Genomic DNA, 576716 nt, shown 5'->3' on the forward strand with positions numbered 1-576716 from the left:
GAACAAGTTGAGGTTCTTGTGTTGGCGCATGAGAAAAAAGCAACACAGATGTACATATTTTACAAAATAATAAAATAAAGAGATCGCATTGGTTACACAGGACAAAGTGTGCACATGTTAACACACCTGAAAGCACCCAGCACACACACACACACACACACACACACACACACACACACACACACACACACACACACACACACACACACACACACACACACACACACACACACACACACACACACACACACACACACACACAAAATGCCGAGCAGTGAGCCATACGTTGGGCGAGTAACCGTCGGTCAATGTGCCAGCGCGCATGCAAATACTCTAAGCGAAATATAGAAATATAACACTGTAGAGGTGTACAAAAACGGAACGCTCTATGAGATTAAGACGGCTTGGTCATGAGAAAAGTAGCGCGAAAAGTGCACACGCAGGTGAGATGAAACAATGAAAAAAATCTTTTTTTCCGAGGAAAAATCGCGAGTGGAACAGTATGCGAGCAGATATTGTGGAATGTGCCTTCAATCTCTTCTATCAGCGTTAAAAAATAATTCTGGAATATAAAAGCCCATTGTTTGTACTTTTCCTGCACTTCCACGTGGTGCGCGCACGGCGTCGCTTCGCCCACTGCTCGCCCTAAGCCGGTTGGAAATTGCTGCTTCAAAAGCGATTAATGTGGTGAGTGTATTAGCTTGTCGTTGAAGTCGACGGAGCATTTATTTTCCTTGTCTCCTGCGTTGCGTAGTTCTGCTGTAGAATACCGCTCGTCGTCGGCTCGGTTTTTGTGCAAAGTGCGGTATGGTTCGCTATGATTTACATCCTCTGTGAGATGTCATTTGTATGTTGTACAGCTCACTCCTGCCGAAGACCTTGTTGCAAAGGTCGGCTGTATTAAAGAAATTAAATTGAAACATTAAACAAGAAATTAAAGTAAAAAATTAGCAGTGGCGTAGCTCAGCTGTGCCAGGACGTGCGTAGCGTCAGCTAAGGTTCAGCTGGTGAATTCCTAGCTTTCCTGGTTGTCTGGGATTAGCTGATTATCATGCTTACTGCTGCTAAAACGATTTCCAATCCAATCCAATTTAATCCAATTCAATCCAATCCAGTCGTGGCAGCGGCGGCTCCGGCGCGCCAGCTGTGCGCCGTGAGACGTCACTGCTCCTCGCGCATGCGCAGCACGGCTCTCCATGAGCCACGCGAAACTGCTCAACCTCGGTCAGTGTAGCTTTCGCTAGAATAAAAACATGAACAAGGAAATTAAGGAACGAAAGCATAGCTTTGAGCAGGTTTCGTGCTGATGTGACGGCATAAAAGGCAGTCAAAGATTATGAAGAGAAGTATTAAAAATCTGCGAAAATTCGGAGAATTGTCTGCTGTTGCGTAGCAATCTTACACTGCTTGTCTACATTGTGAGTTCTTTATAGCCAGGTTTGGCAATGAGTAAGCAAGTACGTTGAGTTATATTATTGCTTCTAAGTTTTCTTTTGTTTCTTTTCGCGAATGATGTCATTTCTACCTTCGCAAATGCAAAGAAAAGTGCAGGGCTACTTCGTTTTCTCGATTTTATTATTCAAGTTTGCGTCGTTATTATCCGGACCTTTTTGTTCAGTGGTCGTTTTTTTGGGAGGAGATGCTCAACATGCATATTTTTTTATTTCTTCAGTTCATTTTTAAAGTATTTTATTTTGCATATTTTTTTTTGTTTTATCAGAATTCTGTTCGACCAATTACCTCCATTTACGCTATTGTAACGAATAAATGTGTTACTATCGCCAATTATGCACTTTTTGTGGAAATGCAATGCGTTACACGGTTTGCTCATTTTGGTTGTTTTTTATCTGTGTTTCCAATGTTGTTTTCCGGGCTTTAGTTTAGTATTTATTTTTTCAAGGAGGTGTTTGATGCATATATTTGGTTTCTTCAGCTTATTCCTGCAAACTTCTTTTTATTTTTTGTTTTTTTTGTCATTTTTATTTTTTGAAATTTACGCGAATATAACTAATAAATGCGTTTCTTTCGCCAATTATGCATCTTTGTGCAAATGCAGGGTATTCCACAGTCCCGGATGTGGGGGTACTCGGAGAAGAATATTACGTAATAACATGCGTCCATCATCATCATAAACAACATAAGCAGCAGCAACAACAACAAAAACAACCCACTAGGCCCACTGCAGGCCGAATGCCTCTCCCAGGGACCTCCAACCGCTCCTGTACCGTTCCGCCCGAACATTCTTTGCCTTCGAAATTCCGTATTTCATCCCTCGATCGAGCATTTGGTCTTCCCCTTCTTCTAAACCTGTCTCTCAGTATCCACATTGTTACCATAGCGGTCAATGTAGTGTTAGAGGAGCGCGATAGACGTACAACCGACACGTTTGGCGTTCAGTCTGAGATTGCCTCTATTTTTCAGTTCCCTTCCCGGGTTTCGCCCTCATAATTCCTGCGTTGGGCGGGCCGAGCCGCCGGCTCCGGGCCGTCGGATTGGGTTTCCCTTGCGTCTCGGCATAAACACTCAGCACAGTCCACCGATTCCATTTTGCCTATAACTACGTGGTCAGCCCAAGTACACGTCTTTTTCTTTATTTGAACTACATGCGATATCTTCTGCTCTACTTAGTTCTCTGATCCAGGAAGCTCGTTCGCTGTCTCTAAGTGTTATTTCGATCATTATTTGTTCCATGGTCCTGTGGGCTGACCTACGTTTTCTCCCAGTTGTTTAATAAGGCGCTAAGTTTCCGCTCCATATGTCATCACATGCAAGGACGCATTAGTTGTATATTCTACTTCTCAGTGATAGAGGTAGCTTACTTGTTATTATTTGGGAGTGTTTCCGAGCGCACCGCAGCCCATACCTGTCCTGCCCAGGACATCTGTCTCGGGGTTGGGTACAGCACAGACGACCTTGAACGCGGTAGTTATGTTCTTGTACTTGTTCTAGCGTTTCGTTACATATGCTGAAGAGGGCGCTTGCTGTATGTTTGTTCATCATTTTAGCCGCATGGCCTTGCCTTCTGGATTTAGCTCGTAAAGCATTTTGCGTAGGTCTTCCGCACTCTCCCTTAGCAAGACAATGTCGTCTGCAAACACCAAATGGCCCAAGTATCCTCCGCTTATCGGTAATCCCGTGTTTTCGCAGTCGAGATTCCTGAATACCCCCTCCACAAAAGCTGTGAACCATTTCGGCGAGACGGTATCACCCTGTAGTATACGCCCTTTTGGATCGGGCATTTGTCGCTTTGCTTGTGAAGGATTCTCCTGCCCGTTCTTTAAATATGTCGTCTAGAATTTGTAGCTCTCTTCTATTCCCTGGTCTCTTAATGCTTCCAGCACTGCTGCGGTACTCACTGAATCGATAGTTTTTAGATGCGAAGCATCTCTTCCTCGGGGGGATGTCACGCGTCCGTTCCCCGTCCGTAGCGCCTCTGATGATGATTGCGGCAGGATGCCCCTAGGGATTGGCCAACCTAATAATCCATCACGAGATAGCTTCGCGTTCAACCACCGTCGTCATCTTCCCGTAGGGTATCCGCTGAAGAAGAAGAAGGAGAAGAAGACAAAGCTGCGAAGAGGAGGGCGTGTACGTTGCTCTCAGCCGGTGCACCAACGTCAACAACCTTTACCTCACCAACGCCGACGGAGACTACCGATTCTACCAAAGAGACGACAACATCGACAAGAACATGATGGACGAGTTTCGGCGCCTCGAGAACCACCGCCTACTCACCGTAACACAACAGTACTTGCGTGCCTTTGACACCGGTGTGGACCCGGACGCGGGATTCTCTCTGGCGCTACTAAACACCAGATCACTCAACATAACGGCAACACAATGGGACCACACGGAACCCCCATGATGCTTCGCATCCTCATCAGGGTTCCCCACGGGAACATGGTGTAATTTTTCGTAGTCTATAAATTCTATGTAGAGGGGTTTAGTGTACTCTGCGGATTTTTATCTATTGATTGACGACGTGGATGTGATCCATTGTTGAATATCCTTTCCTAAAACTATCCTGCTCTCTGGGTTGACGGAAATCCAGGTTGTTACTTATTCGGCTAGCTCTGGAAAACAGCTTATATACGAATGAGAGTATACGCTGATGTGTTTTAAGGTCTTCGGTGTCCCCCTTCATTCCCTCCGTAAGTGTGCTTCATACTTGTCACCATTGTCGAACAAGAACAAGACATTACGCGAATATAAGACATAAAATCAATACAAAAGGGATATTTGAAATGTTCCTTTATTAAAAAAATATGGATGCTTGGTTTTTGCAATATCAAATAAAATACTACATCAACTGCAGAAAATCGTCGCCTGCTGTTGCCCGCGCCACTATTGCTCCTGGCGGAATTTTAAAAAATCAAACGTCAACAGTAACAAAAGGTTCCACTAGACAGGCTCCACGTTCCGCTTGGAATGCACGTGGAGCAGGACAACGTGGTTCTATAAACATTGTAGTAGGATTCCTCGAATCATGCGCGTCTCCGCCGTACGGCAACGCTGGCATCGAGGCAGCCGGCCCGGAGCAGTGAAACGCGGTAAATTTAAATTGACTTGCGCAAACCTCTAGCGTTTTATTTTGGGAGGAACGAGACGAGAGAGGAACAGCATGAGAGGTGAGCGGGAAAGAGAATGGGAGCATTTACATGGCAGGGGCCCCAGTCGACTATCGTCTTTTGTCGACATTCGCAACGAAAGGATCAGATCCACGGCCATTTGTTTTGCCTTGCGCATTGCATTTTTGTCCGCACATTTTCCCCCATCTCATTCCCCAGCATAGATATCTCGTATTAGGTCCTTTTTTTTGGCGGAGCATGACTACGCAGTCCCATCTGCAGCCGCATTTGTTCATTCGACTTCAGATTCTTCGTCGCGTTTGCGGTCTGGGGCGAGTTCATCTCACCCGAAGAGCCCGTCAACTCCGAAGCATCTGTACAGGAAAAACTGCAGCGGCATTCTTCTTTGTTGCCACACTCAGCATACACTTTTGAACTGCTACATGAAGCTTCGAGAGGTGCACCCGCACGTTGGAGCGGCAGAAATTTGCACCCGACAAGTGAGTACACTGGCGCCAGCTTCCCGAACATTGAGGACGTCAAATCCAAAGCGAAGGCAACGCGCAGGAAGCTGGTAACACCTTCGCGGTAAAGGCCCGGAAGTGAGAACCGCAGACGCCACAGTGTGTAGTATGACGACTTCGCTTTGTGCGTGCTGCAAAGCATTGTGCACGATCTCTTCCGGCGCAACGAGCCTCCTACTGCACAAAGATTGCAGAAGAATTTCGGAGGAGTGCGAATCTCCGCAGCTTCGAACGTGGACCATCCGCAGTTTCATAAACGACATCGGCTTCATCTTCTAGAAACGCGTACAAAACTCGATGATGATCGAGCGTCAGGACGTGCTGATTTGGCGGCAGAAGTAGAAGAAGGTGTTCTACACAGACGAAACTTGGCTAAACGGTGGCCACACCATGGCGATGGCTTGGAGGGATGAGGAAATGAAGTCACCTCAGGATTCTTTCCAGCGTGGTTTGAGAACTGGGCTCAAACAGCCATCCGGTAAAGTAGCGCGGCTGATAGTCACCCGCATCGGCAACGAGGACGGCTTTGTTGACGGCTTTCTGTCCCTGTCCGTTTTGAACGGAACTAAGTCGGTAGAATATATCAGGAGGAAATGGACGGCGAGCATTTCAAGGTTTGGTTTGACTCTGTTCTCACTAAGCTGCCGCAGGGGAGTGTTGACGTCATTGACAACTCGTCGACCCCTCCAGGCGCCCGGAGGCTGACCCGACCATGTCCTCACGCAAGCCTGACATATCAGCCTGGCTGACATCAAAAGGTATTCCGTGTGATACAACAATGACAAAGAGGCAGCTTTTTGAACTGGTGGCACCAGTGAAAGACCAGTTTGTGAAGTTCAAAGTAGATGTCGCGGCAGAAAACGCTGGGTGCGCCGTTCGGAGTTTTCCACCGTACAACTGCGAGTTTAATCCCATCGAGCTTATCTGGGCGCAGATGAAAGGTGAAGTGGCTAGGCTGAACGCTGACTTCAAGTTTGACCGCGTGCGGGAGCTCTTCATCACAGCTCCTGATAATGTTTCTCCGGACAACTGGGCCAAGGCTGTCGAGCACGTCATCGGCATTGAGGACAGGTGCCGAGAGGTTCATGGCTTCAGCGACCATGTGGAGGCGATCATCATCAACCGCTGTGGGAGTGCAGATGACAACCTCTCCGACATCGAGTGAATGGAGTGAGGCTTACCATGCTACATTCTTCAGCTCAAAAGCTCCAAACTGCTCCTTTAAGAGCCCACCAAAATAATGAGTAGTGGTCTGTCCTACAACGACCTCACCACGTGTGTATCCTCCCGCTGTTTGCTTCACGCAGGCGAAATTCAACCTTTTTGTATAACAATATCCAGATTGTTTACATGGCTTGTCAACAATGTAGGACTGAGCAACATGAAACATAAAAGTAAGGGAGCTGATTACGCAATCTTGCGTCATTGAAAAGGCGATCCTGTACCGTTGAGGCGACGCTCTGTAACTCTGTGCTCCGCTGCCTGCCGCCTACCTATGTTTGTGTCCGCACGCTCAATTCTTGCCTTAAAATATTTGCATGTGGCCACGTCCGCAGTGTTGGTTTCGAGGTTCCCAATGATCTTGTTTACCTTTTCAACGAGTTGAAGTTTACGAACAGTGGTAGGAATCGCTTCCCGCTCATGTTTGCATCGACCAGGAAGGAACAAACATCTGCCCAAGCTTTGAGTTAACAATTTTAGGGAAGTCTCTTTTTCTAGTAAGAATGGCTGTTCTGCCCGCACGACTAAATTTAGCAGGCTAACTTACTGTTTGTTGGGAGAGTGTCATCGCTGGCTTGGTTCAGTGCTGTGGAGAAACATCTCGAGCCAACAGGCACACTTTAGACAGCTTACATGCAAATTAGATGGGCTTAAATGCCAATGGGCCAGACACCAATACAGTACAGGCAAGTGCAGCAGCGGATTAGTTTACACGTGCAACTTTTGTAATCAAATACACAGATGCTTATGGTGCTGTGGATATGACTGGCTTCTGAATCCCGTAAAGGTGCAACTAGAATACAGGGCTGTACTCCAAGCGAGTGACTGTATGCACTTACAGCAATGGGACGGAAACCTAAAACGGCTCAAGGGCCCTCTGCAGAACGAGCGAAGAGCCTATCCGCTGGATGGTGAAAAAAGAGGGTGACTAGGGCAAAAAATGGCGCCGGAGGTGGCAAATGAACATACAGATGAAACATGTGACCATGCAAATCGACATCAATCTGAACCGGTTCCCGTTTGGTGTTCCACATCTGCCCTCACACCAAAGTTGCTGGACATATCAAGAACCTGGAACTCAAAATGCAAGGAAAAGGTAAAAACCGACAACCCAACCACAGCAAGACAAGATGGGCTGCATTTGTCGTGTCCAAGTAACAAATTTTTCGACGTTGCTGCCATTTGTGCCCTGCCTGTTCACAATACCCTTCGAACGAATGCCAATTTGTGGCAACAATGCACAAGATACGCTGAATGCCACCAGGGCGAGGCTGTCTGATGATGTTATCGGACTTCCTGAAACTCCCAGCGACCAGCTTCGACGAGGGGACCGTACCTCGTGGCAGTACAGAAAAATAATCTCAATGGCTGCTTCCGTAACTAGCTGTTGTGCAAAATGTGCTCATGCCGTCTTGTTCGCTTTACAGACAATTTTTGACGTTGTGCCTGATGAGTAGGAACCATCTGCGCATAAGCTTGAAATTCCCTTGCAGCATTGCGTGACCTGCTACCATATTTCTCGTTGTTTGGTGATTTTATTTTATTTCAAACACTACCCTCGCCGTGGCGACACGCTGATAATATCTTACTGCCAAAACCAAACACGTTCTTGGGGTTCGACAACCTACTTGGTTGGTTAGTAAAAACTTTATTGACTGCCTGCAGAGCTTTCGCTGACCGGGCCTAAGTCACCCGCTTGGGGCCGTCGCCGCTGGACCTCTTCGCCCGTTTGGGGGCGTCGAAGTCCTGCCGCTTCACCGCCTCACAGGCCTGCTGGACGGCCCAGAGTTGATCGTCGAGGCTGGGGCTGCACAAGGCAGCGGTCAGCCGTGGCGGGAGGGTTCCGGAGTTAGCACCGTGCGGATCCTTGATACAATCCCAGAGCATGTGGGCTGAGGTGGCCACTTCTTTGCGGCAGGCTTTACATGTGTTCGTTGTGTAAATTTCCGGATACATTCTGTGATAGTGCGCCGGGCTAGGGTACGTGCGCGTCTGCAGTTGCCTGAGTGCGACCGCCTGTGATCTCTCCAACTTGTCGCTGTGCGGAGGAAAGGTCCGTCGGGCCAAGCGGAAGGCCTTGGTGATTTCATTGTAGCTCGACATTCGACCCATTTCCTTAAAAGCCAACGGCACTCAAATTTTCGACAACGTAAAAATAATGTCACCCAATAGTACGCATAAAAAGAGTGCGAAATGCAAAATACTACAGTTCAGACATGAACGCGAGCGACGCAAACGGCTCATGACTTCGGCGTTTTCGGAACCGAAACTGAATAGAGAAGGCGGCCATTACCGGCGACCGGACGTGATGTACGTGAAGGAACGGAAGCGGCCGCGCTAGAACCGGCGGCCGCTCAGAGCCGGAGCCGCTAGAAAGAGGAAAGAAATCCTTGGATCACGTGATGAAAACGTGACGTCACTGGACTTGTTTTTTAGCGCCTAGGGACAACGTCGAAGTAGGTGCAGCATTTCCCTGGGTCCCCCGTGCCCCCCCCCCCCCCCCCCCCGAGTGAACGATTTGCGCTGTCAGTACCCAGCGTGTCAGTTTGTGTTGATTGCTACCAAATGAAGCTGCAAATGCATGAATATACCCTGAATGCTAGTATTGGTGCGATCTCCCTATCCGATTAGGTGTCTTACATACCTACATACTACTGCGACATTTCAAGAGAGACTTGCAGCCTGAGCTCAGCGTAGATCAGCCATGCCGGTCTCCGGCGTTTGCTGTCACAGACACGGAAGAGCGGAAAAGAGGGCATCTGTGCGCTCATTTTCCTAGCAAGGTCAGTAACGTCGTTATTTTATGTTTGTTGTAGTTTTTGTGTTTATACCATTGTACTGTGTACCTAAAGCTGAGTGAATTCTTGTTTGCGTGGCCGCCTCGGCTTCCTAGCTGTCATTCTTGTTCCCGATAGTAAAGTGACGTTAACAACTTATGCATAATCTTGAATTGAAATGTAGCGTGCGCTGCATACTTGGATGAGGAACAGAGACAGTGGGCAAATACAAACCAGACGTTGGCGGGCAAACCAACACCTGCTTCGTGTAGCCAACGTGCCTGTGGTTTGTCTTTCAGAAGAACGGAAAGTTGGGCTAGTTGGTATGTGTTCATCGTGGTGGAATACAGAAGCGCTCAAAAAAACAAGGACGAAGGAAGAAGTAGACAACACGGCGCTTGTAGCGTTTGTCTTTCCCAGTCCCTGTTTCTCGTCCAAGTATGCAGCACACACTAAATTCAAATTACGATGCTATGTCCCCACACACTCCGGCCGCAATTTCGAGCGTTTCGTTGTTATTCATTTTGTGTAGGAGCCCATAACATTGCTCAAGTTTGATCGAACCGGTGGCGTGTACTCCCCGAAGCGCAGTCCTGGATGTGTGAGGTGCAGTGCCTCGATCGTAATTATGCGTTCTTTCTCTATGGTAGTGTGTTTGATAGCGTCAATCTCGCGAGTATGTCGTGTGCACGCATCAGAGTTCTAACTCTTCGGGCAGTTAAGTTGCGTTGCGGAAGATGAATGGGAAACGTCGCTTCTGTACAGAGGACGTAAAGACATCGCGGCCAAAGGAAAAAAATTACGCCCACCTCCCCTCGCGGGAACCCTGATGTGATGCGACGCTGAAGAGGGTTCCATTGGCGTCGCATCAAGCAATCGTCGGGTACGGCAAGAGAGCAAGCGCAAGCGCGAACGCGGACGACCGTCGACTGAGAGACCGGCCAGAGCGCGGCACTCCGCGTATATGCGCAGCGCACCCGAAGGAGAGGAGATCGCGGGAGAGAGAGTACTGCACATGCGCACAGCACGCAGCGCCGCCCACCGGCGGAGTGAGAGTGCGCTGCGCCACGCGCCCGCAGATGTTGAGAGAGAGAGTGTTCGCTATCGGAGAGAGCAGAGGGGGTGAGAGGGGGAGACACGCAGCTGTGCGGACGCGGACGCCGACGCACGCAGGACAGGGCCGCCGGCAAGAGATGCTCCTCTCAGCGTCGCATCTAAAAAAAGCGTGAAACCATGAGCCAAAAAAGACGGAAGAGGGAGATAGCAAGGATAGACCAAATGACGTCGGCAGAATCAGATCGTCCGGGGGGCTGTGAAGGTTACGTGGCATTTTGGGCCCTTTATGAGGAGGCACCAGGAGCAACTGTCAGTAAAGTGTACATTGACGGTGAATGGAAGAAGCTGCGTATGGGACAAATACTATGTGGCAAGGCATAAAGCCACTGAAAATTCGAAAGCGCGCAAATAACGCGTACACGCAACACGGAATGATGGCCGGGGGTCAGGCGTTACGATGACATACGGTTTGTAATGCACACATTCGGCATAGCTATCGCAAAAGAAATTGCAGTGGTCAGAGCAATAATGCAGTGACTGAGCGTTAACTAAAGCTTACTTTTAACAAAAGTGTGGCTAAGACATTCGATAAGGTGTGACCAAATAATCTAATTCATTGCTAGTATTTATGTGCTTGTTGTAGGATTTTTTCTGTTTTGTTACAAATATAAAAAAAATGTGCGCCATTGGTATTAAGCGCTGGTATTTGAACGCGCCAGTACGCAGGCCTAAATTTAAGGCTTCAAGGTTAGCGTGATGGGCGGTTCCATAGCGACGATTGCGATTTCAACAAAAAAGGAAAGGGCAGAAAATATATCCCACCGTCATATCTCTCGGCGGTGTCTTTATGAATGGTTGCTAGGACAACATAAAGTCTGTACGAGAAAGGAGGTGGTAAATCGTCGCCACTTTATCTGTTTTTCTAATATCTCGTAATTGTTTAGAGTTTGTTTGCAATTGCGTCACTGCCCTTGAGGAACAGCAGCATTTTGAATTTTTGTTTGTTTTTTTATTTGACTTGTTTTAAACTACTCAATATTTTTTTTTCTAATTTCAGTGATAATTCAACTCAACGGACCGGTTCGGTGCGTGATATTGTCGAACCGGAACTGAACCGGAACGAAATGATTTCGCCTGAACCAGAACACCGAACCGGTATTTTTTCGGTTCGACACACTGAATATCAGAAATGGGAAATGAGGGGCTCGGTGAAATATGACAGAAAGTAAGGGTTTGCAGTCAAGAAAACCTCAGAAAGCAAAGGGGAGGTTGTGGTGGGTCATAGAAACATATGAAGAATGTTTTGAGTCAGAAAGAAAGTGGTGAAAAAATTCCTACCGGGTGGGATCCGAACCCAGGACACACACACACACACACACACACACACACACACACATATATATATATATATATATATATATATATATATATATATACGATAGAGAAGTCAAACTGAAAAAACATAACATTTATTCTAACGTTTCGACCGGGAACCGGTCTTTGAAAAAGACCGGTCCCCGGTTTTTGGCCGAAACGTTAGAATAAATGTTATGTTTTTCAGTTTGGCTTCTCTATCGTACAATTATACAATTAACCTCATAGCCAGGAACCTTTTTATATATATATATATATATATATATATATATATATATATAGTGTTTGGAAATGAGGGGCTCGTTAGGAAATACAGAAAGAAATGCCGGCAGTCTACAACGCCAAAGAAGGCATAGGGGAGTGGTTAGACTATTTATTACCGTCAGCGACGTTACATTATTATTAATTTTTATTAATTACGTGAGAAAGAAAGAAAGAAAAACACGCGCCCAGAGTGGGGACCGAACCCACGCCTTTCGATTAGATCTCGAATGCCTTACCAATTCGGCTATCTGGGCGACTGTGTTCTGCTTCACTTTCTGGGGTATTTATATTTACTACAACTGTATCTGACGCTTGAGGGTGGTAGCCAGCGCCACTCAGACTACACGGGGAGAAGGGGACCTTCTTTTTCAACCCCCGGGGCGTGACGCGAACGTCTACAGCCTGTCATGAGCGGTCAACTGGCGGGAAACCCTCTTATGCTACCTTGGCATCAAGGCTGCCAGAACCGAGGCCCTCGCTAAGCTTTCGCACGGTAATAGTGTTTGGAAATGAGGGGCTCGTTAGGAAATACAGAAAGAAATGCCGGCAGTCTACAACGCCAAAGAAGGCATAGGGGAGTGGTTAGACTATTTATTACCGTTAGTGACGTTACATTATTATTAATTTTTATTAATTACGTGAGAAAGAAAGAAAGAAAAACACGCGCCCAGAGTGGGGACCGAACCCAAGCCTTTCGATTAGATCTCGAATGCCTTACCAATTCGGCTATCTGGGCGACTGTGTTCTGTAATGTCACTAACGGTAATAAATAGTCTAACCACTCCCCTATGCCTTCTTTGGCGTTGTAGACTGCCGGCATTTCTTTCTTCTTTCAAATAGCCACTTCTGGCCATTTTGAAAAATAATCAACTACTGAAATGGCAAATCGGTAGTCTCCAGGTGCACGCTGAAAAGGAGCAACAACGTCAATAGCTATCTTGTCCCAAGGTTTGTCAGGAAGAGGAATTGGCTGAAGTGGTGTGGGTGAGATCCTGGCACTTTTTTCCGCGTGCTGACAAATGGAACTGCAGATAGCTGTTTCATCATGTTTGTCTAACCCTGTCCATCATACTTTTCTCGTAGGCGTTTTTTGGTTTTCACGATACGAGGGTGGGATTTGTGAGCCAGCTGGACACAAGTCGCTGTGAGCTTGACAGGAACTACGATGCGCTTAGTACGGAAGAGCATTCCATCAACTGCTGTCAACTCCTTTCGGACTTCATAGTATGGAGTCAGCTTAGGTGCCCGATTCTTGCGGGACGGCCACGATGTCTGCACGTAACGGGAAACTTCTCGGAGACTGTTATCCTCCACTGTCGCTTGTCTCAGTTCATCTTGATGTACCGACGTCACCAGAGACACTATTTCTTCAGACTCGCGTGGTTTCGTGGTGGGCGGTGACAACTTGTTTGAGTGCTGTGGATGCATTTTGGGGCCTTGTGTCAACGTTTTACTTGGTTTGTGTCAATGTTTGGCCATAGTAAGGCAGCGTAATTCTGTGCCCACAATCTGGAGACCAAAAGCTTGTACGGCATCAATACTCAGAAGGGATGTTCCACCTTGGGTAATGTGGAAGGTCACTACAGCTGTTTCCGATTTGTGCACAGTGAGGGCAGGGAACTGTCCACGCACAGGAATTTTTCAACGTGAAAAATGCAGTAATGTTAGTTGCGATTTCTTCAGCTCAACTTGGTCTCTGAATAGGTTTTGAAAGCTTTGTTCTCCCATTATCGATGCAGCTGAGCCAGTATCCACTAAAAATTTTATGATGCGTCAGGGTGATGCCAGAGAAACAGGTTGAACCGCGACATCAAAGTAGACACCCGTACGCTTAATTATCAGTGTGAACAGTAAGAATGTTCATGACACTCTCAGCGTCTTCCTCTGGAACAATTCGGCGGCCGGCCTCTTTCACGCCCGCGACGCTAACTTCGACAAAGCTGTTGAAAGTGACCTCGAGGTGGCCACACGTGAAGCAGGTTCAACCGCGGGCTACGGAGGTAGACAGTTGTCAGTTTTGTGCGCCGCAATTTCCACACGCGACTGTGTTTCCGGAGTACGGGATGACAGCCACTACATAGGACACTACAGTAGTATTCTTTACAAGTTATGAAAAAGGAACCAAAGACATTGCTGGATTTGGACCCCGTTATTGCGGAAAGCTGAAAGTAAGTGGCCCTGCAGCATTACTTCACGCGTTTTTTTGATAAATTGATTTTAAAAATCCACATACACGCAATGTTTTATTATGCCTGCTACGCTGCTGGTTCGTTGTTCCCGTTGCTAATGAAGGTGGCATCAAAGGGGCCGACTAAGGGTGTACTGATCTCAAATTGCCGTTATTTTGTTGGCAGTGTTGGATTCTGTCTTAGGTGTCGTCAGCTATTACAGTTATTTTGGAATTGTGCAGTGCATTTACGAGGAATGAACCCAGCAATTTGTCTTTCCTTTATTTTTCTTCAGAGTTTGTAGAATGACCTTCGTGAGCAATAAAAATGTGCTTTTGAAATTGTGCTTCATAGTGATGTCTGGAGTTTCATGATTACATTTTGGTGCTTGTGCAGTTTAACACTAGAGTATAAATTTTTCCAAAGGAGTTTACAAAGTGTATTGGCAAACAGTCAGGTGTCCAGCGTCCCCTTACAACGATAGAGCCATTATTCTAGCAAGTGGGGCAATTTTTTCAGAGACTTCCCATAAATCTAAAGTTTGTTCAGATTCAACACCTCTTTCATACACTTGGAAGTTATTATTGTTCTAGCGACTATGACGAGTTGGAGGGGCTTCAGAGTGCTGCGTCAGTGATTTTCAAGCATGCACAGTTGCATCTGATTATGCAGGTGCGGTAAGAATATAAAATGAACCCGCCGCGGTGGCTCTGTGGCTAAGGCGTCGCGCTGCTGAGCACGAGGTCGCGGGTTCGATTCCCGGCCGCGGCGGCCGCTTTTCTGATGGAGGCGAAAAGCAAAAACGCCCGTGTGTACGAGATTTCGGCGCACGTTAAAAATCCCCAGGTGGTCAAAATCAATCTGGAGCCCTCCACTACGGCGCGCCTCATCGCCTGCGTTGCGTCGGCGCGTTAAACCCTACAACCAATCAAGAATAGAAAATGATGCGGCATATCAGAATAGTTCAGGACCTTAGCGCTTCATGTTGCTGCATTTCAAGAATATTCTGGCTGTACAGCTGCAGTAAGAATAGGAACCAGTTGCCCAGCAGGTTGCAATGGTTTGAGGTCAGTCCTTCGAGGTGCTAATGTTGCCCCTTTGAAGAGGTGGGCTGTTGCTTCTGACGAAGGCTACGGCAAGAATTCCAGACTTATGTAGTACGCTGGAATGGATTCATGTGAGGCCCTCGGGCTGTAAAGCCGCTGCTTCTCAAGCACACCTCTTGTTTACAGCCATGAAGCTGCGGTGAGAGAACATGCCAGGCCTTGAGACTGTGAAGTTGGTGCTTCTCATGAACACAACAGTGTAATTTTTGTATAGGACCCACACCTCCACCATGACCTTTGCCAGCTCTCCCAGTATTGGCGTTTTCAATGTGCGTGCACAGCCTGGACAGCTTTCATGGTGCGGAAAACACTACTCGAACACTGCACCATGAAATTATTTTCTTTGTTGTGCGACGGCTTATGAAGATACGGCATCACTCTCACCTTGTTTTCATCGGGCCTCTGCACTGTGGTTTTGCCTTTTAAACTTCATACGGACGCAGTCTGCAACCGCCTTAAGCACTGGTGTCAGAAAACCCTCTGCAGAAAAACCTGAGTCTGGCGGTCAATGTGTTCCTGGATTACGTGGACACAACTTTTCTGCAGCGCACTGCAGAAACGTAATGTGGCTATGCCTCATCAGCGACGGCTCAGAGTTACTGCACTCGCCTCATATGGGGGAAGTACTGGGTTCGAATCTGCGCCCCGCCGGGCACCCACTGGTTTCTTTAAGGGGTACAGGTGTCCCTGGTCGAGTGCGGACCTTTGAAAGGATAACTCACGCCTGGAAAGCTGCCTTTACCCTTGCGAGGGGCTTCCGACCTTTGTCAATCTGGTGGGGCCCCGTCCTTCTACAACACCGCATTGCCGAAGGGAGGAAGAGTCTGGCGGTATGTCCTACCACAGGCGGTTACTGAGTAGAGTGTGCAGCGTAGCTGTGGAAGTCACCATGTGCATTCGTGTGCCTTGGTGGTGCCGGGCACCTATTGAGAAAATAGGTACAAGCCTGGTGCTCGGCCCTTGTTACCACTAGAAGATGCTCCTGGCGTGTGACTACACTTGAAAAGTTGACCCAGCTTGTACAGGAAATCACCTTTATGCAATGAGGTGGCTGGAAAGTGCAATTTTTTTTGGTTTGTATCCCCACACGATTGATCAAATCAATATAAGAAAAAGGGACTGCTAGCACACATCTTCACCTCAAAAATTGCAATTAATGGGACAAAAAGTCTACGCAAATTGTAGCGAAAACTGGAAAGCGGCAATAAAGTACATAAGTAGTTTACTGAAACACTGGCACTGTCGCCAGTTACTGAAATTTTAGAAATTGGAGCTGAGCTGGTGGTAGATAGTGGCATTGGAGTTGTAGAGAATAAGTGAAAAAAGTTTTGTCAATGGCACTTGCATGATTTCGGTGACACAGGTTTTGGGAATTGCATTCTCAGATGTAGGCTATTATTTATATTTTAAGCACCTGCAATGCAGCCTACTAGGGAATGGTGCTATGAGATGCCCCATACCTTACACTGTACCAACAAAGTGACGTGACTCTGGTCTCTGAACCACTGTTAGATGGTACGGACAATAAACAAAACCGTTCGCAAATGACAGTCAACAGGTGCAGTTTAATTTTAACGCTCTCTTTATCTACTTTTGCTGCTAACCTTCCAATTCTGACACATACTGGGGAAATAGAAATTTCGAGAAATGTGAGCACGGCCCCTTCAAAAATGGTCCCAACTCAGATGCTGTATTATTCCAATATTATTCCTGCGATTATATCGTTTGTTAGCTGGCTGAGAAAGAAATCGTGCAATGTATTTTCCGCCCTTGCATTTCAGAAATACAATATCCAGAACTACAACTTTTTCGGAGGCTGTGTTTTTGTTCGTGATCTTGACTAAAAATAGTTACTACAGGTGCAGGATGCGCTCTTTATCAAGCGTAGATAAGGTGACGGGGATTTCGAGAAAGCCCTTGCTTATATCGTTCCGTCCAGGCGGAACGCCAAACAGCGTTCCCGGCTCACAACTCGCAGTGAAGGCAGTCTGTGTGCATTTTTACAATACCGCTATCGCTCACTGTTAATTAGTAAATACCCTTAATAATTACATCGATAATTACAGCTTCGGCGACGGGCCTCGGGGCAAGCAACCGCACTGAAATGGTCCATGTGAAAAGCTTGGCATACTGCTGAAAAACAATGCGATCAAAACCATCACAACCATTGTCACTCGAGAATGTAAACACAAGCAGCGCGCCATCGCCTCCTGTACGATGATCGCGCTCGCCCGCTGTTTATTATTATTATTTTTTTGATAACTGCTGCTACCACTAGTAGGCGCTCGTGGCGCATCCGCCCCACTTTCGTTATTGCGTGAAACGTTTCGATGCAAATGCTTACACGCGCAGCAATATTTTTATTTTTATGATTATCTTTATTACTACTTAATTCATAGACGGCTTCTGCGTATTTGTTTTTTGTTTTTTATTTTTGTGTGACGTCACCGGAAGTTTCTGCGGTACAGCGTTTTGGAGACGGAAACACGATACCGCAACGGCGCCGAACTGCATGGAGGAAGAAAAATTTTAGGAGGGAGCATGAAGTCAGGCGGCCCAGCTTTGGCAAGCCAACCTCCTTTGATGCCACATTCTCCTCTCGTCGGGCTCCTCCCTCGAAATGCATCATAGAAGATACACCTCTTTCAGGCCCGCGGTAGCATTTAGATGCTCCGGCTGGCTGCCGGTCTCAGCTACTCAGCCTGCGTAATCCCACCAGGAGCAGTTACAGCGCGTTTTTTTTCCTGTCTCGCTGCATTGTGGAATAAACGAGGTTTTCAGGAGAATTTTCTGCTGTTGTTACTCAACAGTACCAGCTTGTCAGAAATTAATGTAATCTCAACTACAAATGTCCACCGTTTTTACACTTTATGTGGGCGTTGTATGTTGTACTCATTCTTTGAAATGCAATAAGGACATTGCGTGGTTAACACTGTGTGCATGAGACACCCACCTATGCATCCGCTTATAATATTGCCCTGCAAGTATTTTGCAAAAGTGTTACAAGCGTAATTAACCGAAGGTATACACAGTACCACTGAAAATCTTGATGTTGTCTCAAGTTCTCACAGCACTCTCCAAAAAATATCTTGTGTGCTGATCGGGCAGTGCCTCGTTTATGCTCAAGACATAATTGGCTGAAACGGGCCGGGCCAGGCCGGCCCGGGCCGGGTACGGGCCGTATTTGAAAACACCGGGCCGGGCTCGGGCGGGCCAGAGCATGGCAATTTCGGGCCGGGCCGGGCCCAGGCCGGAAAAAATCGGCCCGTGCAGTGCTCTAGCACATGCCAAGACATCGCCGTATGGTTTAATATAAAAAAAATTGTTGTTGATTCCTCTGTCATAGCTAGGAATCGGTAAAACACGAAAGTGAAATGTGCAGTGAAATCTTCAGCTGAGCATGATTTACGGGTCGGCTGCTGTCTTGTGGGAGTGCTCGGCGAGCGACATCGTGCTGGCAGGTCGCTTCGGCGAAGGTGTACTGGCGTCATTGCCGTGACGGATATGACGTCAGTGAAATCTTGGGGTGTCCGGCATAAAACACTTCCATGTTAAAATATAAAACCCGAAAACGAACAACCCTAAGCATAATGTACTCTTTAGTACTAAAGTTTGCTTCCCCGCTCGAAGACCCTGTGTGCAGGGGTGCACCCTTTACAGGCCGCTTGCTTCGTTGTACTGACGTCACTGCCGTGACGGATATGACGTCACTCAAATGTTTGTGTATCCCGGAATAAAACACGGTCGCGTTAAAAAGGAAACCTTGCCCAGTCCTCACGGCTTTCCGAAAGAGACATCGCGGAAACCCCGCGAAGGCTTGCGATCTGTCCCTATCGAGGCCGCAACGCATAGGTCCCACATGGGCCATTATGTTGCCGTCCCGGAGACTAAACGGCCTAGGGGCAGCAGGGCAGAGTTCACGCGACCACTGCGCCGCTGCGTCGACAGCCGATGCAGCGGCCGAAGCCTAACCGCCCATCGCGAGGCTTTCACAAAGACCATGTCCCACCAGTGGCGGACTTAGAAGCGGTGGGCTCACGATAGAACTCCGCTCCGCTCGAGAGAGAACGATGTCAAAACAGACCAATATTGTACCTAAGCTTAGCTCCTTGGCCCGCACACACTCGCCCCGCGGCTTTGCCCCGGAACTCGTCATATTCACGAGTCGCCGAGGACGCCACGCCAGTGTTGCTCTCAATGGTCCCAAGCTCCCCGAGACGGCCGTCAGGTTTTCCAAACCACGGCCGGGACCACAGTCCGGTATTCCGAATTCACAGTCCGCTTTTCCCAAAGGCACTACACATGCACAGATACAGCGCTGCACTCTGTCGAGGAACGCACACCCTTTCCGGCAACCAACGCCTCCGCCCGTAGCATGAAAGCATTACAGCCGTCGCCACCCGGAGCGGATCCTGCAAGAAATGGCGCCGAGGGCGGTGATGTCGCGCATCTTACCGGCACACGTGCTACTCTGGCACCACCAAACTTACGCAACTGTACGCAACTACGGAATGACCATCACCCCCTCGTCATCCCTTTTCAGATGTTCGATGTAGAATTCTTGCAACAACAACAACAACAACAACAACAAAAAAAAACGATGTGCCACGCCCACCATCTAATTACATATCAGCAGGTAAAACAAGCGGCTTGTTGCTAGAGGATGACTGCGAGAATATACGCCTCGAGCGCGGTCTGTAGGGGCGCCACTGAAATCCCCCTAGCGGCCCGTTTCGAAAGCAGGCGCGGGAGTCCCCGGCCCGCTCCCCCCTGTCGCCGTTGCTTTTGGGGCTCGTTCAAGACATCGATTTACCGTTTGTCCGCGTTCGAAATACCGAATAACGTGGAGCAGGCACTCTGTTTGCAAGCCTGGTGTGTTCACGAGAGTATAAACGTTTATGACGCGATCTTAGAAAGATCTATATGAGCGCCGGGCGTGTGTCACAGGCCGGCGTCCCGAAGCCAGCATTTGCATGCAGCTGATTGCAATTCCGCTGCCCTGAAATTTAGTGGCAGTGTCTCCGTAAGCAGTGTTTCCTCCGATGGTCATGTTGCGGCCATACACACTATGATGTAAATCGACTTTGTGCACTACAAAATCCAGCGGAGCACTCGGGTATATACCTGACAGCACGCAAGTTACGCCTGCCAATATCACACATCAGATATTGGTCAGTACCCTGAACAAGCCAATGCGGCGTAAATTTCGCAAACATTGTACCAAAGAAGTACGATGGATAATGCAAAATTACACTCCGGGGTCAGCACACGACGGCAAATTTAACGCTGGGTCGTACGTAGGTGAGCGCTCGCTAAGAATTCATCTGTTACATTTATCCTCCACGAGAAGCGCGAAGATGGGCTTATAGAGTAATCCGCGTCCGCGACCAAACTCTTCTTCGAAACATCGTCGTATGACACTGGGAGACTGCAGAATCTAGCATAAACCGAAATCAGAGACCCTTATCAGATACGACACTCTTCCAACGAGCCCGTGTGTACGAGATTTCGGCGCACGTTAAGGATCTCCAGGTGGTCAAAATTAATCCGGAGCCGTCCACTACGGCGTGCCTCATCGTCTCCGTTGCGTCGGCGCGTTAAACCCTGCAATCAATCAACCAACTCTTTCAACGACACCTCGTATTTCTTTTGAACTGCTTACCCTATATTCTTCAAAAAATCCGTCCGCCGAATGATCAGCCGTTCGTTGAAGGCGAAAAACAAACGAAAAGTGAACACGCAGTTGTGTGTGTGATTAATAAAACGTTCATTTGTTGATTACGCTCCGCATTTGTAAACAACGACAGTTGAGTGTCCTCCTCCTCACCGCCCCCCCCCCCCCCCCCCCATGTCTAGCGAAATATCAGTGCATTTCGCATCTAGTTGGTCTGGTGAATACTACCTTGCTCAAACAAACGTCTTTAGCATTTCAGAAGCGTCACTCGGGGTTTTTTTTTTATTTCCGTACGACTATTCTATTTATTGCTCCTGACTTGCAAACCATTCATTTTCCCGTGGTCATTAACATAAACCTTGGTTCTTACCAAGGTATATGTTAAGGCATGCATAAGGCATAAAGCATGCATAAGGCATGCATGAGTGGGCACGTATCTGACAATGCACAGCCTTTGAGTGTACTTAACATTTTCGCGTGGTTTATATTCCCATAAAAGGTACAAGTTTTTGTACGCTGTTGGGTTATCACATCCCCGAAACATATTTTTCTACGACGTACATATTCGAAGCAAAGCCGCATTTGTTGTCTGCGCTGCAAAACAAACCAACCTCTTACGGTGCCAATATCAGGTCTAAACGAGGTGACAATAAATAGAATTCACTTGTGCTGACGTGTTCGAAGGTGACAGCGGTGATATGCCGCTGCCGTCGCCGACGCCCGCAAGAGCGGCCAAGAAGCGCGCAGAACCGCCTCCCCGGGTAGCTCTTGTTGGCGTTCGAGCGCTCTACCAAGACGCCGCTGTTTTTTTTTAAGCGCCCTAGACGTGCAGTTAGCTTACAGACGTCACCTTAACAAGTTGTTTAGTGCGCGGAAAGGCAAAGAGAAGCGAAAGAGAACCAAAACACTGCATGACCACCTATCAGCCACGCAGCGCTAATCCCGCAAACGCCGCGGAGAAGTGGCGGCAGGCGGCGCAGCGATCGTGAATCTCGAGGCGTATAATGACGCAGCAACCCGTATCGCTCGCTCGACTGCTGCGCATTTCGGCGCGCAATTCGCGTGGCCCATCTTTTCACTCTCCGACGGCGCTTGAATATTTTTGTACAACTGCTGCCTGCTGAAAAAAAGGACAAAAAATCCCGTAAAAACGAATTTCAAAGAATGAGCGCTTGGTGCACCTTACCACAGCGTGTCTGCTAATGTAATTATGGCAATAATTTATTTTTTCTTTGCTAGATGTTAAACGAAACACGTGCACCACCACACGATTGAAGAACTTGCCGCTACGGCTCCGGCGAACGCTTGAAGCGGAAAAACACGTGGTTTAGTTACGAACACGTCGCCGCACGGGAAAGAAGCCGCGTTTTGCTGTCATCACTGCTCAAAGGCTCTTCCAATGCTTTATGCAAGGCTTTATTTGCCCGCGTGGTCGACAAGTTGATCTTCGGCAGAACGCCACCCCTTTCAATCTGCACGACTGCTCGCGCGTGGCTTAACGCAGTGCTTAGATTTGACATCTGACTCCCCCCACTGTTTTTCTTGATAAGCAGGTTTACTTCTCTCTCTCTCTCTCTCTCTCTCTCACACACACACACACACACACACGCACGCACACGCACGCACGCACATACACACGCACACGCACGCTCTCTCTCTCTCTGACCTATACGCAGTCAAGCTCTTGCTTCGGTGAAGGGAACGCAAGAAAAATATTCGGCGTCCTTGCAATCTGTGAAGAAGGATGACCCACGAAGCAGGGCGCAGTCCAAGGAATGGACGAAACGGAGCACGTTTATAATTTGCGACTGAAAACACTTTCTAGTTAATTAGTTGAATGAAACTTGGAACGACTCCAGTTTTATTCTAGAGGGAAAACATGGCGCCGTCCGTTTTCCTCCCGTAGACGCCTTTATATTGACAGTAAACGGGAATTGCACAATATTTGCTACTTCACTGGTAACTCAGAATTAAAAAATGTAGATGAACCTTCGCGCAATGTTAGATTCGCCTCAGTGGCTAATTGTCATTAACTCGCCTCGGGACAGTTTCGATTGAACAAAAGTTACAGCTGTTTTCTATAACCATGCTCCCTCCGTAGGCACTTGTGTACTGACAGCAGACGGGAATTCTGTAACGTTTACAATAAATGTGGACTACCTAACTATAGAAGTACGTGGACTCAGCCTAACGGAAGAATCGTCTTAGCGGCCAATTTTGGTATGCATCCTGTTCCTTTTTTTCAGGTGCTGCTTTCGGAAGAGCACAGTGTGTGGGGACATTCTGGAGCAGTCAGGGGTTCCTTTTTCCGTACCCGAGTTCACCAGCGCCCCAGCCTGCAGCGTTCTCACGTACAAAACTCCAGCACTGCTCCCTCCCGCCACAGGGAGGCGTCCCATCAAAGCAGGCCTTACTCATATATTTGTCTCAGTTTCTGAAATTAAAAAGAATTTTCTGGACACCCTCTGCCTCTTCTGGGGCACATGAGCTCACTGACTACGCTGGTTTGAGCGCGGTGCACGCGCGTGTAGTGAAAGAACCTATCTTCCGCACTGTGGATTCGGGGTGTTAGGGATGGGATGGGATGATACGCAACGTTTGTTTTAGATGGAGAGCGAAACTTTTTTACTTAATGAAATTTTGCTCACCAGAGACAAATGTTGTCATCTGCATCATAAATATTTGTGGATGAGCACCCGTTAATCAATACTCACGCAGTGTAATGAATTGCTTCTCGGCTCTTCCGCGTTAGTTTTTGGCAAACGGACCCAGTGGCCTCGCACCGACTGCACCTTTACTGCACTCAGCTGGCTTCATCGTTGCTGATGTCGCCGGAAGTGACGCCATCACTTCTGGGTACGTCGCATGTAAGGTACTTCCGGTAGACGTGACCTTCCTTGCTTGGCAGCTCCCTGAAGTCACGTGCGGTGAAGGTGCACGACAATAACGGATGCTCGGACAGGGGTTGCGGATGCATGGACGTAGGTTCCACCAGAATTCGCAGGTCTATGGATATTTCTGCCTTTGGTTTATGTCTGTTACGTTACGTCTGTAAAGTTACATGTCTAACATTCCTGTGCGCACGTCTTTTGCGCAGTTTTAGTTGTCGGAAGGTACCAACTAGCCAAGTTTGTATTATGTTAAAAGTTCACTTTCGCTATGAAGTTGGTACATGCTTTGTTGGTACGGTATAGTATATAAATTTGCTTTGTTTCCAGGAATCTGCGTTCAAAGTTACGTGCGCCAACTCATATGTACGGGCGAGTAAAGTACGTGTTAAAGGGACCCTGAAAAGCTTTGTGAAGGTGGCAATGAAATGCATTCAGGTGGTAGAACACATAACGGGGGATTTTTGAGCCAAGTGTGAGCCCCATACGTTGTACAGATAATTTGTAAACAATTTTTGAAGATCGCCTTTCTCAGCCGATGAGCGCGACGCCGCAGCGAGACGACCGCGGCTGACGCAACGGCGGCCGCGGGTGACGCAACGGCGAAGGCGCCCCCTGATTCGCCCAATCGCCGGCAAGGTCGGCCGCCGCCGGCGTCACTGCCATTGGCTTCCGGCTGCTCTTCCTCCTTCCTGCGCGATCCCGAGGCAAAGGCGGGTCCGCAGTGATTGACGCGAGCCTAGGCGCAGGAATGTAGCTAGCTGCTTTGAAGGAGGCAGAGAGGGAGGAGGAGTCGATCGGCAAGTGGGGAGATGTGCATTTAATTGCTTCTGGCGCAGCTAATACTGAATGTAGATAAATAATTCCAACGGCATTAGATCGCTATATTGGTGCTACGTGACAATACAGGCCTTTTGTAACTTTTACAGAAGGCTTTTCTGGGTCCCTTTAAGCCCCAACCACATGGAGCGATTTTGCGAGCGACTTGGGGCGCGACGCGACTAGCGACGAACTACTTTTCGCCGCGGACCAAGTCGCTCATCGAATCGCTCGGTTCTGGGTCGCCAGAAACAGTCGCAACGTTTATAGATAATAAACGTTGAAACAGTCGCTCGCCTCCCGAAAGTGGCCTCAGCGACTAGCCAGTAGGAGAGCCCCTACGTAAGCACGCAACCTCCGGTTTCGGAAGAGAACGGGGGGAAGACTTTGCAAATCCACGCAGCGGATTTTCCGCAGCGGTGCAGCGGAAAAGAAAGCTTCGCGTGGCAAAGCTTGTGTACACGCTGAAGCAGGAGCAAGAAGGCTCCCGCACACACTGGGTGAGACCCGTGTGGGAAAAACGACGTCAAGAAAGCGAATTCTTCACGGCGTTCATGTTGGAGCCGAGAGACGAGGCGCAAAAGGAAAAGCGTGCGCTATCGCTAACCCAAACCAGTTTTAAAGATGCAATGAAGTGCAAAAAGCAAGGTAGAAAGGCGTAATACTTTTTAGTCATGCTTTTTATGACAAATGAACAAAAAAATGTTTGCAAACAACCAGCGTACCTAGCGCGTGTGTGCGGCAACATTGAAATCGCCATCCTCAGTCGCTCGAGCAGTCGCTGTCATGTGGTTGCCTCGGCGAGCGACTTCGGTTCGGCGACCGAGATACCCTGACTACATACTGGAGCAAACGGAATAAACATAAACTATTCGGTGTAAACTGGCAGGACAGAAAACCTCAGAGGGGCCTTCTCGAATCTGCTGCATGTTGAGCTGCTGCGTCCCCACCTGCCTTTCGAAGTTGCCGGGCTACGTCTGCGCCGTCTGGCACCGCTGTAGCAGTGCGTTAAATACAAGGGTCTCCCAATTCGCACGTCACGTGGGAACAGTTTTTATTTTTAGTTCGCACGCCACGTGGGAACAATTTGTATTTCTACTTCGCACGCCGCGTGGCGTGCCACCAAAAAATAAAAATAACATGGCGTGGCGGCACAGAAGAACGTTGGCACAGACGTGGTGGCAATTTTGAGGAGAAATTGGGGGGAAGGAGGATTGAATATTAGCTCCATTCGATTCAGACGCGATTCCCTGCAACGCCTGCACCGTTGCAAGGTGCGCTGCACCAAAGCGCTCGATTCGCCGCTGCAGGAATGGTGCCATGCACCGCGTCGCTCGATTGCTCATGGTGCAGCAGCGGTGCCGCCGCGGTGCAGAGAACCGCTGCACCTGCTACGGAGGAGGTGCAGCGATTCGGTGCCGTGAGCGTTGGGGCGTTGCGGGTTGGCAGGCGGCTACCGGCAGTTGCGGCGACCGCGTGAAAATGTCCGTCTAGCTCGAAGATACGCTGGACGAACTTAGCGTCGCCGCTGATGCGTACGACGCAACCCAGATGGCCGTAAACATCCAGTTGTAGAGGACGACATGCGAGGATGATTAGCAGACGACTATGCCTGCACCTCGCTCGATTGTAAACACGCAGGGGCGCTGCTGACGGTGCAGCCGTGATGCACGACACCGCGGAACCACGCTGCTGCACTGCACCGGCACCACAGAACTTTCTCTGCAACGTTGCCGTGCACCCCTTCTGAATCGAATGGAGCTATTGGGTCTATTCGATTCAGCCTGCACCTCTTGAACCAGTTCACAGCGGTGCAAAGCGGGTTCCGCCATCGGCGGAACCAGCCCTGCACTTTTGTCGTCTGCTTCTGCACCTCCTCGGCAGGGAGTGCAGGCAAAGCCATGAACCCGTCCTGCACCCGTCGGCACCACCGGTGAATCGAACGGCGCGGTTCAGGTGCCGCGAGCTGCACCGCTGAAACGAACGGCGAAGTGCGGCACCGCCTGAACTGGTTCACGCGGTGCAGGTGAAACGAATAGACCCATTGGTAGAGCAAGGCATGAGTGTTTGTCCTTCTCCTGCTGTGGAGAGGGTAGAGGACAGCATGGTCAATGTAGCCAGCAGATATGGAAATAAATGGAACTGAGGCATGATAACAATGCTTACTTACACAGGAATACTGCGAAATTCAGCCTGCGTTGAAGCTCGCAGCACTAGTGCGCGGTTGATTGAAACTCATTGATTGGTTTGTTGATTTTGTTAATCCAGCACTGTGGTCTACATAGCAGTGCGGTGCGAAATAAGTTATGCGCGCAGAATCGAGCGGTCATGCATCGTCCTGCTACCCTCGTGTCACCGGCGTTGCTGCCTCTCGCCACAGCGCGTAGTAGACGAAACGCACAGCGGCCTCATCACGCAGCGCAGAAGTTCGTCGGGAGCGCACTCATCACTTTCGCAAATCGAGGCGGCAGAACTGATGCAGAACGCCCATGGTCACCGTCGTAACGTAACGCGACGTTCCAATCACACGCTGCACACCACCGTAAGTCCTCTCCAGAAGTTCTTCGGGAGCGCCCTCATCACAATCGCCAGCCAAACCGCCAAACACCTATGCACCGAAGCAATGCCAGACAAAAATAACGACGAGAAGAGCCCAGCGAAATAACAGCTGCCATTTTAAAATAATGACGCCACAAGGTTGGCGCATGCGCCGTTCCTGAACGTCAGCTAAGGACTGATTTGTGTCGCCACCTGACGTTGTAGAGCGCAAGATTGGCCGGGAGGTGTAGTGTAAAGATGGCGGACGACGAAGAGGGGAAAGGCTACCGGTGGGAGACCGAATATGAAAGAACTTGGTGGGTGTTTTTGTTTTGTTCATGTTGATGCACATTCCTAGGTCTCTTTATTCTTGTGCAAATTAATTGTAAAAAATTGGCGCATGTTCCCTCGCTCCTGCTCCAAAAATGAAGTTGAAGCTGCCTACGCGCTGGAGCACATGCTTTTCCTGGAGGTTTCTCCTCTCTCTTCATCGCGCTGTCAAGGCGCAAATTTTGGTGGCAGTGACACCTGTGTGCAGTTTGACGATACCGACTAGCGTCTGTGCACTACGCCGGTTTTTCAATAGTTTCAATTTTCTTCTTACAAGTTTGGCGCGGAAACCATTGCGTTGCCGTTAAGCGAGTCCTCAACTTTCTTTTCTCTGCTTGCACGCCTTGCAGGTCGCGGTTCTCCGAGTGACTTTTCCGCTGACAAACCCGTCGCGTTGAGAGAACTGTGCAAGCGAGTGTGTCATGCAAACATTTCATATTTCGTTTAGTAAAAGTGGTGTCGCGTACTGAGAGTCTCGCTAGTTCTCTTCTAATCATTTTTGTTAGGGTTTTGTAGAGAATGCATGCGACGTAGTTGTAACACCAGGCTACATTTTCAACACAAGGAAGATCTCAAGAACTGGAATTCATATTTCCAGAAACAAGGCAACTGTCTAAAGTCAAGTGCACACATTTCCCATACGGGGAGTGAAATGAAGTTTTCAACTACCGTGGCAAAAAAAAGGAATAGTGATGACCGGTTAATGCGTTCTCCTGCATTCAGTCCTGATAGATGTGGCATAAACATTAAAGCTGCGGGGAACCATCGATTGAGTTTTTATTGTCTTCCCTACGAGCAGTGGCTGGCACGGCTGACTGGCCCCGACCGCTCCTTCCAGCGTAGCCTGGTGCAGAGAGTCCGGGCGGCCAGTGCCGGCCGAGGTACCCCGGACTAGAGGAGACATCAGCACCTAAGCCTCGCTTCCCTGCCTCATTGGGGCCTCGACCTGTGGCAAAGAGATCTGCTGTCGAAAGAACAGAGACCATTGCACTTTGCTCAATTTTCTGCCACCACTCCAATGTCGGTGTACAGAAAGAGCTCAGCCGAAAGAAATTGCCAAATACCTTGCGTGCTTTCAAAAGCGCAACTCACAAGCTACCAGTCTGGCTCATTTATTGGCAACATTTCATTAAAACAATACGTAAATTAGCGGAAAACCCGCCCGCGCGGTGCCTAGTAAGTGCAGTTGAGGCAAAGGAGCGGCCGCGCCAGGCACACCGTGTTCAGCACGCACACTCCAGAGAGGGGGAAGGGTGGCCCGCGTGCCGCGACCGCTGAGTACGAGGGTACGTTCCCCTGCGCCCGATGGAACGGTCTACAGGCAGTACCCTAAGCAATATAAATGTTCTACGTTAATAGCATTACTTGGACCTTTCACTAAGCCAGTCTGCCAACCCTACTGGTGCTCCTCCAAGTTGCAGCCACGTGCGGATGCTATGCAGGGTGCCAAAGTGGGGCAGAAGCCAGTCCGAACCCGCCTTCACAGTGCTTGTGATAGCGTGTCCTCGACTGACATCACAAAGGGCCGTCCGAGAGGAGGGCTGCTGCTTTGGTGGAGGCGAGCACGTGGGAGAGTGCCATTGGGCTTGGTTGTTCCAGCCTCCACACAGTGCTGCTCCACGGTGCCTCTCTGTGCAGGGAAGCCATCCAGGAGGATGAGTCGGGCCTCCTGCAGTCCAGCGTCCTGGACTTTGTCCACAGGGCCAAGCGCAAGCAGATGCTGGCCAAGAAGAACGTGCGACTCGGGATGGTGAGCACCCCCACTCGAGGGTTTGGGCCCCCGGCTGGAAGCCACGCACTGTATTTGCTTGCGTGCATGCCTCTGTGTCCCCCAAAACCAGTGCACACTTGGGCTGCGTTCGTGGTGCGAGGTACTTTTTTTTGCCACTGCAATTTCAGCTTTGCACTCCCTTGCTTGCACACGGAAGGAGCCAATGGTGCAACGGATTCTGCACATCTCGCAACACTGCAAAGGGAAGTCCACTGGCAGCATCCAGTCTGGGATTCACTTACAACGCAGTCTCAAGTGGAAATTTCACAGCATCGAGATGCGCGCACTCAGCCCTGCAGCGAAAGGAGACTGAACTGCAGTGTGCCGCTCTTTGTTGGGCGTTGGATTGCCTCGAGCTCAGAATGCAGTAGTGGCAGATGTGAGTTTGTGAACTCGCGTGCATTGCATTCTCGTAGGCAGAGTCTGCTGCACCATCTAGTGCATAGAGGATTAGAACAAGGCGTATGTGCTCCCATCTCGCAAGCAACGACCAGAGAGCGGACATCCTTCAGCAGGTGTCAAGCCGTTTCCAGGTTTGTGTCGGGCACCATGAACTGTCTGCCTGCAGCCACCTGGCGGCGTGAGGCGTCGTCCGGACCGAGCGTAGTGAGCCACGCCTGCAGTCGATGTACCGGACGCAGTAGGCATCAGGGTCTCCCGGTCCTGACCACGAATGTCCGGGAATGCCCTCAGACACCAAAAGCTTGGCAATGTCCTCCTCTGGGAGCGAGGAACCATGAATTCATCCGACAAGACCCCCATTTGGCTTCCCTGTGGGCTTTTGGGGCAACCTCTGGCTCTCCTGCATAGGTTGCTCCCAGCACCAGCTCCCAGCATGTTGAGCATGTGGGTTACCGTCCCTGTGCCGTGCCTATGGCAGCCCAGCCAGGTTCACCTGCACAAGAACGCAAGGAGCAGTCGTGCCAGAGTCAAAGCATGGGAGCACGACGCTCGATGGAGTTCACAATTTGGCCTATAGGTTGGGATATGAACAGGAGGCGCATGTGGCTCGTGACAAACACCTCCGTGCTTATTGCCGTCCTCAGCCGACCTTTTGCACGACTTGCCCTCACGCGCACATGGAGCGCCAGCTTTTGCAGCCAGCCCAGCAGAGCCAGTGGCAATGCATAGCCTGCTGGCCCTTCCCGATGGCGCGCATGGAATTGGGAAGGTGGACGTCCACGGTTCCCACAACTTGAAGTAGTACAACAGGGCAGTCTTGTCATTGGCAGCTTTGGAGGGAAAGTGCTATGGTGGAGGCAGTATTGTCCGAGTAATGCTAATGTAGTAAAACCTCGTTAATTCAGATCTTGAGGGAGTGAAAAAAATGTCCAGATTATCCGAACGTTGAATTATCGAATGAATAGCAAAAACACATTTTCTATTCTTTTATTCCATACCTTTACTTTGAGAAGAAGTCCGTGATGCTTCTTAATTTTGTGTGAACACCTGAGCGGGAAGGACTAGTTTGTGGGCATGTGACAATCTCTCTAGCGCAAGCGTATTGCCTGGAACATCATAGTAAAACTCCTCTAGAATGACGAGAGCGTCTGCGGCTTCTTTTGCGGTACGATGCACTGGGCATAGCACATCACGCAGCAGGTCTTCTTCATCGGACGCCTCATCCGCCACACCGAGGGCAGCTCCCAAGACTTGAAGCACAACGAGAATACACGGATGGGGCATACAGAGTAGACAGAGCAGGCGCTAACTTCCAACTACTTTATTGCACTACGCATGTCCTGTAGATAGAAATAGAGTGGATGAGGAAGAAGGGTAGTACGCATACATAGACGATAAAAGTAACACAGATGTTTGCAGCACATTTTCAAGAAAGTCCATTTCGCTACTGTGCAGTGCATTTGCGGTATCACCTGCACAATCACTCACGCTCTTCCTGATATAATGCGCTTCAGCTGACTCTCCCGCCTCCCTGTTTTTGCTTTTGTTTGGTATTTTTATCTCATTGAAGCGTGGCTCACAACCATAGGCATGACAGTCGGTAGGCAAATGAGCTCCCTTACCTTTTACAAGCGACAATTCATATTCCCTTGCTCTCTCGGTGACGCAATGGCCCGTTTGGCCTACACATTAAAGATGTTTCTCTCTCTCTCTCTCTCTCTCTAGAGCCTTCTGCAAGATAGCGGAATTTTGTACACAACACCGAGAGCACAATTGACCTAGTGATTTGAGTGCTTTTTCCCACATGCCATCTTCCTGCGTTCGCCTGGTATGCGCGAGCGCAGGCGTGCAAGTTTAGACAGGGCAGAGAACGCCAGGGTGATCCCGTATCTTTCGATGACCTTTTTCATATTGTGGGACTCTCTGTGCCGTCCGTTTTTTGTGGGCGGCAGACATTTTTGGCCTCCTCCTCTCCTTTCACTTTTTCGACCATCGTCTTTGCCACAGTGGCGCCGACAGTGCCAGGGAAACCAGCCGAGTGAAGCCTGCCAATGTGGCCAACAGAACTGTCCTGCATCTTTTGACCGCACCACTTCTGTACAGCAGATTCTGGAGGGGGTGAAACAATGGTCCTTTTCACTGTTTCTGAATGCATCGATCCATAGGGGAGCAGTTCTTTCTGAGCACATGCTCCAACAAACATGGTCTTCAGAAAACCTCATGGTATTGTCTAAAAACTAGTTCATTGTCAACATTGCCTTGTGTAAGAAAGGAGCCCGACAGCCGGTCGCCCTTTCGCTGCGCTGATCAGGATCGCACTGCCACAAGCACGAGGCGCGAGTGAGGCCCGTACCCTTGTGCCCGTGCAGCCTTGCCTCTTTTATTTATTATCATCGTCAACAGTGAATTTGTCAAGCTCCCGTGTTTGCTTGCACTGCGTAGACTGGCTCAAATAAATGCACTTGTCATAGTTCAGTCATAGTTTATCCGGTCGGTAAGGTAGTATTTATTTTATAAAGCCCAAAAGAAGCACGACCATCTGCGGTCTGCGGCGGCCACATCAACTAAAGCAGTGACGTCCATATGAGATTTACTGGGATTGGACGATGTCCAAGATTAGAATTCAAACCAGTTCTGGTTTCAGTTCTCTGAAACAACCTGCTTGGTATCCAACGTTACTGTTGGCCGGGCATTCTTGATATCTCAGTAATCAGCATAGCGCGCGTCTGCCAAGTTGTCCGTTGTAAAATGCGTCAGGTAAGCCTACCAGCACGGCTTGGAATCGTAATAATCACTAGCCGAGGCATACCACTCGGCCCTAAGCAAGCGCTGCGAGGCGCGGAAATATACGGCATAGAATGTATAGCCAGTTCTATTTTTATTCAGTTTTAGCATTCCAAGCAGCTTAGATGCCTATTTCTTGAATAGTGCTCGCGCAGTAAGCGTCCCCCAGATTTATACAAATATCTCGTGTCTAGCAACTGCATCGGAAGAATTTTTGTTCGGAAGAATTTTTGCTCCATGGCCTAGTGCCATCTTTGACAGAAATCACAAACGATTCTCGTGCGCGACGAGCCACAACCTTTTACATTGAGGTGAAATGAATGACGTTTTTTGTAAAAGCATTATACATCCGTACAAACAAAAGTTTCAATGCACTCGCGTGCTGTTCCATAAAAGCTGGAAGCGTAAAATCTTGAGTGTTTGTTTTGGCTTTAGCTTCGGTGTGAAAACACTAGATGGTGCTAGTTGTCCACTTAGAAGGCATGTGGTAATGCACATGTGAGGTGCCTTGAGCCATGAAGAGAAAACACAAGTTTGGTTCATTCGAAAGATTGCCTCGTTAGAACCATAACGACACCACTTATAACGCAAACTTCGCTCAAATAAGCTACATAATTAGGAAAAAAGGAAATGACCATGCGACCCACCAGCTCATTTTCCGCAACAGAACCTATGATGTCACTTGGGAATGCTCTGCGATTGGCGGAGGCCGGCAAAAGCAAACGCATGTTAGGCAGGGCTTACAGTTTGCATAGCGAGCTAAATGCCCGTGAAACATACTGCACATTCTTTTTATGACAAAGAACGGTGGAGTAAACGGTTGAAGTTCCGAACGAACACGCAAGCGTGTGCGCCAATGCGTACGAAACTACTGCCTGGCCGAGCTCGACATCTCGCCGTCGCGCAGACGAATTTTCGGGTTTGAGGCGCTCTGACCTTGGGGGAAAAAATGCCGTAAACACCGTGCATTGACGCTCGTATCTTTCTGGTCGAAGCAGAGAGCTCGCGCGAACGGCTTTCCATACACGACACCGGCCAACTGGCATAAGCGATACTGCTACTGAAGTTGAACTATTATTAACCGTAATAAAAATACGGCACATACGTACCAGTCTGTATTCGTCCATCGTGACGGGGCTGACGAGGCAGCGGTGCCGACGGCAGGGCGTTCGTCTGTTGTGGCTATCGCGGAATGGTCGCTTTCCCATCCACCGCGTATCCCACAACTCTTGCCGCTCGTGCACTTAGAAGCATTGAGCGTTCAAGTGGTGTGAGGTTGTTAAATGCAAGCCCTAGCTCCTCGGCGAGAGTTTTGTTCTCCGGATCAGGCGATTCCATGACTAGGGCTGCGGGTGCACTAGGTTTTACAAGTATTTTTAAAATGGCCGCCGTCTCGGTCAACTCCCGTGTGTGGGTGCTATACGGAGTCGACATACTAAGTATCTGTTTCATGGACCGGCCCGTGTGACGCCATTGCTCACGTCACCAAATGTGCGATTTTAGCGGGAGATTTAAAATTTTGGCTTAAATGGCCTTATTTCTCAGTGAATAAAGCATCATTTGCTTCCGGGAAAGCGCTTGGGGTACTATGAAACACCTAATCTTTCGAATAAAACAAACTTTTGTTTTCTCGTCATGGCTCCTTTAAAGCAAACGCGCTTGCGCATCGTGGTGCCAAATTCGATGTGTACAGTTCTACACACCGCTGCTGGAGGGAATATCCAATGCTGTAGCCGACCACCCAACTAGTTCTTTGTTCAAATCGTTTGGTTTAGTTGGCGTGAACGATTGCTATAATTACCGTTTATGCAAGGCGTGGGTTACTGAACGAATGAGGAAAGCATTTACTCTTTGTACTATGACCAACCTAACTGTTGAAGAACATTCTTACAGCATGAGATGACCTGAGTATTGGACTCTTCATCCCACCAGAACCAATTATTGATGCAAAACATTGTCCCGAAACTTTTGAAGACTTAATGAACAGTGGCACTTCAGTCCTGATCGACTTGCATTGAAAGATGTGCTTCGTTTTTATATGTTCAACATAGTGTTTGTGTGCCGTCGTCACTAATGATGTACTCGTTGTTTTTAGCTGTGCCAGCTTTCTTATTTTTTTTAATTTCCACCACTGTTTGCAATTTGAACATCCCCATGTAAGTGTTGTACACGTGTTAGTAACATGCAACTTTTTGTTTTTCTCTGATATGCATAGCTTTGCTTGAATTATGTATGATTTCACTTTTGTATGCCATTTTTTGTTTTCTTTTTCTCTGCGAGTGAGGAGAGTTTAGTTTGTCATGAAAACATCCCGTGACTTCTTTTTTTTTTTCTTCACACATGTCTCTGTATGTGTGTTTTCTGAATTTTAACAGCTCTGTAGCTGCTGACCTTGTAATTGTTGGGGTGGGACCATTGTCAAGCTGCACATGCAGCTTTTTCTCTGGCCTGCTCATGTTTCTTTTTGCAAACATGAAATAAACTGTCTATGTCTCAAAGTGCCCACTGGTTAGATTTCAAGTGCGTGTGGCCAACTTTGCGTTGCGACTGTTTTTGTTGCTCGCAGATGAGGCACTTGTACATAGTGGTGGATTTTTCGGAAGCCATGGCTGAGCCTGATCTGAAACCAACTCGTCTCATCTGCACGTTGAAGGTAAGAGCATGTCGCGTGTGTTGGGGACAATCTGTGCTTGTGGCTCAGCATGCCCACTCCGCAGTGGGCGATCAACTTGGGTGCGTCAGGTGGCCTGAGTCAGTTTCACTGCATTGTGGCTGGGAGCCAAGGCTGCACGTGGAGCCATCAGTAGAACTTGCAAGACTCTATCTGGCACATCCCTAGGTCCTCCTGCTTTCCTCTGCGTGACCACTTGAATCCCTGTGCAAACGGGATTGGGGCCTCAGTGCACCTCTGGCGTTTCTTGCAGATGCTGGAACTGTTCATTGCGGAGTTCTTTGACCAGAACCCCATCAGCAATGTTGGCATCATCTCCACGTGCAACAAGCGGGCACAGAAGCTCTGTGAACTGGCAGGTGGGTTCCCTGTTCAGTGATAGCACTCCCAACGCATGCACTTTTAGGGTGTGGGTTGTAGCTGCATTTGGCAGTTATTTTTTTCTTTACTGTACAGTCATAACCCACTACAATGAATTTCGCTTCAATGAAGGGTGGTGGATTCTTTGTCGTTCGGCCACAAGAAATGATGCACAAGGGTTGGTGAACATTTTCTGGGCCATTTCTGGATGAAATCTTCATGAAGAAACTTTGAGTTTCTGTTACGCGGTTTTGACTGCTTATAGCATATTTGAGGGATCATCCCTAAGGTATGGTGGAGGCTGAAAGGTGAAAGCTGGATCCTCTAGCCATGTTTGGCTGCAGCCAAAGCTGCCCTCCTGCCAAGCGGGTGCATTGCGAGAGAGCACACTGACGGCAGCAGGCATGCTTGACAGGGGGTCGTAAGCGCTCTCAGTGCAATGTAGCTCTGTCCATTGCAAAGCATACATTTTGCATCTGCTAACTTAGCCAAATTTCTTGCAGCTAATATCGGGGCAATTCACTGCATCTAAGTTGCTCAAAACAAGGATTAACTGAGTGTGCTTGAGTATGCTTTTTCATTTTTCATTTGGAAATACTTTCCAAGTTTCCACTATGGTATCCAGGTAGAGGTAGGTTTTGTTCAGAAAGCAACTCTGGAAGTGGGTTGCTGTGTTCGTGGAACAGTTGCAACACATCTCTTTGTAATGGCAGTGCAGTCCCCGTATCACTTGCTTGTTCTTCAAGCTGTAGAGTCTGTGTTGCCTGCTTTGTTTGTTTTGCGCTGCGCGAGCCCTTGAGCAGCGGGCTCGCACCCGCGGTGGCGAGCAGCAGCACGCACCGTGTGGCAGGAAGTGCCGCCACGCGCCCTTCCCCTCCTCCCCCGGCAGGCAATGCTGGCAAGCTGGTGGAGGCCCTGCAGTCGTGCAAGTCCCGGCTGCCCTCGGGGGAGCCCTCCCTTCAGAACGCCCTCGAACTGGCCGCCCAGGTTCTCAGGTGACCAAGGGCCTTGTGGCGGCAAACGGAAAGGGAAGCCGTCAGAGCAGCCTTTTTGGGTTGCTGCTGGTGCCAGCGTGGGGGCGGCAGTGCACGCTCCCAGGGCAGGAGGATCGGAATGCACTGGCAGCAACACGAGCAGTGGGGCACAAGTGTGGCATTGCCTTGGCCTGGTGCCGGTTTTTGTTTTCGTGCCTACTAGCAACATCGTTGGTTTGGCATACGTGCCAAACATGCAGCTTGTGTTGCAATTTGTTTGGCAGATATGTGCAGTGCAAGAAAACATCCCTGTCGGTACAGTAAAACCTCGTTACAAGAGGCACTCGAGGGAGCCAAACAGGTCTCTTGTAACCAAGGTCTCTTGTATGCAATGTTGCTAAGATGGCGAACATAGGAAAACCAGCCAAACTGCGTCCATTCAAATGTCTCTTGTGGCCAAGTGTCTCTTGTAACGGGGTTTTACTGTGAGCACCACCGCGGCTGGTGCCGTCAGGTCTTGAGCCAGAGGGAGTTGGTGTTCGTGTGACTGCTGGGTAGCGCGGGGCTAATGTGGCCTGTGATCGGCTGAGGGAAGTTCGTCCGGGCCTTGTGCCCACTTGTGGGGCTGTAATGCACGCTCTGCGCTGGTAGCAAGGTTCAGCCAAACACTGGGGCACCACACACTCTTCTCGGGCTCTTGCTCTGATTTTCTGCGCCACCGATGTTTTGCGCAGAATGCTGTACATCACAATATTACAACAAAAGCTTGACACTTGTGCTTGTGCACTGTCACCATCACTTGCATGTTCTTACTGGGACTGTAGATCACCTCATCATTGGAAATGTTGTGTGGAATGTTAGCAGCTGTGTTTACATTTGCACAAGTGTAGACGCCCGCAGCTCCAAGCGCAGAGCGCATGCCCTGTTCCTCTGGCCTCCTGGCTCCACAGGAGAGCAATACAGTGTTCACTGGTGTAACCTCCGCCATTTAGCCGCTCTTCCGGCCAGCTTCAAGTGTCATATGGTGCAAGTTAGAAGCTTGCAGTGTGCCCTGCCAGAAAGCAGCAGCAGCAGCAGCCCCCCGGAAGGCAGGGAGGAGAGCCGAATAAAGAAAGCGGGGCTTTAAGGGGGGGCCGCTGGCGTGACGTGGCCTCCTTGCATGCTGCAGGCACCTACCGGTACACACCAGTCGGGAGGTGCTGATCGTCCTGGGGAGCCTGACCACGTGCGATCCTGGCAACATCCACACAACCATCGAGGTACGTCTGCCCGCACGTATAACTGCTGTCGTGGTTCCCATAGCGCCTTGATCAGCCAAGTAGCACTGGCAGTGGTGTGGAGTTGACTTGAGTGACTAGGAGCACATCACCTGGAGCTCATGCTGTTGTAATCTTGGAAAATAGGCTAGCCTTCTTATTTGTGATCCCCATCTAACCTGTAGAAGTTTCCTAGTTGCGTGATTCTCAGGCCTCCTGTGTGGATAAACAGCTGAGCCTCTCTCCGCGACGCTGCCCATGGCCCCTAACGGGTGCACCACGGCAGCGTTCCCCAGTGGAATGGCCCTCGGGGGATGTGCTGCTCGCTCTACCCAGTGCCCTTCTGCCGCTGACGTTGTGATCCTCCTCCACTGCCCGGATGTGCTGCTGCCCATCGCGGCAGACAGGCGTGGCGGGCAGGGGCCTCTGGGGCTCTGCACTCGGAGGAATGCCTACTTCACAAAAAGGAGAAAAGTGCCGCACTGGCATCACCGGGTGTCAGCCGCCTGTTGGAGCACCCAGCTGAAGCGAAATCCAATACAGGGCATCGCGGACGGAGTTTTAGCAGACGCACCTACCAGCACGTTCTGTCATCCAGATTTCATGGCGACATGGTGCTCAGCGGATGCAGTGTGGTCGAGCAGCCCACAAGCACACAGTCCGTAAAAAGCGTGTCCCGGACAGATTCTTGGGCTGTGCAGTGGCTGTGAGGAGTCGGCCATAAGGGATCAGCCAGCCACACTGTCGGGGCACTCTTCCAAGATCTCCGGACATGGGGCCCTGCCGCGGAGAAGACGGGGCCAGAGCGGTGGGTGTGATCCGTGACACCAGCCATGTGGCTGGAACGGGCACAGTGTGGCTACAAGGTGGCCATCTCGGAGAAGGGTGTGCCCAATAAGGTGCCTCCTTCGGCTGGTCGTTCTGCGCGGCCAAGGACATGGAGGATGACGCGTGCGGGCAAAGGGAGTTGGTCCACTGTAGCTGGACACATTCCCAGTCTCCCTGCCAGTCTGTGTCAGCGTCAATTTTTCCCTTTTTACAGCAAAGCTGCAAATGGCTAGGATCCAGCAGATTGTCTCCCGTCCCAGAGTGATGTAGACAGGAATCGCTAGCGAGCGTAGCGCCACGTTGCGGAGCCCACTCAAATCCCCGGAACCGTAAAACTGCGCGCCACACCCCCGGGGCATGGAAAAAATCGTACACAATTAAAAAGGTCCCAGGGCCTTCATAGAGCATGCGCCGTGATTACCATACCTGCGCTGTAATAAATTTCTACCCACGATTCCTGTGTGTTTTGTAGCGTAAGTTACACTGGCCGAGCTTGAGCAGTTTCGTGTGTGCCGTGAAGGGCCGTTCTGCGCAAGCGCGAGGGGCATTGGATTGGATTCGATTGGATCGAATTAAAGTGGATTGTGTTGCGTCATGGCTGCGGCAGACGCACTGGCGCCGGTGCGTGCCTAGGTGTGCGCCTCAATTGCTCAGTAGCCAAGTCTGACGCTGCGTCGGAGCCGCTTGATAGCCGTTTCTTGTGGCTCGTGAAGAGCCGTGCTGAGCATGCGCGAGGAGCAGTGACTGGACAGGACTGGACTTTCAGTTAATAACCGGGAACAATGCTCAATCGCAAATTACAAACAAATGTGTGTTGCTTTGTGCACTACGACCCAGTCACACCTCGCGTTGAGGCTCGGCACCGCAGCTTTGCTGGCCATCCTTCTTCATGGGGCGTTCCCCAAACGTGTGTATGAAAACCAAATGCGAAAGACTGGGTGTCCTCGTGCAGCTTTCAGTGCTACTCAAAGGTGGCTGCAACCTTTGTGTTTGCGCACATTGAGGTTATACTTGTACCGAGTTCTCACTGTAGTTCCTTGAAGGAGCCATGAGGACAAAATACAAGTTTGTTTTATTCGAAAGATTTTGTGTTTTATAGTGCCCCCAGCACTTTTCCGGATAGAAACGATGCTTTATTCACTGAGAAATTAATCAATTTAAGTTAAAATTTTCCCGCTAAATCGTGTGTTTTCGTGGTCTGCAGTGACATCACAGAAACCGACCGCTCTGCAGCCTTGGGTACCTTGATTCACGTGTCCGCTGTACAGGGTAGAGACACATACGCTGACGCTGCCATTTTGGGCCACTCGCTCACCACTGAAGCAAGTCATTGTATCAAAACCGCGCTAAAATTATCGCTGCAATGCGGTTTACTGGCGAAGTTTGAATCATCTTATCTGATTTGCGTAGCTGGGTCTCGTGGGAAACGAAAAGAGCAACGCGTTGAGCACGTTGACCCAATTGCGGTGGCACTGGCATCGAGGAACCCTACGGCGGTGTGCGTTTGTTTACGTTACTGAACCTAGATGGCGCCACCATACCGTGGCAAGCTGTATTTAAACCTGGCTTGTTTTTGTTCGGGGAGAAAATAATCGTTTCGTGAAACGTAGTACTCGCCCGACAAATATGGTCACGTAAGACACCGTTGCTTGCGTCAGTCGGCCGGTGTCGTCTGAGACAACCCCAAAGCCCCGCAGGACTGTGCAGCTAAGCCAAGCATAGTGCGTGCAGTACCAACAGCAGTACGCATCAGTACTTCTATGTTTACATGTGCTTTCATAACTTCCACTGTTTGTCCCACCATTCCTATTGCTTTAAAAAGAATGTGCCCTAAATTTAAGCACAAATAGCTCATTCTGCAAGCTTATAGGCTCAGCCTAATTTGCGTTTGCTTTTGCCGGCCTGCGCCAACCGCAGAGAAGTCAAGTATGACATAGGTTCGCTTGCGGGAAATGAGCGAGTGGGTCGCATGGCCATTCCATTTTTTCCTAATTATATAGCTTATTTGAGCAAAGCTTACGTTAAAACTGGTGCCAGTATGATTCTAACGAGGCCGTCTTTTGAGTGAACCAAACTTGTGTTTTGTCTTCATGGCTCCTTTAAGGGACACTGCCAAACTTCTGTTTTTGTTTGCACTGCATAGACCGGCTCAAATTCATCGTTTATCCAATCGATAAAGCAGTATTTACTCTATAAATGCTGAAAAAAGAAAAAGTACCGTGCGACATTTGCGGCGGCTGCAACAACTAACCGCAGTGACGCGCATACGAGATGCAGTGTGATTGGATGATGTCCAAGATTAGAACTCAAACCAGTTTCGGTTTCAATTCTGGAAACAACATGTTTGGCATCCGACGTTATCGTTGGCTGGGCATTCTCGATATCTCCGTAATCGGCTTACCGCGCTTTTGCCACGCTGTTGGCAGCAAAATGTGTCAGATAACCCTACCGGTACAGCTTGGAATCGTAGCAATCACTAGCCAAGGCGTACGCAGTGGATGAATGCTGTTTTTTGAATCGCGGGAGACGCTCAGATGCGATGCGCTTTTCCCCCACCTTTGGAGCTTCCTGGCTTGTGCCTGCATAGCGACGGGTTCACCCTGGGCCAAGGGTCAGCGGATTCGGGACTTGCCCACAAGATGTCAGTGCTTATGGCAGCACCGTGCCAACGAGTGTCGGTCTGCACGTGCGCTGTGCACTTACTTCCTCGTGGAGAAGTGAACGGTAGAGCGCAAAAATGCTGAGTTCTGTATTGAAAGCATTGCCCCAAAACAAACAAAACAACTTCAAAAAAAAAAGAAGAAAACTAGCACCATTGGGAATTTGAACATGCGAAAACCTTTTTGATTTTTAAGTAAACTCTGTGAAACTTGTCAGTCTTGCTGTTTTTCCCCCACTGATTTCAAATATGGGATTATTTTTTAGTTGGTCAATTAGTTCCTGAGATAATTAGAAGTAATTAGCCATTTCTGGAGGAACATTAGACAAAACAGTGTGTGTTGGTCATAAAACTGTAATCTTTACATTTTCCAACGCTATGAACCCTGGTGAGTGAAATAAGAGAATCAGTTTTTTGATGCATCGCTTGGAACTAATTTTACAGCTCATTAAACCTTGGTGGCACCAGTGGCAAGGAACCATTTTGAGTGCCCATTTCAAACACTGAAGTTTTATGAGCTGTAAAATTTTACAAGCGATGCATCTAAAAACTGATTGTCTTATTGCACTCACCAGGGTTCATAGTGTTGGAAAATGCAAAGATTACAGTTTTATGACCAACACTGTTTTGTCTAATGTTCCTCCAAAAATGGCTAATTACTTCTAATTATCTCAGGAACTAATTGACCAACTAAAAAATAATCCCGTATTTGAAATCAGTGGGGAAAAAGCAGCAAGACTGACAAGTTTCACAGAGTTTACTTAAAAATTAAAAGAAATAGTTTTAAGAGCCATGTCCCCCCTAAGCCAATGCTGTCAGAGATTGGAAATAGAAGGTGTATATTGTATAGCGTATTTACATTTATAGAAGGTGTATATTGTATAGCGTATTTACATTTTTACTTAGTTATAGAATTCGAAACAGCTTAGATGTATTTTTCTTGAATAGCGCTCGTGCAGTAAACGTCCCTGGAATTCCCACAAATATCTTCATCTTTAGCGACTGCATTCTTCAGGCAGAAAAATGATCGCAAATGTGTGGTCATGCTGCTGGCCGCTGTTGTAGTTCACCCAGCGCAAAAATACTTCCCACACTGTAATTTTACACTGTACAATAAAAGTTTCAGTTGATTTTAGTTCCTTAGTACCTATATTAACTTCGCTGATTCTTCTTCAGTTGACCTTAGATTTTTCTACTAGCGTAGCATTCAGTGAAATTTTGCATGTGCGCCTGTGTGGAGTGACGTGGACTTAGAGCCTGATTCAGTCTACAAACTATGAAACTCAAGGCGCATTCTTCCAGGCACAAGTGTGTTGTGACTTAGTTTCAACTGAGTGAACAAATTGCGACAACCCTTTGACACCTGTGCAACTGATGCTGTCGGAGGGTCAGAGAGCCGTGCAGTAGCGCAGTGAAGCCCAGCCATCTCGTTTGAGCGTCATGTAAAATGTCATAGGAAATCGGCAAGGAGTTGCACAGAGAAGGACAGCACTTTCGGATTGATTTTTCCACCAAATAGAATCGCGTAGACGCAGCGAGAGTGGCCGAAACCTGGCCTATAGACTCCCGACTACAATTTACGAATCCCTTCAGTGTCCCCCTTAACTACAGAATTTCTCCTGCCTGGTGGGGAAAGTGACTTGTGGCTGCCATTCAAAACGGGGCTCACTGGTGCCATTTGCAGGCAGTCGAGGCTGCCTTCCTTCCCTGGCTGATGGCCCCTTGCGTGTGTGTGCCTTGTGCTGGTGCAGAGCATGTGCAAGGGCAACATCCGCTGCAGCGTGGTGGGACTGGCGGCCGAGGTGCACGTCTGCTGCAAGCTGACCAAGAGCACGGGCGGTGAGCACGAGTTGCTGCTGCTGGGCACTTTGGCTTGCCGTGGCCGGCAACATGCCTTCCTGTGGCTCCCAAGGACTTCTTTCTTCCCTTGTTTAAGCTGCATGGAGCTTCTAAGGACTCCTTTCTCATTAGCCGCGCTTTACTGTTGATGGGAGACACTTGTGTACCATTCTGTACCATTCCATCATAGAGTTTCATGCTAATTTATACTAGAGGGAAACCTGGCGCTGCCGTTGCAGCTAGCGACGTTCCTCGCCTACTTGGCGTGGCTAGCCACAAAGATTTTTTTTTTTGTCTCGAAGCCAAAATTAACAAAAAAAGGGTTTTTTTTTTGTTCATCTCACATGGAGCTTCTATAGAATCCTTGACAAATAAATCTTTTTGCAGCTTCAATTTTATAATAACAAAATAAATTTGAATAATCTTTTAGAGCAATATATATTGTTTGCTTTTTGCAGCCAGAGGCCACTTTTCCGCCTGTTCCTGAGCCATGCCAACGACAAGTGGAACTTGTCGGCCCGGTACTTGACAGCACACTCGCTGGAGCGCAGCTCCCCTGGACAGGGGCACCAGATTTCCCTCTGGTGCTTATTAGCATGAAACTCTATGCATTTCAGTGCGTGAAGGCAGATGACAAGCGAAACTGGCGTCCAGACCGTGCGCAGCGCCTTTATTGTGACAGCAGAAGAGAAGGGAAATAAAAAGGGGGACAGCAGCTGGCCTCGATGACAACACCGCTGCATCAAGAAGCCAGAGAAAACCAGGCATGCAATGCTTGGAGCGCTAACGAAGGGAGGGCAGTGCAACTGCAGGCATGGCTGACACAGGTCGGGGAGCAGCGAAGGTGAGATCTTGAAAAGGAATCTACTCGAAGTGCACATCCAAGTGATGGGGCAGAGAGAAAGCTCTGTATCAAAGAAGAAAGCCGAGAGGTTTGCCAGAATCTCTACACTGACACGCTACTCGGCAGGGGAACGGGTAGGGGAGGGTAGAAAAGGCCCCAGAGATAACACGGCGGAATAACGAGGAGAAAAGTAAGAAGAAAAAAAAGCACACATGGGGGAGTTTGCGGGAACAGTTCGATGAACATCACGATCTTCGTAGCATGTCAAATCAGTTCTGTGACTCCGATCTCATCCACGTATTCAAATAACGCCACTAGTGCTTTGCGTTGAGCGGAAGGGGAGGGCCATGGACCGAGGAGTGCCTTGAAGCTGATTGGCCCTGGGCATAGGTGCTCGATCTCCTGCTCCAAACAGCATCTTGCGACCATGTAAGTGGGGCACTCTAACAGTAGGTGTTCCACGGTTTCCGGCAGGGAGGTTTCAAGTCCTGATCGGTGCTCGGAACGTCTTGCATCTTTGGTGGCGACTGCGTGCTATTAGTGCGCAAATGGGGACGTTTGTTTTCCAACACCTCAAGCTAGCTTCGAAGAAACAAGTAAATGTTTGTTCACAGACATGAAAAATACGTGGAACCCTACTAGCCGTATATGCTTCACTTAATAACATTGGTCTTTTGGGAACAGTATCTCTGGTTTTTGCAGCCAGAGGCCACTTGTGAACTTGTTGGCGAGCCAGGCCAGGCAAGAATGGAGCGCAACTTTGTGTGGCACGCCTGCTGCAGTGCGCGTCTCGTCGGCCCTGCTGCCCGAGTCCTGCAGGGCCAGCGGGGGCTGGCGAGTCGTCTCGGGCGCCTGGGCGTAGCATCTGGTGCTGGCTGGGGGAGTGTGCACGCTGTCGGCACTGGTGATGCCGCGCGCTGCTGTCCAGACTCACCGCGGGGCAAATTGACCAGTTTGATATCTGGGTGGACTTGATCAAGAATTTCCCAGAGATACATCGGGGCCTTTTTCACTCCTTCAGGGGTGTAAAAAAATGGAGCTTTTATTGAGCTCCAATGCCGGGGACTGGGCATTGATATCACATCTTAGCAATTTCTATTGCATTGTGGGTAGGATTTTGAAAGCTTCTTGCGGCCACAAGTTTGCTCCAATTAATGCTCCTTCTACAAGAACCGTGATTTGTTGTACACTGCGTGACATTATATTATTTTGGTGGTGGGCTGGACTTTGGACTGGACTTTGATATCATGTCTTAGTGATTTTCGCTTCGTTATGGGTACAATATTGAGAATATTCTTTGCCCTTGTACATGTTTGGTGGGAGAAAATCCAAACATTGCTTTCTTGAGCATTCGTGTGAGAAATGTTTCTCAACGGAAACCAGGCGGACATATCAACAGGCTGAACACACATTGAGCGATCCGAAGAGACACTTAATTGTCAGGTGTGAAAGTGAGCAGCTGTGGCCCCGTCCACTTTGCCATGTGTTGCGTGACATGACTTGTTACAGTGCGGTGCTTCCCCGTGGTCAGTTATTTATGGCAGCCGAATCAGCCTGCAGTGTGCGCCCCACGTGAACAGCGCACATTTCGAGCCACACGCTGTGCTGCAGTGATGGTCTGCAGGGGCCGCTCCGGTGTGAAATCCTCTGCCCGTCGTCGTCGTGCCAGCTGAAAAGGGCGAGCCACTCCCGTCCATGTGGCCTCCGCCGAGCGTCCTGCATGGTCCATTGACTGAGGCAATGCTGCTCCACCGGTGCGGCTGTCTTAATTGCGGGTTGGAAACCCTTCAGGAATACTACTCGCTTTGTCGGAGGGGCTGTGACAGTGGCGATTTGTCGGCCTTTCAGTATCGTCGTGACAGGGTTGAGTGCACTTGTGTGGGGCAGAAATGTGGCGCTTGCCGTTGAAATCATCAGGGGCCTCGAGTCCCCTGCTCTTTGCACAGAGTTTGTGCTCTTCCTTCTCGCCAAGTAAGGCGATGCCTGGCTGCCCAGCCGTGTGGTGGTGTCTGTTTCCCAGAAGGGCCGCCCTGTTGCAGGCACCTACAGCGTCATCATGGACGAGAACCACTTCAGGGACGTCCTCTTCCAGCACGCCATTCCACCACCAGTGACGGTGAGGCGGTCTCCCCAGGCCCGTCGGGGCAGCACTTAGCCCCCCCTCTTCTTTTGCAGGGCAATGCCGAGTCGTCCCTGATCAGGATGGGTAAGCGCGTGGGTTTCTCTGTGCGGCCGCCGCATACATGCCCCTGCTGGCGCGCATGCAGGGTTCCCGTTCCACCGGACCGAGAGCGAGGGCAAGCCGTCGCTCTGCTTCTGGTGAGCCCCTCCTCCCCTCGGTCCCCTGGCGGCTGCGCTGACGGCCCTCCCCTTGCCCGCAGCCACCTGGACAGCCCGACTCCCTCGGACGGGCTCAGCCAGGGCGGCTACTTCTGCCCGCAGTGCAACGGCAAGTACTGCAACCTTCCCGTGGAGTGCAAGGGCTGCGGTGAGTTCACAGGGCCCCCCACTCGTGTTGGCCATTCCTGCGATCATGCAAGGCATGGTGGGCCTGCTCATTTGGCCTCCCTGGGTTGCGTTTGCTGGCGGTGGCTTCGGAGCTCTTCGAAGTAGGCAGTTGCGAAACTCCGCCTCGAAAAACGCCCGCACTTCGACCCCCCCTGCTTTGGATCGTACGTATGGTGGCGCCACCGCGGTTACCGCACGCACTATCCAAAAACACAGTAATTATTCAAACTGGCAATTTAACGTTAAACTTTATTTTAAAGGTGCACAATTTTTTTATTTTCGTATTTTACTAGTTACTCACTGTTTATTTGAGTGCGGTTTTCTGTTGCGGTAGTTTCTGGGTCTGCGCACCTGCTTCGGCCGACTGGCGCTTGCGCGGGCACTCCGGCACAACGTAGGTCGGACCTGAAGTACTAAATTTGCAGTTCTCGCTCGATCAACATCATACAGAATGCCAAAACTAATCCAGTAGCTGATCAAGTGGCTCTAAATAATCCTTTAAAGCTTGCGTAAAGCCGTTGCAGCTAATTTGTAACTTTTTTTGCCGCCAGAAGAACGCAGATGACGCTCAGCAGACAACAATGCGCAGGTGACATCACATCTTGTCGAACACACAGATGCAATATTTAATTCTCTTGGTTCAAATGCATTTAAAACACTTGCGTGGTTGAAGACTTTGGGCTTCTTCGGCACGAAAAAGTTACGTAAGCACCAAAATACCATTTTTCGCCCAGCTCATCGAGCGGCGTACCACGTTGTATAGTTTATTTTCTCACCAATAGATGGCGCCACTGTACAGGAAAATCCAAAATAGTGGATCAATCGTGGGGCCACATTTTGATGCATGGGGCCTATGGGGAGTTTTGCAACTCTTGCTTCAAGTAACTCTGGGTAGCTTGGCACTGCAGGAGGCCCCTGGTTGCAGAGATCTGTGGTTTGACAAAACTCCAGACGCTGGCAACTCCGCCGGGCATAATGTCTGCACTGCTGTCAGCCTGTGTTGCGAATGATGGAAACCAAACGTTGCCTTTAAACCCAAGGGCTACAGCTATGCAATGGCAGCCAGAGGCATGCATGGGGGGATAAGGTTCGGAAAAATAATTCTGCCCTGGATGGCAAGACGTGGCAGAATGTTTGTCCTTGTAAAAGGGGTGAAGTGTGTATGGGGTTTCTCATCACCTCTAATGCTTGCCGCAGTGTCTCTGGGGCTAAAGAATTACGCTGGTGAGCCGAAGGACGCAGCTCCAATGCCAGCCATGGTGGTCGTTGTTTTGATGAAGGCAAAAAACAAAAACGCTCATGTGTTGAGAAAGGTTCCCACGTGGTAAAAATCAACCCAGACCCAGCCGAAAAAACCATTGGCTTCTGGAATTTCCATTTGGTTGGCCAATTATGCATCAGGCACCCATTGGCATCCCCAATTGGATACTCCATTTGGGAACGCCAATAGGTGCCTGACACATAATTGGCCGACAAATTAGAAGTCCTAACTGGACCCTCCCACTGGGAAATCGCGATTGGACTTCCAATGGTACGCCAACCTATTGCACTTTCAGCTAATTCTATCCCATTGCCACAGCCACTCGATCTGATGGAGTTGCCACTGCATTGTGTTGATTACCTATGTCAGAAATTAAAGAACTCTTCGTGTGGATGGACAAGTTTATTGCTCTGTTTGTATACAGGGCAGACAGTTTTGTTGTTTAAGCAGTTTTTCACAGGACGTTGTCCATGCTGTGTTCTGCTCCCTACAGGCTAGACCTTTGCAAAGTGAGTGGCAAACAGAACAATATGCTAAGTTTATAATAGACCACAGTTTCACTCATCAAAACTGAAATGCTGAATGACAAAAGCCCACCTTTTTGACGACATTCAGTGCAGGGTGAACTACACTGTGCAGCGACGTATTGAACCCGCAGTCGTAACATGGACAGTCCTGATATACAGTGTAGACCGCTTATAACGTATGTCGTGGGAGCCGCAAAAATCCACACTATAAGCGGTACCGCACTATAACCAAAACATGCGCGAATCCAACTACCGTATTTATTCGAAAATAGGTCGAGCACGAATATAGGTCGACCCCCTAAAAATTGAAGTCGCCGAAAAAAAAAAAAATATATTCGATTATAGGTCGACCCATACTTTTAAGAAAAAACTTGAGGAAACTTTTTAAAACTCCCATTTATTTACAACGCGGTCACCTCACTGGTCGGAGCCACACACTGCGTCGTCGTCGGAACTTGCGCCGCATGCGCCGCAGTTCATTACCCACCCCTGCCCCCGACTGGCTTTGAAGGCTGAACAGCCAATACTGCCTCGCAGCGCTAACTATTGAGCTTTGGTCTGAATATCGCACGCTCCTCTTCCACGTGCAGCCGGAGTTTTTTCTCGAGAGCATCGTGCCTCCCAATTGTAGGGCCACGAAACGCACGACGCAGTCCCCTACAAGCAAAAAGTTCGTCCCGCTGTTTCCGCTGTTTCCGCCATCCCCTGATCAGCTTTTCATTAACGTAACTCTCGCTGAGCGGCGCAGTTGTTCAAGTTCTCAGCAAACAGGATCACCCGCCGCTTAAAGTCCGACGTGACATCGCGAAATGCGCACGAGAAAAACGTTATGTGCGGAAATCACAACGAAGCAAACACAAAGAAATCGCATGAAACGGAGAACGGGAGATAGTAGAGAGAGCGAGCGAAGCAGGCAACGCCGTTCCGTTCACGAGGTGGCTACGCTAGGTGGCGAAAGTCACCTTTACCCCCACTATGGTGGCTCTCTAGCCAGTACGTCAGCTCGCTCGTGTCCGGTAACCGGTTCGGCCTGGTTCGGCCGCAGCATGTTCTGTGGCCGCAGGTAATGCACGATAGCCGGCAGTGACTGTGGGTGCTTTTCTTACGCCGATTGTTTTGTTATTTTTTCCTTTATTTTCTTGCCTGTCTTTGTTCTAGATGCTCCGCGCTGCCGCCTCAAACTGAGGAGCGCCGGACGCGACGAAGAAACGGATCGCTCGGTGCGCTCGCCATTTTTGATCACGACGAGGTTCTTCGGTCACGATTATAGGTCGACCCTCAATTTTTAAGCACATTTTCGGAAAAAAAAGGTCGACCTATATTCGAATAAATACGGTATATCGCAACCTGTCTCTCAAGTCAGCCTTTAAAGCAAAAGACTGGTCTTTATATTGTGTTTTTTTTTTTTTTTTTTTTTTCCCCTCACATCAGCCATTGCTGCAGGCTCTTACAAACAGTGAGCGCGGCTTTAACTTCCGTTGTGTTTGTGTTTTGGAGGATCGTGGCTGCACTTTTGGCATCTATGAACAGATGTCGCGGAACATGATAAAAACGCCAGCAGGGTGGGTTTTTTTTTTTTTTTTTTTTTTTTTTTTTTTTTTTTTTTTTTTTTTTTGTTTAACCCACCTTGTGTTTTTGACGCCAAAGGCAGCTGCTTATCAGCGCAGCGTACTGGTGGTGGAAATCTTTGGCTTCACACAGCTCGCTTGTTCGGAAAGGGAAAGAGCGGTGGCTTATCTGCACAACGTTCTAAAGCGTGAACCGCATGGAGCGATTTCTTTTTGCAAAAACATGCAGTGCACGCCGCAGGCGCAGCAACGCCGGCCGGGTTACAACTGGCGTGGTGTCGGCATGGTAAGGGGCGGCAACATGGCGTCGGCCCTGGCCGCGAAGTGGTGCAGGCAGCTGCAGTGACCGCTTCTAACCACTCACTGAAATGCCGCACGAGACACAACCGAGGATGCTCATGCAAGAAAAGAGCTGGTAATATGGGCGAAAAGAGGAATGTAAACTGCCATCCACGTTGCTTGTGAAAGTGCCCATTAAAAAACACTGCGGTGGTAGGCCTAAACATCTCTGGCGCGGCCAGCCGGCTGGTCAGAGCGTTTCGGATCTCCCGCCATTAGGTGTGCGTCTCCCCATTGGTGCAAGTCGTCAGCCTCCTCCCACTGATGCAAAGAAGCCACCGCAAGCACAAAGTCGTCAACACCAGTGTGAAAAAAACGCATGCACAATGCCAACATGCACGAATCATGCGCGAAAACGGGCCATGCAGTTCACGCTTATAGAAACTTGCCGCGCGTGGATGGAGACGGGGGTCGCTAGCTTCCGAGGTGCGTCAAGCAAGGTCAGTTGTGGTTATCACGTACACGTGAAATAAAGGGTGTGTATTCTTTTCTTGCGTGTCAAAGTTAGAGGAGAGCAAGGGGTGCGCGCTGCGTCAGAATGGCCCATTTCATCCTTCCTTTCTTTTTTTGCTACCCTAAAACGATGCCCCGGCTGCGCTGGTCAATCAGCAGTACCGCCAGAAAACCGCACCATTTTATTTATTTATTTATTCATTTATTTTTATTTATTCACTACTGCAGGCTTGACAGCCCAAGCAGGAGTGGACAAGAAACGTACAAAATACAAGAATACGAGTCACAATTGTGTAAGGAATAATTAAAACCAAAACAAAACCAAAAAACAATGCATTTAACAAGGCAAGAATACATGAGTCACAATACTGTAAGGAATAACCAAAACCAAAACAAAACCAAAAAACAGTGCATTTAACAAGGCATCAGCGAGGCATCAGCGAGGCATCAGCGAGGCATAGTGGCATTTGGGCTAAAATATGCTTCGAGGGATTCAACAGAAGAAAGTGCAGAAGCGGATAACGAATTCCATTCTTCAATAGTTCGGGGAAAAAATGAAAACTTGAAAATGTTAGTCCTAGCAAGAAATGGGGTTAGAGATTTTTCAAGGGTGTGATGAGTTCTGGTTGAAAGTGGATTTACATACAAAGTACTATCTAATTTCAGCTTTTTATTGACAAATTGGTGCAGAAATTTCAAGCGAAAAAATCTGCACCTTAGTTCAAGAGTTTGGATGTTATTCGTGTTCCTTAGTTGAGATACGGAATCAAGGCGGTTATATTGTGAATAGATGAAATATACAGCTCTTCTTTGGATTTTCTCGAGATTGTTAATGTTATAACTTTGGTGTACGGATCCCAAACTGTGCAAGCGTATTCTGATTCAGGTCCTATGAGGGTTGTGTAGGCCAGGTATGAGGGGGAGCACCTTTAAGTTTATGCCTCAGTTGGCACAACTTACGCAACGCTGAAGCGCAAATGTTCCTGATACGAGTATTCCAGCTTAAGTTGTTGGTGATTGTAACACCGAGACACTTATATTCATTAACTTCAGCTAAGGGATGGTTGGAAATCATGTAGAAGAACTTGAGGGGACGAGTTTTAATGGTAATTCTAAGATAAACTGATTTCTCGTAATTAATTCTCATACCCCATTGCGTGCACCACGAAAGAATACTGTTAAGAGAAGAATTTAGGGCTGTCTGGTCAGACTAAAGAATGGATGTTATTAAACAGAACACAGTCGTCGGCAAACAGTGTACAGGTTCAGCAACAACATCAACCATATCATTACAATAGAAAAGAAAAAGTAGGGGCCCAGTAACGGTATTGTGCTTTGGCCAACTGCATTCTAAGTGGTATGCTTATCCATTGAGTTCCATGGGAGGTGAACTGGTGGTCAGAAAAACCCGCATTATATCGGGTCCCGCACTATAAGCGGTTGCGTTATAAATGGTCTACACTGTATGGGTATACAGTGAACTCCCTTAAGACGAACTCGTTTAAGACAAATTCTTGCTTATGCCGGACCACGTGGAAACCTTTGTTTTGCTTTCCATAGACCCAATGCAACAAAAGCATCCACGTGAGACAAACAGCCTTGCACGTTCTCTTTGGTTAAATCTTTCGAGGTGACCACCACTGCTGGTGATTCTGGGTGGCGAACATGGCGGGGTGCGGCGGGGCGTTCACGCGACCAGAGGGAAAGAAAATTAAAGGGAAGCCACGGCAGGAAGCGAATTCCCGCCACGCATGAAGCGAGGGAGCGAGAAGAAAGACACTCACGAAGCTACCACTTCTCCCCCTCTTCAACCCGTGGAGCCAGTGGCAAAACCAAGACGAAAAAACAGCGGGGCAATTTTTGGGGCCGCCCAGCTCTGGAGGAGGGAGGCGCAAAACTAGGAGGATAAACTGCTCTCCGGACCAATGCCGTTTCTTAGCGGGAGCCGCTGAGAAAGTGAACAGTTCCCCCTCTGTCTCTGCTGCGTTGACGCATGAGGTAGCGGGTGTACGCTCTCCGACGCCGCTTGGACTGGGTAAAACCAGGCAAGAGCACTTGATGACAGTCTTCTACCAAAATGCGCACTCAAATAAATTATTATTTTGTCTTTTTCCTCCGTTGTAAATCTACTTTATTGACTGTCGTGAAGCAAGATATGTGCGCGCACCGGGGCATGTTGCCGATTCTTTTTTTGGGAGGGGTTCTGATAAGGTGAACAAATTATCTTACTCCCTTCGAGTTTACTGTATAGACTGACAAATTCATTCTTAAGAGTACTGTTAATGCCACGAGAAGAGAAAATGGCAAGTGGCAATGCACTGGAATACTCACATAAACAAACGCTCTTTTCCAACAATGCGAGGCTTAGCTGCACTCAGTATATAGATGAGTCTCGAAACTCTTTATTGTTGCCACTTCGCTGTTGGAGACAACCTTATGTTTCAAATGCAACATATAGTCTGAGAAGACTCTGTGCAACTGACCAACACCACCAGCACCTTGTGGAATTCCACTGTACATCTGTGGATTGGATTGGGTCATGGTTGTATTCATGCCAGAAGGTTTTCTTTAGACTTTGCTTGTTAGCATGGATAACTTCCTACACTTTAAATTGCTAATTTAAATATTCAGCAACAATTCTTCTATAAATTCAAATATTTGAAGGTTGAAGTTTTGAACATTTTTTCTAAGTTGAAGGTTGAGGGAGGGAGGGAGAGGGATGTGGGGGGCGCAATCGGTGGTCGTTGAGCCGTACTCCAGAGCTGCTAGACAAGCTTTTAGTTTTGCCTGTTAGCATTACACAGGAAAAATACTGAGCAGGCACCTTGTGAGGAGCGCCCGGCATCAGCCAGCTCGACCTTCGAGGACACTCTGCCCAGCATTCGTGGTGCGGTCCCTCACGTGCTGTTCTCCTCGCCAGTTCATGTGCACTCGTGCCTGAATTTCAAAGAACCAGCGAAAAAAGTCTGCACGAAGATGCACGTCAAAGAAAGGACAGCACACTTGCTGGAGTCCTTCCTTTGACTTGTGTCTTCTTGCCAAAGAGGCAGAGTGCACCAGTTGGCCCAGCAAGCTAGTCGTGCCTGAAGGCGGGAGCGCAGGAGCCGAGTTTGCAAAGCCAGTTGCACGGGTTGTAGCGCGCGCTAACGCTTTGGGAGAGAGATGCCAGCCTGCAGACAGGATGATTCGGGCCTGCCAGTCGCAGGGCACCTTCAGCCGCAAGTTCAGAAGTCCATGCGAGGTGCACCAGCTGGGTCTCCAAAGCAAAGCCAGCTTTGCTATTTCTTTAGCCTTGCCCCACTAGTGCAAGCTGCGCCAATTTTTTTAAATTGATAAAGCCCATTGCAGCTTACTATTGCCCTTCTGCAAACTCACTGAGTGCGAGAAATCAGAGCTGATGTCATCGCAACTACATTAGATTCAGCGTATGGTTCTATTGCATCAGCACATTGTGCTTAATTAAAACCAGTTAGTTTCAATCAATAAGAGGCATATGCCTTCCATTGGATCACCACGTTGGAGCACACACTATGTGTTTCAACCCATTGGAAACAACTATCCATTTGGGCTCTCCAATTGTGGCATCAAATTGGAATGAATAGGTTCCGTTACTGGTACAAATGGGACTGCTCAATTCCAGTGGGGCCAGTAGGAAACAACCAACCAATTGGTCATTTCCTATTGGAAGCACGGTTGGTCAAATTGGGGCTGCTCATTTCCCGTTTAGCCCATTGTGCTTCCAATTAGTCTGATTGCAATTCCAGTGGGCACAGTTGGACTTGGTTTTTTTCCAGTTGGGGAGGCCCGTAATCTCGCTGAGGCACTGTGATGTGCTGCCGATCCGCTTGCACACAGCCGTGCTTGAGCAGCAGCAGTAGCGGGGATTCCAACCTAATGAGTCGTTCAAATGAACGGGGGATTTCATGTATTCCCCTGACAGGTGGCACAGTGTGCAGAGCAGCACTGAGCCATGGCCGGGCATGCCATGCAGTGCTTGTAGCAAGGGACGGCCAGGGAGGGAGCCGTTGGGATGATGGACCGAGCGAGGTCCGGTGAAAGGGAATGGGCGGCCTCGACCTGCACGAAATGCTCGGGCCCACAGTGTTGCTGCTACTCGCGCATGGTTTTCTTGCGCTGTGCTTTGGGCGTAACCCCAGCAGGCCTAAATCTGGCCTCTCCACACACTTCTCCTTGACCTTGCGACCTCATGCGAAAAATGCAGACAAATAGCAGACTCGTCTGGTAACTCGGCAGGCGCATTCAGCCCCAGTACTGGTAGGGACTTTTCCCTCGTGGTGAGGCATGTGTGGGCCATGGGGATGTGTGCAGGCTTGACGCTGGTTTCGGCGCCGCATCTCGCTCGCTCCTACCACCACCTGTTTGCACTGGAGGCCTTCCAAGAGGTGCCACAGGACGCCCTGCCTGCCGCTCGGGCACCCGTGTAAGTCTGCCACGGTGCCGCTGGGCTGTGAAAACACTCACAGGCCAACTGCACTCAAAGGTCCAATCTCTTGAAGACCTTATTTTCGCATGGTCTGTCTAAATAGACTGCTAGACGCAAAATATGAAAGCTGAAATACATGTAGTACCATCAAAAATGGGTGATTTTGAAACCAAAATTGAGAAGCGCACTCCCATTACGGCCAGGCTGAAGTGACGTTGCAGCCGGCCCAGCCAGCGACCAAGGGGGCCGGCCAGTTTGGAGTAGACCTGCGCAGAGTGTTTCACCCTTCCAGCAGCAGCCCAGGAGAAGCGTGCCCAGCTTGACCCAGCGGAACTCGACTGCTTTTCTGGCTGGCCGGAGGAAAAAGCACCCGGCGGGCCACAATGGCACTTCCACTTCATGGCTGTTGTCGCTATCCACTGGCAGGTGCAGTGTCAACTGCAATGGAGCTGTTTTGAACGTTTATAACTGATGAACGGCTCATTTCACGTGGCTACCAGTCGTGTCCCAGATGGTTTGGTGGCACGTACTGCTGTACGTCCAAAGTGAATTTGGCCAAGGTGAAATTTGAGTGCAGTTAGCCCTAAACCAAGCAACGCAATTTCCTAGTCTTGACTGAAAAGAAAAGAGCACCATGCAGTTGGTGTTTGCTCAGATAAGGAATGTGCAAGCGGCGACAGACCCCACAGGTGCTCTTTAAAACCCAGCTGGCTATGCTTGTTGCCAGCGGCTTGCCATACTGGGGGCCTAAGTGGTCACCGCCTATCACAAATGTGCGCATTGTTTTATATGTCAACCTGTTTAGTCCCTAAGTAACAAATTTTAAGGATTTAACATTGTTTGTGAAGTTGGTTTTAAATGTTTTAATGTTTTTTTCCATACTTGGACAGCTGGTGTGTGGATCAAAGGAATACTAGGCAGTCGTGTGGCTGTGTCATGTTTCCTGGTGCAACCAGGTGTCCTCTCTGTCTCTCTCTCTCTCCAGGCGTCACGAACATCGTCGCCTTATTTTTGCTCTTCTCAGTAAGCCAGCCAATGTAGAGGGGGCTAAGAATGCCGCAATGGCTGTTTGGAGGCAAAAAGTGAAAACACCCGTGAGCCAAGATTTCAGTGCACATTAAAGATCCCTGCAGGTAATCCGGAGCTCTCCATTACGGTGCACCTGATGGCCCAGGTGTGTCCTCAATCAATCAAGCAGCGATGGCTGTGGCAATGTCCGCAGTACAGCGCACATTGCAGCACTCAAAAGCGAAATTCGCATGTCTCCCCACCCTGCCCTACTGTTCAGTGGGGTGCTAAGCTTTAAACCGAGTCGGCCAATGTCTGTGGATTAGAGCACCGGGTATTCAGGTATACCACTCAAAGCAGCAGCAGCAGCAGCAGCAGCAATTGCTTATTAGCAAAGAAAAGGCTGTCGCGGTGAAAGCAAAAATCCCCCCTCCACTCACTTTCCTGCGCAACCATTTGGGACATTAATGTTGGTGTAATGTTGGTGAAACCATATTGCGTAAGGGCTTTTCTGAAATCTTGAGGCAGGGGCACGCAAACGTAATACAGTCTACGCTCGTTACAGAGGATCCAGCAACAACAGACTTTCGGTTACAACAGACCATTTCTGTTGGTTTGTCTGGTCCCCATGCATTTTAAATGGAGTCCACTCCGCTCACAACGGACCCGGCTAGAGCAGACTATCGGCTACAACAGACCAAATATTAGGCGAAAATTGTTTCGACTGAATGTTTATACCGGACTTCCGCGGGGCCGGCACCCGATGTGCTTTTTCTTTGTTTATTTTGGCAAAAAAACTGTTGTGTCTGGCAACATTGCTGGCAGCCGGGTCGTTGGCGCAGCCAAGCCAAGCCAGTGCCAGTGGCTTTTATTAGTGCGACCAGTGGCATGAGCGGCAGGGTAGCTGATTTCACTGTCGGATAAATTAAGCGTAATTAACGCTGTTGAACATGGGTGAAAAACTGCCGACATGGCCAGAAGTACAGGCCCGTCTAAGCAGACGGTCCGCTCTACCGTCAAGAACAAGGCCGCTGTCGATAAACGCGACTCCGGTGATATTGAAAACAGGGCTATCGAATACTCGGAAGTGGTGCACTCGGAGGCGAGTCTGTCCTCGTCAGTCTTTTTATGTAATAAAAAACTCGGGTTGAGTGAAGTTCGGGTTTTATTATGGACCTTTTTCCAGTAGCGATCTGCGCATGCGCGGGCTGCCGGTCCGCCATTCTTGGCAGGCGCCTCGGGCAAAATAAACAAAAGCGCGCCCCTCTGTTTTCTGCTTAGGGAGTGGCTATAATCTGCACGTTTTCTTTTTTTTCTCTTTGGACTCCTGATGGTGGGTTCGTACGTGCATACAATAATGGCTTTCTAAGAAAAGGGGCGAAGACGCTTGAGACTGTCCACGCTGCCAGCACATGGCTGCCAGTGAGGGGGTTAGGAAAATGAAAAAAAAAAAGGGGGGGGGGGGGGTGCTTCGAACATGGCAGATTAGTCACGAGAACGTTCCCCTGCTACCGTGACATTCATGTGAAAGGTGCGGGTGACGGGTCAGTGCGGGAGGGGCTGCAGGACCAAGATATTTTGTGCACAAGTTCTCCGAAAGCCAAACTTTCTTGGGGGTGTGCCTTACTGCCATTTTTAGTTCGCCGTGGCGGCCGCTAGAGGGACCGGTACTGGAAAAAGGTCCATTCCCACGCATGCATCGTTCCCGTTTATTATTCCCACGCATGCATCGTTCCCGTTCCGTTCGGCGAAAAAGGTAAGAAATGCCTCAAGTAGGGGGGTTGTTCCCCACCCGTTGTATGCAATCTGCCGGTAACCGTGCGCAGTCCAACTGGTCTGACTTTCGATTTCTGTCCGTCATCAGATTATTTCATTACAGCTGTTTCAATGACCAGACTAAAATCGCTAAAAATGTAAGCTGCCTTGAGGGAACGTCAGGCAGCGATCCGATTTATTGACAAACGGTTTCGGGAAAACCTGCCTCGTCGTGAGAGGATTAAAAAGAGCCTAGCTAATGCTGATGGCCACGCCTGATGTTTTATAGCTGCTTAATAATTGCGCCTAGTTATATTCTTGCTTTATTTGCTCAGCTCATCGTGCGCCTTTACACGCTTGACCGCATGCGCTAGGCCTTTTCCAAGTGCCGGTGCTGAGCTTTGGAAACGGTGTTTACGCGATTCTTCGCCCTCGCGGGAACACTGTGCAGAGGTGCTGCAGGCGTGTAGAAAGAACAAAGTGTATGTACTATGCATATGCAATATCGGTCAAAGTACCCACGTTAGGGCTCAAACTCCCCCCTCCGTGTCGGATACTGCATACTTCGGCTACAGCGGACGTTTTTTTATGGATTCAGAGGGTCCGTTGTAACGGGCGTAGACTGTACAAACGTATGCGGGAATTTGTGCTTAGCCCAGGCTTGTGGTAGACGCAAAGCTCTGCTCGCCTCGGGCCCATGCAGTTGCGGTTTGGATTCTCCTTGCAGCACAGGGACAACCTCAAGGTGCATGTGGGTGAAGAGCTCAGGAGGAGCCGGGGCCGAGTGGCCTGGCCAGGTTCAGTTGTTGGCCAGCCTTGTCAGAGCAAGCGTGCAGGAAGACAGCTTTGTGAAGTCCCGCTTGCCCCACCTTGTCACGTGGGGGTTAACGGGACAAGAAAAGTAGAGGAGAAATGCCAGCCGTGATTATGTATTTATCAGTGAACGAAGCATGGTTGGTTGTCGAGAAGGCTTGGCTATGGAACTGAGTGCATGAAGCCGCATGCGGGTGCAATTTGTCACCACTAGACGGCCCTGTGTTACTCTATGCTATCACCATCACTGCGCTTACAACGGAAGTTTTTGGTTTTACTTCGTAATGCCGGAAGCGTGTTTGCCATTAAGCACCACCGCAAGAATAGCATGCGCTCTTGTTGTCATTGTGCACTTCAAGCTTTAGAGAACACCGTTGAACTTTCAACCGCGAACTTTGTTGTGTCGTGATGGGGTCGCAAAAATGGGAGGCGCTTTCCCTTCAGGAAAAGCTTGACTTGCTAAATACAGCTAGCGGAAGAGATTCGACATAGCTAGGGACCTTGCTTTGCCACATGTGCTTTCCAGCGATTGCAAAAAGTGGCAATCCTACATTCTCGAGTGTTTTAAGGTTTAAAACCCAAAGTTGCAGAAATACATGGTTGCAGGTCAAAGTTACACTGTTTTCGTTTTCCTGGTTGTTAAGTTTTGTCTTCCCAATCCGGTGAAAAACATATGAACAGGGTGCTACTGTATGGTGTGTTGCTCCCCATGTTTTGAGTGTAACGGTCTAACCAAAAGCTAGCACCTCTGTCAAGCCAGGTGTGTTTGTAAAGAGAACCTTTTTCTTTCTTCCACAGCACCTGCTTTTCTTGCCAAGCTTCGATATGTGACAAGCATGTAAGTGGTCTGTGGGAGAACAACCGTTCTGGCGCTTCAAGGCAGCATGCAGCTCTGTTTCGCTGTTTGAACGGGTGGGGTTCCAGAGCGGTCACTTGCGCTTGCCAAGAACAGGCATGGGGGTGGGGCTTGTTGCCATTCCATTGAGACCCAGCCCTGGAACAGTAGAGGCCTTTTGCGGAGGCACGCTCAAACAGCGTGGGTGGTGGCAGGAGGGAGCCTGCACCAATCATCCCCTGTTCCATGGGCCCCTTCTTTCTTTGTGGGTTTCTGCAAACATCAACTGTAAGTGCCGTGGGCCAAAATAAAGCTACGCAGGTACATTTTTGAATACTGGTAGTTTCCAACGCAAAGTGACGGATTTAAATGCAAAGTTTTTATCAACTTGTGAGAAAAAGTAGCACAGATCTGAAATACAGTCGAACTTCGCAATGACGAAACTGCCGGGGAAAGCCAAGAAATTCACTTTTCCGAGAATTTCATTGCCGCAAGAATGAAACATATATGACAGGAAAATTGCCCACAGACAGAATACTTATTTCTGAAAGTCTGTTATAGTACAGTATAGCCCATTTATAGCAAACACGGTTTTCACGCAATCCCGGCTATAAAGAACAAACCTTTGTTTCCTGTTACCATTTGTATACATATTGTTGCAAAGCAGATAAGAACTATTTACAGTCTGTGTACATAAGTAGTCTGTTTACAAAAAACTACAGCTGAATGCAGACAGTGTGAAGCCTCTTCACTTTGGCTTGCCTTGCGCAACACACTGTTGAAGCGTGCCATGAGTTGACCACCTTGTGGTCCAGTGCTTTGCCACGCAAAGTGTTCCAAGAGTGCCGCGACTGTATTTTTAATGTCCAGATAGAGCGAAAAATGGACACAACGAACTGATTTCCGTTTACTATCAGGCTGGACCGTACCTTGCAGCAACTTCACAGCCCAGCTCTTCTCACGCAGCAAGCAGTGGCTCATTGCTAGTCGTCATGCACGCCTAAGAATGACGTTGGTTTGCCTCCTTTACACGTTTTTCCTTGGTCCTCGGCACTGATAATGCAAGCAGAGTCTAGCTTCTTTTGTTGACAAACTCTGCCAGACAGTGGCACCCCATTGTTCCAGTGCTGTTCACAAAACCAAGTGAACACTGCTTTGCTGGTGTCTGGAAAGGCCTTGCTTTTCAAAATTGTGGAGAGCAAGCTGCGTGTGGTTCCAAACTCACAGTCGGAACAGCAGCAGCAGCAGCATTATGGCTGCCTGTAGGACGCTTATGAAGACTGCAAAAAGCCACGTAGGAAATGTATTTGTGCCAATGCATACTTGCCAGGTTTTCCGAATTTTCCGGGAGACTCCCGAATTTTTATGGTTTTGTATGATTGTACGACCGAAACAAAAATCTCCCGAAAACGCACCCGCATTTGGCCAAATCTTTTTCCCCAGTCTGGCCAAAATGTGCGGGAGGTATACCTGACAATCCAACCCGACACCAATTGGCAACATTATCATTGAAGTGCTTAAAAAGCGTAGTTGGCCATGTGCAGACGGTGAACCTGTTCGTCCCATTGTTAGTTTACTGTTTATAGAAACGCAGCACCGCCGCCGCTTTCGTTTACGCACGAGCATGGCTGTTCTGGACGGCCGTTCTGAAGATTTAGCAAGTCTCCAGTGGTGTAGCTTGTTGTTAGTTTAGACGAAATAACAAACAGTTCAGTTCCTGCTGTTTTGTATTGCACTTGGCAGTACTACTTTCAGGACTTTCTGAAAAGGGTGGCGTCAGCCACGTCAAGCATTTGAGTGGTGTAGCTTGTTGGTAGTTTGGATGAAGAAACAGTTCATTTCCTGCTACGTTGTAAGTAAATAACAAAATCTGTTTAAAGTTACTAATTCTGTTGTTGCTACTACCCCCCCCCCCCCCCTTTCCCTTCTCGGTAAGATCTCCCTAATGCCATCCCGGCAAACCTGGCAGGTATGCTATTGCCGTGCTGGGTGGCAGTGTTATTCCGTGACAAGGGCATACATGGAGGCAGTTCATGAGACATTGCCACCAAGATAGGCCAGTAAAATTTAAAGATGCATCAGCTTCCCATTTCATCATACATAATACTTTCAGAGTAATTCAATTAGTAGTCGGTTTATGTGAATGAATTTCTTTCACTCTTTCCACCCACCTCAGGAAGATGACTCCTTGAACGGCATCTCCTCGGCATACTCCATTTATTCGACTGCAAGGCATTCATGATTTGGGGTGAGGGTGCAGTTTGGAGAGCCAAAAGAGGGAAAAAAAGTACATTCCTATCAGTACTGTAAGGCTTATAGGAAAGAAGGTAATTAAATTCCTTACCCTTCAGCAAAGCAGACACCAAATATTTTTGAACTATCTGTGCACAAAGATATTTATTTGGAGCGAGACGACAGACAAACATAGAAACTGTCACACAGAAAACGGGACAGGGCCTCGGACAGGACAAGCGCTAAACTATTGGCCCCAGAAACTGTGAGTGCATGCATTGAGCGAGTGCCCTGCGCATTGCCTGAAAGAATGCCTGCCCATGCCCCTGCAGGTTTATCGCTGCTCGAAGTGCCAGGAAGACTTTTGCCTGGAGTGTGACCTCTTCGTCCATGACACCCTGCACACTTGCCCCGGCTGTGCGAGCAAGCCTTCGGCCCCCGAGGTCGCCGTTTCCTGATATTAAACGACGTTGTGCGTTCAGAACATCCTCCATGTCGTCCTCCGACCGGGAAACACCTCTGCATGCTCTATGGCTACTACTGGTTGTGTTGATTAGAATCAAACTTCAGTAGACTCCGGTTAAGACATACTCTGTTTAGTTAAAACGGATGGTACTTTTGCTCTCTTGTAACATGCCCAATGCGAAAAACCTCTGCTCAAGACGAATTTCTGATAGTGCGAGCAAATTTTTACGGCCCCTTCGAGTTGGTCCTAGCGGGGGTCTCTGTGTGATGCTATTGTGGGTACTGTTGAGTCTGTTTACAAGCATGAGTGTCAAACTGTGCAGTACGGCACTGCTAGCGCTGTGTTTCAAAGCAACCGTGCGCGAGAGGGGTGCAGTGAATGTAGTGGTGGCAGCTGCCACTTGGTCTTGGGTGCATACGCAGTGTTGTGCGCACTGTGCGCCTTCTCTCCTCCCTGCCAGCTCCACTGATAGCGGCCAGCAAGAGGAAATGTGGCGACATCAGCCGAGCTTTCCAGACTGCGATTCCTGCGAGTTGTCACTTTCCCCGTGCTTCCTAAGTGGGACATCCCAGCTCTTGCTGGAGTGTGCTCTGACTGCGGCACTTGCGTTCCCGCCTGGCAGAGCAGCTGGCGCCCCAGTTGGTGCGCTGCTCGGGCAGGGCCAGGGGTGTCTGCTGCAGGTGCGTTGGTGTGCCTGTGCTTGGTGCACGAAGTGCTGATTGCTCCTGCAGCGGTGCTGCCAGGGCTGGACCGCCCGTTAGCCTGCCCTCCTTCCTCTTCTAGCACTGCCGGCCAAACAGCGACGTCAGTGAAACGGCTTCCACGCAGCACTGATGCCCGTGCATTGTTTGCTTCAGGCCGCAAGCAGTGCTTACCAGCTGGAGTTCGTGTCATTGCATGTGTCCACATACATTCCAGATACTCTGATTTCACATTGGCATGCCCTTGCAGCATAGCCTTTTTTTAAAACGAGCTTAACTAATTCTGTTTCATTTCCACAAAATTAGCCATTTGTGATGTCAAATCATGGTGGGGAGCAGTAATACTTGTCGCTGCGCTTGCGGAATGTGCGTGGCAAGCAGCTGGGCAGTCGGAGCTGCCTGTGTGACTTGTGGGCCAACCTTTGAGAGCGCACAGCTGCACCTCGGCCTTGGGGTGACCAAAGTCCTTTCCCTGTACGGGGAGTGTGCCACACCCTTGTGGTGACCAACCAATGTCTTACAAGGCAGTGCGACAGGTGATTTGTCTGGGCAGTGAGCATGAAGGATTGGACATGCGCACTTAGATTGTGCTCTCCTCCTAGTTTGAGGCTGGGCTGAGGGCATGCTTCTGCCATGAGTGATACTATTGCTCCACATCAGGTCACTGTAATGCTGTAGGACAACTATTTTTCACATTTGTAGTGACCTTCTAAACTAGCCAGTGTCTTGGATCCGAGTAGCTGCATGTTAAAGACCCGCATAGACAAAGTGGACCTTAATGTCGTGTTTTAAAACGCATTTATTTCACAATGTCCTGTAATGCTGTCTACGTACATTCTGTGTCCGTGCAAGAGAAATCACCGAGTGAGCACAGCTGCACTTAATGCATACAGTGGAGTTAAAAATACTTTGATCCATCATGGAATCGATGTAGTCGAAAAAACTTCACGGAAGAAAAAACAAACTCATGCGCTCTGTCCGAGCTCGCTGGTGGCAACCACGGCACAAGAGGAGCGGGCGTGCTCCTCCACAAATATCGTTGTCGTGACGCGGTCTTCTTTTGTACAAGAGTCAGCGTCTTTTGGCACTATCACAGATCAAAAAGACATCACAAACTGAATCTCGAGCAATTAGTGCAACAGGCTCGTGTAACAGGCAACATACCACGCATACTGCGTTCACAACAAGAACTCGTGGGCACTACGCTACGAAGTAACATCTTTATACATACTCTAGTGAAGCAGGGTGCATGCAAAAAGTGGTTGCACACGCAAATACAGTTAAGCAACGTCTTCAAAAGCCTCTTGTCCTTGCCGTATACGTCCATCGTGTCAAAGCCTCTGCTCAGCGTCTTCAAGCAAAGTCATCATGCTCACTCGCAGAGTAAGCGTTCATCATTCGTGCTCACGGCTATTTTGTAAAGCTATGTGGTGTTGATATGCTCAAAACAAGAAAGACTTATTGCGTATATAGTACTAGCCAGGTCGGCGTTGATTGTCCAAGAGAGAACAGTTTGCTAGTTGGCCACATGAATGCTCTCTGGCTGCTTGAAGAATGCGTGCCTGTGGAGCTTTCGTGTTCTACTGTTGGTTGATGTGCTCATGCATGGAGCTGCATTTTTACAAGAAGTGACTGAATTTACATCCATCCACAGGCTCTTCAACACAGCGTGTCAGTGGCAGGCGGCGTGCAAAAGGTGATGATGCTGCCGTATTAGTTAAGAGGAAGGTTATAAAGAGACAAAACACCCAAATAATCAGTGCCCTTCCACTCATTTCAAAACTAGCGGTGCATGTCATCTCGCATCTTGCCAAAACCCAGCCAGCCACGGCAAGGCTCAACAATCGACCGTCATTTAAAGAAAAAACAAATTGGGGGGTCTTGAGCACGCAAGCTGCACCTAGGCTTTGAGGCACCCTGTGTGGGAGGGCTACAGATGAATGCATCCCACACCCGGGAATCTGCAACATGTTCCGAAATTGCAGCACACAATCTGGGATCAAGCCCACAACCATTTTTGTGTGTGCTGGCTCGTAGTCTATTGCTCAATCTGGCTGGATTGTGTGGATTGGCAGACAATGTGGGATTTCTTCAGCTTGCGCCGAGAGTGAACAGCACTGAAGATTGTCAGTGCCGCATCTGTTCAAACGTGATTTCAATAAAATTAGCACTGTGCAACGTCCGTGCAACGTCCATGCACTTGCACCTGTGAAGTCGTTAAGGAATACGTTAATGTTAGAACAGAACTGTTTTTCCTTGCAGTTCATTTCGTGAATGCTTGCAACAGTTCAAATCTAGACATAAGGGACACCAGGACATGCATGACTTGTATGGCCCGATTTAAGTGAACCTGACTGCAGAAGTGTTGAATACTGAGGAGGCGTAATGGCACAGTTCTCTCTTCCCAGTGTTTCATTTCGCGATGAAAGCCTGGGCTCGTAGAATAGTGCACTGACATCTGAGTATCTGAGGCGCAACAACCTGCACTGTACAACTTGGAGATACATGCTAGAACACTTTTATGGAACATGGCATACACAGTTCATTGGCAGAGTGACCTATTAACTATTATTACAGAATGTGCTAGCAAGCGCGAGGCTGTTGAGTGCTGGATAATGGGGAAATCACAAAAAGTTATTAGGCACCACACTTTATGTGACATCACGCAACAAGTATAGCGGCAGGGTTGGCGTAGATATCTATAAATCTTTTCAGGGTTCGCACAGGTCCTTGAAAACCCTTGAATTTAGAAGTGTCAATTTCAAGGCCTGGAAAGTCCTGGAGTTTTAAATGGTCCTTGAAAACCCTTGATTTTTCTGTAGAGAACCAATGGCCCTGTCTTTTCACAAGAATTTGAAGCGTTTGTCGTGGATTTTAGGTGTTAAAAATGTACAGAAACATTGTAACAATCAAGTTTCAGTGCATTGCGTGAAATTACGAGTTTGGTGGATTGTCATTATTACGAGGCAACATTGAGAGCAGCACTCCTCAATAGAATCTATGTCACGATACAATCCAGTGAAAGCCGGCTTCTCTTCTTTATGTTGCATTGCCCATCTAGTCTGTCAACGGCCGCTCCTTGCATGTTTTCTGTGCTTCGTACGCTCCATCTGCATTTGCTTTTACGTGCAAATGGTGGACGTGTACATAGTTCACCCTGCCTTGCAGCAACACTTGCTGATTTAATTTCAGCTCATACTCTTGCTGACAAAGCAGAAGATGCAGGCAACATTAATGAAGTTTTGAAATCGAACAGCCTCAGCAAAACACTAAGAAAAAAGGAAGACCTCTAAATACCAACTGTGAAATAAAAAATAAAGCTGGGGGAGCATTCACGAACTTTTAGCGCCTATCTAAATGTGCACTAATGTGCTTAGGTATTGGGCAATGAGAAAATTTTGCATTGTGTTGAAAAAAGTTATAAATAATCCCAGATAAAACATTAGATGGGGGCCTTGAAAATGTGTTTTCTGATCCTTGAAAGTCCTTGAAAACCCTTGAATTTTTGCTTTTGAAGCCTGTACGAACCCTGTCTTTTGCACCACCCTTGAGTTGTTTATGCAAGAATGGTAGTGGGTCTAGAGCAGACAGACATATATACACGCCCACAGAAAGGAAAGCCAGCGGAGAAATGTGCCAGAAAAAGGAGCACAGTGCAGTTGCCCCCACGGGGTGCGCAGTGCGAAATGCGCGTGGGTTCAGCTCCCACCCGGGGCGCACCGCTTTCTCAGCTTTCCTTCAAACATTGAAACACTGTTCTCGCTTTTCGTGCACAGAAGTGGACTGCCACCCCTACGCCTGCCATGGCATTCTTGGTTGCTGGCTTTCCTTTGCCTGTTCCACCTATGACATCTTGTGTTGAGGAAAGCAGCCATCGAGAAATGTTCACTTCATAGTGTAAGCTAGTGGATTTCTATAACGTGCAAAATGTAAGGCCAGAACAAAGAGCACAACCTTGTGACGAGACACTGTTCCATAGGTGTGTGTGTACATGCCCGCGAAAACATCCACAGGCGCAGTGTAGATAGATATGTTCCATTTTGTGGCGAATGTGGACGTATTGTGTGCGCAGCACAGCAAGACTGGAAGACGAATAAAAAGGGAACTCACCGAGTTGAAAGGTTTTGTTTTGGGGGAGTTCAGTTACAGGTGTGAGGGCAGTGAGCGAGGGCGGCCACAAGGGATGGTGCAAGCAAAATAACCCGCAAATGCATGGCCCAACGAGGCCTGTGGAGGATGCCACATGAGCTTGCAGGTGCGGCAGAAAAGCGCAGTGCTCGGCCGCAGCTTCGTGCCGTGTCTGGCGGTTTGGCACATCCGTGTCATTTACTGAGCACACTTTACAGCTTTCCACAGTGGCTACCACATGTGTCTAAAGTCAAGTCAAATACTTGAAAAAATGCTGCATACTAGGCTTTTGTCATGCCTTGATAAGTAGAGCTTACCCCATGGCTTTCAACCTTGCTTAGGAAAGCATCAGTTGACAAAGAGATATTCATAATAGAATCCTTCAAAAAACAACTGTTGCCACAGAAACGTTAAATTCTTTTTAAAGCCTTTGATCATGTTGGGCTCTCTCTGAATCAAACTTAACATATAGAAATCAGTTTGGAGATACTGGTGATGCTGCATCGGCCGCTAAACCGACATGTGCAGGGGCCCCGCGAAGTAGCGTGTTGTAGCCACTTCTGTTCCGAGCGTAATGGTACTACTGGACGAGGCTGGTGTGTCTGAAAATTCAAGTAGTCGAATTAAAGGAGTGGGCCGGTGCGAACAATTAGAACGAATGGCAACAGAGCAAATGTGGTCCTTTACCTGTCAAGAAGGTAATCAATGTTCATTAGGCAATGATATAACAATGCAGAGACTGCATCACTTTTTCCATTTATCGAACTTGGCATTAGCATGTTTGTGCTCCACTTAAAACGTCTGTTGTCAACAGGATGTGGTATATTCTTCCGGTGAAGGTCTAAATACTGCTTTATAATGCATTGATGCTGCACTCGATCCTTCAATACTGCAGTTGTGTGTGTTGCAGAACAGCAAATGTTTGAATACTTCACTCTGCCTCATTCGTTTTTTGTGTGCATACGCAACACTTGGAATAGAGCAGCATCAGAATGACTGCCCAAAGGTTGGCAAGTTCCGGATTGATGCGATGACATCAATCTGGGCATTGAGCAGGATAGCAGAGTGTTAAACGAGGTTCTTAGAACAGCTGCGTGCTTCAAGCACTCGAATAATAGGAGCCATGTTCTGTGCTATCGAGGGCATTGAGAGCGGAGGAAGCGTGGGGTCGGATTCTTGACCCTCAAGGAAGCAACAGAGGAATTCTCCACCACCGGTGAAAGGGCCGAGCTGTTCTGGTCAAGCCCAACAGCAGGTGTGCAGGTTCAAAAAGGCTGCGCAGGCATATGCACCGACCTCTGTAGCTGTTGGCAGCTTCTACGAGGACGTCGAATCGACAATAAGGAATAATCAACCGGAGAGCTGGAAAACCGAAAGGGTAAAAACAAGCCAAGAAGAGAATGGACACGTGATGCGCGCCGTTCATGGTCAAAGACCATGTGAATATTTGAAACGTGAGAGCTTCAAGACCACACCCTGGACGCATGCAGAGCCAGCTATCGACCATGTGGACACTACCCATCTGCTTCGTGGTCCGCTCGTCCGAAAAATGGACGTCGGTGCCTGCTGCCTTCTAAGAAGCTCACCAAACGACTCAGCAAGAGGCACCTGCGACAGCTGACACCTCGGCCATGGAAGGCAAGCACTGCAACGAGTGTCGTCTTGCCAGCCCTAAAGGTTAGCTCTGAAGACGCGTGCATTTGCTTAGTGTTGTAAGATGTACACAGCATGCACCCATAGTCTGCTTGTTATTCTTTGCAGCATGCACATAAGAGACGCACTCTTCGCTGCTACCAACACCACCTCCCCCCCCCCCGTGTATGACACACACAGAGCTCACTCTTTGCCATAAGTGCCCTAGCGGTATGCAAATAGATGTTAGCCTTGTTAGCGAATGAGAAGAGACGTCAGCGAATGAACTTGTGCAGACGAGAGCAGGAGAAGAAACGAGAGGGGGGAAAAAGAAGCCAAATAAGCGAGCCTGGTTGATCGGAGCGGATGCTCCCACTACAGGCAGAAGGGGCGTGCCAGAAGCTCTAGATGTCCGAAAGGACTCTTCCTGTGTGACTGGCATCACACCACATCACTGCTGCACTTTTCCTGCTTTGTTCAAACGCATTTCTCCTCTTTGTCGTTGTCGGTGGGGCTATGTTGACAAGGTTGGATGGACGGATACCGCCACAGTATGCAGGTTGGTTGCCGTAATAGCACAGTCAGTCCTCATCACGGTATCAATCAGCACAGGCAGCAAGGAGTGACCATTGAGGCACACTGACGTGGCCCTGCTATGGTCCTCCTCCAAGAACACCTTCATCAATGCGTCCTGATGATGGGAAGGCCCAACGTTCTGTTCCAGTCCACTTGCTACTGGCTTGTCCAGTACTGTGCCAGTAAGCATGAAGCTCCCCATGCAACTGGTCGTTGTTACGGAGAAGAAAGGTTCAACAAATTTGCTTGCAAGGCGCAAGTGCATTGGCGAACCGAAGCTGTACAGCTCCCGCAAACACACACTACATCATGCGAGCATCAGAACAGTATTTAATTTGGGAAGCAAACGTGCTGCTGTAACATTTCTGGCACAAAAGCAGAAAAACAAACCGCTGTGGCAAAGCACTTTTATGCAGCGACCCAGCGGTAAACTGGCCGGCTAATGTGTTTGGAGACAATGGTTGCCACTTCGTGTAGGAATGTCTGTGAAATTGAAGCCGTGCATTATGTGCAAATGGCTGGGGCAAGCAAAGGCTGCAATGGTTTACTGCATCCTCAGCCATCGAGTTTCTAACTACATACACTAGAGAGGAATCTGGCGCTAGCATCTATGTGGCTCACATCAAGGCCGTCTGTGTCGTCATGGGCCGCCATTATACCATGCGCTCGCCTTAGTTTCATCATTGGCTTGGATTGAAACGTTTTAGTGGCCATATATTCGAACACAGTGCAACAAAACCGCAAGTAATGGTGTGTTATCGGCTGTTTTAAAGTGAATTTTTGCCGGAACGGTTAGGCCTACTATTTTGCAGGTCAAGCTGGTAGTTAACAACAATGTTAATATTTTTAGAGAATCTCACGAGACTCTCATTTTATTAATTTTACCATTAGTTCAAGTAATAAATTTTTTGAAAAGCGTGGAAATGTTTTTGAGCGTGCCTATGAAAACGTCGCCTTCGTGGTGAACCGGTGCATCTGGAGCCACTAAATAAGCTGCGCTCACCTAGCGGCTCTATAGGTGCACCGACCGTCAGCTGCAGTTCAACGAAACTTGTTCCTGAACGAGTTGGTTCACACTTGAAGGAAAAGGAAAACATGGCGTTAAACAGTTGTGAATATGGACGGCCACAGGCGCCCATATCTGTCGTATCTGGTCTTCGTCGAAGTACATTTGTGGTCTCCTCGATTTGGCTACACTTTCTGCACCAGTTCAGGCGGTGCAGCACTCGCGCACTCGATTTACCAGTGCAGCTTGCGCCACCTGCACTTCGGCTCTCGATTTGACGCCGTGCTGCACCAGTTCTTCTACACTTCTGCACTAGCCCCTGTGCAAGTTCTCGTCTCGTGCAAGGTGTAGCGTGCGAAAGAACTGGCGCTGCACTTGCACGGCACTTTTGTGAACTAGTGCAGAAAGTGTAGCCGAATCGAGGAGACCATTGGTTTCTTTTTTTTTCATCAGCTACAACTTTCACGGTGGCATATTACCCGCTCAGCCATACGTTCCTTTGATTTCGGCATGACCAACGTTAGGTACGATCACTCACCATGCACGCAATTGCTACAGCTCACGGCTACCACAGAACAGGGAGGATTTTGGCTACCTTGTAGCTTGTATATGTGTCAATGCATTGCAAAGAAAGCAAATCCAGTTGTCATGCCAAGCCCAAGCCAGAAGCGGGGGTCTTCCCATAACCCCCTACGACGACATGGATTCCCAGGAGCAGTTTCCTTTCTAGTATACTTGCTACGAAACTCGGTGTCCTCAGCTTAAAGCAATCATTAAAAAAGAGCCACCAAAACTTCCCTCTTCCAAAGTAATGTGGTGTGACTTTATTACTACTGGCACTTTTTCAGCAACAATTTATTCCACACATGCTGAATAAAAAATAAAAATAAATCATGCTGGGGCCTTGAAGTCTGCGTTTTAGGTGAGAGAAAACAGCTTGGTTTCGAACAGTGCTCTCATTTAGAGGGACACTGCCTGAACGATTTTTTTGCTTTACCCGAAAGATCACACCTCCCAAAGCATTTTGGGTTTTTGGCATTTGTTCAGCAGCAACTGATGCTTTGTTTATTTAGAAATATGGATACTTCATTATTTATCCCGCTTGCTTTCCTTGCATTTTTGCGTGATGCACAGAGCACGTCGCACACCATGAAGAGACACCACCTGCCGAGTCCTGCAAGCAAGGCAAGTGCTGCTGCTGCTGCTGCCGCCGAGTAGAAGCAGCAGAAGATACGACTGATTCCCCAGGATGACGGGTGGTGGCCAAACAGGTCGCGTAGCCGATTGGGCCAGTAACCTCAGACTTTTGCCACTGGTTGTCACATATAAACAAACGCCAACAGTAGCGAGGCGTTTACCTGCTTAAACTTTTTGAGTGTAGTACTTGCGAAACATTTCACTGAAATCAAAACTGGAACATCTTACCACCAGTTGTATTAATTAAAGGGGCCCTGAAAGAGGTTTTACCCATACATGGGTGTTCACATTTTCAGATAAATCAATGTCCTAGTAAGCACCTCCTTCAAGAATTTTGTTACAGAGGCAAGTATTAGTGGAAACCGAAACGGCACATTTTCACCTGGGCCGCCATTCTCCCTCGTTTTGTCCACCTCCTCGCACCACGCGAGCATGGCTGCCCATGATGCCTTGCTTCTCAGAGATGTCTACAAGGACATTCGGTGGCGCGTTGTCTGCTTCTGCGATATTCTCGCCTCAGCATCGCTTTTGGGACAGGGCCGTCGGGCTTTCTGCATTCTGTTTGGGCCGTTCTTATCATTTTGTTTATGAATCCTGCACTCCGCTCACACCTGGAAAAGCTGCTCGTACATGCGCTCCAAATCAACGTCGGTTTATATATTGCTTAAATTTTGAGCTTGGTCGTGTTGTGGTGACGCCATGCACGCGCGCACACAGGCAGTTGTATTCGGTTCCGTTATTCCGATTGGATCTACATGTTTCTCAAACGTTTCTCAGGCCATCGCCGTGCTCCGGTCGAAGAGGCTGGCTTGGACTTGGACCGACGGAACAAGAAACTCGTGCGAATGCCCGAGAGCTCAGTCTGCCCGCTTACACCGAGACCCCGTGAAACCGGCCGCCAGCAAAGCCTCCTTCAGAAGCAACAAGCGCCGTTTCAGATTTCGAGCGAAAGCGGCTGCCTGGCTATAGGCCGACGTATAAATGCTGGGCTAGGCGTCGCTCAGGCGGGTGCCTTCATCTCACGCCGTTGGCGATCACGTTGAGCTCATATTCTTTTCTCTCACCCCAATCTAGCATGAAATATACACTCGCTTTCTGGCACCCGTCTCGAACAGTCGTGGCCGAGGTCCGGAGCAGCCAACTTCGGAATTGGTCGTATAACCACCTGCAGCAAGTACTGCAGGTTTGAATGAGGTTCAAACCGAGTGGGGGCACGATTTAGCTATAGCAACGTACGCGCCCAAAGAACGGATTAGAAGCTCAGGCGGCTCGCTTAACCACCTGCAGTGCATCTTTTACCTTTTGCTGTTTCCTGTCGGGGCTAACTGTGCAACGTGCTATTCCAAAGCTAAACTGAAATCATGATGGCCCGACGACTGTTTGGCCGATCAGACTTTGGTCAGCGAGCCAGTCACACCACGCGGATTTTCGACTGGCCGACGTGTTCGTGTCGTCGGCGGCGGCGTGTGACACGGCACTCTGCCAACTCAGAAGTTGGCATCGGCGTCGTGTCGGCCTAGCCAATGCACCTTCATGAGAAGCGTGGTAATAGAGTGAAAAAGACAAATATGGACGAACACGATAGCGTTAAGCATGCTGCAGGAAGCGCTAGTTAAGCAAAGGAGACGACGCTTCTCTTTGCCGGAAGTGCGAGAAAAGGCCATACAATTGCAAGATTGCTGCTGCGTGACGCGCATGGGAGAATTGATGACGTGCACGCGGGAAGGTGGCGGAGCCCAAAAACGCACAGGAAAGGGTGGGAACGTGGCAACAAACTTTGGAACGAAATTGTGAGCTTTCCGCTGCACGTAAAGAAGTTATACTTGACACAGATCACGTTGACCACCCAATCTAGTGATTGCGCTAGTTCATTACGTGTGCTCAAAACACCTTTCAGGACCCCTTTGAGAGCACCTGCTGAATAATGTTTGAAGGTTGAACTTTGCCTTCTTAAACAACATGCAGCTCAAGCTCCAGCGTGCATTTGTTTTACGTTTATATGCACCTGCCTTACTGTTTTTCGCAAAAAAAGTGCTTAGACAAGCTTCACCTATCCCAATTGATGATTCATGACAAATGTGATGGGGGGAGGCATGTGAGGTGGCAGTATCTCCGTTGATAAGCCACTGCTGCTGGCGCGAATAATCTCTTCACATTCACAGCACTGAAAGCCAACTTATTTCTACACTTTAGGGTCCCTTGAAGCACTGCTTTAAAAAAGTCTGGCAGCACTTGTATACCTGGGTGTGTGATGCCAGGACATTTGCTTTGACGACAGCCACACTGTACTTGTTATGCGCTGCATCAACACTGTTTTAGAAAAACGCCACCCATTAAGTGATGCAATGAAGGGGCCTCCAGGGCGTGGGAAAGGTGCAGATGTGTTGAGCCCTTATTGTGGACCAATACTGGCAGCATTATTGGAGCACAATTTTCAGCAGCACCTTTGTGAAACTACCCCAGAGGCTGCTGCCTGCACAGGGATATGCGGCGAGTGTGTATCCATTTGAAAGGAAATTTAATTAAGATGCCTGGCAATGCATATAGCCTTGACAAATGTGCACGGATTAAAATACGAGAAAAAGACTTGAAAAGTAAATTGCGAAAATGGGGAATAACATTGTGCATTGAAAGATCATTTGCATGCTCAGCATCAGCGAGATCGAAAAAAAAACTGCCACAAGTTGAAAAACCAGAATTGCTTAGTGCGGAAGCGAGGAAAATATTTTTTTATGATAAAAATGCTGGTGTGCTTCCCCATGCAAAGACACAGTCCGTGCTTAAACAGCTGATTGGTTGATAGAATGAAAGTCAATGGAACGACAAGTGCTCTGACTGCAGCGAGCCACGTGGGCAGAGACTCCTGCTGTGGTCTTAATACTGAATTAAGGTGGAGTATTAAATAAGCACGGTAGAGCCCTGCATGGGAGCAAAGTTCTGGCTGTTTAAAAGCAATGCAGCAGTGAAAAGAAGTTTGCTGACCGTCCTGACAATATGCTGCACACAGTTATGACCTGAATCGCAGGAGCACTTTCTCTCGCTCTCTCTGCGTCTTTACGCTGCGCCTCATTCTGTTTCTTCCATGCAGTCATTGCCCCACAAAAAAGTGCCTTCATTTGTGCCACACTCCTGCCACTGTTGCGAGACACTTCGAAGAGTTGACGGCCCCTGCCATTATGTCGGGGACAGTGTCGTAACTCCCGCATGCCGTCAAAGAGGCAGCTGCAGTGCCCACAGGGGCACTGTTGTGGAAGGAGCGCAACGGAGCCATTCCCTGCAGCTTATTGCAAGTGGTGCATGGTCGACGCCACTGGGTTCAGCGAAAGGAGAGCCTGCACAGGACGGACGTTCTTCTCGGCCGACCAGTGGAAGGAGCTGGCTTTGCTTCCTGCTCTGCAAAGAGGATAGAGCACTTTCAGTTGTCACTGGCATGCATCGCCATTACCATGGCACCTTTGGGGGAGTGAAGGAGCAATTGCACTCGCACGCTGTCCTGTTCTTGCACTATGCCATCCAAGCTTTGTGGCCAGGAGTGCATTTTTTTTCCGTTATGAAAAATGCTATGCCGCAATGGATGCGGCTGCTTGGCCGTGCAGCGACACTGAACTCTACTTCCGGGTGGAGGAAATTGTTGAAAGGGCCAGCGGCAGTGGGTCTGAAATGGTTCCGCGTTCAACTGGAGCGGGGTGCTTGTCCAGCACTCACTGAGGGCAGGCCTTCCCGGCCAGCCGGCCTGGTAACAGGGGCCCGCCGACTGACCTCAGTGCTGGATGAAGACGGTGTCGAGCTCGGCCAGCCTGCGCTGGCTGCTCGGGTGGCTGCGGTGTGAGGGCACGATGTGCGAGACGATGCTGTGTGGCTGCAGCGCCAGCGGCTGCAGGGAGATCTTGGGCGACGGCTGCCGTGGGGAGCCACCCACCGGGGCCTGGGGCAGCGGGAACTCTGAGGCGGCCGTCGAGCTGTGGATGCCGTACAGCAGGTACAGCGCCGCACCTGCGCGGTAGTCGGGTAAGGTCACGGTGGTCAGATCGAGTGCGCATGTCACGCGGGGGCAGGGATTTACACACGCTGCCCAACGCCTCCCCGGAGGATTTCGACACCCCCCAAAAAATATTCCACAACCATAGCCCACCCCCTGCCCCTGTCCGTAAATGGAAGAGTGGGGGAGAGAGGTCACTTCTTTCAAAATGTGAAGGGGACTAATTATCAGTTTCACAATTTGTTGGCTCTCTGCGTTTTGTTTCAACACTACAGGTTTATCTAGTTTTTTACTGACCGTATGGTATCAACGGTGAAGGTGAAGTCACAACAAGGCATTTTGGTTCGCAGCAGTTTGGCGGGTGCTATTGTGGTTTGGCATCAGCATCGTAGCCGAGAGGACCGAAGACGGAGTGAGGAAGAGGGCAGTATGGTGAGCCCACACGAGGTGCTGTCGGTGGCGAAGCATGGCTAAAGTGTGAGGGGGAGGCAGTGAGACATGCTGGGCGGTGGCAATGCGCTGCGAGATGACGCCATAGCAGTACGTGCCGTCAAGCACTTGACGATGATGTGTGCTCGCTTCCTGAGATGCAGTTCGCGTCTCTTCTTAACACGCAGATTGCCAGAACCATGCGACATTAGCGTGGGAGGTTCAAACACAATTTATAACAACATGCTTGACGGCGGTGAGGCGCTGCAAGAAAACGGTGGAGTAAAGGCTCGGCCCTTCGAAGAGATTTTGTGGCCGCCAGGCAGTGCCAGAAAGCCGGACAGTCCATGAGGCCCTGGGTTCCTACCTGGATGCCAAGGGACTCCTCCGGCTCTCTGCTTCCTCCCCAGTTAAATAAACTGAACTGTGGCCGTGATTTTTTTTTCCTTTTTTTTTTAATTCTTAGTGTGGGAGTGTCCCGGTCTTGAGAGTATTCGCGCGCACCATCGGCTGAGTAGTCGAGTGGCACTGGCTACCACCCCTAAGTGCTGGAAACTATTTATTTAACATAAATATCCAGGAAAGTGGAGGGAAGCACAGCCCCGTCGGTAGCGCAGTGGTCATCGCACCAGACGCGTATCCTCGAGGACGTGGGTTGGATCCCACCCGGCGGGCATGTTTTTCTCCTCTTTATTTCTTGCTTTGAAAGAAATATGTCTATTTCAAGAAGAACATATGACCTACCACATTTTTCCCTTTGCTTTCCTTGGCTTACTTGAGACTGCCTACCCTTATTACTCTCTTCATTCAACGGGCCCCTCATTGCCCGTTCTGATTCGCTATATATATATATATATATATATCTATTGCCATGCTGTAAAGTTGATTCCGCTCTCAGCGGAATTAGGGATTTTGATAATGCACTCAAAAAAGAAGACGAAGGTTTCGGGCCGCCCGGGGGCCGAGGAAAGAGGATGAGGAAGAAGTCGAAGCTGACTTGGACTGGCTTGCTGTCGAACACAAGTTCGCCTTTTAGAATAAACGCACTCTTTTCACCTGGTACAACCCTCAATATATACATACACAAGACACCGACCATTTTTCCAGACTCCATGGGAATGGCCGATAAGTCCGAATAATCGGGAGTCCAAAAAAATGATTGATTGAAAAAACAAACCTTCAGTGGCCCAACGGCTAGAAAAACTTGCGCGTCTGTACACACGCACGCCTACGCGCGACTAAGTCCACCTGTATATCCGCCACCGTTTGTCTGTCACTGTAGGCAATCAATAGCACTGTAAGGGCTTGCGCTAGATCAGTATTTGATGCCTCTGGCATTGGTGGTATGTCATCATCGGAGTTGCTGCCAACCTGCGCCGGTTCGAGGACCTGGCGTACGATTTCGTCATGATCCAACTCGGCACACGCAGGACGGCACTATCAATGTTGGTGAAATCTTCAAACGTAGCTGCTCCAACATCGACACCGCTAGCACAGATGTCATCGAAAATGTCGGATGCTACGGCAGGCAGCATCTCAGCTGTGAGGTTCTGGACTGTGTCAATATCCTATAGTCCTCACTGCCAACCACAAATCCCGCATGCCAAAAGCAGTTGTGGATTGTGTCCTGTGTCATTGTCCTCTAAGCACCTAACAGGATTCTGATAGCCGAAAGCACATCCACAACATAGCTTTTGTCACTGTCCACACACATGAGCACACGATTCAGAAGGTGCGATCGGTAGTGCAGCTGCAAGTTCTTGATGGCACCTTGGTTTGCTGGTGGTTTTTGCCGCCAAATACCACCAGTGAACCTTTCTTTCTTTCCTTGTTACATAAATTTAAAAAATGTTAACCTCACTAACCGTAGTTAAAAAAAAGCCTAATCTTCCCCTATGCCTCCTTAGGCGTTAAAGACTGCCAAACTATCTTTCTGTATTTCCTCAACGAGCCCCTCATTTCCTAACCATAACGTTCTGCGAAAGCCTAGCGGGGGTCAGCTCTGGCAGCCTTGATGCCAAGGTAGCATGAGAGGGTTTCCCGCCAGTTGCCCGGTTGTGACGGGCTGTAGACGTTCGAGTCACGCCCCGGGGGCTGAAAAGAAGGTCCCCTTCTACCCGTGTAGTCAGACCCTGGCTACCACCCTCAAGCGTCAGATACAGTTGTAGTAAATATAAATACCCCAGAAAGTGAAGGATAACAGTCGCCCAGATAGCCGAATTGGCAAGGCATTCGAGAAGATCAAATCGATCATCGACAGCGACAATGGTGGACTACATAAGCCTGTCCTCGAAGCATCACCCTTTCAGTGGGCATGGGATGGCAGCAGCGACAGTGGTCGCTAGAAACCACTTCTGTCTTTTCACCCAGTTGGCCCTCGTCATCAGAACGTGCATCCCTGTCTGCGTGGATTCTGCGGCACACGTACCCAAGTCCGACACGTGCCCTCTTCCGGAGGCTTGCAGCGATATTGGCGCTGATTTCCTGGGACCCCCTCACCCACTGTGTGATGCGACATCGGAGCGTTTGAGGAAGGCCACAACGACATCAACAGTGACAACGGTGGACTACATAAGCTCGTCCTCTAAGCATCACCTTTTCAGTGAGCATGGGATGGCAGCAGCGACAATGGTCGCTAAAAACCACTTGTCTTTTCACCCAGGTTGGTGGTTATTCTATTTACTGTAGATGTAACAACGTATGTTTGCTGCTATTCCCATGCCCACACGTTTTGATGGTTACTGCTGGTGAATGTGTACATGTTGTGAAATTGCTTTTGTTAGGAGGTGACGTTGAACTTAATCTTGGCCCCCCAAAGCTAGACCCTAATGTGCAGGATAATGAAGTCCTTTCAGTTATAGGTCGCCTAACGGAGCACCTCGATGAGCAGCACAACAATCTTCTAGCATCCATTGAAGAAGTTAAAAATAATCAAAAAGTTCTTGATAACAAAGTGTCTAACTTAACAACACGTCTAGCAAACCTTGAAGAAAAGGTGAATGCTTTTGAAAATGTATCCGAGGAATCGCGTTTAGATTGTTTGGTTGCGTCAGCGGTTCGTAGTGAGAATGCTGCTCTGCGCGCACGACTCAACGACTACGAAGACCAATCGCGAAAAGACAACTTAATTTTCCACGGAATTACTGATACTGCAGCCAAAACATGGTCAGACACAGAGAAAAAGGTTAGGGCAATTCTTTCAAGTTCTATCAAGATGCAGCTGTCAGATGACGCGATATCTCGAGCCCACAGACTAGGATCATTTGTAACAGACAAGTGCCGCCCTGTTGTCGTACGGTTTGCATCATTCAAAGTTAAAGATACAATCTTTTCCCAAAAAGCAAAGTTGCGCGGTACAAACATTAACAGTGACGAAGTCTTCTGTAAAGCCACACGGACAGCCAGGAAAAAACTAACTGATTTCGGTAAAGCCAGCAGTCAAAAGTATTCAGTAAAATGCAACAAGGTTGTTATTAACAAGAAAAGCTATATGTGTACTGCCCAGTCACCGACTGTGTGTTGTCGGTTGATCCGGTTGACGATGACAACGAGAATGACCTCTGGCTCGGCCGCCCAAGCGTCTCTGTGGCAAAACACAAATCCACGACGTGGCAGCACTGTCAAGCACAGTTGTTCCTTTCTGCTTAGTGTAATGGGCAAGCAAGACGCTCTGTCATCTCTGATTGACACATGTCTTGCAGATGTCGTCGTATGGACAGAGACGTGGCTTTCCGCGAAAGTTGACAGCTCCGAAATTATAAATTGCGAAAAAAAAAATACAAGTTTTATCGATGCGACCGTGGGTCACGTTCCGGAGGTGGTGTCCTCATACTGTTGCAGCCGATCTGGTTTCATCGCACATGGCTCTCGCTTGCCCTCTACAATTAGTGTGTGTTAGTATTATTTACACAGTAAAAATGCCCTCATTTCTGCGTGCTATTCGCCGCAAGATCGACATGTAGGTGGCGGCAGCGTCGCGCTGCTAGTGTGGATGCTGCGCTGAGCGGCCCCGGAGAATGCACACTGTGGGCGCGCTTCGTGCCTTTCTCATGCCGTATGTGCGCACGAAAAGCGCAGACAAGAGTGGTATGTTGTAGTTCGGTTCCTCAAAGTTCAATGTATAGCATGGAAGCGGCAATAAGTTTTTATTACGACAGCAAAAAAGCGGCAACCCATTGGGGACCTCAGAACGGCCGCAATAATGGCAATGAACTTGTACGCCGTGGCTCGTAGCAAGCTCGATCTTTGCAGACTATGGCTTTGAGCCTTCAATAAAACCATAAATAGAAACAAATCAGGAAGCCTCGATCTCTGGAATTCAGTTTACAACACCAGTTTCAATCGCTTTCACTGGTAGCATGACAAACGCAAGAATGCATTTGTGGGATGCCCTGAAAGCGTAACACCACTTAACTGCCCCGACATCTTTTCTAAGAGCTTACAACATTTTTTGTGTGTTCGAAGGGCAACATAAAATTACTCAATTCCAACCAGCGCAGAGATATAAATGCAACCATTCTAACAGGTCTTTTCCATGCAACCCGCCGCGGTGGCTCAGTGGCTAAGGCGTTGCGCTGCTGAGCTTGAGTTCGCGGGTTCGATTCCCGGCCGCGGCGGCCGCTTTTCTGATGGAGACGAAAAGCAAAAACGCCCGTGTGTACGAGATTTCGGCGCACGTTAAAGATCCCCAGGTGGTCAAAATTAATCCGGAGCCCTCCACTACGGCGCGCCTCATCGCCTGCGTTGCGTCGGCGCGTTAAACCCCACAATCAATCAATCAATCAATCAATCAAAGTAATAGGCTCAGAGGGTATCCTTGGCGCGCGCAGTGCTGTACTTCTATGCTTTCTCCCACAGTCTTGTTCACTATTAGTTATGTCGTACAACACCTGTACTTCTGGTGCCACTGATGAACGGTGATTTGGAGCAATTTTTGTATCAGAAAATTATTAATTTTGGAGCAATTTGGAGCACCTAAAATGCCAGTTTTGGAGCACCTTGGAGCAACTAAACATCAACTGCTAGATGTGTCCAAAGCATCTCTCAACACTAAAAATTGACCAGTATCGTCCAGTAATTGATGTGGAGGTCGCCATGGAATGGGCTTCAATGTGCTTTTCACACATGCGATCACAAATGGACGGCACAGCTGAAGAATAATGGTCTTTTTGTCCCTACTTGGGGAAGACTTTCTCAAGGAGTCACTGAAAACGCTTCATAGTTGGCAGGCTCGAACATGCATTAAAAATAGCTTTCACAGTCAGCTCTCCCAATAGCCCAAGAATAGCCAAATAGCCAACAAAGAAAATTTCTACAACCACAAGAAAAAGTAGCCATATTGGCTCTTTATAGCCCAACCTGGCATTCCTGGGGCAATGGGATTTTTTTTCCCCACTTATTTCGAAACAGTCGCTAGAAGTCGCCAGACGTTTGATGCAATTAAATCCCCTCAGTATCCTCGCAATAGCGAAAATGCAACAAAACATAATTTGCAAGGTATTTAGTTCCTTTCTGGTGTGGATAAAAGACAACATGCAACACGATAATGAATATTGAAAGGCTTCGACAAACCTGCCTAGCAAAAAAACAACGCGCCTCTTTTCTAGTTTATTAATTGTTGAGGCAAGCCCTTGTGTTTTACTTTTTCATTTTATTAGATGCAGGCGCTTGCTATCAGTTCTCGTGCGCATTTCCACACTAGCTGAAAATGTGCACGAGAAATGCGCATATGGAGCACTTTTGCATGCGATTCGTGCGCGTCGGCGTTGCGCGTGCGATTTTTTTACACCCGCGTCGACGATTCCACGCACGCGGCAGTTTCTGCCACGCTCAGAAAATTACGCGCGTCGCGCGCGGCAGTGGGAGGAGCCTGGCGACTTGCGCCAATGGGGAGGCGCGTGCCTCATGGCGGCGGTTTTGAAGCGCTCGAGACAGCCCGGTTACAGTGAACTAGAATAGGGGTAGTGTGCTCACTGCGGAGCGCCCGAACGAGGCGGGCTGAGGCCGGCGGCGTCGACATTTGATAGTTTTCGCCCGCTCCGCTTGGTGTCGCTACGGTTCAAACCACGGTAGGGGAGCTGCGCGGGCGTTCCTCGATCTGCGTGCGTTCCGGCGTGGTGGTTTGATGGTTGTGGGTTGTGGCGAGTTCATTTTGCACCTGTGATTCCGTTCCTGGTGCGCGTTTGGTTATTTTGTTTTCATTGAACTGGGAAGTCATCAATGTAGCGTGCGGCGCGTATTAATTGGCCTGTAAGTCTCCTTCACGAAGGAAACAAATAAGCCCCGTAGTAGGCAGAACCATTGCTACGCGCCGGGCTGCAAGACCGGCTATGTTAACAAGAAAAGTGGCCCTAGGGTGGCCCTTTTTTGGGTACCAAGAGAGGCTTCTCGAAGAGAACAATGGGAGAGGAACTTCCGACGTGCAAATAAAGCGCTGAACGACAACTGCGCTGTGTACGAGCGGCTCTCCATCATCCGCGAGCTATCACGCTCATGTCGTGCAGGGACGAGGGGCCCGTAATTTTCGTGGAAAGCCACGCTTTGTTAGTTGTGTAATAAACGGCCACCGGATGGTGCCACGTGTACTGCAGCGCGCATGCCTGCTCAAGAGACCCCGTGACTCACCGCAGAGTGCGCGCACCGTCCTGCGCTTTTGTGGCTTTTGTTTTTCCGTTTGTACGGGCGTATTGTCTTACTCCCGCGCGCCGCGCGCTCGCGCGTATTACGTTTCAATAAAGAAGATGGCAGCTTGACGGCCGCTCGTCGTTTCTTTCGGCTCCTCGCGAAGCTGCCGCATTCTGTGCTCTTCGCATTGTGGTCATGCTGCACACACCACAAAACTAACAGGTTATGGGCCCAGGACGGTGCATCGACCATCTTTGGCGAAGAACTGCAACGGACTGCTTTGTGATGAGCTGCGAAAGTTTCGACCATGAAGAAGCGTGAACAGTCAAGCCACACCCATTTCTCTGCTTCACGTGCTACAGTCCAGGGAAGAAGTTCCAGCGACAAGCGTGTGGGGTGGTGAAAGTGTCGGGACGAAGGGACTGACGAACGGTGTGTGCCTAATCACGAAGAGTGTGAAACAGGGCGTGTGGTTTTCGTTAGAAGGACGAAACGTCATACGACACCTGCTTCACTGCTGACGCCACTCGAGCTGGTGCTTACACAAGGCGGCGGTCACAGTAAGTGGCGGAACGACGCGGCTGCGGAGAAACGAAACTGTCGGGAAGAAGGGACTGACATTGCGTTGTGCTCTGCGGTTGTGGCGTGAAAACGAAGAGTATTAGAAGTAAAGGTTGTGCGTTTGCCGAACTAGGGGAAGACCATTTCTGTTTGGCATTCAGTTCAACATCAAAATGGCAGCATCAGACGAGTTCAGGCTACGAAAGTTGGCGGCGGACAACTACCATACCTGGTTTATAAGGGCAAGAGCCGCTCTCGTGCAGAAGGGATGCTGGGACGCCATCGAACCCGGTTATTCTGAGGAAATGACGGATAAAGAGAAGAAGGTAGACAACAAAGCATTGACCTTTCTATTCCTCGTCGTTGAGGACAATTACCTGGATGACATCGGCGAAAGTAAAACTGCGAGAGAAGCGTGGACGACGCTTGAGGAGATGCACTCGAAGTTTGGACTTCTGCATATACTCCAGCTAATGCGTGATTTCTTCAACGTAAGGATGAGGAAAGAAGAATCAATGCAGAGCTACCTGGGAAGACTCATGGAGCTGCACAGAAAACTGTCAAGTGCAGGACATGCATTCACCGACAGAGAAGTCGCCTTGGTGATGCTTATGGGGCTTCCAGCGTCGTACGAACCGCTCATTCTCAATTTGGAGCAGGACGAAGAGCAACTGAGCACGAAGGTAGTGAAGACGAGGCTGCTCATTGAAGAAAAAAGAAAGCTGCGTCGCAATGAAGAGAGCGTCGACAACGACGACAGTCAGACTAGGGCGCTGGTCAGCAAAAATTGTTCCACGTCCGACAGCAAGCAGCAAAACGACAAGATGAGCTATCAGCCTGCTCATAAGAAAGACGACAAGATGCGCCAACGGACGTCAGGTGTCCAAAAGAAGAAGGTGCGATGCTTTGCTTGTGGCAAGATCGGTCATATAGCGAGGGACTGCGACCAGTTTCCGGATGAAGAGAAGGACCAGCAAAAGAAGAGAAGTCTTCCACACGCAAAAATAGCAACGCATATGGCCTTATGTGCGAAGGACGAGGCAGCGTTACACCCCGGTGTATGGCACCTTGACAGCGGTGCTACTGATCACATGACATCCCAAAGGTCAAAGGTCACTGACTTCATGCCATGCGAATCAGCAGTGGAGACCGCAAATAGAGAGTCCATCAAAGTCGAAGGGAAAGGAAGAGTCGAGATTCAGCTGTCTGAGCAGTGCGGTGGGACAAACATCACGCTCAATGATGTCCTGTATGTGCCTGCTTTGAACGGGAACCTCCTATCGGTTGGAAGGATTGAGGAGCGAGGGTTGCAAGTTACGTTCGCTGCCGGCAAAGCCTTCGTTTCCAAAGACAACGGAGAAGTAGTCCTTACTGCAACGAAGCAAGGGAGACTGTACACCGTGAAAGAAGCAGAGGTGTCGTCGAGGCTCGCCAAAGCAGGGGACACATCTCTTTGGCATCGGCGGCTGGGCCATTTGCATCAGGATGCTGTTCGTAACCTCTGCGGAACCGGCAAAGATCACATGGAGGATCATTGCGACGTTTGTCGCCTAGGAAAGCTGAGAAGAAGAAGCTTCCCGAAGGGAGAAGCAACTCGGGCCAAAGCGCCATTGGAGCTGATTCATTCAGATGTCGTCGGTAAAATCATGCCGACATCCAAGGGCGGTTCGAGTTATTTCGTAACCTTCACTGACGACTACTCACGGTACACCGTTGTGTATCCTATGAAGGCGAAAAGCGAAGTGCTTCGGAGGTTCGAAGAGTACAGATGCATGGCGGAAAACTTTCACGACAGAAAAGTGAAGGTTTTACGTAGTGACAACGGGGGAGAGTACATCAGCACTGACTTCAAGGAGTACTTGACTGAGCATGGTATCAAGCACCAACTAACCATCCCTGGCACACCTGAGCAGAATGGAGTTGCTGAAAGGATGAACCAGACACTGCTAGACATGACAAGGTGCCTCCTCATTGAGTCAGGTGTCCCCAAGGAGCTTTGGGCTGACGCCGTTGTCACTGCAAGCCGTATAAGAAACAAATGTCCATCCAAAGTGATTGAAGGAAAGTCGCCGGAAGCTTTGTGGACAGGGGGAGAAGTGAAGCTGGATGGCCTCAGGGTGTTTGGATGCAGAGCATGGAGCGTGTGAGGTAGGCTGCGGAAGAAGGGCAAATTGGATCCGAAAGCAGAGGAGTGCGTACTGGTCGGCTACCCAGAAGGGGTGAAAGGCTACAAACTGTGGAATTTCGAAGAAGACCACTTCTTCGTTAGCAGGGACGTCTCTTTTGACGAGGATTGCTTCCCATGCAAGCATGTACAAGCTGCGACCACCGGCCCTAAGGTTTGCGACAGCACTGATGTACCAGTAATGTTTCAAGTTGAAGCAAGCTCAGATGACCCACAGGACGCTGATAGTGCTGACCAAAGCGATAGCGATGACCGAAACGACCGTGCAGCCGTTTCATCAGACGAAAACGAGCAAGCTATGCAACAGCCGTCCAACGCCACAGATGACAGTACTCTGGCACCGAGACGCTCTGAGAGACTTGCAAACAAAGAAATACGTTCAAGAGAATGCCCCGGGTGCTGTGTAGCCAGGCACAGCTTGAAAGACCCAGAGACGCTTCAGGAAGCTTTGGCTGCTCCAGACAAGGATGAGTGGAAAGCAGCCATGAAGAGCGAACTGGACAGCCTGAAGGCATCAGAAACATGGGAGCTTGTGCCACGACCAAAGGGAAGACAAGTCGTGAAATGCAAGTGGGTATTCCGTAAGAAGTATGACGCCAATGGTGACTTGGAGCGGTACAAGGCACGCTTGGTAGCATGTGGATACTCGCAAGTGGAGGGAATTGATTTCAAAGAAACCTTCTCTCCTGTAGTGAAGCTCAAGTCCATCAGAACGCTGCTGGCGATAGCCGTCGAAAGGGAGTGGAAAATCCACCAGGTTGACATCACCGCAGCATATCTGAACGGAACATTGAAAGAGGCCGTCTACATGGAACAGCCCCAATCTTCAAGAGCCCGTGAAGATGGCAAGGTCTGCCTTTTGAAGAAGAGTTTATATGGGCTAAGACAGTCAGGGAGAGAGTGGAATCTCACTTTGGACAGTCTCCTGAAGTCGGAAGGGATGACAAGATCCAAAGCCGATCCCTGTGTTTATGTCAGCCAAGGAAAGGAGCTCATCGTGGGAGTCTACGTTGATGACCTCCTCATCATCGCAAAAGACGAGACAGAAATCGCTGATTTCAAAAGCCGGTTGGGTCGAGAATTTGACGCCAAGGATCTGGGAGAGGCTAGTCACATTCTTTCCATGCGACTGAAGAAAGAAGATGGGAAGTTGTCTCTTGATCAGGCGGCTTATGCAGAGGATATTTTGGAGACGTTTGGCATGACAGATGCAAGACCAGCGTCATCTCCATTAGATCCGGGGAGCAAATACGAAAAAGGAGACAGCAGGAACCCGCCGAGAGAAGACCTAAAGTTTAGGTATAGGCAAGCAGTCGGTGCACTGCTTTACCTTGCTGGAGGCACAAGGCCGGACATCGCTTATGCCACTGCATACATGAGCCAGTTCAGCGAGCACCCAACAGAAGAACACTGGAGTGGCATAAAGCACATTCTTCGCTACATAAAGGGGACGAAGAGTTATGCACTTGTTTTCAGGAAAGCTGGAAATTGCGTACAAGCCTTTTGTGACGCAGACTGGGCCAGCGACCGAACCGATCGGAAGTCGTTCAGCGGATACGTGTTTACGTTGGCTGGTGCTGCTATTTCCTGGAGCAGCAGAAAACAGCGATGCACTGCATTGTCAACTGTTGAAGCTGAATACGTGGCCATGTGCCAAGCCACAAAAGAAGCGCTCTGGCTTCAACAATTCTTGGGGGAACTTTCCGCAAGCGAATTCGCGCAAGAACCGCAAATTTTGAAGGTGGACAATCAGGGCGCTATTTCTCTCGCTAAAAACCAAGTGACTTCGGAGTTTGAAGCAAGCACATTGACCTCAAGTATTTCTTCCTGAGGGAAAAGATCGAAGAAGGAAGGCTGCAGCTACAATACGTTGAGTCGTCAACGAACAGCGCGGATCTTTTCACGAAGCCGTTAAATGGAAAGAAGACACATGCGTATTGTGAGTGCTTGGGAGTGAAAAGTGTGTGCTGTGCACTTCGTTCTCCGTAAATCGGTGGCAGTTCATTAAGGGGGAGTGTTAGTTGTGTAATAAACGGCCACCGGATGGTGCCACGTGTACTGCAGCGCGCATGCCTGCTCAAGAGACCCCGTGACTCACCGCAGAGTGCGCGCACCGTCCTGCGCTTTTGTGGCTTTTGTTTTTCCGTTTGTACGGGCGTATTGTCTTACTCCCGCGCGCCGCGCGCTCGCGCGTATTACGTTTCAATAAAGAAGATGGCAGCTTGACGGCCGCTCGTCGTTTCTTTCGGCTCCTCGCGAAGCTGCCGCATTCTGTGCTCTTCGCATTGTGGTCATGCTGCACACACCACAAAACTAACTCGCTTAGCACCAGATGCTGTGCCGACTATTCTACCTAACCTACCTGAGTACGCATGCATCGAAGAAAGTACGGCGGGGGAGGCTGCGTGAAAGTGGAAACGATCAGCTGGGGAAGAAGCAAAATCGTCACCCAAGGCGTAAAGGGCGTTTCGAAAGTACCGAATGTGGTAGCAGTGAAGACGAGGTTGCGCTGAATGAGCACTCACAAGAGCAGAAGACTTCCACAGTATGATCTCTACAGCCAAATGCTTTTTGGAAACGCCGAGCACACACCTTCAGTGTTCTGGACGAAGAATGCACTTCGTGGAGAAAACGACACAACGTTTTGCTGCACATCTGTGTTGAACTGTACGTACCATGGAACTAGTATCGGAGAAGGTGTGATGTTCATTCGCATCAGGCTGTCCAAGCTAGGAGGTTGCGATTGTGACTCTTATGCAAGGATATTGTGAAATTTATACTGTCGTATGGCTTCACTTCTTTGTTAGAGTAAACATGAACAAGTCTGGCCCGCGGGAATGATCCAAGCACCTTAAGATGAGACGTAACTGAGCAAATAAGGCCGTTACTTTGCCTTTATGCTCAGCCCGGCCTTAAAAAAATAAATGTTTGCCTCTGCCTGAGCAGAAATTAAGGGCTTGAGTATTTGAAATTTTCTTCGGTACGGGAGGAGAGTGCACGTATGTTTAACGGGTATTTGGTCTTATCAGTTATCCACTACACCTGTTCGCTCGCAAAAACAACAAGCGAAGGAAGAAAAAAAATTATCTAGAAGGAAAAAAAAACTTATTCTATTAGAATGGTTGATTGATATTGTGGGGTTTAACGCGCCGACGCAACGCAGGCGATGAGGCGCGCCGTAGTGGAGGGCTCCGGATTAATTTTGACCACCTGGGGATCTTTATCGTGCGCCGAAATCTCGTACACACGGGCGTTTTTGCTTTTCGCCTCCATCAGAAAAGCGGCCGCCGCGGCCGGGAATCGAACCCGCGACCTCGTGCTCAGCAGCGCAACGCCTTAGCCAATTCTATTAGAATGGACTCCGGCACTGCGGGCCGAGTAATTCTCCGTAGATTTTGCGTGCTGACTTAATGAGGTTAGTACAACATCAGCTAAACAAGAAATCAAATTTCGTAACGCTTTCTCATTAATTACAAAATTATTCTGCAGCACGCAACAGCCGGTATGCCTCTTCCCTTCACGCGGGTATGCATCTATAAAAAGCATTAAGCTATTGTTAAGAACCGAGAACACGGACTGCAATCAACGTTTTTGAACGGCAAGAATGCAGGTTGTGTTTGTAATTCTATTGGAATTCATCAAGAAACTCGCAAGAAAGCAGCCAGACTCGCGCCGCACTTGTACATCACGCACTGCACTCTTCACCTCGTATTCACTCGTGTGAGGCTTCTACCGAATGCACATCCACGCTTTTCATTACAAGCCGGCCCAGTCGTTTGCGGTAATACGTTCGGTGTTTCCCTGCGAGCCTACGCGACTACGTACGAGCAAGCTCGTTTGTGGCGTCCCTACCGTGGTTACGACAGCAGCGCCACCGCAAGCGGCCGCCGTTGTCGACAGCGGCGGCTTCACTCCGGCCGCGCCTCTGAGCACACTACCCCTATTCTAGACGGTCGGCTGGCTCCGTCGGCGGTTTTTAGGCTTACCACCCCGGCAGGTATTGCATGACGCTTTCACTAGCGACGCGGATGATGTTTTATAGTACTGATTTCGCCCACATTATAAGCTCCTTTATCACAAAAGCAACTTCGTGCGTGCCTTGAGCGGTGTTTTAGAGAGCGCTAAAAGTGGTCGCTCGAGCTCCCCACACCACTTCGCGGCCGAAGCCGCCGCCATGTTGCCGCGCCGCGCGCAGCGTGCGGGTGCTTACGCGGCGCGTTTTCGCGAGCAGAAAACGCTCCATGAGGTTCATGCTTTAGAGAGACTGGCCGTTTTTCACGGCCCGCTTCACTTGCGACGGTCCCCTCCGCGAGCCCAACAAGCGAAGCGAGAGCTTGCAGCCGAGCGCGTCAAGCATATCCATGCCGCGTAACGGCGCTCCCGCTGGCTCTCGGAGCGGAGAGGGCCGGCAATAAACGCCACCTAAAACTACCTATTGTTTATAGCAGAAATTATTGGAAACTACAGAAAGAAGGAAAGTTTTTCACCGCGGTACGCCAGCGCTGCAATGACTTGCTAGACGAAAACACTGTATCGGCGGTACAGTGACGGCGCCAACCAAATTAACTCACCGCGGCAAACACGATGACGGGTGCTAGGGAGTTCAAGTTATCAACCCGAATTAGTTATACATGTCTAGAGACCACTGTGAAGTAATGCTTGTAACAAGCTGCACGCGATTTGCGCGACACAAATTTTGGCGCACTTGCATGCAAAATCGTGGTTTTTTTATCAGGATGGCGCAGGATACCTCATTTGGCGCAAATTGGCGCATTTGGCGCAGGAGTGGGAGCACCGAAAGCAACAACGCTCGTGTGTAGGCGATTTCAGCGCACATTAAATATCCCCAGGTGGCCACTACGGCGCGCCTCATCGCCTGCGTTGCGTCGGCACGTTAAACCCCGCCAATCAATCAATCAATCAATCAATCAATCAATCAATCAATCAATCATTCAATCAATCAATCCATCAATCAATATTTTGCATGCAGCTTCAGTTAAATGAAATTTAGCGGCTCTGAAGGCAGGTTTGATGACTAACGGTGTCGGATCGCTTATTTAATTCTTTCGTCACAAGTGAACTTGCGAATTAAATTGCTAAAGCGGGCAGTACAGTCAACATCTCGTGTTTAGCTAGACTTGCAAAGTGACAAGCAGGTTTACAGTGTGTAAACCAAGCTTCTGGGACCTCACAGTGAGCACAGATTTCCTGTTACGGGTGCACTGTTGACCATTTGCGTTCCTTTTAAAATCCAGCAGGTGCCTAGAACAGCGAGATGTGTTTGTATTCTGGCGTAATGTCGCTTACGAACCATAAATATGGCAAATGAAGTTGCCCTGTTGCGGATGCAGTAAAGCGTTCTCTTTTTATTTCTCGTTACGAAACAGCGCAATGGGTTCCCGGTAACTAGTTTGTGCTGTAAACTGAACCTCGCTTTTGTCTTGGCATTTAATTCTTGAGGATTGGCTAAAAAAGGCACAGATAAAAGTTTCCTGTGCATTTTTTTTTTTTTTGGGGGGGGGGGGGAGGGAGGGTTCTGCCAACGTCCCAAGAGCAGCGAGAAGAGAACGGGTGTAATGCGAAAAGCGAAACGTTGGTTATCAGTATTACTTGCAACTGAAAGTACGCTAGGCGTCGTGTTGCGCTAGGCGTCGTGTTCCGTAGTGGTGAAAAAGCAGTACTGCAACAAGCAGACGCCAGTATTTTCAAAACTGAGTAGCCTCCCTTTTGGTCTGAGATTGTCCAGGAATTGTGTCTCGCCTTTTTCAAAATTGTATTGAAAGCTAGCATTGTGGGAAAAAAAATCCAGCGGGTCATGGCACACACCCTCCACACATGTGGGCAACAGCGTGCATTATATTACGCTATTCTTTCTCTTTCTTTAAACTTTGCTCCACCTTAAGAAATTAAGACGTGACCACATAAGGCATTTGGTTATGCTAAGTGAAACACACTTCTGGACAAGGTGATTCATGTTGAGATCTAAAAATGGGATACATAAAAATGCCACGCGAAATGCCACTGACAGAAGCAAACTCACAACTGCTAAATTTTAGCGAGAAATCCCCCCCGGAATACTCTTGCGCGTGCATAGAAATGTATTTTAAATAATAAATAAAATTAACAACACAGTATAAGCAACGACTGTCCAAAAATGGTATTTATTTTCGGAAAGGTACGAGAAGAACACGATCACACAGGCGCTTGCGGGTGTAAAATACGTCCCCGGTAATGTATGGGCGATAGTGCGCGGCTTGTATGCAGTGTAGTTTTTGTTTGTTTTTTCTTTCTATAAGGACACAGCGCTATTTTACAAGGGTGTGGCAAATGCACGGGTGTGCAGAGGTCGCTTCTCATCCGTTTCGTGTATTAAACTTTTATCCTATAAATGGCCACCTTCAAAAAGCACCCTTTGCCGTTTCCGAAACGGCAGACAATTGCACTTATCAATAAGAAAAGTGAAATATGTCGAAGAAATGTTTATAACATGTTTCACACTCAAGCGGTGACCACGGCGAAGATATTTTGTGGAATGAAACTAGCGCACTAATACGTAACGGTCGCTGATTATTACGTCTCTAGAGGCAATCTGCAAGGAGAGGTAACTATGTCATTGCTTACTGCCAAACAAGTGCACATATTGGTTGTTTTATCGCGTGCAGTACGAGTCTTGCGCCGCGTGCAACGTGAACGAGCAGACGACGCGAGAGCGCCATCCACACTAGGAGCGGTTCGTCCCGCCGCCGCCAGGGGCCGACTGTGTTCGATCTCGGGGCGAATAGGCCTCCTAATGTTCCTGCTGGTTTTTCTTCAGATTTATACTATGCCCTTAAGATGCTTCATGTTAGGTTTCCTGCCTCGCATATTATTCTTTTAGGCCGATTTTAATTTCCCTGACATCCACATGCATTGGAACTTGCTTTGTACCTTACCTGGCTCCAGTAATTCCGAATCCACCTCTTTTATTAATACATGCTTAGAGTTTAACCTTAGCCAGTTGGTTAACACCCCAACCCATATCACTTCTACTAGTTCTACCATATTAGACTTGGTGTTCACAAATAACGCTGATCTCATCCAGTCTCTGTCAGTCGTGCCAGGTCTCAGCAATCACTCTGCCATTCACTTTCTTGTACCGAACACGCCATCCAAAATCAGTAAAACTACAAAAGTAATCAGAGACTACGGAAGAGCTGACTATACGTTAAATAATGCTTAATTGCAGACATTTTCACACGACTTTTTTTCTAGCTTTTCTGAACACTCGGTAAACAAAAACTGGCTACGTTTTAGAGCTAAAATTGCAGAACTTACCGACCGTTTCATACCGCTCCGTAAAATAACCGATAACAATCGGTCTGCTTGGTTCACGCCAAATTTAAGGCGGCTAGTTAATAAAAAGAAGCGCATCTTTCGAAGTGCAAAGCTGTCAGCCAACATCGAAAGATGGGACGATTATCGCCGTGTAGCCGACGAGTACGCACGTGCACTCTCACTTGCCAAGCACTCATATTTTGAACAAACATTGCCTTCTTTGTTAGTAACTAATCCTCGTAGATTCTGGCAGGTAATCGGTGGAAATAACAAGAAACAAATTGACCTAGTTTCTGGGAGCGAATCATTCATTTGCCTAGCTCTTAACAGTGTATTCGCATTATCATTTGTAAACGTGGCGCCTACCTCTGTTCCTAACTTGTCTACTCACAACTACGATCCAATGGAGCCAGTACACATTGATTGGGAGGGCATAAGGAAATTAATTCAAAATCTCAAGCCTACTTCTTCCCCCGGAGAAGATGGAATTAACCCCAAATTTCTAAAAAACACCGAATCGTTTTCGTCCTTAATACTGTCCAGAATTTTTTCATAGTCTTAGGAATCAAGTACCCTGCCAAACGACTGGAAAGTGGGGAAGGTGGTTCTGCTTCACAAGTCAGGTAACACCAACGATCCCCACTATTATAGACCCATCTCACTAACTAGTGTGCCATGTAAGCTATTAGAACACGTCATTTACTGCAACTTAGTCACCTTTCTTGAGAATAATTCTTTTTTACCAACTTTCAACAGTTTTAGAAAAAGCTACTTATGTGAAACACAGCTGGTACGGTTTACTAATGATTTGTTCTCTGCTATTGATCGTGGTGCTTTTATTGATTGTGTATTTATCGACTTTTCCTAAAGCATTTGACACAGTTTGTCACAAATTACTACTTTTAAAGTTGAGTACACTAAGTCTTGACCCACACATCTTAAAATGGACCGAGTGCTTTTTACATAACCGCGAGCAATTTGTGACTGCTAATGAATGTAACTCTCCTCCTACTGCCGTAACTTCAGGTGTGCCCCAAGGCTCCGTATTGGGTCCCTTACTTTTTTTAATATATATTAATGACTTGCCTCATAACATTTCCTCTTCCATTAGGTTATTTGCCGACGATTGTGTTATTTACAGTAAAATTTTGCGCTCTAACGACACTGACACCCTGCAATCTGACCTGGATAATATTTCTTCGTAGTGCAATACTTGGCTAATGAAACTTAACACAAATAACTGCAAATCAATGAAAATAACCTGGATAATATTTCTTCGTAGTGCAATACTTGGCTAATGAAACTTAACACAAATAACTGCAAATCAATGAGGATAACTTGTAATCCGTCAAAAGTTGCGTTCCCCTCGTACCTCCTTAAAAACACCCCCCTAAGCAACGTTTCTTCTTACAAGTACCTCGGTGTTAACATCTCTAACAACCTGTCATGGCAGGCTCACGTTGATTACATAACATGCAACGCTAACCGCACTTTTGGCTATTTACGTTGAAATTTTTCTCTCGCTCCAATTAACCTAAAGCTTCTCTTGTATAAAACATTAGTGGGGCCAAAACTCGAATATGCATAGTCTATCTGGGATCTTCATATTCACATGCTCATAGACAACATTGAACCCATTCAGAATCGCTCAGCACGTTTCATATTGTCCAATTACTCTCGAACCGCAAGTGTCACATTAATGAAGGCTCATCTCAATTTGTGTAACCTCTCAATACGGCGCGACAATTCACGTCTCTGTCTCTTTCATAAGATCTATCACACTAACAGAACCCTCTCTGATTCACTGTTTTTTTCCACCGGCCTACATATCAGCACGCAATGAACACCAATACAAGGTTGGCGTTCCCTTCTGCCATACGAACCAGCACTTCAACTATTTCATCCCCAAAACATGTACTGACTGGAACCACCTTCCCGCATCGATCACTTCAATCACAGAAGCCAATGCATTCAAATCAATCATTTCTGAGAGTGCATTGTAATTTATTGTAATCCTGCTGTTTTGTTGTACTTTATGTTTGATGTTTGTTGTCCCTCTCCTCTCTGTAATGCCCAGTGCCTTGAGAGTAAATAAATGAAATGAAATGAAAGGCGTGGGTTCGGTCCCCACTCGGGGCGCGTTTTAAGTGCAGAGCACTTTAGGCGCTCGCCTTGTCGTTCTAGCTCGCTGGAGCCACGGCGTTACGGTGTAGCCTGTCACGGTCCCTTCGCCGCGGCGTAACCCAAAGGCTTCGAAAGCCAAGCGGTTTATATAGTTATAAGCGCTCCAAACTCGTGAGCCGCTGGCGCTTAGCAGTGGCTTAGCTCGGCTATGCCAGGATATACGTAGCGTGAGCTAGGCTGGTTATTCTTAGCTCTCCTGGTTGTCTAGGATTAGCTGATTATCATGCTTACTGCTGCTTATCATCCAATCCAATGCAATCAAATCCAATCCTCGTGTTTGCGCAAAATGTGGCAGTGCAACGTCGGCACGTGCGGGGAGAAAAGCACAAAGAGAACAGAACTCCCGCCGGTGTAGTTTCAGGCCGGGGGTGCGCGAGCAATGCAAAGGCGGGAAATCTGATTTGCATGGGGTGGTAGCAGTAAGCGGATTACGGCGGTACAGCCCATTATGGTGCATCACTGCTCTGCACTTCCGACAGCTTTCACATTGAGTGGAACGGCTTTAATTTTTTTTTATTTCCTTATTACGTAAATTTAAAAAATGCTAACTTCACTAACCGCAGTAAAAAAAAAAGCCTAATCATTTCCCTGTGCCTCCTTAGGTGTTGAAGACTGCCGACCTATCTTTCTGCACATACAGTTGAACCTCGTTATAAGAGACATGGATGTAAGACAAATGGGTATAAGAGACACTATTCACCCACATGGTTGGCTGCCCTATCTTTCCCATTAAAGTGACCTCTTTTATAACAGACATCGGATGTAGAAGACAGTTGGTTATAAGGGACAAGTCATCCTTGAACTTTAATCAATAATCTCACTTGTAACAGACATTTTAACTTCAGATGCAGTGCCACCAGTCACTAATTGCAGTTGCTTTCATTGTGGAAACACAGGTGGACGACAGACGCCTGCAGTCGCTATTTATTAGAACTTCAGCAAACACACAGTGGTGGTTCAGTCAGCTATGAAATGACGATGAGAAGCCCTGCCAATAGAAACGCAACTTACAGAAGTGGTTGAAGCTTCCTGCCAACCATTGGATGGAGCGCGACCGCGCATGCAGGCTCTCCCACTCGCGTAGCTCCCAATCAAGAAGCATCGCAGATGTTGAACCCTGCAAGCGCAATGAATAGCCTGAGCACACAGCGGAAGAAGCTGTGCGCTCTGGCTATTCATCAGGCTTGTGAACTCAACATCTACGATTCATCTTCCACAAACAAGGAAAGGAAAAAAAGCTTGTAGAATCGGTTGTAAAAAAACAGTTTAAATACAGTCATGAAGCAAACAAAGATTCAGAACTGTTTCATAAATTCTGGGGGCCAAACATAAATTAGAATGAATCTTTTGAAACATGCTGTAGCATTCTTTTGAGCTTATTTTAGTCATACGATGCCCACATTGAACTAGGGTCTGATTAGTAAGTGAAAACATGGTTCCCTGCTTATAAGAGACATATCATATAAGAGACAGAAACTGCTCCCCGGTACGTGTCTCTTATAAAGGGGTTCAACTGTATTTATATATATATATATATATATATAGCACCGGACAAAAAATTTAATACTACATAAGTAGTCTTGTCCTGAAGTGAGCACTCGCAAACATTCATCTGCTAAATATATCATCCGCGAGCAGCTCGGCGACGGGCTTATAGAGCAAGCTGCGTCTGCGACTAAACGCTTCTTTGAAACATCACCATATGACACAGGCAGCCTGCAGAAATTTGCACGAACTAAAATCAGATGGCCTTATCAGATAAAACACTCTTCCAACGACACCTTTTATCATTTGTGAACTGCAGCCTGCCTTGTACTTCAAAAAATGCGTCCGCCGAGTGATCAGCTGTTCATGGAAGTAGAAAAACAAAATGAAATTGAATGCGCAACTTGTGTGTGTGATTACTAAAAGATTCATTCCTTGATCTTGTTTCGCATTCGGACACAACGATAGTTAAGTGTCCCCCTCCCCCCTCCCCACACCCTGCGGAAAAGCAGAGCATTTTGCATCTATAGTTGGGTATGGTGAGTCCTACCCGGCTTAAGTTCAGACAAACGTCTTTAGCATTTCCTAAGCTGCACTGGTGTTTTTTGTTTGTTTTTTTCATTCCTGCACGAGCTACTCTGTTTCTTCCTGACTTGTAGACCGTTTATGATTCTGTGGTTTTTGTTAACTTTCCTCGCTTCTTTCTAGAAGGTGTGAGTGGGCACACATTTAACGATGCAGAGCCTTGCAATATGGTTGGCATTTTCGCGTGATACTCCCTTATATTGAAGCGCCCTGAATGTACTATTTGCTCACAGAGGCCACCATAACAAGTTACTGAGGGCGCGGAAAAGCAAGAACGTGCGAAAGAGAAGAAAAACTTAGCGTGAGCCAGCGTGCACCCAGCGCTCATCCCGCAGACGCCGCAGTCAACGCGAAGCTCGAGGCGCATACTCTCACGAGAGCCACATCCACGGCGTTGGGAAGAAGCGGGCGCCACAGACCTAGCACGAGCCAGCAGAGGAAGACGAGCCAGGCGGAGACGAGCAGGTCGACCAGGAGGCAGACGTTGAGGAAGGCCCCGATGCAGGGCAGCCAGGGGACCATGGGCACGCGGAAGGGCCCCGCGTGCAGCAGGCTGCTGCAGGGCCCCCCGCAGGGCGCCTGCGGCTGTCGGGAGAGCAGCACCAGCAGGCCGGCCACCGCCACGGCGCTCAGTGTCGACACCACGGCGCACGCCGAGGCCGCGCGCCCCTCGAGCCGGGAGCCCAGCTCCATGGCCGCCGACAGCACCGTCAGTGCCACCACCACGCCCGAGACGGCCAGGTCCGAGCAGCGCGCGGTCGCCGACGTCGGCTCGCGAAGGGACGTGCCGGCCAGCAGCCCGTCCGTGAGGGCGGCCACGCGCAGCCGCTCGCGGTACTCGCGCACCACGGCGTCCACGTCTTCCTCGTCCTCGGAGGTGGGCGACGACGCGGTGCCGGACGAGCCGTCCTCCTCCTCCTCCTCCCTGCCGCCCTCGTCGCTGATCGGCAGGTAAGCGCTGCGGCCCGCCGGGTGGTAGCGGGCGAGGAGTAGGGCCACGCAGGAGGCCGCGTTCAGGGCTAGCGGCCCGACGGCCATGAGCCCCAGCAGCTTGGGCAGGGGTGCCACGAGCGCTGCCAGCGAGGCCAGCGCCCCGGCGGCCAGGATGGAGCCCACGGGCCGGCCCGCGGCCGACGTCTTGGCGAGGCCCCGGAAGAGGAGCCCGTCGGCGGCCAGCGAGCGCACGGCGCCGGCCAGCGGGAGCAGCGCGTACAGCGCCAGGCCCGCGAGCGCCAGCAGCGTGGCGGCACTCATGGCCGTGCCGGCCCACTCGGCCGAGCACGAGGCTAGCATGGCCGCCAGCGGACGCGCCGTGTCGTGGCGCGCCTGCAGCGTCGCCACCACGGCCATGGAGAAGGTGAGCAGGAAGGTGAGCGCCGTGCTCAGGCCCAGCGCCAGCGGCAGGTCGCGCCACGGCTGCGCGCTCTCGGGCGCCCGCCCGAGCGCCGCGTGCGGCCCCACGAAGGCGTACGTGCACAGCGCGGCGCCGGACAGCAGCTGCGGGGGCGGTCCGGGAGGGTCGAGGCACGGATATCAACAAATGAAAACGGTCGTCGTGATCGGAGAAAGGTATTCGCGTGCACTCTCTCGCACCAGAATGCCCATGCCCCGCGGCTACAGAAACAGTCCCAGTTAGGGCAGCTTGTGGGACTCGCGTGATCAAACGCCGACTCCACGCGCTCTTGCCGAGGGCGAGGAGAGCACCCGGAGGACGCTCGTGCCTCTCTCTTCCTATCCTGAAACCCCCCTTCCCTTCCCTGGACTGGCTTGTATGAGGGTGAACTCCCCGTTGAGTTCAACAATATCCCCAGTTCTTTGAAATGCAGAGCATTTCAGTAACTCACGATGTCACCCGCGTTGACGTCCGTAGTCCGCATCTTTGAAATGCAGAGCATTTCAGTAACTCACGATGTCACCTGCGTTGACGTCCGTAGTCCGCATCGCTCCCCCTACACTATATAAAAAAATAATACTTACCGGCGCCAGGTTTCGAACCCACGACTCTGCGGGCGGAACGCAAGGTACATGGTATTCTACCCACTGCGCCACAAAGCCGACACAGAATGGAAGGTTACGAGCACGCCTTATATCCTTGACTCATTCAACCGTCGGCCACAGGTGCGCCCACTCCCCCGCGTCCTCCTCGCCTTCTCTCCGCTCGCAACGCCCTCTCTCTCCGCTTTCGGTTCGGGCGCACAACAGGCGGGGACGTGCGCAACACCCTCTCTCGCCGCGTTGGGTTCGCGCTGAGCAACAGTCGGTTCGCGCGCAAGAACAGGTGGGGGCGCTCGCATCGCGCTCTCTCGCCGCGGTCGGTTCGCGCTTAAACCACATATGTCGTTCGCGCGCGCTCCGGTCGCTAACATCTGTGGCGTGATCGTGACGTCAACATCACGCGTTCGTGTCGTGGCGCGATTTCGGCGCTATAACACTCTCGCGAGGGGCATTGGATTGGATTCGATTGGATTGGATTAAAGTGGATTGTGTTGCGTCATAGCAGCGCCACGTTGCGTCATAGCCGCTCCACGTTGCGTCATAGCCACGGCAGGGGGTTCACGGCACGTTTCACCATCGACTTCATCGACAATGTCTACGCTGGAAGACAACAATTACAACAACAACCAATACGTAATCCATACGACTTGCAGGCGCGCCCCCCGCGGAAATGCTCTGCATTTGATCATGCCCCTCGCGAGGGGGATGTTTTTTTTTAGATGCGACGCTGAGAGCATCTCTTGTCGGCGGCCCTGTCTTTCCTGCGTGCGTCCGTTGTTTTCTTCCGCAATAGGCAGGGTAAACATGCTGGTGCCGTTTATTGGCATGCATGCTTGCATATACAAACGTACAGAGAGTCTTGCAGTCTACCATAAATGAACGTGGTCTAAGTAATGTAATAAAAATCTTTACCCGAGTTACGATCGGTATAGTTCTCCACTTGATGTGTTTTTCTCTTCCCTGCTTTCTTAATAAATCACCACCACCCCCACCGCCTAACCTGTGCACATCTGCAGCTGCCTGCAGCAGCCAACGTGAGAGACGCGTGAAGCGATAAGCGCGAGCGCCTCCGATTTCTTCGGGGCTCTCAGTCGCCTGAGCAACAAGAACATCCCTTTGGCCATCCGCATCATTTAACGCAAGTTTTGTAAAGACGCCGATTTTGGCCCGCACAAACTGTGAAAAAAAAAAGTTCCGACAAATGTGCTATTATGTGTTCATGCGGTTTTCTCCTGGAGCCCATACATCTGCGTTCGACCTGCTGCTGCAACACCACCCGTCATGTTGGCTGAATGCCTGCAGTATCCTGCTTGAGCACGCCACCGTACTTACGGGGGCCGCATGTATCGCTGGACGTTGAGAAGCGAAACCGCGCTTGGGGTTTTGCTTTTTCCATTGACAATGCTTGGAGTAGAGTAACGGGCTGTGGTGAATGCTGGGAAGCGAATGGAAGCGTAAGTGGTGGAGCAAGCACAACTGAATAATAAAAACAACACGATCGCAGGGCTGAGCATAACAACTGCTCTAAAGCTCAGAAGCATCATTTTTTTAAAAACTGATTGCTTGTTCATGGGCATACAAATACGCTCGCGTGGAATGTAAAGCATTGCTCTTTTTTATCTTCTTGAAATCCATTAGTGATCTGCCCACCGAGTGCGCGTCATTTATGTCATTATGCATTATGCGCGTCATAATGCTTTATTTAGTGAAAAATTGAACAATTCAAGCCATAACTTCGATTATCCCAGTAAATGGTGAGTTTCGTGGCGCCTGCGATGACGTATCCAGTTACTTAAGCGAAAACCTTCAAAGCGCACAAAAAGACGGGGACAAACAGGAGGGACACACACACGCGCTTGTCCCCCCTTTTTTTTTTCGGTCCCGTTTTTTTTGTGCGCTTTGAAGTTTTTCGATAGTATCATGCACCAACTAGCCCAACCAGCGAACATTAGTACCTTGGCTAAGGCTGCAGCGAACAGTGGAATGTAATACAATAGAGTTTGTTGCTGGGCTAGTTGGTGCATATCAAGTTTAGGGGAAAGCAGCTGAACCTTGAAACAAGTGTCCCTGTCGCTTCTGTGTTAACACTTGGTCCTTTGTTTCAATGTTCAGCTGGTTTGCCTTGTTTGCCACCAGTTCTCCTACATGGCGCTACGACACTTCTCAGGATTGCTGTTTGCACTCCCTTTGTTTTGACCGGATTTTTACCTAATTTTTTGCTACGGTTGATAGTAATCATTTTGTGAAACATTGGGTATGCTCGACAAACAGAGTCACAGAAGACAACAGTGCTTGTGCCAATTGGCCAGTATAAGCTCAACACACCGGACGGCTGTGCAACCATAATCGGCATAATGCGCGCAGCACGCACTTGTCCTTCCATGTTTACGCGTGCGTTTGTAACTTCCATTGTTTATTCCACCATTCTTACTCCTTTAAAAAGAATATGCATTACATTTAAGTGCAAATAACTCGTTCTGTAAGCTGATACCTGCGTTTATTTTGCGTTGTATTTTGCCGGCCACAGCCAATCGCACAGCTGCCTGTAATACGTCATAGGTCCTAGTGCGGGAAACAGTGAGTCGCACAGCCATTCTCTTATTTCGAAATTGTATAGCTTATTTGAGTGAAGTTTGTATTAAAAGTGGTGTCAGTGCTGTTCTAATGAGGCAATCTTTTGAACGAACCAAACTTGCATTTTGTCTGCATGGCCCCCTTAAAGGGAAGACAACTGATTTCACTGGGGTATATATGCTCTCTATCCCAAATGAAAGGGCATAACTGAATACACCTTGAACCGAGATGGTTTTCCTGATAGGGTCCTAGAACGTATGAAAGCGGAATATGCTGCCAAGACAAATGCCGCCAACCATGACGGGGAGCCGCGCTCCAACATACTTTTAACTGAACGTGAGGTGAAAAGATGTGTTGAAAAAAATTGGCTCCAATCAACGCTCCGAAGGGGATTGGAAAGCAAAGCTTGAAACGACACCCACAACAATTGCCCACGTGATGTCACTTGAATTCACACACATTGCTCTACAAAGAGTGAAACAAGAGATTCTGCCAGCCGTTACCTCGAATTCGCGGGGGCGGCGTCCCGAGCGCAGCAGCGTCAGCCACGGCCGGGCTAGAGCGGCGGACATGGCCGGGCGTCGGCAGAAAGAAAACGGAGAGGAGCGTCTTTCGAAGGGTGAGGCAGCGGAACCTGGCCATCCTGATGTGCTAGCTCGGGGCTACACCACCGCGCAACACAAGTGCAGACATCGAAACAATTCGGCATGTGAGCTTAGTGATTCCCATTTATGCCGATTAAAACTAGTTAGTTTAGTAAGTTTGACAACGTCGAGAAAGCTGAGGTAACATTTATAATTGTTATTTATCAGAACCAGTTGTTACCTTCGTCTTTTGTAACACTTCTTAAAACGCAACCGAATTGATATTCACAAATTTAGAAAACGGAGTCCGATTCGTGCCAAGCAGTGTGCAAAAGGTAGCGTTTCTTTAGCCGCCGGATGTCTGTATGTGGTCTCTACATTTTGTTTGCCTGCCCTGCAAACCAATCCTTAACGTATCTTTGCCATACGACCACTTGATTAGGTCTGGTCCGGGTTACCCAAGAGCTGCTGTCGAACAAGTTAATCAAACCGTGCGGAAGAAGCGCGCAATTGACGCGAAGCTGCGCCAAAACAGGCCCAAAACAATCATCGCTAAAGCAGACGACAAAGCCGTACCGCCGACGCGCCCGCCGGCGAGCAGGCACCTCCGCGCGGAGAACGCTGGGTAAATTCGCCGCGCCATCTACAGTGTGCTCCGCGAGTGAAACCCTCCCTCCCCCACCCACCCCCCGCCGCCTCCGCCGCGTTGGGAGTTTATTGTCCCGCACGCGGCGAAAGAACCGTTAGCTGGTAGAGGTAGAAAGCTCTGCTTTAAAACTTGACCCCAGATAAAACAATAATGAAATGTAGCTTTTCCCGTTCCTTTCTGGCGTCCCGCATTGAAACGGACGGAGCTGTTGGTATGTAGCGTCACGTTTAGTCACTGCATGGCGCCACTTTTCAGATTTGAGAAAGTTTATCATCAGGTTAAAACTGATTCCGTCAAAATTTATTTGGAAGTTCCTTGCGGTTGCCCCACGGTATGAAAGGCTGGCTTTCATGTGAGCTGGAGGAGGACGTTACCCCTGTGGGCGCGCTGTCGCTGAGCACGAGCATAGCCAGGCTCCACGAGTTTCCGGGAGCGGCGGCCGTGGCGCCCATGGCGACGAAGAAGAGCGCCGCCACCAGGGACAGGCCGATGAGCGCCAAGCCCAGCCACGTGGGCGAGGAGGACGAGCCGAGCAGGATCCGGGGCGCGGCCGCCACCGACGAAGCCGCCACGAGGCCCAGCGCCAGGGCCGCCGGGTCGTACGAACCGAGCGCCTGCAGGGCGTGCACGGTCAGACTTCACTGAGAGTGCCAACACTATCCGACTGCAGGTCGCCTCCTCTGGACGCTCTATCCAGTGCATCTGCGATGCACCGCACAAGAGATATGTCGGCCAGGTAGGGTTATTGTGATCATATATGACGGCTGCGAGAACCTTCCATTCATGGAACTTGGAGAACCATTCATGGAGGACGTGTTTGGACAGAGCCTCGCCAATTTTCACATTTCGTCAGGAAATCTGCCATGTAAGTTCTAATCTTTTCGCACATCTCTTTCACAAGGTTTTAGAGCACCTTTGTACCGAATTTGAACCGAATAGTTTTACAGTTATAACGTTTTCTTTTTCTTCGGCGCCGGGGCGGCAGCGCGCGCTGAGTCACCTGCAAGCAAAACAAACCCAGCTGACTTCCGCGACGAGGTGAGCATTTGAAGGCCATAGTCGCGTTATCGCGTTGCTGTTCCGATAGTTGGCTAAGTCAGCTCGATAGGCGCATGTTTGGTAAAGCTACAGCCAAAAGCCGAAATGCAAACACAGTCACCGTACGCTCGAAAAGCTTCCGTTCATGGCGGACACGTTTAGACGGAGCTGCGCGAGCTCACCTCCTCATGACCAGCTTCTCTTTCGCCGGCTGAGCTTCCAACTAGCGATTTTTTTCGTAGCTATACACTTGAGCACGGCAGTGCTTACCTTTCCAACGGCCAGACGTCAGTGAATTTCACCAGTAAGCCAGCGTGCCAGCTTACTCCTTCACAACCGCGCATGTAAAAAGCAAAACTGACAAACGCTGGCTCAGTATCACTACAGGCGTGCTGACAACGTCGGCGGCGGGGAACTTGCTGCACCGTGAATGCAGACGATAACTATGTAAGCACGGCATCTATGAGTTTGTCAAAAAAAGAAATCTAGTATCTGAATGCGCACTTGCCACGTGCGTAACAAAGTAAACCACTTGACTTTGTCGCGATTTTTTTCTTGTTGCTTTAGATGCATGTTCACGCATGCGCCGTTCCTGTATATTATGTGTGTGGTAAAAAATTCAGTTGATGTCCAGTGCTAGTCCCGTCTTCTATATTGCCCCGTCTATACCGCGCTACTTAACCATGTTTCAAAGTTCGAACTAGCGCACATTTATGCGCTGACAGGTAGGGATGGCATGCGTCGTCGAGCGGTGCTATATTTAATGCCCAAAATCAGACGCGCTATCACATGTCCAGTGAGAGCGGCTCACGAGTTCTTCGTTCCGGCTCCAGGCGAACACTACCAACGGAACAACTACCGTAGGATATTTTGTCCTTCTCGCGAAACCAAAGCGTATCTGTCCCAAAGGATCAACTGAATCTTCCTCCTCTCACTCTGCGCAAGGAATTTTTAAGGTTCTTTTTACCATGCGCTTTGCCACAATCCATCAGCCTTTGCTCGCAAATTTATCTTTCCGGCACGATATACGTCTGCACGTGTCGACCATGCTTACAAAGTTACAACAAAAAATCACGGGCCATCTCCACTAACGTGAAGCCTGGGGAGGGGCGAAGCATGCAGTGTATCAGTATATTCAAAGATTGTAAGTCTCTCTCTTGCCGCGCAGCGAGCGCTAATTGGGCGCCGGAGAAGCGCCGTTCAGAGGTGGAATCGCGCGCTTGCCGAGGCGGTGGTGCCCTCTCTTGAGCCGAATGTGGAAGAGGTCGACGCGAGCGCAGTGCCCTCCCTGGAGGCTCGTTCTCGGTGAAAAACGAGGCCCGGCACCAGGTAATCGTGCCTTTTCTGGCTTCGACCGCCCACCCCCGATCAGGCCTTGCGTCAAGAGCCGGTGGGTACTTGAGTGTGACATAAATTGTAGCCCGTATAGGTACCGGGCGGCCGTTGTATGGCATCACCGTCGTTTCAGCGAACAGCGCCGCCCGTGGCGAACCGCTCGTCAGTGGAAAGCCGGTGGCGGTCAGCGCAGCGTAGTTGTGCATGGCTTTCTCTCATTTTTCTGCGGTGCGGCTTGCAAAGCGTACGTAACCCCACGTGCATTTTTCAGATCGGTAAATCTTGAGCGTGGATGTGACGTTTACGAGGCATGCCATGTGTGTTATTTACGCCCATACTCAGTATTTACAAATAGCAGGCGACGCCCAATGCGCCAAGCTGGAAGTGAAAGTTCGTTGCTTCATGCAATTTTTTCATGCCTGCATGCAGTTTCGCGAATCGAGGAGTATATTGCCGCTAATTGCTCCCACAAAGCCGGTGACCGATCTAGGAATGCTGCGGCGCTGGCCTTTGGCAGTTGATGACGAAACGGCGTCGACGTCGTACACAAGCGAAAGACAAAGTTGGGGGGTGTCTTCGAAGATTTACCTCAAAACAGAAATTGTGACGGACGACGCTTCCGTAACTTCATTACCTACGGCTGAAACGTGTTTAATTTCACAGAAATGCTCTTACTACAGTAATCGGGAATCGTTGATAGAATAAATACCGCATGATAGTAGCATTTTTTACAAGAATTGCAATGGTTGCTAGCTAGTTGCTAAATGGTTTTTCAAAAACCAATTCCTGCGTGGCTGAAGGACGCAAGACAGGAGGGTGCCCGAAACCTGTACTCAGTTCACAACTGAATGCTGCGGTCGGATTACAAGCTGCCACCTACGCTTGAAAAATCATGCACATCTCCGTCTAACGACGATGATGGTTTATCGCAAAGCTCTATCGTATGGGTTTCCCTGGTTGCCTTCTGGATTTAAACTTTGACTAGTTAAGCGTCGAATTTGACCAGCACGCAGTTTGGTCCTTTGATCGCAGCGTCTTTGACTTTGACCATTTCCCATTCGATTTCGCACGAAGAAAGCTTTGTGTTCAACCATCATAACCATTAGACGGAGGGCTAGATGATTTTGCTGCTTAATTTTGAACTTCCATGCCCCCTCTCCAAATCTGAACTTTTTCCGGCGTGTGGGAAATGTGTCTGTGATGGAGGACTCGGGCTCATGCACCCATATTTGAGGCAACCAATCGCGCGTTTTTGGTGTCTTTACCAGGCATTACACGATTTTTTTACGTACTCTGTAGAGAATACTTAAGCATTAAAAAAACACCGGCTGACGTTAACACTGCCACATTTTTTAACTATCGGTGCCAGCCTTCATTCTACGCAGGTGGTAAATTGATTGATTGATTGTAGGGTTTAACGCGCCGACGCAACGCAGGCGATGAGGCGCGCCGTAGTGGAGGGCTCCGGATTAATTTTGACCACCTGGGGATCTTTAACGTGCGCCGAAATCTCGTACACACGGGCGTTTTTGCTTTTCGCCTCCATCAGAAAAGCGGCCGCCGCGGTACGCAGGTGGTAAAACGGGAAGGGGAAGATGGATGGTTTGTAGCTTGGGCTGTTGAGTTGGTGAATAACTTTGGCTCTTGATAAAATGACCACCACAAACGTGGGATTTCCACTTCGGCTTTCAGGCTCCCATGCTGTCACAGTGTCGCTCACCAAAACCGAAGATACAAAGCTCACGGTTACAGAAAGTGTAAACTACCGCAACATTTCTAGGGCTACACGGTAATCCATCTCGTATGCAGGTGCCTTTCTATTTAAACCACACGTATCTAGGTATCCCAGCGCTAAGGCTGGGGTGGAAACCGTAGTCATCACCCGCCGCGGTGGCTCAGTGGCTAAGGCGTTGCGCTGCTGAGCACGAGGTCGCGGGTTCGATTCCCGGCCGCGGCGGCCGCTTTTCTGATGGAGGCGAAAAGCAAAAATGCCCGTGTGTACGAGATTTCGGCGCACGTCAAAGATCCCCAGGTGGTCAAAATTAATCCGGAGCCCTCCACTACGGCGCGCCTCATCGCCTGCGTTGCGTCGGCGCGTTAAGCCCTACAATCAATCGAAACCGTAGTCATCGAAGCCAGTGAAGATAATTTAAAGTGGTAGAAATTAATTCTAATATTGCTAATAGTTTTATTCATACTCAGATCGCGTGGAGCCAGGCGCAGAGCGCTGGTCAATGTATCCCTTCCCCAACCTTACAAGCATCCAATAAGCTTGCGTAGGCGTTAGTGCATTTAAGAAGAAAATAATACTAAGAATAGTAGTTTTATTCGTACTCAGACCGGGTGGAGCCAAGCGCAGATTGCTGCAAAAAGCGATCATGCCATTGCAGCCGATACCCAACTTTAGACGCGTCCGACAAGTTTACGTAGTCATTACTGCATCTGAGAACTCAACACATCTGTCTAGACTTCGTTTCATCTCACATGTCTGCTCACAACGCGACCAAAACATACAAAGCACCGAAGCAAACACGACAAAAACAACTGGAGGCTGTGTAGTCCAATGCACCGGCTCATTCCACTGACAAGGGGAGCCCCGAGTGGTGGCGCCACCCGTCCAGCTGCCCGGTCCCTACACAAAGAGCTGAAGTGGACAGGGAGCGTTACACAAATCTTTAAATCATGTTAGTTCATTTTGAACCGGTTTCATCCATTATACACTTTTAGTACGCGTTACGTTGTAGCGCGAGGCGTTGCAAACGAGTGTCCCAGTGTCTTAGTACTGTGACCACACGAGAATACGACGACATGAGACGCTGACAACCCGAGCCCCCTAAAAGAAGTCAGTAATCTTCTCTTGTACTAGCAATAAACGAATTCAGTTCCTTGGCTTAGAGCATTGTGACGTTAGCAGATGTTTCGGCCTTTCAAACAATTGTCTTTGTAACGACTCTATTTGCTTTGCATCGTGTTTTGTTTTATTTTTTAGGCTGTAACAGTGATGGTTCCTGTCTGTGCTATATTATATCGCTTTTTATTCGTCCTTTTGTACAGTCTTATATTTCAGTGAGTGGTTATTGTTGTACTTTGCAACTGCCGGTGTAATTCCTGTGTAGTTACTGCATTTTCATTGTATTCTGTTATTTGGATGTGTGTGAAATTGTGTTATTGTTGTGTTGTAGCTACGTTAATGTGCGCTCGGGCCCTTAGGGTGCATAAAGAAGTGGGAATAGAAATGTCCGTGAAGCGCCGCTTCGCGACTGCGGATGATTTGCGGCCGCTTCAAGCTGAGAGCCCAGCAGCCGCTGCTCACCTGGTGCCAGGCCCTGGCCAGGGCGCCCCCGCTGAGCGCGTCAATGGCGCTGCTCTGCAGCCGGGCCACGCAGGCCACGGCCGCGCCCTGGTGCAGCAGCGACAGCCAGCCCGCCGCGAACGCCGCCGCCTCGCCCGCCCAGCGGTACAGGCACGCGTACAGGGAGTCCGGGCACGGCCGTTGACACGTCACCAGCTCCATCAGGCACAGACCTGCGCGCACGGCGGCCAGGAGGAGACCGTAAGCATCGGCCGGCCTCCCGGGGAGGAGTTCCGGCCCGTAACTTTGCAGAACAGACGCCCGAACGGTCAGTCTCGATCGCCCCACCTCCAGCACTGGAATGCCCCGCACGGTCCATGTCATGACGTCGAGTTCAGTTTGAAACTGCCAGCGTGGAGCGCCTGTTCCTGCAGTCGCGCCACCCACCTCGCTCGCGTGCCGAAGGTGCCTTCACTGCAGCAACGTGCGAAATGAGGGAAAGCCAACTTGCCAACTTCGTGGAGGCGGGCGGGATGGAGCTGAACTAAAATCACGCTGCGTCACTGCTTTGCCTCCCAGCTGTTTGAAAGACAAGGTGGACGAGAAGCGAAAGCTCATTCCATGAAAACGTGCAATGGTTGCGATGGGACGACGCGCGGTATGCAGCGACTGCTTCAATTTCGATTTCGATGTATTACTACGCTTCATACACGTGTATTCACAGCTGGGTGGAAATATAGGAGAAGGTTTATTAGTAATGCGAGATTGCCGCATCTACGGCCTCGCCGCTAACTTCGACCGGGTCGTTTATTCTAGCGTAAGCTACACTGGCCGAGGTTGAGCAGTTTCGCGCGGTCCGTGAAGGGCCGTACTGCGCAAGCGCGAAGAGCATGAGATTGGGTTGGATTGGCTTGGATTGGATTAAATTGGATTGTGTTGGAAATCCAATCCAATTGTAGTACGGGTGTGTAGAGAATTGGGTCTCGACATTCGCCAGTCTGCGCATTCCAGAAGAGTGACGTCATAGCCGCGGCAGACGCACTGGCGCCGGCGCGTGCCCAGCTGTCTGCTCCGTTGCGCAGTAGCCAAGTCTGTCCCTGCGCCGGAGCCGCTTGATAGCCGTTTTGCGTGGCTCCTGGGGCCCTATTCTCGACTGCACAAATTGCCGGCAATTCGCCCATGTTGTTTTGCGTAAGCACGACGTTAGCAATCAGTGACGTGCTGCACCGATAGTTATGACGACATGCAGTGTAATTTGACGTGTCACTCATAACGATCGCTACCAAGGTATCAAATACTGTGCAAGAAAGATATAAAAACATTTGGCATGTACTATAAAAATAAAGACGGTAGCTGAGGCTGACAAGAAAAACACATTTGTGGTGGTCAAATTTGGCGTCAACACCACAAGGCAATCGAGTAACGTTGATCCAAAAGCGAGTGAAAGGCGGATGTCGAGCTAAAAAAAACATCACACAATTTTTTTTACCGTATGTATTTATTTCTTTCAATCGCTTTTAGTGACATAGCTGGGCACTCTGCTTCAATGTAAGCTTTGTTGCGTTACCACCTTCCCTCCCGCCACCACCCCCACGCCATCGTCTGCTGCTATGTTACAAGTTTATGGCGTGATACCAGAAAAAGACGGCCGCGACCATCGCTTCTATCATACATAAGAGCAGCAAAGCGCTACGCCTGATAACCACGGAGCGCACCAATGTCGCCGATTCACTCATTCGTCAAGCTCGACTTCAATCAGCGCTGTAATGAACCAAATAGTCACTTTTCTTTGTTATTTTTCACTTGAGTTCGATCATGTGACCCAACAGCTTACTAGGACAAATATGGACAAATGCCATGCATTGGGTTCTCTTTGTCATGGAGAGGCTTGTACTGCCCTCTTATGTTGCGGTTACGCCAAACAAATAATTTTTATTTTATTGCCAAACATAAAAGCAAAATACTGCACGGTATTTGTATGCTCCATGATCGCTGACTTGGAAGCAGTTAAAACTATAATTTGTTTCGGTAGGAAACATGCTTTAAACAGCGCACATGCGAAACTGCGCCTGATGCAAATTGCCGCACATTTCGCGGCGCCGTAAGCCGGGGCAATTTTTTGCCCTATTTTGCTTGTATTTTGCGACAAAAACCGCCGCCATTTTCAAGCTGTTACGTAGCCTTACGTCACTTTTACGCAGGCTGAAGTTGCCAATGCATGACGTAATCGTTCCCGCCAACTGTTTAAAATACGTCATGCCTTCTCAGCCAATCACAGAGAGGGCGTGTATTACAGGCATTATTGTTGTTGCATAGCAAAGACAGGCCTACGTTGTCATGTCTAGCACTTTTAGTCTGGTTTTTCATTACCGGACAAGAATTATGTGCTTTCAGTAAGTAGAAATAAGGTAAACTTTAGAACTGGTGCCCGTTCACGTCATAAAACGTCAAAATGACGACAACACACACAACCGCTTTGTCAACCGGAAGCACGTGACCATAATTGAAAGCCAATCAGAAAAGACTTCCGGCAAATTGCCTGAATTGCCGGCAATTTGTGCAGTCGAGAATAGGGCCCCTGGAGAGCCGTGCTAGAGAGGCTAGAAGGCTTTATATAGCCTTTATAGCCGTGCTGCGCATGCGCGAGGAGCAGTGACTGGACTGGATTGGATTGGATTGGAAATCGTTTTAGCAGCAGTAAGCATGATAGTCAGCTAATCCTAGACAACCAGGAAACCTAAGCATAACCAGCTGAACCATAGCTCACGCTACGCTGGCATAGCCGAGCTAAGCCACTGCTAATTTTTTAGAACCCTGCCGAAGATGCAGCAATACCGTCTTCGGATACACTCCCGTTGCGGAAATGCTTCTACATGCATAATTTTTTATTCGCTTTCGGGACGACGTCAGTGGCGCGCAGCCGCAAAACAGGGAGGCCAAGCTATGTCTGCCAGAGTTGGCCGACTAAGATGCATTAAAAACAAAATGACGGTGCCCATGAACCGTCGTAGTGGAAACAACGGTCACGCGATGCGAACTGACTGGTGATCATGGCGGCGGCACGGAACAATAGGAGAAAACAGTGCGATACTCTGTAACCTTATCTAGTGATACTAGCCCACACCACCTAGGCTTTTGATTTATTTATTTATTGTGGTGTTTAACGCGCCGACGCAACGCAGGCGATGAGGCGCGCCGTAGTGGAGGGCTCCGGATTAATTTTGACCACCTGGGGATCTTTATCGTGCGCCGAAATCTCGAACACACGGGCGTTTTTGCTTTTCGCCTCCATCGAAAAGCGGCCGCCGCGGCCGGGAATCGAACCCGCGACCTCGTGCTCAGCAGCGCAGCGCCTTAGCCAGTGAGCCACCGCGGCGGGTCCACCTAGGCTTTTCCTACGCCGGCGGCTTTCACGCGGGTGTATGCGTGTTGTTTATTGGTTCTACCGAGAAAAATGCTCTTGCATTGCGCATTCAATGAATAACAACGATTGATCCAACCAGGGGCTTTTCTGAAAGGTATAAGCAGCACTCGAGCTCTAAGGCAAATAAACAGCACGCGCACACGGCCGTGAAAGCCGCCGGCGTGCGGGAGCCTCCCAGGAGAGACCTCGAACCGGAAGGAGGGGCGGAAGGAGACGAAGCACCCAAGAGCCTTGTGCGCTTTTTGCCCGTCACCTCTGTCCAGCACAACTGTGGCAAACCCCGCGGCGCGTTCATCCACACAAGTTTCTTTCTGACCCCTGAAATGACCCCGCAGCGCCTGCCGCTCTTCCACGGCCCTCACCAAACTATCGGCCCTTCTCCCCGCAAGACGGGAAAAAGTGCCGCTCAGGCTCGAAAAAGGAAAAACATTTCTCAAGGCGCGCATATATCTATCTCTGTCGGAGACAAGCTTAGTGTACGAACCTCCGTCCGTGTGTGACATCCCGGCCTTCCTAGCAAAACGGTGAAACGAGAAAAGCGCTCCACTCGTATACACTGTGACCGCCCGGAAGGAGTAAACACAGTACGAAACAACGATAGATGAGCTGCCAGCGGTCTTCACTGATTGAGTGAGGCACTCGAACTTACCAGACTTGGTACGGCGAAGTGCATTTGGTGTCCAGAATAAAAAAAATAGCAGTGGCTTAGCTCGGCTATGCCGCGATATATACGTAGCGTGAGCTGGTTCAGCTGGTTATTCTTAGCCTTTCTGGTTGTCTAGGATTAGCTTGATTATCACGCTTACTGCTGCTTCAATGACACACACACTGTATACGCATTATGAGACACATGTATATTTGTCAAGTGGCTCTGGCGCAGCGTCACCAATCGCCCCAGAGCTAAGCTGGATCCGCAGGCGCACGCCGGTGTTGCTGCGACGCACGAGCCATCGGTTCCCCACCCGGCCACCCCTCGCATGATCATCAAGTGGACCGGACCGCCACGTGCGGGACGGAGGTCGGCGAAGGCGCGTGGGGTGTGCGAGAGACGTTGGGCAGCGAGCAACGTTCTGTGCGTCGTGTGACGTCGCTGCTCCTCGCGCATGCGCAGCACGGCTGTCCAGGAGCCACGCGAAACTGCTCAACTTCGGCCGGTGTAGCTCACGCTACAATGACAAAAACCCGCTGCCGTGTTTATACTGGCCTTGAGACCTTGTGGTCCCCACCACGAGAGACACTGACAATGGACGCACAAATAGCGGGCTCATGATCGGCACTGTGCGCACATTTTTGACCTAGGCAGGTGAAAATGTCGAGGGGTTTGTAATTGTTCACGAAGCGATTCTGCTGACTCTGGATTTTCTTTTATTTTGCGAAAGAAAGAAAAGCCGGCGTTACCACTGCAGCGGTATACCTCGGCGCGTCGCCAGGAGAATTTGGCGGCACGTGAGTGAACAGGTGCTCGCCAGCCACAGAGACGTTTGATTCTGAAGAGTACCTAGCGTGCGGCACTGAGCTTGTACCGTGGCACAGGTGACGGCACGTGAGGAGCGCAGGAGGGGCCCCCCAGCCGGATGGGAAAGGATGTGCGGTGCATCCGAGGGAAGTCGTAATGCGTTCGGCTTCGAAGGAATTTCGCGCTTCTTACTCTTGCCATTTTCGTTCGCGTTTTTGCACGCTTCGTTTGTAATTACATTGAAGCCACCAGAACCGACAGCGCAATCGCCATTATCTATTTCATTTCGATTTGGTGTTTATCGGTGGACATCGAACTTTCCGCTGTCGTCGCCCCTAACGGGCACCGTTCTAAGACGAAATCCTAAAGTTCCCCCTTCTGCGAAAAAGCGTCGTCGTCGTTGTCCGGTGGACAAGATGGCCGCAGCCGTAAAGAGTAATTGAAAACACACGAGTTGTCCGATGGGATTTGTAGCCTGGTCTACAGCCCTGCGCTCTACCAGCCGTGCTATCTCCGCACGTTGCCAGCGTAGATCAAGAGTTGTCGTCGTCGTATTCGTTGTTCCTTCGGCGCACACACGCTTGCAGGATTGGCCGGGAAAACACCGTGGCCGGGAACCAGGAGCTTCGAGGTGCCCGCTCCGAGACATTGCGTTCCCGGACAAGCCCGGCGCTTCCCGCACGACGCAGAAGGTTAATTAAACGTGCCGCGCCCCATCTGTAAACCTAACTAATAAATACCACACCACTTTTGTTTGCGAAACGAATGCGCACAATTGAGATCACATAACATTTTTTTTAACTTCGCGAAAGGCAGGATCTCCACTGCAGCGGCCTCGCTGTTAGAGAAGACCACTAACCAAAGAAAAATTATTTTGATATGGACTCCGGCCCACTGCGGTCTACAGGGGAATGAACTGGCCCACGCAACCGCTCGAGCTGTGGTCAACCGAGCTGTGTTGCCTACGGCGCCACCACAACCACCATCATCCCCACACGAGACCTCGCAGGAAAGCCAAGAACAAGCACACGCTATTAGATCTCACAAAGACAGGTTAGTCACATACATACAGGGATATAATAAATCACTACGGGTTATCCAGATGCAAACATCCACCGGCCCACCACACTTTCCAGGAAAGAGGAAGTTATACCCTTCAGAACCCATCTCGGGCATCAAATAAAGTCGTCTCTCTCTCTTTCTCTGAAAAAAGCTGTGGTTGATTCCTCTTTCATAGGAATAAGTAACACACGAAAGTGAAATGTGCAGCGAAATCTGCAGCTGAGCATGATTTGCGGGTCGGCGTCTGTCTTGTGGGTGTGCTTGACGAGCAATGTCCTGCAGGCAGGTCGTTTCGGCAAAGGTGTGCTGGCGTCATTTCCGTGACGGATATGAAGTCAGTGAAATCTTGGGGTATTGCGGCATAAAACACCGTGTTAAAATATCAAACCCGAAAACGAACAACCCTAAGTATAACGTACTCTTTAGTACTAAAGGTTGCTTCCCCGCAAGAAGACCCTGTGTGCAGGGGTGCATCCTTTACAGGCCGCTTGCTTCGTTGGACTGGCGTCACTTCCGTGACGGATATGACGTCAGCGAAGTCTTCGCGTGTATCCGGGAATAAAACACTTTCGTGTTAACATACTGGCATTGTGGCAGCTGTAACGGGGGCGTTCGTTCCAAAGACCAGCTCTTCTACCCTGCTAGGCTGCTCAGGTGGAACGGCGGAACTCTTTCAGCGGTTACACAGAATAATATGCTCCAAGCGAAGCACTAGATGGCGCTGGCTGCGCACAGGAAATGCCGGGCTTATACTCACGAGCGAAGGGCATCTCGCGCCCGCTTCACAAAACCATGAATGGGAAACGTAAAAGTGGTAAAACATTGCATGCCGCGTGACACCTGAACACGATGGACCGATGGTACGCGAGCAGAACAGGTGCACCCCAGCCTGGCAGAACTCTGATTCTAGGGGAGCTGTGGCGTGTGTCTGCTGACGTAATTCGCGCCGTCAGACGAATAAACAAAGGCGGAGCAGAAAAGAAGCCGGTCGAATCAATTCGCGCCAAAAAACAAATAAGCGAAAGCAAAGAAAGGCGTGAAAATACGATGCAGCAGTAAACGGTCCTTTGATAAGTATCACCAGCTTTTCCCCTTCAAAACACGTTAAGAGAATTGTGGGCCCCGAGAATTTTTTTCACTGAGTAGCCCGATTCGGCGATTTCTACGTGACTCACGGCAGAAAGGCTACTAGAAGTGCGAGTCACGTCGTTTCCGGTTAATCTTATTGTTCACGAAGGTTGTACCATACCAGGGACGTAGCGAGAGGGGGAATTTGGGGGTTCGAACCCCTCCGAATTTTTTTCCAGACAACGCGCAAGCGAGGCTTAGTGTTCCTTTCTGCAGAACTCCTCCTTTATGAGAAGCCATAACCATCTCCGAAAGAAATTTCTAGCTACGGCCCTGTACCGTGCGTATACTTTAAAGTGTTTCGCTGTGGCTCAAGTCTCACTTTTCGGGTCTCCGCGTACCACTGTATATCGACGTCGTGACGGCAGTGGCGGCGATGATAAGAAAAAAAAAATTTCGCAGTACTCAGTAGGCACAGTTACAACGTAGTTAGAGCAAAGGGGGAAAAGGGCTGCCACCTGAGACCGAGCTGACATACTGTGGTGCCTGTGTAGGCATGTTCTGACGCACACCTTCATGACACGGAGAGAGAGACAATCACGCTGCATTCGAGTGCGGTCGGTCTTGTTTATCAGCGTTGTAGCAGTACGTGTGTCGTCTGCTAGTTCTGAAACCGCAGCATTCGTCTGCAGGAAGCTCAAGCGGCCAAAGTGCAGAGGCGAGCAGAGCCGTGGTTCAGAAGCACTGCCAGTCGTAGAGCTGGGTGGCCGAGCGCATCTGGTAGAGGAGCAGCTTGAGCTGCTCCATGGTGTCGTTGTAGAACTCGGAGAGGCTGGGCCGGCGCCGGATGAGCTCCATGATCCAGCTCATGTTCTCGTCCATGTTCTTGAGGATGTGGTTGGGCCAGTAGCGCAGGTCCTCCTTGGAGATGCGCTCCGCGCTGTAGTTCACCACCGTCGAGAAGTAGCAGTCCAGCTCGAGCTTCAGCATCACGTACCTGCGTTCGGCGGTCGCGTCCCTCGAATGAGCCGCGGGCTGCTGCAGTTCTATATGGATACGGAACCAAGGAGCTTCTCGAAAGGGCCGACGAGGACGAGAGAAAGAGGGCGGCGGCATCGAGCGCTTTCTTCTCTCCTCCGCGTTGGTGGCCGGCGATTTCGAGAAGCGAAATGAACGCACGCTTTCTTGCGCGACCCTGTCGTCAAACAGGCAACACATTTCGAGACAGGGTCGCGCGAGGAACGCGCCACGGACGCTCCGGCGGATTCTGAAAGGCCTGCATGCGCGCCGCCGGCTGTGTGCGACGACGGCGTCGCAAAGCGAAGCCGCTGCTCTCCGTGATGTGTCTGTCCTGCAGGGATGTAAGCCGCCTTCATGCGCATGCGCTCGTGCTGCAGTGCCGAGCTAAACGCTGCTGAGGTACGAGGGAAATGGGCCCGGAGCTGGTAGATTGCGATGCCGAGCAGTAGTACGTTCGATCTCCGACCCAGGCTGAGCCATGCGCCGTGCACTGATCTCACTGAGGAGGCGATATACTTGCGTTCCCTTTTGCCGAGAAACGGGCCGCATGCAAGCGTCGCCGGATGGTTGTTACGTGTGCGAACCTTTAAACGGATTTGTGTGTGTCGCTCTTTTCTGACGAAGCCGTGTCAACGGGGAACGAGCGAGTGCGGAGCATTTACAGGGGTGAGACAGCTGCGCATATTGCGCAGTTTTGACACGAATTTGTTTTCCTGCGCGAGGCTGCTCCAAAAGCTTGAAAATTGCAGAAATTGCGCCAAACTGCTCCGAAACAGTCTGAGAGCCAAGGATTTTAACGCTCCCGTCAGTTGCAGCGGGAAAAAATGCTTACTGACGGCACAATTTTCCGGCACCCCCAAGGTAATGCGGTTTGTAAAGGTTTGATTGATCATTGAATAAAAAACCCGCATAAAATTGTCCCCGAGATAGTTTTTTCGGAAGTCACAATGTCGGGTTGGACATGTTATATTCTGGGCGTTTTTAAAGTTTTCCTATCAAAAACCATTGCAAAGACCTGTAGAAACAATACTTATGTGTACTGAGGCGACAAACTACTTGTGCAAGTTGATGAAACAACGGCAATTTTCGGAGCGCCGTATCTCAGGAACGACATTACTGGGCGCCGCCATCTTGGTGTGGTGAAGATTAGAAAGCATGGCCGCCGGGCGAAGCAGTTGCTCGTGGTTCAGGCAGAGTGCTCTTCGCCGATTCCTACCGTGGTTTTGGTTATGGGGGTGGCTGGATTTACATTTAGTCGTTTGATCTGTTGCGGGAAGTTGCGCGACTCGAAACGACCTGGTGCCCGCGAATTCCCCTTGACTGTGAGGCGCGGTGTGGGCTTGAAGTGAAATTTCGGACCCATTGCGGTGTTATAAAACGCTGAGTTATTGCTGCCTTTGACAGCGAGCTTGCGAGCGGCGGGAATGGGACGATCGACACTGAAGAAGTGGCGGCGCAGGCTACATCGCCGCAAAATGTTCAAGCAGTGTCCTACAGCCAGACGGGCTAATATTGCACGCTAGTAGTAATGGTTCATCTACCTAAAGTGAAATTTAATGCCAAAAGGGAGGTGGCTAAACATAAATCAAATTATGATCACAGTGAACATGTACCTTGGGGATTGAAATAGGAGGGCTTGTAGGGTGCGACGACTGTCACCTTGTTTTTCGGAACTTTTGCCGTGGCTCTGCACTTGTGCGTAAAGTCGAGTCTGGGATTACAAAAATAATGATTTCGGCATTCACATGATACTAAAAATGTCTTATGATTGCTTAGTTTTTCAATTCGATATTTGCAACAGCACTCCACGCTATGTATGCATAATGACTAAAAATTTAAAAATGGTTTGTAAAATGCAGTTCGTACTTTGTGATACTCTGGTAGAAAAAAACTTTATTGAAAGGCTGTTTCAGTGTTATGTACGTTCAAAACCGATTAAAAATTAAGGGCACTACCCCGCCGAGTTGCCAAAAAATTTATTTTTTAGGCTGCTAAGGTGACATAATAAATGTAGCTAACTGCTCCAAATCAAAATTCTGCTGCTCCAAAATCGAGATTTGGGTGCTCCAAAAACTGCTCCCGAATCTGATTCAGCTGTCTCACCCCTGCATGATTTTCAGCAATTCGGCGCAGTTGGAAGGGCGAGCAGCGGGCCGCGCAAGTACCTCTTGAAGGAGGCCTCGAGAATCTGCGCCACCTCGGGCAGGTCCCTGGGCACGCGGTCGCGCATGTGGGCGATCATGGCCTGGCCCTCGGTGTAGTAGCCGTACATGAAGTCGCGGAACTCGTCGAGCGAGCCGAACGGCGAGTCCATGTTGTCGTGCGGCGCCGAGAACGCGATCGACGGCTTGCTCTTGGACGACTCGCGCTTGCTCACGTCGCTCAGCAGGCTGTCGTACATGTCCCGAGGGGTGCCCTGCATGCGGCCGGTCGCGCATCCAGCAGCGCTGAGCCTCCTTTCAGAATGCGCGCGCGCGTCGACGTCGCGAGGCGGCTGCTTCGGCGTAGTGGTACAGAACTTTTGCCCGGGTATAGTTTACTGCAGTATTTGCTCCCTACGGGGAAAGGAGGGAGGGCTGCGCGTCTCATTTCCAGGACCCGCCGCCCCGCCGGTTCCAATGTATGTGACAGGAAAGCCGGCTTTCAATGCTGCGCATTAACGTTTTTTCAAAGTGAAGTCCATGGCTAGTTACGGAAAATTTTTCGTCTGAGGACGAGGTACCGTCGACAAAAATTTCGAATTTTGCGCGCAAAGCTAAGTTTTTGGTGAATGCTTTGCAGTCGTTAGTCTAATGTAGGTATCTGAAAGAAAAAAAAAATCGTACGGAAATAGGCTGCTGGACGATTCGGGCATTACGCCGAGCTTAATTGAGCTGTCATAATTGCTCAGCAAAGTTGTAAACGTTCACAGTTACATTATGTCAATAGATTGCCACCTACGAAGGGAGTGCGGTTACAGAAAACGACTGCTGCAACTTTTGTCTATCGAAAGCTATCCCCAAACAAATTACACGAGAATTAGCCTCTGAAACGACTCTAACGTTACACTGAGTTTGATCTACTTTTCACAGAGAAGCTGTAAATACCGTGGAACTCCCGTCTGCTGTCAGCACATGGGCTTCTGCGGGAGGAAAACGGACAGTTCGTCTGCTAGTTCTACCAACTCATTCGCTAGGAGGTATGCTCAGTCTCAAATGAGAAACAAACGCATTTTGTTCGCTGCGCTCCTTGGAATGCATCCCTCTTCGCCGGTCATCCTTCTTCACGAAGTAGAAGGGAGTGTCCTTTATTTCTTTTATTTTTTTTTAATGCGCAATGTGAGCAGCTACGGCCGTCCAGCACCACGGCCACCGCAACGGCACGTGCCGGCGCCGCTTCGACGCTGCCACAGCCGCGGCGGGTGGCTTTCCTGCACGAACTTGGAACTCAAGATGGCGGGCGTACGCGCAACCCGGCTCCCCTTCCCCCAATACGCACATCTCAAACTTTTAGTGAGGCGGCAAACGGCGACGTGGCACCCTTTGCAAGTACTCGTGGGGGCGCTTTCGTCGTGTCCGCGACTTTCGGACCGTATGAGTTAAAGGTTCGTATTTAAAGCGCAGACAGACGGAACACCAGAAGAAATCTACTTGTATTGCATCCGCTCGCGCTTTAAATGTGACTCAGATCCAACTAGCTCAGTTGAAGTCGCCGCCCAAAGCCTTGTTCCGAGTACCGGTTTGACGACGGCGTTGGTTTGGGAAAGTAATCCTCGGGTGCTCAACCGGCATGGCCAAAAAGACAACTATTCTGGTGTGCAGCCGAGCGTTAGAAAACACAGCTGCCTGTTCGTTTGGTTTTCCCGCGTGGTTTCGGAACACGTCACTGGCCAAGGGGGTCGGGAGAGAGGTAGGAAGGACCCTGGCCTAGTGCAAGCCCTGGCGTGATGGACGACGGAGCGGTAAATATTTAGGGAAAATGTAAACGCGCAAAGCAAAGACAAATCAGCCTGTGCACAGACTCTTGTGCTTTCACTTGAGCAATGAGCTGGGATCCCGTCTTCTTCGCTCCTGCCCCACCACCCAAGAGTGTGCCTCGTGGAACTTCATGGCGCCCTCGTGGGAGGCTGGGTTTCGAACGCGTTCTCACAGGCAGCGGTGTTCAGCAGCAGCAGCCAGCTCATGGAGCGTGCACGGCAGCGGGGATACCTGGGGAGCTTGCGAGGCCTCTCGGAAGTGCGTTCGTCGGCTGCCGGGGCCCGAGCAGGCCACGGGCGCGGGTCCGGCGCTGCCGCCGCTGCCGCTCCGGCTGTTGCCGTGAGGGCTGGTCGCCATGCTTGTCTCTCTGTTGCCCCCGCCCCTCTTATGCCGCCGCCGCTGCCCAGTCCGCTGTCGCTGCCACTGCCGCTGCTGGCGGTGGCGCCGCGACGCGTGCTTCCCCAGGAGGGAGATTGGCCTATTGCCGAACAGAGGCAGGCCTCGAGGCCGGCAAGGAGCCGAGGCCAGAGGCCTGTTGCTATTCACTGGGGGCGGTCAAGACGAAGCGAGTGTCGTCGAGGGTCGCCGGGAGCAGTGCTGCGGGGGTCGCGTCACAAAGAAGAGAGCAGTCCCACCGTCCTGAACTTCTTGCGCTGGGAGAGTCCGAACACGCAACCAGTTCAAGCGCGGGAGTGCCCACGCCGCAATGGATTGCCGCATGGGCACTGCCCCTAAGGTGCCTCGGTGCGCGCGCCCTCGTTTAGGGTGGTTTAAAATGCAGAGCATTTCTTTAACTCACGATGTCACCCGTTCTAGTTGTCCGTAGTAGTCCACACCCCTCCCCCTACAGTATATAAAAAAATAATACTTACCGGCGCCTGGTTTCGATCCCACGACCCTGCGGGCGGAACGCAAGGTACATGGTGCTCTACCCACTGCGCCACAAAGCCGACACAGAATGGAGGGGGCTACGAACGCGCCTTATATCTTTGACTCATTCAAACTACGTCAAGAAGCTGCTGATACAACGCATTCACTACCTGTGGGCGGAACGCGAGGTACACGGTGCTCTTCCCACTGCGCCACAATAATCATACCCACCTGCTAATAAATGATGTCACGTGACCACGTAATTACGTCTCCTCTTTTAATTACAATACAACAACCAACCAACAGCAACAAGTGCAACAACATTAACGTAACGCAAACTACTTAACGTCGTGCGCCCCCGGAAATGCTCTGCATTTGATCGTTCCCCTCGCGAGGGGGATGTTTAGTTTCCTGCCGCAGCAAGAACCAGGCGGCCTCCTGCGCAGACATTTTTCAACGCCGATTCGGTGGCATGCGTGCCTTTTTTTTAAAGGGAAGGCCGCCATTTTGGCTCCAGGGACCGGTCACCTGTGCTTGGCGCGTGTGCAGATGTCAGCTCAGTGCTCGTTCCCACCAGTGTTATTCGATGCTGCTCGCCGCATCGCACAAATCATTCCAAGAATAGCTGCACACTGTACCACTTCCCAAGAGACGCGAAAACAGGGCTTCCTCGGACAGCGAAAAATCGAGCGTGGTAACTTGCTGCATGTGACCGACACGTCCCGCCTACTGAACGGCAAGCGGTCAGGTTCTCCCATCTTCTTTCTCGTTCGCATTGCTGGTGCAGCAGCAGTTGGATGCTGCTAACGTGGGGATCGAAGACGAACTCCTTGATCCGCTGGCACCTTGAGGATACGACTACTGCGACACCCAAGATTTCAGAACGTTTAATGCGTCTCCTGCTCTATTTACAACCTATGTATGCGGGGTTTGAAGGATTCTTTGCAGCCCAATCAGAGAACAGTTGCCAAATGCTGAAGGAGTGAAAACATTACCGACAACGGGTGTGGTCTTGTGTTAAAATAAGCCCACCTCGGAAGGCGTCTTGGTTCCTTCCGCCTCTTCCTCATCGTCGCCTTCATCTATGGCCACAGATCGGGGCTTGCTGGGCTGCGCTGAACTATTCAAAATTTGCGAACAGAGCTATAAAAGTTTGTTCTGCCGTACAACATGCAATCCTTCAAGCTTCACTGCAATGCACGCCTGTTTGGGTTGGCTTTTTTGCACAATGCCTAGGCGTTGCAAGAAAGCCTAATGCAGGAATACCTTGCGCAAAGCCAGTAATTTCCCTCGGTATACACCGTCCGATTGGGTGCAGCCAAAAACGTCCGCCCCGGGTTCCGTTTGCCCAATTATCCGGCGCGTTTGTACAATGGGATCCCACTGTACAAACTCTCCCTTCCCTTGCCCTGCCCTCGCCCTTGCTACATTCTCTATATCTAGAACCCTGAATCCAACTTATTCCGTACTCTGAAGAAAGGAAGTCCTCTTTCTGAAACGTCAGTAAGCTTTTTTTTAATGTTTTTCTCGTGTCTCTCTCTCTCTCTCTCTATAAATATATATATATATAGTGGGCATTGAGAGTGTACTGCTGTGATATTGATGCGTGGAAGCGACATGATCATTGTTACATGCAGTGTGGAGCACGGCGGATCAATCCCAATCCCTCCGTTCCTTCTACCCATCCAAACCCATCGAAACTGTCATCTGTGTATAACCATCATCATCCCCGGCCAGTTCAGCAAGTGGTGAAGGTCGGCGATCGTCGCTGCGGTGGCACACTGGGCAACCAGGGTTTGTAAAGGAACCTCGGTATTGAGGCCAGTCTTTCACTTTGTGGCGACTGTCGTTCACCCCATCGCCTGTGAACTGTGTGTGCCTTCTCAAGGTTTATGTTGCGGCCCTGCAGTGTTCACAAAAAACAAAAAAAAAAAACGTGACGCTTGCCGAGACGCAAGGAGAAGGTCTAACACGAAGGAGGAATTAAGGGCAAGGAATCGTTCGTGAGTTATTCAGCCGTATTTAAATGAAATTGAGTTCGTTTCCGCGACTCGCGAATTTTTCGGACTGCTCTTTTATTCGGACTATTTTTCGTTCTCCTACAGGTCCGAAAAATCGGTCGGCATACATGCACGTACGTACCTACATACATACATACATACATACATGCACACATACATACATACATACATACATACATACATACATACATACATACATACATACACACATACATACATGCACACACATACATACATACATACATACATACATACATACATACATACATACATACATACATACATACATACATACATACATACATACATACATACATACATACATACATACATACATACATACATACGTGTGTGCGTGCGCGCGCGCGCGCTTAACTTACAATTACAGCGCGCGCGCGCGCGCGGTGTTTCATTGCCTCACCCAAGGAGGTTGTAAGAACTTATACAACCTCCTTGGCCTCACCACGTGGAGTGAGCGGATAGACTGTGGACGGAGCTCAACGTAGCCTCAAGAAACGTGTTGACAGTGCGCGCCGTCATTCCAAGTGCGGGGCCGCGGGCGGTGACGTGGGAAAACGCGCAGCTGCATCTCTCCCGGGACAGCAGCAGCTGGGTCGGTGCCCACGCCCCGGTTTCTTTTGTCTCACCGGCCGTTTGTGGCTTTGCCAGCTCGCTCCTCACTCTGTCTGGCCTCAAAACAGTGCTGTGCTAAAGAGGCGTCCGGTAAGGCGGCGCTCCTTTCGCCCCAAAGGGCGGACACTATTCCCCTTCGAGATGAAGCCCAGCCTCCGCGTATACAGGGTGTCCCAACTATCATGCACAAAGGTTTGAAAAAAGAACAATGGCGTTACTCGAAATGCATAATGTTTCCCGTACAGTGGAGTAATTTTTCGGTAATAAGGTTTATTTAGGTACAAGAGGACTGTGATTTGGGCGAGTTGGTGAACGTTCATGATTGACAAGCCAGTGCGGAAAAAACACGGCACAAAAAAGGAACGAGAAGTAGACAGGACAGCGCTGTCCTGTCTACTTCTCGTTCCTTTTTTGTGCCGTGTTTTTTCCGCACTGGCTTGTCAATTATTTAGGTAATTGTAATTATTTATCCAACTCGAGAAGTACTGTTCGAATCATTAAAGTGTCAATGAGGCACTTGTAGGTACGCAGGGGGGGCGTCTAACTGCAGTATTTTCTGCGATGTACTAATTGCGTACTCATTTGTTCTGACTACCAAAGAAACCCCTTGAAATATGAAAAAGACCACGTGACGGTGCTGCCCCCCACTTGTTTCGAAAAGTTTTGCCTCTGTGAGCCTCTCGTTCAGGAATCTTGTCACCTTTTGGCCGGATGGCTGAATAGAGGGACAAACAGACAGACTAGAGTGAACTAGTTCACTCTAGACAGACCAAAACGGGTTTGGGCGGCCCAAGAAAGCCTGGCGGAGGAGCGGCGGATTGCACGGGCGTGCGAGTCACGCGGCGAGTGTCCTACGCTGCTCAGCACTACCGCCCGCCCTGTGATGCCATTCTGTTGTTCGAGCAGACGCGTGGAGGCGAAATCGCATTGTTCGCCGTAGCTGGCCGCAGCTGCCGAAATTATTTACTTTTTGCGGTCTTACGCGGCTCAAAAAAAAAAAAAAAATCGCACGCAGAGACGAGGCCAATGCGAAACAAAGATGAAACGTGCATCGTCATAGACGAGCGCCGCCTGAGTCATCCCCAGGCGCTCGAATAACCGTGAACATTCGTACGAAGTTACAACGCGCGTGTGGCGTACATCGGTTTTAACAGCCGATGTAAAAATAATTTCGCCATTGCCGGCCCTTTATCGGATGTTGCAACCAGCGGAACTGGCTGACAGTTGTCGTGGGAGCGGGCACCGAAGACTCCAATGTGCCGAGTGTTGTATTTCAGTGGCTCGAGAATTCGCAGAGTCAGTGAGTGGCTGCCGTCGGCTGCGAGCTCACGTGTTGTATAAGTTAGCTTCGATGCACTTCTTAAGCATCACTGGTGCAAGTAAATGAATATCTCAACTACGGTCCTTACCTTCCACGTCCTTCGTCATCTTTGCTGCGCTTAACGGTGTTCTAAATGGAGCACCAACCAGCTCGTACCCATACGTTGTTAAATCGTACAGTAAATCACCTCGAAGTGAAGTTTTTGTTCGGTGCATAAGCACTGCAAATGACTGCGCCGTCCCTTGTCGTACGCTTTCGCGTATTCGCACTTTCCAGCGACTATAGGTGGCGCGACGGGGTATCCAAAATGGAGGACGGGACGATGATCGGGACGTCGCGTAAGTGCACGCGTCTGGAGGAAAAAGCCGATCGGGGCCATTAGTGTCTCTTCAGACCATCTTCTCCCTTGCCGATTAGACACGAAGGTGCTTTGCCGAAGGCGAAGCAGTTTATAACGCCAGTCACACAGTGTTTTGCGGCATCAGGGAGGCCAACGATGACATGCTGAGCATCGATGGATTGTGCCTGCAACCGAATGGCGTCACCAGCCAACCGCACTGCGTGAAAATTTGTTGGCACTGCAGGTTCTATAAAGGATGCTACACTTCCATCCATGCTCATAAAATTGTTCAAGCACACTTTACGAATATTTAGTAGGCTCCAAGCAGAGCTCGGTAGACGCAACCGAGCACAGCGTTTCGTTACTGCCACCTGCGCAATTGTGTCGGGTTAAGTGCGAATAATGCGAGTAAATTATAATTTTGTGGGCTGTTTTTACAAGGAAAGAATCAACGGTGTTTATGGGTCGCGGGTTCGATTCCCGGCCGCGGCGGCCGCTTTTCTGATGGAGGCGAAAAGCAAAAACGCCCGTGTGTGCGAGATTTCGGCGCACGATAAAGATCCCCAGGTGGTCAAAATAAATCCGGAGCCCTCCACTACGGCGCGCCTCATCGCCTGCGTTGCGTCGGCGCGTTAAACCCCACAATCAATCAATCAAACGGTGTTTATGCAGGTTACCGGTAATAATAAAAATACCGAAACTAAATATCAAACGCTGACACATCTACGGCAGGGCCTGTTACATCAGCTGTGCTGTGCTTTCAGCGCGCTGTCGGAAACGACGATGCCGCAGTAGCAAGTTTGTTTGTTTATTACAGATACCTACATTGCCCATTCCTGGGGGGGGGGGGGGGGGGGTTGAGAAAGAAAAAAAAAGCACCAAGTTCAAAACAGTAATCACACATAATGCTAAAAAGAGAACGAAGCAAAAACAACCCAACAAAGCACAAAATGCAACTGGAATGCAACATTTATTAAAAGAAACCAGCACGTTAATAAAAGAACAATGACGTTCTCCTGTTGGTTCTTGGCTTCACTTTCTTCTCGTGCGCGCGCATAGGGATGTTATGTGGCGGCACGGCGCCTTTCTTACCCGCGGTTTCAGTGGCTGCAGACCATCTATTAATAAACGACACACTCAACTTGCACGAAAAACACACCATCAATAACGAGAGAGCGAACAAACTTACGGCTGCAGTAGTGACTTCACGAAAGCTGACCCCAGAAGAAGTCAGCGTTCGTGAAGTGACTACTGCAAACCCCATTGTGTTGCTGACACCTTTTCCAATGCGGAGCATAGTTATCCAAACTTTCCCGGCTTTTTCATCTCTAGGAAAGGTATGAACGCTGGCTTTTTTTGGCACTGCGTGATTTCTATACTGGGGTGCACTGTACACAGCACATTCGACTGCTTTTTGGTTTTGCGTTCTCAATCCCCACGTTTCCGAACGGTCCGGTTGCCTTCGCCCGTGACGCCGATCATCTACAAATAGCTTCGGAAAAAGGGCGCGCGGAGGCGCCACCGTTGCTGGAAAGTGCAAATACGGAGTCCGAGCACAGCACGGGTGCCTGCAGCGAAGTAAAGGGCCCAGCACATGTGCGTTTTTTCCCCCTCTCTAGAACCGGTCGTGGACATGCCTCCACGCGCGTTCCTGACCGCTGCCGACCGGTTTCCGCAGAAGCGACACGCGTGCGGAAACGCCCGATGCGGGCCCGTAATTTTGACACCTCAGCCACGCACAGAGAGTCACCTGCGCCCCTAGCAAATGCGCCAATCTCGTGCTGCGGGCTAGAAGACGCGGCCGACCCCCACAACCTGTGCTGGACCCATCCGCTCCCGCACCGCACTGATAGGTCGGGAGCGGCACCGCTGCCCCGTTGACACCAAACGACTTCGCAACCGGCACATCCGATTCGACGAATCTGCACCCCTGAGGGAACAAGACACACGCCGCATCGTTCAGGCACTTGTGGCCAGCCGCATAGCACACGGGACACCACACGTTCAGCTGAAACTTAGAGAACATTTCATTCAAACTGATCCGCAGGGCTTGCACATGCCCGGCTTTCTCGCTCAAAATTCCGAATTCTGGGGAACCTAGTGGAACCACTGCAGGAAAGTGATATTTCGCATGGAGCAGGGACTCGCATTGGACATGCACACTGTGAAAGAACTTTCCAGAACTACGAATAGTTTTTGCCTTACTCGCTGTCAAAAGTTGCCGCCCGTACATTTCAATGGGATAGTTTCCTTAGCTCTGGAACGCAGTAGAGTTAAGCGAAAAGCTTGAAACTCCCCACAATGCAAGCGGTCGCCCTCAGTATTAGCAGTGCCAAAATTCTTTAAGTTACGATCAATAACTGTAGAGTAATTACTTCTGAAAGAATTGCGATGCGCCGGAAAGCTGCACATGAAATAGCCCGCGGACTACCCGCCTTCTCGCCAACTGAGCACCTCCTCGCTCCCGGCCTTCACAATACACTGCCAGAAACTTCCCAAGCCCAACAAGCCCACACTTCACGCGATTGTCTCTAACACTTACAGGCCGCTCTGTTCTCGCGAGGCTCGGCCGCCTCGTCAAAGCCCACTCGTGCTCCGCCCAACATCCGCGCCATGCATATGCGCACCGTTCCAACGAAGGCCGACTAGCAGCGCGAATCGCCCATATCCAGAGACACTATTCGAGGAACGTCGACAGCAGATACACCGACGCAGCTACATGCCACCAACACCAAGGTCACGGCCTGGTAGCCCCAAGAAACCTTGCTCACGTCTGCCACACTACGGCACCTCGCGACTGCAGAAGAAACTGCCATTGCGCTAGCTGTAACGACAACAAATTAAATCATCATCATCGTGAACTCCCAGGAAGCATGTCGCCCCAATCAAAAAGTATTTATTTCACCTCAAACCCTCAACATCCTGCGACGCATAAGAAAGTTATCCACCGTCCACACCGTGGCCAACCTAAGAGGAGGGCCCCTACCCGGGCATTACCAGAAAACGGAGAGGGGAGCTCCTCAACCACCTCCCAGTCCCAAGTTGTTACACTGACATCCTTTCTCACTACCGACAAAATCGTCTCATGTACCCCTCCTCTCACCCATCTCTTGACACCAAGGAGACAGGCACGCTTTGGCGACGCCTGCAAGCCCGGACGTACTACAGCACAACAATTCCACACAACATATCGCCGAACATGTGCCCATGCTGGAGAGCCCCCAACGTCACCCAGGCCCCACCCTTTCCCTCTCCTTAGAGCAGAGATGTAGGGGAACCTCGTGTCTCGGGCGGCTGCCACGCCTCGCGGCCCTTCGGAAGGCAACACCATTTCCCGCTCCGATCCCCACGCGTACGAGTAAAGCACCGACGGAGGATGTGCACGCTCTGTCGCGATGTACACTGGAAGAAAAGCGCGGCTGCAGCTGCATCGAGCCCCACCGGGTTTCACCCGTGCTTTGCGAACAATCGCTCGCTCCGCGTTTGTCGTGTCGGTGGCAGCGGCGAACAGCTGCAGCGCCTAAACACCCACGCCAGCGAGAAGCAGGCAGCGATTGAAAATACCGCCTTTTCACTGGGTATTTTTACTGCGCAGCATTATATGTCTAACACCCCCCAGTTTTCATTCAGCTTCATCCCCAGCCTCAGCTCTCCTTCTTCGTTGCTGTATACATTTCTTAGGCCCAATCGCTTGATTGATTGAGTGGTTAATTGATTGATTGTGGGGTTTAACGCGCCGACGCAACGCTCGCGATGAGGCGCGCCGTAGTGGAAGGATCCGGATTAATTTTGGCCACCTGGGCATCTTAACGTGCGCCGAAATCTCGTACACACGGGAGTTTTTGCTTTTCGCCTACATCAGAAAAGCAGCCGCCGCGACCGGGAATCGAACCCACGACCTCGTGCTCAGCAGCGCAACGCCTTAGCCACTGAGCCACCGCGGCGGCTGCCCAATCGCCCTTGTCACGTACGCTATTAGCGCAAACGTGTATTGCTGCTTCTGCAATCTACATGCGCAACGTCATCCTTGCAGACGGCCTCAGCACACGCACGTTTCAAGGTTGAAGGCCACGGCAACGCATTCGTCAGGTGCACCGTAAGTTAGTTAGCTAGAGCCCGGGACGGGGCGTGTGCTGCTCGGGACTCGCATTCCCTATAGGGCCCCGGGTTTCTCTCACTCTCATTACGCCGTCGGCCAATTCGGACACCATCGCTCGGTCTCGAAGTAGGCGTGTAATGCTTTCCCGCGATATTTCGTGGTCCTACCACCCTTGAGTGGCACGTGGCGCCGGTGAACGCAGGGCCGGTGGTCCGCGGGACACTGCTCGGACGAGCTCTGGTTCTGCGGCCCGTGCCGAAGAGGCCCGCTACAGGGACGGCGGTTGTACCTGCGCCGCGCGGCAAAATATCTTTACTCGGATACAACTCAAGAAAAACGCGGTTTTTCCTCGTCAAAGGACCCCCTTCCAGCCCATGGTGTCGCCGTGTCAACGTGACGTCACGGCCGACCGCCTCCACGCCATTCCACGCCGCGCTCACGAAAGAAATCAGAGCGTGTTCTTCCTGGATATAGGACATGAACCAAAATGGCCGCCTCCGCTGTTCGCGTCTACCCACCGGCGTCGTCGTGCTCTCTGAGCTCACTTTAGTGCCGTTCAGTCGTATCCCAAAGTTTTCTTTGAAAAGGCTTGTTCGTGTGTTGTGTGCAGTGTTCTTAACAAACTCGGTAACGACGATTGCTGTGGTGTTTCGTCTGCTACGTGAGCGCTCGCCGTTGCCGGGAAAGAGCCGCCGCTGAAGGTACTGGAATCTGAAATATTTGCGCCGTCAATCGGCGCTTCAAATCGCTCTGTGACACAAAGCGGTCGTCATCATCGTGTGCGGGCGTTTGCTGCTCATCCTACTCTCTTGCGTCTGTGGCGCTCGTTGCTACCCACGTTATCACACCAGTAGACAGTAATTAGTTCCACGTGCGTACAGAGTTCACGTACGCGAACGTGAATAGTACACTCTAAGAAAAAAGGGTGTGGTATACTTTCTTCCTTAAGGGTGAAACAGGAATGTATCATATATTGCTCCCTAAGAGGTAGAAAGATTCTCCCTTTAAGAGGGAGGAGCGCGGTTCTCCCACTACGAATGGAGGAAGATTTCCCCCTTTCGTGAGCTAATGGAGGAGCGTTCCTCCCCAGGCAGCGTTACCCGAGCAAGGCAATTGTTATGCGAGAAAGGCCTAGCGAGCTGATCGGTTTGAGGATCGTGGAAGTACAAATAGGTAGGCTACTGTGCTTGTGTGCGCTTAAAATGCGCTAAAATAACCAGGAACTTACCTACCGGGCACAAGAACTGCGGATAGCAAGCCATATCGCCAATCGTATACGCGCGACTTCTTGCATTTGTCTCGCGCTGCGCGCTCCGCCTATCCATCGCATACGTCCGAGCGAGGAGATGACACTGCTCGCCCTCTAGCGTGCTCGAAGTAAAGCAATCGTAAATGTTTTAAAATGACCGATAGTTGACGCAAAAAAAAAAGTGGGGGCGAGGAGGGGCTACTAAGCATCACTATCAGTGGGCGCTTACATCAAGGTGTTTCCTTGGTTTCCTTTATGGCTAACGTATAATAAATATATAGCCAACACTACGGAGGCCGCACGTTGACGGGCACATGGAAGAAACATAGCAGAACACAGCGACGTACACTTCATTAAATGCATTGCCAACGCACAATACACGCAACACACAACATCGCAAGCATAATACACGTATACGTATACACCACAACATATAGAACATTTTTCACATGTCCGCATGATCACAAGCCACAACTAAACATTGAAATGGCGACAAAGTATTTATAACTCTGATCGCCGAGAATGCAAGTAGGAACAATGAGCCTTAGCTGGGTTTTGTTATTTCGTCAAATGTAGCCTGTGCAATTGTAACCTTTTATTAGTTTAAGGTTTTGTAAGAAGCAGTAAAATAGCTCAAAGAAGAAAAAACGTGTAACGAAACAGTACGGCAGGTATGTTTGGGTATTGGCGCTCATTGCCTCGCCTTCGCTCCTTTAACGAAGAGCGCACCGCTGGTCTGGCACTATTCAGCCAAGATGTTACCTAATAGGGCCTTTTGTTGTTGGTAACTGACGCGTCAGTATGCTGCGGTCCGTGCTCGTTGGCGAAGAAAGGGGCAGCTTACTATCATCGCTGACCTCTTTTGCCCTTGGGGGTCAGTAGAAAACGACCACAAATGCAGTGGTAACGTTGAACAGGGCGCAGGCGAGTCGCACACAGCAAGCGTGTAGCGGCGCCCACAGAATGTGCTTCAGACACACGGCTGGCGAGCCGTGCGTTAGCGTGGCGAGCACATGGTAATATTAATAAAAAAAAGAGAGTGAGAGAACAAGCAAGCAGCACACCGAAGAGGCGGTGCTGCACATAGTCGTCGTATACGCCCGATCGGCGAAAGCCACCGTGCAACGATGAATGGTTTCGTTTTCGGCGTCAGCGCCGACAGCAGATTGCAGACGACAGGGGAGAATATTTCCTCCCCCGTTTCGACGTTTCGTAGAGGCCGTACAGAGGGCGCTACGTGTAATGAGCTAAAGGGAGAAACCAACCTCCTTGGGAGAAACTCGCTAGCCTCGATTTCCTCCTTTTTTTTTTGCCCTTTTTTCTTAGAGCGTATACGTAGCCCACGCGCCTGTAGTTTGAAACCCTATTAGTTACACGTACGTGACGCACTCCGCGCGTAGGGCGTTTAGATGCACGCGCTTTCCACTCATAGCCACGCGTTATTACTAGCGCCATCTACTAACGGGCACGGCCACTCGGGATGTCGCGAGCTTGTTGCTATGACAACGGCAAACGTTACTTCATCAGGCTTAATTGCAGAAAAATCGCCCTTCTACCTGAAAAAAAAAAAAAAAAATGACGGAAGCTCACACAGACGAGTAAGACTTGAAGCTAGCGAAGGTGTACGCAACCTTCACGACCATCACGACAAGTCCACGATTGCAGCCAATTTTTCTTTTCTTCGCCGCTGCAACGTCCTTTACCCCATCATTGTTTCTATTGATAGGAGGTTCCTGCGTTTTTTCTTTTTATTGAAGTGATAATCATTGGACATCACCTTGGAGGCGATGACGTACGCTAGAACGTGCCTTTCTTGTTGCGAGCAAGTGTTGCCACGATTACAGAGAATGCCGGAGAGTTGTTTTTTTTTGGCAATCCTTGCCAATCTCCCTAGCGGGCATATGAGCGCATTGGCCAGTCTGGGCCAATCTCCCGAAGTGGGCGCGCTCGGCTTTTTCTTTGTTCTAAGTGCAGACACGAAAAATTACGGTTTGCTAAACAGCTTCGCTGTTAAAACAACATCCGTTTTTCGATTGAAACTTCGGGTGAAGGCAGGTGACACGTGGTGGCGCTTCTCTGTGCTTAAGGCCGGTTCACATCGCTCCTGCGAAAGATGCCTCTCTCGTCGGACGTGCGAAAGGAATCCCACGAGGGGATTTTTCGTCCCCGGAAACCCCTGGACCAGTGTTACGGCGCAGTGAGAACGTTTTCATACTTCACCGCCGGTGCGCTCAGCGCCCACCACGCTAGGCTGCGCGGCTAGCGACAGATAGCGACAGCAACTCCCCCATGGAAAGCGAAGTCGTCCTTGCATCACATTCCCTCCGCAGTCCCCCCAAAGAAGAATCGGACTGTAGCTCCATCTACGTCACAAAAGTGGAATTCATGGCAGGCATTGAGAAAATTTCTAAGGAGGTTAAGGAGGCCATGAGCCCTAGTTGCAAACCATTTCAAGCGCAGGCTAATCTTATCCTCTCTAAATTATCAGCCTTGGAAGCACGACTGGCAGAAATAGAATCTCGACCCTCTCTTAAGAAAGCATTCAAACCATACAATCGCCCTTCATTATTAGACGAAAAAAACCATGGCGTTGAATAACATCATCATATGGCAGTGGAACTGTATAGAGGATACCGCCGAAAGAGGGGCATTCTTCAGCAGGCCTTAGAAAACAATCTTGTGGGTTCCATTCCTGACGTAATTTGCCTACAAGAAGTTGGCGCAGTAGCCAAATTAGCCAGCTACAAAACTTTAATACATAAGTCCCGAAATCCACCTGCAACCTCCATTCTTACTCGCCGTAATGTGATAGCGCAAGAACACGAGATAGACAGCGAGATGGATCACACATTTATCGAAATTGTCACAAACGTAAATCGGCGAACCAGCCTATTTGTTCTAAATATATACAGTAGTCCGAGGGAAAAAGGACTCTGTCTCTCTTGTTTCCCTAATCCATGGAGCTCTGCGTACAGCGGGTAAGCAACCCATAGTCATCCTGGGGATTTTAACGCGCAGCATTCCGCTTGGGGTTACCCGAGGGCCACACCTAAAGGGCGCCGGCTGTGGGTAGCTGCGCAAAATGAACGCCTAACATTACATACCGACCCCCTGTTTCCCACACGTCAGGGAAACAGCGTCTGTGCAGATACGACACCTGACCTAATATTCACCAAAAACAACAGGAGAGGTGATCTTCGGCAGTGGTCATAGGCTCTTCCAATTCGAGGTACCCGCATACTTAAAATCTCCCCAAAAAAGAAACAACACGTTCATCGACTGGGACCTCTTTCGTAAAACAACACAAGACACTACACCTACACTTCGACACTCTTTCAGAATGGGAGGAAGAGTTACGTAGCAGGTTTGCAAAAGCCACCAAAATCATACAACCAGACCCCAGCCTACCGCCGCTAGACTCGCGTCTGTCCAACCTAATGCAGGCTAGAGACAGCCTCAAAAACAGGCTGATCCGCCACAAACACAGCCGTGGCCTATGCATAAAAATAGCTTACATTAATCGGGAGATTGAGAATCACGCATCCAGACTGGTATCTGAAAACTGGTATTCAGTATGGGATTCCCCAAATCACACTTTCAGTACCAAAAGGACTTGGAATATCTCACGCCACCTTCTTGATCTCACGTCGACCAAATCGTCCCACAACCAAACGGTGTCCCGTTTGATACACAACTACCCGGGGACGCGACATGCACTCATCACATATGTACACAACAAGTACATACCACAAGGCCCTCCAACGGAACACCCGCCATACACCGGAGAGGCCAACGCCGCCTTAGATGCACCCTTTGCAGAAGCCGAGGTCAAGGCTGCCATTTATAAGCTAAACATTAGGTCGGCCCCTGGCCCTGACCACATTACTAATAAGATTCTTTGGCAGATGGATGACTCATCCATCACTGGCATCACGGCACTTTTTAATGAATGTTGGACCCAGGGTAAAAGTCCGGAAAAATGGCGAACGACCAAGACCATACTCATTCCAAAGCCTGGGAAACAACCACACATTGATCATCTCAGACCCATATCCTTAACATCCTGCCTAGGAAAACTACCAGAGCATGTTGTTTTGACCCGACTCACGGAACACGCCGAAAGGATTCAGCTGTTCCCTCACACCATGCTATAATTTCGCCCTCGTTTATGCACTCAGGATTTTATGTTGCAACTGCAACATCACATCTTGGATTCGGCATACGCGCCAAAGCACGCAACTAAAGTTATCCTCGGTTTAGATATCTCCAAAGCCTTCGACACTGTGCGACACTCGGCCATACTACAGATGGTGAACAAGAGTGGCTTTGGAGAGCGCATGTACAACTACATTAAATCGTTCCTCTCATATCGTATACTCACCCTTCATTTCGCAAACATCCACTCGGACCCCAATAAGCTGGGTAGCCTAGGAACCCCCCAAGGATCGGTACTGTCACCTTTCTTGTTTATCCAAGCCATGAGGGACCTTCCGGCCCTTCTCTCGGACTTACCCTACCTACATCATTCCATCTATGCAGACGACATCACCCTGTGGATGGTTCAAGGCTCCGACGGCCAAATCCAGGAAGCCCTGCAACGGGCAGCCCAAACCGTTGAGGTGTACGCAGCCGTGCGCGGCTTATCGTGTTCCCCCCAAAAGTCGGAGCTTTTCATCTACAAACCCCATTATAAAAACCCACCGATATTGAACGTAACCACATCATCAGGGGGCAACATCCCCTAGTTCACTCCATAAAGGTTTTAGGACACCACCTAAATGCTAATGGCCGGCATACAGATGCACTCAGGGAGATCGAGAAGGGGGTATAGCAAACCACCAGACTCATCTCCAGGATTTCGACAAGGCGCAAGGGCATCAAGGAGTCCAACCTCATAAAGATGGTGCAGGCCTTCGTCATCTCGCGCGTTACATACGCATTGCCATTTCTCATCCTGCGGAAGACGGAGAAGGAGAAGGTTGATAGCCTCACCCGTACGGCACATAAGCGAGCGCTCGGCCTGCCCCAACACACATCAACTGCAAACCTACTGCACCTCGGGATACACAATACCCTCTCAGAACTTATAGAGGCACAGCGAACCGCACAGCTAGAGAGGCTCTCTCGCAGCTGTGCCGGTCGGTGCATCCTGAGGTCTTTGGGCCTGGTACCACAAACACCACACTACACGCGACTTGTTGCCATTCTGCCTCCTCTGAGGAATATCATAAGAATGTCGCCAACGCCTAGGCGAATGCACCTCATCCACAATAAGGAACGCCGTGAGGCAAGAGCGAAGGCCCTTGCCAAACAACATCCGCCGGGGTCTCCTGTGGTATACACCGATGCCGCCCCTTATCAAGACAGGAACGCATCGGTACTAGCGGTGGTCGACTCCAAGGAGAGCCCCATCGCTACAGCATCTGTAAGCTGCACTTCCTGCACAGAGGCAGAGGAAATGGCAATCGGTCTAGCCATAGCCCACAGCCAGTCTCCGCATGTGAACATCATAACCGATTCTAAATCGGCCGTACTAAATTTTTTAAACGGCAGGGTATCATCTAAACCTTGGCAACCCTGTCGCAAGGGCCCACACCTCATAGCCAGACCTTCCGCATCATCTGGTCACCGGCACATTGTGGCCTGATGGGAAATGAGAGAGCCAGTGAGACTGCTCGAGATATGGTTCGCCGAGAGCCCCACAGGACCCCTGAAGATAGCCCGCAACCTTTCGGTTATAAGGACCGCCTCCATACTTTCGGCGGCACCCTTGACCATTTCCGCCAGGATCGGGCAGTTTTTCCACCACCGCATCCATCGCTCAGTCGAAGGCATGCAGTCCTTCTCAGACAGCTTCAAACATTATCATTCCCCACTCCCCATCTCATGTCCATCATATATCCCGGGGAATATAAGGACGCTAGCCTCTTCTGTTCTGTGGAACGAGCATCACTTCACCACATCATTTGGTCATTTCCATTAATACGCGCATCACGTAGAAGAAATCATCCCATCCTTCATAACGTATCATCCTTAACAGAGTGGGAGGCTGCCATCTCTAGCCCAGCTTCCCACGTACAAGAAGCCGTCGCCCAGTTGAATTGAATTGAATTGAAAATAAGTTTTATTAATCCAACATGATATGGGTACACAGTATATACAGGAGGAGGTCCCATGGTTATGAAAACCGCAAGCGGGACCTCCTATACAGATTAGCAAAATGACTACAAAATTACAATGACAACACTGGTGAACATAACAGAAAACAGTACTGAACAAATATTCAAAAAATCAGCTGAGAGAATAGGAAGAAAACTGAGAAGAATAGGAAGAAAGGAAGACATGTCCGTTGTTTCTGGTGGGATATTTAAACGTGGAATTCTCATGGCTCAATGCGCCTTGTCAGCTGTCCTCCGAAATCAAGCGGTTACACAGACAGTAAGATGGCTACGACGGGGGAGGGAAGCGGACAGCCACATGTTTGTCCACTACAATAAGGCCTCCCAAACATTAACCCTCCATTAGAGGGAAGCACGTCGTTCGCTTGCGGGAAGAAGAGCCGGCCCGAACACAAGCGCGAGTGGGCGCGAAAACAACGGAAAGCCGCTGCCGCCTCAAGTTCCAGCTCGATTACTTCGCGGAAGAAGAGCCCCTTGCCCGTTTGGAAGGCCGACGCGAGCCAGTATTACTTGTTCAGCTTAAAGGGCTTTCAGAGCGACATTTTCGACGGTGTCTTTCACTTCTAAGCATGCACCCATAACCGGTTGCCGGTTCATGCGTGCCCGGGTTGGGAGCTAGGGGACTTGCACGCGCAGCTATTCGCATTTTCCAGCACCGGTGGCGCCGCCGCGCGCCTTTTTTCCGAAGCTGTTTGTAGATGATCGGCGTCCTGGGCGAAGGCAGCCGGAGCGTTCGTAAACGTGGGGATTGAGACCGCAAAACCAAAAAGCAATCGAATGTGCTGTGCACCGCAGTATAGAAATCGCTCAGTGCCGGGAAAAGCCAGCGTTCATACCTGTCCTAGAGATAAGAAAGCCCGAAAGGTTTGGATAACTATGTTCCGCATTGGGAAAGGTGTCAGCAACACAAAGACACAAAGGAGTTTGCAGCAGTCACTTCACGAAAGCTGACTTCTTCTGGAGAAATATTCGTAAGTTTAGTTCACTCTCTCGTTATTGATGGTGTCTTTTTCGTGCAAGTTGAGTGTGTCGTTTATTAATAGATGGTATGCAGCCATTGAAACCGCGGTTGAAGAAAGGCGCCGTGCCGCCGCATAACATTCCTATGCGCTCGCACGAGGAGAAAGTGAAGCCAAGAACCAACAGGAGAACGTCATTGTTCTTTCATTAACGTGCTGGTTTCTTTTAATAAATGCTGCATTCCAGTTGCATTTTGTGCTTTGTTGGGTTGTTTGCGCTTCGTTCTCTTTTTAGCATTATGTGTGATTACTGTTTTGAACTTGGTGCTTTTTTTTCTTTCTCAAACCCCCCACAGGAATGGACGATGTAGGTATTCGTAATAAATAAATGAACTTGTTACTGCGGCATCGCCTTTTCCGACAGCGCGATGAAAGCACAGCACAGCTGATGTAACAGGCCCTGCCGTAGAGCTAGGCGTCAGCGTTTGATATTTAGTTTCGGTATTTTTAATATTACCTGTAACCTGCATAAACGCCGTTGGATCTTTTCTTGTAAAAACAGCTAACAAAATTATAATTTACTCGCATTATTTGCACTTAACCCGACACAATTGCGCAAGTGGCAATAACAAACGCTGAATCCTATAGGTCGCGTCTACCAAGCTCTGCTTGGCGCCTAATAAATATTCGTAAAGTGTGCTCGAACAGTTTTACGAGCATGGATGGAAGTGCAGCATCCTTTATACGCCTCGAGCGTGGCCTGTAGGGGCGCCAGTGAAATCCCCCTAGCGGCCCGTTTCGAAAGCAGGCGCGGGAGTCTCCGTCCCGCTCCCCACTGCCACCGCTGCTTTTGCGGCATGTTCACGACTGAGATTTAGCGCTTGCGGGCGTTCGAAATCCATGGTTATTTGGAGCAGTCACTCTGTTTGCAAATGGGGTGTGTTTACGAGAGTGTATATGTTTGTGACGCGATCCTAGTGTGGTATATTCGGTCTGGTGTGTGTCACAGGCCAGCGTCGCGGAACCGGCGTATGCATGAACCTGATTGTAGTTACACTGCCCTGAATTTACTAGCAGGGTCTTCGTAACCACCGGTTCCTCAGATGTTCATGCTTCGGGTATACACTATGATGTAAATCAGTTTTGTGCGCTTACATATTCAGCGGAACAGTCATACCTGACAGCACGCCAGTTACTTTTGCCAATATTATACCTCAGATATTGATCACCACCATTTACAAGCCAGTGTGTGTTAATTTCGGGAATATTCAACGTAAGTTCCACGGATAATGCAGAATTATACTCGGGATCAGCACACGACAAAGAGTCGTCTTGTCGTGAGGTGAGCGCCGGCAAACATTCATCCGCTACATATATCCTCTGCAAGCAGCGCGCAGATGGGCTTAGAATATAATCGGCATCCGCGACTATACTCTTCTTCGAAATATCATCACATGGCACAGGGAGCCTGAAGAATAAAGCACAAACTGAAATCCTTATTTAATACCACACTCTTCTAACGGCACCTTTCATCGCTTGTGAACTGCCTACCCTATATACTTCCAAAAATGCGTCCGCCGAACGATCAGCTGTTCGTTGAAGTCGAAAAACAAAACGACAGTGAACGCGAGATTTGTGTGTGTGATTACTAAAACGTTCATTGCTTGATTCCGCTCTGCATTTGTACACAGCGTCCCCCTCCCCTACCCCCCACCTATTTCTCGCGAAATAGCAGTGCATTTCGCATATAGTACGTTGGTCTGGCGAACCCTACCTGGCTTAAGTTTCGACGAACGTCTTTAGCATGTCAGAAGCTGCACTGTATTTTTTTTTTCATTTCCGTCAGAGCTATTATGTTTCTTCCGCACTTACACAGCATGTATTTTTCAGTGGTTTCATATTAGATTGCCTTGGTTCTTGCTATAAGGCGTGTGTGGGCACATATTTAACGAATATACTTAACATTTTCGCATGGTTTATATTCTTATACAAGGCATAAGTTATTGTCCGGGATTGGCTAGTCACATCCCCGAAACACATTTTTCTGCGACGTATATATTCGAAACGAAGCCGCATTCGTTGTCCACGCTGCAAAATGAAGCCCTCTCATTGTGCCAGTATCAGGTCTAAACGAGGTTGCAGTAGAATTCATTTGTGCCTGACGTATTTGGAGGTGACAGGGGTGATATGCGGCTACCGTCGCCGACGCCCGGAAGAGCGATGACGATGCGCGCAGAACCGCGTCCCCGGGTAGCTCTTGCAGGCGATCGCGTGCTCTACGAAGACGCAGCTGCTTTTTCACTGACCTAAACGTACTCTTTGCTAACAGACGTCACCATAACAAGTTTTTTTTAGGGCGCGGAAAGGCGAAAAGAAGCGAAACAGAACCAAAACACTGCACGAGCCCCTTTTAGCCACGCAGCCCACATCCCGTCAACGCCGCGGAGAAGCGGCGGCAGGCGGCGCAGCGATCGCGAAGCTCGAGGCGTATAGAACCTGCAGTGTCAACAAACGTCCACGCAGTGCGGTTGGCTGGTCACGCCATTCGGCAGTGTTGCCAACTGTAGGGTTTTCGCCCTACATGTAGGGCGTTTTGGGAAATTTTTTCTTGTCGTAGGGCCGTAGGGCCGTTCTGCCATTTTCCCACCGAGCGTAGGGCGATTTTAAACTTTTCTGTTGAACTTTCCATTTTGCGCCACATGAAGCCGCGAAAATCTGAAATTATGTCCTCAACTAACTGGTTGTAATGCAAATTTTGACCGCTAGGTTACGCTTCCGCAACCCGATCTTTCGGTAGAGAGGGAGTGGAGGGAGCAAATGAAGAGCAACGGAGGAAAGAAAAGCTTGCGAAGAGCAGACGCAGCAGAAAGGCACAAAAGATCAAACTCTGGTGTTGCCCTGTGGATGCCCTGTGGCATGAACAGGCTGCTGCGTTGCAAAGTTGGTTTCCACCGCTGGTAGGGGGTGTAGCTATAATGAAGAGCGTGAGGGCATGGCCGGGCTGGCGCGGGAGGCGCGCGCGCGCGATTTGAATTGCTACCAGCGCAGCGGTACAACGGCTGCTATGGGGGCTAGCATGCAGGGTGCCTCCATAGTGCTACCCCCCCGGTGGAGCGCGTGTTTTCGAGCGAGCGCCGCGGCCAAACATGTCGAAACCATTTCGGAACTTGTGTTCCCGTGATAAGGCGCCGATTGGAGATCTCGCAGATCGCGGGGCGCCTGCTCCATAATTTTCGACTTTGGATGTTTACAGCAGCTGTTGAAAACTGCCTCTCAGAAAAAAGGGTACCTTTGAAAAACATCCTGGGCCTGGCATGTGACAACGCCAGCGCTATGGTTGGCGAGCATATTTCCCTGGCCCAAAAATTTCAGCACAAGGCAGACAGGAGTTTCGTGCTCATTCGCTGCATATGCCATTCCACCCACATTGTTGCCAGCAAAGCTGCAATGAAGCGTCCCAGATACCTGGAAGATCTGAGAAACATCAAAACAGCAAGAGACAAGCACAAGTATCTGTACAACAGGAGTTCCTCCAGACTGAAAAAAGGACGATCCTGCGGCCATGCGAGACCAGATGGCTCGTGCTTTATGCATGCGTTGAGCATGTACTAAAAGAATGGGAAACCCTGCGACTCCTTCTCTTGCAAGCCTCCGTGGAAGACCGAATAGTGGCCGCCGAATTCATTCTAAACCACATGAACTATATATAGGGACCGGTTCATTCTAAACCACATGAACTATATATAGGGACCGGGCAGCTGGACGGGTGCCGCCACCACTCGGCGCTCCCCTCGTCAGTGGAATGAGCCGGTGCATTGGACTACACAGCCTTCCGTTGTTTTTGTCGTGTTTGCTTCGGTGCTTTGAATGTTTTGGTGGTGTTGTGAACGTATATGGGCGGTGAAACAAAGTCTAGACAGATGTGTTGGGTTCTTGGATGCAGTAATGACTACGTAAACTTAAGCAAAATGGAGAGGCGAGCTAGTTGGTTCGCAAATTCCATGAGTGAAACTTAAGCGCAAAATTTTTCACAGGGACGAGAAAGGGAACGACACAGGCGCTTACTTGTGCGCTTACGTAAACTTGTCGGACGCTTCTAAAGTTGGGTATCGGCTGCAATGGCATGAGCGCTTTTTGCAGCGATCTGCGCTTTGCTGCACCCGTTCTGAGTACGAATAAAAGTACTATTAGTAGTAATATTTAAATGCACTAACGGCTACGCAAACTTATTGGATGCTTGTAAGGTTGGAAATGGGCTACATTGACACGAGCGCTTTTTGCAGCGCTCTGCGCCTGGCTCCGCGTGATCTAAGTAGAAATAAAACTATTAGCAATATTATTATTTATTTCTACCACTTTAAATTATCTTCACTGGTTTCAATGACTACGGTTTCCACGCCAGCCTTAGCGCTGGGATACCTCGATACGTGTGCTTTAAATAGAAAGGCACCTGCATACGAGATGGATTACCGTGTGGCCGTAGAAATGTTGCGGTAGTTTACACTTTCTGTAACCGTGAGCTTTGTGCCTTCGGTTTTGGTGGGCGACACTGTGACAGCATGGGAGCCTGAAAGCCGAAGTGGAAATCCCACATTTGTGGTGGTCATTTTATCAAGAGCCAAAGTTATTCACCAACTCAACAGCCCAAGCTACAAACCATCCACCATCCCTCCTCCTCTTCCTGTCTTACCACCTGCGTAGGGTAAAGGATGGCACCGATAGTTAAAAAAGGGGGCAGTGTTAACGTCAGCCGGTGTTTTTTAATGCTTATGTATTCTTTACAGAGTACCTAAAAAATCGTGTAATACCTGGTGAAGGCACCAAAAACGCGCGATTAGTTGCCTCAAATATGGGTGCATCAGCCCGAGTTTTCCAGCACAGACACATTTCCAACACGCTGGACAAAGTTTAGATTTGGAGAGGGGGCATGGAAGTTCAAAATTAAATAGCAAAACCATCTAGCCCTCCGTCTAATGATTATGATGGTTGAACGTAAAGCTTTCTTCCTGCGAAATCGAATGGAAAATGGTCAAAGTCAAAGACTCTGCGATCAAAAGACCAAACTGCGTGCTGGTCAAATTCGACGCTCAACTAGTCGAAGTTTAAATACACAAGGCAACCAAGGAAACCCATACGATAGAGCTTTGCGATAAACCATCATCGTCGTTAGACGAAGGTGTGCATGATTTTTCAAGCGTAGGTGGCAGCTTGTAAACCGACGCAGCATCCAGTTGTGAAGCTGAGTACAGGTTTCGGGCACCCTCCGGTCTTGCGTCCTTCAGCGACGCAGGAATTTGTTTTTGAAAAACAATTTACCAACTAGCCAGCAACCATTCCAATTCTTTTAAAGCAATGCTTCTCCACGACAAGCAATAAGGTTCTACTATCATGCGGTATTTATTCTATCAACGACTGCCGATGACTGTAGTAAGAGCATTTCTGTGAAATTAAGCACGTTTCAGCCGTCGGTAATGAAGTCACGGAAGCGTCGTCCATCACAATTTCTGTTTTGAGGTAAATCTTAGAAGACACTCCCCAACTTTGTCTTTCGCTTGTGCACGACGTCGACGCCGTCTCGTCATCTACTGCCCAAGGCCAGCGCCGCAGCATTCCTAGATTGGTTTGCACACCCCGGCTTTGTGGGAGCATTTAGCTGTAGTATACTTCTCGATACGCGAAACTGCATGCAGGCATCAAAAAATTGCATGAAGCAACGAACTTTCACTTCCAGCTTGACTTCCATCTTGTCGCATTGAGCGTCGTCTGCTATTTGTAAATACTGAGTATGGGCGTAAATCACACGCATGGCATACCTCGTAAACGTCACATCCACGCTCAAGAATTACCGATCTGAAAAATTCACGTGGGGTTACGTACGCTTTGCAAGCCGCACCGAAGAAAAACGACAAAGAGCCACGCACAGTTACGCTGCGCTGACCGCCACCGGCATTCCACTGACGAGCGGTTCGCCACGGGCGGTGCTGTTCGCTGAAGCGACGGTGGTGCCATACAACGGCCGCCCGGTCCCTATACGCGCGCGCTTACGCGACGTCCCGGTCATCGTCCCGTCCTCCATTTTGGATACCCCGTCGCGCCACCTATATTCGCTGGAAAGTGGAATAGGTGTTGTGCCCTCACTGATGGTTTAAACGTGGACGTCAAACGGCCAAATGCGACCTGTCCGGTGTCCTCGCAGTGGTCGAACGGATCGGGCTGGTGTGTCACACAGACACTAAGACGCGTACGACGCGAGAGCGAAACAGACAGCTCCATGTGTGCCCGATAGAACAAAGCTCGGGTCCTTCGAAGTACCATTGGCCGGGAGGTGTGCTCAATCGCAAGTTAGAGACAAAAGTGCTTTGCTTCGTGCTCTCCGTACCACGGCCGCCGGACTCGACTCTCCTCCTCCCGCGGTCCCCTTGCGGCCTTCGCAATACCGGCTCGGCGCACGGGATTTTTTCTGACGCTTAGTTGGAGGGGATGACCGCACGAGGGCAGCACCACCACTTTACCGCAAGCTCCGCGTCTCTGCGCAAGGGCAAGAGCAAGGCAGCTCGAGCGTTGACAACATAACCAGTGAGCATTTCCGCCTGAAACGGGGCAGTTGGTGTAACTGATAAGGCGAAGATTTTTTTTTGTTCTGGTATGTGTAAACGATATATACGCAATAATATCAGAGCAAAAGTTGTTCGCGCATGTACTATGTTTGCTTGCAACATTCCTGACTTGATCAAGGCGCACCGTGACAGAAAGTTTTATTTTATGCCCCGCTTTATACATTTTTGGGAAAGAATCATATCCCGTATAACTATACCTGAATAAAAAGCATCACACCCCACAAGAACTGCCTAATGTAGACGTGTAAAACGCAAAAAAATTGGGCCCATCTCCCCGCGAGGGGGACTCGAGTAAATGCGTCGCATAGGGGGTGGGTGTATTGCGTTAACGTTTAGTGTTTGGGGAGTTGGTGGTAGTGAATGCGTTGTATCAGCAGCTTCTTGACGTCGTTTGAATGAGTCAAGGATATAAGGCGCGTTCGTAGCCTCCAATTCTGTGTCGGTTTTGTGGCGCAGTGGGAAGAGCACCATGTACATTGCGTTCCGCCCGCGGGGTCGAGGGATCGAAACCAGGCGCAGGATAGTATTTTTTTTATATAGTGTAGGGGGAGGGGTGCGGACTACGACTACGGACGTCAACGCGGGTGACATCGTGAGTTACTGAAATGCTCTGCATTTAAAAATTGCTCCAAGGACGTAGGAGGACGACAGCGATAAGCGCTACGAATTCCAACTAGCATTTATTCGTAGCTCAGGGATGCGGGCTCGATTCCCGGCCAGCTTCTCTGATGGAGGCGAAAAGCGCAAACGCCCGTGTGTTTGAAATTTCGGCGGACGTTTAACATACCCAGGTAATCAAAATTAATCGGGAGCTTTCCACTACGGTGCGCCTAATCGCCTGTGTAGCGTCGGTGCATTAAACCCCATAATCAATCAATCAGCATTTATTCGTAAAAACGCTCATATATTACACAAAAAATGCGCACATAAGCGAAAAATTGGATTCCGCAGCCTATATAACCATCTGTCAGGCGACAAAATGGCCATATGTTTTGACACAGCTCGTGTTCTTAAGTACAGATAACATCTAGACAACAACCAACAACTGTGTGACACCCGCTATTACTCGCAAAAAAGAAAAGAAAAACAAGGCAGAGAAAGCAGGATGCGGCTGTTTGGAATTATTCAGGGGCAAGATACGCAATTTATTTGGCCGATAAACCCAGTCACGGCATACTTATGCGAGTGTGACGAAGGCGAGCCATCTAAAACGTCCAAACGGTTTCTCTTGCGAGCTGGTTTTTCTGTTTTCCTTCCCTACAGTCTCATTAAAGAGAAGCATGCATTCGCATTTCCGGCAATGTGAACTGAGTTGCAGTGTGCGCATTCTTCACGTCCCGCAGATGTTTGCGCAAGCGCACGTTCAAGCATCGCGATGTCTGTCCTACGTGTTTGTGACCGCATGGTAGGTCTGCGATGCAATACAAACTTTCCCAGAAGTCCGCCCTAATACAGTCCACCAGGCAACTGTTTTCTGGCGCAAGGGCAACAAAGGCCTACTGAGAGCGCCAACACAATAGTTGTGTCGTTTCTGGTACAAAATTTTAAGTAAAATAGAAATGTGATAGGTTACTGCGGAGTGTAAAAAGTCCCTTATTTAAAAACAAACTCTGGAGTGAGCCAGATGCTTATGACGTTAGAATAAAGAGAATGTTCAACCAAAGCTACCCCACTGAGGGGCTTTGTTATCATATGTTGTATGAGATGCCTTTTAAAAATCTAATGTCTCCAAGGTAAGTAAAGAGACGTTTACTAGGAATGACGGGTTTATCGCCTGAAAACAATGATGGATGAAGAGGAATCATCTGAGTGTTCAGCTCCCGGAAATGCTTCTTTCTCGCACTGTGAAAGTGCGGACATTCAACGAGAGCATGGATTACCGACAGACGATGTCCACAACTGTTGCATCGTGGCGGTGGGGCTCCATTTAAAAGATGGGAATGAGTCCATCAGGCAACTAGGTATGAAACACCAGTCCTTAAAAATTAAGCGTACAGGGTAGCAAAAATACGAAGGCAGACTAATTGTCCAGTATGCTGCAACTATAATTATCCCATCTGTCGTTTACAGATTCAAAAAATATATATATTCCTTGTGAGCTGTGTTCCTACCCCGCTGTGCGAGTTTTTCCGGTTGATTTCTCGGAAAAATTGACAAGGCCTGGATATTTATATACAGCTTGGCAATCCTCCTTGACAAATCGCAAATCTGATTGTTGAGTGGATAGCAGTTTAACGACGAGGCTTCTACTGACCAAAGAATGCTAGCTTGTTTTAATGCAACAGCACTAGGATAAGGCGCTCACTATGTGAATGTAGCGATTTTAGGTCCTTCAATGGAACCTGCAGAACACGAAGCCATGTTCGATCTTCAGGACATCTTTTCATGGAGCCACCATTAGTTTTCGCCGCTATGGGTGCTGGCCAGCGTTACTAGAGAGTTTAAGAGAATAGGAGAAGCCGGCGTTGGGGGCCCCCAAGAAGTTAGGGGAACCCAAACGCAAGGCACTCGCACACAGCAGACAGTTCTACGCGCGTGCGCGTACTCTCGCCTGTTTCGCCGGTGAACACCGTGATAAGGCGCTGACATGCCGTTCGGTCGTCGCTCCCGCTATATTATTAAAAATTTGGGAGGCTGTACAGCGGCTACAAAGACTGTCCTCCATCCTGTTCTGTTAGATAGCAAAGTAACCCGGATGTCGGAAGTCGCTCTCACGGGCTCGCTTGTCGGCTCGCACTCGTGTCGTAACGTCGACAGTGCGCCCTTCCTTCTTTCATTTCATCCGGCCCTTCGTGTTTCACCCTTTCACCACGCGAAGAGGTAAGACCGGGCACACATCAAGCGGCCGTGGACCGGGCCTGACGGCCGCGTCCGTAGAAGCAGACGGCGTGCGCGCGGACCAGGTGGGAAGACGGACTATTCGCGCCGCAGCTGTGTTGCACAGCCTCTCGGTAGCTTACAAGCCGTCCGCAGTTATCGTTTAGCGGCGGCAGGCGCGTTCGCAGCTGTCACCCGCTTCGCGTGCGTGTGTTTTGAATCGGCGATTGTCGCTTTGACAGCATCGAGGAGCTAGCTAGCGAGGGACAGTTCACCCTCGCTAATTACCGTCCACATTTATTCGCGCAAAAAAAAAAATTCTCTTTTGTTGATTAGTAACTTGCAAGTGCAAAGGCTCTTGGCTTTACCGCACTCCTTTGAAAGCAGACGACGTTCAGAGCTCAGGGCGTGCCACATGATGCGAATAAGCGTGAAAAGAAAGATTCCAAGACGTGACCCACCTGCCAGCAAGGACGCAACGGCGGCCACCAGTAGCGAGGGCACGACGGCGCCGGCGGACACCACTGCTGCCGCGTTGCCGACCACCACGAACACGCCGAACGTCAATCCGGGCGCGATAGCCGACACGATGAGGCACAGACGGGCCCGAGACGGCGACTTGGCCGCCTTTTCAGTCGCCTTCTTGGGCTTGGACTTGCCGTTTACTTCCCCGTTGCCTGCTCCCGAGGAATACCTGCGCACTTGGAAGCTGTGCGGGGATTTGATCCTGGTCATGAGCGACCACAGGACCTCGCTGTTGCGTCGACGTGCCATGGGGACGGACGGCGGTCGGTGGCGGGTCGCCACCGTTCTCTCTTCACGGGACAATGGGAGCGCGCCCCGGCGCAACGACGCGCACTCTCGCACTGTTCATTGAAGGGTGAAGATCGGGTGCATCGGTGCAGGCCGAAAGCGCGGTGGCAGCAGCTTCAAGCGGGGAGGGCCGAAGCGAGCTGGCGGAGCAGCTGCAGCCGCCGCCATCTTGATTCGCTGCGTCGTCTGCCAGTTGAGAGAGCTTTCGTCTGCTTCCGGAGCTATCCAATCGTGCTTCCGCACACGCTCACGTGACCACCATTTCCAGGAGTCGGGGGACGCGCGCGCACTGGCAAGTGGGGATCGATACGCACGGGCCGTTATATTGCGTCCGTAGGGTTCTCGCGCTGAATGCAATTCTTTTTGTATTTCTTTCGTCTCGCCTTCTCGTCTGCGCAGTGCTCCTCCCTTTTTTTTGTTAGTAGTATTGACCATCTGTAGAGAACTTTTGCAAAAGAGCATTACGCCGATATTTCTTCCTTTCTTTTTCTTTCCATTCGTTCTGGCCTAGATTTTCGCTCCCGCAGTCCAGTGTCGCCATCTGTTGGCGGAGATGAAAAGGCCTCAGCTGTGATAGGGGCCGCGTGAATGCCTCGGCTGTGCGGGCGGGCCCTTAGAAACGTTGTTGCCTTTCGACGTAGCGATTCGTGAAAAAGTAAGAAAAAAACGATCGATCGTTCAGGTGCGTTTTTTTCTTTGTAGTGCTGGTGGTCTTGAAAAGTAGTGGCCAATACACGATGAGCGGAATTTCAGGACCAAGAAAAACGTCTGTAGCCATTCCACTCTGTAAAGGTGAATGACCATCATAAACCATCTTTGGCATGACAGCGAACCCGCCTTCCTTGTCCGCCACTACGAGGGAAAGGTTATTGCTGCGCAGAAATTCAGTTGCCCTTTTTACACTCATTGGGATGCGTACACTTCCTTCTCTTGAACTAAGGCAATCAACGCCTTCTGTAATACAACTTTGTTTGGCGGACAAGGAAGGAGGGTTCGCTGTCATGCCAAAGATGGTTTATGAATCAAAAGCCACGGAAGCAGCCACTAAGAACTTTGTAAAATTCGATTCGGCAGCGTCAAAAGTGAAGAAGAATGTCTTAGTGTTGTGTGAGCGGCTTAATCTTGATGGCGTTCGAAAGAATGTTTCAGCTGCAAAAAAAGATAGCCTGTCTATCTTCTTTTCGGCTAAGACCCACAAGGAAGCCAATCCCTTTAAAGCGATTGTGACTAAAAAAGGGTCGTGGAAGGAGTCATTTCTAGGTTTTTGCAGAAACAACTCAGTAGTCTTAAAGTGAACGACCCGTATTTTGTCCGTAACTCGGACGATATTTTGACATTTTTTCAGGAGAGTGAAAGTGTGTTGAACCACTTGTCTGCTTTTTCTATCGATGTAGAGGACCTCTTTTATTCAATTCCCCAAGGGGAACTTCTGGTTGCGGTCAGAGATGCAATTGAAGAGTCTGGGCCAGTAGCCTTCCAGAACCAGGCGGGGATAACTGTAGGGAGCTTTTTAGAATTGCTGCCATTTTATCTTTCTGCCACATTTGTCACTTTTAACAATGAATCTTTTATCCAGAAACAAGGCTTCTGCATCGGATCGTGTATTTCACCGGTTTTCAGTAGTTTCTTTTTAGGAAAGTGTGACAGGAGCATTGAGACGCATATTGACACGGCTAAGATAGTCGATGCTTACATGGTTGTTACTAGGTCGGTGAAGCCAGAAGAAGTAAACTTTTTAGTCAAGGCGGTTAAGGAAACATTTCTGGAGTGTTCGGACGGCTTGAAATTCACTCATGAATTAAAAAATGATGCTTCCTTGCAGTTCCTCGATGTGTCTTTTAATTTCAGTGGAATTTCAGTGAAGTTGGCTTTGCGCAAGTCCTTTCTTGCTCGCAAGCAAGAAAAACGCCTTACGCAGCTTCGCTTTAAAAATAACGTCAGACAAGCATGCAGCGTAGCGCAAGTAGAACGTGGCGTTACCTTTTTTTTTTCTTTTAGGGCTATGTTAGTTCTTTGTTTCAAGTATTTAAACTCAACACCATTTAATGAATGAGATCAAGAGTACTCTATCGATTCATAAACACTTCACTACCTTTTCCAGGTGCATGAAATCGCAAACAATTTTCTTCGGGGCTCAGCAAGCAGTGGGTTCCCTCCGCTTCTAACGAGTAACCTCTTCATGGGCACATTTTCTGTGGTAGTGTTGTTACGTGATGAGCTTATTATTTAGGAGAGATTGACGAGGCGAATGGTCGACGGGGCCAGCATGGAATGGCTGATGGGCTGCAGCTTCGTCCTTCCCTGCGGCCTCACTGCAGGTGGGCTCACCGGCCAAGCGGCCGCAGTCGTACCGCCGGTGGGCTCGTTAGCAGTACCAAATGAAACATCACACCAACGGCGCATCCTTGAAAAGCGTACACACGCGTGTGTGTAAGGTTGTGCTGTCAGTTTTTGTGCCGGAGCTGTCTATCCATGGCTAGGTTTCCATGCGTATTTTCGTCCATTCAAAGCAAATTCACTAATAAAACTCCGGAGGCCCGTGCGCGTGTCGTTGAAGCACGAGGCGTTCTCGCGCCAACACGGCAGTCTGGCCGTGTGCACCATTGCGCCGCAGATGAAGAACGCGAGCGAACAGGACAGCAGCGAAATCGCGTTCAACAATGCCAATATACGGCGGCCGTAATGAGCGGTGGCGCAACGCGTAGGACGCAGACGGGCTCGCTGGCGTCCATCTACGAGGGTCGCATTGAGCTGCCGCAGCGTCCCCCGCTCGAGACTCCACCACCTGGCTCCGGGCGAGCTCTTCGCGTCAGCACCACGCTCCCGGGGATTCGCAGCAAGCGGTCAACACCAACCCTGGCTATCCACCAGGAGGTTGCTGCCCTGCTGCAGGACGAGACGGCCGGCCTCCTGCACAGGCGGCAGAGCTCGAGCCGCCTGCACGGCAATGGAGCTTGGCGCCGGTCGCGTGTACTGCCTGCCCTTCCGCGCCTCCTGCACCCGTGCAGAGCTGGCCGGGCTGCACCTTGCTGCATGCCCGCTTCTGGAGGAGGCCAGCCAGATTCAGGGGGACCGCTCTCTTGAGACTGCGAGCGGCGGACCAGCCATCGAGCTCCAGCGGCTACGTGGAGCGGGCGCTAGCGGCGAAGCTTCACCAGGTGCAGTCCCGCGGTTGTGACCTGCGGCTCTGATGGTTGCCATCTCATGTCGGAATCACCGGCAACGAGGTGGCTGACGCCCGGGCCAGAGATGCTGCTCGCCAGGATGGGGTGCCTGCCTCCAGCGACCTGAGGCCATTCGACGCCGCCCTGGCACGGGAGGTGGAGGCGATGCACCCAGACCCCAGAGTCGTCAGCGGCCAAGCTCCACAGGTCCTGCCTGGCCGCATCAGCAGGGAAAGCCGCTCCATACTCCTCCGCATGCGACTCGGCAGCCCGCTTGCACCGACAAGGCCGCCGGTCGTCGCCCACATGTGCTGACTGCCCAGAACCCGAGACCCTGGAGCCCCTGCTCTGCTTCTGCCGCCAGCACGATGCCCCGCGAGCAGAGCTTCGGGCCGCACCCCAGCGTCTCGGGCTGCCCAGCCACACCTTGGTGGACCTGCCTTTCCCGACGGGCCCCAACTCCATCCGGCGAGAAGCATTCCTCCTTGTGTTGGCCTTCCTAGAAGAGACCAACCTCATACAACGGCTGTAGCCAATGCCTGCTGGCCAGCCTTACCCGCCCCTTATCTCTTTCTTTCTCTCTCTCTCCCTCTTTCTCTGTCCCCACTTGTTCTCACCTATCCCCTTTCATTCCCCTTCTGCCCTGCCCACGGACTGGGTCGTATGCTGGTGAACTCCCAAATGAGTTCAAAACATCCCCAGTTTACTTCTTTTCCACTTTCTGTATCAATAAAGCACTCACTAACTCAGGCAGATCGAAGCCATTCTAAAGCGTCAGGTGGGAGCGAATCACAAAACAAGTTGTGTCAAGCGGCAAGAAGAGCCCTCCGAGAACACGAGGCCCAATCAAAGTGTCGAAGGCCTTCATTTCTATATTAATGTTTTCGCATTCAAAACTCTTAAAAAGTGCTTAGGTGCTCCCGAACTGCCCCCGGACTGTCGGATTCAGGTAAGGTGCGATGGCGTCACCACCGTGGTCGTAGTCGGCGATTTCAGTACGGATGTGTCGAGACCGACAGGGGAGGGGTTTACGCGTTTCGACATTTTAATGTTGAAAATAAAATTGATTTGATTTGATTTTGTCATTTGGCTTGCGCCGTCACACCGATCCGGCCCAACGGATGACTTGGTGGCATACGTGAATTGTCCAAGAGCGTCTCTGCGTGGTTGCGACCATGCCGTTCAGGGTGCGTCATAGTGACAGCAAAGCTATTAGCACCGTTGTTACAAAGTGATACTTGGTGATGCAATAAAGAAGGTCTGCCTGTCCCTCGATTCAGCCGCCCAGCCCGAAGTTGAAATGAACTCTCGAAGAATAGGCAAAACTTTTACAAAGCGCGAAATCTGGTACAATTCTTCATACTTGCCAGCATTGTTGAGCAAAAAATTACTCCCACCTCCCCTCGCGGGAACCCTGGTGTGATGCAACGCATCTAATGGGGGGTTCCATTGGCGTTTTCCATCGTATTGATTGCGCTTATAGCAGGGATTCTCACGCGAAGGGGAGGTGGGCGTAATTTTCACCATGCAATGCACATGCAGTACACGTATGCTCAGGTACGGTCTTTATTGCAGACGAGAATGAGTGCCTTGTGGTCCGTAAAGTGCACAGTTTGGGGCTCGACGATCGCATCAAGCAATCGTCGAGTACTGCGAGAGAGTGCAAGCGTAACGCGGACGACCGTCGACTGAGACCGTCGGAGCGCGGCATGTCGCTTTATATTCACAGCGCCCGAAGGAGAGGAGAGCGCGGAGAGAGAGAGGCGCAGCCTCCTCCTCTCGCGGACAACGCCTGACAGACGCAGGAAGGACAGAGGGGCGAGCATGAGATGCGTTGCATCTAAAAAGAACATTAGGCATATTATAGACTGAAAGAATCAATACATAACTGGCACTAGGCAGTGTTCTTTTAATTCAAAAATGCATGGATGCTTGGTTTTTTGGGATAGCAACTGAAAAATACGCGTTGGAAAGACTGGTTTGACCCAAAAATGCAAAAATGCTCGGGCCCGATCCTGTACGTCGTGGCTCCATTCAAAGAAGTGCAACAGTAACGAAAAGTTCAAGTGCAGTGTTGATCGTGGGCGGCTGAGCGAGACGGGACGGGAAGAGCGCAGGAGGGAGCAAAGAGGTGTCGGGGGCGGCAGAAGACGACCGTCTTTCGGCGACATTTGCAGCGGAGTGGGCAGATGCGCGGCCCAGTTTTCTTCTTTCCGCGGCGTTTCCTCCGGCGTTTCGGAAACTGGGCAAACACAGCAAGTGTACTCAGGATAGGATGGTCGCATTAGAGGCGACGAAGTTCACCTTGCAGGTGGTTGGGAATTATTTCCACCAATGCGACAATTGCGCCCTTTGGAACTGCGCGGGGGAGCGTTTGGTGGGTGCAGAAAGTGCTGCGGATTTCGAATTTACCCTGAATATGAACGCCATGGACTATGGAGACCGTGATGACGCAACATCATTCACGCAGAAGGCGATTTGTACTGGCACGCTCGCTCGAGCTGTGCAACCTTGGCGCACTTCCACTAGACTGTACTGCTTAGCGTGGCTCTTCGTGGGCGCAAATAAATGCAGAAGACAGGCTTTCCCACATCGTACCAAGGGGAGCTTTCTGAGAAGTCTCGACAACGACGACGACGACGCTGCAGGGGTACTAGCGCGCAGAATGGGCGAGGAGCCTGAGTGAGTGCACAGAAGGTCTGCACGATTGGATAGGAGAGCACGCGTGGGTTGGGCGAGGATCAAATTAAGCGCAGCCCGAGAAGGAAGCTCCGGAGGGATCGCTTGGTACCCTCGCAACTTTTCCCGTATGGAGCAGACGGTGGGAGGCTGCAAGCGCTGAGACTGAACCTACACACGTAGGCCTTGTGCAGCTGAGCGCCAGGACATTGCGGGTTCGTTTCCCTCTTCTGATGGAGGCGAAAAGCGGAAGCGCCCCTGTGTTCTGGATTTCGGCGCAAGGTAAAGATCCCTGCACGTGGTCAAAATTAATCCGGAGCCCTCCACCACGGCGCTCCTCGTCGCCTGTGTAGCGTCGGCGCGTCAAGCCCCGTAATCAAGCGATCGATGAACCTACGCACGTTGCTGTGCCGGCTCGCCATGAGCAGCATGGCACGAGCACGAAATGCCAGGTGCCCGTGGTCATGGGGCGGAGCACCCGCTCTTCTTCCGCATCAAAACGCCAGCACGTCTTAAATGTGTGACCTGTAGGTTTCGCTGCGGTGTTGAATCCTCACCTTGAACTTGCTTCCGACAACCCGAAAATCTGGCCCAGCCGAATAATGAAGAGGGACCAGTCGGTGCGACCCTGTTCGTGGTAATTTATGATCCACGCATTTGCAACATCGCTCAAAAGGCAACACTGACCCGCTTGAGAGAATCGTCCCACGCTGTTCTAATTGTCCAGCAAGTCCGACGCAAATCTGCTGAATTCCCTGCTGACCGTCCGCGCTGACGAACTGGTGGAGCCGGCGCAGTTCGTGGGCTTTATGTCTGCGTGCAGGAATGTCACCGACCAGGTCGCATCTGGACACGACGTCGCCAGGTGCAGGGGACCTACATATCTGGTGAGCCACAGCCGGAGCCAGTCAAAACTCTGATCGGTGGGATATTTCGCTCCGGTGGTGAAATCGCGTGGTGGTTTGTCGATGCACGACACCTTAACGTTCCGCTGAAATAAAGTGTCTTGATGGCGATATGGGCCACCGGGAATTTGCGGATCGTCCCAAGAGGCCACGGCGAAAGACGACGTTTGTAGGCCTGTAAGAACGAAGCGTGAAGGGGGAGGGAGAGCCGAGCACGTGCAGTCGGAAGTGTCCGTGTCGCGGTGGCGAAGCACTCTCTTTTCTCGCAGACTCCCAAGGATGAGGCCAGCAGCGCTGAGTTTCTCTCAGTGTCGTCCGGAGTGGCACGACGAGACTGAGCTCGCCGAAAGGAGCGAACGATGAAATGAAAAAAAAAAAAAAAATTAGCAGTGGCTTAGCTCGGCTATGACAGGATATACGTAGCGTGAGCTAAGGTTCAGCTGGTTATTTTAGGGGCGAAGCTCCTAAAGCCATGGGTCTGTTTATCCCTTGTGTCTCGTGGTACGTGACCGCCGCATGCTTTCGGAGATGTCGCAAAGTGGGCCGCGTTGCACGCGCAAGAACCGGCTGCAACCGGCAGCGCAAACTCGGCACCGGGAGCGCGAGCTTGTCTGTGTTCGCCAACGGAGGCGCGAGCGCACGTGCACTGCGAGGGGGAGATCACGCAAGAGATCACGCCACGAACGCAGGCAGTCGTTCTCGGAGATCGAACGGGACGCAAGGACCTTTGCTCGTTTCCTCTCGTCTTGTTCGGGCACAAGTTCGCCCTAAATAAAAGTTCTTTCTTTACCGTTGTGTCCCATCCTACGTGACAAATTGTGGTGGAGGTGCGGGGTAGTCCTCGAGGGCGCGGGGTCTTTCACCAGGTCTGGGCCTGGGAGCATTGACTCCGAAGCCCCGTAGCCCGAGTTCCCTGTAGGGACACCGACGGTACATGTGTCCTGCCTCTCCACAGTGGTAACAGAGGGGGAGTTGATCGGGCAACGAGTCACCGGATGGAGGAGGTGGTTGTTGACAAGGCTGCGGAGCGGAGGGCGCGCAGGGCGGCGGCAGCGCGCGCTCGCCGACAGGATCCCGCCTTGCCCGAAAGAGAGGCCGAAGCATCTCGTCAGGCTGCGCGTCGACGTCGCCAAGATCCTGCCGTACGAGCGGCAGAATCGCGCCGTGAAGCCGAGCGCCGCCAAGATCCTGCTGTACGAGAAAGCCAAGCCGAAGCTGCGCGTCAACGTATCCAAGATCCGGCCGTACGCGCAAGACGGGCCGAAGCTGCTCGTCGACGCCGCCAAGATCCCGCTGTACGCGAAAGAGAGGCCGCAGCGGCACAACAGCGGCGCGAAGCGGATCCGCAGAACGTGAGTTCGTGAGGCTGCAAGCAAGCGCTCGTATCGGCAGGCAAACCCCGATGCAGTGAGAGCTCGCGAGGCGGCTGCAAAACGCATCAAGCGAGCTCAGCCCGAAGCTGCCGACGCGCGGTTTAAGCGCGACTTTCTAGACGTTTCGTTCGGCCACAGTTGTGATGTGTGCGACAGATTGTGGTTTTCCAACAATTTAGTCACGATTTCTTCCATCAAGAACGACAACGCTCGAGCCACTGCCATCGCCATGCTGCAGTCCGCGTTCCCCACCGCCGCCGTAAAAGTTGATTTGTACAATGTACGCACACAGTCTTACGTCTTTCTTAATGATGTAATGGGCGAACTTTCACGGGAGAGTTACGGTTACCGATGATCTCCCCCTCTCGAGCTTCGCCCCACTTATCATCATTCATTCCGTGGATATGGCGTGATTTTTTTTAGGTTTCCTGGTTGTCTATTCGCCTCGAGCTTCGCGATCGCTGCGCCGCCTGCCGCCGCATCTCCGCGGCGCTGACGGGATTTGCGCTGCCTGGCTGATAGGGGCTCGTGCAGTGTTTTGGTTCTGTTTCGTTTCTTCTCGCCTTTCCACGCCCTAAAAAACTTGTTATGGTGGCGTCTATAGGCAAAGAGTACGTTTAGGTCACTTAAAAAGCAGCTGTGTCTCCGTATACAATACGCGATCGCCTGCAAGAGCTACCCGGGGACGCGGTGCTGCGCGCTTCTTCGCCGCTCTTCCGGGCGTCGGCGACGATAGCAACATATCACCCCTGTCACCTCCAAACATCAGGCACAAATGAATTCTTCTGTCGCCTCGTTTAGACGTGATACCAGCACAATGAGAGGTTGGCTTCATTTTGCAGCGTGGACAACGAATGCGGCTTCGTTTCGAATATATACGTCGCCGAAAAATATGTTTCGGGGATGTGATTACCCAATCCCGGACAATAGCTTATGTCTTTTATAAGAATATAAACTATGCGAAAATGTTAAGTATATTACAAGCCTGTGCGTCGTTAAATATGTGCCCACACACGCCATATAGCAAGAACCACGGCAAGTTAATGAAACCATGGAAAAATAAATGATGTGCAAGTGCAGAATTAAGGAACACAATAGCTCTAACGGAAATAAAAAAAACGAACAAACAGTGCAGCTTCTGACATGCTAAAGACGTTCGTCGAAACTTAAGCCAGGTATAGGGTTCACTACGCCAACTATACGCGAAATGCACTGTTATTTCGCGAGACATCGGGGGGGGGGGGGAGGTAGGGGGACGCTGTGCACAAATGCGGAGCGGAATCAAGCAATGAACGTTTTAGTAATCACACACACACAAATCTCGCGTTCACTTTCATTTGCTTTTCTACTGCAACGAACAGCTGATCGTACGGCCGACGCATTGTTGGTAGTATACAGGGTAGGCTGTTCAACAAGGCATGAAAGGTGTCGTTGGGAGAGTGTGGTTTGTGATAAGGCCCTCTGATTTCAGTTTCTGCTTTATTCTGCAGGCTCCCTCTGCCATATGACGATATTTCGAAGAAGCATTAGTCGCGGACGCGGATTATACTATAAGCCCGTTTCTGCGATGCTCGACGAGGATATATGTAGCAGATGAATGTTTGCGGGCGCTCACCTCACGACAAGACGACTCTGTCGTGTGCTGATCCTCGAGTATAATTATGCATTGTCCATCGTACGTTTGTTGAATATTCCCGAAATTAACACAGACTGGCTTGTAAATGGTGGTGATCAATATCTGAGGTATAATATTGGCATGAGTGCTCCGCTGATTGTGTAAGCGCACAAAACCGATTTAAATCGTAGTGTACAGCCGTAGCATGAACATCTGAGGAACCGGTGGTTACGGAGACCCTGCTAGTAAATTCAGGTCAGTGTAACTACAATCGACTCCATCATACGCTGGTTCCGCGACGCTGACCTGTGACACACAACTGGCGCTTATACAGAGCGAATATACCCCACTAAGATCGCATCAGAAATATTTACACTCTCGTAAACACACCCCATTTGTGAACAGAGTGACTGCTCAACATAAACATAGATTTCAAACGCCCGCAAACGGTAAATCTCAGTCGTGAACGTGCCGCAAAAGCAGCGGTGGCCCTGGGGAGCGGGACGCGGACTCCCGCTCCTGCTTTCGAAACGGGCCGCTAGGGGGATTTCAGTGGCGCCCCTACAGGCCGCGCTCGAGGCGTATAGGATTAGCTGATTATCATGCTTACTGCTGCTAAAACGATTTCCAATCTAGTCCAATCCAATCCAGTCCAGTCCAGTCCAGCCACTGCTCCTCGCGCATGCGCATCACGGCTCTCCAGGAGCCACGCGAAACGGCTATCAAGCGGCTCCGGCGCACCATCAGACTTGGCTACTGCGCAACGGAGGCCCACAGCTGTGTATGTTGCTGAAAAGACCACCTCGTTGCGGGTGCGCCGCCAGGAAACGAAGCCATGGGACCCCTGATCGAACGTCCCTTTTAATGGCGATGACTTATAGTTATGTACAATGATAATGATACTCGTGCCCTCGAGCCAGGAGACACATCTTCCTCTACGATTTCCAACATACTCCCGACCACAAAACAGATGTGGAAAAAACATTAAGCTCTGGCAAATGTCTCCTGGCGAAAACATAGCACCACAGTTCTAGGGCAAAAACACGACATACAGGACAGTTCAGACTGGATTGTCTTTTCGGCCCTTTTGCTGATTGCTTCCATTTCTGGGTCGTGGAACCTCGAGCTTCATCTTGCAATGAGTCGTTCAGCTTGACTGCTGGTTTCCTTGACCAGAACCGCCGACTTGTACGGTTGTCCCGCTCGAGCGATGCGCTGCCGTCTGACATCTGCCGAAGGCAACGAGAAGATATGACCTCACGGAGATGTTTATCTTCAAGGGTACTTTTTAAGTGCGAATGCACTTCTTAAGCGAGCCTGAAGCGTCCGCCGCCGTCCGCATAGCAACAGCTGCGGGTGCGCGCGCTCCTCGTCTTCCTTGGCAACGGGGGGAGATGGGCGCGCGCTGCCTGGCCGCTGACATGACACATACCCACGTGGGGGATTGGCCAAGAATCAGCCGTGAGAAGGGCTAATACACCCGCTTAAAGGAGTACTGACACGAAATTTCAAAGCTGAGATCCGCTCTAGCAATCAAGTACAACGACAACACAAATAGGTGTCTGTGAATAAATGCATCTTTCTTTCTTTGTAGTTGTGTGTGTGTGTGTGTGTGTGTGATCTCTCTTTCGCGAACATTACCGAACCGCGCAAATTCAACTCGTGCATTCGCACTTTCACATTCTTCCCCTCGGGGAAATGCGGGGAATTTTTTTCTTGATCATTGATAATCGTTCGCACTCCAAAATGCCCTTCAGTGTCTTTTCCGCGATCGTGCGCCGGACAATTCAGTTCCAGAAGTCCACCCGGTGTTTCGCTATGGGTCGTGTTCATGGTCTTCGTGATGCAGGCGTTGTGGATGTCCGCGTTAGTGTCCGCTTTTCGAAGCCCCTTCGTCTGAAGTATGGCAACCATTACTTGATGGCGGCTAGATATCGGCTTGGTGGCCTGCGTCTGCTCCGGGAAATTGAAGTTGGGGCCAGTGTCCTTCTGGTCTTTGTTCACTTTGCATGCATAGTGTGGGTCGCACATGGCAGTCGCATGTCTCCCCTTGCACATCCTGCACCATATTTTTCGCCGGCACTCCTTAGATCGATCCTAGCTACCATCGTGCGTCTATAGCATCGCATAGCTTTCGGTAGCCGCTTCTTCTTTTCAGGGATGCTCAGAGAAGCCTGGCATGCCTCCGTCACGTGCTTTGGCGATCTGCAAAAAAAGCACTCGTTCGTTTGAGCATCACAACTTGGTAGGCGTGTAGAACCGACGTTGATTGGCCGTTACTCTGTAGAGGGTCGCTTGAGTCTGACGAAGTTCCCACTGGAGCACTTCTCTCTCTCGCCTGGAGCTCAATTTGCAAGTACCACAAAAGTTGGTCCAGTTGGTGGCACGTCGTCACGTTTGCATCACGAGAAGACGATGCCGTAGCCGTTGATTTCGCTTGGAGGCGGATGTGTCGGTGAAACGCCACAACGATCTCTTCCGGCAAAACCTCGAGCAGGATGTCGTATAGCATCGCCGAGAAGCTGCTCGTTGGGACGTCCAACACGTTCAGGCAGCGGATGTTCGGCTGAACGGAGTCATATAGACTGCGCAGCTCTCTCGTATCAGATGCAGATGGCACGTGCTGAAGCCCGCGGAGCATTCTCAAATGCCGCTGTACGATCCGGCGCTTGTCCCCGAACCTGTCCTGGAGCTGCTGGATGGCACTCTCATAGCACGCCTCCGTTGTTGGCAGTCCGGAGATGGCAGCTGCTGCGTCACCTTCCAGGTAGTTTTGGAGGTAGTGAATCTTCTAGGTGGTGGTTAAAGCCTGGTTGGTGTGGACTGCGCCGTTGAATTGCTCCCAAAACGACGTCCACTGACACACGTACCCACAAAAAGGCTTGATGGTAAGCGTTGGGAGACGAGGTCCAGTGATCTGGGATGGAACCGTCGTTGGGGCATGGGGCGTGTTAATCGCAGCCGAGGGGGCAGGTTGCGCCGTGCTGCTGACGCTGAGTTCCTCGAGCCGGTACGTATAAGGCCAGTCAGAGCCTCGAGCGTCTCGTCGTTGTAATGCGCCGCCGACTCGTACTCCCTTTCCAGCTCCTCGACAGGAATGGCGTCTTCGACCTGGGCGTCGATCTTGCTAAGCTCCTCGCGGCTAGCCATGAGCTTGTCCAATACCTTTCGGAGCGCGAGCCGGTCAGAGCAGCCGCTCTCGATGAGCTCTGTCGCCTCGGTCGAAATTTTTGTGGCTTGGGCTCGCCTGGCAGCTCGTTTCGCCTTCAGCCGGTCCATCGTTTAGCGATAAAGTCCGGCTTACTCGCTTGGTAGGCAGCCCGGTCCGCGCGTTGTCCCCCTGGGTGCGGTTCCGAGAAGGACGAAGTTGCTTGGGCGACCGTTTCTGGAAGAAACTCGTCGTCGCAGTCGCTCGTTGCCCACGTCGGTGGGAGCCGCTCGTTTTCCCTTGGGATTCGGCACCAAATGTTGCGAAAAAGGCCACCTCATTGCGGGTGCGCCGCCAGGAAACGAAGCCGTGGGACCCTTGATCGAACGTCCCTTTTAATGGCGATGACTTAGTTATGTACAATGATAATGATACTCGTGCCCTCGAGCCAGGAGACACATCTTCTTCCTCTACGATTTCCAACAGGGTATGCGCAAGCGCCAGTGCGTCTTCCGCGGCTATGATGTCACTCCTCTGGAATGCGCAGACGGGCGAATGTGCAGACCCAATTCTCTGCACACCACTGGATTGGATTTCCAATTCAATCCAATACAATCTAATTTATTCCAATCCAATCCAAATCCAATTCAATCCAATCCAGTCGAATCCAATGCTCCTCGCGCTTGCGCAGACGGCCCTTCAAGGTCCACGCGAAACTGCTCAACCTGCGGCGCAGATTGCGATAACCGATGTTGTCCCCATACTGAGCGGAGAGAGAGAGAGAGAGAGAAAACGTTTATTTGAGCTTTCTAAAGTGGGAGTGGTTCCCTAGTCCGGAAATCCAAGTGAGCAGAGAGCCTTCGCTCTGGATGCCAGGAGCTGCTGGACGTCCAGACGGTCGCTGTGTGCAATCCCAAACTTCCACCTCTCCGATCCCCTCTTCCTACTGAGCGGAGAACTTGTTGGAGCTTCGCTCGCGCCGTCACGTGAGCCACTCGCCAGATGGGAGCAACACTGCCGAGACGTCGTACCCCGAACTTTCTTGACCAAGTCGATTGTTGCACTTTTGCCTTTTTCAACTCAGTCTGAAGCGCAGGTCTGTGGTGACCTGCAACTTGATGGCTTTATTTTTTCGAGGTGTCCCTATGGGGCCACCTTGAGAGTGATGCGCATCGATCTCCTCATGGCGCCTCGCCAGACTTACTGGCTACCCGATTCGGGCACACATCAATCCGGCTCGGCAGAATCGATACACGCACTTTGGCTGCCAGGAGAGGTCCTGCCTGTCGTTCTTGCAGCCGTCTCTCTTGATTGACACCTGCATAAAACACCGCCGGTTTCTGTCCCTCCGCCCTCCGTCTTCGTGTAGGGGACCGACCGCAAATTTCACCTCAAAGCCGAATACAGTTTGTAGGGCAATACTCTCAGTTGCTTTCGTGCAAAGAACGCGCGCGATTTCGCGAAATAAAGTGGGCGACACGCAGATAGAAAAAAGTGTTCTTATCCTACCTACGACACGCTGGGGCGCTTATAAAGGAGGGTTCGCTTGCTTCTCGAAGCGTTACCACAATCTGGTTTCATAAACAGCTACACGTATGTACCCATTCCTGCCTTCCCAGCAGGCGCGAATTTGCCTTCTCACGAAGCCGCACTGGGGGCTATGCAGGGGATGGGAAGGGAGAGGCAGTAGCCAGGTACTGACGATAGTAACCATCCACATCAGGACAATGCCACGTGTGTTCGGTAGGCGCCCAGCGCCTGCACCGGAGGAAGGGCTGTTATGTGCCGGGTGATGGTGCAAGAAGAGTGGGCGCGATCGGCGTCGCTTGGCCCGAGACGAGCCCTGAGAGCTCGCAGCGAGACGTCGGCTGCCGTTGCCTGCGGGTCTGTGGACTCGGCACTGTGCCTACGCCTTGAAGGCCTCCAGCTACAGGACCCCGTTCAGCGCAACCAATGTTCACAGCTGCCTACAAAGCAAAAACTTCCAGAACAGCTGAGCCCTCCTTGCGACGCAGGGAATGCGAAAGCGTCGAGCGTACACGCCGGCATCGCTTCGCAGCTGCTGTGGATGCAGTCGGCAAAGCCTTTCACCCATTCATTCGTTCCCCCTCCAAACGAAGTGTAACTGATGGCCCGAGCAGCACTCCCTCGCGGCGACCTCTCGGTTAATTCTTCCTCTCTCTCATTGCGGGCCTTGCTACTCGAATAATGGCCACTTGTGTGATCACAAAGATCAGATTTCTCCAGTGGTGTTGATTAAGTGCTTGCCTCTAACGCACGTTTCCAAGTCGAAGGCCGCAAGCCATTCATTAGATTCACCGTTGCACAGCCAAGAGCCTCGAGCTGTCGTTGCACGGGGGTCCCGTGCTTGCCTGGCATTCCGCACAGCCCGAATACCGCCTGCAGTGCAAGATTTACCCCATTTCATTTCGGGTGTTCCTTGAGCTGTTTTTAAGGCGAAAGCCCTAACTTCTGCGAACAGCCGTCCTCGTCGTCGTTGTAGTGGGTGTACGGTAAAAGAATGGCCGCCGTTGTAAGGCGTAAATCAACAAAATTCCTCCAGGTACTTAAGCATGCTTACGCGCTTGTAATATGAACATGGCAATGTTTGACACGGAAACTTCATCTATAGCGAGGCGAGATTGCAGGGCATTGAATGGGATGTAATAGGGCTTAGTGAGCTTAGCAGGACAGGTGAAGCCTTTACAGTGCTAAAAACTGGACACGTCCTATGTTACCGTGGCCTAACGGACAGAAGAGAACTGGGAGTGGAATTTCTAGTCAATAAAAGTATAGCTGTCAACATAGACGAATACTATAGCATTAATGAAAGGGTATCCGGTCTTGTAATTGAGCGTAACAAGAGGTACAAACTCAAGGTGGTACAGGGCTACGCGCCTACATCCACCCATGACGACCAGGCAGTGGAACGCTTCTATGAAGATGTGGAATCGGCGATGGCTAAATGGAAGACACGGTGTACCGTATATACTTATGGGAGACTTCAATGCCAAAGTAGGCAAGAAACAAGCTGGAGACAAGGCAGTTGGGAGCTATGGTCTGGGTTGTAGGAATAACACAGTGGACTTATTACTAGAGTTCGCAGAAGGGAAAAAGTCTGTGCATCATGAATACCTTCTTCCGCAAACGGGGGAACCGGAAGTGGGCGTTGAGGAGCCCGAATGAAGAGCACAAAAATGAAACAGACTTCATACTATACGATAACCCTGGCACCTTGCAGGATGTGGAAGTGCTCTGAAGGGTAAGGTTTAGTGACCACCGTATGGTAAGATATCGAATTAGGCTATATTTTAGGAGGGACCGTAACAAGCTAGTACAAAATAAGCCGATTAATGAGCTAACAGTGAGACGTAAAGTGGAAGAATTCAGGATCGCGCTGCAGAACCGATATTCAGCTCTTACCGCGGAAGCAGAGCTTACGACACAGGAAGCCCGCGACAACCTTACACGCATTATCACGGAGTGTGCAGCAGAAATCGGGGGCACGATGGGTAGGCAGGATACTGGTAAACTTTCCCAGGTGACGAAAGGTTTAATTAGTGAATGGAAAATCATGACAAACTTCACCCCAGCTGATAGAATAGAAGTAGTGGAGCTTTTGAAGTTAATCAATAAGCGAAATACCGCTGACATACGGAAGTATAATACGGAGAGGATAGAATATTCTGTAAAGAACGGATGCAGCCTGAAAGCAGTGAAGAGGCGTATAGGCGTGGGGAACAATCATATGCATGCACTTAACGACAAGAAAGGAAATGTCATCAAAAATAGGGATAAAATCGTTATAGTAACCGAAGGGTTCTATAGAGATCTGTATAGTAGCCGCAACATCCAGGATAATACCGAACGAAGTAGTTCAGGGGAGGCAGACATTCCTCTAGTAACTACAGAAGTAATGAAGGCTCTGTCGACTTGTTGCCCAAGGAGATAGCATTTCTACAATCTTAACTGTCTTGTTTTAGTGTTGTTTCTGGATTTTCTTATATTGCCTGCGTGCAATAAAATTTATTCAGTTTTTAGTCAGCGCCCGTGTTTGTCTCTCTCGTCTTTTGTGCCGTTTTTTTGCGCTGTTTTTTGCCTTCAGTATGAACCAACTATCCCGTCTTCACACTCTAGTACACTTTGAAAGAAATGCAAGTGGGCAAAGCACCTGGGGAGAATCAGATAATAGCAGACCTCTTGAAGGATGGCGGGCAAATTTTACTATAGAAAAATGGCAAACCTGTACACGCAATGCCTAAGGACCGGAAGTGTACCGGAATCTTGGAAGAACGCGAACATCATCCTAACCCATAAGAAGGGTGACATGAAGGACTTCAACTATTAGAGGCTGATCAGCTTACTGTCAGTCGTCTACAAGGTACTTACCAAGGTAATCGCTAACAGAATTTCTGCCACCTTAGATTTCAGTCAACCTAATAAACAAGCAGGGTTTCGTAAAGGCTATTCAACAATGGACCACATTCACACGATCAATCAGGAGATAGAGAAGTGCGCTGAGTATACTGAACCCCTATATATAGCCTTCATAGATTATGAGAAAGCATTTGATTCGGTCGAAACCTCAGCAGTCATTCAGGCATTGCGGGACCAGGGTGTAGACGAGCATTACGTAAGAATTAGGAGATATCTAAAATGAGTCCACAGATACCACAGTCCTCCATTAGGAGAGCAGCAAAATACCTATACGGAAGAGCGTCAGGCAATGAAACACATTCTTTCCAATGTTAAGAGGTATTCAGAACATTGGATTGGAAACAGGTGAGCGTAAGGTTTAATAGAGCATACCTCAGTAACCTCAGATTTGCTGATGACGTTGCCTTGCTAAGGAACTCGGGGGAGGAATTGCAAAGCATGATTACCGCACTGGACAAGCAGAGTAGAATCTTGGGCCTGAAAATTAATATGGAGAGAACTAAAGTAATGCTCAATATCTTCGGGAGAGCACAGCGGTATGAGATAGGTGGCGAGGCAGTGGAAGTGGTAAGCCAATACGTGTGTCTGCTTAGGGCAAGTTGTGACCGTGGAACCCAAACATGAGGCAGAGATAATTAGAAGGATAAGGGTGGAGTGCATTCGGTCGGCATTCTCTGATAATGAATGGCATCCTACCATTGTCCCTCTCAAGAGGAAAGTGTATAACAGCTGCGTCTTACCGTTACTTACCTACGGGGCAGAAACTTCGAGGCTCACTAAAAGGGTTCAACTTAAACTGAGGACGAGTCAGCGAGCAATGGAACGGAAGATGATAGGTGTAACAGTAAGGGATAAGAAGAGAGCGGAGTGGGTCAGGGAACAAACGCGTGTTAAGGACATATTAGTAGAAATTAGAAGAAATGGACGTGGGCGGGGCATGTAATGCGAAGGCAAGATAACCGTTGGTCATTAAGGGTAACAGAGTGGATCCCTAGAGAAGGCAAGCGTTGCAGGGGGCGGCAGAAAGTTAGACGGGCAGATGAGATCAAGAAGTTTGGGGGGATAAATTGGTCGAAGTTAGCACAGGACCGGAATAATTGAAGATCTATCGTAGATGCCCTTGCCCTGCAGTGGGCGTAGACAGGCTGATGATGATGATGACGCGCTTCGAAGACCAAAGCCTGGCGATGCTTTTCAACAACTTGCTTACCGCTAAATCGTATTTCCTTCCCTTTTTTCCCTTTCGGTTATTCTACACCTAGCGGGAATTACGTCACCGAGAAGACTGGCACACGCTACATCATCTTCCCCAGAATCAGGTTCTGCGCAGCTGGTGCGCACCTGTTCACGTGCCATCACATTCAGGTGTCACCCGGCACGCACTATACTGCAACTTTTACGCTTGCGATTCATAGTTCTGAGAATTTCGTCCCTCAACGCTTCCGATTCCTGGCAGACTCCCCAAGTTTGCATGCAAGTGCTCCGAAGAAATTAAGCGCCACAGCTCTGACAGCGTGTAGAGGCAGGCCAGCGCCAGCGCCTCGGGTCGCTGCTGTTGGTGATCCGGGTTGAAATCCCATCGGATGACACGTGTACAACGGCGGCCAGTTTCTTGCCCGGGCAACGATAACGAGGGCTTTCCGCAGGATGGGGCCCATCAGGCTGTCGCCTTAAAACGGAACCGCGTTGCGCAGCTTCGTGTTCTCGCGCATTGACTGAATGCAGAAACATGTGCCAAAGGCATTGCCAATCTTTTCACTGTTCCGTCAGAAAGAAGGAGCTCTAACCTCGAAAAGCGCTCTACCAACTCTTGTGGGGGGTATCAGTGGCGTTAACCAGAAATATTTTAGATGCGACTGCATCTCATTCACTCGCCTTGTCCCTCCATACGGCGTTGTTGTTGTCCGTCCACACCCCTCCCCCATTCTCCTCGCCGCGCGAGCTGCGCTCTCCGCCGCTCACCCCCTCTCCTCTCAGATAGCGAACACTCTCTCGCGAGGGGCATTGGATTGGATTGGATTGAATTGGCTTGGCTTGGTTTGGCTTGGATTGGATTGGATTTGGATTGGATTGGATTAAAGTGGATTGTGTTGCGTCATAGCCGCGCCACGTTGCGTCATAGCCGCGGCAGGGGGTTCACGGCACGTTTCACGCGATGGGAGAATCAACCTAACGGAAACAACAACGGAACCCCCTATGCGTCGCATCTACACAGGGGTTCCCGCGAGGGGAGGTGGGAGAAATTTTTCGGGGAGTGTTATTTTCCACCCGCAAAAAGAGCAACAGAAAGGTTACCCTGCTTCTAAAAATATAGTTATTTTTCTGCTTTAACCAAGCGTAATGGTTAGTTGTTCTGTTCCCAGATATGTTTGCGTAAAATAACGAATGCGCACCGGTCTCTTGGTGCTGGATTTGTAAAGAACATTTATCGTCCCACAGAATACGCTCGTAATAAAACAAAAAGCCTTCTGGTTTCCAGAACAGTATTCATTTTATCCACGAACAAGCGGTCTTACAATTTTTATTTTTACATTTAATACATCAATGCGGTGAGTAAATAGCATGGCGAGAAAGGAGTGAGGGGGGATATGCGGCGCTCAGAAAATTTTCGGGGGTGTTGTGCCACCGAATCAGACCCAGGGCATAGCCAACTTTGGTGGCAGTCGTCGGTGTCAGCTGTTTCTTCAGACGCATGGGCCATGGCTCAAGCGCGAACGGACAACGAGGCGTTACACATACGTCGATGTGTGTGCTCGAGGAACGCCAACGTGCTGTTCGCGGCGTCGGCGTGCCGCTTGACTCGTCGTCTGCCTCTAGGTCGCCGTTCAGGTGGGCTTCTGTTCAATTTTGGCTGTTCTCAGCTCGGAAAGTTCAAATCACCTCGCAGGGACTGTACCTGACCAAAAAGTTAAAAACAAGAAGTCTGGTAATAATGAAGCTAATTGGCGGGATAGTTGTGTTATTAATGCGTAGCATTCATTGTCTGCTGAGTACCCACATGCAAGACCGTGTAACGCCCTGCATTTCCACAATAATGCAGATTTCGCGAAAGTTCCACCTGCAATCTTTACATTAGCGTCATCATCATCACCAGCCTATCTACGCCCACTGCTGGGCAGAGGCATCTCCCATTAATCTCCAATTACCCCGGTCCTGTGCTAACTGCGACCAATTTATCCCCCCAAACTTCTTGATCTCATCTGCCCATCTAACTTTCTGCCGCCCCCTGCAACGCTTGCCTTCTCTAGGGATCCACTCTGTTACCCTTAATGACCAACGGTTATCTTGCCTTCGCATTACATGCCCCGCCCACGTCCATTTCTTCTAATTTCTACTAATATGTCCTTAACACGCGTTTGTTCCCTGACCCACTCCGCTCTCTTCTTATCCCTTAATGTTACACCTATCATGTTCCGTTCCATTGCTCGCTGACTCGTCCTCAGTTTAAGTTGAACCCTTTTAGTGAGCTTCGAAGTTTCTGCCCCGTAGGTGAGTAACGGTAAGACGCAGCTGTTATACACTTTCCTCTTGAGAGGGACAATGGTAGGATGCCATTCATTATCTGAGAATGCCGACCGAATGCACTCCACCCTTATCCTTCTAATTATCTCTGCCTCATGGTTGGGATCCGGGGTCACAACTTGCCCTACGTAGATATATTTGCTTACCACTTCCACTGCCTCGCCACGCATCTCAAATCGCTGTGCTGTCCTGAGGTTATTGATCACTACTTTGGTTTTCTGCATATTAATTTTCAGGCCCACGGTTCTACTTTGTTTGTCCAGTGCGGAAAGCATGCTTTGCAATTCGTCCCCCGAGTTATTTAGCAAGGCAATGTCATCAGCAAATCTGAGGTTACTAAGGTATTCTCCATTAACGCTTACTCCCACCTGTTCCCAATCCAACGTTCTAAAAACTTGTTGTAAACATGCTGTGAATAACATTGAGAGATTGTGTCTCCTTGTCTGACACCCTTGCTTATAGGTATTTTACTGCTCTCCTTATGGAGGATGATGGTAGCTGTGGACCCATTGTAGATATCCTCTAGTATTCTTATATAATGCTCATCTACACCCTGGTTCCGTAATGCCTGAATGACTGGTGAGGTTTCGACCGAGTCAAATGCTTTCTCATAATCTATGAAGGCTATATATAGGAGTTCAGTATACTCAGCGCACTTCTCTATCTCCTGATTGATCGTGTGAATGTGGTCCATTGTTGAATAGCCTTTACGGAACCCTGCTTGTTCTTTAGGTTGACTGAAATCTAAGGTTGTAGAAATTCTGTTAGCGATTACCTTGGTAAGTACCTTGTTAGCGACTGAGAGTAAGCTGATCGGCCTGTAATTTTTCGAGTCCTTCATGTCACCTTTCTTATGGATTGGGATGATGTTCGCGTTCTTCCAAGATACCGGTACACTTGCGATCATTAGGCATTACGTATACAGGTTTGCCAGTTTTCCAAGTACAGTTTCTCCGCCATCCTTCAAGAGGTCTCCTGTTATCTGGTCCTCACCAGGTGCTTTGCCCCCTTTCATTTCTTTCAAAGCCTTCCTTACTTCTTCTGTCGTTACTGGTGGGATGTCTATCTCCTCTGAACTACTTTCTCGTTCGGCATTATCCTGGATGTCCCGGCTACTGTACAGATCCCTATAGAACTCCTAGGCTACTGTGACTATTTTATCCCTCTTTGTGATGACATTGCCTTGCTTGTCTTTAAGTGCACACATCTGATTTTCCCCACGCCAAGACGCCTTTTCACTGCTTTCAGGCTACCTCCGCTCTTTACAACGTATTCTATCCTCTCCATGTTATACATCCGTATGTCAGCTGTCTTACGCTTATTGATTAACTTCGAAAGCTGCGCTTTATTCTATTCTGTCAGCTGGAGTGGAGATTGTCGTGGTTTGCCGTTTCCTAATTAAACCTTTCGTCACCTGGGAAAGTTTACCAGTATCCTGCCTACCCATCGTGCCCCCGATTTCTGCTGCACACTCCGTGATAATGCGTGTAAGGTTGTAGCGGGCTTCCTGTGTCGTAAGCTCTGCTTCCGCGGTAAGAGCTGAATATCGTTTCTGCAGCGCGATCCTGAATTCTTCCACTTTACGTCTCACTGTTAGCTCATTAATCGGCTTCTTTCGTACTAGCTTGTTACGGTCCCTCCTAAATTTTAGCCCAATTCGATGTCTTACCATACGGTGGTCACTAAACCTTACCCTTCAGAGCACTTCCACATCTTTCACAACGCCAGGGTTATCGCATACTATGAAGTCTATTTCATTTTTATGGTCCCCATTCGGGCTCCTCCACGTCCACTTCCGGCTCTCCCGTTTGCAGAAAAAGGTATTCATTATGCGTAGGTTATTCCGTTCTGCGAACTCGACTAGTAGGTCCCCCCTGCTATTTCTACAGCCCAGACCATAGTTCCCAACTGCCTTGTCTCCAGACTGATTCTTGCCTACTTTAGCATTGAAGTCCCCCATAACTACAGTATACTGTATTTTTACTTTAGCCATTGCGCATTCCACATCTTCATAGGAGCGTTACACTGCCTGGTCGTCGTGGCTGGATGTGGGCGCGTAGCCCTGTACCACCTTGAGTTTGTACCTCTTATTGAACCTAATTACAAGCCCTGCTGCCCTTTCGTTAATGCTATAGTATTCTTCTATGTTGCCAGCTATGCTTTTATGGACTAGAGATCCAACTCCCAGTTCTCTTCTGTCCACTAGACCATGGTAACATAGGACGTGTCCATTTTTCAGCACCGTAAAGGCTTCACCTGTTCTAGTAACCTCATTAAGCCCGATGACATCCCATTTGATGCCCTTTAATTCCTCGAACAACACCTCTAGACTCGCTTCACTAGATAAGGTTCTCGTGTTAAACGTTGTCAGGGTCAGATTCCAATGGCGGCCTGAACATTAGCGTATATGAATAGAATTAATCGAACGAAATTACACAGAAAATAAGTAACAAAATGATTTAAAAATACGAAAAATGGCAAACCGTATTACGCCCTGCATTTCCATAATAACGCAGATTTTGCGTAAATTCCACCTATAACCGTTATATTAGCGTAAATGCGGATAAATGGTGGAATGAAATTTCGAAACACTAAAAAATACGAAGTTATAAAAAAATAAGGAAGATGGCGAACCATGTAACACCTTGCATTTCCACAATAATGCAGATTTCGCGAAAGTCCCACTTGTAATCGTTATACTAGCGTAAATGGAGATAATTGGTCGGACAGGATTTAGAAAAACCAAAACATCTGGCTTTAAGAAACTCACACTCAAGACGAGTGGCATAAGAATGCCACGCATCAGCAGACAATTCTCTGAGTATCTGCAGAATTTTTTGGCCCACAGTCCGCCAGCGGAGAGGGGGCTGGTTGTGCCTCGTTAATAGCGCCGCTTCACTCCCGCATCAGAAAAACTCTCTGTGTCACGTCTTTCTAAAAACAAGGGCCATCGATGGCATGTGTCAACGCCCAAACAGCGGCGCGCTTTGTTACGTCTAAGAAACGTTACAACGGCAGGGCGCCTCCCGGAACGCGTTTGTTTCCCCCGCCGAAGCGTCCTCGGAGGTCGCCAACTAGCTGCCCCTTTCCCCGTTTCCCCATTTCTGTCCCCTAGATGGGGATAAAGCTTCCCCAGTCATGGCTCCCGCCGCCATGGTCGCTGGCGGCGTCAGACGCGGCCAGACGCAGCGCAGGCTGCAGCAATCTGGTGCCTTGCTCCGCCGGGATGCGACAGCGAGTGCGGCGTGGGCTAGCCTGTTCCAGCGCTGCGGTGCGTGCCTCTTCTGCACTTGCCAAGAGGAGATAGGGAGCCCCCGCAGCCCGGAACTGGCCTGATTCCCCCACCAAATTTGGCTCCCGTGGTGGGGGGGAATCCGCACGGAATAGGTGAAAAAAGGCGCCGCCGAGCCGTTTTGTCGTCTGCTGATACCTCTTGGCTGTTGGTCTGCTGCTGCGTCTGCTTCTGCAGCTGCTTTTGCTGTCGTCTGCAGGTGCTCGTTCCCTCGTAGGGGCACTACTGTTTGCTCAATCGGATAGCGTGCATTCAACTGATCCTCTTGGCCTGCACTTGACGGCCTCCTTGCCCCGCGCCCTGCAGCGTTTCGGCGCACGTGATAGAGTCAGAAACGGGAAGAGACCGCGGTGCTCGTTAGTGGTCCGCTCGGCATTTCTTCGACGCCTGCACTGTCTGCTGCTCGCTTTCAACGCGGAAAACGCCGCGACGCCTTGAAGGGACAAATAGAAGGAACCACTGCGGGAAGTGAGGAGCCTGCCGAGCAATCACACATCAATCAAGAAGATCGAGGTAAGCGATTCATTTCATCCCCTCCCTTTCGACGTCCTTTTCTTTCCCCTGGCTTACCGCGTGGTCCTGCTGCTCTCCAAATCGATCAGCCTATCGGCCGCAGGCCCTCTTGAAACCCGAGCGGTTCATCGCGCACTCCAAAACTGTTGCGTTCTTTTCGCGACTTGTGCTGGCCGCCGCCGGCGGAGGTTCCGCGCAGCCTTGCTGAGCCAGTAGCTGCAGTCACGGGGTCCCCCTGCTGCTGCGGGGGCGAGGAAAGCGCGGCTGGACCGCTTCACGGTGCGCTCGCTGAGATCGTCGCGGATCGTGTATGCCGCGTCTTTATCTCGCTTGCTGTGAGAAACGCATGCGGATACGCTTATTACGATCGAAAGGCAAGCAGCGCTTGTAGCGATCGAAACTGAGCTTAAGCTCGGTAGACTCGATTGAGTCCCGCATTTAGTTGCGTAACTATGGGCAGGACGGCGACGGAGACAAATGCACATTCACGATGATAGTGGTAGTGCGAATTATTATTATTATTATTATTATTACCTACGCACAACAATTGGTAATCTGGCCGTTTTCAGGAAGCGAATGAGCTATTTATTGATTGGTTGATTGTTCAGTACATTGTACAGTAGTAGTTTTAGCATATACATGCATCCCACAATACAGCAGAAGTTCTCAAGGTTAGAGTTGGCCGATGACCAGCGAAGCTCGAATACGGGCTTACGGGGCGTACCGTTATTATGACGGAGGAAGCGAAGTGAAATCCGTAATGGAAAGCGGCAACTTGTCACGACGACCGTAGCCGCAGAAAACAGGGCCTGGCTAGGAACGCCCACAAAGGCAGGCTGGTGCGAACGCACCTATACACGTGGCCGACGCAGGTCGCACCGCGTCAAATTATCGTTAAGAAAACTTTATTGTCTACTTGAGGCTCCACTTATATTGAGAATGGTGTCTGTTTATAACCAATCCACTCAAAGTGAATATCCAAGGGATGAGATCAATGTTTTGAACGACGCGCGACTTCAATGGTAACCGCAAGGAATGAGCACACACACGCACCGGGACGCTCGTTTTCCAGCGCCTCACCTTGCGCTTCGAAGGCAACTTCTTGCTGGCAAACCTGAAAAACACGTGCGGCCCTAGCCTTTTAGGCTTCGCTTACAAAGCGAAAGAAGAAACGGACCTTGCCGACCACCTATTGTGTTCTGGTTTGACACGAAATTGGGGAAGCTTACAAATCACGTACAACCACACAGAACAGAACGACAGAGGGGGCATGTAAACAGTCTCTGGAGTTTTTCATTGCGCTACCATGAAATGAATTTCACAAATTATTTATAGCATACCTCTACCCACAATTTTTATCGATGCTAATGACGCTGTCAAGAACTCGCTCCGGCAATATCTGTTGCCTTTCATCGCATGTCTTCGTGGCGCCAGCGCTGATGCTCACTGGGGATATTTGTCAATAAAAAAACTGGCGGCAATTGACAAAAGGTTCGGCGAAAACGTCGAAAGATATCGCTCTTCTGCCGCTTATACCACGTAAATGCCTCCTCCTCTCGCACTCTGCGCCTCCCGTCTCACTCCCACGATGAACACGGCGGCCCGAGGTTTGCTGAATTCAGTTCGATTTTCCGGCGTCCACTGCTTGCGCGCCCTCTATGGGAACCTTTCGTTCCTGGTGGAACTGAATGCCTCCACGAGGCCTAGGCTCGCTCGCAAGGTTTCTTCATATTTGTCGGTCAAAATTTTGTTTTCAACGTGTATTTTCTTCACTTGCGTTGGCAAATACCAAAACAACATCTACTTTCTATTAAACGAACACTGCCTAGTATCAGTGAAGTATTGGTGCTTTGCTTCAACTATGCCTTGTTCTTTTTTTTTTTTTTGCTCAACAAAGTTGACAAGTATAAACTATGGTTGCGGATTTGGGGGTCTGGAAAGGTTTTCCCTCTATAACCTTCTTGTTTCAGGATTCTTTTATTTTTAGACGAATGGCTAAATCGAGGGACAGGCAGACGGACAGACAGACCGTCTTTAAAAGGACAGACAGCCGATTTTTTTTCAGGTATATGTTCAATGACAGCGTTTTATATAGTGGGGTAACCACAAGCAATTTGTAAACGAATTGGCGGGAATAATTTTAATTTGGGACTAAACTTTCCGAAATTTGAGAGGTGGCGGTTCGTAGTGTGCAAAGATGACACTACATTAAGTGTCCTGGTCACGTGACCTGCAAACCTTGCAGCTACTGAAACTTCTGAAACGTTTATTCACTTATTGAAAACATTTCAACACAAGTATTTGTACAAATTTAAATTGTATGTGCATTTTTTAACATTCTTTTGAAAATTATAAACACACGCCGCCCGTCACCTCCAGATGGAAGCCGTCATCTCCATACTGAACGATAAATTTCAAGGGATTTCCAGGTAAGAAATTTTTTAGGTCAGGTTGAAACTGCCAGACGTTCTCCAGGTCTGGACATTGTGGGGTCAATCCACCGTGAAAGCAGCAGCCTTTCATCTAAAATCTTTCCACAGAGGTCATGTGCGTCGACGTCGGAACGGCAAATCTCGCCAAAAGTGCAGCAATTTGTTTCGTTTTTGTCATCGTCATAGCACAGCTTGTCGATATCCAGAAATAAGTCAGACTTGGCATCGGTGTCCTGCAGACAGGCAAGCCTCTCGTCAATTTCAGAATGGAGACGGTCAAGTGTGGACCCTTCCCTGCTCAGTCATTACCCCTTCTTCTTCAGGTTTTCCACCAGGCGTGGGTTTATCTCATCTATAGCGCCTTTCAAGACTGATATTTCACTCTTCACAAAGACCAAGCTCTTCATCGAGCGGGTCAAGCACCATTGTTTCCATTTCATCATAAAAGGGATCTCTGAGGGCTTTCATGGCTACGGTACCCGCCGCGGTGGCTCAGTGGCTAAGGCGTTGCGCTGCTGAGCACAAGGTCGTGGGTCCAGGCCGCGGCGGCCGCTTTTCCGTTGGAGGCGAAAAGCAAAAACGCCCGTGTGTATACGAGATTTCGGCGCTCGCTAAAGATCCCCAGGTGGTAAAAATTAATCCGGAGCCCTCCACTACGGCGTGCCTCATCGCCTGCGTTGCGTCGGCGCGTTAAACCCTACAATCAATCAATTTGCTGCAGTTTCTTGACCTTAGTTTGCATTGTAAAAGTAGTCACGTTTGCTTTTGTTATGAGCCACGTTCTGCAAAACCTGTCCTCAATTTCAGGTCAGCCCGCTCTAAAGTAGTTAAAAGGGGCTGCTTTTTCCTGTTTAAGATCTGCACTAGAAAAATCCTGCAAACATTTATTAGGTGCTAGCTTTGCGAAGCGAGTAGCCCGTCTACAATACGCGGGTTTTCCGTCTGTGTACTCGTGGCTGTCACCGATAAGTTAACAAAAGTTGCAAAAGGTCGCGCTAAACGTAACTCGAGTGGAGATCCTTCGCAGAAGAAAAAGAAATTTGCAGTAATTCCTTACGCCCACAGGTTTGCCCACGCGCTTAAAAATGTAGGTTCCCGCTATGGTGTCAACGTGCTGTTCAAAGCTCCAAATAAATTATCAAAAATTTGTCCCCTGGTTGCCAAAGAAACACATAGCAACATAAAGTCCGTTGTTAACAAGTGCACTGTCAACCACAAGTACAAGTATGTTGCGTGTGCTGTATGCGTTCTCTATCATACGTCGTTGTTTTGTGGTTTTTGCTACATAGATCAAACCGGTCGTTGCGACTGCGCGAGCATTATCTGTCCATCCAGAACTCTTCCCTTTCTAACTTGGCTTCTCATTGCCGCACGTGTACACGTGTACACAAGTGTACACCCGTTTTATCTGACACAACCGTGTTGTTAAAACACACTAATCAACATACAAGGGAAGTGTCTGAGGCTTTTTTCATATAAAAAACTCCCACCTCCCCTCGCGGGAACCCCTGTGTAGATGCGACGCATAGGCGGAGCGGCGAAGGGACCGCGTTTTATAGTGCGCATAACGTTAAAGGGAACTGCGTAAGCCGGTCCCAGTCGATGACGACGTTGGCGTACTTGTACAGCGGCGTGGACTCTAGGTGTTTGAGCCAAGCGTGGATGTTGCTTCGCCGGAGAACGGCACACCGGTTATATGCGCAGCGCGCCCGAAGGAGAGGAAACCGCGGAAGAGAGAGTACTGCACATGCGCCGGCCCCAGCGCGTCTGCCGCGGCTATGACGCAACACAATCCAACACAATCCACTTTAATCCAATCCAATCCAAGCCAAGCCAATCCAATCCAAGCCAATCCAATCCAATGCCCCTCGCGAGAGGGTGTTCGCTATCGGAGAGGAGAGGGGGTGAGCGGCGGAGAGCCAACACCCTGGAGCAACACCACCTAGACTTTCAAGGCCTGCGGAGTGCCGCCGTGACGTCACACGGCTGGGGCGGCCGCGCGCCGCCCGCAGAGCACGGAAGCGGAGGCACTGAACAGGTTTAGTGCCGTGTCACGGCGAAAATTGTGGGGTCGTAGCATTCTGTTTCTGTTCCCGTGCTTGGACATGATCCCATAGTCAGCCGACCATGTAACGCCAAGCTGTGTTGTTTGAGTAAACATATGGGTGGCCACAAAAATCGTTTGCGCTGTTGCTCGCGAAAACGTTCTTGTCTAACCATTAACCGCACTAACTATAAATCCATCAGACAATAGGAGACTGCTAATTGATTACATTGTAGTGTATACGTGGGATTTAAATGTGCTGCACTTGCAACTAACTCTAACGTTTTTAAGCTACAATCGCAAACGAGAAGTTAGATAGTTTTGAAGTGAAGTTATAAGCACACGAAGCACACGAGCTCGTTTTGGATTGTTTTTGGGCAGTACAATGCAATACATGCTAAAAGACTCAACGTAAAGCTCAATTTGAATTTTACCTGTTCTTATTTTAAATGTTTTTTTGTCACGTACGAACAGCATCATTACGAATATTTTGTTGTAACATGCACACCATATTCAAGGTCGCTGCCATGTGCCAAAAGCGCTCTGAGAGCGTAATGCAAAGCAAGACCGAAAAATAGCATTATTATATGACTAACTGGCTGATCATTCGTGGACGCCATTATAAGGATAATGAAAAATGTTCTATTGTGCACGGAGGTGTCTGCAGCCGATGCCTGTAAAAAGAGTGAGTTGATAAAAAGTTTTCACCTCAATAACGACTTTTAATTTTTTTTAATCCATTAGAATTAAGCAGTCCTTCACACACTACGCTGAAACTCGAAGGGGTCAGGACTATTTATCGTATTTCGCAGGAAACGATGCGACCATGTTGAACTATTACGCTTATCTTAAATTTGAAGGCATGTTGCTCCACATTCAGATAAAAGTATCACCACAAAATTACTCGAATTTTTTTTATGAACCAGTTCACGTCAATCCTGCGCCATTTACTTTTTGCTACCGTGCGTAAAGTATTTATAGGGGAATAATTACGTCTAGATTAGTGAAACATGTGTTATTAGGGCTGTCTTTGTGACTTCTCGGCAAGCAACCTTTTTTTGGCAGCGAAACATCCTAATGATGCCAGCTATCTTTTAAAAGCATGCAGATCGAACACTACGAATGCATTTATGATGACATTAAACGGATTTATTGCATTAAAAGAACACCAGTCCTGCTGTGAACACACTGACTCACTTGCTCAGCGTTTGAAGCTTTCTTTCTTTTGTTTTTGCGCTAGCGTCCGCGATCTTGTCATTCAGTCGGCAACAGAAGTTCTTAAGCAGAATGTTTGTACTGCACCACAGCACATGCTTCAGTAGGAGCTCACCCTGGAGTTCAGTGTAGGTTGAAAGTCTTCTCGGCGTATCGCACGTATCCATTTTCGTCGCAACTCGTCCTCTTGAGGAAACCGAAACACCGGCACTTTACACTCTGGTGTGTAATTTCCGCGACACCGCGGAACTGATCACTTGCTCGACATCACAATTTTAGGGCGCACCATCCCGGCAGAATTACAAATGACAGGCACGAAAAGAAGCGTGGTCAGGATCACTGCACGTGGGTCCAGTGAGAAAAAAAGCTGACTGAGAACACAGCAGTTTCTCTAGTTTCAGTTTACAGGCGCTGTCGAAAATAGTGCGGGGTAGGTATCATTCAACCTCCGTGGAACTTGCTTGCAAATAAAGGCTGTAACTTATAAACATAATTTTACGTTATTTTTGTCGACAATTTACAGAACAATCTGTCCTCATTCTACCGCAGAATATACATCGATATTTGTTGTCACTGCGCGAACTGACACAAACACGGGCATGATGTGTGGCACTACTTGTACCTCTTTACCCTGAAGGAAACTTGTTGTGAGGAGTGGCTATGAAAATTCTGGGAAGTTGTGGTTAGTGAACCCTGCCGCCCAGCCACTACAAAGGATAAGCCGGGAAGTTATGCTGAGTGGGCGCGCCTTTTCTTTTCGCCCCCTTCTCGTTGGGCTTTTGTGGGCCCCATCGGGGGGCAATTAGTATGTCTCGCGACAATGGCCGTCTTTCTGCTCCTGCACGTACCTACCTGTGCCGGGACGGGGGACAGTGGAAGGGGTGGCAGGGCCCCCGGAAAAGCTTGCAGGCGACGCCAGCGGAAAAGTATTTGGGCTTTGCAGGGAAGACGACCCTGTGCTTTGCAAAGAAGCCGACTTTTTCAATCAGCCCCCGCCCGCCCCAGCCCGATGACGTAGGCCGCGTCGCGCAAAAGAGAATTTCGGCTTTATAGTCTAGGTGGTGTTGCCTGGAGACCGCAGCTGGCGTGGCGAGGAGAATGGGGGAGGGGTGGACAACGCCGACGACGACGACGACGACGACGACGCCGGAGGGACAAGGCGAGTGAATCAGATGCTCTGAATTAAACCTCCCCTCGCGGGAACCCCTGTGTAGATGCGACGCATAGGGGGTTCACGTTGCAGCGTTGGACAGCGGAGGAACGGCGCTGGAAACATGGAGCGGAGCGGCGCAGGCACCGCGTTTTATAGCGCGCATAACGGTGTGGGGACGCGCCGGCGCCAGTGCGTCTGCCGCGGCTATGACGCAACACAATCCAACACAATCCACTTTAATCCAAGCCAAGCCAATCCAAGCCAATCCAATCGAATCCAATCCAATGGCCCTCGCGAGAGAGTGTTCGCTATCGGAGAGGAGAGGGGGTGAGCGGCGGAGAGCGGCGGAGAGCGCAGCTGGCGCGGCGAGGAGAATGGGGGAGGGGCGGACGCCGACGACGGCGGATGCAGGGACAAGGCGGGTGAATGAGATGCGGTCGCATCTAAAAAAATTGCGAAACTTGCGTTAGCCAAACTTGTGTGACCTTGCACAAAAGCGAAATCTGTTATCTTGCAGAACGTTTGACTTGACAAGTTGCATGCTTGCGCAGTGATTCATTCCTAAATTGAACTGTTTTGACATGCGCGGTGTTTTGTGTACGTTTTTTTTTTCAATAAAAAATTCAGTTGTGAGTGCCGCGCTGTGTCTGTTACCTTTCTCGACCTCGTCTGTCTTGCGCTGATTGTTTTCTATCACCATGGGGCCATTTTACCGGCCGGTTGCCGTGCAATCGGGAGGAAAACAGTTTGGCAAAACAAGATTACAGCCTTTACCCGCAGAGCATTCGCGACGAAGTTGGCTTTGCCGCAAGTGCTTTCTGCTCGCGCGGGACAAAAAGAAAAAAAAAAGAACTTGCCGCCGAAAGGTCTGCATGACTGGCAGGCCCCGACCGTTTTGTCCGCAGGCTTTCACGTCTCCGCCAAAGTTGAGCGCGTTAGCACGCGCTACAACCCGCGGCACTTCAGGGGCGAGCGCATGTTAACTGGCGAGGAGGACAGCACGCGGGAGACGCTGGGCGGCGCGTTCTCGGAGGCCGAGCTGGCCGACGCCGGGTGCTCCTCACGAGGCGCACGCTCACGTGCGCCCGGTATTTTTTTTCTGGTAACGCAGAACCAACAGCTCAAACGGCTTTGCTGTTAAATGCGCGGAACTACGGTCGTAAGCAGCTTCACTGTAAAATATGTCCTCCGGTAATGTCCCCGTGGACGTCGTGCCGAGAACTAGAGCAAAAACCTGCTTAAAGAGACGATGAAGACAAAATACAAGTCTGTTGTAACAGCGCAGCTTTTTTTACTGGCCGCAAGTTGGGAGTTGGTCCTCGCCGAAAACTCCCCGCGAGGAACATTATCGCGTATAGACGTCGCGCAGCTGTCGCAATACAACGGAAAGACGCGCGGCCGCCGTAACACTGGAGAGGGGCGTGCGTGTTTGCCCAGCCTCGTAGGAGAGCCCTTCGTGAGCAGCGTCGTCTTCGCACTTCTCGGCATGGCCCGGCCGCGGACAGTTCGCATGGCCGACGAAAAGGCCGCGATTCGAAAAGCAGGGCGTGCTACTGAAACTGTGTGTGTCCGTCACTGCTCACCTACGACACCTTGGCGGTTCAAACCTTGCGCATGACTGCAAGCTGCCGTAGATTTAATTTGAAAGATTTGGTGTTTTATGTTGCTACCAGTGCTTGTCCGGCAGTTTATGGTGTTTTATCCACTGAAAAGTTAAACAGTTTAAGCCACGATCTTGACTCTCCCGCTGAAAAAGAACATGCGTTAAATTGAAGCACAAATAGCTCGTTCTCAAGATTATAAGCCCCCGTCTAACTTGCGTTTGATTTTACCGGCCTCAGCCAATCACACAGCTGCCTGTAATACGTCATAAGTTCTAGGGCGGGAAATGAGCTAGTGGGTCGCATGGCCATTCTATTTTTTTCCCCTAATTATAGAACGTATTTGTAGTGAAGTTCGCATTAAAAGTGGTTTCAGTGTTATTCTAACGAGCCATTTTTCGAATGAACCAAATGCATTTTGTTTTTATGGCCCATGGGAAGGAATTTTTTATTTGTCCCACGTGAATCCCCTCACCGAGATCTTCAATTCGATACTCCACGCACGCTAGCGGCATCCCAATGAATTTTAAAACATTTTATGACTCACCGTAACTATGTCATGATTACGACCAGGATACATTTCTTATTTGTCCAACGTCATTTCCCTAATCGAAACCTTTAATTTGAGACCCCACACGCCTAAGGGTCACCATTATGAATTCCAACCCTTCTTATGACTCACCATAACTAAGTCATGATCATGACCACAAAGCATTTTTTGCTTGTCCCAGGTGTCCCATATCACTTTCAATTTTAACCCAACCTGTGGCTATCCATGACTCCCGCGTTACACGGTTTGCCATTCTTCGTAATTTTTTTCTATCTTTCTTATTTTTTAGCTTTTCAAAATTTCGTTGGATCAATTATCTCCATTTACGCAATTATAATGATTACAGGTTGAACTTCCGTGATATTTGCATTTTTGTGGAAATGCAGGATGTTAGGTCTAGGCTGGGGGGTGCACGGGGGGGGGGGGGGGGGGGGGCGTACTCGGCAAAGAATGCTACGCATTAAAAAAGCAAAGGCATATCCATGAACGCCTCGCGCTTCGGAGATTCGCGGGGACAGTTCGCTTTGACACAAGGCGTTTTTTCAGGATGCAGAGCAAGAATGCACGGGACGCGTAACCCTAAACAGCTTCGATGTAAGTGAACTGAGCAGTGAGCGCACGTCCCCTCGCCCAATGTTTTTTTGTTTCTCCCCGGGACCCCAGCACACCATTGAGTCTGGACCCCCTCTGTCATGAACACGAACACGGAGCCTATATCAAGAGTTTTGTATCCAATATATACGTACAATTGCTTGCTAACAGCGCTAATCATCATGACCAGCAGGATAGCTGCATTAAATCTGCAACGAGAATTGTTTCCGACCTCACAGGAGTATACGGTATCATGTCGTACTAAATTCAAGAGTTTAAGCTCACGAATTTGCTCCCGTATTATTTTTAACACGCGCAAAATTTAATATCCTGAATGCATATTAATTCTGAAACCATCTGAACCCGATTAAATTCTGAGCACGAGTGAGTTCTGAGTCCATTTGAGTTTTAATTCGCTTTTGAGTTTTCAGTCCATTTTAAGTTCTGAGGTCATTTTGAGCTTTGAGTCAACTTTGAGTTCTGAGTACATTTTTAGTTTTGAGAGCTTTGAGTCAACTTTGAGTTCTGAGCACATTTTTAGTTTTGAGTGCAAGGAGTCCATTTTGAGTTCGGAGTACATCTTGAGTTTTGAGTCCATTTTGCGTTCTGAGTACATTTTGAGTTCTGAGTACATTTTGAGTTTGAGTACGTTCTGAGTTCTGAGTACATTTCGAGTTAGTTAATTTTGAGTTTTGAGGCAGAGTGAGTTCTGAGTTTGAGTGAGTCTGAGTTTGAGTGAGTGATGAGTCCACATTTAATTTTAGGGGCGAAGCTCCTTAAGGCGTGGGTCTGTCCATCCTCGACGTATGTATGTAGCCACCTCTAGTTTAGTTCTTGGATTGTTTACTAGATGGCGTGGCCACCTCTAGTTTAGTTCTTGGATTGTTTACTAGATGGCGGTACTTGTATATGATGAAAAGATGCGCTTGGATTGTTTACTAGATGGCGTGGCTACCTCTAGTTTAGTTCTTGGATTGTTTACTAGATGGCGGGGAGCGTTGTAATAAAATCCGTTCGCTGTTGGCGCGCGCTCGGAGTCGCCCGATGGATAAGGCTGCAGATGTGCGAGCCCGCGAGGCAGAAGCGCTCCGTGAAGCTGTGCGACGCCGCCGCCAAGATCCTGCCGTACGAGAGCGGGAGGCCGAAGCGTGTCGTCTGGCTGCGCGACGACGCCGCCAAGATCCCAGCGTTCGAGAACGAGAGGCCCAAGCGTCACGGCAACGGCGCGAGGACCCTGCCGTACGCGAAGCGGCACGGCTGCGGCGCGAAGAGGATCTCCAAAACGTCAGAGAACGGGAAGCGGCGAGAAAGCGCGCGTATCGGCAGGCAGACCCCGATGCAGTGAGAGCTCGTGAGGCGTCTGCAAAACGCATCAGGCGAGCTCAGCCCCAAGGTGCCGACGCGCGGTTTAAGCGAGACTTTCTAGACGTTACGTTCGGACACAGATGTAGTGGGCGAACTTTCACTGAAGAGTCACGGTTTTACCGATGATTTCCCCTCAGGAGCTTCGCCCACTCATCATCATTCACCCCGTGGATATGCTGTGAATTTTTTTGAGTGAGTTTGAGTGAGCCGTGCCCACCTTGCCGAGGTATGCCGGTGCGCCGTCTCGTCCTCGCAGACGCTGTGGCACCTCCTGTCTGAGTGCTTTTCCTCAATATTTCTCTCGCACCTCTCGGGGCAAGACTCCGTTTCTGCACCTGCCGCCGAACGCTTCGTGGCACTTCGTTGTGGTTATGGCTTCCTTCGTGTAACAATGCATTCCGTCTAATTTACCTCTTTTCGTCTTCGCTAATACGGCGTATACAGTTTTTAAGAAATAAGGACGCCTTGCCGTATTTGCTACTCTGTTACTTTCTACCTTCCTTTATTCTTTATTTCTTGCTTGATTTCACTTTCCAGCTTTTGCTTTCTTTCTCGCTCAGTTTGTCCGTTCGTTTCTTTTTTCCGACAATGGGTATTTCTTGCTCGCTTACTTTCTTCCTTGGTTTGTACCTCAGTCCCTTCAGTATCGGACATGATATTTTCAGCACAGATTTCACTCAGGCCGCGCGGCCGTGGAGTTTGCTGTGCGTGCGCGATTGAGCGTGTGCGAAGTTACCGCGCGGGAGATTCCTCGACCTCTTCCGGTTGAATCCCCTACGAAAACAGGGCAACTGCTCGCCAAGGGTCTGTGGCTAATCGGATTGGGCTCGTTAACGAGCCAAATGAGTTGTTTCTTCCGAGGCCGAGCTAACGCGGCCGCTTTCTCTCACGTACACTTGCGTTGAGTACCCTACTAGCAATTACTGATTCTTTTGCTTCATTTGCTTCTGAGCGATATTTTACGATAGCACTGAGAAGAAAAAATGTTTCTTTTTTTTTATTTGGGGGGTTGCTCGTCGAAGCCAGCCTGCTTAAAGGAGCCATGAAGACAAAATACAATTTGGGTTTATTAGAAAGACTGCTTAGTCCCGATAACAATGATACGAATATCATCGCAATCTTCGAACAAATAACGGAGATATTAAAGAAAACGTGTGAAGCAGTCGCGACCCCCTAGCCAATTCCCCGCAACTTTTCTATGACGTCACGGAACCTTGTCTGTGCGATTGGCGGCCGCCTAACTGACCTGTTGCGATGACACATGACTGGACGTCTGTAATGGGACCTCTTGTTCCATTTGACCGCATCACTTGAATGCTAACGTGCAGTTAACGCACTTAAAATTATGCTTTATTGTTGGCCCGTATGACGTCATTCTTGCTCATAACACGTCACTGTGGCGCAAAATTTGAAGGTTTTTGAATGCTTCTGGCTTTTTTTCCCTTAAAAACATCTTTTGTGGCTATAATGGAGCTGAGTGAGATACTGAATCCTAGTTTTTTCAAATTAAGCGAAGTTGTATTTTCTCTTCATGGCTCCTTTAAGTGGTCCTCTTATTTCTGCCTGCAGTCGGAAGTAAGAGTTAGGCGTACACTTGATGATTACCATGCACTTAAAAAAAAGTACTACGGTCCTGCTGACAGTATAAGAGAGATAAAACGTTTCAGATGTATGAGTAAAAATACGAGGCGCCCACAAGCTGAACGAGCGTAGTCGTCAGGCGGGTTCAACCGAATGCGGGCCTTTACGTGCATGCGCAACATCCGGTCTACGAGGCGCCTCGTAGTAGGACCTTCGCGGATTCAATAAGGCCCCGGGGAGTCCTCTGTCATGAGGGGAAGTATTTATCGCTTTAAACCGTTATCTTTTTCCCCACGATAGCAAGAGCGGCCCGTGTGGCCCGGAAACCATCCGGCGACTGTATGCGGGATCTGTGCATCGTATAAGCACTGACACAGGCAGCAACAAGTGCAATTAACGGGCACAAAAGTACGCACCTGAGCACAGAAATTTCAGGATGTCGGGCGAACGCCAAACAGTACCCGGGGCCAATCCTTGCTTATAATTTGCCTCCCTCCCCCTGGGCTGTTATACCACGAAGGGGCCGACCCTCCCCGGCGTTCCCATTCACGCTTTGCTGCTGTGGGTGCGACGAGAGCATCCCCCATGGGCGTTGTGGCGTCCAGCGGGGATTTCCAAGGAGGCTGAGCGCATCACTCGTGGCCGTGTTCCGGGGTGTCGCGGTCGGAGGAGACGAGCGGGACTTCGCAGGCTCACCTAAGCAAACGTGCACGGTGCAGGACAGGGAACCCTTGGTACACGCCGTGCGGGGTTGGCTGGGAAATCGATCGAGCGGTAGCGTCAGCATCGCTTGATTTCGCAGCCAGCCCCGCGTGCGACATCCCGCAGCGAATCAGTCTGCAACCGTTGTTGCCACTCCGGAGCTGTACGAACGATCGCTCCCCGCCTGCAGCGGGTCCAGACCGTTTCGGGAAGAAGCGTGCGCCGAGGCTCGGGTGCCCACTTCTGATACACGGCAGTCTTTCTTGGGCTTCGCGAAGTCCGTCCGCCCCTCGACTCGGACGCCGGGCCGAAGGATAAAGTACAGGCAAAGCACTTTGCAGACTATTAGTAGAATACTTCATACCTCTGAACACTGTGGAGCGAAAAGAAAGCGTTAGGCATACTTGAAAGAAAGCATAAATACATAGCTGATGCTAAAACTGTTTAACTAAAAATAGGCGGGGCGTAATTTTCTCAATATCAAACGCAAGAAACGCGTTAAAAACAATATTTTAACCACAAATTTCAAGGAAGGCTCGCGCTCAAGCCTATAAAGCCGGTGACTCGAACGCCAAGCCAAACAGTAACAATAAATTCCAGCTGATGGCGCGCCAGGAGTGCGAACACGGGCAAATGGAATTGAATTCAGCGGACGGACCGAGACAGGAGAGAAACAGCGGGAAAGGTGGGCGGGGGAGGTAGGAGGGGTGGCGGCCGAACACTCGTTTTTCGACGACATTCGCAGTGACACCAGCAGATACCAGACAAATTTTTTAAAGGCGATAGTCTTTCTTGGCCTACTTAAACCCATAAATTTGCTCTGTCTATGTCGGTTTATTTTACTCACATTCAAATCTTAGCGTCTAAGTCCGGTTTATATGTACATACTTGTCAACATTGTTGAACAAGAACAAAACATTACGCAAATATAAGACGGCAAATTAATACAAGAGGGATATTTACGATGTTCCTTTGTAAAAAAAACATAGCTGCTTGTTTTTTGCGCAATGAAATACAACATCCACTGCAGACAAAAAAAAATCACGCCATATCCACGGAATGAATGATGATAAGTGGGGCGAAGCTCGAGAGGGGGTGATCATCGGTAACCGTAACTCTCCCGTGAAAGTTCGCCCATTACATCATTAAGAAAGACGTAAGACTGTGTGCGTACATTGTACAAATCAACTTTTATTTTGTTCTTTTATTTTGTTCTTGTTCGTTTGTTGTTTCGTTTCTTCGTTTGTTCTTTCCTTTCGTCGTTGTCATGACTGGATTGCGAGGTCCCTTCATTACGACGGCTTTATGATCTGTGAAATGAAGCGAGAGAGGTTCTTGTACTGGCTGCAATGGGAAGTTTGCAAACACTAAGTCTATACACGTTAATCGGATCGTGGTAGGGTTCATATGGATACATCTGAGTGCGTATTTGAAGAAAGAACTTTTATTTAGGACGAACTTGTGCCCGAACAAGACGAGAGGAAACGAGCAAAGGTCCTTGCGTCTCGTTCGATCCCCGAGAACGACTGCCTGCGTTCGTGCCGTGATCTCTTGCGTGATCTGCCCCTCGCAGTGCACGTGCGCTCGCGCCTCCGTTGGCGAACACAGAAAAGCTCGCGCTCCCGGTGCCGAGTTTGCGCTGCCGGTTGCAGCCGGTTCTTGCGCGTGCAACGCGGCCCACTTTGCGACATCTCCGAAAGGCGGTCACGTACCACGAGACACAAGGGATGGACAGACCCATGGCTTTAGGAGCTTCGCCCCTAAAAAACACACTGTCGCCTGCTGCATAGAGTTTCTTACAGTATACATACTCACTAAGAAACTCTATGGCCTGCTGTCGCCCGCGGCACTATGGCTTCTGGCGGCATTTTAAGAAATCAAGCGGCAACATCGGAAGGTTCCACTAGATAGGTTTCACGTTCCGCTTGGAACACACGTGGACTAGGGCGACGCGGTACTATAAACATTGAAGTAGGGCGCCTCGATTCACGCGCGTCTCCGCCGTACGGCAGCGCTTGCATCGACGCACCCTGCCTGTAGCAGTGGAACGCGGTAAATTTAAATTGACTTGAGCGATCCTCTAGCGTGTTTACCTTGGGAGGAGCACGACGCAAGAGGAACAACATGAGAGCTGAGCGGGATAGCGAAGGGAGGCATTTACTTGGCAAATGTCGACATTCCTATCGTCTTTTTCCTCGATATTCGATATTCGATACTCGATATTCGATTTCCTCGGTATCGATAGGAAAGTCGATATTCCTATCGTCTTTTGTCGACATTCGCAACGAAGGGAGCAGATACGCGGCCATTTTTTTTGCTTGGTTTCGCTTGCTAATTGTAGATGCACGTGCAAACAACCATTCGTTAGTCGAAACTCAACTCCGAGACTCATGCTCGTGCGGGCTTTCATCTTAGGGCACGGTTCTACCTCTTGGGCATCCGCTTCTACTTGTGGTTGCTACTTCGACCTCTTAAAGGTGCACACGGTGGAGGTGCGACGCCTCCGTCAGAGCAGCGCATAATGACGCCGCGAGAAACTTCGGCGCATGCCCAGTGCCGAAGTTTGCACCAGTTTTGCATTTCGCTTCACACGCACTGCGCATGCGCAGAGGTTCTATTCTCACTGTACCTGATTCAAGGGGCTCCCACGCTGAGGCTCTAAAAAGATGGCCGACGGGGGCGGGTTTAGGAGAACGTCCGTTTACCGTATACATTTTTGCGATGACACTGCACTCCAAAGGGGGTGAATAGCTTCTGCGCGAACTTCCGATAACCTTTGAACTTTTTCTCAATAATTAGGGTCAGAGTGTGGAAGTGACAAACCTTATAGTGTATGCAGCGCCCCTACTCGCAGAACTTTGTTTTGCCAACGTATCTGTCAAATATCACCGGAAGCCGCGCATATACGCCAAAAACCATCAAAGGGTTTTGAGTAGAACGAGGACAGGGCTGGTGGACCGTCGCGAAACCTTACTTACCGCAGCTTTGTCGCGGGCTTGGCCAAGGCCTCGGGATTCATTTTCTGGCAACCGGAATGCGCCCCCCTCGCTACGCGGCGTTTCCTTAAATCCCCAACCTCGCCGCGTGCGTCATTACAGCGCTACAACCCGGGTCTGCAGCACACACATTTCGAGCGCGCGCTTAAAGCCCCGCATCTGCGCCGCCCACGTACAATCAATGTCCTTCGCTGGGCGCGGCAGGGAAGGATTGTCATCTCGCGCTCAGCGAGCGAAGTCGGTAGACACTCACGCCTGTTTCACTTCCAAGCGAGTTCAGTGGTATTCTAAGAGCGAAGCTCTTTACCAACTCGTAATTTTTCGTGTCCGCAATATTAAGAAATTGCCAAGCACGCGCACGTGAGCGCGGGTCTCGCGGCGACCGCCCGGCATCTCCTGCGCACGTATGTCATCCCCGAGCATACCCACTTAGGGAGAATGGCCAAGACTGGCAAAAAAAAAAAAAAAGACTCCAGCGTTAGCCGTAATCGTGACAACCCTTGCTCGGATCCAGAAAGACACGTCATAGCGTACGGCCCTCCAAGGGGATGCTCACACTTATAGCAACAGGGACGGAGTAAAGGTCGTTGCGGCAGCGAAGAAGAAGCAAATCAGCTGCAATAGTGGACCGTCCGGATGGTGGAGAAAATTGCATACTGCTTCGCTATGTGTATACCTTCAAGTCTCATGAGCTTCCTTCGTTTTTTTAGAAGTGGTTCAGCTCTATGCGCGGCATGTTGACGTGGGCGTATTGCTGCCGTGTCTGTGACCCACAAGGCGAGAGTCTGCGCGCTTATCTGATGCCACTATCTTCGGGAGCGCTGAAAGAGCTGGAAGCAGGTCAGTGTTGTGATGATGCCGTGTGCGACAATCGTTCGTGCACATGACGCATCAGACACGTGAAGACATGTACTGCCTCGCAGTAAAGTGCCGCAGCTGCACTTACAAAACCACCGACATCGCAAGGCTCCGCCCCAACAGACGGCGTGCGAGCAGCAGCGGGAAGGTGAAACCGTTCGCGAGCGCCGCCAGGGGGCACGACGGTGTCAGCAGCCGTGCCGCGGCGCGCTGGCGTTGAATGCGTGCGCGATGGCGACGCCGCCGTATGTCTGTGCCTAGCGCACTTCAGGGCCTTCCTCACCGCCGAGTAATGGCGGAACATCTGCGTCAAGCGGTGCTCAAACCTCGGCCCCCGGGGGAGGCCACACGCTGCGAAAGCGCCGCTCCAACCCTCGGGGCTTTGGCCATGAGGACGGGGCCCAACAAAGTTCCCCGCTCAATCACAGGGGAAGCCTAGGCGCCCTCTAAATGTTCTTCTCACGAGACGAGCAGCTTTTTGATACACGGAAGCAGATCTAATGAAGCTTTTTTCCCCCTTGGAAAACGGCAAAGTGGACTTCTGCCGCATGCTGGCTCCGCATGCCAGCTCCACATTTGAAAGGCGGAGCTGGCATGCGCGTCTTCTCCAATCATTGCCTCCTTTTTTAACTTTTGTGTCTTCACTAATAGGTCGGAATTATGCTCTAATCTTCTTCCCTTTTTCAAAGCAGACTGCTTTACTAGTTCCTCTCAAAGTTCTAGCCACAGCCCCCGCAAATACGCATGATTAAAAGCCGCCAACTGACTTGCGCGCCGTTTTTTTTTTTCATACCAGAACAGGGAAACAGAACAACTACAGGATGATCTACCAGAAGCTTTAACAAAAGTACGTCCCCGGCGGATTTCTGGTCACAATGGAATCACAGGCAACGAGGTAGCGCATCGCCTGCCCCGCGAACTTGTGCACCGAGCGCATGGGAATCCCTGGACTTATCCCACCACGCGGAACACTACTCTTCACTACAAACAAGAACTCACGATGCGAACGTCAGGGGAGCGCACACTTGCTGTTCCAGACTGACTGACCGTTAGGGAAGTAGGCACCCTTCGACGCTCCCCTCACTCCGGCTGGTTCCTTTCTCTGCCGCGTCCCCAACATGCCCCAATTGCCTCGAGCCATGCGCTAATTTAGAACACTGTGTTTTCTCCGGCCCCGTAGGAATGCAGACCCCACATTTTCCACGCCCTCCGCTTCCTACACCCCGGGCTTGGCTCTACTCAGACCAGCTGGCTTTGGTAAACCAGGCCCGGGGCATTCTTGGCGCGCACACTATGACGGCTTAACCGCTCGTACACGTGCTCTCGAAGGATCGTGCAAGCTTTGAACGTTTCGCGTGGGGCGAAACTTGCTTCGGTTTTGTCCATTAGTGGTACATATTGGGTCTGGCTCATCAAAAAAGCATCGCGAGGCTTGTCCGGCGCCCGGCGCCCGTGCTCACGTCACAGCACCGTCTAAATCGAAACATCTGTGAACAAGAACAAAATAAAAGGTTCACAAAAGGTTAGACAGAGAGAGAGAGAGAGAGAGAGAGAGAGAGAGAGAGAGAGAGAGAGAGAGCTCTTTGAGAGCTGTGCTGCGCATGTGCGAGGAGCACTGGATTGGATTGGCAATCGTTTTAGCAGCAGTAAGCACTCTCACGGGTCACTTACGGTAAGAACGATCCCAAGTGCTTTGCCCAGTCGTCATGATTGACTTTGTGGAGATGCGTGAATTTTTTTCCTTCTCCCGTCAATTGCTTAGAGCACAAAATTTGGCGAAGCCTGCACTAAGTCGCGCAAGGCTTGAACCATAGCGGAGCTGGAGGAGTTCTTTCTATGTAAGCACTGAAGGACACACCACCACGCATTGCATGGTCTATATACAAGTTCCGTCGTCGCCTTTCACTGTGGTAGTGCAGTTGAAACTCGATTTTACGAAACCCGATTTTATAAATTTTCCGATTTAACGAACAAATTCGGATTACCCCCGCAGTTGCCCATATGCTTAATGCTTTTATGAACTCGAAATTAACGAAACGAACTGCGCCGCCAAACCCGATTTAACGAAGCATTCCGAAAAGAGAGGGCATAGAAAAAGGGGTTTTTCAAATTTCTGGCGTCTGGCAGTGTACTGCCAGAGTGGGAGCGGCAGCACACCGCCTCCGCACTGACAAAGCAACTCCCACATTTCTACTGCCGAGGCTGCGTCAGAGTTCACAAGCACGCAACACGAGCAGGAAGAGTTGTTTGGAAGAGCCTCGTCGGCGTGACGAGGTGGCCGCAGATTTGGGCTCGGACGACTTCGTGAACGTCGACGCAGACGTGCACAATGACACAACAAAAGTTCTCGACGACGATCCGGATCCGGAAAGTTCTCAACGATCTGGATACTGTTGAAGCTCCTGTGCTCACACCGAACCAGGTGATGGACGCCGTCGACCTTCTGAGGTGGTTTGCCGAGGCACGCGAGGGTGCCGAGGACGCTTTGGCTTCACTGGCCAGCTACCACAATTGTGTGCTGCGGCTGTTCACGAAGCGTGCGCAGACGAAAATCACAATCTTTTTCACTAGGCAATAAACTTGTCCTTCTCTCCAAAAAATTTGTCGTTCCCTCGATTTTACGAAGGTCCCGATATAACGAAATATTTCGCGGGTTCCAGTGACTTCGTTAAATCGACGTTCAACTGTAATAGTCATCGCCATATCCACCTATATCGTCGTCTTCCTCATGCATGACTGGCGGGCCTTTCACATTTCTCCCAAATGGAACGCGTCAGCACGCGCTAACCGGCGGCAACCGGCTTCGAAAACTGGGCGTCTGTAGCGCGAGCTGTCTTGTGCTCCCCCCTTGCGGCGCGGACGCACATGACTATTTTCTTGGTATGTTTTTGCGAGCGCCACGCGCAAGCCTGGACGACGCCGGGCGCTCCTCAAAACGCGCTCAAGCGTTTTACGAGGAGAAAGCGTTCGCTCAAGCGTTCGCTAAATGGCGGGAGTAACTATAACACATTTTTTTTACGCACACATTACGGCCACATTTTCCATACATTACAAATAAGTGGAAATGCTGTGTGATCAATTAGCCGCGTATCTGCTTGCTCCGCAGGGTGAAATGTCTTGAAAAGACCAATGTCGCCTTAAGCCGGCCCTTCTCTGCTCCCTCTCCCGGCCCACCCCTAGCGCTGTCCCCCCTCCCCTCATAATGGATGCAATTGAAGTTTGCTCAATTTGATTCATTTTTCCCTCGTTTCGCTGCTCGCGCCTTATCTGTTGGAACTTTTCTTTTTATTGTGTCTGGAACAGCTCGAGACAGACCGCCGAAGTGGTCGCGTTTAGGCAGCCCTGTCGCCTCTGAAAGCGCCGTACAGCTGCCTCTTTCCTTGGGGGCGAGTGCAGCATTACCCGCTCGACCGACCGCTTCCACCACTCCGTCCGCGTTGCGCAATAGCTGCGGTTGCGGAAAAATTGGCCTGGCTTAGTACGGCAGCAAGTCGACCCCCCCCCCCCCCCCCCTCCATTTTGGGCGGGAAACTGAAGCATGTGTGGTTCCATCCATCGCCTCCTGTTCCATCCAACTGGACGAGATAGCGGAGTTGCATTCGCGCGCTGCCAATCGATGGCACCCGAGAAGCCACTGGGATTGCGATGATCGTGCGGCGATAAGTGCGCGGTTAAAATCGGCAGCCGGCCTTCATCAGCCAGACAGATCCGCTCAGGCCCCGTTCCCAACTTCGAGGTTTCTTCCTGAATTCGCCGTGTCGACCGGAAGTTTCCCCTGACCTGCTTGCAGTTTTCCCTAGTCCTTCCGGCTGGCAAAGTTGCTGTGTGTGCGCCGTTTTGACTACGTTCCATGACGTTCAACCGCACCAGTTCTATAGGTTTACCTGTTTTCGCGCTACTGAAAGTCCAATATTCTTGACCTAGTTTTGCCTGTGACTGGGTAAGAAGACGTAGCGTATCGTGAACGGTTGGTGGGAACATAAACGCCACGCATAACATCAGCCTGAGTAAACGTCACGTGATTTTACGCAAGAGCTTGCAGGCGGCAACTTTCATGCACGCATCGTCGGCGAATTCACCGCGCCGACAATGTTTCGTAAGAGCGGCTGCTTTGAACTGCTAACCAGCGAAATAAATAGTAATTGTGAGTACTTTTGTGTCAAAGGAAAATAGTTATTTTGTTTCTAAGCGTAACAATCGTAGTTATTAGTCTGGTGTAAGAGCAAAACAAGGGCAAAGTTCATAACTCTCCTTTACGAAGGCCCGAACTCCCAGCGCGCTGCATTTGTCCGCACTTCTGGTAAGCTTGAGAATCTGTGCCTAGCGTATAGGTGGGTTGGGGGGTACGCATGAGTGCAGTGGTGGTTGAGCGAACTATCGCGAACTATCGTTCTTATTGCGTGCCAAGACTTTTATCTCCAAGATGCGGATAAGGCGTCTCCGGCTGAAGACGCACTGTCAGAAGCTCGTGCAGGCGTTGGCAATGGCCGTCACATCCGAAACGGTTTTCGGATTTTGGAGGGCGAGGGCGGTGAACGCGCACTGCCCGATCCCTTTCAGGTTGGGACGCACGCGATATATGCCTCCGACATGTCCTTGTTCACCCGCCGGCACCAAGCGAGGACGTTCTCAACGTATGAGGTACACGTCTCTTGCGGCTGTTGCATGCGCTGCTCAAGTTTCTTCTTCCCGTCGTTAGAACGAACTGCCGAAGACCCGGAAATCCGGCGCAGCTGAGTGGGGAAGTCGGCGCCCAGTCATTGATGGAATCTTCGTGGTTTAAAAACCATGTTTTTGCTACTTCCGAGATGCAAAAAGAGGCATTCTAGAGCTTTAGAGTGTCGTTCCAGTGGTTCAACGCACTCACTTGGCGTAGCTATCCAGCCAGTCCTCGACATCGTCTCCGCGATCGAAGGCCAGCGAAGATCGGGGATCGCGCTGGCGACGCTGGAGCCGACCACGTTGACCGGTTCTAGCGTCATAGGCATGGTGTGCAGCGCTAGGCGGCGACCCGAACGAAGCTCGAGGGGTTGGACCGGAGAGGTACACAGCGGGATCATGACGGACTCTCCACAACTTGAGGGACCAAGGTTCGGAGCGACGTTTATTGAAGAAATGCAGTTGCTGGAATGGCCAACACACCGTGATTATGAGTACGTACAGGAGTGACGATGATAAAGCACAGGCGTACGAGCTAGTTTATGTGCAGGTGAAGACGAAGGCGCTATTTCACTGGTTCCATTCACTGGTAACCACTCGTAGGATAGTGAACAATGCTCACAATATGTGTATAGGGGTTTCTAATGGTTCTGCTTATATAAACCTCTTGCTCTAATATCATCCTCTAAACTCGTGGCCGGAAGGCTGAATGGAGGGACAAGCTTTAAATTTCTTTAAAATTCGAAGCCTCCTTTTGGGTGCGGGACGCCGCCTGACTGCGGCGGCGGCCAGACGGCGGGACCGCAGACGAGGCACGACGACAAGCCGGGCCCCCGAAGTGCCGAAGGTCGCGCAGACCTCCGAAGGCCCCCGATAAAACGCCAAGCGTTCGAAATAAGATGAAAAGCAAGCACAAAAAACAGAACTCCCTCTCGTGCTGTTTCAGGTGGTGGTGGTGGAAAAACGTCTTTATTTGAGGGAAAAAAAATGTGGATGGCCTCTTCTCAGTTCAGCAAGCCTCGAGCGACTGCTGCTGCTCTAGCCAAACAAGAAACAAACGTGAATGATAAAGCATGCGAGCTGTCCCAGTAGAAGGCGCGTGAGTACTGCGAAGGCGGGAAAATTGAATTGCATCGAGCAAACCTCTGTTCAGTTCATCAAGACAAGAGTGACACAGAGAGTGGAAGAGCGCGCGGGGTGGTAGCAAAAAGCGAAGGACGGCGCCACAGCCCGTATGGCGAATCGCTTCTCTGCACTTCCTGCAGCTTTCACGTCAAGTGGAACTGCTTTAATTTTTTTCTTTGCGGTTTGAGTTTCATAAGCTGCTCTTTTTACCAGGGTACCTTGCTTTCTAATGTATAAGTGGCGTTCCACTCTAAGCTTAATAACAACGCAGCGATGAAATTTGTTTTTCTTCGTGGGTTGAATCATGAAGCAGTCCGTGCATATCATGAAGGTAGGGCATTAAGTAGCAAGGAAAGAAGTTGTTGGAAGTGCGATTTGTTCATCATTCCGTCTTACTTGGTCAGATTTGGCGGTGATGACTTGAAATACATTTTGCAGTATTTGAAAATTCGCCCGCAAACATTCTAGGCAAGGAATAAAGTAGGGCAAATGTATTTTTTTATGGCAAACCTAGGGTTATGGCTGATTACTGCAGTTACGCAATCGAAAATAACTTCTCATGAACTATCCGAAATAACTTGAATAGTATGACATCCTTCCCACCACCGCGTCCATAAACGCATGTCGACGCAGTGTATGCGGACGCGCGATTTCGCCCGGCTCATGCGTTTACTCGCCCTCTTCTGCGTTTCGGCACGGTGCCGTCGAACAACGCCGACGCTCGCGCGGCGCGTGATTTCACGTCCACGTGGTTGGGCCTTAAAGCGCGGCCTTTTTGATCCTTTCCATCCACGCTCGCTCGGGAGTAGCGTCATCCGATGCCCCGTCACAGGCATCCCCAGAGGCAACCGCGGCCGCGTGCCTGGGATTCGAGACGCGACGAAATGCGGGAACCCCAGCACGCCTTGCCGAAGGCGCGCGAGAATTAATGGCTTAGGGTCATCTGCCGTGCGCCAGCTTATAGCTTGTATTCACTGGCGAGGCACACATGCAGGCAACCATGTCAGTGCGCCGTTACTGGTTGCGTCGGGCTCTGCGGGATGGCGGTACTTGTCCGTTCTAAGCACGTGATTTGTGGTGGCCGTTCCCAACTATACCCCACCAAAAGCGAAGTAATGCCTCGAGTCCAATGGGAGTGCGAATAATAACATCTATGTTGACACCACCGTTGAGGATCGGGTTGAAACGTAGCAGACGACGCACGCCGGTGTCTTTTTCTTCGGCGTGCGGACGCGATGGCACAAGCCGCGCCGTGGCCGTGGCCGTTTCGAGCGTGTTGTGTGCTGCCAAGCGAAGAAATTGGCAGCGAAACTTTTCAATGAATACCAGCTATAGCCGTCGTGGCAAAGTAATCACGAGACACAGAAGCACGTTCTGGCGGATCCATTTCGGCTGATGGTGCCGTCGGTCATAGCAGCTGGGACGTGTTTGCGCTCGCTGCAGCGAGAACGGCGGACCCATCTCAGGCAGATTCCCACTTCCCCGCATAATCACTCGACGCGCTTTGAACCAGCGCTTACCCAGGCGGTTTTTTTTTTTTTGTGAACGAACAATGAGGCTACGAGGCAACATGGTCGACGCCCCGTCTGAGCTTCGTAAAAAAAAGTACTCAGAACGGAGCTGTCACATCGTTGGTTTACTCGTATTGCTGTGTTCGGCTCTATGGCCGGATCCAACTTTTGGCAGGGAGGCTCTACCAAATTTTAGACAGGTTGAATGCGAAATTCCGGGGTGTTTGAAAGCGATAGGCATAAGTTGGCGGATTGCCCTTTCTGCGTTTAATTTCCCAGCTGTTCACCGGAGGAGTGGCGTGCTTTTTGTTTCGTTTCGTCTCACGAAGTGGGCCTTCCCGTCTCACGGTCTGAATTCCCGGTACCCATTTCTTGAAAATAAGACAAACTTCCTAAATGATAACAAAAAAAAAACAAAAAGACACGCTAGTTAGTTAGCTTGTTTGTTTGGTGTTACTGCATTTATTTCCTCGTTCACTCAGCAACAATCTTTTTCTTTCAAAGCAGTACTGTTTGGAAAAAAAAAAGTTCAGAAATCGGCTTCGGGCAAATCGTGGAGACAGCTTCAAGCGCCAAGTCGGTGAAAAATTACCTACCTCAAATTTAACCGCTTCCGGGCAGAGCCCAGAGATTAAAACTACCAAACTGCGCAAACAGCCGTTACACAGCACATAATGTAGATGAAGATATGTACATCGAGTCACACGAAGTGAAAACACTCATTTTTTGAAGATTTCCGGTTGCTTGCCTCGCGTACTTATTACGCAACAAGTTACTGTTACGTAACAGACTATCACCCTAGGGCAAAACTGTGGACCGGATTCACCACAATGAACTCTAGGGAACAATTCGTGTCGCCAACAAAGTGAATTTGGGGAGGACCAGCAATGTGAGCACGAGAGGTATCTGAGGCCTATTCCATTCACAGGGAGGCAGATGATTGTACCTTCAATCGCTCGCACAGATGAAGAGATAAGCTTTCTGCAAGAGCGCATGCGCGAGACTTAGCTTGGCTGTGTGGGGCTGCACGCGATTATGACTGCACATTGTGTTTTTATATATATATATATATATATATATATATATATATATATATATATATATACAAGAGAAGAAAAACTTCGAACAAGGTAAAAGCACGATTGTGGCCGACGTTTCAGCAAAGCCTGATATATATATATATATATATATATATATATATATATATATATATATATATATATATACAAGAGAAGAAAAACTTCGAACAAGGTAAAAGCACGATTGTGGCCGACGTTTCAGCAAAGCCTCGCCTCGTTAGCTGATCATGCGTTAGGTGTCTCAAGTAAATTGCTTAGTGGAAGTCAAGCGATTGTCTTGTCTGAGTCTAGGTCCGTGTCTGTTTTTCTGGTTATATGTAATCACGTTCGAACCGGCTCTGAAATTTCACAGAGTATCAGCTTGGTGCTACCACTTGTCGGCATGCAGAACGTTTCGCGTGATTGGCTTCTCCTGCAAGCGAGTCACTATGCGGAAAAGCACGCTTTGCAGGTGGAATGAATGAATGAATGAATGAATGAATGAATGAATGACATCTTTATTGAGAACAGCGACTGCTGTTGTTAGTAAATATAAATAGCACAGAAAGTAAAGGAGAACACAGTCGCCCAGATAGCCGAATTGGTAAGGCATTCGAGATCTAATCGAAAGGTGGGTTTGGTCCCCACTCTGGGCGCGTGTTTTAAGTGCGATGCACTTTATAAGCGACCCCGAACCTTCCGCCGTCCGCATTGCTCCTCCTCCTCTCCCCTAGCAACGGCGCGAGGAGCGGAGAGGAGCGTCTGTAGCAACGCCGCAGCGACGTCACACCCCACGTGACCCGCGCGCGCTCCGCCTCCCGCGCCGTGGCTGCGCGCGCCCGCGCCGGCTCCCGCACCGCTCCTCGCGCCGTGACGTCACACTCCCACGTGACCGCGCGCTGGCGCCTTTGCGTCTGCTCCCCCTCTCCTCGCGCCGTGACGTCACATGCTCTGCAGCTGGCGCGCCTCTCCCCCCGTTAGGTTTGCACTCACCCTCGGCGCGCGCCTCTCCCCTCGCCTGACAGCTCCCCCTCGCCGGTACTGCGCCTCTCAAGGCGATGGCAGAATTACTACGCCGTGTACTCTCGGCGCAAGAAATGCATTCGCACTTCCTCACGATTCCCTTCGGGGAGGTGGGGGCAATTTTTTCTTTCTTTCTTTCTCACGTAATTAATAAAAAATAATGTAACGTCACTAACGGTAAAAAATAGTCTAACTATTCCCCTATGCCTTCTTTGGCGTTGTAGACTGCTGGCATTTTTTTCTTGTATGACAGGCTGTAGACGTTCGAGTCACGCCCCGGGGATTGAAAAGAAGGTCCCCTTCTCCCCGTGTAGTCTGAGTGGCGCTGGCTAACACCCTCAAGCGTCAGATACAGTTGTAGCAAATATAAATACCCCAGAAAGTGAAGGAGAACACAGTCGCCCAGATAGCCGAATTGGTAAGGCATTCGAGATCTAATCGAAAGGCGTGGGTTCGGTCCCCACTCTGGGCGCGTGTCTTTCTTTCTTTCTTTCTCACGTAATTAATAACAAAAAATATTGTAACATCACAGTTAAATTTCGCCTCTCCATCTTCTTGGCGAACTGATGGAGGCGAAATAGGGATGTTCTTTTGATGCGCGAGCCGAGAGGACGATCTCGACTGGCTCCGATGACCGACGACCGATGCTTGGAGCGGGTGAGGGATGAGGACTGCCTTCCTTGCTGGATATTATGTTTATTTACATTATTTACATGACTCCAAGTTTACATCACGTCAGAGTGACGGTTACATTGTCACTCTGACAGCAGCAGCCTGTTCGGCCGAGATCTATACTAAGCTAGATCCCCTCTCGACCGACCCTCGACAAAACCCAACACTCCGGTTTTGATACCAAAAGCCCCGCCTCCAAAAAGGGGGCGTTCAAGAAAGAGAGAAAAACCTTTCAAAACAATTAATACAAATCATTGATTGGCCAAAAGAACCAGCCAATCACACACATGTCCCCACCTGGGGACACGTGACCCAACGCTCTCTCTTATACACTCATAGTGCGTTTCCCACGCACGCTATTACACCCGGCCAGAAAATACAGGACATCTGCGGCCTAAAGTGAACCATCCATTACGTTCAGCGGGCGGCATCTGCACAAACAACAGCCAAGCCGAGGGCCCGGAGCGGTCCTCGCGCGGCTGACCTCCCTCCGCGCGGCGCCTCCCGCGACGCCCCCATTGTCCCGCGACGCGCAGGACAATGAGGGTCGCTAATTCCCTCCCAGACGAAGGGCGCCGCGGCCTGCCGCCAGTCGCACCGGAAGACGCTCTTCAGGCCCACTCGGTGGTCTCCGAGGCGATTGACCCGTCAACGACCCACGCCGCCGCCGGAGTCGAAGATTTCCAAACTTACACCGCGCGCGCTTTCAACACTAAGAGATACGATAACCTGGCTTCCCGTCAGCTTGTTATGCCGAATGATCCAGCCACCCGCGACGCAGGCTAATCGCCCCCGTCCTTTGACACACAAAAGGACCGGCACAACACACGCTCTCCGCGTCTCCGAACTTGGCGTCCGTGCGGCTACATGAAAGGGACACGGGAAAGCAGCCACCAGCGGAGGCGACGCGGATACCTGAGAACCCGGCGGGCTTAATTAATTACATGCGGAGCCCGAACTTAACAATCACTAACGGTAAAAAAGAGTCTAACCATTCCCCTATACCTTCTTTGGCGTTGTAGACTGCCGGCATTTCTTTTTGTATTTCCTAACGAGCCCCTCATTTCCAAACCCTATTATCGTGCGAAAGCCTAGCGAGGGCCTCGGTTCTGGCAGCCTTGATGCCGAGGTAGCATAAGAGGGTTTGCCTCCAGTTACCCGCTTATGACAGGCTGTAGACGTTCGAGTCACGCCCCGGGGGTTGAAAAGAAGGACCCCTTCTCCCCGTGTTGTCTGAGTGGCGCTGGCTACCACCCTCAAGCGTCAGATACAGTTGTAGTAAATATAAATACCCCAGAAAGTGAAGGAGGACACAGTCGCCCAGATAGCCGAATTGGTAAGGCATTCGAGATCTAATCGAAAGGCGTGGGGTCGGTCCCCACTCTGGGCGCGTGTTTTTCTTTCTTTCTTTCTCACGTAATTAATAACAAAAAATAATGTAACATCACTAACGGTAAAAAAGAGTCTAACCATTCCCCTATGCCTTCTTTGGCGTTGTAGACTGCCGGCATTTCTTTTTGTATTTCCTAACGAGCCCCTCATTTCCAAACCCTATTATCGTGCGAAAGCCTAGCGAGGGCCTCGGTTCTGGCAGCCTTGATGCCAAGGTAGCATAAGAGGGTTTCCCGCCAGTTACCCGCTTATGACAGGCTGTAGACGTTCGAGTCACGCCCCGGGGGTTGAAAAGAAGGACCCCTTCTCCCCGTGTTGTCTGAGTGGCGCTGGCTACCACCCTCAAGCGTCAGATACAGTTGTAGTAAATATAAATACCCCAGAAAGTGAAGGAGGACACAGTCGCCCAGATAGCCGAATTGGTAAGGCATTCGAGATCTAATCGAAAGGCGTGGGGTCGGTCCCCACTCTGGGCGCGTGTTTTTCTTTCTTTCTTTCTCACGTAATTAATAACAAAAAATAATGTAACATCACTAACGGTAAAAAAGAGTCTAACCATTCCCCTATGCCTTCTTTGGCGTTGTAGACTGCCGGCATTTCTTTTTGTATTTCCTAACGAGCCCCTCATTTCCAAACCCTATTATCGTGCGAAAGCCTAGCGAGGGCCTCGGTTCTGGCAGCCTTGATGCCGAGGTAGCATAAGAGGGTTTCCCGCCAGTTACCCGCTAATGACAGGCTGTAGACGTTCGAGTCACGCCCCGGGGGTTGAAAAGAAGGACCCCTTCTCCCCGTGTTGTCTGAGTGGCGCTGGCTACCACCCTCAAGCGTCAGATACAGTTGTAGTAAATATAAATACCCCAGAAAGTGAAGGAGGACACAGTCGCCCAGATAGCCGAATTGGAAAGGCATTCGAGATCTAATCAAAAGGCGTGGGTTCGGTCCCCACTCTGGGCGCGTGTTTTTCTTTCTTTCTTTCTCACGTAATTAATAACAAAAAATGTAACATCACTAACGGTAAAAAAGAGTCTAACCATTCCCCTATGCCTTCTTTGGCGTTGTAGACTGCCGGTATTTCTTTCTGTATTTCCTAACGAGCCCCTCATTTCCAAACCCATATATATATATATATATATATATATATATATTTGTGTGTGTGTGCGTGTCGTACAAAGACCACATTTCTTACATACGCTTTACACCTTCCTGAGTATACATCAACACCATCATCATCATCATCATCATCACCAGCCTCTCTACGCCCACTGCAGGGCAAAGGCCTGTCCCATTAGTCTCCAATTAACCCGGTTTTGTTCTAACTGTGACCAATTTATCCCCGCAAACTTCTTGATCTCATCTGCCCATCTAACTATCTGCCGGCCCCTGACCGCTTGCCTTCTCTAGGAATCCACTCTGTTACCTTTAATGACCAACGATTATCTTGCATTCGCATTACATGCCCTGTTAACATCCATTTCTTCTTCTCAATTTCTACTGATATGTCCTTAACACGCGTTTGTTCCCTGATCCACTCCGCTCTCTTCTTTCTCTTAATGTTACACCTATCATCTTCAGTTCTATTGCTCGCTGAGTCGTCCTCAATTTAAGTTGAACCCTCTTAGTGAGCCTCTAAGTTTTTGCCCCGTAGGTGAGTACCAATAAGATGCAGCTGTCATACACTTTCTTCTTCAGGGACAATGGTAGGCTGCCATTCATTATCTGAGAATGCCTGCCGAATCCAATCCACCCCATTCTTATCCTTCTAATTATCTCTGCCTCATGGTTGGGATCCGGGGTCATAACTTAGCCTAAGTAGATATATTCGCTTTTCATTTCTACTGCCTCGCCACCTATCTCAAGTCGCTGTGCTGTCCCGAGGTTATAGATCACTACTTTATTTTTCTGCATATTAATCTTCAGGCCCACGGTTCTACTCTGTTTTTTTTGTCCAGTGCTTGTATTTGTTCAGTGTTTGTCCAGTCCAATATATACAAACTTCCTTTGTTACCTCTACGTACCCACGGGCACCTGTCTCCCGTTCATTACCCTTCTGTGTAGATGGTTTTTTTCTTTTTTGTTCCGCATTGTTCAGAGCTGCAGGCGCGCTTCCGTTATGACCGGGCTTGGAGCTCATATGTATCGGTCGCCTACGGCGCATGTAGTTGCCGTCTTTTCGTCCAATCAGGAAGCATTTTTTTCAGCGTTTTCTGCCTTTTTTCTCCCTTCTCGCTCTCTTGTTGCCCCACGAGCACAGCCCGATTGTATCCCCCCCGTCTTTTCGAAGCATCCTTTTTTCCCAACGTCTGCTGTAAAGGTAGATAAGAAATGTGGCCTAAGCCTGCATGGTAGCAATGTGATGCAAACTTTTCTGTGATGAAGGCAAGTCCCCTGCCGATACGTGAGTAATACCCTATTTACTCACTAGTTGTACGCGCTCTTCGTGAGTTTTCTAGATATTTGATCGGAGAGGTGCATAATACTTGCAGAGAAAAATAAAGAGGGCGGGTTGGGCGCAAAAAGAAGGCCAACAAGAAAAATAAGGATAGTAGTTGGCGAAAAACAGAATTTAGTCCGAAATAGTCACAATATACAAGGAAATGCGAACTATATCGGGCACATATTCAAATCAACAGGTAGCCGTAAAAAAGAAAAAAAGATGAGGTGAGATCGTTTCCATCGTTATTGAAATAAGATGAAAAGTCTGACCTACCATAGCCACGTAAGACTTGAGTGGCATAGCCTATTAGTCATCACTCATCAGCAGTATTGTACGGAACGGCGTTCCAAGAAACGGCGTTCCTGGAACTAGTTCCTTTTTGGAGGAACGGAGGAACGCCACCGTTCCATTAAGGGTCAGTGGAACTCTAACGGTAACTCGTTAGAACTTAGGTTTTTGATGGAACGGCAGGAACGGCGTTCCTTCTGCAAACGTTACATTGCTAGGAATTGGCAGCTTTTGATGCCAAGGCTCGAGTAGAAAAATCCACAAGTCGCTCCTGTGTTTCTCTTTTCATAAGCTGGCCAATTTCGGAACATGCTTCCTCGAAGATGAAAGGCAGAAGAATAACCGCGGAGCGGGGCGGAGCTCATGCTTGCCTTCATGCCGGCTTAGCTTACGCGGCTTTCGGCGGGTGAATAGCGCAGCCGCGAGAATTCTTTTCACCTTTTATCGTTTGTCTGGGGAGGCCAGGATGCGCGTGTGGCCGATAGAATTGTTCCCTGCCGGGGAAAGGTTTCTAAGTCCGAGCGGCAGTGCAGGTACCAAGCGAAGTCACCGTATGTTGTCAGGGGTAATTACCGCATTAGTGCGCGCGAGACGCGGGTGCGTTGCGGTCGAGAGAGTTGCTTTCTCTGTGAGGTCATTCAGAGGGTCACCGGGAATTGTTTGGGACTGCAGGTTTGGACCCCTCAAAGAAAAGCGAGAGCTCGTTGTCGCCAGTTGCTTAATCCCAAGTTTTAAGCTATCATGGATTCCAGGCAGTTCTATGCGATACAAGGCGACCAACGACATAAAGGCAGAGCTGGCTGCGGTGACCGATCCATCCAGCGCAGATCTTGCCACCTCGTCCGCGCCTGAGGATTTATTCTCCTTTGGGCAGCAAACCTTTCCAGCCGATGCACAGGATGAGCTATAGCGGGACCTGCTGGTACCAGTTAACTACCCGCTGTCGCAGATAACGAACTTCGAGGGACTAAGCAACTTTTCTTCAAGTACAACACGTCAGTACCCTCAAGCGCTTCCGTGGAACGTCTCTTCAACACTGCCAACGAAATGTTGACGAAAAAACGGGTTCGTCTGTCTCACTCCAACATCGAGGTGCAACTCTTGTTGAGTTCAAAGAAGGGACTCTACGTAGGTAGTTGCGACAATGCATTCCGGAATTTTTTTCCGCTAATTGTTTTCACATTTTTTCATTCAATCAATATTTTTTCTCTTCTGCCATCATGTCCTGTAACTTTGTCATTTACTTAATTTTTTTCTGCTTGAGGAACCAAAGGATCTGTCCTTCCTGTGCCACGGCACATGTTTTCTTCTTTTCTCATTACTTTTTTTATTTATTTGTGTTTTCTTTTACTTTATGGTGTCGCACTTTGAGCCCGACTATATTTTTTATAGTGTAAATATTTTTTTTACTCACGTGATTAGGCTTCGTGTTATTTCCTGTGCTTTTCCCTTAACCTTATTTCAAACCACCGCAACTGATTCGTGCGCCGCGTCCAGATACTTCGCTTTTGTTTGTTGGTTCCTTTATCTACTGCCCTGATTGTGTTCGGCATACTTAGTAATTCTTGTGCGTAGATTTCGTGTGTGACCATGCTGTTGACTTTTATTTTCTATCTTGTCATCGTCTTTCGACCCAAACTTGGATTACGAATCGTAGTCATTACTTGTTCTGCTGTGTTTTGTTACTCGCAAAATTGTGCTGTAGGATCCGCAAAGCTTCACTTTTGTAACCCCCTTACTCAATTCCCTCCAAAGGGGCCTATAAAGTATTTTTAATAAACTGTAATCAGCATTCATTAAAGACCTATGTATTGTTCCTTTCGACGCGGTTTTTAATGCAAGACATTTAATAACGCTCTTGCATGTGAGCAACTTTCTATTCGCACATCTGAAGCGCAGTAACCTTACTCCGCATTTGTAAGACAAAAGTGGGAAGTGTCATATGTATTGCACCTATAATAGACGAGCACCAAAATCGCAGTTAGTCATGTCTGGAGTTTTTCCGGTGCTCCCTGAAAAAAAAAATCGCCTAGGAGTGTTTCTTTGGATTCTTTTTATCTCCAGATGAACTGCTGCCGGTGGTGTTCATATTCCCATAATATGCATAGTTCCATGTGAGTTTTAAGATTCCCGTTTCATTTCGCCTCAGGAATCCGACATCATATTCTAATTTAAAAAATGAAATGTAACGTTAATGTAACGACACGTTCCAATGTTGGAAGTGGAACTGGAACGCGTTCCTTTCGCAATAAAGGAACTTGTAACGGGAACTCTTTTCAAAATTGTGAAGGAACGAGGAACGAGCTTTCGTTCCTGTTTTAGAGGAACGTGTACAACACTGCTCATCAGCACCCAAAGGCAATAAGAAAATAGCTAGCAAAACAAATACAAATTAAGGAAACAAAAAAATTCGGGATAGCGAAGTTTACATAAAAAATGCGTGGCACACGCACAGGGAATCCGAAATGTCAGAAAAAGGAAAGGAAAAGGCCCACGCGAGGAAAAAAAAAATGAGGAAAAGGGTGCAGAAGAAAAGGTCGCAAAGCAGTGAGAAGGCGAAAGGAAGAGAACGAAGTTTCGGAAACGACAGATAGGGAAAGTGATCCAAGTGAACGAAGTAGACGGTAGCGGCGATAGGGGACAAGGCGAGAACGCGCGAGCGAGGCAATCGCGCACCGCAGAGACGAGAGCGATTGCGGAGATGAAGCGATAGCGGAAGCAGGGGAAATGAAGAGATAGGGGATGTCACTGGAAGCCGGCAGTGGTCGCGATGTGGTTCACTGTCGGCGGTGCGGCCGGCCAGTGACGGCCCTCAATTTCACATCGATTCACTGAGTTGGAGCGGTGCGTGCCGCCGAAAGCCCAGCAGGCGCGGCAATCACCGCTTTCCTGCCCTCTTTTAGCTCCCTCCCCCGTCTCGCTCCGCTGGTTGTCGCTCAAGGGTCGACCATTCTCCTCTGTTCCAGCCCATGTTCGTTCGGTCTCTTTGCAGCCCGCTTTCAACTGCCCTGCGCCTCCGTTTCACGCAATGGTTCGCCCTCCTCTGCTTCCTCCCTGCATTCGGCAGCACTACGTCTGCGCCCACTCGGCGCGAGTTCTTTTCGTAGCCCCTTCATTGGACGACGCCTGCCGCCGTCCCGGTGTCCGTTCATTACGAGTTCTGACATCGTTATCACCTGCAACAGAGATGTTCTCTTTGCCATTTACATTGCCCATTTCCAGATGAACTATTTTGCTCATCGAGGGTGCACTAGCTGGCCCAGAGAATGTCTAGCCAGTATGTGCGCAGCAGCAAGACACGTAATTTGTACGACCTGCTTGCGGGGCAGCGCAAACAAAAGAAAAAGGAGGGCCCGGGGTAAACGTTCGTTCGCAGTCCGCCAAAATAGCTGCCCTAGTGCAGCGTCAAAGCACCAGAAAGAACGGCGCCAAGAGCACCGAACATTCTTCCATTCCGTGCAGTAGCCGGAAACTGCGCATGTTTTGTTTCTGAGATAGAAGAGAGCGCGTTTCGGACGTGCTAAATTCCTAGGCACACTCCAAAACCTGACCAACCGGGCGTATTTGCGTCCTCGAACGCAACCGGGCACATGCTCGTCGCTTCCCTGTGACACGTTCGGGGCTCTTCGCAGGGTGTCCGCCTCTTCGGAGGTATACTGCACCGGGGTTTGGTGTGCTCGTTTCAGCGATATTCGTATGGAGGTGTGTAGCAAGAGGCCTTGGGTGTGCTGGGCGTTGTAGTTATCGAAAAAAGGGCTAATGCAAAGAGAGCCAATGGAAAGAAGTCAGTCTTCGCAAAAGATAACGGAAAAAATCCAGACATCCCATCTGTTGGCAGTGTTACAATGGACTCATTAATTATGTGGTCTCTCTACCTCACAATATATAACCCTAGCATTGCACAAGGTAGGCATTCATGCACACTGTGAGGAACCACCGTGGGTTCGAGCTAGTTGAGCACGCTCACGATACTGAAACGCCGTCGCGCCAACATAACACCGCCTCTGTTGGGCAGGTGGAGAAAGGGGCGACAAAGGAATATGCCCCGGGTACGGAGGGAAGACGTTTATTTTATACTAACATTCTAGTCACATATTTTACAGTCCCAATTACATAATTTACAGTACAGGTACGTACTTCCCGTTTGGTGAAAGGGGCGATGGGGCGCCACGCGCAAGTGCGCGCGTTTCGTCGGCGCAGAGCCAGTGGGCTCTTCTGTCAGGGCAAATTCCGGGGTGCGCGCACGTTGTGCGCGCGCGCATCGCCGTGCTGGCCAGATCGGCTCGCAGCAGCGAGGGAGACGGGGCCCATTCGCTCACAGGCGCGTACTGCACGGCGTGATCGTCGAGTGGTAGGTACGGCCTTACTATATGCAAGCGTAGGGGCGACAGGAGCAGCCTTAGGCACGGGCCGCAGCCGGAAGGGCTTGTGGGCTTTCGCCGGCGCAACAGAGTTGCAGCCGGCTGGTAAAGAAAGCGTCACATACCTTCGGCCAACGCCTTCGGCGTCCTGGAAGCGTCTCCCCCGAACGGACCCCCGCGCAGGGCGCGCGTTCGCGTCCCGGCGAGAGTCGGGTTCGGGCATCGTTCAAACGGACCAATGAGGTGAGGTTAGCTCCGCTACCAGGGCGGAGCGCCCGCTGCGTGACAGTGTTTTATAGCCGGAAATGCCGCTGCAGCCTTCACCACAGGCAGGAGTTTAAGACGGCTCGGCTGTGCACAGTGGCGCCGAGACGAGCCGGCATTTCGGGAAGAGAGGGGAAGAGCGCCGCGCAAGGCCACAAACCCAGTGATCGCGCAATGGCCTGGGCGTCAGGATCCCCACAATTATCACTAATGAAAGAATTCTGAACCTCTTGCTGAAGGTTGGCCCAAAAAAAGCTTGCGGGCCAGACGACATTACAAACGAATTTCTCAGTCGGTATGCAGAATGGTGTATGAAGTATTTAGGGCTAGTTTACCGCAAATCCATTTCATCATCAAAGCTTCCGGATGACTGGAAAAAGGCGAAGATAACACCGATACCTAAAGCAGGCCACAGCACAGACCCTTCTAACTCCAGGCCCATCTCCCTAACTAGTACATCATATAAACTACTCGAACACATCATCCTAAAGGATCTAACATTGTTCCTAGAAGCTAAAGGAACCTTATCACCTAGCCAACACGGCTTTAGAAGTGGAGTGTCTACAACAACGCAGCTCACAGAAGTTGTACACGACCTTGCTCTTTCTATCAACAATCGCACACAAACAGACCTCATGCTGCTCGACTTTTCTAAAGCGTTCGACTCGGTGTGCCACGGCAAACTAATCGCAAAAATAAAAAGTATAATTGGAACAGGAAATTTAACAAGTTGGATTGAAGATTTCCTACATGACCGTTCTCAATTTGTGATCTTTGAACACGTGCCATCAGAGGGCAAACGTCAGGGGTCTCCGAGGGCTCCCTGCCTGGTCTGCTTCTTTTTCTTATCTTTATTAATGACATCACGGCAAAAATTGCAAGTAACATCAAACTTTTCGCTGATGATTGTATTATCTACCAGGAAATCAATAGTCCTAGAGCCCATCTCGGGCTCACTCATTCTATAAATCAGCTTGCCAACTGGTGCAACAAATGGCAAATGAGTATTAACCTAAAAAACAGTGTGTATGACAATAACAAGGAAAAAAGAACCCATTGATTTCTCTTGCCACATCAATGGCACGCAACTGGTCAAAGTAAATGAACACAAATATTTAGGGGTTATTCTAACATCTGATCTTAAGTTGGACTCGAACATCGCAAACATTACATCCTCTGCCTTGCGCAAGCTGTTTTATATTCGAAGATGTTTGCGGCTTGCGCCAAAATCAACTAAACTCCTAGCTTACACCACATACACAAGGCCAGTACTAGAATACGCCAACACCGTATGGTTGCCGTATACTGCTACCAGCATTACAAAACTGGAAAGGGTTCAGAGGCAAGCCGTCAAACTTATATGCAATAAGTTTATGCGTACGGACTCACCAACTAATATGTTAATTGATTGTGGGCTTTCTGCACTTAAATTTGGAGCATAACAAGGGCGACTAAAGTACCTGTTCCAACTCTTGCACGATCATTATAAAATCGACGCATATAAGTACATCCGCCTTTTCGGAACCCGCCAAACAAGGCAAAAGCACCCGCGCACTTTAGTCGAATATTCCTGTCATAACGATGCCTTTAGTATTCATTTTTTCCACTCGCCATTAGAGAGTGGAACCGCTTAAGCCTGTCTACCATTAACACGGATTCATTATCTAAATTTTTATGAAGAATCGCGAATAGTAGCCCCTAATAGGAAAACATCAAATAGTTGGAAATCTTTCACCCAGCTCCCGTTCACGTTACGCTGCAGTACACTGCACAATGTACAGCACCTTACGCCTTTGTATGCCTGCATCGCGTGTTGCAAAGTATCCTTTTGCGGCTACTCTGGACTGTTTACTCCTCCTTTATGTTTGATTTCTGTAACATGTTCTTCCTGCTGTTTTTATGATTTTATATAACTTGTTCTACACGCATGCTCGATACTCGTTACTTGGATGTAAATAAAGTGCTACATTGAGACACGTACAGTTGTCAGATCTGTTCGACCAAATTTTTTTGAAATATGAGTCGCGCCCTTCCATTTTCTGGTCGACACCGAACACCTGGTTGTGTAAACAAAACCTGCATGTTTCCATTTTATCAGCTTAAAGAATGTTTATTCACCACTGCTATGTTATCTACCGAGTATCCTTACTGTTATTATCCGTGTTCATTCATGTATACCACCCGGTTCCACTGTTATTGTCTACGTCTGTTTATGTATGCCCACATGATCTGGTCTCAAAGGAGACTGGCAGTATTTCAAATAAATAAATAAATAAAAATTAAGCGCTGAATTCTCTTATGACAGACGTTCCCACAAGGTTACATGAATTGGAAAACCGCATTCTGTATGAATGAAAAAAAAAAGGCCCAGGTTTAACACTTGTAAACGTAGTTATCACGACCGAAAGCAGACACGATGCACGCATTCTTTGCTCGAGGTTTCGCAGCTCGCCGTCTAGCTATGTCTACTGGACGATTGGAACCATCTTTTACTTGCACTTAACAGACAGCCCAGCCTGCGAGCCATCGATTGCGATACTGAGGGACCAAGCGGCGGCCAAGCAGCCTTTGAACAGTCGCCTAGTCACGTGGTTCGTTTACGCTGAAGCTCGTGCACGGACGGCCCATCCGACGCTGAGCGATAAAGTGCAGGCGAAACAGCCGTTTCACTTTCGCCTAGTCACGTGGCACCGCAGTGGCCAGGCTCCGAGCGAGCGAAGCGATGAGAGAAAAAAAAAAGGCGCAGCCTGTGTGCCGGTGGCTGAAAGTCACTCGCAACGCAACGAATTAGTACTTTAAAATATGCCGCGTAGACAGTGCTTTCGCTGTAAAATCATCCAATTACTCTCGGCCCCACTTGGTGAGCTTGAAACTGCGGTAAAGCCGTGAGCAAATGAAGCTGCCGAAAAATTGGGTCAACTCGAGCAAAGCCGAGCGACTCTATAAACGCCCATGAAAGTTATCCGCGGAGTTTGCTTCGCGGAACCACAGCTAAGGCCAAAGCGGCTGCGAAAAATACTGTAAAGATATACGTGCATAAAGTGAACAGTTTGTACTGCGTACGGTCTCGACTATATCGCGGCAGTCGAAAAAAAAAAAAAACGCCTAGAAAGCAACGAGGCAAGGCAATTCGCCGTTTGAACATTGCGGCGAGCTGCGACGCACGCGCTTTCGTAGCTTCGTCGGTGCGGCATGCAGCAACGAAACGAGAGAGAGAACATTCCACATTTCGCCATCTCCCTTGACTGTTATGCGTTCAGTTTACAGCGGTAGCGGCGGTGCGACGGTTATATATGAGTTGTTTGCCCTGCACGATTTGAGAGTCGTTTTGTTCGGCCATCGATCGAGCCGCCGAGTGGAAGTTTTTTAGGGCGCTCTTTCTCCACACGATATATGTTCACCTTCCACAGTCTGCCGCAGTTGGTTCTAGTCCCGATCGTTTTCGCACCCCTGGTTCCCTTAGTCTCGCCATTGCGTTCCAGAGTGCACAAGCTTGCATTCTCTGTCGTGTAGTTTTTTTTAATTCCTGTTTGTAGCGGGTGTTTCGTTTGCCCACCATTACCATCAGGACTTCGGTTCTTCGGTTCTCCGCGAGCGACTTCCTTTCTCTCTCTCTCTCTCTCTCTCTCTCTCTCTCTCTCTGTCTCGTTGTACAGCCATTTTTCTTTAACGCAATGCTAAACGCCATCGTCGCTTGCTGGAACGTTTGGAATTTCAGAACCCGGGCAGGACTCCTTGCTTTGCCACTTTTGATCAATGCTCAGCCCGCGTCGTATTGACTGGCGCACAAAAAGTCAGCGCAGCTCGGTTTCGAAAAAAAAAAAAAAAAAGAAGAATGAATTGTGGCGAGCTTTAGCTGATCTTACCCTCAACAGAGAAAACATTTGAACATTGAGCTGACGGCTCCCGCGCTTTTAAAGGGGCACTAAAGCGTAAAAACAAGCTGGGCTACATGCATTATTTGTCACAGGGTCTTTTTAGTGACGCAGAAAATGTCAAATGCAATGAAAAGTGGTATTCCTACCGCATACTGTTTATCGCTGTATGCTTTGTGACACACGAAATTGTTTATGGCGAATCAGGATTGGTGGGGCTCGTTAAAGGGCTTTTCGGAGCATGATACCAAGATATGAAGACGTGTAGATGAATATTCAGTTCACCTGGGAACTTTTGTTGAGCGTAGGTTTTTGAAAGGTTTGCAAACATCAAGTTGTTTGTGTGAGTAGGACAGGCAGCGGTGTTTGTATCAATGGTGGTTTGGGTGAAATGTTTTTAGCAGGTGTGATGATTTGTCAGGACTTTTATGCGATTGAATGCGACGCATACTGCGGTCCCGTAGTACAGCGAGACGTAAAAAGTGGGATGTTGTGAAACGAGCTTAACAAACGTATATCCTGTCAGTCAGGTCTCTCTGTCCGCCTCTTGATGGAGATGAGTACACACGCACACTTAGTTTCCATATTTACTAAGGGCGCATTTCCCCTCGGAACCTGCACCTCGTTGTCCCTGCAGATGTCTTGAGCAACTTTGCATCCGTGGGCCTCCAGGACAGGCATCCCCGTTCGCTCTCATCAAAGACGAGTCCGTGCCGAAACGAAGCAAAATGGAGAGACGAGGTAGTTGGTGAACATCCGCGAGTGAAACTTGAGCGCAAACAGACACAGGGACGAGAAAGGCAAACGACACCACCGCTTAAACGACGACAAGCGCTGGTGTCGTTTTCCTTTCTCGTCCCTGTGTCTGTTTGCGCTCAAGTTTCACTCATCCGTGTCGAAATGAGCCGGCTCTACGCCGGATAGGGCCGTGGCCCCACCTCGCCCGATCCACGCACGCTGCCAAACCTTCCGCGGCCTGGACCTGCAGCAGTTCCGCGCCCCGCCTACGGTCTTCCCACAGCTGTAATCCCAGAGTGGCTGAAAACCGCGTTCTTGCCGCTGTGGACACCAGCTCCCCCGGGCAAGTGGCCCGACGAGCTGCCTGTCTGAACGAACCAGAACACGTTGGCAGCGGCTGGCAGTTAATAAGGGACAGGGTTGCCACTGAGTTTGGAGTCAATTTCGCCAGACGACGAGCAAGAAGTCGACAAACTTAGCCATTTTAGATGCGAAGCATCTTATGCTCGGGGTGTGTCCCTCCCTCCCTTGTTGTCGTTGTTGTCCGCCGTCCGCACTCTACTGCGCATGTGCATGCGGCCAAACGCTGACGTCAGCGCAGTCCACTATAAAAAGAAATAGTTAGGCGGCGCCCGGTTTCGATCCCATGACTTTCTTGCCGCAACGGGAGGTACGTGGCGCTCTTCCCACTGCGCTACAAACCTTGTGTGTGTGTGTGTGTGTGTGAAACAATAACTTTATTTACACATAAATATACATGTTATGCCGAGTGTTACACATGGTTCAGGAGCAGCTCTGGCAGCGGAGGTGTCGGTTACATGTTTTCAGTGGTAAGATGACAACAAAGGTAAATCCAGGAGAAGAAAAAAAAAGGCAAAGAGAAGCGAGACAAAAAAGAAGGACAATGAGAACAGCAACACAGGCTATACAAAAACGTTCCTTGCTTGATTCCGCTCGAGGGAGCCCGGCACGTGCGCTGGCGATCGGACGCACCTCACATCGGCTCCGCGAGGAATCAACATTTTTCTACAGAATCATCTGACCCTTCTTCTTTGATGTATACGCCCACATTTGCTCGCCAACCACAATCATTCTTTCTTACTCCTACCAACCCTGCGGAAATTGAAGCCGTCATTTCAGGGCTGAAAGCGACTGGTCCTGGCTTAGATAGAATTCAGGGGAAACACATCAAATTGATTTGTCCATTCATTCTTCCAATCTTAAGTTCTGTTTTCAATCTTGTCTTTAAAACCGGTGTGTTCCCAAGCATATTTAAATTGGCTAAAGTTGTTCCGGTCTTCAAAAAAGGCGATCCGAATCAAATAGAAAATTATCGACCGATTTCAGTCCTCCCATTTCTTGACAAAGTGCTTGAAAAGTTAATCGAAAAGAGACTGTCTAACTACTATAAAAAGTTTAATATACTAACTCCCAGTCAATTCGGCTTTCGACCTGGCCTTTCAACAGATAAAGCTTTGGCATGTTTCGTCGATAGTATTAAATTATTCATTGACAAAGGAAATTACGCTGGCTCGGTATTCGTCGACTTATCGAGGGCATTCGACAGTATTGATCACGACATCCTCTTCACTAAGCTTCAGTTATACGGAATAGCTGGACCGCCCCTTCAATTGTTCTAGAGCTTCTTATCAGATAGACAGCAAATTGTTTGCGTAAATGGCACTTTTTCGTCCTCTGCTTTTAACAGGAAAGGCGTCCCTCAAGGCTCTGTTTTAGGGCCGCTTTTATTCCTTACTTACGTAAATGATTTACCGCAGTGCCTCACGCGCTCGAAATGCATTCTATACGCCGACGATACCACCATCTTTTCAGACAATCCTGATGCAGAGATATTAATTTCTGACTTGCAACATGACTTATCTTCTCTTGAAAATTGGTGTGCTAATAACAAACTATCTATTAACTCGTCCAAATCGTCCCTAATGGTATTTCACTCCCCGAATAAAAAGTTGCAAATAAATCCTTGCCTCCATATAGACCTCAATCCCATTCTAGTGCGGAACCAAACACCCATTTTAGGTGTTATTGTTGACACTCACCTAAAGTTCCAATGCCATATCTCCTCCATTTGCAAAAAGATATCATTTGGCATTCGAGCACTTCTTAGAGCTAGACTGTACTTTAGCACGAAAACTCTGTTGGATTTATATTATGCATTTATCCATAGCCACTTGAACTACTGCATCACATCGTGGGGTCGATCGTATAAAAATCACCTTTCACCATTAGAAAAACTTCAAAAACAAGCAATGCGTATAATAACGTTTTCCCCAAAAACGTCACCATCTCTTCCTATCTTTACTCATCTTAATATATTACCTTTGCCAAAGATGTATTTGTATAGCGTTGGAGTTCTATTTTTTGAAGTACTGCATAGCCTCCTAGATCTTGACATCTTCCCCCGCCACATGTTAACCAACCCTAATTGCACTAGATTTTCCTCCCGTCAGAATTTGTTATTGCCCAAGGTAAGAACTAACTATGGCAAATTTAGTCTACTTTTTTCTGCTGTTTCTTTTTGGAATGATGTACCATTGGAAATAAAGACAGTTAGCTCGCTTCAACCATTTAAAAGAAAATTGAAGATGTTCTTAGCTACTCACCAGTAACTCCTAGAAATATTTTTTCTCGTGTGACATGAAAAAAGCCGCTAGGGGGCCACGGAGTGCAGGCGTGCTTCAGATGGGCTCTTTCTACTCAGTGCAGTTATCCCAGTTACCTACGACGCAACTCTGTCTGTGAGCAATCATCGAACTCGCCAAGTGACAAAGAACACGCGGACATCAAACACTGACTGGTACGTGGACTGTAACCACAATAACTGATCACCCGAGTGCGCGACGTGGCCTAAGCCCCAGATCGCCAGGCAGCAGCTCCACGGTGCACGTGGCGCTCGTGGCCGGGTGCGCCGCTCACCGGTGAGCTCGTGGCCGCCTGTTACTGATCCAGCATGCAATCACCGGAGGGAGGAATGACCCAAGAAGAAGAGGAGGAGATGCAAGACGAAACGCCAGAAACCGTAGACCAAGGCGAAAACAACGCCGTAAAAGTAAGTTTCGAAGCAGACAGCGGAAGAACAGTTTACCAAACGCTATGGATGAAAGAAGTCCACAGACGCAGCGCAGCCAAGAAGAAAAAAGAAGAGGAGGGAAAGTCCGAAACCGCTGCAGGGATCAACAGCCTATCGAAAGTTGCCAGCAACCACAGTACCAGTATCGGCAAACCACCCAGAAGAACGGGGAAATCCACGGGCAACAGGTCACCACCTTTGCCGGAGACCGACTACAAAATAGTCTTCAGACCAACTCCCGGGCTTCACCTCGCTAAATGGAAGGACTCCGACGCTGCCCTCGCAATGGCAAGAGCCGTAGACATGCCGCTTCGAGACTTTGTAAACAAAGTGACTACTCAAGTTCAGTGGGCCCAAAATCTACTCGTGGCAAGCACAGCGCACGAGGATATGATCGACCGCCTCACAGCCATCAGACAACTCCAGGTAGGCCCAAACCTGTGCACGTTTACTGCCTATCTCAAACCACTGCCCAACACGAGTGCGGGCGTAGTTGTAGGAATTACAGATTGGCTAACCAATGACAACATAATGGACTACATATCGGCAGAACGCCATGAAATTGTATCAGCCAGACGACTGGGAAACTCGTCAGCGGCCATAATACACTTCAAGGGACCACATGTGCCTTTTTACATAAAGGTACTAGGAGCAATAGCCAGATGCCGCCCCTACCGTAAATCTGTGCAATACTGCAAGGCATGCGGAGATATTGGACATAGGCAGGATGTTTGCTCTTCGCCAAAACCAGAAGTCTGCTCAAAGTGTGGAAAGAAACCAGAAAACGAGGAACACAACTGCAACCCGACGTGCAAGCTCTGCAACTTACCGCATGAGACCGCCGGTAAAGAGTGCAGGCGCCGGTTAAAACCACCCCCACCCCCGCTTCGCACCAGGCAGGCATGGGACCAAACAAGCGGAAAAGCAGCCTGGTCAACGGCTCCCTCAGAGACCAACTGCAACTCATTTGGCCTAAAAAATGCCATGGCCGCAACAGGGGTGCCCTCAGGCATTCTGAAAGAAAGCAGTAGTGAGTCGTCCCCTTCCACCAATTCGAGATCCAGATCACACTCTCGCTCAAGTCAAAGGATCCGTAAAGAGTCGCGATCGCCATCACGATCGCTTTCCAGGCGTGCACAAGGAGACGTGCACAAAGTAGTGTTCTCAGAAGAACACTTCCCTCCCCTTGCACAAGTCTCCTGTCCTTCTAGTACCTGCACTAGCAAAGAAGGACGAGATGCACCCGACTGGGCAGCTGCCTTCGAAGCACTCAGGCGTAACGCTGAAGAGAACACGCGAATTACCAAAGAATTGATGAAAGAACATGCGCTTACGAGATTGTACATGGAAGAAATGCTGAAAGAAATAAAGCAAATGAAATTGCACCAAGCTGGACAAGACAAAGAAGTCAACCAGATGAAGCAGGATCAGGGCACGTTCCAGCAGATGGCTATACAAACGTTCGAGCAAATCCAAGCACAAATTCAGAATATTAACACCACCCTCAAAGAAAACCTGGAAACCCAAAGAAAAATTCAGGGCACATTGGCCACTCTCATAAATGAAAAGACCGAACTAGATCGAAGAGTTACCACCATAGAAGAAAAGGACAGAGCTCGTAAAAAGCCCAAAAGCTACCCGGGAAGAGAAGCAAGAATGGAGGAGACGTTAGACGATGACGACGTATAGCCCCTCTCAACACTTCGACGACAAGAGCGCGGATCGACGACTCAAAATTTGGCAATGGAACTGCAGAACAATTAAGTTAAAGAGACATAATCTTTCACAACTAACTGAAAAGGAAAAACCGGACATCCTGGCCCTTCAAGAGACAGGGACAGATTCATTAACATTGCGGGGATACGAAACGCACATAGCAGATGGCAGGACCCGCACAGCCATCCTAACTTCGAAATATCTAACGACGCAGCAGCATTCAGTCCAACATAGGATTGAAAACACCGTTGTTGAAATTTTGCCTCCAAAGAAGAATCAGACGAGCCTGTTTATATTGAATATATACAGCCCGCCCTCGGACAAACTAGGGGACCTTGACAACCTAATTCGATCCGTCTTGAAAGTGACAAAATGCCATAAACTTATAATGGTTGGGGACTTCAATGCACCCCACGTAGCATGGGGATATACCCGAACTCTGAAGAAAGGGGCTGAAGTCCACAATGTGGCCCAACAATACCGCCTCACCCTGTGGAACGACACACAACACCCCACCAAGATCGGCAATAGCGTGTCGAAAGACACAAAAATCCATTATATACACAGACTCATTGAGTGTTGTGACAGCACTGCTGCATTATGGAAAACCAAGTAGGAACTTGGTTTTCCATATGAAAATTAACTTTCGCAAGACTGTTATACTCTCCTTCCATAAGAGCACTTTTCCTTCCCATTTCGATTACAGAATTGACCAGGAAACTTTACAGAGGGTCTCAAAATATAAGTATTTGGGTGTCATAATTACGCATAATTTATCTTGGTCGTCACACATTGACTACATCTGCAATAAATCATTAAAAAAGTTAGGTTACCTCCGCCGTACACTAAGGAACTCTCCTAAAGAAACTAAATTAATGTTCTACAAGTCTCTAATCCGGCCTGTTCTCGAATACGCCTCCCCAGTCTGGAGCCCTTACAAACATATGGAAATAAATCAAATTGAGGGCATTCAAAAGAAAGCGGTTCGATTTATTTGTCGCCGCTACGACCATTATTTTTCGCCGTCATCAACACTGTCTTCATTGAATTTGACACCACTCTCAGATCGCAGGCGCGTTGATGCGCTAAAATTTATGCATTGCATCATAAATGGCTCCTGTCGCCTTTCTCAAAATACCCTAATAAGTTACGCCGAACCACGTACGACTAGAAGCCAATCAAAATTAAACCTGGTCCCCTACTTCGCCCGCACCAACACTTTCAAATATAGTTTTTTTCCACTTGCCGTAGAACAATGGAACTTGATGCCCTATTCCACCCGCTGTCTTCCTTTGACTGAATTCCTGTCCGCGCTTTCCTCGTCCTAATACGTATTAAAGTGTTCATGCCAGTGCTCGTGTTCCATTACAATACATATATGGGGTATTTGTTTTTTTTTTCTGTGATTTCTGTGTACTTTTTCCTTTGGTCATCTCCCCTCCCTCTTCTTGTTGTCATGTGCCTCGGTCTGTTGGTAGTTAGCTCTGGATGTATGCTTTCTGTACCCCCCACTCCTGCTAAAGCCCCATGGGGCTGCAGTATGTACAAATAAATAAATAAATAAATAAATAAATAAATAAATAAATAAATAAATAAACATTGTGCTGAACAGGTTAGTTAAAGAGACAATGGCAGCCTACGCTTTAAAACAGGTCATAGTCGTGTGTTGGGTGCCTGGACACAGTGGCATTCCTGGTAATGAACTCGCAGACCAGAGCGCCGCTGCGGCAGCACTTCGCTGCAGCGTCGACGTTCAGCAGCTTCCCTATCTTGACTGGAAACCATTCATTCGAAAGGAAATCCGACAACGCTGGCAGCAACACTGGGACACTCAGACAGATAACAAAATCCACACTATAAAACCCCAATTAGGGAGCTACTACACAGAAAAACACAACAGAACAACGGAAGTATACATGTGCAGATTACGAATAGGCCATACATACGCTACTCACTCGCACCTTCTGCAGGGCAAACCACCGCCACAATGCGACAGGTGCGGACATCGCCTATCTGTCAGCCATGTCTTAGTTGAGTGTGGGTACTTCCACAAGGCAAGGAAAAAGCACTTCCGGGAACTCTACACTCACACGATTCCTCTTCATCCCTCGATGTTTTTAGCTGATCAACCCTCAATTCCAAGTAAACGCCTTTTTGCTTACCTGGGAGACATTGGCTTTTTAAACCGCATATCATACCACGTGTAACCTCGGGGCCCCTCAGAGTGGGAGGACGCTATGAGTGTCTATTTATTTTTTTTTTTTACATTCTTACCCTGCCATTCCCATTCCCCCAATTTTATTGTTGTTTTAAATGAGGGGCTGTATACACCCCCACACTAACCTCTTTTAAAATCGTCACATTTACAGCACCATTCTATTAAAACATCATTCAAAATGATCAACCATTGCGTTGGCGCTCTTTGGCCATCGTTGCCCTTGCGCCATAAAACAAACAGATACAGATACAGGGTTTGTTAGTTGTTTTTTTTTGCGCAAGAATAAATAAATTAAACATCGAAACTCAAAATGAGCCCATTAGCCTGCATTTGGACAAGGGGATGCGCGAACAAAAAGTGGTTCCTTGACCACCAGGGATTTTGACCACCTGGGGATCTTTATCGTGCGCCGAAATCACGTACACACGGGCGTTTTTGCTTTTCGCCTCCATCAGAAAAGCGGCCGCCGCGGCCGGGAATCGAACCCGCGACCTCGTGCTCAGCAGCGCAACGCCTTAGCCACTGAGCCACCGCGGCGGGTCACCCCCAAACAAGGCGACGCGCGCCAGGGGGCGCTTCACGGCACACTAAACTGTTTTACATCGTTTTTGTTCAAAAGGGTGTAGTATAAGTGGAAAGGGATGTTGGGAGGGGGGGGGGGGGGCATTACACCTTTTTTTTTAATTTCAACAGCCTTATTCGTAGATCTACACCCTTTTTGTGAGGACAAACGTGTGTTGACAAGCTTCAACGCCCTTGGTTTTAGGGGCGAAGCTCCTAATGCCATGGGTCTGTCCATCCCTTGTGTCTCGTGGTACGTGACCGCCGCATGCTTTCGGAGATGTCGCAAAGTGGGCCGCGTTGCACGCGCAAGAACCGGCTGCAACCGGCAGCGCAAACTCGGCACCGGGAGCGCGAGCTTGTCTGTGTTCGCCAACGGAGGCGCGAGTGCACGTGCACTGCGAGGGGGGGATCACGCAAGAGATCACGCCACGAACGCAGGCAGTCGTTCTCGGAGATCGAACGGGACGCAAGGACCTTTGCTCGTTTCCTCTCGTCTTGTTGGGGCACAAGTTCGCCCTAAATAAAAGTTATTTCTTTACCGTTGTGTTCCATCCTACGTGACAAATTGTGGTGGAGGTGCGGGGCAGTCCTCGATGGCGCGGGGTCTTTCACCAGGTCTGGGCCTGGGAGCATTGACTCCGAAAATAAAAGTTGATTTGTACAATGTACGCACACAGTCTTACGTCTTTCTTAATGATGTAATGGGCGAACTTTCACGGGAGAGTTACGGTTACCGATGATCTCCCCCTCTCGAGCTTCGCCCCACTTATCATCATTCATTCCGTGAATATGGCGTGATTTTTTTTGTTATGCTGTTGAAAGGGTGTGGAAAAGGTGTTCATCTGCTGATTGATTAAGGCCACGCATGCATGCACAATCGCACTGAAAAGTAGAAGGCATACTTTCACACCCTCCTACACACCTCCTAAAAAATCTTCAAAATAAAAAAAAATTGCTCGTCTCCAATGGTCGCTCGTTTCCATATACGGTGCGTTTCATGGCCAAAGTCCAGCTTTGGCACGTGAAACATCAATTTGAACTTTTAAAATGAAAACAAGACTATATATACACGCTAAACATTACAACCTTATTATCTAAAAAAGGCGTAGTATATATGTGGAATAAGTGAATTATGAAGTCATTGCGCCCTTTCGTTCAGTATCCAGGTACCTAATTTGCAGCTTGACACCCTTTTTGTGTGGCGAAAAGGGTGTTGACCGACTTGAACGCCCTTGGTTTTCTGTAGGGTGTTGGTAGTGTGGGAAAAGGGTGTACAGTTGCAAAAAAAAAAAAGAAACAAACCATAAAAAACCCAGTGAAGCTGAGGGTCGACCTAGCTTCTTGCGGTGCTTCTAAGTTTTGCTAAGCTTTGTTAGGTTTTGCAATGTTCTTGCTACGCTATGGTAACTGCTGAGGGGTGAGGACAAGTTAATTGGGATTTTTCAAGGCCGTTACAGTGTATCCCCCCCCCCAAGGGGGAAGAAGCAAGCGAGGTCGACCCTCGGCTCCGCCGTTTCTGCAGCCTTGCAGCTCGCTCTGGTGCACGCTGCGCCCATTTTTGTTTTACTGGTGCCTCTAAAATAGTACAGCGAGGGGTGCGCATGCGCATTCACGCCTTGCGCGCATACTCAAACAAGATCGAAAGTCGGCTTCACTGTTATACGACCTTATCTGCGGTAGTGCACCCTTTACAGGCGGTGCACTTCTTTTCCTTGGAATTTTTTGCTAGCTCCGCCGAACCTGGCAGCTCAAGCTTAAACAGCTCTGCGGGTAATAAATCGCGCCAATTCATATTGTGTCAAACATCGTAAGGTACAAAACATCCCCCACCGCCTGTGGAGTCCACCAGTGTAAACGGGGATAACATACCTCCGAATTAAGTTGGAGGTCTTTTACACCTGTTTTCTTAGTTGGCGGTCTTTCACACCCTTTTTTCTTAGTTACCGACGCCCTAATTTGTAGCTGTACACCCATGTGGGAAAAAGGGTGTTGACATAATGAGCACCCTTCTTGGTGGGTGTTGAAATGGTGTGGACTATCTGTTCGGCATTTAATTCTATGGCTTATTGATCATAATAACCCTTTCGTGATTAAAACGTTTTTGGGAATACGCATGCTGACTTGTATAGGCTCACACGAAAATGCATAATTCCAAAATCAGCGCTGATTTTTGTGACAAGCCCACCGAATGTATCAGAGGGCTGCATGCTGCACGCTCAGTCTAGCCACATTGTCACGCGTAGCTGCACTGACCACACCCTTTTTAGGGTGTTCACAACAACACCCTTTTTTTCATTCTTACCCCCTCTTTTAGCCAAAGTACCTTTTAAATGTGTACGCCATGGGACAAGATTTTAGTTTAATGTAGCACTTATTGGTGGTGGTGGTGGTGGCGGCGGGCTTCCCGTGTAGCTTCGCTTCCGTCGCCACTGCCACAACGCGATTAGGTCATCTGTGGTGGCGTAGCCAGACCGGGCTTTATTGACGGACACTCGGCCTCCCCGACGGGCAACGGGCCTGGGTTCTGTTGCAGGAGGCCCGCGGTTGAGCCCGCGGGTTGGGAGTGGTGCTTAGGTTGGGCCTCGCTCGCCAGATCGTGGGCCCGCCGGTCACCAGTGTTGCCTGCGTGACCTGGCACCCACTTGATGAGATGGATGACATGCCGGCCTCTCTGAGCGTTTGCGCGCGTACTATTTGGATTTTATGCTCCGCGGGTACAACAGTGGGTGTGAGGGCCATCCTCAACATATCACTCACCGAGTTTAAACAATAAATACGGCATAAAGCTGCATTATCGCAATTGACCATGCAACTGCCAAGTGCAATCAGCAGTGTTTGATTCACAAACCAAACCAGAGCTTTATATTCATGAGCGACGGTATAGCTATTGCTGTTACATCAGCATAGCTATTGCTGTTACATCTGTCAGAAGTGCATTGTGCCACCACCACTCACATCACACGGAAAGTTGACAACTCGAAATTCAAGTCTGCTTTTATCAGGTTGTCGGCACTGCTTACACACTTGTAACGCTCATTAATGTCCAGGTGGCAACTGAGGAGGAAACCACTTTTGCCGAAAAATGTTTCTCAATAGGAGTGTGTTAAGACATGACGGCCAGAAGGCAGCCAAGCAATCATGATCCTAGTTAAAGGAGTCATGAGGACAAAACACAAGTTCGATTCATTCGAAAGATTGCCTCGTTAGAATCATAATGCCACCACTGTTAACGCACACTTCGCTTAAATAAGCTACATAATTAGGAAAAAACGGAGTGGCCATGCGACTCACTAGCTCATTTCCCGCAACAGAACCTATGATATCATATCAGCCCAGCTGTGCGATTGGCCGAGGACGGAAAAAGCAAACGCAAATTAGGCACTGCTTATAGGCTTTCCGAACGAACTATTTGCGCTTAAGTGTAATGCATATTCATTTTACAGCAGTAAGAATGATGCAGAAAACAATGGAAGTTACGAAAACACACGTAAGCATAGAAGTACCGATGCGCACTGCTGTTGATACTGGGTGCACTATGCTTGTTTTAGGTGCACAGCAGTCCGCCGCTTTGAAGTAGTCTTACAGGACACTGGCCGATTGGCGTAAGCGGCGGCGTCTTACGTGACCCTGTTTGTCGAGGATACCCCAGGTTTCACGAGACGATCACTTTTTACAGTAACGAAAACAAGCCAGGTGCAAATACGCTCAAAAACAAAGCAACGGCGGACAACGGTTCGTGGATGACCTGGGAGGGCTGACGGACAGCAAGGCCGCAAACCCGAATGACGCAGTGGAATTTCATTTGAATACACGCGCTCATGACGTCATTGCTGAAATTACGAAAACCTACGATTTGGCGAGAGAATCAAAATTTTAACCTAAATTGATCAATTTTTCAGTGAATACGGCATCATTTGATGCCGGACAAGCGCTGGGGGCACTATAAAACGCGAAATCTTTCGAATAAAACAAGTATTCTGTCTTCATGGCTCCTTTGTGTATACAACGGCCGTTCCCTTAATTTGAAGTCACAGAAAGAAGCCAAAGTGCCCACTCCTTCAATTAAGCACAGCTACTCCAAGGCAGACACAAAGCTGGAACACTGAAGACTACACGAGGTTGCAGCTGTGCTATGACGATTCCTAAATGGCAACAAGCCAACTTTTCCATTTAATTAATGTCGGGAGCAAAAGTATGGAGTCCACACAAGTGGCGGCCAAAATGTATTGCAGGGCCATCATGCGAAAGAGCTTCTGCTGTCGATACACTGGTTGTGCGTCCCATTTTAACTGCATGCACCTTCGTTGATACGCTTTTAGTACGAAAAAGGACTGAGCTGTTTCGCTTCGGTTGCCCATGTGTCACACCTTCCCTAAGTGTTCTCGCTGAGCAATGATGAACGATGTAATTAGCGTAGAATGATAAGCTGAACCAGTGGGCCGCTCTTGTTACTCCTTATCACGAACTCAAGCATACGACATGCTTCATTCAAACAAGGCCAGAGTATGCAATTATTTTACTCTTGAGTCCCAGATTGTATAGGAAGTGCAACGATGATTGAAGAAGACGGAGTAACAATAAAGAACAAAAACACAGATGACAATAATGCGCACACATATAGCAACTGCAAATTCAGCCACTCACTGGGGCCACCTTTGAAAAGAGGCACAACATGTGCAGCTGAAGCAACACTGTTCAGTCACTCTGCTTACCAACACTGCATCAACGCATAGGTGCAAACTATGATGTGTGCAGTTAAAATAAGCGACACAGCCTTTATCTCGGCAGCAGTCGCCCTTCCCAAGGGTGGCACTGCAGTGTGTTTTGGTTGGTGCTTGCGTGGAATCCAGACTTTAGCTCCCGACAGTACACATTTGGCCATGTGGAATGGTTATCGATTGATTTCAAAGAATGAGTCAGTTTCACACAAACACCAGTATACTCAGCAGGTGACGAGCCTATTGTATACAGTGGGTGTACCCCAGAAGCAACACAGAACAGTATATCTGCTTTACCCCAACGAGCGTGCACTCTGACTGCTTGAACACTCCTGACACAAACAAGAGCACACTCAATCAGCCTAGCACACACCCAACCCAGACAAATGAGTAGACTGGGTCACTCACTAATGTTTCAATACACGGCTCTTGAAACTCCTATTGTCAGCTGTTAAGAGAGGTTTTGCGTGTACTTATACAACTGCATGGTGTTGCTACAAAGCATATCCCTGCCTATGAAAAGCACTGCCCGTAGGATTACACCACCAGCGCCCGCACGCAAAACAAACTTCGGTGCAAGCGTGCTGTTGAGCACTGTTGCGCAGTGTACATGACGCTGTCGGCGTAAATAAATGCTGCCGGCTGCTGTCTGCAACAATCTTCGTGGATGTCTAGCTTACTGCAAAAAAATTTAAAATCGTGCGCGCGCTTACACGAATTGTCGCGGTCAATGCGGTGAACAGCATCACGGCAGCACATCACATGCAACGTCCCACCGCAATGATTTCTTTGGCTCGCTTCACGGTGTATCACGGTCGGAACTTTTAGAAACCAGTGGCACACAACAGTCGCCCGTACACAGCGCATCGGCGCGAGACCCTGGCCGTAGTCGTTGCCGCACCGCGAACTCCCACGGGCCACGGTCGGAACTTTTAGAAACCAGTGGCACACAAAAGTCGCCCGTTCACAGAGCATCGGCGCGAAACCCTGGCCATAGTCGTTGCCGCACCGCGAATTCCCACGGACGCACACAGAACTGACCGCTTGCTGGTTTGTCACTCCTTGGGCCATTTTGGACGATGGCGAGCACAAATGACGCTGTCAATTTCTTCAAACACACTCCCGCTCACCCAAAAACAACGACAGACCAGCTGTCACCAACATAAACATCGGGGTATGCTTGCTTCCGTAATATCGCGGCACTGCGGATCTCAAACTAAGCGCCGTGCAGGTATGCTTCCGTCGGCACAAACAAATGCTTTGTGAATTTATACCTCGATTCAAGCAGTCACAAAATAGTCGCGACGTACTATAAGCCGGTGCGACTATTTTCCTCCGCATCGCTTCGCTTGAGCAACGCCGCCATGTTGTTTAGCCTGAAACCTTCTGATAGCCCTGATTGGCCAGTAGGAGGTCGGTAGGAACCAATCAGGGCGTCGGGTGATGGCTGGCGAAACGCGTCATCCTCGCGGACCGGCAAAAAGTTGAAGTTGGCCATCTCCTGGCGGAAAGCGATTTTCGGCCGGAATGCACCGCGTTCCGGCCGCCGGAATGATTTTGGACGGGACGGAACGACCTCGCCGGAGGTACCGTTTATAGGCCTTTAGCCTTATTCGTTAAGGGTCTTGCTTCCGTCACCAGTTCATCCGGCCAGGGAGCGATGCCCCGTAAGCTGGGCTGCTTCTCGGAGCCTCCTTCTTCTCGGAACCTCCTTCTCCTCGTTTTCGGTGATCGCATCGAGTGTTGGTAGGCCGGCTTTCTGGTACTGCAACTTTTCTCCTTTCGAGTGACGGGGGAGACCAGTGACTATGCGCAGCGCAGCCCTGTACACCACTTCAAGAATTCTTATGAGAAAAATTTCCCCGCATTTCCCCGAGGGGAAGAATGTGAAAGGGCGAATGCAGGAGTTGAATTTGCGCGGTTCGGTAATGTTCGCGAAAGAGAGATCACACACACACACACAACTACAAAGAAAGAAAGATGCATATATTCACAGGCACCTATTTGTGTTGTCGTTGTACTTGATTGCTAGAGCGGATCTCAGCTTTGAAATTTCGTGTCAGTACTCCTTTAAGCGGGTGCATTAGCCCTTCTCACGCCCGATTCCTGGCCAATCCCCCACGTGGGTATGTGCCATGTCAGCGGCCAGGCAGCGCGCGCCCATCTCCCCCCGTTGCCAAGGAAGACGAGGAGATTCCTGGCCAATCCCCCACGTGGATATGTGCCATGTCAGCGGCCAGGCAGCGCGCGCCCATCTCCCCCCGTTGCCAAGGAAGACGAGGAGCGCGCGCACCCGCAGCTGTTGCTATGTGTACGGACGGCGGTCACCGGAATTCAGGGTCGCTTATAAAGTGCATTCGCACTTAATAAATCACATTGCACTATACGCAGCCCGCGACACGAGGACGGCCTGTACTAGGGTGCGCGCCATCTGCATGGCGGCGCCTCCGAGTTTTTTTGATATTCAAATTTGCTGCCACTTTAGTTTTAGATGCCTATGCCATTGCTCCGCTCCTCGCTGCCTCCACATAATTGCCAGTGCTGGCCACTGCTCCTGTCGCGAGGGAAGCCGATCTTCTTTCTCTCTTGCCGTGCGGAATTCGCGATGCCCCTCTCTTCTCGCAGATCCTTGGCGGGCAAAGATGTTCACCTTCAGCAAACCCGGATTCCTTACTCTGGTGGCGAGGCTGGTTCGCACCAAGGACCCTGCCTCTGATGTCACAGAATCCAAGACACAGCTCAAGGTGAGCGCCTTCAGCGGGATAATTAGTGACGCCTTTAATTCTCACCAGCGGGTTTTCAATTACCCACGTAGAGTGGTTTCGCGAAATTCGGGAATTGGCGATGCTGTCTGTGTGGGTCATGGGGGAAAGAACAGAGTCCCCGACGTCCCCTCTACTGAAGCTGCTCCGCCTTTTTCGGAGGTCGCTCTTTATCGCTTGTACTCTGCGCGCACGCGCCACGTGCCCCCTCCTTCGCTCGCTCCCCTGTCGTCTGCTTCGTCTCTTCCTTCTGACCGTTGGCCACCGGCAGGGCCGCGCAGTGACGCGGGGCATCGCTGGGACGTCCTTCGGCGCCGCTGCTAGCACGCGGCTGCGGGTTGCTGCCGGTGGCCTCTGGTGGGCGTGAAGAGACCCCGTGGCCCCCTCCGTACTTCTCCCGATAGGTGAGCGGTGGAAGCGCAAGGTTCCACAGCTCTCCTGCTCTCCCCGGCAGTCCACCGGCGGCTTCCACGTGCGTGTGTGCGTGTTCATCGCGCTCGTTCATCGCGCCTTCAACGAATAACAACAATGAATGCTACCAGGGTGTTTTGTGAAAGGTAAGCACTCCGTGACGAATAAACAGCACGCACACATGCACGTGGAAGGCGCCGGCTTACAGGAGGCCAGGGGAGCTCTCGAACCGGAAGTGGCAGAAGCAGACGACGTACAGAAGCAGAAGGCAGAAGGAAGGAATGCTCAGTAGAGGCCTCGCTAGCCATGTTGCGCATTGCAAAAACTGGCCGAAGCCGTGCGGCTTTCTCGCGCTCTTGTGAGGTCACCTGCAACGGCGTCGTGGTGGCGGCGAAAGGCCTTACCACGGATGCTCTGGCTACTTTGTGACTCGGCAGAATCGACAGCTGGGCTAGTTGGTATCCGTCCATCCTGAGCAGCGCTTAACAAAACAACGACGAGGAAGAAGGGGCACAAGACGCGACCCGACAGGGATCCCATGCTTGACAGGCGCAGAAGGAGCAGGCGAAAGGGGGAGCGAGTGAAGACGGAAGAGTCGGCCAGTGGGCGCGAAATAGGAGAAAAAGCGGGACCTCCCAAATTGGCGTTTCTGGCTGAAGGAGACGTCTCTCCTGAGCTCTGCTTTACGCCATCCCGGACGGTGACGTCACCGAAAGTGAGGGAAAAATGACGGGTGACGTTATCACTTGGGACTTGAGAGCAGCAGTGGGTGCGGAACATGGAGGAAAGAGAGCTTAGGAGAGGCACGGTGGGAGAAGTGTGGAAGAAGGGACGTGCTTTTTGGCGCTTTCGGTCGCTGGGAGCCGCGTCCTAGCAACAGGCGGTCAAGGCCGGCCCAGCGAGGCCCTATGTCACTGCGTGGCCCAGCCGACATCCAGTTGTCGGCAGGCGCAGACGAAGCAGACGACAGTGCGGTGAGCAAAGCTGGAGGAGATCGCGCGTGGGCGCAAAATAAATGGCAGGCTGATTTCACGTAACTTGACGTCGGGGCCTATCCTAAGCTTTCCTTTCCTCCACGGTGCGGAACAAAGGCCTTAGCAAACAGATGGCATACAACTCCCGCTGACGTTACTTAACTTTATGCTACTCCCCTGTACGTAACTTCCGTTGACGTCCCTTCTTGTTGCGTTTTAACGTGTGTCCTTAAATTTTGCATCAGCTCCCTTGCTCATTACCCGTCACAAAATATTTTAAAGCCATTGACACTTCAGCGTCCTTGTCGTAAATTTGAGATGGTCTCTCGCGCAGTTCTGCGGGGTCGCTCAACGGAGATGGGCTTTTCGGACCCACAAAGACAGGAGAGTGTGTGTAACGTTACGATGGGCATTGGCACTCACTTCTGTCGACGAACAGAGTTCCGGAAGGCTCTTTTCCGAGAAAGATAGGCAGGATGCGCTATGAAATGCCAGCTCGTCGTCGTTAGCGGCACGTAACAGGGGTGTAAGGGTATGAGCACTTAGCACCGCGTGGAGAGAACGGGGTCGGTGGCATGGTCAGGCAAGCTTTACCAACCACGCAGGAAACCTCACCGATGGTCTTTTCCCGAAGCTTTGCAGGAGCACGAACGCTTGATGTCTATCTCGTGGTTTCCCGCAGAGCTGCCACGTTCCGATTTCCAAGTTCCATTTTATGTAATTCCTGCCCGTTTGATGAGGCGTTGTAAAACATCACGCATGTGAAAACAGATTCCTACGGAAGCCGTGAAGGCGAAGCGGCCTAAAAGGGAAGAAGAAGGCACGGGCGGCTATCGGTAAGGGGATATGGGACCGTCTTCGATTCCAAATGAATGAGTAGCTTGATTTTGCCCAAGCAGGGGTTAGGGACGGAGGTAGACGGGCGCCTTCCACTGTCATACGGCGGCTAGTAGTAATTGGGCTCTGGCGGCGCCGTCGGCCATCTGAAACGCCCGGAGATGAACCTCCGGGAAAGAACAGAGCAGACGGCCTCCACTGCTCTGGCATAGTGCTGTTCAGTGCTGGGGTTTAACTCCTATTTCTAACGCACCAAGTCCACAGATTGGACGTGAGGTCGGCCCTTTCTGAGCGTCGCTTGCAAGAGCCGTCATATAGCCCGGGGTAGCAATGGCAAGAAGGACCGAAGCAAGTTCCAAACGACTGACGGATGCTTTCTACGGGGAGCAGCCTCTGCCGCAGCAAGTGTGAGCGCGCGGCGCCTCGTGAGCGTTGTGTGCCCCAACCGCTTCGCAGCGCTGCCTGACGACGCTGGACCTGACCTCGCTGGGCGTGGGCAGCTGCGTGGGCACGGGCATGTACCTGGTGGCCGGCATGGTGGCGCGTAACTTCGCCGGCCCCGGAGTCATCTTCTCCTTCGTCATCGCCGCCGTCGCGTCGCTCTTCTCTGGTGAGCCTCTTTCCGTTCTCCGCCGCAGAGCAGGCTGCCAATCCCTCACTGCTGTCGCAACCTCGAAACGCACGCGAGAACGCTAAGCACCCACACAGACACGTTAGGGTTACAGAAGAACTTATTGCTGGCCTTGTTGGTCAAGATCTAAGAACATCATTAGTGTTCAAGATTTCGGCGCACGCTAAAGATCCTCAGATGGTCAAAATTGAACCGGAGCGGCGTGCCTAATCGCCTGTGTAGCGTGGGCGTGGCTCATAATCAACGAGAGCATGATTAGCAGAGCTAATAAAAGGACACGAGGGAGATGACACGGACAGGCGCTACTTGCAAGTGTTCATTGGGAAAGACTAGCATCGTGCATTTATACCAACATCCACACATGCGCAAAGAAAACAGTGGCATTGGCGTTCGTTCAAGCATATTCCAGACTGCCCAATTTATAAGACTTTCCATACGTGATAGGTTTCATGCACCAGCCCCACTGCGCAATCAGCGAAAGGCTTTTCGTGTCTTTTTTCACGGGCCTCTTTTTGCTACTAGCAGCAATACGAAGGCAGAGTTGGCTGAGCTTGCTCGGGGATGAAAAGACAACAGGGCCACCATAGCTTGTTGCAACCTGTTTTAGGTTATGCGAAATCTTGTGAGGCTACGTAACCATTTCAGGTCGCTTTTCATTTCTGCACTGCGCACTGATCCTAGGCCTAACACCCTGCACAGGCCTTGCACAGGCTCAACCCAAGAAGCCCGCCCAACCTGCAGGAGCCTAACCCAAGAACGAGACTCAGGCTGAATGGGCGCCTTGTCGCGAAGCTATCGGCCCCAAGAGTAAACTAAATTTAATGTAGGAAAAAAAGACGCACAAAATTGAATTGATGATTGTTGTGATGTAATAATACTGAACTGTTACACACATAGGTGCACAAACCGATACTGTCTTCTTCAAATTTTGTATAATGTTATACGTGTAAATGCTGTATGTTTGTATTATGTCAAATATTGTATTACTTTGCCCTTCCTGCAATAATCCCTCATGGGATTGGCAGTATGAATGAACAAATAAATATTTATTGTTTAGTAAAGAATGATTTTATTGCTAGTATTCTTACCGGCTGCATGGGCATGGACAAAATTTCGTACAAACGTCTGGCTACTCCGGAAAGAGAGGTTGCATTTCCTGGGTCTGGTGTTAGTTTAAAGTTCAGGTTGGTTTTATTTTTAGATGGAGAGAAAATTAACATTTATTTATCGAGCACAGGCTGGTGTCCTCGCTCCGCGGGAGGCATCCCTCCGGGATTCCGTGGCTTCGATTGAAATCCTCTCACTCCCGTGTTGCGAACAGACTGAAGAAACACTTTCTTATGGCAGTCCCTTGCTGCAGCTTCCTTCTCCTGCGCACATTTCTAAACAGGGCTATTTGTCAAAGAGAATACAGACAGAAATACTAAGATTTCTGGCGCGCGGTGAAAGTTTTCATAGAGAAACAGAAAATGCTGTATAACAACCTGTTCATTTCAGGAGAAAGCTTAATTTCCCTATTAGTCTTAATTAACCTGATCTATCCTGGCAAGCCTCGCATTGTCTACAACATTACTTGAGCAGTTTGAGCTCATTACCACAAAAATGATTTCCCCCTAAACTTTTGCCCATGTATACGAAGAAAGTTTTGCGCCAAACTTTCTTCACCTCAGACCGCAGCCGCGGTAGACTTATTTAGTCCCTTATCAATTCATGATCATAAATTTAATGTTTGTGACAAATTTTGTGCAGAAGCCAAAATATTCCTGAACTATATTGTGACCAAGTTTAACGCCGAAGCTTTGTCCTTCTGCCAATATGTTTTTGTGGATATCTAATGGAAACTAGCGTGCCCGCTGTTTTAGTCGCCCCACGTAATTCCGCATTTCGCGCATGTGTCCTTGTCTGTCGAGTCCTCTGTGCAGTACGCTTAATCAGTGAGCAGGTGCGCGTACGTGGCACTGCAAAAAAATCCGTAATTTTACGGGCGTATTCTTCGTCAAAACACGAACGCCGTTATCGTTTTTGAGAATTTGGACGGATCGTCCGTTTTTTTATTTTCTTTTTGATCGTGAGAACAGAAAAATTGACCAGCGTGGCGCGGTGCATAGATCTTTTTCCCACGTGGACAATCCACCGTGTTCTCGCAGTGCCCGTTTCAGTGGCGACAGCGGAAGGAAGTGTCTCCCAATTAAAACGCATAAGTACTTATTCAAGATCGACTGTGGCCGACGAAATACAGTCATTTTGGAAATTTTGCCAATGGAAAAGTAAGTTGCATCTACCATCAACATGTCCGAAGATCAATTGTTAAAGGCCCGCAGGGTTCTTTTATGATGCCTGAGTTGCCTTTTCCTTTCGCTTTCTTTTGTGCTTGCACACAGAATGGCGTAGAACACCCGTTCGGTTGTTTGAAAGACTTTAAGACCAGCAATACGTATGTGTTTCAAGCTCGTATATTGGTGTACTTTGTTACTCCTACTCTTGTGGCTTTGGTACGCTCGCGTCTTTCACTGGCTGTCATGCAGTTAAGCGTTTAATTGCAACCTCGCTATTCTTGTAAAAGATGACCCCCGGAATCATATGTTCGGAGAGCATCTTATATTTACTGTATTCGTTGTACCTCGTGCACTGTGAAACAAAGATGCACGGACTACCCGCTGCTGTGGCTCAAGCGGCCAAAAACTTAATTCGACTCAAGAGCTGGTAGGTCCTTAGTCCAGGACTCCGTTGGTTGCACCGGCCTTCTTCGCCCTTTCGGTCGTAGCTGGTAAGTTCACTCTCCCACTGCTCGTACGTAGGACTGGGATTTCGATTCAAGTCGGCGTTATTCTGGCGCTCTTAGACCATGCGATGGGGAGTGGCGCGTCGGTAGGCGCGTGCTGCTTAGCCCAATTGAGGACGCGAGTTCGATCCCGGCTGCGGTGGCTGCTTTTCTGATTGGTGAGAAAAGCGAAAACGTCGGCGTGTTGAGATTTTGGCCTACATTCAGATTCCCAGGTGGTCCGAATTATTCACTACGGCGCGCCTCATAGCCGAGGTGGAGCGTTGGCGCGTTAAAGCCCACAACCACGATGCACGGACTGCTATATCAGTTTCATCAAATCACTGAAGTCGATGCTTCTTTGCTCGCAATGTCGCGAGCGCTTGAAGAAGAATGCGCCGTAGTGCGGCAAAAATGCTCGGGCGCCAACCGCATTATGGTGCGTCATCCTTGCTTGTGCGTGTGTTCTCGTATGCTAGTCCTAGAGCCTTGGAAAAATGCGCTGGCAACAACCGACTTGGCTGGATAAGTAGACAGCTCGCTCTATGCGAGAGTTTGTTACTAAACAGATGCTTTATCAGTTCCTTCATTACAAATATGTTATTCCTGATATTGTAGAGTAGCTAGAGCACTGCATGTTTCGCTCTAACTCCTGTCCTATGCGTACCTCTAGCCATGATTGGTTGCTTATAAGGGTTTAACACCAGACAGTCAATAATGGCGCTTGGCTATGGGCCTCGTCAAGGAAGGCATAGTCTATACCTTTGATTTTTCAGAGGCCGGCGTTAATCCTTTACTCCCTGTCTTAGTTAGGTCACCCAATGTGGTTCCGACATAAGTCCCGGTGAAAAACACGCCGCGCCGGTAGTTCATTAAAAAGAAAAAGTTCCTGCATTTTTGCAGATTCCCCACTCCATAGGGGCGATTTCCCGTGCAAGCCGTGCAAGTCGAACCCGCCTATCAGGAGGTGTGTTCGATTCCCGGCCGCGATGGCCGTATTCCTGATAAAAGCAGAGCCTTATGAATTAGCGGGAACTTATATCTTTCGATCTTCGGGTGGAAACATGCTTTGGTGTGACGGCGTAAGTTGCGGGCACGGCTGGCGACGGTGTCTGCCGGGCACAATACCACCGACTGGACCGTGCAAGCGCTGCACCTGCTAAAAACGCGTGTCCCTTCTTTCGTATCCGACATCGTATCACGTCCTCCTTTTCAAAGTTCAGCGGCCGTTGCGCCACAATACAGATTTTTATCTGGTTTTACGGTGCACGCCTTCGTTTAGATATTCTTAAAGTGAACAAGTACTGTTTCTATTTGCCGTTTACCATGATGTCTTAGCTATCCCGCTTTTTTGCTCCCGTGTTACATGTTAGAGTAGGAAAGGAATTATTTAACAGTGTGTGTGTATGTCTTGAGTTTGCGCTTCCTTGCTGTTAGTCGACGGTGGCCAGAGCCCGGTCAAGCTGCTATATTGCAGTTTTTTTTCGGCCACCATTTTTTCACCATCTTTCACCTGGTGTATTGTTTTGGTGAAAAAAATAAACAATCTGAATTAAGCGGAGCCCTCGAATCTTGCTGCTTCAGTTCCGGGTGGCAGCGGCGGCGTATTTCCGTGGACGCCTGATGAGCACGGCTGATAGAGAGAGAGAGTAAACTTTATTAAAGAAAAAGAGCCAAGTGGTTGGTTTCCTCAGTCCAGGACCCCGTTGGAGCGTACAGCCGTCTCAGCCCGGTGAATCAGCCGAAGCTGTTCTTCGGCGCTCGAGCTGGCCAGTTCTCCTTCCCACTGCTCAACCGAGGGGTTAGAAATCGCGGAAACTGAGGGGTTGAGCTGGCACTCCCACACCATGTGGTATAGAGTGCAGGGTGCTTTGCAGAATTGACACTGCGGGTGGTATTGCGTAGGCCAGATAAAGTGCAGCTTGGTAGGATGGGGAAAGGTGTTTGTTTGCAGGAGACGCCAGTAGCGCTCCTCTTTCTTGCTGAGAGAGGGGTGTGCAGGGGGAAGCGTTAGCCGGGCTAGCCTGTAGTACTGCGTCACCTCCTGGAATGAAGTCAAGGGGATGGCCGTCTCTAGCCAACTCTCTCGCGGCGCTCGGCTGGTCAGACCTCGAGCAGTCTCGTGGGCAAATACATTGCCACGGAGAGAAGTGTGAGCGGGTGTCCAGACAACCAATACCCTTTTCTTTGGAGGGTTCTGGCTTAAGATCTTCATTGCGGTGTGTGAGATGCGGCCTTGAAGGTAGCTCCTACACGCTGACTGAGAGTCCGTGATGACTACTTCCGCAGGTGTTTGCGTTATCGCCAGTGCTATAGCTACCTCTTCGGCCTGTAGCGTCGTTACTTTCGTGAGAGTGAGGCTCGTGACGTGGCTGTCTATCTTCGTTACGGTCGCCACCATGACTCCGCGTCTTGCATAATCTGCGGCGTCCGTGTAAAAAACATTTTCGTTGGAGCCATATTTTTTCTCCAGGGCTCTAACTCGCGCCTCTCTCCGTCCCTCGTGGAACTGCGGGTGCATGTTTCTTGGCAAGGGGGCCACTGTGATGTTACGGCGTAGTTCACCGGGGATATTTTCCGTCGATTCTAGAGGGCGATCAGGGATGTTCATGCCCAGTCTCACTAGAATGGCCCTGCCCGCATCCGTCCTTGATAGCCGGTAGCGCTGACTGAGCAGGTGGCCCTCAATCAGCTCGTCCACAGTGTTGTGAAGCCCAAGCTTGAGGAGACACTCGTTGGAGGTGTAGGATGGCAAACCCAGCGCTTGTTTGTACACCTTTCGCAAGAGCGTATCCAACTTGTTCTTCTCAGTCTTCGTTAGTAGAGCATAGGGCGTAACATAGGTGAACCTTGAGACGACAAATGCCTGGACAAGTCGAAGTGTGTCAGCCTCCTTCATGCCTCTTCCTTTGACCGTGATCCGACGAAGCATGTGAGCAATCTCTCTACTCGTGCTTTCCAAATTCCTTATCATCGTTGTGTTTGCGCAATCTGCTTGGAAAATCATGCCTAGAATTTTGATTTGCGGAGACGGGGTGACGGTGGCACCGTCCAGCATGATGTGCATTGAAGGTGCATCAGCTCGCCTACCGCCTTTACGGCGCACTAGGAGCAGTTCCGATTTTTCTGGGGCGCACGAGAGTCCACAATTCTTGGCATACTTGTTCACCGTATCAGCCGCCATTTGGATGCGGTCCTGCATCTCCCCGACCGAGCCTACACCGGTCCACATCGTGATATCGTCGGCGTAAAGACCATGGTGTAAGTCGGGGATTGACGCCAGTTTTGCAGGCAGGCCGATGAGGGCAATATTGAAAAGGAGGGGCGACAAGACCGCTCCTTGGGGCGTGCCGCGTCCGCCGGTGCGAATGGGTTTTGTTTGAAAGTCTCCAATCTTGAGGGTGGCTTGGCGTCCAGAGAGAAAGTCCCTGACGTAAGTGTACGTGCGGGTTCCACATCCGAGTTCATTGAGATTAGTCAGTATGGCTTCGTGAGTGACGTTGTCAAAGGCCCCTTTTAAATCAAGCGCTAGGATGGCTTTAGGTGTGTGTCTGTTGGCGCGATCTATAATGTCCTCCTTCAGTTGAAGCAATACATCTTGCGTCGATAGATGCTGTCGGAACCCGTACATGGTTGGTGGCAACTGCTTCGTGTCTTCGAGGAAGTTTTGCAACCGGTTGTGCACGACGTGTTCGAGCAGCTTCCCGATACACGACGTGAGCGATATCGGCCGTAGGTTTTTGATGCCGGGGTCCTTGTTTGGTTTAGGTATTAAGCGGACCTCGGCGGATTTCCATTCGACTGGTATAGTTCCGCGCTCCCAGCAGCCATTGTAGTAGCGCGTAAGGGATGCGATAGAGGCTTCATCGAGGTTGGCCAAAGCTTTGTTTGTGATTTGGTCCTGACCTGGCGCGGTATTTCGGCGGATTTTATGAAGCGCTGCTTTCACTTCAGACGTGGTAATGGGCGCATCCAGTTGCGGGTTTGGATGTCCCGTGTAATCAGGGGCCGCGTAAGGGGGGTGCGTGGGCAGGTATTTCTGCTGCAGTTTACCGAGCAGATCCTCTTGCGATCCCTTGAACTTGTGTATAATGGTCTGAATTATCTTGGAAGTCACGCTTTTGCCTTTCGCAGGATCAATGAGGTATCTCAGCAGTTTCCAGGTTTTGGATGCGCTGAGGGTCCCCCGCAGCCCGTCGCAGAGCTGGAGCCAGTTTTGATTGCAGAGCTCCGCTGCGTATTTTGAGGCCTGCTCAGAGAGTGCGGCTATTCTCTTTTTAAGTTTCTTGTTGTGGCGTTGCCGCTTCCACCTCTTGATGAGGCTGCGGCGGGCCTCCCACATGTGTAACAACTTGGGGTCAACACATGGAGTCTGAACCGTAGTCTTGATTTCTTGCGTTACCGATTTAATATCTTTTCGAATTGATGAAACCCAATCATTAATGTTCTCGATTTCTGAGGTAGATTGGATCGCCCGATGCTCCCGGAACTTCGTCCAGTCTACGATTCGGGCTACACCAGTATGTACTCGGTATTCCTCCCCTTCGACAGCGGTAACTATAACTGCGTGGTCACTACCTAGGTATTCCCCGGTGTTTTCCCACGTGGCTTGAGAGACGTTTCGCCCAAACGTGAGATCCGGGCACGTGTCTCTGGATACACTATTGCCCAGTCTGGTAGGTGCAGTCCAGTCGGTGAGGAGCGTGAGCTCGTGCTCTTCAATTGAAGCCATGAGTTCGTTTCCTCGCCTATTTGAGTAGTGGTATCCCCATACCGGGTGAGCTGCATTGAAGTCGCCTAAAATTAGCAAGGGACATGCGTCAGCCATCTGTACTGCTTGCTGTATGAGACTGCGGAGATCTGACAGCTTCCTCTTTGGCCTGCAGTACAGGTTAAGAATAAAAATGCTGTTTCCTTTCCCAGGTTTACGAGGTATCAACTCTGTGAGAGTTCCCTCCGTTCCGGATTGCCGTAGCGTGCGTTGCACTGCAGTTACCCTCTTGCTGACAAGCGTGTTAGTGTCGCCCCGTTCCGCGTCACCGTATGTGACGTAGCCAGGGAGTCTGGCATACGAATTGAGTTCCTGCAATGCGATAACGTCCGGTTTGTCTGTGCACGACTCAATGTACTGTGAGAGTGTCCCAAGTTTTGCTTTGATGCTTCTCGCGTTCCATTGCCACACTATAAGTTTTTGCTCTTGCCTCCCCTTGCGGCTATCCATGAATAGGTCGAGTGAAGTCTGCCTGGTCATGGGTATCTTGCGAGGACGGACGAAGATATGGCTTCTCCCTACGTGAAGTTCGCACCGCCGATGCGCTTTGGCTTTCCAGTGCGTCTAGTCTGCTTAAAATAAGGCCGATGGACTGTTGGAGTTTAACTATGCCATCCGTCATTGTTTGCGCCACTTCATTTAGCTTGTCGGCCAGGTTCTCCTCTCCCCCTGTTGTCTGCATCTCTGGCGTCTCACTACGTCTTGGCGTGTCATTCTGCTTGTTATTGTCGTCTATCTTGCGCCGCTTCTCCGCTCCTCCGCTCGTTTGCGCGGAGGTTGGTTTAGCCTGTGAGGCAACCTGAGCGATTGTAGCTCTGAGGATTGCCATTTCTTTCTTAAGGGCTTCTATTTGCGACTGCAGTTTATTGCATTCCTCACATTGGGGTTTAGGGGGTTGAGCTGTGGGAAGGGCAACTTGAGACCAGCTCACCTGTGAAGTCCCGGAAGCTTGGGCCCTCATGCGTCCTCTGTAGCGCTCAGCATCCGCGGCTGGTCGGGACCTGGATCTGGAGTGGGATCTGGAACCGTCCCGGGTATCGTGCCTGGAGTCTTCAGGTCTGTGTTTTGAGCGGGACCTCGATCGCCTCTCAGCTGCCGTCGTGAACCTTTCCAGCGACGGCCACTGGCTGCGAGGACTGGAGCGAGATGATGATCTCAGTCTTGGCCCGTCGTCCCACGAGACCAAGTGTTCAGATCTGTCCTTGGATGCTCCTCTTCTGCCACTTGAGTGCTCTTTACTCTTCTCCCAGGCCTTGCGCCGGAGAATGTATGGTTCCCGAAAACGTTTTTGGCATTCTCTACATCCTGTGATGTGGTCGCCATTGCAGAGGTCGCATTTCGGATGGCATGGGTGGTTCAGCGCTGGGTCTCTCACGCCGCACCTCTCACAGGTGCGGATTCCGACGTTGACACATACGTCTGCTCTATGTCCTGTACCGTGACAGTTGGTGCAGTATGGAATGGTCTTCTTGTAGATGAAGCATTTCATCTCAACGCCCTTGTAATAAATGTAAAAGGGTACCTTATGACCTTGTATTGTACCCAGGTAGCACAGGACTGTTCGGACTAAAACAGGCCGGTTTACTTTGGCCGGTGATTTTCTGTCCGGCCGTTTTCCGGCAGCCATGTTCGGCCCATGTCCAAATGTGGGCCTTTTGGCCGTATACGGCCGTACTCCCATGGCTGTCCAACGGCCAGTGTCCGTCGGCCAGTCGACCGGCTTACGGTCATACGGCCAGATTCCAGCCGTAGGGCTCCGGCCATTCTAAAGCCACCCGTGTACGGCCGAAGTACGTCCGCCGGATGACATCCGAGATGCGGTTGTCGGACTCCAGCCGGACTAGAGCTACCGGAAATACGGCCGTGCTACGGGCATTGGAGTTCAGCCACAGTACGTTAGCTTTACTCAGGCCGGCCACTGCATGTCGCGCAAGCAGATGACTCATTCGCGCAGTGCAGAAGCAGCACAAACCCAGCATTTTGGGTCCAATGCAGCCACATCAAAGTGAGCTCGCGCGCAACCACCAGCAGTCAAGCTTTCATCGCAGCCTTGCTTAATTACCAGCCTCAATTGACAGCAAAATTCATTTATTAAACAGTGCTCACGAATTGTCGTTCCTTTAATTGCTGTGCCTCATTTACTGCCGAACACAGAAAATATTCAGTTCTTTGTAGAGCTTGAATAGATGTATTGTCCAGGTCCTGATATCCTCTGTGGGGCGGCTTACCTGTAATAAACGGGGAAAGAGAAGGGGGGGGGGGGGGGGGCGGCGGAGGGCGCATACTTTAGTGGGTTGAATTTCAGAGAGATAAATTGCGCCGCTTTTAGCCAATTTTTTTTAGGGCAATATTGCGGAACACTTTCATGCTATGACTACATAACCTATTTTTATAACAGTTGCTTGACCAATTTTGATGTATATAAAACCGGCGTGAATGCCTTTACGAAGCGTTTTGGTTCTCAACAAAACACTCAGGACCATTTAATATACCTCCTTCACAAAAAAGGTATGTCCAGTTTTTGCCCATTTTGCTTGCAAAGACATTTTCTACTCGATCAACTTTTGTGATGATCTTGCGCAGGGCTGATCCTAAGATGGAGCGAACAAGTACTTTCATTTTCAATCTATTTTAATGTTGTTTTCATGAGTATACGTCCACACCATTTAGTCCAAAAGAGCTTAATTTTCTTCTAATGTCATACTACGTTCAAAAAATTCTAAACGCGTCGAGAATGACTCCCTGCTTCAGGTGGCTGCAGTTGTATCCCTTTGTGTTCACGCAAGGAAAGGCGTAAAATTAGAGTTACATAATTTGTTTCAAACCAATAACATAGCAATGGTAGCATACATACAGGAAACCTTGCATACTGCAACGAATAGGGCAATAAATATTTTATTGGTCAAGGTTGAATGCGTAGGGTTCTCAACCCGTCGGAGGCAAACTTGCGCCTCTGGAAGTTTATTTATTTATTTATTTTATTTATTTATTTATTTATTTATTTATTTATTTATTTATTTATTTATTTATTTATTTATTTATTTATTTATTTATTTATTTATTTATTTATTTGTGTATTTATTTATTTATTTATTTATTTATTTATTTGGTGCCTGCTTGCCTTTGCATGCATTACAGAAGGGATATACATAACACTAAGCATTAAATTAGCATTAGAACTAGCAGAGCTCTCGAAGTTAATCAATAAGCGCAAGGCAGCTGACATACGGAAGTATAATATGGAGAGGATCGAATACGCTGTAAAGAACGGAGGTAGCCTGAAAGCAGTAAACAGACGTCTTGGCGTGGGGAAAAATCAGATGTATGCACTTAAGGATAAGCAAGGCAATGTCATCACAAATAGGGATAAAATAGTCACAGTGGCCGAGGAGTTCTATAGGGATCTGTACAGTAGCCGGGACATACAGGATAATGCCGAACGAGACAGTAGTTCAGAGGAGATAGACATCCCACCAGTAACGACCGAAGAAGTAAGGAAGGATTTGAAAGAAATGAAAGGGGGCAAAGCACCTGGTGAGGATCAGATAACAGCAGACCTCTTGAAGGATGGCGGAGAAATTGTACTTGAAAAACTGGTAAACCTGTATACACAATGCCTAATGACCGCAATGGTACCGGAATCTTGGAAGAACGCGAACATCATCCTAATCCATAAGAAAGGCGACATGAAAGACTTGAAAAACTACAGGCTGGTCAGCTTACTGTCAGTCGTCTACAAGGTATTTACCAAGGTAATCGCTAACCGAATCTCTGCAACCTTAGATTTCAGTCAACCTAAAGAACAAGCAGGGTTCCGTAAAGGCTATTCAACAATGGACCATATTCACACGATCAATCAGGTGATAGAGAAGTGCGCTGAGTATACTGAACCCCTATATATAGCCTTCATAGATTATGAGAAAGCATTTGACTCGGTCGAAACCCTAGCAGTCATTCAGGCATTACGGAACCAGGGGGTAGATGAGCATTATGTAAGAATACTAGAGGATATCTATAATGGGTCTACAGCTACTATCATCCTCCATAAGGAGAGCAGTAAAATACCTATAAGGAAGGGTGTCAGACAAGGAGACACAATCTCTCCAATGTTATTCACAGCATGCTTACAAGAAGTATTCAGAACGTTGGATTGGGAACAGGTGGGAGTAAGGGTTAATGGAGAATACCTCAGTAACCTCAGATTTGCTGATGCTGATAACGTTGCCTTGCTAAGTAACTCGGTGAGCGAATTGCAAAGCATGCTTTCCGCACTGGGCGAACAGAGTAGAACCGTGGGCCTGAAAATTAATATGCAGAAAACTAAAGTAATGATCAATAACCTCGGGACAGCACAGCAGTTTGAGATAGATGGCGAAGCAGTGGAAGTGGTAAGCGAATATATCTACTTAGGCCAAGTTGTGACCCCAGATCCCAACCATGAGGCAGAGATAATTAGAAGGATCAGAATGGGGTGGGGTGCATATGGCAGACATTATCAGATAATGAATAGCAGCCTACCATTGTCGTTGAAAAAGAAAGTGTATGACAGCTGCATCTTACCGGTACTCACCTACGGGGCAGAAACTTGGAGGCTCACTAAGAGGGTTCAACTTAAATTGAGAACGAATGGAGCGGAAAATGATAGGTGTAACATTAAGGGACAAGAAGAGAGCGGAGTGGGTCAGGGAGCAAACTGGTGTTAAAGACATATTAGTAGAAATTAAGAAGAAGAAATGGACTTGGGCAGGGCATGTAATGCGAAGGCAAGATAACCGCTGGTCATTAAGGGTAACAGAGTGGATCCCTAGTGAAGGCAAGCGCTGCAGGGGGCGGCAGAAAGTTAGATGGGCAGATGAGATCAAGAAGTTTGCGGGGATAAATTGGCCACAGTTGGCACAGGACCGAGGTAATTGGAGAATAATGGGAGAGGCCTTTGCCCTGCAGTGGGCGTAGACAGGCTGGTGATGATGATGATGAAGCATTAAATATGAGACAAAATAATAAAATAATTCTACAAAGCGCGCTGAAAATCGTCAATATAAACAGTTAATGCAATCATACGTCGAAGATAATTACAATGCAGTATTGATGTAAAATAAAATGAATCGCGCAAGGCGTCACCTTTAAAGGAAAGTTAATAATTTGCTTTAAGCTAGCGGTCCCACTTTGCGATATGTAGAATGGCGCTTGGATATACTTCTCCCCTTCTACAACAGTTTTCGAATGATAGATATTACGAAAAAAGTTCAACCTGTGGTTTCGTCTGTGATCTTTCACGTCCTGCCATTGCAGTTTACTTTTACTTTCTCTCATGCTAAGTTGAGCGTGCCAATTACCTATACCAATCGCACTGACATATTCTGTATGTTTTCGAGCGTATCAACGAGATCTTTGGTGTAGGGATCGACGAAAACACATGCGTACTCCAAGATTGAGCGCACATGAGTGAAATACGGTTGTTCTTTTCAGTTAGATGGAGGTTCACTGAAATTTCGTCTCAAAAAGCCAAAAACATATGCAGCCGTAACTTTTATGGTGTGAACCTGCCTATTTAACCTCTAACCACTCCCTAAATAAACTCCTAGGTATTTATATTCCTCGGCCGTTGTCACAGCAGCATAATTTACGGTATACGTATCCAATTGAATGAAGGTTTTCTTGTGAAGGTGGCGTTAACACACTGTTTAACATCCAAAAACTTTTCTGAATCAGCACACCAGGATGTTATTAAATTCAAATAAAGCTGCAGGTATACGGAATCACGTTCATTCGCTATAGTCCGGTTAACTACACAGTACTTTTGAACAAAGCTATAGGGCCAATAGTAATAACAATGCAAAAACCGATTCATTCAGTCCATAGGATGAAATGTACTACGCAGAAGGTGATATGCAACACCATCATTTGCTTTTTTGCAGTCCAAGAAAGCTTATCTATTGCAAGAGCCAAATCGTGCGTGAACTCAACAATCTGCGTTGAGCAAGAAAATCCTGACAAAATCCGTGTTTGCTAGGACGCTGGCGATTATGTTTACCCAAATGAGTCATATCCCAAGAGTAGCTAAGCTCACCTTCAAACATCGGAACTAAATTAACAGCTAGGCTTCGTCAGTGACAAGGCTCTGTTGTTATCGCAAATTTAAAATAATTTTTTTTTCTAAATAGGCAGTCGTAAAATCCCCTGAAGTAACATAGTGCAGGGCATGAAGTTGATCCTACCAATGCACGAGCGAGTCTCTTCTACGTTTATCACCAACAACATAATGCAGCATTGCTTGTCGCAGTTTAATTGTAAGCAGAATAACTTGCGCTTTTGCTCGCACTTGCCTTTTTTTGGTGGGGAGTCCTTGACATGGTGGCGGTTTAGCTCCTGCGTGGTGGCGGCTTGCTCGACGCCCTTGAAGGCCAGTTATTTTGGTGAACCATCTCCATCTCAGATCGGACATCTCCGGCGGGTCGATGTCTCCAATGCTCTCCCTTTCTTGAGCGGGCGAATAGCCTCAAGCTGATACGTCGACGAAGCCGGCGGCAGAGGCGTGGTAGCGGCGATGACTGGCGAGGCTTAGCTCACCCGTCGGTGTGGCACAGTCTTCTTGTGGCAATAAATGACATTTCGATGGCCTAAAAGGTTCCCTGCTAATGTCCAGTGAGTCCTTGCACCTTGCCCGTTCACCGAGAACACTCATTATTGTTTGACAAACGATGTTCATTCATTTAAAACGTAGAAACACGGAGCGGATGAAAAACGCGTCCCCGTCGTTCGGCTCCCTAACGGCTTTTTCTCCCCCCACGAAAAAAACCGGTCGGTCTCCTTCCAAACACGTCTGTGCATGAATTCTCGGCGCCCATGCGCGAGCCGTTGTTCGGCTGTAAGCCGTTTGCCGAAAAAATGACGTATAACCAGATACCTTACATAGGCCGGTCTCCTCTTGAACACCGGTTGCCAAATATTCTGTGGCCATTCGCTTGCCGTAATTCGGCCGAGGGCAGCTAACCGAATGAAAAACGTATATTTTGGGGCCGTACGTCCGCCGGACGCGCGGTTAACCGTTGAAACAACGAATGCACGGCAGCCGCGCTCCGGCCGGTCTCCTTTCGAACACCAACTGCCGCAAGAATACGCATATTCTGTGGCCGGTCGCTTGCCGTGCTTCGGCCGATTACCGCTTCCCGAAGAAAAAACGGATGCCCTAAGGCCGTAGTTCGGCCGTTCTCTTTCTCAACATCGGCAGCCGTAAGAGAACTGAATATCTGGCAGCCGGTTAGCTGCCGTTGTGCGTCCGGACACGGGCGGACGGAAAAATGCCGAAGCGCTGGTTGCCGAATGTTGGCCGTTCAACGCATGATCAGTGGTTGCCAGAACCTGGATTCGGGCCGGACATGCCAGAAAGCGGCCATAGACGGGCCGGTCTTGGGGCACACTTTCTGTGCCGCCTGGGTAATGACAACACAGCCCGACATGCCCAGGCGGCGGCAGCTTAGGAATTCATATCCTGGGCACCAAATGTCTTCCAAGACTTGCTCCATCGTGTACTGCGTTGGTATGCCACGAATGACACCTTTGCACGAATCGTAAGGTGAGAGACCATAGAGATTCACCAGGTGGACCCTTCCTTGGACGGTGAGCTGAGTAATCCGGCTTAAGGCTTTTGCTGCTTGTTGGTGTGGCGTGCTGATAGTTAGAATGTTCTGCTTCTCGTCGATGCGGACGCGGATTTCAGCTTCCCTCCATGACAGGTTGGCTGCGTTGAGAATGCTCCATGCCAGAAGTGCCGGGCTGACCGAGCCGAGGTCGAGCCCATTCTTTGGGCGCATCACAAGCTTGTAGTCTTCCTGTGGTAAGGGCGGCGGTTTGGGCCTAGACGTTTCCCACCGTGGTTTTAAAGCTGGCTTCGTTGGAGTAGAGTCCCGTTGTTGCTTAGCAGTTGAAGCGTTGGCCTTGTTTCTTCGTTTCGCCGACTTGCTCATTACTTCTATCCACTTGTCCCACTTGTCGTCGACATTGGAATTTTCTCCTTCGTTGCAGCGATCTTGCGTCTCCATCTCGTCGTCTCGTGGACCGTGCTCGCCGGGTACAGCGCACACAGCTTCGGCTGCCGCGCTCGTGCCCGCCCCGCGCTCCATACCCGTGGCAGGCGCCGACCACCGGGGTTAGGGTTAGCGCGGTGGCATCCGCTTCGAATTGTCAAATCGTTGCAAGAAATGAACTCACGAGCTTGAGAGTTGGTTCTGCGTGATCCTGGTAGCTTCGCGAAAACGTTCTTTTTGTTTGCACTGCCGAAAATTGAGACTCTCCGTCCACTTGGAAACAAATCGCAGGAGCTAGCGGACGGCTAGGAGCCACGGGGAAATCGAAAAATGAGCCTAATAACGCTATCGCGTTAAAACACTTCCCGTGGGCCCGGCGGAATCGAACTCGAGTCCATGGCGTTATGAAACCGTCGTCTATCCGATTGCTTCATTTGGACATAGCGGAAGCGGTTTGGATTTGGAGAGGAGTGTCTGGTGCTCACTCGACAACCAAAGGGTCCGTCACCAGAAAGCTTCGCGTTCAACCATCGTCACTTCAGACGAAAGGGTGCGCGTTGGTGGCGGTGGTGGTGTTTACTGACGAAGGGATCTAGTCTGGCGTAATATGCCGGCAACTGCTCGCCCCGTTCAACACTTTCTTCTCGCTTTGCGCGGGAAATCACCAGGAGTCACTGAGGCGTGTGTCCCTTAAAAACCGGAGGATAAGGCGCACAATGTCTCTCCTGGTGATCCAATGGCCTATAGGAAAATTTATGTCATCCCAAGAGGCATGCGGAGCGACTCTTTTTTACCACGAGTGTGAATTTTGACGTATTTCTGTGTAACTAATTTTGATGCAATTATACGTAGTACGCAATGGGCAACGGGCTGCTCCTAGCAATATATTGGCATACATGACAGCGGTTTTAAGATTTCTCCCTAACCGTCGCATGTGTGAAAAAATAGGGAAGAAAAGTTTATCGGATGACAAATGGACAATAAAATAAAACGACCACCCGAAAGCTGTTTATTCCGTTCTTTTCAAGTTTATGATATCAGCTCCATGCTTTTTTAGTTTTAGATGAATGAGTTCTTCACTTCTATGTATTCGCATCTATGTTTGTTAAGCATACATGCAGCAAAAGAGAAATTTGGGCCAATCGGTTTGGAATCAAGCTTAACAGCGCTGCAAAATCCAAGTCGTGTGTGCACAGCATGGCAGTGTCAAGTATGTCAAGTTAGACGTCCCAGAAATGCAGGTTTTCCCAATGACGCACCTGTTTCTGCCTAAAAAAGGTGTAAATAAGTTGAAATGTGGGAAAGAAACTCGACAGAGAAACACGGGGGACGCGCAACAGGTCCTTCCGTGCCTCCGAGGCAGTTGCTTTAATTAGTAAGATTGCAACTAAAGGTAGTGTTAATGTGACCTTTTCGGCCAAGAGTAGGCTGCAAAACGTTTGTCCCAGAGTTGGCAATAAGTCATGAGGGCCAGGTTCGCCCATGAGTCGTGTGTGTACGGTGAAACACCACCGCGAGTTCGTTCCGTGGAAAGGCAATGCGGTGCATTCCGTTCTCTTGTCGTCCGGTAAGGGTATGTGGGGCACAAGGGGCGCGGCCTTAATGTTCGTCTGAGCGAGCATCAAAGCTCTTTAAAAGTAATGCCTCTTTCACATTTCTCGGCCCATTGCTGCGCGTGTGGCTGCAGTCCGGAATTCGGCCGCGCGACCGGAAACTGTGCACAAGGGAAATTGCCGAAGCCTTTGCCTTCCACAAATATCTTGATGCATGCGTAAGTGCGCCGTCGCTTGCGCTGCTACATTAGGGGTTAATTTCATTTAACACGCAAGTGTTCTATCCCGGGATGCACAAACATTTGAGCTTCATCATATGCGTCACGGAAGTGACGCCTGTACAACGAAGCAAGCGGCCTGTAAAGGGTGCACCCCTGCAAACAGGGTCTTCTTACGGGGAAGCAACCTTTAATACTGAACGTACCTTATGCTTAGGGTTCTTCGTTTTCAGGTTTTACATTTTAACACGAAAGTGTATTATGCCGGACACACCAAAATTTCACTGATGCCATATCCACCACGGAAAAGACGCCGTTACACCTTTGCCGAAGCGACACGCCAGCATGACGTCACTCGCCAAGCACACCCACAAGACAGCCGCCGACCCGCTAATCATACTCAGCTTCAGATTTCACTGCACATTTCACTTTCGTGTTTCACCGTTTTCTATGATAGAGGAATCAACCACAGTTTTATTTCTTCTCTGGTACTATGTTTTTTGTGCACGTCGACGTCGCAAGCAGCTGATCCGTGTAGTGCCGTCTGCTTGTATTATAGAAGTGGCGCTTTCTAAAATGTTTTAGCATGCATTCCCGCGCAACTCGAAAGAGGAATATGTACATTGAAATAAAAACTGCGACCGTAACAAAACGTGGTGATGTCTTGCATACTCATTTCCCAGTTGGCGTTGTAATTGAGTCCCGCAGTGATCTGCTGTGTGTGTTGATTTTCTTCTTTGGAAAAGACGCCGCCGCCGCTACCGGTTGGCACCGCCGGGTGTTCACTTGAAACTGCAGTGCACAAGGCCTGTAGTGCGCTCTAGCTTCTTGATGAATAGATGCTATTGTCTGGCATTTTGGTTAATGCAACTAAGCTTACTTTTTACTGGCAAGCCTCTTTTCGTTTGAGCGCCTTAATGGGAGCTCACCTATTAACGTTCCTTTGCGACGTACTGCATCTTCACCCACGGACTTAAAAACCACCGTGCACCAATAAGAAAAGCTTAACAAATACACATGAATGTTCACAATGATCTGGTTTGCTTATTTTAGATATGTCACATCTTTACTGAAAAAAAAAATAAGACTCTTGCTTGCTAGACAGCTAGCGAAAAGTGGAAAAACCAAAATGGTTTTTTTTTGTTTATTTTGATCTCAGTAAAGAAGTGACATATTTCTTAAAGAACAAACTAGGCCGTTAGGAACATTTCTATAAATTTGTAAAACCTTTCGCATCGGCACGAGCCTGTGGGACACACATAGGAATGTGATCTGGTGAGTCTCCCTTAAAGGGAAGCTGAAGCGCTTTCCAAAAAAACTGAGTTAGATTAACAGTTATATTGTTTCTTCAACGCTGATTCCGAATATCACATTTAAATTTATCGTACATGAGTCCAAGTGGCATTTATCTTGCAAAGAGCGCGGCCCCGTTTGAAAGACGCGCGCTTTTCGTCTTTTGACGCCCCTGATTGGTTGCGCCCGTCATGACGTCAAAGGAGGACACCCTTCGGCCGCGCGGGTTGTCGGAAGCATTCCGATCGATCGCACGGTTGCCTTTGCGGCAATTTAGCTTGCAGTTTAATTTTCGCACATGACTGGAAGTTTGTTTTATAATTTCCCGTGCTGTTGGTTCAATAATCTTGGAGCTTAAATGTGCTTTACACGACAGAACCCCAAAGCAGTGACTGTGACGTCGAGTAGTGGGTTCCATCAAAATATTTTTGAATTAGGCAACCAGCATAGGGGGATTTTATACCTTATGTTAATACTAGGTACTGCCTTAACTGTTTCTTATTATACACAAAACCATTTATGCCGAAGATTAATGGGCGTTTTATAAACAATCTACCAGCGAAAAGCACGTACGTGCACTGCGCGAAAAAATAGCGTTCATGCGCTGTAAACGTATATGCGAGAGACATCTTGCCGGTACACGCATAAACCAACAAGCAGACTCTGCTTTCGCATTTCCTTTGTTCGTTGTCGCCCACCCCAGCCCCGTTACTCATCCCCGTACACAGACCCACACGCGCGCGCAATTTCAGCAGCAGCGCTACGGCGCCTCCGCGATTGCTAGCTGCACTTCGATGAGTGGCGTCTTACTGCTTCACATGCATTTATTCTGAAAACACTGCAGTATACTAGTGCCTGCTCAGCATTGTTGGCTGTAGTAGAGCTTGATTTTCGCTTGTGCGTTGCGCATTCTGCTACAATATTACGGCCACCTCGTTATAATTAACAGACCAGTCGGACAAGGCAGTTACGTTGTAGTTACGTTACTTTAGGTAACAATCACCAAACGTTTGTGATAATGAATCGTTGGCCTCTTTCAGCATTTCTAGATTTAAGCATTTACCGCGCTAGTCGGACAGAGGCCATATATTTACTCTTCGCTCCTAATTTTTTTAGTATCATCATTATATATATCACCGACTATCACTGGAGCACACTTGAGGTTCAGTGACAACAAGTGCTTGCCAGGTTATAATATGCAGCCACACGGAATCTTGGGCAAAAAATTAGGCCCCCCGCAGTCAACACAAATTATGGCACGGTGGTGGTTCGGAGTTGTGTTTTTTTTTTTAATTCCAGACAAACATCACCCTATCGTGACATGTATACTTGCAAAATAAGTAATCTGGTTGTCTTGGTTCTTTTACTTTGTAGGAATACTGTTTACCTCTTAGCCGGGAGAGAACTTCTATCAGGATTGGTCCCTTGTTTTAGTTTCGCCAAAAAATTGTTTTTTTTAACACTGTCCTGAGCCCACCGGGAAAGAAAACCGACACATTTAACGAAACAAATATTTCCTGAACAAATGTGACTTGGTTTCTGGAATGGAACGAAACATCCCCGGCCAAAGTACAGCAGTATTCCCCATCCTTCCTAAATCTAGAATCTAGTGTGAACATTCACGTCCGTCGCATCAAAAGAAAAAAAAAACGCATTGGAGCGGTTTACAAAGTATTTAACGTAGTGTAGTATATTCTCTGTCATCAAGCACAGCCACCTCGGCTGTCGCTTCCGTATGTTATCAAGCATCCCGGCATGGTATTATTCTGCTTAGGAATACGGCATTATAGCGTATGCCTCTTTGGCGTTCGTGCATACTTTTTGAACACGAAAATTGTACAAATGAGTGCTATCAACCACAACAACAACAAGTATCATTCACAAGGAAACACGGCGAAAAGAGCATGGCCGAGGCGGCCGATCCGGGCGGAAGTCCAGGTATGACGTTTTCCAGCCGGTTTTCGCCCGCGCTCTTCGGTCTTCCGGCATCGCGCGGCGAGATGGGGGCGGGGCATCGGGCCACTTTTGTTTGCTCATTGCGCCGCTTCTATTGCATGTACTGCGAAAATATTTCGTACACATAAACTATTCAATGTGTACTTGCTGCTAGTCAACTTTTCTTTTAATTCTAAAACCGCTTCACCTTGTACTGTACTCGTTCTCCAACCTACTGGGACTCCAGGCGGCGTCATGTCGACACTTTCTGTCTGGCGCTATTGATTCGCGATCTTCGCTCTGCAGGTTTAGCCATCGAAATGTATAGCTTGCGCGAATTAACTGTCGAACACGATTTGTTTTACGATTGGGCATCCTCCTGAAAAAGAAAAAGAAATACGAAAACAATCAACCGCAAAACGGAAATTAAAAGAAAGAATTCGATGCCGTTCCGCTATGTCAAGGATGAGCAGCAAAGTGGTGGTGCCGAGCCTCAACGTGAGCGACAGTACGCTTCGACCGGGGCGTAGTCCCGGGAGTGCACAAAAAACACGTTTGTTTGTAATTTGCGACTGCGTATCATTCCTAGTTAGTTAGTCGAATAAAACTTGGATGGACCGGGGTTTTATTCCGGCGGAAAAACAGGGCCCGTCGGCTTCCATCCCGCGGAAGCCCCTGTGTTGCCAGCGGACGGGAATTCCACAATGTGCACAATCTAACTGCGGACGATGATGCAATTTTTAAAAGTAAATCAAAGTGAAAACTGTAAATGAAATGTAAATGAAAAGTAAATGAAATGAAAACCACAACTTCATCGTGAAGTAATAACAAATGCAAATGAACCTCAGCGTAATGATAAAGGCGTCTTAGTGGCTAATTGTCGCATAGATGGTTTCGAGGTAGTTTCAATAAAACAAGAGTTAGAGCCGTTTACTGTAATCATACTCCCTCCACAGATGGTCTTGCTTCACTGTGCAACACTCCGTGCGGGAAAACCGTCTTACAAAGACCACGCACACACCAAACCCTTTAAAGATGGCTTAACCTCTGAACGCAAGTACATTGCTGGGAAGGCATTTTTTAGGGTAACTATAAGCCGTCTTACAGAAAAAAAATGATGGCTTTATGACTTTTTTTTTTAATTTTTTAGAAGTTTTTTTTTATGTCCTGAACACAGTTTTACAATCGCGGGGACTTCAGTGGGCACGGGAAGGTGACGCTACGCTCGCGTGTGATTCTTGTCTACATGGCTGTTGTTGTCGGAGACTATCTGCTGGTTCCTGCAGATTTTATTGCAGTCCTGTCAAAAGTATTGTGAGAGCCAGTGACTACACTCCCAGTACTTTGGGGGTTATGTTACCGGCGCTTCTTAGTAATCACCCACTATCATCAGTGCTAGCCCCGATGGGCTCGGCATCATCATCACTTGTAAATAATCATCATCACCGCTTGATCTTCTTCCTTGGCCCGAGCGTTGGAATAAACGGCCACGCAAACCGTCGTCTCTCAAGTGGTGGAGCGTGCGTCTTGATCCCTCGTCCTCCATCTCTGAGTGCACCCCTGGAGCTCCGTTCGGGTCGTCGCTTGCTGCGAGACGCCATGCCTATGACAGCGGAACGTGCCACCGGAACCGGCAGCGGTACCGGCAGTGGAACCGGCAGCGGAACCGGTGGGGCGGGCTCAGCCGCCGTCCAACCGTACCTCGTCACCAGCCGCCAGCGGGATCCACCGATGTTCGCTGGCCTTCGTAATGAGGACGTTGACGAGTGGCTTGATACCTTCGAACGCGTCAGCGCCTTTAACAGGTGGGACGACCGCGCGAAGCTTGAAAACGTCTCATGGTCCCTGGACGAAGTGGCCAAAACGTGGTTCCGGAACAATGTGCACCGCATTGATGACTGGAACGATTTCACCACGCAGCTGCGCCAGATTTTTGGCTCTTCCTCGGCCTGCTCAGCCATCGCGAAAAAGAAGCTGGAGGGACGATTCTAACATCCTTGTGAGACGTACACGTCGTACATTGAAGATGTTGTGGCCCTGTGCCGAAAGGTCAACAAAGACATGACGGAGGCTGATCGCGTGCGCCACATCTTGAAAGGGATCGGCCAGTTCGCCTTTAATGCCCTAGCCCTTCAGAATCCAACTACCGTTTCGGATGTGAGGACAACGTGCCAACGCCTGGACGACCTTCAGTCGCTCCGTCTCCAGCAGGGTACCATGGCCCGGAACAGCGGCGATGAGGACCTCCGAGCTCTAATACGCGAACTGATCCGGGAAGAACTTGACGGCCGCACCTCTGTGCACGTCTCTTGTACCAGTCCCTACTCGTCTACACCTAACCTGCGAGAGATCATTAGAGAGGAGCTTGCCGCGTGTACTCACGGAAGACTTCCCGCAGATCTTACCCCTCCTCCAGTCACGCCATCATATTCCGAAGTGGCTGGCAGGCCTCCTCTGTCCGTGGCAGGCGTCCCCGCCCAACCAGTTCCAGGCTATGTGGCAGCGGTCAACCCGGTCCCTGGGCCGCAGCCTTACTATCCAGCATGGCGACCGCAGCGCCCTCAGCCCTCTTTCAACCGGCCGGTGTGTTTCTACTGCGGAATTCGCGGGCACATTTCGCGGTTCTGTAGGAGGCGTTTAATTGATGAGCGACGTGGCTACGACACGTACGAACGTGACAGACCAAACCTTCGTTACGACTACCGCCAGAGGGGTTACCCATCTCCGCCACGGCGGTCCTCTCCTCCTGCCACTTCCGAGTCCCCAACCAATTCTCGTGCGTCGCGACGTCGTTCCCCATCACCATTTCGCCGATCTGTGTCTCCGCTCCGCCCTGTCGTGCATGACCCCACCCACCTCTCGGAAAACTAAGTCATGCAGTTTTTGGAGGGGAAACTGCATCTATCGGTACATTAGCAACTCCTCCAGAACACCCATCGAACTTGTTGTTAGTATCAGTTGAAGGTAACGATATCGGAGCTTTGGTGGACACTGGAGCAAGTATTTCTATTATTCGAGCTGACTTTTGTAAGAGACTACGAAAGGTAAAAACCCCATACAGTGGCCATTTATTACGTGGTGCGAACGACACGTCCATCCAACCTTCTGCCTTCTGCACGGTACGCGTTTCTATCGACGGGCTGTGTCATCACATTCAGTGTGCGGTGATCTCGGAGTGACCCTATAAGCTTATTCTTGGTTGGGACTTTCTTTCGTCGACTTCCGCTGTTATTTGTTGCCGCACTCCTGCTATTAGCATCACAGACGTTCATCACTCAGCTGTCCCGGAAACAAGTACGCCTCGTCTGGTGCTACGTACCGATCACGTTGTGCCCGCCCGCCAAGAGCACATTCTTTCAGTTTCCGCTGACAAAATCGTTGACGGCGATGTGCTGGCCATTCCGTGCGGCCGCCTCCTTTCACGAGGTCTCGCAGTAGCCGCTTGTCTGGTAAGATTTTCCCGAGGGCGCGCCTTTATCCCTGTGCGTAATACGACCTCCGAAGCGGTTCTGCTCCCGCAAGGCTGTGCGATTGCTTCTGTTTCTGCCGACGACGTGTCCATTCTTCCGTCTGGTACTCTTTCCACAGGCAGTGGGCCTTCCACGACCGTTTCCTCTACGTCGTCTCTTGCGGTCACCATCGGTCCGGACCTTACCCCATCACAGAAATCCTCAGTACTGGAACTTTTACACAAGCACCGTGCCTCGTTCGACACCCATTCAAAGTTCCTTCCTCGCACCCCTGCAGCTACGCATCGCATCAGAACTGATGGATCAACTATTGTTCACCGCCGCCCGTACCGAGTCTCCCCGTCAGAACGGCAAGTAATTGAGGAGAACGTGAACGACATGCTGCAGCGTAACGTTATTCGGCCCTCATCCAGTCCTTGGTCTTCCCCAGTCGTCCTGGTGGAGAAAAAGGATGGTTCCGTGCGTTTTTGTGTAGATTATCGGGCCCTCAACAAAATTACCCAAAAGGATGTGTATCCTATGCCCCGGATCGACGACGCCCTGGACTGCCTTCAAGGAGCCGAATACTTTTCGAGCCTTGACTTGCGTTCTGGTTACTGGCAGATACCGATGCACGAGTCCGACAAGGAAAAGACGGCGTTTGCTACTCCCGACGGCCTATATGAATTTAATGTCATGCCGTTCGGCTTGTGCAATGCCCCGGCAGCTTTGTAGCGGATGATGGACTCAGTGCTCAGAGGACTAAAATGGAAGACCTGTTTCTGCTATCTTGACGACGTGGTTGTCTTTTCCTCGATATTTGCTGAGCATCTCCAACGCTTGGACGAAGTGCTTACGTGCATCTCCAATGCTGGACTGCAGCTCAACTAAAAAAAATGTCGTTTTGCGACCAAAAATATCAAGGTACTCGGCCATGTCGTTAGCAAGGACGGGATACGACCCGACCCCGACAAAATCGCTGCTGTTGTCGGATTTCCGCGTCCATGCCAACAAAAAGATCTGCGCAGTTTTCTCGGGTTGGCCTCGTATTTCCGTCGCTTTGTCCGGAACTTTGCCACCATTGCGGCCCCCCTCAACCAGCTCCTACAGTCCGGCGTAGCTTACGTTTGGTCGAATGAGTGCCAACAAGCCTTTGAGGCATTGAAAGCGGCCTTAACGTCTACCCCGGTACTCTGCCACTTTGATGAAAGCAAGCCCGCTATCCTCCACACAGACGCAAGTGGCCACGGAATCGGCGCTGTTCTCCTTCAAAGTGATGCTCAGCTCCGGGAGAGGGTCGTTTCCTATGCTAGTCGTTCGTTGACACCCGCCGAGAAGAATTACTCCATTACAGAACAGGAATGCCTTGCCATCGTTTGGGCTGTTCAAAAATTCCGGCCTTACCTCCATGGCCGTCACTTTACAGTGGTCACAGATCACCATGCACTATGCTGGTTATCTTCCATGAAAAACTTGTCTGGGCGCCTTGGTCGCTGGGTTCTCCGCCTCCAACAATATGATTTTTCCGTGACGTATAAGTCCGGAAAGAAGCATACGGACGCAGACGCTCTGTCTCGTTGCCCATTGTCTTCTCCGTCGACTGCTCTCCAGGAAAGCCTCGACCACGATGTCCCTTTGGCACCCATCACTTTCCCTAGCTCTGCTGGACACGGTGACTTGCCCTTGCTACAGCGAGTAGACGCATACTGCCGCCCCATCATGGACTACCTCGACGGCCGTGTGCCGCCTCCGACCAGCCGTGCACGTCGTCAACTCGCCAAGTTCCTCCATGGTGTCCTTTACCGCCAAAATTACCATCCCAATGGCAACAAATGGGTCCCTGTAGTACCTGGTCCACTTCGACGTCGTATCCTCGAAGAATATCACGATGCGGCAACCGCTGGGCACCTTGGCGTCGCAAAAACATACGAGCGAATACGTAGCCGCTACTTTTGGCCTGGCCTCTCTGCAGCTGTGGCCAAGTACGTCCGCTCGTGCGCCTCTTGCCAGCACCGCAAACGTTCGACTACTCCCTTTGAGACCGTGGGCATCGACTTGTATGGACCGCTACCTGCGACCCAATCTGGGTACCGATGGATAGTTACGGCCGTAGATCATTTGACTAGGTACGCCGAAACTGCGCCTATTCGCTCTGGCACCGCCGCAGAAGTGGCAGACTTCATCCTGCACAACATTATTATGCGCCATGGAGCTCCACGCGTCCTTCTGAGCGACCGCGGCAGGGTTTTTCTCTCAACCGTTGTTGCAGAGCTTCTGCGTGCTTCGAACACGGCCCACAAAACAACGTCCAGCTACCATCCCCAGACGAATGGTCTGACTGAGCGATTTCATCGAACACTGTCGGACATGCTCTCCATGTATATTAGTCCTGATCATCGCAACTGGAACGTTATCCTACCCTTTGTAACTTTCGCTTACAACTCCGCAAAGCAAAAGACTACCGGCTATTCACCGTTCTTTCTCGTCTTTGGCCGCTTTCCATCGATTACTTTTGAATCCAGTTTTTTCTACGCTCCTGTCGCCTCTGATGCACCATCGCATGAGCAGTATGTTTCGCGGCTCGCCCACTGTCGAGACCTCGCGCGACGTCGAACAGAAATTCGGCAGCACGAACGGAAAACCCGCTACGACGTGAAGCATCGCTCTGTGCGGTTCCGTCCCGGGGATGAAGTGTTGCTATGGACACCCGTTCGCGTCCCCGGACTGTGCGAGAAGTTCCTACACCGTTTTCTTGGCCCATACCAAATCTTAGAAGAGACTTCTCCTGTCAATTATCGCATCACGCCGGTAACTCCGCCTACAGACCGCCGTCACCGCGGCACTGAAATCGTTCATGTATCCCGCCTGAAGCCATTCAACCGCCGTACCACCGACTGACTCGCGGCCAGGAGGCCGCTTCCGCTCGCGGAGGGGAAATTATGTGAGACGCAGTGACTACACTCCCAGTACTTTGGGTTATGTTACCGGCGCTTCTTAGTAATCACCCACTATCATCAGTGCTAGCCCCGATGGGCTCGGCATCATCATCACTTGTAAATAATCATCATCACCGCTTGATCTTCTTCCTTGGCCCGAGCGTTGGAATAAACGGCCACGCAAACCGTCGTCTCTCAGTATACATACTCCCAACTAAGAAGTGTGTCGATTGGAGAAGTGTTCGCGTAAGAATGTCCTTGTCATTTTTAGGAGCACACAATTAAATGACCTACTGTGGTATCTGTAAATACGGTTCCCTCTTTGGTGCGTATGACCTTAGAAATATATGTCCCTCGAAATTGGTTCCGGCATCAATTTCGTGCTATGAATTCTTTATACGCCGCCCAGCCAGTACGGGCTCCCAACCCAAGCACATTCAAGCGATCTCTACGACCGCTTTGCACCCGTGGGCGCCCGAGAAATTGTGTTGTAAATAGAGCGGTTTCACTTCCCTTCGCTTCACGTTGACTCGTGCCAAAAAACGTTCGACTATGCGGGCACCGCTCTGCTGTGACGCTCCTCGAATAGACCCAACGGCAGACCCGTACATGCCTGCGTTCTTATCACCAAGCGAGGAGGACATCTATCGGAGGCGTACTTTGCTGCTCGTGTCATTTCCGCGGCTGTATTTAGCGTGCTCAGATTGCTAACTAGTCAGGTATCAGTATATGGCTTTCACAAACTCTACGGACCTACGAGGCAAAGCTCTATTGCCCAGAGCCACCGAACCGCCATGGCGTTGGAGAGCTCTTACACATTTCGGAGGCTGCGAGTCCAGTCCCCGTCAAGACACAAGTTTATCATCAGCATTTATTTTCAACACAACTACTGGACGTTGTAAATAGACGATTTGGGCCAGTTGGTGTCGATGATTTATAGCCGCGTTTAGCACGAAATAAGGACGCACAAAAACATAGAAAGATGGTGCGTAAATGTTGCACTCGTGTAACATTAGAGCTGTGCTCGGTAGCCCTTGCTGACGTACCGTACACATTACTAACTTTTAAACCGACAGCTCCCTTAGTGGGGCTGATGGCGTCCTGTCAAAAAACCACTGCTTTTCCCCATAGACCGATTCTTCGACCAAAAAGCTCTGATAAGATCTCTGGACACGTGACGCGTTCGTAGAACCGGGCTTCCATGGTGTCAAGACGGTTGCCAGAAAGTCGCCACAGAGGAACGCTTCTATAGGCAACACAATACATGCATCGACCGTGAAGAAGGAGTACAATACAGTATATATACCTTTATGGAACAAACCACGTATCGGTGTAGATTTATTTCCGTCGTATATGTGTCTGCTTAATGCGCGAAGAATCGTCGCCCGAGTTCGTTCTTCGTTTGCGATTTGTGTCTTCGGAGGGTCGACGATCGATTCGCCGCAATTTTGGCGCAGGTTAGACACACCTTGAGCGAGGGTTTTGGCGCAGTTTTGATGTCATAAAGCGTTCGCGCTTCTCTCAGCTTTCCTTAGAAAGGGACGGTAAAATGTTTTTTCACTATTTGTTCGCTATCTATTTCTGAGCGCTGTTAAGGCAAGTTGTGGATACTTTACTGTGTTTTCAGCAGCTTGCCTGATATGTGGCTTGATTGCGAGCTCTCTCGGCCCTGATTTTCATGCTCTTTGCGCCGCCTGCAGTTTTGCCTGCCATCTGTCGATGACGATGTCGACGCGACATTTCCCGCATACCGAGCCATTCAATGCTTCCGCATCAACAACGATGGCGTAGAGAGATGGAGCACAAGTACAGCTGCATACATATGAACAAGAAAAACAATCCTGCGGGGCACACGTCGGTACCAAAAGCCTGAACGCAGCTAGCCGGTCACGTATTTTCGGGAGAGGATGCCGCGGGCTGCGGCAGTGTTCGAGGCGTGTGCTGCCCTGTGCGCACTTGCAATGAGGCTGAGTGGGAATGGTATACACTACACGCACAACTGCCGGAGATTGTCAGTAGAGGAAAAGAATATTCGAATCGAAAGGAACCAACAAGCCTCGCTATCTGTGTGGTGAAGAGGGGAATCTGGCATGACGCCGCAACGGAGGCTTTTCCCTTCCCCAGTGAAGTGGAAAAATAGAGAGCAATGAACTGCTGGGGTACCGTAAGGAGCACGCGGGAACAGGAAGCCCCAACGGCAGGATCTGCTTGCCTCCGCAGGGGAGAGCGTCTTCCTGTGCTGTTGTCTTCAGATGCTCCGCAGCTGCAACCAACGCCGAACCCCGCTGCAGGAAGACGCGAGGCTCTCTCCCTCTCCGCGCCTCCTTCTCTTCCTTGCTTCCAGCAGAGCGCGTTGATTGTTATTTTACCCGGATAACTTCACCTTCCCTCCCTATTCTGCGCGACCGCGCTGTTTTCGCCCCTCCGTGGAGCTGCTCTTTTCGGGAAAAGTGGTGGCGACGCTCAAGGGCAAAATGCAGCGACGGCCAAATAGTTTGCTGGCGCTATTTCTTTCCCTCGTTTGTTGAGTTTCATTTATGCGCTATCGGCCATTGATCTCTTTAAGGAGAGAAAGAGAGAATGTGCTTGGTGGTGGCGGCGATGTTAGCCAAGCCGTGGCGCTTTGCTTGCTACGGCAGATGAGAAAAAGTTTAAAATAACAGGAAATAAGTGACATGTGCGGTGACGCGCACAATATTATAAATCAAACGCATAGCCCTTCAGCAAAGTCCCTTCAAAGTTCGTCTGAACCTGTGCTGCGCAGGAACGCCAAGTGAGCTTATATCGTACCGCCCGCAGCATGCTTTGGCCTGGACCCGGAACAGGTTAGCGTAGCGCCGCCTGGACTACCAGTATTCTCGCCTCCTGGGACGATTAGGTGCTCTGGACACTGCTCCTGCCTCAAGGCCCTGTCCATACAGCGAAAACATTGGCCGCATATCTGCTCCTTTCGTTGCAAATGTCAACGCAAGACGATAGTCTTTGTCGGCAGTTGTAGGAACCACGGCTGCGCTAACAACGCCGCCACCTCCCTTCGATTTACCGCTCACCTCTCATGTTGTTCCTCTTGCGTCGAGCTCCTCCCAAGGCGAACACGCTAGAGGATCGCTCAAGTCAATTTAAATGTACCGCGTTTCACTGCTCCAGGCCGGGCGCCTCGATGCCAGCGCTGCCTTACGGCGGAGACGCGAGCCGTACTTCAACGTGCATAGGACCGCGTTGCCCTATTCTACGTGCGTTGCAAGCAGAACGTGAAACCTATCTAGTGGAACCTTTCGTAACTGTTGCCGCTTGATTTCTTAAAATTCCGCCAGAAGCTATAGTGGCGCGGGTGACAGCAGGCGACAGTGTGATTATTTTTTCTGCTGTGCATGTAGTATATCATTTCGCAAAAATGAAGCATCTATGAATTTTTTTATCAAGGAACACTAAATATTTTTTGTGAATTATTTTGTCTTATATTTGCGCAATCTCTTGTTCTTGTTCAACAATGCTGAAAAGCATGAACATATAAACCGGACTTAGACGCTTAGATTTGGCTGTGAAGATATAGGACTATTGCGCAGACTTCGTTTCACTTTGGGCGGGTAGCTAAATCGACTCGCAGACAGACAGACAGACAGACAGACAGACAGACAGACAGACAGACAGACAGACAGACAGACAGACAGACAGACAGACAGACAGACAGACAGACCGACAGACAGACCAGAATTTCTTTTTTAATTAGCCGAAGAAAGGCTATCGTCTTTAAAACCGGCTGCGAACGGCCCGATGGTGGCAGCCTGCCTTGTGGCCGTCGCAGAAGCGGCTGCTGTCCGCCGGCTATCTGACCAACGTTGCCAAAATGGAAATTGCCTTCGACACCGGCCGCTGGTCAAAATTTCAGCACATTCAACAGCACTAAAAAAGGCCGCTATTACGTCGCTTTGGCTCCTGTCCTTCTTTTTTCCACTTAATGCAATGCCGGTCTTTATTAACAGCGGAGCTGTTGTACAAGCCGTAAGTACGGTGTTCCAGGAAAAAATGCCAAGAAATGCGGAGTGCTCGTGAGCGTGTGCCTCGCGGCGACCACCGAGTTCTTGGCTCGCGCAGTTGCTCGATGAAAAAGAAAAATGAACTCCAGGGCTGTCGTTAAGCGCTACCGCGCGTGTAATGCTTGGTATGAGGAACACGACGACATCGACAAATATGACGATGACTACTACTAGCACAGTGCAAAGCAATGACGGAACATGTAAACAAACAATTTCAAGCTTGTAGAAATGCGTGGTGATGTGTCCTTTAGTGCTCACGAACAAAGAAACCCTGCAGCTTGGCTATGGTTCAACCGTTGCGCGACTTGGTGCAAGTTTCGCCAGTTGAGCTGGTGGAAGCCTACAATGCTGAGGATGACTTTGCCTCCACCACTCGCCGCGAAGAAGACGACCTCTTCAATGAATATGACGACGATTACTAGCAACGCAACCATGCACATAAACAGTGATACTGAAACTCAACTATGTGACTGGCAACGCTCACCTACAACAGCTTCGGCATTCAAGTCTTGTGCTGTGAGTGCGAGCTTCCCTGAATTTTTTCTTTGCTACCATCTTTTTTTAGTTCTTTGCGTCTTATGTGTACGCAGTCGCCAAAAAACAGCGCCTTTTGAGATGGCCTTTTGTTCTTTATAGCGATCCATGCTTCGCTAGCCGGACGCGGAAACGCCACAGCAGCACGTCGCCAGATTACAACCCATCGCTTTCGCCGTTTTTAGTAAGCTAAAGCTCAGCTGGCAACCTTCAAATAGTTCTTTCATGTCTGCCACTGTGTGTCGTACGGTTATCGCCACCATAGTACGGTTCCAATTCATTGGCCTAGCGGCGCGCTTTCCCTCTAGAGTCAGTATATTATCTCTATGGATTTACGCGTGCGTTAGGGCGATATGTGGTTATTCGCTCTCCGACATTGTCGGTCGGCGTAAAGGCAGCGGCGTATATCGCCGCAGGCGTACGTCGTTGTGCGAGTACGTCGGTTTTACGCGTGCATGTGGTTGGGCTTTTATGCAGGCGGGGCAGCCAAAGCGGGCTACCCATGTCTGAATAAAGGTCTGCGCGACGTTCTCAGCTGATATGTCCGCAATAGACCCTATGAAAAATGCGCCCCGCCATCTCACGTCGACTCCGGTAACTAGGTCCGCCATTTTGGTACGGTCGTTTGAAACCGAAACCAAGTAGCAAAACATAGAAGGCGGGCATTGACCGCTCTTGGTGATGGACTACAATGCCGGAGCATTGCTTCGTGCCGCAGAGCACGCAATGCGGAAATACCGGTTCAAATGGAGAAAAGGTACGTTAAGTTCCACGCTTTTGAACGAACTTTGTGACGCGAACTGTGCCGGCGCGAGCAACCTTTGTGACACGCTGGGCGCGGTGCGCTTGGAGCGAATATTTGTCGTTGGTTCGCTAAGCGCGGGGTTCCGTAATCGCTGTCCCTATGAAAAATACAGCTGCGTTGGAGTTCTGTTGTCCAGCCTTTGTATTCTAAATGAAGCCTGAGCGTGCGCTGCCTATTCACGTGACTGACAGCGGCGCTCGACTGGGAAAACAGTACCACACGTTGCCAAAATTAGGCTGTTTCTTTACTCATCCCTGTGGTTCTGCGCCCGCTTCATTTCAATGTTAAATGGTACCGCTTAGCCCCTACACGTGCCTTTACCTTACCTAGGGCTGTAAACAAACTTTTCTTGCCGCACTACGCCGTCACGGCGCGGTTGAAAATTTCCTCTGTGGCGGGCGCGCACGGTATGGGAGTGTGTTCTTGGTTTCTTTACGTTGCAATTAGCCGCGTGTCGTTGCAGAAGTGGCGAACACTGTTTTATGATGATCTAACGGTGGAAAATTCGAGCTTTTGCACTTGGTTCCCGATTTGCCGGGCTGAAAGGTTTGTTGTTACGCCAAGTTAACTTGGTGCCCATTGTCATTCCAGCAACGATGTATTTACTGTCGAATACTTTGCGACTAAAATACACACTCACTCCTCTAGTTTTGTCACAGGCTGCATGTATGCCTCCGACGTAATGATAGTGGCCATTGATGTAGGTAGCTGAGACAATTTTCAAGTTTTATTCAAAAAGAAAAAAAGAAAACGGCCACAGTTGCATCAGGCCGCCGCGCATCAGCTTGAGTGCTTTTGCGTTTTTTGTATCCACAGTGAAAATCCCAGTAAATTAAACTACTTCACTGATTTATAGCGCATTCAGTATAGCAAACTGTGGATATAAATGGAACAAAAAGAAGCATTGGCGCACCCCTGCATGTCGCGGTCTAGTAAACACGACGTTGCCCAGCCTCTGCGTGCTCGCGAGATGACCACGGCGAAATGTGCATGAATGCTTGCTGGTAGCTCATAGGTGACCCTTCAGGTGCCATGCCAGTCCTTGTTTCTGTCACTGAAGGGGGGGGGGGGGAGGGGGGAGGAGGAGCGGGAGGCCAGCACAACTGGGGCAAAAAACTCATTCCCAAGGCTACCAAGTTTTCTCCCAAGCGCCTGCACGGCACTTTGTTGCTGCTCGCATTGCTCCTATACTCGACGTGCATCGAACAGACGCATTGGCAAGGGAAGGGAGGGGCCATTTTATCGCGGGCTTCTCCAGTCAATGTTTTGGACACTCGCTCGCTTGATGCCCTGCTGTCTCGGACATCCCCACTGTTGTGGCAGCTCAGTGTACGCAAGCTCCGGTGGCGCCTCTTAAAACCTTCGGCTTGCAAGATGGCGAGTAGGTGCACAGCAGCCAGGATGTGACTTCATGCTCCACTGCAACAAGCCGGGCACTCGCACGCTGCCTCCACAATCGCCCCACTGTCCGTCTCAAAGGTGAGGCGCACAACATAGGGCCGGCCACTTTTCTTCTGGGAGCGAAAGCAGCTGCTGAGCACATGGATGAGGCCCAACCTGCAAGAACAGAGAGGGTAACAGTAAATAGCACTCAGGGAAGAACATGACTAGTCCGATACAGTTTATGGTAAAGGGACAGAGCAGAAAGAAGTGGCCGCAAGTAACAGACTCAAAATGACCAGATTTTGTGTCTTGCTTAACACTGTTGCAAGGGCAATAATCTACACCTCAAACAGCAATAATGTCAAAATTGTTCGTCAAGTTTGAGCGTGCAAGTATCTCTGCATGCTTTGTTAATGCATTTTTCAAAAGAAGGAAGTTTAACATTTAAAAACCTGAGCGTGAGTAATGATACCAGTACCCGCATAATCGTGTTCGTCATAACTTAAGCTAGCAATAATATGATTATCTGGAACTCACTTCCAGAATCTTGCGAGATAAAGAGGTAAACATTCGGGCTATACCGATGACCTATCGAATTAAAAATAAAATCTTCTAGTTCAGTGAGTTCGAGCTAACGAGGTTTTACTGTATTATCTATTCGTGCACACCAAAAACATGCGCTTTAGAAACAAACACAACCACCCCACCGCCAAAAAAGGAGAAGACACACAAACAGATTTTTGCGCAGAACATGCGCAATAAATAATGAAAACACACACAAAAAAAAAGAAAATTCAAGGCGTATTCGCGCTTTTGTAGTTGACTTCGCCGCAAAGCACGATTGCTTTGCGGCAAACGCGCGGGTGGACGACCGTCACGGAAAACGGCCGCAACCTTTCCGTAAACATCTTCACCAAAAATCATCCCGTAAATTCCATGTACAGCATTTGAAAATACCTAATCCACCCACTAGCGGTACGGTCTGGCGATTGTCGCTCTCCTCTTTCAGGGTTACTGCAACAGGGTCGCCGCTACGCATTTGCGTGGTAAACAACGGTGAACAAAGTGCTCTACAAATGCTCATACCGGTTAACTCGCGTCAAGTACAAACAAAGGATTTACTTACTGCGAGTCGCACGTGTTTGTCCGCACCGATGAAGGCGAGCAATGCGCCTCGGTGGCTAGGCGGCATGCCCTGCTCCGCTGCCGCTCGGATGGGTCTTTGGCGCGGCACCCCGAGTGGTATGAGTCTTCAGACACAGTCGGCAGCGTAGACAAGTCCTTCGTCCACAATCCGCGGTCGAGAGCTGGAAAACACCGTCCAGTTTGAGCCATACCGCGTTACCGTCACCTACTCTTCCACAGTAAACAATACGAGACTTCCCGATCGGCGCCCGTACCAATATGGCCGACGGTCTCGTTTACATCAGTGTTGCTAGATCACCAAGCAATTTCGCATAGGGTCTATTGGTATAGCTTCGAGCCATCGGCTGTATCTGTCGATGCATGGGAGCAGGTACCTGAAACCTTGGCAGGGCGGTAGCGGTCCCACCAAGTCGAGGTGAACGTGGTCAAACCGCGACTCAGGAGCCCGAAATGCCTGTAGTGCGACCCGAGTGCGGCGAGTCACCTTCACTTGCTGGCACGTTTCACATGTCCGAGCCCAACGTCGCACGTCCGCGTTGACTCCGGGCCAAACGAAGCGTTCTTTTATCAGCCGCTGGGTCGCGCGGACACCTGGGTGGCTGATGGAGTGGAAAGTGTTGAATACCACTCTGCGAAAATTCAGTGGGACGAAAGGTCGTGGGGTTGTCTGGGAGGTATCGCCTGTTATCGTGCCCTGGACGTAGCGAAGTGCCACCTCCGAAAGCACGAGTGAAGATCCCCCGCCCTTCAGTCTCGTCAACTCAGTGTCCTCCCGCTGAGCCGCGGCCATCGCCTCGAAGTCCAGTACTTTTGTGCCGGAAGCGTTGACGCCAGATAAGGTGTCGGCTGCTTCGTTTTCGACCCCGGGAACGTGGGGGATGTCTGTAGAAAACTCAGAGATGAATCAGAGCTCACGAAGTTCCCGTTCTGAGTAGGAGGAACTGTTGCTGAATACGTAGGTGAGGGGCTTCTGGTTTGTCAAGTTGTAGAACTCACGATCTTCGAGGAAGTAGCGGAAATGCTTAATGGACTTCCTTCGAGAGACGGGTGCCCATGTATATTTCTAAATAAGTTATTTTATCCGAACGTGCATTCTATAGCAAAGAAAAATCTCCCTTCCAAAATTGCTGTACCGTACTTCTGCAGGCTTCAGGCGTTTCGAAAAGAAGCCCAGTGGCTTCCACTGTGCACCCTCCTGTTGCAGCAGCACTGCTCCGACCGATGTGGAGGAGGCGTCCACCATGAGGCGTGTAGGAGCGTCAGGCACTGGATGGATGAGAAGGGTAGCCGCGGCAAGTTCGTTCTTAGCTTTCTGGAAGGCGTTCTGGTGTTGCTGGGGCTTTTGGTCGTCTCGGCGCAGCAGGTCGGTCAATGGCTGGAGTATTTGAGCATGAAATTGCCGGTGAACATGAAATCGCCGGTGGAAGTTTAAGAGCCCGAGGAACTATCTCAGCTTGCGGAAATATGTTGGAGCAGAAAACTTCTTGACGAATTCCACCCTTGATTCTAATGGCATAATGCCTTCAGCAGGGATGGGGTGGCCGAGGAATTTGATAGCCTCGACACCAAACACGCACTTTTGAGGTTTCAACACCAGACCGTGCTCATCCAGACGCTAAAAAAGCTGGCGGAGGTGCTGTTCGTGCTCCCTAGGAGTTCTGCTGGCCACCAAAATGTCATCCAGGTAGACAAAGACGAAAGGAAGACCCCGGGTGACCTCATCCATGAATCTTTGAAAGGTCTGTGCTGCATTGTTTGAGCCGTAGGGCATACGGACAAACTCAAACAGGCCGAATGGAGTTGTTATGGCTGTTTTTGGTATGTCTTCCGGTTCGACGGGGATTTGGTGGTATGCCGCTACGAGGTCGATCTTGCTGTATATTTTTGTACCTACTAGCCACGCACTAAAATCGTGAACGTGTGGCAGATGATAGTGGTACGGCGTTGTTGATGCGTTCAAGGCTCTCTAGTGACCGCACGGGCGCCAGTCGTCCCCGTCGTCTTTAGGCACCATGTACAGCGGCGATGAATGGTTGCTAGAAGAAGGGCGAATGATTCCCAGCTGCAGCATATATGCTCGAACTCACTGCGTGCAGCTTGAAGCCTGTTGCCGGGCAGTGGTGAGTCGCGTTATGTTTCACCGGCTGTTTCGCGTTGCGGGGCTTGGTGAGAGAAGGGAACTCGGCCAGGAACTGGTGGTACTAGCTGGAAGGAACAGATGCCAGATGAGCGTATGTTTGACTCCAAACCACGTACTTTGAGGAATGTGTTGTTATCCTTGAGGCAACGGTCACGTACGCTCACATCCAGGTTGAAGTGGCTCAGAAAGTCTGCTGCGAGTATGGCGAAATTAACTTCCGCCACCACGAGGACCCAGCGAAACAGGCGCCTGAGTCCGACGTCTATTGTCAGCGAGCGGAAGCCGTACGCAGCGATGGCAGTGTTGTTCACCGCCTGCAGCGACGATATGTTCTTGCTACGTCGGCGATCCTCGGGGGTTGCCGGGACAATAGAGATTTCGGGTCCTGTGTCGACCAGAAGGCGCGAGTTGCTTACGCGGTCGACTACGAATAACAGGCGGCTGGGTGGAGGGCCGATGTCGTTATAAGCCGCCGTTAACGACTGGCCGGAGAGCACCCGTGCGGAACGACGGTGGTACAGGCAAACTCCGTCCTGTCAATCTCGTGACTGGCTTCTCTGGGAAGAGCTTGGCTGTCTTGAAGGGGATCGGTTGCGTCGTTGCTCGTCCTGTTGGGGAGCGCCAGACAGCAAAAGTTGCTGCATGGTCTCGGTAAGTTGTTGCACTTTCTCCTCAAGGCGCGACAGCCGATCTGGTTGTTCGTGTGTTCTTGCAGCAGCTATGGGCGCGAAGGTTGGAGTAGAGTATTCCGTGATGCGGTCGGCAAGTTGCGCCAGTCGATCAAGGGACGTTTCATCTGAACCCGCGAGAACCACGCGCACCGATTGGGGCAGCCGTTGCAGAAAAAGTTCGCGAAGAAGTGGTAGCTGGCCGTCCTGACGCGCTTGCACACCGAGTAGTTGCCGCATCCAGTGCAGCAGTTGGGAAGGTCGTCGGTCGCCCAGCTATACGCTCTTTCCAGCGACGCTAGTGACGCCGCGCGGAATTTGTCCGAAGCCGGGAGATGGTGATCGGCGGACCGGTCGCTCCGGCGGAGGCGGCCGGCGGCATCCGTGCGGGCTCGCAGAAGCGACAGTAAAATTGTAATTGCATATGTAGTACTCGACAATGCCGTAATCGGAAAATATAGACTGAACGAGCGTCCATATTCTCTCAACTTTCTTAAAGCTATATAAGCTGCATGTAAACGAAAGAGTTTTGGGACTCATCGGTGTCTGCTGCGGAGAAAAATGGAAGTCCTTCGAACCCACGCGTGCGTACATGGGGCCTTAATTATTCTTTACTGAATTACGGCTGCCACATTTAATAGTTATTTTCGGTGAGGACGCTAATTTTGTAGGCTTTTTGTATAACCTTGTGATCGTCTTTTTCGGGCACTATTTACATTCACTGCCGCATAATATGTCAACCGATCTTCGCTTATCTGTTGTTAAATTGGCTCAGTTCTACTGCTTCCTAACATATAAGCAGCCGAGCAATCCGCTTGCTTTTATTTCAATAAAGGAACAACTTAAAACTTTTTGCACGCGAAGGCGAGAAGCAAATGTGGGGATGTGTTTATTAATTAATCATTGAATATCGAAATAAGTGTGTCTAAGTGAGATGTTTTGGAAATGGCAATACTGTAACTGGGTCTGGTAGTTCAAATGCTTGCTCTTGAATGCATTGGGTAGCCCCCGTTTTCGTTTTGGTAATAAGGATCGACGCACTTTAAAATCTTACCGGCAGTCAAATCAACATAACCAATTTCAGCCATAAATTAGTTTTTAACGTAAATTAGTTATCACAAGCCAGAAGCACACCCGTAAAGTACTGGCTGTAGTTTAACAGTGTACGCTTCAATATCACACGCCAGTGTATGCTACATGCACACGTAAATACGTGGGCTTACAATATTTTTTTTTCATATAATGCTAACACGTTCGTTTGTACACCACTTGATACGACGTAATGCAACCCTCTTTTTCGCCGTTTGACTACTCAATGTCGTAACTAGGTTTTACTACACCCAAGCAAAACACCGCAATGCGCACAAATCACCCGCGCATGGTGCGCACGGGCTTCTGCTTAGTGTGTACGCACGGAAACGAACACGCCTAAAGTAAAACGTGCACTGCGATGACGTACACTGCAATAGTGTCCCAAAACTTAGCGTTGCACATTCAGTAGCAGGTTGTTTGCCCAATAAGACGGGGTTGTTCTCAAACCACTTCTGTGCGGCCTGAGCATGCACAGCAGATTGCCTCGCACACAGCTCTTTTTACACCGAAGCAGACACCCTGAAACGAATCGAATGTTGTCTCGCGATCAGCAACGTATGCATGCATTAATTTTTTCAAGAAAGTAGTTGTTTCAAGCGGAGCAATGGGCTTTCAGGCCGCTACTGATGCTGGCACGCATGTTGCTACGGGGGCCCGATCACCGTCTCGTCGGCCATTGCCGTTTTCCACAGCGCCACCTGTAGGGGCTGGAAAGAGCGGATTCCCGCCATAAGAGCTGCTGAAGTCTGCTTTCTTCAGGCGCATCGAGGCGGTCCAACACCGTCTTTTTGTGGGTGTCGTATTCCCCTTGTGTGGGGGATGAGACCAAAATGTGGTCGATAGCGTCGGCGATTTCTGGGGGCAGGGCTGCGACGACGTGAAGGTACTTCGTCGACTGCGAGGTCATGTGCTGGAGCTGAAAACGGGCCTCCATTTGGCTGAACCAAACTCTTGGGTTCGTAGGCCGAAAATTTGGTAGCTTCAGTTCTGTGGCGAAGACTGTAGGCGTGGAGGCAGCAGTGTTGTTGTCGGAGATCATCGCGGCGTGTTCGTTGAAACGTTGTTCGGGTCACCAATTTTGTAGCAGCCCGGAATGTCGGCTGCTGAAGGAAGCGAGAAAGCAGACGTGGAGCTGGTTTGCAGTTGGTTTGCAGAGCTGGTTTGCAAAGATGCGTGCGCCGAGAGCTTTGCCCGACGAGGGAAAGAAGGGGAACCCCGGCGTCATTCAAAAGAAAGAGGAAAAAGGCCCCACGAGCGAGCAGACGACAACGGCGGCAGGAATAATGCCAGCAGTCGGCTGGACATCGAGTTAAGGGCTCCCCCCGAAAGGCGACCATTGAAGAGCGCGGGGCAAAGACCCTAAGCCGGCAGTGGCGTCGCCAATCCGCGTCTTCAACAAAGGCGCAGTGTCGTCGAGCCGGCGGCAGACCGGGGAGAAAGGAATGCGTGCGGGTGCCGAGCGGCTTCCGCTACAAAGATAACGCGTGTAACAGCATTTAGCAGCAGAAGTGTGTCCAAAAATGCGGCAAATGCCGGCTCGTACCTAGCCTGGCACATGCGCTCGGCGTCTTGGGCAAGGACTAGCCTTTCCTTGCCTTGCCTAGTCTTCAAAGACAATTTGTAAACATAATTTTTACCAGGAACACGAGGGGGGTCCCACTGTTCAAAACTTCAATGCGCTTTTTTATCCATAATGCGGTTTCGAAACTTGTTTTGTGGTTCCGTTAAAAGAATTCTGAGCTCCATGCTGCAGGCCTGATTATCCTGACGCGTGCACTCAGCGTCTGAGGCCTTGGCGTATTGGCTTTTACAGCAGGGCTGTATACGTTGCCAAGCGCATGCGTCAGGGTAATCAGGCATGCAGAACTTAAGGAAAACGCGAAAGGAGCATAAAAACCGCATTATGGATGATAATGCACCTGGGGACAACGGCACCCCCACCATGTGTTCCTGGTTAAGATTATCTATGCAGATAATCTTTGAAGGCTAGGCAGGTCCAGTGTCGCTAAATAGAGCAGTTCTTGCCCAAGACGCCGAGCGCATGCGTAAGGCTGGGCAGGACCCAGATTTGCCGCATTTTCGGACACACTTCTGCGGCTGAAACTCTGTTACGGGCATTATCTTTGATTCGCATTCGGAACGATATCAGTCGCGCGCAGCCGCAGAGCTGGGAGGAAGAGCTAAGCTTTGTTTTATTCGAAAGATTTCCTGTTTTCTAGTGGCCCCAGCGCTTGTCCGGATGAAAACGATGCTTTATTCACTGAGAAGTTAGGTTAAATTTGCGATTTTCTCGCTAAATCGTGTGTTTTCGTGGTCTGCAATGACATCATAGCCAATTGCGCACGGCCGGGCTAGAGCAGCGGCTTTACGTTACTGAACCTAGATGGCACCACCACACCGTGGCCAGCCGTTTTCTGCCTTTGGTTTGTTTTTGACCGTATTTAAAGCTGGCTTATTTTTGCCGTGCTCGCCCTACAAATATGGTCACCTAAGACACCGTTGCTTGCGTCAATCTGCCAGTGTCCTCTGAGACAACCGCAAAGCCCCGCAGTACTGTGCCGCTGAACCAAGCGTAGTGCGCGCAGTACCAACAGCAGTACGTATCAGTACTTCTATGTTTACGTGTACTTTCGTAACTTTCACTGTTTTTTCCTCATTGTTGTTGCTTTAAAAACAATGTGGCCTAAATTTAAGCACAAATAGCTAGTTCTGCAAGCTTATAAGCTCAGCCTAGTTTGCGTTTGCTTTTGCCGGACTCCGCCAATCACAGAGCAGGTTGGTATGACAATAGGTTCTGTTGCTTAAAATGTGTGAGTGGTTCGCATGGCCATTCCCTTTTTTTCCTAATAAGAGAGTGTTAGCATATCGTTACCGTGTTTGCGTTACCCTTTAACGGGTTTGCGGGAGTCGACTGCGCATGCGCGACGAGTTACCGTGAACGGTAACTTACCGGCATAGCTTTTACAGTCGCCACGGCGCTTCCCAAGCAGACGGAGTATACCCTCTCGTCTTGATTACAGCAAACGCAGTGTGCTCGGCGCTTGATGCTTGGCACAGCCGGTAAAACTATTCTCATTTGATGTTGATTACATTTTTCTCGTTAATTGTACTCAGGAGTACGACAAACAACTATTTTTTTCCGGAAGGGTGAGAAAAATGGTCGCCCCTACTCGCGCTACGCCTCGCCCGCCTCAAATTGTTCAGACAAGTTTCTGGGTACGCAAAGCCCTTTTACGTCCCCAAAATTGTGCCGGGAAATGTAGTGTAGGTTATTGAGTAATTATTTCAACATATTTTACCCATTTCATGCCGAAATATTTTAGCTTTCCTTGATTTCCACTGTACCCAGTAGGTGGCGCCACCGACATCACTTTTCTTCTTAAAGCTATGCAGGTAATGGCTACAGTATTCTCAAAACTAATCATGTTGTTGTGGACGCTTCACCCGAAAAGTGAAACATTCAAGCTACTTTAAACAAAAGCAGATAGCTGTGAGCGACGAAATTATGCGTGATTTGTTTCGATACTATTGCATTAGGTGTCGCTGTGTGTCCCACGGCGACCCAGAATGCGCAAACCGTGTGCTAAAACGCGTTTTAACGTTTTCACTGGTAAACGGATACGCCGTCTTCCGGTAACACGGGAAACGGTAACACAGAAACGGTAACTATATGCTAAAACTGTCTATTATATAGCTTATTTGAGCGAAGTTTACGGTAAAAGTAGTGTCTGTATGATTCTAACGAGGCAACCTTTTGAATGAAACCCGCCGCGGTGGCTCAGTGGCTAAGGCGTTGCGCTGCTTATCCCGAGGTCGCGGCTTCGATTCCCGGCCGCGGCCGCCGCTTTTCTGATGGAGGCGAAATCAAAAACACCCGTGTGTACGAGATTTCGGCACACGTTGAAGATCCACAGGTGGTCAAAATTAATCCGGAGCCCTTCACTGCGGCGCGCCTCATCGCCGGCGTTGCGTCAACGCGTTGAACCCTACAATCAATCAATCAATCAATCAATCAATCAATCAATCAATCAATCAATCAATCAATCAATCTTTTGAATAAACCAGACGTGTTTGTCTTCATGGCTCCTTTAAGGGCCATATTCTCGACTGCGTAAATCATGGATGAAAGAATACTCTGGAGAGGCCCCTAGCATCCAAACGCATTGCAAAAAGTGTGGAGGAATTGATTTTTAATGGTCCCATTGACAGTGTTGCCGAGCTTTTTTATGGCTGCGGCGAGTAAATCTGGCTAAATGCAAAGGACATTTTTTTACGACGCTTTGCTGTGGCTGCCTCGCTACGCTGGCAAGACGGCGCAGTCGCTACGGCGGCGTCGACGCCTGCAATCTGTGCACTACAGCTGATTCGCAGTGTTTTTTCTACTGCCGTTTCTTTTGTGGTTTAATGTTCCTGGGAAGGCAACATCCGATTGTCAATAATTGGCGCCGTCGCTGAGCATAGTTGTCGTTCTCTTGCGGCGACATCTCGTCGATTCCGCGCAGTGCTTTTCCGCCCTTATCGGTCTGCCGGTGGAAAGGTGCGCGTTGGCAGCTTCGGCAATTTTTGCCGGGCGCGCGTGGCAACCCGGCGCGCAACAGTGAGGCATCTTGCAAACAACTGCAGCCACTTATCCACGTGAAGTGAAATTCTTCGCAGCTGAGACGTTGCGCACAAAAATCCGCCGTGCTGTACGAACCCAAACACTGCTCCCGTCGTCTGCTTTCGCGAGCTGTTATCAAGCTGTTATCCAACCGGAAACAGCAGAGGAGAATGGGAAATAGTGCTTGGCTCAGTGGGCTCATCAACGTGGCGGGTGCGGCTTCACAAACGTGTCGTCAAGGGCTCTCCTAACCTTTTATTTCCTTCATGGCACAAATTCACGGTGATTTCGCCATGTTTTCTGCGTAAGCAACACGTAAGCAACCAGTGACGCGTATGGCTATGACGACATGCAGTGTAATTTACGCTTAGCTGATAAAGACCACAACCATGCTATCAAATATTGCGCATAAGAGATGTAAGAAGACTTGGCTTGTAAATGAAAATTATCAAGGTAGCTTACGCTGACAGGAGAGAGACATTTATTCAGGTTAAAATTGGAGTCAACACCATAATGCGATCAAGTAACGCTGATCCAAAAGCGAGCCAACGGAGGGTATTAAGCTAAAGAACATCACACATTCTTTCTTGCGTTATATATTTATTTCTTTCAATCGCCCTTAGTAGCATAGTTGAGCTATCTGCTTCAATGCAAGCTTTGTCGCGTTACCCCATTTCCGACCATCACCGCCGCCACACCATTGGCTGCTGCTATGTTACAAGTTTACGGCGTGACCACAGAAAAAAGACGGCCGTGATTATCGGTTGTAAGACGCGGTAAGGAGAGCGAAACGCTACGATTGATAACTGCAAAGTGTACTGATGCCGCCGATTCACTCAATCGTCAATATCAAACTAATCAGCGCCTTAATAGATAAAACCGGCAGTTTTCTTTATTTTTCTCTTGAGTTCGATCATGTGACCAGCCAGCTTAAAAGGAAAAGTGGACAAATGCTATGCGTTGGGTTCTCTTTGTCCTGGAGAGGCTTGTACGGCCCTCTTATGTTGCCCTTACGCCAAACAAATATTTTATTTTATTTTATTGCCAAACATAAAAGCAAAATACTGCGCGTTATTTGTATGCTCCGTCATTGCCGACTTGTGAACAGTGAAAATATTATTTCTTCCGGTACAAAACAACTTTAACCCGCGCGTCATGCGAAACTGCGCATACTGCAAATTCGCAGGGATTCCACGGCGTCGACAGTCGATGAAATTTTTTGCCCTATGTCATGGTGACAGCAGCCGCCATTTGTAAGCTGTTACGTAACAACACGTCACTTTTACGCAGGCTGAAGTTGCCACAGTTTGACGTGAGCGTTCCCGCCAAGTATTTAAGTTACTTCACGTCTTCTCAGCCAATCACAGAGAGGGCGCGTCATACCAGCCCTAATGTGGTTGAATAGCAAAGACAGGCCTACGTTGTAATTTCCGCTGCATTTCGACTAGTTTTTCAGACCAAGAATTATGCGTTTTTGGTAGAGAGAAATAAGGCAAAATTTAGAACCATTGCCAATAACCGTCATAAAGCGTCAAAATGACGATTGCACACACTAACGCTTTGTCAACCTGAAGCACGTGACGAAAATCGAAAGATAACCGGAAAAGACTTCCGGTCAATTCACAGTTCACGGTGACTTTAGGGCGTCGGCAATAGGGCCCTAAAGCACATAAACAACAAAATTGGGGCGCCCGTGAACCATCGCAGTGTAAAAAAATGTCACGTAATGCGAGCTGACCAATGATCACGGCGGCGGCGCGGGACAATATGAAAAAAGAGTGCCGATACTCTGCACCTTTATTTAGTGACACTAGCCGAGCGCAACCGACAAGGCCGCCGAGACGACGGAGAACATTGCACACCCTCCTCCATGACCATTTCTAGTGGTTTACAACGGCTTTTCTGGACTCCCACTTTCGCAGGGTGGGATGGTCCACGGAGGTAGTTTTTTCCCACGGTGATGAAACCGTTGGAGGGGGGTATACAGCTTTGCTGATAAACTGACGAAGTGCTGAACGGCGCCATAGGCCTGGAAATAAATGGTTGTTCGCCGAGTATCTACCCGAGCTACCCGGCTACCCGATCTACCCGAGCGACCCCGCCGGCGTTCACCGCCGACTGCCCGACGAGCATCACACAACCATTCCTGTCTATCTTTGTGGGCATGAGTGAGCAAAAAAAAACTGTGGTTGATTCCTGTCATAGGAATCGGTCAAACACGATAGTGAAATGTGCAGTGAAATCTACAGCTGACTATGATTTGCGGCTCGGCGGCTGTCTTGTGGGTGTGCTTGGCGAGCGAGGTCGTGCTGGTGCGTCGCTTCGGCAAAGGTGTGCTGGCGCCATTTCCGTGACGGATATGACGTCAGAGAAATTTGATGCGTCCGGTATAAAACACTTTCGTGTTAAAATATAAAGCCCGAAAACGAACAACCCTAAAGGCCAACTGCACTCAAAATTTCGACCTCTTGAAAACCCTATTTTCTCATAGTCTGCTTAAAAAGAAACCAACAGGCCAAACACAACAGCTGAAATACGCGCGTGGACGCCGCACACGGCCAGCAAAAATCGGCGATTTTGAAACCGAAACCGAGGAGAGCGCGGCCATTGCAGTGACGTTGCAGCCGTCCAGCGAGCGGCCGGACGGTAACCAGCTCGGGCGAATGTCTGCGCGCAAGCTCCACGCGCGCACGGAGCAGCGAATGGGTGAAGCGGGCGCAGCAGAGCTCGACCGGTTCTCCAGCTTCGTGGCTGGGTGGCTGGCCAGAGGAAGAATCCCCTGTCGGCTGGAACGTCACAGGCGCGTCGTGGCTGTTTACCCGATCCGCCGGCAGGTGCAGCGTGCTCTGCGGCGGAGCTTTTTTATACGCTTCCAACTGATTAACGAGGCGTTTCACGGGGCTACCACTTGTTTCCCAGCTGATTTGGGGGTACTTACTATGCATTAAAAATAAAATTGGTCGAGGTGAAATTTGAGTGCAGTTGGCCTTAAGCACAACGTACTCTTTAGTACTAATGGTTTCTTCCCCGCAAGAAGACCCTGTGTGCTGGGGTGCACCGTTTACAGGCCGCTTGCTTCGTTGTACTGGCGTCACTCCCTGACGAATATGATGTCACTCAAATGTTTGTGTATCCCGGAATAAATCACTTTCGTGTTATAAGAAAGAAAAATAAAATCAAGCTACACTTTAAGTCCCCATAGTGCGCTGTCACCACAATGCCCAAGAGTGACCACTCGAAGTGGCGTAATGTGCGAATTCGGCGAATGAAGTCCAACATGATTTGACTAAAAAATTCATGCGCGCAGAGACAACACGCAAGTCGTGCAAGGCGTTTTGAATTGGATGTTCGGCCACGTCATTCGCCGAATTCGCACAGCAGGCCACTTCGAGTGGTCATTGTTGGGCATTGTGGTGAAGCCGCCCTATGGGGACTAGTTCCCGTCTTGACAACAATGCCCCCCGCAGCGAGAGCGTGTACGGTGCTCTGGGAGCCTGTCCAAGTGCTCGCTGCGGGGGCCATTTAGCCGACCATTGCCGCTGCCGCTGCTTCCTCGGCGTTCTACACCGCGTCCCACACCGCATTCCACATTTCGGCAACACACAGGTATTGTGCTCTCTTAAGGACCAGGGCAGCCGTGAATTGTTGGATGAGTGGTGCACCGTGAATGCATGCGATAACTGTGCAAGCATCGCATCAACGGGTTTGTCAAAAAAAGAAATAGTGCAACTGAATGCGTACTTGCCCCGTGCGTAAAGCTTAACCACCTGACGTCGTCGCGGAATTTTCTACGATTACTTCGCATGTGTTCGCGCCTGCGCCGCTGATGTAGATCTTTTTCCAGCGCGGGGTAAAAAATTCAGCTGATGTTTAGCGCTAGTCCTGCGTGTCCTCCTGTTTGTCTACCGTGCCGTTTTAATATGTTTCACTCGTCCAGCCAGGTCGAGTGCCCCTGTGACAATGTCAGTATATGGCGGACCGCCGCGTGCCGCACTGCGATGGCCTTATATTTATCTCATCCTTTCCTTTATCCCCTTCCTTTACCATTCACGAATGGTCGTAAACTACCCCTCCTGGGCAAACCCGAACTTTTTTCTCTCTGTCGTTAGCGACGTGACCTAGGTAGCCTGATCGCGGAAGCGGTAACTTCTCTTGACACGAGTCACGATAGCGTTCGGTTACTCTTCCCGCTTGAAACAAACACACGAGAAGCGTTTTTCATTTAACTAAGGCTGCCGCAGTGCACGTCCACGGGGCTTCGTAAATAAAGCGCGCCCTTTTCTCGAAAGACGGCCAGGTTTTCGCGATAATGACACCGCATCACACCAGACGTCGTTTTTCCCGTTTTATAGCGATCCCGGTGCCACGCGGCAGCGGAGTGTTTTAACTCCGGATAAAATGAAAAGAGGCCACAAAGACGCTGAAAGCTGTTTGTCAGACTAAAGCAAATTTAATTTAACCAGCACTTTTTTCATTTCATTTCATTTATTCCACCGTAAAGGCCCGAAGGCGTTACACAAGGGGAAGGGGGGGGGGGGGGGGGCGTACAAGGTATAATAAATAACTTAACACAACTTGAATGGTTCCAAGCGTAAACATTCAGAAAACAATGATAATAAAAAAGGTACAATATTCAAAGTAAAAAAAGTAAACATCACGAAATGCCAATAAAAAGTACAGGTACAAAGGTGAGGCTCCCAGAGAAAAGCGACACACAGTCATTGAAAAGTATTTAAACTTTGTCAGGGAAACAGCGCATTCAGTTACATTGCGACGTATGACATTTTAGTTTATTGCGGAAATTTTGGCGGTTATTGCACGTGACTTAAAGGGACACTGAAGACAAAATACAAGTTGCTCTAGATGGGTAGGCTAGCTCACAGAGAACACGAATCTAGACTCTTACGCTTAGTTTTTAACGCGCTAGCGTGAGTCTCATTTTTCTATTTTGGCGTGGCTGCTAGCCGCCTGCTGTCAGCCGTGCTCATCAAGCGTCCGCGGAAGTACGCCATCAGTTCTAACAGGAATTTACGACTGAGGCAGCAAGATACACGGCCTCGTCGTAATCGGGAACTTCGAGCAGCGGCGATTATATTGCGGCCGAAGCAAAAGAAAAGCTGCGCGATTTGAGCAGGCTGCGCTCGTCCGCACTGCACTTTGTTTTACGCGCTGTCTGTAGTGGCGGTCTGAACGGACACGGTCGCCAGCCGTGCACGCAATTTACGCCGCTCCGAAAGCGCCTCTCCCACGACCTAAAATGATGCCGGCGCCAATATTGTGTTACCTAGCTTAAAAAGGTGCAAAAGATTAAGACCATTCTCTCAAAAACCAAGGAAAGCCTACATTGTAACCATAAACAAAAACGTGTCCCAATAAAAAAAAATCCGAGTATATGACGTTTAATTACAATAACATTAAAATACCTTGTCGTGTCACCGCCGCAAACTCTGTCCGGCAAACGATCAATGTCGCCACCCGGCAAATTTAAAACAAACCCTACAAATCGGCTAGCATGTGATCCCCGAAAGTAGTGACGAAGTAATCCTCGGCATGGTCCCACAAGGAAGCGGAGAGCGGATCTCACAATGGCCAAAATAAAAGGAAGTTTTTGAACATTTAGCCCATATTGTAAAAGGCCTGTACAGGGGAACAGAAATGACAAAAAATAATAAAACTTCTGCAGACGCCGATGATGAGCCGCATATCGTACGTCCTGAAGTACCAGAAAGCACATAGCCCCCCTGAAGAAGGCCAATTGAACACCGTCATCAGAGAAGAATAAAAGGAGCCCTTAACCTCACGATGTTCACGATCACCGCAGGGTTCTTTGACTTGTGCAATATGTGACCTCTGAAGGAATCAAAGAGGCCACTCTTTTAGCACCAAATGAGTGTCTGGGAAAAACACAGTGGGGACCGGTCATCCTATAAAACATAGGCACACCCCCTGAAAAAAAAAGACCGGGCGCCAGGATGGATATGTCCCCGATCCAGCGACTTTCCATTTAAAAGCGTTCCCTCTACTCACAAATATACGAGTAGACCCAAAGCTAGGCGACGACAAGCAGCAAGCCAAGATCAAATTCATTTGAGGAAAGTTCCAAAACCAGGAAAACAACAGAGACGCCGTTGCCGGGATATTGGAAAGTACGAAGGCAACAAATGTCGTAGCGGACTATTGTGGGAATCACTGTAAATTGCATCACCTTGCTACACAAGGCAATCGAATCTTCTTTGCGATCCCACTAGCGGAACGAGGAAATGGATGTTTAAACGTCATTGCACACGCCCAACCACCGGCCTCTTGCCTACAAGTAGAGTACGCAAATGGTTGAGAAAGATTCCCCAGTCCACAATCATAAAATTTTATTACGTTAACACATGGACACGGGTTCTGGAAGGGAGAGACGCAGTCGGTCAAGGTCCACACACCGTGTTCCCTGTTCACCATGCCTACCACACTCCCTTTCCAGAAAATATGACAAGCGGGACGGAGCGAACCCCGCTTCTCAGTTGCAAGCCACTCTCGTCTTGCGTCCTGGTGACTACCTCAACCTCTCAAATACCACCCATGCACTCTCCATGTGATGCTCCGCTACAAGGCGTCCCTTGTAATATTTTTGAGATTGTCCCCACGAACTATGAACTTAAGTTCATAGTTCGTGGGAACAATCTTAAAAATATTGCGTTTCTCCTGTGCTTAGACTCGAACATCAGCAAACTTCAGAAATTATCAAGCATTGACCTCGAAGACCTTCTTTGTCACGTCATATCCAGCCCGCTACTCCATCGAACACCTGTAAAACGTTGTGTACAATATTCCAGCTGGCACAAGTCCAGACCATCCCGTGCGCCACATGTCAACGCTTCTTCAATGAACCAAGATCCTGGCTGCGTGTATGATGGGCCGCACGGCCACGGCCATAATCACATTCGAAGGTACACACATCTGCCGTGAGATCTGCTATGCCTGTGGCATCTTTCGCCGCCGCCTGCATTGTCCCAAAGCCTAGTACTGCCATCGCTGCCAGCAAATTGGCCATCGTGCTGACGTCTGCACTTACAAACCCCGCTGCCCGACCTGCGGCCAGCTACTGCCCGACGACGCTAGCCACACCTGCTCAGCAGACCTGTCTGCCTCCGTTTCGGTGGTCCCCATCGCGCTGATGATGCCACATGTTCTTACAGGAAAACCGTGGATGCAGCCGTTCGCCAGTCAGCGTACAACAAGCGTGTCGCTCAGCGGGCAGCTGCCGTGGCAGCTGATGCAACAGCCACTACATCCACGGTACCGCGCAAGTCGCGCAGTCGCACCCGGTTCACTATGCCCTCTCACCGCTCCGCTACCTCGTCTCCACGTCTTCCTGCAAACCCTTCGAACGACAGCGCTGCAGTCCACCACAGCCGTAATCAAGCTGTCCAGGTAAGCTAGCCACTCTCCCGCACACCTGAACACGGTCGAAAATCACCCACTGACCCACCGAGATATCCTCCACAAACAACCTCCTGCCGCACAGGCCACCGAGCCTCGTCCCCCTCCTTCACCCAACGTACACAAGGCTAACGCTCCGCTCTCCCCACAGTTTCCTCCTCCCCCGCCCGGCGTGCACATATTGTTTCCCTCTCCGTGTCTTCGACTCCGGCAACCAAATGCGGCCGTTCTTCGGAGGGCGCACCGTCCGCCCCAGTGGCCTTCACCAGAGGACCACTGCGCACCTCTCTCGCATCGTATTGAAGAATACGCCCGGAAGTTTGATGCGGCAATGTCCCACCTCCAACGGCAACTGATTCCCCAACTTTCCCTCATGCACGAGCAGCAAGCCCTTTTCCAGCAGAATCGTGAAGAATACACCCACCACGTTGACCACTTTTCTTCGGTCTTCGGACTGCAGTCTTCCTTCTGCGGACTGCGGTCTTCGGACTGCAGTATGTCCTAAATAATAAATAATAATAATAAATAATGAACTCAATAGGTCCTTTGAAGAGCAGAGAGAGCACTTTCAATCTCTCTTCTCCAGCTTTATCACTCAACTGCACTCCACTTATCCCCTCCCTCCAGCACCGTCACCTCTGGCGGAATAAGCATGGAAGATCACTTACTCATAATTCCCTGTAACTGTCATGGTTTCAATAACAAGCGGAATGCCTTCCTCAATTGTCATGATCGCAGATACCAGACATCCTTCTCTTTCAAGAAACGGGACTGAATCCTACGCTACCTGGATCTCTCACGTTTCAGCAAAGTCGCTGCCTTGCCACGCAGGTCCACTCCACCGTCACGTCTACTCTTGAACATGATACCGTCAGTAGCCTCACTGTTTCGGTTTACATTCCTCTTAAGGCCGGCCCTCTGCTCATCAACAACGTCTACAGTCCCCCCGCAATACTCTACTGGAACTTGAAAATCTGTTGCATCCTTGTCGAATCAAAAGCCGTCTTCAGCATATCCTGGCCCGCGACTCCAATGTCCCATACCCTGCATGGGGTTATATACGGAAAAGGCTGCCGGGTGCACTGTGCCGCACAAGGAGCTGGCTACACACTACATAACGACATGCAAGAGTATACACACATATGAGCAACTCCGTCGAACGCAATACCAACCCCGACCTCACTTTCACTACTCCGCTTCTTCTATGATGGGAACGCACTCAAGAATATATGAGCAGTGACCATGCCATCCTACGCCTCGCTGTCTCCGAATCTTCGAAACGAATCAAGTGGAAATCTGTTCGCTTCACCGACTGGCACGAATGTCGACAACAGCGCTGCAATGCCCCCCCCCCCTTCACAGACGTACCTATCTGGACGCAGCAACTCATGCATGCTCTTGATAAGCGTACCAAAATTCTTGCCACGAGCGAGGTCAACTGTCCCATAGATGCACACCTGTTGGTAAGCCTCTGTCTCTCTCCTGAAGTGGTGGACTTGCAGCAAAACAAACTGTAGAATCCGCTCCCGAATTACTCAACTTAATCAGCACATTCAAGAATACCAGAACCACCTCCGCAGGGAACACTGGAATATCATGTGTGATGAACTTCAGAACACCCTGAGCACTACCAAGATATGGCGTGTCCGCAAAGCTTTAATAAATCCCGACTCTACAAAAATTGGGACCACGCAGAAGATCAATTGCCCCACCAGTCAACACTGTCACGAACGCGACAGAGAGATGAGCCGAGACACGTCCGAACGCTGTGCCGTGCACCCAAAAACTGGGGCTCCGCTTAATTCCACGCTCGTGGCGTTCGTGGCTGCTTGCGCACCGGCGCCGCGTGGCCCGCATTGCTTGTCATTCAGCCCCAGCGCCATCGCTCTTGCAGCGCCCGGCTGCGGCAGCAGACGACCCGACCCGCTGGGGCGCCGCCACAACACAAAGACCCCACCACTCTACTAGCCATCATGAAGAAACTTTATATCCATTCTGCGTGTCAACCTCGGTATCCTGAATATCATGACTCTCCAAACCCCGAACTCGATGAGATATTCACCTTGGCTTCCATCACCCTCCGTATTTAGAGGCAGCAAATCTCCTGGTCCCAACTTGGTACCTACCGACTACTTAGGAATATGTCAGATGCTTACCAACACCACCTCTTACATGCCATCAACTTAGTTTGGACAAGACAAATACCACTCTGTGACTTGCAGAAGGAAGGCCTCGGGATATTTATTCCGAAGCCCGGGGAATCTCTAGATCTCCCTAATCTCCGTCCCATAACACAGACCTCTCACTTTGGCAAAGTTGTCGAGCGCATGGCTTTCCATCGCCTTCAGCGACATCTAGAGGATACCCAAGTACTCCCTCAGAATGACTGCATATTGCTCACAGCTATCTACTCAAAACACACTGCTTCGGATATAAGAGGATATGCTCCAGTCTCCTAGCTCAGCCCAGCTAAAAGCCGCCCTCGCTATAGATCTCGTGAAGGCATTTGACAATGCGGATCACGGCGTTATGTTCTCAGAACTAGCAGATTCAGTTACGTCCGAGACTTTCCTCCGTCTTGTACCCTGACCATACAAACTGGCGACCATAAGCTTGATGCAGTACCTTACCCACAGAGAGGCACTCCTCAGGGAGTGGTCCTCTGTCCTACATTGTTTAACCTCGCCATGCGCCGTATCCACCGCGCTCTAGATTCCGAAATTCAGTACTCTCTGTATGCCGATGATATCATTATCTGCATCAGTCACGGCAGTTCCTGATTCATTCAAGAAACTCTTCAAGGCGCCCTCAGACTGTTGATCAAGCAGCTCACACTATCAGTCTAGCTTGCTCGGCTGAGAAAACTTTATTGCTCCTTGTGCACTCCAGTCATTGGCACCCACCTCAAGTTGTCCATCATCACGGCAACACCGCTCACGCACGAAAAACTTTGATGAAAGTTCTCGGCCTTCACATGCAATCGGATTGAGGAGGAGGTTCGGCCGTACAAACCCATCCTTAACATGATGCGCCGTGTCACTACCAAGGAGGTTGTGTAAAACTTCTGGAGTAGAAGTCCCCCGTACCCGGCAACGCAGTGAGGTGAAGCCGGAGAAACCGGTCGGCGGACATATTGCCATGGGCAGAAAGCCCGTTGAGCTGACAGGGACGCTGCCGTACGTTCGTGTTCTTTGTGTTCACGTGGAAGAAACCTATAGCCAAGTTGGCTTTGTCGATGGCGATACTTGAGGGCAGCCCGATTTTCACCTTGCGTGTAAGCTATCGATGTAAGATGATTCGAGCAGCAAGTTAGCATCTCTTTGGGTGAAGAAAAGAGCAGTCGCAGCGGGGAAATCCCTAGTGTTGTCCTGAAGACAACACTCCTGCTTTTATTTAAATAAACGTTTATTCAGTGTCTCTAAGGCAATAGGCCGCATCTGTAGCATTAAAATCACGCCATGTTTCATGCCATGGCAAGAGATGCCACCTAAACACGGCTACTAATGCCCGCATTTCACGCTGAAATGTCCGAGACTTTTCGGTTCCAGCGTGATTATTGACGCTTGATTCATAGCACCGGTGGTGGAATTATTGAATATTGTTTGTTTCGCGACTCACACACCCAAGAAAGCTTTGCCAAAACAGTGTATATAGCGAGTCTACTTGTTTTAGGCAGTGCTGGAATGAAGATATTGCAGTGGTTGTATGTTTTTCACATTCACGTTTTTCTGGTTTATACAATATCCCACTGAGTGCACATGCACAAGGCCAAATTAAGTATCATGTTAAGCTACTATGCGGCCCACACTTTACAATTTCCTGTTTCAGTTCATCTCTGCCACATCTAGCTTTTCCTTGTATTTTACAAAAGGTTTAAGGCGCACACTGAAGATCATTAAAGCAGTTTGCTTATTCAGGTTAAGCAGTCACCATCCTCGATGCACTGAGGCCTTGCGGACCTCCGTCACCCCCACCCTGCTTCTCAACCCGAGAGATCAGTTAAGTTTCCTCTCTCTCTATGACAGAAAGCATGAGATAAATTTAAAGAATTTTGCTTCAAAGTGAAACAAACACGCTCAGTCGCCGTCTCTCGACTTCCAGTCATCTCTTCTAACAGCACGCTGTCACGCAAAACGAAGCGCTTCGTTTATAGGAAACCGGTGACAAGGGCAAATGTTCAAATGCGACGCATCGATACAAAAGCGCGATACTTCCTGTATTTGGCATGTTCATTTCGTGTCCCTGTCTGACTCGCGCTGTTTATTTTTCACTTTATCACTAGGTTACTCAATTACATTCTCAACCTTGTTAACCACGGACGTTCCACGCTAGTAGCCTGCTATTGATAACAAAACTGGCCGCAGGAGGTTGCTCTGTTCCATTCACAACATCGCTAACCGTGTGCATTTGCACGCGAGTAGCCTGCTATCGATAGAGAACTGCGCTCAGGATACTAATTGTGTTCACAACCTCGCTAACCGCGTACGTTTACATGAGAGTAGCTTGACGTTGATAATAAAACCAGGAGTATGAAGAACCTGGGAGCGTCAACGACTTGTACAAAGCTAAGCGAAATGGCTCGACTAACCGCGCCTTTATCATTAAACGCCAATGAAAACAGTGCGAGTACTCGCGTAGGGCCGGCTGGGCGCAAATGGTATATTAGACGGGACTGCCTTGGTTTACGCCGGTTATTATCTGAGCAAACGCTCTGCATTTATATTAGTGGGGAAGGACAAATTGCGACACACATATTATACAATCGTGACTATGCGCCGTCAAACGGCTACTAGGACCACCGTAACTGCCAGTGAAAACATGTGCATATCTGCGTAAAGTGCGTGAACAAATAGGTGGACGACGGTGCAAAGGCAAATTTCCTTTGAAGTGGAGTTCCAGTACCATCCTGTACAAATAGTGCATAAGTGTACACTTATAACGCTGTTAATACCCGCGAGACACAAAACGAACAAAGCCTACGCAAGGTGATCCCCAACGTCCTCTTCACGCGATTAGCACGCAACCGAATGCGACGTACGAGCGCACCATTGCTTATTTCTACACCTTTGAAGCGTCCAGACAATATTCGCGATGAACTAAGTCATGAATGCACACGTGCAGGCGTGCAACATCGCCAGACGTGCTGGTGAGGGGGCGCCGGCAGAACGCGACTGATGCGGTGCGGCTGCTACCACGGAGCGAGTTTTTTGCCCTAGCCAAGATGGCGGCCGTCGGCGTCATTTTTCAGGCGCCATCTCCACTCCAGAGGTTTCTATACAACCTCCTTGGTCATTACACGCTTCAGGGACTCAAAGAACAGGACCTTCTTCAACTCCGCGATGCTCTTGTCATCTCGGGCATTTGTTAGCATGCACCGTACCTCGTCCTCACGCACACCTTGGAAGGGAAGCGAATTGGGCGAGTTGAAGTATTTTCATGATGTTCAGCGCTGACGAGGACAAGAAAAGTACGGACGGCACGAGCTTGCAAGAGAAGCTGGACGCTGTTATCCGCAAAGCGACAAAGATATCTCTGGGTCTTCCGATCCCCACTAGCACCACCGCTTTTCGAGGAAGCGTTTGAGCTAAGCACGAGTGGCTGGTTAGAAGCAGCCAACATTCGTGGGGCCTCAAAAGGACAACATGTTGCTGTTCAACGATGCGCCATTACTGATAACGGGTCCCATGAAAAAACACTTTTCTTGGTGATCCGGAGCTACCAAGGACGTGGGAGTTCGGGAAAGCACGAGATTGGACCGAAACTGACCAAACCGCTCGGTACGTGGTAGTGTTGAATTCGGTTGCTTCTATGCCGCTGTAAATCACCGCTGCCCCACTTGCTGCCGGTTGTCAAACGCTCCTCAAACGGGACGCAAACAGCGACGGCAGCCACTCTTTGCGTCACGTTGAGGAGCGTTTGATTAGCGACTTCTCTGCAATTAAGGTATCTTGCGCGGCGCCGAATAGACGCTAAAATGGCTATGGCAATGTCAGACTTTCGTTTAAAACCAACTTGCTGGTCGCCTTCAGAGTCCCTTTAATAACAATAACAACAAGATGCGGAAAATCAAAGGGTGTAATTTTTTGTTCTGATATCATTATTGCTGTCATGGCAGACAAAAACGAAACTTGTAATATGGTGCCAGTTCTAATGTCAGTGAAACACGCCGCTCTTTTGAGAGCTTCATTAGAGCGATACAGTGAGCCAAACATCAGCCCCGCCGAGGTGGCTTTGGCTCGGAAAGGTGGCGGCAGGCGGCACAGGAGACGTGGAGCTCAGGGATTATACTCTCCTATCGTACCAATTTAGTGAGTCCCGACTTCCAACATGGCCGCCCGACCAATGGACCATTTTCCAGTACCGGTCCTCTGAGCGGCCGCTATGGCGAAGTAAGCACTCAGGGCAATAAAGATCTCGGTGTCAAAAAACGTGTCCACGAAATATCCTGGTCACCCGTTTCCCCTCCAAATGCACCGCTGGTCCCTTTCACATGAAGGCCACGGCAGCAGGTGCTCATTACCGAGACTAATCTGCAGTGGGCCCAGAGTTTTTTTCTTCACTTTTTTTCGTCTTGCTGACTGGTGCACTGGGAGCCACGTGCTCGCTGCCGGGGTAACCAAGCTTTGCCCATGATTCAAGCACCAACTGTTTAGACAGGGGACGCAAAGGACAAATAGCTGGCGCTTGGAAGTCCTACCACGAATTACTAGTGTAGCGGAAGCCGCCCGGCACCCCATGTGCAAGCGGCTCCCGCGAGACGGGGCTTCTCCGTTCTCTCCGGTCTGCCGCCGGCTTGACGACAGTGCGCCTTTGTGGAAGACGCGTATTGGCGACGGCGCCGCCTGCTACTTCGGGGGTCATTTCCCCGCCCTCTTCAACGGTCGCCGTCGGGGGAGGCATAACTTGTTGTCCGGCCAACTTTTTAAGTGCGAATGCACTTTATAAGCGACCCTGAATTCCGGTGACCGCCGTCCGTCCACATGGCAACAGCTGCGGGTGCGCGCGCTCCTCGTCTTCCTTGGCAACGGGGGGAGATGGGCGCGCGCTGCCTGGCCGCTGACATGGCACATACCCACGTGGGGGATTGGCCAGGAATCGGGCGTGAGAAGGGCTAATGCACCCGCTTAAAGGAGTACTGACACGAAATTTCAAAGCTGAGATCCGCTCTAGCAATGAAGTACAACGACAACACAAATAGGTGTCTGTGAATAAATGCATCTTTCTTTCTTTGTAGTTGTGTGTGTGTGTGTGGTCTCTCTTTCGCGAACATTACCGAACCGCGCAAATTCAACTCCTGCATTCGCACTTTCACATTCTTCCCCTCGGGGAAATGCGGGGAATTTTTTTTCCTCTCTCTTTTGAAGGACGCAGGGGTTCCCCTTCTTTCCCTCGTCGGGGGACGCTCTCATCATACGAATCTTAAAAATAAACCATCTTGTCTTGAAACTGCAAACCAGCTCCACGTCTGCTTTCTCGCCTCCTTCGGCAGCGACATTCCGGGCTGCTACACTAGCGAGTTCAAACACCCACGCTGTTTGCACCCATTTCGTTTGCAAGCTTTTTTTTCCCTCTGTGTGTACGTACAAACTCGGCGCAAACTGTGGAAAAGGCTGGAATGTAGAAAGGGTGCAGCGATATCCTCTCCAGCGAGGGAGGGGAGGATGCGCCAAGCGTTTATTTTTCGAGGGGCAACCTGGCTGTACGGTGCGTGCGCATAGCGCTGCTCGAAAAAGGTCCGTTACGCACGCCGACGGGTGACGGTGGCCGCCCACCCGCGCGGAGCCGCTAATCATGCAAGTGTTCGCTGCACTGCGACACGATCACGCTTTTCCCGTCTTCGACAGCGTGCGCCGTCCACACTCATCGTCTTTGTGCACACTTACACCGGCCCTGTCCGTGCGACACGGCCCCAGCACCGCCTCTCTTGCTCTTCGATCAGTGGCTGTTTTTCTCGCACGTGCAGAGCAAGGCGTTTAGCTCACTCTGCGCGCAGGGATACGCCCCCTGTTGTACAGATTTGCCCGCAGTTTTTTGCCCCGCCAAGACGAGGTCGTGCTGCGGCGACTCCACTCGAGTTTGGACCCCGTGACGAGTACTGGCCCTGACATTGCCGCACCCTATTACGTTTGCACGCCTGCACCTCCTGCAGAACGAGCGACAGCAGAGCAGTGTACTTTGCTGCAGCTCGTTCTACAGGAGGGAGCCGTGCCTCCTGCCGCCCGCCATGGCCCTGGTGGCGATTCTTAACAGATCCGGAGTGCATGTGTAATGTGTTGCGCCGCATGGCAAAGTTTCGCAGGGGAACGTGCGGAAGCTTAGCAGCTTGCGAGTAACTACGGTGGTTGCGTCAGAGCAAGCAGCTCCGCGTGGCTTTTCGGGAGGACACGAGTGCGTCCCGCCCACCCGCATTGCTCGCCCTGTGCTTCCTGGCATGGGGGGCGCACCAGACGTGGTGACCTCTCTGCGCGCTCACCGCAGGGGTGTGCTACGCGGAGTTCGGGGTGCGAGTGCCGCACACGACCGGATCTGCGTACATGTACAGCTACGTGACGGTGGGCGAGTTCGTGGCCTTCGTGATCGGCTGGAACATGATCCTCGAGTACCTGATCGGCTCGGCCGCCGGAGCCTGCGCCATCAGCGCCTGCATCGACGCCATGCTTGGCGGGGCCATCAGCGACGCCTTCCGGAACACCTTCGGGACGATAATCGGTAACCTCTCGCTCAGCCCCAGGCCATCCGCGTCTTTTTATCCACTTCACTCAAGTCATTAAAACAACGGCTGAGCAAATAATTCCCAGATCGAAAAGCTTTCATTCACTTCCAGTAAACTATAGGCAGCGAATCAACGGCGCTCTTTGCCGTGATCGTAGATATAGCATTCTACGTAGGCACACCAGATGTCACATCTCCCTTTTGAGACTGATTTTAACCAGGGGCTTACCGCAGGTGGCTCTTCTATTTATTTGCACTTTTAGCCGAACTAGTGTCTGACGAATTGCAGCGGGCCCGTTTGCGTGGACTACACTCTTGTTCGAGTGGTTGGGTCCCCGTGCGTCGTTTCAGGCCACACGCCAGACTTGCTGGCCGGCATCATCACGGTGCTGATGAGTGCCCTCATGCTGGCTGGTGTGAAGAAGTCGCTGCTCTTCAACAACGTCCTCAACTGCCTCAACTTCGCCGTCTGGGTCTTCGTGATGGGCGCCGGACTCTTCTATGTCGACACCGCCAACTGGACCGAGCACGGCGGCTTCCTTCCGTACGGCTGGTCCGGGGTTCGTATGTTGTTCTTCTCCTACGCCCGCAACTGCGCCAAGGGTATCGGCTATAAACCTTCAAACCGTCCATCCAACTGTTCTGAGACTTGGTTAGGAAATGTGCTGTCGCATCGGGATATTCAGCCAATGTAGTTTTGAGCTCCATTTTCCATGAAGAGCATCAGTTCTGGACGTCGTTACGTAAGCGATGTGACCAGCATCACGGGAAGATCGAGCAGCTTCATCCGCGCAAGTGTAAGTGCGATGCCCGTCGGGACACGGAACATACCGCGAGGATAAAAACGCAAGTCTTCGGCGCGGCTACAACACCGCGGAGCGCTTCCCCGACGCGAGGGCGCTGTTTGAGCCGGAGTTTGTGGCTAACCGATTCGGCGTCGCTTGTGCGGTGTGGGATCATTTGTGGTTTCCCGGGGACCTCAGCCCCGTTACCACGGTAACCCACATACAGCTGTCTTGGCCATAGAGTGAAATGACATCGAATTTTTTTCTCGAGAATAAAACATGCGCCCTCCAGGATGATTCCTCAACCGTTTGTACCGCCTCGACATCCTCCCAAAATCCTGCACTTCTTCAACCCTTTGGTTTTCTGGCACCTTCTTACTTAAATGACATCCATTTATAATGAGTCTCTTGCATTAGGGATTATGTCTGAACGAAGTAGCAGACAATTTCGCGCGGTCAAGTTTGATGGCCCTCGGATTGACGTCTGCCCATTTCCGCGTACACTGGCCAGAGAGAGGCGTCGCCAATATCAACGTCTGGCGAGAATGCAGGAGGGTGTTATCACCCGCTTTGGAAGCTACGCCCATTTGGAATTTACGTGCAACTCGCGCTTCTTCAAATCTCGCCAATGCGAGCCAACTCTAACCAGCTCACTTCGAGCTTCACTGCTCAACCTTTAGGTGCACTGGGCTGGTATGACCATCTCCGGCCGTGGGGTCTTTGGGGTAGATATGAACCAGTACCTAAAAGAACGTATTCGGGCAACTGAAACTGAATTTGACCCATTTGTTCGGAACGTACCTACACTCCTAGAACGATTCACAGCCATGAATGCTCAGTTTGAACTTATTTAAGCTCAACTACAGCAGATGAATAGTTGTATCCCTGCGGTTAGCAACAATAATACGCAATTCGCAGCGCCCCTAATACCTGAAGATGATGGGGCCTTCTCCTAGCAAGCGCAAACTTGTCTGGTAGTGGAATTCCTGGGTTATCACCGTAAACAGGCTCAGCTCGGGCACTATATTTTCTCGTGCCAGGTCAAACCCGACATTATTGCGCTCCTGGAAACGCACGACACAATCCATTTGGCGGGATATAATGATTATCATGATACTTCACTGAAAAAAAAAAACCTAATAACAGCCATTTTAATTCGTCGCCATTTCAGCAGCCGATTGCACCATAGTTGGCGGCATCGACATCGAGCACAATCTCCTTGAGATCCTTCCAACTAATCCGTTGTCTCCTAAGTTGTATCTTCTCAATATATATAGCCGCCCACAACACAAGCATCACCCCTTTGGTCCCTGTACCGCATGGCTATCACGAAGGCTGGTAAACACCCCTCAATCATCGTTGGAGACTTCAACGCCTCCAACCCCTCCAGCCGGGGGGTACACCAGCACGACCCCTAAAGGTCGCAAATCATGGTCATCATCATCATCAGCCTGTCTACGCCCACTGCAGGGCAAAGGCCTCTCCCGTAGATCTCCAATTATCCTAGTTCTGGGCATGCTGCGGCCAATTTATCCCCGCAAACTTCTGATCTCATCTGCCCACCTAACTTCCTGCCGCTCCCTGCCAGGCTTTCCTCCTCTAGGGATCCACTCTATTGCCCTTATCTTGCCTTCGCATCACATGTCCTGCCCACGCCAATTTCTTCTTCTTAATTTCTACTAAAGTGTACTTAACGCGTGTTTGTTCCCTGGCCCACCGCGCTCTCTTCTTGTACCTTAACGTTGCACCTATCCTCTTCCTTTCCATTGCTCGCTGAGCCGTACTCAATTTACGTGGAACCCTTCTAGTAATCCTCTACGCTTCTGCCCCGTAAATGAGTACCGGTAAGATTCAGCTATTATACACTTTCCTCTTCAGTGACAATGGTAGGCTACCATTCATTATCTGAGAATGCCTGCCGAATGCCCTCCGCCTCATTCTCATCATTCTAATTAAGGACTTATGGCATCAGATCCAAAATTGTCGCTTCTTACTTCTTTCCGATCCCGACATTCCTACTAGACCAGGCAATAGCGTCACTGCAGGCACCACTCATGACGTCACCTTGACACACCGTCTCCCTGAAGCCTCGTGGGGAAACAGGCAGACTAATTTAGGAAATTATGACTATTACACTCCCCTTTCACCACCGACCCTCACGACACCGGCCCCTTACGCTTACTAAACGGGATGCTTTCCGTAAGAGCAGAGATTCCCTGGCATTGGGAACCTCCCCTAGTGGATTTCTACTGTTCAATCTGATGTTCAGACGCAAACTGGCAGGCTTCCTGGGGACACGCCATTGGAAACGATAGATGCTTTGCTTCTCCGTTTATGGGAGGCTAACCTTCTGCGTATATGGAAACGTAGCCGGTCCAACCCAAAGCTCCGCCTTCGTATCGCCAAACTGGATCGGGATATAGAATCGCATGCCACGGACGTCGCTAGACAACAATGTAGAAAAACGTGCGATTGCATGCAGGACATGTTAGGCATGTCTCGCGCGTGGCAACTCCTGCGCCATCTGCTTGATCCCGTCCACAGAACAACTCATCGACATCACATAACCAATTAAACCGCTCCACCAGCACCACCTACGTCCGGATTATCTCTTAGACACACTGAGGGACACCCACCTTCCACCCCCTTAAACCACCCCGTCCCCCATACACTGGTCGCTCTAATTCTGCCCTAGATGCCCCTGTAACAGGCACAGAAGTGCGACACGCACTTAGCCAGCTTCAGACGCACGCAGCTTCTGGCCATGACAAGGTCACCAGCCGTGCGCCTGGGAATCTGGATGACAAATTCATCGCCGCCATCACAGATTTCTTCAACACTTGCCTTACTAAGAGCAGTTTGCCTCCAGAATGGAAAACGACATCTGTCATTTCACCTCCCAAACCCAATACGCTCCTTCGGTGAGCCAACCTTCGACTCATACTTCTGATCTCGTGCTTGGGAAAAGTCCTTGAACACGTTATTCTCAATCACTTCATTTTTTTTCATTTCATTTTTTATTTCTTCAAACATGGGTTTACAGAGGACTGAAGAGATCATCTGGGCCCTTAGCAGTAATGCCAGTGCCGGGCCCATGCAGTTAATACATTTATAAAATTGCAAGCAACCAGTTGCACTACATGTAGTAACGAAAGAATACAAAAAAACAAGCAGACTATACGCCTCGAGATTCGCGATCGCTGCGCCGCCTGCCGCCGCTTCTCCGTGGCGTTTGCGGGATTAGCGCTGCGTGGCTGATAGGTGGTCATGCAGTGTTTTGGTTCCTTTCGATTCCCTTTGCCTTTCTGCGCTCTAAACAACTTGTTTTGGTGACGTCTGTAAGCTAACTGAACGTTTAGGGCACTTAAAAAAAAAACAGCTGCGTCTTGGAAGAGCGCTCCAGCGCCAACAAGAGCTACCCGGGGAGGCGTTTCTGCGTGCTTCTTGGCCGCTCTTGCGGGCGTCGGCGATGGCAGCAGCATATCACCGCTGTCACCTTCGAACCCGTCAGCACAAGTGAATTCTATTTATTGTCGCCTCGTTTAGACCTGATATTCTCACTGTAAGAGGTTGGTTCGTTTTGCAGCGCAGATTTGCTTCGAATATGTACGTCGTAGAAAAATATGTTTCGGGGACGTGATAACCCAATAGCTGACAAAAACTTGTGCCTTTTATGGGGATATAAGCCACGCGAAAATATTAAGTACACTCAAAGGCTGTGCATTGTCAGATATGTGCCCACTCATGCCTTATAATAAGAACCAAGGTATATGTTAATGAAACCACGGGAAAATGAATGGTCTGCAAGTAAGGAATAAATAAAATAGTCGTACGGGGATGAAAAAAAAACCGAGTGCAGCTTCTGAAATGCTAAAGACGTTTGTTTGAGCAAGGTATACTATTCACCAGACCAACTAGATGCGAAAGGCACTGGTATTTCGCAAGATATGGGGGGGGGGGGGGGGGGGGGATTAGGAGGAGGACGCTCAACTATCGTTGTTTACTAATGCGGTGCGAAATCAACGAATGAACGTTTTAGTAATCACACACACAAGCTGCGTGTTCACTTTCCGTTTGTTTTTCGCCTTCAACGAACGGCTGATGAATCGGCGGACTCATTTTTTGAAGAATACAGGGTAGGCAGTTCACAAGCGATACGAGGTGTCGTTGGAAGAGTTGATTGATTAATTGCAGGGTTTAACGCGCCGACGCAACGGAGACGATGAGGCACGCCGTAGTGGAGGGCTCCGGATTAATTTTGACCACCTGGAGATCCTTAACGTGCGCCGAAATCTCGTACACACGGGCTCGTTGGAAGAGTGTCGTATCTGATAAGGGTCTCTGATTTCGGTTTATGCTAGATTCTGCAGTCTCCCTCTGTCATGACTCATATGACGATGTTTCGAAGAAGAGTTTGGTCACGGACGCGGATTACTCTATAAGCCCATCTTCGCGCTTCTCGTGGAGGATAAATGTAACACGTGAATCTTTGCGAGCGCTCACCTCGGGACAAGACGACCCAGCATTAAATTTGTCATCGCGTGCTGACTCCGGAGTGTAATTTTGCATTATCCATCGTACTTCTTTGGTACGATGTTTGTGCAATTTATGCCGCATTGGCTTGTCATGGTACTTATCAATATCTGATATGCGATATTGGCAGGCGTAACTTGCGTGCTGTCAGGTATGAGTGCTCCGCTGGATTTTGTAAGTGCACAAAGTCGATTTACATCATAGTGTGTAAGGCCGCAACATGACCATCGGAAGAAACACTGCTTACGGAGACACTGTCACTAAATTACAGGGCAGCGGAATTACAATCAGCTGCATGCAAATGCTGGCTTCAGGACGCCGGCCTGGGACGCACGCCCGGCGCTCATATAGATCTCACTAAGAGCGCGTCATAAACGTTTATACTCGCGTGAACATACCACGCTTGCAAACAGAGTGCCTGCTCCACGTTATTCGGTATTTCGAACGCGGACAAACGGTAAATCGCTGTCTTGAACGAGCCCCAAAAGCAACGGCGACAGGCGGGAGCGGGCCGGGGACTCCTGCGCCTGCTTTCGAAACGGGCCGCTAGGGGGATTTCAGTGGCGCCCCTAGAGGCCGCGCTCGAGGCGTATAGCATATGCAAAATATACGGTGTATAAAATACCTACCTCGTAAATAAAATAAATACCTACCTAAATAAATACCTACCTAAATAAATAAATACCTAAATAAATACCTAAATAAATACCTACCTAAATAAATACCTACCTAAATACCTAAATAAATACCTACCTCGTAAATAAAATACCTCGTAAACAAAGTGAAACAATACGCGCGTACAGAGTTCATCAGATATTAAACACAGGAATTATACCAGATAACATATAATTGAAAACATATCAGAAAAATAAATGATTTCTTGCGCACACAGCAGCTTATAAAGTAAAGTTTCGGTGATTACATAAGCGATGTAAGCTCCTTAGATTGTACGTACTTTTTGAGTGTACTGGAAAAATTCTGACTTTGTTTAACATGAAGTGGTATGATATTCCATATTTTAGTTTCGTCATATTGCAGAGTACGTTTCCCATAACAGTTATGTACCGGGGGAATGTTGAAATTGTGATCCGATTGAGTTCTAGTATTTCTCACTGGTGATATAAATATTGATGATGGTAGGGGGTTATTGTTTGATATGATGTTCCGGGTTACACAAGCTATTTTGAAATCCAGTGCAAGTAAAAAAGGCATTATTTCAAGCTGTTTGAAGAGTGGTGCCGAATGAGCCGTGCACGTGGAAAACGTCATAATTCGTAGCGCGCGTTTTTGCAATATGACTACCGGTTCAAGATACGAGTGATAACTATTGCCCCATGTTTCGACGCAGTAGGTCAAGGGGCAGTGAAAAGTACCGAAATAAATGGCTTTTAACGTTGATAGAGGAAAATGATAGCGTGCCTGATAGAGGGTGAAACAAGCACGGCTCAATTTGCTGCCAACTATTTTTATGTGTTCCTCATAGTGCAGTGACGCATCTAGGGTGACGCCAAGATATTTACAGGTTTGTACTTTCGTAATTTCTTCTCCGCCTATCTTAAGTGTTATGATTTTATTGATTCGTTTAGCTGAGGACGAAAACACGACGTAGTTTGTTTTGTTTACATTAAGCGTTAATCTGTTGTTGGAAAACCATTGTTCAATGTTTACAAGTTATCTATTGGCGGTTTGTTCTAATTTGTGAATATCCGACCCAGGTAGTAGGACCGCAGTGTCGCCAGCGTAAATTATGGTTTGCCCTTCATCTATGGAGTTAGGGAGATCGTTGACGTATAATGCGAATAAAATTGGCCCCAAAACGGATCCCTGTGGTATTCCGTGCGTAACCGGTAGAAATTCACTCATTCTATTTTCTATATGCACTCCCTGTGTACGCTCGTGCAGATAGCTTTGGAAAAATTTAACTGAAGGACCTCGAAAACAAAACCATAACAATTTAGCTTTTGAAGAAGTATACTGTGGTCAACCGTATCGAAGGCTTTTTTTTACGTCCAGAAATAACCCGATGACATGTTTGCCGTTATTCAAAGAGGTGTTTATTATATTTGTAACGGTTGCTACAACCGTGGTAGTGGATTTACTGGGACGGAAGGCATGCTGGTGAGGCGCTATGATGTCGTATTTTATTAGGAATGCTAAGACTCGTTTGGCTATAAGTTTTTCGTACAACGTGTTAATAACACTGAGTACGGAAATAGGCCTACAGTTTTCTAAAACGTTGCAGTCGCCACTTTTATGTACAGGGGTCACTTTAGCTTTTTTTAACAGGTGAGGGTATACCCCAGCATAAAAGGCTGCGTTAAATATTTTCTCTAGGTATGTGCTAAGCACCTCTGCATTTGATTTTAAAATTTTCACCGTTACCTTATCATATCCCGCTGCTTTGCCCGTACAAAATGCATAAATTGTTGGACGTAAACCAGTTATGGACGCAAACCAGTTATTTCCTCACACTATGGTTGGCCTTCGCGAACAGCTATCCGCCCAAGACGTCATGCTTCGCCGCAGACATGACATCATAACACCCAAAACCACTTTCAAAGATACAAATTCCATTCTAGGTCTCGATCTTCAAGGCGCCCTTAACAACGTCGCACATTCCGCTATTTACGATGACTTACACAAAATAGGCTGCGGCTCGTTTACAGTTACATTAGCAACTTTTTAATGACCGCACTGCCATTATAAACTTTGGTACATTTAGCTCTCTTTTTATCTTCTTAGGTAGCTTTGGTGCTCCTCAGGGGTCGGTTCTCTCCCCTTTTCTTTTTAACTTGGCCATGCTTCCTATAGTGGGCCAGCTTGGCGCTATTCATTCCCGATCTTCAGTATTCACTCTATGCGGACATCACCCTCTGGATGACAGGAGGTTCTGACGGCCACATAGAGGAGATGCTCCAACGTGCTACCGACCTCGTGGTCAGCACGGCAGCGACTATGAATCTCCGCTGTGCCCCAAACAAATCTGAGCTACTTCTCCTCCCGCCTAAGCGCACACGCTCATCTCCCTCCAACATTCATGTCGTGGTTGGCAGCAAGGGCACCCCACAAGTGCCCTGTATACAGGTTTTGGGGACGTATATTCCGGCTATTAACTAAACTCCGCGACACTCACTCCGCCTTATCAACCGTATCTCCAACCAGTAGCGGTCCCAGAGATCGGTTTTGGGGGGGGCGGTTTTTTTTTTTTTTTTTTTTGGGGGGGGGGGGGGGGGGGCAGGCGAATTAAGAATCGCTCCCTTCCTTGCGCCAATTCTGCGGAGGTGTTGATAACCATGGAGGCGTGTGCGCGTATGCGGTGCAACCCGCTGGGATTTAACTTCGCGCAAGTGGAATGCTTAAAAAAACTAAAAATAAGAAACTGAGGACCTCTTTGGGGGGGGCGACCGCCCCCTTCGCCCCCCCCTTGGGACCGCCACTGTCTCCAACAGGCATCGGGGCTTAAAAGAAACTGACTGCCTGCGCCCCATACAGTCTTTCATCCACAACCGCATTACGTACACACTTCCTTACTTGTTTCTATCTCAGGCATATGTAAACACTGTCTTCCTGTACACTGTAGAAGAGTGTACATGCAGGCCCTCGATCTTGCGTTCGGTACCTGTACAAGGCGCCCTTTTCAAATCGTCATGATCAACACCTTAAACGAGCTGTGTGAGGCCCACCTGCTCTCCCAGTACTATCGCCTCGATGGCACCGTAACTGGCCGCTATAGTTTGCATCGGCTTTCTATAAAATTTGACTATGCTCTCCAGCACACTTGCAAAATCCCTACACACATACAAAAGCACTTCCGCGATGGCGGCATCCCTGCCTCCTCGGGAGAGGTGGCAGAAACTGAGGATGCCGTAGTAACTTGGTCGTCCAAAGTAACGGCTGTAAGGTCACAGGAGAGGTCAGACGGGAAGGCATTGGCACCAACATAGGGTACATCTTTCCTAGAGCTAGTGACCTGTGTAGGGCTTTAGCGCGTTGTCAATGGCGAGGTTCACGACGGGTCACTCAGCTCTAGGAATGATGTAATGTCGATGCCGCTGCCGACCCGTCTGACCTCTCCTATGCCCTCACAGCCGTTATTTTTGACGGCCAAGTTACTACGGCAGCCTCAGTTTCTGCCACCTGTCCCGAGTAGGCAGAAAAGGCTGCCATAGCGCTTGTCATGACCCACTCACCTACTGTCACGATTCTGAGTGACTCGAAAATCGCCATCCACAATTTCAGCGCTGGTGGGACCTCCCCAACTGCCCCTGCCATTACCTACACCCGACCCCCAAAGCATGCCGTAACACTAAACTGGGCACCCGCACATACTGGCCTCCCTGGAAAAGAGGCAGCTGACACCGGCGCCCCAGGACTTACCTACCGAGCTCTGGCCACTCGGCAGCCACAATCACCGGGGCCGGCTCCCGCTACCACCTCCTCACCTTTCATGACACTACGTCACACTACCGTCTCGAACGGCTCCTCTGGCCCCCTGCCCATCGCTCTACTTCGCGACACCGAGAGGTCTTGTGGCGTCAGCTCCAGACCCGCACATTTCCCACCTCAGCCTTTAAGCACCTCGTCCAGCCTGCCCTCAACTCTCCCTCCCGTCTCTTCTGTCCTGCAGAAGAGCTGACCTTAATGACATAATGTGGGGATGCCGCCTTCGGCCCCTTCCTAAATTCCTTCAAGTAACTGCGTTCGAGCAGTGGGAGGCTGCCATTCGCAGCTCAACGCCTACAACCCAGAATGAAGTCTTGGACTGGGTGGAGAAGGTTGCAACGGTGTACGATGTACAGGCTCTTTGCACCCCTCTTCCGCTGATTTTTGTCTACGTGACTTTAAAAATGTTTCTACCACCACCACCAAACAATAGAGCACTTTTTTCTTACAATGCCGCGGTTTTTCACTGATGATGAGAAGGTACCTTATAACCGAGCCTATTCACTTACTTGGACTTACCCTTTTCTATGCCAGGCTTACTTCCGTTTAGAGACGTATCGCTGTGGTTCCCTCACAGCAGGAATGCGCTTACAGCCATCCACGCTTACGTTTCTGAGACCAGGCGTCTAACTGTTAGCTGCTCTCCCCGAGTTCATCTGCGCAGTACAAAAAAGACTGCTTTTTTTTTTTGCTGCGCGGGAGTGTATAACCTCTAGTCCTCCGCTGCTACCCGACTTGGCTCCTCCACCTACTGCGACATTACCACCAGCGATACAGCTTCTACGTTACAAAAAGGGAAAAAAAGACCGCCTCAAGGCCCTGACTCCAACCGGCTTTTTATCCGCCCTGCCCCCGCTCCCAAGCTCAGCCGAAATTTTCATAAACAAATATTTTGCTAATGCTATAGCCTTACCCCTGAGACCTTCCGTAAATGGTACACCCCGTCTCTACCGCCTCGATGTCCCTTCTGTGCCTCCTCCACTCCCGCCAATCTCCAGCACCTAATTTGGCACTGCCCGAAGTTCGCGCGCTACAGAACCTTTAAGCCTCCTCCAAATACAGCCTCTCTTTACATCGACCCTCGTACACTGGAACCCTCCATGCTGGCTTTAATTGCACACTTCTCCCTAAAAAGCGGTCTAGCGCGAGCAGTCTAGAGTCGTGAGCCTGCTCTCCTCACCCCACGCGGCCTCTTCAGCATTCTTAAGGAGCACACCTGTTCTGGGTCGAACTGTACGCATTTAAGATGTCCCAAGTTACAACCCCCCCCCCCTCTACTTCCCCTTCCCCCCACTTGACGTAGAGTCTTCCTGCCACAATAAAGGCTACCTCCTCCTCCTCCTTTTTCTTCCAACTGCTAGCATAGCGCAGCCTTTTCTTCCTCCATTTTTTTTTTTTTTTGCGAAATCACAGTTTTGAAAAGCGGGCGAATTCCTCAAGTGGGTACGTGTCACAGCCAAAGGAGCCACAGCAAAAACACGTCACAGTCGATGACCACACGGGAAGCGGTGTTGTTACACGAAAAATGTGTTAATCATTACAGGTAACCACGTACGGTGACATCAGCTTTTGGTTAAATGCAACGAGGGCCCACTTAAATGCTCATAGAAAGCTCGAAGCCTTGACGATGAGAAAGGCAACGAGACCGAGTCGCCTCCTCTTTTGTAGACGGCCACACAGCAGTTGCGGTCGTGCAGCCGCCGTTGCTCAAACGCGTGGGCTAGCGGCGTAGATGTGAAGCCATGCAGTCGATAGAACAGACTCTGCGGGACGGGCGTGTGCAAAATTGAAGGCTCGAAGAGCGGAGTTGACAATCCTTCTTGAGGAATGCCACGACAGGCGAAATGCCGCTATGTCAAGGCATCCGCGGTCTCAACAGATAATAGACGTCTTGTGCAGGGAGTTTCATACCAGGCAGTACATTCAGCCCGCATTTTCAGGAAGATCAAGCACGTCTTGTTGTCACAAGCACAATTCACGTGAAAAGACAACGCCAAATGTTCGGTCACATTTTGTGCTTGAGGTACTTTACCAGGTCAATGACGTTGTCGATGGAACACCGACCGCGATGGCGCTGATGCGTAGCACCAGCTCAACGGATGTCACGGGGCTCCAGCTACCACTCCAGGCTCGTCATTGCCATGAACTCTCCGCGCAGCCTTCCAGTTCGCTAGAACTCCACGCCCTCTGCAGACTTTCCAGGCCTTAGAGCTGGCACCATTCTTCCGGAACTAGTCGTCCTTTCGGCCAAGAATGGCTTATACGTGCGAAAATGGCTTGATTGGCCGTTTCCCGAGATGTCATCTCATAAAGCAGTATAGGGCGCGTCAGCTGGTTCTAGCGATGATAAACATTGGCACATACAGCCACAACAGCCTCACGGTCCATGCACGAGTCTCGGGGCGTCAAATATTTGTCGGGCTAGACAGCAATTGTTCTGAGCTACTCTCGCGAGAAATTCCTCCCCTGCGTCGCCCTCTCGACGGTGTGGATGGAGTGCCCGAGCTCGCAACCATTTCGTCACTGGACCGCGGGCCTTAACCCCCGCACAACTTCCCGGATATTAACTAACGTTGGGGTTTGGGCTAGTTGGTTCATCATAATGCAGAGGGGTTTTCTAGGGTCTGGGTTTTTGCGAACGATGTTTACCGTAGGGATCGCACTTTAGTGATGCTGTGTACGCCGACCTTTCCTGTGTCGAAGAATTGACTTGGTCGTGTGGTATCTGCGTTCTCCTCTTCAGTGAATTGCTCTGAGGTGCTGTAAAATTGCACAGAACTCAACGCGTTTTCAGCTTACGTTCACAAAGGAGTGGCTTGTCGAGCTACCCACTCGCAATCCTGATCTTGAGGCTAGTCGGACGGTCATGGTGCCCTGCGCGTGAGACTTAGCTGAAAGAATGCCAGTGTACGCGCAGTGATAATGGAGGCAACAGGGCGATATGGTGAGTTCTCGGCATAAAAATGTCGTAGCCGTGTTGTGTACAGGCCACAATGATAACGGGCTCCAGCGAGCAGAGTTTATATTGTCACGTAGCCAAGGACGAAGCAGTTGTTTGGAAAAGAAACAAGTTTATTGGAGCGAACTTGTGCTCCCCTAACAACTGAAAAGAATACAGAGGCGGCGAAGCAGTGGTCAACAAAGTGACGTACGAGCGTCGGCGAGCGTCGCAGAATCGAATGCCCCGGCGTCTGCTCTGCAGGCTTTTTATCTTTCGGCGCGCGTGGTTCTGGAACCGTCGATTCGCATCGAGAACATTGTAGATGCAAGAAGATTATTCCGGGATGTTCACGTTAGATCGGAATGCTCTCCCTATCGTAACAGATAACACATGCGGCACAGAAAGAAAGAAGGGAACACGCGCTTCCCTTGGCACGGAGATAACACAGACCGGCGCAGCCGGGCGGTAAAAGCAAAACACAAATAAACAAACCCAATGCATGGTTCGTGGCATTACCCCCCCTCTAAGAGTGCATCGACCCGATGCTAACATAAGCGACAGTCCGAAAATGAAAATAAAAGTTCGTCATCGTTCGTAGAAAGGTTTTAAGCGAACCACGTGGACGACTTCAGGCCGCGTGCGTCGTCGTGATGTGCCGGAGTCACCATCGGGGATCACTTCGTAGGTAAGTTGGCCAACACGTCGCAGTATCTGGTAGGGTCCGAAATACCGTCGCAGAAGTTTCTCGCTCAGTCCGCGTCGTCGGATGGGAGTCCAAACCCACACACGATCCCCTGGTTGGTACTCGGCGTCTCGGCGTCGGAGGTTGTAGCGGCCGGCATCCACCAGCTGCTGGTCCCTTATACGAACTCGAGCGAGCTGGCGGGCCTCCTCCGCACGTTGAAGGTATCCTTGGACGTCGGCGTTGAGGTCGTCGTCTTCTACATGCGGAAGCATGGCGTCGAGCATCGTAGTCGGTCGTCTTCCGTAGACAAGCTCGAACGGTGTCATCTGCGTAGTTTCCTGCGTCGCTGTATTGTACGCAAACGTGACATACGGGAGGACTTCGTCCCAAGTCTTATGTTCAACGTCGACGTACATGGACAGCATATCCGCAATCGTCTTGTTCAGACGTTCTGTTAGTCCGTTCGTTTGGGGGTGGTACGCCGTCGTTCTTCGGTGATCCGTGTTGCTGTAGCGTAAGATTCCTTGCATCAGCTCCGCGGTAAAGGCCGTTCCGCGGTCCGTGATTAGGACTTCAGGGGCTCCATGTCGCAGCACAACTTGGTTTATAAAGAACTTGGCGACTTCTTGTGCAGTCCCCCGCGGAAGAGCGGCGGTCTCTGCGTAGCGCGTCATGTAGTCTGTCGCTACGACAATCCACTTGTTCTCCGATCGTGACGTCGGGAACGGGCCTAGAAGGTCCATCCCAATTTGTTGAAAGGGCCTCCGCGGGACGGCGATCGGCTGTAGAAGTCCGGCGCGTCTTGTCGGCGGCGTTTTTCGTCGCTGGCAGTCCCGGCAACTCCGAACGTAGTGGGTGACGTCGGATGTAAGGCGGGGCCAGAAGTACTTCGCCTTAATTTTTGCAATAGTGCGAGCTGTGCCGAGATGTCCGGAAGACGGGTCGTCGTGGGACGCTTCCAAAATTTCGTCACGAAGGTCTGCGGGGATGACAAGTAGATAATTCGTTCTTGTTCCGGGGCTGAAATTCTTCTTCACGAGGACGGAGTTTCTGAGGCTGAATGCTGGTAAGTTACGCTTGAACGCTCTAGGCACGGCGACGTTTCGTCCTTCGAGGTAGTCGATCATTACTCGCAAGTCGGGGTCGGCACGCTGCTGGGCGGCTAGGTCGCTCTCCGTAACAACCCCGAAGAACGCACTGTCTTCATCGGAGTCTTGTGGTGGTGGGTCGACAGGGGCGCGGGACAGGCAGTCGGCGTCGGAGTGTTTCCTGCCGGATTTGTAGACGATTGTAATGTCGAACTCTTGCAGGCGCAAACTCCACCGCCCAAGACGGCCAGAGGGGTCCTTCAAATTGGCGAGCCAACACAGCGCATGGTGGTCTGTTACAACCTTGAACGGTCTGCCATACACGTATGGGCGAAATTTTGAAATGGCCCATATAATAGCCAGGCACTCTTTTTCGGAGGCAGAGTAGTTTTTCTCCTCCTTCGACAGACCACGGCTGGCATAGGCGATTACGTTTTCGCACCCGCTTTGTTTTTGGACAAGGACGGCACCCAAGCCTATATCACTGGCGTCCGTGTGTATTTCCGTTTCGGCGTTGTCGTCGAAATGAGCGAGCACGGGCGGGCTTTGCAGGTGTTTTTGCAGCTCGCGGAATGCCTTTTCTTGGTCGTCTTCCCAGCTGAAAGCGGTGCTATCTCTCGTCAAGCGCGTGAGCGGCTCTGCAATGCGTGCGAAGTTTGCGACGAAGCGCCGGTAGTATGCGCACAGTCCAAGAAATCTGCGCACGCCCTTCTTATCTTTCGGCCTTGGGAAGTTCGCTATGGCTGAAGTTTTCGCCGGGTCAGGCAGGACTCCCGCGGCGTTGACGACATGGCCCAAAAACTTCAGTTCCTCGTACGCGAAGCAGCACTTTTCAGGCTTCAGCGTCAACCCCGACGTACGAATGGCCTCGAGTACAGACTCCAAACTTGCAAGGTGTTCGTCGAAAGTCCGGGCGAATACCACTACGTCGTCGAGGTATACGAGGCAGGTGTGCCACTTAAGGCCAGCTAGCACAGTGTCCATGACTCTTTGAAACGTCGCTGGTGCTGTGCACAGCCCAAACGGCATCACCTTGAACTCGTATAGGCCGTCTGGGGTTATAAATGCAGTCTTCTCTCGGTCTCTCTCGTCCACTTCAATTTGCCAGTAGCCGGTCTTCAGGTCCATCGATGAGAAGTACCTCGCATGGCAGAGGTGGTCGAGGGCGTCGTCGATTCGTGGCAGGGGGTACACGTCCTTTTTGGTGATCTTGTTCAATCGCCGGTAGTCAACGCAGAACCTCAGTGTGCCGTCTTTTTTCTTCACGAGTACGACCGGCGCAGCCCACGGACTTTTCGATGGCTGTATGATGTCGTCGTTGAGCATGTCGTCGACTTGAGTCCGGATGGCTTCGCGCTCGTGGGAAGAGACGCGGTACGGTGACTGTCGGGTAGGTCGGGCTCCATCCTCGGTTATTATCCGGTGCTTCGCCAGAGGTGTTTGACGTAACTTTGAGTTCGACGAAAAACACTCGCTGTAGCGACGCAGCAAAGCCAATAACTTGTTCCTTTCTTCTTGCGGTAGCGCCGGATTCACGTCGAAGGGGTGCGGAAGCTTGAAGGTATCGTCGGGTGCGCGTTCAAAGTCGGCGACTGCTATCACGTCACTTGCTTGTTGCGTTTCTTCGACGAACGCAATTGCAGCGCCCTTGTTTAAATGCTGGTACTCCTCGGTGAAATTGGTGACCAAAACGTGGGATTTGCGCTGCTTAAACCGCGCAATGCCTCTTGCGACAGACACACCGCGGTCAAGAAGCAACCTTCGGTCACTCTCCACGATAGCGTCGACGTCGGGAGCAGCACCTTCACAGTAGACGGTGATCATCAAGCTTGCGCGGGGTGGCAGGGTGACGTGATCATCGGCGATCCTTACAGCTGCACGGTGTTCGGGGTTCGATTCCGGCGTCATGGAGTGGTCGGAGGAAAAAGTTATCGACTTCGTCTGGAGATCGATTATTGCGCCGTTGTCTGTCAAAAAGTCCATTCCGAGAATTACGTCGCGGGAGCAGTTGGGCAAAACGACGAACACTGCAGGGTACGTCGTGCCGTCTATGGTGACGCGCGATGTGCACGTTCCACTTGGCGTCACGATGTGGCCTCCTGCTGTGCGTATGTGCGGACCGTCCCATCTGGTCATAACTTTCTTCAGCTTAGACGCAAATGGTCCGCTCATTACGGAGTAGTCGGCTCCCGTGTCTACGAGGGCGACTACATCAAAACCGTCGATGGACACCTTGACGTCGGATGCCGCCTTCCTCGAGTTCCGGGTGCGTCGGGGCGTCGCATCTCGGCTTGTGCGTGTTGACGGTCGGGCACTGTGCGTCGTCGTTGTCCACGTCTTCTCAGCGGACGTCTCGGTCAGGTCGGGTAAGCGTCGCGGCGTATACCTGTCGTCGTGTTCGGGAGTCTCATCAGGGTTAGGTCGGGTCGTCGGGATGAGGGCATGTCGTGAATCACTGTCTTCGGCACGTCCTTGCGTCGTTGGAGGGTTTCCGGTTTTTCGCCGTAGAGCAACTTCACCTCCAGAAGTTGCTACTTTTAGTTTCCCCCGCGTGGGCTGGGGGACCTCCCACGGGCGAAGTCAGCGTTGCTACGGCGGTTCGGCGATTGGTATGGGTAGGGCGACGGCGAACGGTTGAAACGCGCTGGGCCACGGCTGGTTTCAGATAGATACTCGTCGATCTCACGTGGTCGTTGGCCAGGGAGAGGGCGAGGTGCGTCGACGGAGAAACCACGCAGTCCGAGTCTCTTGTATGGGCAGCGACGGTAAATGTGGTCGGCCTCTCCGCAGTGGTAGCACAGAGGACGGTTATCGGGAGTTCGCCATACGTCCGTCTTCCTCGGCGTCTGGTTTCGGGCTACCGGGGGTCGGGCGGGTGACAGTGGGCGGCGGTACGGCGGGGCCTCTTGACGGCGTGTTGGAGCAGGGCGGGGTCGACGAACAGCCGCGGAGTATGTCATAGCTTGTGGCTCTCGGGGTACCTCGGATGGCGTAGAAGTTCCCAACGCTTGTTGCACTTCTTCTCTAATCACGTCGGTGAGGGAAGCGACTTGGGGCTGCGGCGGCGTTGGGAGAAGTTTCCGCAGCTCCTCTCTCACAATTGCGCGGATAGTCTCGCGTAGGCTGTCGGCCGGGATCCGCGTGCTGCCAAAGTCGTTCTCATTGGCCGCGCCAACAAAGTTGCGGTCATACTGCTTAGCACGCATTTCGAGCGCTTTTTCAATGGTGCTGGCTTCGGTCACGAATTCGGCGACGGTTTTGGGCGGATTTCGGACAAGTCCAGCAAACAGTTCCTCCTTCACTCCGCGCATTAAGAAGCGCAACTTCTTTTCTTCCGTCATTTCGGGGTCCGCGCGGCGAAATAGCTGCTTCATCTCCTCAACGAAGATCACGACACCTTCGTTGGGGTGTTGCGTGCGTGTTTCCAACAAAAGGGCGGCTCTTTCTTTCCGCACGACGGTAGTGAAGGTCTTAGTGAACTCGCTTTTGAACTGAGCCCAGTTTGTCAAGGAGCTCTCGTGGTTCTCGAACCAAGTGCGAGCCGAATCTTCCAAGTAAAAGAAAACGTGCCGGAACGTTTCTGCGTCGTCCCACCTGTTGAATTTCCGGACGCGCTCCAGTTTCTCCAACCATTCTTCTGGGTCTTCTGCAGGGGCTCCTCGGAATGATGGCGGTTCCCGTGGCTGCTGCAGAACGACAGGAGGATTGGCTTGGTTGAGCATGGTGCTGGTTGCGACGTTTTTCTTCTTCGTCTTCTCCGGTAGTAGACCGAACTCGGGTGGTAAATCTTGCACGCGGAGGCTGGCTCTTGTCGGACTGGCTTGGCGGCTTCCAGAGGTTGTAGTGGGCATGAAGGGTGCGTACCCCGCACCTCCACCAGATGTCACGTAGCCAAGGACGAAGCAGTTGTTTGGAAAAGAAACAAGTTTATTGGAGCGAACTTGTGCTCCCCTAACAACTGAAAAGAATACAGAGGCGGCGAAGCAGTGGTCAACAAAGTGACGTACGAGCGTCGGCGAGCGTCGCAGAATCGAATGCCCCGGCGTCTGCTCTGCAGGCTTTTTATCTTTCGGCGCGCGTGGTTCTGGAACCGTCGATTCGCATCGAGAACATTGTAGATGCAAGAAGATTATTCCGGGATGTTCACGTTAGATCGGAATGCTCTCCCTATCGTAACAGATAACACATGCGGCACAGAAAGAAAGAAGGGAACACGCGCTTCCCTTGGCACGGAGATAACACAGACCGGCGCAGCCGGGCGGTAAAAGCAAAACACAAATAAACAAACCCAATGCATGGTTCGTGGCAATATGAAAGACGGAACCTCGCTGTTACGCGAGCTGCGCTGCTTTCAAAACATTGGCCAGCATTGCATCGTCGGGCATTCAGGGACTGCGCTTGTTGGTCCTCAGCACCCACTATGCATCTGGGTAGTTTTCCTAATCACCCAGCCATTAAGTGGCAGGGGCGGCAGCGCTTTTCCACGACATTTGTAGCGAAGTGAGCAGATACGCGGCCGATTTGTTTTCTCCGAGATGCTGCCCTTGTTTCTTTTCTTTGCGCCACTGAAGGCTCAAAGATTTGCCTGGCGTTATTTTTCGGTTTTCTGTACCTTTCTTCCCTCGGATTTTGCTGTTCCCTGTTGTGTTGCGGTGTACACAGAATACACACGCAATAAAATTGCAAATAACCCGCTTCCATCTTTTGATTCCTCCGCATTACAAAAAAACTTTTTTTTATGCAAGTGATCTCGTAGCACACTGCATCTCCTTTTGGCGCTTTCCAGTGCGTCATTTACCTAAATGGCCGGGGCTTCATATTGAGGACCGGTGGTTTGGCAGAGCTGTACCTGCCTTTTGAATGCACAGATATAGCCACCCAGTCGCAGCCCAGTTTAGGGGCGACAGTGCGTTGTGCAGTGTTTGAATGCGAAGCCCTCTGGTCGAGAAAGTTCTTTCCTCGCGGCAATTAGCCGCGCCATTCCCAGCCGCTCACGGAGCATCATCTTTCACTCGGGAAATAAATGGCCGCCTCGCGCACATTAAGCGGAGCGCGAGCTTGAAACGCGCGGCGCTGCAGTAGACCTGCAGACCTTTAGTCAGACCTTTTATCTGCAGACCTTTATTGGCTCAGGGTCGACGGCTGTATATAAAGCCGCCAATTTACGAATGCACTGCCCATCTTGCCCTCACTGTTTATTGGACGGCCGCCCTCCAGCGAAGGATCTTTGCTCCCCCTGGTGGCCAGGTTCTGGCGGGTGCGGCGACGTGCTTCTACGCCTTCATCGGCTTTGACATCATCGCCACGACGGGGGAGGAGGCGGAGAACCCCAAGCGGTCCATCCCGACGGCCATCATCCTCAGCCTGGCCATCGTGCTCACCGCCTACATCACCTCCAGCATGATGGTGCGTACTCATTTATGTGTGGTCACTTATTCCAACAGCTGGGAAACGCAATATGGGCCTTTACAGTGGGGGGATTGCGAAAACACAACACACGGGATGAAAACCTTTATGACAGAAAGACACGGAGTCCTTCAGCGAATTTAGATCGAAGAAATTACTGCGCACCCGAGCAAAACACGGCACTGAAAGGGAAAAAAGAAAAATAACCAGAAACCGAAAAATGAAATTGACTTCATTAATTTCAACATAAGTCAGGATGGACCATTTTCATATAAATGTTGCGGGGTGGAACCATATATCCAGGTACATTGTTCCATCCATGCGCGGTTTTTGGGAGTGAACAAGTTTTTATACGTTTATTTACGACGCGGACATTCGTGAACTTTAAGTGAGTGACCTACACGGGAAGATGCATAATTGGGATCTTTATTGTGCGTGTTCATGCTCAAACAGATAAAACAGTTTTAATCTTAAAAGCTTGCGCCTGCTGCACAGGAGCGGTCAACGCAAATGTTTGCAAATGTCCGAGTAGCGTTTAGTAACAGTATAGTCTAGCGGTACAAATCGCGCGGTGCGTTCTGAGCCCTTTCTAGCTCATTGACACGTGCCTGTCGGGACACACGGTTGGAATTGCGAGAAGAAGGAAAAAGTGGGTACGGCACAATTAATCGAACGCCGTTTCATCGAAGTGACGTTGCCCCTTTTATCGAATGCTGTTCGCAAGTTGCGGTCGCAATAAGTACTGCTGCTAGAAATGTTTTCTCGCCATAAAGAGATGCATGAAGGGCTGAGGGCATTACAGTTTAGGGTCGCGTAAGAAAACTGATCGTTTCTCAAGCACAAGTCTATGTCGCTGCACCTTCCCGTGCCGATTTTCGGCAACATGCAATGCGTTGAAGTCGCTCCGGGTGGTGCTGCCTTCTGTGTTGTGAGTACTACTGTGATACGCATTTGGCAGCAAAAGTGTTTGTCACCGCCACTTCCCGGGATGATTATCGATTTTCGCACCAATTGCCAGAAGACACAATTTTAGGGCGCACTAAACATCATGAATTGACCCGCAAAACAAAAGTTTATTTTGCAATGACGATATGAGCTGTATATGTAACTGCATTGTACCATATGTTATGCATTGTATCATAACATAAAAGTTTTCGAAAACGCAATCCCTGTTTCAATTGATCAGCAATCGCCCTCAAAAAGTCCTTCATAGGCATGTTTCTTCGGTTGGTCGAGATGCGCTCGAGGGCCGCTTCTTTGGCTAGCACAGCCTTCCTCTGCGGCTGCTGGCTACGCAGCAGTGCTTCCAGCCGGTCGACCGTAGCTTTTTGCTCCTGTTGTAGGCGGCTGATGAACCGCCAAACACCAGGATGCAAGACTCCCACAACTTTTGAGAACCTGCTGTCCCAGCTCTCTACAAAGTTATTTCCACGGGGCAATTCCTGTTCCGCTAAGGGCTGCACCGACCAGAAGACGGGGAGAAACCGGGGTGGCGGGCGGATCACCAGTCCACCGGGCAGCTGGCGTGGCTTTCCGACGACGTTATTCCTTTCGGACCAGTATACCATTTCATTTCATTTCATTTCATTTCATTTCATTTCATTTCATTTCAAGTCTGCATTTATTTCACGTTTTTGGGTGCACAAGGAGGCGGGAGAAAAAGCCACCCAACGGTAGCTTGACGAGGCCCCTGCCTCCTGTAACATGGACAACATTGAGCACAGTACATACAAGAGCATTTCGTTGTCAACCATAGACAAAAGAATATGTTGTCAATTTTTCAACATTGTATAAATACATAGTTACGCACAGATACATCAAATACATACATACGCAAAGGTAGAATCAACTTGGCATGCATGCATGTATCCCGATGAATACAAATCAGAGGTGTAACGAGTATATACACCTACATATAAATGCAAGACAGACCAATACAATTCTTCATACTTTTACATCAGCATCAATCTTCCAATAAACACAAAATTTATTTAATAAAATCAGGAGTATGACACAAGACAATATTATAAAGTTCAAAATACTTAACCATTAAGGAATAGCTAAAACGCGTGTTTAACTGATAAGGTATCTATATCCTTCCCCAGTCTGTGAAGGCTGTTTAGCAATACCGGTATTTTGCTTCGTAGCATATTGTCTCCGTAAATGGTTCTGTTAAAAGAGACCGACCAGTCTCGTAACACGTGCATGAACATTTTTAATTAATTTAGAGATAATAACCAGCCTATTCGTTCCTGTATTTCTTTCTGTAATTAGCTTCTTGCAGAGACGGTAACCATAGAAGTTTGGGATGCTAATCAGGTGAAGTTTTTCCATCAGAGGACGCACGGGCTGGTCAGAGCCGACGTTTGAGATATTTCTTATTATTCTATTCTGTAATCTAGTAAGTTTATGTATATTTGTAGAAGTAGTGGTACCCCATACAAGAAAACAGTATTCAATGTATGGTAAGAACAGTGATTTATATAGTAAGAGTGTTGTTTTCATTGGAAGCAAGTCTCGGTGACGGTAAAGTGCACCTGTGACACGTGATAGTTTAGTAACTACTTGATCTGTATGCAAGTCCCAAACTATATTTTCAGAAAATGTTACTCCTAGCGTCTTAAAACTACTTACTGTTTGAATGGGAGGGCCGTTTAGGAAAATGGCTTGATTTTAGTGCAGCTGTTTGTTTTTTTCTCAAAATACAACAGCTTTGGTCTTGTCAGTGTTTATAGCTAGTCCATTACACGATGCCCATTCACCAAGTTTAAACAAAATTTCATTTCCTCATTTAAACAAAACTTCACAGTTAGTATCCGAAATGAATAGACTTGTATCATCTGCGTAAATTACAAATTTAATTGAAGGATCGATTTGAACAATATCATTGATATAGATGTTGAATAGGTAAGGTCCTAATATACTCCCCTGGGGGACTCCGAACATAGTCTCTTTTTTTGAGGATTGGTGATTATTTAATGAAACATATTCGGTACGATTACTTAGATATGACTCGATGATATTGTGCGGTATGCCACGTATACCGTAGGATTCCAATTTTCGCAACAATACTTTCCTATTAAGAGATCAAATGCCTTAGAGAAGCCTACAAAAATTCCAAGAACTAATTTTTTGTCTTCAATAGCTTCAAGAATGAATTCTTTTTGGTCCAGAAGTGCAAGTTCGGTAGAACAGTTTTTTCGAAATCCATACTGGGAATTTGTTAGTGACTGCTGTCTATCTGTAAAAGAGGTAAGTCTAGAATGCAGAAGTTTTTCTAATAACTTAGAAAAGATGGGAAAAATAGAAATAGGTCTGTAATTGCCAAGATTGTTCTTGTCACCTTTTTTATAAATAACGACAACCTTCGCTATCTGCAGAGAAGAGGGGAAAGTTCCGCTAGAAAAACAAATATTAAATATATGCATTAATGGAGCAGTAATCATGTCCGCAGCAAGTTTTATGTGATGTGTTTGCATATTAAATGGATCCGAAGAATTACTATTATTGAGTTCCATAATTGCTGAGAAAACTTCTTGCTCGGTTACAGGAGTAATATACATTGTATCAGGCATGGAGGATTCATGTACTTGAAATAATTGTTGCAAAAGTCATATTCACAAGATGGTCATTGAAAGCATTCGCAAGAGCGCTTCCTTTAACCTGCTTGCCATCCACAGTAACTTCGGTTACTACTGTGGGTGATTTAGGAACGTTGAAGATTGAATTGAGGTTCCTCCAAGTAGCAGCACAATCACCGCTGCATTTCTCAAAAAGGTTATTGTAGTAATTATTCCTAGCCTTCGCTATTTCTTTGTTAAGTTTGTTGCGATATTTTTTAAACTTCTTTAGTAGATCAGTGTCACGATCAATGAGAAATTCATTATACATGTAGCATTTTACTTTAATTTTACCTAAGAGATCAGGCGTCATCCAAGGTTTGCGAATTTTTCGAGGCGTCTTTAACCGCTTATATGGGAAGTTTTCGTCATAAGGTGATTTGAATTTTCCTAGGAAGTATTCAAACGCTAACGACGCATCTTCTTTTGAAAGAACGTCAGTCCAGTCGGTTGTGGCCAATTGCTCTCGAAATCTATTCAAATTTGTAGAAGAAATGTTTCTTACGAAAGACGCCGACATGAAACTTTTTAGATCGTTTCGATTGTTTTAGACCAGCTTCCTTGCGACTGGCGAGAATTCCTCCTTTCGCTCGTTGAACCTCTGCGAGACAGCATGTTTTTAGCAAAGCATGAAGTAACTCGAGCCAGTTGTCATACCCATGGAATTGGCACACCTGTGGAGCTGACATACCCGTGGAGTTGACATACCCATGGAAGGCCATAAAAAGGCGATAAAACGATATCGATGAAGGAAGGCGGTATTTTATTATTTATTTCTATCTATGCGCCCTGAAAGCCCCGCTCCATTGCGCACAACTCCTCGCACAATGTCCTCGTTGAAACGTCCTTATACCAAACGGCGTTCGATGAAGCGGTGTTCGATGAAACGGCTTCTATGAGGTGGCGTTCGATGTAACGGCGTTCGATGACCTATCTGCAACCCGGAAAAAGTGGCGAAGGGAAGAAAAGGAACTTTGGGGGAAGACGAAGAAGTGAAACAGAGGAAGCAGTTGTGAGGAGGACGATGTGACGCCCCCCTAGTCACGATACCCACTAAGGAGTCCACGCGAGTCGACCACCTTTCACAGATGGGCCCTGCGAGTCGACCGCGAGTGACCCTGGCCAACCGACAGCCGCGACGATCCGGTGGTATCACAGCAAGACTCAGATTTCTGTAGGACAGGGGTATCTATACGTACGCATGCCGACAGAGCACTATATACAGGGTGATCAAAATTAAGGCAACAGGTCCTTTTTCTAAATTAGGCCCGTTGATATGCATAAAAACTGCCTCTACAGTGAAGTTATGCGCCCAGGGGGACACAGAAGTAGGTGGTAAATATTTGTGTCACTGGCTTAATTAACTAAAATTGAACAATTATCTTTTTAGTGGCTGCAGTAAGCAGGCCTTTTTGTATTAAAAAGTTAGGCGCAATGGTGTTTCTGTGCAGTTTCATTTGGCAGAATTCTTTTAGCGCATCCGTACTCCGAGATATCGATCTGCGAAGTTTAATTGCGGTTGGGGTTATTACGCCTGCAAGACAGTGAGGACCGGCGCAAAACTCCTCCCTTTTGTTCTGTGTTTCGATAGGGGTTCCGAGTACTGCAGATTGCGATAACGTCAGCCAAGACTGAAAGGGGGCTAGTTGTCACTTTTGCCAACGCATCCACCCCGTTGTCAGCCGCTCTTCCACCGGGTTCAGATCGGGAAGATGCGCCGGCCGAGGAGGATAACGGTGGCCAAAACGCACGCAGCCCTCCTCTTCGCAGCTTTGTCTTCTTCTCCTTCTTCTTCTTCAGCGGTTCCCCTACAAGAAGATGACGACGGTGGTTGAACGCGAAGCTATCTCGTGATGGATTGTGTGGTTGGCCAATCCCTAGGGGCATCATGCCACAATCACCATCAGACGCGCTGCGCACGCCGGCCAAGGGACGCACGACAACCCCCGACTATAATGCATTTCTGCATAAAACACTACCGTTGCGTGTAGATTCGCTGCCCTGAAGTCTTACGCATTAGTGTGAGCTTCCTTTTTGTTTAGTTATTCTCGTAATTGCGGCTGTCGAGCGCTTTCATCGGTGCATCTGAAAGGAAGCCGGTCAGCGCCATCGCTCGAATGACGCCATTCGAGCGCGCAATAATGCCCAGAACAACGAGAGGAAAATCAGGAGCCCCTGTATAGAGGTGAAACTTAATTTAGGTATACAAGTTTGCCGTGCTTGAACGCAGTTAAACCAAGTTTGCCAAGCGATCCATAGGTTTTTGCGCCGAGAACGCGCAGTGAATTCGGCGCACACAATTGCAGCGCAAGACGAAACACTGCACACGTTGCGCGGAACAGTGGGCATCGCAGGCGCGAACGCGTAGTGAATGTGGATGCCGCCAGCGCCTCGACTTACCCTCTTCTGATATCCCCCTTCACCCCTACCCTTGAAACGAACGAGCGACGACACGCTTTCACTGCGCAACCGCGCGCAGCGCTGTGCTCCTGCTGGGGCCTCTTTGTGATGTTACGCCCCGATACCCTCGCCCTCGGTCCTCTCCGCCGTTGGGACGAACCTGCCAGTACTGCGCAACTGCAGGAGGCGCTGGCTAATTCATCTTGGCTGAGCTTGAAGGTCGGGTTGACGCTACGTTATCTGCTGTTTTCTGTGTCGGACCTGGGGTAATAAGCCTATAGTTTCTTGAACGCTGTCTGATGGGCGCGCAGCAGTAACGTTCGGCTGAGATATGTATTACTTCGATGTTCCCCACTCCATAGGTTCTGGGTGTGCTTGTTGGCTGCGTTCTGAACGCATTTCAGATTTGGAAACACGTTGGAGATATTTTCGCGTGGTCCCTCGCACTTCGGCCTCGTTGGAAGTGCAGATAAAACGGAACCAGGCCAGGTCAAGCGTCGATCCCCTCTTTCCGGTCCCATCACCCTGGAGCGCGTCGCAGTCTCCTTTCTAATGCTGCCATATTCGCGCGTATAACGCGTGAACGATGCAACACGAATCTTTCGGCCCTGCTCCGATCGGGAAACGAGTGCGTCCCGGCTATTCAACGTTTACGGCCAACTGCAGGGTCAGGGGCAGACACCATTGTGGCTGGCCATGACGCTCGTATACCTAAAAGCGTGAAGCTGGACATCACCTCGCACCGGGGCCTTCCGGGCTGCTGTTTCGGAAGGCGGGCCGTTCTCACCGAGCCCTGCAAAGCATTGGGTGGTGCCGCGCACACACGCAGGTGACCCTGATCGTGCCCTACAGCGAGATCAACGCGGGCGCGGGCCTGGTGGAGATGTTCGCCCAGCGGGGCGCTCGCTCGTGCCACTACATCGTGGCGCTCGGAGCCCTGGCGGGCCTGGTGGTCTCCATGCTGGGATCCATGTTCCCCATGCCGAGGGTCGTCTATGCCATGGCCAAGGACGGCCTCATATTCAGGTACCACCTCCGGAGCGGCACTCGCTTCGGCTGCTCTGAACCTGCTTTCCCTGTGCACATGGGTCGACCCATCACCGACGCTTACCCCACCACGCTGCTTGGCGTTGAAGCAGGATCAAATGAAATGACCTTACACTTAAACCTGGACGTAACGAACCTCTACGCAAAGAAATTCCTGGATTTAACAGATTTCTTTTTAACTCCCCATTGAAGCCCATGTGTTCGCGACCTCTATGTGACGAAGTCTGCAAGCTGATCAGTCATTGTTTTTTGCACTTTTACTCAAAAATAGGCCAGAGAAGTGAACTAAATTAGCGAATACTAGCAGTACTGTAAGGAGCCAGTAGCAACGAAAAGGACTAATCTCATAAAAACGAAATTCGCCTTGATGATTATGATGATGAGCACAGCGGCTAGTGCCATCGCGTGGCTTACGTAGCATCCACACCTGGTTTTTCTTGTGTAGCGTGACACCAGTGCGCGCAGCAAGAGTAACTAAGCTTCACGTTTTAAAGGAGCACTGACACGAAAATTGTATGTTACACTTTTATTGCTTTTATCGATGCTTAATGGTCTGGCCAACCTGAAACAGCACTTCAAATACTTCAGCGCGCGATAGTTAATTACATTGAACGGCCTGAAAATCGTTTGTTTCAAATTCCCGCGCTTTCATCCCGAACGGCGCATATGACAGACTCCCTGCCTGACCTCACCGCTTTGTGCGGACGTCACCGGCGCCCGCTTGAGAGGGTGTTGCGCCCGCTCGCCACTCGTGGGGCCACGCGCGTGAAATGACGTCACGAGTTTTTGACGAGTGCTGTAGCGTCACTTCTTTTTCCTCTCCTGGAGTGATGTCACGCTGATGTCCATTTGCTGAGTGCCGCTCCGCGCGCTGCTCCGTCGGCCCGATAAATGAGATCCAATTGAACTATGTTCTTCGCGTCGCAGGCCGCTCATATTTCAGCCAGGGTATTCTGTTGAGTGAAGGAAGAGAACTGTGCAAGTATATTAGCGCCGAAAATTGGTGTCAGTGCTCCTTTAAAGCAGACCTTTCTACCTCTACCAGCCAACGGTTCTTTCGTGGCGTAAGGTCAAAATTAATCCGGAGCCCTCCACTACGGCGCGCCTCATCGCCTGCGTTGCGTCGGCGCGTTAAACCCTACAACCAGAATCGAACAAGGAATCGTAGCTTGTGCGCCGCACGGACGCGGGAATGCATGCATGGCCCGCCTCACTTCACGCTCCTCTACAGCGAGTTTCGCGTTTCTTGGCATGTTGTCGGACTCAACGTCGAGGTACCCGATGTTCCTCCGCTTCTTCCCTTCTGCGACATGCGCGCTGAAAGACACCTCCCGTCCGTAGCCCTGTGTTCTGGTGGAGGAGGACCCGATTAGCTACCCGACATCACGAGGGGACGACGTGCCGCACGGGGTCGTTTCGCCGAAGCCGCTCAGCCCGGCCCGTCTTTGGATCATGCACTCCCGTCCGTATACATCCAACTGCTGACGATCGCGCACTCCCAGCTGGCGGTCGTTGCAATTTGGGGCCTTGTCGCCGTATCGCGTCTTGCCCCTTCTTGGGATGCTATGATATGGCTCTCGTTTATCCCATTCTCCCAGTCTGAAAGGCAATCTACGCGCGGTCTTTGTGAAAGCATTGTAGCCGAAGCGAGCATCCCAAGCTGCGGACCATTAACGCTGTGCGCGTGTTCCCTCAGGGCGCTTGCCAAGGTGTGGCCGGTGACAGAGACTCCGGCCTTCGCCACGCTCCTGCTTGGCGGAGCCACCGCCGTGGTTTCCATCGTCATGAGCCTGGACGTGCTGGTCGAAATGATGTCCATAGGTGAGTGACTTACGCTAAGAATGATGGGAAAAAGAGATGGTATTCCACGTGCCTTTCCATTCCATGTCCAAAGTTTCCCAGTAGCTGAACACAATGACATAAGCATGACGATCAATTAGTGATACATGTAGAAATGCTAAGTAACGAGGGACGCTGCAAAATGTTTCAAGAAATGACAACAAGCAGCCAGGTTATTTCCCCAATCTGTAGCACGATGCAGAGTGGTGGAGATGTGAGCCCGGACGGCGCTGCAGGTACCCTGATGGCGTACACGCTGGTGTCGACGTGCGTGCTGCTGCTGCGCTACCAGCCGCGCAACAAGACGCTGGTGGAACTGCTCCCGGAGTCGGTGCGCTCGCAATGCCCCACGCCCAGCAGCGAGGCGCCCCCGTCCCTGCTGCGGCTGACCAGGGGCTCCGCGGGGATGCCGCCCCCCGCCCCCGCCGCCACCATCCGCACCAAGCGGAGCAACCGCGTCGTCACTCCCGACAGCGACGACGACGAGCGCAGAGGTACCGCCCCTTCCGCCGCCGCGGATGCGGCGCATGCTTCGGGGAGCCGCTCGCTTATCTGCCGCGGTGGAGGCCGAATGGGGCTGTGCGAACCTTGAGCATCTTTCGCCCATGCGCGAGCCCCCGGGTTGGGAATCGTGGAAAGGGGCCCAGCTCTGTCGCGTCTCACTATCGCTGGGACACAAGAGGCAGCGACAGGGACACTTTTTCAGGACCTTCGGAAGTTGAACCCCTCGCGAACCAAGCCGCTGCGATGAGAACTCCTAAGCACGGCCGCCGAAACACGCTGGCTGCAGCGCCTATTCACAGCGGCAACTGTTAGCGCCGGCGTTGTACGCGTAGTTGGTGCTGCAGGACATACCAGGGAAGGGAAACAGCCAACCACTAATTGTCATACGTTCAGCTGTTGCTCTCAGCAGCGTCGTGTGGTAGTGGCAGGAGCCTTTGCAAAGGTCAAGTCACGGTGACATCGAGGCGCCGAAAACCGTTTGCCAAGATAGGGTGTTAAACACATCCGTATTCATCAGGCATTTCCCAAGTTGCGGCGTTCCGGATTATTTCACGTAATGCCAAAGCCGGGGACATTGTACTTCGTCCGGCTGCACCGCACCACGTCCACCGCTTTAAAAAGCGCCTGTCCTGCCCAGTTCCTCGCTTCGTCGTGCGTTCTTCTGCGCTTTTCGTCACTGTGCAGCCAGCGAGAAGCAGCCGCTTCCGCCTTTCATGTTCCGTTCGGTGGGGGCACTCCGCGGGCGCCGAACTCACGCGGGCTTCCTTCGGCATTCCACGCGGCCCTAAGTTAATGCGTGTAGAGGCGCGCCGCGACGACGCGGAGGCGGATTCGCAGGGTTCAAAGGCGCATTCACCGACGGTAATATCGCCCCTAAGCTTAACCTCTGCGGCGCGTTTTGGAGGAACCAGAACGCGTCAGCCGCGGTATGGATATTCATTGTTAACAGCGCCTTCCGGACCGGAGTAGTCCGGCCCTTCGCCTGCGTTCCCGACCGGTGTTGTTGCTCCACTGTCTGGCCGTCAGGGGTGGGCAGCCGCCTCACGAGGTCGACCTCAGCCTCAAATGTGGTGAGGTTGAGGTGAGGCCACAGGGTACAACCTGTTGACTGACGTTGACGCTGGAGTAGTTGTCGTCAGAAACCAGTGCACTTACTTTTCCGCGCGCACTCCGTTCTTTCTCAACGTGCCGTTGAGTGTGATGTGCGCCAAGGCAAATTGTACCCGTAAAAACAACAAGGCGCCCCTGCGGACGTAAGACGTAAGTCGTGGCACCGTCATCAACGTCATCGCCACGATCGATGCGAAGAGCCTTGGGATTTTTTCCCCTTTTGACGCTATTTCCGGAAGTTTGTCGCCGCTCCTCAGAAGCTTGGTGTTCCAAGGCTGTGAGCCGAGGTGTGATTCGGTGAACAAGGCGCGTTAAAATTTCCCCTGATCACCGTGTTGACAGAGGCGTTAAAAGGGCGACAAGCTTAGAAAGGCACCTTTTGCACCTTCTCGGTGTTTTTATACGGAGGGCTCTATTTTTTCATTACATGGGACTTAAACGTTAATTTTAATAAATCGTCTTACATTGAAATCGAAATTGATGTATTTCTATAAAAACATGTACATGATTTTATGGCGGATTTGTCGGGGAAAAAGATGCTCTTGGCAGCTTGGCGAGCCCTAAAATCCATAAACAGAGGCGGCATCATGGTGAAGACAGAAAGAAAAAGAACAAGGAAAGAAACGTCTTCGTTAAACAGAAAGACAGAAAGAAGAAAGGGCCCCTCAAAATAGGATACAGAAAAAAGAAAAACTGCCACTACAGCCGCATAATTTAAGACAGGGTAATTCAATTCAATATCAAAAGCATAACAGGGTAACTCTACAGGAGAAGCTCCGCCCACGCGCGTGATGCGGTTGCCCTGGGAGACTTCCGCCATTCGGAATATAGTTCCATAATGATAGTATTGTTCTGCGTGTAAATGATCACTACAAAGAAAGGAATTCTATCCATATAAAATTATTTTTTATGGCATGAAGAAAAATTTAGTTGGAACGTACGCACAACTTAAAAAAACGTAATGGAAGACGTGGTGCGGCAGAAAAAAAAATAAACGCGAATCTGCTAAAAAATTAGCTTTTGGGAGAGTGTATGTAATGTTTTTCATTTTTTACTTGATATCGTTGCATAGCAGAATGTTTTTGGCCTTTTTTTTTCTTAAAAAAGTGTCAGGTAAGTTACGCGCGGGTTAGTTCCTACGTCAGGTTTGATGCATTCGCGTATGTATAGTGTGCCGCCAACACCACTTGCACCGCGCGTCCCCTTATCGGCTTTCTGAGTGTGTTGTGTGGCTTTTCTTCCGTGACGGATTCCCACGAGGTAACATCGGCATGCGATTCTTTTTTGCCTGGTGAGTCTGGTGGAGCTTCGACCGCTACGCCCAGGACCCTAAGCAAGAACAACAAGAGCGGCAATGGGCTCAACAGACTGCGCGGAAAATGATCTTTCACTGCTACAAGTTCTGGCGGGCGCAAGGGAGCCGAAATGCACCGTGGAAAGTACTGCCGCATTTGTCGCCGATATGCTCTGAATTGGCTTGCGGACCGTGTTTACGGTCAAGAAGGAGGCACAAGCCGCTCGTGGAGTGCTGTCAACGCCATCTCGGAAAGCCCGCGGAATTCCGAGAAGAAACGAGGCAGTGCCTGGTGCGACAGCTTTACGTTGAACGCGCTGAGGTCTTGCGTGCACGACTTTTTTCGCCGCAACGAGATACTGACGGTGGCAAAGATCACAAAGGAGATCTCGGAGCGTACAGTTGACCCGTCACTGAAGCTGTGGGCTGTTCGTCGTCTGCGTCGAGAGATCGGGTTCAAGCGGGAGAGGAGAAGCCGGAACTCTCTGCTGCTTGATCGCGAAGACATCTTCGCGTGGTCGCAGGAGTGCCTGCGCGACATTCGGTGATACCGAGCGGAAAATCGGCGGATTTTCTACTTGGATGAGACCTACTGACAACACTGTGAAGTCCAGTGCAGACGCCTTCAGGCGCGGCCTGACGATGGGACTGAAGCAGCCTTCGGGGAAAGGTCAGCAGGTCATTGTAACCCACATAGGCAGCAAAGATGGCTTCGTTGATGGATGTCTCGATGTGTTTTACGGCAAGAAGACTGTGGACTACCACGAAGAAATGGACGGCCCCCGCTTCGAGAGCTGGTTTGACGGTGTGCTGCTGCAGAGGCTCCCAAGTGGTAGCGCCACAGTGATGGACAGTGCATCCTATTACTCACGGCGGAACGAGGCGGTGCCAACGACGAATTCCCTCAAGGGAGCGATCACAGAGTGGTTCGACAGCAAAGGCATCCAGTACGGCGCTGGGCTGACCAAGAAGCAGCTGCTGGAGATAGTTGCTCGAGTGAAGCCACGTTTCATCAGCTACCGAGTCGACACGGCTGCACAAAGGCAGGCTTTATTGTGGTAAGGCTGCCGCCTTACCACTGCGAGTTCAATTCCACTGAACTGATCTGGGCGCAAGTGAAGAATGCTGTGGCAGCAGCCAACACGACGTTCAACATTACGCATGTGGAACCAGAGGTCGGCAAACTCACTCATGAGTCCACTCACTCAGACTCATTTGGACTCAAACTCACGCGTGAGTTTGAGTTTGAGTGAGCGCGAGGCTAGTGTGGCATGGTGAGTTTGAGCTTGAGTGAGTTTGAGCCGAGTGATCACGACTGAGTTTGAGTCCGATTGAGTTTGAGTCCATTTTGAGTTCTGAGTACATTTTGAGTTTGAGTCCATTTTGAGTTCTGAGTACATTTTGAGTTTGAGTCCATTTTGAGTTCTGAGTACATTTTGAGTTTGAGTCCATTTTGAGTTCTGAGTACATTTTGAGTTTGAGTCCATTTTGAGTTCTGAGTACATTTTGAGTTTGAGTCCATTTTGAGTTCTGAGTACAATTTGAGTTTGAGTCCATTTTGAGTTCTGAGTAGATTTTGAGTTTGAGTCCATTTTGAGTTCTGAGTACATTTTGAGTTTTAGTCCATTTTGAGTTCTGAGTACATTTTGAGTTTGAGTCCATTTTGAGTTTGAGTTCATTTTGAGTTCTGAGTACAATTTGAGTTTGAGCTCATTTTGAGTTCTGACTACATTTTGAGTTTGAGTCCATTTTGAGTTTGAGTCCATTTTGAGCTCTGAGTACATTTTGAGTTTGAGTCCATTTTGAGTTTGAGCTCATTTTGAGTTCTGAGTACATTTTGAGTTTGAGTCCATTTTGAGTTTGAGTCCATTTTGAGTTCTGAGTACATTTTGAGTTTGAGTCCATTTTGAGTTCTGAGTACATTTTGAGTTTGAGCACATTTTGAGTTTGATTACATATTGAGTTTTGAGTACATTTTGAGTTCTGAGTAAATAGGAGTTTTGGAGTTTGAGTACATATGAGTAGCCTAGCAGGCAACTATGGTTGGCTGTTAAGTTTCATGCGTCACTGTGGGCTCGGAATTCAAGTTACCTGCGGGTATGGCACCAATCGCGATCTGCATGATCGGTTGGGAGGGAGGTGGTGTCTGATTTTTTTTAGTTTCTTGTTGAATTTTTATGGCCATAAGCACTTGCTGTATACCTAATTTTCGCGGCTGGGCGCGTGAGTGATAATTGACTGGTGAGGTCATAAAAAAGGGTTGTCTTAACTTTTCCTCCTGACGGATCCACTAAGAGCGTGGGAAAGGGTGGTGGGAAAGCACACGGCGGCGCTGGCGTGCTGGTTGTTCGCCTGCTACTGTTAACGGCTTGATATACTAGGGGTCACAAAGGAAGAGGTGAGAGCCGGGGGGAAATGGGGGCGGGGGGGCGGGGGCTGTCCTTTCTACTGTTTCAAATGAATTAGCTGAATTGACTGGGCAGCGCCCCTTAAGACAGAATAATGACCACATTAGATTGGGTGAAAAGTGAAACTGATGAGGCTAAGGCGTGTAAGGTATCAAATGAAAGGTCCGGATTAACGGAATCACGCGGGGTAAATAAAAAAAAATGCTTCCTGATTGTAGTCATCAGGCAGTCATAATGAGTCATAGATTGGGTTAAAATTCAAAATGACGCTGCGAGGGCATGTGGGGAATCAAATTCAAGGTCTCGATGTGGGGAATCATTCGGGACGAACATGAGATATGGATATATCATGACGTAGTCATGGTAAATCAAAGATTCGGTTAAAATTCAGGTTCATGACGCTAGGGCGTATCAAATTAAAGGTCTCGACGAGGGTAATCACGTGCTTCCTGATTATTATCATGACATAGTCAAAATGGGTCATAAATTGGGTTAAAATTCACAATGATGCCACTGGGTGTCCGGAGTATCAAATTGAAGGTTCCGATAAGGAAAATCACGTGGGACAAAAATGTGGTAGGGCTATATCATGAGATAGTCATGGTTAGTCATTGATTGGTTTAACGTTCAAATTGATTCCGCTAGGATGTGATGGGTATCAAATCAATGGTCTTGATGAGCCGAATCACGTGGGAGAAATACAAAAATGCTTCCTGGTTATAACCATTAGATTGTCATGGCGAGTCTTATATTGGGGTAAAATTCGAAGTGACCCCGCTAGGGAGTGTAGGGTATCAAATTTACGGTCTTGAAGAGGGGAATCACGTGGTACAAATAAAAAAAGGCTTCGTAGTTCGAATCATGAGATGGTCATTATGAGTCATAGATGGGGTTAAATTCAAGGTGAGGCCGCTGAAGCATGTGGGGCGTCAAATTGAAGGTTCCAGTTAGGGGAATCATGTCGGACACCTAAATAATGCGTCCTGGTTACAGTCATGAGTCATGGTTAGTTTGACTGGTATGAATTCCATATGACCCTGCTAGGGTGTGTGGGGTATCAAATTAAAGGTCTCGTCGAGGGGGTCACGTGGGACAAATATGAAAATGCTTTCTGGATATAATTATGAGGATATCGCAAAAGGCATACAGCAAAAGGTACACACTCACACTCACACACTCACACTCACACACTCTCTCACACACTCACACACTCTCACTCTCTCACACACTCTCACTCTCACACTCTCACTCACACTCTCACTTTCACTCTCACTCGCTCCCACTCTCACTCTCACTCTCACTCTCACACTCACTCTCACTAACACTCTCACTCTCACTCAGTCACACTCACACTCTCACTCACACTCTCACTCACACTCACACACACACTCTCACTCTCACACTCTCAATCTCACACTCTCAAACTCTCACTCACTCTCTGACTGTCTCAATCTCTGTGAGGCCATGTGAGTTCTGAATTCATTTTGAGTTCTCAGCCCATTTTGAGTTCCGAGTTCATTTTGAGTTTTGAATACATTTTGAGTTTTGAGTCCATTTTGAGTTTGAGTACATTTTGAGTTTTGAGTCCATTTTGAGTTTGAGTTCATTTTGAGTTTGAGTCCATTTTGAGTTTTGAGTCCATTTTGAGTTTGAGTTCACTTTGAGTTTGAGTACATTTTGAGTTTTGAGTCCATTTTGAGTTTTGAGTTCATTTTGAGTTTGAGTACATTTTGAGTTTTGAGTCCATTTTGAGTTTGAGTACACTTTGAGTTTGAGTACATTTTGAGTTTTGAGTACATTTTGAGTTTTGAGTCCAAATTGAGTTTGAGTACATTTTGAGTTTGAGTACATTTTGAGTTTTGATTACATTTTGAGTTTGAGTACATTTTGAGTTCTGAGTACATTTTGAGTTTTGAGTCCGAGTGAGTTCTGAGTTTTGAGCTCAATGTGAGTTTGAGTTTGAGTGAGCGCAGATGTGCTTCTCAGCATTGAGTCTGAGTTTGAGTGAGTGGTGATTCGAAAAAAAAAAATTGTGAGTGAGTTTGAGTGAGCCGCGCCAACTTTGCCGAGGTATGTGTGGAACAGCTGCTGAAGGATAAGGTTGCAGAAATCACAGCCGAACATTGGCGAGAGGCTGTGAGGCATGTGCAGACACTCGAGGCAAAGTTTCAGCAAGTGATGTGCGGAAGTGAGCACATTGATCCAATCGTCATCACGCTTGAGGAAGGAAGACGACGAAAGCACTTTCGACCATGCCACTGCGTCAGAGAGCGACGTCTCGGGTGTTTGGCCTGTTGAGGAGCTTTGAAGGCGATGATGACAGCACTTCCAAAGGCGCAGCCGCCTCCGACGTAGTCCTTGGTTGCTGGCGTTTAACACGCCGAAGCCACGCCTGGGCTACGAGGCCCGCCGGCTCCGGATTAACTTCCACCACCTGCAGGTGATCAATTCAACGTGCGCCGAAATCTTGACACACGGACGTTTTCGCTCTTCGCCTCCATCAGAAAAGTAGCCACGGTAGCTGGGATTGACCCCGCATCCTTGGGCTCAGCCGCACAACGCCTTAGCCACTCAGCCACTGCAGCGGGTTGACAACGTCTCTTGTGTTTGCCCTCATCAGCACTCGACCGTATCCACCATCACCACGATGAAACAACCTTTTTAAAGGCTACCAAAATTTTGTTTGCCGGAATTGCATTGCATCTTGGTGACAGCCATCCCTGCCTACTGTCAAAAACTTCATGATCTAGGACTTTTTTTTTTTTTTTGCGATAGAATGCCCGTTGGCATAAAAATAACTGATTTACTTAAACAATGGCACATAAAACAGTGTCTTATGAAATGGCAACAGTGTACTTTAATATGTTTGACCACACAGAAAGAAAACCATACAACTAGTTGAAGAAAAGGTTGTAATATCTACACATCTAACCATTGCACCAGTAGCAGCGATGCCAGTGGTTTTGACTCTGATGGTGAAAAACACACTGCCTTAAAGGTGCACTGAAGTGTAAAAGCAAGTTGGCCTGTATAAATAGTAGCAGATTGTCGTGCATACAAACATACCACTCACAGCAGCAGCAGAGTCTTATCATTAAAGAAAAGGTAAAGAGCATTCAAACAGGTATCCCTGCCCCATACACTGCCTCATGCCTCACGAGATGCCTCACAAATGGCTACGCGTTCAACCATCGTCGTCGTTACACGGAGGTGTGCATGATTTTTTCTAAAAAAATAGGGCGCGGGTGCTCGCTTCGCCCGCCGGGTCGAAGCAGGCGAGGGAGGTGCAGATGTGAATACGTGGTTTCCAGTCAAGTTAAGAGGTGTTCCATTGCTCAACTTGATCCAGAACGTTCCAAAATACATTTCCGCAAAGAGCGATGCCATTCTTCCATGTGGGGAGATTGAACAAACTTGCATCTTTTCATTCAAAGATCACGCCGGACTCTTCTTACAGCCAGTATAGCAAAACAATGCAGCACGTTGGCTCACAAACACGTACATTTCGGTATCGCAAGGCGAATGCCGACAAAACATTTCACCCAACCAGAAACTTACTCGCACTCTTGGCTTTGTAGCTTTCTCTCCTTCTGTTATGAATTGTGCTTCACCAGCAAAGGTAGCTAAATGTTTAGGTAACGAGAACGTTTCTGCGCGATTCATTTCAACGCTCGTAGCCTTAAAAAAACTGTAACAAGATTTCCACACTACTTCATACTTTGAACCATTATTTCTCCGTCATCTGCTTCTGTGAAACCTGGCTTGTGAAGATCGCGATATGTATTGCTTTGCCGACTATGATTGCGAATACGATCATCGTAGTGGTAGCCCTTACGGGGGCTCTGCCATTTTCGTTTCAAACCAGCTCGCGTATTGTCGACGCACTGGATCTAAACATAACTGTTCACAAATGCGGATCTGTCTGGGTTGAACTCGATCCAATTGATTCGTAGTTGAAGAAAGTGGTTATCGCCGACCAAAAGCTTAGTTAAAAAGGCTAAAAAGACGTTTCGGCTTCCATTAGGAAGCCTTGTTCACTGCGCCTAACGTATCGGCGCACTTCAGTGATGAACGGTTGGCCATACGACCGTCGTAACGTAGTGAAATCTAAGTTTGACGAAAACTCGTCTGGTCGGGTGAAAGATACATAGTTACATCATAGTTACAGATACATCATCTGCATAGGTACAGCATTGGTATTTTCTTTTTTAACATTTTGTACGATCACCTTGCTTTAGATATTTTCCCCCAACTCATCACTTATAATCTCAATTCAACGCGCATTGCTTCACGCCAGAATCTGCTACTTCCGTGTATATGGCAAACATACGATTCAATTCTCCGCCATTTCGCTCTGGAATTCACTAACCCCTGATATTAAATCTTTTCATTCACTTTGCGTTTTTAAATCCGAACTAAAGACTTTCTTGTTAGGCCCTTCTGTTTGATTGAATTGTAACTGTAGTATCATGTCTTTTTGTTGATGTGGCATTTATATACCCATTTTTGAATAGATTGGAGTTGTATTCTTTGTTTTTTAGTGTTCCTGCTTCTTAGTGTAATATTTTTCCTCTGGTTTTTGTATTCATCGTTCTCTGTTTTATGCTGAGTGTTCTTCTTCTTTTTTAATACCTGGTGAAAAAATAGGAGATGTTGACGCTTTATCGAAGCGCCGGCTACTCCTTCTCGCGTAAGTTACTGTTCGTAATAGACATTTCAAGAGTCTCAAACTCACTGGCCAGGTCGGTGAAGGCAGCTCTTGCGTTTATTTGCTTATTTGTTTGCTTATTTGTTTATTTGTTATTTGCTTCTTTGTGTTTATTTGCTGACAATGTATTCTAGTGTTGCTTGATGATTACTCTTTTTTTTTTTTGCAATCATCATGGGAGGTCCCGCCTGCGCTTCTTACCTTGCGACCTACCAGTGCATCTGTACCCATTCACGTTTCATGTTCACGCTGGATCAATAAAATTCAATTAAAAAAATCAATACATGCGGTTTGACGTGACAGGATGCGTTCGAAGTTCCCAGATGGGGCTCACCTAGGGTGCCTCGATGGCAACGCTTGTGAATCAAGGAATCCTAGACTGACCGATTTTAGGCTGACCAAAAGTCTCGGCTGACCGTGTCTCGCGCGCCGCCACGCGGCGGCATCCGGAAGGGGTCAGGCATCGCGCCAGAGTTTTATAGAGGAAAGTATCTAGAAACGTGATTGCCGCATCGTTCACGAAGATCCGAAGATAGCTTTATATTGATATCTGAAGCAACTTATTTGTTGTAAATTTATTCGTTTCATCCAGTTACCTACTGGGGACGAATTTCTGCCGGAATTCTAGGTGTTGTGCTCCTGGTTTATTGCGCAGTATTTTGGCGGCCGCTACTGTGGCTTGACGACGGCGTCGTAACCGAGCGAAGACAGAAAGAACACAGCGGCGGAAAGTGTGGCAAAAGTGTGGGGAGGAGGGTAGTATGCCGAGCCCGCACGAGACGCTCCGCTGTGGCGACGCATGGAGAAAGTGTGAGGGAGAGGCAGTGAGACACGCTGGGTGGTGGCGACGCGCTGCGAGATGACGCCATATAGCAGCGCGTGCAGTCGTGCGCTCGACGATGTGCGTTCACTTTCTGAGACGCAGTTCGCGCCGCCGACACATCGAAGAACCCACGAGTGGCAGCACTCAGGAGTGAGGCAACCAGTGTGCTTCGCGTCTTCCTCGTTGCTTCGCCCATCTAGACTACGTGATATTTGCGCGGGAGGTTCAAATACAGTTCACAACATGCTCGGCGGCGGCGACGTGCTGCGAGATACCGGCAGAGTAGCGCGGCCGCCGTGCGTTCGCTGATCACGTGATCACTTCCTGAGACGCAGCAGCTACGCGCCGTGACTGAGAAGACTACAGTTCACTGCGCTCAAATTTCGCGTTAGGGTGTGTAGTTATCGTCAGCCATTTTTTTTCACCCTCGTTGTTTGAGATGTTACTCGTGAACGTGTAGTCTCATTGAATTCGTTCTAAATGCATTGTATGGCACCAACTCAGACCTAGAAGAGGCCTGCAGTTAGCATTAGAAAATTCTACGAATCGATGAAGTGCTCCAGGTTGGGGTTTCGGGCGAGGCGAGGTTGAGGTGAGGTCTGTGGTGCTTAGCGCATTCGACCTCACCGCTCGAGGTGAGGTTAAAAAAGTTGAAATGCAGTGTACAAACAAGAGGGACGCTGTGTCTGCAGGAGGCGACGGGACGCTGCACGTGCAGCAGTCGGACACGTACGGCGCGATACTGGAGAGCGGCGAGAGCATCGAGGAAGACATGTTCCAGCAGCCCACGTGGTGGGAGACCAAGACCAAGCAGCTCGGGTACCTGATGCCTTTCCTCAGGGGACACCCCGGGCCGGCCACCGACAGCTCCGGCATGAAGGTCCTTTCAACCTTGCTTACTTCTTCCCCCTTGGCTCGCCTTGCAAGGTTCGAGTTCGCGCGTTGCGAGGCGCATACAATCGGAGGTACAAAAATAACGTTGAACTTGTGGTCGGAGCGAGCGGGAGCAGGGAAGCTGGAGCCGGCAAAAAGGAAACAGCAGCGCGGGCAAAGCGTAGGCCGCTGCCGCAGGTGCAGTACGAGTTGCCTCGAGGGGATGAAAGGTGAAACAGGAGCCTTCTGGCAATGGCGAGCGTGCGGAACGGGCAGCTTCTCATGGGGCGTCCCAGGGGGTTGTCCAAGCGCAAGTTTACACGAAACGCACCATAAAAGTGTTCTATTTTTTCCTTCCTCGTGCGTTTCGTCTCATTTTGCGTGATAGTTAACATGGGTTCAGCTGGTCCAGTAGTTATGCAGACGCACCCATTTCGCTCACAAAGTGGCTGCATCTGGCGGCGGCAGCCGGTATCATCACCGCCGCTGGCGCTGTTTCCCAGCAGCGCGATAAGGGGCAATGCAAATGGTGAAAACAGATGCGCACCACTGGCGCTTTCGATTCGTTCCGTGAGCCGAGTGGCAGGGCTTGGACAGGATATCTGTGCGCCTCATCTCGACAGCTGTGCTCATCTCAGGAACTAGAGATGATGTCCATCGCTGCGCGTGCATCCCCAAATGCTATCGTGATACAGCTTAAAATGAGCATTTTGCCAATGGAGATATTGACAGGTGTACAGCACTCCGTGTTGTGGGCGTGCCTACACAAGTAGCACTAGAATAGGATAGCACGTTATTGTCACGTGCTCTTGACAGCAGCTGCAGGGAAGAGATTGCCCACGGGCGAGCTGGGGGCTGCAGGATCGCGGCTCTTGACGCGAGGGCGCCAAGAGCGCAGGGGTTTATCACGTGGACAGCCACGACACAAATCACTGCACACCTAGTCACTGCGGCATGCTGCGGCAATCAACCGCCAGCGTCTGCCTAGCCCGGAATGGGCTACGCGGGAATGGGCCGGCGCGACGTGTGCAATTAGCCGAAAAAAATGGGCTCACGGCGGCAGATCACTGCCGCCGGTGCTCGTGCACCACACTGCGCAACTCACGCTGCTGCAGTCCTATGCAACGAAACACAACTATGAGCCGCACCGCCCACGCAGCGGCGCCATTTTCCATATCCTGCTCGTCCGGGGCGTCATTTCTACTGCGAAAGATGCCGTGTTCATCACGACCTCTGTTCGCAACATTCTATTTACGCAAGCGTTGGCACCCTGCCCGAGATACCGACAACCCTGATTACCACGAGTCTTGCCACGGGCTTTTAGGGTAACGTCATGATAAAATCCGAAGAGAATGAACAGTTTTATATGGCGCGTGTGACAAGATGTTAGTCGCCGATATTACAGCTGCCCAATCAGGTTATAGATATCATAAAGAAGGCAAGGAAGAACCCGAGCTTTTATCACGGCTGTCTTTCCTTGCGTCTTGTTCCAGCGCCAGCCCCGTTGGCCGCAGGTTAGGCACGCTGCAGGAAGGAGGGAAAAACTGATTGGAAAATCGCCACTGCTTTATCAATGCGCACTGCAAGCAGCTGCATTAGGAAAAATGCTGCGCTAACAGCGGGCTTAGTGTAGGCCTCCCGCTGCAAATCAAGCAGTGCACTACCCAGGGCCAATGCTACACGTCAACCTCTCAACCGGCTACCGCCCAGCGTCACTGCGGTCAGCACTCCAGCTCGCCCAATGCGCTACCTTATTACAGTTCACTTCGTAGCCATAGACGTAGCCGTAGTTTTATTTGCAGAGTGTGCCAGCCTAGTGGTGTGCACACGGTGGCTACCCATGCCCCAGTGCGCTTGCTAGCTTGCCACATGGTAGGCGGCAACGCAATAAATAAATAACTGCATGTATATATGGAAGCAACAAACAAGCGAATGTCGCGCATCAACAGAATATCGTAGGGACATCGATAAGGTACAGGAAGAGGGGAAACAAAGAGGAATGATACGGACATACACGAGGTGCAGAACACGCAGAATAGTGTGCACGGCGGAGCGTAAGCAAAAGAAGGCGCGCAAACGGGCGACACAGCTCTCGGGGTTCCTCTGTGCCTCGCAGTAGAAGAGGCTTGCACCCCCGTCCCTGCGCGCATTGCTTGAGGCTGGCCTGCGCGGTTGTTCACGCGCACGCGGGACGGAAGAAAGTTCCCTTTCTTTTCGCCCGAAAACGGTGGTGGCGAGCGGTCGATGCACTGCCCGGCTAACGACGCCTCGAGCCACCCGGATATGTCAAGTGGCGCTGCTGGCCCCCTACGCAGACTTCAGTGCAGGAGGCCTAAGGATTGCTGGCAAGGCCCGTGCACGCTTGAGTCTCGCCGCGTCATTAGATCCCCCACTTGAGGTCTAGCGCCCGTCCGGTCTATGTGCCCCTTCGTGTTCGAGCTATTTTTCTCTTGTGCGCAAGTTACCACCCAACAAGTTCTATGGAGGATTTTCACGTTCAATGATGCTTGTCGGATCCGTCGACCCCCAAGGACGAGACTCGAGCGTCAAGGTAGGAGAGGAGCGACCATCGAGGTCTACATTTAATGGAACTTCGAACGGTCAGAGAAAAGAAAAAAGCAATGGGTGCGCTCGTGAAGCGCGATCACTGATGATGATGATGCCAGTCAAGGGAGACTGGCCTTCAACTTGTAAAGATGGTTCGCAGCCGCAGGCCAATGGCTGCCGAGGGCGATGGAGCTGTGTAGCAACGCTTCAGAAGATTCTATAATGCTCATTGTCTAGGCCTCCATTCTGCTATTTCGGAGACGTGAGAGTAGCTCGTCCGGGACATTCTCGAGGAATGATGCAAATCGGAAGAACAATCAACGACTGGCAGCTCGAAAATAAGACGGTTCCGTGTCCCTTGCCCGCAGTGACGCGGAACGGAAGCTGCGAAGCGCAAGGAGGCGTGTATTACAGTTGCACAGCAGTTGCACAAGTGCTGCAACTGAAGTCGCGCGGAACCAAAGCACGGCGGTCACTGTCGACCGTAATGGGGTAGTCGTGTAAAGGAAGTGACGCAGCCTGGAGGAATTCCGCCCGTCTCTGATTGGGCATGCACAACGCCTGCTCTGCTGCGTGCAGGTGATGAAGCTGGTGGGCCTGCTGTACGCGTTCGCGATCGCCTTCGACCTGGTGATCGTGTGCGGCGTGGGTGCCCTGGAGCGAGGCAGCGGCCTGGTGCTCGTCATCCTCTTCGCCTGCCTCGCCGGCATCCTCGCCTCCGTCTTCCTCATCGCCAAGGAGCCGCAGGCCAAGTGAGGACAACCGCTGCTGCTGGCCGCCTGTAGCCCGTGCCAAAGTCACGGTTTGCTACTATAGTGGGGGGGGGGGGCAACCACGAGCAATTGCTGCAGTCATTTTAATTTGGCACTAAACTTTCTGAAATCTGAAAGGTGGCTGTATGTAGCGTCTAAACGCGAAATGCACACAACTCCGTTTCGGTTTAAATGCGGGATTCGAAAACCCCATGAAAGACTAGCAGAGGCGGCACTTTATTATTGTTTTAGCTGGGGACAAATTTTAACTATTTCACGTGCAGTTAAAAGCAACGTTACTGGTAACGTTGGTTAAAAGTTCGTTGCCGCGTGGCTCACCATGATGCGGCAAAAGGAATGCTGAAAAGCGTTCCTCTTGCAGCATGCGTAAGATTTGAAAAATTCCGCTGAAAATCAGGAACTAGATCTTAAAATCAGATCTGAAAATCGGGAAAACCATTTCGGCTCATAGTGTTCTGGGTGGTGACCTTTCATTTGGGATGCAGAGCATATAGTCCACAAAAAATTACCATCTCTTCCTAAAAAAAGTTGAGGTACGCACGAAAGCTCTCTAGCTAACATCAAAAGTGCGTCAAAACTGTTGTGTTCGTGCTCCTCAGCCGAAGCCCAGTGCTATGTCGGCGCCTCCCGACAGCGCGCCGGTCAGTGTCCCCCGCGAAGGGGCCCTTTCCTTCGCCGGCGCCGCCCCCGACTTCGCGGGGCGATGGACAATGCACGGAGAGACGCTTTGGGACCTCGCTTCGGAGCGCAAAAGCCGTGTTCTTCTTGGGTGAATAAACCCTATTTTCGAGTGTGCCCGTGCGTCAGCTTGTCACTGACGGCGCGGACATAACAAAAAACTTCGCTAAAAGTGCGTCCAGTCGATCGTCGAACCTTCGAAGCCCCAAATCGCAAACGAAGAACGAACCAATGCGACCATTTTTCGCACACTGAGTAAATGCATTTACAAACGATCTAAATGTACACCAATACGTGTGTTATGAGATAAAGGTACACTGTTGTACTCCCCCTTCGTGATCAATGCGTGTATTACCTTCTCTTTCGTGGACATTCGTCTTTCGTGGACATTTGCAACCAAAGGAGCAGATACGCGGCTTTTCTGTTCGTTGTTGTGTTTATAACAGCACGAACGTGAGATCTGTTCTTTCAAAGCGAAGCTGTATTTTCTCACTTATGCCGTTGTACGCCAATGCGCTCTGCAGGAAAGACAGCTTCCTCTGACGATGCTGATGAATGATCGTGGGTGAAATCCGCTGTTTCAGCAGCTTTCACACAGGGTGGAACTGGGTTTCACTTTTTTTTGCTCGATGGTTGACTTTACGCTTTTCTCTTCACGTGACCAAGCCGTGCCAACATTTTCTTGTTACCCCCTGCGCAGAAATATTGGTACCGCATCTGGCATAAAGTAATAAAACGCCGAAAAGGCATGAAAATGTTCATTTGAACTTCTCCTTAACGCAGTAATTTTTTATACGACAGACAAAAACAAGGCTACTACTTTACAACCACTGCTTTAAAGGGGCCCTAAATAGGCTGCCAAATGCTACGATTTTGCGTGCGCAGTCACTGGAGTACTATCCAAGGAACGTCATCCCGCAAAAATTGTTTAAATTCGTTAAGTATTAGCCGAGTTATCGCTCATTAAAAGGGGCCACCCATAAGGCCTGGGGCTCTCCTCCTCTAGTAGCTCCTCCGAAGCACTGTGGAAGCCGCGACGTCATCGACCCGGCGCAAGACCACAGAGAGAAACAGGGCAATCCATCACCCTCCTTGATGTACGCGCAGTCATTGGCTGCGCCAAGCCCTGCGCGTGCTTTTTTTTTTTTTTAGCACTCGACGCACATGCTCCGCCCACCAGATTCCGGTTGCACGGTGAGCGCTTTCGCTGTGGTTCGCGTTCGCGGCGCCGCACTGGGCAGTGTCTCGTGCGTCATAGAGGCGCGTCAGAGCGGGAAAGAACTGCGTCAGAGCGCGCAAGTGTGGCGGCAAGGTATGGTTGGTGAGCCAGGAGAGAAAGTGAAATCTTTTTTTCGTGTTTGTGCGGCCCCTGCTTTACGCAGAGGTGTAATATTTGGTACACTTTGTCGTGAAGGGGTACTCTAGCGATTGCGCGATTGAAATGGCGACCTTCGGAAGCCTATTTAGGGCCCCTTTAAAACTAGCCCATTCTCACACCCTAGTGCAGACAAAAGGTCAGCTGCTGTGACAGTGATAAAAATGTGAGCGTGCCTATTTGTTTTAATTACGGCTTACAATTCTCGCAGCAATTGCGTGTTTGTTTTTGCGTCATAGCAAGAACTGTCTGCGACCCTCGTCGGGACAGTTCGCCTGCTGGCTGGCGACGATGGAGATCGCGCAGCTGCCACTTTTGCCGCTCCCCGGAGCGGGGATCATAAATAATCCGCGTTCAGACGATGTGTTGCCCTAATGTGCGCAACATCCAGCGCCTACGTGCAGCTGCCCAAGCCATGCGGCGGCAGCTGAGGGTTGCACGGTGTGCAGGTGCGAGCTGAAGTTCAAGGCTCCCGGCGTACCTGTGGTGCCGGCCATCGCCGTCGTAGTCAACATCTACCTGATCTTCAAGCTGTCCGTGCTCACCCTCGTGCGATTCGTGGTGTGGATGATCCTAGGTGGGTCTCGCACGCCGCCTCAACCACCGTGCTTTGCGTCTAGATTATACACGCGCAATCCGCGCCCTAGTGGCGTTGCAACGCAGTTTGGCACACGCCAAAGGAGGCAGCACTCGCTTCCCTGCCACCCGGTGTGAAATTGAGTACAAAGGCAGCCGGAGGAGCGTTGCACGAGCGTGCTCTGTTCTTGGCGCGCTGCCCCATGCACGGCCCCTGTGGTGTTCCCGCAGGCCTGCTCATGTACTTCTGCTACGGCATCAAGCAGAGCAACCTCGAGTCGCTGATGGAGGAGCGCATCGAGCTCAAAATCCCCAGCCAGGGCTTCACGCTGCAGCCGCCGCCCATGCCGCCGGGACAGCAGCGCGCCCCTCCGTCGGCGCAAGAGATCAGCGCCAAGCTCGCCGACGTGGCCAACGGCCAGCCAGTCGCGCAGGGCTGGGAGACCTTCGAGTGATGCTGCGGGAAAGACCCGAGCTAAGGACAGACGTGTGCCGCTGCAGGGACAGCCGCTGCAGCGCTGTCCACCTCCCGGGACAGAAGGGGCCGCCGTGGCCGCAGCTGGGGCGACTGCGGATGATGCAGTGCGGCCAGGTCTTCTTCCGGCCCGGAAACACGAGTGTGTCGGTGGCCCTCGTGTCATAATAAGCCTCACATATCCGCCAGCTGTGCCAGTTCTATGAGATGAATTCCCCTTCCCTTACGGCGCTGTGCAGGGCGTTGTCCAGTAACCGCATCGGGGTATCTGGAGCTCAATCCGACTCGTGGACACTGAGCCATGCCGTCAACACTACACATCTCGGGGACGACTTTCTGTGGCAATGCGGGGCCGCCAAAATTAGATGATGCGCGTAGTGGCAAGGTGCGACGAACTTCTTGAACCTGGCGTGCCTTCTCATAACCGAACTTTCTAAGGAAGTTAAGCGACCGTTTCTGCTGGCGCATTTCCTGCAGGCGAGGAACTTGTGCCACCACAGGACGATATCCTTTCCCGCGATGAGTGCCCATTTAGGGATACAGAATCGGTGCGGCCACGGTGGGCTCACTCGCCCCTTCGTAGGTATACATTCCCTCGCCGGTGCGCACGAACAACAGATAATGGCGGTCGACCCTGCCTGACATGTACCTAGGCGTTGAACGGCACTTGCCTGGCCTGTTTCGGAAACTTTTGGTTGTGAAACCTGACGCGCAGTCGCTGTGGTGGAACGAAGTGGTAATCTCACGAAGACGACTCGCCCAGCGCCTGTGGAGAACGTTCTCCGAGGCACGGAAGGCGACCAGGGCACACTGTTATTCTCACGTTCTAGCACGGCGTCCTACTAATAACAAACACACTCTAGCCTGAAAGGAAATGCGGTTTCGAGAAGTCCAGAATGTATGGAATGCGTCCTTTCTGGTGAGACTCCGCACCTTTGGCTGCATTGCCGCAGAAAGTCGCCCCCGAGTTTGTCAGAACAGTGCACGCGAAAGCGACCAGTGAAGAACCCGCATATACATTATCGGGGCGGGCTTCATCTTCATCTTCGCAGCACTGCGATGACAGGGATTTGATGCGAGCACAGAATGAACGCGGCTGATGCTCTCGGGGGAACGACAGAATCTCTCAGCTCTTCTACCCTACGGCACATCTCGCGGCCTACGGGCGTAATTGTTATTGCAATCTGCCACGACTGCGAATGGACCTCTCCCGGGGTACGTCACATGGTGGCCGTGACATCACGGCTAGCGCGCGTGCTCTGTGCATCCGGGCGGGTGGTTGGCAGACATTCCGGTGCGCGGCGCGTATGCACTGAGGCTGCTTCAGACGACGCGCACAAAATTGGCGCTTTTGTTCGAATCTTTACTTTTCTGATTCCAGGGAGTGTTGTGCTTGCGGCTACGCAAATCGCGCGGGCAACGGTGGCGGCATCAGACAATTTGGGGTTTCCAAAAAGTCAAAATTGGGCTGACATTGTGGATTCGCGCAATGTGTCGAAGAGGCTGGCAGCCAAAGCAGCGACATGGTCTGCTCCTACTCATAGCAACATTTCCAGTTTTCGAACTACTGCTGTTCGTGAAAGCGCAGTCACACTGTCTACATTTGCAGCCCACGCCGATTAGTGGCGTAAAAAGATGATGTGTGTTAATCGTTTGCATTTATGCAGCACCAGCAGAAATTTTGTCCAGTGAAATGGTGCCAGGGGGGAATTTTCGTGCTGCGAAATGTTGTCATGTTTTGAAGACTTAGAGGATTAGAGTACATACAGCAGTAAAAAGACAAAGAATGTCTAACCTGCTTAGGCGAAACGCGATAAATGTTTCGACCAGCTATCCGTGATTGCCGCCTGCCGCCAGATCGACCACGACAAGTTAGCTCGTATGGGGAGCAGAAGTAGAAGAGAAACACGTGTTTGTAAGTGGAATAAATTTATAGTTTGAGAAATAGTATTATAACTTGGGGCCCCGGCAAAACAGAGACGCTTTCCGTGCCCGCATTTAGCATCGCGCCTTCGCCGCGAGATACGGGCCGCTCACGCGTCTGTGTTGCTGCACACTGAACTGGAAAAGTCAGTTTCCTCTAAGCGAACTGACTCAGTGAGTGCTTTCATTTTTTCGGGGTCCCCCGGCGCTAGCGTATGCAGTGGAAAAAAGGGAGAAGGGGGGGGGGGGGGGGGGGGGTAGATGAGGACAGCAACTTTGACTATCATGAAATAAGGACTACCGATGATTATTTTACTGTCACTGTCGCAAGCTACGCACTCGTCATATGTGACTGCCATATGTTTTCCAACAACGACGACGAACCATTTCGCAATTTTACTGGGGGAAAAAAGTAGCTAACCAATCGGTAACTCATGTAGAGCACGAAATCATCGCGATATTTGCTACTGAAATAGTTTTTGGCTTTGACTTTTTATATTTTTGTTTTGTCGCTGTTTATTTTACTTTTTACCTTTCATGCTTTCCTTTTTCCCCTCGATGTGAAATCGTGCGTGCGCCACTGCCTCTGGGAGACGCAAGGACACCAAGAACAGGCAGCGCGCACATTGCCTAAAGCACCACTCGGCATAAGCGAGCGTCGAAAACAAAAATAAATGACCTTTCCTTGGTATGTAGCCGACACAAAGCATCCTCAAAAGCATTCTTGGAACGCGTCGCAACAGCGCCAACCTTCAGATCGACTCGTCTTAGGCTGCTCTGTCGCGCACTGATTACCCCAAAGCGTAAATGCCCGTCCTCAGTTGGCCGCACGGTGCACAGTTGTGTTTGGGGTTTTTAGGTGCAGAAAGCCACGTGGAGGTGCGACGGCCGCAGATAGGCTAGCTAGACCCCCAACTGTAAAGTAGGCGGTCAGCGACGATCCAAAGTAACACCACAACGTTCCTTTCGGGCGCCGCGCTGCCGGGTCGGGCCGTCGGCGCACGCGCGTTCTGCCAACCACCCCCGCATTTCGCGGCCGCCAGTGGGCGCCCCCGTCACGCACGCGTGCTTCGTGACGTCACCTTATTTACATACAGGGGGAGATCCATTAAGACCTTGCTTGCCCTTGGTCCGTTGGCGCCGTTATTGCATGCATACCTAGCTCACCCAAAAATCTTCCACTAAGTTAACGGCGGTTCCCTTTCTTTGTGAAATGGATTACGAGCTACTTGGGCAAAACAGCCAGTCCTCCTCAACCATGAGATTTATACGGGTTGATGGCGTGTCAGTGAGACCAGGTGAAATGGTGTGTTCGGAAGGCTACAGGGCGCACTGCCAGCGAGGTTAGATGAACCTTTTCGAAAGAAGCAGCAGATGATCCATAAGGGGTGGCAGAAGGACTCGGGAGACGCAATGGCAGCTGGAACGCAGGCTGGCCGAGGGGGCTGAAAGAAGGCAGCGCTCACCATCGACGACTTCACGCCGCGATGAGAGCAAATGGCTCACCGTCAACCTATCGCGTTCGCTGCACAACGAAGGCCTCTCTTACAGACTTCCAAGGGTTCTTCGTGCCATGTGCTGTCAAATCTTCAGTTCCCAATTTTCTTATACTCCGTCGACCCTGCTTGTAATGCCGTCCCCTTGTGGTCCTCACCGGTGGCGCACACGCAGGATTTCATTTCGACAAGCGAAAGGCATGCACCCCCTGACCTATCATCAATTTGTCCCAAACCCTATCTCCTAGCTTGTCTCCCATTCTCACGTTCAGTGGCCGCCCTCCCTGCAGTGTTCGGACTCCAGCCTCCTGGTGGTGCATGCTGTCAATGGCGACACCTTTGCAGCTAGGCGTTGGTCCAATGGGCGTGCATCTCCCGCTTACCTTGATCGCACTCCGGCCAGCGCTGTGCGATTCCTCCGAGCCCTATTTTCGTGGGTCTTTCTCGAGGTGCTCGGTGACGACACACGGGGCGGCCGCCACTGATGAGCAGCCCCTCTGGCCCCGACACGAGCACATCTCCTGCAAACGCACGTCACGCGCCCTGCTGTTTCACATTAACCCTTCCCCGGAGGTTCCCTGGTCAGCTGCTGGGGGAGTACGCCACTCCTGGTCGGCCGGCTCCTCGGATGCCGAGCCGTTGCTCGTGGTCCCGTTTGGGTGCCTTCCTAGTGCACGTATCTGGCCTGTCCTCACTGGCGTCCCGGAGAGTTGCCCTCCACTGGGCCAGGCAGCACTTCAAAGCTGGACATGGGCTACCGGCCCTCGGTGGTCCTATCTCGCTTACGCCCGCAACGTGAAAACAAGTCAGACGCACGAAATGAAGGAGAAAACGTGGCCATTGTCAAATACCTCCTGACTGCGTCATCGCGTTTGCGACTCTTTCTCCGCCGTCTCCTCCGCGCGCACGGCCGTTGCAGGCACGTGCAGCCATGCCGCACTCTTCATGCTCTGGTTAGACCACGTGGGTTAGACCTGGCTTCGAATTCCCCTCTTTATTTTCTCTTTACGCCGCCGGCCATTTTGCTACCATTCGATACGACGACGGTCACTTTTCGCGTCTGCTGAGCTCGGGCTATCGCCTCAGAAGCAGCCATGAATTAGGCCGTATTTTCACACAGGACGGTGAGCATGCATTCAGAGAAAGAAAAACAAAACTTAGCAGGACGCATTTTTCTCGCCCGTCACTCGCGCGTCCAGTAGACTTAATTATTACATGCTTGTTCATAGGAACATGGAAGTATGTTGGAACACGCACGCACAAATAACTATGAATTAGGACGAAGCCGTGGTCAATCCACGGTGCAAAAATAGTTGTGCGTTTCATTTGTTTATTTCAGGCAATGTCTATTTTCACTCATAAAAACAGCGCAAAGGACGGGACACGAGTGAAAACAGACAGGGACGGGCGCTGTTTTTGTTAGCGGATTCCCACCGACTCGCCCAGCTTCGCACTCTCGTTCAGCCTATTTTCACCCTTTGCAAACTTACGAAATTCTCCCCGGACGAATTGCTTTCTCTTTTTTTTTTTACCTACGTTTTTGAAGAACGTACTCTCTATTCACGCAATCATGCCGAATGATGAAATAAACCTAACGCCAGTTAGCAATTGTAAACGTGTTCTTGTCAGCCTGAAGCTTACAACGACTTTCACTCAGGAGTCGAAAATGAGAGTTTTTCGAGGAACTCCGGCTCCCTCTTGTGCAAAATGCAAAAAAAGCCAAATTTTGGACGCACTCATAATCAAATCCCAACCCCCAGTGAGTTCCGCATTACTGCGTTTCTTTTGATTTTGACAATTCCACTATTTTCACGCTTCTAGTTATTGGTATATGTGACTGTCGGAAATACCCGAAAACGCCCTTGAGGTATTATGTGATTTGCGGCTTGTAAAAATTTTCAAACGGCACGCTCTAGTTGAATTTGAGGGACAATAACCAGCAACTAAACCAGCAACATTAGAACAAGGTTATTTTAGGCAGTTAGCTTGAAGTGCTCGCTCCTTGTGCGACACCTAGTGAAATTCTCAGATTTCACTTCACGCAGGATTGCGTGACAAAAAGAAATTACTGCGAAAGCATTAGTTGACTAGACGGACCGAAGATCCGGCGTCAGGCTGCGCCGTCGCACCCGAGATTTGGCTCGCGGAATGGCCGTTCGCCCGAAGAGAGTAAAAGCGGGGCAATTGAGTTGAAGAGGAGAAAATTGGCCAAGGAGTCTGGACGGGAAGAGAATGCGAGGCGAGGGCGAATCTTGATGATGGGAGTCACAGCTTGATGACTAGTGGAATTACATTCGGCGCGGTGAATGCGGTGTGGCCTTCGACATGTAAGCGCCTGTTCCAGACATGTATTGAGGCGTGCGTGCGTGCACGAGTAATGCGGGCGTGCTAATTACAGAAGCAGCAATTAGGCGAGCAGAAAAGTACATTCCGGCTCAACGCCCTCTTTGGTTGGCGATGAGAAGGCGGGTATGTGGGCCATTACGGGGCACGCACCGGAACTAGCGATCGCACGGCACGCGCTGCCTGGCGTTACTCCTTGAGCTCTAACGTCGTCGACCCGCAGCTCGGCCTGCGGTGAGTTTGACGTTACCTGACAATTCGCACGTGGGGCTCGATGTTGCGGTTGCGTAACGCTTAGCCAAAGTGAAGGCCTGACGGGTCCGATTGGCCAAGGTTCTCATCAATCATAGCAATGGAGGGAAGAAGAAAAAGACGCAAAGGAAAATCGACGATGATTATCACAGGACATGTTCAGCAAATGGAAGCTGTTATGCCGTACTCGCATGCGCTTCACCGCAAGGAGAGAGCAGGCGTCTTCGCAAGAGTCGAGTATTTTTCTAGATTCGGCTGCGTTTCCGGGGTTCCCGTTGCAGGTCAGGGATCGGCCGTAACGCTAATGAGAATCGGAAATGCTGGGCAGCGATGATGAAGACGTCAAGTATGCCTGCGTTTTTGCCGCGCGGCGTGTCAACGAAGGGGGGAGAAAGGAATGGAAGAAAAAGAGGTGGCAATGTGAGGGAGATCAGAGACGGCGAGGAAAGCAAGCAGAGCGGTCAAAGCAGCTCCTGTTGCGTTTTACGTCCGGAAAGCACGGCTCAGCCTCTCCAGTGTTTCTGTTGTACAAATTGCACGCTTGTTAAGGTAGAAAATCGTTTAAAAAGTCAGTCACCGAGCACAAATAAAAATTCCCTTCACATTTCGAGGGATCATTTTGGCGGCATCTGGCCCCAAACTGGTACCGCTGAATAAACGGCGGAATGGAAGAACAAGTCCATGTAACCTCAACTTTCATCCAAGAGTGCAACGACATTCATCGAGATTTGGATTTTGGAAGGCTGTATAGTATGCACTGCGACCGTAATGGAAGTTGGAGTCCGAACATTCGCGGGTAGTCTACGCCGCTCCGCAGACTAAATACAAGTCGGAGCTGCTCGCGCAGAAGAATTTGAGAAGCGTCTTTGTTTTCATTTTTGTAAAGAAAAATACGTTGTAGGCGCTACTTCTACCAAGCTTGCTCCAATAGCGACAAACGTCGCAGGTCTCGTACTAGCACTAACAGGTGCGCCTTATCACACGGAACGCTGCGTCAGGACGTCAGTCTGCATTGCATTTCCCAATAAAAGTATCAATCAGCTTTTGGTTCGTTCAATATCAGGTGCTCGAACAGGTCGGCCATCTTTTGGAAGCACCCCTGTTAGGGAACGACCCAGAATAACGCGCGTCCAAACGACTCGATACGAAAGCAACCTTCGCCTCAAGCGAGTCCAACTAACTAGCCAGGGCAGACAGGCCCCTCTCTTTATTCAATCGGCTCCAAAGTTGCCTCCTACAAACTGCACAGCACCCCCCCCCCCCCCCCCCCCCCATTGTGCAACGCCTTGGCGTGGACCATTTCCGCGCAAGTGCGACACTGACAGGCAGCTGGAGAAACTAGTCACGCGCTCTCTGTGTGTGGCGTGAGAGGCCTCGAGAAGGTGCGGGGTCTGGTCGAGAGGTGCGGGGTGCCGTTGCACCGTGTCAAGCCCGGGGACGGCGCGAACAGGTGCATACCCATGTCTTCCTGTAGTCGTCTCGAAGAGACAGTAGCGCCGGTCGAGATGGGAGAAGACGCATACACATAGCTGCGCTTAGCTTCCAGTGTACAGCTGTATTGTATACCGTGCGATCAATGTCCCTTTCCACGTGCCCGCTTCGGCGGAGCGCGTTCGAACTTGGCGCCCTTGTTGAGCGCCGCCATTGTTACACGTGAGTGTTACGGTGCTACTGTGCTGTTGTTTGTGACGTGAGCGAGGGCTGGGCAGTGTATCAGCCGCGCTGATAGGTTCAACTCACGACCTTGATTTCCGTTATATGCATGAATCATAGAACTATAACGCCTATTTTCGCGAATCGAATCGGGATTGTGCGCACCTGGGCCATTAAACGTGTCAGCGTTCACCTAATTCAGTCCAAATACTGCGGAATTCACTCGACCCAAACCCGGCCATTACACGTCCCTTGTTCGCTTGAAACTCAAGTTATTGATAGCTGGCTTCTTATGGCTCAATAATATGCTCTGCCCCACCTAATGAGCATTAATTTGCAAAGGTCGTTACTTTATTATAACTAGCACCGTTATAAGACAGCTTGGCTGCACTTCTTATTCCCGAGTTGGAGAGAAAAGTGGAAAGCCGACCGAAGCGGCCCCTTGAACAAGCGCGTGCTCAGCATGCGGCGATGGGAAATTTCCCATATCGCGTCGGGTGAAGGAGCCAGAGCAGCCCATATTTGTGGCTGTCCACATATCGTTGCGTGTCAACATATCATTTTGGGCAGCGCGGAGCTTCCTGCTGCGGCTCTGAAACGGGTGCGGTGGCGAACGGAGGACGCAGGCAGCAGTGCTGGTATTTGGGCCTTAGGAAAACTCCCAGCTGCGAGCCTTTCTCGGGAGACTGCCGTGCACGCATCTTCGTCGGTCGCACAAGGGATTGCAGCCCGGCAATCGTCTCCTCAGCAGCTCAAACTCCAACTGAACGCGCACGGGGTCCCCGTGCCGCTTCCCTTCGGCGCATCCTGCAGAGGCCAAATGCGGCCTCGCTCCGCGCACCTGTCGCCTCTGTCACGTGTCACTGTTGTACTATATGCCGCCTCTCTCGCAGCGGCCAGGCATTAACCATGTGAGCGTGAGGAATGACGAGCAGTCTCGTATGCGCGGTTTCCCTCTTTGGCCACTAAGGTTCTGCGACAATGAACGCGCAGTGACACGCATGCTGGCTGAGCACATGTCTGGCTTGAAAGGCGATTGCAGGCTTACAGTGTGGGTTTTGTTGTCCAGGTTGTGATGCCGCTTCGCGTTCACGTAGCTGTGAACGCTCTTGCCTCGCGAGTGTGCGTGTGTGTGCAGCGAGCGTGTACGTATACATGGCGTTCGGGTGCGCTTGCTGGAGCCTGCGCCCGTGTGTGTGTCCTCAAATCGTGCTCCTGGGGCGCGTGTTTGCGCAGTTGTGTTCCTCTGCCGGCTTTCGAATCGTGCCCATGTATAAATTCACTTCGCTGATTAGAAAGCCCGCTATTGGGTGACTGTCAAGCTTCCAGCGTGCCTTGGAATAATGCTACGCGGTAGGGTTATTACGGCAAGGGCAACGACTCGGTGCAAACGGTTCCAACAGATTTCTTGACAAACCGAAGAAGCAATTTCGTGAGAAACGGCTATTCCGAGCCAGTGAGCGCCGAAATCCGACCGGTGTTCTCTTCGCCCGAAGCTGATTATCTGCAAATTTCGAGAAAGAACTCCCATTACACTCCCATTACGAGAAATAACTCCCATTGACTTGAGGCACTCCTTGGCTCGAAAACTATAAGGGTGCTGTACACGGTAATGCTCAAATATATTAGGCATGACGAGAGCAAAAATTACTTTTCCTATTTTGGAGACAACTTTATCGATTTGTGTCTCTGTGTGAACGTGACCCCGTAACAGCTTTATGGTGCACTGGCCGTTGACAGTGTGTGCTTGAGGAATGAAAAACAGGAATGTGCGTTGCAGCAACGAAGTCGTCCATACAGGACAATATTAAAGGTCATCTCTCTGTGACGTAGTTTAGCTGTCCGCCTGAGCCTTCTGTAATCTTTGCCGAAGATATGCGCTCCCGTTTTGAAAAAAAAATATATATATAAACGCAAATATTTCTTCTCGCCGTGTGCTCGCGAATTTGTTTGTGCAGCACGGCGTCGCAACGATAGCGATCACAGATATATATGAGGAATATGGGCGCACTAAACGCCGCCATCCAAAACCAACTGTTCTAGAAGCGTCACATCAGCTGGCCTCTCGGGCCTCGGACAGTGGAGCTGTTTTCAATTGCTACGCGAGCCCCGGGTAAAGGTTCCAAAGGAAACGGCTGTTGTTTTAGCCCGTTGGAGCAATAATTGGGCAATAGTTGGGTTTGGCAATAACTTTACTACACTTGATCACACGCCATTCTCTCCTCTTGTAGAAATAACGTTCGCATAACAATAACCGCAACTTGGCACCATTCAGATCTGGAATAACGACGCAATTAAGAACCGCGCGGCTGCTAAAGAACGCCTATAAGAAACGGTCACTCCTGCACGGTCAACGTTGGCAAGTCGCCAAAGGGCTCGGCGCGTTGTCAAGAGCACGGCATCGACCGCTGGGAAAACGGGCACAATTGGCCTGCTAGTCTCATGCTGCTCACTAATTCATGACCAAGGGACTGGGAAACCGCCGCAAGAAAAGTTTTATGTTCGTGAAAATGTTCCTGACGGCCTTTTGTCTTGTTTTAGAACCATGGACGTCACTTCTCTACCGAAGCAAAAAAAACGAATAAAACTCTCGCTTTTTAGACAGCGAGCGCCATCAAGTGAAAACTAGGACTAAATTGTGTTTCTTGCTTATTTTGTATTTTAGTAGAGAGGTGATATATATATGCGCGCGATTACGCCGTTTCAATTAAACTGTAGAGCTCTTCGTATCGGAGGAGCAGGGCGGTGTTTAAGTCCCCGGGTCATGAACTGTGGTGAGGTGAGCACTAACCTCATCTGCGCGCGACCGCCCGCAGTGCGCTTGCACGCAGGGCTGCTTATGCGTTGACATGCGCACTGACCGGCCCGGCAAGCGCTTCGTCGCTCCGTGAGCCTTGGAGCGGTCGTCCGTTTTGCGTTGTGGGCCTGCGCATCTGGCCGCCTTGAAGCGGGCCTACACGACAGGCCTTGTTAGCTGCTGCAAGTCTTCCCCCGGAGGGCTATTCAAATGACGAGGGATGTTTCGCTGTCCTTATTCGCCGGAGGGAGCTCGTTAGCCGTCGCCCGGATTTCCTCGCGACGCGATGGCGGAGGCCGCGCGCCGCGCCTTTTTCCCAGACACTGTGAAGGTGGCGCACAAGAGAGGCGGGAATTCGCTCCAACATGCAGGCACGCGCCGTCGATCAGAAGGGGAATGCCGCACCGCAGCCTGCTTCTGCAGAGGTTCCGCACGGGAGTGGGGTGCAGACAGGGGAAGAGTAACATCAGACTCCGACGCTGTCGAGAAAACGCGGCCTCTTCATCAGAGCGTCACGGCGCGATGGCGCAACGAGAAGCTTTGCCGCCCAAATCCATAGGTGGGAAATATTGGCCTCCCCGAAGCCATGGGGCTTAAAGGTAGCGCATAGACAGCGAGCTTCAAGGCTGAGCGAAACGAGATTAGGAGAGCAGAGAGAGGATTGCGTAGGACAGCTGTCACCTGCAACGGAAAAAAAAAATAACTTGAGCCTGCCAAAACTAGAGGCGCTGTGGCGCTCAGCACAGACGCGCGAGGCCCGTTGGTGAGACGACCACGTCGCAAAGGAGTTGATATCAATCGATGAACGAAAGCGTGAAATGCGCACTCCTGCTGCTGCGTTACCGCTCGCAGTGCCGGCTTCTGGGCAACGGAGCCGGATGGTGCAGTAGGAAATTCCGCTTCGTCCACAATACAACCAGCCGACCCGGGGCGTGCGAACGTACGCCGGGGCTTGGATATAAAAGCAACGCCCTGATTTGCCAAAAGCATGTGACGCACCTATATGTCCGGAAGGCGCGTCGAGTGAGTGAACGGAGGAATTCGTTTCGAGTGTGGGTCACCTCATGCGGAGGAACAAAATCAGTGTGCGGATGGGGTCGGCGCACCGCGGGCGTCCATCCGCCAGCACATTAAGGACCGCTGCATTCAGCTCCCGTTCGCCGTAGTCCGGTTCACTTGCCCGGCGGTGAGTGTGTGCGCGTGCTCGCTGTATGAACAAGATGCCTACTGTTGGGAATGCGCTCAAGCTCCGCGAGAAGCACGTTCACGGGCAACCGAAATGCACTGCTTGTTCGGGGCGGTCCCGTGCGCTGCACACTGTAAACAGGAGCTGCAGTTCTACAGAAGAAGTGCTTCTTCATCGAACGGCGCACTTGTTCTCGCCTCTTTCCCCCTTTGCTTGTTGCCCCGGGACTTGCTGCGTCTTTCTTGCGCTTCCTTCACATCCTGTTCCCGTCCACCTTCCTTACCTTTTTTTTTTCTCATTCCTTTCTTTCCCTCGCCTTTGTGTCTTCTTTCTCTGGCTCAGTCACTTATCCACATCTCTTTCGATAATTTTTCGTAAATTCGGGAGATATTGTTTTCGAGTCTTGCCCTATAACATGACCAAAATTGGTCTCTCACTTAAAGCATAATATGGCAGCGGTGGAAGCTGGTCCCGTAGTCATTCCGGAAGTCCAGCTGAATAGTAATGTTCGTGAAATCAGCCCTAATGCTTCTTAGTGGACGTCATACAAAAGAAGACATGAAGCTATGAAATACGGGAGTTTACATGTCCTATCTTATTTATTTATTTATTTATTTTTGTTTATTTATTTATGTCAAATTTATCCCGAATTAATAAACACCGCCCTCCCCACCCGCCTCCATATAGGCCGAGTCGCCATCCTTATGATAATAAAGTTTTATTTATTTATTTATTTATTTATTTATTTATTTATTTATTTATTTATTTATTTATTTATTTATTTATTTATTTATTTATTTATTTATTTTTATTAGGTGCTATTGTGCGTTAACAGCAAGCTCAAGCACCCAGAGCAGGGTTTTCTTTCAGTGTTTAGGCACATATTACTAATAAAAACTAATGCAGATCGCGTAAGAAGTTCGTTTGTGTTGTCAACCGAGCCTAACTACTCCGCTATGCCTTCCGCGGTGAACTTTGGATACGAGGGGGTTGCGAAAACGTTCGAATGAAAAGAACTCTCGATAAGGCTGAAACGAAATTATCGTCGAACCGTGCGACTGCGGTTCCACAACAATATTTACTAGACCATGTTAGGGGAGCACCTCCAGTCCCGCGGTTTTCTCCCCCACATTTGTGCACGCCGCCTCTGGTGAACGGCATCGTTCGGCGCCGCATGCAGAGGCAGAGGAAATGAGTGCTACCTGCAGGTGGTGGTCATCTATTGTCAATGGCAGTCGTTACACATGGTGTCTGCTGCATGTGTAAATGAATGAATATGAACCACGCTACAGTAATAACACAGCCTATCTCTGTTGCGTTCTCACATGTTGGAGTATACTGAGTATATGCAATAAAAACAATAAATAAAGAGGGTGCGTATTGTGAAGCCGTGTCTCTCGTCACTCGCCTCAGTTCAGCCTCGCTTTGCGGAGCATATTCCCACCGCCTGCAGGCAGCGGAGGCCCTTCCCAGTTGGTCGCCGTACTTGCCACCTGGCCGCCGGACTGATGCGCAAGCGCCGTCGAAATGTGTGCCGAGGAGCCAAACAGTGCCCACAACGTGCATGGATGTTATCCAGCACTCGAGGGAGAAGGAAACTTGCAGATGCTGCGGCCAGCACTGGAGACGCGCAAGTGCGCACTGCAGGCAGGCTGCTGGCAAAAGTTGAGATTGCAAGTAGCAGTAGCCCTGTGGATGCCAACCTGCTGCAGACTGTGTGCAGCAGGGAGCCAGCCAGGGCTACTCGGTGCGGAATCTATGGCCCTTAGTGCCACGCCAAGGCCATCTAGCTGGTGTCGAACTGCCTACCGCCCCGAGATCGAACAGAGTCGGCCCCTGGCGGCGGCGGGACGAACCGCTCCTAGTGTGGATGGCGCCCTCGCGTCGTCTGCTCGTTCAGTGTGCGCGGTGCAAGAAGCGTGCTGCACGCGATAAATAATGAATATGGGTGCTCAGGCACGTACCCAGGATATATATACATATTTTTTTTTTTTTTTGGGGGGGGGGGGGGGGGCAACCCAAGGTAATTCTTTTATGCAAATTAGGGCAGACGGCGAGGGTACCGGCCATTACTAGTACAAGCGCGATGAACACCCAGCGTTTACCATAAAGGTGCATAAACCTGGAAAGGGAAATGAAAGTAGGTGTATCGGCTTTTGTGATGGAGACGAAAAGCGAAAACACTCGTGTGTTCGACATTTCGGCGCACGTTAAAGACCCCTACGCGAAGTTTGCAAAATAAAAAGAACAGTAGTAATTAAAACATTTACAGGAATAAATATGCGTGCTGAACAATGACTACACATTCCCTCTGCTAATGTTAAGGCATATTTCCAGAGCATCCCACACGTTAAACGCAATCGAAGTCGGCAGAAACAGAAGTGCATGTAGGCACTCGAGATTTCAGATCTCCGTGGCAAACCTCTTGCGCTTCTATATTTTTCTCCAAACAAAACCTGTGACTTCTACTTATAAAGGAAAGAAACAAAATGTTATATAAATCGGATATGCCATATGCCTAATTCTGTGTGTTATTACACTAAAACATTCTCAGAGTTCAAAGTTTAACGGTCTGCCATTGAAAGCGCCAACAATTCAGGCCTCGGAAATTGCAGTATCGAGACGCACTGGACTGCAGTATATGTAGATAAAAAAATGGTGGCAAGCATCAGCACGTCAGCGCCTACCTATGGAAGTTTTGCAAAGAAGCTTGTTATATCCAGGGATGCGCTTTGTCGCTTCCGCAGCGTCGCAGTGTGGATTATACTGCTGTCTTTGCTCATAGCAACAGCTCAGGTTGCAAGGCGGGAATGAGCTTCGCCTCCGTCCTCTCGTTCGGCCCGTTGGTGAAGTAAACTCGTTGCTACCAGCCGACACCTTGACGATACTCCGACATCACGAGACTACGCTATATTTAATGCGCCTCGTATTTTCATCCTATATACTCGGGGTTTTATAACCTCTTGAATACAAAGAAGCAGTTCACAGTCCAACGCTGAAGCCGAAATTTCCCGCGGCCAAAAGTCTGGTTGGTGTCCGTCGACATGTCCGGCCCGGGTTCATTTTCACCAATCACCCGCTGCACACCCGTCTCTCTCATGTTAACCACTGGCCACCTTGACTCCGTTCCCTTCCCCGCTCAAGCGCGGTGGTCTTGAGGTATGTTCATAGGAATGCGGTTCGGGGTCCGTAAAACCGCCCTTGCGCATAGGAGCCGTTAACCACAATGGCTGTCAATCAACAATGCCGCTGTCACTGGCTTTAGCTGTCCGAAGGAATGCCGCCGGTGTCTCTTGCCGCCATACAACTGTGATGCGCGCCTTCACTTTGTCATCCCGACGTCGTCGGGCTTGGTGACGTTCTTGCGCTTCCTCACGGACGCGCCGACTGTGGAACAGGGCTTTTGCACTCCCCCGGTAACTTCCTCTAAGCCGGCGTAACAGTCGTTAGAGGCGCCAGGCGATGGGGTCAAGCATCCCCTCGTCCCACTGCGCCCGTCGCCAACCGGCTCCATGCAAGCCTTTGTGTCGCCTTGGTTTGCTCGGCAGGCGCTGCACACGTGTGCGAGCCGAACGTTGGAAGGCATTCCGTAGACCCTACAGCAGGTTTCTCTGCGGCAAGCAGACTTCTTACCGACAAACGTACAAGCAGCATTTCCACAAAAACTAGTGAAAAACGCGATGCGAGTTCGGCTCAGGGAAATAAACGCTTGAGTCACAAACACCAGGCATGGGCGACAGTATCCGCCGACACCACGGCGCGCTAGGAAGGAGAGATTTGTTGAATGTTTAAAGACAAAAAGTTTTCTTGCACACCAAAGCATTAGCGACCCGAGCCGCTGAAACCGCCACCCTGGCGAAACAAGCGATAAGTTGCTGCTGTCCGAGAGGACCCAAGCACCGACCAGAGACGAACAGGGTAAAAGGGGTGCAGCGAATGGCAAGTGGCAGGCCGGCAGCAGAGCACGAAGCCAGTGTACAGCGGTACTGGCTTGCGTGTACACGGAGCAAACAAACCTCGCCTGCTTTTTTTTTTTAAATCCCGCCTTGTCCAGCAATTGAGACGTTTTTTTTTTTTTTCGAAATGAACCTAATCCACAAACCAAAACTAAGTCAGATAAAACTGCACTGCGAAGAAAATCCCGGCAACTTTCCCCTAGAACAAATTTGGCAAGAAAATAGCTGAGACAATGCCCTGAAAACGCGTACGCAGATCTTCGTATGGAAAATGAGCCAGACCCTGCTGTAGCACGGATCAAAATGAGCCAAATTCATTTGCCCAATGGGATTTCGCTTTTGGTGCGGCTGTTCGGTCGGTTTTGTGAGTGTTTTAATCAATTTTTTTTTCGCTTTTGAGAGCAGGCTTATTATGAGTTCAGAGAGCAATGAGGGGATCGGCGAATGATGTGCCGCCACACGTCTACGATAACGTGAACCGAAGTGAACAAAATGGAACTGAAAGGTGTGATACTATCGTTTTATCTCGTCTCCCTCGTCCTTACGGAGTAAATCTGGCTATTATTATTGTTATTGCTCTCATGTTTCCCATTTACGTAATACCTAACAAATTAGCTGCCGCTTACAAGCCATGGCAAGCCATGGAAGATGATATGAGCAGGCTTCTTGTGAAACGATTTTGGAAATTTATGGCAAGGCAAGGAAGAGCTTCATGTGTGTCTCCAGGCGTGCCCAAAAAAGTGCCCCACGGAGCCATTCGAAAAGAGCTGCTAATGCTGCCAAGAGGACTCACTGGCTCGTCATGTATAGTTTTACTGCTCTGAAGCTCTTTTGCATGTTTATCGCCTTTTTTTGTTTAAAACTCTATCGCACCATTCGTGATAGTCAATTGCAATAAATTTTTCATATGAATGCCGCAGGAACTTGGCTATTTCAATTGAGTACGGGCGAAATCCTAGTATTGCTCAAATTCTCCGCATAATTCTTAATTACTTGTCGCTATAGATTCCCCCTGGCTGACATGTAAAACAGGTCCGGTTCCAAACTTTCGTTTTTTTTCCCTCAAATTCTCCTTGGGTGGATTTGGCTTATTTCGAAAAAAAAAGAACACCTCGAATAGCTATGAAGCCCAGGATTTATATGGCGGCGCTTTAGAATTTGTGCGAGGGGAGAAGATAGGTGGCGCGAGAAAACGGGGGTATGCCATGCCCAGAAAAATTTCGGGGGAGGGGGCCGGGCTGGGTACGTCCCTGCGGGCGCTTGTTTCGCACTGAACAGTGGCATAGTTGCCTCTGCTTGGGGATTTTGTCTAGAAACGCAATAATCAGCAGCCGTTGGGGGATAACGCGCTAGTTTAGCTCCACGAAACATTGTCGCCGTTGTCACCGCTTAAACGTGAAACGTGTTATAAACATTGTTTCGGCCCATTGCATTTTCCTTATTGATGAGTGAAGTCGTTTGCCGTTCCGGGAACGTCAAGGGGTGCCTTTGGAAGGTGGCGTGGTGGTTATTTAAAGCATAAAAGTTTACTACACGAAACGGTAAGAAGAGACAAGGCCTGTGCATACCCGTACCTTTGACACAACCTTATAAAATGGCGCTGTGCCCGTTTAAGAAAAAGAAACAAACAAGAACATTTACACTCTATCCGACCCGTGCGCTACATCGCCTGTACATTACTGGTGACGTATTTTACACACGCAAGCGCCTGTGTGATCGAATTCTTCCAGTATCGTTTATTAAAATATGCCATTTTTGGCAGTCGTTGCGTGTTGGTAATTTTGGCATTATTTAATTAAAATACGTTTCTGTGGATGCGCAAGAGTATTTAAAGGGGATTTCTTGGTAAAATTAAGGAGTTGTGTGTTTGTGTCTGCCCTGTAGCATTTCGTGTGTCATTTTTAAATAGCCCATTTTCAAATCACATGAGTCACCTTGTCCAAAAATGTGCTTCACTCTGCTTAACCAAATGCCTATTATGGTCAGGTCTGAACCACTTAAGGCAAACCTAAGTTTAAAGAAGAAGGAAAAATTCCGCAATATAATGCATGTTGTTGCCCACACGTGTGGAGTGTGTGAGACACGACTCGCTGGACTGTTTTTTTTTCCACGGTGCTCGCTTTAAATACCATTTTGGAAAAGGCGAACCACAATTCCTGGACAATCTCAGGCCTAAAGGTGGGTTAATCAGTTTTCAAAATAATGGCGCTTACTTGTTGAAGTACTGCTTTTTCACCGCTACGGAACACGCCGCCTGGCGTACTGCCAATTGCGAGTAATGCGGATTGCCAATGTTTGCTTTTTCCTCTTACCTGGTTTCTCTCTTCGCTGCGTTTGAAATGTTGGCTCAGCCTATCCCCCCCATAAAAAGGAGAAGCACACAAAACTTTTATGTGTGCCTTTTTTAACCAACCCTCAAAAATTAAATGCCAAGACCAAGGCGAGGTTCAGAAAAAGACGAAGAAGAAGGCTTTATTTTTCAGCAGACGTTGTTACAATCCCTGCTGAAGGGGCGGGAGCTAAAGGCATTGAGTGCCTGACGAGGGCTCCTGACCCTCTGCAGTCAGTAAAGCGGTTACCGGGAACCCGTTGCGCTGTTTCGTAACGAGAAATAAAAAGGAACGCTTTACTACATCCGCAACAGGGCAACTTCATTTGCCATCTTTATGGTTCGTAAGCGACATTACGCAAGAATGCAAACACATCTCGCTGTTCTAGGCCCCTGTTAGATTTTAAAAGGAACGCAAATGGTCAACAGTGCACCCGTCACAGAAAATCTGTGCTCACTGTGATGTCCCAGAAGCTTGGTTTACACACGTACTGTAAACCTGCTTGTCACTTCACAAAAGTCCAGTAAACATGAGATGTTGACTGTACTGCGAGCGTTAGCAATTTAATTCGCAAGTTCACTTGCTATGAAAGCCTTAAATAAGTGACCCGACACCGTTATTCATCAAATCTGCCTTCAGGGTCACTAAAATTTTATTTAACTACAGCTGCGCGCAAAATATCCGTTGAAACGGTAGGATTTATACCTCTGCGCTGGTTAAAATTCAGTAATTTTATGTTCCCATTCGAACACACAAAAAACATCGTATGCTCTTAGAAAAAATGTCGGGGCAGTTAAGTGGTGTTACCCCTTCAGGGCATCCCACAAATGCAAGAATGCGTCATGCTACCAATGAAAGCGATTGAAACTGCCGTTTGAAACTGAATTTCGGAGGTCGAGGCTTCCTGATTTCTTTCTATATATGATTTTATTGAAGGCTCAAAGCAATAGTCGGGAAAGATCGAGCTTGCTACGAGCAACGGCGTAAAAGTTCATTGTCGTTCATTGCCTTTGTGAGATTCACGGTGGGTCGCCGCTTTTTAGGCGTGGTAATGAATACTTCTTGTCGCTTCCATGCAATACATTGAACGTTGAGGAACCGAACTACAGCATACCACTCTTACCTGTGCCTTTCATGCTCACATACGGCGCGAAAATGGAACGAAGCGCGCCCACAGTGTGCATTCTCCCGGGCCGATCAGCGGAACAAAACTGTAAACAGCGCGACGCTGTCGCCACCTGCATGTCGATCTCGCGGCGCCGCATGTTTCGCGTTTCCGAGCGCCTGATCTCCGGCGACACGCACAGAGAAGCCTTGCGACATTGCGCGAACATTTCCGAACTGGGGATAGCAATATTTTAATGATGAACCTGTCATCATGCAATCGCCCATAAATCTTTGAGGATTATTTTTTCAGTGTATAAAGGTGAATATACTGAAGCCAGGCTTGATGTGGATGCTTTGATTATTAAGCGACGCTTGCGCTGCACACCACCCAGATTCAAGGGTGTCTTCTGGGAATCTGCTGCTGACAAGAGCGGTGAGTCACTCATCCGCAGTGTACGGGGCACAAACTGGGCTCTGCTAGTGTAGCGGAAGCCGCCCGGCGCCCCAGCGCAAGAGGCTCCCGCGAGACCAGGCTTTTCCTTTCTCTCCGGTCTGCCGCCGGTTTGACGACAGTGCGCCTTTGTGGAGGGCGCGTATTGGCGACGTCGCCGATGGCTTACTATTGGGGTCATTCCCCGCTCTCTTCAACGGCCGACGTCGGGGGACTTGTTGTCCGCCGACTCCTGGCGTTAGTCCTGGCGCCGTCGCCGTCTGCTCGCTTGAGGGGGGGGCTCCTCTCTCTTTTGAAGGACGTGGGGGTTACCCTTCTTTCCCTCGTCGGCAGACGCTCTCGGCGTACGAGTCATTTGAAAATAAACAGTCTTGTCTTGAAACTGCAAATCAGCTCCACGTCCGCGTTCTCGTCTCCTTCAGCAGCCGACATTCCTGGCTGCTACAAAATTGGTGACCCGAACAACGCTTCAACGAACACGCCGAGATGAGCTCCGACGACAACACTGCTGCCTCCACCCCTCCCCCATTATCCTCTCCGCGCCAGCTGCGCTCTCCGCCGCTCACCCCCTCTCCTCTCCGATAGTGAACACGCTCTCGCGAGGGGCATTGGATTGGATTTGATTGGATTGGCTTGGATTGGATTGGATTTGGATTGGATTAAAGTGGATTGTGTTGCGTCATAGCCGCGGCAGACGCACTGGCGCCGGCGCATGTGCAGTACTCTCTCTTCCGCGGTCTCCTCTCCTTCGGGCGCGCTGCGCATATAACCGGTGTGCCGCTCTCCGGCGGCCTTTCGGTCGACGGTTGCTCTTCGCTTGCGCTTGAACCCCCCCCCCCCCCCTCATCGTCGCATCACACCAGGGTTCCCGGGAGGGGAGGTGGGCGAAATTTTTTTGGCCTAAGAACCCAAGAGTTTGGTTCAGCCAAGTGGAGGCCCGTTTTCAGCTCCGGCACATCCCCTCGCAGTCGACGAAGTACTTTCACTTCGTCGCAGCCCTGCCTCCAGAAATCGCCGAGGCTATCAATGACACTCTCAAAAAGACGGTGCTGGACCGCCTCGAGGCGCCTGAAGAAAGCAGATTTCAGCAGCTCTTATGTCGTGAAGAGCTGGGCGACCAACGACCTTCCAAACTGCACCATCGGATGCGCAACCGGTGTGCACGCGCGTCAGGACGGCCAGCTCCCACTTCTTCGTGAACTTTTTCTGCAACGGCTGCCCCGTCGGTGCGCGTGGTTCTCGCGGTTTCAGATGAGACGCCACTTGATCGACTGGCGCAACTTGCCGACCGCATCACAGAATACTCTACTCCAACCTTCGCGCCCGTAGCTGCTGCAAGAACACACGAACAACCAGATCGACTGTCGCGCCTTGAGGAGAAAGTGCAACAACTTACCGAGACCATGCAGCAACTTTTGCTGTCTGGCGCTCCCCAACAGGACGAGCAACGACGCAACCGATTCCCTTCAAGACAGCCCAGCTCTTCCCAGAGAAGCCAGTCACGAGATTGACAGGTCGGAGTTTGCCGGTACCACCGTCGTTCCGCACGGGTGCTCTCCGGCCAGTCGTTAACGGCGGCTTATAACGACATCGGCCCTCCACCCAGCCGCCTGTTATTCGTAGTCGACCGCGTAAGCAACTCGCGCCTTCTGGTCTACACAGGACCCGAAATCTCTATTGTCCCAGCAACCCCCAAGGATCGCCGAAGTAGCAAGAACATATCGTCGCTGCAGGCGGTGAACAACACTGCCATCGCTATGTACGGCTTCCGCTCGCTGACAATAGACGTCGGACTCAGGCGCCTGTTTCGCTGGGTCCTCGTGGTGGCGGACGTTAATTTCGCCATACTCGGAGCAGAGTTTCTGAGCCACTTCAACCTGGATGTGAGCGTACGTGACCGTTGCCTCAAGGATAACAACACATTCCTCAAAGTACGTGGTTTGGAGTCAAACATACGCTCATCTGGCATCTGTTCCTTCCAGCTAGTATCTGCCCACCACCAGTTCCTGGCCGAGTTCCCTTCTCTCACCAAGCCCCGCAACGCGAAACAGCCGGTGAAACATAACGTGACTCACCACTGCCCAGCAACAGGCTTCAAGCTGCACGCAGTGAGTTCGAGCATATGCTGCAGCTGGGAATCATTCGCCCTTCTTCTAGCAACCATTAATCGCCGCTGCACATGGTGCCTAAAGACGACGGGGACGACTGGCGCCCGTGCGGTCACTAGAGAGCCTTGAACGCATCAACAACGCCGTACCACTATCATCTGCCACACGTTCACGATTTTAGTGCGTGGCGAGCAGGTACAAAAATATACAGCAAGATCGACCTTGTAGCGGCATACCACCAAATCCCCGTCGAACCGGAAGACATACCAAAAACAGCCATAACAACTCCATTCGGCCTGTTTGAGATATGCCCTACGGCTTAAACAATGCAGCACAGACCTTTAAAGGTTCATGGATGAAGTCACCCGGGGTCTTCCTTTCGTCTTTGTCTACCTGGATGACATTTTGGTGGCCAGCAGAGCTCCTAGCGAGCACGAACAGCACCTCCGACAGCTCTTTCAGCGTCTGGATGAGCACGGTCTGGTGTTGAGAGAGTTCCTCGGGCTCTTAAATTTCCACCGGCGATTTCATTCGGTCTTGTGCTCAAGTACTCCATCCTCGGGCTCTTAAATTTCCACCGGCGATTTCATTCCGTCTTGTGCTCAAGTACTCCAGCCATTGACCGACTTCCTGCGCCGAGACAACCAAAAGGCCCCAGAGTTTTGTTGGTCTGACGAACACCAGAATGCTTTCCAGAAAGCTAAGGACGAACTGGCCGCGGCTACCCTTCTCATCCATCCAGTGCCTGACGCTCCTACACGCCTCATGGTGGACAACAAGGGTGAAAAGTGGCAGCTACTGGGCTTCTTTTCGAAACCACTGAAGCCTGCAGAAGTACGGTAAGGCACTTTTGGAAGGGAGATGCTCGCAATCTATTGTTACATTAAGCATTTCCGCTACTTCCTCCAAGGTCGTGAGTTCTACAACTTCACAGACCACAAGCCCCTCACCTACGTATTCAGCCACAGTTCCTCCTACTCAGAACGGGAACTTCGTCAGCTCTCATTCATCTCTGAGTTTTTTCAGACATCCGCCACACTCCCGGGGTCGAAAACGAAGCAGCCGACGCCTTATCTGGCGTCAACGCTTCCGGCACCAAAGTCCTGGACTTCGAGGCGATGGCCGCGGCTCAGCGGGAGGACACTGAGTTGACGAGACTGAAAGCTGGAGGATCTTCACTCGTGCTTTCGGAGGCGGCACTTCGCTACGTCCAGGGCATGATAACCTGGGATACCTCCCAGGCAACCCCACGACCTTTCGTCCCACTGAATTTTTGCAGAGTGGTATTCAACACTTTCCACTCCATCAGCCACCCAGCGGCTGATAACAGAACGCTTCGTTTGGCCCGGAGTCAACGCGGACGTGCGACGTTGGGCTCGGACATGCCAAACGTGCCAGCAAGTTGAGGTTACTCGCCACACTCGGGCTGCACTACAGGAATTTTGGACTCCTGAGTCGCGGTTTGACCACGTTCGCCTCGATTTGGTGGGACCGCTACCACCCTGCCAAGGTTCCAAGTACCTGCTCCCATGCATCAAGAGATACAGGCGATGGCCCGAAGCTATACCAATTGCGGACATTTCAGCTGAGACCGTCGCGCAGGCCTTTATTCAGACATGGGTGGCCCGCTTTGGCTGCCCCGCCCGCATAACAACTGACCGGGAACGGCAGTTCCAGAGCAACCACTTTTCCGCGCTTTCGATCCTCCTCGACACGAGGCTGCAGCATACAACCGCCTACCACCCCGCCAGCAACGGAATGGTGGAGCGCTGGCACAGGCAACTCAAAGCTGCACTTACAGCGAGACTCGATCGCCAGCACTGGGTGGAAAAGCTCCCGCTCGTTCTTCTTGGCCTACGCTCAACGTTGAAGGAAGACCTCGGCTTCAGCGCAGGGGGAATGGTGTACGGCCCAACAGTGCGCCTCCCGGGAGAATTCTTCTCCGAACAGGCACTTTCCACCCCAGCAGCCTCCGACCACATCGAGAAGCTGCGCGCATGGCTTCCGCAACTCAGGCCAACAGCACCTGGCATCGCCCGCAACAGAAAGGTTTTCACTTTTCCCGACATCGACTCAGCTACACATGTGTTCGTGTGACACGACGAAATGAAGCTGCCCCTCACTCCGCCGTACGACGGCCCTTTCAAAGTTTTGGGGCGTAATAACAAGACCATCAAAATAGACGTGCGGGGCAAACGAGAAGTCGTCGCCGTCGACCGCGCCAAGCCTGCTCATATCGAGGTTTCTGTTCATGCAGCCTCTCACGTACGTTTTCAGTAGCCCCGGATACATGGACTCGACGAAAAAGGGTCGAGTCGACTGGCGGGTTCAGCTACCTCGACCCCTTCCGCGTTTATATGAACCCCGTCCAAAGAATCGAAGTGAGGGGAGCGGCGGGGTTCACGGAAAAGGAGTTACCGTATTTTCACGATTCTAACGCGTACCCTCTTTTGCTAAAAGGTAGCCTTAATATCTGTGCGCGCGTTACATTCGGGCTCAAAACCGAAATAGGCTTTAAAGCGGCCAGCACCATTGCCATGCGGAACGGACACGAAGTCCCCCCAAAATCCAACTCAATCCAATAAAACCAATCCGTCAACACCACGTGAGTGAACTTCGTCGCACTAATTCCTCAATGGCATGCCGCATACTTTGGTCTGCGGTTGCGATTTTTTTTTTGTGCTGCTGCAATCAGCCCATAACGCCTACAATTATAAAGATCAAGGCACTTGAGATCGCAAAACGCTTCCGTGTTTCCCGCTATAACTTTATTTCCAACAGGTGCTGGATAAACAATCTTATGCAGCACAATCATTTTCGGCTTCCACCGCTGCATATGCCAAATAAAATCGCCCTCTCCCAGGTACGTGGTGCATGTCTTTTCCGGAAAATCTGCGCAGTACCGTGAGTGTCTAATTTTTTTTTAATTTTCCTGCATGAACTTACCCGTGGATTACGGTTGGAGACGCGTTAGAACCGCTCAAATGCGATATTCTGCTCCCGGCAGCCCGCCGACTCAGCCCGACGAACGAGCCAACCCACCCCTTGCCTCCGAGTCAACTGGACTCGCCGCCACGGCTCTCCGACCCAACCCTTCCGCCTATACATGGGGGGTTGAGATCAAAAAACCTGTTTATTTCGACTCAACGCGCCCTCGTCGGGTAAATGTAAACGGGGCCATAGATAACCAGTGGACTCTGACCTTTCGCCATTCAGCCAGTAACTGCTGCCCTCCGCAATCTAGGGGGGAGCCTCTGCAGCGTAAGCCGCCCGGCACCCCAGTGCAAGGGGCTCCCGCGAGACGGGGCTTTTCCGTTCTCTCCGGTCTGCCGCCGGATTGACGACAGTGCGCCTTTGTGGAAGACGCGTATTGGCGACGCCGCCGATGGCTTACTACTGAGGTCATTCCCCCGCCCTCTTCAACGGTCGCCGTCGGGGGAGGCATAACTTGTTGTCCGGCCGACTCCTGGCATTAGTCCCGGCGCCGTCGCCGTCTGCTCGTTTTGCGGGCCTTTTTTCTCTCTCTTTTGAAGGACGCGGAGGTTCCCCTTCTTTCCCTCGTCGGGGGACGCTCTCAGCATACGAATATTTTAAAAATAAACAGTCTTGTCTTGAAACTGCAAACCAGCTCCACGTCTGCTTTCTCGCCTCCTTCAGCAGCGACATTCCTGGCTGCTACACTAGCGAGTTCAAACACCCACGCTGTTAGCCCATGATTTCGTTTGCAAGCTTTTTTTTCTCTCTGTGTACGTACAAACTCAGCGCAAACTGTGGAAAAGGCTGGTATGTAGAAAAGGGTGCAGCGATATGGACAGTAGCAGCTCCTCTCCAGCGAGGGAGGGGAGGATGCGCCAAGCGTTTATTTTTCCCGGGGCAACCCAACCTAAGCTCTCCAGCGAGGAAGGGGAGAATGCGACAAGCGTTTATTTTTCCAGGGGCAACCTAACTTAACCTAACCTAACCTAACCTAACCTAACCTTCTCGCCTCCTTCAGCAGCCGACATTCCGGGCTGCTACACCAGCAGGGGCAGTCCCGAAACGGATCGACATGCCCCGTGGCGCAGAGGTTGGAGCCGGGCATGCACAATTATTCGAGTAGCAAGCGAGGCACAGGGCCGCAAAATGGCGAAAGGTATTTATCTTGTTCGTGATAGGCACAAGTGGCTCGGGTAAGTTAGGGTGGCCTTGTGCAGTTCACTTGGCCGCCACGTCTTGCGCTGGCAGCTAGCTGCCGGTCGACTGCCGGCCGCCGCGAGGCCAGTGACCCGTGCGCTCATCGCGTGGGCATGGAGAAGAAGGCCGCCAGCACGGCGCCTCCTCCCAGCAGCATGCAGAAGGGCACCAGCAGGCAGATGAGGGCCTTGGTGGTCACCCGGGCGGACAGCGGAGACGGGCCTTCGTCGCCGCCGCCATCCTGCACGCACGTCGGGGGAGGGCTTCAGGATCTCAGACGGACCGCCGCCTAAAAACGAGACTGCAGCGCGCACCCTCAGCCCTCATTCACACAGCCGTTTTTCACCCCGTCACGTCACCGTCTTCCGTCAATGGGTTCCGTCATGAGCGACGTAGACGGGACACAGCTGCGCCCGTCTACGCCTCGTTTTCGTCCCTTTGCGCTGTTCCGAGACGGTTTCTCGGGCGATTTCAAGCCGAAAACAGTGCGACGGTGACGGGAAGCCAAGCTCTACGTTTCTGTTCCGTCAACGCCACGGGACCACGCTCCGTGGTAAACCATCCAATCCGAAAACAAATTTTTACCAATAAATTTAGCGAAAAGTGAGCACACGTAAGAATTTAAGCCATTTTCTTTACTTTCCAGATTAAGCACGCTCAATTCTAAGCTAAACTAATATCTAGGCAGACGACTTTGTACACTGACGGAGAGCTCCAGTACGAATGTTACTCCGTTTACGTCTCCGTCGCGGTTTCTTGACGTGACGGTGCCGGGCCGGTGCAGGTGACGGCTGCGTGAATGAGGGCTCATTCTGCCCGCAACGAGCCGAAGTTGGCGCGCCTCCGTGAGGACTCGAGCACAAAGGCCTTCTCTGCCCTGGCTGACTCGGGCGCCGCCCACGGTGCGCTTTGCCTTTATCGCATCCTTTGGAGCAGCGTTTATTTTTTCGCACGCACTGCAGTCGAGAGGCGCCCAATGCGAGCGACGTTCCGCCGATGTCAACGCAAGCATGATCTGCACGAGGTCAGGCGGAACCACCGTAATACACGCCGGTCCACTATATCCTCTTAAGACCCCGCGTGCAACACATTTCAGCTCTCCGTAAGCAAAATTGGCTGAAAACAAAACCGAAACAGCATCTCAAAGCTAAAGTAGAGATTGGTGGTGCAGTCTGTCGATGTTTCATGCAACTGTAAGGTCGAGATTGCGCTCATACTAATAAACAAAAATGGTGTTTTTCGGTCCAGAGGTTTTCTATCGACGGCGCCAATGTAAATCCTTTTGATGTGTTTAAAAAGTGTTCTGACACTTGATTTTCGTTTTACGAGCTCATGAAAGAGTAAGTTATCATTCGCCACCGTTATTTCTGCCTTGACTTTTGTTTTCTTCTTCATTTCACTCGTAAATTCTATGTGCAACACGTTGCACGTCACGGCAATGTTGAACCTTTGTGACTACATTTGGCAGAACACATTATTTCAATTTCTTCTTTCTTTCTATAAAACATGGGGGTCTATAGACCTTATGCAAAAGTGCCGCCATCCACCGGAAGAAAAACGAAACGAGCACGCGACACCATGTTGGGGGATGGCGGTCGCGGGATTGCTTGGTACGGAGCGTGTGAGGGGGTTTCTCGGCTTGGTGATCCTTTTATATTCATATTTAAGCGCAGCAAAATCAGCGACGATTATCTGTGGACCTTTCTCTGTTGCCCACATTTGCGGGCGACGTCGTAAATACGCATTATGCATCGAAAAAGTTGTCAGGAAGGCACCAGCAGCGAAGCTGTTGGAGGCTTTCGCGTTTCTTCTTTTTTTGGCTTTGAGAACGCAAGCATTGAAAGTACATGCGTGTTGGTTCGCATCCTTCCGGTTTCTCAGGAGGTCATTCCTGAAACGCTTCGAAACTTGCGGACTGTCCTGAGGTCGAAATTGGGGAGGGGAGGGAGGGGGGCACTCCGCCATATAGCTATACGCTAAGATCCTCTGAGATGCAGAGGAAACCTGCAAAAGAAAAGAAATCCGTTAACAAAATAAATTGCATACCTGGCATTTTTTTAACAGCGGAGCTGTTGTAGGTGGCCGTAATGTGTACCGCGTAACGTGTGTGGCGTGTAACGCGTTAAACATTGCCGATAAATTACCAATAAATTGCTAATGAATAATTAAATGACCCATAAATTGCCAAGCGCTGGTGAGCGTGCCTCGCGGCAACCGCCGAGCGTCCCCAGCACAGGCAAAGGCTTTAGCAAAAAAAAAAAAACTGCGAAAACCTTAAAGGAGTACTGACACCAAATTTTGAAACCGAAAAAAATGATATAATTGGCTTCAGTAGTTTGTACAGATGCCTCACAGAAATTTTTGCAGCGATGCGAGGCCGGAATCACATCTAAAATCGATTTTTATTGTCCAGGCCGCGAGCTTCCACAAATCGGCAGCACTAGCGCAATCGCTATCGGAGTGACGAAACATTGGCCTGCGTGTCTGGCCGGTTCGGTGTGACGTTATATAGTCGTTTTCAGAACCGGAAACGATATCCTGCGCTGCTGTTGTCGGTGGTATTCGTTTGGGAAGGAGACGTGGGCGTAGTTGTGTGAGCAATGCTTGCAAACGTTGCGTGTTCGACGTCTTTGCTCTTCAGTGCGTTGCCGGCGCATGATGTTCGGCACTGGTGCCGGCACCGCGCGGTGTGCGATGTCGACGGGCACCGCGGCGACGCGGCGGTGCGCGTCGCCGAGCTCGCCCAAGTTGTGCTATGGCAAGCTCGCGGTATGCGAAGTACTGCTCGTGGAAGCCTGTCCGAGCAAATCGACGACGACGCCAAGATGCATTATTTTCCACGCGACGACATGCAGCGCTAAACGTTGACTGAGTTCGTGCGCGCCGGCGGCCGCAAGAATTGTCGCCCAAGCCAGCGGGCTCGGGGTTGCACGGGTCACCTTGGGTGTTGGGAACTTTAGGCTTAGTATCGTGGCGACTATTTGATCGCTGGTATCTGTACAACTGCGAATGACCATCCCTTACACAACTTTTCACCACAATATCATCCCCTTTTTCGCATATGAAGCTTTATTATAGCAATAATTTCCGTTTCAGCGATCGGTGACCAAGACATCTGCCGCGGCCTGTTTTGATTCTAGCGCGCAGGTGGAGCCATCTTTCGGCCGCTCGCCGCACCGTGGTGCCGGCAGTGCTGGGTCGGAGCGCCGAACCTCCGCTGCCGGTCAGCGCAGGCTTACCATCGCGGCAAATATCTGAACGCCACTTTTAAATTCAGCGCTGATAACAACTCCTAGCACAATTTTCAACACACTAACATCTACTTTCTCCCATGTGGAGCTTCTTTTTCGCGATCAGATTGATTAGAAGAGTGGCGACAAGCTGTTGCTATCACGGTCTGCGCCGGTTCGAGCCGCAGTGATATTAAAGGGACACTCAAGTGATATGTAAACATTGCGGGATTACTAGCGCAAATTGTAGTCCGGAGTCCCCAGGCCATGTTTCGACCACCCTGGGCGCGTTTACGCGATTTTATTTAGTAGAAAAATTAATTCGAAAATGCTGACCTCCTCTCTTTACGCTCGCCCATTTTCTGCGGCGTTTTCGTGTGACGTCGCGAGGAGCCGAGCTCGCAATTGGCTGCACTACTGCACGGCTCCCCGGCCTTCAGACAGAGTCAGTCGGCCCAGCGTTTCGTCCGCCGGCCGCCGACGGGTCGTCGCAATTTGTTCGCTCAGTTGAAACGAAGCCAGGACACGTTTGTGAATGGAAGAATCTGCCTTTCTTTACTTGGTTAGTTTGTGCACTGTATCTAGCTCCAAGTCAAGGTCGCTTCACACAAGCGCACATGCGACGCTTCGCTGACTGGTACGCCAGTAGGAAAATATAAGGCCTCTTGAAGGCGGGAGAAGAGTCAGCGAAGTCAATATTGGCCCCGAGGACATACCGTGGCGCCACCTACGAATGACGTCACTTGTTGGACGCCGGGTTGGCTTGTCGTCCGCTACAACCCATTTTCTGTGCGTATGCGGCCGCGTGTTTTTGTGTGTGTGTGTGTCTGTAACCACCGTACCCCCCCCCCCCCGCTCCTTGTGGATTTGATGCTAATTACTCAAAAAAGTTGTCTGCAACCCGAATAATCCGGGTGAGCAATCAGCGACTCGCTTTTCCCGGCGACACCGCCGCGCCCCACAGCTCGTGCGCAGCCAGCTAACGCCAAGGACGATGCAACTGATGCCGAGAAAAGTACACTGTAAATTCATTATGAAATACTTGAGACGTGACATGTACGAGACTGTGTGTGCAAGGAAACACCTTGTAACAGCTACAGAAGCGCGTCGCTCACTTGTGATCTCACCGCGCCTACTGCTCGCCTTGCCTGGTAAATGAATGACTACGTACTAACGGTGATCGGATTGCTTTGCCGCGCATGCTTAAAAGTACTGCTATGATGCGCAGTTTAGCTTAAGCAGAGCCTATTACCCCTACAATGTTTTTCATAGTTATTCCTGGATTTGATTAACGATCACTGCCGTAGCCTGTACTCTGCACGGATGATATGTTTACTTTTCGCGACAACTTGTCCGCAATGTATGGTTTTCAACGAATGAGAGCGGGTTTGGACATGGCTATATTTAGTTTTCATTAGGACTTCGGCGTGGGAATGTATAATTGTAACGTGGGCTCTTTTATGTTTACAGTGAGCCTGCCTTCCTCTAGCATCAATGAAACTAACGATTGCTCACAGAAGGCGAGGCTGTGTACGAGGCGAAACATCGTTAATGAATTAGGGTAATTCGGAATTTTAAAATAGGAGAACCGAGCGTTGGGGGCCCCCCAAAGTAATGGGGGAACCCAAACGCAACACGGGCGCGCGCGACGAAAGGGTCTTCTCGAACCGCTCGCCGCCGGCTTCGGATGCACGTAATCGAATGTTGGGAACTTTAGGCTTAACGTCGCGGCAGATATTTCTTCGCCGCTATCGTTACAGTTGCGAATGAGAGTCCCTGATACAACTTTTCACTTCACTGTCACCCTCTTTCTTGTATGTGTAACTTTGTATCCGCGTCCATTTAAGCGATCGATGATCAAGAACCTGCCACGGCCTCGGCCGATGCTTGCGCGCAGGCACATATTCTTCGGCCGCTCGCCGCACCGCGCGTGATGAACGGGCCGGCGGTGCCGGGACCGACCTTCGGGGACGGTCGGCGTAGATCGCGGCAGATATTTGAGCATCGCTTTGAAAACCACAGCTGATGACACTACCTAGCACAATTTTTCCCCAATCTAACATCCGCATTCACCGCTGCCGAGTTACTTTTCCACAACTAGCGTGATTTTAAAAAGCGGCGACAAGTTGTTGCTGCCGCGACCTGCGTCGATTCGGGCTGCTCCGTCGGCCGTGCGGGCAGGCACGGCGGTGTGTGCGCGGAGCGTTTCTGCGAGCAGTAAACCATTCATGATTCCTTGCTTTACACATTTGTTGCAAACAAGGGAAATCTAGAAACTTAGCTTGGCAATCATCGTGGTCTACGTTGTTGATCGGGGAAACGAGCCGCAGCTTACGCTTCGGTCGCACACGTACGCCACCACGCTCAAGTTGTTTGCGGAGAATGTACCACAGTTTATACGGTTATAAAATACCCATGACGTCAAACTGCGCTTGACGCACTGAGAATTAACTTCAAACGACGGAAATTAACACGAAAAACACGCGTCCTAAGCTACGTGTCACGCGCTGCAAGCCAACTGTGCAGCAAGGTAGAAACGGTGAAGTGACTTCAAAACGATCGCAGCGCCAGCCTCTCCAGTGGTGGGCCTCGCGGCCAATAGGTACTAAGGAAATAAAATCAACTGATATTTTTACCGTACAGCGTAAAACTAGGGTGCGGGAAGCACTTTTTTGCGCTGGGCGAACAAGCACAGCGGTCAGCAGCACGACTACGCATCTGCGAACGCTTTTCCGTCTACGAAATGCAATTGCTAGACGTGAGCTATTGTGGAAACTCGGGCGACGCTTACTGCACGAGCGCAATACAACAAATAGTCACCTAAGCTGCTTGAAATGCCAAAACTAAATAAAAGTGTAAACTGGTTGTACAATATATACTCTATATTACCAAGGTCTCAGGAATTCGGCCCGTGGCCGAGTTGTCGGGGGCGCTAGGTATGCAACCGCAAGTATTTTGCAAGTCACGAGTTCAAATCCCCGCGGGTACGTGCTTTGTTTTTTTTTTTTTTGTTTTTTGTAAGTTAACTTTTTCGTTTTCCGCCGATGTTTTCTATATTGAGTGCACCTTTTTTTGGGCCGCAACGTTCATGGCTCCACGAACTAGTTCATAAAACGCGCGCAGGCTGGCACTGGCGCGCTAGCGAGTTCTCGTTGGCGTGCTGTTGCCATAAGCACCCACTCTTGCAGGCAGTGGGCACAGGCCAGAATGAACAGACCCTTGGCCTGGTGCGAACACGCTTTTTACGATACAGGCATGAGGGAGGCAAGCTCCAAATATGGGGGAAAAGCGCATGACATTTGGGCGTCTACGGGTACGCGGAGGGCGTTCATGCACTGCGTAGGTCTCGGCTAGTGAATGATACGATTCCAAGCCGTCCTGGGAGGCTTATCTTTATGCATTTTTACAGCTGACAACATGGCAGAAGCGCGGTACGATGATTACTGAGTTATTGAGAATGCCCATCCAACAACGCCACCGGTTGTATTTTACAGAACCGAAACCGAAACCGAAACTTGTTTGGTTGCTCACCTTGGGCATCGTCCAATCACGGTGCCCGCTCCTCCCAACGTCACAGCTTTAGTTGGTGCGGCCGCCGCAAATCGCGCATGGTAGTTTTTCTTCTTTCGCGCTTTGTAAAATAATTACCGATTTGTCAACCGGATAAACGATGAAAAGTGTGCTAATTTGAGCCAGTCTACGCAGTGCAAGCAAAAACGGGAGCTTGACAAATTCACTTCAGTGTCCCTTTAAAAAACGGACGACAGCGAAGACATCGCCGGCCTAATCGACTGGCCAAATAAAGTTGTTCTGTCTGTCGGGTGGCAGTGACTCATCCGAGTCTGACGATTCAGACATCTCGACTGCGCGGGCGAGTGCGGACCATGTGCAATCGTAGCAGACGATGCGGCGAACGCATGGAGGAAAGAAAAACGTCCCTGACGTCACGGGTGAGACCGTGACGTAAGGCTGGCCCGCTTTCAGGCTGGCCTTCAAACGGCCATTTTCCCGCGCAGCGACCAAATTTGAAATTGGTTGCAATAAACGTGCTATAATTAATTCTGTGTTGGCGGCTGACGGCTTTCGGTTCGATTTTCGTAATTACTGGGCCAATAGGTATTCTTTACAGCATAAAAACTGAAAGCGAGAAATTTCGTGTCAGTACTCCTTTAAAGAGCGAGAAAATGCCGAGCGCTCGTGAGCGCGTGCCTCGGGGCGACCGCTGAGCGTCCTTTGATCGCGCCGTGGCCAACAAAACTGGGTGCACACTACCGCTTCGAAAATTCCGCTCGAAAAATTTGATATTGGGAAAATAGGCTACGGTCTAACAGCAGGCGACTAGCGGTAAATGACCGATACACGGAATTACTAGTACGTTACTTGCGCTACTCATTGCGCTACCTGAAGCTCTCGCGGATCCCTTATTTCCTGTAACGTTTGGCCAACGAAAGAATGCGTAGTACTTCCATAAAAGCCTACCGAATGTCCAGAATAAAAAGAAAACGCAGGCGCGCAAAGCACGAACGGCAGACTCAAAACTCTACCCGTAAAGTACGAGCTGACCGATGCAGTGCGCCTTAACTACCAGCAGGGATGAGTGCTCCGCGGCAAATGCAGGGCTAGAAAATAGCTCACTTTGGGACCTTTTTAGTCCTGCACATATTATTTGTTTTGAGACTATGCATGCAATATTACTGCGCAAAGCCGCAAGCGACTTCTCGCAGGGCTGGAGTCATGCTTCCGTTGAGAAATAAAAAAAAAAAGATGTGTACGCTGTTTCCGTGGTCGTCTTCGTATCATCTTTGTGCACAGCAAGTTACACGGCAGTATTTGGGTATCTTGGACAACGATAAATGCCGACGTGCGCGTCGCTAAGCCCGGCCTATCATGTACACAAGCGGTATCCAGAGATACGGGAATCCCCCAACATGGCGGAAGCGCACGTGGTTCCCGCAAGAGGGCGCCAGTTTTTGCATAAGGTCTCCCATTGGGGCTGGGGCTGTTGGCGTCTCCTATTGTCGTCGTTGCGATCGTCGTCTCATGTAGTCACGGTACTAAAACACCAGGAAACTCTTTTACGCCTCGCCCAGAACGTAACACGTGCTAAAAAACACCGGGACACTCGTTTACGCCTCGCGCTGGAGAGCTTCGTGCTTCAAAGACAATCGACTTTTACAACAAAACTGTACACCTCTACCTCCACACGGTTTTATCTCCGTTGGCAAAAACGCCAAGCCGCCACGAATACACTTACACACTGCATGCTTCACCCCTCCCCAGGTTTCTCGTTAGTGGAGACGGCCCGGGATTTTTTATTGCAAATAAAAAGTAAACAATCTCTTGAGATGCCACCGATGCCTCTGCCCTCGAAATTCTTTTGAGGATTGCGGCTAATGGCGACAAGAAGCACCGATGACACTTTGTTGTTTCTTTTGTGCAAGGCTTCCATTCCCCTGAAAGATTTAGAAATCTCAGACAATGCTTTAAGGGTTTGCCAAGGTAAGGTTCTTAGGCCTGTCCGGCTGGACTTTCCAGGAACGAAATGCTTAATTGGGCACTTACCGGTGAAGGGAATAATTTGGTCGTCAACGCAGATGTTTGGTGAGCGCGGAAAAATGAGGCAAGCGTTTCTAATGATCTTACGTAGAGGACAGACTCTTCGTCGATGTGCTTTTTTATCTTCATCGTAAAGAGCGAGGCACATACACACACGACACAACACACACACAACACACACGACGTGACAAACACATACACAAGACCAAAACACACACAAACACAACTCAACACACACACAGCACACACACATACAAAAAACACATGCATAGCACAACACACACAACACACACACAACACAACACGCACACACGCTGTCTATGACATCATGTTTCTTGGTTTTTTCACAACTTAGTCCCAGTGTGCAATATATATTGCACATCTGATAACTTTACAACGAGACGTCATAGCAAATAAAAAATGACATCAGTATTGTACAATACTGATGAGCGGTATCGTACAATGATGCTTGCCGAGAGCGTCTTGCGCGCTCGTCGCATGTCACGACAGCGAGGACGCACATAAGCGAGGAAGTGGCCTGCAGATGTCGCGGGACCGGCTCCCGTCGCTCTGCAAAATCCAAATTCGGACCATCGAAACGAGCGTGGGCTCCGCGCTCCTCCTATCAAGTCTATATCGTTCTCTGTGACTCAAAGACTCTGCGCTGCCGGCCTTGGGCAGTGGAAGTGGCCCCGCACACCCGCACCCAAATTGCACACGGACTCGGATGGCGTCACACCGCTTGAACATGAATGCGGCGAATTCAGCGTACCTTCGAGTTTTCCGCAGGCATGTTCCTCAGCCGCACTGCTTTTTGAAGAGCCGCCTGGAGGACTTCAAGGAATTGTAGCCTTGGGTAGCGACCCGATGGTGCGGCCAGCAAGAGGGGCTGACGATGATGGTGGTAGAAGGTGGATGATGATACCTACATGGCTGTTGCGGTGTCGGCACGTAAATATATTGCCGGTAGTTTCTGAGTTAATGGGAGAGGGAGCTGTCCAGCTCAGTCCCTGAGGTATGCTCCTGCCGATGGAAAGGGCCGTCGCAGTGGGCATCTCCATTGGAGACCATGTAGAAACCCGAATCCACCCATATCTTTATGGTCAATATGGAAAATATTATTCTCTCCACCTTGGCGTGCTAACAGAGCCATCTTTCCATTCACGTGTGTGTACCGAACCCATGTCGTCCAGCTCAGCAGTAGCCGTGATACCAACCGATTTTCTGGCTCTGAGCAACTCGGGTATAGTAGAGCATGCCCAGTGTCAGGAGTGCAACTTTTCACGCGGAATGTTTGTCTGAATGTCTGTCGCTAGGAGGTGCGTGTTACAGTCGAAGCGGGCGACGTTTCTGTCTCATCGAAGGCAGCGCCCAAAAGACCTCCCGGATCCAGGCTGGAACCGAAGAACTTCGCCAGAAAACGAGGGAAACCTGCGACGGGGACAGGGAGTTGGTCACGCATTGACGAATAGACGGGAAATTTAATGTCGGCGAGGCTAACGCCCTCGGTCGGCTGTGCACTGTTACTTGCACCACCATAGCTGGGCGGCAAGGCAACGAGTTTTTCTGCCAAGGGACCCGCAATCTCACTTCCCATGATTCCACGCATGACTCAACCCGCTGAAGCATGATAGCAAATCCTTGAGTGCGCTACGGCTTAATTGCACCGGGCGAATTGTTCTACGTGAGTTCATTGGAGCCTTGCTGAAACGGTGCAATTGCAATCGCTGGTGAGCCCGGAGAAATAACGGCTGCTATACGATGGCCCCACCCTCAGCTATAGCGGGAGATCGCTCAATGCGTCTACGCTACAATGCGGGGACCACACGTGTAGTTCAAACGTATGAGCACGCTTCAAGGTCTGTGCCCATGAAGACGTCCAGGCTGCCCTTATAAGCATTGTACAAGGGTTTCAGGGTAGGTGAATGCCTATCACCAGGAAGGGCCGTTCATACCGATATTTTAGATAGAATTTCGCTATCTCAGACATCCAAACGGTGAGTTGTCTTTTTACGCATAAAAAATTATTTAGGCAACAAAAACTTCAGGGCATGTTCTTCGCTTTTTGTGAAGTATGGATGGCCTGCTGAAGCAGAGCACTTTCCTCGCCAAGATGACGGACCACTTTCTCATTGTGTTTACCAACATCGATAACGGTTGTAGATGTTGAAAATAAAAGATTTGGTTTGGTTCACGCATGATACAGGTGACGTTGTCAATGAAATTATGGCAAGGAAACCATTTCCTCGAAAGCAGCACTTCTGTTATAGCAATGCGGCAGTAACAAGTTATGAGAAGAAAGCAAACAACGTGAAGGGAGAATAAAATAATGATTAGGCTTGGGAGGCGGGACTTGTGTTCTGGCAAAATGAAGCAGATGTGATTCAGACCAGTTCTTTTTGTTTTGGAGCCATGACTCGAATAATCGTGGCAAAACTGGGGGGGCTGAGCTCCTTTCTAACAACAGGGTGCGCTAGAGCCCCCTTTGATACTCCCTCCCGCTTTCCGGTGCCTCTAATCGCCTTTTCTTTACAAGTATAGCGCTAGAAACACTTGTAGCGCAAGCTACACTACGCTACCTCGGGCAGTCTTCGCGGGGTGACCAGTTTTGCCCTTGAGCGCTAGAGGTTAAACCACATCCCCTTCCGCAAGCGCCTGGCACGGAGCAGCGGCCCAATGGCTGGGAGAAATAGGCGGCCGGGGAGAGATAGGCGAGGAGCGAAAGGATAATTTTGTTGTTACTGGCAAGATACGATTCACGACGAGGTTGTTCTTCGGCTCCTTCATAAACGTACCCCATCAAGAAGCATTCGGCACGAATTAACGCGAACGCTCTCAAGCAGACGCATCCACACACAGCACAACGTGCGTTTGCGTCATAAATTTGAAGTTTCCAAAAGCACAGCAGTCATAAAAAAATAACATACGTGCTGCTGTTGTAAACAAAACAGCGAGGGGTCTTGAGCACCTCTTTTTGGTTCAAGCACTCGTTGACTGAGCTGGATTATGCTCAGAGGCGTCGGAACTATTTTTCGACTTGGAGAGCAAAAAAAAAAAAAGTACCAGATATCATCACCATAATAATAATAATCGTCATATTCATCACTCATTTTGCTTGAAGGATCCATGAAGACAAAACACAAGTTTGGTTCATTCAAAAGACGCGTCCTCGTTAGAATCATACTGACACCAGTTTTAACGTAAACTTCGCTCAAATAAGCTACATAATTAACAAAAAAAGGGAATGGCCATGCGACCCACTCACTCATTTCCCGCAACAGAACCTATGAAGTCATACCAGACTTCTCTGCCATTGGCGGAGGCCGGCAAAAGCAAACTCAGATTAAGCTGAGCTTATAAGCTTGCAGAACGAGCTATTTGTGCTTAAATTTAGGGCACATTCTTTTTAAAGCAATAAGAATGATGGGACAAACAGTGGAAGTTAGAAAAGCAGATGTAAACATAGAAGTAGTGATGCGTACTGCTGTTGGTACTGCGCGCACTATGCTTGGTTTAGCTGCACAGCACTGTGGGGCTTTGGGGTTGTCTCAGACGACACCGGCTGATTGGCGCAAGCAACGGTGTCTTATGTGACCATATTTGTCGAACGGGCACTATGTTTCACGAAACGATTATTTTTTCCAAGAACAAAAACAAGTCAGGATATTGAATATGGCTTGCCATGGTATGGTGGCGCCATCTAGGTTCAGTAACGTAAACAAACGCGTGAACGCCACCGTAGGGTACGTCGATTCCAGCGCCGCCGTACCCTTTCAATGGTCCCGTGCCGCCGCAATTGAGTCAACGTGTTCAACGCGTTGTTCTTTTCGTTTCCCACCAGACCCAGCAACGCGAAGCAGATAAGATGATTCAAACTTCGTCAGTAAACAGCATTGCGGCGATAATTTTAGCGGGGTTTTGATACAATGACTTGCTTCAGCGATGAGCGAGTGACCCAAAATGGCGGCGTCAGCGTATACGTGTCTCCACCCTGTAGGGCGTGTTGAGGAACTGGGCCCCGGGCCAAGGCACCGCTCAGAACGCTTTTATTCCACCTGTCTTCCTCCACTAGTTGATGATGGTGATAATCCCAAGCTCGTCTTCTTCTTTCCTCAACACACTCCCGCCCGCGACAATGATTGGTGACCACACACATGCACAGGTCCCACGCAGGAAATATCACAAATATAAATAACAGCCAGTTCAGCATCCTGGTTGTGATTCGTTGAGCCGGTCGGTCTCAGGTCGTGAGTGGCTTCCTTTTCCACCGGTGCTTTGAGGAGTGATGTAGCTTCCTCGTACCGGTTTTGTTTAGCGCTGGAAAGGAAAATCCAACAACCCTCGGTTTCGGGGTAGGAGTTAGATAGCGGGCGATCTTGGGTCGAGGTTCTTTGCAACACCAGGTTGATTGAGATTCGTCGTGATTCAGAGGCCGTTTTCGTCGGTAAGAGTGCATAGTACCTTTGGACACTTGGCCTAGCTTGCTCCTGCAAGCTTCCCTTGCGGCTGCGAGCTCCTCTTCGCCATCCTCGGTGAACATTGTGGAGTGGCTGATGGCGAGGAAGCGCTGATGAGCAAGCAGGTCATTGCTGGCCCCCGTGCGTTGGTAACCGTCCTGTTCTCCCGGTTCGCCGTAGCCGCCAGGATCGTACGGGAACTCACCCTGCTCCGGCTGTAGCCTCAGACTGATGAACCCAGTCCTGTGCCCGCGGCAGGCACGCACGTAGCCAGTGCCGGGCGGCAGGGATGGTAGCTGCTCACACGTGACCGCTCGTCGTGTGCACACATCGCGATCGCGAACTGCGCCCCCATGCCTCAGGAACGATGATCGTGACAGCTGATGGGGTGGATTCCAGGAGCTTCCCAGCGGGCCGCCAAGCGCGGTAGTTGAAGCTGCCCGGTTGCCGTCCACGAGCCCTCCGCAACCAGGGTCACCTGACGGTTCGTACGATCCAAAGCAGAAGGACGGTGCGCTAATCCGAGTCGGGGATACCATGTATCGCTGACCCCAGCGGAGACGGCAACGGAGAAGCCAGCGCCGGGAGCAACACGGCCATCGTCGTACTAGTGGTAACGGCGCCCGCTCCCTACACTTACCGACCACGTGTTCTCTCAGCAAGGAACCCCCACTAGCGGCAGCGATGTCCGAAGCGTCGGAGAACATCACGCTGGACGGGTCCGAATCACCGTGCATCGTGGTCATGGGGTCCTCGGAGAGGTCAGTTCCGTGGCCGTCCTGGACGATGACGCAGTCACTGCTGGGCGGACGGCCGGGTGCACCCAGTTGTGCCTCAATAGAATCGGTCGTGCTCTCCGCTGGTTTCTCTGGAGGATCAGACTCGTCGGCAGCTGTGAGGACGTTCCGACGGTCAGAAACGCACGGCTCACACGCCGCGGGAACGTTCGCCACCTTGTCAGCCTCCGCGGTCATCCCGCTGTCACCGGAGGGCGCCGCGGTTTTGCCGTGCCTGATGACGGCGGAGTAATCGCTGGGCGCTCCGGTGCTCCGAGCAGCAATTGGCGGAGGAACAGCGGAGGGTCTGGCGAAGCACACCAGTGTACGGATCGTGACGACCTTTTCGTCGTACTCGTAGCTATCGAATAAATCGGCCTCAAGGTCGTCCAAATCAATGGTCTCCTCATATATGCGCTTATCGAGGGACTTCAACTCCTCGTACCTGCTATCGACGGCGTGCAGGTGCGAGCGGATCTGGCCGGTCGATGAGAGGGGATCCTGAAGTAGCAATTGAATGGCAGCTACGCCCCTTGTGACGGCTTCCCTCACAGTGTCACGGTGGCGGCGAAGCTCCTCCATAGCAGACGGCGCGAACGCAGGCGACGGGGTGTCTTAGGCACGAGCACGATTGGTAGACAGGGTTCGATGACGAGGCTCGCAGAATTGCGTAGCTTCCAGGGAACCCCAGGCCTAGCGTCCTCGAAGACTGCTCCGCATCAGGTCAAGTCTGCTCATGGGTTGTCTCCGGGTTCAGTGTGGGTGGTGTGGAGCGTCGAGCAGCCGGCCATGGCGGGTGCCTCCCAAGGGCAAGGCCTCCGAGATGAGGGAATCACGAAGTATCCCAGTTTCCTAGGCCTCGCGAGCCTCGGAGACGCGCTGCGCCGTCAGGCAGTCCACTGGGTCGTTCCTCCCGGGTTTCACGGCACCAAATGTTGAGGAACTGGGCCCCGGGCCATGGCACCGCTCAGAACGCTTTTATTCCACCTGTCTTCCTCCACTAGTTGATGATGGTGATAATCCCAAGCTCGTCTTCTTCTTTCCTCAACAGGGCGGACGCGTGAATCAAGGAACCCTAAGCTGCAGAGCGGTCGGTTCCTGTGATGTCATTGCCGACTAAGAAAACACACGATTAGCGGAAAAATCAAAATTTAAACTTAAATTGATTAATTTATCAGTGAATAAAGCATCGTTTGTATCCGGACAAGCGCTGGGGGCACTAAAAACACAAAATCTTTTGAATAAAACAAACTTGTATTTTGTCTTCATGGCTCCTTTAAAGGAGTACTGACACTAAATTTCTCGATTTCAGTTTTTATGCTTTAAAGAATACCTATTGGCCCAATAATTACGAAAATCGAACCGAAAGCCGTCAGCCGCCAACACAGAATTAATTATAGCACGTTTATTGCAACCAGTTTCAAATTCGGTCGCCGCGCGAGAAAATGGCCGTTCGAAGGCCAGCCTGCAAGCGGGTCAGTCTGACGTCACGGTCTCACCCGTGACGTCAGGGACGTTCGCCGCATCGTCTGCTACGATTGCACACGTTCCGCACTCGCCCGAGCAGTCGACATGTCGTCTGAATCGTCAGACTCGGATGAGTCGCTGCCACCCGACAGACAGAGCAATTTTATTTGGCCAGGCGATTAGGCCGGCGATGTCTTCGCCGTCGTCCGTTTTTTAATATCACTGCGGCTCGAACCGGCGCAGACCGTGATAGCAACAGCTTGTCGCCACTCTTATAATCAATGTGATCGCGAAAAAGAAGCTGCACATGCGAGAGAGTAGATATTAGTGTGGTGAAAAATTGTGCTAGGGGTTGTTATCAGCGCTGAATTTAAAAGCGGCGTTCAGATATTTGCCGCGATGGTAAGCCTACGCTGACCGGCAGTGGAGGTTCAGCGCTCCGACCCAGCACTGCCGGCACCGCTGTGCGGCGAGCGGCCGAAAGATGGCGCCACCTGCGCGCTAGAATCAAAACAAGCCACGGCAGATGTCTTGGTCACCGATCGCTGAAACGGCAATTATCGCCAAAATAAAGCTCAGTATGCGAAAAAGGGGATGATAGTGTGGTGAAAAGTTGTGTAAGGGATGGTCATTCGCAGTTGTACAGATACCGGCGATCAAATATTCGCCACGATACTAAGCCTGAAGTTCCCAACACCCATGCTGACCCGAGCAACGCCAAGCCCGCTGGCTTGGGCGACAGTTCTTGCGGCCGCCGCCGCGCACGAACTCAGTCCACGTTTAGCGCTGCATGTCGTCCCGTGGAAAATAATGTATCTTGGCGTCGTCGTCGATTTGCTCGGACAGGCTTCCACGAGCAGTACTTCGCATTCCGCGAGCTTGCCATAGCACAACTTGGGGGAGCTCGGCGACGCGTACCGCCGCGTCGCCGCGGTGCGCGTCGACATCGCGCACCGCGCGGTGCCGCGGCACCACGCAGTTTTCGGCACCAGTGCAAGGGAACACCATGCGCCGGCCACGAACTGAAGAGCAAAGACGTCGAACACGCAAAGTGCGCAAAGTTTACAAGCATTGCTCACACGGCTACACCCGTACGTCTCCTCCCAAACGAATACCACCGACAACAGCAGCGCGTTTCCGGTTCCGAAAACGACTATATGACGTCACCCTGAACCGGCCACACACGCCGGCCGATGTTTCGTCACGCCGAAAGCGATTTTGCTAGTGCTGCCGATTTGTGGAAGGTCGCGGCCTGGACAATCAAAATCGATTTTAGATGTGATTCCGGCCTCGGATCGCTGCAAAAATTTCTTTGAGGCATCTGTACAAACTAATGAAGCCAATTATATCATTTTTAGGCGTTAAAATTTGGTGTCAGTACTCCTTCAAGGACTCAAGAATGCGCAGAACTACAGACTAGACTAAACAAATATGCCCAGTCACAGAGATAAAACCAAATCAAATCCAATCAAATCTTTATCCAGCAGCACAGATTCTGGAGAGCCATCAAAAGCCAGAGAGTGTCTTGATGGCAACTGTGCACCCTCTACAAGGGAACAGTAACACACAATTTTATGCATTTTATTTTCAATGTATACAAAAGCACTGCACACTTTACAAATTCAGTCGCCAACCGTTTATTTGGGCGCCGAAAATTCGGACACGCTTGTTTATTCGGACACCTTCGCGGCACGGCCACTTATCCCATCGAAGTACATATATGTCCACGACCGACAGTTCCGACGCCGCACAGCCCGCCGTTTGACTTTCGGGACTCCAACTGCGGTGCTCTCGGAATACCGCCAGTGGGTTGCAGCCTGTGGACCAAGGTGTCATCAAGAACTTGAAGCTGCACTACTGATCGCACCTTCTGAATCGTGTGCTGATATGTGTGGTGCTGGAACTTGGTTGTTCGCCAGACTCACTGTTTACCCTTGCAGAGCTCGCAGCGGCACTCGAGTCAGTTAATGCAAGAAGTGCGCCAGGCAAGGACGGAATCACCTGGGCGATTCTTCGCAACCTGGACCAACGACAAAAAGAAAAATTGCTGGACGAGCTCAACATGGTCTGGAAAAGCTGCCTGATGCCTGACAATTGGCGCGACTCTGTAGTGCACGCTATTCCAAAACCAGGGAAGCCTACTGACAGACTAGGCAACTTGTGACCCATCTCACTCACGTCTACTCCGTGCAAACTGCTGGAAAGAATGGTGCTTAGTAGATTCAACCACCATTTGGAATACGTGAAAACCAGAATACGTGAAAACCAGATACGTGAAAACCAGATACCAGAATACGTTTCGCAAGGGACTGTGCACCTATGACAGCATGCACCTGGTAAAGGCAGCTTTTAAGCGTAGACACGGGCGGCTCCGCCTGGTTCCCGGCCTTTTGGTGGCTGTGGATCTTCAGAAAGCTTTCGATACGGTCAGACACGACTACCTGCTTGAGGCTCTGGCTGAGACAGGTGCGAGTCCTCGTATTCAGAACTTCGTACGATTTTTCTTGAGACGTCGAACCTTCTAGTTTGCGGCTTCAACAACAGGTGTCACCTCGCCCAAGGTATTTCATGCTGCCGCAGTTGGAGTACCCCAAGGAGCGATTATATCGCTTACCCTCTTCAACATTGCGATGGCTAAGACCGCCCGGGCACTTAGGAAGATACCGGGTCTCGGCTCGACTGCCTACGCCGATGATGTCACCATCTGGGCCATTCCACAGCAGTGTACCACCACTGAAGCCGCCGTGACTGCTGTTCAAACAGGCCTCGACACACTCTCAAAGTACCTCAGACCAACGGGCATGCAAGTGTCTCCAACCAAGGCGCAGTGTCCGGTCATTCGGGGCTCAGAAGCTGAGCGTGCCCAGGTCCACCCTACCCTGAATGGAAATTCCATATCGCGACCGACAGATGGCTGGACTCGAATACTGGGCATTCCTTTCCACGAGAATGGCACTCACAACGAATGGCTATCGCAACTCCGAAAGTCTTGGAAGTCGATACTACACGTAGTACAGAGGATCGGCAGCCGCTTCGGCGGTGCTTGCACCGAAGTACTGCGAACGCTCGTCACCACGGTCCTCACAGCTAAAGCGTGCTACGGAGCCCTGGCCATTGACCTAACCAAGGCACAAATGCTCAAGCTAGAGGTCTTGCACCGAGACTCTCTTCGGGTGGTCACCGGCCTCCCACGTCACGCAAAAGTTGAGGACCTACATAGGTACGCCCGACTGCCTTCCTTAGCGACCACGCTCGCTGCGGGAGGAGACAGCAATGCCTCGAGGCGAACCTTAACGAATGCTGGCAGGCGTATCATACGCCTTGCTGATGAATGGGTCCGTCCCGAGCTACCCCCACTACCGCTTATGACACCACCGTGGGAGGTCACGCTCGTTACTCGGCCAAAACCACTGCCACGAAGACGCAACAAAGAGCGCCACACGAAGGAACGGGAGGCTCGTGCACGCAACACCAACGACCCCGAGCTTCAGGCAACTACTGTGTACACAGATGCCGCTTGGAATAAGGAGACACGGGAGGCCACCCTTGCAGTGGTCACACCCTTTGGATCATACAGAGGGTCACAGGCCTACAAATATCACGAGCCTACAAGCACACAACTAGAACTCCATGCCTTGTGGATAGCGACACTCGTGGTACGCACCGAGGCGGCGCGCTCACTGTGGACGGCCCGACAAAAAATCACCGTAATGTGCGACAACACAGAAGCCATCAAACGGCTTCAAAGACCAAACATCGATGGTTCAGTGTGCCACCTTATCAAGAAGGAGTGCAGAGCACTAAAAGAAAACCACAACATCCAGGTATGCATCGACTGGGTGCCGGTACACGCGGGTAGCCTCGGAAACGAGGTCGCTCACGCGATGGCGAGCGCGCAAAACTCTACGCTCCACTCGCCTCCCGAACACCCGGTGCCACCACTGATTGACGTCGACCCGGCCAGCCTCGTCGAACAAGAGAGAAAACGAAGGAAGACAAACCTGAGCGACATGACTCCCCAAGATGAGCACCCTCTTCCAAGGGGCTTACCCAGAGGGGTTCAAGTTTTGACCTACAAGGCCCGAACAGGGGCCGCCCTCACCGAGGATCTGCTGCACAAGTGGCGCTCCTACGTTTAATGTGGCGGCAGGTAGCAACCCAGAAAGACGCAACGGTTCCGCCACTCATGGATCCGCCATACCCCTGCCCGTACTGGAAGGACTCCACAGTCAAGCAGCACATTCGACACCTCCTGTGGGACTGTGGGGGCCTCCGTGAACTCCGAGTCCGACACGCCCAACAGGTGCCATCATACGAAGAGTGGACGACGCCCACGAATCCGAGTCATGCCAAGGAGAGATAGCTTTCCCTTTGGGAGTTCGCCAAAGAGTCGGGCGTAGCCCGAAGAATTTAGGGCCTACAGGAGCCCTTCACCTTCTTCCAAACACCCCCACCCCTTCTTAGGCCACTGGTCACCCTTTTTTTAAATAAAGATTTATACATACATACATTACATGGTGGCGCTGGGCCTGCACTGCATGCTTGGGGTATGGGCCCGTCTCGTGCACCTCTTCATGTTCGGTCATGGACGCGGACTGAGGGTGGTCAGCGAGACGCTCAATAAAGCCGCCTGTTGTCCTTGAAGGGCGCCGTTTTTTTGTAAAGCGTTGTGCGAAACCCGGGAACATAGAGTCCCGGGAATGAACCAGGGACGGCATCCATATCACCGTAAGGCGGACGACCGTTTCGAGGCCACCGCAAACGTGCCAGCTAGAACTTCCGAACACCTTGGCCGGCACCAAAATGGATCAGAGGAAAAGCAAGCGAAAGACGCAACGCCCTCTACTAACGAAGCTCTGAAACCGAGGCTGCCTTGGACCGAGACGGGGTGAGTCTGAAGGACTACGTTACCTTCCATGACCACGTTAGTGCGGTGTCTACCATAGAGTTAATACTACGTGTCTACCGAGCTGAAGGCTTGAAGCAGACCGACCGCGACATCAAGCCTCATTTGACGGGACCAGACATGGAGCAAGAATATCTTCGAACCGCCGAGTATAACGACAAAACCGTCACGTGTTTCATCGAGGAGTTGAGAGCCGCAGCCGCTGTGTCTTCGGCCGCCTCGACAGAACCAGTTCCGCCGGGCGGGGCCAGCCACGGTATCAAGCTTCCACGCATCGACTTAAGCCCGTTCTACATGGTGCGTTTTTCGTCTGCGAATTCGGCGGAACGAACTTTGGCACTTGCGAAGTTCGTAATGCCTGGAAATGTCTACATGCCCTGCGAACGTCGCGATCTCCGCATTTCAGAGGTGCATTGTTTGCAGACTGAATTAAGTCTGCCGTAAGCAAAGCTTGTTGTGATTAAAAAAAAAGTTTTATTTTATTTTCTAAGCAAGTTGTTTCAGACTGTTTTGAAATTAATATGAGTTTATCTGCCACCCTATGCCCGCCTAGCACACCTCGGATTACCTCGGACGGTTCTTCTTGGGTTCTTCTGTACTTGTTCCCTGCTGTGATGTCCGAACCTTTTCTTTCCTCCATGGATGTCCGCCACTTGCGCGGATACCGATTAAAAGCATTCTATGAAAACAGCGCGCGACGTCGTGTTGCGAACGCGCGTGCGTTTGTTTCGTTGCACCTGCGCTTATGCCGCTTGTATACAAGCAACGCCATCTGGCTGCTAAGCGTGCAGATGGTGATGCCGTGATGTTCACCTAGCTGTGTTCCTATTGGCCGCAGGTCCGGCCCCTCTACGCCGTACCAGCCGCACGAGCCGCGTTCGCGGGAGATGCTCGACCGTTCCTACATTTGGCACTTTGCCGCGGCAACGAAAAAAGGTCGTTTTGCCGCACGAGCGGCGCCGCATCCGCGAATTCGCAGAACAAATAGCACAAAATATAACGCGTTTCACCGAAATTTGATGGCCGTCCGCGCAACTGGTACCCATTCTGGGAACAATTTGAGTCCACTGTCCACAACAATCCGACGCTTACCGACAGCGACAAGTTCACGTACCTCAGGTCATCGTTTATTCGCCGCGAGCTCGACATGTAGGTGGCGACAGCGTCGCGCTGCTAGTGTGGATGCTCCGCTGAGCGGCCCGTAAGAATGCACACTGTGGGCGCGCTTCGTGCCTTTTTCTCGCCGTATGTGCGCACGAAAGGTGCAAACAAGAGTGGTATGCTGTAGTTCGGTTCCTCAACATTCAATGTATAGCATGGAAGCGGCAGTCAGTTTTCATTACTGCGCCAAAAAAAGGGACGACTCATCGGGAATCTCAGAATGGCCGTAATTGTGACAATGAACTTGTACGCTGTGGCTCGTAGCAAGCTCGATCTTTCCAGACTATGGCATTGAGCCTTCAATAAGAGCATAAACAGAAACAAATCAGGAAGCCTCGATCTCTGAAATTCAGTTTACAACGGCAATCTCAATCGCTTTCACTGGTAGCATGACGCATTCTTGCATTTGTGGGATGCCCTGAAATGGTAACACTACTTAACTGCCCCGAAATTCTTTCTAAGAGCTTACGATATTTTTTGTGTGTTCAAAAGGCAACATAAGATTACTGAATTTTGCTCAGTTCAGATATATAAATGTAACCGCTCTAACGGGTCTTTTAAATGAAATTTTAGCGACTCTGAAGGAAAGTTTGATGAATAACGGTTTCGGATCACTTATTTACGGCTTTCGTCGCGAGTGAACTTGCGAATTGAATTGTCAACGCACACAGTACAATCAATATCTCATGTTTAGCTAGGTTTTCGCAAAGACAAGCAGGTTTACAGTGTGCGAACCAAGCTTCTGGGACCTCACAGTGAGCACAAATTTTCTGTTACGGCTGCTCTGTTGACCATTTGCGTTCCTTTTAAAATCTAACAGGTGCCTGCAACAGCGAGATGTGTTTGCACTCTTGCGTATAAGGTCGCTTACGAACCCTAAAGATGGCAATAAATGAGCTTGCGCTGTTGCAGATGTAGTAAAACATTTCCTTTTTATTTGTCGTTGCGAATCAGCGCAACGGCTTCCCGGTAACTACTTTGTTTTGTAAACTGAATCGCCTTTGTCTTGGCATTTACTTCTTGAGGATTGGTTAAAAAATAAAATTCTGTGCATTTCGTTTTTTTTTTTTCGGGAAGGGGGGGGGGGGGGTCCTGCCAACGTTGCAAGAGCAGCGATAAGAGAACGCAAGTAACGCGAAAAGCCAAACTATGGTTACCACAATTTCTTACAATCGAAACACTAGGCGTCGTGTTCTGTAGCAGTGAAAAAACAGTACTTTAACACGTATTTTCAAAACTGATTAATCTCCCTTTGGTCCGAGATTGTCCAGAAATTGTGGCGCGCCTTTTTCAAAATTGTATTGAAAGCAAGAATTGTGCAAAAAACAAACAAAAAAAACAGCGAGTCATGGCACACACCCCTCACACATGTGGGCAACAACGTGCATTATATTACGCGTTTTCTCCTCTTTCTTTAAACTTAGGTCCACCTTAAGAGATTAAGACGTGACCATATTAGGCATTTGGTTATGCTGAGTGAGACACGTTTCTGGACAAGGTGATTCATGTCGGATTTGAAAATGATATATATGAAAATGACACACGGAATGCCACATGACAGACGCAAACTCACAACTGCTTAATTTTACCGAAAAATCCCCCCTAAATACTCTTGCGCATCCATAGAAACGTATTTTAAATAATACGTAAAATTAGAAACTCGATACAGTTGAATAGATGTTTATTCCTCCTCCTTAGTATAATAGACGTTTATTCCTCCTACTTAGTATAAACAACGACTGTCCAAAAATGGTATTTATTTTAGAAAAGGTACGGGAAGGACACGATCACTCAGGCGCTTGCGGGTGTAAAATACGTGTCCGGTAAATGTATGGGCGATAGCGCACGGGTCGTGTGCAGTGTAAATGTTTTTGTTTCTTTCTTCTTTCTATAAGGACACAGCGCAATTTTACAAGGGTGTGGAATTTGCACGCGTTTGCACAGGTCTTGTCGCTGCTTACCCGTTTTGCGCACTGAACTTTTATCCTTTAAATAATCACCACGCCACCTTCAAAAGCACCCTTCGACGTTCCCGAAACGGCAGGCGACTGCACTCAGCAATACGAAAAGTGCAATGTGTGGAAGCAATGTTCACACTCAAGTGCTGACCAGGGCGAAGATGTTTCGTGGAATTAAACCAGCGCATTAACCCGCAACGGCCGCTGATTATTGCGTTTCTAGAGGAAATGCGCAAGCAGAGGTGAATATGTCATTGCTTACCGCCATACGAGCACACATATTGGTTGTTTTGTCGTGTGCAGCACGCGTCTTGCGCCGCACGCAACGTGAAAAAGCAGACGACGCGAGAGCGCCATCCACACTAGGAGCGGTTCGTCCCGCCGCCGCCAGGGGCCGACTGTGTTCGCGCTCGGGGCGAATAGGAACGTATCGATATTACTAAGACGCCAGAGACATACTTGTCGACAGATTTGCGAAGTCGGACCTGATCGCGCAACATCACATCGAGAACCTTATTGGTCTGCAGCCCGTCCGCTCATCTGAGGATGTCATTTGTCGGCGTCGTCTCTACGACACACTTCAGGCACATATTCGTGGACTAAAGGCCTTACACGTCGCAGAGGACTTTTTCTCTACTGTGCTCCGCCCCTTGATTTTTCGGCGGCTTCCAAAAGACTTTATTTTGGAGTTTAATCGGCACTCGGCCCATCAGGACAACGCAGCTACTTCTGGTGATGCAACTGCTTCCGATCCTGTGAGTTTGGCGCCTCTGCTTGATTTCCTCAAAGCAGAGGTAGAGTCAAGAGAGCGCACGGATGGTTGCTTGCGTGCGAACGAACCAAAACGTGCGGATCGTAGCGAAGGGCCTCAGAATATGTCGAAGAGTTTTCGACCTTCCACTACTCGAGAATTCCCTTCAGTGACATGCGGAAGTCGCGAAACCTTGCCTTGTTTCTTCTGCAAATCGAAGGATCACTGTACCGACAGGTGCGACACTCCCATGACAGTCCGGGAAAAGAAAGCAATGCTTCAGCAAGACGGTCGATGTTTGCGCTGCAAAGCCTGGAATCATATGGCCAGAACCGGCAGGAAAAAATTACACCATCTTCCCGTGGGGAACCCTGCTGAGGATGCGAAGCATCGTGGCGGTTCCGTGTGGTTCCATTGTGTTGCCGTTATGTTGAGTGATCTGGTTTTTACTAGCGCCAGAGGGAATTCCGCGTCCGGGTCCACACCGGTGGCAAAGGCACGCAAGTGCTGTTGTGTTACGGTGAGTAGGCGGTGGTTCTCGAGGCGCCGAAACTCGTCCATCATGTTCTTGTCGATGTTGTCTCTGTGGTAGAATCGGTAGTCTCCGTCAGCTTTGGTGAGGTAAAGGTTGTTGACATTGGTGCACCGAATGAGAGCAATGTACACGCCCTCCTCTTCGCAACTTTGTCTTCTCGTTCTTCTTCTTCGGCGGTTCCCCTACGGGAAGATGACGACGGGGGTTGAACGCGAACCTATCTCGTGATGGATTCTTTGGATGGCCAATCCCTAGGGGCATCCTGCCACAATCAGCATCAGAGGCGCTGCGGACGGGGCTGGTTGAGCTGCAAGGCGCGTGGCGCTTCCCGCCACAGCTTTCCCACGGGAAATTCAGCATCCCCCTCTAAAGTTTTCAGTTCATCGTTTCCGTTGACGTTCAGCTTCGCGTGCCTTCGCTGTATCAGTAGCTTCTTGACGTAGTTTGAATGAGTCAAGGACATAAGGCACGTTCGTAGCACTTGCTCCTGTCCCGGATTTGTAGCGTAGTGGGAAGAGCACCGCGTACCTCCCGTTGCGGCCAGAGAGCCGTGGGATCGAAACCGGGTGCCGCTAACTATTTCTTTTTTTATAGTGTAGTATCGCGGAGCTGTGGGTGTAAGGAGGAGAGTTGCGCATGCGCAGTGAGCGTGTGGACGGCGCCGCCATCAACGACGGAGGACCAGGCGAGCCTAAGAAATGCTCCGCATTTAAAAAAGTCGACTGCACCAAGTTCCACCGCCGGCATGCTTGGACGATGTGCGAGCCCGACGTAACTTCCAGTTCACGGCATCAATGACCGCAGGCTACTCCCGTTCAACTAAAAGCAGCCGCATCCCCAACCATCGCCACAAGGAAAACCGTGTACTAACAAACTGCGGTGCTACACGCGTCTTCACAGATGAAAGAAATTATGGCGCGAATCCTATTCGACAGGGGCAGCCAACGAACCTTTGTTACGGCTAGGTTAGCCAGATGATTAGCCTGCCCCACAGTTGACCGTGAAAAGCCTTCTGTGGGTTTCTTCGGCGGACACGACAAATCGAAGACGTTTCGTGGAGTTGAAATTGCTGTACGTGGAGTCAAGGAAGACCCTCTTTTTAAGATCGACGCCCTTGTTACAGAACAAACCTGCTACAGGCCTGTTCCTGTACCTACCGAAAATGCCTTGAAAGCGCTACGCGAATGTGGTTTCACTCTAGCAGCAATCGATTTACACACCGGTAATGCGGTTCCAGATGACATCGATATCCTCGTCGGCACTGAGCATTATTAGGACTTCATCACAGGCCGAACAAAGACATTGAGAAAGGGCCTGAAAGCCGTAGAGACAGTTTTGGGGTGGACTGTACACGGACCTACTTCTGAGTCAACAACCGCAGCACTTTCTTCACAAACCACAGTACTGAAATCTGACGCGACCACCACCAGACGTTTCCTCTCTGGGACCTCGACAGCATCGGTATTCGTTCGTAGGCGTGTGAGCAATCGCAAGACGAGGCAACACTGACTCAGTTCGACAACTCTATACGGAAAATCGATGGTCGGTACGGAGTACGACTTCCCTGGAAGCCATCAGTCGAGCTGGACAATAACAAGGCGAACGCTGAACGACGGCTGGCTCAATTTGTCCGAAGACTTCGACAAAATCCTGACCTCTTGAGTGCGTATCACACGCAGCGCCTCTAAATACGCCAACGATGACATGGCTGAGAGGGTGGCTATGGGCAGCACTGAAGGCCCCGTTTATTACATGCCTCACCACGCAGTCATCAGGGAGGAGCGGCCAACGAAGACTCGCGTTGTGTTTGACGCATCGGCGTACGCACGTGGACGTGCATCTCTAAACGAAAGCCTCTACGGCGGTCCCAACATAAATGCAGACTTATTAGGTTTGCTACTCAAGTTTCGCACGCACCATATAGCTTTGGTGGCAGACATAGAAAAGGCTTTTTTGCAAATCGCCATTCACAAATCTAACAGAGACGCTCTGCGTTGCCTATGGAACGCCTGTTCAAAACGAACCCTTACCGAGAGTAACGGAGTGGCGAATGAAACGGGTGCCCTTTGGTACAACTTCAACTCCGTTCTTACTTGCCGCCACAATTAACTACCACCTGCACAAAATGTCATCGCAGTTTGCAGACTCCGTTCCTGACTCTGTTACAGACTCCGTTTCTGATGACTCACCTTCCTGTCGCCTTCAGTGACGTACATTTCTGGACTGACTCCATGATTGCGCTTCACTGGATAAAGGGAGATGTAAACTGATGGAAACAATTCGTGCGAAACCGAGCCACCAAAATTCAACGCCAAGACCAATACAGACTGTTGGGAACATTGCCCAGGAAAGGAGAACACGGCCAATATGATGACGAGAGGCATCACGTCACAACATCTAATTCTTTGGACTTACTGTGGCATGGGCCCCAGTGATTAGAAGGTACCGAAGAGTGGCCGCCACAGCCAATGTGCGATACAGACTTCAGGGCCGAAGCGGACTGACTGACTGACTGACTGAAAAACATTTATTTACAGAAGTTTGTGGAAAGGGAAGCAGTTTTCAACGATGCACTACAAGTACTCGTGCCTACATCTGACACACCCGCCGGTTATCGACATAGCACGTTTCAGCTCCATCGTTCATTTAATCCGATCGAAGGCATGGACTCTCCGCTTTATCGACAAGCGACGTCACAAAAGATTGCTGAAAGGACCCCTTACTCCAAAGGAGATCGATAACGCGGAGAAGTTCTGGCTTCGAACCGTTCAAGCAGAAGCTTTCCACGACGACATCATAGCGGTACAGAAAGGATAATTGCCACCTCGAGCTTCTCCCCTTCGAAACACTACCATATTTATCGACGACGAGGCTCTTCTGCGTGTATCTGCAAGAATACACCACAGTCAGCAGTTGTATTCTGAGCGCCATCCCATTATTTTGCCGAAGCAACATTTCTACTCCAAGCTTCTTGTGCAGAAACGTCACCGTGAGCTTCTACACGCCGGTGTGAGAGACAGGCGCGTAGACCTTCGACAGCGGTACTGGATTCTGTAGGGACGACAGCTCGTGAAGAAAGCTATTTCTGAATGTACTGTTTGTCGACGGCACCATGCAAAATCCATGGAGGATGTGGTTCCCCCTTTGCCAAAGGACAGAGTTACAGAAACCGACCCGTTCAGTGTTGTCGGAATCGACTTCGCGGGACCGTTGTTTGTTCGCACGGCGTGAAAGTTCAGAAAGGTGTATCTGGTGCTGTTTACTTGCGCTGTAATCATCTCGAACTCATAGACGACCAGACAGCGCCATCCTTCTTGAATGCGTTTCGTCGCTTTGTTTCACGCACAGGTTTTCCCTCTGTGGTGTACACCGATAACGCCCTCACCTCCAAACGCAGCAAAAAAGAAGTGAAACAATTTTGGGAGACAATTCGCGATCCACAAGTGAAAAACACCTTTGCCATCCAGAAGTTTGAATGGAAATTCATCTTGCAGCGGGCGCCGTGGTGGGGAAGATTTAACGAGCGTCTCATCCGTTCGTTGAAGCAGAGTCCTTCAATGTAAAGCATTGAAGGACTCTGGTTGAAGCTAGTACTGAAAAAGGGGCCTTGACTAATCTACTCATAATGCACATCCTCGTGATTCGACGTATAAGTCCAAAGCATGAGGTTCAGATCGTGTCTCGAACAGCGTGCGATCTGATGTAGTGACTGCGTGCTAATGGAACACACACTGGGACGCCTCGTGTTTCAAATACACGTCGAGCCTCGAGAGTTTTTATGCGTAGACATTAATAATACGTGGAATCCTAGTCATATAAGCTTCGCTTAAAACGGTAAATGCGGTAAGAAATATCTGCCGCGATTTACGCCGACCGGCCACAGAGGTCGGTGCTGGCAGCGCCGGCCCGTTCACGCACGGTGCGGCGAGCGGCCGAAGGATGGCTATGCTTGCGCGCAAGAATCGGCCGAGGCCGTGCAGGTATCTTGATCGTCGATCCCTTCAACGGAAATCACCGCGCTTACAGAGTTCCCAGCGCGGTGAAACGTCCTGTTAGGGACTGTCACTCGCAGACGAAATATCTGCTGCGACGCCAAGCCTAAAGTTCCCAACATCCGATTACGTGCATCCGAAGCCGGCTGTGAGCTGTTGGCGAAGGCCCTCCCGTCGCGCACGCGCGTGCTGCGTTTGGGTTCCTCTCACTTCTTGGGGCCCCCATTGCAACGCTCGGTTCTCCTATTCTAAATATCCCCATTACCCGAAATCATTTACGACGTGTTTCCCCTCGTACGCAGCCTCGCCTTCTGTGAGCAGTCGTGAGTTTCGAAATTGCTGCTTGAGAATTGCCGGCTTACTGTAAACATACAAAAAACTAAGAAATATCCCCCTCGCGAGGGGCACGATCAAATGCAGAGCATTTCCGGGGGCGCACGACGTTAAGTAGTTTGCGTTACGTTAATGTTGTTGCACTTGTGGCAACTGCTGACGAGAGAGCGCTCGTCAGCAGTAATTTGAATGAGTCAACGATATAATGCGCGTTCGTAGCGTCCCATTCTGTGTCGGCTTTGTGGCGCAGTGGGTAGAGCACCATGTACATTGCGTTCCGCCCGCAGGGTCGAGGGATCGAAACCTGGCGCCGGATAGTATTTTCTTTTATATAGTGTAGGGGGAGGGGTGCGGACAACGACGGTGCGGACTACGACGGGACAACGCGGGTGAAATCGTGAGTTACTGAAATGCTCTGCATTTAAAAGACTCTGGAACAACAATGTGTGTCAACAGATGAACTTGTTACCGTCTTCATGGAAGCGGAGGTCGTTATAAGCCCCAGGCCAATCACTTGCGTTTTCAACGATATCCAGGAACCCGAGCCACTATAACTTGCGCCCACTTTATAACAGGGAACCGGCTGACCTCTGTTCCTTGCCCGACATCATCAGAACTCTGTCGTTTCCGACGTCCACATCTTCATAACATGTGGGTAAAAAGGCAAGATCTCCTGGAAACCTTCTGCCGAAGATGGGCAACCGAGTACCTGCTGGAGCTATCGTCTGGCCCCATCAAGTCAAGAGTAGCTGTAGGATCCTATCAGGCCTCGCCAAACCTGGAGGCTAGCGCGCATCACAGATCTTCACGTTGGACGCGACGGAAAGATTAGAGCCTGCTCCGTCAAACTCGCTGATGGATCGCAGTTACAGCGTTCCATTCGGACGCTTAGAAGTGCGGTCTGAGGCAAACTCATAACCCCGCCCTGTCGATTTTGTGGGGGGCAGGTTGTTGAAACTTGGTTGTTGGAGGAAAAAGAAGTGACATTACATGAGGGCGCCGGGCCTGCACTGCATGCTTGAAGTATGGGCCCGGCTCGTACACTTCGTCTTCACTTCTCCATGTTTGGTCATGGACGCGGACTGAGGGTGGTCTGCGAGACGCTCAATAAAGCCGCCTGTTGTCCTTGAAGGGCGCTGTCTTTTGTCATGTGGACAGTGACAAAAGCTACGTTGTGGATGTGCTGTCGGCTATCACATCCTGTCTGATGCTTGGGGGGCAGTGACGCAGGACACGATCCGCAACTGCTTTCGGCATATGGAATTTGTGGTTGGCAGTGAGGACTATAGGATAGTTACACAGTCCAGAACCCCACAACTGAGACGCTGCCGGCCGGAGCATCCGACATTTTTCAGGACCACAGTGCTAGCGGTGTCTATGTTGGAGCGGCTACATTTTATAATTTCACCAGCATCGATAGTGGCGTCCTGCGTGTGCCGAGTTGGGTCACTGATGACGAAATGGTTTGCCAGGTCCTCGAACCGGCTCTGGTGGAGAGTGACACCGATGATGACGTGACACCAACTCCAGAGGCTTAAAATACTGACCTAGCGCGAGCCCTTACACTACTATTGTCTGCCTGCAGTGACGGGAGAACACAGGCGGAAATACGGGCGGTCTTAGTCGCGCGTTGTCGTGCGCGTGTGCAGACCCGCAAACATACGTTTTTCCAGCCGTTGAGCCAATGAAGGTTTTTTTAAAGACGATAGTTTTTCTTGGGCTACTTAAACCCAGAAATTTTGGTCTGTCTGTATGTCTGTCTGTCTGTCTGTGACTCGATTCAGCCAACCGGCCAAAGTAAAACAATGCCTGCGCAATAACCTTATATGGTCACAGCTAAATCTACCCATCTAAGCCAGGTGTAATGTTCATACTTGTCAACATTGTTGAAGAAGAACAAGACATTACTTACCTTCTGGCTGTCGATATGCGCAAGGCATTTGACAACGTCAGCCAGAATGTTATTCTTCAAGAACTTGCAGCTGCGTTCCCCAGTCAGCGAGCACAGAACTGGATATGCAGCTTCCTGGAGCACCGACCAATTCGATTCCACAGCAAGAGTTCCCAGTGGACACCTCAAACTTTCTTTCTTGATAGGGGTGTTCCCCAAGGATCAATACTCGGCCCAATTCTCTTCAACTTGGCCATAAACAGAGTGGCTCGCGCACTAGAGCGAAACACCTCAGCCCGATTTGCCATTTACGCCGATGACATTGTCGTCTGGACGGAAGCGGCTGATTACAATTGCAAAGAGCGTATGCAAACTGAGCTACAGGCAGCAGTATTCAGCCTTGAAAACTCCCTCGCAGAACTTGGCTTGGAACTTTCACCCAGCAAAACAGAATTCCTCAGTATAGATGGACGGCGACTAACAAACCCGGCCGAACAACTGACACTTCAAATGGGCACCGAAACTTTAACCTCGAAAAACGGCACTATCCGACTACTCGGAGTCCAGGTTAGTAGCTGCAACAGTCCCCACGCGTGGATTCGTACCCTACGCACAACCTGGCGACAAACAATGCACCTAATTTCCCGCATATCAAGTAAATTCGGCGGATCTAGCCAACGGGCTTGCCTTACGCTTGAGCGAGCGGTGGCGGTCGGAAGAATCCCTTATGGAATACCAGCATACATTCTGTCACAAAAACATATACGGGACCTGAATGTCCTGTACCCTTCAATCCCACCCTGGGATCGCCGAACAACCTGTATCGTGCGCCGGAAACCAACCCCAAGACGAAACAAGGCTGTACGGGAACGATATATACACAAACTTAAGCAAGACAAAGGTCCTGATGAATGGGACATCTTCACAGATGCCTCACTTGACGGTGCGCAAGCGGCCATTGGCTGGGTATGCCCTGAACACCCTGCCCTCAATGGCCGCCGCCAAATAGCGCACACCTACGGCCTCACCAAAGAAGCTGAACTCCTTGGAATACTCGGGGCGCTTCAACAACTGCAACACTCTGCACCAACTAACGTCACCAAATTCAGATTAATTACGGACTCTCATACAGCGTTGCACGAGCTCAACAAGGCCTACACTCACAATGCAACAGCAAATCACATCATAGCACTAATACAGACCCTCCAGCAACAAGGCACAATTGTTAGACTTGCGTGGACACCTGGTCACACAGCTGGAGCAGATGGAAATCAGCAAGCCCACGACGCAGCAAGGGAGTGCCTCCTAACCTCTCCTCCCGTGATTTCCAACCCTCCGCCGGCGCCTACCCCAGTAACATGGTATTTGCAGCGCCAACGCTTGCAACAAGAAAGCCGCAAGCGGCTCCAAGACATTACCCCTCAGGGTTACCTGCCCGCTGGAATCCCCCTCAGACGGCAAGAAGAAATCTTTATTAACAAGGCCTACGCAAACGTGGCATATACCCCCAACGTAACCCGAAAATGGTTTAACGGCGCCACTTCCCTCACATCGGCACCCACGTGTACCTTTTGTGGGCAGGCTACAACGCCTAACCTGTATCATCTAATCTGGCACTGTACGACATTCGACAAGGGCAGAGCCGCCCTGCTTGATAAGTGGCCACTGCCATCTGACGCTCGCGCGCACTTACAGCTACTCCGGAGTAACGCATCCTTACTCGGAGCAATAGGCCGATACGCACTAGAGAGTGGTCTCTACAAAGCAGTATAGAGCGGGCCTGACCATGTTTTTTTTTTTTTTTAAGCGGCACCCAAGAACGAAGACGCCCTCGAAAGGACCTACGATCCCACAATGAACTTTAGTGGTATCCCACTTCATCCCCTCCCCACTTACCTCCTTCCCCCCAAAGGGCTTCGTGCCTCCTTTAAATAAAGCACATTCATTCAGACATTACGCAAATATAAGACAACAAATTAATGCAGAAGTGATATTTGCAGTGTTCCTTTATAAAAAATCATACATGCTTGATTTTCGCGAAATTAAATACTTCATCAACTGCAGAAATAAAATTCACTCCGCCGTCGCCTGCTGTCGCCCGCGCCACTATAGCTTCTGGCGCCATTTTAAGAAATCAACCGGCAACAGTTCCGCAAGGTTCCACTAGATAGGTTCCACGTTCTGCTTCCAACGCACGTGGAGTAGGGAAACGCGGTTCTATAAACGTTGAAGTAGGGCGCCTCGATTAACGAGCGTCTTCGCCGTACGGCAGCGTTGGCATCGAGACACCCGGCCCGGAGCAGTGGAACGCGGTAAATTTAAAATGATTTAAGCAAACCCTTAGCGTCTTTACATTGGGAGGAGCGCGACGCAAGAGGAACAAAATGAGAGGTGAGCGGGAAGGCGAAGGGAGGCATTTACTTGGCAAAAGTCGATAAAGAATGTCGTCTTTTGTCGACATTTGCAACGAAAGGAGCAGATACGCGGCCAATTTTTTTTTCAGTGAATCCCTTTTTTCAGGCTGCCGATTATCGGACTTATCGGCGGTTCCGGTCGAGTCCGGAAAAACGGTCGGCAGCTGTACATAAAAACAGTAACAGAGAACTCACAGAACTAGTACAAACTGCCAGATCATCTTTCGACACTCCTAACAGCGTACATAAAACTGCACATGCATGCCACCAAAAGAAAGTTTACGCAATAAATATTGACAAAGAAAACAAGCGAAATAGCTCAAATAAATTTACGCTGTGTCAAAATGTATGGCATGTGACATGAATTTGCAGTTTTCCGGTTAATTTCAGGAATTGGGGATTAAAGCGTTGTTTTTAATTAGTTCGAGTACGGGATATGGAAGACGGCTCACATGTTCCAATTTTGTAAGGATTAATTCTCGTCAGTTCTGCCAGTGTATTAAAAAATTCGATCCTTTCGAGCGGTTTTAGCATAGCGGTACCGTGTTTACGTTACCGTTTGCCGTGTTTGCGGGAGTCGACTGCGCATGCGCGAGAGTTACCGTGAACGGTAACTTACCGGCAAGGCTTTACCGTCGCCAGCGAGTGTCCTGAGCAGTCGAAGTGTACCGTCGCGTATCGATTACAGCAAATTCAGTGCGCTCGGCGCTTTATGCTCTGTACAGCCGATGAAAGTAATCTTACTTCATGCTGTTTATTACGTGTTTCTTGTTAAATAATGCTCAAGAAAGCGACAGGCTGAGGAGGAAAAACAACGTTTATTGCTCCCATTGAACGGGAAGAAAGGAGCGCGGGATGGTTGTCGGTCATCCATGGTGGGTGGCGTCCCTAGTCCGGGATGCCATGGCCAGCTGCAGCTCGAATGGCCCTGGTCACCAGGCCACGCTGGTTTTCCAGGACATCGCTACTCAGCAGGGCCTCCCACTGCTCCTGCGTCGGTGCGATGACTTCAGGTAGTTCGGTGACGCCTTTACACTCCCACACCATGTGGTACAGGGTGTAGCCCGAAAGAACCCATTCCCATTTGACCCCTTCCCGTTTGAACCCATTCCCGAAACGCCCTTCCCGCTTGACCCGTCCCGTGTGCGCCCGTTCCCGAAACGACCTTCCCGTTTGGGCCCTTCCTGTTTCAGCCCGTTCCCAAAACGCCCTTCCCGTTACAACCCGCTCCCAAAGCGCCATTCTCATTTGAACCCGCATTGTTGCAAACCATTTGAATTTCTGAAAATATGCGTTACCGTCTTCGAAACTGTTCCCCAAAATGTGCTTACAAGCAACGGGTCATGCACTAATGCACCAAATTTTGCGGAATCGACCGGTATTTCCGGCCGATAAAAGTTTCCGAATGCCTTAGGTCGATACTGCCCTCTTGACACAAAATTTGTAGCAGCGAAAGTGTACTATAAAGATACCCAATATCTTGAGGAATGCACGCATTGGATTTTTCTGCAGTTGGTGTTCGTACGTGCAGCTGAAATTATTTATCAGCCGCTCTTATGCTCATTGTTTGGAGCGTAGCTTTGTCTTCGGGTTCGAGAGATCTATAGATCAAAGATGTCCACAGGAGAGACTTTTAAAAAAGGCAAAAACATGTGCAGAAATCTGATAATTGGCAACAAATGCCTTTCCTACGTGAGTAATATGCCAGATATTTTTATTTATTTGCTGATACTTTACGGCCTGGTAGGGCTCATGCAGGAGTGAACATAAAAGCACATCAGTATTGGTTAGCGTAGTTTAAAAACGCCCCGCACAAATAAGTAAAAGACATAAATATGTAAAAGAGCAAAGGGGTCCGAACAAGAATATGCATTCGTAATGTATTCCAATTTTATAATACGACGATTCAATCAGAACACATATTTACAATACGTGGGGAAAATTCTTCTAACGATACCGAGTTCACTGTTCGTTCAGTTAACGTATTCCAGTAAGAAATTGCACGAGGAAACAAAGAGAACTTTCGAATAGTAATTGAGCTGATTGGCTGCCTAATAGTCTTACTAGGATGCCTTCTGGCTGAACGTCTGAAAGGTCCTTGGAGGTAGTATTCCCGCGACAATTTTAAATTTCTGTAGTAAAGAAAATTTAGGCTATAGAGACGACCCTGCACTGCTTCAGTTTTTGAAGGTTTGCCCTATTATGCAAATTGAGTACGCTAGAGTGACCGGAATAAACAGAATCAATAAAACGCAAAGCTAAGTTTATAATTTTCGCCGGTTCTCATGACTGCTATTTTTTTATAGCCAGATGTGGCGTATGTATCCAGATACATAGGGTTACTTTATTTTTATACATCTTTTTATCTTTTATAGTTTTCATCTGTTTCTTTTCGACATTGATGTACACTTGCGCTAATATAACGATTAAATGTGTTAGTCCGCCAAATACGATTTCTTATTGTTTATTTGTGCTTCCGCGGCGCTTTTCTAGGCTTTTTGGTTTTATGATTTTTTGGTTTGTTAATTTAAAAGACTTGTTAGTTCATTTAAAAGATTTGTTTATTAAATTGTTAATTTGTTTGTTAGGCTTTGTTAATTTAAAAAAATTGCTAATTGGTATGAGTTGAATTGTAACCAAATTTCATCGTCTGTAGATTCAAAAAGTGAAGCCCAGGTTTGAAAAGCAGTCAAGGACTCTGGATGTACTGAGCATGCTATCGCAGCGACAAACGGGAACAAATGAAAAATAATATGAAAATGTTTTTTATAACGTTTCATAAACTGGGTACGTTATTCCGGGAACGGGCTAAATAAATAGGAAAATACGAAACGGCAAGGTTCTTTCACCCCGGGTTGAAATGGGAAGGAACAAACGGGAAGGTTCAAATGGGAACGGGTTCAAACGGGAACGGGCCAAGTGGGAAAGGGCGAAACGGGAAGGTCGTTTTGCGCCGGGTTGAAACGGGAGGGAACAAGCGGGAAGGGTGAAATGGGAATGGGTTCAAACGGGAACCTCCCGTGGTACAAGGTGTTGGGCGTCCCAGAGCAGAAGTTGCAGTCGTAGCTGAAGAGCGTGGGGTGTATTTTGGACAGCTGTGTGGCGTGCGGAAATGAATTTGTCGGCAGTCTCCGGAATTGTGTGGCTTCTTCTTTGGTTAGCTTCGGGTGGGGTGGCGGGTATCGTCTTCTTCATAACCTGTAGTGCTCTAATATGTCTCTGCTGCGCTTGGGGATGGACGGGTGGTTGTCGACAGAGTGGTGAGTGCCTATGAGGGTTGAAGACCGGTGTGAGAGGCCTCGGGTGGCGGTACCTGCCGCTTCATTACCCTCTAAGGACTCGTGTCCTGGTGTCCAAATGACATAAATGTCCAGTGGGGTTTTCCGTGCTTTTGAAGCCTTATGTAGTAGATCAAGTGCCATCGCTGAGATACGGCCCTTTTGAAAATTACGGCAGGCCGCTTGCGAGTCGGTGATGACGGTCACCCGGCCTTGGGTATCTGGTACTGTGGTGGTGGCAAGCACGACAGCTGTCTTCTCCGCAGAGTCGGTGTCATCTGTATTGACCGTTGCTGAGCACAACTCATCTCCTTTACTGCTTGTCACACTAACCGCGTACGCCCGCTTGGTTCGTGCCGGGTACCTCGCAGCGTCGACGTATCTTCTGAGCTGTCCTTGCTGTAGGCTTTTCGCAAGGCCTTGACCCTGGCTTCCCTTCGCCCCTTGTGGTGAACCGGGTGCATGTTGCGTGGGATGTTTTCAACCATGATGTATTCCCTCAAGGCATGGGGGATGCGTCGTTTTTGGTTTTTAGTTCCCACGCTTGGCTCGTAACCGAGGCGGTACAAGGTAGCCCGGCCGGTCGGGGTAAGCTTGAGTTGCTCCATATGGCTGGCTTTATGCGCCTCGGTGAGTTCTTGCCATGTGTTGTGAATTCCTAACTGAAAAAAGTTTCTCTGTGGAGGTCTTGGCTGGCAGTCCCAGTGCTAATTTGTAGATTTGACGAATTCAAATGTCCAGTTTCTTTATTTCAGCAATTTTGAGTCCCAAGTAAGGGGTACTGTAGGTGATTCTGCTAATTACCAGGGCCTGTACCATTCTGATTGTGTCCTCTTCTTTCAACCCGTGTTTTTTGCTTGTTACTCGCCTGATTAAATGGGTTAACTGGGTGACAGTGTTTTGTAGTTTCTGAAGGGTGGCAGCCCCTGCCCCGTCTTTTTGAAACGTGAGACCCAATACTCGGAGAGTATCGACCTTTTGGATGGTAGCGCCATGAAGCGTCACTTCTGGGTCGGGGGTCTCGGCGGGGGTCTACCTCGTGTTCGCTTCTTGAGTATGAGAAGTTCAGATTTTTCCGGTGCAATAGAGAGCCCACATCTTTTCAGGTAGGTTTCCGTACAGTTAACGGCTTCCTGCAGGGCGTCCTGTTGTATGCCTGCTGGACCTTTGGTAGTCCAAAAGGTCAGGTCGTCGGCGTAGATGGCATGCCTGAGACCTGGGGTAGCATTTAGCTGGTCAGGTAGATGCATCATTGATAAATTGAATAGTAATGGCGAGATGACGGAGCCCTGCGGAGTGCCCTTCGCGGTGACGTCGAATTTGTCGCTCCGTAATTTGCCAAGTCCCACGGTTGCCGTGCGATTCGAGAGGAAATCCCTGATGTAATTATAGGCTTTCTCTCCGCAATGGGTAGTCCTCAGGGTTTCAAGTATGGCCGCGTGCGACACGTTGTCAAAAGCCCCTTTGACGTCCAAGGCGAGGATGGCGCTTGTTTGCGAGGTGCTTAGGTTGTCGATAACCTCTTCTTTAATTTGTAAAAGGATGTCTTGAGTGGACAAGTTGGGGCGGAATCCATACATGGTGTCAAATTACCATTTTTCTCAGATGGACGAGAAAAATGGCCGCCCCTTCTCGTGCAGCTGAGTCGTGCTAAGCCTTGCCCACCTCAGATAGTTCGGATAAGTTTCTGAGCTCGCAAAGTGCTTTTAGGCCTCTAAAATTGTGCTGGGAAAGGTATTGTAGGTTATTGAGTGATTACTACGACATGTTTTACTCATTTCATGCCTAAATATTTAGCGCAGGGGTAAATTCTATTTTACCTTGTTTCTAGCTCTACTCAGTAGATGGCGCCACCAACACGTTTTCTTTTTAAAGCTCTACAGGTGATGGCTTCAATATTCTCAAAACAACCACAGTTAGTGTGAATGCTTCACCCGCAAAGTGAAATATTCAAGCTACTTTAAACGAATGCAAATAGATCGAGAAACAAAATTATGTGTGATTTGCTTTGAGACTAATTAATTCATCAGATGTCGCTACCTGCGCCACGGCGGCCGGAATACGCAAACTGCAAACGGTCGTAAGCGGCTGCCCGCGAGGTTGGTAACGGCGAGGGCACTCAGCGGAACGGAACCCGTCAGGTGGGGACCGTCGCACACAATACACTTAGGAGTGCACGGGTGGTCGTCAGGTGCACTGGAAAGTCCACACTTGGGGCAGCACAGGGCAATTTGCGTGCTCGGGCAAACGTCCTGTCGGTGTTCGGGCTGCCAACGCGCCGTGCAAGCCTGCGTTTTCCGCCGGAAGGGCATGCAACGGTAAGTTGCAGCACGATATTGGGAGAATTGAGTAGGCGGGCATCCAAAATTTGCAAGTCTGGATTGTATCGGCATACGCTATCGAGGACCTGCTCGGCCGTATCGGTCTCGGGAACATTGAAGATGACGCCAGTTGTAGTGTTAGCCGGGGCGGCCAACAGGGGCGGCGACGTGCGTAGAGGTAGCGTATTGCTTGCCCTGCTCCGTAAGCGTGACGATCTTTTCGTAGTTGCGTGCGCAATCTTCAGACGGCGTGCTTACGATGATGAAGTTAGAAGTCGACTGAATGCGCACTTGGTCCTTGGTCTTCGTCGTTGTGAGAGACTCCGGCCTGTCTCTGGATGGCATCGGCTAGAGCGGCTACCGACACCGTCGACAGAGCGAGATCCCCTCTAGGCACTCTAGGCCTGAGAATTATTTTGACGTCTTTTTCGGGCAGGGGTGATGCGCTTGGGTGGCGCTTGGGCGCGCGCCGACCGCGCGTGGGTGGGGAGCTAGAAACATGGGCACGTGCCTGCAAGGCGGCCCTTTGCTCGGCCTCCTTGAGAGCGAACTGCTTGTGGCGGATAGTGACCCAAGTCGGGTCGGACATTTCAGATGGATCAATGTCCTCACCTACTATTGTTTCTATGGGTGATTGGCCGGAGTGGCGGAGAGCTACGAGTTGCTGCATAGCCACGGCAGGAGAGATGGAACGACGATACTTCGTCGAGCTGTCAAGGCGAGTCGAGGGTCCGCCACGCTAACACTAGAACCAGGTCTAGCGCTGTCGCCGCATTGGCGTGGTTTTCCCGAGGCGAGAAATTCGCATCCAGTGGTCTAAATTGTCGGACAGTTGTGTCCCGTGGGTCCTTACACCTTGCCGATTCACAGGGTACCACTCAGAAACGCCAGGGTACTGATGGGCCACAAATTAAACATTGAAAAACGGAGCCGACGTTGAGCTTGTTTTCTTCGCGTGGCCCCCTGGCGGGCTTTTAAATGCGGAGCATTTCTTAGGCTCGCCTGGTCCTGCGTCGTTGATGGCAGCGCCGTCCACACGCTCACTGCGCATGCGCAACTCTCCTCCTTACACCCACAGCTCCGCGATACTACACTATAAAAAAAAATAGTTAGCGGCGCCCGGTTTTGATCCCACGACTCTCTGGCCGCAACGGGAGGTACGCGGTGCTCTTCCCACTACGCTACAAATCCGGGACAGGAGCAAGTGCTACGAACACGCCTTATGTCCTTGACTCATTCAAACTACGTCAAGAAGCTACTGATACAACGAAGGCACGCGAAGCTGAACGTCAACGGAAACGACGAACTGAAAACTTTAGAGGGGGATGCTGAATTTCCCGTGGGAAAGCTGTGGCGAAAACTGTGGCGGGAAGCGCCACGCGCCTTGCAGCTCCACCAGCCCCATCCGCAGCGCCTCTGATGCTGATTGTGGCAGGATGCCCCTAGGGATTGGCCAACCAAAGAATCCATCACGAGATAGGTTCGCGTTCAACCACCGTCGTCATCTTCCCGTAGGGGAACCGCCGAAGAAGAACAAGAACGAGAAGACAAAGCTGCGAAGAGGAGGGCGTGTACATTGCTCTCAGCCGGTGCACCAATGTCAACAACCTTTACCTCACCAAAGCTGACGGAGACCAGCGATTCTACCACAGAGACAACATCGACAAGAACATGATGGACGAGTTTCGGCGCCTCGAGAACCACCGCCTACTCACCGTAACACAACAGCACTTGCGTGCCTTTGCCACCGGTGTGGACCCGGACGCGGAATTCCCTCTGGCGCTAGTAAAAACCAGATCACTCAACATAACGGCAACACAATGGAACCACACGGAACCGCCACGATGCTTCGCATCCTCATCAGGGTTCCCCACGGGAAGATGGTGTAATTTTTTTCCCTCAGAAATAGGAGCGTTGAACCAAAATTTATGAATGATAAAACTGCACAGAGCAAAGCACGGCACATATTCATTACATGTGATAAATAAGACCAGTCTTGTTGAAAATAGATATGTGGGGTACACGGCGCATGCAAATGTATCACAACAAAAAGCTGCTTCTGTTGATTCGATCACTAATTACTAAATCAGAACAGCCACGGGCATTCGGCTTGTCTCCTTTAGTAACTCCATGACACTGAACATACCTAAAACATCCTTCTTGAGCAACTTACCAGAAGTCCCTTTACCTTATACAATGCACGTGTAACAGAACATCTTCAACAAATAAAAAAAAGTTACACCATCTTCCCGTGGGGAACCCTGATGAGGATGCGAAGCATCGTGGCGGTTCCGTGTGGTTCCATTGTGTTGCCGTTATGTTGAGTGATCTGGTTTTTACTAGCGCCAGAGGGAATTCCGCGTCCGGGTCCACACCGGTGGCAAAGGCACGCAAGTGCTGTTGTGTTACGGTGAGTAGGCGGTGGTACTCGAAGCGCCGAAACTCGTGCATCATGTTTTTGTCGATGTTGTCTCTGGTAGAATCGGTAGTCTCCGTCAGCTTTGGTGAGGTAAAGGTTGTTGACATTGGTGCACCGGCTGAGAGCAATGTACACGCCCTCCTCTTCGCAGCTTTGTTGTTGTTGTTGTTGTTGTTCCTTGATAAAATCGGCGCATACCCGATCAGGGGATCGGCCAAACATCAGTCGTTAATTCGAATGAGATTACTGCCTAGGTGGATGATTCAAAGAAAATTAGAAAAATTTGGAAGCTTTTTTTTTTCTTGTGTTGGAGGAATTGAGTTTGGAATTTGGTCAATATTGAAACAAAAAAAGGAAATAAATAAATAAATAACCTAATAAAGAAAAATAAGAAGAACAAGAAGAAGAAGAGGAAGAAAGGGAGAGGAGGAGGAGAAAAAAAATCAGAAATGGATGCTTTTGGAGAGCTCAGGTGAGGTGCCAGACTAAGATGCGAATTAGGTTGTAAATCTTTTGGAATTTTCTATGAAGCGCAGAAGAGCAGAACAAACATCCCGGCGGCAATATCCCGTTTCTGAAGCCCCAAATGATAAGAGAGCCGGCACTGATAATCCCAACCCCAGGCGATGAAGCGGAACTTCAAGGAGCTGACGTCTGAGGCTTGAAAATCGTCGACATGACAAAAGGAAATGGTCGACAGACTCTTCTTCATTACAGTAACTGCACATGGCAGACTGCGCCAGACGAGACCTGTGGAGGTATCTGTTCAACTGCGGCACACAACATCGAAGGCTCGTTACAATCGCCTCCAGGTCGCGTGAGGGGCACCAATTCGGATTCCAGGATAATTTTAGATGAGAGAAATCTTGCAATGATAATAAGACTGATTCTAGCTGCCCTTGCAGCTTCAACAATCTACGGAATCTTACGGCGGCTAATAAAGGCGTTGTCTCAATGACATCGACAACAGGCCCAGAGAGTGCTACCCTTGCCAGTGAATCTGCGGTCTCATTAAATGTGATTCCCGCATGCCCAGGGACCCAAAGAAGGTCAACTTCAGTAATATGAGGTGGCAGAAGGGATCGAAATGTCCGTAGAAGAGGTGAGTCTTTAGGAGAAGAAAGGGCTAAGCCTACGGATAGGGAATCTGTAATTATAAGTGGAGACGACACCGATATGTCAAGCTTTCGTAGTGCCAAGACAATTGCCATGAATTCCGCATAGAATATAGGGATATAATCCACCAGACGAACCGAAAAGTACCAATTTAGGGAAGGGGAAACTATACCTATTCCGGATTTTTCATCTCGTTGAGAAGCATCTGTATATATGATAGTACCTTGCTGAATTGAGGGCAAATGATCATGCAGGATGCTATTGATCAATCGGGCAGGTAACATTTTAGCATTTTGGGGAAAGATGTTCCGGAAGTTGACCGTTATCGTATGACCCCTATCAAGAGGTGGAAGTATGTTATTGAGCGCAACCCCTAATGGAGACACCAAGCTTTGTGCTAGAGTAACTTGCGGTCGATAGGACCTGGGCCACTGGGCCGCCAAAAACACAGCTGGCTCAGCTACAAAGATAAATTGTGCCCTGTTCACCCCCGCGCCATAGGCTCTCAGGAAAGTATCCACAGTGAGTATTCGAAATCGGTGTATCAGAGGGGGAACTCGGGCTTCCAAATAAAGTAACGCATTAGATGCGTTTTTAGGTAGCCCTAAACAGCAGCGAAGAGCCTGGCGTTCCAGAAGAACTAGGCGATGGATCTTATACGTAGCAGCACCCGAGAATAGAACACACCCGAACTCTAAAATAGGCCGCACGTACATACGGTATATCATCAGAAGAGATTCACGGCGCATTCCCCTATTTCTATGGCTGAGGCGCCTCAACATGCCCACAGCACGTGCTCCTTTAGTAGCTGTACGCTCTATATGTGGACTCCAGTCAAGCTGGCTGGTGTATACTACCCCAAGGTATTTTAAAGAATCAACCTGGGTTATGATGTGGTGACGGTAACAGAGAGTTATATTAAAGGAAAAAGTGGACTGAAAAGCTAGCACAGAGCATTTCCTGGCATTTATAGTGAGAGAGATGCTGTCTAGCCAGGAATCTAAAGTATTCAGATACGACTGCATTAATACATACAGTTCGTGTATGTCAGAAGCAGACGCGAAAAACGCGATATCGTCGGCATAAACATAAGTCTGGACACCCGAAACCAAAGGGACCGAGCTTAACAGGATATTAAAAAGAACCGGCGAAAGGACAGCTCCCTGTGGTACACCTCTTTTCTGCCAGTGCCGAGAGGAACAAATGTTACCCCTCACACACCAGAACTGCCTGTCCTTTAGGAATTCACACAGCCATGCTATAATGTATCTAGGGAACTTTAATTTCTCTAAGCGAGACAATCCCACCGGGTACTCCACGCTGTCGTATGCTTTTGCTATATCCAAGGTCACTAGAGCCGCAACCTGTTTATATCGACGGGCAAGTTTTACACGACTTTCAAGGTCGATGTGGGCACTCCGAATAGAACAACCTGGGCGAAATCCAATTTGACTTGGGCTGAGGATATTATACTCGGACAAAAATTCCATAATTCGGTGAAGCGAAATCCGCTCAATTAGTTTTACTACGTTAGAAGTCAGAGAGATAGGCCTGATATTATCAACAGCGAGGCCCTGACCAACATTCTTCGGTATAGGAAGTATTTTAGCTAACCGCCACCCATCGGGAATCCATGCATTCCTGAGAGAATAATTAATCATACTCAGCAAGTCATCCGGTGCCTGATCGTATAGTAGTTTTAACATTTCAGTAGTAATATGATCCGGACCAGGGGCCGCAGCTGGCATTTTCGACATAGCATCAAAAAGCTCCGCCTGCGTAATTTCTGCGAAGTCCTCTACCACTATAAATGGAGGAGACGAGGTAGCTAGAGAAGACGAAAAACGAATTTGCAGACCCCTAGCAATCAGCTCTAGAGACTCGGAGATTTCACTGGAAGATAATACTATAAGTCTGAATTTTCAGATTGGGAAACCGCTTTCCTTGACCGAAGAAATCGAAAAAGGGCCCGCTTATTAGTGGGTTCAGAAAGAATTGAGCAGCGGTGACAGTCGTAGGCCTGTTTGGCATTAGAAACTGCTCGTTTGAACATCGCGGAATGATACTTATAATTGCTCCAGTTCAGCGGGCAATGGTTAATGCAAAGCTTCTTCCAGGCTGCCTTCCTGCGTCTAAAGCAGCGTGTACATTCTTCATTCCACCAGGGGATAGGTAACACAGCTCCCTTAGACCGTACTTCGAATAACGAGGACTGTGCCGAAGTGGTTAGGGCAGCACAAAGATCCGTCACCCGTTCAGTTGTGTCTTCTGCGGACAGAGAAGATAGATCTGGAATTTCTTATAATCTACAAAAGTGCAACTTCGCCGGACGAGAGAGCGAACAGGGCACTGAATATCAAACAATATTGGAATGTGGTCACTGCTAGTCCCGCTGTCAACAGTAGACCATGAAGAAACTTTAACACCCCTAGAACAAATAGTTAAATCTAAAACCGATCGAGTTAGTCCCTGTATGTAGGTAGGAGAACCCGAATTTATACATGCCAAATTGTTGTCCGTCATCCAATCTAGCAAGCGAAGACCGCAGGAATCCGTTCGGTAACCCCAAGAAATATGGTCGGAATTAAAGTCTCCCGCAACAACAACGGGAGGTACAGCCGCAGCAAGAGCGAGATCTAGGGGTTCTGAATCAATAACCCCAAGTGGAAAGTAAACGTTCGCCAAAGAGAAAGGAAGACAACCAGGAAGTCTGATCTCCAATACCAAAACTTCACAATCTGATCTTCGAAGCTGGAAGGATACTTTGGCCTTATGAGCGAATTTTGTTGAAACTAAAATCAAGAGGCCACCCCCTCGTGAAAGTCTGTCTAGTCTGAACGTGTGGTAATTACATAAGCTAAAGCTTTGATTGCTATTGAGCCAGGTTTCCTGAAGCAAAATTAGATCTGGATTGAACTGGGAGCTTAGACAAAGCAAGTCCGCGAATCCGACTGTAACAGATCTGCAGTTCCATTGGAGGACTTTAAGGGACCCTATGACTCGGAGAGACCCGCCGCTGCAACTGCAGAGTCTAATATGCTTTCTTTGATCACTGTTCGCGGTTTATTTTTCTTGCTCTTTGGTTTCGGTTGAGTGCCTAGGGACCCGGTACCTGGAGAGCCCGATCGTTTACTGGAATGAGAGATTGAACCCAGAGGCCAACTTTGACATTCCATGTCCGAGTCTGAAGTGGGGGAAGCCGTGGGTAAGCACTCCGAGCCAGTTTTGGGATAAGACGAGGAGCCTGCATCTGAACAAGGAAGCTGCTCGGGTTCATCTCTTGGAGGTGTGACAACCGGTTCATCGTTATTGGAACTGGGGGCAGAACACTCTGCTGGGGGTAACAAACTGTTCGCAATAGAGGACACCTGTGGAATGGTATTTGGAGGAGAGTTGAACGTGGCAGGAGCCAGTGGCAGGAATGGCGCCATCTGAGCCACTACCGTCCGGGACACACATTCCGTGATGCTAGCTGTTAACTGAGTCACAACTGAGGACACAACTTTCTCCACAGCCGCTGCTATAGGCGAAGCAAAAGCTGGGTCAGCTAGCGAAGGCTGTTGAGCCTTGGACACCGCTTTTTCAACTGCCGTAACGATGGCGTTCCACACAGCGGGCTCGGTCAGCGATGTAGTCTGCTTGGCGGCTACCCCAGCGTAGCCATGCGCCCTTTCTTTAATAATGCCGAACGCTTCCTTACGTGAGCAGCGGCGCTTTTCTATGATGTCAAGCACTTGGGCTTCTTGCGCCCTCACAGGACAATTGGAGTAATCTGCTGGATGACCAGCGCCGCACAAACAGCATTTGGCGTTATCAGAGGAGCACGAGTCGGCAGAATGGCTGTCACCGCAGGAACGACAGCGGGCAGACGATTTGCACGCCTTTGCAGTGTGGCCAAAACGCCAGCAACTGAGACACTGAAGAGGCCGAGGAGAGAGGCGCTCGACTCGGTAAACCAGAGGCCAAACTTTAATCTCAGTGGGGCATGAGGATCCCACAAATGTGGCGATCACGGACTCTGTTGGGACCCTGTTGCTCTCCACAACGCGGCTGCAACGGTACACTGATGTCACTCCTGCCACCGCAAACTCATCGAGAATCTCGTGCGGAGTCATCTGGACATCGACACCGCGAATAATGCCCTTCACGCATGCCAGGTGGGGGGGAACAAATGCACTCACCTGGTGAGAAGCAAATGTTGTGCATTTGAGGAGGTCTGCCACACAGGTCTCATCTGATGACTTACAGAGGACGCCGCCCTTTCCAAACGGCCGAACCTCGGATATGTGTTTAAACCTCTCGGTAGCAGCCCGAAGCGCCGCCTGCACGATCCGGGGGTTCTTTAACCGGATGGCTCCGCCGCTCACTGGGACCAGAGCTACCGGGATGCAAGTCACTCCACTGCGCTTTAGAGTCTCCACCGGCAAGTCCTGAGGTCGAATGGAGGCCGCCCAGGGGGAACTCCCCCAGCCCGGCGAGTCACGAGACATCCCTGCGCAGCTAAGTGCACCTGGAAGGCAACAAAGAGGAGCGACGAACGACCAAAGAAACGAAAACCGCCTGACGGTTGGCCGATCACCTGAAGCACCAAACCCCTAGGGCAAAACTACGTTCTAGCAAGCAAGCAACCACGCTGGCAGTCTTCTCGTTCTTCTTCTTCTTCGGCGGTTCCCCTACGGGAAGATGACGACGGTGGTTGAACGCGAACCTATCTCGTGATGGATTCTTTGGTTGGCCAATCCCTAGGGGCATCCTGCCACAATCAGCATCAGAGGCGCTGCGGACGGGGCTGGTGGAGCTGCAAGGCGCGTGGCGCTTCCCGCCACAGCTTTCCCACGGGAAATTCAGCATCCCACTCTAAAGTTTTCAGTTCGTCGTTTCCGTTGACGTTCAGCTTCGCGTGCCTTCGTTGTATCAGTAGCTTCTTGACGTAGTTTGGATGAGTCAAGGACATAAGGCGCGTTCGTAGCACTTGCTCCTGTCCCGGATTTGTAGCGTAGTGGGAAGAGCACCGTGTACCTCCCGTTGCGGCCAGAGAGTCGTGGGATCGAAACCGGGCGCCGCTAACTATTTCTTTTTTTTATAGTGTAGTATCGCGGAACTGTGGGTGTAAGGAGGAGAGTTGCGCATGCGCAGTGAGCGTGTGGACGGCGCCGCCATCAACGACGGAGGACCAGGCAAGCCTAAGAAATGATCCGCATTTAAAACAGGACAAACAAAACAAAGCATATACATCTTTTGTAAATGACAATATCGTGCTTGCACCGTGGAGTCGGTTTCCGAAGCACACGCTACCAGGATGGTGCACAGCCAAGCGCGTCGATGGTGGTATCAAGCGACCATTGTGATGAAAGCGAGAGGGGGTCGATTGATAGCTCACCCTACCGATTAATCGATTAATGTATTATTCGCGATGAAATTTTTACCAGTTAATTGGTTCAACTCACATGAGCGTATTAAACCAGAAATCAACCTCCCCCAAACTCTACGTTAGATTATCTCACGCTGTCACCTTACGCCACCTGAAGAACCTCACACACAGACGATATATTGCCTTAAAATTGAAGAATTCACCCCGAGATCGAACACAGTCAGCGCCTGGCGGCGGAGGGAGGAACTTTTCTTAGTGTGGATGCCGCTTTCGCGTCGGCTGCTCGCTCACGTTGCGCGCAACGCAAGAAGCGCCCTGAACACGTTAAAAATACAGCTGCTTGTCTGCAGTAAGTGGTTGCATGGTTACCTGTGCTTGGGGATTTCATCACTGAACGCAATAATCAGAGGCCGTTGAGGGATGACGCGCTAGTTTAGCTCGGCGAAAAATCGTCGCCGTGGTCGTCGCTTTAGCGTGAAACGGCTTCCCCTATTCTAAAACATTGTTTTGGCAGTTTGCAATTTTCTTACCGGTGAAGGCAGTGGTCCACCGTCTTGGGAACGTCAGCGGGTGTTTTGTTGATCGCGGTGGGGTGGTTATTTTAAAGGACAAAGGATAAATACGTGAAACGGGCGAGACGCGACGATGCCCGTGCATGCGGGTATACACATTCGCCTCGCCATTGTAAAATCGCGCTGTGTCAAGCTTTTAGAAATAAGAAACACAAAAACAACTTTCCCGCACATGATCTGGGCGCTATCTGCCATACATTAATTAACGGGGACGTATTTTACACCCGCTAAACAACATATTTCAAGGGATTCTCCGCGTTCCTTTTTCAGATACATACAATGTTCCTGGACAGTCGTTGCTGATACTGTTACACATCCTTGGTAATATTTATGTATAATTTATTGTGTATATTTTGTGGATGTGCCAGGGTATTTCAGGCGGAAGTTTTGGTGGTTGTAAGTTTGCGTCTGTCCTGTTGCCTTTCGTGTCTCATTTTCGTGTACACCATTTAAATCAAGATACAATTAAAATATCCCGGGCCCGCCCAAAAACTTGCTTTGCTCAGCATATATCATATATATGCTTGAAATAGTGAGGTTTGCACCCCTTAAGGTTGACCTGACTTTACAGAATAAAACATCGCGTAACTGAACATCACGCGTCCAGTCGGGCAAATCACAAACATTTTCTATGAATGTATACGTTGTTGTAGTAGTAGTAGTAGTAGACTTTATTGGAGCCCGAAAAGACGGCGGCACCTTTAAGTGCCGGACGGGGCGGTTCCCTGTTCACGGGACCCGTATGTGGCCAGCAGCTCCTGGCCCCTGGCCGCTAGCACAAGTTGAGTCTGCAGGGCGGGGCTGGCCAGCAAGGTCTCCCATCGCTCATGGAGTGGGGGTGGGGGGTTGGGGAGGGGGGTGGGGGGTAGGGGTGCCTGGGGTTTAGTGCACTCTGCGATTATGTGTGCAAGAGTGCCAGTGCTGTTGTTGCAGAATGGACACGTGTCCTCTTCTTTCTCGGGGTACATTCTATGTAGCAGGACGGGGTGCGTGAGCGAGCGTGCCTGTAGTTGTACGCACGTGTGCAGGACGTGTCCAACGAATCTCTAGATTTTTTCTTTCTCCCACACTGTCGGCTTGAAATACCATTTTGAAAGGGCTTTTAGATTATACGAAGAGCACAAATGGTAACTGCGCAGCCGTAACGAAAAAAAAAAAATGTGCTCATTGTAAGGTGAGCGTCCTAGAAGCTTCGTTTACAACACTGTGATCCCGCCAGTCACATTGCTAACATCTATAGCTGGACATGAGGTGTTAACTGTTCTGGACGCGTTAATAATTTATTTCGTAACCTCACTTGCGAAGAAAGCTGATGTTATTAATCAAACCTGCCTTCAATGTCGCTAACATTTGACCTAACTGTGCCTACACGTAAAATACCCGTTTGAATTTGTATATTTATATCACTGCGCTGGTTAAATGTAAGAAACTTCATATTGCCTTCGGAATAAAAAAAAATAATATCGCTAGCTCTTGTAAATAATGTGGGAGCAGTGAAAAGCTGTTACCTTTTCGGCTTACCACAAATGCAATTACGCGGCATATCACCAATGAGAACAGCTGGAACTGCTTACGTCAACTGAACTCCCGAGACTGGGGCTTCCTGATATTTACGTATTTATCTTTTTACCCAATGTTCAAGCCAAAGCTTTCGACAGAGCGGAGCACCGATACTTGCTGGGCGTTTTGCACCATTATGGCTTTCCGCCAGAGTTTGTAGCTATGCTCGAGCTGTTGTACTCGGACGTGAGCGTTCGAATCCTAGTTAACGGGGTTTTAAGCAGTCCGTTCCCTGTCACCCGTGGGATAAGGCAGGGCTGCCCCTTGTCGCTTTGCTTTTTGTCATTTGTCTTGACCCACTTCTCCGCCGTGTTGATGCAAGCACTGCCATCCGCGGCTTTCCATTGCCAGGCATATAGGCCAAGTTAAAGTGTCCGCGTATGCGGACGACGTGTCCCTGTTCATTCGGGACGAGGGCAGCTACCAAGCGTTTATGCGGCTATTTCAGGAGTACGGTGAGCTGTCCGGAGCTCGACTGAACAGGGGAAAAAGTATGGCGGTTCGTTTCGGCGCATTTGCGTCTGGCTTGGCGGGCGACGTAGAATGGGTGACAGGTGTTCGAGTACTTGGCGTGGTTTTCCATTCCTCGGGTGAGGTGGCGCGTAGTACGTGGAAGCGCCTCCTTGAGACTGCGGAGCAGCGTCTTGCGGTTGCAGGAAAGTTCAGGCTTTCCCTCGGAGAGTGAAGCTACATAATTAAGTCGTCCGTCTCGGCGGCGCTTTTTTATGTAGCACGCGTAGCAAAACCGCCGCGCCATTTCACCCGACAGTTCGCCACGAAGTTTGGATCGTTCTTCTGGGCGGGCAAAACAGAAACAGTGTCACGAGCGCTGTTGAGGCTGCCCAAGTCAATGGGTGGTTTTAGTCTGCCATGTTTGGAAACCATGTGCAGCGTGCTGGCGGTACGTGCAGTGATCGACCTAGTAGACTCAGACGAGTATCCAGGGAAGGCGCTGCTACAGTACTTTCTGGGAACTTCCCGGCCATTATTTTATGACGTGCACATCGCCGGTCCTTCTGCTGAGCAGCCGCCACCATTTTACGCGTATGTTATAAAAAAAATGCGAAATCTCCAGTCTTCCTTGCCAAGCCTAAGTTTTAGGGAAAGTACGGCAAGTGAAGTGTGCGAAAAATTGGCAATAACCCAATTAGACAACCAACAGATAGGAAGGTCACGCGGTGTCCGTTGGCATCAGCTGACTTCGGCGGCACTTCCGGCTGATGTTCGGGATTTCGGGTGGTTACGTGGCTGGGAAGTTCTCCCGACGTGCGACCGTCTGGCGAGATTCGGCGTTGTGCGTTCCGCACGGTGTCCACACTGCGGCCACACTGAAACGTTAGAACATGCTTTGTTTCACTGTCGTGTAGCGGCAACGTTTTGGACTGTATTAAGCAGGATGTTCGGACTCACACTTCGAATGAGCACTCGTTCAAATGATGTGTTGGTGAATTTTCTGATGTGCGCTGGTGCTTTCGTTTTGTGGAGAAATCGTGGTGCTGCATGTCTTCGAGCCCGGCCGCAACGGGCAATGTACCCTCTACTGTGGCGTGTCCGGTCGATTCTCATGAGCCATTTGGAGCATGAGTTGGTAGCTCTAGGGGAAGAAGCCTTCCTTTTGCGTTGGTCTACCCGCTTTATAGTGGTCAGGAGCAACGCCCTGAGCGTTTCCCTAGTGCCGTACTGAGTTCAGTATAGTTTATGAACTCTTTCTTTGAACGCTGGTGGACTTTATGTGACTTCATTTGCAGTAGCTTGTTGCCCACGCCAAACATTTTTGCGCAGTGTGTAGAATGACCATGCTACATGAAAACTGATTGGATAATTTTCTGTACTTAGGGCAGCGCTGTTATCACTAGTCGCTGCGCCTTGACATGTGGGTTATAATAAATTCTCTTTACCCCCCCCCCCCCCCATCTTTTTACCCAATGTTCACAACCATAATCGAAAAAACAAAAAAAAACTTTGCTACAGACCACAGTATACAGTTACCGTGTCATTATTTCGGCCGTTCAGGGATCCCCGGCGGGTCGCCGCTTTTTTAGCGTAGTAATTAAAGCTCATTAAACACTTTTCATTTCAAGACACTGCATATAAAGGAACCGAAATGCAGCATACCACTCTTGCATACACGTTTATGCGCGCATACGGCGCGAAATAGACCCAAAGCGCCCCCCCCCCCCCCCCCCTTCCCGTCTAGCCACAGCCAGCGCATATCGAAATTAGACACGAATTTTCGGATCAGCTGTTCGTCGGTAGGCTGAGTTAAATGCGCGGAATGCCTCTCGCTTTACGTTTGCATTTATTTGGCAGGCTGAGTTAAATGCGCGGAATGCCTCTCGCTTTACGTTCGCATTTATTTATCGTGCTCGTATATGCGGCGACGACGCTTCTCGCTGCCGACGACACGTTTCGATATGCGGCGTGCGCGACACCACCGTGCCCTCCCGTTTGAATTTGCCGCCGCAACGTCCTAGAAGCAGACGACGCGCCTTCGTTGCTATAGCAACAAGGCGCATGCGCAGAGTGCAGGATGAGATCAAGTGCGAAAAGCCGCTGCCGTTGTACACACGTGTTGTACACCACCTTAAGTGCCCTCCAGAAGTTCTTCAGGAGTGGCCTCATCACAATTGCAAGCCAAACACCTAAGTACAATGCCTGCGATCACCGCTGCAACCGTAGGGAAAACCTCAAGTGCAGCGAAGCAGCAGCGAAGCAGCCACTCATGACGTCACAACCATAAAAAAAATGCTTTTTTGATTTTTTTACTAGTTCGGGCATGCGCAGTTGGGATTGTCTACCGTTCCTGAACGTCAGGTCCACGGAGTGGTCAGGTCGCAGGCTCGGCTGGCTCGGCCTCGGCGGCGCTGTTTCAGCTGTGTGGGGTGCAGTCAGCTGCTTGCGCGGCCCAAATATGTGATGTTTGATGCTTCCCCCAGCACCTCTTATTTCGTCGTGCAGTTTCTACTGTTGCGAAAGGAGCGGCTTCTTAAATACGTCGCTGCCGTAACTCTGCGGGGCTGTTACAGATCGCTAGGCTTACTGCGCTGTTTACTGCAGAACTGGGAGTGTTTTCACAGGAACGCCTTTGGCCGTGGTATTGCGCTCCAAGACGCCTCTCTTTCTTCAACCTTTCACGGTGAGTGTTTTCCATTGGACGCGCGATCACTCTCGGGTTGGCCCTTTTGGGAACGTTGGGCGTCCTGGTGAACAGCTGACGATCGGTGTTTTCGTTTCGGCTATGCGCACAGATGGTTCAGACGGCAAACCGCGGTTCCGGCCATTCTTCGACGCACAAGGGCGGCGTCCGAGTCTACAAGATCGTGGTTCTCGGCGATGGAGGGGTTGGCAAAAGCGGTGCGTTCGTTTGGCACGTCGGCGTTTGTTACCGCGGTGACTCAGCCTGATGCTTCTCTTGGCGTGTGCGCGCTCGCACACGAGCTTGCTTGCTTGTCACTCGTCTTTCCTTGGTCTCTCTATTTTTTTGTTTTTCCTGAGCGTGTCAGCGTTCGCGCTCACCTTTCTACGCTCCTTTTGTCATGCAGCCCTCACGTTGCAGTTCGTGACCCACAGTTTTCTGGAGTACCACGATCCAACCATCGGTAAGATGTTTCGCAACCTTCCTAGTGACACCCACGGGGGGAGCGAGCATGTGGGGTGTAGTGAATGGCTCCAATGTATCTCGTTGCTTAAACGCCGAACATACAGCGTACTTGCTGTCGTGGTACTTTGGTAACTATGGGGCGCCCGGTGAGTCTTTTCACAGAGTGAAACGCACTGGGGCGTAACCACGACCGGCTTTATAAAGCCGGTCGTGGGCGTAACTGACGCAGTGAAAATCCCCAGTGTAGGTGCTCGAAATGCAGTCCAACGGGAGTCCTCGGTGCATTGTGTGCCTCTGCCCCCGTGCACGCACGCACGTATTCTTAGGGTAGCTGCTTCGGTGGCGGCAGTCGGCATTTTGCTAGCTGTACGGTGGCTTTGTGTAAATTTCCTTCCTGTTTTTTCTTTTTGCATACTCCAATTTCTGTAAGCAGGGAGGTAAAGACGGACGTTGTCATTCTTGTGGCGCAGATTCCCTGCGGCCAGCATTTTACGGCTCACACTGGGGTGGGCTCATGCCAGTATTGGCAGCATGAATCTTGGCCTTAGCCATGTGGGGCCTGCAGCAAACTCGAGATGAGCTGTAAGCCGGTGTGCAAAATGGAGAGGAAAAACGAAATTGTGAATGAAAGGGGAAAGAAAAGGCTAGCAGAAAAGCAGAGTAGCATCCGAGGGTGGCCAGTAATATGAGCGAGTTGGTACATTTCTGGGTGCAAAGCAGCCCGAACTTTGGCAAAAACAGGCCGAAAGAAAGGGGACACACCACTGCCGTGGTGCCACTCACCGTGGGCATGCAAATACGAGGACAGCAGTGCACTGGGGTAGGAGGGGAAGTGCTGTGCTGAGCTAGCTCGCTTGGGGTGAACACGTGACCACCGGTACTGTCGGGGGGATGGGCGAAGCAGTACGCATGTGCCCTGCTTATCGAACGAGGCCATGCTTTCAGCACGTGCACTGCGCCATTGGAGCTCCTGAGCGTCATCTGCTACCTTCGTTTTGCTTGTAGCGGTGGGGCAAGCGGCAGCTGTATCGGTAACTGGAAACTGCAATCCACAAGAAAAATGTTGAGTGAGCGGTTATTCGTTCATTAGCTTGAATGCAATGCAATTGGTTCGTCACATCCAAATTGCGAGCTTGCTTCAACCAGACTCGAAAAAAGATGACGCTTGTTTTAGCAGCACTTTGTTTTTTGTAAGTGATTGCCACTGAAACGGAAGGAACACATGCGCACAATATTTATCGAAAATAAATTAAGAGCTTGAAGTGAGCTCAGGCACTACAACCTCGGTTCAATATACGGTGGAAAAGCACCTTTGTGATTTTATTAGGCATGTTCATACAACGATTCGAGGTTCAGAGTGGGACACCATTAGCACGCGACGCGGACGAGCAGAAAGCAAGCAGACGCTTCGATGACGCGATGCACACACCGAAAGGAAATTCTGGCTCGAGGCGCACAGCACATGCGTGGTGCTTCCTGCAGCCCACGGCAGGCTGCTCTGATATTAGTAGCGGCCACGCACTCCCGCGTTCACCCTTAGCGAGCTCACCACTGTACCAGCCACATGTTGGGCCGGTCGGGAGACTGTGCCAGCACATTTTCCTGCTGGTGTCAGAATGACCGCCGCGAGGAAGTGTGACGAGGAAAAAGATGTCAAAATTATAATCAAGACCCTTGTAGCAGAAGTTCCTTCATACAGTTGATTCCTGCTATAGCAAATCCTGCGGCTGTTTCTTGTCTGCATATATGGTTTAAGGTAACAAGGTCCGGTTGTTGTAGACTTAGCCATAACAAGTTGCCAGCTACACCAGACCAAAGTTAGTTGAAAGAAGGTTTAGGATTTTATTTGGGCACTTCCAATCATATACTTTTATTTGGGCGAGGAAAGGGTGCATCCTCTTTGCTATTTTTACAAATAGGGAGCAGTACACAGAAGACTGGACCAAGGAGAACAAGTGTGCAGACGGCCATTTGTTCTACACATATTTCCGGCTTTGACATGCCTTGTATGTTGTGTTCAAGATTTAAGTAGACTTAATTAAACCGGGCAGACAATTTTTTTTGGCTAGCAAGACTCTGCTTGCTAGTTGATTTAACATCATTTGTTGGATTGCACTGGTTTCAGCAAATTTGTGTGTCCCTTTTCAGCCCGTCTTGCGGTATAAACCAAAATTTTGCCAGGTTTGCTATTTCCCGGCGACCGGTGCACCACAGTGCGGGCATTTTTCGGGGACTGCGGGGCGAGCAGACAATGCCGCAGCCACCTGCTGTTGCTTCGTGCCGTGCATGGATGTCGGATGTCTTAAGCACCATCAAAAATCGTTAAGCCTCATTTATTCTTTATGTCCGCCGCGACAAGATTAACAGCGCTTTAAGAAAAACGTTCAAAGCGTCCGAGAGCTGTCAGATTTGCCCATAAATTTCGTTCCCAACCCGCTAAGGGGGCGTGCCACCCCACAGGGGCTTTGTCCTGACGGGGGTTGCCTGTGAGGCTACCTGTGGCCGTGCCAGCAAGGTGCCCCACTGGTTATCACCAATTTATGCTTTTTTTTTCTTATTTCTAGGCAGGTTGCCGTCAGTGCCTTTACTTGGCGATGTACGGATCGTCCGGGCATCATTACACCATTGTTGGCTGTACCAACAAACTGACAATCACCGCAAGCTCAAAGTGCTCATGCAAGAAAAGTGTGAAGTGCACCACGACAAAAGAATTGTCCACATGTGTGGGGTAGACTCTATTCGTTGCACAAATTTCCTGCGTTCCTCGAGTGCCGCTGTGAAAGGGGCTTTAGCTGCAAATGGGTCGTCGGACTGAATTGTAGACACATTGAACCTAGCAAAATTTGTGAGAGTAAGTACGGTCGTACGCTGCTTTTGGAAGAGCTGTTTATTCACCCTCATGCTGAATCCTTATCGCACATTTCTGTTCTCTGGAAGTATTTTCTGTTCATTTCATCGACATGAAGCCGACTAAAATCAACCCGACACTTATGCCGCAGCTCAGGTGCGCGAAAAAGCTGAGCCGAAAGCGAAATGGGAGCATCATTGCGGGGGTGAAGCTGCCCGGTTGTGTCGGCACATAGCTGTTCGCAGTTCCCACCCACAGATGAAATGCAAAAGTACTTTTGAGCAGGGAAAGGGCCGTGAAATTTTGGTGTATCTAATAAGTCGCCCTGTTTTGGCAGCAGGAAATAGTGTTATGCGGCGGCAAATATTAAAACATATTTTACTCTTACGACCATGTTATGTCTACTACCTACACAGCTAAAATGAATAATTCAGGGCCTGGTTTAACAACCAACGGAGTAAGAGGTATGAGAGCGTAAATTAAATGACGTGTTCATGCATCGACAGCAGGAAGCCATGCTTAGAAATTTGCACTACCGCGCGCGCGATTGGAAGCATTTGCTGAATGCACCAGCCCCCTGACCCCTGAGCGTACGTAGGAGGAATATTTGCTGACACAACCGGGCAGCTTCGCCACCGCAATGCCCCCATTTCGCTTTCGGCTCAACTTTTTTGCGTACCCGAGCTGCAGCATAAGTGTCGGGTCGATTTTTGTCGGCTTCCCGTTGATGAAATGAACAGAACATACTTCCAGATGACAAACGTGCGATAGGGATTGAGCATGAGGGTGAATGGACAGCTCTTCCAAAAGCAGCGTATGACCGTACTTACTCTCACAAATTTTGCTAGGTCGAAGTCTCTACAATTCAGTCCGACGACCCATTCGCGGCTAAGGCCCCTTTCGCAGCGGCACTCAAGGAACGCAGGAAATTTGTGCAGCGAATAGACTCCACACATGCGGACACTTATTTGTCGTGGTGCACTTCACACTTTTCTTGCATGAGCACTTTGCGCTTACGCTGATTGTTAGTTTGTTGGTACAGCCAGCAACGGTGTAATGACGCCCAGACGATCTGTACATCGCCAAGTAAAGGCACTGACGGCAACCTATTCAGAATTAAGAAAATAAACATAAATTGGTTATAAAACGGGGGGCGCCCTGCTGGCACAGCCAAAAGTAGCCTCACAGGGAACCCCCGTCGGGACAAAGCGCCTGCAGAGTGGCACGCCACCGTAAGGGGTTGGGAACGGAATTTATAGGCAAACCCGACAGCTCTCGGACGCTTTGAACGTTTTCCTTAAAGTGCTGTTAATCTTGTCGCTGCAGACATACCGAATAAATGACACTGAATTTCAATGCTGCTTGGACATCTGATATTCATGCACGGTGTGGAGCAACAGCATGTGACTGCAGCGTCATCTGTTCACCCCGCAGTCTCCAAGAAATGGACGGAAGGTGGCGCACCGCTCATTAAAAATGGCGGCGCACAGTGCATGGTGGGAATTCTTGTCTACAAGCAGCGCAGTGCAACAAACTATAATCAGTAGAGTAAATGTCCCATGAAAAAGTCCCACTCAAAATACTTCGAGCTTACGTGGGAGGTCAATGGCTGTGGGCTGGAGCGGTGCACTATAGTGGTGCGCTGGTCGGTAGGGCTGCTGTCGGGCGATGACAGGATGAGCTTGTTCCTTGTGGAACACCAGTGGCTTGCTGACGCTGCTACTTGTCTTGCTCGAAGTGGCTCGGTGCAAAGGTCTCTTGAGCGTTTATGCCCGGCCGAGAGCTTCTCGAACAGCGTGCTTCCAGACCCCTCTGTCCTTGCGCCGTCCCTCTTCTCCCTCACTGACGTCAATTAACGCTGCGTCTCTTCCACTTCTTCTGCGCGTAGACTCCTGGCTCCGCTTGCAGCGCATCCTCACAGTGGGCCTCACCTACCCAGCTACAAAATCCCAACTAGTGATCCTTTACCCCTCACCCAGGATGAATCGGAGGACAAAACATGCCCACCGTACCGAGCTTAGAAATACTAGGACGGAGGATACAGGCCAACAGAGGCAAAACTGAGACGGTACGCATCCTGAGGTCACGATACGAACAGTTGGCATGCTAAGAAGAATCACATCAAGGTAACACAGCCTCACACAGGAAGAGAGACTAATGATCGTACAGGATTTCATTGTCAGCAGATTGAGTTATCATCTGCCTTATGTGAACCTAACCCTATCGAACAAAGATTCGCTTGATGCTCTACTTCGCAGAGCCTATCGCACGGTCCTGCACATTCCCCACTCTGCTTCAACGACCAGACTTGTGAACCTGGACATTCGTGACACTGTAGACGAGATAATCAATGCCCATTGCACGGCACAGATACACAGGCTGACAGAGACGACAGGCAGGTCCATACTGAACTGATCAAAATTCAACCCCGGCCAGGATGCCGAGAAGCATCTGAGCCCTAATAAATGTCCAACCCCTCCCCTGAAACATAAACCCGACCTTTCACGTGGAAGGAGAGAGGTACGCACCCATGAGACGAACACACCGTACATATGGATGTGGCACAGTACCCCAACAGAGCGACCTTTGATATCGCAGGCGTCGTCTCTGCCACAGAAACGGCAGCAACAATCAAAGCCTCAATATGCACAGCAAACTCCACCACTGCAGAAGCAGCAGCCCTGGCTCTAGCCATAACCAAGACTCCAGCACCGACCACTGTCCCATCCGACTCACAGCAGGCACTGCACAACTATGAGAAGGGCAGCATCTCAGCGCCGGCGCTAGAAATCTCCTGGGAAGGCCAGCCAGCCGTGATGTTGCTGTGGACCCCAGCTCACACCAGCGTAGAAACCAATGAGCTGGCTAATGAGCAGGCCCGTGCGTTCACACCCCTGGTGAGCACTTCTCCTGGTCTGATGCTGGTACGCCCTCACCACATACCGCGACATCACGTAACACTACCACCTCACCCGCAAAACACTGCCCCTGCCCAGTGCCAAACTTGCGATTGCAGAAGCACAGATGTGGCGCACTCTGCAAACCCACTCCTTTTCACATTTAACTACAGCACTGGCACCTATACCTCTTCCCCTCCGCGGCATGTCCGAGATGCCGCAGCCTCGACCAGCTTTACCACTGCTCGTGCGGGTGCCCCGCGGACCCTTTGGCAGCAGGCAGTGTCACAACAATAGAGGGTTTTCCCCCTCTCCAGAATTTTTCTGTTTTGTGCTAGCCCCGAAACTCCCACGAGGCAGCCAGCATAGCACTTGCAGAAGTTTCACTGTTACAAAACACACACAACGTGAACGTGGTCCAGCCAGTGTGGATTGGCCCATGTAATTTTTTTAACCAAAAGCATCAGCGCTTCGTGCTCATGCCAGATTTGCACACTCAAGTGATACAAATGTGTTCAGAAATTTTGTTCTTGTTGCATATAGAAAAATGGAAGTATTGTAAGGGCATTCCCTGGTCTAACCAACAGATGGCCTTGTTGTAGAAAAGCCTCAAATGCAACAAAATCAGGCATTAAAATTGTTGATGAACATGGTACAATTGTGCTCATTGGGGGGGAGTTAGTACGACAAAAATAAAACACAAGTTTTGTTCATTCGTGTGATTGCCACGTCAGTACAACAATCTTTCCTATTTCAGTGGAGCTGGTACTGACACTGCAGCACTTACCACCTACTGTTCGGAATGCATTTCGGGGTAAAGTTCATTGTCCCAGCGATCCCCTTCCGCAAGAATGATAAAAATTTGTTTGGTATCCTCTGAGCTATGCAAGATTAAAAATTGCGAACAATCGTTCCCTCTCAACTCGACCTGGGACTGCGTGAAAAATGCGGTGCGCTCTCTCCCGAAAAGGGGTACTGCTCAGGATGTTCTCCTGGCTGGACTTTGATGTGTCGCAGGCTTTCTCTTTCTCCACGTCTGTGGGATGGAGTTGTTGGTGGGTTGGCCCCTCTGGGGGCCTCTGACGGCTTCTCCCTCGCAGAGGATGCCTACCAGCAGAAGACGGTCATCGATGGAGAGGTGGCCCTGCTGGACATTCTGGACACGGCTGGCCAGGTCCTGCACTTGCTCTTTGGCTACATTCTGCTGCAACGCGGGGCACACTTTTCACCTGCAGCATAAACTGTGGCACATTGAGTGGGGGTCACCAAAATGTCAGTGCATGCATCTTGAGCCCCGCAGCGAGAAAATGTTCACTTTTTATGGCGTGTCCTCACCCCATCGCTTTTGCCTGCGCAACCTTGTGTTTTGTGTTGCTCTCTTGTCTGGCTTGTTCTTCCCTGGCTAAAGTCTGCCTCAAGCCACGTCTATATACTGCAGTGGAACTGTGATTGTGTCACCTTTTTGGAACTGTGCAAAGACATTGTATGGTTAGGGTTGGGGTGTGGGTAAATACGGCCTCAGGACAGTCTTGCACGCCAAGCGGGCTATTGCAGCTACCACACTTACTATCTTGTTTCATCACGAATGGCAAGGCCCCAACGCAAACCACAAATTACCAGAGGAAAACAAAGCCGGCCACATGTTGTGTGCACCTTCCGCCGTGCATTAGCTAAGCCTGTGAAGGCTGTGGGAGGAGGACGCCTGCTGCAGGCGAGTTCGTCGGGAGAAGGGAGGGGCGTGGTGTTGGGGCACACTGGGACTTGAGACGCCTTGCTGAGCGTGGGGAAGCAGGAACCGGCCGTGTGTTTGGAAGGAAAGGGCGGCGGCAGATGGAGGGAGAGAATTACAAGGGCTGCTGCGTGGCAGGGAAGAAGGGGGCGGGAGGAGGGACCTTCAGGGGCCAAAGGCGGCATACAGGTGACAGCATCTTGTTGTGTTGCGCAAGGAGATGGGGGGGGTCAACCTGAGCCCCCAAATGAACGGCACGGGGATATGCAGTAAAGCAATGGGAAGTGTGGGGCAGATACTGGTTTGTCTTCTAACCACCTTGGCTGCTTTGTTTCGCTTGAGCTACGAACGTAGCCGACCTCCAGCATTGTAGATTGGGCTGCTTAAGACATTTTCTTTTTTTCTTATGGAGAGTTTCCTGCTGCCGCAGCAATCTCCTGTAAGAAGTGGGTCATTGGGGAACGGATGATGCATAATTGAGGTTTTCTTCCTTTGTATATCCAGATATGTAATATGCGGAAAAACTTGATTTAAAGTGGTAATTTTTACTGGTGCACTTTTTACATGCTGGGTGCCAAAGTGTTTCACTGCTCCACGCAGATTGAGTTCACGGCCATGCGGGACCAGTACATGCGCTGCGGTGAGGGCTTCGTCATCTGCTACGCCATCACTGACCGCAGAAGCCTCGAGGAAGCGGCGGAATGCCGGAAACAGATTGAGCGCGTGCGCTGCTCGGAATTCGTGCCCATGGTGCTGGTGGGGAACAAGTGCGACCTGGAGGGCTCTCGGCAGGTGAGCATCCAAGAGAGCAGAAGGAACCGTTCCGCGCACGGGGCCGCTTGAGTGCTCACGCTGACGGTGAAGGGTGACACCGCGCACCCTGAGATCCCAGGCATGAGCTGTGGCCGGCCGTGGCAAAGTGTTCAAGGGTGCAGGGAAGAAGCCTTAAAACGGTAGCCATTAGAGCTCCAGCCAAACTCTGGCTGTCTGCCAAGCAGGTAGCTCCGGGACATCACTGGGTACCAGGGTAACCCCCCCAGTTGACTCTGCACTACTCGTTCCCTGCTTTTTTCTATGCCGCATGGTTTTTTCTAAATTCGGGAAACACAGTTTCTTTTCCACCGATTTCCAAAGGCTGACAAATGCCCACATTCCTTCATATTTGAATCTGTCGAAAAAGACAACCCTGTTGCCTCGTAATCCATCTTCTTGATATCAAAATTGATTTGAATTGATTTGAATTGATGATTTGTACTTGTACAAAGCAAAAAAACTCGAAAGCAGAGAACCCCAACTAGAGCTTCATGATCAGCAGGCCACGAAACTGGCAATCAAGATCGCACCCACTGCAACCTCATATCAGCTCTTGGCTGCCCGCAGAACCAAGCTGTAGCACGTGAAATATCCGTATGTTTTTTTTTTCCCCCGAGAAAAAAAAAGGTGCCTGGCTCGAATGCCGCATTGGCCTTTTTCGTGACTGCTAAAGCACATGTTCAATGGGTGCTTTCATTACTTAGGACCAGTCAAGCTTGTTTTCTTTTCTACTACATCAGGGCTTCATGCCCCGATGTCATATCAAAAATTCCCCGTGAGGGTTGGTCATGTGAACGAAGCAAAGTTTTCTTTTCAAAGGCAGTCTCCCATTAGCACCTTTCTCAGTTTGCGGCGAAATTCCCTGCCGCCGTTACTCGCGGCCACACATTTTCGTTCTCCTTTAGCCTGTCGTCGATGCACCGGCCTGATTGTCCGATGCAGTAATGACCAAAGAAAAGAGGTAATCGTGTTGACAACACCATGTGTGCAAGTCATAAAATTGCGCATGTGCCTTACCTTGCAGCGTTTTGAGAGAGAGGGAGAGAATATTTTATTGAAAGACAGCAGGAGGAAAGAAGTTGCAGGGAGAGAGAGAGAGAATAAACGTTTATTTCAATCAACGGGGGGATTGTGCTGAAGCTTGAAGGAGGCGTCCTCAGTCCAGGATGCCTTGAGTGCGGGCAGCATCGACAGCCCTTTGAGCCAGCCAAAGCTGGTCGTCCAGGCTGGTGCTCGCCAAGGCGCTCTCCCAAAGCTCGACAGTAGAAAGTTGCAGGTTGGGAGGAATCAGTGGGGGTTGGTCACACCCTCCGACCATATGGCGTAGCGTTCCGGGTTCTCCGCAAAATCTGCTAAGTGGGGAGTTCTGTCGGTTGAAAAGATGAAGCTGAATCGGAATGTATTCGTCTGGAGAGCATGTAAATGACGTTCGTGCTCTCGGGGTAGAGATTTGTGGGGGGGAACGAGTGTCTGACGCTACAGCCTGTAGTGCTGCGTGATCTCTGAGTAAAAGGTTAAGGGCTGCATGCGCTCGGGTTCGGCAACGCTGCTCTCGGTGCCCGCTCGGTGGATCAATTCTCAAGCGATGGCGTCTGCCGCCTCGTTTCCAGGGATACCGTGATGTGCCGGAGCCCATACAATTCTGATTAGCCTCTTCAGGGGCTGATGCTGGATGATGCGTCGAGTTGTTGTGTGCGGGTGTCCCCTACTGAAATTCCGACAGGCCTGCTGCGAGTAAGTGACAATGGCCGCTGCATTAGTTTGTGCGACGGCGAGGGCGATTGCCACTTCCTCTGCTTGTGTAGTATTGTCGTCGGCAAGCAAGAGGCTGCAACGGTGCTTGCTTTCGACGACTATGGTGCAATGCGAGATTCAGAGGGCTCGGTCCAGGCTTCTGCTGACTGCTTCCTGAATTTATTTATTTATTTATTTATTTATTTATTTTAACATACTGCCAATCCCATTTCGGATTTTTGCAGGAGGGGCAATACATCGTTGCAAATACACAAATTTCAAGCATGGTTTTCGTTCATACAGGACGAGAACAGTATAGACATCTGATAGAGGTTTTCTACATGACAAGCGAAGGTTGCATATTACATATGAAATCTGAAATCTCATGCATCAAACGTCACTAGTTCATGGAAAAACAAAGCAACAAAACATAGTCAAATTCAATGCAGGATGAAACACAGACAGAATTGCAGGATGAATGAAGCCGATCAGGCTGCGGTGGCTTTGCAAAAGCCCATAGAGTTTTACAGGAGCGTTAAAAACAACAGGCCGTTTATGCTTACCACTGGCTTTTTAGGGTGCAGCCCTTTGTGCTTGGCACCTGGGTTTTGCGGCAGCGGTGGTGAAGGCGTCCATCGACGTCCGCGTAACTGACTGAGCCAACACAGCAGCGAAGGCAGAGGGAAAACGGAGTGTCTGGCGAAAGTGTGAGGGGGAGGGTGACATGTGCGGCTATGGCGTCATTGCTCTCGCGGCCTCCTCCTCACACTTTCCCTATGCGTCGCCGCCAAGGAGAAGCGCCACCTACAAAGAGCACCCTTCCCCTCGCACTTTCTCCAGGTGCTGTTCTGTTCACCATTCATCTGAACCACGTGACATTTGCGCGGGAGGTTCAAACACTATTTGCAACAACATGCTCGCGGGCACGGCGATGTTCTGCAAGGTAATGGCAGAGTAGCGTTCAACGTGCGTCCACTGATCACGTGATCACTTCCTGATACTCGGCAGATACACGCCGTGACTGAGAAGAGCGCAGTTCCTGCTGTGCACAAATTTTACTTTAGGCAGTATAGTAATCGCCAGTGCATATTTTTGAAGTCTGTGTTTCAAGCTTACGTACAATCCGCTCTGGTAGCCTCATTCTGAGTCCAGGGTCTATATGGTGCAGGAAAGGCTGCCGAGTTTCAGGGCAAGACCAGAGGCCGTTTCGCTCCTCCAAGGCAAACTCCTTCGCTAGTGCTGCGGCCTCGTGTTTTGTGAAAAAAATCTTTCTTGCATTTCGCAGCTGTGGCCTCTGAGAGTTGCGTCTCAACGCAGCACTCAAACTCTTACCTCCATCGCCCCGGTCTAACTGCAAATCCCTATTGCGATAACTGTGGATTGCCCGAAACTGTAGAGCACGTCCTTCTAGAGTGTCCGGCATACATCCAAGAAAGAAATCGCCTCGCAGAGAAGATTGAGTGCCTCGACAATGCATCTATATCTTTCAGAGGTCTCCTTGGACCCTGGCCCTCTCCATCGTCCCAGAGAAAAGTGTTGGTTGCCTTCCTTGACTATTTACACGAAATCGGCATCGCAGAGGCAATTTAGAACTTTACGTGTGAGATCGTGTGGACTTATACGCCACCACGCAAAGCTTCGTGTTCAGTTTTTCTTTTAACCCCTCCCCGCAGGGTGCATCTGCTAAAGCAGATGTTTGCGTGTACTGTGCGACACCACGGACCCCGAGCACCCACGTTTAGCCGTGTGTGGCTGCACCGTGACCGCGGAAAAGAGGGTCCTGGTGGTTGAGCTGAAGCCGAGTGCTTGGACCTTTAAGGCCCCTTGGCGAAGGCCACACACCACTTTGGCCTCCACTTCTCGTAGATGGCACCTCCGGTCTGACCCGCCCGGGGGGAATCGGCCGTCGCCTTTTCCTGTCCTCCCCTTCAACTTCCACTTTCCTATCTTTCTAACAACTTTCCTGTCGTCTCGTTCCTTCTTCAGTTTCCCTTTTTCCTGGCGGCTAGGGTTAACCTTGTGTGGCGGACGACCCTGAGTTCAGCCATATTAGGTTATAGTCGTGGTGTACAGCTGGCGTGGGCAGGACTTGCTCGCGAGTTCCATTCCCGTCCCCTTGTTGGGCTCCATGGTGGGCGGCTGGCACCATGGCCGAACAGGTTTTTCATTTTATGGCTTCTTTTTTTCGCACAACTGATCCCTCTCGTAAAAGAGGGGGCACCGACGTAACTGCTAAGTTTTTCACGAAGAACGTTACGAACTTCCCACGCTTCCACGTGGTTCACAGCAACGATGAAGAGAAAACTGCCCGACTTGTCTCACCATTTCTTGTCGCAAAAACCCTAACTGCCACCATTGGCGAAGGCTACAAAGTAAAAAAACTAGCTAATGGAGACCTCCTACTCGAACTGCTCTACAAACACCAGTGTGACAAACTACCAGGACTAACATCTTTTGGTGAGATCCCTATAACTATAAGCGAACACAGGTCACTCAACACGGTCCGCGGAGTCATCTCCGATGATGACCTAAAGTACGTTTCTGAGGAGGAACTTCTGGGAGGTCTGAAAGAACAGAATGTCACAAATGTGTATCCTCGGTATTCAATGGCGTGGAATGTATGCAGGCAACCAAGTGTGCGCCGCCATATCTGTGGCCAAGCGTCTGTTGCTAGGCGACGTTGTGCTCACGGCCCGCAGATCAGACACCCCTCTTGTCCTCCATGCAACCATGTGAGTGCGCCGTCACTCGTTACGTCGGGCTCCGCGGAATGGCGGCACTTGTCCAGCTAAGCACGACTGTGAAACACATGACTGTGTTTCACGTTACGAACGAGCGATGGGAGACCTTGCCAACCAGCCCCGCCTTGGAAGACGAGCTCGTACTGATCTCCAGGGGCCAGGCAGCCGCGGAAGCATATGGGTCCCATGAAGAGGGAACCACCCCATCCGGCACGTAGTCGCCGCAATTTTGTGCGGCTAAATAAAGTTGTTCTCTCTCTCTCTCTCTCTTTGCCAAACACAAAGTATTGTGTCGAGTTCACTGTGAGTGCGATTAATAACATCTCTGTTGGCGCCACAGTTTAGAATCAGATTGGAACGGAGCAGATGACGCACGCCGGTGTCTTTTTTTTCCTTCGGCGTGCGGCCGCAGTGGCCGAGGCTGCGCCGTGTCCGTGGCGCATCGGCCATGTCTGTGGCCGTTTCCAGTGTTGCCAAGCGAAGAAATTCACCGCTAAACTTTTCAACGAATACTGTCTATAGAATCAAAATCAAAAGAGAAAACAAAGAAATCCAGACTAAACACATCGTCCTTACCTTTGCATCCAGCATACTTCCAGAATCCGTGGAGGTAGGATACACAAAAATGAAACTGAGACCGTATACTCCAAATCCTCGCCGTTGCTACAAGTGCCAACGATACGGTCACAGCTCGCTAAGCTGCCGGGGCCAAGGCACCTGCGCCAAATGTACCTCCAATGAACACCTTGCCGAGAACTGTGAATCCGAACAACTCTGTCTAAACTGCAAGGGCAGCCACGCAGCATACTCTCGTGTTTGCCCAGCGTGGAAAAAAGAAAGAGAGATCATCACACTGAAAGGAACTGAAAACCTTACATTTCGCGGAGCACGGAGGCGACTGACACCGGCGCATACCCGATCCTACTCCGTTGTGGTGCAGCAGGGCACGGCATCACAGCTATCTTCGGCGCCTGCTGAAGCCACACAGAGTGAGGCTGAAGCAAGCCCCCCCCCCCCCCGCACCCCCGGTGGAAGCAGCTAGCGCTGCTTCACCACCCCCAAAGCAGGCTGCACGGACCCCTGGTTTGGCAGTCCCGAAGGCCTCGCCCCACACGGCGGGGTCCAACTCTTCAACACCCATGCATCCTATCCTGCATGAACCTCCAGCGTCTCTGAAGAGACAATGGACACAACTGAGGGAGGTTCTCGGCCGTCTACTTCGGAGGTGTGGCGGAACTCCCTAGAAAATGGAAAGAAAAGCAAAAACCGTATCACTGGACCGAAAACCTAGTTTTCACCTGATAAAAATATAACATGGCATTCTTTCATTGTGACCGAGAGCAGGCAAATAGGCTCTCTGGTAATGTCGCCATAGTTGTGCAAAATGGTATTGCAGCTCAAGAACACAAACTGAAAACTAGGCTAGAAGCAGTGGCTGCCACCCTGCTTGTATTCAAAACAATCAGTCTTCTGTGTGTACTTGGAACCACAACTCACGGCAACACTGCTTGATCTAGAAGTCTTAGTAAATCGGTTACCAGAACCGCTCTTAATAGTAGGTGATTTTAATGCCCACTCATCTTCTTGGGGAAGTGGAAAAACTGATGTAAGAGGCCAGATTGTAGAAGCTTTGATTTTGTCCAATAATGTCTGCTTACTGAATACTGCCAAGCCTACATACTGCTCAAGCTCAGGAAAGATGAGCTGCTTAGATTTATCCTTTAGTTCACGGTCTGTTTTTAGCGATTTTAAATGGGATATCATAGACAACCCATATGGAAGCGATCATCTACCTGTACTCATTAGCGTAACATCATCACCAACCATTATCCCGACAAAACCACGCAGGTGGAAACTTGAGTTTGCCGACTGGGGACATTTTACTTCGGAAGCAAATTTAGACCAAATTTTTTCAGACACTCTTAGTATTGACGAATTGAATGAAGTGTTTACATCCCACATTGTTAATGCTGCACGCATAGCTATCCCACAGTCCACGGGAGTGGTGAGGCAAAACCACAAAGTATGGTGGACCCAAGAATGTAAGGAGGCAAAAAAGCAGCAAAATAAAGCACGGGGGGGGGGGGGGGGGTGGAGGTCTTTAGAAAGTACCCAACACAGAAAAATCTAATAAATTTTAAAAAGGTAAGAGCTAAAGCAAGGTACATTCGCTGCAATGCTGAGAAAGCCTCATGGCAAAATTATGCCTTGTCCATAAACAGCTCCGTAACATCAAAGGAGGTGTGGGAGCAAATTCATAAGCTAAGCGGGACGTACTCCCCCTACACACTTCCCCTTTTAACAGCGCTGGATGTGTAAACAAGCATAGAACAGGCAGATATACTGGGTGAACACTTCACCAAAGTATCAAGTTCCGCACACTACACACAAGCGTTCTTAAAGGCGCACTGAAGTGAATTTGTAAAGCTCCTGTTTTTGCTTGCACTGCGTAGACTGGCTCAAATTACCACAGTTTTCATTGTTTATCCGTTTGGTAAGTCAGTAATTATTTTATAAAGCGGGAAAGAAGAAAAACTACCATGTGCGGTCTGTGGCGGCCGCACCAACTAAAGGCTGTGACGTCGGGAGGAAGTGGCACCGTGATTGGACGATGTCCAAGGTTAGCATTCAAACAAGTTTCGGTTTCGGTTCTGTAAAACAACATGCTTGACATCAGACGACAGTGTTGGATGGGCATTCTCGATATCTCAGTAATCGTCATACCACGCTTCTGCAATGTTGTCGGCTGTAATATGCCTAAGATAAGCCTCCCAGGACGGCTTGGCATCGTAGAAATCACTAGATTTGCCCAACGCAGTGGATGAACGCCCTCCGCGTCACCGCAGACGCTCTAATTCCATGCGCTTTTCCCGCATATTCGGAGCTTGCCTCACTTATGCCTGTATCGTAAAAAGCGTGTTCGCACCAGGCCAAGGGTCTGTTCATTCTGGCCTGTGCCCACTGCCCGCAAGCAGTCGGTGCTTGTGGCAACAGCACGCCAACGAGAACAGGCTATAGCGCGTCAGTGTAAGTCTGCGAGTGTCTGTGAACTTGCTCGTGGAGCAGTGAACGTTACGGCCCAAAAATGTGAACTCGGGTTAGAAAACATCGGCCGCAAACGAACAAATCAACTTACAAAAAAAAAGCATGCACCCTCGGGGATTCGAACTTGTGACTTGCAAAACAAATATCCTAGTGCTTCAGACCACTCGGCCACGAGCTAGCACTGCCAAAGTGGGATATAAAAGGTATATAATGTACAACCAGTTTTCACTTTTATTTAGTTTTAGCATTTCAAGTACTTTTGGGTGACTATTTGTTGTATAGTGCACGTGCAGTAAACGTCCCCCAAACTTCCACAATATCTCACGTCTAGCAATTGCATTTCTTAGATGGGCAAGCGTTCGCAGATGTGTGTTTGTGCTGCTGACCGCTGTGCTTGTTCACCCAGCGCAAAAAAGTGCTTCCGGCTCTCTAGTTTTGCGCTGTACGGTAAAAGTTTCAGTTGATTTTATTTCCTTAGTACCTATATTGACTTCGCTGACTCTTTTCCCGCCTTCAAGTTGCATTAGATTTTCCTACTAGCGTAAAGTCAGCGAAGCGTACGCCGCATGTGCACTTGTGCAGCGCTTGCATGCAGCGACCCGGACTCGGAGCTTGATACAGTTTACAAACTAACAAAGTAAAGAAAGGCACATTCTTGCATTCACAAACCTGTTGTGGCTTAGTTTCAACTAAGCGAGCGAATGGCGACGACCCGTCGGCGGCCGGTGGACTAAATGCTGGGCCGACTGACTCAGTCGGAAGGTCGGCGAGCCGTGCAGTAGCGCAGCCAATTGCCAGCTCATCTCCTCCTGACGTCACACGAAAACGCCACAGAAAATGGGCGATGGTGCATAGAGGAGGGCAGCATTTTCGAATCGATTTTTTGACTAAATAAATTCGTGTAAACGCGTTCAGAGTGGTCGATACATGGCCTATGGACTCCGGGCTACAATTTGCGCTATAAATCCTGCAATGTTTACAAATCACTTCAGTGCCCCTTTAAAGTATAAAAACACAGCTGAGAAACGACGACTGCCAACATGCGGTGGCACAAACAAAACATACAACACTTTAATTGCACTCCAAGAATTAAAAAGAGCTCTTTTGGCTGGTAAGCAGACCGCCCCCGGGCCAGATGATATGCATTATGAAATGCTCGCTCATCTACCTGGTCCTGCTGTAGAAGTACTTCTGAAGTTTTTTAACAAAATTTGGGTATCGGGAAAAATGCCAGGAGCTTGGAAAAAAGCTTTTATTGTAGCATTCTTAAAGCCCGCAAAGCCGCCAACCTCCACTTGTAGTTATAGACTAATAGCCCTTACGAGCTGTCTGGCCAAAACTTGTGAACTTGTTGTGAATACCAGTTTAAGTTTTGTCCTACAATCAAATGAACTTCTAGACATTCACTAGTGCGGCTTCAAAAAAGCATGCTCAACAACTGACCATCTTGTCCGCCTCGACAATGCCGTACGAGAAGCATTTATACACAAACAACACTGTCTTGCTGCCTTCTTTGATCTCGTGAAGGCTTATGAAACTACATGGAGGTTTGGAATAATGCGGGATCTAGTAGAATTAGGCATCTGTGGAAGAATGCTAAATTGCTTGAATGACTTCATGACAAATAGTTCATTTCAAGTGCGCCTGGGCTCAACCCTGTCGAGGAACTATGTACAGGAGAATGGGGTCCCTCAGGGCTGTATTCTTAGCACAACACTGTTTGTTGTAATGTTGTAAAAATGAACTCCATATCCAAAATAATTCCAAGGTCGATTATGTATTCTGTTTATATTGATGACCTTCAATAGCTTGCACATCCTCCAATGTAACGACATGCGAGAGACAAGTACAGTTGACTATAAATAAACTGACAACATGGGCAGACAGAAATGGTTCCCATTGAAGGAAAAAGTCTCCCATTGAAGGGGGACCCTCCGAAGTCTTCAGGAGGGAACTGAGCGAGCAACCGGTGTGCCAAGGGAATGCCCGTTTGTTTTTCCCACCTGCAGAAGGCGGTGTTGTGCGCCTTCACTTGTCGTGTAAGCTGCAGCACTTTGTGCAGGGTTTTTTCCGCTCACAGTACCAGCTACCTGTGGCCTTTCGCATGCCCAGTGGCACTGCCTCTGCTGGTCCGTGCTTGCAATGCTGTTGGGCACAGGGGTGCTGCCTTCCTGGCAAAACTGCCCTCGCCACTCGGGGGTGCAGTGCAGCAGAGGACGAGTCTGTTCTGTAAACAGGCTATGCTGTTCAGGCAGTAACTGCACTCGTTATTTGAGGGTTAATAAGATTCACAAACCTCCTCTTAGCCCTCACGCGAGAAAAAGTGGCAGCGAGAGCCACGCCAGCTCCACAGAATGTCGCCATAACAGACTACCCATAACATAGTGACCAAATAGGTGCGATGCTAAAAGACGATTGCTCTCAAAAGGGCAATTTATCACCACTTTGAGTTAAGTGAGCACATAAAGCTTGCTAAGGTTATTGTTTTCTTGTGGTGGTTTTAGGAAATTTGCATTAGTACAACTCACTCTAGAGCTGTTTTCTCGTGCCCCTTCCAGCTGCTGAATAGTTATCGAAGTGGTGGCATCAACACTGGACTTCCTCTAGTACTGCGCAAAAAAAAGCAGATTTTTCTGCTTCAAAACTGCCCCACGATTTTAATGTGGCTGCTCCAAAACAGCTTAAAACTGCTTTTTTTTTTCTGCTCCGGAAATTGCCCCAAATCTTAAACTGGCTGGACTACCACGCTGTGCCCCGCAGAAACACCTGGTCATGGCTGTGCATTGGTGGCTGGTTGGTCGGGGGTCCCTGTTCTCGGCTTTGCCTGGGCACCGCCACACCAAGGCAGTGTCGAAAGGATCCTTGCTGCCTGGTGTTTAATCTTTGCTGCAAAAGGGGAAAGCCGATCAGAACAGGCTGCAGGGGCTGCAATAGCCCAGGTGCGACGTGCTCCACAAGGGAGGGCCCATGTGCGCAGGTGAGCACGGAGGAGGGCCAGGCCCTGGCGGCGCAGATGAACTGCCCCTTCTACGAGACGTCTGCGGCCCTGCGCCACTTCGTGGACGATGTGTTCCACACGCTGGTGCGGGAGATCCGCCGCCGCGAGAAGGAGCGCCAGTTCCTGCTTCGCCGAGCCGCCCGCCGGAAGGCGTCCAGCGAGCGCTGGCGGGCCTTCACCCACGCCTGCCGCTCCCTGCTCTGCCTGCGCACCTCCACGGACGCCTCGTCGCACCTCTCCTCCTGAGCCAGCCCGTGATTTGACGATGCAGAACTAGTCATGCCACGGGGAGTCTCTGCCGGCTGCTGCCTCGTAGTCGCCAGCGGGGACCCCACACTTCCCAGCTGCACTCAACTAAAGTTTGCCTCAAATTTGGAGCTTGTCTTGGCACTGTGAGGAGAGGCGTTTAGGGCCCCTCTCGTTAGAGGTGCCATCAAATGCTGGAGTGTCGCCGTTTTCAGGCATGCAAGCAGAACAGGGGCAAGCTGGGCCAGGTGAGCCACCTCCCACCGGATGTTTGCAGGGCGCGGTACTGTAATGCGGTTTTGTTTAGAACCACTCGCGGGTCATCTTCCACTGGATGTCCACAGCCTTACCTGGTCGGCCCATCCACGTCAGCGCGCCATTCCTGCAGAGGCAGCGCCAGCAGTGCTTGGGGGACCCACCATTCGGGAACTGCTTTTGGCTCTTTTGAGTTGCTTGATTTCGGTCACACTTTGGTGACACATTTTGTGTGCTCTCATCATTATTGCCTCTTTTGCAAGTTTATTGCAGGCCAATTTTCTACTTTCTCATTTACTTTTTGGAAGGGAAAAGTGCACACTGGTTGCATGCGTCTCTATCACTGTGGCAGCATGGTTGAGTGGGTGGTGTTTGCGCAGGTCATTTTTGGCAACCAAGCAACGAATGGGCTAGATTACACAGGCATTGCTGTATGTGGGGGTGGAGATACTTTTTTAGCATAACCTTTCTCTTTCGGTTTTTTTTTTTTTCCTTTCAACTGTGGCCATGTTGCACTCCCAGTTGAAACTATCTTGTACCTGGTGGGATCTAGTTTGGGAGCTACCAAAAAGAATATGCTGAGAGTATTGTGCATTTCATAAATTGGGGTAGAATAAAAGTGTGGCAGATTCTGCATGTTGCTGCACTCAGATGTGGTCGTCAGTGTCATGAAACTGTAGGGCAGTGCTTTTAATGCACTCTGCTTGGGAAATTCGCCAACCGTGTGGGCAGGGGTGGTGCAGAAGCCGTGGTTCTCACCGCATTCAGCTTGGAGGTAGTCTGCACTGGCCAAGCTCCCTCGTCTGGCCTGAACAGTGGTTGTATCGATCTCGCAGTGATCTCTTGCTCGTACGGGACTGATGTTTAGCGCTCAGGCTCAAGCCAAGTGCCGGTTCACTCTGGCGCTTGGAAGTAGTGAGTGGCCGAACTGCTCACACTGGACCTATCTTTTGGCGCCCAGCACTTTAGGAGCCTTTATGGCCTGCCTGCTGTTCTTGGCTGCTGCTCTTAAGCTCACCTTGTGTATCAGGCTTCACCCGTGCCAGCTTTCTGTTTATAAAGTGCATGCTCCAACACCTTTTCTTTTTCCTTCGCTTTCCTATTGCACCTAATATAAAACTGGGTTTACAACAGCAATGCAATCCAATGTTTAGCCTACAGGCCAGGTCTTTAGCAGTGTATCACCCAGGAGTGCACCGGGCCCATTGACAGAAGCACGTCTTCCCAGGAAGGCTGACATTGTCTTTTTATAAGGTTGCTTCTGCACTGGCCGACTCTCAATAGGCCTTCGTCAGGGTGCGGGAAAAGTTCCCAAATCTCGGTGGGGATTCGTCGTGGGCAAGTGCCATGCTGGCTGCTGCTGGCCAAGAGCGGCCAAAGGCGTTGCAGGCTGTGCACGGACAATCTTTGCTCGAACAGTTGCGTGCAGAGTAGGTGCAGTGTAGGCCGGTTTCCTTCGACCGTGAGCACCAGTGCTGCTAGGAGTGGAAGGGGCCAAATGTGGGACGAGCGTAGTGCTGGTGTGTTGGTGGCATGTTTCATCCTCCCGAGGTGACCCACGGAAACTGTTTGGTTGGTCCGGCTCTCCCACTGACCCGTTAAGGTGGCGTGATTGAAGGAGCCGCAGCAAGCAGCATACTGATCGCCAGTTCTGTGCGTGTGACTAGGATCAGGAGCTGTGTGCTATTCCTCGTAGCTGCAGAACGTGAGGAATGTGTCCACCACCGTTTATTCCTTTGTACGTCCCAGTGTGTGCTGGCAACACGAGCAGACCGTGTGGTTGCTCGTTTGGCCCCCCCGTGGTGTGTGCTGGGCCGAGTGGCTGGTCACAAACCCTGCAGCTGGACCCTGCACTAATCTCGAGGCTCCTGCTGTGGCGCTTGCATTCGGGGCCGGTGGGGGCCTTCTCCTTTTCGTGCCAGCTTTTGCCAACACACTTACGCTGTCCCCTGAGAATGGGAGAAAAGTTGTTTTGTTTGTGTTATACCCAGGGTGGCCAAGCAGACTGTGTCGCCACTTTGCACTCGGTCGGGCTCGGCTGTGTTGCTCGATGTCTCGGCTGCTGCAGCATGCCTGTAAAACAGCTGCTCTTAGAAGACATGTTGGCTGCATTTACGCCAAGTCATCGTTGTCCCAGTGTAATCAAATAGTGTGCCTCCAGGTGGCCATGTGTGTGCGTGTCCGGTAACACTGTGTCGGAGTGTGGGGCAACACTGGGGAGCAGCTGAGTGTCAGAAGAGACGGGAAGTGTCATTGTTGGCATGTTTCACGCTTGTTCACAGTGGACTTTGTTTTATAGTTGCAGTTAACCTTTTTTCATTGCCATTGAAGCTATGCGGCTGCTATGTGAAAATGTGGCTGAACAATATGCAGCACCACAAAAATAGTTATAGTTAAAGGTGTGGTTTGGCTGTGGCAGCCTTCGTTGTTCGTTAGCAAGAGGTGTTGCATAGTTTATTCATCTAAGGGGCTGTCATAGGCTGCTGGAACAGTAGACTCTGTCTCTGTTGTTGTGCCAGTCTTGGAGGCACAGCATAGCTCTGTCTACCATGTTAAAGTTGGAAAGGTATAAAGTTTCATTACATTCTGAGCGTCTTTTCAAAGAGCCTGCGTCCTGCTGTATGCACCATGCTCTGTGTGTGTGCATGCGTCTGAGAGAGTGGCCAATAATTGAGAATGCCAGTGAGGGCATGGGGGAAAGGAGGTGTCTTTTTTGCTTGAAGATGGGAATTTCACAGTGGTTGGATAGCCTGCTACCTAGAGGTGGTGGGTTCGGATCTCGCCCGAGGCCAAATTTTCCTCCAATTTTTTTTCTTTCCTATTGCGTATTCTAAGCACTTGTAATTTCACCCAAAAGAGACGCAACCTCCCTTATGGCCTCCCTTATGGCACTCTTGACTGTCGGCATTTCCTCCTGCCGTGTCCGCTCAGCGAGAGCCCCTCGTTCCCAATGAGTGTATGGGGGCGAGAGGGAGGGAGTCTGCATCATCTTCAAAGCATTTTCTTTTCATTTTTTCATCGCTACATTCAGGCACATTACAAAAATACACAACTGGTCACTGCTTTCCTTCTGAGGAATTTCTAGGTTGGAAAAAACATGCGTATGTCGGTGAAGGATTACACACACACGTACATCACTTGAATGCTTCATATGCATTCTCAGTTTTAACACAACATCGACTGGTAGTTCTCTGGGGTGGCGACATCTCCCTTTCCCTGTGGCAGCTCACACCGTGCAAGGAAATGCTGCCTTTTCCTTTTAAAGGGAGACACAGCCCATTGAGCGTCTGTAGCAGAAGAAACCGCCCCTAAACAACGCCCAGTGGCGGCGACACGTTTTGTGCAATGTGCTGCACGCAAGCCTTTGTTGCTCGGGCAAAGCCTGGGCATGTGCAGAGAGTGCTGTTGCCCTCCACACCAGTACAACGCAGCATATGAAGCGAGGCAGCGAAGAATGCAGCCAAACGATGTCAAAGCAAACATGACTCGCAGCGCAAAATTCGAAGGGGCATTCAAGCATTTGCATTCACAACTCGACCCTGGATATTTTCTTCTTTTTCGCCCAAGTTTAATTAGCTGAGAAGCCTTGCTTAGTCCAACTAGGGCATGGATCCATACACTATATTGCATTGTTTGTTCAGAAAGTATCAGCCAAAATAACTATTGTAGTTGCAAAAGGGACACAAAATAGACTTGTACTGCATTGGTGGACTGCAAGAATTTCAATAATTTTTATGACTCTCCTAACTCTTGTCAAGCATCATAGGTGAAAAAACTTCCTGATAATCGGATGTTGCCTTTTCACCAGATTTTGCCCACTGCACCTGTTCCCAAGCAAGGAAAGGTGCCAAGGGTAAAAAAAGCATGACCCCGCACGTTCGATACATGGCCATTAAAAAAAGTGTGAGCATTCTTTACGAGCTATGGTCTCAAATGCCGGCCAGGAGACGTGAGCCAGGTGGGTGAGCATTGCCAACTGCCTGTGGCTGGAGTGCAGTAAACGACTGCTGTGCGACTTGAGGAGCTAAGGGCGTGCAAGTGTGGTGCACCCCTCAGTGTGTCCACTGGCGCAAGTATCCCCCGGCCCATGTGGCCTTTTTGTTTCCCTACTATGGCTCAGAAATGGGAACTCTCGCAGCGGTTGCGTGTTCAGTGGGTGGGGAAAATGAAACGGCAAGCGCACGTGCAGGTCGGCTTTTGGAGCTGCGGGTCGGTTGGGTCGGCCTCGTTCCCACACCACCAGAATGTTGGCGTGCCGATGACGGGGATTGCGACACTGGACCCCTCTCTCCTCGCTGTGGCACCAGTGCATGCACACTAGATGGCTGGGGATCCAGTGGGGCGGTCGGTGTCCACGCAGCAGGTCCGCCCTCGGTCACAGTCATGGCACCTCCCTTCAGCCTCGCACACGTGCGCCGAAGACTGCCTGTGTGCACTGCCGTTGCTGTGGCACTTTCGTGACGGAGCATGCTTTTTCAGTCTGCCCCAATGTGTTCGTGCGTCGCCGATGAAACCCCATGGCCTGGGCGGGTGCGTGTGGACCGCGTGGCATTCACCTACCACCGCTGTGTGTGTGCGAGGCTGTCGGAAAATTGCCAGTTCATTATAGCAGCTGTGCACAATGGATGGCGGCCATTCTCAACCTCGTTATAACCCCAAGTATTTGCAGTGCAGGCGGCTGGTTCTAAATTACGGTAATTGTGGTACACTTTCTGTTCCAGTCTTTCTGTGCTCTGCAGCGAGTCGTAACCTCGCAACCGTAATCTGATTCCCGGTGGTGTCGAGGAAAGCTCCTCGGGGCTGCAATCTCTGATCGAGTTCTCGGCCATGCGGCGGTGGCGGCCGTAGTGAAAGTCTCTGCAGGGATGGTGGCTGGTGCATGAACCTCGTTGCATTACCAACCGCCACCACTTGGAGCTTAGGCCAGTCTACAGGTGACATGGGCAGGGTCCCCTGCGCCCCCGATGGCACCGCGGGGGTGGGTGGGGATATGCAACTCCAGCAGGGCCCGCGGACACCAGTGCAAATTGGATGGACGAATGGCAAACATCGTGGATATACAGGCCACGCGGATGTACAGTTGCCACGCTAACAGCATGCAAAGGGCAGTTACAATGTGGTTGCATCAGCATCGCAGCCCACTGTGCCAGCAGATAGCTTGTGGACGGGCTGTGCAGCTCATATGCACGACCAACGATTTTTAATATGTTACTAATGTAAAATAACCTAATTCATATCTTTCTGCGTATATTGGAAAACATTGATTTTGATGATATGCTCGCTTGACGACTAGCCATGTTTAGTGCAGGAAGGACAAGGACGGTGAGCAGGCAGGGCGGGCGCTAGGCTCGGTAGCTGCAGCAGTGCCCATTTCACGCAATCCCTGTGCTTGTCATAATTGCGCTAAACCTTCCTCCATAGGCACGAATCGACTCGCCCAAAAACACGTTTCATGGAAAGCTGTTAGCGGATAGCGCTGAGAAAGCCTTGGCAGCCATCTGGATAGTGACTCTCCTCCCGATGGCCTAGACAAGGACTTCTGCAAAGAGCACAGGTAGAGGCGCTTCGTGTTGGCTGTGTGGAATCGCTTAACACAGCTGGGGTCTCACATGAGGCTGTGCTTGTCAACGGTCTCCCATAACGCACTTTGTACATCTCGTAAGAGCGCACGCTGTGAAACGCACCACGACGAAGGATGACGTGCACTCACTTTTTTCAAGGCCAAGCTGTAAAAGATAACATTTTTTGTCAATAATCGGTCCCGTATATACAGACGCAACTGGAATGCACTGCCCGCATATACATCGTTGCCCAGATCAGCGATCAACAGGTGGGAAACGGCAAGGACAGTGATTCAAGTGGCAGAATCACTACCTGTGCTGTACACCTTCGTGTAAACAGTGTGTATGTGTGTAATTGCTTTTGTTTGGAGCTCGTACATGAGCTCATTCGGCTTTAAAATGAAAGAAAATGCACTTCTGTAGCCCCGCTCGGCACACCGACAAGAGGACCCTCTTGTCGAACTCCATGCCACGCATCAGGTGGCACTGCCCTTGGCACCCTCTCCCCATGCATCCCTGAAGCAATAAGAACTGGCCAGCTTGCTGTCCAGAGGGGAGGGTCTCGCGGTCCCCAGCAGCAGCTTGCAGCTTTCCGCCCTGAGAAGAGGCCACGCACACTTGCTCACTTTTTCATACATTAAGTATTGGACTTTGAACGTAGCCTAGGGTAAGCCAGTGGCGTACGATTCACGTACAATCTGGGCCGCTAGTGGCGCTATGGTCGATTGGGGATTGTGGTAAACCCATGTCACACGTCCCTGTCCTTAGAGGGCCCCGGAAATTTTCTTTTTCAGCATGTGAGATGCTTTTGGAACATGCTCAACGAGCGCAACCAACTAGGCAGTGGCCCCAAAATGTCACTCCATGCACATGAGGCATATCTTAGATACTCGCTCATCATTCTGGCAAAGTCTGGCCATTGCTGTTGGCAAGCTTTCTTTCAGTTGCAGTGACAAACAACCAACAGCCGCTTTAACGAACACTTGGGCAAAATGAAAGCAGGAAATGAAGCATCTGCTGCAGTGAGCAAATGACATTAATCTCTGCCACCAATGAATATATAGCTCATGCAGTGCTGCCAGGCATGAATGCGCTGCAGCAGCTCCATCTCGGGGCCCCTTTCACCCCTTAAATGTCACCGGTGATGGGTTGACATTCACGGTTCTAAGGGGCACTGAGAAAAAGGAAGAAGGGAAAGAAAAAAATTCCGGGCGATCTCCACTAACGTGAAACCTGGGGAGGGGCAAAGCATGTAATGTATAATTGCATTCAAAGATTGTAAGCCTCTCTTTTTGCCACACGGCGCGTGCTGATTGGGCGCCGGTGGGAGGAGCAGTCGCAGGCTTGCTGAGGCGGTGGCGCCATCTCTTGCATTGAACTGGATTTAAGCAGTTAAATGAGAGACAGACTGGCCGTAAGTTGTCTTCGTGTCGCACACCGCAGCATTCTAGCGCGAGGCGTTGGAAAACAAGTGCCCCGGTATGTTCTTTTAAAACGCTTTACATTCTAGCGCGAGGTGTGGGAAGACGGTTGTCCCGGTGTTTTAGTACCATAACTACGGGAGATGCTGACAGCCCGAGCACCTAAGGTGCTTCGCCCCTGAAAACACATTCCCAGCTGAATGCAAAATTTGTACAGGCAGAGCACTCCTCCAGCGCATGGTTTGGTCAAGCTTCCCCCTCAACGGCGGGGGGAATTTCCCCTTCTGGCATCGTGCACACTACAGAGGGCTGTGATTCATTTGTGCGGTGAGGGGTGTGCCACTGAGGCCCTGTAAACATTTTGTTCTTCACAACACCCTGCTGGTCCCGAATAGTGGCGGCGAATTGTCTGCGGAGTGACTCCTCTCATAAGCCTGTTTGCACGGAGCCACACCTGCAATGGAAAATGTAGCGATGTAATTTTCCTTTTTTATATTGCCATACAAGCAGCACATTCTTGGAAAAACTGTCTTGACCAAAACCCTGTTCTCATTTCTTTGCCGTACATCGCTCAGGAAATGCACTATTTTTCACCTAGACTTGCGACATGCAGCACAACTGCTTTCAACTTGCTACTTTGTGTAATTGTGTGTGTATGCACATGAGAGAGAGCGCTCATAGATGGGTCACAACTTCTCTCTATGAGAAATGGAAGGCTACAATAACACTGAAAGGCAGACTAGTTGGTTGCGATTCATAGCTTTGCGCACACTGAAACGGAAGGGAACGAACAGGTGACACGAAGAACAGCACATGGCCCTTGAGTCACCTCTTCGATTTCGTCCCCACAAGCTTCAGCTATGAAAAGCTAGTGGGAGGAGAACAAATTTAAACATCCGCGCACTGTTTTGAGCTTTAAAACTGGAGTTTTCGCAGATAATTAAAAAGTTTGATGTGGAAGCCAGTATTAATGCATTTTTTGTCTTTTGTCAGGAGTGGTCTCGTTCTTGACATTCCACATTTCCACCTCCGAAACTCAAATTCCAATAAAGAAAATTTTAAAAAAGTAAAGTGTTTCACCCCATATAGTACCAACATCGCCATTGGGTCTGCCGCAGACTCCCTTTGACATTTGTGCGGTATTCGCAGAAAATTCATGACTGCTGTTTTGTTGGATTTTACAATTTCATCGCTTTGGTAGGTGGCGTGACTCATCTGTCGCTTCAGTGCGCAAGCGGCCGCTACTCTGGTTTGATGTCGGCGTTGTAACCGAGCGAGCGAAGGCAGAAAGAAAACGGCGGAAGAAAAATTGGCGAAAGGGTGAGGATGAGTGAAGGGAAGTATGCAGAGCCCGCACGAGAGTTCGTCGGAGCGTCTGGCGAATTTGTCAGGGCGAGGGCGGCACGCGCTGCTATGGCGCCTTCTCTCACTACTTCCCCCTCACTTTCGACCACGACCGGCTTTCTTTCGACAGATGCTACTACTGCGTGCATGGCCCATCCGAGCCGCGTGACATTTGCGCGGGATGTTCAAACACGATTTGCAACAGCATGGTCGACGGCGGCGGCGAAGCGCTGTGAGATAACAACATAGCGTGCTCCGTCCGCTAACGCTAAGGCGGCGGGTAGCGGGGCGCGACTGGGGAGAGCAAATTCGTCACGGTGGGGTGGATTAGTTCCACGCAGCCTGCCTTCGCCATGCCCGCTCTTTCCCTCCGCTGAGGAGCAACCTCCTCGCACTCCCCGAGCGCGCATGCGCAGTCCGGTCCCGCTACCCGCTAACCTTAGCGTAGCGTAACGGCAGAGTACCGCGCGCCGCGTTCCGTTCGCTGACACGTACGCGATCTCTTCCTGAGCGTTGCCTCCGAGATCACCCCCGAGCGAAACGCGCGCGGGGTGATTTCGGAGGCCATGTCCAGAGACGCAGCAGATATGCGCCGTGACAGAGAAAACAGCAGTTCGCGCTGCGCACGAATTACGCATTGGGGAGTACAGTAATCGTCCCTGCATTTTTTCCCCACGCTAAGTGTTTGAATTTGTCGCTGTCGCTTTTAGTTACTGTGTCTGGTTTATTTCGAACAAAAAATTAGAACACCATGGGATGGCTTATTGCGGCAATTCATTGGATAGCTCGTACCGGCCACTCAATTTTTGACCACTAGCACTTGCCTACACGGGTCGATGGATGATGAGGTGTTCGCGTGCGGAGAAATACGCGCCTTCCTTCTCCGGAGCAAATACGACAGCGGTCGCGAACACGCATGAAGGCCACAAAACCGGTTTTGGAGGACGCGCCGCTGTCCGCACATGTGTTTGGCCCTTTAGGAGTGTTTGGGCCGATATTGGGCCGATATTGCAAATGCCTTCAGCCGATTCTTTTCTGTTCATCCGAACCTATCAACAACCGGTCGCCTTGATAACAGTCGACGCGTTTCGCAGTCTCGATTTATCTTCCCCACGTCACCGAGCGAAGTGCGCAACACAATCCTAAATATCAAGAACACTAGTCGCGGTCTCGATAATATTTCATCGTTTCACACCAAAGAAATACTTGACTACATAGTCGATGCTTTAGTTTTCAAGACCGGAGTCTTTCCAAAAGAATTAACAAGTAAAATTGTTCCGGTCTTTAAAAAGGGCAATCGATCAAACTACCGATCAATCTCCATTTTGCCGTTTTTCAGGAAAGTCCTAGAAAAACTGATAGAAAAGCGTCTTTGCAGTTATCTTCAAAAATTTAACTTACTATCCCCGCGACAGTTTGGTTTCCGACCTGGATATTCAAATAACCTGGCTTTAATTGCTTTAAAAGACATGATAAAATCTAAAATTGACGAGGGGAAATTTGTTGGATGTGCTTTTATTGATTTCACTAAAGCATTTGATACTATATATTGACCACAATATGCTTTTCCAGAAATTAACATCTTATGGGATTACTGGACCTCCATTACACTTACTTCGCAGTTACTGGATCGGGAGCAGACAGTTTGCATATCAGGAGTGCTTTCACATACAGCAGTTCATAACATTGGCGTTCCACAAGGATCTATTCTAGGGCCAATTTTATTTCTTCTTTATATTAATGATCTTCCCAACTGTCTATCATCCATCAATAATTGCCTCTTATATGCTGACGACACCACTGTTTTCGCTTCTGATGCAAACCTAGATACACTAACCTCACTGCTCAAGAATGACGAAAAAAAAATTATGCATTAATCCACAAAAAACGCATTACATGGTATTCAGCTCCCCTAACAGAGTGCGGCGCACCATTTCTCCGATTTACGTTAACACACATGCCATCTATCCATCACAACACTGCAGCTTTTAAGGTGTTAAATTAGACCCGTCCATCAAATTCACTTTCCACAATAACTCGCTAAAAAACAAGACTGCATACGGTATCAGGGTCCTAATAAAAGCCCGCCATTACTTTTCGCCACAAACTCTCATCACGCTGTGCAACGCCTTCATCCACAGTCATTTTAATTATGGTATGGCGTCTTGGGGATTAACATACCGCTCTCATGTGACTCATCTGCAACATCTACAAAATCAAGCTGTCCGAATCATCACGCGCAGTTCCTACATTGCTCACGTTACACCACTCTTCTCGCAGCTAAATCTTTTACGCATAGAAGAACTCATCAATTACAACTTTGGAATGACCGCACATCGTTCAATTAGGACTCCTAGTTTCTTATATGTGATTGGTGTCGATCATTTAATTAACCCAAACGTCACTCGGTTCTCACTGCAGAATAACTTCTTGCTACCAAAAGTGCGCACAAATTACGGCTTACAGACTGTGCGATTCACTATCATAAATATTTGGAACACTTTGCCCCTCACTGTAAAAACTGCGCTATCGCTTCCACGTTTCAAAACATTACAGCGATCATAGATATCTGAACAGCCATACGCCATTTAACTTCCTGTCGGTACATCTTGAAGTTTTAGAGCCCTAGACATTCATTTACATTGGTGTATGCAGTATGTTTTGTATTGAAATGTTTTCCCACTTTATTCTCAGTGTTCTGCCGTTTTTTATGTGAATTAAAAGTGACTTTACCGCTAACTATTGTATACAATATTTTACTGTGAGTTTCTCTGTTACTTTTTTTATAACTGCTGTTGTATTACTTCATTGCGTTCTCAGAATAATACTGTTCATAACTTTCGTTACTGCTGAGAATTTTTAAATGACAAGTGCTAAACTCTGGGACTCCTTTCTGTATAATATTTTTTCACGCATTGTACATTTTGTTAAGAATAATAAACTGAACTGAACTGAACTGAACTGAACACATGTCCGTCCGAGCAGCCCGGTTTCCGTCGCGGCGCGGCAAAATAGAGAGTTTTAGCAGTACGTCCGTTAAGGTCGTTACGTTGTTACCGGGTTTACCGGGACCGGTCTGCGCCTGCACGCGCGGAAGGGCGAGGAGGAAGGGCGAGGAGGTGCGGACATGGCGAAGGGAGGTAAGCGGAACTAATCCCCCCACCGTGACGAATGCCCAAGTGCCCAGACGGGTCCCGGTCAACACGCTAGCTACGTACGCGACGGAACGGACGGATGCTCGCAGGTTGGATGCGCTCGAGAGCGGCCGACGCGGCGGGTCATCCGGTAGCAAACCGGTTCTCGGTGCAGAGACGCGTGCGGGGACGCGTGCTTTGCCGCTAATGTGTTCGACATATCGTCTGCTTTGTTCACCTAGATTGTTTGTCGCCACTGTAGTACAGATTAAGTCTGAAAAATCACGGAAACGGCTCGTGGCACATTCAAAACAGTGGCAGCAACGCACTGTTTGCGCCGCGCGGCGGAACAGGGGACTGCGGTGATGGGGCGCAGTGGAAACTAAGCGCTCATCTCGCAAAGATGTTTTCCATACGAAAGTGTTAAATGGCCCGTTGCACGAAAAGGCTGGTATCCAGCTTTTGTGGCAACGCCTAAACCTCTCACTGGATGCGGCGCGTAGGGACATATGACTGCAGAGTTTTGACCATGGTATTGGCTAAGGCGTTGTGCTGCTGCGCACGAGGATGCGGGCTCGATCCCCGGCAGCAGTGGCCTCTTTTGTGGTGGAGGCAAGAAACTAAAACGCCCGTGTGTACGAGATTTTGGCGCACGTTAAAGATCCCCAGGTGGTCAAAATTCATCCGGAGCCCTCCACTACGGCGCGCCTCATCGCGTCAGTGGCCATGGTATTGGCCCGCGCACGCAACCGCAGAAGTGGCCAACGCTTGATGGCCCATTCAGCGGAGAGCGTGGCGTTCGGTGCGCATAGCAGCAAAACAGCTCCTAAATCTTGTACTGGCTGCGTCACGTCACGTAGCAATCTGCGCAGGCTGTTTTGTATAGCTTACCACTACGGAGTCTGAAACATCGACTGTCGCGAGAGGCGGCCGGCCACGCCAGTACACTGAACAGCTGTCATTTGCAGCGATTAATGCGGAGCAGGGAGTCTCTTCTTGTATCACTCCGTGCAGTTGGGAGAACAGGGATGGAATTTCCACGCTCCCGAAATCTTTCGTGGGCTTAAAACATGACTGAGCGATGGCCCCTGGCAACGTTTTCTTGCCGTGTCCGTTGACATGCACACTCACACTCCTCACGAACGCACCTACATCGAGTTTGGTCTGTTTCCAATTAAAATTCCCCGACGCACTGAAGTCTGCTTTACTGCCTCCTTGTATTTGTATTGTATTCACGTCAATAGGAAACCGGGGTCGGGCGTGCACTTCCTCTACTCGCGTGTCGTCACGCTCATCATCTGCCACGCAGCAGCAGCAGCAGCCGCTGAGCTAGCCTTCGTGCCGCTGCAGCCAGCGACGTGCCGTGCTGCTTACTCCTATTCTGGAGAGCCGGGCACGTGTCCCACACCAACGCAGACACGTTTTATTTACTCTTGAAGCGGCAGCAGCCACTTTCTGTACCAGACAACTGCAACAGCGGCTTTTTACACAGTGGGGTTTATCGTAAGATTTACGTGTTAATAGAGAGTACTGGCAGAGTGGCTAGCGTACGCTAACACTACGGCGGCGGGTTACCGGGACCCGATTGCGCATGCGCGTGCGTGGACGGCGTGAAGGTCGCCCGTCGCCGAAACGAATGAGCACCTGCTAGTCCGGTCCCGGCACCCGCCGCAGTAGCGTTAACACACGCTAGCCGCTATGCTAACACTCTAATAATTTCAATACTTCTGAGTAGGCCGTGGAAACGCGGCTCCCGGTTCTCTTCAAACAGCACGGCACTTAGCTCAGGCACACAAACGTGACTGCTGGAAATAATGACGAATAAAGTTCAAGTGGCGTTCTCCCTCTCAGTGTTTCCTGAGCGTTCCACGTGGTTACCGAAGCTGGGAAAGGGCGTCGCGGACAATTAGCAGGCGAGAACAGTAGATCTGTACACACAACCGCTGCCACGAGGCGTGGCCTTCCAGTCAGGGCCGAGCGACATGTGCGCTTTCCTTGGTCTCGCACGAGGCGTGTGCATCACGGCACATTCTGCCATGCCCTGCTGGCTGGCCATCAGGGAAGGGGAGAGGCGGCCGATACACACGGGGAGTGGCGCCACGAGCGGCGAGGACAGGACGAGAGCAGGAGCTCATAAGATGTGGCACTTCTGGTCCGCAACGCCATCCCCCCCAGTGGCGGCCCCGGGCGCGTCCACCTGGCGCGACGTCTTCCGCGGCGTCGAGGGCGGCGCGGGGCCGGCCGTGGACGCGGCGCTGGACTTTCGGCGCATGCTGGGCAGGCTGCCCAGTGAGCTGAGCCGGTGCGAGAGCTTTCGCGAGGGCTTGCCCTGCTGCTGGCCTGGCTGCAGCAGCGGCGAGTCGGGGGCCTGCCGGTCGGTCGAGCCGAGGCTGCCGTGCTGCGTGGGCCGGCCTTCCATGGCGTAGGCCTGCTGCAGGAGCTCGACGAAGAGCTCGCTCACGTTCACGTTGTACTTGGCGCTGGTCTCGAGGTACTGGCAGTTGTGCATGCTCTCCTGGGCAAGCTTCATGGCCATGTCCTGCGACACCTGGCGCTTGGCGATCAGGTCCGACTTGTTCCCCACCAGCACGATGGGCACGCGCTCGCCTGCGACAAGAGAACGCGGGTCACCGTCATCGTCCGCGCGTAACGACACCATGCGTGCTCGAGGACACGTCACGCGCAATCACACTTGTCCCACTCGGCTCTCGCACGAGTGCTCGCGGAACACGGGCTCATTTTAAAGGGACCATGCAGACAAAATACAAGTTCACTTTATTAGAAAGAAGTTGGTGTTTTAAAGTGCCCCCAGCGCCTGTCCGGCACCAAACGATGCTTTATTCACTGAGAAATTAACCCCTTTAGGTTAAAATTTTGATTCTACCGCCAAATTGTTTATTTCGTGACGTCTGCGATGGCGCAACAAGGACAGGCCTTAGAGCGATTGTTAGACCGTTTACTCTGCAGCGGACTCCGGAACGTTACCTCCGCCATCTGCTTCCGGCGGCGCGGAGGCCACGTCTGGAACGTGTTGTTTACCGTCAGTCCCCCTAGCTGGACCTACCACACTGTGCAGGGCCGCTGTCCGCCCTAGCTTTGTTGCTTACCGTATTTGCACCTGGCTTGATTTTGTTACGGTTGGAAGTGGTCGTTTCGCGTGAAACATTTTTACGCTCGACGAACAGGGTGACAAGACAGTGTCGCTTACTCCAATCGGCCAGTGTCGTGTGAGACAAGCCAATAGCGCCGGGCTGCTGTGTGCGCGCAGCACCAACAGCTAGCTGTACGCACTGGGGCTTTTATGGTTACGTGTACTTTTGTAACTTGTGTTGATTACCCCACCATTCCTACTGTTATAAAATGAATATGCATTACATTCAAGCGAAAATAGCTCGTTCTGCAAGCTTAGAAGCCCTGACTAATTTCCATTTGGTTTTGCCGTCCTCAGCCAATCGCACAGCTGTGCACATCACGTCATAGGCTCTACTGCAGGAAATGAGCCTGTGAGTCACATAGCCATTCCCTTATTTCCTAATTATATAGCTTGTTTGAGCGAAGTTTACATTAAAAGTGGTGTCAGTGTGATTCTAACGAAGCATTCTTCCGACAAGGTTGTGTTTTGTCTGCATGGCCCCTTCAACGCCCCCTGGTGAGTATACCGACGAAAAAACCAGGGATGTCCGAAGAACGGCCGGTAAGAGGTTGGACGTTCGCTGGACGTATGTTACGCACTTCCAGGCGTAGCTACGAATGGTACACATTTCCGGAGAAATGATGACGCCCACTCATGGAAAAGCGATGCACCCGCTGCAGCTCAAACATCGACTGAAATTACAGAGAAAATTGAAAAGGAAAACGCTGCTCCACTTCTTTTCTACTGGCAGCATTGTGTAGGCCAACGTGCTGACTTTTAATTTGTAATATTCGTCTCCACTCCAAAATTTGCTCCATTGTTTCTTATTTCTTGCAATCAACCCACCAACTATATGGTACCAGCCTTTTTGCGCAGAAAAACGCAATGATCACATGGTACCACTTTCAGTGAGCCAAGTGTGCAGCTCTCAGTGTTGGCAAAAGATCTGGAGGACTTCTCTGGCCAGCCGATTCACGGATACCCAACTAAACTTGGTGACCCGAGCAAAGACAGCCAGTTAAAGTAAAAGCCTTTCACGGGTCGAGGCTGATCGACGAATGAAAAGAAATTTATTCTCTTCCTCTTTACGACTTGCAGGGAAGTCTCCTCCGACCCGCCGCGGTGGCTCAGTGGCTAAGGCGTTGCGCTGCTGAGCACGAGGTCGCGGGCTCGATTCCCGGCCGCGGCGGCCGCTTTTCTGATGGAGGCGAAAAGCAAAAACGCCCGTGTGTACGAGATTTCGGCGCACGTTAAAGATCCCCAGGTGGTCAAAATTAATCCGGAGCCCTCCACTACGGCGCGCCTCATCGCCTGCGTTGCGTCGGTGCGTTAAACCCTACAATCAATCAATCAATCAAGTCTCCTCCGGAATCATCACGAGAAGCACAAGGCTGTCAGTATGAAGCACGTTAGCGTAGGGTAACGTGCTACTCAAGCAAGAGGCAGTGAAGTGGACTGCGCACCTGCGACGGTAGCGATGATTGTCCCTCACACTAAGCCGAAAAATTGGATGAAGTTAGCGTACGGATAGCAAGTTGGGCACGCCCCCGTCGCACGTTTCTTTGATTGATTGATTGTAGGGTTTAACGCGCCGACGCAACGCAGGCGATGAGGCGCGCCGTAGTGGAGGGCTCCGGATTAATTTTGACCACCTGGGGATCTTTATCGTGCGCCGAAATCTCGTACACACGGGCGTTTTTGCTTTTCGCCTCCATCAGAAAAGCGGCCGCCGCGGCCGGGGCACGTTTCTTTAGACAGGCAGAATTTGCAACTCTGAACTATACGAAGCGCGTACGCTTGATTGAAAGTCCCAATGCTTACGACAACACATTTTGGGGGATAGACCCCCAAAAACTACGCATCTGGCATTTGCGGCACTGTCAAAAGCGTTCGATCTGCTGTCGAGGTATGATCCGCGGCAGAGGTACCAGAAAAGAAGGTCGCGAACACTGGCATCGATGGGGCGCGCCCATTCGCGTGCTATAAAATTTGACGCAGCCTACGTTCTTTCCGGTGTACATTTCTGAGCAGAAACGGAGCCTGCTCTCTCTCACAGTCGCACGCACGCACGCACACGTGTTTGTGTGTGTGCGCGCGCGTGTCTATTGTGGTTCCTACAGGGGTTTGTAACATGGCCATGTGCACGCTGTCAAATGCTTCTTTGGTCTGGTTCGCATTGTCATTCGTCGTTAGGAGTCTTTGCTCACATCTATTCGTAACTAAGAAAGCCAACTTATTTCCGATCATAAACTCTCCGTTTAAGAGTCCGTGCAACTGGCTGAATAGCAGCGAGAAAAAAAGTCTGCAGAAATACACGAGATAATACGCGAGAAACTTTTGGGAGACAAGGTTACTGTGTGCGGTCCATGCTCGTCCCAAGGTTTCTGCCGCCAAAATGCCCCTGCACTCAAGTAATGCTACGTCGACCGCCCTGCGAGCAACTGATAATGTAGTAAACCTATCTTTGTACGATCTTTTTATCAGCTTAAAGAATGTTTATTCGCCACTGTTATGTTATCTGCCGCGTATCCTTACTGTTGTTATCCGTGTTCATTTATGTATACCGACCTGTTTTACTGTTATTGTCTATGTCTGTTTATCTATGCACACCTGCTCTGGTCTCAAAGGAGACTGTAAGTATTTCAGATAAATAAATAAATAAATAAATAAATAAATAAATAAATAAATAAATAAATAAATAAATAAATAAATAAAATTAAGCGCTGAATTCTCTTATTACAGACGTTCCCACGAGGTTACATGAATTGGAAAACCGCATTCGGTATGAATTTAAAAAAAGGCTTAGGTTTAACACTTGTAAACGTAGTTATCCCGACCGAAAGCAGACACGATGCACGCATCGATCATGCAGGAGGAGTACAATAGTACACCGTCATCTCATAAAACACGAGTCGTTATTCATTTAGATCGCTCGTAGATGCGTTTACCTATAGTAGTGCGCGAAGAATCGTCGTGGCATGGGTTCGTTTTTCGTCTGCGATTTGGGTCTTTGCAGGTTTGACGATCGATCGGACGCACTTTCAGCGAATTAAGGTGTGACGCACTTCTTTACGGGATATTCTGACGCACTTTCGGCGCAGTTTCGACGCTAGAAAGCTTCCGCGCTTCTCTCGACCTCCTTCAGGAAGGGGGCCTTTGTGCGCGTTGAGAGAAGATCTATTTAAACCTGCGGCAGTGCACGAGCAGCACATCTGTGCCGTCGCTCTTCCTCGTTTGCGAGCGACCTGTTTTTGGCGCTGTTTTCTTTCAGCCGCTGCTAAGGGCCGCCCTGCTGGTCGTCGCGTGTCATTTCGACGCCGCCTATCACGACAAACACTCGGCCGGATCCGAGGGCATCGCTGCGTTCGTGGCGCTGCTGCTGTGCCGAGCAGAAACAGCGCGTGCCAACGGCGTCCCTATACCGTGGTGCTGTCAGAGCTCAGGCAGGCTGATAGTGGGGGTGCTTAAGTTACTGCGGGTACTCCTACTTGCCGACGGACAGTCTCGCGCAGAGGAAAGGGGCCGGGCGTCCGAGGACGGGTTGCAGCCCTGAAAAGAACGCGGGGAGTTTCGCTCTCGCAATGGCCGGGGCGCTTTTGTTCAATTACGCTGAACTGAAATCCCAGTGGCCTACGTCGATTAGAAACGTTTGTGCAGCAAAGTGGGAATCTATAAAACTCGTGACTTTAGCCAAGCCACTTCCTTCTCATCCTTGCGTGTGGCCACACCTGTCTCCCGTTTCGGTCACCTTTTTTTCTCACACTGTCTATTAAACGACCTCTCTACCCTCACTTGCCCAGTTTTCAGCCCGTTGCGTAAGAGAAGTTGGGCATTTCAGTGGGGCTGGGCCCCACCTCATGCTGGTTACGAAAGCCCTCGGCGCGGCGGCGGCGGGGATGTGCCCGTCCCGCTTCTCCCGCGAACGGAGAGCATCCCGGCACCGCGGTGAGCGGAAAACAGTCTTACGAAAACTGTCTTCCCAGTCGGCTTCTTACTGGCCTGCTCCAAGCCCGAGGCGATTACGTAAGGGATTGGAAAGGGGGTGCTCGCCCAACATTCCCCGCCAGTCCGTATGCGCTGCGGCGCGAGGCGTTGGACTTCGTTCGACGCGTGAAATTACCGCCTCCTTTCCCTCGCCCATGCGAACCAAGGGGGAGGCGGGCCGACGTCGTACGTCACTCATCACAACCCTCTTGCACACGCGCAGGCCTCCCATCTCTTATCAAGGCGATTTAGGGCAGGAAGCACCGAACGCCTCGGATTCCAGGAAAAATGTCCGCAGCCCTTTGCGCATTGCCCATGCTAAGACAATCAAACGCCAGAGTAAGTGAAAGAATAGCTCGGGCTAGGGTGCCTCGATTCACGAACGTGCTGGCATCACTGAGGCACCCTACCTCGGGCAGGTTGTCAGCGCTTGCCGCGATCAATCCGGCTCAGAACAGGTTGGGGTGCACTGGACCAGCACTCACAAACATTGAAGAGCAAGCTACCTCTGTCACGTAAGGGAAGAATATGCAACCAATGCGTTCTGCCAGTGATGACATATGGGGCAGAAGCACGGCGTCTTGCTAAACAACTGGAAAGCAAACTTAGGTCGGCCCAGCGGGCCATGGAGCGAAGGATGAAGGGAGTAACGCTTAGGGACTGCAGGGAGCGAGTTTCCTGGATCAGGGGATATAGTAGAGTAGAAGATAACATAATTTAAATAGATAGCTGAAACTTTATTAGGAAGGGGCTGGCTCAGAGGCCTAGACTCGGTGAAAATAAGAAACAAATAAATAAAATGAAATGAACTTGGGCTGGCCATGTAGGGAGATGAAATGGCAATCGGTGGACTACCAGAGTAACACAGTGGCTACCGATAGACACGTCCAGATGAAGGGGAACGCCAATAACTCGATGGAGAGACGAAATAAGAAAATTCGGAGGCAAGGAAAGGACTCGGACGGCGGAGCTTGTGGAGGTCAATCGGAGAGGCTTTCGGCCTGCATTCGACCCAGATAGGACGACGACTATGATGATAGCTATCTTTATCAAAACACCACGTGTAGTGCATCTGGCTACGCAGTGCACTGCACGGGATTTCGCGTAAAGTTATCTTGTGGCGACGAGTGGATCTCTTCCCTGGCGTGCGTTACCGGCGTACGAGCAGTGCATTTAATCTTGTTTCGCACACCTAACTGAGACCAGCCATTTTTAGTAAGTACACAACCGATGTTTCCGGCACTTAAACTGTAAAAAAGGGCACAACAACCACAAAAAATGAAGTAAGAGAAGAGGGGGAAGAGAAACACGGTGAAGCGCCGGGTTGCGTAAAGGGCCAAACCGAGTCAAACCAGCATCCGTTAGCCCTCCTCATGGTATCGCGTTTGCTGCTACGTTGGCGCACAACCCACGCTCTTCCTCGGAAACGCGGAACAACGGCGGTGCGCCGGGAACCCGCGCGCCGCCGTAGCGCCTGTTGCGCGGGCCGGAGTTCGAAAATAGTAGCTCTTCCCTGTCTCCCTTCCGCATCTCCCGCGCTTCCCCCGAAGTCTCACAGCTGCTCCAAGATCGCACGAGCCAGCCGAGTGGGCATTGAAAGGAAGGGGACGCACGCAGGGTTTGACGTCGCGTGAAAGCCACACTGACCCTTTTTAGCTCTCAACTTGCCCGTTCTAGCGCTCGGGGCTGGCGACGGAGAGAAGAGCCCGTCTTCCGGCGAACATCAGGACCCTCCAGGAGTGGGCATCGCCTCCTCTGGGCCACCCAAGGGAGGCTGCCTAGTCCCTGTGGACTTTCTCAAGTACCACGGGGATGCGGACGCCCTCCTCCGCCTTCCCCATCCCTGACTAGACGCCCCTTCCAAATAAGGAAGAACAGTATAATCTCGCGGTCATTAGGTAAGCGTCATTCTGGGGGCCCGGCGCGTACGACCTTAGCGCAGTCTCGGAGGGGGCTTCAAGAGCGGGAAAGCGCGTCGCGCTCACCGCCACCTGTTGAGGTCTCGCGGTGGTGGTGCGAGACGCGCACCACTAGGAGCAGGCCCTCTCTCGCGGCGGGCTCACGCCGCCGCAGTCGTTGTGCGAGGGGAGAAAAAGAATGGCTTGAAGACGGGCACCGAGCCTTGGAACGCGTGCGCTATGCGGTGGCAAAAGAAGGGACCGAAGGACATCGGTGGCGATGGGCGAAACGCCAAAGAGACTGCGGGCACAATACAGAGGGGAGCAGTGAGAGGGATGGATTAGCGTCTCTGAGAAAAGCAACAGCTTCGAGCACAGGAAATGAAATGTCGGAGGGTCTGCTGTGCCTCGAGGTGAGGAATTCAGGGTGGAAGTTGCGAGGAGAAAGAGTGCCCAGGGTGCGACGAGAGCCACGGGCGGCCGCCGAAGGTGCGAACGAGAGCAGAGCCGATGCGGGGAGAGCACGTGGCCCCCGAAGGGAGAGAGGAGGCGGAGCCCTCTTCGATCGGCGGCGCGCGCAAAATGTCGAAGGGTGGCCCGCCGCCGTGCAAGCCGCCGCCGTCAGTGGAAGCGCGTGGGAGGAGCGCCCCTGCCACCGGGTCGCCCGGCGGCGGCCGTCTTCAACAGCTGGCCGTGTCGGCAGCAGCGATGCACGGCTCTGCTCGCGACTGCACGCTGCAGTCTAATAGCACGCTCATGCTGTGACAGAATCGCTGCGCTTCACTCCAAACCCAAGTGTGTTGCACCGGATCAATAGAAGCGCAGTCGACTCTGCTGCACGGACCCAGTGCCATGCGTGCCGATGAGCAGCGTGGCCACTGATTTCGCACATTGCGACGGCTGAGCACCTGTAGCCGGCGCGTTCGCCTTCGCGCCGCGGCCCTGTCCATCAACTGCTGCCTCTGCGGGGTCCCGCTGCACAAGTGGGCTTTTTGTGCACGGACCGCCCTTTCCCGCGTAAAAAAATTGCGGAATAAAAATTACACCGTTTTCCCACGTGGGAACCCTGAGGATTAAAAGGAGGGGAACAGCGCAAATTGACAGACACGAGAAGAAGGAGACGACGCGCACAGCGCTGACTTACAACAGTTTATTCTTTACCGCTCGGGCACATATATACCACCGCGGTTAAAAATACAAGGAAAAGCAACACTAACACGATAGTGTCTCTTATCACCATTGCTCGTCACACATCACCATTCGCTCTGCGCCACAAAAACACGTGCTGCACTAACCTGGGGTCAAAAAATCAAATTCTTTTTGGGAGAGGATCAATGAGGGCATTCTTACGCATTTATCTTTTAGGCGGGCGATTTCGGCAGCTTCAATTATTTCTCTAGTGGTTTTATGCTTATTTTTTGCTATGACCTTTGTTTAAAAAAAAATAGGGCTGCATCCGCTAACGCTACAGTCCCTACAGTGGAGGCCCAAGTGGCCACTGATTGCCTTGGTTACTTTGTAGTGGTGCTCTTTCAGCCTTTCATTTAGGCACCTTCCTGTTTGCCCTATATATTGTTTACCACAGGACAGCGGAACTGAATATACTACCCCTTCTATGCAGTCTACAAACCGATTTTCATGCTTTGTTGAGCAAGACTGCATTGTTCTTGCTGTTTTGTTGACTCTTGAGCACATCCATAGAAGGGGTAGTATATTCAGTTCCGCTGTCCTGTGGTAAACAATATATTGCCGCGAACCATACATTGGGTTTGTTTATTTGTGTTTTGCTTTTACCGCCCCGCTGCGCCGGTCTGTGTTATCTCTGCGCCAAGGGAAGCGCGTGTTCCATTCTTTCTTTCTGTGCCGCATGTGTTATCTGTTGTGATAGGGAGAGCATTCCGATCTAACGTGAACAGCCCAGAATAATCTTCTTGGATCTACTATGTTCTCGATGTGAATCGACGTTTCGAGAACCACGCGCGCCGAAAGATAAAAAGCCTGCAGTGCGTACGCCGGGGCATTCGATTCTGCGACGCTCGCCGACGCAAGTCATTTTGTTGACCGCTGCTTCGCCGCCTCTGTATTCTTTTGAGTTGTTAGGGGAGCACAAGTTCACTCCAATAAACGTGTTTCTCATTCAAGACAACTGCATCGTCATTGTCTTCGTGACATCTGGTGGAGGTGCGGGGTACGCACCCTTCATGCCCACTACAACCTCTGGAAGCCGCCAAGCCAGTCCAACAAGAGAAAGCCGCCGACTGCAAGGAGTGCTACCCGAGTTCGGTCTCATGCCAGAAGGGCCCAAGAGAAGGAACGCTGCAACCAACACCATGGTGCAAGAAACAACGTCGCCAATCGTCCTGCAGCAGCCCCGGGAACCGCCATCGTTCCGGGGAGCCCCCGCTGAAGACCCCGAAGAATGGTTGGAGAAGCTGGAGCGCGTCCGCATCTTCAACAGGTGGGACGACGAAGAAACTTTCCGCCATGTCTTCTTTTACTTAGAAGATGCTGCTCGAACTTGGTTCGAGAACCATGAGAGTTCTTTGACCGACTGGACTCAATTCAAAAGAGAGTTCCTTACGACCTTCACTACTGTGGTGAGAAAAGAGCGAGCTGCACTTTTGCTTGAAACTCGAACGCAGCACCCCAAAGAAGGGGTCGTGATTTTCGTTGAGGATATGAAGCGACTTTTTCGCCGCGCCGACCCTGAAATGACCGAAGAAAAGAAGCTCAGGTTTCTAATGCGAGGGGTGAAGCAACAGCTTTTTGCTTGTCTAGTCCGTAACCCTCCGAAGGCAGTGGCGGAATTCGCGTCTGAGGCGGCCGCGATGGAGAAGACACTAGAAATTCGAACGAGGCAGTACGACCGCCCTGTCAACGCGCTGTTCTCGGAGACCATCGGTGCCGCAACTGGAAGCTCCGATACATTGCGCGAGACCATTCGAGCAGTAGTCAAGGAGGGGCTTCAGAAGCTTTTTCCAACAACGCCGCAACCTCCAGTGGCTTCTCTGACTGACGTCATCCGTGAAGAGGTTCAACAGGCGCTGGGAACTTCTATGCCTTCAGAAGCACCCCGTCAGCCCCAAGCGATGACCTACTCCGGAGCTCTTCGTCAACCCCGCCCTGCTCCAACCCGTCGTCAAGAGGCCCAGCCATACCGCCGTCCAATGCCGCCCGCCCGACGCCCTGTAGACCAATACCAGACGCCAAGGAAGACCGACGTGTGGAGAACGCCCGATAACCGCCCGCTGTGCTACCACTGCGGAGAGGCCGACCACATCTACCGTCGCTGCCCTTACAAGAGGCTCGGTCTGCGAGGATTCTCCGTCGACGCACCGCGCCCCCGACCCGGCCAGCGCCCTAATGAGATCGACGAATACCTGTCCAACATGAACCGAGGACCTGCCCGCTTCAACCGTTCGCCGTCGCCCTACCCATACCAATCGCCGAACCGCCGTAGCAACGCTGACTTCGCCCGTGGAAGGTCCCCCAGCCCACGCGGGGGAAACTAAAAGCAGCAACTTCTGGAGGTGAAGTTGCTCTACGGCGAAAAACCGGAAACCCTCCAACGACGCAAGGACGCGCTGAAGACAGTGATTCACGACATGCCCTCATCCCGACGACCCGACCTAACCCTGACGAGACTCCCGAACACGACGACAGCTACACGGCGCGACGCGTACCCGACCTGACCGATACGTCCGTTGAGAAGACGACGACAACGACGATGCACAGTGCCCGACCGTCAACACGTACAAGCAGAGATACGACGCCCCGACGAACCCGGAACTCGAGGAAGACTGCATCTGACGTCAAGGTGTCCATCGACGGCTTTGACGTAGTCGCCCTCGTAGACACGGGAGCTGACTATTCGGTAATGAGCGGACCATTTGCGTCTAAACTGAAGAAAGTTATGACCAGATGGTACGGTCCGCACATACGCACAGCAGGAGGCCACCTCGTGACGCCAAGTGGAACGTGCACATCGCGCGTCACCATAGACGGCACCACGTACCCTGCGGCGTTCGTCGTTCTGCCTAACTGCTCCCGTGACGTAATTCTTGGAATGGACTTTTTGATGGACAACGGTGCAATAATCGATCTGCAGACTAAGTCAATAACTTTTTCCCCCTATCCCTCCATGACGCCGGAACCGAACCCCGAACGACGCGCTGCTGTAAGGATTGCCGATGATCATGTCACCCTGCCACCCCGCGCAAGCTTGATGGTCGCAGTCTACTGTAAAGATGCTGCTCCTGACGTCGACGCTATCGTAGACACTGATCAAAGGGTGCTTCTCGACCGTGGTGTGTCTGTCGCAAGAGGCATTGCGCGCTTCAAGGAACACCAATCCGACATTTTGGTTACTAATTTCACCGAGGAGTACCAGCATTTAAACAAGGGCGCGGCAATTGCCTTCCTCGAAGAAACGCAAGAAGCAAGTGACGTGATCGTGGTCGCCGACTTTGAACGCACACCCGTAGAAACCTTCAAGCTCCCGCAGCCCTTCGACGTGAATCCGGCGCTACCGCAAGAACAACGGAACAAATTATTGGCTTTGCTGCGTCGCTATAGCGAATGTTTTTCGTCGAGCGCAAAACTACGTCAGACCCCTCTAGCGAAGCACCGAATAATAACCGAAGATGGAGCCCGACCTACCCGACAGTCACCGTACCGCGTCTCTTCACACGAACGGGAAGCCATCCGGACTCAAGTCGACGACATGCTCAGCGACGACATTATACAGCCATCGAAAAGCCCCTGGGCTGCGCCCGTCGTACTCGTAAAGAAAAAAGACGGCACATTAAGGTTGTGCGTTGACTACCGGCGACTGAACAAAATCACGAAAAAGGACGTATACCCCCTCCCCCGAATCGACGACGCCCACGACCACCTCTGCCACGCAAAGTACTTCTCATCGATGGACCTGAAGACCGGCTACTGGCAAATTGAAGTGGACGAGAGAGACCGAGAGAAGACTGCATTTATAACCCCAGACGGCCTATACGAGTTCAAGGTGATGCCGTTTGGGCTGTGCACAGCACCAGCGACGTTTCAAAGAGTCGTGGACACTGTGCTAGCTGGCCTTAAGTGGCACACCTGCCTCGTATACCTCGACGACGTAGTGGTATTCGCCCGGACTTTCGACGAACACCTTGCAAGGTTGGAGTCTGTCCTCGAGGCCATTCGTACGTCGGGATTGACGCTGAAGCCTGAAAAGTGCCGTTTCGCATACGGGGAACTCAAGTTCTTGGGCCACGTCGTCAACGCCGCGGAAGTCCTACCTGACCCGACAAAAACTTCAGCCATTGCGAACTTCCCAAGGCCGAAAGACAAGAAGGGCGGGCGAAGATTTCTCGGGCTGTGCGCATACTACCGGCGCTTCGTCGCAAACTTCGCACGCATTGCAGAGCCACTCACGCGCTTGACGAAAGATAGCACCCCTTTCAGCTGGGAAAACGACCAAGAAAAAGCATTCTGCGAGCTGCAAAAACGCCTGCAAAGCCCGCCCGTGCTCGCTCATTTCGACGAAAATGCCGAAACGGAAATGCACACGGACGCCAGTGATATAGGCTTGGGTGCCGTCCTTGTCCAAAAGCAAAGCGGCTGCGAAAGGGTAATCGCCTATGCCAGCCGTGGTCTGTCGAAAGAGGAGAAAAACTATTCTGCCTCTGAGAAAGAGTGCCTGGCTATTATATGGGCGATTTCAAAATTTCGCCCATACGTGTATGGAAGGCCATTCAAGGTTGTAACAGACCACCATGCGCTGTGTTGGCTCGCCAATTTGAAGGACCCCTCTGGCCGTCTTGGGCGGTGGAGCTTGCGCCTGCAGGAGTTCGACGTTACAGTCGTTTATAAATCCGGCAGGAAACACTCCGACGCCGACTGCCTGTCCCGCGCCCCCGTCGACCCACCACCACAAGACTCTGATGTCTTGTGGTGGTGGGTCACCACAAGACACCACCACATGACTCAGCGCGTTCTTCGGGATCGTGACGGAGAGCGACATAGCCGCCCAGCAGCGTGCCGACCCCGACTTACGCGTCATAATCGAGTACCTCGAGGGATGCAACGTTGCTGTTCCTAGGACCTTCAAACGCAGCTTACCAGCATTCAGCCTGAGAAACTCCGTCCTGGTGAAGAATTTCTGCACCAAAACAAGAGCGAATTACCTTCTCGTCATCCCCGCGGACCTTCGTGACGAAATTTTGGAAGCGCGCCACGACGACCCGTCTTCCGGACATCTGGACACAGCCCGCACTATTGGAAAAATCAAGGCGAGGTACTACTGGCCCGGCCTTACCTCTGACGTCACCCACTACGTCCGGAGCTGCCGTGACTGCCAGCCACGAAAAACGCCGCCGACAAGACCCGCCGGACTTCTGCAACCGATCGCCGTCCCATCGAGACCATTTCAACAGATTGGAATGGACCTTTTAGGCCCGTTCCCTACGTCACGATCACAGAACAAGTGGATTGTCGTAGCGACAGACTACATGACGCGCTACGCAGAGACCGCTGCTCTTCTGAGGGGGACTGCACAAGAAGTGGCGAAGTTCTTTATAAGCCAAGTTGTGCTGCGACATGGAGCCCCAGAAGTCCTTATCACAGACCGCGGAACGGCATTTACTGCGGAGCTGATGCAAGGAGTATTACGCTACAGCAACACGGATCACTGAAGAACGACGGCGTACCACCCCCAAACGAACGGACTAACAGAACGTCTGAACAAGACAATCGCAGATATGCTGTCAATGTACGTTGACGTTGAACATAAGACTTGGGACGAAGTGCTCCCGTATGTCACGTTTGCGTACAACACGGCTATCCAGGAGACGACGCAGCTGACGCCGTTCGAGCTTGTCTACGGTAGAAGGCCGACTACGATGCTCGACGCCATGCTTCCGCACGTAGAAGACGACGACCTCAACGCCGACGTCCACGGATATCTTCAACGTGCGGAGGAGGCCCGCCAGCTCGCTCGAGTTCGTATAACGGACCAGCAGCTGGTGGATGCGGGCCGCTACAACCTCCGACGCCGAGACGCCGAGTACCAACCAGGGGATCGTGTGTGGGTTTGGACTCCCATTCGTCGACGCGGACTAAGTGAGAAGCTTCTGCGACGGTATTTCGGACCCTACCAGATTCTACGACGTGTCGGCCAACTTACCTACGAGGTGATCCCCGATGGTGATTCCGGAACATCACGACGACGCACGCAGCCCGAAGTCGTCCACGTAGTTCGCTTGAAACCTTACTATGCAAGATGACGAACTTTTTTGTTGTTCGTTCAGACTGTGTTTTATTTTAGCATCGGGTCGATGCACTCTTAGAGGGGGGGGGGGTAATGCCGCGAACCATACATTGGGTTTGTTAATTTGTGTTTTGCTTTTACCGCCCGGCTGCGTGGGTCTGTGTTATCTCTGCGCCAAGGGAAGCGCGTGTTCCATTCTTTCTTTCTGTGCCGCATGTGTTATCTGTTGTGATAGGGAGAGCATTCCGATCTAACGTGAACAGCCCAGAATAATCTTCTTGGACCTACTATGTTCTCGATGTGAATCGACGTTTCGAGAACCACGCGCGCCGAAAGATAAAAAGCCTGCAGTGCGTACGCCGGGGCATTCGATTCTGCGACGCTCGCCGACGCAAGTCATTTTGTGGACCGCTGCTTCGCCGCCTCTGTATTCTTTTGAGTTGTTAGGGGAGCACAAGTTCGCTCCAATAGACGTGTTTCTCATTCAAGACAACTGCATCGTCCTTGTCTTCGTGACAATATAGGGCAAACAGGAAGGTGCCTAAATGAAAGGCTGAAAGAGCACCACTACAAAGTAACCAAGGCAATCAGTGGCCACTTGGGCCTCCACTGTAGGGACTGTAGCGTTAGCGGATGCAGCCCTATTTTTTCTGAAACAAAGGTCATAGCAAAAAAAATAAGCATAAAACCACTAGAGAAATAATTGAAGCTGCCGAAATCGCCCGCCTTAAAGATAAATGCGTAAGCATGCCCTCTCTGACCCTCTCCCCAAAAGAATTTGATTTTTTGACCCCAGGTTAGTGCAGCACGTGTTTTTGTGGCGCAGAGCGAATGGTGATGTGTGACGAGCAATGGTGATAAGAGACACTATCGTGTTAGTGTTGCTTTTCCTTGTATTTTTAACCGTGGTGGTATATATGTGCCCGAGCGGTAAAGAATAAACTGTTGTAAGTCAGCGCTGTGCGCGTCGTCTCCTTCTTCTCGTGTCTGTCAATTTGCGCTGTTCCCCTCCTTTTAGTCATGAACCAACATGCCCAAGCCTCAGTCCTTGCAACCCTGAGGAGATGCAAAGCCGTGCAAACTCGAGATGCTTTGCATCTTCTCAGGGTTCCCACTTGGGAAGATGGTGTAATTTTTGCCTGCATCAGAAAAACGGCCGACGCGGCCGGGAATTGAACCCGCGACCTCGTGCTCAGCAGCGCAACGCCTTAGCCACTCAGCCACCGTGGCGGGTCACTGCCAGAGTCGTTGGCGTCCATCGTCAGCTCATCGGACGGCGCAGTCCGAAGCAGCAACTGAAGGGAGCAGCGGCGCGGACCTGGTCTATCTGAAGTGGCGAGGAGGACGGGAGAGGAGGAGCAGCGCGCACAGCTGTTGGGGAGAGGAGAGAGTGACGTTAACACAGCTGGCGTGGAGAGGAGGAGAGGTGCGGACAGACGCCGCAAGGACAACGGCCCCGAGCAAGAGATGCTTTGCATCTAAAATCTGTCGCGCGCTCTACGAAGCCGCGGTGAGAGGCGCCCAATTAAAGCCTTCTCTTGAGAGGAAAGAATGCGTCAGCGCCAGCGTGAGAGCGCGATGCGAAACGTTAATTACACGTTTCTCTAAAGATACCAAACCACTTCTATTTACGAAAACAATGCGCAGAAAATTCACGGGTCCCGGAAAAAATATATCGGTATTGCTGGGGGGAGGATGAACAAACGTCTGGGCTCGAATCTGGGACGTCGTTCCAGAAATCACGATTATACGCCTAGGCTACTGAAGCAGAACAGCGGAGTTGCACAAAGGAACAGAAGCAGTGTTCCAAGCGATGGCGCTAGAAACGCCATATCCTGCTGAAAATGCACAGAAAATTCCGGGCTTGCATCCACAAGAGAAGGGAACCTCGCGATATGACGGCTGCTGTCACTGGCCCCGCGCGTATTGTGAGTGCGTCTGTGGGCCTTGGCCTTGTGTGGGCGGGGCGGGCGGGTTGACGTCCCCGACTCAGTACGGAGAAACATGTCCGTGGTGCCATTCCACATGGGAAAGCCATATGACACAACGGCTGTCGTCCCCCGAGCGAGAAACCCTCGCTGTAAAGCACAGTAATGCGAGGCGCTGCTGGCTAGCGACTTGTGCGAAGGCGTTCTGCAGGCGCATGCACGCGCCTCGGTGGCTGACCCTGCCCGGAGCTGAAGCATCGCAGTACAAGTCCCCGGCCGGGCACCGCAAACCGCGCTAAAAAAATGATGATTACACCGCTATCCAACCGAACTGGAACTGGTAAATCGGCCGCGAGTTTCTCATGACTGCTATCATTGTCACTGGCCAATCTAGCTTAATGTGGAAAACTGGGCGTGTTGGTACATAATCTAGGCAAAACAGCGCAAAAAAAAGAGAGACAAGGACAGGGACTGCGCTGAACGATCAAGTGGTTTTATTTTGAAAGAGACATATAGCCGTACAACCTAGGGCTTATCCGCGCATGCGTAGAAAATTTAGTTCTTTCTCAGACGGGGTGATACGTAGACGCCGTGCTGACGCATGCCTCACCAAGCGTTAGGATCCGTTCTGATTCGACAATTTCACGTGAGAGCCGTGATTTGCACTTTCTAATGATGGAAGTGATGGATATATCTGAGTGGGTATGCGCAAATTTGGTCATACTGCTTTTTTCTCGTTCGCTGTTCTCTTTGTTCGCTGCCTTTGTACCCTGATTTTGGCCTGCCTTTTTTGTTTTGAATTCACATTTGTACCTTATCATTCAACTGTACTTTTTCTCTCTCTCTTTTTGCAATTTTGTGTGGTATAACCACACCCCCAGTGCCCTGACGGTCTCTTATGGGGCACTGAAGTAACTGCATGGGTAAACATTCGGCCTCAATGCTGAGACTAACGACGTGCCACGTAACATCAAAACTCGCTGTGCAGCCAAGGGCGAATTAAAAGCGAACACGCTACCCGTCGGTGTTGCTGAGTGACAACGACGGAGACAGGGGACGTTTTTGTGCTCTTGAAGGAATAACGAAGTTTCATTTTACGGCCTCGCTCTTTGCTGTAACAAATTAGTATTTTGAGGTCCTCGCGAATTTCAGCAATTGGTTTAGCCCTGCCCAATCTCCCTTTGTGGGTACGTGCCAAAAGCTGTGAAGGTATCATCATCATCAACAGACGAGTACCATCTTCGGGCCCGCGTTGCTCTCTACTGCAAATGCTGCAAATACTGCAAATACATCGTGTTCATTGTTCTTTTACTTTCGTATTAATATAAACTGGAACCTGTGATGAGGTTCGGGGAGATGACATAGTGACGCGATTGTGGTATATGCTAGGTAAGCCACATTTCCGAACTTGGTTGCTGTAATATCGCCGCGCGATGCTTTGATTCGCATGGAACGAAATTGGGCGATTTACGTTTTCCGATTCGTATTGTCGCGTTCGCATTTCAGCTGTCCATCACTGTACGTCAAGCTGCGGTCGACGACCGTAGAGCTGAAAGCGTAACGTTAGGGCTAAAGCTCGGCCGTCGTAACCCAATGAGGACTCCAGGCTGCCGCACGACGCGGCACGCTGGCCGTGCTGTTCAACATAGTGATGACGGTTACTCTGTGGGCGGTGACGGCAGCGATGCGCATATTGAACCTGCCCTCTAGCAAGGAAGCGACTATGACTGTCGTCTCCACAGTGCCTTCATGTCCCTAGCCCCCTCTGCCAGGCCAGCGTTGCCCTAGTGCACCCATGACCACTGCATGGGGCAATGGTCTCTTTTTACGGACAGACATCGTTGGGCGAGGGCCTGAGCAGTCGGCCCGTATGGTCCAAGAAAGACTCGTGAAATGCGCGGTGGTTTCTCTTTCGCCAAGCAGTGAAAATAAGAGAGTCGGTCCTGTTGGAGACCAACGCGGACAAGGCACGCGGACAAGCCGTACCGTGGCCCGTCCAAGAAACGCAACGCACTTGGCGTGTTTGCATATAAGGGAACATTGACTGCAGTGGGACGTACCTCTGATCTTGGCGATCAGGTGCCACAGCTGGGCTGCCTCGTGGAAGGACTGGAGGCTGTCCACGGCGAAGACCAGCACGAAGCCCCGGCCAGAGCGGATGCTCAGCTCCCGCATGGCCGGGAAGTGATGGGAGCCCGCGGTGTCCAGGATCTCCACCGTGTGGAACAGCCCGTCTGCGCACCACGCAAAGGTTTGTTTGGGTCCTCGGAGCTATTGCCTCTTTCTGTGGAGACTCGGGGAGACTTCAGACACACAGTGGGCGACAAATCTACTTGAGACCCCCTCAACGTCCGCCTTTCCACAGAGCTTTGGGAGAGAGGCTTGCCCAGCACCGGCCTTGAAGAAGGTCAGATGCGCTCGGTCGGAGTGGCTGCCTAGGCGGCCCGAGCTGAAGCTTGCTGCCTGGAATGAAGACGCGTTTCTGAAACCTTTCCTGGACTTCATTAACGTCTCTTCTCTCTCTCTCTCTCTCTCTCTCTCTCTCTCTCTCTCTCTCTCTCTCTCTCTCTCTCTCTCTCTCTCTCTCTCTCTCTCTCTCTCTCTCTCCTGGGATATTTTAAATTGGACCATTTTTCCTGGCCCCGTGGCAGGGCTCGCAGCCAGGAACTATATTTGGTTCGCGTCACCAACCTGTGTGGATCTTAGGACCCCAGCTGCTCGCTTTTTTGCTTATACAGTGATACGTTAAAAAATAAGGGCTTAATAACTTTTGGGTTTAAAAGAAAAGTCGCGCTTTTTGTAGCTCCTTCGGCTACTTTTCGACTGCCAACGAATTGTTCGCTTAAAAGAAAAAAAAATGCAGCTGCAATTTTTCTTTCGCTTCTCTTCCCTTTTTTCTTTGCGAGGTTTAAGAGCGCGCCAGTGCAACCGCACGGAAATTCTATAGCGGCGAACTCGGAGGTCGACGCTTGCATTTCTGTGAGCTGCTCGTCACCAACAGCTGTTTATCCGCCTGCACTGACTCACTACGTGTCACTGGTTGGTCACTAAAGGGACACTTATGGGGAACACCAGTGGCGCGCCAGTGGCACACCAGTGGCACTTCAGTGTTTCTCCAGCGAGAAGACGCACCAGTTTCCACCACTGGCTGTTCTTTTGTGGCTGATATGGGGACCATAAAACACATTGTCTGGCAGTTGGTGCGCACTGTTCTCAGCTATTAGAGCGCGAAGAACACAGCAAGAAAGAAGGACGACGGTACGAGTGCTGCCCTTGTAGATGTTGAGTTAGACGACGCAGGGAGCGCTAGCGCAGCCACTCGCACTCGCCATTTAAAAACGACGGCGCGGCTCACTCGGCGCTCTCGCGTGGGTGGCGACCTTTAACCGAGGAGGGCAGCTCCCCACTAACGAGTGATCGAAGAGTGAGCCTGTCGGTGATCCTGCCGACTTATATGATCACACAGGTAAACATTGTTCGGCCCAAAGAAAACAGCAGGCAAATTTGAGGCAAAATCTGTATCTGCGTCACAGGATAGTGCGAGCGCGCAAATTCTTCTGGAAACTCTTTTCTTTCACAACTTAAAACAGCTAGTCATGACACCTACACGCGTTGCTGACAACACACAATCGATACTTGAGTTGGTGTTCATCAAATATTTTCAGGACAATTGCTTCGTAGAGACTACAACCGGCGTTGCCGACCACAAATTGGTCCACATTACATTAAACGTACATAAAGAAGACGTGTCCTCTCTGAGGTTAAAACGTACCGTGATTTTATTAGGGCTAACGACGAGTCGATTCTTGATTATCTGCATTTTTCTTTGCCAGATTTTGCACGCAGTGGGGACGTCCAATTACTGTGGGATCAATTTAAAAAGATTGTCACGCACTAGATATATGAATATGTACCGATCCGCCTAAAGAAAACACAACGCCAGAACCCATGGATTACGCGAGAAATTATTCATTTAAAACGGCGCATTCTTTGGAGACGAAAACGACCAACTCAGAATCAGAATTGCCATGAACTACGCTGTTTAAAGGATGAACTGACGTTGAAGTTACAAAACGCACGCTCAACATTTTGACATCGATTGAGGTTGAGGTAGTAGTAGCGGCATGGATGCATTGGCCAGTATGTGTAACTACACAGGCTACGTGGCCGGCGCGAGCAGGGTAGGGGGTAGCATCGGTGTACAGGGCGCTGGTGTCGTTTCCGTATCGAGCAGTAAGGACTCGAGCCCGAGAAGCCCGCCGGCCAATGTGGTAGTTGGCGTGCATTTTTCGAGGGATTGGGGCCACTCGGATGCAACCTCGCAGGGCTAGAGGGATGCGTTCTTGTTGTTCCCTCGGGGGTATCGGGCGGTGTCCTAATGCTTTAAGGAAGAGGGAGGGGAGGTCTTTACGCGGCATCTGACCACACTGGCAGCAAAGCAAGCAGATGCGCGGCCATTTCTTTGTCCTAGAAGAAGTCGTGGGAGTGGGGCGTTCCCACAGAGACGTGGGATGCAAGTGAATTTGAATTTGAATAAAGAATTTAAGAACCATTGAATAAAGAACCTAGGAAACAATTCGGTAAGGCTGTTGTTCTGTGCATGCCATAGAGAAAAACGATGAAATTCAGCGATGGCACCTATTCGGCAAAGAACGAACTCGCGAGTTCGATTGCCGCCTATGGCCACTGCACTTGATTAGTGCATCGCAAGGGAAAGAGCGGCCTGCTTTTCTCGCATTCCTCCTCTCAATTTCAAAATTGGAAACTTGGGGAGTTTGGCGCCCCCAGCGACATGATGATGATAATGATTAGTGGCCCTCCCTTTGTATGGGGACGTCGTTTGTCAGCAACAGACTTGCCTGTTTTATTCAACTTGTCCTACCCTTAGCTAACCAAATATAGCCCCCCCCCCATCTCTCCCTCACCCTTTCCCGTTAGTTTTAAATTCCCGTCGCTCGTTCCCCCCATTTTTTCTCCCCCCGCTGTTCCGAATTCTCATCCGTTTGATTACTCCCCCGCGTACGTATCTCTTCGCTACTTTTCTTCCGCCACCATTCCAGCCGCCTCTTCGTCACCTGCGTGGCCCGGAAGTTAAGGCTCCTTCTCATCTCAAATTCCAAAGCCCCCGCCAACGTCGTTTCCCCGTCGCCCGCGGCGGTCATACATCTGCGCAGTATCTTACAATATGGTCTATCGTTTCCGTATCTCTGCCGCAGCATGCACATGTTTTCTCATGTTCTCCGTATACTCGTGTATGCCCATGTTCTCAGACAGCCCTCCCGTGCTTCAAAGAGCAATGCGCTGCCTCGGAAACTGCCATAGAAACCTTCCTTCCTGATTTCTCTGTCCTATAATTCTCCACGGATTTTTTCGCTTCCCTTCTGCGCGCCCAATTCGTCGTCTCTGCTGCCGTTACCTGCTTTTAACTGTTGTGTATACCCCACCTTCCCCTACCGACTTTCCGTACCGCTTGGACAGCTGTCTGGTCCTCCGTCTCCACCGCGTGTCCATGTTCCTCATATGCAGGCATCTAAACACTCTCGAGGCCCACTTTTCGCCCTCTATGTCACGAAGCAATTCCTCAAACTTTATCTTTCTCTGCGCCTCCCTTGCCTCAAAGGACGACCGGCCCATGTCCCCCTGTGCCGCTTTGTTCGTAGTTTTGCTGTGGGCCCCAAGGCGTGTCTGCGTACCGTCCTCTGATCTACCTCCAGGCCCACTTGGGTCTCTGGTTTCATGCACAGAACCAAATTTACGTAAGTCAATCGTGGTACCATGACCCCTTTCCAGACTCCCCTTAGCGCCTCATATTTGTTGTAGCCCCACAGTGCTCTGCGCTTCATTATAGCCGCGTTCCGTCTCGTCTTGAAGTGAGCCTGATGCGCATGCGTGTAAGCAATACTCTTAATATTTGTACTCTCTTACGTGTGGTGTTTCTACACGTTGAACTGATACTGTTTTGTGCTCTAGTTCATTGTTAAAGACCATGATCCCCCATTTTTTTCTGCCAGTGACATCCGCATGACGACGTGCGCCGGACTACGAATGGACTTAGACCAGCCTAGGATCTTCAACGTGCACTGAAATCCTGAAACACGGGCATTCAAGTGTTCGGCCACACAAAAATAGGCCGCCCAGCCGGGATCGGACGGACGCCCCTAGGATCAACTGCACAACCGCTTAGTCACTGAGCCAGAGCTGAGGGCAAGCAACGCGAACTTGATCGCCCACACAGCTTCCATCTACCTCGACAAAATTATAACAGCACAAACCGCTTATAATTGCAGCAAACACTCAATAAAGGTTAGTCATCGTTTTTCTTCTGCATCATCACAGCCGTCATCGGCCTATTCAGGTCACTGAGTGCCGCGAAAACGTAAAGCCCTGCTGCAGACAGCTGGGTTTAGTACTCCAGTGCTGAAACCCGGTATTTAACGAACACCAGCACAGAGGAGGCCGAAACTGGCGCCCTTCTATTGGCCGTAAGATATGGAGAATTCCAAGGAAAAAGCCTCCAAATAATTACTGACTCTAAGAAAGCCGTACAAAACATTATAAATGGCCGAATCCACAAAAGGCTCACAAAAATTTTACCTCTAAATATCACTAAGTTCCAAAATATCATTTGGACACCGGGACATGAGGAGCTTGAGGGTAATGAGAGAGCAGACCAAGCTGCGCGAGAACTTACTAACCACTCAGCCAGTAGTCCTAGCTTACTCACCCCTCTCCGCAACACCTTCGGTGAGTGACTCAACATTCAAAGAAAAGCCAGAGCTCTCTTTCCTCCACCAGATAAAAGCTTAACAGCTGCAGAGCATCAGTCTCTCAGACAAATACAGACGAACACCTATCCCAACATCCTCAGGCTATCGAAGATGTTCCCCGAGAAATTCTCAAACGCATGTAATAAGTGCGGTGAAATATCCACCCTATTCCATGCATCCTGGGGTTGTCGTACTATATGGCCCTCAGTAAACACCAACACCAAGTTATATGAGCTCTGGGAGACAGCTCTGGCCAGCTCTAACCCTGGGGTTCAGAAGTATCTGATTTTTAGGGCCAAGACTGGGGGCAGAGGAAACAGGGGCCCCGGAAGGAGGGGACCTACCCTAGTTCAATCAAGACCTTTCATTTCAAATAAACGTTTCATCATTCATTCATTCATTCATTCATTCATTCATTCATTCATTCATTCATTCATTCATTCATTCATTCATTCTTTATTTCCGTTTTTACAGGAGGAGGCGAGGCAAAAAGCTGTTTGAACAGCTTGACGGGGCCCCGACCCCCTTTTCGTTGACAGCTTAGCGGAGAGAGCTTAGGTTACACGCACAATTTCAAAAACATATTGCATACTACCACTTCATGCAATAACGCAGAAAGTGAGGTTCTTTCGCTCAAAAGAAAACAACAACAACCGCATAAACAACAACAACAACAACAACAACACAGAAAAAGTACTAAAATCACAACTTGTGCTCACAAAACCATCTAATGTTAACGTTTGCATTACATATAGGGTCAAAGTTTTCTTTAAGTAGCTTATTTAACAGAACAGGCAATGTGTACCGTAAAGATTGTTGAACATAGTAAGCGTGTGGCGCCGGCACTATCCATCTCACCATGTGACGTGTTTGTCGAACATGGGTGTTTTGTCGCAGTTGAGCTAGCAAGGTTAGGACGTTTTCATTACACTGTACAAATCGTTTGTAGATTACCAACAGCCTATAATTATACAAAGAGTACACTGAAATAATGTCGTACTTCAAAAAAAGGTGTTTATTGGGATGAAGGAAGTGAACGTTAGCTATGTAGCGAACAGCTCTTTTTTGTAATAGATGTAGCTTTGTCAAATTGGACACACCCGTCTTGCACCACACAAGGCTGTAGTAAGAAAACAACGAGAATACCAAGGAGTTGTACAATAGAATCTTCACTTTTACAGGACAAATATGCCTCGTTCGAGCAATAATGCCAACAGCAGATGACGCTTTTGATTGTACATACTGGATATGCTCGTCCCACGTTAAATGTTTTGAAAAAAATCACTCCGAGGATTTTTACAGAATCGACAATCTCTATAAGCGTACTGCCTAAGTTTACACTTATTGGAGCTACTTGTTTTCCTTTAGGGGAATACACGACAACCATAGTTTTTTTCGTATTTATGCGAAGGTGGTTCGCGCCTGCCCAACTCTCTAAGTCAAGCAGTATTTTATTGCTTTGTACCTCTAATTCTTTTTCCGATTTGCCTGTAGCAGAAACTGTAGTATCGTCGGCGTGAGACACATAAGTTGTATTATTAGTGCAATTGACAATATCATTAATATAAATAGAGAACAAAAGTGGCCCTAAAATACTCCCTTGAGGTACACCAGCTTTAATAGCTTGTATAGAAGATTTAAACCCGTATACATCTACATATTGTGTTCTCGGCGCAAGATAGGTTTTAAACAAATTGTGGGCTATTCCTCTCACCCCATACATGTATAATTTGGACAGAAGGATTGAGTGATTTATGAGGTCGAATGCTTTTGAAAAGTCTATATAAATGCCTATTGCTAATTGTTTACGATTAAAAGCATCAATAATGGTTTTTTTTGCTTTATAAGTGCAGTTTCAGTGGAACGGTGCTTTGTGAATCCATGTTGAAAATCACAGAGGAACTCATGCTTACTAAAATAAGACGTAACCCTAATATGTAATATTTTCTCTATACCTTTTGAAAAGATTGGGAATATTGAAATAGGGCGATAATTATTAATAACGTTTCTTTCTCCAGTCTTGAACACTGGTGCTACACGTGCTGCTTGCATCGCCTTAGGGAACTCGCCAGTCAGTAATATCAAATTATATATGTGCGTAATAACTGGGCATATTAAATCTAAAACATACTTTATAGGTCTGATCTGAAATCCATTAGTGTCTATTGAGTGCGTGTTCTTTAGACTACTGACACAGGAAACTACTTCTACGTCAGTAGTAAGGGCAAAAAACAGGGAATGAGGGGTATTGATTTCAGGTAAGTATTTTTCAAAACTTGAAACTACTGGGACATTACCAATGTCGGATTGCGCAATAAAAAAAACCGTTAAATGCATTAGCTAAAGCCACGCCGCTCACTTTCTCACCGTTATATTCAACGATGTCAGGGACGCTGGCTCGATTACTTGGATGTAATAGGGTATTTACTTTCCTCGAAATTATATCAGATCGTCGTTGATCAACATTCCATAAAACATTTATAAAGAGCGAATTCCTAGCAGCTCGCAGGTTTGAGTTAAGCTTATTACGATACAGCCTAAATTGTTTAAGCACATTTGGATCTCTTGACTTTACAAACTTCGTGTACAATTCATTTTTATGTTTAATCATGGCGAGTAGTTTGTACGTGAGCCAAGGTTTCCTCGCCTTGGGTGGTTTACTCAGTTTTTTCATGGGGAAACACTCATTGTATACCTGCTGGAAAATTGCTCTCTCTCTCCGCACGCTCATGCACGCAACTGGGTCGAGGCTTCATTTGGGTGGGATCGCAACGCAGGAAGCGCAAGGAGTGGAGCCTATGGCGCCGTGAATACACTAAGCGGCATGGTGTTGCAGCCGAAGTGGGTAACGAGTGGGAGCCGCCTTACAGTTCCTGCACGAACGCCTGGAAGCGCTGCCGGAACGCCGACGTGGACGAATCGGTTGTGCTGAGGCATTGCGCAGGAATTTAAAACAGGCGACGCTGCGGGAGTACGTATGCAGCGAGAAAAAGATGGGAGCGTTCAAAGAAGGAAGAACAGTGAAGTAAACGCGGCAACCGTTGTTCCGGCGCTGAGGAGTGCCTCTGTGCCGGACATGGTAATGAAGGAGGGACGATGAGGCTGTTAATTGGCACTAGGCGGTGGCCGCCCTGCGCTAATTAAGTCATTAGGAGCGCGTCGTCGTTCTGTACGAGTCGGCTGTCTCGCCGCCGTGTGTAAGCTCCCCTTGGAGGCGTCAGACTCGGCCGCAGTGGGTCGGTTTGGGGCGAAGAAGGTTTCTCTGACTCCTTTAACGAAAAAGCCCTAGATGCCTATGTTCCACGGAACGTGCCAGGAACGAAAAATTGTTTTGAGGTACACAAAATTGTCCGACAGAAAGCTGAAATTGCGCAAGCCGGGATTGCGCGCCAGGAAAGGGCGCGAGCCACGGAGCGCGCAGCAGGAAAGCGAAACAGCCGTACTGGGGGATGGCTCTGAGAAAGGGGGTCACGGAGTGTGCCGCCAGAGAAGGGTGTACAGGCCACAGCCACACGTGAAATGCGAGCCGCCTTGAGAGGTACCGGGGGGGGGGGGGGGGGGGAGACAAGCGAACGAGCTTCGGGGGGTGCTGTCTGAGGTCACACGCACGGCCGCCAAGTTCGTCAGTAAGTTCAACAGCAGATCATCAGAAGGTTGAAGCAAACTTTTGCCTCCCCGTTCTTAGAAATGTGTAAGCATCCCAGGCAATTTTTTTTTTTTCTACCGAGGCTGTCTATAACGCCCATTGAACGGAACAGCAGGCATCGGCGTTGGCGCCTGTAGCAGCGAAACGGCTCCTCCATTCCCATGTTTCTCATAAATAGTCAGGTGCAAGCCTTTGTGTGGGGGGGGGGGGGGGGGGGGGGGAGGGAGGAGGGAGAGGCACACCGCAAGGCTCGGTACTCTCTTCACCCCTATTTAACGTCGCTAAGATAGGACTAATGGGAAAATTGAATGAGATCGAAAGCCTACACCATACCATCCATGCGGACGACTCGCACTCCGGGTAGCCGGCGGCAGGGATGACCATACTCAAGACAGCCATCGATGGGCTAGAATCTTAAGTAGAACCTATACAGGACTAGGATGCTCCCTTGAGGAGTCGCATTTCTTTCTGTACCCCACGAGTACCCGACGAACAGGAGCAGACTCAAAGGTCACAAGAACCCACAGGTAAAGCTCAAAACACACAGTAAGCCGATTACAATGGTTTCCACAACAAGGTACTGGGGTTCATGATACAACATAACGGCTACGATACGGGAGCCATCCAGACACTCGAAAGCAGTGTGCTGCAGTCAACACGACTGATATCACAGTACCAAACAGACACCAGGGGGTACAAGAATAAAATTCAATCAGACTGATGCAATCCTTCATTCTCTCAAGACCGGTATACGTAAGCCCCTATATACTTACCACTAAAACGGACGCCAAGACCAAAATCAACGACATGGTTTGTAAATCTTACAAGCGAGCACTAGGTATCCCCCTAACGGCACCCAATAATAAATTCGACGCACTCCGTCTACATAAAACTCTACGCGGGCTAACAGTGCCAGCATTGACGACTTACCAAATGCAACGCGGAAAGGCTCAGAAAATTCAACACAGATGCGACGCTCAACGCGTAACCAAGAAAGCGGTTCAACACGAAATCCGGACAAGTTCCTCCGCAACACCGTAACAGGCGTCCAGCCCGCAATCAAGAAAGAAGGATGGAAAGAGCTCTCCATAAACACTTTAAAAACCTTCACGAAGCCGTCTATGTACACGTTATATAGACGCTGCAGGCTACGGTAATCAGGCGCTAATCAGGCGGCGCATTCTCTAACGAAATTACGTATCGCAGTCTTGGAGCCTACAAATTGCTACAAAACTATAACTCGGCCAGGGACAACTTCTAACCACAAGAACGGCACTTACCACTAAGTCAGTTATCTGAGAAGCAGCAGCCATCGCCTTGCCCCAGTTGTAGTTTTGTAGCAATGTATAGGCTAATAATTTTATAGCTAGCGGTCGACTACAAGACGGCGATACGTAATTTCGCCAAAGCGCGCGTTTCTAATGTTGAATTCCAATGGCAGATCCGGAGCACTTTCGGAGCAACTTTTCTGCTCTGTGTGGAGCAGACGCGTTCCAATGGCAGATCGGGAGCAACCAAATCCTGTTCCAATGGTAGATCGGGAGCGCCGTCGCAGCCGAGATCACTCCGCGGAGCAAGAAAACTTGCTCCGCCGAAATCGGCGGAGTCGGCCGGAACTCACTAGGGCGCTTACTTTTGCCGCGTGACGTCGCCAACGTCGCCGCCGTCTGCGCTTCCGGCCAGTGCTCGCCTCGATGGGCCTCTTCGATTTACAGTCTCGGGCTCCTCGGGCTCACCGCGGACTCCCCGAGAAGCAGTCCAACATTCGATTTTCCCGTGTATCCCTATGGCTTCGGGGAATCCTCGGACTACCCGCGGGCAGCCCGCGGGGAGCCAGAAGTGGAAAATCGAAGAGGCCCCATGTCGCCTCCTCTGCCTCCTCCAGGCGCGCAGCGAGAGGCACGCACGCCGCCAACGCCGCGGCGATCGGTCGGATCGCCGACGATCCGCTGGACGTCCGCGGCCGGTCAGAGTAGGCTTAGCATCGCGGCAGATATCTGATCGCCGCTTTTAAAATAAGCCCTGACAACAATCCCTAGCACAGTTTTTCATCACACTAACATCTACTTTCTCGCATGTGGAACTCCTTTTTAGCGGTGTGATTGATTCGGAAGAGCAGCGACAAGCGGTTGCTACCGTGGTCAGCGCCGGTTCGAGCAGCTGAGTGTTCCGAGCTGGCAGGCGCGGACTGTTTCCGAAGGAAGAAAACGCTTCACGATTGCCTGCTTTATCCATTTCTTGCGAACTACGCGCGGAATCTACAAATTCAGCTCAGCGATCGTCGTAGTTGATCGGGTGAGTCGAGGAACGAGCCGCAGGTTTCGCTTCAGCCATGATCACCCGCAGTCTGCGCGACGCAAAGGATTCTGGGGATTTCCTGTTCCGGTCACGGTTCGGCACTTTGCTCCGGCGGGAGCGGCTGCGTTCCAAAGGCAGCTTCGGAGTGCCCGCTCTTCGCAGAGTCGGCGCGCTCCGCGGTGGAGCACGGTGACCGCTCCGGATCTGCCATTGGAATTCAACATAACATGCACAATCAAATCAGAAACGCATGGGCGCCTGCAGCTCACTCCGGTCTGGCTGGAAATTAGAGAGCGCACCAGCGCTAGCCCGAGGACTCGAGGAGCAGGCTGGCACGAACGACACCACTCTCACTCCGCAGAGCTGGCAGGGACCGAGAAATACTAGGGTAGACTTTCGCATTTCCGTTTTGACAAAAACGGTGTTCTGCGCGTCTTTCGATATGTCGACGATGCTTAGTGGTTTTAAAGAGACGCGATTTTTTTTAACTACCCGAGTTATTTTAGACATTTTAATCAGCACAGGAAGGGTCTCGCATCCACGCATGAGTTTCCCAGCCATGACTCTTCGCAGTTTTTAGGTATTAAAGCGAAGCTATCTTGGTTTCACAACCAAAACGCACTGCTGGAAAGCCGAAGTTACACAGTGGAGGGTGGACATGATGATGGCAGCGATCATTATTATAATTAAACGAGAAAAAAAAAACGCTTCCTGCGGTCGGAACCACACCTGGGTCCCTTGCGTTATGAAGCCTGCGTCTATACGGTTGCGCCATGGTCTTTTTTTTTCTTTACTAGATTTCGCCATCATCTCATTCGGGTCGCTCAGCATTTCCTCTGCGTTCGTTGCGCGGGCGTTGGCTTTGGACTTCGGCAGTTTGGATGCGGGACGAGACGACGACGGGTTGGGGGAGGCGGGGCGCGCTCAGCTTTTGTGTCAGGGATTCGCTTGCTGCCATCTGAGTTTGAACTTTGGCTCGCAGGCAGCTTGCACTTTGATCGTTGACGCTTGGAGTTTCACCCTCGGGTGGTTTGTACTTTGATTGTTGACGCTTTGACTTTGATTACTGCGGCTTTGGCTTTGGCACTTCGCCATTTGATTTTCGCATGCAAGAAAGCTTCGCGTTTCTATCACCGTCCTTGTTAGATGAAGGGTCTTCAAATTCTTTACATTAGGTTTTTATCCGACCATGTTTGATGGATTTACTGACCGAGTGCCCGTAAACAGCTATTGCTGTATGCGTCTGCCCATTCCAAGATAGTCAGAAGGGCTATGGCGTCTCTTGTTTTTGAGTCCGCACTGACTAATTCATGCGTGCGTACACACTGCTCAGGAGAGCTTTTACTCTCAGTCGGTTGGTTGCCCGAGTTCTGTCTTGGTGGGTGTTGGTGACGAGGCATTATGGTGCAGAATACCTGTGGTGTTTTCTGCCCTTCGCCAGCTTGGCCGCCTGTGCGCGCAAATTTCTAGGAAGCCCAGAAACAGAGTGTGAAAAGAAGCACACCAAGCGATAATTGTCCCTTGTGACGTTGGAGTGGTTCACGAGGCGCCCCTATCATGCGGGGAGGCCGGCCGGACGGACAGATACGTGAACGACAGAGCATGCACTGAGTATAATCCGTCCCTAAACAGTAAGATGTGCGCATTTACACGTGCATTGCGAAGCGGGCGAATACGAGACATGTCTTTGAGAAGGCAGAGATGGTTGGCGGAAGCATTTTATATCGCGAAAAAGGGCGAGCGGTGCATTAGCGACACGCCTGTTTTCCTGCGTCTCAACGACTCTGCGTAGTTCGCAGCTTCGCTTTTCACGTGCCTGTTTCACCTTTTTTGTCGGTAGGTCCAACGGCGCATACGCCCTGCGACAAACAATTGCATTTATATGTGACGGTTTTTACAATAAATGTAGTTGAGATTGAGCGCTTGTCCCGTCGTGCTTCTTCGGGGTCCTTGGGTTTATCACTCTGATTTTTAGAACAAGAACACAGCGCGTATGCGTAAACAAAAGACCTTTTCTTTTCCAGCACGGAGCGGTGTGCCACAGGGTAGTGTTCTGCGTACGTTATTGCTTTTGCTTAATGTTTGTATCATTATTACTATCATCATCACTATTATTATCATTGTCATCATCATCATCAACAACAACAGCATACTCAGGCCCTCTGCAGGCTGAGGACCGCTCCCATTGACTTCCAACAGCTCCTGTCCTGCGGCGGTCGAGTTCACTGTTGGTCACCGAATTTCCGTATTTCACCCCCCCGTAGTGTTATTGGGCTTCCCGTTCTTCTAGGTCCATCTCTCGGTATCCACTCTGTTACTGTAACTGTGTACCGGTTGTCGGTTCGTCTCACTACACGGCCAGCCCAAGTCCATTTCTTTTTGGTTACTTGAAGTAAAATATCATTGCTCGAGTTTGCCCCTGATCCATGAGCCTCGGTTCCTGCCCCTGAGTGTTACTCCTATCATTATTCGTTCCATGGACCGTTGGGCTGATCTAAGCTTGCTTTCTAGTTGCTTAGTAAGTCGCCAGGATTCAGCTCCGTATGTCATCACCGGCAGTATGCACAGGTTGTATATTTTTGTTTTTAGTGAGAGAGGTAGCTTAATTTTTGTTATTTGAGAGTGCTTGCCGAGTGCTCCCTAGCCCATGCCTACTCTACGCCGGATTTCTTTCTCGTGGTTGGGGTCAGCACTAACCATCTGTCCGAGGTAATTATATTCGTGTACTTCTTCTAGCGCTTCGTCTCCTAAGCTGAAGAGGGCGCTTACGGCATGCTTACTCCTTATTACTTCAGATTTACTCATACTTATTTTTAGCCCCACAGCCCTGCTTCGTGATTGTAGTACGTCAAGCATTTTTTTGCAGTTCTGCAGTCTCACTCAGCATAACTATGTCGTCTTCAAACCTGAAATGATTCAAGTCTTCTATGTTTATCCCTAATCCTGTGTTTTCCCAGTCAAACTTTTTGGATATCCCCTCCAGACATGCTGTGGACAGTTTTTGCGTGGTGGTGTCTCCCTGTCTAACTCCCTTTTGGATGGGGAATTTATCGTTTTGCTTGTAAAGTGTTATCCTGCCCGTACATCCCTTATATACGTCGTCTAGAAGTGTTATCTACACCTCTCCTGCATTCCCTGGTCTTTTAGTGCTTATAGCACGGCTGCGGAGATTACATAATCAAGCGCTTGTAAAAGGGTTTAGTGTATCCTGCGGATTTCTCTGTCACTTGAATGGCAACATGGATGTGATGCATGGTTGAGTACCCTTTCCTAAACCCAGCCTGCTCCACGGGTTGTTGGGAATCCAGGCTGTCTCTAATGTGGTTAGCTGCAACTTTTGTAAACAGCTTGAAAACCACTGAGAGTAGGCTGGAGGTTATATAATTGACTGATGGATCTCTAACAGGTCGTAATTGGCTGATGGGTCTGTAATTCTGAAAATCCTTGATATCTCCCTTTTTATGAATCAGAATAATGTTGGCGGTTTTCCATTCAGCTATGGGCACTTCTTCAGTTCTTAAAGGAGCCATGACGACAAAATACAAGTTGGGTTCATTAGAAAGACTGCTTAGTCCCGATAACAATGATACGAATATCATCGCAATCTTCGAACAAATACGGAGATATTAAAGAAAACTTGTGAAGCAGTCGCGCACCCCTAGCCAATTTCCCGCAACTTTTCTATGACGTCACGGAACCTTGTTTGTGCGATTGGCGGCCGCCTAACTGACCTGTCGCGACGACGCATGACTGGACGTCTGTAATGGGGCCTCTAGTTCCATTTGACCGCATCACTTGAATGCTAACGTGCAGTTAACGCACTGAAAATTATGTTTTATTGTTGGCCCGTATGACGTCATTCTTGCTCATAACACGTCATTGTGGCGCAAAATTTGAAAGTTTTTAAATACTTTTTGGTTGTTTTTGTTAAAAAACATATATTGTGGCTATAATGGAGCTGAGTGAGATACTGAATCCTAGTTCTTTCAAATTGAACAAAGTTGTATTTTCTCTTCATGGCTCCCTTAAGCATTCTAAAAGGAGTGCAGCAAGCTTTTCCAGTACTATATCTCCTCCCTCCTTCGAGAAATGCATGGCTATGGCATGGTCGTCTGCAGCTTTTCCTCTTTTCACGTCATTGGGAGCTTTTCCTACTTCCTATTTAGTGACTAGTGGCACATCGCAAGTTAGGCTTGTACTCTCAGTAGTTTCCCCCGATCTAACGCCGCTGGCATAGAGCCTGGTGTAGCATCGTTCTGCTACCTTTATTACTTCGTCCATGTTGTGCACAATGTTACCCTGCTCGTGTTTGAGTGCATGCATTCTGTGTTTGCCCAATGTAGCTTCCTCTGAGTTGCTCTCAAACTTTCTCCCATTTGCAGCATTTTCTCGATCACTGTAGTGTACATATGCACGGATGTTGCTTGTTTCACTTTCGCTAATCAATTTAGACAGCTCTGTTAATTCAAACTGATTTACCGCACTCGAAACTCTAATTCATGTCCTTGCGTTTGGCAATTAGTTCCTTCGTTTTCTTTGTCATTTTCCTCGTTTCTGTTCTACACGCTGCATCTTCCACAGCTGCTGCAGATTCCGTGATTGCCGCCGCATCTAGCCCGTCTACGCTGTCTTCGTTCTCTTCGTTTAGAAAAGCAAATTTGTTTTCGAGAGTTATTTTAAACTTCCTGGCTCTGACAGACGCCATGCAGGGTTTCTTCCTTTTCACGAGTTTACTTCTGTCTCTTTCGAGATTCGGCCTTAGCTTGCATCTAACCGTCCCATGATCGCTGCTGCGAACCTTATTTAAAACCCTACGTCCTGCACTATACCTGGGCTGTCAGTTAAAATGAAATCGATTTTATCCATTTCCTATTCTTTCGTTTGTGGAATAATGGGCGTATCAACTGCAAGTCCCACCAGTGTATCTTCCCGATTGTTGCGATTGTCCATTCCGAAATTTCCCACTGATCTTTTTCCGATTTGCCTCTTACCGACTTTTGCGTCAGTCACCCATCACAATCGTGAACTGTGCTTCTCCCTTCTTCATATCTGATTCCACGTCCTGGTAGAAAATGTCTGCGGCCTCATCCTCGTAGCTAGTTCTGGGCGCATAGGCCTTTTAAATGCAGAGCATTTCTTTAACTCACGATGTCACCCGCTCTAGGCGTGCGTAGTAGTCCGCATCGCTCACAGTTGCGCCCTCTCCCCCGCTCCTCCTCGCCTACTCTCCACTCGCATCGCGCGCTCTCTCCGCGGTCGGTTCGCGCCCAACAGGTGGGGACGCGCGCGTCGCGGGATCAACAACATCTGTGGCGTGATCGCGACGTCAGCATCGCGCGCGCGTGGCGTGATCGTGGCGTGATAAAGGCGGGTGTCGGCGAGGCTGGAACGCACTCATCGCCGCGCTCTCTCGTCAGCAGTTGCCACAAGTGCAACAACATTAACGTAACGCAAACTACTTAACGTCGTGCGCCCCCGGAAATGCTCTGCATTTGATCGTGCCCCTCGCGAGGGGGACGTTTTGCTCTGTCTGGTGTACACTCGTTCCAATGGCAGATCGAGAGCGCCGTCGCAGTCGAGATAGCTCCGTGGAGCAAGAAAAGTTGCACCCTTAAAATCGGCGAAGTCGGCCGGAACTCGCGGGGGGCCTTGTCTTATCTCGTGGCGTCGCCGCTGTCTGCTTCCGCTCTACTCCCTTTTTTAAATCTTTTTAAGAAGGCCTATACTTTCCTGTACTGTACAGGCCTATACTGTAGGCCTGTACTATCTTTACCAGGTAACGCTTATATAGCTTCATCACGACGACTGCGACTCTTTCATTAATGCCGAAGAATTCTTCCACGTCGCCGGCTAATTCTTTATGGATTAAGAATCCCACTTTGTGTTCTTTCTTCTCTTGGTGTCCTCTGTAGCACGTTCTTTCTTCTCTTGGTGTCCTCTGTAGCACAAAATATGCCCGCTAGAGCTCCATGAAGCCTTCTCCGGTCCTGTTAAATTCGCCTAACCCTGTAATATCCCGCCTAATGTCCGACAGTTCCTCTAGTAGTACAGCTAAGCTTGCCTCGCCAGACATGGTTCGTGCGTTGAACATTGCCAGGGTCAACTTCCAAAGGCGGCGTGTCCGGGCCCAGAGATTCTTAGCAACCTCTGCTGTATAGCGCTGGCCTGACCGCCTCCGTGGTCGGGTGCTCTGCAGCTGCCGAGGACTGAGGGCCGAAATTTGCTTTGGCAAGTTACAGGTGGTTGGAGCGAGCTACTACACCTGCAGGGTGGCCCGATCCTTTTCTGGTGAGGGAGTGCTGTTTGTGTACCTAAGAGCCTTCGCAGCATGGTTGAGCCTTAGCGTCTCGGGTATTCGGGAAGATGGTTACTTCCGGAGCAGGCAGCACTCCATACCTGTCTTGGTTGGGCTCAGGGAGCCAGACGTAAATAAAGGTATACCTGGAAGAACTTGAGTCCCCGCACTGCGGTGGCGATCGTCTGGGGAGGATCGCGTGGCGCACGTCTGTCTGCCTTCGGAGCACTGATTCCACTGTATGTAAATAAATATTGGCGTCACTCCCCAGTATTTCGTGTTTGATATGTGCAGATGACCACACCCTGCTCCTCACTGGCAGTGACCTTGACTTCTGGTACAGTGCAACTCTGTTAAAATAATCCCACTAAAAACGAAGGCGGGGTTATTAAGACCTAATAAATTAGGTGTTCACACAACAGCGCAAAATCTCGCTTTTTGATAGGGAGATTGACGAATACAAGGTTCTCGAGACAACATTTTTCTGTAACCTATGTTGGAATGTATAATCTTTGTGCTGGCGTCAGTGCAGAGTCCGAATTATCCTGCTGTGCACATGGAGGAGTGGTGCGAGTAAATGTCAGAATTCAATTATACTAATTCTCTATTGGTGTCTGAAGTAAACTTCAGCAGCATTGTTACGAGTTCTGCTACGAAAAGAAACATCGATGTACTTCGGACACGAGCGTTAACGGTTCCCTCCACACCTGTCCCAACTTTCCTGAGCCGAAGCGACCACATTACGCCGGCTCCAGACCAACTCCTACCCCCACTATACGCTCCTCCACCATTTCTCCCCAGCCAATATTAAGACACCTGCAACGTTTACCCCCAGCCAGGCACCCTGCGCCATGGCTGGCTGGCTGGCTCCCTGGCTAATGCCTTCAACGATTATTTTGTTAACATAGCCAAACATGGCTGTAATGACACAGCGCTACAGTACATAAAATGCAAAAACGACAAACCCTTTTTTCTAGAGCCTGTAGTAGATGACGAAGTTCGTTCCGTTTTCCTAGGTTTAAACGATAGTGGAAGCAGCGATGCAGAAGGCATTACAATTAAACCAGCTAAATTCGTTCTATATTTAGTTGTTCCTTGCCTCACACACATATTTAATCTCTGTTTATCACACGGTGTCTCCCAGAAGCGAATGCAACTAGTAAAAGTTGCTGTCGTATATAAAAAAGGCGATAAAAATCACATGGGCAACTACAGACCTATATCAATATTACGAGTTTTTTCTAAGTGCTTGGAAAAATTATTCTGTCTAGGATGTCAAACTTCAGCGATAGGCATGGGCTACTGACGATCGCACAATTTGGATTTAGAAAACGGCGCTCTACGGAGCATGCTCTCTTAGAGCAGATGGAATTTATTCTTAGGGAACTCGATGGCAGGCGACTAGCACTTGGTATATTCGTGGACTTCACAAACGCATCCGATTAGTTGAATCGCACGCTGTTATTAAAAAAGTTGGAAGCCTATGGTTTTCGTGGAAGACCGTTGTCACTTATATTATCATACCTAAGCTGCAGACAACAGTATGTTCATACTAATGGCCATTCGTCTGGAATAAAACCTATTTTGTAAGGCGTACCGAAAGGGAGTATTTTGGGTCCTTTCTGTTCAATATGTATTCAAACGACATTGTTAACATAGATAACACAGCTAAATTCCTTAGTTGCGCAGATGATACTATTTTATTATTTTCAAATGTCTCGCAGAATGTACTTATTGAGAAAGCAAATAGATCCCTTGTGCAACTTGACCAATGGACTAACGACAATGGGCTTGAAATTAACACGAATAAGACGAAGGCCATATTATTCCGTCCAAAAAACAAGAATGTATTCGTTAGTAAAATCATTGTTTTAGGTAGTTCAAAAATAGAATTGGTGAGCACTTTTAAAACTCTTGGAGTCTTTTTTTTTTCAGAACGTATGACCTGGGGTGATCATGTTAACTACATTACGTCAAAGCTGTCAAGTATTGCGGGATTAATCTACATTCACAGATCTTCTCTGCCACCTAACGTAAAACTTCTTGTATACAATTCCCTCTTTTACCTCACCTAAGTTACTGCCATTTAGTCTGGGGAAGTACCACTTTGACAAACCTACAGAGAATACATGTTCTGCAAAAAAGAATGCTTAGAAATATACCTAGATAACGTTCCATTCGACCACCACTCTGTCCCGCTCTTGGAGAAATACGGTATCATGAACGTACACAACTTATACCGTGTACCGCTTGAGTAGTAGCTTCAAGGTGGATACAAAGGGTAACAGTACCTTTTTTACTCAGTTGGCTTCACTGCGTGAAAAGGCGATCACATGCCAAACACGTAGTGTGGAAAAATGGGTAGTCCCCTCACGTAGAACGAACTACGGGGCACAAATGCTTCAACGAAAGCTTCCAGAGCTGTTGAACCTTCTTGCGGAATCCTCAAATTCTACTGAAAATATGTCAAAAACAGGTTTGCGTGTATTTTTTTCCAATAATACACTGCAATAGAATCGTTTTTTTATGGCTGGAGTTTTTTACACAGTGTCTTCTTCTTCTTGCATTTTTCTTTTTTTCGCCCTTTTAAGTGGCTGCAAGATGCGGCAACTTATTGCGATAAGCCATAGGAGCCTTTAGTATCCTTTCTTGAGTGAAAATACGTATCCTTCTTTTCAAAACTGTTCACATGGTTGGAACACTTTATTGTGGTTAGTTCTACATACAAATTTGGCGCTGTTTTCACTGCACTGTCTCAATGTTGATGGTTTTTTTATTTTTATTTTTGACTATTCAATATGGTTTACCATGTATATTTTTATGCGTGCTTGTCTATGTGTAAATGTATTAAGAGTACTTATTTGCATTTCATTCTGTTTTTGTGCCAGAAAACGGTTTGTTCTAAGCTGTTCTGCCTTGGTGGAGGGAGCCTGTCAAGCTGGTTTTTACAGCTTTTCCCCCCTATCCTGCCTCATCGAATGGATGAAAATAAAGGCATTAATATTATTATCTGGTCTGGGAATGCCAGCAATCCCCATCCCTCACACCCAGTCCCCGACCCACGTACGAGCAGTGAGTGACCGGCTGTCCAGCTCGGACCTCTCGACTCAGCGCACGCTGATAGAAAGGGAACGAGCAGCCAGCAAGGGCCAGCCCAGCAAGGACCAGCAAAAGAGCGGAGTGGATCAGGGAACAAAAAGGACATATTAGTAAAAATTAAGAAGAAATGGACGTGGGCAGGTCATGTAATGCGAAGGCCAGATAACCATTTTAACCCTGTAATGCCCAGACAAAGAAGCCGATAGATAAAAACTCGAATGCTTTATTACGTTATAATTTTTACTCAAGCAATCAGTAAACGCGAAGAAAAAAAGTTTTATCCCGAGGTTATAAAAATACATACTCTTTCTTATACACATAAAAAGTAGGAATATGTATACCTGCATATATAACGTAGGTATATAAGGTATGATATACCCATTTATATGTAGGTATATGTATACGTACATAAAAAAGTAGGTATATTATGTATCACATACCCATAAAAAAGTGTATCATATACCCATAAAAAGCAGGTGTAGACCCGCCAGGCACGCGTACGCTTACGATGGAGGGTGCTATTTTCAAACTGTATGTGAGGCTCCGCGCGCCCAGGTATAGAACCATGGTTTTTTGAAAGAAAAAAAAAAAACAATAAAGAGGTATAGGGACTGGTCACTGCTCAGAGGGCGCGACGAATAAGTGCACTCAGCGCCGCCCCGCGGAAGCTTGAGCTAACTTTGGGTCGGTGAGAGCCAGGCGGCGGGCGCGCGTTCATATATTGGACACCTCTCGGTTGTTTGTTTTTGCGATTCTGCGATTATTTTTGAAAGGTGTCTCGTGCTTGAAAACTGTTCTGGCAAATAGCTTCTCCATGTCTCAAATGCTTCTGTGTGATTTACGGACAATTACGGGGCTTAACTACTACTGCTGTCGGCCTCGCGTGCGCGAGAAGTTACTGAGAGTGTACGTTCCCGCGCGCGTGTACGCCGTGAAAGAAATTGATGGGACATACATCGTTGCGAAGTCCAATTCTCAGCAAGGGAAGCCTATTTACAGTGCCAATTCAGGTCAGTGTTAATTTTTTCTTGTATATCACAGCCTAGTAAAGTGACCCCAGCGTATACAACGGCGCTCCACAAGAGAAACGTGTTTGTGTTGTTTCCTCTGTTCGCACAACATCACTACAGTTACTTTTTCGGTTGCCCTTCTTCAGCTCGGTTGGTGTTGTCACTAATTAACAACGGATTCAAAACGTTATTAGCTGATGACAAAGTAAACGCAGTTCTACACAGTTGGAAATCTGCTGCGTAGCGCCGGTTGTCTTTACGAAGGTTCCGTTTAGTTTTGGCTTCTATTTTGTGAGTAATGTTAGAGTCGTCTTAGCGTCTAATTGTGATACAGTTTGTTCAAGCCGTTCAGAATTCCCCCAAAAAGTATTTTGTCCTCCTCCCTATCCTCTGCTGAAACAATAGTAACCTCAACTTTCAGAGTACGCAAAACGCATTAAAGAAGTCAGCGCGAGTGAATGCAACCTTGCCTTTGATAGCTTGCCACGCTCTCGCTTGGAATGCGTGGCCAAACTCTGTACACTTCGGGGAAAAAAGTAGGGCAGTAAGCAGGATGCGTATTGACCGCCTTGACATTGCTTTTGGCATCACCCGCGAAGTGCTGTGAACATATTCTTGTGCCGCCTTTTGGGATCCTTTCGGTGCCGTGAATGTCGCTAAAAAAGGTTACTGCTGATAAAACAATAGTGGTAAAAGCCCTAATACCTTGTGTTATGCAAATACTACCACGGCATGCGATTCATCGCAGCGCCCGATGTGTAGGAAAACTTGAAGCAAACGTTTGTTTTATGGCCCTTCGTGTCAGCGCTGCGCATAAACAGTCATCCTACTCATAATTTTACTGCTTCCACAAACAAAAAAATGCCATGGCTTTCTTACTGCTAAAATCCATTTATTGCGACGCTTTTTCTCCACGGCTGCCCGAGAAATCTGTACAGAACGATGGCAGGCTGCCTTTTGCGATTGTGGCGGTCCTTCGCGCAGCAGTAGTGGCGCTGCCACTAATTCTTTCCTGGAGCATTTTGATACTTTCGGACCCCAGAACTTGCGATTATAACTATGTTTCTTGAAAAACTTCCGCTACACAACGTCGAACCTCACGCAGCGCGCGTGTTTTTACGTGCGCTGTACGGCCGGTCGCGACATCCACAGACCCAGAGTTTCTAAGCAGCGGCGAGAGGTGGCGCTGCAGTCGCGCGCGCAAAAAAAAAAGATAAAGATAAAGAAAGAAAAGAAAAACGAAAGCTGCGAAGAACATATGTGGGTTAAGGGCACGATAGCGGGAAGAGAAACGCTGTTGGGAGTCGCCTATCTGTGGTCAGGTTATGACAGGGAGGTTAGAGAAAAGAATGAAAAACTGGTAGGATGCATTAAGCCGACCAGTTAAGACAATCGGGAGAAGTGATTCTAGTGTGAGACATGAATGCCCACATTGAGGACCTGGACGGATACACAGACCGCAGCGGCAAACTCGTACTAGATATGTGTGAAGAACATAATCTCATTGTAGTAAACAGATATAATAAATGTGAGGGACAAATTACTTGGGAACGAGGGGAAAAGCAGTCCAGTATAGACTACAGCCTCCTTTCAGAAGGAGTGTATGAAAGGTTGACTCAATGGAAATAGATAAAATGGGTGCCCACAGCTTAGGAAGTGACCATAAACGGATAACATTGACTTTTGGAAAAATGGAAGGCCAAAACCAGAAAACGGTGGTACACGACTTGAAATTAAACGATCAGCAAACGGCTAATATTGCCAAAAGCCTGGACACGAAAATCGAGAGACAACCTACGAAAGATTGGGAATACAGCGAACTGATTGGTTTCATTCAAGGAAATATAAGGAACGCGAAAGAACGCAACTATTGGAAAGGAAAAAGAAAACCTAGAAGCTGGTGGAACAAGGAAATCAAGGAAGCTATTTTACAACGGCAGCAAGCATCGAGAGAGCACACACAGGGAGGCCAAGCGAGTGGGAATGCAAACAGAGGAAATATATTTGAAGTGGAATTGGTACCGCCTTAAGAAGATGGAAGTGCAAAAACTTGCACAGCAAAAACTTAAACGAGAAAGTGAGCGATGGGTCTCGAATATACGGGCAAAGGATAAAGGCGCGCCGAGAAAGTTTTGGAATCATGTAGAGGAACTAAAGAAAAAGACCGAAGAAGTACAACGTCATGTCATAAACGGCGAAGGCCAGTTACTAAAAGGGGAAGAAGCGGTATTTCACATACGCTCAATGATACAAGAGAAGTTCAGAAGAACGGAGAGAGGGCTACAGCATTCAGGGAGTGGGGCAAGCGAAGTGCGTACAGATAGAGAGTTAAAGTTGGAGAATCTTGTGGGGGCCAAGCTCCTCATATCGGGGCGAGGAGGCGTTAGCGACGTCCTCCTCCTTGGTGGGGCGAGGGCGATCCTCGCGCGCCTCCCTCCTCTCCCTACGAGGCGACGGGGGATGCGCGCAGGAGACTCCTGGGAGAGACCGCCCTTGGGATGCGCAGCGATCGCACGGTACGTAAATGCCCTTCGGCCACTTCTGGCCGTTTCTTGCATTGGCCGTTGTTTCCCACTTCCGTGGGTCACGGCACCCACCGTGCCGATTAGCGCATGCCTCGATTTGCGTCAGTGCGTTTATCTAGGATTCCCGGCGAGTCTCTGCGGGCATATTCCACTTCTTGGTGGGTTGCCCCCGCGTCCGCGATGTGACGGCTTGCGCCGTCTAAGGTCAGCGGACGAGCGCCGATGCCGCCCGGTCGAGTCCAGTGGCTTGGAAATGTGTAGCGGCCACAGAGAGCCCCCTTCCCCTACGTCAGCGAGCGTTGCGGCCGGCCAACGCCGGCGGACGCTAACTGCTGCCCAACTACGGGCTGGGCACACGCTGACGGCTGTATGCCCCAGGGGCTAGGTGCGTAGTGCAGTGTAGCGTTTGTATCGTGGTTTCCCGCGTAATAAACCCCTGTACTATGAAATGTATCGCTTCCCGGTGAAGTGATTGACAACGTACACACGCGGCGAGAGTCGTGGCTCGCTCTCGAACCCGTTGTGGGCAGAGTCTCTCGGCAGGGCAAGTTCGGAACTGCGCGAGCAGGGAGAATAACGACGGCGCGTTATTCTATTACTGTTATTCTATTCCTTAATGGAAAGGGTTAAGAATGGGATAGGATATGCCCACAATCTAAACTGGAAAAAAGCCGAAGAAAATGTTCCAGCTAATACGGCAACAGGGACGTATGAAATTTCTATACGGCTGGTCAACCTACTGGGTCCAAAAAGCAAGGCACAACTGATTCGAGCAATCGAAAAAGTGATAAAAACTAAGCAAGTACCGGACAATTGGCGTAAGAGCCGGATGAAGATGATATATAAAGGTAAAGGAGACAGGGCTGATGCCAATTCGTACAGGCCTATTATAGTTTCAAGTTTCAAGTTTATTTAGCACCACACACTTACAAAAGAAGCAGTGACGCGAGGGTGCAGGCAAAAAGTCTTTTTCCAGACTTGACCAAGGCCTACACGCCTGATACATTGGCAGAGCGAAGAACAGCGCGCGGTAGCTCATTACATCCTATGTTGAACCAGAGAAACAAATATTATACCAATGAGAACGGTTTAGGCCCCACACATTCTGTGAGAAAGAAAATAAACGACAACAAATACACAAAAAAGATGTATAAAAATGAGTGAAGATGACAAAGAGATGTAAATAAAATGAGTGAAGGTGACATATGCTGCATTGAAAAATAATATTTTCCTAACGAGTTCAGCGTGCTTGGAAGAATGTGCATTAACATTTGGCAACCGTAGTTGGTACGCGTGCGAGGTATTTTCCCGTATCTTTATTTCGTGTGGTGTATGTTTTATTTAGGGGTATAAGGGTCGCCAATTCCTGTAGGTACCGATCATTTCTTTTTATACCAGCGTGATAACGTGAGATGAGTATTGTTGGGTAAAGTTTATGTACAGGCAACAGTCCAAGTTCGTTAAAAATAGGTCCAGTGTGGGCGTCATAAAGGCGAAGCTGAAACTATGCGAATAGCCTTTTTTTGTAGTCGATGAAGCTTTGTTCGGTTTACGGCAGTAGTGTTTCCCCATACCAAAAATGCGTAGGTAAGAGTGGAGTGAAAGAGGGAATTATAAATGAGCAATTTAATCTTTTGTGGAAGAAAGCTTACACGGGATAGAATGCCGACTGTCCAGGACAGTTTAGTAATAACTAGCGCAGTGTGCTCATTCCAAAGCATAGTTTCATGAAAAAGAACACCAAGGCTTCATACCACTGGAACCAGTTCCACAAGAGAAGTACAGAGAATAAGGCGTACGTCCGCATTTATTGCTTTGTTTTTTGGCCTAAATAACACTGCCTTTGTCTTTGAAGCATTGATTATTAATGAATTTATTGTACTCCAGTTGTTCAGTTGTGCAATTCCACTGTTTGCTGTATTTGTAAGCCATGTTAAGTGCTGCCCGGAAAAAAATAAGCTGGTGTCATCAGCATATACGATGAATTTAGTATTTTCTGCAATAGTTACAATGTCATTAATATATATGTTAAAGAGCAGCGGCCCCAGAATGCTTCCCTGAGGAACACCACCCTGGAGTCTTTTAAAGTTTGAACTGAAACCGTTGATTGTTACGTATTGCTTCCTGTGCTCGAGATAACTTTGCAACAGAGCTATAAATATACCGCGGAAACCGTAATGAGCCAATTTTTTAATGAGGGTTGTGTGGTTTATCCTGTCAAATGCTTTTGAGTAGTCGATAAATATTCCGAGTGTATACTGCTCACGTTCGAAAGACTGTAAAATTATTTCTTTTTCTAATAGAAGTGCACTTTCTGTTGAACGGCCTTTGGTAAATCCAAATTGAAAAGGTGTTATAATCTTGTGTTTTGTTAATAAGCTAGTCATACGGCAGTGTAACAGTTTTTAAATGCCCTTAGATAACACTGGGAGTATAGAAATTGGTCTGAAATTCGACATGTTGTTTTTGTCACCCCCTTTAAAAACAGTTGATACCTTAGCAATTTGTAGTCGTCTTGGAAAAATTCCAGATAGGAACATTAGGTTAATTATACGTTCCAAGGCGGGAGCTACGATATCAATTACATGTTTCACTGGAGCTATTTGTATATCGTCTACATCTGTAGATTTACTATTTTTTAGTGAAAGAAATGTGCTAATAATTTCTTCCGTGTTTACAGGATACAGGTACACGGTGTCCAGTGTTCCAGAGGGCATGTAATGCATGCAGTTTGGCTTATGTGTGCTGTTTCCAATAGAAGCGAAAAAACCATTAAACTTATCTGACAGCTCTGTTCCGGAGACAAGTTCCCCTTTCATGGTTATCTCAGACGTGACTGACTGTGAGTGAGAACGATTTAGCAATGCGTTTAAATTTTTCCAGATAATATCTGGTCTCCCTACTGCGTGACTGTCGAAAAGATTTTGGTAATAAAGTTTCTTGCTTTTACGCCGAAGGCTGTTTGTTCTGTTTCGTTGCGTTCTGAATGCTTTTCAGTGCAGATTACTTTTCGATTTAATGAAACGGCTATACAGGGTGTTTTTTTCATGTATTGCTTGCAAGCATTCTGATGTCACCCACGGTTTTCCAGCGTTACCAGGTTTAATTCCTGTTTTGTAAGGAAAGCTGTTACAAATATGCGAATAAAAGATTCATATGCCGCTTCTGCATCAGTATAACAAAGAGCACTTTCCCAGTTGATTTTAGACAGCGCATTCTTGAAATGTTCCATACTGCTATTATTTATGCTCCGATAGGTAAATAATGTACGGTTTGTCGTACTTGTAGCATGTTCGGAGCGATTAATCAATTTTCTTGTCAATAAAGAACCGTCTGCATTCGGACAAGGGCTCGGGGCACTATAAAACAAGAAATCTTTCGAATAACGCAAATTTGAATTTTCTTTTCATGGCTCCTTTAAGAGGGTTCAACGCTGGTCGACCACTATCGACATGTCGTAGACACTCTAGTCACGGCCCGGGGGTTAAAAAGAAGGTCCCCTTCACTCCGAGTAGTCCGAGTGGCGCTGGCTACCGCTACCTAGTGCAGGACACACACACACAAAAACACCTTAACATAAATACCCGAGAAAGTGGTGAGGAAATAGCCCCGCCGGTAGCGTAGTGGTCATCGCACCAGACCCGTATTCTGGAGGTCGTGGGTTCGGATCCCACCCGGTGGGCATTTTTTCACCACTTTCTTTCTGTCTCAAAAAATTCTTCATCGGTTTCTATGACCTACCGTGTCCTCCCCTTTGCTATCCGAGGTTTTATTGACTGCCAAAGAAAACGCACGATATAGCGGGAAAATCAAAATTTTAAATAAATATTAATTAATTGGCGCTGGCTACCACCTTCAAGCGTCAGATACACTTCTAGTAAATATCAATAGTCCAGAAAGTGAAGGAGAAGACAGTCGCCCAGATAGCCGAATTGGTAAGGCATTCGATATCTAATCGAAAGGCGTGGGTTCGGTCCCCACTCTGGGCGCGTGTTTTTCTTTCTTTCTTTCTTCCGTATATTTAAAAAAGTGTTAACTTCATTAACCATAGTAAAAAAAAAGAGCCTAACCACACCCCTATGCGTCCGTTGGCGTTGTAGACTGCCGACCTATCTTTCTGTATATATATATATATATATATATATATATATATATATATATATATATATATATATATATATATATATATATATATATATAGTCAGGTAAAAGATAAGAACAACTTTGCAGTTAACTTGTTTATTATAAATTAGTCCAACAGTTTCGGAAGTGGAACTTCCTTCCTCAGGGACAATCCCACAATCACACAACCCCTCATTGGGGGATTGTCCCTGAGGAAGGAAGTTCCACTTCCGAAACTGTTGGACTAATTTATAATAAACAAGTTAACCGCAAAGTTGTTCTTATCTTTTACCTGAACGTTTCTTCTGGCCCGTTGCAAAACTAATCGAAATCTATATAAGCAGTAGAAGAAACTTCTCGAGAAGCCAGAAGAAATAGAAAGTTGAGAAAATAATTGACTCACTATTAAAAACAAAAACAGTGGTTTACTGACGTTTCGACTGGAAGACTGCGGAAGGAGGCCGACCATTCTCCGGAAAGGTCAGCGTCCGCGATAAAGGTCACCGATCTCGATTTTTCTTATTGCCCAGCTCAGCGAGGGGCCGTCGGGTGTCATGCCGTGAAACCACCCTGGCCGTTGAAAGCGCAGGTAGTTTTGTTGCGCGACTTCTTTTACTTCCTTTCTTTTGCCGCCGAGTGTCCTCCTTTCTCATGGCTCTGGGCGGCGGCTTCCCGAGAGGAGTGCGTCACTGCTGGCGTCGGCTGTGACGTCATCACCTCGCTTTCCCGGCAGGAGAAGTGAGACGAGGGAGCGACTTTTCTTCCCGCTTTTCTTTTCCCACTTCTTGTATGTGCTTTTTTTCCGCCTGCTCACCGATCGGGTGGAAACAAACAAAAAAAAGGTGGTTCGGCGTGTACCTTGAAAGAGGTTAGTGGTGCATCCGGGCGTGGTTTGTCCCAGGAAATGTCGTCGCTCGCTAACTTTAGCAATTTCTTCGCAGGGAGTCCTTTTGTTCAGTTCATTGGTGCGTTGCCATAACCCTTGCATTCCGGTATTCTATGCTGGAATTTCGGCTGAACTCGTCCGATAAAATTAGACGCTCCTCGACGGGCAGGCTTGTGATGGGGATTGGATGAACAGCTAAATCTGGTACATTTCCTCTGGCTTTATTCTTCATTTTTAGGTCACAAATGCGTGGTCAGGATATTATTCAAAGAATGTGTCCTGCGTATGCGGCAGGGGCTCCCACTATAGTGCGGGGCAGTCCTTGATTTGGTCATGCCGTGGCGCGAAGTTCGATTTGAGGATCTTCGGCTCTCTCTGGGCCCCTTGTTTCCTCCTTCCTCTTCGGGGATTGCCCACCACTCGTTATAACATCAGATGATGGCTACTTTCCAAGTGCCTATGCTCTGCAACACCGTGATTGAAGGGACGAAGAACATCTGGTAACAGGCACTTGCCGCGTGGCTATGTGCCGTGTGGAGGGACTTTATGAAGAAGCAACGTCCTACGCTACGCCACGCTGCGTTCAACATAGAAGAGGATTGGGAGGAAGCCCTTAAAAGCGGCAACCTCTGCGTCCGATCCCTGGCTGTCCAAAGGGCCTGTGAAAGGGCGGAGGGCCACGGTTTTCCTGCCCCTACGTTATGAGCGGCCCGCCTCTACAATGAATGCCTCTCCGGGGGTGTCCCCGGAGGGGCATGCGCAGGATTGGCTTCCCTCCTACGAATGTTTAAGCATCTACCAATGGGGAGGTGCCATGAAACTGAACACCGTCATTTTCTGTTTTGGAGGTATTGGCAGTGTGTGGTTTCTCAACCATAAGATTTGGACAGCGACCTTTACGGCGGTCTTCGGGCATCCGCCAGTTCCCAAGGTCCGGGCGGAGGAGCGGCTACGCGCACGAGCGCAGCAGCCGAGGTAACCTTTCTCGAGCTATAGAAGCAGGACGTGGTCGGGCTATACACACGCGTCAATCCTCCAATGAACGTAGAGAAAAAAATCAATCGTGTCCTAAGGCGCACTCAGGACGCCGCCGCATTTGAAAGGTTCTGGAAAGAATTCGTAGACTGCTGATGACGGCGTCACCTGGGGCCAGAGCTATGACGACCTCTGCAAAGAAAACATTTCTACCTTTCAAAAACCAAGACGTGGGCCACTATCGGCGTTGACGGTTTCTCCAAACCCGCGCCTCTCCTGCCGCACATTAAGGAATTCACGCGCGAAGAGGTTATACTTCACTTTGTGTTCCCCAGCCAGCGTGTCCATTGCCTCAGGGTGATCCAAGGGCAGGTCGTCGAGGCGCTCCCACAAGTCAACACTTGTGCACTTGTGTGCGCGCCCATTCCTCAACATGTGACTCGCATCGCCTGTGGGTTTGCGGTTGAACCATGCATACGTCGCTTCTCCCATAACGTACGCTTCCACCGTCTGACGACAACCGCTGGACCCGTTACGATCCTACCACATGCCCAGCGAAGCAATCAGTGGCACATCATTCTTGGGTGGCTCTTTTAACCGCGAACCTATAAGGCGTGCGCCTGACAATGGCCACACCTGTTTTCCTTGCGGCATTTGGGGCCGCATGGCCCGTTTTTGGCGCCGACAGCTCCCGCACTCCGGTGTCTTCCAGCGCTTCTTGACACCCAGCAGTACTACTCCTTCGCTGCTTCAAGCTAAAGCCTGAATCTGTGCGCTGCTGACCTCTCGACCTGGACGCTTTCAAGCCACCGTTCACTTTCACCGCATCAACGCTCGATTTTTGCCATGGGCCCACCTCCCAACACGGCCGCAGACAAGTGGCCGCATCGTTGCGGCAGAGAACTGCGCCTAAGTCAAACTGCCCAAGTACTACAATTGCGAAAGTGCTTAAGTTACATAGGAAGTGTTCATTGCGTTCTCTTTTACCGCTACCGAAGCCGCTGTACCCGTCATACGTGAAAATCGTTCGTTCGGCGAGAGATGACTTCTCTCTGCCTCGAGCCCCTGATGCACCGACAGCATTTGGCGCATTGTGCGCCTCGTCTGCGAGTTGCACGAGGTGCAGGCCATAAGGGTGACCTCGTTGTGCTTCTCCTGGTCTCTCTCAGGTGCATGTTCGTGGTGGCTCGCACGCACTCGCGCTGCAGCGCTTCGAGTTGCGCGTGCTGTGCGTGGGTAATCTCGAAGCAGACCTCCCCGTAATACGCCTTACGTGTAGGCACTACTTGTGTCTGCGCACACATCGTCTGAGTCGCCACACCACCGAAGCGACGGCCGGCCGTCTTATTATATGGAGCTGGCACCGCCACGTCACCTGCATCCGTCGAATCCATTCGTAGGCTGGGCCCCTTCGTGCAGCGGCATACTCGGAATCCATATCCAGATGGCCAGGAGTCCGCCCAATGCGCCTACCACCTAGCCCAGTGGCCATGGTCGTCTTTGATTCACACGATCCAGTACGACATACTGCATCTTTTGTGAAGACACGCTCATGCATTTAACCATGAGCCTCTACTCCATGGCATTCAGTCGACGCTGCCCCGTCGTAGTGGCCATCTTGACGTCGGTCGACCCGTTAGTCCAAGTCGTGACGTAATCCGCACGTACGATGTGCTTCGAATGCTTGTTCGTCATTAGCCCACTGGCAATTTCCTGCATCGCAAGGTGGAAGAACATCGCACACGGATCGCCCTTTGCGGCACCCCGACTGCATTGGCGAAGGTCTGCGGTTTGACGGTGTTTGGTGCTGTTCTAAATGTCCGGAATTTAAGGAATCCTTTGACGGAATTGGTGAGGCGTGGGAGAACTCCACACTTGCGCTGCGCACGTTTGCTGATTATGTCTCGATGCATCTCTCTCGTCTTGTGAATAAGGCGTACTGGTGTAGCTCGTAGATCACTGGCTGGCCCATTAAAAGGCAAGTAAAGATCGCGCTGAAAGGCAACGCCTGGGCGTGCAGAGAGACGCATGGAAAGCGGGCAATGCTGCCGTGGATGTGAGTGCTACAGCAGCGTGTTAAGTTCGGGATCCTCATTTAATTAAAGAAAGCCGCCGGTGGCTCATGTATCGGCATTCCTTTCATGCAACCGCAGGGACGCGAACTTGGGGGCCGCCGAGTGCATGCTTTGTGTTCCTGCCTTTTGTGTGGCAAAAGGCGGGGGGTGCTTGCCGAGTACGTTTGTTGTGTTGGTATGCGGTCAGCTCGACCGGGCAGTCTCAGTGAATGACGGATGGGTGCACAGCAGTGAAAACAGCTCCGGCACGGGGTTCCCTCTCGGACAGCGCGCATGCCGCTATTATGGCTTTCCGATATTCGGAAGTGGCTCAGTCATTCGTCATCAAGGTGGACGAGCTGACGGGCAGCGAAGGATGCCGTCTCTTAGTGTCGAAAAGGCGCGTGGCGTATGCTTTGAGGATTCGCGAAGCCGGCGTAGGTGGTGTTCGTTTAGGGTGAGCCTCATTTCACACACGATCTCTATAACACCCCCTCGCGCGCTCCTGTCACGTGATCATAAAGGTTGTGACGTCAAGACTGAAAGTCACGTGACAAAGATCGTTTCGTCACGTTCTTGCTTTGCCCAAAACAAATCGTGCCGTGCGCGTTTTCTCTACGTTGGCGTCGGCGTTTGTTTGACGCCCCATTTTCTTCCTCTAAACGTCAGTGCTATCCGCGTGTTACGTTGTCAAGGCCGGTTATTTAAACCAAGTGCAGCGTCGATCTGCAAACGCTAGACTTCGCGTTGTGTGCTGTGCTGGGAGCTCACGGGTGTAGCCGGCGTGCTGAGCCCTCGTCGACGAAACGGTGACCATGACGACACCGATCCATCTCGTGAAAAATCGAGGACGAAGTTTGCCACCACTAGTTCTGCAGTACCTATCCTACAAGTCACGTTGCCACCAGCAAATGACATGCAACAACGTGCCGGAGATCACCACACGAACAAACGCCGTGCTGTGATGTGGCGAATACCGTGAGGTTCGATTGTGTGCATCGGAGCGTAGAGCTCGACGTACTTACCACATTCGGATTTTGCGGTAAATGCGCAAATGAGATGTGGAGGAGTGGAGGGTGTGTTGTGTCCTATGTACCGATTACTTTGTGCTGTCGCTCTTCATGTCGGCGCACTCGGCGGTGAAATGCGATGCTTGCATGGGCAGCGATTGTTGCAGGCAGCCGCTGCAAGCATCGCGCGGTTGTGCTGGTCAGTTACGATCGCTTTGGCGTTCGGTTAGCGCCCGAGGTTGTTTCGCCCAACGGAGCTGTGAGACAGGATAGTTAAGCAGACACCAATTTATTTGAGAGCAGGCCTCAGGTACGTGTCGGTGTACAAACATTCAAATTCAAATAACATACTGAAAGACAAACTAATATATACACAGGTAAACAATCCAATGTGGAGTAATATGGAAATCAAAGAACACAAGACCACTCGCACTTTGTTGTACAGATACCAGGACACTTCACCTCTGTGCAATTAAAACTCACGGGCTTTGCACAAAGCCTCCACAAAAATTGTTACAGGCGTTAACGATTGCGCGCCGCAATCGCAAACGGATACGCCTCGTTACACGACAGTTAACGTGCCCACTAACGCAATGGGCGCGCTAAAGTGGTGCTTTCCGCTGTACTAAAACTCTCTACTGTCTGTACAGTGACGACTGCCTCATCGTCGACTCATGGAACCTTTTCTCGTTGTACGAAAGGTAGCCACGAACAACGGCTGCGATCCGAGACGTCAGTGACCGCTTTCCACTCGCACTTTTGACATAGTGGGCCTTGAGCACCCTGTTTTGGGCTTCAATGCCGTTATTTGTCGTTAGAACAACGTCAAATTCAAGCCTGTGAAACATTACCCACAGCTCCTTCACACTTAGCCACACCGCTTCAAAGTAGCTGCGAAATTTCTCGTTGTTCTAGTACTCTGAGCTAGAAGTAAGAACAGGTAAGGTAAGCTTAATAACTACTACATGTGGGCGTCAGCTTCCCGGCGCGCAAGGCCAGCCGCGCACTCGGAACGATCGACCGCCAGGCACGTACGCGACGCCCGAAACGACGGAAACAAGGGGAAAATAGCTCTCCCTCACTCTCGCTCGCTTATTTACCTGACAGAAACGTTAGCAGATCGACGCTGCACTTGTTTTAAATAACCGCCCTTGACACCAAACGCGGATAGCACCGAACCGACAAACGCCGACTCCAACGTACAGAAAACGCGCACGGCACGATTTGTTTTGGGTTAAACAAGAAAGTGACGAAACGATCTTTGTCACGTGACGTTTGGTCTTGACGTCACGACCTTTATGATCACGTGACAGGAGCGCGAGGGGGTGTCATAGAAGTCGTGTGTGAAATGAGGCTCACCCGTTCGTTTATGGGTCCTTTGCCTCGAGAATGGTCAGCTGGGCTTAGAGCAGCTCTTCCCGCGAGTCAGGCGGCGGGCAGCGGCGTACCCTTAGTCTGGAAGGGCATTAGCCACGACTCCCTCATTGTTGTTGTTGTTGTTCCTTTTTTTTGTGGCGCATACCCACTTGGGGGATTGTCCAGGATCGGGAGATATATTGGGGCGAATGTGCCCGATTTAGGCGACTAAATTTTGGAGAAAATAAAATTGTTGATCAGAATAATTGCCGGCGAGCGCGCGCGGACAAATGCGGGACGGCAAGGCGAGTACACTGTAAGATGTTAGCCGCGCGAAGAGCGCTCTAATCGTTCGGCTTTGAATGAATGAATGAAACAAATCTTTATTAAAACAACAGGTGCAGTTGTTAGGGCACCCGCCCGGTGGAGGGGATCCCTAGTCCGGGATCCCCTGGCTGCGGCTGGCTGCGCGGGCCCTTTGCACCAGGTCAAGCTGAAACGTAGGGTCCTTGCTGGTCAACCGCGCCGTCCACTGTTGTATAGAGGGGTTGGGGATTGGGTGCAGGTCCGGTGTCTTTTGGCACTCCCACACCTGATGGTATAGGGTACCGGGCGCTGGGCAGTAGTGGCAGGTGGCTGGATAGTCTGTCGGATAAATGGCATGAAGAAGGGTACGGTGTGGATACGTGTTAGTTTGAAGTCGTCTGAACGTTGTTGCTTCATCCATTGTGAGTTGGTGGTGTGGAATGGGGAAAATTTGCCGTTTGTGTCGGTAGTCCGCCAATATATCTGTGTAGCGCAAGAGAGGTTGCGGCTTTGGCTTTTGAGCAGATGCCGCCCGCTGAACGTAATGGTGTGACCACTCCGCGCGGTCAGTGACTTTGGGTAGCAGGTGTCTTGTCTTTGCTTGTCGGTTGCAATAACGTACGCGGGAAACGTTCTAGGAGTTGCATGAGAGAGAGCGTTGGGTCATGTGACCGCAGGTGGGGACATGTTTAGGATTGGTTGATTCTTGTGGCCAATCTGTGCTCCATATGATTGATGGTTTAAAAGGGTTTTCGCTCTTTTTTGAACGCCCCCTTTGGAGGCGTCGTTTTTGGGAGCAAAACCGGAGTGTGGGGTTTGGTCCGGGGTCGGTCGGACGAGACGGATCTAGTTCACTATAGATCTTGGCCGAACAGGATGCTGCGAGCAGAGTGGCAATCTAACCACCATTCTGTCCTGATGTAAATACTTGGAGTAATGTAAATAGTGTAAATAAACCGAATGTCCCGCAAGTCAGGCAGTCCTCATCCCTCACCTGCTTGAAGCATCGGACGTCGGTCTCCGGAGCGAGTCGAGATCGTCCCCTCGGCTCTAGCATCAAAATAACTTCATTATTTCGTCTCCGTCATTCACCAAGAAGACGGAGAGGCGAAATCTAACTCACCGCACGTGGTATCAATCACGCGGCTCGCTGACCTCACACAGCGGCGCAACAACCGCTATTACGTGCACGTAGCGCAAAACTGGAAGCTGGTGCACCGATCCCTTCCGCCCTGCCAATCCACGGCGCTTTCAGCATTCGGCTGTGCAGTAATATATATATATATATATATATATATATATATATATATATATATAGGAAATGAGGGGCTCGTTGAAAATAACACAGAAATAAGGGTTGGCAGTCGAGAAAACCTCAGAAAGCAAAGGGGAGGATGTGGTAGATCATTGAAACAGATTAAGAATTTGGAAAGAAAGAAAGAAAGTGAAGAAAAAATGCCCGCCAGGTGGGATCCGAACCCACGACCTCCAGAATACCGGTCTGGTGCGATAACCACTACGCTACCGGCGGGGCGATTTTCCCATTCACTTTCTGGGGTATTTATGTTAGGTATGTTTGTTTCCTGTGCTTGGGGGTGGTAGCCAGCGCCATTCGGACTAATCGGGGTGAAGGGGACCTTCTTTTTAACCCCCGGGTCGTGACTCGAGTGTCTACGACATGTCCAGAGTGGTCGACCAGCTTTGAACCCTCTTAAGCTCCCTTTGGCACCAAGACTGCCAGAACAGAGGCCCTCGCTATGCATGTAGCGAATCAGAATAGGAAATGAGGGGCTCGTTGAAAATAACACAGAAATAAGGGTTGGCAGTCGAGAAAACCTCAGAAAGCAAAGGGGAGGATGTGGTAGATCATTGAAACAGATTAAGAATTTGGAAAGAAAGAAAGAAAGTGAAGAAAAAATGCCCGCCAGGTGGGATCCGAACCCACGACCTCCAGAATACCGGTCTGGTGCGATAACCACTACGCTACCGGCGGGGCGATTTTCCCATTCACTTTCTGGGGTATTTATGTTAGGTATGTTTGTTTCCTGTGCTTGGGGGTGGTAGCCAGCGCCATTCGGACTAATCGGGGTGAAGGGGACCTTCTTTTTAACCCCCGGGTCGTGACTCGAGTGTCTACGACATGTCCAGAGTGGTCGACCAGCTTTGAACCCTCTTAAGCTCCCTTTGGCACCAAGACTGCCAGAACAGAGGCCCTCGCTATGCATGTAGCGAATCAGAATAGGAAATGAGGGGCTCGTTGAAAATAACACAGAAATAAGGGTTGGCAGTCGAGAAAACCTCAGAAAGCAAAGGGGAGGATGTGGTAGATCATTGAAACAGATTAAGAATTTGGAAAGAAAGAAAGAAAGTGAAGAAAAAATGCCCGCCAGGTGGGATCCGAACCCACGACCTCCAGAATACCGGTCTGGTGCGATAACCACTACGCTACCGGCGGGGCGATTTTCCCATTCACTTTCTGGGGTATTTATGTTAGGTATGTTTGTTTTTTTTCTTCACTTTCTTTCTTTCTTTCCAAATTCTTAATCTGTTTCAATGATCTACCACATCCTCCCCTTTGCTTTCTGAGGTTTTCTCGACTGCCAACCCTTATTTCTGTGTTATTTTCAACGAGCCCCTCATTTCCTATTCTGATTCGCTACATGCATAGCGAGGGCCTCTGTTCTGGCAGTCTTGGTGCCAAAGGGAGCTTAAGAGGGTTCAAAGCTGGTCGACCACTCTGGACATGTCGTAGACACTCGAGTCACGACCCGGGGGTTAAAAAGAAGGTCCCCTTCACCCCGATTAGTCCGAATGGCGCTGGCTACCACCCCCAAGCACAGGAAACAAACATACCTAACATAAATACCCCAGAAAGTGAATGGGAAAATCGCCCCGCCGGTAGCGTAGTGGTTATCGCACCAGACCGGTATTCTGGAGGTCGTGGGTTCGGATCCCACCTGGCGGGCATTTTTTCTTCACTTTCTTTCTTTCTTTCCAAATTCTTAATCTGTTTCAATGATCTACCACATCCTCCCCTTTGCTTTCTGAGGTTTTCTCGACTGCCAACCCTTATTTCTGTGTTATTTTCAACGAGCCCCTCATTTCCTATTCTGATTCGCTACATGCATAGCGAGGGCCTCTGTTCTGGCAGTCTTGGTGCCAAAGGGAGCTTAAGAGGGTTCAAAGCTGGTCGACCACTCTGGACATGTCGTAGACACTCGAGTCACGACCCGGGGGTTAAAAAGAAGGTCCCCTTCACCCCGATTAGTCCGAATGGCGCTGGCTACCACCCCCAAGCACAGGAAACAAACATACCTAACATAAATACCCCAGAAAGTGAATGGGAAAATCGCCCCGCCGGTAGCGTAGTGGTTATCGCACCAGACCGGTATTCTGGAGGTCGTGGGTTCGGATCCCACCTGGCGGGCATTTTTTCTTCACTTTCTTTCTTTCTTTCCAAATTCTTAATCTGTTTCAATGATCTACCACATCCTCCCCTTTGCTTTCTGAGGTTTTCTCGACTGCCAACCCTTATTTCTGTGTTATATATATATATATATATATATATAAATATCAGTGTGTCTAACTGAAAAAAATACCGATTCGACGAGTTTAATTATCACTGAAATTAGAAAACAAACATTTAGTCGTTTAAAACGACAGTCAAATCAAAATACAAACAAAAGTTCAAAATGCTGCTGTTCCCCATGGGCAGTGGCGCAATTTCAAAGCAAACTTTAAACAATTTCGAGATATAAGAAAAACAGATGAAGTGGCTACGATTTAGACGACGACGACGACGACAAGGAGCGGCTTGCCTGTATTCTCCGGCTACTCGTTGTTTTCGTCTTATCGGGCTCAATCCTCTTGCTGCATCATCCCTGCTTGTTCTAACGACTCTACCGTCCTCGTGGCACCGATACGACACGGCGGCAAGCTCAAGGATGACCCCACGGGGTTGTCTCCAAGCTCGGAGCACTACCCTCGGCCGCTAGGCCTAGCACAGCTGCCACTGAGCTGCCTGCGAGCAAGACAAGACCCTGCCATGTCTGACGTCCTGGAACAGAAACGACTGACACAAAACATACAGCTGCCAGGTGCATCTGCTGCCGCTGACGCTACTGCTGGTGCAAGTGACGACTTTCCACCACTGATGGAGGTGACGTCTTTGCTCTCGTTACCACCCACCGACACGTCACCGAAGCGAACGGCAGACAAGACTACTGGTGTGCCAGAGGCAGCTATCCTACCGCCTGCTGCGAAGCGGGCTTGTGCACCGGGCAACACTCAGCAGCCTGCATCCTTAGTGGAGATAGGTTCGTCACCACCTCCCTCAAAAACATGTGCGACGACTTCTACCCCACGGAACTCTTTGCCCCAAGCCCAGCACTCATCCAGATACAAAGTTGCCATCAAGCCACGACAGCATTTCAATATTCTGAATTTTTCCACCAAGACCTTGCAGAAGTTGCTAGATAGCTGTCTCGGCACCAATGGATTCACCGGATATGCTTATCATCGGCCAACAAACACGGTATCCGTGTGGGTGCCGACTCTGGACACCGTGGCAAAGCTTTGCTCACTGCAGCACATAGCTCTCACTGCCGACACGATTCTACAAGTGCAAGCGTAGCTGGTTCCCGGCACCGACATCCGCCGCTATGTCGTCGCGGGTGTAGACCCGGCGAGAATCCATACTACATTCGTGACAACATCAAATGTGACACACATCAAGTGCTTCTTCTACGGTATATGGGAACCGGACGCACTTGCCTCGTTACGCTACGGGGCCCGCTTGATCCCCCCAACCGCCTTTTCTACAATGGCTGTGTACTTCGACCTCGTCCATATAAAGCAGGGGTAGTGCACTGCTACGGTTGTTTTAGACAAGGTCACATGAGCAAGTCTTGCCCGTTCCCAGCCCCGGATGCCCGTGAGGACGCAACGGCATCGCCTCAAGAGCCAAAATTCAAGTGCGGTCTCTGCCGCTCTGATGATCATGAGATCACCGATAAAGGCTGTTCCACAAAGAGTAAGGCAACACGTGCTAAGCGTCGTGCATGGCGTGCTCGTTCTCAGGCAGACCCAACCCTGTCATTCAACCGATTGGATTGCTTGGTGGAGGAGGATGAGGATGCAATGGAGGAGGAAGCCGCAGAGCCTACCTCGCAGCCAACATATCGAGACGTTGTTCGCCGTTCGCGCCATCGTCGACAACCTGTTTCTTAGGTTCCTTCGTCCCCTATGGAAGACGAGCTTGTTGACCTGGATCAAAAGCTGGCTATACTGCATGGTGAAATGACGAAACTCACCAAGCGCGAGTCTCAATTAACTCGCCGCCAGCAACGCTTACCTCAATCGTCCGAAGACTCTACAAGTCCGCCTCGTCTTTCCTCCAAGCACCATCAAAGCGCCCCGCCCACGAACTTCATTTCCTCACCGCCAGCCTCCTCTGCATTAACCTACCAAGAACTTCTCCAGTTTGTGGTGCACCAGCTACAGTCATTGGTATCTGTACTTGCTGCACAACTTCGCTAAACACTCCGTCAATATGCCCGACCCGCAACAGTACATTGTACAGTGGGACTGTCGGGGCCTCTCTACGAAAACTGGAGAGCTCCGTGAAAGGCTACGTCTGGGCAAGCTACATGCTTGGGCCTTTTTACTCCAGAAGACGAACTCTCTCCCACGCCTGCCGCAATTTACGGCGTACGCGGAGCCATCAATGCCTGATCGCCGGTGCAGCTCCAGTTCTACTACTCCGGGCAAGGCGGCCATTTATGTCCAATCTCGGTTTCCTCAAAACCCCATCCCTCTGGACACATGGTGTACAGCCTGGCAGGAGGTGGTAGCGGTAAAGGTGCAACTTCCTCGTTGTGCGGTAATCCTGGTTTCTTGTTATGTACGCCCTTACAGTGGTCGTGCGCCCCGCCTACGATTGGGTTGGCTTACCGCACTTCGGTGAACCAACGCTGGGTGCCCCGTACTTGTGGCGGGAGACTTCAATGCTCCGCACTGTGATTGGGGATATCCGTCCTCAAGTCAACGTGGTCGTGTGGTACTGGAGCACTTCAGTGATGCCCGCTTCACGCTTCTGAACGACATCTCTTGCTCGACACGCCGGTGTACGCACGCACGGATGCCACCGTACTCACCCGACGTGTCGTGGTGCCTGGGTGCACAACCCGTACCCTGGCAACGTGAAGCTGACTGCTGGGGCAGCGACCATCACCCCATTCGCCTGGGCCTCATTCCAGAGTCGACGGGTCGCCTTCGTCGCCGTTACACAGTGGTGAACTGGGACACCTTCCGTTCCACACTGAATGCATCCTTCTCGGCGCCCATCCCGGACCCCACCGCTCTTTTTCGGCGTGTCCTCATGGACGCCTCTCAACATTCGTGGGTGGAGGATTCCCGCCCAAAGCCCGATCTTCGGCTCCTGCAGCTTTGGGCTCAGCTCAAGCAAGCTGAAGTAATATCCGCACCGGATCCTTCGTCCATACCGGCCAGGCTTCAGTATCAGCGCCTTACCGCTGCTGCCAGACGGCACGAAAAAAGACTGTCGAGGCAGCGCTGGCTTGACTGGTGCGCCTCTCTAGGCCCATCTTCCTCAACGGCGTCTGTCTGGCGCACGTTTCGCGCCATGGAATCGGGCAGTCGCCCTCCAGGTGCAAGTGCCAGCGCTTGTATTGCGTCAAACAAGGATCCGGCACAATTCGCCCCCGACGTTGCTCGGGCCTTGTTTCCTGCATTTAATGTTGTCCCAGTGGCAATGCCGTCTCCGTTCCCCCCGATGAACGATGTTGGATTACGGCCTACTCATGAAGCCGTTTTGGGAATTCAGGCACCGTTCACAGTGGCTGAATTCCTAGCAGCGATCGATCACGCTAAACGCGGACTGCTCCGGGTCCCGACGGCATAACTTACGAGGTGTACAAGAACATCGACGACCCAGCCCTCGTGCCGCTTTTGGACTCGGTTAATCAGGTGTGGCTCTCCGGTCAACTACCTGACTCTTGGCTTCGGGCGGATATTGTTCCCATTCCAAAGGCCGGGAAACCACCACATGTACTTCAGAACTTGCGCCCCATCGCCCTGACATCGACGCTGTGTAAGTTGTTAGAGCGAATGCTTGCAACACGGCTTCAGTGGTGGCTTGATACCTTCCAATGGTATCACCCGGCGCAAATTGGATTCAGGCCCTATCTCGGTACTGAGGATGGGTTGGAATACCTCTCATCTATGGTTTTAGTTGCAGGCCGATGCCGCCGTGTGAGATCTGTGCTCGCCATGGACATATGCAAGGCATATGACAATGTTAGTCACGCTGCCATCCTACAAGTTCTCAATGGCCTCCACCTTCCAGACAAAGTCTGCGATTTCGTCCGATACTTCCTTCAACACCGTTCGTTTTCCATCCGCATCAACGGAGCAAGTTTTGGTCACTTTATACCAGTCCGAGGCGTACCACAAGGGTCTGTTCTGTCTCCGCTTCTTTTTCAACATCTTCATGTTGCCGCTAGCTTGGCACCTTGCTTCAATACGAGATCTATATTTTCTCATGTACGCGGATGACATTACGGTGTGGTCAGTGCATACAGACCTGTCACGACAAGCCGAGTGCCTCCAGCAAGCACTAACAGACTGCCAGAGGTGGTGCGAGTATGCGGGCCTCACTCTCTCGCAAGAGAAGACTGCTTTACTTCCCGTGGCCAACGCTCGGGGCCACCACCTCCTTGCTGTCTCCCATTTCACTGCAGCTGAATGGGAACGACAACCCCACGGTTGACCGTCTTCGGGTCCTAGGACTAGAAATATCGTCATCAGGGTCAGCAGCTCAGTGGCTACGATCTGCTCGACAGAAAGCCGGACAGATGATCCACCTCGTTCGCCGCATCTCGCAGAAGTCTGGCGGGGCCTGCTGGACGATTGCCCGCCTCCTAGTGCGCGCCGTACTCGAGCCACGGCTTGTGTATCAGGCACAGTTCCAGCACATGATGCAAGCGGACTGGGCTCGGCTTGAGGCCATCAACAGGGCCGCCATGCGCACCATTACTGGCCTCCCTCGCATAACACCAATTCCACCGCTACAAGCCGAAGCCCAGCTAAACACGCTTGATGAACTCATTCATCAGCGTCGTTCCGCACGCCTGCTGAAACGTGGGCTGGTTCCAGAGGCGGCAACTCTCGCCGTGTACATGGGCCAGCCGCCGAATACGATGCCAGCCTTTTCCGCCGCAAGGCCGCCCTGGATCTACCATCAGGTGACGGACAACAAGCCTCTTGCAAGGCTACATGTCCGAACCTCTGGCCTTCATCAACCTCCGGATGTAGCCCTACTTCATGTCGGTAACTGGGCGCCTGCGACACGGCCACGAGTCATGCAGGCTTTTGTGGACGCCGGGGCACACGACTCCCTCGTAACCACAGCCTTGGCTTGTCCCTCTCACCCAATCTTAAACCAGAGCTGCGCCTACGAGACCCTCCGACCTCTACCAAGCCTGTTGGCAGAACTTACTGCTATTCGGGATGGTCTCCAAGCACTTGCATCCACAGTAACTACCGGCGTGAAACTGGAATTTTACACGGACGTAACCGCAATACGTGATCTACGTCGCGTTGCGCGTAGCACCAGCATGTCGGCACGTATTCAGGCGATCCTGGACACATACCCATGCCCTGTGCGTGTTTTGTGGGTTCGCCGGGACATGCTTCCTGCCCACATAGCGGCGGATCGCGCCTGTCGCCGTATAGACCTGCCGCGGCCGCTACCACTTCTTCCAGTGTCCACCCTAGAAGAACTGCTGGTGGAAAAGGAGAGCCTCCGCCGCGCCACGCGTGCTTTACTTCCACCGCGTGGAACTGACCTCGCCAGTGGGCTCGCTCGCTGGGAGGAGGTGCTGCTGCGGAGGCTTCGAGTTGGGGTGGCCTTATCCCCAGCAGTGACCAGCGCTTGGCCTGCCCGCTATCATTCACCGTTTGCGGACACCTGTCCCTTTTGTACGGTCCCTGTGTCCGAAGCCTACACGAGCCACCTTCTATGGACCTGCCCTGCCCTGCAAACCTCTCGCCTGCAACACCTCCGAGGCACAGGGCTCCATCCTGGGAGACCCCCTGATCTACAGCGGTGGATCAGGGGCCCTCAGTACCGGTCTCTGCTTACGTTTCTGCGTAACACAAATGTGATGTTTTATATATAACTGTTATGCCGTAAGGCAAACTGTCGCAAAAAAAAATTACCACCTACTCTCTCGCCCAGAGTTTATGTTGTCCTGGCGAGTATTCGTAAAGCCTCCGCCAAGAGATATGACGGTGAGATATATTTTGTGCCCTTTCCTTTTTTGTTGAAATCGCAATTGTCGCTATGGAATTGCCCATCACGCTAACCTTAAAGTCTTAAATTTAGGCCTGCGTACTGGAGCGTTCAAATACCAGCGCCTAATACCAATGGTGCACATTTTTTAGATTGGTAACAAAACAGAAAAATTCTACAGCAAGCACATAAATACTATCAATGAATTCGATTATTTGGTAACCCTGAATAATTTGTTAGCTGTCACCTTATGGAATGTGTCAGCCACAATTTTGTTTAAAGTAAGCTTTAGTTAACGCTCAGTCACTGCATTATTGCTCTGACCACTGCAATTCATTTTGCGATAGCTATACCGGATGTGTGCATACCAATCAGTATGTCATCGTACCGCCTGACCCCTACCCCCGGCCATCGTTCCGTGCGCTACATGCGGAATCTTATAACAGATTATGCTATTAAAAAATGAAAGGGAAATTTTACTCGCGGAGCATGAGATGGGACTTTTTTGGGTCGACGCTCTTTAATTCCTCCACAGCAGTACTCCTTTCTGGAATGAGTAGCAGTAGAAGTAATGTAGCGAGTTGGGCAGTCCGTACAAGTGCACCTTCGAAAAAAAAGCAGATCTGAAAGAGACAAAACTGCAGAACAAGCAGAAAATATGATCGCTGGGCGAATGGGACAGTGTGAGGTACCGGCCTGCCTTTCTGCACGTGTCATCTGCTTTGTTACTGTTTCTGCTTCCGAGACAAGGTCGAGGGCTGCAGTTACTCGCCAAGGAATTAAGTGCGCACCTTAACAGTTTTCCCTGACATATCTGTTGTTATTTGTATCTGTAAAAAACGAAACTTGTCCACTGTACTGTCCTCAACTCAAAAAGTGACAACGGAACTCACTTCCTTCGCACTGATGAGACGTTTGGTTGTGAAAGGCAGGGCAAAGAAATGTATAGAGTAATATCCACGTTATGGTGCTTTTTTTACTTATTCGGTTTCCTTACTTTTTGCGTAATATTTTAAAACAACGTGATTCGCCTTTTTTGTTGTTTTTCATGTAAAAACATTTTTTAAAAACTGGCGCATTTGATGCCCCGTGCTATATCTCTGCTCCGAGGCGCAGCTTATGTTGCATGCCGTCAGACTTATTTTAAACAGCTGGTGATATTAAACGTGGATAAAAATCTTTATACATGGACGTTCTCGATTTCTATCTACTTCAGAAAAACGGTCGTGTGTAAGGATGATCGAGGCCACTTGTGGCCAGCAGAAAGGCTTAGCCACTGAGCAGCTCCTGCGGTCACACTTGTCAAGTATTAACAATTTGCAGGTGTTGGACCTTTTAAAAAAATTATCAAATGCAAAACATTTGCACACATCGGGTGTGGGCCTTCGCTGTTGCGCAGTGGAGCACCAATAAAGTCGCAGCCAGGGAAGGACAAAGTCGTTTTATATCCCCTGCAAGCTGCCGAGAATGACATTTCGTTTGGTCAGCTTGCACTTCGCTCTCACTTCCAGCAGCAACGGACCATTGCCTCATTGCTGCTCATTCATTTCCCCTGTTGTTACTTAAAGCATGATAGTGTTCAATTGTCTGGAGGGGAAAGTGTGTGAGCGGGTACGAAGTTGATGGCATGTGAAAGAAAAAAAGGTTTGAATTGCATTTACTGTGCAATATCAACAACGGAGGGGTCGAACCATTCCGGCATGAACCTTTAGCTGTTATTTTTTTTTCGGTTCAGTTCCGGCAAAAATACTGGTTCAGTTTCGGTTTGCGGTTCCAGTATCGCACCAGACCGGTATTCTGGAGGTCGTGGGTTCGGATCCCACCTGGCGGGCATTTTTTCTCTACTTTTTTTCTTTCCAAATCCTTCAACTGTTTCAATGACATACCACATCATCCCCTTTGCTTTCCGAGGTTTTCTTGACTGCCAACTCGTATTTCTGTGTTAATTTCAATGAGCCCCTCATTTCCTATTCTGATTCGCTACATACACACACACACACACACACACACATATATATATATATATATAAAGATATATATATATATATATATATATATATATATATATATATATATATATATATATAAAGACGTTTTGTATCAGACCGGCCTTCGTGAGACTGCGAAGGCCGGTCCCTAGGCCGAAACGTTATTAAACCCGTTCTTTTTTTCACCGTTGTCTAAAACGTCTTTTTGTATTTTTCAAATGGTATCCAGGAAAACCTTTCATATATATATTGTACCGTTGATTATGGACGCGATTGAAGTAATTATCAGAGCCGTTCATGCAAGGATAATTCTCCGTTGGGATATTCGGCTTGGTACACGTGCGACGACGAGAAGGCAGAAGCAGCGCTTGGCGCACGCGTCAATCGAGTGTTGCGTCGGAAACTTACACACCTCGCTATTTATACGCACAAAGAAAGAAAATGGAATTGGTTGAAAGTTGTAAGTGGATTTTTGAGCAGAACAACTGAGCTTTTCGGACGGGAAAAACTACTACAGGTATCCGGTGTTTTAAGCGGGCGCATTAGCCCTTCTGGCCAATCCCCCACGTGGGTATGAGCCAAGTCACCAGGAACAACAACAACAACAATGCTGCGTCGGACATAGCTTGTTTGGCACGAAGAACCTCGCCTTATCCGCAGCTCTAACTGCTCGTTAGTGGTCCAATAAACTACGCTTCAGTTTGGTGGAGTGGGCGGGTTTCTTCTCAGCGTGACCCCACCTTGGCATCGCAAGACTCCGATACCACATCCTGGAGCAGACGGCTACAGCCCGTGATGCGGCAGAACACCGACCAAGGACCAAGACATGGCACCATCTTCACCGCCGCCCATCATGTGTTCGGGTGCGCTTCGCCAGCGAGACCCCCCTAACTTCAATGGAACGGATGTCAATGACGTGGGGGAGTGGCTGTCGCAGTACTAACGAGTAAGTACGCACAACAGATGGGACGATCGCATGAAGCTTAATGACGTTGAGTTTCATTTGGACCACCTAGCCAAGAAGTGGTTCCACAACAACGCCGCCACCATGGCTACCTGGGCTGAGTTCAAAAATCGTATTGTCGAAGTCTTCGGCCGTCCCGCCGTGCGGAAGCTTCTTGCTGAGCAGCTTCTCCGCACACGAGCACAGCGTGCTGGAGAGACCTTCACAAGTTATATCGAGGATGTTGTGGACCTCTGCAACCGTGTTGATTCAGCTATGGCGGAAGCAGAGAAAAGTAAGCACCTGATGAAAGGAATCGATGATGATGCTTTCCAGATGCCGTTAGCGAAAGATCTGCGAACCGTTGCTGACATCATCACCCACTGCCGAAGCTAGAAGAACTCCGCAGACAGAGGGCGCTTACCCGGAACTCTTCTCCCCAGGGAGAGCCGGGGGCCGATGCATCCTTGATGCGGCAGCTTCAACAGTTTGTTCGCGAAGAAGTCGCTCGGCAAGTGTCCCTTTTTACCCTGGAGCCTGGATCAACGATGCCACCGCCTGTTCCTGGCCCATCTCCACGATACGGAGTGCCTTCGCAGTCTACCGAAGTGACTCCTTCCGTTGTCTCGCCGACGCTTCCTGCGCTTCGCCACATGATCAAGGAACAGGTGGCTGAGGCACTGCCACCCACTCTATATTATGCACCCCTCACGTATGCCGAAGCTATGGGGAGACCGGTACAGCCAGCTGGGACGTCTTTTCGGGCCATGCCACCAACCCCGCCACGCTCTGCGGTACACAGGAATCCGCCACCGGTGAATCCGTGGCGCACGGCTGATAATCGTCCCATCTGTTTCGCCTGCCGACTTCCAGGCCATGTGGCTCGTTACTGCCGCCGCCGGGTGCCCGCGATGAATGATGACGTTGGAAACCACACTTTTGGCTTTTGCTCTCCACACGGGTCTCCGCAGCTGCTGACCGACGTGCCGCCCAGGTCGCCGTTACCTGCCTCCGATTACAACGATTTCAGCCGTCGTGACGCCGATAGCCGCCGTTCAACCTCCCCACGTTGCTGCTCACTTTCGCTTATGCGACGTCGTCCAAGCCCAACTGAGCAGGAAAACTAGCCGCCGCAGTTCCGGAGGCAAGAGCTGCGTGACTTTCGAACTGTAAAAGGCCTACAAATGTAATCGAATATCTATTGAGGGTGTATGTACAGTCTCACTAGTCGACACAGGCGCAGCCGTCTCCGTCATTACCGCCGAAATTTGCCGCTCGCTTAGAAAAGTTACGACGCCGCTGCCGCAATTTTTGTTATGCACCGCAACTGTGCTACGTGTAAAACCGTGGGCAGCCTGCACGGTGCGCGTCACGATCCAGGACGTCGTGGACCCTGTCAAGTTCCTCGTGCTGCCATTCTGCCCCCATGACGTCATTTTAGGTTGGGACATTTTATCTCGCCATCGCGCAATAATTGACTGTGCGCCTGCACAAGTAGAATTTGATTCTCTCTTGGACGCGCCTTATGACGACCTTCAGTCGGTTGCCCGTGCAAAGCTTACCGTGGCTCACGACACGGACATTCCTCCCCGCTCGGCTGCTCTACCACTCTACTGCTCTTCCATTTCCGACGCACCTGTTCTTTTTACGCTGTCGCCCTTATTTCTATATCTAAAATTGCTGTCCCTGCCATTCCCCCTACTGACAGTTCATGCTGGCACTAGCGCCGTCGTAGTCACTAACGAGTCCTTGGAGCCCCTTCGTCTCTTGCATGGTGAGGTCCTTGGCTGCGTCGAAGTTGTTGGGCCACAGCTTATCACCGCCGTACCAGACGACTTTTCGTCATGGGTTCCAGTGGCTGGACTGAGTCCTGCCCCGTCAGCACCAGACCTGTCGCCTCCGGACATTGGCGCTTCGATCGATCCTGCCCTCAGATCAGACCAACGAGTGAGGCTCCTCGCTCTGCTATATCGGTTCCGCTCTTCTTTTGATGGCGCAAAGACACGCTGGGCCGAACATCTGCAGTTGCTCACTCCATTGACACCGGCTCGCATGCACCACTGTGCCAACGACGCCAAAGGAGCGTCGTCGCCAAAGGAGCGCAGCACTATTGACGAACAAGTGAACGATGTGCTTAAGCGTGGCGTAATTCGGCCCTCCAACAGTCCCTGGGCGTCTCCTGTTGTGCTTGTAACAAAAAAGGACGGTTCAATCCGCTTTGGCTAGATTATCGCCATCTGAACAGCATAACTCGGAAGGATGTCTATCCTTTACCACGGATCGACGATGCCCCTGACAGTTTACAAGGCGCCGAGTTTTAGATGCAAAGCATCTCTTGCTCGGGGCTATGCCCGGCGTCCGTCCGTGGTCCGCACCTCTCCTCCTACACTATATAAAAAAAGAAACAGTTAGCAGCGCCCGGTTTCGATCCCAAGACTCTCTGGCCGCAACGGGAGGTGCGCGGTGCTCTTCCTACTGCGCTACAAATCCGGGACAGGAGCAAGTGCTACGAACGCGCCTTATGTCCTTGACTCATTCAAACTACGTCAAGAAGCTATTGATACAACGAAGGCACGCGAAGCTGAACATCAACGGAAACAGAAACGACGAACTGAAAACTTTAGAGGGGGATGCTGAATTTCCCGTGGGAAAGCTGTGGCGGGAAGCGCCACGCGCCTTGCAGCTCAACCAGCCCCGTCCGCAGCGCCTCTGATGCTGATTGTGGCAGGATGTCCCTAGGGATTGGCCAACCAAAGAATCCATCACGAGATAGGTTCGCGTTCAACCACCGTCGTCATCTTCCCGTAAGGGAACCGCCGAATAAAAAGAAGGAGAAGACAAAGCTGCGAAGAGGAGGGCGTGTACATTTCTCTCAGCCGGTGCACCAATGTCAACAACCTTTACCTCATCAACGCTGACGGAGACAACCGATTCTACCACAGAGACGACAACATCGACAAGAACATGATGGACGAGTTTCGGCGCCTCGAGAATCACCGCCTACTCACCGTAACACAACAGTAATTGCGTGCCTTTGCCACCGGTGTTGACCCGGGCGCGGAATTCCCTCTGGCGCTAGTAAACACCAGATCACTCAACATAACGGCAACACAATGGAACCACACGGAAGCGCCACGATGCTTGGCATCCTCATCAGGGTTCCCCAAGGGAAGATTGGTAAAGCGGCTTTATGTCAAGCCTGGTTATGTCCACTGCAGGACGAAGGCCCCTCCCAAAGACCTGCAGCCACGCCTATCTATAGTGTGATTGTGTACTCATTGGGAGGTTTATAGCAAATGTACTCAACGAGCGTTGCTGAATTCTTGTTTGGTGAGAAAATGCTGTTTGTGTCCTGGGGAGCCTCCCCTAGTATGGTTGACTCTATCTAGTACAGCCTCACGTGGTATCCGGCGGTGCTATAGACCGGACCAGGCAGCATTTCGGACCTGGAACGTCGCTGTAGGACGGCGCTTGTGGCAGGTAAATACAACGCGCAAGGAGAGCACCAAGGCTGCCGCTGGGCTTACACTGCCCCGAGGAGCTTTCTCTCGAAGAGCGGCATAAGTAAATAAATAAATAAATAAATAAATAAATAAATAAATAAATAAATAAAAATCAGTTGTGCTTTACATTTTCGCCTGCTTGTATTCTTTCCCAGTGGTCCACCTTTCCCCGTCTGCATCATCAAGCGTGGATGCTTGCGGGAATATGACCGCTGCTCTTCAAATGGCCTCACAGTTGTCACCACCCTTCAGCCTGCTACGCAACCCACAGCCTACGGAAACTACGCCCCTCGCTGTTCGCACACGGCAGAGTGCAAAGGAGCAAGTTCTGTTTTGATCGCAGGCAGCGGCATCGTAGAGCTTGTAACGGAAACGCAATAAAAAGTGACCGTATCGAAGACAGCTCGGCCGGCTAGAGAAGTATCGCGGCTGCGGTATATCAAGGCGGCCCGTCGACCCCTGACATTTTCCGTGGCAGCGACTTCGCCGCGGGTTCCTCCTCTCCCTCCATCGTCCTCTCCCTTTCTTCTCTGTGCCTACACATTCGCTTTTTGTTCCCGTCACTCGGCCCCTTTGTCCGCTCTCGGCTCCACTTTCTGCCTCTCGCATCTGACACCTCACCCTTTCCCCGTCGCTTTATTTCTCTCTCGCGCGTTGAAATCGGACACAATGTGTGTTTTGTTTCGTCGTTTTTATCTTTCGCGCTTCGGCGTTGACGCCTGTCGCCCTGTTCATCCCGATCGCTCCTCGCGCGCCATCAGCGTTGATCGCTCCGCCGTTATCCAAGCCTCGCCGTCCCTGTAGGGTCGGCAAACAGGGCCAGAGACGCGCGCACCGGTACATGCGCCAATGCAACGTGCGCCACGCGTCCATGTTGGAGGACCTCCGATCGGTGCGCTGAAATTGGGTAGTGGACGCCCGTCATGCTGCCGCCTCGTGTCAATTTGCCGTTTCACGGTGCTGGGCCCAAGGCTACATCACGGAATTGACAAGTTTTGGAGTAGCCGAAACTGCAAAGGGACCGCGGAAATAGAGGGGAAATTAAAGGGGTCCTGAAATACCTTCCGCCGATGCATGGATGTACATGTAACCAAATAAGACAATGTATTAGCAATCTCCTCCCGCAAGAATTTTGTTAAAGCGATGAGTATTAGCTGAGAAATTGTAAATCAAAAACCGCGCATTATCGTCGCGCCGCGTTTCCTCCTCCTTTCAACTTACTCTCCGCTGTTGACCGCGCGAAAGCCTTCCCTCCCGTGATGCTGCGCTCCTCGGCGGTGACGTACTTCCGCTATCGCGCTGCTCATACTGCCGTCTGCTACGGGCAAGCTTTGTTGACACCTTGAATCCCTCACTCCGCTCAAGGCTGGAAAAGCGAACGAAAAATCTGGCCGCATTTGTGCGGCGGCCTGGCCTTGCCCTTTTGCGGTGTGCGTTGCTGCAGGGCAGCACGTGACTCTTAATCGGCGGCGAACTCGCAGCCGCTCGGGGAGGATCGTGGGCTCGGTCCCTCATGCCCCTCATGCACCGCGCACTGTTTATCCAAAAAGCGCTGTATCAGATGTAACCCCGCTGGTGCCGGGTCTTATTTTGCGGTGGTGGTAATTCCTGCCGGCGGCATGTGAAAAAGACATTTTAAACCAATACAGAACCCGTGCACAAAACGCTTCAATCATGTGACCAGTTCAGCTTGGGGCGACGCGTGGTGGAGAGCGGCAACGTTGGCAAAACATGCTCCGGCGTGGCTCTGAGCTTTCTAGCGCTGGAGCGAGCGCCATTTCTTTGACAATCTCAAACATCGGTTGCCTTGGAAACAAGGCACAAACCGCCCCAGAGGTCAGTTACGGTTGCGTGATCCCGGTTCAGCTCGGGGCCCCACCTCGCGACATGTGGGCACTGCAGGCGCACCACTCACTTCCATTGGGAAGTGTGAGATGCGTTTGGCATTACAGGAGGCGATGGTGTGTGTGTTGTGGACGGCTTTGTTTCGCGATGAAATGCGACGTTGTGCTTCTGCGGGTAGATAGTGCTTCCCATGGTCTGGATTATCTTTTTCGAGCGGCGTACGACTCAACCTCGCAAGGGGTATGTGCAGTGTGCGTGGCTAAAAGCCATCTCGGCTTGCGCGCCAGACTTAAGTGACTTGCTTGAGTACTTGAGTAGGCAGTACTTGAGTAGGCAGTGCTTAAGTACTTGAGTAGGCAGTAAGTGGAGCCGTAACATGCCCTCGATACGAGAAGTATCTGCGCAAGTGCACGTGCAACGTCGTTTGTGGCGCCCCAAAACTTGTTGGAGATGCGCTTGATCAACTGTAGCAGTTTCTTCCACGTTAGCGCCAACTGCTCAAGCCGTGTTCTGCCTCCCCCTTGCGTGTGTATCGGTACGCCGAGGATTCGGATCCGGCCGTCAGAAGGTTGTGTTTGAGTGCGACCCTGCAGTGTGAGCGCCCCCTTTTCTTTTAAGTGCGAATGCACTTTATAAGCGACCCCGAACCTTCCGCCGTCCGCATAGCAACAGCTGCGGGTGCGCGCGCTTTTCGTCTTCCTTAGCAACGGGGGGAGATGGGCGCACGCTGCCTGGCCGCTGACATGGCACATACCCACGTGGGAGATTGGCCAGGAATAAGTGCGAATGCACTTCTTAAAGGGAAGGTGAAGCGGTTTTAGAATTAAAAGAAAAGTTGACTAGCAGCAAGTACACATTGAATAGTTCATGTGTACGAAATATTTTCGCAATACATGCAATACAAGCAGCGCAATGAGCAAACAAAAGTGGCCCGATGCCCCGCCCCCATCTCGCCGCGCGATGCCGGAAGACCGAAGAGCGCGGGCGAAAACCGGCTGAAAAACGTCATACCTGGACTTCCGGCCGGATCGGTCGCCTCGGCCATGCTCTTTTAGCCGTGTTTCCTTGTGAATGATACTTGTTGTTGTTGTAGTTGATAGCACTCATTTGTACAATTTTCGTGTTCAAAACGTATGCACGAACGCCAAACGAGGCATACGTTATCATGCCGTATTCCTAAGCAGAATAATGCCACGCCGGGATGCTTGATAACACACGGAAGCGACAGCCGAGGTGGCTGTACTTGATGACAGAGAACATACTACACTACGTTAAATACTTTGTAAACCGCTCCAATGCGTTTTTTTTTTTTTTTTGATGCGATGGACGCGAATGTTCACATTAGATTCTAGATTTAGGAAGGATGGGGAATACTGCTGTACTTTAGCCGGGGATGTTTCGTTCCATTCCAGAAACCAAGTCACAATTGTTCAGGAAATACTTGTTTCGTTAAACGCGTCGGTTTTCTTTCCCTATGGGCTCAGGACAGGGTTCAAAAAAACAATTTTTTGGCGAAACTAAAACAAGCTTGGCCAATCCTGATAGAAGGTCTCTCCCGGCTAAGAGGTAAACAGTATTCCTACAAAGTAAAAGAACAAAGACAACCAGATTACTTATTTTGCAAGTATACATGTCACGATAAGGTGATGTTTGTCTGGAATTAAAATAAAAAAACACCCCTCCGAACCACCACCGTGCCATAATTTGTGTTGACTGCGGGGGCCTAATTTTTTGCCCAAGATTCCGTGTGGCTGCATATTATAACCTGGCAAGCACTTGTTGTCACTGAACCTCAAGTGTGCTCCAGTGATAGTCGGTGATATATATAATGATGATACTAAAAAAATTAGGAGCGAAGAGTAAATATAGGGCCTCTGTCCGACTAGCGCGGTAAATGCTTAAATCTAGAAGTGCTGAAACAGGCCAACGATTCATTATCACAAACGTTTGGTGATTGTTAGGTTAGCTGCCTTGTCCGACTGGTCTGTTAATTATAACGAGGTGGCTGTAATATTGTAGCAGAATGCGCAACGCACAAGCGAAAATCAAGCCCTAGCTACTACAGCCAATAATGCTGAGCAGGCACTAGTATGCTGCAGTGTTTTCAGAATAAATGCATGTGAAGCAGTAAGACGCCACTCATCGAAGTGCAGATAGCAATCGCGGAGGCGCCGCAGCGCCGCTGCCGAAATTGGTCGCGCGTGTGGGTCTGTGTACGGGGATGAGTAACGGGGCTGGGGTGGGCGACAACGAACAAAGGAAATGCGGAAGCAGAGTATGCTGGTTGGTTTATGCGTGTACCGGCAAGATGGGTCTCGCATATACGTTTACAGCGCGTGAACGCTATTTTTTCGCGCAGTGCACGTACGTGCTTTTCGCTGGTAGATTGTTTATAAAGCGCCCATTAATCTTCGGCATAAATGGTTTTGTGTATAATAAGAACCAGTTAAGGCAGTACCTAATATTAACATAAGGTATAAAATCCCCCTATGCTGGTTGCCTAATTCAAAAAATATTTTGATGGAACCCACTAGTCGACGTCACAGTGACTGCTAATTGGGGTTCTCTGTCGTGTAAAGCAAATTTAAGCTCCAAGATAATTGAACCAACAGCACGGGAAATTATAAAACAAACTTCCAGTCATGTGCGAAAATTAAACTGCAAGCTAAATTGTCGCAAAGGCAACTGTGCGATCGTTCGCAATGCTTCCGACAACCCGCGCGGCCGAAGGGTGTCCTCCTTTGACGTCATGACGGGCGCAACCAATCAGGGGCGTCAAAAGACGAAAAGCGCGCGTCTTTCAAACGGGGCCGCGCTTTTTGCAAGATAAATGCCACTTGGACTCATGTACGATAAATTTCAATGTGATATTCGGAATCAGCGTGCAAGAAACTATATAACTGTTAATCTAACTCAATTTTTTTGGAAAGCGCTTCAGCTTCCCTTTAAGCGAGCCTGAATCGTCCGCCGCCGTAGTCCGCATAGCAACAGCTGCGGGTGCGCGCGCTCCTCGTCTTCCTTAGCAACGGGGGGAGATTTCCGACGCGTGAGGGCGCTCGCATGGCGCCTCCTCTCCCCCCTCGCCTACTCTCCTAAAGCCCCTTTACTACTCTCCAGCTCGCAACACCCTCTCTCGGCGCGCCAGCCAGGCCACTACACTATATATATAAAAAAAAAAACAGCATCCGGCGCCAGGTTTCGATCTGCGGACTTTGCGGCCGCAGCGCGACGCTCTACCGACAAAGCCACGGACGCGACGTTGCTATCAGTGTTAGTAACGCGCCTTATATCTTTAACGCATTCAAACTACGTCGTCAGCGGCGTGCGTTGGCGACTCAGCGGCGTTATAGCGGCTTGATAACTGCGTGGTGTACACGTGATACTACAAACCCGCTAGTTCTGCATTCTCTCACGTGACTGCGCCTCCTCTCCCTTCACTCCGGTCGGCGCTTCGCAGCTGCGGTACGCTGCGGTGCGGTGCGCTCCTCCTCTCGAACATACACGTTAATTCACCAAGATTTCCGCAGAGGGACAAACGAGGCGTGTTAAGCCGAACGTGATCACGAGGGGGTGTTAATGTAACTAACGGGCAAAATGCCACCAAACTTCAACAAACTCCCCCTCATAGCATCACCCCGTGCTTCGCACTTCCTCATACTCCCCTTCGGGGAAATGCCGGGGAATTTTTTTCGATTGAGTCGTCAGAAATTGCATGTCTTTCCAGGTGAGACTTCCATGCCAGTAGGGACATTTGTCTGTTCAGCTATGGGAAGCGGATTCCAAAGTTCCTCACATGCCCGTTTACCTTGGATAACAATCTAGACATTCCCACCAGGACGGCACTGCGTTCTCGTCAAAAGGGTACCCCACCGGATCGCACATGGACGTCCTATAATCTCTGTTCTTCATGGTCCTGTGAAAGTGACCCATGGAGCAGTGTCCATTACCCTATATGGGCCACGCTAAAAGACATCCTTGCCTTGCTTGCCTTGTCTTCCACCTTCTTTTTCCGCGCGACGTGTGCCCCCCCGACCGCATATTTCGTCATTTTGGCCGTACTTTTGCACAAGACCTTCTCCGTGATAACGGTAGCAGATTAGCACGCGTACAACGAACGGTGTACCCTTTCCTAATTCGCTGTAATATGTGATTCGCTTCGGCAATGCAGGTGGATCAAGCGTGAGGAGCGCCCTTACACTTTTGCTCATTTGGCTTGCCGTGAGCACAATAGCAGTTTCACTTCGCAGCACACTACGAAGTTCCTCGTTGTGATGACGTCTCTCGAAACATCATGGCCATGAAGGCGAAAAATTTCAACTTCGAGTGATTTCCCGTCCGGTTTCCCGTCCGTCCCGGTTTGAATCAACTGATGAAGCGTGACATTTTGGATGACAGTTACGAACCGGTGATCCTTCGGGCAGATAAGGACCGTTGTCCGTTCTAGCTTTGTGCGTTCCGCATCTGCCTTGCGGTAGATATGCCGGGATCGTCCAAGGTCATCTGGTATTTATCACACCTTCATGCATGATGAATAAGATTTCGGGTTGTTTTTTTTTTCTTTTGGTTACTTGCACCTACAGTTGTAGTAATTTTAGCGGTTTTGTCTCCTTTGCACCAGTTAAGCCTTTTTACGTAACCGAGCTTGGTGGATTCCGGTTCACTTATTTCAAGTTGGGTGGTCTTGTTCCCTTCAGATGGTTTAGGCTGCCCATTTAGGTAACCGGAGGGCTGGCTGAGCTGCCTGCGGTTAGCATATGTCAACGTTATTTTCTACAATGGGGTTGTTTGTTGGGGTACCACCAACAAACATGGACTTTCAAAGGGTACGCCTTGGGTGAAGGCTAGGTCTTACAAGAGTCGATTAAACAGCTTTAAAACCCTTTCCTACTGTCGTAAGATATGTAATCGTTGTAAGTCTCTTTACACAATAAAAGATCGACAACGTGTATGAAAAGGTCGAAGACAAGATAACGGAACCGGGCATCATTAAAGCTTAGATCTAAACTATTGAAAAATATATTGCGTGGAGTTGGCGCGACACCACGTCCCGAACAAATTTCATGACAGATGTGGGAATCGCGACTTTCACGTGAACCCCTTTCTGGCTAGCTTCCCATCAGATGTGGGGATCGCGACTTTCACGCGAACCCCTTTCTGGCTAGCTTCCCATCGCGGCCGGCGTGCACAATGCGCCTCGCTCACGCGACGGGAGCCATAAGGGAGGGCGCCAGCGACCGGACGGTTTGTTGTCGCCCTGGTGGAGGCGTTGACCCTTTTCCCTTCTGCCTTACCCGAGAACCAGTTCTTCCTCGATACTAGCGCCACCAAAAGGCGAGGTTTGGTGGGTTGTCGCATGACGAGAGCACGCTCTCTGGTCTTGGGGATCCGGTAGCGCGCGGACGTTTCGGCGCGCTGGTCCTGACCAGGGGAACGCGCCACAAAGGACGCGCCCGGACGAGCTGGGGGACGGCACGCGCGCTCGCACGCGCAGCGTTCCGCTGCTCCGGTATGCCATCGGTGAGTCGAACCATCTCGATCTCTAGCGTTGTTTAATGTCTCGCTCCCAGTGTTACCGTTATGGCCTACGATCAGTCTGTATGCAGTGATTCGTACTTTGCAATAAATGCTGCCATTGATGTTTTGCCCTCGCCGCCTCCTGCCTTTGTATGTCTCTGCAAACAACGGACCCGTCCGCAGCCGGCGCTCGCAAGGCATGTTTGCTGAGCGCGGATGGCTGCGGTGTGGGAAATAACTAGTGTGTGAAATGTAGAATCCCACACATTTTAGGTGATATTTGTCACCAAAAGCAATAAAATTAGAACTAAGACACAATCACGACATTTTCTGTAGACACACTAGTGGAACTTTTAAATGGCACACTCGATTCTCATCATCTCTCCAAGACGGGAACAGCTAGCAACCAAACATTCACGTGGCATGAAATAGTCTGTCACGCCAATAGAAATACTGAAAACAGCTAACAGGTTCTCTTTCAACCATTGTCACACATGTCGACTTTTCCTTCTATGGCGTAGGGGTCATGTACGTGAAGAGAGCTCAAATGTTTCACGAGAAAATGGCTGATCTGTTCCTCCCAGGACCCTCTTTCGCCCACTGTTGTCCTAAACGGTACATTTGGTTTATCAGTCGTGGCGAAAGAGAGAGAGATCGTTTTATTGAGCCTTAAGATATATGGGAACGGTGTGGCCGTCGGTTTGAGGCCGGCGGTGACGTTGTCAGCCGGGTGAGCAGAAGGGTCCGGACCTCTGCGTCCGAGTTGCCCAGCGCTCCCTCCCAGTGCTCTTCATTAACTATGCAGGGAAAGGGATCCCGAGGACAGGCCCGCATAGTATGGACCAGCGTGACTGCGTCCCCGCAGAGTGGACGGAACAAACTTCCTCGTGACTGCGTGACTGGGACCTTCTCCTGCCGGCACCACACCAAGACAGCCCTGTTTGTCCCACTGCACGGATAGCTCTGCTGGAAGAAACCGAACAAGTATCTGGAAGGGTGACCCCGTGAAGCGGTATTCACACGACGGAGCGTTTCAGCGGAGAAATCCGAGGGAGGCCGTGACGTCACCGCAGGCGGACTTCCACTCGGCCAGCTCCTTCGCTTACGAGGAGGATGCGTCTGTCGGACGGACATCAGTGTTTGCAGTCGCCTATCTCTAAAGCAGAGCTGCCGTAGCACCGCCGATGCAGCTACGGCGGCAATTTGTGCTAAAGCCCCTACGTACTGATCCCGTCAGCCGCCTAGAAATTGGCCGTGGACGCGATGCAGGCGCTACCGCGGGTAGAGAACGGTGCGCGGCGCGCGAGGCAGTGGGTGGGGATACGCGCGCTGGGAGCAGCCGGCCGGTCCGCCTACGGGCCCGCATACAGATGTTAGGCCTCACACTGCGGCGAATATTCCATTGCCGCTCTCGCAAGCGGCTCAGATGGCGATTTTTAATGCGACTTTCCATCACATCATTATCCCCTTTGTCGTATGTGCAGCTCTGTTTGCGCATTGCGGAGCGATAACAAGCTATCGTTCGAGCTACCTGCGCCGGCCTCCGCCACTTCGCGGTGCGCGGCGCATTTCCGCGTCCATTGTAATAAGAAGCAATACAAATAGAGTGCCTGCAACCATTCGAGAACTTGAGTCGCGGCCAGCTGCCCGACGAGCAGACGAAATCCCGCCGCCTCCGCCGCCAAGCATCGGATCTTTTGTAGCTCGCGAGCAGAAGCTCCGACCTCCGATGGGAGCGGTGCGCCGGAGAGAAACCGTGACGTAGGCGTCACGTGATGCGCACTCCTACGAGCCAAACGGCGAATTTCTCCTTCGTGTGAACATCTCTTGAATGACTTTGTCCGATGGTCTCTGCTATGGGCAGTCCCAGTCCATCTGAAACGAACCGTTCGCAATGTTCGTTCTTCTAGCGATTTGCTGATTTAAAGGGACTCCGCAACACTGCCAATAAAGGCATACACTCTTTTCTTCGTGCTTGCAAGCCCTGCAAATGCTGCAGTTATCTCCAGCGCATTGTGGCACCGCCTTCCAGTTTCCACTGCGCTTTTGTTGCGACCTTATTTAAAGTCGCTATCGAATGCGTTCATTGCTTCAACTGACAGGAAGCCGGCCAACAGCCGGGACGCCGCTCGAAAGACGTGGTTAGAGCGCAGAAACAACGCTCAGTCAGGGAAAGAGAGAAAAATATTTAGAGCAAGTGTGTATCTGTTGGGCGTAGAGCAATTATTTTTGGCTCGGGCACTTTGTGACCCACAGTGCTAAGCACTAGACCCCTTTGTTGGCTACGTTCTGAAAGCATTTGAGATTTAGAAATAAATGAAAGAAATTTTGCAGGGTCCCTCTAAGGCAAGGAGATGGTAATACATCGTTCACGGCTGTAGCTGTATTCTTTGCCCAGCATGAATGTCACCACGCGCAGGTCTGGAACAGCCCTAAATAATGATCGATCTGCTTGCTTCTCATCTAAAACTTCGCCTCAGGGGGCTATCGCATAATATACAGGCGTAACTTCGCTGTGCCGTGGCAGCCTAATAAGCGAACTCAAACTACACTACCACTGGTCAACGGAAATGACTACTTCGAGCGAAAAATAAAGGGCAGGGAGAAGAAAAAAAAATTGCGAGAATGGGCAACCAAAGTCGTCCGATGTGCTCTGACAACGAAGACGGAGAAAAGAACGCGCTACAGCGCGTACCTTATGTCAGGAAAAGCTCGAAAAATTGGGCCCATCTCCCCGCGAGGGGGACTCGAGTAAATGCGTCGCATAGGGGTGGGTGTATTGCGTTAACGTTTAGTGTTTGGGGAGTTGGTGGTAGTGAATGCGTTGTATCAGCAGCTTCTTGACGTAGTTTGAATGAGTCAATGATATAAGGCGCGTTCGTAGCCTCCCATTCTGTGTCGGCTTTGTGGCGCAGTGGGTAGAGCACCATGTACATTGCGTTTCGCCCGCAGGGTCGAAGGATCGAAACCAGGCGCCGGATAGTATTTTTTTGATATAGTGTAGGGGGAGGGGTGCGGACTACGACTACGGACGTCAACGCGGGTGACATCGTGAGTTACTGAAATGATCTGCATTTAACACAGTACCAGCCCATTGTATAACGTTCCGCAAATCGCTGAGACATGTAGTCTGGTTGGACAGTGCTGAAGGCCTCAAACGGTATCACGAAAAATGAACTGTTCGCTGAGGTGGGTTTGTGTAAAAATGGCGGCTTTTCCTTCGAAATAATTACGCAATGGCGTGATATAACCCGAAAAGTCACCATTATACGCAGTACCCGTGCCAATTTCACCAATCAGGTAGGTTTATACAATCAATAGTAAGTACGATGAATCGAAACCAACTAGCCCAGCTGTCAATTTTACAGTTTATACAAGACGTGCTATCCTCCCGCTCAAAGTTTTGCACGTCACTTAGATGTTTTAACAGCACGATTGTTTTAACAGCACAGCTGTTTAAGCTTTTAGTTCCGCCGTACAGCGTTACCAGAAAAAAACTACCAGGAAGAAATACCGAGCGGACGTTAGCGTGCACCTTGTGAAGAGCGCCCAGTGTCGGCCAGGTTTGTGCGTGGCCTTGCTCCACGTGAGGAGCTCGCAAAAACACAAAGACAAAAAAGCGAGTGCATGTGAGCGTGCGCCTGTTGAGGAGCACCCGGTGTCGGTCAGGCTTGTGCGTGGCCTTGCTCCACGTGAGGAGGTCGGAAAAATACAGACAAAAAACCGAGTGCATGTGAGCGTGCGCCTTGTGAGGAGCGCCCGGTGTCCACCAGGCTTGGCCGTGGACTTGCTCCACGTGAGGAGGTCGGAAAAATACAAAGACAAAAGCCCAGTGCATGTTAGCGTGCGCCTCATGATGAGCGCCCGGTGTCGGCCAGGCTTGTGAATGGCCTTGCTCCACGTAAGGAGCTCGAAAAAATGCGAAGACAAAAAACCGAGTGCATGTGAGCGTGCGCCTTGTGAGGTGCGCCCGGTGTCGGTCAGGCTTGTGCGTGGCCTTGTTCCACGTGAGGACTCGCAAAAGTACAAAGACAAAAACCCAGTGCATGTTAGCGTTCGCCTCGTGAGGAGCGCCCGTTGTTGGCCAGGCTTGTGAATGGCCTTGCTCCACGTGAGGGGCTCGCAAAAATACGAAGACAAAAACCGAGTGCATGGGAGCGTGCGGCTCGTGAGGTGCGCCCGGGGTCGGTCAGGCTTGTGCGTGGCCTTGCTCCACGTGAGGAGGTCGGAAAAATACAGACAAAAAACCGAGTGCATGTGAGCGTGCGCCTTGTGAGGAGCGCCCGGTGTCCACCAGGCTTGGCCGTGGACTTGCTCCACGTGAGGAGGTCGGAAAAATACAAAGACAAAAGCCCAGTGCATGTTAGCGTGCGCCTCATGATGAGCGCCCGGTGTCGGCCAGGCTTGTGAATGGCCTTGCTCCACGTAAGGAGCTCGAAAAAATGCGAAGACAAAAAACCGAGTGCATGTGAGCGTGCGCCTTGTGAGGTGCGCCCGGTGTCGGTCAGGCTTGTGCGTGGCCTTGTTCCACGTGAGGACTCGCAAAAGTACAAAGACAAAAACCCAGTGCATGTTAGCGTTCGCCTCGTGAGGAGCGCCCGTTGTTGGCCAGGCTTGTGAATGGCCTTGCTCCACGTGAGGGGCTCGCAAAAATACGAAGACAAAAACCGAGTGCATGGGAGCGTGCGGCTCGTGAGGTGCGCCCGGGGTCGGTCAGGCTTGTGCGTGGCCTTGCTCCACGTGAGGAGGTCGGAAAAATACAGACAAAAAACCGAGTGCATGTGAGCGTGCGCCTTGTGAGGAGCGCCCGGTGTCCACCAGGCTTGTGCGTGGCCTTGCTCCACGTGAGGAGCTCGCAAAAATACGAAGACAAAAACCCAGTGCATGTTGGCGTGCGCCTCGTGAGGAGCGCCCAGTGTCGGCCAGGCTTTTGCGTGGCCTTGCTCCACGAGAGGAGCTCGCAAAAATACAAAGACGAAAACCCAGTGCATGTTAGCGTGCGCCTCGTGAGTAGCGCCCGGTGTCGGCCAGGCTTGTGTGTGGCGTTGCTCCACGTGAGGAGCTCGCAAAAACACAAAGACAAAAACCGAGTGCACGTGATCGTGTGCCTCGTGAGGAGCGCCCGGTGTTGGCCAGGCTTGTGAATGGCCTTGCTCCACGTGAGGAGCTCCCAAAAGATACAAAGACAAAAACCGAGTGCGTGTGAGTGTGCGCCTCGGGAGGAGCGCCAGGTGTCGGTCAGGCTTGTGCATGGCCTAGCTCCACGTGAGGAGCTCTCAAAAATACAAAGAGAAAACCCCAGTGCATGTTAGCGTGCGCCTCGTGAGGAGCGCCCGGTGTCAGCCAGGCTTGTGCGTGGCCTTGCTCTACGTGAGGATCTCGCAAAAATACGAAGACAAAAACCGAGTGCATGTGAGCGTGCGTGTCATGAGGAGCGCCCGGTGTCGGCAGGCTTGTGCGTGGCCTTGCTCCACGTGAGGATCTCGCAAAAATACGAAGACAAAAAACCGAGTGCATGTGAGCATGCGCCACGTGTGCAGCGTCCGGTGTCGGCCAGGTTTGTGCGTGGCGTTGCTCCACGTGAGGAGCTCGCAAAAGATACAAAGACAAAAACCGAGTGCGTGTGAGTGTGCGCCTCGTGAGGAGCGCCCGGCGTCGCCAGGTGCCTTCCAGCTCGACCCTCAAGAACGCTCTGCCTAGCGTTCGTGGCGTGATCTCTCGCGGGCAAGTACGTTCGCGCCTGAAGTGGGGAGGACAGACGCCGAGTTCCCGCTACAGACGCCGAGTTCGCGAAGTCAGTTGCCGCGGGGTCTAGCGCGCGCTAACGCGGTCCACTTTGGGAGACACGTGAAAGCCTGCGGAGAAAATGATCCGGGCCTGCCAGTCATGGGTAACTTTCACCATCAAGTAGGGAAATCCGTGTTAGGTGCAACAGCCGGGTCTCCGACGAACGGAGAGGGGCTGCCGGCTCTGCTGTTTGTCTAGCCTTGCACTGCTAGTGCAAGCTGTGCCAATTTTTCTTTTTATATTTGAAGTACAATTTCGCGTCTCATCATGCACGTGGGCGGCCAGCAAGGTCCGGTCGGGCACAAACGCCGGCGAAAAGGGCACGAGCAGCGCCCCCTTCTCCCACCTCGCCCGGTCCCTGGGCGAGGAGGAGCGGCGGCGCTAGGGGTTTAGTTCGTGCCGGTTCCGAGTCAAGAGATCCAAAGAGTCAAAAGATCCAACGAGTCAAAAGGTCCAATATTGGATCTTTTGACGCAGTGGATCTTTTGACTCGTTGGATTTTTTGATTCACTGTGGACCTTTTGACCCATTGGACCTTTTGACTCGTTGGATATTTTGACTCGGATTGGACCTTTTGACGCGGCTAATGCGAGTGAAAAGATCCAACGAGTCAAGAGGTTTAATATTAGACATTCTGACTTGTATCCTTTGACGTGGCTAAGGCCAGCCATGTGATTTAGTCTCTCTATGGGCCTCAGTTTGGCGCACTTGTGTTTGATAAGGGTCAAAAATATATAGTTCCGTTATCTCTTCGCTTTCCCTACCAGGAGCGTTTTATTTCGTTCTAAGTACCAATTTCAGAGCCATATGGTAGTTTTTTTTTTCAAGTATATGCATGTTGCTCTCATACAAAAGTACGCTTGCGTCATGGGCTTGAGAAACTATTTCACTGTTAATCGCACCTTAACAATGCCATTTACCGGCTCCGGTCTCTTCAGTTTTCGACAGGGAGCTTTCGATACAAAAACCAATTCAAGCACATGTTTTAGGCAGCAAGATATGTGCGTCGTGGCAGTTGCAGGCACAAAAATCGTACTTATTTAATACACGTGTTCCTGCTCGTAATTCTGCATTATTTTAACGTAGTGAAAGGGTTATGCGGCCTTACCAAATGAAGCACTCTTTATCTGCGGAATAGTTGCCGGAATAACTGTAGCTTTGAGATAATATTATTGTTGCATATATCGTTTTCTTTCTAGCGACTTATCACCATATCTTTGTTTAAAAATCAGTGAAGGTAACAATTTTTTTTTCCAAATTCGAGTACCAGTGGTAGCAGCTGCGGATAGGAGCCAGTCGCTTTCTAACTCAACCACAAAGCTTGTAATTTTTTGGCATTTCGCATCCATGTGATCTTCTGTTTGCTGATAAAGCAACACACATAATGTCTTACTACCAATGCTTTACCAAGGGCACCTTCTACCCCGCCGGACATTTCCGTCCCGACGCCACCCCTATTTCCAGGAAATCGGTGTTTTTAGTGTGTTTGTGATTTGAAATACCCAAAGGCATTTTTAATGCTTGCTGGAACACACATAGATTTAATTTGCTGAAAGGAGAGCTCATTTGTAATTTTTATCGCTTTTCCTCAAAGCACACTGGTCATAATTTGGCCGTGGCTTTGTTCGTATCCGAGACCAATGTCATCATCACCTCCCCACCGGCTGTGCCTCTTTATCTGCACAAAAGGGAAAAATCACTGATGGAAGCGAAGCCAGACAAGGAGGGGTTGGCACTACATTATTGAGAGTGTCAAAAAAAGAGACACGCGGACTGCAACTAGCAGCTTCAGGTTATCATGACGTGCTTCGACTTGGATCGCCTGGAAACCTAGTAACGAGTTTCCCAAAATGTAGCAATGTAGCACTGATATTCTAGCTCTTGATTTTTCTGTGGGTGTAATAATAAGCCGTATAATGGTCATTTATTTGATGGCTGTTGACTTTGATTAACAAGACGCAGCAAGAACATTTGTCCGGAATATTTGCAGCGGCAATCATACAAGTCAGCGCAGCGTAGCCGAAAATGAGCGACATGGGGTCGTGGCTCGTTGACATCACTGAAGCTCACATTCTACACAAGCAATAACTACCACGCTATTGTAATGTAATAGTATCCAATGACAGAGCAACGAGAAAAGAGAACAACCTGAGAAAATAATGAGAAATAAAAAAAGCTTGATGAATGGTGTTGTTCATGCCGTTCAAATTAGCCACGGCTTAATTAGGAGCGCCAAGTGCATAGCTTCTATATTTAGAAGTGAAAGTTCGGGTATGGGAGCCAATACGGCACTAAAAATACAATAAAATGACGTAATTCATAAATTGCAAAACCTAGCCATGGCTCCGAAGGTTCCCATAATTCCTTGGACCTTCTGACTCGATTTCGCAGTAATTGGATCTTTTGACTCGCTTTGGACCTTTTGACTCGTTGGATCTTCTGACTCGGCTGTCACATAATTATTGGATCTTTTGACTCTTTGGACCTTTTGACTCTTTGGATCTCTTGACCATAAGCGGTTCGTGCCCGGCGGCGCGTCGGCCCGCGAGTCGACGCAAGGCGTGGCGTAGCTGCCGGGCGAACGCGCTCGCAGAAAGAGGAAAATGGGATCCCCACAAGCTCTAGATCTTATAGTTTCTATGGCTTGGGGACCTGGTAGGGCAACGTGGCAATCTCGAAACTGCATACACAGCGAGTCGAGCGAAACTACCTTTCATTACGCGTTGTAACTGCACAACGATCGCTGCTGAGGGAACTGCAGTTAGCCGGAGTTGTGCACCCCGAAAGCTTTCGAGAAGAAGATTCTTAAACGGCTCCCAGTCGCATGACTGATCAGAGAGAGAGAGAGAGAGAGAGAGAGAGAGAGAGAGAGAGAGAGAGAGAGAGAGAGAGAGAGAGAGAGAGAGAGAGAGAGAGAGAGAGAGAGAGACTTTATTTCAAAAGTCTGCTTGAGTGCGTTGGGTGAGCGGCAGCCGCAGCCTGAACCAAATGCGCCAACCTGGTCCAAGCTATGCCCCGAAAGGTTCACCACGGACATTGACGGGGCGCTCTTTTGACGCTCGATTAAGCGGCAGCGGAAAGAACACGTTAACAGAGCCACAGCCGCGAGCGTGCGGTCCCCAAGAAAAATATCTCAGCGAGGATCACACGCAAGCAGCGCCGTTAAATGTGCGTCCTGCGGCAGCTCTTGTGTCCCATATTTTGTGTCCCAGCTAGAAAAAACTCGGCCCCGCTTTAAGCTAATGCGCACAAAGCAGGGAAGATGCGCCTCGAGGGAAGAATGGGCCTCGTGCAGAGATGCACGGATTCTCTAGCAGAAACAGGAGGCTGATGTCCAACTGCGGGCAAGCGGAATAAACGCTGGTGAACTTCGACCCAGAAGAGAGCTAGGAAAGAAATGAACCTTGAAAAAAATTGGCCGTGTACCTGCTCCTTTCGTTGAAAATGTCGACAAAAGACGATATTCTTTGTCAACATTTGCCAAGTGAACGCCTCCCTTCGCTTTCCCGCTCACCTCTCATTTGTTCCTCTTGCGTCGCGCTCCTCCGTAGGTAAACACGCTAAAGGTTTGCTTAAGTCAATTTAAAGTTACCGCGTTTCACTGCTCCAGGCCGCGTGTCTCAATGCCGTAGCTGCCGTACGGCGGAGATGCGCGCGAATCGAGGCGCCCTACTGTAACGTTTATAGAACCGCGTTGCCCTAGCCCACGTGCGTTCCAAGCAGTACGTCGAACCTATCTAGTGGGACCTTTCGTCACTGTTGCCGCTTGATTTCTTAAGATGCCCTCAGAAGCTATAGTGGTGCTGGCGACAGCAGGCGACAGTGCGATTTCTTTTTTTCTGCAGTAGATGTAGTATTTCATTTCGCAAACATCAAGCATCCAGAATTTTTTTTGTAAAGGAACACTGTAAATATCCATTTTGTATCAATTTTCTCCCTTTTATTTGCGTAATGTCTTGTTCTTGCTCAGCAATGTTGACAAGTATGAGCATATAAACCGGACTTAGATGTTTGAATTTGGTTGTTGTGAGTACATAATACTATTGCGCAGACTTCGTTTCGCTTCGGCCGGGTGGCTGAATCGAGTCACAGACAGATCAAAATTTCTGGGGTTAAGTATCCCAAGAAGGACTGTCGTCTTTAAAACAAATACTCAGCGTTGTGCCCCTCTTGTGCTTCTCTGTGGGCGTGGAACACTGTGGCAGCCTTCGGAGTACGCAGACACTCTGCTCAGTGCGTGCCCGGATTTCTTGTGTTGGAACGTCCGATGCGTTCGCATTGATTTACGAACGCGTAATATCCTTTGCGTAGTACACCCCACCCCCCCCCCCCCCACACACACACTCACACACAGCCGATTGCAGCATTTTCGGTAATAATCGGTATAACAGTGTAATTGGAGACAATCAGTCAGAGGAAATCTAGGAAAAAAATTTATAAACTGAAACATTAAAAATTTTACAGAAATGAACTAAGTAAAGAAAAAAAACGCTACTTATACATCTCACCCCAATACGGAGACAAAGAACAAAAAGCATGGAAAAAAGAAGAGTGGGAACACGAATAAAGAAGTAGGAAGAACGGGTCAACCTACACTCTAAGAAATCGGGGGAGCAGTTGAAGAGTCCAACCGTCATTGTACTCTTGCAAGCGTTGGTGGACTCCCCTCGAAAGCTGCGGGGAGTTGGATGCAATGCTCGCTCCCCATGAGGAGGAGAGCAAAACTGACCGCGTACTCTTCTCGTGCGCGGCGGAGTGCAGCCCCAGTTCTGCTCCCGCACCAGTGAAGAGTAAACCTGCGCATCGTCTCCCATCTCCAGTACGAAGAGTAGAATTGCAATTTCATTCTTGTCCAGTGCGGGAGTAAGCATGGAGATGCACTCCTGCCATCTGCGCACACCAACTCATCAGCGATGTTTTATTTGCATACGAATATATTATATAAAGCGGTTGTGTAAAAAGCGCCCGATTACTTCTGCCGCGCATTCTAAACGTGCAAGAATATGAATTCGTGTAACGATTGATCGCAGCGTTCAGTGGCGGCAGGCGGCAAACCGAAGGAACTAATCTACGGACCGCTGCAGACGGTCGCTTTGAAAGAGTTTGATAGACGTACGCTTGTCCCGCGCCTAGTCGAGCTAAAAAAAACGGATTGTAAATCTGAGATCGATTGAGAAAAATGATGTTGCAAGAAGTGAAGTCCGCGCCCGTCTGATAGCTCAAGCTGCAAGCGCAACACGAACCCGACCCAACAACCGTGGCTAGTGTCGCCGAGATAGGCATGTAGTACATACGATAGCTTTTATTAGGTTAAATAAAGAAAATCCGTATACATAACTGGTATTAACAGCAATATGGGGCCTATCTGCAAGATCGGAGTGTGAGGAACAGGCGATACCACTGCGAGGGCATCTCAAATACACCCTCTACGGTGAAAACTATCTCGTCGGCTGACGAGCGACGATAAAAGCGTACACACCGATCGGTTGCTGGAACTCAAGCGCCTTTGTTAAAGGAGTACTGACACGAAATTTCAAAGCTGAGATAACTATGTAAAACGCTTCCTTTTTATCAGGAGATATCTCCCAGCAAGTTTCAACAGCAACCGTTCAGCGAAACATATTTAAAATCCATTTTAATCTTCGCCCGCACGAGAAAGCCCAGAGCGGGCCGACGTGACATCATCTGCTACGTGCCCCAAACTGCCGACGTCGGGGCTCCCGTGACGAAGCCGACGCGCTGGCTGTGGTTGGCGCGCGCTGCTCGGGCGTGTGTACACGTCATGGTTTTGGGACTGACGTCATGCTGCCCGGGCCTGTGGGGACGGCGAAAACCTCGGCCGGTCTGGGCGCGCGCGTGCGCTCGCTCGCGCGCGCTTCTAGAGAGGCAGCGATACGGCAAGAATGGTGACGTCATGTTATACATGCTGTCATGGCGGCCGCTCGGCGTTTTTCAGTCGAAACCGAAACTGGCACGAATAAACGACGCCGTAAATGAATGTTTACGCTGCGCTCGGCCGTCTAATCTGTCATTCTATGATTAGTGGGCTGGTAGGCACGCATAGCAGCGAAAAAAACGTAACATAAAAATTTCGTGTCAGTACTCCTTTAAGCAAAGAGAAATGATGACCCCCCCCGCGCGGCGGCGCAGGCGTGGATCACGATACGTAACGCGTCGTACATCCGGGGGATCAGGTAACGCGAACCGCCCGAGCAAGCGTGATTTGAAAGGCACCTTCAGCGAGCCACGAAGTGCGCGTGTTCTGCAAAAACCTACACAGGCGGTGAACCCGCCAAGGCCGGACGGGCGACTTACAGGCCGCGCCTGACCGTGATGTCAATGTGCTACGAACGAAGTGGGCTTTCAAACAGACGCTTCGTGCAACATGGGAAGTTGGACCTGCCCTTATCGTCATACTTGCTTCGACACAGTATACGACGCGTGTTGGCTAACTGCTGGCTGCTTGTGCGTCAGCGCGACATCATGCACACGCGAGCAAGTCGTATATTCGTTCATTCGTGCGTGCGTGCGTGCGTGGTACTAGTTTTTCTTTCGGACGAACATCACAGCGGCGCCAGCGCTGAGGCCGATTTCGGAACTATGCGCACTGTGTAGCGATGCGCGCGCTATGGCCGGACTGTATCCGCGGCCGTTGCAGGCTTCGCGCCTTGAGCTTGGGATCTTTCGCAGCTATTAGGACCTTGGATTTATCTACCGGACGAAGAACCGCTGGCGGGAAGTAGAGGTAAGCCATTAGTTACTCGTATTCTTGTCTTGTGTATTTAACGAAGCAGAGTTACTCTCGGTACTTCGGTCCGCGGAAGCGGTTAGTCCTAACGTTTTCGTGACTGATTTTGACCGTTGCTTAGTTTTGAAGGGCGGCTTTTGTACCCGTGTGCAAACAGCGTCGATTCTTGCACCGTTTCAATCCCTTTGATTTGTGAAGTGTTGGTATCCTTGTGGAATGTTTTCGCAGGTAGGAAGCATGGTCGCGCGAGTAGTCGCAGCGCTACGCTCGGCGGCTAGGGTTATAGTGGCGGCCGTGCAGTAGCTGTGGCTACCTGCGCGGCTCCAAAGAATTGCGTACAATAATAGGCTGAGTGATAGGAGCGCGTCTAGCGCGTGGTAGTCACTAAATTACAATAATTTTAGTGACCGCCGCGCGTACAGCAGCAGACTGAAATGCTGTTCAGACAAGTTTTTTTACGTTTTGCTTGAGGGCAGGATGGACGGAAATGGGACTTTTCGGGGCGTGCTCACCGCACTGTTAAGGGGTAATTAAATGCGTCTAAGGCGATGAGCGACGCGAGAAACCTCACTCAGTGTGTACGGCAAACAGGTATTGTGTGCGACACAGACAAGCGAAAATTTATTACACAGGCCGCTGACGGCGGCGACAGCGGCAGGCGACGGGCCGTCGCCGTCGCGGGTTTATTCCCGGACAGAACCAGCCCACAAGCGAGGGGCAGCAACGACGACTAAGGGCATTGGCAGCAATGCATTACTTTTTTTCGTTTGTCGCTGTCGCCCACACTGTTTGTTGTACCCATTACATTACTTTTTTCGCGTCGGTTGTCGCCGTCGCTCGAGCGTTCGAGCATTCTGATCGTTCAATAACGAGCCCATTGGTTCTCATCAAATGTTGCGATCTGCAGCGTGCATGCAACGAAGCGTACTCGAGAATGGAGGCTATATGACCCATTAGCAACTTTTCCACGCTAGTCTTGTGAACGTATAATTGGCCCTACGTTGCAGTCGGCTGAGGACAAAATCCAATGCAAATTATTCAGGGATTATAACCTTACAAAAAGAGTTATGTTTCCTTAAATTTTGTGCAATGTTTTTATACCGGGAACGATAGCGGGGTAAACAGTTGAAGCTACGGACACGTAAGCACTAATGGGTTTGGGGCGCAGTGCGTAGGCAGACAGCTGTAGGGCGCGCTGTCTGACATGACATTGGCCAAGTGGTACAATGAGCGTGGTGGCATCCAAGGTCACCACATCCGCATCTAGACTGGTTACTGCGCCAAGCAGTATGGCATTCCAATACGGGTTAAGTGCGTGCTCTCGGCGCAAAAACTAATCTATCACCCAATAAACTTCATTTAACGTTGTCAAACTCGTTAATATTTTTTTCATTGTAGAACTTATCTTTGCTGTCCCCCTCTTTCTGTCTATGTAGGAACCACGGGAAGACGCTACTTGCCCGAAGATTTTTTTTTTTTTGAGAGAGAGGGAGATCCCCGAGGCGTCAGCAGCAGTGGCCATCGCATTCAAGACACTTCTCCTCACACCCTTGGACATCGTGGATGGGTTCCCATTGCTGCTGTCTGTGTTTTGGCCGTTCATTGTGTAATACGCTTCAAAGGCGAAGCGCACCTTCTTGCTTCTGTAGACGTTACTTTGGCTCAAGCACGGTGCCCTGGTCGGTACTGTTCTGGAGGCCGCCACCAACATTATGAAGCAGTCAGCTCGAACGTGTTTGTTTTTAATACCAAGTTATGCCGTTTTAAATCTTACTAGCGCATCCTCATTTGAGAACCACCCGCCTAAAAAACCCAGTGGGAATGTTTCCTGCGGTTTCCTATTGTACCACCAAAATATATCTGTTGCAAAGTTGCCGTGTCAATGGCTTTGTATCTTTGTGTTGATTGCACCTTGTAATGCGTTAATAGTAATCCACGCTGAATTGTTTTAGTCCCAGATTTTTCTTTCGCAAAATTTATTTGTAAATATTTTTTGTATGTGCTAAATAAGAGCTGGCTTTTCCAGTCCATGTGAAGCACTCACTGATGTACTAAGGCCATTTTGTTTTATGTTAATACTGTTAACTATTCTCCCACTGCTGTATTTCTACTGACGCTTTTCGTGCTAATACCAGTACCTTTTTATTTGTGGATGTTAATGTCATTTTTATCGTCATAATTTAATGTTTGTATTTCAGTGTTTTCAATTGCTTTGCTGCATTTTTATTTGTGAATTTTTTCTTGGATGTATCCTAAATAGGCGCTACGTCTCCTGTGTGCATGTGGAGTAGGAACCGTTGGTATGCCGTGATATTTTAATTCCCAATAAATTGCATTTTGTGTTAAATTGCAGAATGAACCGATTGTTGTGGTATTTTGAAAAATAAAGTCTGAGCTTGTTTTTTCTTCTTTTGCATGTTTCAAAATGGCTTGTCCTGTTTTGTTTGCTTGTAACTGCCTATAGTACCATCGTGGGGGAGGGGGGGGGGGTCTAGTAGCAGGCGGAGCGAAAGCACGCTGCCTCGCGGGGAATAGCAGAACGCTCTTGAGGCGTAACGAGATGCTTTTCAAGAGAGAGTAGTAGTACCCGTCTGCAGTATCCGGGAACGCCGCCAATAGAGCTTATTTACGCCTAAAGGGAGTGACGGAACGCTGCCTTGGAGATGGCATTGCAATTCCCACACAGGGTTCAAGTACTCCGCTTCGAAAGCAGCAAGTAAATCCCACGGGGAGTGTTTCGCCTCTCGTTCGGCTGCCACGCGCTACTCCTCGGAAGAGTCGCCCAATGCTTCCAAAGGGAGTGAAATATGGGACAAAAGTTTTTACTCCTAGACAGAGTGCCCAGAACTCCTCGATTTCTTAGAGTGTGTATAACAATGTATAATCAGCGTAAATAATGCTCTTAATCGTTATGAAGCCGTAAACGAAGATAATTGGTACAACAGAGTTTTGTAAAACGAAAAAAAAATACAAAAAATACAAAAATATATTTTTTTGCAAAACGAAAACAAAACAAACAAAATTAACGAGTCATAATATGAGCCACACAGCTCTTCCCCCCAAAGTAAAGACCAAATTGAAAAAAAATGCAGGAAAGAAGCGTTGGAAAGACGAATCAAGAACAGGAAAAGCGGGCCAACGGTGTCACGGCCTGCAATCATACGAAAACGCATAATTGGTAAAATTAACATATTTGCTAGAATCCATGATGACAGAATTCAGATTGAAAGAATTAGCCTTTGGTAACACTCTCAGCTATAATCCATTCACAAAAGACTTCTTAACAAAAAAAAAACACGCAAGAACTATTAAACAGCCTCCAAATTTCGTGATGAAGTGACGTAATATAGGCAGGAACCACGTGGTTTGAGTCCAGCACTAAGAACGCTGTGTTAAGCGCACGTCAGCATTCAGTTGACACAATCAGACAAGCAAACAGACTACAATCGCCCATACATCTTCCTTGACATTGGCTTTTATCGGCGGACTCCAGTCGCGCCAACCGGATTTGGCGACGTCATAGAGAAATCCCCGAAAGGTGGCTGTGCAGTCGCCGCTGCTTCGTCCGCTATGCCCTTAATGTCGAGGTAATGTCTTCAAATGTTGTGATAAAATTGGATCATTGTGACTGGAACTGGCATTTTGTCTTCATGATTCCTTTATACGGTATAGTAGCACGAATGAAGCTAATTTGTCGAACGGAATAGGAAAAAGTCCAAAAAAATATAAAAAAGTGAAAAATGAGAACTTTACGAAGATAAGTTACGAAACCAAGGAATATATATCTTATACACGTAAGCAAAAAGTGAAGGCAGAAATGAAAAATCCCGGAAAAAAGGGCTTTGGAAACACGAATAAAAATAGCGAAAACGGCCAATCGTGTGCCGCCCTGTATTTTCACGGAAATACATAATTTATGAGTGTAACTGATTTAATCATTATAATACCAAAAATAAAGTTAACTGGTTGAATAGAATTCTGAAAATCTGAAAACTACGAGAATGAAAAGTAAAATATTAGGACATTGAACTAAGAAAATCAAAATATGTACATTAAACACCCCCCCCCCCCCCTTTAAGAAAACTAAGGTAAAAATAAAATGTCCTGAAAACAACGACGGGAAAAGGAATAAACATATTGTGGAAACATACCAACCGGGGCATGTTCCTTGCATCTGCCCGAAATTACACTATCGATGAAATTCAGAATCCGAATCGCTGTAACAGAGTAAATGTAAGCACATCACAGGCAAAAACAAACAAACAAAGAAAATCTTTAAAAGAATAAAACAACATAACGTATTCGGGCACTAATAACGAAATGTGGCTATAAATATCCCAATGGAGACAAGTGGCGTAAGAGTGCTCCGCGTCCGAATTTATGCGCATTTCTTTTTTTACTTCTTGCTTGACTTCTTGCTTACTTCTTGCTTTACTTCTTGATTGAACTGGTTGACTAACAGAAATGATTGACCTGTTTGGGCGTTTTTTAAACTCTTTGCTAAAACGCCTAGGGGTATCTAGTACGCAACACTGTGAAGGGTTCCAGAGTACGCGCATTTCTCCTGGATGGTCCTCCTCCTGGTCGGGCACCGAAGTTGGTTTTGCTCGAAGTTTGTGATCGGCCGCTTTACGATGACTCCAGAAAGTAGCAAGTATGCCATCCAAGCGGTCTTACCCGTGTAAAAGGGTAAAATCTCGTCGCCTGCTTGAACAAGCACAACCGAAAACAAATTCTGGGTATCAGGTTGTTAATTTGCATAAGCGGTGAGCACTACGCTGTGTCATGCATGGCCGCAGAAGCGAATCACACTACGAGCGAAGGTACTGCAGGGAGACAGGCCCCCCCGCAGCTAGAAAACCGCGAACCAGCGGCCGAAGTAGGCGGATCTGCAGTGTCTTCATCTACCCACGTGTTCGGTTTGTCAGCCCAGCCGCTTTCTACGAGCCACCCTAAGGTACAAGGGTTTGGTGCTGGGCCTGTTAATGCGTATACGTGGATGAAACGATGGGACCCAGCCTTGAGGACGCGCACACGAAGCGTATGTGTTGCCCCGCTCTCTCCTTGTGCACGCGTCTTCGAGTCTGAGTGCCGTCGTTTTTTTACCCAAAGGCCCCGGTCAGAGACAACCAAGACGCTGCTGTCGAGTTCAGGTGGCTCACACAGAGGAACGATAGGGCTTTCCGGGGAGGGACCCACCTGGAGTCTGCACGGAGTGCCTGTAGCAGTCCTCGACGGTGGGCTTGTACGTGACGGAGAAGACGCTCTCCAGGAACTGCACGATTAGCGAAGTCTTGCCCACGCCCCCGGCTCCCAGCACCACCAGCTTGTTCTCGCGCATGCCGGGCTGTTCCCCGCCGCCCGCCGCCACTTCCTCGATCACCGAACTTTTCCGCCGGGCCCCATGGCGAAGACACGCGAACGGCGCCGTCTTCTCCTCCGCCGGCTCTCGGAAGGACGCCGTTTTTCCTCGGCGGCGCGCACCTCCCCGCCGCGAGATCAATCACGCATCGCCGCTCCTTCCCGGCTGCGGTGGCCGCGAGACGTGGCACACGCAGTTGGTCGTCGCGAAGATATCGTACGGGCTTAAAGTCGCCCTCGTAGTTCGATTATATGGCGCTTTCTTCGGTATGCTTGTGGGCGCACTGCACGGAAGAGCTGAAGCTCGGTGTCGCAGAAGCGCGCGTCTCTCGCTGGTGTCGTTCGTCCGCGTATTGCGCCGTATTCTAGAGATCAGTGGGTCGGGCTCGTAATATCGACCGCACGAAGCGATGCACAAGCTTGTCTCGTGAAAAGAGAAACTTAAACAAGCCGCACGGACACCCGTAGGGTCTGTACTGAGCAAGGCGACATTAACAAGTGGAAAGTCAGCCGAGTGCGAAGAGTGCGTTGCGCGGTCTTTTGGTTCCACTTAGTTGTGTCGTCTGCTCGAGGAGCGAGCAGGGAGTCGGATGCACCGACGGCACGCCGCGAACACCTTGTAGGCGAGAGCACGGACAACGCTTCATCACGCGGGGAGGCAACATGGCGGCGCTAATCGATTTTTAGCCCATCGAGAGAAAAAAAAGACTTCTGAGTACCGCTCCACGTTCCTTTATCGTTGAACGCTGATACGATTCAACATTACTAGCTAATTTAGTTTCATTATACGTAAAAATACACGCACCGCTAATAGCTGTAAAAAGCGAAGTTTGTTCCGCAGTAAACCTCTGTTTTTCTTTTATTTTAATAAAATAATTCTGAAGTGGGCGGTTGAATTAGTGTTTGCAACTAAACCAAACTGCAATACATTTGTTCAGCAAGACGCAGTTTACACTTTCTTGGGCCTTCTGTTTACTTGGAAACAAAATATAGCAACCACTTATTGCGTCACGTGCCCATTCACCTGCGCATAGACGCACGAATAACTATAAAGATAAGGGCGGCCGTGCTCTGGCGCCTCACAGCGACTCCCCACTGCACAGTGGGAAGGCGGGAGTGGCGTCGCCGATTTCCATGGCAACCACCAGTTGCGTCTTCTCCGCGTTCCGGCCCGACTGCGGGAGATACAGCGACGAGGGGGATGGCAGCAGAACACGAGCGCGAAAGAGAGGCGGGGCGCTTGGCTCGAGAATAGCAACACAGTTGCCGGGCTATGCTTCGGCTCCTGATAACCCTCACTAAACGGGCGGGTGGGAGGTAGGGAGCCCGCCCACGTTCAAGTCAGCCTGCCCCCGCTTCGCCTTGAAATAAAAAAAAAAAGAATCATTTAAACCAGCTCCAGGGGATACGGCATTCGTCGATGTCACGTGACGTAGCTGTAGCACACTCGTTTAACTCAAAGGCCACAGTAGCAGCTCATTCACGAGTGAGCATTCCGCTCCACCACTTCGGCGTTTCGCCGTACGCCGTCCCAATGCTTCACAGGCTTCTTGCTATTTACCGGCGGCTGGGTCTAAGTCCTTACTGGAACATAGATGTCGTTCAAGGGCATGCCCACCTTCGTTTTGGCTTCAGAAACGGACAGCTTCCATATATGCCGCACTATTATTCGGGAGAAGGTACATTCTGCTCCCTACCTTGATATTTTCAGCTTTCGCGACACCATTTAGCACTTTCCCTGCGCAGTATCTGGGATTCAAAGTATTTGCAGTTATTGTATTGATTTCTATGAAGTTAGAAGATTCCAAGTACTTTCTGGCGTGATTCCCTGCTATTTCTCAAGGCCACAACAAAAACCACTGCCCGGGTGACTTTGCGGCTAACGGTAGGCTTGGCTCTCACTTTAGCTGATTTTTGTGTTCCACTTTGGGAGGCAAAGAATCAAGCGAAAGAGTCTGATGTCGCCATCTCACTTTTCTTCGCTGTACGAACCTTAATCTACCACATCTGCACTTAAATTGAGTTTGAATTCGGATAAATAATAGTTTTTGGAACATGCCTAATTCTTAACGTTGAGTAAAACTCCCGCCAACATAAAGAAATTGTATATTAAAATGAGCCTATGTATTTGCGGAGTCACAACAGTCAGCCTGTTGATTTCGTGCACTTCTGTCAAAGTTAACAGACTTGGGTGCATATTTCAAATATGCCGGTAGGGGTTAAGCCTATTGTTGAAGCTTCTCACAACTCTGTTGCGAAGGACAGACTTAATCATCCGTCAAATCGTCGAGAATACTTGTGTGATACTATTGGTAGTGCAAGACCATGTCCTGTGTTAGTTAAGTACCATATACAGCCACTGCAAGAACAGTTTTTTTCCTATCGAGACATTCACGAAGTTTGTTTTGTTCTTTATTTGGGTTCCATGTGTTGTCTTGAAACACTTCCCTAGTCGCCCTGTTTCTCAGCCTTCGCAGCATAACAATGCTTACTAAGAGACGACGAGGAATTTGTGGTCGCTGTGTGGGGTATAATCTGCGTAAAAACCACGGGTGAGTGTATTTGATGGGATGCATCGCTGACCTGCGCATGCAGCCCATTTCCAAGTTGAATTATGTGAGACCGGGATTGAGTTCGCTGAACAGTGCGGTGCACGTGGGGCGATGCCTTCATGAGACGGAGTGACTTGTATATGATGTGAGTGGTCAGTGCAGCGTTGGAAAGGTTGACGAAAATATTGGTGGTTTTTTAAAGCAAAGCTTTATTACTTTTGTCCAGTGGTTTCACCGCGGATGCGCGAAACCACCAAAACCATTAATGGCTCGAAGCGCATCGGGTGATCGCTGCGCACAAGACCCCGTTTTCAGCCATTCTGCTCAACATGAGCGGCGGCTGATTGGCCGCGGCTGATCGGCAGCCCACCACCCGCGCAGTCTCCCACGCATGCGCCGCTGGGTCGTCTCGGGCTACGTGACTCGTGTGAACGCCGCGTTGACCGTGAATGAATCGCCGGGACTCCTCCTATGAGGGTTGCACGGCACAGAATAGCTATGAGTTGTGTCGGCAATACAGCTACATCAAAGGTTAACCAAGCGAAACCAAGAATAAACCAGTCTAATCCAAGCTTTTGCGTTGCATATCCACGGGTAGCTCAGCTAAGCCGCAGCCATTCTTCCTCTTGAGAGTGGCCGGACACAATAGTGTTGCCTGGGTCTACATTCTCACCAACTGCGCCTTTGTTCTTCTATTTAAAGCTGCCACATGAGCCCCGGCAAAATGCAAGGCTTCTCTATTTTCCTTTTCTGCTACTCCTCTTTTATCATCTGGTCTTTCTTTTACCAATGAAGAACAAGAGGTCTGTGGTATGGGCCAGTTTGCGAACGTTCGTGACTAAAGGTCAGCACGGGAAAAACACAGTACAAAAACTGTGGTTGATTCTTCTGTCATAGGAATCGGTAAAACACGGAAGTGAAATGTGCAGCGAAATCTTCAGCTGAGCATGATTTGCGGGTCGGCGGCTGTCGTGTGGGTGTGCTTGGCGAGTGACGTCCTGCTGGTGGGTCGCTTCGGCAAAGGTGTACTGACGTCATTTCCATGACGAATATTACGTCAGGAAAATGTTGGTGTATCTCGGCATAAAACACTTTCGTATTACAATATAAAACCCGAAAACGAAACACCGTAAGCATAACATACTCTTCAGTACTAAAGATTGCTTCCCCTCAAGAAGACCCTGTGTGCAGGGGTGCATCCTTTACAGGCCGCTTGCTTCGTCGTAATGGCGTCATTTCCGTGACGGGTATGACGCTAGTGAAATCTTGGTGTTTCCAGGAACAACAAACTTTAGTGTTAAAAAGAGCGAGAAGTAGACAGGACAGCGCTGTCCTGTTTACTTGTGGTTATGTTTTGTGCCATGTCCTTTTCTCGTTGATCTGTAATCACCAACGAAGGACTTTGTTTCAGTCTAACAATATTTATTTTCTGTAAAGCGTGCACCACCTTTAGCAAGCGTGCACACCAGGAAGCCTACCCGCAAATTAAATTCGATAATTTTTTTTTTGTATTGTACCTGAAACGACCAGTTGCAGGGAATTACATGAGAGGTGGGCTGTCACATCAGTTGGTCAGATGATGGATGAATTTCTTGAATTTGGTGGCGTCAAACTGGTGCACGACGCCGGGGGGCAGGTTATTCCAGCCTTTCACTTCTTGCACAAGAAATTAATGCAGATGGGCCGACGTACGGGCTGCTGGTCAATAAACTGTTTTTGCATGGCGGCGTGAATTTCGGTGGGCGGGACTGATAGCAGATGAAGAAGGCGATGCGTGCTGGAATTTATGTACGAGGCAAAGGCGAGAAGTTTTGCGTCGCGAGGCTAATGTTTTAAGGTTGGCGCAATTTAAGGGAAGATGCGCTGGTGTAGTGCGAATGCAGTTAAAACCTGACCTAGCGAAGTGACTGGGAACCGAGAATTATTTTGTTAAATCGACAACTCCGTGAAATCTGGACTGTCATATTACAAACCGTTGATTCCATAAATTTGTTGTCTAAAGCAGGCGCATCCCACCAGCTACCATGACATCGTTATTGCGGCAGCCGCGGTGCTAGCCAGCCGATAATTCAGGAGAGCGCTAAAAGAAAACGGTGAAAATAATAAGCCAGCCGGGGCTTGTCCTGAAGTCGTCCCACTCCAGCAGACGCGCGAAACTTAGCGCTTTCTGTTGTACCACTTCCCCGCTGAGCGGAGCGTTCTTGGCTCTCATATATTTGAACCGCGTAAGCAGGGCTTCCTCTAGCTTCTCGTGCGGGGTGGTCTTGAGATTATTTTTCTTCGATGTATATGCAGACGAAGTGGCATCGATGATGGCGTCCTTTCCTTTCATAATTGTGGCACGCATGCTGGCCGGAATGTCGTGGTATGCTGCCACTGGACTGCGGAGTTTATCTCGTTGAGCTCCATGAAATGAAACTAGATGCCTCACTTTTTTTCTGCGTTGCTCAATAATCTTCGGGGCGTTCTGGGGAGACAAATTCGAAATCGCTTCTTTTCATATGTGCCTGTTTCTCGAAATATCTTTTTTTTTAAATCGGGAATGGCGCTAAAGCTATTTCGTTAGTTCGAGTTAATAAAAGCATTGAGAGGTATAGGCATATGCAGGGGAATCCGAATTTGTTCGTTAGATTGGGACAAATCGTAAGATCGGATTTTGCAAGATTGACTTTTGACCAGTCCGAATAAACATATACTGTTGCTCGTTTTTGAACGGCTTCGGATGGACATGTATGATTATATTCAAAGGGGTCCCATATCGCATATTTCCATTTCAGCCTTTGGCGAACTAGGGTTTAATAAGCTTGGAATTTTAGTCAAACAGGAGCAAATTTTACATTTCACCTAAAGTAGCCGAATGGCCGGCCGGATAGCGAAGTTAGTAACTTGTGATACTTGCGGTAAACATGAAGGATCGGAATTTAAGTGCAAGACTTAGTATATACAAGTGGTTACGTGAAGAATTTTTGAGCTGCAAATGGTGTGCTTAAATGTTTGGTACGACTGTTTGCGATGAAATGGTAGTAGTACGTGTTTTTGTTTTAATGTGTAATTAAACGTGTGTTGAGATGGAGAAGGCTACCGAGCTTCAGAAGCTCGTGCCGCGTTCAATAGCGGCAAATATGACGACAGGTTGAAGACGTACGCGCTTCTTATTCTCCCTCTAGCAATTCCCTTCCCTTTGCCAATTGAAGAATTTGTACCCCCAATTCATTAACGACATTGATCTCCTGTAAAGCGTGCACCACCTTTAGCATGTGTGCACACCAGCAAGCCCGCCCATGAGGAAGACACTGATTTGATTAAAGGAAAGGCCGGTGATAGCTTAAACATACTGCTTCGTTTTAATGCCATTAGTATTCTAGATCGGCCTGATGTAGTTTTTGTACCGCCTAATCGCTTGCCCGATGTCCTTCTTCCAGAGATCGGGAAAGGTGTAATCTGATTCGCATACCACGGGGGAGGAGTGAAAGTCAACCCATGAACGCATGTCCTACAACCGGGAAGAATGCCAGACCCTCGAAGTGGACAGTCATCGGAGATGGGCTCTGCGGCCGTGTTTTGCGCGTATAGTGTTGTGTGAAAGGGAATGAAGCCCAACGTAGCTGCACGGTCAAAGTGCGGAGAAAAGCGCCGGTTATTTTATCTACAGATTAAAGGGCTCACTGCGGTACGTTGTTGGGCTGGTTGGCGCCGTAATTGCGCGAGAAGGACGCGAAAGTGAAAAAGAAAATACAGACAAAATTGGCGCCCGTGCTGTATTTTTTCGCTTTTTTTCACTCTCTTGTCCTTTGCATTTTTCGTCTTAAAAAATCGTGGTTCGTGTGGGTTTGGATTTTGATTGACACGCAGTTCTCAGATGGAACGGAATCGCAACATTGCCACGCAATGCAAAAATAATACGATACGAGACATGAGAAAAACCGTCGTAAGCAGAGACAGAAAATGGCAATTATGACAGCGTAGGCAGAAAACCTTGGTATATATTTTATCAATAACGACAATAGAATGCAGTATCTAGGGTAGATTAAGTGAAGGAGCTATTTACTGGTGTCGACTTATTTATGAAAAAAATAGAGTTCGAGAAATAAGTCTTACCTGGGACATTTATCGTTTCACTAAAGAGAAATGCATTTTTGTATTGATTTAAGGGTAGAATTTCTGCAATAAACCATAATTCCTGGTGAGATTACATCGATACTGCTGGTTATTTATTTATGTGGGAGCAAGTTGTACTGATCATTTTTCGCTTTCAAGTTGGCATAGGCGCGTAGTGGGCAGTCTTGCATAACCTCTTACATGGGGTTTTCGAATATTTGCATCAGTGGTGTAGGGGCTAATTCCTTCCGTGTCAGGCGCGAAGGTTTTGTTTCCGCAGAGTGTGTTGCAACTCACTGTGGAAACAGAAGCGCGCAGGCTAACGATCAGTTGGTTGTCATTCCTTTGATCGAAAGTTTGGCCTTGTCCTTCTAAAAGCAGCGGGCTCACTCATCCTCCAGTACGTCAAGTTTGTGCCTGATTCTTGTCAACTTCTTTCACACTTGGTGCTCTTATGGAGTTGGAATGGATACGTTTCTGCACTACAGGTGTGATCTATTCGATTAGGATGCCTCAGCGTTCTGGTACCCTTCGCCACCTAAAATGCTGATTGCACTGGCTCGAACTGCTTTCTTACTGCTTAGTACAATACGTCGAAAAGTTTCTGGTAAAATTGACAAATTCCCCCCCCCCCCCCCCCCCCATTTTTACTGCTCCCTTGCGCAGGATACATTGCGAAATTTTGGGGGATGCATTGCGTAGGAGTGATGCGAACGTCCACGGAAATTTGGCATTCAAGAGGTTGTAGCTAATACAAGACAAGGCGCTGTCAGCCACAATGGCTTCCGCTTGTTGGCTTTAACCCAAGCGAAACGGCCGCCGCTGTTTCGAACGGCGTCATCCCACGCGTACAAGCGAACGGGCGGAACACTCCTTCCATGGCAGAGCTTTCATGGAGAAGTCTCTCTGAATGCTTTGTGCGCGTGCGTGCGTGCGTGCGTGCGTGTGCGTGTGTGTGTGCGTGTTTGTGTGTGTTTCCATTTCCCACATAGCTCTTGCACCGGTCACATGGGGGCTGCACGCCCAGAAAACAAAAAGCATATCCAGATGGCGAATTATTTCGATTATAGTACTGAAAATAGCCTGCGCACGTGCTCTTTAGAGGTAAGCATTCTTTAAAAAACAACGTATCTTGCTATTGCTAAAAACTAGGAATCAGCCGCACATCGGCGTAGTCGGGTTTACCCTTAAAAATGACTCCAGGATTCGTGTTTTCTTGCTTCTGTTTTTGTTATCTAATGCAGCGGCGAACGCCAAACTTCCCCGGTGCAGTAATATCAGCAGCAACAAAGGATAAAATGAAAAAAAAAAAAAGACGCGCAGTGCGTCACTGCTACGCCTTCGCCGTTTGCGCGTTCATCCACCGGTGGGAGCCTGTTGAGCCTCCTACCGCTTTCGTTCGTTTTTTATGGCCCTGAATGAAATTCCCGCTTCGATGCTCGAAAGAGAGCGGCCGGAATGACTGTTTACGCGGTGGAATAGTACGTCGACCCCGAGGTCCCCTTTCTCTCCGCCCCCTCCTCATTCTCATTCCCCCCAGCAGCCAACGTTGTTTCAACCTGATCCCACTGAAAGAATGGGCCTCCTCCATTCACGAAAAGAGCTTCGGTGGCGACACCAGCGCCGCCTTCTCTCCCCCCCCCCCCCCCCCCCCCCTCTCTCGGAAGAGCGAGAAAAGCCAAGCAGAGAACGCCGCCGCCTACGCTCGCGCCGGGTGCGCGAAAACCCGCTACGGTGTTGGGCTTCGTCACCTGACGTGCCCACTGCTGCAGTGCCGTTCCTCCTCTGCCTTTCGCCTCGTGTGCCGCCTTTTCTCGCCCTCGTCGCTTTATTTAGCCCGTGGAGGAAAGAAAAATGATTTAGCCAGTGGCGAAATGCGCCTTTCGGGAGACGTTTTTCGGCGTGCGCATGAGGGCGAAGGCGTGGCCATTACGTGTGACGTCACGAACGTTTTTTTTTTTTTGCTGGGAGTCACGTTATATTTTTGTTTCCCTTGTTTTTTGTTTCTTCCTCGCGCACGCGCGCGTTGCGTTTGTGCGCACCGGGCCTTGTTCGGCAGATGCGCCGTGGACTGTGCTAACATAAAACAATGCCGTTGGCTAACATGACGTAAAGTACAGTGTTCTAGCTACACTGGAACGGAAAGAGAAGGTGTGAAGTAGGCCGTGGTGCCGTGCGCGACTTCGTGGTGCCTTAGAGGTCGCGACGTCTGCTGCATTTATTGATTGCTCGTTGTAGAAAAAGCGCAATGACTTCATGAAAACGCATTCTGGCGACGTATTTTTTTATAAATAGCTATAGTTTTTAAAAGGATATATGCACTTGGGAAGTTAAAGAGGACCGCGAATGCCGCTCTACATGAATGACTGCATGCGCCTTCGGAATGCCACTCGGGCCAGTGCGACCACCAGTCATGAATAAAAGATTACTGCCCAACAGGTCGTGTAGCCGATTGCAGCAGTAGCTGCAGAAAATTTTGCCCATGGTCCTCGCATATAAATATACGCAGATGGTAACAGTTTTGTGTGCCCTCATGAAGCTTCTGACAGTACTGGTATGACAACAATTGATTAAAATAAAAACTAAATCAAATCTTGTTTCTATGTATAGTGCCAGAATGTGGTTAATATTGTTAAGAGCTGGAGCTGACTGAAACCCTTTTAAACAATGTGCTATGCAGTGATATAGCAAATGACAGTCACGCCAAGTGCCGGGGAAGGAAAGAACATTTATTGCAACGAGCGCCCTGCAGCTCTTATACTCGCCGCTCGCGGCGCATGCGCACTGACGGTACTTGCGTCAGCGCCGAGCCACAACACTTTTTCCCCCCTTGTTTTTTCTTATTCGTAGCCCCAACGATCTGGCTTTCGCTTGGGTCTTGTGCTTCTACGGAGAGGTGCGGGGGAGACTGGCACTCGAGTTTCCAAGCTTTGCTCGCCTCCGACGTTCGGGCTTGCAGCGTTGGAATTGGAGAACGTCGATGGCCGAAGAATGGTTTCTGAACCCTCTCTCTGTTGTCCCATTTTCTCGTGGTGTTCCTCAGCTGGTGGGTTGGCACCGGGCTTGGTTCAGGCTCGGGCTGAGTCTCACCAGGGCACTGCTCTGAGAATTGACGGGGCAGACGTCTTGGCAAGGGTACAGGGTGACGAATCACTCTTGGCTCAGGAACGGGAAATGTAGCTGCTACCAAGTGGTCGGCGTGCACATAACGCTCTTCATTGTTGACGTTCACAGCATATGTCACCGCACTCACTCGCCTCATAATGGTGCCAACTAGCCAGGCAGGGTCACCTGGTCTCGTTCCTTTCAGCCGCACCCTGTCACCTTCGTTGAACTCGCGCCACCGGGAAGCAGGATGTTCCGTGCCCACACATTCGTTCTCCGGGCGATCCCCGAGCTGAGGATGTAGCAGTGTAAGCCGTGTCCTCGGGGTCCATGACAGGAACAGCTCCGCTGGAGTCTTGGACGTTGCTGCACAAGGGGTGTTCCTGTAGTGGAAAAGAAACTGGTCGACACGGTGCTGAATAGTCTTCTGCACACCTCGCGGTTTTTTCATCCTGCAGTTGCTTTTGGAGATCTTTCTTAACGGTCTGTACAAGTCGTTCCGCAGTGCCGTTAGACGCTGGATGATAAGGTGGCGTCTTTTTGAAAGGAACGTCGTAAACTCGGTAGAAACAAACTGCGGTCCATTATCTGTCACTACCTCTTCTGGTAGACCGAACGTTGCAAAAATGGTTCGCAGCTTTTCCAGAGTTTTTGCGGCCGTTGTGACGGTCATGCATACGACGTCAACCCACTTAGAGTAGGCATCCACAAGCACCAACAACCAATTCGGGTTGCTGTAAGCAAAATCCAGGTGAATCCTTTGCCAATGCCGAGTCGGCCATTCCCATGATGTTATGGGCAAGCGCGGGGCGGCATTTTGAATCAGCTGGCAAGTTTCATACTCTTTCACCATTTGTTCAATGCTTTCGGTCTGCCCAGGCCACCACACGTGACTTCGTGCCAGCATTTTCATCCGAGTGGCTCCCGGGTGTCCTTCGTGGAGCAGCCGCAAGACCGGACCTTGCAACGAATACGGCACAACAACACGGTTACGCCACGTGACACAATCACGTTCTATAGACAGTTCGTGGCGCCTATTAAAGTACGGTGCCAGCATTTCATCGGTTACTTTGAAGGCCAGCCGCTTCTCGCGTACAACAGAACCTTCGATAACGCAGCGTCTTTCTGTGTTTTCTTTCGAATCGAGTCCGCTGATAAGGGCAAATTCTGAGCCGCTGAGAAAAACTGGACGTAGTCACTTGCATCGCGCGCGTTCTTCAACGGAATGAGCGATAGTGCGTCCGCATTTGCGACGGATTCCCCCTTGCGATACTGCCATGTGTAGCGGTATGGTGCCAGTAGAAGCATCTACCTTTGCATTCGAGCTGCGGCTGATGCAGGAATAGGCTTGTCATGACCTATAGATAGTAAACCCTTCAGTGGCAAGTGATCCGAGTATATTGTAAACTCCCGACCGAAGATGTATTTGTGAAATCGCTTGATTCCAAATACAACTGCTAGAGCCTCTTTTTCGAGGTGCGAATAGCCTATCTCGGCCTTGCTGAGGGTTCGGGAGGCATACGCAGTCGGTTTTTCATGGCCATCAACTACATGAAAAAGCACTGCCCCCACTCCGTAGGCTGACGCGTCCGCCACTAAACCTAACGGTTTTGACAGATCGTAGAAAGTGAGGACGCTTTCATGAGTGAGCCACCGTTTGTTTTCTTGGAAGCATTTCTCTTCGGTTTGGGAACAGTGCCGGGGCTGGTTCTTTTGTAGAAGATTATACAAAGGCTTTAGCCTTGCTGACATCTGGGGAATGAACTTCGAGTAGATCGTTAGCATTCCTAGATATGCCTTGAGCTCTGTCTGGTTTGTCGGAGCTGGTGCGTTTTTCACCGCCTCAATCTTTTCCTCACATGGGTGGATTCCGGCACTGTCAACAACGTGGCCCAAATACCTCACGGAGTCTTGAAAAAACTTACATTTTTGTTCCTTCAACCGGACTCCGTGGTGCTGAAACCTTTCCAGGGCGGCCTCGACACGGTTCAGGCATTCGTCAAATGAGGCTCCCGCAATCAGGACGTTGTCCAGGTAACAGGCAACTCCATTGAGCCCCTTGAGCATCTCGTCCATGACAGACTGAAAAATGGCCGGTGCGCTTGAAATTCCGTACGGCATGCGCAGGCATTTAAACAGTCCCAGGTGCGTGTTAATTGTGAGCAATTTCCTAGAGTCTTCATGCACCCGAATTTGTTGGTACGCCGTTGACAAGTCAAGTACTGTGGAGAACTTGCCACCCACAAGCACAGCGAAAATGTCCTCCACTAAAGGAAGGGGATAGTGCTCAGTCTTTATAGCTGGGTTGAGCGTGATTTTGTAGTCTCCACAAAGTTTCACCATGTCAGCCTTCTGCACTGTCACCAGCGGTGTGGCCCAGTCGCTCTGCAGAACTGGCTCCAAGACTCCTCGTTCTTGCAACATGGGGAGCTCCAGTTCGACGGGGTCTTTCAGTGCGTAGGGAACAGCTCGGGCTCTGCAAAACACTGGCTGAACTTCATCTTTCAACACCACTTGCGCTTGATAGCCTTTGATCAAGCCTATTTCCGTGGAAAACACGTCCCGGAACTTCTGAAGCAAGTAGTTCACTTTTTGTTCCGTTTCTACGCTGAAAATGTGAGCCCAGTTTAGTTTCAGCTTCGCGAGCCAATCTCGTCCCAGCAAACACGATTGTGGTCCGGGAACGACGACGACAGGCGAAGTTTTCCTTTGCCCTTCGTATTCCACAACATTCGCCTGTCCTTTCGTTTCCAGTAAAGTGCCCCCGTACGTCCTCAGTTAGAGCGGGCATTTTTCCAGCTTTACTTGCCGCGGCAGCTTCGCAAAGACTTGGTTGTTGACAATAGAAACAGCTGCCCAGGTATCAATGTGCATGCTCACTGGCTGGTCAAAAATTTTAACTTCAATTTGATAGGGACGCTGAGTCTATTGGCTTCCGTGCACGTGAAAAAGTTGCAACTGGTCATGCTCGCTATCTGCTTCAAGAACGTTGACCGCTTTGCCTCTCTTTTTCATGCGTACCTTCGCCAAGTGTCCCAAAGTTTTGCACCAGTGACATCTCGACTTCCGATACCGGCATTCGCTAGCGCCGTGCTTCTCACCGCATCTGTGACAAGTACCAGCAGTGAAAAAGTTTGACGGCGGGCTCACCTTCGGTTTGTGCTGCGGACGACGCTTTTTCCCAATAGAGTTCACCCTCCCTTCTGTCGACGCGCAAGTTCTCGCATTCATGTATTTTAGATTTAAAGGTACCTGCCTTTTGTTTGGTTCATAAAAATGCTCAGACAAGCTCCACCCGACCGGTTTCATCATTCACGATTGGTGATGTTCCAAGAACAATTGGATAAGGCACTTCTACTTGTTTTCATTGCTTTGACAATTTGTTATTGAGTTGCTGCTGCTGCCGTGAGTGGAAGATGTATTCATGATAACGTGATCTACCGTTACCTACTTGTTTCTATAAATTAGGGACTCTAAGGTGATGTATAATATCGCCAACGTTGGTAAAATGAAGCTGTCTAATGTTTAATTCTTTCTATTGTTACGTCCGGAAGGGATTTATTCAGGCAAGAGCGCAGGCTCCGAAGGCAGGGGAAGGTCGAGCACCGTTGAGCGCGACGCGAGCAGAGATCCGGCTTCTTCTTCCTCTTTTCCAGAGAGCCCAGCTTCCGCGTCCTCTTTCTTCTCTTCAGCCGATCCAATCCACTTGGCCAAGCCAATGTCGCAGAATTGGTTTACCGTTACACTATTTCTTAATAAAAATTTTGAAGTTATCTTAGGGTAAAGTCATCATAATGCAGCCCATTGCAAATTGTTCACTTCATGAACAAAAAACTAAATCACACAACACATGGCATTTTATTCAGGCACAAATAAAAATTCACAACTTACATTTGCACAAAGAATTTGATTACTAGTACAAACATGCAAGACAAATAATTTAAAAACACATTGTACAAATGATAGCAGGTAACAATGGAGGTTAAATACATTCAACAATGTAGATAGGACAATGTAAGCTGGAATGAGGCTACTTATTGATCAAGGCTTCGCTAATTACAATAATTTCATTTTTATCTGACAAAAAGTGTGTATAATATTCCAGCCCACTTAGGCAATGGTGAACAGTCTAGGCAGTTCAACACCACGTCTGAGCGTCATACGTATCCCAAACACAAAGCATACGAACATAAGAGCAGAGATGGCAAAATTACCCCTAAAAAGTAAATAATTTACATTAGTCATTACTTTTCTAAAATTTTCTAAAATGTAATTAAATTGCATTACAAATTGCAGGTGGGCGAAAGTAATGACATTACATTACTATCACTTCTTAAAAGTAATGAAATTACTTTGAAATTACTACAAAAAAATTTATTCGCTCATACACTACCAACTGATATACACTTCATTTACTCTCATAGAAATATACACTGCAATCTAAAGAAAAAAGATTTGTTTATGCGCCAACTTACGTACAGTTTATTTACATCGCTATACATTGATATGTTAGATATCTTTATTAAATCTCGGAAGAAGCTGCGATTCAAAGTGGCCATTGGAAAGGTGTCCCCGTTTGCACGACAGAGTGTTATTTGCCATGTTAAAATGATGCTCCGCTGGTGCGGATGAGTGCCGGGTTGTGTTGAACATGATAGAGAACTTTTTTCATTTTCGGGTACCCTTCGAAAACAGTAAGATCAGCGATGCCGCTGCTCCTCCAACACTCGAGTTCATTGCTCGACGACTGAATGGGCCCGGTCCCCCTGATCTTGAAGGAGTTCATTTCTTCTCCCTTAAGAGAAGCGGGCAGGCTATATTGTAGTCAAAATTAATTGGGAAATGAATTAGTAATTTCCATGAAATTACTGTCCTGAACTAATTTATTACATTATTAAATTACCAGCACTCAAAAGTAATTCATTACGTTACTCATTACAGCAAAAAAGTAATTTAATTACTTTAATTTCATTACTGCCAAGCCTGAATAACAGCACCACTATCTTACTGGGCTAAAATAGAACTACGCACTAGTAATAATAATACATCACACATTCATATGAGAGAAGTGAATTAAATCTTAACAGAAGCACAACATAACTAGATGGATATTTCAATGTCTGTTAGAAGAACGCATGCTGCAGCGATTGATAGGGGAACGTAAATTATTAATAAAAACTTCTCCGTTCTTATAGAAGGATGGATGCCAATCACATTTTGAATACTTAGGTTGAACCAGTGAGATAAATTAGAACAGTTGGATAGGCAAAGGCGCACGCAGTCATATCACTTGTTTCACAAACCAGAAGTAGTTAAAAATCCTCAGATGGAAATGAATAAAACTAACTTGAATAGTGTGGCTAAAAATAAAGCATGAAAGAAAAAATGAAGCAATAACAGAAACAAAAATATCTAACAGTTTCATGAAAACACTGTTCTGGGAAATCAGCTGCAGCAATAAAAGAATTATACAAGGCAATAATGTACATAGCACTGCAGTCATGACATCATTTTACTTGGCTATTACTTTAAAACAAATGGACACATTATTTTTCACCTTACGGAGCTTTGTTGTATGTTTTTCGCAGCATCTCAGCTTTGCTACCGACGCGCCCCTTGGATCTCCAGTATACTTTGTTTGCTGTAGTGGATCTTTTCAGTTCTGGCACATCATCAGGTTCTTTATGGTGGCTATGTCTGCGCTTTGTTCCTGAACAACCTTGGTGAGCCTCTCAAATTTAGGCCTTGACTTGCTCGAGTGCCCAACTGAAGCTGCGCAGAGCATTCTTGCAGCTGTTCGAGTATATTCTCTAAAATTTTGCTGTCTGTGCAGTAGTAACACAGATTTTTAGCTTTATCAAATTCCCTCAGTACTTTTGATTTGATCGTGCCCACACTAGAAGAAGATGCCCTTTCCAAATCTGGCACACTTTCAAAAGTCTCACTGGTGATTGTAGTGTCTACGTAAGTGTTGCTAGCATCACCAGTGTCATGCTCCTCGGACCCATGGCTTCCAGCCATGACGTGATCATCAAGAGCCATTAAAGGTCCCTTTCGATACCCTTCGGGAAGCTTATCGAAACCCCTGTCCTTATCACACAAAAAGATGGCACAAAAATGCTTGCATGGAAGCCCGTGCTTTCTAAAATCATGGCAGGTGCAGCTTGGCGCGGCAAAATCTACACAATGAGAAACTTCCTCAGAGCTAGAACTTTTCACAGGGAAAATGTCTTGACGGGGTCCTGGTGTCACATTTTCTGGTCGATGTCACCAGCTGCAGCAAGCCTGCTCATGATGCGAAGCACCACACTACGTGGTCGGTTATGCAAGTACTCTGGCACTGCATCATCATACAACCTGTTCTCAGGTGAACTTCTTCCAATTTTCTCTATGGAAGTGCTGTTCCCTGTCTGATAGAAATGTCCTCAGGGTCTGGATGAGGCCAGTCAAGCTGCGTCGGCCACTTTCTGACTTGAGATAGTGCTCCTTGAACATTTTGTTTTGAGCCTCAGTGCCATTGTTGGTTGTAACACATAGACCAGGCCTGAAGCAGGCTGCCCACATTGCACTCACAGGGAGCCAGTGGCCTTCTACATAGCTTTGAAAGGCAGGGCTGGCAGCCCACAGGTCGCTGTCCTTCATTTGTGTGACCGCTGCGGTGAATTCTTCGGCAGTGTGTGCTCTGGCCAACTGACGCAAATACAACAATGCCTGATCTCGGTCAGTGCCATTTTTTTTCCCGAGCCACAGGTCCCAAGCTTGCTGTCTGTGAAAATCGCACAGTGCTATCTTGCCTTTTGGAAAAGTTGAATTTATGGCATCCATTTCCGCTTGGGAATAATCGATCATCCAATACTTTGGATTGAAACTAGGGCACCATGATCTGAAAATCTCGAGGGCTGCCGAAATGCACTCTGACGTTTCGAATCGAACAATGAACACACCTACAATCACTTAGCCTGTTGGTGTTTTTACTACAAGAAAAAACAGGGCGAGTGAATAGTCGGTTGTTTTGTTCGTTGCATCCAGGCGCACGACATCACCCGAGTACTACTCCATGGCCATCTTCATGAATGTAGTCTGCATACAAAACATCAATGTTTGTTCGCATTTATTTGCCATGCCCTCAAGTATGTCGTCCTCGTCGGCATTTATCTCTGGTGCAAGTGTTTCGTGCTGTCTCTGGTTGTTGTAGGGCTGAACAAAGTATTTTCCTGCGGGGTCCTTTTCTCGTAGCTCCTCAACCAGCCTGCCTGCATTGACCTGGTCCGCAGAACTGTATCTGTCGTTGCGGATACATGACTGTATGTGTGACCATATGTCTTCTCTAGTTGGATAAAAAGCTCTGTATGAGGGTGGGGGGTTAGGTTTGTCCGCAAACAGGACATGCTTAACGTAAAACTGCAGGCACTTCTGCACTTGACTAACTGAGGTGGTGCCCTGCTGAACGAACAGGTTGATCTTCGGTGACACCTCGGGGTTCATGGGCTGCCCATAGCCCAGTGCCATTCCAAACTTGTGAGCATTGTGGCCATTCATAGACAAAAAAACTCACGTACACCCGCACTTGACGTGTGGCTGATTCATCGCCTGAACTCAGCGCCCTCTCCAAACGTGCCAGGGTAGCTTTCGAGGCCACTTTCCTCTTGTAGGCCGAACACTCTGGAGGAAACTCATCTGCAATGTAAATCAAGAAAACCTTGAAACCTACGCACAAAATGGCACGTTGTTGTTGATGAGACATATATAAACAGATATACCTGAGTACTTGCAAAACTGGACAAATAAAATTTTAAGAATATAAAACAAATTTACACGCACATTTCGGACTGCAGCCATAAGCCATTGATTGTAGTGTATTAACAGCCCTACCCTGGTAAAAGAAGATGGTGTCAAACCTGATTTTACAAAGTACTGTAATATACAGAGTGGCCCAACCCCCCAAAAGATCACCCTCACCCAACTCTTCATTTCAGTTATTCAATAGTGCAGTCTTACAAAGCACAGCAGGCACTTAAAATATTTATTCAAAAGTATGTCTCCATATGTTGCCACCCCCTAAAAATAGTAATGACTGAAAACTGACAACCAGGATACCATCGATTTCTTGTAAAAAGATAAGACGGCACTGGATGGGACATGATGGGCAAGGAACAGAGAAGAAAGGCACAGAACTTTGGCCTTGACGAGACCGTGTGGTGTCCTACAATGGCATGCGAACTACAATGTCTGGTATTGATGGCAATAGATCTCGCAGGAATACAACTGAGCAAGGCAGTAACCTCATTGAATAAACGGTCTAATTTTTGATAGCAGCGCTGGCTTTTCATTTCATGGGTTTAATTATGTTATTTCAGGATGGTAAATGACGATAGTCTTAATATCCAAACTTCGTCCTATGTGCAATTTCCTTATGTGGTTCCATGACTGAATAAGTGTGCTGTCATTCGTGATACCAAAGTGCACATAATGTTTTATAATGTTCAGTCTGTGTAATTATTTTTTAATCCGTAGATAATTGTTGCTCTGTACGCGAAAAAACAAGTGATGCTTCATTGTAAGTTGACGCTGTTAAGCCACATATTGTCACGAAGCCAAGGACGACGCAGTTGTCTTGCAGGAGAAACAAGTTTATTGGAGCGAACTTGTGCTCCCCTAACAACTCAAAAGAATACAGAGGCGGCGAAGCAGCGGTCAACAAAGTGACTTGCGTCAGCGAGCGTCGCAAAATCGAATGCCCCGGCGTCTGCTCTGCAGGCTTTTTATCTTTCGGCGCGCGTGGTTCTGGAACCGTCGATTCGCATCGAGAACATTGTAGATGCAAGAAGATTATTCCGGGATGTTCACGTCAGATCGGAATGCTCTCCCTATCAGAACAGATAACACATGCGGCACAGAAAGAAATGGAACACGCGCTTCCCTTGGCACGGAGATAACACAGACCGGCGCAGCCGGGCGGTAAAAGCAAAACACAAATAAACAGACCCAATGCATGGTTCGTGGCATTACCCCCCCCCCCTCTAAGAGTGCATCGACCCGATGCTAACATAAGCGACAGTCCGAAAATGAAAATAAAAGTTCGTCATCGTTCCTAGAAAGGTTTTAAGCGAACCACATGGACGACTTCGGGCCGCGTACCTCGTCGTGATGTGCCGGAGTCACCATCGGGGATTACTTCGTAGGTAAGTTGGCCAACACGTCGCAGAATCTGGTAGGGTCCGAAATACCGTCGCAGAAGTTTCTCGCTCAGTCCGCGTCGTCGGATGGGAGTCCAAACCCACACAAGATCCCCTCGTTGGTACTCGGCGTCTCGGCGTCGGAGATTGTAGCGGCCGGCATCCACCAGCTGCTGGTCCCTTATACGAACTCGAGCGAGCTGGCGGGCCTCCTCCGCACGTTGAAGGTATCCTTGGACGTCGGCGTTGAGGTCGTCGTCTTCTACATGTGGAAGCATGGCGTCGAGCATCGTAGTCGGTCGTCTTCCGTAGACAAGCTCGAACGGTGTCATCTGCGTAGTTTCCTGCGTCGCTGTATTGTACGCAAACGTGACATACGGGAGGACTTCGTCCCAAGTCTTATGTTCAACGTCGACGTACATGGACAGCATATCCGCAATTGTCTTGTTCAGACGTTCTGTTAGTCCGTTCGTTTGGGGGTGGTACGCCGTCGTTCTTCGGTGATCCGTGTTGCTGTAGCGTAATACTCCTTGCATCAGCTCCGCGGTAAAGGCCGTTCCGCGGTCCGTGATTAGGACTTCAGGGGCTCCATGTCGCAGCACAACTTGGTTTATAAAGAACTTGGCGACTTCTTGTACAGTCCCCCGCGTAAGAGCGGCGGTCTCTGCGTAGCGCGTCATGTAGTCTGTCGCTACGACAATCCACTTGTTCTCCGATCGTGACGTCGGGAACGGGCCTAGAAGGTCCATTCCAATCTGTTGAAAGGGCCTCGACGGGACGGTGATCGGTTGTAGAAGTCCGGCGGGTCTTGTCGGCGGCGTTTTCCGTCGCTGGCAGTCCCGGCAACTCCGAACTTAGTGGGTGACGTCGGATGTAAGGCGCGGCCAGAAGTACTTCGCCTTAATTTTTGCAATAGTGCGAGCTGTGCCGAGATGTCCGGAAGACGGGTCGTCGTGGGACGCTTCCAAAATTTCGTCACGAAAGTCTGCGGGGATGACAAGTAGATAATTCGTTCTTGTTCCGGGGCTGAAATTCTTCTTCACGAGGACGGAGTTTTTGAGGCTGAATGCTGGTAAGTTACGCTTGAACGCTCTAGGCACGGCGACGTTTCGTCCTTCGAGGTAGTCGATCATTACTCGCCAGTCGGGGTCGGCACGCTGCTTGGCGGCTAGGTCGCTCTCCGTAACAACCCCGAAGAACGCACTGTCTTCATCGGAGTCTTGTGGTGGGGGGTCGACAGGGGCGCGGGACAGGCAGTCGGCGTCGGAGTGTTTCCTGCCGGATTTGTAGACGATTGTAACGTCGAACTCTTGCAGGCGCAAACTCCACCGCCCAAGACGGCCAGAGAGGTCATTCAATTTGGCGAGCCAACACAGCGCATGGTGGTCTGTTACAACCTTGAACGGTCTGCCATACACGTATGGGCGAAATTTTGAAATTGCCCATATAATAGCCAGGCACTCTTTTTCGGAGGCAGAGTAGTTTGTCTCTTCCTTCGACAGACCACGGCTGGCATAGGCGATTACGTTTTCGCACCCGCTTTATTTTTGGACAAGGACGGCACCCAAGCCTATATCACTGGCGTCCATGTGTATTTTCGTTTCGGCGTTTTCGTCGAAATGAGCGAGCACGGGCGGGCTTTGCAAGTGTTTTTGCAGCTCGCAGAATGCCTTTTCTTGGTCGTCTTCCCAGCTGAAAGCGGTGCTATCTTTCGTCAAGCGCGTGAGCGGCTCTGCAATGCGTGCGGAGTTTGCGACGAAGCGCCGGTAGTATGCGCACAGTCCAAGAAATCTGCGCACGGCTTTCTTATCTTTCGGCCTTGGGAAGTTCGCAATGGCTGAAGTTTTCGCCGGGTCAGGCAGGACTCTCGCGGCGTTGACGACATGGCCCAAAAACTTCAGTTCCTCGTACGCGAAGCGGCACTTTTCAGGCTTCAGCGTTAACCCCGACGTACGGATGGCCTCGAGTACAGACTGCAACCTTTCGAGGTGTTCGTCGAAAGTCCGGGAGAATACCACAACGTCGTCGAGGTATACGAGGCAGGTGTGCCACTTCAGGCCAGCTAGCACAGTGTCCATGACTCTTTGGAACGTTGCTGGTGCCGTGCATAGCCCAAACGGCATTACCTTGAACTCGTATAGGCCGTCCGGGGTTATGAATGCAGTCTTCTCTCGATCTCTCTCGTCCACTTCAATTTGCCAGTAGCCGGTCTTCAGGTCCATCGACGAGAAGTACCTCGCATGGCAGAGGTGGTCGAGGGCGTCGTCGATTCGTGGCAGCGGGTACACGTCCTTTTTGGTGATCTTGTTCAATCGCCGGTAGTCAACGCAGAACCTAAGTGTGCCGTCTTTTTTCTTCACGAGTACGACCGGCGCAGCCCACGGACTTTTCGATGGCTGTATAATGTCGTCGTTGAGCATGTCGTCGACTTGAGTCCGGATGGCTTCGCGCTCGTGGGAAGAGACGCGGTACGGTGACTGTCGGGTAGGTCGGGCTCCATCCTCGGTTATTATCCGGTGCTTCACCAGAGGTGTTTGACGTAACTTTGAGTTCGACGAAAAACACTCGCTGTAGCGACGCAGCAAAGCCAATAACTTGTTCCTTTCTTCTTGCGGTAGCGCCGGATTCACGTCGAAGGCGTGCGGAAGCTTCAAGGTATCGTCGGGTGCGCGGTCAAAGTCGGCGACTGCTATCACGTCACTTGCTTGTTGTGTTTCTTCGACGAACGCAATTGCAGCGCCCTTGTTTAAATGCTGGTACTCCTCGGTGAAATTGGTGACCAAAACGTGGGATTTGCGCTGCTTAAACCGCGCAATGCCTCTTGCGACAGACACACCGCGGTCAAGAAGCAACCTTTGGTCACTCTCCACGATAGCGTCGACGTCGGGAGCAGCACCTTCACAGTAGACGGTGATCATCAAGCTTGCGCGGGGTGGCAGGGTGGCGTGATCATCGGCGATCCTTACAACTGCATGGTGTTCGGGGTTTGATTCCGGCGTCATGGAGTGGTCGGAGGAAAAAGTTATCGACTTCGTCTGCAGATCGATTATTGCGCCGTTGTCCGTCAAAAAGTCCATTCAGAGAATTACGTCGCGGGAGCAGTTGCGCGAAACGACGAACACCGCAGGGTACGTCGTGCCGTCTATGGTGACGCGCGATGTGCACGTTCCACTTGGCGTCACGAGGTGGCCTCCTGCTGTGCGTATGTGCGGACCGTCCCATCTGGTCATAACCTTCTTCAGCTTAGACGCAAATGGTCCGCTCATTACGGAGTAGTCGGCTCCCGTGTCTACGAGGGCGACTACATCAAAGCCGTCGATGGACACCTTGACGTCGGATGCCGCCTTCCTCGAGTTCCGGGTGCGTCGGGGCGTCGCATCTCGGCTTGTGCGTGTTGACGGTCGGGCACTGTGCGTCGTCGTTGTCATCGTCTTCTCAGCGGACGTCTCGGTCCGGTCGGGTACGCGTCGCGGCGTATAGCTGTCGTCGTGTACGGGAGTCTCGTCAGGTCTGGGTCGGGTCGTCGGGATGAGGGCATGTTGTGAGTCACTGTCTTCCGCGAGGCGTAGCGTCGTTGGAGGGTTTTCATGCGTCCCAGGCGTCCTTATAAGCTTCTTACTCACGGGATCTTCGTTTGGTTTATGTGCTGGGACACGTAGGCTTAGCGGCGGTCGCTCTGTCGGGCATTGCGCGGTCCGGTGGTGGAGGCTCTGCCTTGCATACATTTTACCACTTAGGCACGTTTTCAGAAATTTTTCCTTCAACAAAGCATGGCTGATTCCGCTTACGTAGGCTCGCATCTCGAGCACCAAGTTGCCTCTGCCTGCTGTGAAATTCTTTTCATTAGGGTACATTGCTACTACCTACCAAATTACACTCACATTTTCACGGATGGATCAGTGATGGATACGTCATCTCCCATCGGAATATGGATCCCATCAACCCGCACAAAAATTACCGAAAAACTAGGTCACAAAACTTCGTCGATGGTTACTGAATTCACGGCCCTGCTTGCTGCATTGGAACACATTTGTGCCGGTGCTCCCGGCCGGTGCCTCTTTCTTGACAGCTTTGGATGAGTAAAGTTTTCACCACCCCTGCTCCAGTTCAGGCATGGGCAATCTTCACCGACTCTCGAGCAGCCCTTCAGCACCTCATGGTGCTGCCACAAGAGCAGCTTGCTCAAGAAATTAATGGCCTGCACACGCAGGCAATAAACAACCACCACGTCGTTGTTCTGCAGTTGCTTCCGTCTCACTGCGGTGTGGCTGGCAACGACGAAGCCGACAGAGCTGCTGCATCAGCGCATTTCAGCCCAATTATTACTCCAGTGCCTTTCGGAAGGCGAGACGGCGCGACTATGGCGTCATCACTTGCCAAGAGTTCTCAGCAATTGCTGTGGACCGACCCAAATAATACCTACGATCCGTTGCACACAATAGACCCAGAGTATCGATTTCGGATGCCAAGCGGTCTGTGCAAGCGAGATGAAGCTGTCCTGCATCGAATACGACTGAATATGGCTTACACTAAGCATTTCCTTTTTAAACTACGTCGAGTTTCCTCACCTCTGTGCCCTACCTGTACAGTTCGCGAGGAGCTGAAACACGTTCTCTGCGCATGTCCTCGCCACGAACTTGAGCGTAACACGGCAAAGCTTTCTCTGGGCCTGCCCGCGTCCGCCCAGATCTCTTCGAGTCACCTCCTTGGGCCCTGGCTTACAACCGGCATGACAAGTCGCGCAACAAAAGGGCTCTTAACGTTCCTCCGGAGCACTGGACTTGTCAGTGAGCTATGAACTCTGAGACAAATGACTATATCGCCTCATTGTGTGTGTGCTTTTTGTGTGCGTCTGTGTGTTTGAGTATTCATGGGTAAGCGAGAGTTTTCATTATTTTCATTACACCTTCACCCCCATTTGGTGTAGCAAGTCGGGTGCCCCGCCTGGCTGACGTCACTTGCCCATTAATGGTGTTTTTCTCTCTCTCTCTCTCTCTCTCTCTCTCTCTCTCTCTCTCTCTCTCTCTCTCTCTCTCTCTCTCTCTCTCTCTCCGCTTCTCGTGGGAGTGCAGCGTAAGTCAGTCGCGAGCTCGCGAAGTCCTAGTGGTGCAACAACGCGAACTGATGGGGCACAGAGAAGGAAGGACAAAAGATTTTTTTTGGTACGTGAAGAAAACATACACAGGCGCGCCTGCGCCTTAATATAGATGGGACATATGCAACACGTACCCGTGCAAGAGATAGAAGCTCAAGAATTGTCCAGATATCTGACTTTGCAATCATGCAACAATACCGACTGACGACTGGCGGAGTCTTCATTCAGACTTCCTTTTTATAGGAAAAAGTCAGAAACCCTTCATCTAATGACAAACATGGTGAAATGCGAAGCGCCTAAAACTGAGTCAAATGAAAGTCTAATCTTGTGGGGGATTCGTTCGTTGCCGTCTGAGTTTGCACTTTGATGATGATGATACCCTTGAAGTGTGCAGCGCTCGGGATTGATTGGCCAGAAATAAGGGCACACCTGCGCCTGGTGTGCCTTTGGGGGAATCAATTGTGTAAGTTGGCTTTCCTGCAGTGCGTTTTAGGGTTTAACGATTTGGATTTTGAACTTCTTTCAATTCATCCCCGACCATAATCGTGGTGAGAGAAAGTTGGCTTCCCTGCGGAGTCGACATATGTGAGGCAAGAAAAGCGCGGCTTGAAAATAGAAACTGCTTCGACGCTGTCGGAATGGCGCAATCAGATAGACGTCGGCTTCGTAACGCGAGGGACCCAGGTTCAATTCCGACCTCGGGGTCTTGAGGCGCTTGAGTAAAGTTGGCTTTCCTGTAGCGCGTTTTGCCGTGCACAAGAAGCGTAAGGGAGGCATAGAAAGCTTCGCTTTAAAGAAAATGCTTCAGCAATTTCCCCAGTGCGCCTGCCTTTGAGTGCCATCGGAACAGTTGCACGATTGACAACGGGCCGGCAAGGTGGTCGAGCCCTTAGGTGTGTTGCGATGTTAACGCAAGCGCGCTGCTGGCACACCTTCCAGGTCCGCCCAGTGTGCTTCTGATCACAGGACAAAGGAATACAGTGTAACACATTGCTTCGGCAGGCAACGAACCGAGTGTGGTGTTTTACGCCACCCGCAATTGTTCGAACTTTTTTTGGCGCAAACTCAAGTGAATGTTATGAGAAACCAGCAGGTTTTAATGTATCTATTTGTCATGCAAAGTCAGCACGGTTGCTGTGGACGCAGAACTTTGTCAGTGAAGGATTCAGGCTAGTGACGGCAATTCCTATTTGCTCACTTGCTCACTTTGCTCACTTGGTTGTTCGTTCTTATCTGGGTTCTTTAGGCTTAAATTGACCACCAGTTTTATTGGTAACATTACCGTAAAAGGAAGAGAGATAAATGCTCTTTGGCGGAAACAAACTTTTCCTCCCCGTGCCAGTGAAAGGTCGGCGTGGGCAGTGCCAGTGAGTCAGCTTCCGTTCCGTGCGGAGCTACGGGCGTGTCGCGGGTTGCGCGCCTGCACTTCATTTTCTATATCTGGATTGTCCGCAGTGGCTCCGTGGCACCATTCGTCTTCGGCTAACGGCCTTTTAATTACCCCGATGCGCTCCTCATATAGAAAGGTGTGACATCGTTCCAACCAGCGCCGTCTTCGAAGACTGAGCCTTTTGTCTCTCGCGTTCATGCGCCAAATTTTTCTCTAAAATTAGCACCGCGAGGACTCGGTCGAGTCTACGTTAGAGCTCCAGGATGAAATTTGGGCGTACTGAAAGCGCAACGCAAGCACTGCTCCTGGAAGAAGAGGGGCAACTTCCAGACGAAAGAGAACGGGAAGAGGGAGTATCCCGCCGTTCGGGATTTTAATGGGAAGCCTGCAGGCCTCGTTGCTGGTTCGCATTGCTAGGTCTGCAACGAACACAGTGGCCGCATGGGTGTCCATGGAGGCTTGAAGAGAAAGCTGTGCGCGCCAGTGTTCTTTCCTGCCGTGCCCTGCATTCAGTTGCATATGCCGAGCCACCGCAGTGTGTGCTGAGGTCGCATTTCGGAGTCATGAGTCGCGAATGGGATCAGGCACTCAGTTAACTGACTGGTCAGCATGCAGCCCTAACGCCTTGCGGCCCTGAGAGTAAATAAATGAAATAAATGAAGGATAATTGAGAGAATCACTCAAAACTGCTTGCGTGTGAGGTTATGCGGAAGCAGTAGACTTTATTTCAAGCTCTGTGATCTCCTGTGTAACGGTAGGCCTGTCGTGGTTATGTCATAATTGCTGCTGCGACAATGGCTGTAATGTAGCTGTACGTCTGTAGTGCAGCCTTCGTTTCGTAACAGATGCGGCGCATGTGGTTGGTGGTCGTTCTAGCGGCAGAGAGCGCCTGCCTCTCTGCTCGCCGTGCGGCGTTCCCTTGAATCTTCTCCTGGGGCGTATGCTTCCGTAAGCGACCATGTCGCCGCTAAGGTGTCCGCTTCATTGGAGTCCATCGCAGTATGGGGATACAGCACAGTCATGCAAAAACGTGTCGAGTGGTGCGATTGTGTCCTCTCGATCCTTGATATCGCCGTGCTGGCCGTACCGCTAACCCCACTCCTACCTATGAGCTGCAGCTGACAAGCTCCGAGCTCTCGACCCAGCGACGACTGGGGGAGACAGCCCGGATGTTGAGTGAGGACCGAGGGCTAAGGACACCTCTCATCGCAGGGTGGAGGTCCTGACATATTGTCACGAAGCCGGAGATGGCGCAGTTAGCTTGAAGGAAAGGCAAGTTTATTGGAGCGAACTTGTGCTCCCGTAACAACTCAAAGAATACACAGGCGGCGAAGCAGCAGTCAACAAAGTGACGTGCGCAGGCGAGTGTCGGTGAATCGAATGCCACGGCATCCGCTCGGCGTGCGTTTATTTTTCGGCGCGAGTGTTTCTCGAACCGCCGAATTACATCCAGAACACTGTAGATCAAAGAATAATATTCTAGATTGTTGGCGTTAGTTCAAAACGCTCTCCATATCAAAAGGGATAACACGTGCGACATAAAAATAAAGAATGGAACTGGCAAGCGCTTCACTTCGCACACAGGTAACGCAGACCGCCGCAGCCGGGCGGTAAATACAAAACATAAACATACAAACCCAATGCGAGGTTCGCAGCAGTATTACGGCTCACGGGTTCATACATAGAACGTTCGTCTGTCTCTCCCACCGCGTCATCTTTTTTTTTTCGGCTACTGTGATTGAAATGCTTGGCCAGTTGCCCTTACTAGCGTAAACGTTCTTTGCTACTTTGGTGATTAGCACGCTCAAGGGGCTCTTCTAGGCCTCCAGTGGTCCCCTTACCACTGCGGCGATCCCTTTCCCTTCACTTTGTTGCTGCGGCTGAGGGGTGCGGCCCTTGTTAGCCCTTCACGTACGCTATAGGCGCAAGCGCACTTCACAACTTCTCTAATCAGCGTGCTCAGATTTCCCCGGTAGTCCTCAGTGCATGTCTCTAACACCCGTTTTTATGGCCAAGGCCACTTTAGTTACACAGACAAAAATCGGTCATGGCGTCGACGGAATTAAATTACGACTTTTCTTCGTGCCTAGCACATTATACTAACAACGCACTTAGAGCGGGCAATGACAGTCTACGGCGGAAACCGCGATTGTCAAAGGCAAGTAGTAGCGAGTGCGGCATTGGCGGTAATCCTGCACTTCGGAATCGCTCAGGTCTCCCACCTCCTCAAGCGCATTCCTAACGTCAAGCAAGACCTGGAAGAGCGTCGCCTTCTACGCAGTGTGCACTTTTTCGTGCCATCTCGCATCCTGCACACCATACCCCTTCGTTATACCTTCGCCTCTCCCTTCCCCAGACAAACCGCATTGAAGGAGTCCTCCGAGTCCTCCATCGTTTGACACTTCATGGAGTACTTCATTATGCCGCCACACGAGGCGCCTTACCCTCACAAGGCATCCATAATACTATTGATAAAGGGATCGCATCTCACCTTCAGGCCCAGCTTGTACGCTTCAAGCTCTCTACTCCAGGTCGGTCGCTCCTCACCCTCTTTAACTATCCAACAGACAGCCTTCCCCGCATCCCTCTCAAAGCATCCTCCCTGCTCCTCCTGCCCCAACCGAGTGATTGAACGGATTCCTCGCCTTATGCACCCTGCAGCTCACAACTCGTTCTGCAGGCAAGAACGCACACAAGCATTGAACAAGAATTGACTCAAACAAAATCGCGCTGGAGTCTACTTCACGGGCGCCAGTTTTGACAGCACTACTAGAGACGGTGCAATCACCCTCCATAGCCCGACACGGCCCGGAGACACCATCGTCCCCATCAGAAACGCCCAAACTTGTGCAACCCAGGAAAAACTCTCCGTTGCCGCTGCCGTCAAATACGCGGTTAAAGTCGAACCCCCTAGCACCCCAATCCTCGTGTTTGGGGACTCGCAGGAGGCCTTAGGCAATACGGCTCGACACGTCAAGCACCCTCACACCACTGGAACTCTATACAGCGTCCTTCGCGCCCAACCACCCCACAAAAGGACGCTAGTATGGGCCCCCGGGCACGCCAACTTGGACGGTAATGCCCGAGTACACGCGTCTACCCGGGTTCGGCCATATCGTGGGCTAGTTTGTACTACCCTGACACTCAAAATGTCTTCGATCGCCAGGCAAACCGATAGCGTCTGTGCGCGGTACGTCCGAGTACGAGTATGCATGCGTTTTCCATTTCCTCCCCCACCCCCTCAGCGTGATACGGTCCGGCGAGCACAAACCTGCTCTCTTCTTACGCCACCCCGAATCCGCTATTCGCATGGCATCCCCTCCCGCCCCACTTGCCCGTGCACCCAACCGCACTTTCAGCGGAAGAACGACGAAAGCAAGACCGGAGCCATGGCTGCCCAAAACGGGGATGATTACGTAATCACAAGGAAATCTCCTCGATGATTGTAGTGATGTCCGACGCATACCCACTGGGAGATTTAAATGGGCCCTAAACAGGCTTCCAAAGGTTGCCATTTTACGTGCGCAATAAACGCTGGAGTACTATCCAAGGAACGTCCTGCCACAAGAATGGTTTAAAAGATTCAGTATTAGCCGAGTTATCGTTCATTAAAAAAGGCCAGCAAGAAGGCCTGGAGATTTCACCCTCTCTGGGCGCCTCCAAAGCGCTGTAGAAGATTTGACGTCACCGACCAGGCGCAAGACCACCTAGAGAAACTGGGCAAAGCCCTTGCTGGTTCGAGCCTCGAGGTGCGCGCAGCCGTTGCCTTCGCTCGGTGGTAGTAAAGTTTTTGTGGCGTGAGCTACACTGGCCGAGGTTGAGCAGTTTCGCGTTGGTCCTGGAGAGCCGTGCTGCGCATGCGCGAAGAACAGTGACGTCACACGGCGCACAGCTGGCGCGCCGGTGCCGCCGCGCGCGCCTCGCCGGTCCGCGCATTCCAGAGAAGTTACGTCATAGCCGCGGCAGACGCACTGGCACCGGCGCGTGCCCAACTGTGCGCCTCCGTTGCGCAGTATCCAAGTCTAACGCTGTGCCGAACCACCGAGCCGTCTGTGTGGCAATAGAAAAGCAACCAGACGTTGAGCAATAATAAATATACGTATGTCACATAATGCGTACACCATGTGTGTGTCATTGAAGCAGCAGTAAGCATGATAATCAATCTAATCCTAGACATTATTACATGAGACGGGGGTATGTCCCTCCCTTGTCGTTGTTGCGCCGTCCACACCCCCACTGCGCATGCTCGGCTTACTGAACGCCCGGTGGTGTCTTACCCTGTAATGGCTCCTGGAGCGACAGTGTTACCGGTGTCTTCCTGGGCCGGCCCGAGATGAGCCGAGCATGCGCAGTGGGGGTGTGGACGGCGCCACAACCATGAGATGCTGGAGCGGCAGTGTTGCCGGTGTCTTCCTGGGCCGGCACGAGACGAGCACGCTTCCTCTTAAAGGGCTCCTGGAGCGGCAGTGTTGCCGGTGTCTTCCTGGGCCGGCGGATGGATGGACCACGGACGACGGACGACGGACGACGGCACGACTAGACCACGGATGACGGACGACGGAGCCGAAAGCAAGAGATGCTTTGCATCTAATAGTGCAGGAACGGGGAGATAATATGGAGGACAAATACGAGCACTTACATGTCATCACCCCCTGGTCACTCATTTGGTATTTGTGCTGCAGTTTAAACAACTGTCAGGTTGTCAGAATTCACAACCATTTCAATTTGCACCTCTCAAGTTAAAAAGGTATAATTCATTTGTTCGAGGAAGATTTTAAAAGTCATCACAAGAGGACATGATAAAGATTGAGACGCAACATTGTAGGTTCTTTTACAACACCAGTTTCTGAAAATTTTGCAAATTTTAATACTGGCCTTCACGTCTGCTCTTGAAGCTTGTAAGTGGGAAACAATCTAATGCTTGCTCTACATCGGCTACAAAGGGCTAATGTCACAGCAGTCAAGCATCCTGCAATAAACAAACTTGGTTACATCATCTATCGTCAGTAAATGTGCATTTTGGAATGACCAGATCTGGAAATTGTCTTGAAGGGGCAGTATCTCATTCTACGTTGTTTTTTCAGTTTAAAAGTTGCACACTGTACAAGTAAAACTGCTATTGCGATTACAGTTCTCCCCAGTACACGCGCGCGCTTCTAGAAAATCTCGCAGCCCTGCACGGAATTTTTCTTTTTTCTCATTCTTCAAAATGTATTCCAATTTGTGGCCTCAACTCTCCTCTCACTGACCACCGGTGGGCCATTCTCAGCTATGACCTCTAGAATCCTATGATCGCTGCCGAGGTCTTCCCCGGTGTTGCACCACGTGGCCCTGACGCCATTACCGACCAAGGTTAGATCTGGTGTCGTGTCTGCAGATACGCTATTTCCCTTCCTCGTCGGCTTCATGGGGTCTGTAATGAGGATCAGTCCATGTTGTTGAATTGTATTCCATAGATTTCTGCCCTTAACCTGCGTGAATTTATAACCCCATGCCGGATGGTGCGCATTAAAATCACCCACTATCAAAAGCGGACTGCTTTTTGTAATAATCTTGGTTTTCGTAAAAATATCGCCAAAGTCACATTTACGCTGTTTGGGTGAACTATACACGTTTAGGATGAAGAGATTCTTGTCTTTGCGCTTGCGAGGTATGAGTTCTACCACACCATGCTCGATCTGTGCATTCCCCGTCTCGTGCTGCAGAGTTGCAATGTTTCTCTTTACAAAGGTTGCCACTTGGGTACCGTTAGTAGACCCCGTATAGGATTTGTAACCCACTAATTTAGCATTTTTCCCGCACTCCTGGACCGCAATAGCTTCCGGTCGATCGCCATTGGTCAAAAAAGACTGTAGAACCGCCCGTTTACGTGAGAAACCCCTACAGTTCCACTGCCAAACCGTGTTGTTACAGTGGTGCAGAGCCATCTTGTTAGCGTTTATGAGCCTCTTCGTAAAGCCATTGTATCTGCTTATCCCTAAAGTCAAATTCACCCCTCATCTGCTCAATAACATTGCCTACTTGTTTCAGCTGCTCAAGTACCGTCTGAAGCATTCCATGCAGCGAGTGTGTTTCAGCCTCCAGCGCTACAATTCTCGCTCCGTGATTTTCCCCGTCTGCTGTTTCCTCCGCCCTAAGAATAAGGACGGGACAGGACCCGATAAATAATATTAACGATTGGAGTAAGGGGGTTATTCAATCTGTTCAGGACGCCACCGAAGAGATTCAACTTGAAGATGATCAGGACGTGGTTGATAGCCATCTTGTGAGTTTATGGAAAAAAAGAAAGGGTTGGAGAAAATGATCAGCAAGAAAAGAGGTGACCGGAATCTCCGAAAGCAACTTGCTGCATTAAACAAAGAAATCGAAGAGCATGCTTTAGAACTCACGAAGCAAAATTGGGGTAATATTTGTGATCAAATGGATATGGAAATTAGCAGTGCCAGGACATGGCGGCTACTCCGACATCTATTAGATCCAGTGAAAATCAAGTCGGAGGCTCGACAGCAGCTTCAAAAGCTCGTGTATAAATATGAAGGTCCGACGAAGAAACTGTTAACGGAGGTTAGGGATCGATACCTCAGTTGTGTTGGAGTTGAGAGTCTCCCTGAGTACGCGGGCTCGGAAAACCCGGACTTAGACAGTCCCATCACGGTCGCGGAAGTGACGGCTGAAATCAACCGCCTCAGAACCAAAACGGCTGCCGGGCCGGATAAAATCAGCAACAGGATGCTCAGGAATCTTGACGACGGTTCCATTAGTAATCTAACAACGTATATGCAAAAATGCTGGGACAAGGGAGAGGTACCGCAAGAGTGGAAATCTGCGAACTTGGTCTTGATTCCGAAGCCAGGGAAGAAGCTAAGCTTTGAGCACCTCCGGCCAATTTCCATCACATCTTGTATTGGAAAATTGATGGAGCACGTAATCCAAACTAGACTGAATAGATTCATGGAAGATCAAAACCTGTATCCTGATACTATGATATGCTTCAGATCACACCTGTCGGTATGCGATGTCATGCTGCAGCTGAAAGAGCAGGTTATCGACAGAAAGACTGTTGATACTAGGGTAATTGTGGGCCTGGACGTCTCTAAAGCGTTTGATAATGTAAAACACGCAGCAATACTCGAGAACCTTAGCGGGCTAAACGTAGGCGTGAAGACGTATAACTACGTAAGGGATTTTCTCTCCAATCGGACTGCAACCATCAGCTTGGGAGGAGAGTCGCTCAAAAATATTAAATTGGGGAATAGAGGGACACCGCAAGGGTCCGTCCTCTCTCCGACCTTGTTTAATGTAGCGATGATCGGGCTTCCAGGGCGGCTGGACGAAATAACAAACCTGAATTACACCATATATGCGGACGACTTGACGCTGTGGGTGAACAGGGGTAGCGACGGCCAAATTGAAAGTACATTTCAGAAGGCCATAGATACAATAGAAAAATATCTTGAGCCGATCGGGTTGAAATGCTCGGCAGAAAAATCAGAGGCTCTTTTTCTACCATCTCCAAAGAGGAAAAGAAACAGTCCCCCTTCCAAGAGCTACGACGTTGCTTTACGAGTGAATGGAAATGCCATCCCGACCGTAGACAGTATTAGAGTCATAGGGCTGCACATACAAACAAATGGCAAAAACACTAAAACTATCAGGAGACTTGAAGCGAGTACCAGCCAGACGTGCAGGTTACTTAAGCGCATTTCTAACAAGCATGTGGGGATGAGGGAGGCCAATCTCTTGAGATTGGTTCAGGCTTTCGTCATAAGTCGTGTAGTATTCGTTGCACCCTATCTCAAACTTTGTAAAACAGAGAAAGATAAAATTGAAATCATACTCAGGAAAGGGATCAAAACCGCACTAGGTCTTCCTCCGAACACCCCGACGGTAAAGCTTCTAAGACTAGGTGTATCAAACACTCTGGATGAGCTTATAGAAGCCGCCACGGTGTCTCAGCATCAAAGACGTTTGAGAAGTAAAACTGGAAGGAACATCATGGAGCGCCTGGGATTCGAACCGTCTCAATTTTCCAAGCAGACTGATATCGTACCTAGACCAACTAGGAATAGACTCATGATTATACCGCTGCCTAAAAACATGCACCCGGTATTTCACAAAGGCAGACGAAAAAATAGGGCTATCGCCTTGCAGGCCAAATTTGAAGGGAGGTCTGATGTACTGTACACGGACGCTGCCGAATACGA

General features: G+C 49.9%; 7 protein-coding genes and 2 non-coding genes across 16 annotated transcripts in view; 6 read left to right on the forward strand and 3 right to left on the reverse strand.

The window, feature by feature from the left end:
* The first annotated feature begins 27146 nt into the window (after nt 1–27146).
* On the forward strand, nt 27147–61922 carry Ssl1 (general transcription factor IIH subunit 2 Ssl1). 4 transcript variants are annotated; one of them, XR_013317211.1, is made up of 15 exons: nt 27147–27294; nt 28946–29057; nt 34831–34917; nt 35189–35294; nt 36185–36290; nt 37438–37528; nt 42764–42851; nt 45735–45811; nt 45871–45901; nt 45963–46014; nt 46077–46183; nt 54681–54792; nt 54999–55221; nt 59170–59209; nt 61771–61922. XR_013317211.1 is itself a non-coding variant. In XM_077675689.1 (14 exons), exons 1-14 carry the CDS (start codon nt 27236–27238, stop codon nt 61894–61896), a joined length of 1194 nt encoding a protein of 397 aa, XP_077531815.1. In that variant the 5' UTR covers nt 27147–27235; the 3' UTR covers nt 61897–61922. The 4 variants fall into 4 exon arrangements, 3 of the variants coding, with proteins under 3 accessions (XP_077531815.1, XP_077531816.1, XP_077531817.1); XM_077675689.1 differs by lacking the exon at nt 54999–55221; XM_077675691.1 differs by lacking the exons at nt 28946–29057; nt 54999–55221 and having other exon boundaries at nt 27254–27294.
* A 1462-nt stretch (nt 61923–63384) lies between these two features.
* Nucleotides 63385–148356, reverse strand: LOC144144304 (cationic amino acid transporter 3-like). Of its 3 annotated transcripts, XM_077675686.1 has the most exons (6): nt 147510–148256; nt 107979–108190; nt 102667–102906; nt 96910–97987; nt 74904–75137; nt 63385–74537 (listed from the first exon to the last, which is right to left on the reverse strand). In XM_077675686.1, exons 1-5 carry the CDS (start codon nt 147820–147822, stop codon nt 74905–74907), a joined length of 2076 nt encoding a protein of 691 aa, XP_077531812.1. In that variant the 5' UTR covers nt 147823–148256; the 3' UTR covers nt 63385–74537; nt 74904. The 3 variants fall into 3 exon arrangements, with proteins under 3 accessions (XP_077531812.1, XP_077531813.1, XP_077531814.1); XM_077675687.1 differs by lacking the exon at nt 107979–108190 and having other exon boundaries at nt 147510–148356; XM_077675688.1 differs by lacking the exon at nt 102667–102906 and having other exon boundaries at nt 63385–75137; nt 147510–148261.
* Nucleotides 102913–337602, forward strand: LOC144144303 (putative cationic amino acid transporter). Of its 3 annotated transcripts, XM_077675685.1 has the most exons (14): nt 102913–103157; nt 103278–103330; nt 227930–228048; nt 230745–230898; nt 290177–290407; nt 290762–290970; nt 310133–310291; nt 317141–317337; nt 319055–319179; nt 319434–319691; nt 330737–330924; nt 334044–334216; nt 336740–336867; nt 337098–337602. In XM_077675685.1, exons 3-14 carry the CDS (start codon nt 227947–227949, stop codon nt 337319–337321), a joined length of 2148 nt encoding a protein of 715 aa, XP_077531811.1. In that variant the 5' UTR covers nt 102913–103157; nt 103278–103330; nt 227930–227946; the 3' UTR covers nt 337322–337602. The 3 variants fall into 3 exon arrangements, with proteins under 3 accessions (XP_077531811.1, XP_077531809.1, XP_077531810.1); XM_077675683.1 differs by lacking the exon at nt 103278–103330; XM_077675684.1 differs by lacking the exons at nt 102913–103157; nt 103278–103330 and adding an exon at nt 171895–172509.
* On the reverse strand, nt 115223–120758 carry LOC144144307 (uncharacterized). The gene is made up of 3 exons (XM_077675692.1): nt 120175–120758; nt 118153–118403; nt 115223–115964 (listed from the first exon to the last, which is right to left on the reverse strand). The coding sequence occupies exons 1-3, from the start codon at nt 120298–120300 to the stop codon at nt 115703–115705; spliced, it is 639 nt and encodes a 212-aa protein (XP_077531818.1). The 5' UTR covers nt 120301–120758; the 3' UTR covers nt 115223–115702.
* Nucleotides 337603–415957: 78355 nt separating the features above from the next.
* On the forward strand, nt 415958–438678 carry LOC144144309 (GTP-binding protein Rit2-like). Its single transcript, XM_077675694.1, has 6 exons — nt 415958–416316; nt 416429–416534; nt 416723–416779; nt 423627–423700; nt 424856–425047; nt 435566–438678. The coding sequence occupies exons 2-6, from the start codon at nt 416429–416431 to the stop codon at nt 435830–435832; spliced, it is 696 nt and encodes a 231-aa protein (XP_077531820.1). The 5' UTR covers nt 415958–416316; the 3' UTR covers nt 435833–438678.
* Nucleotides 438679–446926: 8248 nt separating this feature from the next.
* LOC144144308 (ras-related protein Rap1-like) lies at nt 446927–543651 on the reverse strand. The gene is made up of 3 exons (XM_077675693.1): nt 542935–543651; nt 467806–467979; nt 446927–450154 (listed from the first exon to the last, which is right to left on the reverse strand). The coding sequence occupies exons 1-3, from the start codon at nt 543074–543076 to the stop codon at nt 449679–449681; spliced, it is 792 nt and encodes a 263-aa protein (XP_077531819.1). The 5' UTR covers nt 543077–543651; the 3' UTR covers nt 446927–449678.
* Nucleotides 494995–495067, forward strand: Trnat-cgu (transfer RNA threonine (anticodon CGU)). The gene has a single exon. It is a non-coding gene; the product is annotated as a tRNA-Thr (tRNA).
* On the forward strand, nt 495303–495374 carry Trnar-ucu (transfer RNA arginine (anticodon UCU)). Its single transcript has one exon. It is a non-coding gene; the product is annotated as a tRNA-Arg (tRNA).
* A 32583-nt stretch (nt 543652–576234) lies between the features above and the next one.
* LOC144144883 (uncharacterized) overlaps nt 576235–576716 on the forward strand; it is a 1233-nt gene continuing 751 nt past the window's right edge. The window contains exon 1 of the mRNA XM_077676382.1: nt 576235–576716. This exon is cut by the window's right edge and continues 751 nt beyond it. Within this exon, the coding sequence (XP_077532508.1) occupies nt 576235–576716 (482 nt within the window).

Source organism: Haemaphysalis longicornis, unplaced genomic scaffold (assembly GCF_048455015.1).
Source record: "Haemaphysalis longicornis isolate Haplotype H1 unplaced genomic scaffold, Haemaphysalis longicornis Haplotype H1 scaffold_7, whole genome shotgun sequence".
NCBI lineage: Eukaryota > Metazoa > Arthropoda > Arachnida > Ixodida > Ixodidae > Haemaphysalis > Haemaphysalis longicornis.

Coding starts and splice junctions, on each gene's coding strand:
- Ssl1 (XM_077675689.1), top strand. CDS start 27,236: ATGGCGGACGACGAAGAGGGGAAAGGCTACCGGTGGGAGACCGAATAT. Junction 42,852..45,734: donor GCTGACCAAGAGCACGGGCG/GTGAGCACGAGT, acceptor GCCCTGTTGCAG/GCACCTACAGCGTCATCATG. Junction 45,812..45,870: donor CCATTCCACCACCAGTGACG/GTGAGGCGGTCT, acceptor CTTCTTTTGCAG/GGCAATGCCGAGTCGTCCCT.
- LOC144144303 (XM_077675683.1), top strand. CDS start 103,076: ATGGAACTTGGAGAACCATTCATGGAGGACGTGTTTGGACAGAGCCTC. Junction 290,408..290,761: donor CACCTTCGGGACGATAATCG/GTAACCTCTCGC, acceptor GCGTCGTTTCAG/GCCACACGCCAGACTTGCTG. Junction 319,692..330,736: donor CGACGACGACGAGCGCAGAG/GTACCGCCCCTT, acceptor CTGTGTCTGCAG/GAGGCGACGGGACGCTGCAC.
- LOC144144307 (XM_077675692.1), bottom strand. CDS start 120,300: ATGGCGACCAGCCCTCACGGCAACAGCCGGAGCGGCAGCGGCGGCAGC. Junction 118,404..120,174: donor AGGCCTCGCAAGCTCCCCAG/GTATCCCCGCTG, acceptor GGCCGCATGCAG/GGCACCCCTCGGGACATGTA. Junction 115,965..118,152: donor CTCGAGGCCTCCTTCAAGAG/GTACTTGCGCGG, acceptor CGCCGAACGCAG/GTACGTGATGCTGAAGCTCG.
- LOC144144304 (XM_077675686.1), bottom strand. CDS start 147,822: ATGGCACGTCGACGCAACAGCGAGGTCCTGTGGTCGCTCATGACCAGG. Junction 108,191..147,509: donor CGTTGCGTCCTTGCTGGCAG/GTGGGTCACGTC, acceptor CCGTGCGCGCAG/GTCTGTGCCTGATGGAGCTG. Junction 102,907..107,978: donor TGGCCAGGGCCTGGCACCAG/GTGAGCAGCGGC, acceptor CACGCCCTGCAG/GCGCTCGGTTCGTACGACCC.
- LOC144144309 (XM_077675694.1), top strand. CDS start 416,429: ATGGTTCAGACGGCAAACCGCGGTTCCGGCCATTCTTCGACGCACAAG. Junction 423,701..424,855: donor TTCTGGACACGGCTGGCCAG/GTCCTGCACTTG, acceptor TGCTCCACGCAG/ATTGAGTTCACGGCCATGCG. Junction 425,048..435,565: donor ACCTGGAGGGCTCTCGGCAG/GTGAGCATCCAA, acceptor CCATGTGCGCAG/GTGAGCACGGAGGAGGGCCA.
- LOC144144308 (XM_077675693.1), bottom strand. CDS start 543,076: ATGCGCGAGAACAAGCTGGTGGTGCTGGGAGCCGGGGGCGTGGGCAAG. Junction 467,980..542,934: donor GCACTCCGTGCAGACTCCAG/GTGGGTCCCTCC, acceptor CGTGGTGCGCAG/ACGGGCTGTTCCACACGGTG. Junction 450,155..467,805: donor CCTGATCGCCAAGATCAGAG/GTACGTCCCACT, acceptor CTCTTGTCGCAG/GCGAGCGCGTGCCCATCGTG.